We start from the raw sequence: 562,996 nt of genomic DNA on the forward strand, positions 1-562,996 counted from the left end.
AATTATTGACAATATTTGTTATGTGAAAAAAATATAACCTATTATTCTACCGTATAAGATATAAATTAAAACTCAAACCAAGTTAGACATTTTGATATTATGAAACTCAAAATAAAAAATGGTTAATGTATACAGAAAACCAGACTGTAAACTTAAATTTCAAAAACAGATTGTAAAAGATTGTAAGAGATGTTTCCCATTCAACACCAATGATTTATTAATTCTGGTGCAACTTACTTTGAATATGCAACAGTTCACTGATTAGAAAATATGATTCTTATATGATTTTATACATTCATTATTATCACTTAGCTTTTAGAATATATTTTCCTCTAATACTGCAAGGTTAACCCAAGGTAAGCTATATGATAATAATTGAGATAAACTCATAGCTGATTCTAAGGTGAGTTTCAGTCTAACTCGTTTCACAAAACCGGCTTATAAAGTAAAGTTTGGATCTCACTTATATATTATAAATTAGTCTTATTTTTAGTCAAACAAGACTTCCAACCATATATTAGGTAAAATATTGTGTTGAAAAGCTAATATTTCTTGAAAAGGCAACATATATAAGAACCTTTATACAATCAAAGTGATACTGAATCATAAATAAACATCGCTTGAAACTAACTTCAATTAGAAAACTAACATGAAAATCTAAAACAAATAAACAAATCTTGATATTAAGACAAAACTTAGTCACAAAAGTGGTTCCTAACGAGACAAAATCTAATGACAATCAAACAAAAAAACCAGGTACGAGCTGATTGACCAGAATCTTATAGGTATCATAAAGAAGACGATCTTTGGCACCAGTTCGATGGACCTCATTGTGCTTGCAGAAATATTTGAGATGATTAAGTGTGCAACAACCAAGCATCTGGCTAAGCAATAAAAACAACCAATTAATCTCCTTTTTGTTTTTGGCAAGGATGGGTCTGCTGCTGCTTTCTCTTCCGCAAATAGGGCATTTTGGGAACACCGGACTCGTCCAAACATGTGGAGCTCTATTATGCCACCTATGTTTTCCTTTGCTAATAAATTGACATAAGTCATTCAATTTCTCTTCCAAATTCAGACTCAACTCGAATTCATGCTCGCACCTCTTGCAGTGAACCTTTCCTTTGATGGTGTTGATATTATTCTCCAATAGATATTCCTTACTGTGGACGCTAGCTCGCTGATTCTTCGCCCAAGGAAACAACGCAGGAACAGTTTCGCTCCTTCCTTTGCTCCGTCGAGTACATGAAGTCCGACGAGACTTACCCAAAGAGCGTCTAACTGTGGAAACATTTTTTGCCGCTTCAGCAGGTGCATTTGGAGGGTTGGTGTTGTCGTTGGAAGATGACGATGAAAGATTGGTGTTGCTGTTGTCGGAGAATGACGCCAAAGAATTTTCTGAGGAAACATTTTCGGTCGCTTTAGCAGGTGCGTTTGGAGGGTTGGCGTTGTGGTTGCAAGATGCTAACGAAAGATAGGTGTTGCTGTCGTTGGAAAATGACGCCAAAGAAGAATTAGGGTTAGGGTTTAGGTTAAGACTAAGATCAAGGTTAGGAAAATCTGTTTGCATTAAAGGTAGGTTTGATTGAAAAGAGTCTTCTAGGAAAAGAAAAGGTGTTGTTTCCTCTGATCCTAGGAAAAGGAAAGGTATTGTTGTTTTCTCTGATCCTAGGAAAAAGAAAGACGTTGTTGTTTCTTCTGATCCACCACACTTGAGTGAGAGAGTGAGATCTACTTCTCCTTCTAACTCCATTGAATTCTTTCTTTCCATTGATCCCAAAAAATTTAAGACGCTATGTGTATGTCTTTGAAACTGACAGAATGGAAGAATATATATAAAAAAAAAATATGATAGGATTTGATAAAAGATGAAGATATAAGATTTTTTTTATGTTATATCTTTTAAAAAGATAATATAGAAGATATATAGATAATGAGTGTAATTTAAAATTATCGTTTCCATGGATGTCTGTAATTTTGAGATACTGTTTCAAACATTGAAAGTTGGATGTTCGAATTCTGATATTAATGAAACTGGTTTGAAGTAACAGAATATTATTTGCTATCTCCTATTATCTTATATCTCTTTGGATTCTGAAATTCGAAAAGTAATAAAAAGGAGTTAAAACCTTTTGAAAATGATTTATCCAGTGGTTCTATTATGTGTATCTAATATTATTTTAATTTATTAGAGGCGTTGGGAGAAGGCAATACAACTTTGTTGGAAAATTTGAGAAATTCTAGTTGTTTAAAAAATTTAAATTTAAATATCTTATGAAATATTTCTAAATTTTTTACAGATAATATGTCATAATATAATCATTTATTATTATATTTGTATTTTTAAAATATTATGATATAATGATTGATTATTTAATATTTCAAAATAAAATTTATTTTACTATATTTTTAAAATATTATGATATAATAATTGATTATTTAGCATTTTTAAGATACAATAATTTTTATTATATTTTCAAAATATTATGATATAATAATTATTGATTATTTAATATCAATAGGATATTAATATCTTCAAGTAAATAGAAACTATTATAACCTAGAAAATCTATAAATATAAGAAATAAATACTTAATTATCATATTGAACTATAAATCTCAATTTTGATATGTTTTACCTTCATCATATTATTATAATTTATAACATATCTTTATTTTTTTTATTAACTTAAGTATTATAGAGTTTTTTTAATAAACCCCTCTGCTTCTCTTTAAACTCAAAGCTCTCTCACCAAAATACAATAATTCAACTTTTGAAAGTCTCATTCTATTAAAACAAAAATAATCTGATTCAACTTACTTTACAAAAATCAACTTGACAAACTATAAAAAAAAAAATAATACTTTCAGTACCATTGCCAAATAAATTATTTCATTTTCTAAAATTTGTAAAAACTTCGACAACATCTTCAAACCAACTTATTTAGGAAAAAAACATGTATATTATTATTTATTTATTATTATTTCATGGTATACTGTAGAAAAAAAACGTGAGTAATTTTTTTAAACTCATTTATAATTTATATTTTAACTCTGAATTTGTTCTAATCATTTCTAAGTTTATAATTGTGATATAAAAAATGTCAAATTTTTCTTTTAATTGGTTTTGAAATTGCTTTTTTGGCGATATAATACCAATACAATGGGATTCCCTCGTTTACCATACTCATATATATATTTTCTCCATAAATTATAATTCTTAACTTTTATTCACAACCTTTTCATTTAAGTTCCATTTTTTTATTGTATTTTAGGAGAATTGTAGGAGGTCTTTATCCTAAATTTTTGAATTTTAGGAGTGGAAGATTAACCTCATGTCAGTAGATCGAGTTACCATTATTTATAACTCTGTAGAGTATAAATAGTAGTATGAGTGCACACCTTCATTGACATAATTGAGTCTAAAGTCAACTAATTATATGTTTTTATGAGTTATATAATGTTTTATTATTGAACTAACATATGATTAATGAAATTCTTTATGGAGTTTTCTTTTAAACACTATTTCACTGTGTTGTCTCTTTTGTTGTTTTTTCTTTTGTGATGATCACTTTATTAGTGGGAGCAAACGAGGGATATGTGTTGAAGTATGCTTACTGAATAATGGTGATGTTACATAAAGTTTTGGTGGTCTAAGTTAGAGCTGTCAAAACGGGCCACCTAGCCCGACCCACCACGGGTTGGTCACTTAGTGAACCAACCCAACTCGGCTCATTTATTAGCGAGTCAGAAAAATTTGAACCTGGCCCGATCCACCACGGGTTGGTGGGCAAACGGGTTGGCTCACTTAATTACAATTTTTTTAAAATAAAAAAATTACAAACTTTCTATAATTCAAATTTAAACAAATTTTTCTTTCAAATTTCATTCTCAACATGAGTGTTTAATTAATTTTGAAAATAAGGAATTTAAATAATTTTTTGAAGAAATAATAAATATTTTTTTATAAAATTAAAATTAAATTTTAATAAAATAAAATTAGGTAGGTGGGCTAACCCGGCCCACCATGGGTTCAATCCGTATGAGCCGGGTTTAAATGAGTCGGGTTAAAATCTGACCCGCATAAAAAGAATACAATTTTTTCAAATCCAATCCGGCTCAAACCTGTAGTGGACCGAATTGACCCGTAAGTTGTGACCGATTTTTACAGCCCTAAGTAGTTATGTTTAGTACTTTTAGATATATATTCATCAATATAGTTATTTTTTCTAGATAATTGTACTATTATTGTATTTATAAGTGGTGACAAATATGCTTTGTTATATAATTTTATAACATCTTATTTTATCAGCGGATTATAATTTGGATGTTACATAATGTACTTTTTAAATTATCCTTTTTTTACCTAATTTGTTTTTAAATACAAAATTTATTATATACAATTAATTTGTTTTTTTTACCTAATTTGTTTTTAACAAGTTTATATTAAATCATACTAACTTTTTTGTATTAAACTAAATACAACTGACAATATTTAATACATTGATATTTGAAAAAATATATATTTTAGTTAAAAATAATAAAAAATAGTCACTTGATTAAGTGTTTTCATAAGCTGTATACTAACCATTTAACTCCGGTGAGTAAAATATAAACAGAAACCTATCTAATATATTAGTACCAACCGATATTGTACCGTTATTATATACTAAAACAAAAATATTAACAATATTTATTATATGAGAAAACTATAACCCACACCGTATAAGATATAAACAAATGTGCTTAAAACTCAAACAAATTATGATTGCTATAAATCGATTAGACAATTTGATATTATTGAATTCAAAATAAAAAATTGTTAACGTATATTGTACAGAAAACAAGACTATAAATATACTTAAAAGGTGTTTCTCAAATTATAAATATACTTAAAAGTTTATTATTCAAAGTGACACTGAAATCATAACTAAACATATGTTGAAACTAACTTCAATTAAAAAACGAACATGAAAATTTAAAACATCTAAACAAATCCTAATATTAAGACAAAACTTAGTCACAAAAGTGGGTTATAATAAGACAAAGTCTAATTCGCAGGTGCATTTGGAGGATCGGCGTCGTGGTTGCAAGATGCTGACGAAAGACGGGTGTTGTTGTGGTTGGAAAATGACGGCCAAGAACGGTTAAAGTTAGGATCAGAAAAAAACATTTTGAGTAAGAATAAGTTTTTCGGAAGAGAAAATACTTTGGAAACAATTTCAGCTGCTTTAGTAGGTACGTTTGGAGGGTTTGCGTTGTGGTTGCAAGATGCTAATGAAAGATAGGTGCTGTTATCGTCGGAAAATGACGCCAAAGAAGGATTAGGGTTAAGGCTTAGGTTAAGACTAAGATCAAGATTAGGAATATCTCTTTGCATTGAGGGTAGCTTTGTTTGTGAAGAGTCTCCTTGAACAAGGAAAGATGTTGTTGTTTCCTTTGATCCTAGGAAAACGAAAGGTGTTGTTGTTGTTTCCTCTGATCCACTGCACTTGAGTGAGAGAGTGAGATCTAGTTCTCCTTCTAACTCCGTTGAATTCTTCCTTTCCATTGCTTCAAGAAATTAAAGTGATATGTGTATGTCTTCAAAATTGAGAAAAAACAAGCAGAATAGAAGAATATATAGAAAGAAAAATATGAGAGGATTTGATAAAAGATAAAGATATAGGATTTTTTTTATGTTATATCTATTAAAAAGATAATAGAAGAGATATATAGATAATAAGTGTAATTTAAAATGATCGTTTCCATGGATGTCTGTAACTTTGAGATACTATTTCAAACATTGAAAGTTGGGTTCGAAATCTGATGATATTAATGAAACTGGTTTGAAGTAACAGAATATTATTTGCTATCTCCTATTATCTTATATATCTCTCTTTTGGATTCTGAAATTCAAAAAGTAATAAAAAGGAATTAAAACCTTTTGAAAATCAGTCATCCAGTGGATTCATTCTGTGTATCTAATATTATTTTAATTTATTACAGGCGTTTGACAGAAGGCAATACAACTTTGTTGGAATATTTGAGAAATTTTAGGTGTTTAAAATATGTAAATTTAAATATCTTATGAAATATTTCTAAATTTTTTAAAGATAATATGTCATAATATAATTACTTATTATTATAATATATTTTTAAAATATTATGATATAATAATTGATTATTTAATTTTTTTAAAATATTTAATTATATCTTTAATATAATATTATATAATAATTGATTATTTAACATTTTTAAGATATAATAATTTTTATTATATTTTCAAATTGTTATGATATAATAATTATTAATTATTTAATATCAATAGGATATTATATTTAATATCTTCAAGTAAATAGAAACTATTATAACCTAGAAAATCTATAAATATAAGAAATAAATACTTAATTATCATATTCAACTATAAATCTCAATTTTGATATGTTTTACCTTCATCATATTATTATAATTTATAAAATATCTTTATTCTTTTATTAACTTAAGTATTATAGAGTTGTTTTTAATGAAACCCCTCTGCTTCTCTTTAAACTCAAAGCTCTCTCACCAAAATACAATAATTCAACTTTTGAAAGTCTCATTCTATTAAAACAAAAATAATCTGATTCAACTTACTTTACAAAAATCAACTTGACAAACTATAAATAAAAAAAAAATAATAATAGTTTCAGTACTATTGCCAAATAAATTATTTCATTTTCTAAAATTTGTAAGAACTTCGACATCTAATTCAACCCTACTTATTTAGGAAAAAAACATGTATATTGTTATTTCATGGTAAGAGTTGGGAAAGGTATACCTTAGCTCTGATTTTTTTTAACTCATTATAATTTATATTTTAGTGAAGAACAGTGATGTGTAGAGTCATCTTGATGGTATAAGTGGTTATGTTACTTTTAGATATATTCCTTAGTATAGTTTTTTTTTCTAGATAATTTTATTAATCTTGTATTTACAAATGTTGATAAATATATTTTGTTTTATCAATTTTATAACATCTTATTTTATCAGTGATAAACAGCTTAAAATTGGAATGTTACATTGTGATTTTTCTTTTTATATCTAATTTGTTTTTAAATACAAAATTTATTATATACAATTAATTTGTTTTATTATGTTATATTAAAAAAAGTTTATACTAAATTATACTAACTTTTTAGTATTAAATTAAATACAAAAAAGTTATTATTTTCAATTAATTTTTTTAAAGATCAAGACTTTTGTGAATCTAACTGACTATATAATATATTGATACATGAAAAAAAAAATATTTTAGTTAAAAATAATATAAAGAATAGTCACTTGATTAATTATTTGCATAAGTCAGACATATATTAACCATCTAACTTCGGGTGAATAAAATATAAACAGAAACCTAGGTAATATATTAGTACCAGTTATTATATACTAAAACAAAAATATTAACAATATTTATTATATGAAAAAACTATAACCCACCGTATAAGATATAAACAAATGTGGTTAAACCTCAAACAAATTATGATTGCTATAAATCGATTAGACAATTTGATATTATTGAATTCAAAATAAAAAGTTGTTAATGTATATTGTACAGAAAACCAACTTAAATTTCAAAAACAGATTGTAAAATGTGTTTCCCAAATTATAAATATAGTTAAACACTAACAGTTTATTAATTCTTGTGCAATTTGCTTTGAATATGCAACACTTCACGAATCAGAAAATATGATTCTCATATGATTTTATATATTCATTATTATCACTCAGCTTTTAGAATAAATGATATATTTTCCTCTAAGGTTAAGAGAGGTAAGCTATATAATAACAACTGAGTTAAACTCATAGCTACTTTAATTTTTGTGCACTATTCTAAAAAACCCTTTAGTTTGACATGATACCAGATTAGTGGAATTCTAATGAAAAAAATGCATACATTTTTTAAAGGTACTTGAGATTCAACTCATAAACCAAAAAATCTTTAACTATAATGGTTAAGTTAAAAAGCTAACATCTCTTGAAAAGAAAACGTATATACAATCAAAGTGATACTGAAATCATAAGTAAACATCTCTAACTTCAACTAAAAAGCTAACACGAAAATTGAAAACATCTAAACAATCTTAATCTTGAGACAAAAGTGGTTCCTAACAAGACAAAGTCTAATGAGAATCAAACAAAAAAACCAGGTACAAGCTGATTGACTAGGCTCTTATAGGTGTCATAAAGAAGACGATCTTTGGCACCAGTTCGATGAACCTCATTGTGCTTGCAGAAATATTTGAGATGATTAAGAGTGCAACAACCAAGCATTTGACCAAGCAATAAAAACAACCAATTAATCTCCTTTTTGTTTTTGGCAATGATGGGTCTGCTGCTGCTTTCTCTTCCACAAATAGGGCATTTTGGAAACACCGGACTCATCCAAACCCGTGGGGCTCTATTATGCCACCTATGTTTTTCTTTGCTAATAAATTGACATAAGTCATTCAATTTCTCTTCCAAATTCAGACTCAACTCGAATTCATGCTCGCACCTCTTGCAGTGAACCTTTCCTGTGATGGTGTTGATATTATTCTCCAATAGATATTCCTTACTGTGGACGCTAGCTCGCTGATTCTTCGCCCAAGGAAACAACGCAGGAACAGTTTCGCTCCTTTCTTTGCTCCGTCGAGTACATGAAGTCCGACGAGACCTACCCAAAGAGCATGTATCTTTGGAAACATTTTTTGCCGCTTCAGTAGGTGCATTTGGAGGGTTGGTGTTGTCGTTGCAAGATGTCAACGAAGGATTGTTGTTGTTGTTGTTGGAAGATGACGACAAAGAAGAAGAATTAGGGTTAAAGTTAGGATTAGAACAAAGTGTTTGCATTAGAGGTAAGTTTGTTTGAAAAGAATGTACTGGGAAAAGGGAAAGGAAAGAGGTAGGAGTTTCCTCAGAAGTCCCACACCGAAGCGAGAGGGTGAGATCTAACTCATCTTTCCCCTCCATTGAGTTTTTCCGATACGTGTTCAAAATTGACAAAAGCAGAGACAATTGAAGAATATAAAGAATATTACGATAGAATTTGACAAAAAAAATAAAGATAAAGGATTTTTTGGTTATTATTAAAAATATAATAGATGATAAGTGTTATTTAAAATTATTGTTTGGATCGATGTCAGTAACTTTGAGACACTGTTTCAAGTTTGTTCAAACATTGAAAGTTGGATGTTCGAAATCTGATATTAATGAAACTGGTTTGGAGTAACAGAATATTTGCTATCTCTTACTATCTTTTATCTCTTTGGATTCTGAAACTTGAGAAAGTATTAAAAAGGTAGTTAATATATTTTGGAATCTGGTTTGTCCAAAATCAAATAACGAATTAAAAAGTATAAAAACTTCCCATTGATGCATCGATATACGTATAAGACTTTAACTCCTTTTCACAGATAAGTCTGGGAGGAGTTTAAACCTTTTGAAAATCATTCCTGTTGGTTCCATTCCATGTATCTAATTAATATTATTTTAATTTATTACAAGGCAATACAACTTTGTTGTAAATATTTGAGAAATTCTATGCAAGCTTGTTTAAAGAATTGAATTCAAAACAACTTAATATATATTATGAAATATTTCTAAAATGTTTACTGATAGTATATTATAATATAATAATTTGTTATTATATTATATTATATTTTTAAAATTTTATAGTATAATAATTGATTGTTTAATATATTTAAGATAAAATAGATTTTATTATATTTCCAATATACTATTTACATAATAACAAATTATTTAATATCTTTATCAATTTTATTATATTTTCAAATATTATAATATAATATTTGATTATCTAATATTTCTAAGATATATAATATTTAATTATTTTTAAATAAATATAATCTATCACGATTTAGAAAACCTATGAATACAATTCCACTGTAAGGAGTAAAGACTTAATTATCATACTTAACCATGAAATTTATGTTTTATATTTTCTATATATCCTTCTTATATTATAACAATTTTACTTCCTTATTAACTTAAACATAAAAGAATTTTTTATAATGAATATTGGTTTGCTTCCCTTAAAAACCCAAAACTCTCTTATTAAGAGACAACAGTTCAACTCTTAAAATGCTCATTCGATAAAAACAAAAATCATCATATTCAGTATGATTTTCAGTATGATTGCGAAATAAACTATTTAATTTTCTAATATTTGTAAAAACTTCAACATCGGATTCAAACCTACTTATTTCGGAAAAAACATGTATAATATTATTTATTTATTTATTTTTCATGGTAAGGGGTATACTAAAAAAAACGTGAGTAATTTTTTTTAACTCATTTAACTCTGATTTTGTTCTAAATTTCAAATTTTATAATTGTGATAAAAAATGTGAAATTGTATTCTATTTGTTTTTAGATTAGTTTTTAACGATATAATACGAAAATAATGAGATTCCCTCATTTTTACCATATTCATTTATATAATTATGTTCATAATTCTTAAATTTTTTTACAAACTTTTCACTTAACTTCCATTTTTCATTGTATCTTACATTGAACAAACCCAAAAAAATTAAGTATAATTTGAAGAGTTAATTTTTATAAATCTTAATTGTAATATTCAATATTGATAGGCTTAAATTACCTTTTAAAAATAAAAAAAAAAAGGTTTGTTTTCCCTGGTGTCTAAATGGTTGATTGGTGAAAATGGGAATGCTTGCTTAGATTTAATGTAAGATCAAAATAGTTTTAGTCAGCTTAATAGGAAGTAGTTGAAAGCCTGTGTTGTTTTTTAATATTATAATAACTAATACTCCCATATCAGAAAGTTCAACTTCTAATGTGCGAATTAATAGTATTTTGGCTGGAAGCTAGTGTTGTGTTTAAATTTTTTAATATTTTAGTTTGTATGCTTTTAGAATAATCTTTATTTTTATTTTTGTGAAATTTGTAAAAGATAAATGTTTTTAATAAATAAATAAAATATTTTATAATTGAAAATGGAAAGGAAGGTAGAAGTATTAAATGCTAAAAACATTTTCTTTGACCGCAGTAAGTATGCTACTTTCAGCATTTCAATATAGTCAACAGTTAAGTCTTCAATGAAAGGAGAATCAATGTATATAAAATCCAGGATTTAATTTAAGTTGTCTTTAATAACTAGTTTTAAAAAATATATAAACTATCTCAAAAAAATTTATCTTGTAATCTATAAATTTGAATTTCTTAAGAGTTTGCCAAGGATGTTCACTACCAATTTGAATGTGTTAATTAATCCCATGACTGAAAGGATATAAGGTAGGGATATTTTGACTTTAATATTTAAATGAGTTTATTTATGTTTTATTTGTAGCTGTATTTTTGTTTGAAAAAATTATTTTTCTATTATACGATAATAAATAATAAAGGGTGGAAGATAAATAATTTAACATGTTATATATATATATATATATATATATATATATATATATATATATATATATATATATATATATATATATATATATATATATATATATATATATATATATATATATATATATATGGAAACTGATTGGTGATAGAGAGTGTTGTTGATAGATATTACTTTAAACATGGATGAGTTGTGAAAAACAAGGATGTGTAGAGAGACATGTGCATGTGAAAAGTTTACAATTTTGTAAAAATAAATTTGAATCTGAAATATTTATAATTTTGTCTAAAAAAATTAAATAAAAAGATTTAAAAATTTATTAAAAAAAATATAGGAAAAATTTTGTAATTTTTGACAAAACTTAAATTAAACTATAGAAAAAGATTTGTCATTTTTGTTATAAAATTCATTAACTATTCGTAGATAAACCTTAAGGTTAATTTTAGCGTAACATTTTTTGTCATAAAACTCATTAAGTATTCGTAGATAACACTAAGATTTTTACGAAAACTAATTCACTGTAACAATATTTCTATAATTGAAAAAACAAATTGTTGAAATATATAGGTCACCAGTTCTCTTTTGATGTACTTTTTTTTTCTTCTTATAATTTTACCTTTAAGTTATTTTTTTAATCACAATAATTATTTTACATAACCATTGTTCGCCCCCCCCCCCCCCCCCCCCCCCCCCCCCCCTCCACCCCCCCTCTTCTTAAATTTACCTACTTTTAAAACTTAAATAACTATTTATTATTAAAAAAAATCATCTAAAAAAATAAAAATTTCCTAGGATAAATTTGCGAACATGATTTAAAACTAATTTTATAATTATAATAGTAATATTAATAATAATAATTTTATTAATTTTTATTATCATAGAAAAAAAATACATATGAACGTAACACATGTGTTTTTTCTAGTTTGTATCTATTTATATAAAAAAAGATATATAAAGAAGATTATTTTTTTATTTACATTTATTTTTCAACTTCATTCTTTAAATAAAAGTTTTTTTTCAAATTAAATAATTATTTTATGGATTGTATTCTTTAAATAATTGTATTTTTAAATTTAATCATTTTTTTTCATTTGACAGATTTTGTTTAAACTTGACCATATATTATTTATTTTTAATGATTTTTTATTACAATAAATTTAAGTGGACATACATGTAAGACTCCTGAAAAATAGTTATAATAGTAAATTTTAGCATTTTATTAGTAATAATAATAACTTTAATGGATAGAAAAATTTAAATTTTTGGATATAAAATTTTAGTAATTCTAGAAAGATAGGTTCAAATTGTTGATAACTTATTTAGGATTTTTTTTAGAAAAGTGAATAGTGAATAGTGAATAGTGAATAGTGAATAGTGAACAGTGAACAGTGAACAGTAAACAGTGAACAGTGAACAATGAATAGTGAATAGTAAATAGTAAAAAAAAAAAGAAATTGAAAGGATAAGAATTCCTACGTAGCATGGAAGGAGTTAGGATCAGATTTGATCAAGTTGATGATTAAAATATTATTTTTAAAATAATATTAAAATAATAAATAATATTAAAAAATTAATGAATAGTAAAAATTTTTACCTTTCTGAAGAGTTTTCGAGGAAACAAATTCGGAGCAAGAGAAGTCTGGAATAGAGGTAGGGGAGCTAACCTTTCTAAGCTTTTATGTTATGATATAGTATTGTTTTATTACTATTCATGTCTTGAAATTCTGTGTGAATACTGTTAATGCTTACTGTACATTTATTTATATTGAATTTCTGTGTTAATATTATATGCTGTTATTTCGAATCTGTAGATAAGAAATTTGTTAAAACTAGTTGAGGAACACTTTGACTAAGGAAAGACTTGGTACTTAAGTTGTCCATTGTGACGCACCTCTCTTTCCTGGAAGTCTACTCGACAAGCTTTTAACTTAAATCTTGTTGAACAGATTATGTACTGTTAAACTATTGTGCAATATATCTCGTTGGAATGAATTCATGTTATTGTGGTAGATACAAAATTATGAATTTTAATTGTGATGATTGTAATTTATTATATTGAATTTGAATTTATGCGTCTGAACATGATATGAGTATTATGGGGAGATTTCGTAATGGTATAATATGAGTTGAGGAATGTGAGCATTGAATCTCGTGGAGAGATTCTGTAATGATGTGGTAATTATGTATATGTTGATGTTGAGGGTCCTGTAGTTGGAAGTTATCCTGATACTCTAATAATCATCTAGTCTCAAGTAGAGAGGGATGAATTATGTGGTGAGAGGAGCAGGAGGTCCTGGTCTATGTGCCGGTTTTGGACATAGTGTTGAGGATTTACCTTGTGAATGGTATGGAGTATTTTGGAAGTATATTTATAAGAAAAAGTAGAAGTCATCACAAGTGCATAACCTCTCGTGACCGCTCATCAACGTATCATCCGGATGAGTGTCTTCTGGGTATTGTGGTGTTCATTGGGTATTGTGGAACGAGTGTCTAATAGGAATTGTGGTATGATGGTTTGAGGGTGTATGACATAATTATTATATGATGTTAGTATCAAAGCAATTATGCATGTTTTATAAATGATTTGTTACATGTTAGCTCACCCTACTTGTTTGTGTTTGGGTATGTACGATGATCGTATAATTCGTTATACGGGAGTAGATGAAGAAATGTTGTCTGATCCAGTACCAATGAAGAAAGAGATCGAAGAATAAGCTAGAAGAATTCAAGTTATATTTAGGAGTTTATAGTTGAAATTTGAGTTTAAAATATGTATATACATATATCAACTATGAAATTTTAAGTATGAGATTACCGTAAATGTAATGTTACAATATATAAATTATGAATTATCCAATATTGGAATGTTACAATACATGCAAGTAACGTATGAATAAAATTATATCTAATATTAATAATGTTATAGTTACTAAAATAAAAAATATTGACAATATTTGTTATGTGAAATAATATATCATATTATTCTACTGTACAAGATCTAAACAAGAGTTATTAAAACTCAAATGAACTATAATTAATATAAAAGAATGTACAACTTTATGTTACAGTACTAAAAATAAAAAACTGTTATGTATAATGTATTACAAATATATTGTATTCTTAAGTTTCGAAACGAGACCCTGAACTTATATTTGAAAAGCATATATATTGTAAAAAAATATTCCCAATCATAAGTAACAGTTCAACCATAAATGAGCTATTAATCTAATAATATTCGGACGTAAATATGTGTAACAGATCATGAATTATTAAAAATATTGTCTGTAATCCACGTGTCAATCCGGTTCACCAAAGGTTTGAGCCATGTTGGATTTGAAAAAAATATAATTTTTTTATACAGGCTAGTTTTCAATCCGACTCACCAAGTTGAATATGTGTTGAACTGCGTTGACTCACCAACTCACCTAATTTAATTAATTATTTTTTATTTTGTGTTTCAATACTATTAGTTAGCATTTTTTTATTATAGAGTAGATGGTGACACTAGTAAAAAAATACTTTTTTAACTCGCTATATATGTCGTGGTTTCGTAAAAACCGAAGCATTTAAAGACGCGGTGACAGTTTTGAAATTAAGATGAAGTTATATGCTTCGAGTGTAGAAAAAATCGAGGCAAAAAAAGTAATAATCTTATACTGATTCGGCTGACAGAAAGCTACGACCTCGATTAATAGCATAACCGAGACATAAGAGCCTCTATTGCTACTATCAAACCCTTCCATTATTACTACTACTCTACTATGTTTGTATGGTTTGTATATTGATTATTATATACGTTAGCTTTCAAAATATTCATCATAATTAAAGTGACCTATATCTTAGCTGAATCCGAGAGCCCTGAGAAATTGAAAATAAAAGCGTAATTAAGAGGACTCACAACTTTGTATAACAACTTTTTTAAAAAAGTACTGGTTGAATTTATTTTAAAAATATATATATTTGAAACGAATTTTATTAGTATGTTTGAATTTATTTTCAAAAAATTATTTAAAATAGACCAATCATAATCCTAACCTACTACATGAGAGCGGTAAAGAAAGTTATAAGAAAGTTAATAAAAGAAGACTCAAATGAAAAAGAAAAATGTTTCTTTAATAATTTTTTTATACCATGTTAAGAACGTATGTGATTCGTCTGTTTTAAATATTTTTTTTTAAAAAAAATTTAAACTGATTAGTAAAATAATGACACATAGCCGTTGTCAAAAAATTATTATAAAAAATTTATTAATATATCAAAGTCCAATAAAAAAATAGATCGAAATTGCAAAAGTGGTTAGTTGTGAAGTTTCTATACCAATTGTAGTATTTCTGTCAAGGCTTCACTTTAGTTTCACAAATTTATTATTGATACTATTTCAACAATAGTAAGATATATTGTCCGTTTGGTCAAACTCTTACAAATTTATTTTTTAAACTTCAAAAGTCTTGTTATCAAGGAAAATATTATATACAATCATAATTCATGACCTTAAAATAACAACAACAAAAATCTTATAATAATTCACGCTGGGAAAGTGAAAAACTACATAATCATAATGATATGGTTGAAAGATAGCGAGATAAGATAACTTTAGAATGAAAGTGATACTGCAAAACATGTAAATATCTATTGAAGTTAACTTCAATTAAAAAACTAACATCCAAACTGAGATGACCTAAACAAATATTCCTAATATTGTGACAACAGGATGAATCAAGAATCAGATAAATAATCAGGTAGGAGCTGATTGACTAGGGTTTTATAGGTATCATAAAGAAGACGATCTTTGGCCCCAGTTCGATGAACCTCATTGTGTTTGCAGAAATATTTAAGATGCTCAAGTGTGCAGTAACCAAGCATCTGACCAAGCAGTAAGAACAACCAATTAATCTCCTTTTTGTTTGGCGCAATTACAGGTCTGGTGCTGCTTTCTCGTTCGCAAAGGGGGCATTTTGGACACACTGGACTCATCCAAACCCGTGGAGCTCTTTTATGCCACTTATTCTTCTCTTTCCTAAAGAATTCGCATAGGCCATCAAGTTTCTCTTCTAGATTCAGACCCAATTCGAACTCATGCTCGCACCTCTTGCAGTACACTTTTCCTATGATCGTGTCCACATTATTCTCCAATAGATATTGTTGGCTATGAACGGTGGCGCGTTGATTCTTGGCCCAAGGAAACGGTGCAGTAATCGCTTTGCTCGTTTCTTTGCCCCGCGAAATGCGACGAGAACTACCCAAAGAGCGTCTATTTTTGGGTGCTTTAGCAGGCGCCTTTGGAGAGTTGACGCTGTGGTGAGAAGAGACCGACGCTGACGAAGGGTTAGGGTTAAGGTTAGAACAATACTCTTGTATTTCCATGAGAGATAGGTTTGTTTGAAAAGGGCTTACGAGAGGAAGGAAAGAGGTGGGAGTTTCCTTTGAACTCCCACATCGGAGGGAGAGGGTGAGATCTAGTTCTTTTTCTTCTGATTCCATTGATTGTAAAGCAAAATAGGATTTGGTAAAAGATGAAAATCTATATACATATATATATACAATTGGTTAGCGGTATACTAAGAAGATGATGAAGATATATACATCTACTGTACCTTTCTTTTACGTGTTGGGTTGTTCAAACATTGGAAGTTCGATGTTCGAAATCTGTGATAGAAACTCTATTCTTAAACTTCAAAAAAATAATAGACTAGGTAGTTAATATTCGGAAATCTGAATATCAAAACCAACTCCGATATGTATTACTTTTAACCGTTTTCACCTACAAGTCATGCAACTCTTATCTTTCTCTCTTCTGTTTTTATTCTTTTAATTTTTTTAAATTATTAAAGACGTTGGAGAGGAGGCAATAACACTTGTTTAAAGAATTAAAATTATCTCAACAAACTATATATATACAGAAACCAATTTTTTATGATTTTTAACACATAAACTTTTGTTATTTTACCAACTTAAAAAGACAATTAACGTCTTTTTCTCTGATTAACATACGTTTATTTTTTTAAATATTTTACCAAATGTTAAAATAGCAATTAACTAACCAACAAATGAGTCTCTCGAAATATATTGATGCTTCGATTTTCATGAATTTGAAGATCAATAAATGTTTGTTCTTTGATCACCTAAAAAAATAATTAAGATCTATTTTCTAACCAACATATATCAATCACGGAATTTTATTTATGATTTCAATCATTTTTAACCATTATTATTTTAATACGTTGGTGTCATGAAAAAAAAATCAATAGATATCATTTTAACTTTTCATCAATAAAGTATTATTTTTATTTATTTATAATATTATGATACTACATATATTGATGGAACGTTTACCTGAAACTAGAAAATAAATATAACATGTATATATATAATCCACATACAAAAACAAATGTATAGAAGGTAAGAATTTGAGGGAGATTGCATTACTTTATTGAATGTGTGCAACTAAATATCCTAAGTTCATGTGAGTAACTTTATATATCCAAAAGACTTTGATATGAGAAGTGCTGGTATTATATTAACTTAATACTTTTCTCAAAACTTGTTTAAGTCTTACTTATTGCAAGCAAACGTGTCTTATACTTAATTAAATGTACCTATAATTATCTATGTTACATGCATGTTTATAATTTCCGGATTATATAGATTTAACTTGCTCCAATAAGTCTCTGTGTTATGTTCTGATTCTGACTTCAATTTCAAATGAGAATTTTCAGGTTTATTTTAGCCTAATGTTGCTTGATCACTGTGCATAAAAAATTAAAATAGTTAATGTAATTCAACTTCTTAATTATAAGCTTAATTTCAAATAAGATAATCTTAAACATTACTATAAGTTTTAAAATTTCACATAATATTTCAAAGTTTATTAATATTTTGTTATCATATTAAAAATATAAAATAATGCATAACATGAGAAGACAACACCAAACTCTAAATAAAATTTAATTTCACGAAACATAAATCATTTATATTTATTATAAAAAAATATCTAATTAAATACATAAAAATAAAACGTAAAATTATTTATATTGTTCTTAAAAAATAAAAAATATATATATATTTAATTGAGTTGTTAATAATTTTTTGTGATTTATAGTATCAAAATATCTTGTACTTTTTAATTGAGTTGTTATTTTTCAATATGTCTACACTAACCGAGTAATTAGTTATTATCTTGTCAAGTCAATTTATTTTATTGTTACCAAATTTTATTTTATAAAGTTATACTTTTACGATATTATAATGTTATAATAGGATAATTTTCATATAATCTTATAACTTATAATTTCCATATAATCTTAATCTTATAAATTTATAATTTAAATTATAATACAAAAAATATATTAAATCATACTAACTTTTTTTTATCAAATATTACCTACAATCTGTTACCAATTAAACAAATGAATCGGAAACTTTCCTTCCAAGGTAGAAATATTATAAACAATACAAATATAAGGGGAGATGTTTAAGAATACTAACATTGATATAAATAATATTAATTAAATATTCTATATAAATTAGAAATAAAACAAATTTAAAATATATAAATTATTCTAAGCTAATTTTGTAAAAATAGAAATATATTTAAAATTCACACACACACACACACACTTTGGTTGGAAGCCAATGTTGTGTTTAATTTATTTTGATAATTAACAATTACTACTTTAGTTTGTATTTTTTTTAGGATATATGTTTTTTTATTTCAGTGAAATTTGTAACTGATAAATATTTATAATAAATAAATCATAATATAATTGAAAATTAAAAAGTGGAGAGTGATTAAATGTGAAAAATATTTACTTTGACCACAGTAAGCATGTTGGTTTCAGAATTTCATCATTCAACAAGCATTCCGTGAAGGGAGAATTCAGAATTAGGAGAAAATTAATGCATATCAAATGATTCATGATTTAAATTTAAAATTTAATTTAATAACTAGTTTTAAAATAATTACGAACTATCTCAAACATTTTTATCTTTATCTATATATTTGATTTTCTTAAACGTTGGACTTTTTAATATGAAAAATGTCATAGAAATACTAAAAGGTTTTCTCTTCAATATTGAGAATTAAACACAGATTCTCTATTGCATAAATAAATCATGTAAAATTGGAACACAAACAATGCCAAGCCATTCTTTCAAATTCATTATTTCATAGTTTGAAATAACCCATTATACATAAAATAATATTTAAATTTTAAGAAGGCTAATAATTTTAAATAACGTAATATATACAAATTAAATTATGTATAGATTAATAGAATTTAAACAAAAAAAGTATAAACATACGCTTTTAATATTAATTTATAATTTTAGTTAATTTAAACTTAAATTTTACAAAATAATTTAAATTTAATTAACTCGTTCAATCACAATTCTCAAAGTTTTGATGAACAATGCCAACAAAATTGTCATAAAGAAAACAAAATATTTGGGCCTTGTAGTAGTCTAGCCCAAGAATGGTCAACACGAACCCGAGCCCGAGCCCAGTGGTCCAAATTAAAAGTTAGGGTTTCGAGCTCTTTACATACAAAGAAAACCCAGATTTTTTCCTTTTCGTCGTAGGACTGTGAGGGAGGGAGCGAGAGTGTGATAATCGTTTGTTGCCTTCTCTCAGAAATGGTTACGTTCAGGGTGTGTATAATTCTCACTACTTAGTGTTCGATCTCGTATAACTCGGATAAAGATTTTCATCGTGTAATGTTTGTTTGTTTTTTGCAGTTTCACCAGTACCAGGTCGTTGGGAGGGCTCTCCCAACGGAAGCAGATCAGCACCCAAAGATTTACCGCATGAAACTTTGGGCCACCAACGAGGTTCGGGCAAAATCCAAGTTCTGGTAAACACATTCTTCTTTTCAATCATTCGTTTTAATTTCTGAGATCCTTGTTGCAATATTCTCCTCTCGCTCGATGTGTACTGGTTTAGTTAGTTTCGGACAATCGGAGTTAGTTGACCCCGTTTCTGATTCTTTTGTTTGTTTAGATTTGAAGTTTTTTTATGTTTTTATTTTTTCTACTGATTAGGTACTTCTTGAGGAAGCTGAAGAAGGTCAAGAAGAGCAATGGTCAAATGCTCGCTATCAATGAGGTACTATCTCTCTTGAGACATTCTTTTTTAACTTTTGAATTCACATTATGCAGATGATCAAGTTTTTCGAGTTCTTGAAAATAATGATATAATGTCACGATTTCATGGAAAATTTAGTGGTAAACGTGTTTGTTATCTTATTCAACATATAATTTTGCGTTCTAGTTATTGTTAGTATTATTTGCTAGTTTGGATGGTGGTTAATGGTATCAGGCCAACTTGTTCTATGGTTTTTTCCGTGATGTTTGTACGAATATTGTTATTGTCTGATGGAATGTGTTGAGAGAGCTAATTGAGTTATTGGCTTGGATAGTTGCTACTAGTATTTCATGTTGGTAACATCTTTGCGCATAATTAGAATAAAGGATAACTCCTCTTATACCAAGTAAAATGTATAAGCATAGCTTAATTTTCCTTTGAAAGATTGTTTTTATCACAAAGACGGAATTTCTTTATTTTCCACGTATGCAGTGTATCATGGAGGGATTGAGCTGTATTCTTTGTATTTAATTTTTTAAAATGAATTACTTCAAAAAGTATTTGTTGCTATGGTTTTTTATTTTACTTTTACAACGGATATTTTTGCATTTAGTTTACTTCTTAAGTGTTGAGTCTTTGTTGCTTACATATTCGGATTTGTTTTATTGATTCTGGCTTAGCTCAAGAGTATCTGTTAAACACAACTACATTCAAGTTTGCTTTTGCCCAAAGTATCTTTCCGTTTAGGGAAACCTTTACTACCTGAAATCGGCTTTCAAAGTAACTGTTTAAATAAAGTAACCTTCAGTGGATGTTTTTTCTGTTTGAAATACTTTCAGTGATGCTGTTTTCTTGTGCACTGCCCTGTATAGTTCAATCAATCCATAATGATTATACAGAAGTTCCGTAATGTTTAGTTTAGATGCTTGTTTTGCTTTTTCAATAACCTGATAAGTTAGTTTTTATTGAAATTTATTTTTGGACGTCATTTGGGGTTGTTATGTTATTATATTCATAGTGTTTATGCAGAATTCTCATGATGTTTTTGGCGGACGCTTTTCCTGCTCTATTAATAATTCGTTGATCTATTGTTGTCGTTACATTTATTAATGGGCATCCTTTTGTTTTTTTAAATCAAAGTTGCCTTTGGATTTATTATTTATAACATCTACTTTGTTTAAAATACATTTTGTATCGCCTGATTTCTGTTGTAATATTGTTTTGAACCTTTAGCCTTCTTAATATTTTGTTGTGCAGATTTTTGAGAAGAACCCAACCAAGATTAAGAACTATGGGATATGGTTGAGGTATCAAAGTAGAACCGGTTATCACAACATGTACAAGGAGTACCGTGACACCACTCTAAATGGTGCAGTTGAGCAGATGTACAATGAGATGGCATCTCGTCACAGGGTGAGGTGCCCATGCATCCAAATTATTAAGACCGCTACCATCCCGGCTAAGCTTTGCAAGAGGGAGAGCACCAAGCAATTCCACAACTCCAAAATCAAGTTTCCATTAGTTTTCAAGAAAATCAGGCCACCATCCAGGAAGCTCAAGACCACATACAAGGCCAAAAAGCCAAACTTGTTTATGTAATAATATCTGTTTAGTCTTTTGGCTGATCAAAGATAATTCAAGATTTAGTTTATCAAAATTTAAAATTCTTTTTGATCAGTAAGGGATTCTTAGTTCGACTTCAATTTATAACGAGTATTTTATGGACCATGTTTGTTTAAAGGAGATGAATGTTTGAAATCTTAACGTGATATTAAACTGTGATATTTATTCTTATTTAATACAATAATGTAGAAGTTCCAACTTAAACTTTAACCATATTAGTAAACATTATTTGTGTTTAAGTGTATGCTAGTTAATATTGTATTGCATAGATATAGTGGTTATATTAAAATGTAAAGTGTATATCAGTGGTGATGTATTGTGATTAATGTACTATGATCGTCTGTCGACAATAGGAATAACTAAAAATAAAACTCACAACAAAAGAAAGTGACACATAAGACCAACACATGTTTTGTTGCAATAACTTTTAAAGTGTAAAGAAATTTAGAAATCTTTTTTTGACTAAATCTTAAGGAAGATCGTTATTTTAATTTAATATTCTGAGTTTTAATTGATTACAGCACATATCGCTTAATATTAATTTTTTATCCATAAATAGTACACAATTGTTATAGATACAACAAATATTATAAATAGTAATAAAGTTTATCACGGAATGTGTAACCCAACCCTTTCAACTCATTGCATTTAGAGTTTTAGGGTGTGTTCGGTTGAAGGGAATTCACTGTAAGGAGCTGAAGGTGTTCGTTTGCAACGATTGTCGAAGACGAAAAACGATGGATTTGCAGGAAAGCACGGTTCGATCCATCTTCGCATTACTGAGATGATTTGCGCGGATTGTGATCACATTTACACATTTGCCCTAAGCCATTTCCATAATACCGTATACATGTGTAATCGGTTACGCAAACGCGTAACCGGTTACAGGGCTATAATTTCCAAAGCAACATGTGTAATCGGTAACCGGTTACAGGGAGATCATTTCCTTTTCCAAACTAACACCTCTTTATTTTATTTTTCAGTTTTTTGTATAATTATTTTAATATTATAATTTAAAAAGATCTACGTCTTAATAAAATTAGGTATATTATATTTTTTAATTTATTAAAAATAAGTTGATTATTTAATTTTTATAATTTTTAAACATTAATTTTATAAATTATTCATATTTTTTTTCTTTATAAACAATTTTACAATTAAATATAACATTTATAAATAACATTTTATATTACTTTTATGCCTAGGGGCATTTTGGTAATCTTTAATTTCTACCAATTAAACTAATTTTTAAAATCTATCACATCAATCAAATCCTACACTAATTCTCACAAACTTTACTTCCAAATCCACTCTCAATTACCCACAAATTCACTCAAAAAAACAACTAAAAATTACCTTCAAATCCATTCAAATCATCTCCCCAAATCATCTCCCCTAAATCTACCCAAAAGAACACAACCTTAAATACTTCTATATTTATTTTTTGTAAGTGCTTATACAATATTCACCTAAATCAAGATGTTTTATAAAATTTAGACTCAAAAAAAAATTAAAATACTTTTGGATTATACAAGTTTATTAAATCAATGCTCAAAAGAAAAAGTTATGATTAAACTACCTTGAAAAAGCATTTACGCATATAATACTTATTTTTTATACCTCTTAAGTTTATATTCTAAAATAAAAAAATATATAATAACTTTCTTGGTTTTAAAAAAATAAATTTATGATTTTCTTTCATAGTTCTTTAATTATTCATCCACTACAAAAAAATATAGCAACTTTCTTGTTTTACGAGTTTGAGTCTCATATAGACCATTCAATTCAAAATTTTCCAATTTCCCAGACACTTAAGATAAAAGGATCTTAAGAAATTTTTACCACAACTTTAATTTATTTCCTTAATCCTATTCGATCGTTTTTGCTAATGAAACTGTTAACTTATTTGTTTTCCTACCAAAACATGTCTCGGATACTGGCCTACAAAAGTTCAAGCAAACTATTGAGTAGCCATGAACATGTGCAGGACAGAATAACAAACATGCACAGAACAAGCATACGCAGAAGATAAACATCACATTAACGTTCTATTCCAAAGCACGCCACAAAGACATCCTTATTAAACTAGATACCTAGTTTTTCATTTTTCCTAGTAGAACCAGGTTGGTACACAGAAACATAAAACAGAAAAGTAGTTATGGAGCCCCAGATAAAGGTACCATGACTAGATTATCAGAAGGGAAGAAATGGCAAACAGGGGAGGTTCCAGGTTCAACTTTGAGAACACGAAAGGACACGTGATCTCGGTCCCACTTAGAGGTGTCCATGTGGCAAATAGCTGCAGCTTGAACTCTTCCTCCATTTTCACCCTTCACCAACACCTCGTAGAGACGGGTGTCACTCTGCTGACTGTGGCAGTAAAAAACTGCATAAGGGTAAGGCATAGGGTGACACCCTATAACGTTTGGAACCGAAATCACTTTCACTTCTGATACGGTATAGTTCTGTAAAACAGCTGTTGAGTTTGTGAGATGGACAGTGGTCAGAACTTTGAACTGTGTGTTTGAACCAAACAGATAGTGTGCAAAATCAAACAAGGACTCCAAAGATGTGGCACAGAACTTGGTTTCTCCTTCCATGTTTTCGAATTCGCATTGTTTGAGTGTATACTTCATAGCCTTGGCTTGGGGTGAGTGTTTTGGGATGGAGAAGAATTTCAGAAGGTATGGTAGGTGTTTTGAGGAGAAGGGAACCTTGTCAGTTTCTTCTCTGGTTAGAAATTTTGGAGACTTTGAAGAGTTTTTCTTGGAAAAGTAGATGGGCATGATTTTCCCAACCTTCAAATCATCTGGGGTGAAAAACACATTCAGTTCAGGGGCCATGTGTTTGTGATTATCACTTTCAATGATCTTTTCGCTTTTATATTTCTTCCCCTTCTCCTTCTTCTTGTCGTCATCATCGTCGTCGTCATCATTTTCATCCTCGCCCTCATCATGGACATGCTTCTTCTTCTTCTTCAAGCTTATATCAGCGCCTTCAAGCTGAATAATGCTGTCGAGTACAAGACCCTCTGTTGCAAACTTCTGCAAATTATAGGATGCTTCCTTCAGTTCAATTTCTCTGCTTGATGTTGTGGATATCTTTCTAGCTCCACCCTCTTGCAGAATCTGCAACGTCAACCAAGAAGACAAAGAAAGTTTAATAATCGAAGTAGACCATGCAAAAAATTTCTGTAAAGTCAATCGCTGTCAGATCAACAACACGATGATAAAAATTAACTAACGAAGCAAAATCGTTTCAAGCAAAGGAAAAAAAGCAAAAGACAAAAGAACATTTTCAAGAACCAGAGGAAGAAAAGCCAAGTTGTAAGATCTGTCTATGGAAGTCAACAGAGATATGGCTTAGTTTATTTGAATAGCACAACTGGATCTTACCAAAAAGATGAGTAGGGTGCATAGGATGAAGCTCCAAGAAGCAAATCCAAGTCTCATCTTTTCTTTTCCTTGAAATTTCTGGTTCTTCTTCTTTCAAGCTTGTATGAGAAAAGGAGCAGAGACCATTCAAGATATTGGGTTATAGGAAAACATGAAAGCTCGCAAATCAATATTCAGAACCTTCTGGTGTCACAGTTTTCTGCACTTTATGGAGCTGCTTTGGTGGTATATCTTCCTATTTTATATTTTACATGAATTAATGGTAAGGTGATATATTTTTATATTTATTTGAAAGTTAATATAAGATAAAATAGTTATAGAAAATAATTTTTTATATTTTTAAAGATTAAAAAATATAAAAAGATATGAAAAATGATTTAAATAAATATAAAAATTTTATTAATGTTGTTAAATAGGTTGAAATTAATGATTTAATTCAATTTATTAAATTTATTATGGGTTTGAGTTGGATTAAATAAAAAAATTTAATATTAGTGAATTTTAAATTTGATTTACTATTTTTCAAGTTTAATTCGCGGTGAATTGAATTATTTCATCACTTTACCTCATTTTGTTTTTTAATTGATTTTTTATATTTTAGAGTTTAAAATAATTTTGGAATATATTTTGATTTTATTGTTTTTCTTATTTTAAATAAATTTTTGAATTTAACGTGATATATTTATTGAAATTATTTAGATTTGAATTAGAAAGTTATTATTATTTATTTAGAATTTAAAAAAAATTATCACTAATAAATCATGAATGAGTGAATTAACTTGTTTAATCTGCCAATCATAATGTGTTAAATCAAGTTCTAATTTTTTCAACTCGTTAATAATAAGTGAGTCGGATTGGTTCGATAAACCATTTTGACAACACTAAATATTTGTACTGTCAAAATATCATTTTTCTTTTAAATAAAAAAAAGTTTTTCTTAAGCATTTTTTAAACATAATTTAATGTTTGATTATATAGTAAATTAAGAAAGAATATGAATTTATTCTAAGTTAAATCAAATTTATTATATGTAAGAATTATACAAGACGGTTTCTTATCATTTTCACTATTCATTTTTTAAAATACAATAATTTTATTAAATGACTATCTTTATACATTATATTTGAAGAATACAAAGAATAACGAAAAATACATTTATATATATGAAATGTATTTTTGTTATGGATTTTGGCCATTTTTAAGTAATTATAAAATGTAGGAACTCGGTTAACATTATATGGAAGAAAATTTTGAATAAAGCGTTCATTAGTCCCGAAATTATGCCTGTTCAGAAAGAAAAAAAAATCAAACTGGAGTTAAGTTTTATACGAAATTTAAATCCTGGGAATAAAAGCACATGATGAAGAAATAATATTATTGGGGTAATATATAATATATACAGTGTCGGTGACGTCTAATTTATTTATTATTCTCACTCAAATACACATAAATAAAGAATATAAAATTTATACATAGACTATAAACTATTCTCGTTTATTTCATTCAAATTTTATTATTTTAAATTTCATTTTCTTATACTTTTTGGTTAGAAGGTATGGTACGAGGATCATATGTTTCATTTTTAGTTAATAAGACTATCTGTTGGATGACTGTTTTATTTTTATTTTTTGTCAGTAATTATTCTTTAATGATGCTGTGTGAAGATCTATGAAAACAACTTATTTATTTATTTATTTTATATTAATTTTTATTGGTCGATTAAAGAAAAAGTTATTAAAAAAGTTTCATTAAAATAAATAACATGTCTTAGATTTTTTTAATAAAATATTTTTGTAATTGAAATTTTCAATAAAATAATAATAAAATTTTATTCTAAACTATATAATTTTGTAATAATTTAGATTTTATTAAATAAAAAATTGAGATGTTTAGACAAAATCAATTATGTTAATTTTATATATAATTATTCAATATATAGATTAATATATATATATGTGTGTGTGTGTGTGTTTTTTTTTTTGTGTTCGTGCTTTTTAAAAGAATAATATTACATTTACTTTAAATAAAAATATATAATCATTTTATAAAGCTGGTCAACTAAGTCTACCAACCTACCATCCAAATTAATTACCATTCAAACCGTAAGTTAAAATATTCAAATAAACAATGATCTCATACAATTTAAGAGACAGCTTGTATATAGTTTGATCAAATTAATTTTGTAAGCAATGATCACGTCTAATGGTAGACTCAAATCTATTTTAATTGCTCTAATAATAATATCATTAGGTTAACTATCATGTTAATTAAATACATTATCACCTTTCTTCTTTGTCAAACATACATGTAACTCACCTAAGTCATCTCATTAAAATTAATAAGAGATATTAATTGCACGCACCGTATACACAATTTTATACAAACTTAATTACATACAGCAAATAAATTATGGTATAGTGATGCAAGGAAAGAAAAGTATGTCGTACAAAAGGTGTTCTTAATGTTTGTACACATACTAATGATTTATCTGATTAGTTGAGAATAAATAAAAGGAAGAGTGAAGATGAAATTAACTTTTATTATTTGATAATAAATAAGGGAGTCAGAATAATTTTTAAAAATATGAAATTCGTGGTATTATTATTTTTATATATTGTTTAGTTACTTTTAGTCGTATTTTTTTTTAATTAAGTATTTTCAGTTTTAATTTTTTGTCAACCGTTTTTTTTAAAGTGGAATGAAAAGAGGCAAATGAATAAAAAATATGATAATATTATTTTTCTTTACTCGTTCTTCGTTTTAATTTAATTATATATTTCTCTATTTTTATGTGTGTTGAGTTCTTGCCACGCTTATCTTGACTCGTATAAACAAATCATGTTGGTTCAACATTTCAAGTCTAATTATATATAATATATATATATATATATATATAATATATATATATATATATATATATAATATATATATATATTGTTTGACCAAACTCCATATTTCTTATGACTTAAAAACCCTATTGAGTTGCATGAACTTCAAACACTAGTAATAACAAATGACGTTGAATCAAGGGATTTTATTAAAAACAAATATATTGAATAAAGATAACAAAATTGTTCTAACTCTCATACAATGAAAATATTATAACTTCTTACTTTCATCACCTACTAAATTATCATGATATTTATTAACATAGATGTTTCTAACTAGAAAAAAAAAAAAAAAAATATATATATATATATATATATATATATATATATATATAAAACAATCTATAGATTTATTTTGTTTTCATGTGTTTCTTTATTTGTAGTAAAATTTTCTTTATTGCTAAGATGAAGTTATATATAGGTTTTATGTCCAGATAAATGTTGGAAGCTCCACATCAACTAGAGATAATGTCAAATTATAATATATAAGTGAGGTGCAAACCCCACCTTCGCCGGTTTTGTGGGGTTGAGTTAGACTTAAAATCACTTTCTAATATGGTACCAGAGTCATGGTTGTAGCCTATCCTAACGAGACCTATGTGGACATTTTGTTTCACCCATTGTTGGGTCACTATCAGACCACTAATTAATTCTACTATTGCGCTTGAGATGTCTATACCTCGACGGAGGTGTGTTGGAAGTCTCATATCGACTAGAGATAATAAAGTCAAATTATAATATATAAGTGAAGTTCAAATCTAACCACACATACCGGTTTTGTGAGGTTGAGTTAGGTTTAAAGTTCATTTCTTAACATGAACGACACTTTTAAAGTAAAATTGGTTTTGACTAAATTGGATGGAATCCCATTGTCTCGTTTGTGTCACAATCAAATATTTTGACTATGGAGAGTGTGATGTATAGTGGGAAACGAAGAACGTTGACGAAACTGTTGTTGCTGCGCCACTCAACTTTTTCTCAATGGCTGAAATTGAAATGCAAACTAATTGAAATGCACAAACACAGCATTATCATCGAATCTGCCAAACTATCTCGTTTTCAACCATTCTCATTTCTTCCAAAACCTTTTCTATAAACTCCTTTTGACCTTATCGTATCAAATTCACTCACGCCATTACCACAATATTTTCGTCAAACCCAAACTATTTTCTGCCTCTCATTTTCACCAGCATATGTTAAATCAAGCAAATGCTGCAGAACATGTGGAAAATGGGAAAACCTATACATACTGTATCAGATATTCAACCTTTCTTCCACTATATCAAATTTTTCAGAAAAAGCATCTACATCTTTATTCACCCCACGTTCTTTTTTTTTTTTATGCGATAAAAAAAATAGTATTTCTTTAGATATTAACTTAACACATAACAGATGGTTTCTTTTTATAAAAGAAATAAGTAGTATTTATTTTGAATGACTTCAACATCACTTATTTATTTAAAGAGAAGAAGTTGAAAGGAAGGCAAAGTTGGAGGGGTTATTTGCAAGATGTGTATGGAATTTGATTTAATATAGGCTTAATATCCTATATTAATATCCTATATTAATATCCTATATAAATTAGTCCATCGTTTAAAAAGTGCGTCAATTACGTCCTTACTTAATAAATTTTATATCAATAAAATCTCTTCCGTTAAATCCGTACAAACGACGTTAATAGGAGAGAGAGAAAAATAATTAACGCCGTTTGTACAGATTTAACGGAAGGGATTTCATTGATATAAATTTTATTAAGTAAGGACATAATTGACGCCCTTTTTAAAGGATGTATTAATTTTAAGTCTTTAATTTATGTGGTGAGGTAAAGAGTAAGGTGTTATTTAATTGGAGGAATTTATAATTTAAAGTGATGAAAACCCTTTTTTGAAAGAAGAAAAATAGAAGAAGTAGGGCACCTGATGCAGAAATATAGTTGACTTTGTGAAAAAGAAAAGTACAAGACAAGCATATATGCCAAATAGGTATGCCGTGCATGAACATGTGAAAGGGAACAAAACTAAGTGCTGCAACTACACTTTTATCCCATTTATTTATCACCATCACATTCATTTTCTTAGTTTGCACGTTTCAAGTTGACTTTTCAAATAAATCCATATGTTTTCTTTACTTTCTTTAATACAAAGGCTCGACTGAAAGTGACACTACAAAAATTATTACCGATTTATAATATATAAAGAAATATGCATTTCATTCTCACCTGAGTTTATTGTGTAATAGACAAAAAAAGCTCATTTTTTTATTAAAATTTAAAATTTATTTTATTTTTACTTACAAATTATTAGTGTTGTTAGAATGAGTTCAAATTCAAGAATCAACTAGACTTGTTACACGTTTAAATCAGATTAGATTAAAAAAATTACAACTTTTAATTTAGACAAAAAATAACCAGATGTTGATACAAACAAAGTCTCACAATCGAATAAAATAAGAGATGAACATGAGTTTATATACATATAAGATATCTCCATTAATAAGAAATCTTTTAAAATGTTACCAAAAGTAAAACAAAAAGGCTTTATAAAAGTGATAAACTCATTCATAAGTTTTAAATACTTTTATGATTTTAATTTATATATGAAGTTTAACATTTGTATTGTATTTAAATTAGATGAAAAGAGGTTAATTTCCAAAATTATTTTTCCTTAAGAAACTAATTTAAGTTATAGACACCAAAATAAGAATTTCTTAATAAAATTTTGATACTATTCTTCTGTTATAATTTCTAAAATATATTAAGTTTATATGGCACATGTGAACGAAATTGATATTTTTTTAAAATAAAAACTAAATTGATACAAAATAATATAAATAGGAACAAATTAAACAATTAAACCAATATATATTAACTTTGATATATTAAAAATATATTGATATATTTCTATAAATATTCACTAAAAAGTCTAATAGATAATTTAAAAAAAAAAAAACCTTTCTTGGAGTGGATTCAAATCTTTTTCATGTTATAGCTCACAACCCTTATATAAAATACCCATTGGGATGCCTCCCATTTTCACTACATTTATAAATTAAAGAAAAAAAACCAACTGATTGCTTTATGCCATGGGCTTGCACTGACAACAGCAAATTATAAATTATTTATAGAAAATTATATATATAAAAATAAATTGGTATGACTTTTGCACGTGTGTGGCGGTTGATTATGTGTCTCTAACTAATTGAATAATTTTGGTCAATAANGTATAACGTTGTAGGGACAGTTTTGTCTCTTTCATTCATTCAAAAGAGGACAATTAGAAAAGAGTATTTATGGGATGTGGGGTGATTATTAAATTTGACCCAACTCATACCAAAATGTAGGTGTGATAATCAGTTCATCCAACTACACACATAAAGCCTAAAAATTCAAATCAATTATGTTATAACACTTAGGTGAAGTTAATATATATCAAAATTTATCGACAGTAAAAACTATATATCTGAATAAAAAAATACAAATATTTAAAGTCAATTTTTATAATTTTATAGTTTTACTATTTTATAAAACTATAAATGTATAAACTTATGAAATTATAATTTTTAAAATTTTAAAATCAAAAAATTAGAAAATTATGAAATTGTATAATTATGAAATAATAAATTAAATTTTTTTTTTTAGAAAAGGTGTGTCAAAAAGTTATAACAGAAAAATATATTCAAATTCTCTGTAATTAACCCTTAAGTCATATAAAATTATATATTAGATTTTGACAAAAATTCTGAGTTTAATTTTAGATTTTGACAAAATTCACATAGCCTTAGGAATCCAACTTAAGCTGAACTTAATGTATCATTGAAACAAACTAACAAATTTTTAGAAGATTGTAAAATAAAATATAGATTAAAATGGAGTTAAATTTGATTTAAAAGTGTAATTCTAAATCACCCATGGATGTACAAATAGAGGTTATCTTTTATTTTATTTCATTGTACTCTTAGTTCAATTTTATATGATTTAGTGAAATATCAACAGAGCAACATAAAGAGTCGAAACAATGTGATTGTTCCAATTAGTAATTTACATGGTGGAGTGCGACAAATTCTCATTCAAGATAAAAAGAATGAAAAATATCTTATATATATATATATTATATATATATATATATATATATATATATTAATAAACAATTTAATTTAAACAAAAACAAAACAAGGATAAATATATATCATCATCAACCTGAGTATGAGAAAAAGAACCATATTAAGTCTCATTCTCATACCCATATTAATGTTAATATATATTACTTAAAAAAACTATGGAATACAAAGTATGAACACCAGCACGGAACATATATGTATAGAGTTATTTCTGTTCTTATATTCAATTGAAAAAAATAATATCACTCAATTGAAAAAAATAATATTACTCATATATGTGGTTATATTCAGTCAATACGAAGATTCTCATTAAAACAAAGAGAAATTTAAACAATATTATTCTCAAAAACAGATTGCCATCTCTAAATATATATACATGATACATTTAAGGAACTATGTTATAATGTCATATTTTTTAATATTTGTTATTAATTGTTTTTAGTCAACTATATTATAATTTCATATTTTTAATATTTGTTATTAATTGTTTTATCCATTGTATGCTTAAATTTGGATCATCCTGCCCCTTTCCAATGCTAAAATTCCTCTCAGACTTTTCTTCTTTAATTTAAATCAATATTGTCACGATGTTCTTAAATCTTTTTTCAACCATTTATTTGAAATAATATAACGATGCAACAACAATTGTAAGAGTTGATAACAAAGCTGCAGTAAATGTAACCGTAGAAACAAGACCAACATGCTTATTTATGCCAGAAGGTATTCTCCAAACAATATGACTGTCGTAGACATTAGCATCACCTTTTTCCAATTGGAAGAAGCAATAGTGATTTTCCACCTTGTCCTTTGTGCTACAACGAACTAACATATCCGGTGCACCAAATTCAACTGTTGAGTACCCAGTTTCATTTAGAGACTGCAAAAAGAGAGAGAAATGATTTAGTTCAGACTCTTAAAGAATTCAATGTGAGTAGGAAGTTTTATGTTTGGCAAAATAAGATAACCAGTATATATATATAAAACATACAAATCTATTGTCTGAAAGTTTTTGATTGAAAATTGTGTCTTGGTCTCTTACATGGGTTGCTTCACCCCTTATTGATACCCTCATAATCTCCTATCAAAATATCTTACAATAATACCAGAGCTGATGGTTCATTCTAAAAGTATAAAGTAGGTGAAAAATCCTAAAAGTTTTAAGAGTTTATTACTAAGACACTCGTACTCGAGGGAAAGATGTTCCGACTCACACTTAAAGAGAGACATTGTTAAGAACTCAAGGTAAGTTGAAAGTTTCACGTTATGTAAAAGTGAATAAAATGACTAATATATAAGTAAAATGATCCACAGACTTATTGTCTTAAGATTTTTTATTGAAAATGATGTCTTGACCTCTTATATGGACTTATTCACATTTCATTAGTACTAAATTTTCGTAAAATCTCCTATCAAAAAACCTTTCAAAGGCAGTGTCATATTCTATAGTGTACCCTGCTAAATGACATGTAATAACACTAGTATGACAAATGTTACTAATACACCTCTCACATTTGCTTTCCAATATATTCTCTTATGTTAAGTAAAGTTTTGTGACTATAACTAAATATGCAGTCTCATTCCTCCTTTTTTTGGTCGTCTCATACTCAAACTAACAGAACTCGAGTAAATTTCAAACAAGAAGGGAGAAATTTAGAAGTTGATAACGATCCTCGTACTGCTATAGTATTTTTTTAAAGCCACATTCGTTTTATTTGCAGAGGAACAAATTAGTGTTATTAGCATAGTATTACAATTTAAGAATCGGTGGTAAATAAAAAGTAATTAGCCTAGGTGATGTTGCTTCAACTTGTTTATAATTATCATTTGGATGTCTAGTTGAAGCAATTATCATGGTGATAAACTGACAATTCCTTCGTAATTTGCTACTGTTTTTGTAGAACATTAGATTTCAAAGACAAGCTTAGATGAATGTGGTAAAGTAACTGAAACATAACAGTCTTACTTGATATCGAGCATGCAAGGGAAGCTCAGTCTTGATATCAGTTGGCTTTTGAAATATATTTGGGTCTACAACTAAGTGAATTTCAACAACAGAACGATTGGACAAAAATGAAGGTAGCTCCAAATTTGTATCACCAAAGACAGCTATGTCACTGAACACTGCAATACAAAGTGTAACTAACTCAAAAGAAACAAATTGACAATCCTAAAATTACAAATATGAAATTCTTTTACATTTTTCTGTACAAATATGAATAACAAATGTAGATAGAGTATTTACCACCACGATGAACAAGATGTTGTAACTCAAATGGGTCAGCAAAAACTCCGGAAGGAAGTCTTTCAATAATTATGAGTTCACATGAGTGGCTCAACAATTCAGACAGAGACTTTAAATGTTGGCTTTGAAATTTGATCACTGTCGACACACTACGATGGGAACCTTCACCCGTAAGATTGCGCTTTATATCTGACAATCTCCAAACAAGATCATGATTATCTGGAAGCACTTCACACAAGCTAGAAGTGACTTCTTGAGACACAAAGTTTTCGAAATCGGAATTGTGTAAATTGGTGTGTCTGTCATAATAGGACTGCATCAGAAATTTATTCATGGGAGAAAATTTTTCGGAATCCATAACCTGAAAATGCAAGAAATCATTTGACAAAATTAAAAGAAAATAAAACATATCATAATGCTGCAAGGTTGTGCCATCAATTTCTATTTCATCAAAGACAAGGGAAGATCATTTATAAAGAAAGGGTTTTTTTTACTAACCAGAGGTGAAAGTGAATGAGCAATTCCAGGCGACCATGTAATAGAAACCCATGCTAATAAATGAACGAAGGTTTGAATAGTTCCCATGAAGAAACAGAATTGATTGTATAATGGAAGGGTAAGTTACGGTATAAAGAGATATAAGACGCGTCCCTGTAAAAGATCTCGTTAGTTGCAGATTCAGTGATATAGCAAGAAATCTGATAACACTGATCATGTATTAGAATCCAACTTAACATTTTGTATCAATTATAGAAATCATCACCACCGAGACTTAAACGGAAACCCGCATTCACCCACCTAGAATTCCTCCTAGCGCCTCCAAAACGAAAACCCCCACGCCTTAACTCCGATTCACTCACCCACCGTTACCAGCAGCATTCAATGCCCTACCGCTCGCCCTTGGCCGCCCAACCTCCTATAGCTGCCGGAGGGTTTTGGGTTTGAAAGAATAAGAAAAGGAAAGAAAGACTAGGGAGGAAGAGAACGGAGGAGAAGAACGAGTGATACCTTCTGCTGGTGAATGCCTCGACCCCTATTTCGCTGGCTAATTGGGCTTTTCGATCCAGCCCACTCGTAACCCAAACCACAACCCCGCCACATGAGTATTTCTCCTGCACCTCCACACATTTATCTCTGCACCCTCATATCTTTTGAAAATTCCAAAATTATTTCGCAATTCAAAAAATCCTATATCTTTTTCGTATTTCAACATATTTCAAAATCAGTTCAACATTTTTTTCTTCAATATTAGATTTTAAAATTTTTTAATAATTTTTTTTTCAATAATTTGTTAAAATCTTTGAAAACTCTTTAATAAATTTCAAAATTTATTAAATAATTTTTTCTTTAACAGATTTTTGGAATCCGTTGAGCAGAAATATGTGGAAGTGCATAGAATAACACATACAAAGTATAATAAACGAAAATTCTTTAATTTATTTTATTTCCGTCATACATTTTTTTAATTCCTAATTAATCTGTATTTTGTTTTATTATTATTTTTAATTAATTTTATTTAATTTGAAATTAATTGTAAAAATATTGCATTGCAAATTTTACAACTATTATTATTTTTTCAAAATAAAAACTTTTCTTCACACGAATAAATTTGGGTGTTAAATAGTCATTATTACTATTTTTTATTATGTCGCCCTGGTGTGAACTATGGTTGTCAAAGAAACAAAATAAAACCATGCCAAATAAAATTTGAATGGTCGCATGCATTTTTTTTTTAATTTTCCCTTCTCTACTAAAATAATTTTTTTAAATAGAAAATTTATTATATATAATTAATTTGTTTTCTTAAGTTATAATAAACAGTGTTTATATTAAAGTATACTAATTTCTTTGTATTAAACTAAACGAAAAATATATATTAGTTAAAAACAATAAAAATATATTCACTTGATTGTTTGTATAAGTCAGCCATGTTGACCATTTAACTCCGCTGAATAAAATATAAACAGAAACATATTTAATATGTTAGTACCGATATATTTACAGTTATTATATACTAAAGCAAAATTATTGACAATATTTGTTATGTGAAAAAAATATAACCTATTATTCTACCGTATAAGATATAAATTAAAACTCAAACCAAGTTAGACATTTTGATATTATGAAACTCAAAATAAAAAATGGTTAATGTATACAGAAAACCAGACTGTAAACTTAAATTTCAAAAACAGATTGTAAAAGATTGTAAGAGATGTTTCCCATTCAACACCAATGATTTATTAATTCTGGTGCAACTTACTTTGAATATGCAACAGTTCACTGATTAGAAAATATGATTCTTATATGATTTTATACATTCATTATTATCACTTAGCTTTTAGAATATATTTTCCTCTAATACTGCAAGGTTAACCCAAGGTAAGCTATATGATAATAATTGAGATAAACTCATAGCTGATTCTAAGGTGAGTTTCAGTCTAACTCGTTTCACAAAACCGGCTTATAAAGTAAAGTTTGGATCTCACTTATATATTATAAATTAGTCTTATTTTTAGTCAAACAAGACTTCCAACCATATATTAGGTAAAATATTGTGTTGAAAAGCTAATATTTCTTGAAAAGGCAACATATATAAGAACCTTTATACAATCAAAGTGATACTGAATCATAAATAAACATCGCTTGAAACTAACTTCAATTAGAAAACTAACATGAAAATCTAAAACAAATAAACAAATCTTGATATTAAGACAAAACTTAGTCACAAAAGTGGTTCCTAACGAGACAAAATCTAATGACAATCAAACAAAAAAACCAGGTACGAGCTGATTGACCAGAATCTTATAGGTATCATAAAGAAGACGATCTTTGGCACCAGTTCGATGGACCTCATTGTGCTTGCAGAAATATTTGAGATGATTAAGTGTGCAACAACCAAGCATCTGGCTAAGCAATAAAAACAACCAATTAATCTCCTTTTTGTTTTTGGCAAGGATGGGTCTGCTGCTGCTTTCTCTTCCGCAAATAGGGCATTTTGGGAACACCGGACTCGTCCAAACATGTGGAGCTCTATTATGCCACCTATGTTTTCCTTTGCTAATAAATTGACATAAGTCATTCAATTTCTCTTCCAAATTCAGACTCAACTCGAATTCATGCTCGCACCTCTTGCAGTGAACCTTTCCTTTGATGGTGTTGATATTATTCTCCAATAGATATTCCTTACTGTGGACGCTAGCTCGCTGATTCTTCGCCCAAGGAAACAACGCAGGAACAGTTTCGCTCCTTCCTTTGCTCCGTCGAGTACATGAAGTCCGACGAGACTTACCCAAAGAGCGTCTAACTGTGGAAACATTTTTTGCCGCTTCAGCAGGTGCATTTGGAGGGTTGGTGTTGTCGTTGGAAGATGACGATGAAAGATTGGTGTTGCTGTTGTCGGAGAATGACGCCAAAGAATTTTCTGAGGAAACATTTTCGGTCGCTTTAGCAGGTGCGTTTGGAGGGTTGGCGTTGTGGTTGCAAGATGCTAACGAAAGATAGGTGTTGCTGTCGTTGGAAAATGACGCCAAAGAAGAATTAGGGTTAGGGTTTAGGTTAAGACTAAGATCAAGGTTAGGAAAATCTGTTTGCATTAAAGGTAGGTTTGATTGAAAAGAGTCTTCTAGGAAAAGAAAAGGTGTTGTTTCCTCTGATCCTAGGAAAAGGAAAGGTATTGTTTTCTCTGATCCTAGGAAAAAGAAAGACGTTGTTGTTTCTTCTGATCCACCACACTTGAGTGAGAGAGTGAGATCTACTTCTCCTTCTAACTCCATTGAATTCTTTCTTTCCATTGATCCCAAAAAATTTAAGACGCTATGTGTATGTCTTTGAAACTGACAGAATGGAAGAATATATATAAAAAAAAAATATGATAGGATTTGATAAAAGATGAAGATATAAGATTTTTTTTATGTTATATCTTTTAAAAAGATAATATAGAAGATATATAGATAATGAGTGTAATTTAAAATTATCGTTTCCATGGATGTCTGTAATTTTGAGATACTGTTTCAAACATTGAAAGTTGGATGTTCGAATTCTGATATTAATGAAACTGGTTTGAAGTAACAGAATATTATTTGCTATCTCCTATTATCTTATATCTCTTTGGATTCTGAAATTCGAAAAGTAATAAAAAGGAGTTAAAACCTTTTGAAAATGATTTATCCAGTGGTTCTATTATGTGTATCTAATATTATTTTAATTTATTAGAGGCGTTGGGAGAAGGCAATACAACTTTGTTGGAAAATTTGAGAAATTCTAGTTGTTTAAAAAATTTAAATTTAAATATCTTATGAAATATTTCTAAATTTTTTACAGATAATATGTCATAATATAATCATTTATTATTATATTTGTATTTTTAAAATATTATGATATAATGATTGATTATTTAATATTTCAAAATAAAATTTATTTTACTATATTTTTAAAATATTATGATATAATAATTGATTATTTAGCATTTTTAAGATACAATAATTTTTATTATATTTTCAAAATATTATGATATAATAATTATTGATTATTTAATATCAATAGGATATTAATATCTTCAAGTAAATAGAAACTATTATAACCTAGAAAATCTATAAATATAAGAAATAAATACTTAATTATCATATTGAACTATAAATCTCAATTTTGATATGTTTTACCTTCATCATATTATTATAATTTATAACATATCTTTATTTTTTTTATTAACTTAAGTATTATAGAGTTTTTTTAATAAACCCCTCTGCTTCTCTTTAAACTCAAAGCTCTCTCACCAAAATACAATAATTCAACTTTTGAAAGTCTCATTCTATTAAAACAAAAATAATCTGATTCAACTTACTTTACAAAAATCAACTTGACAAACTATAAAAAAAAAAATAATACTTTCAGTACCATTGCCAAATAAATTATTTCATTTTCTAAAATTTGTAAAAACTTCGACAACATCTTCAAACCAACTTATTTAGGAAAAAAACATGTATATATTATTTATTTATTATTATTTCATGGTAAGAATTGGGAAAGGTATACTGTAGAAAAAAAACGTGAGTAATTTTTTTAAACTCATTTATAATTTATATTTTAACTCTGAATTTGTTCTAATCATTTCTAAGTTTATAATTGTGATATAAAAAATGTCAAATTTTTCTTTTAATTGGTTTTGAAATTGCTTTTTTGGCGATATAATACCAATACAATGGGATTCCCTCGTTTACCATACTCATATATATATTTTCTCCATAAATTATAATTCTTAACTTTTATTCACAACCTTTTCATTTAAGTTCCATTTTTTTATTGTATTTTAGGAGAATTGTAGGAGGTCTTTATCCTAAATTTTTGAATTTTAGGAGTGGAAGATTAACCTCATGTCAGTAGATCGAGTTACCATTATTTATAACTCTGTAGAGTATAAATAGTAGTATGAGTGCACACCTTCATTGACATAATTGAGTCTAAAGTCAACTAATTATATGTTTTTATGAGTTATATAATGTTTTATTATTGAACTAACATATGATTAATGAAATTCTTTATGGAGTTTTCTTTTAAACACTATTTCACTGTGTTGTCTCTTTTGTTGTTTTTTCTTTTGTGATGATCACTTTATTAGTGGGAGCAAACGAGGGATATGTGTTGAAGTATGCTTACTGAATAATGGTGATGTTACATAAAGTTTTGGTGGTCTAAGTTAGAGCTGTCAAAACGGGCCACCTAGCCCGACCCACCACGGGTTGGTCACTTAGTGAACCAACCCAACTCGGCTCATTTATTAGCGAGTCAGAAAAATTTGAACCTGGCCCGATCCACCACGGGTTGGTGGGCAAACGGGTTGGCTCACTTAATTACAATTTTTTTAAAATAAAAAAATTACAAACTTTCTATAATTCAAATTTAAACAAATTTTTCTTTCAAATTTCATTCTCAACATGAGTGTTTAATTAATTTTGAAAATAAGGAATTTAAATAATTTTTTGAAGAAATAATAAATATTTTTTTATAAAATTAAAATTAAATTTTAATAAAATAAAATTAGGTAGGTGGGCTAACCCGGCCCACCATGGGTTCAATCCGTATGAGCCGGGTTTAAATGAGTCGGGTTAAAATCTGACCCGCATAAAAAGAATACAATTTTTTCAAATCCAATCCGGCTCAAACCTGTAGTGGACCGAATTGACCCGTAAGTTGTGACCGATTTTTACAGCCCTAAGTAGTTATGTTTAGTACTTTTAGATATATATTCATCAATATAGTTATTTTTTCTAGATAATTGTACTATTATTGTATTTATAAGTGGTGACAAATATGCTTTGTTATATAATTTTATAACATCTTATTTTATCAGCGGATTATAATTTGGATGTTACATAATGTACTTTTTAAATTATCCTTTTTTTACCTAATTTGTTTTTAAATACAAAATTTATTATATACAATTAATTTGTTTTTTTTACCTAATTTGTTTTTAACAAGTTTATATTAAATCATACTAACTTTTTTGTATTAAACTAAATACAACTGACAATATTTAATACATTGATATTTGAAAAAATATATATTTTAGTTAAAAATAATAAAAAATAGTCACTTGATTAAGTGTTTTCATAAGCTGTATACTAACCATTTAACTCCGGTGAGTAAAATATAAACAGAAACCTATCTAATATATTAGTACCAACCGATATTGTACCGTTATTATATACTAAAACAAAAATATTAACAATATTTATTATATGAGAAAACTATAACCCACACCGTATAAGATATAAACAAATGTGCTTAAAACTCAAACAAATTATGATTGCTATAAATCGATTAGACAATTTGATATTATTGAATTCAAAAAAAAATTGTTAACGTATATTGTACAGAAAACAAGACTATAAATATACTTAAAAGGTGTTTCTCAAATTATAAATATACTTAAAAGTTTATTATTCAAAGTGACACTGAAATCATAACTAAACATATGTTGAAACTAACTTCAATTAAAAAACGAACATGAAAATTTAAAACATCTAAACAAATCCTAATATTAAGACAAAACTTAGTCACAAAAGTGGGTTATAATAAGACAAAGTCTAATTCGCAGGTGCATTTGGAGGATCGGCGTCGTGGTTGCAAGATGCTGACGAAAGACGGGTGTTGTTGTGGTTGGAAAATGACGGCCAAGAACGGTTAAAGTTAGGATCAGAAAAAAACATTTTGAGTAAGAATAAGTTTTTCGGAAGAGAAAATACTTTGGAAACAATTTCAGCTGCTTTAGTAGGTACGTTTGGAGGGTTTGCGTTGTGGTTGCAAGATGCTAATGAAAGATAGGTGCTGTTATCGTCGGAAAATGACGCCAAAGAAGGATTAGGGTTAAGGCTTAGGTTAAGACTAAGATCAAGATTAGGAATATCTCTTTGCATTGAGGGTAGCTTTGTTTGTGAAGAGTCTCCTTGAACAAGGAAAGATGTTGTTGTTTCCTTTGATCCTAGGAAAACGAAAGGTGTTGTTGTTGTTTCCTCTGATCCACTGCACTTGAGTGAGAGAGTGAGATCTAGTTCTCCTTCTAACTCCGTTGAATTCTTCCTTTCCATTGCTTCAAGAAATTAAAGTGATATGTGTATGTCTTCAAAATTGAGAAAAAACAAGCAGAATAGAAGAATATATAGAAAGAAAAATATGAGAGGATTTGATAAAAGATAAAGATATAGGATTTTTTTTATGTTATATCTATTAAAAAGATAATAGAAGAGATATATAGATAATAAGTGTAATTTAAAATGATCGTTTCCATGGATGTCTGTAACTTTGAGATACTATTTCAAACATTGAAAGTTGGGTTCGAAATCTGATGATATTAATGAAACTGGTTTGAAGTAACAGAATATTATTTGCTATCTCCTATTATCTTATATATCTCTCTTTTGGATTCTGAAATTCAAAAAGTAATAAAAAGGAATTAAAACCTTTTGAAAATCAGTCATCCAGTGGATTCATTCTGTGTATCTAATATTATTTTAATTTATTACAGGCGTTTGACAGAAGGCAATACAACTTTGTTGGAATATTTGAGAAATTTTAGGTGTTTAAAATATGTAAATTTAAATATCTTATGAAATATTTCTAAATTTTTTAAAGATAATATGTCATAATATAATTACTTATTATTATAATATATTTTTAAAATATTATGATATAATAATTGATTATTTAATTTTTTAAAATATTTAATTATATCTTTAATATAATATTATATAATAATTGATTATTTAACATTTTTAAGATATAATAATTTTTATTATATTTTCAAATTGTTATGATATAATAATTATTAATTATTTAATATCAATAGGATATTATATTTAATATCTTCAAGTAAATAGAAACTATTATAACCTAGAAAATCTATAAATATAAGAAATAAATACTTAATTATCATATTCAACTATAAATCTCAATTTTGATATGTTTTACCTTCATCATATTATTATAATTTATAAAATATCTTTATTCTTTTATTAACTTAAGTATTATAGAGTTGTTTTTAATGAAACCCCTCTGCTTCTCTTTAAACTCAAAGCTCTCTAACCAAAATACAATAATTCAACTTTTGAAAGTCTCATTCTATTAAAACAAAAATAATCTGATTCAACTTACTTTACAAAAATCAACTTGACAAACTATAAAAAAAAAATAATAATAGTTTCAGTACTATTGCCAAATAAATTATTTCATTTTCTAAAATTTGTAAGAACTTCGACATCTAATTCAAACCTACTTATTTAGGAAAAAAACATGTATATTGTTATTTCATGGTAAGAGTTGGGAAAGGTATACCTTAACTCTGATTTTTTTTAACTCATTATAATTTATATTTTAGTGAAGAACAGTGATGTGTAGAGTCATCTTGATGGTATAAGTGGTTATGTTACTTTTAGATATATTCCTTAGTATAGTTTTTTTTTCTAGATAATTTTATTAATCTTGTATTTACAAATGTTGATAAATATTTTGTTTTATCAATTTTATAACATCTTATTTTATCAGTGATAAACAGCTTAAAATTGGAATGTTACATTGTGATTTTCTTTTTATATCTAATTTGTTTTTAAATACAAAATTTATTATATACAATTAATTTGTTTTATTATGTTATATTAAAAAAAGTTTATACTAAATTATACTAACTTTTTAGTATTAAATTAAATACAAAAAAGTTATTATTTTCAATTAATTTTTTTAAAGATCAAGACTTTTGTGAATCTAACTGACTATATAATATATTGATACATGAAAAAAAAAATATTTTAGTTAAAAATAATATAAAGAATAGTCACTTGATTAATTATTTGCATAAGTCAGACATATATTAACCATCTAACTTTGGGTGAATAAAATATAAACAGAAACCTAGGTAATATATTAGTACCAGTTATTATATACTAAAACAAAAATATTAACAATATTTATTATATGAAAAAACTATAACCCACCGTATAAGATATAAACAAATGTGGTTAAACCTCAAACAAATTATGATTGCTATAAATCGATTAGACAATTTGATATTATTGAATTCAAAATAAAAAGTTGTTAATGTATATTGTACAGAAAACCAACTTAAATTTCAAAAACAGATTGTAAAATGTGTTTCCCAAATTATAAATATAGTTAAACACTAACAGTTTATTAATTCTGGTGCAATTTGCTTTGAATATGCAACACTTCACGAATCAGAAAATATGATTCTCATATGATTTTATATATTCATTATTATCACTCAGCTTTTAGAATAAATGATATATTTTCCTCTAAGGTTAAGAGAGGTAAGCTATATAATAACAACTGAGTTAAACTCATAGCTACTTTAATTTTTGTGCACTATTCTAAAAAACCCTTTAGTTTGACATGATACCAGATTAGTGGAATTCTAATGAAAAAAATGCATACATTTTTTAAAGGTACTTGAGATTCAACTCATAAACCAAAAAATCTTTAACTATAATGGTTAAGTTAAAAAGCTAACATCTCTTGAAAAGAAAACGTATATACAATCAAAGTGATACTGAAATCATAAGTAAACATCTCTAACTTCAACTAAAAAGCTAACACGAAAATTGAAAACATCTAAACAATCTTAATCTTGAGACAAAAGTGGTTCCTAACAAGACAAAGTCTAATGAGAATCAAACAAAAAAACCAGGTACAAGCTGATTGACTAGGCTCTTATAGGTCATAAAGAAGACGATCTTTGGCACCAGTTCGATGAACCTCATTGTGCTTGCAGAAATATTTGAGATGATTAAGAGTGCAACAACCAAGCATTTGACCAAGCAATAAAAACAACCAATTAATCTCCTTTTTGTTTTTGGCAATGATGGGTCTGCTGCTGCTTTCTCTTCCACAAATAGGGCATTTTGGAAACACCGGACTCATCCAAACCCGTGGGGCTCTATTATGCCACCTATGTTTTTCTTTGCTAATAAATTGACATAAGTCATTCAATTTCTCTTCCAAATTCAGACTCAACTCGAATTCATGCTCGCACCTCTTGCAGTGAACCTTTCCTGTGATGGTGTTGATATTATTCTCCAATAGATATTCCTTACTGTGGACGCTAGCTCGCTGATTCTTCGCCCAAGGAAACAACGCAGGAACAGTTTCGCTCCTTCTTTGCTCCGTCGAGTACATGAAGTCCGACGAGACCTACCCAAAGAGCATGTATCTTTGGAAACATTTTTTGCCGCTTCAGTAGGTGCATTTGGAGGGTTGGTGTTGTCGTTGCAAGATGTCAACGAAGGAGGTTGTTGTTGTGTTGTTGGAAGATGACGACAAAGAAGAAGAATTAGGGTTAAAGTTAGGATTAGAACAAAGTGTTTGCATTAGAGGTAAGTTTGTTTGAAAAGAATGTACTGGGAAAAGGGAAAGGAAAGAGGTAGGAGTTTCCTCAGAAGTCCCACACCGAAGCGAGAGGGTGAGATCTAACTCATCTTTCCCTCCATTGAGTTTTTCCGATACGTGTTCAAAATTGACAAAAGCAGAGACAATTGAAGAATATAAAGAATATTACGATAGAATTTGACAAAAAAAATAAAGATAAAGGATTTTTTGGTTATTATTAAAAATATAATAGATGATAAGTGTTATTTAAAATTATTGTTTGGATCGATGTCAGTAACTTTGAGACACTGTTTCAAGTTTGTTCAAACATTGAAAGTTGGATGTTCGAAATCTGATATTAATGAAACTGGTTTGGAGTAACAGAATATTTGCTATCTCTTACTATCTTTTATCTCTTTGGATTCTGAAACTTGAGAAAGTATTAAAAAGGTAGTTAATATATTTTGGAATCTGGTTTGTCCAAAATCAAATAACGAATTAAAAAGTATAAAACTTCCCATTGATGCATTGATTACGTATAAGACTTTAACTCCTTTTCACAGATAAGTCTGGGAGGAGTTAAAACCTTTTGAAAATCATTCCTGTTGGTTCCATTCCATGTATCTAATTAATATTATTTTAATTTATTACAAGGCAATACAACTTTGTTGTAAATATTTGAGAAATTCTATGCAAGCTTGTTTAAAGAATTGAATTCAAAACAACTTAATAATATTATGAAATATTTCTAAAATGTTTACTGATAGTTATTATAATATAATAATTTGTTATTATATTATATTATATTTTTAAAATTTTATAGTATAATAATTGATTGTTTAATATATTTAAGATAAAATAGATTTTATTATATTTCCAATATACTATTTACATAATAACAAATTATTTAATATCTTTATCAATTTTATTATATTTTCAAATATTATAATATAATATTTGATTATCTAATATTTCTAAGATATATAATATTTAATTATTTTTAAATAAATATAATCTATCACGATTTAGAAAACCTATGAATACAATTCCACTGTAAGGAGTAAAGACTTAATTATCATACTTAACCATGAAATTTATGTTTTATATTTTCTATATATCCTTCTTATATTATAACAATTTTACTTCCTTATTAACTTAAACATAAAAGAATTTTTTATAATGAATATTGTTTTGCTTCCCTTAAAAACCCAAAACTCTCTTATTAAGAGACAACAGTTCAACTCTTAAAATGCTCATTCGATAAAAACAAAAATCATCATATTCAGTATGATTTTCAGTATGATTGCGAAATAAACTATTTAATTTTCTAATATTTGTAAAAACTTCAACATCGGATTCAAACCTACTTATTTCGGAAAAAACATGTATAATATTATTTATTTATTTATTTTTCATGGTAAGGGGTATACTAAAAAAAACGTGAGTAATTTTTTTTAACTCATTTAACTCTGATTTTGTTCTAAATTTCAAATTTTATAATTGTGATAAAAAATGTGAAATTGTATTCTATTTGTTTTTAGATTAGTTTTTAACGATATAATACGAAAATAATGAGATTCCCTCATTTTTACCATATTCATTTATATAATTATGTTCATAATTCTTAAATTTTTTTACAAACTTTTCACTTAACTTCCATTTTTCATTGTATCTTACATTGAACAAACCCAAAAAAATTAAGTATAATTTGAAGAGTTAATTTTTATAAATCTTAATTGTAATATTCAATATTGATAGGCTTAAATTACCTTTTAAAAATAAAAAAAAAAAGGTTTGTTTTCCCTGGTGTCTAAATGGTTGATTGGTGAAAATGGGAATGCTTGCTTAGATTTAATGTAAGATCAAAATAGTTTTAGTCAGCTTAATAGGAAGTAGTTGAAAGCCTGTGTTGTTTTTAAATATTATAATAACTAATACTCCCATATCAGAAAGTTCAACTTCTAATGTGCGAATTAATAGTATTTTGGCTGGAAGCTAGTGTTGTGTTTAAATTTTTTAATATTTTAGTTTGTATGCTTTTAGAATAATCTTTATTTTTATTTTTGTGAAATTTGTAAAAGATAAATGTTTTTAATAAATAAATAAAATATTTTATAATTGAAAATGGAAAGGAAGGTAGAAGTATTAAATGCTAAAAACATTTTCTTTGACCGCAGTAAGTATGCTACTTTCAGCATTTCAATATAGTCAACAGTTAAGTCTTCAATGAAAGGAGAATCAATGTATATAAAATCCAGGATTTAATTTAAGTTGTCTTTAATAACTAGTTTTAAAAAATATATAAACTATCTCAAAAAAATTTATCTTGTAATCTATAAATTTGAATTTCTTAAGAGTTTGCCAAGGATGTTCACTACCAATTTGAATGTGTTAATTAATCCCATGACTGAAAGGATATAAGGTAGGGATATTTTGACTTTAATATTTAAATGAGTTTATTTATGTTTTATTTGTAGCTGTATTTTTGTTTGAAAAAATTATTTTTCTATTATACGATAATAAATAATAAAGGGTGGAAGATAAATAATTTAACATGTTATATATATATATATATATATATATATATATATATATATATATATATATATATATATATATATATATATATATATATATATATATATATATATATATATATATATATGGAAACTGATTGGTGATAGAGAGTGTTGTTGATAGATATTACTTTAAACATGGATGAGTTGTGAAAAACAAGGATGTGTAGAGAGACATGTGCATGTGAAAAGTTTACAATTTTGTAAAAATAAATTTGAATCTGAAATATTTATAATTTTGTCTAAAAAAATTAAATAAAAAGATTTAAAAATTTATTAAAAAAAATATAGGAAAAATTTTGTAATTTTTGACAAAACTTAAATTAAACTATAGAAAAAGATTTGTCATTTTTGTTATAAAATTCATTAACTATTCGTAGATAAACCTTAAGGTTAATTTTAGCGTAACATTTTTTGTCATAAAACTCATTAAGTATTCGTAGATAACACTAAGATTTTTACGAAAACTAATTCACTGTAACAATATTTCTATAATTGAAAAAACAAATTGTTGAAATATATAGGTCACCAGTTCTCTTTTGATGTACTTTTTTTTTCTTCTTATAATTTTACCTTTAAGTTATTTTTTTAATCACAATAATTATTTTACATAACCATTGTTCGCCCCCCCCCCCCCCCCCCCCCCTCCACCCCCCCTCTTCTTAAATTTACCTACTTTTAAAACTTAAATAACTATTTATTATTAAAAAAAATCATCTAAAAAAATAAAAATTTCCTAGGATAAATTTGCGAACATGATTTAAAACTAATTTTATAATTATAATAGTAATATTAATAATAATAATTTTATTAATTTTTATTATCATAGAAAAAAAATACATATGAACGTAACACATGTGTTTTTTCTAGTTTGTATCTATTTATATAAAAAAGATATATAAAGAAGATTATTTTTTTATTTACATTTATTTTTCAACTTCATTCTTTAAATAAAAGTTTTTTTTCAAATTAAATAATTATTTTATGGATTGTATTCTTTAAATAATTGTATTTTTAAATTTAATCATTTTTTTTCATTTGACAGATTTTGTTTAAACTTGACCATATATTATTTATTTTTAATGATTTTTTATTACAATAAATTTAAGTGGACATACATGTAAGACTCCTGAAAAATAGTTATAATAGTAAATTTTAGCATTTTATTAGTAATAATAATAACTTTAATGGATAGAAAAATTTAAATTTTTGGATATAAAATTTTAGTAATTCTAGAAAGATAGGTTCAAATTGTTGATAACTTATTTAGGATTTTTTTTAGAAAAGTGAATAGTGAATAGTGAATAGTGAATAGTGAATAGTGAACAGTGAACAGTGAACAGTAAACAGTGAACAGTGAACAATGAATAGTGAATAGTAAATAGTAAAAAAAAAAAGAAATTGAAAGGATAAGAATTCCTACGTAGCATGGAAGGAGTTAGGATCAGATTTGATCAAGTTGATGATTAAAATATTATTTTTAAAATAATATTAAAATAATAAATAATATTAAAAAATTAATGAATAGTAAAAATTTTTACCTTTCTGAAGAGTTTTCGAGGAAACAAATTCGGAGCAAGAGAAGTCTGGAATAGAGGTAGGGGAGCTAACCTTTCTAAGCTTTTATGTTATGATATAGTATTGTTTTATTACTATTCATGTCTTGAAATTCTGTGTGAATACTGTTAATGCTTACTGTACATTTATTTATATTGAATTTCTGTGTTAATATTATATGCTGTTATTTCGAATCTGTAGATAAGAAATTTGTTAAAACTAGTTGAGGAACACTTTGACTAAGGAAAGACTTGGTACTTAAGTTGTCCATTGTGACGCACCTCTCTTTCCTGGAAGTCTACTCGACAAGCTTTTAACTTAAATCTTGTTGAACAGATTATGTACTGTTAAACTATTGTGCAATATATCTCGTTGGAATGAATTCATGTTATTGTGGTAGATACAAAATTATGAATTTTAATTGTGATGATTGTAATTTATTATATTGAATTTGAATTTATGCGTCTGAACATGATATGAGTATTATGGGGAGATTTCGTAATGGTATAATATGAGTTGAGGAATGTGAGCATTGAATCTCGTGGAGAGATTCTGTAATGATGTGGTAATTATGTATATGTTGATGTTGAGGGTCCTGTAGTTGGAAGTTATCCTGATACTCTAATAATCATCTAGTCTCAAGTAGAGAGGGATGAATTATGTGGTGAGAGGAGCAGGAGGTCCTGGTCTATGTGCCGGTTTTGGACATAGTGTTGAGGATTTACCTTGTGAATGGTATGGAGTATTTTGGAAGTATATTTATAAGAAAAAGTAGAAGTCATCACAAGTGCATAACCTCTCGTGACCGCTCATCAACGTATCATCCGGATGAGTGTCTTCTGGGTATTGTGGTGTTCATTGGGTATTGTGGAACGAGTGTCTAATAGGAATTGTGGTATGATGGTTTGAGGGTGTATGACATAATTATTATATGATGTTAGTATCAAAGCAATTATGCATGTTTTATAAATGATTTGTTACATGTTAGCTCACCCTACTTGTTTGTGTTTGGGTATGTACGATGATCGTATAATTCGTTATACGGGAGTAGATGAAGAAATGTTGTCTGATCCAGTACCAATGAAGAAAGAGATCGAAGAATAAGCTAGAAGAATTCAAGTTATATTTAGGAGTTTATAGTTGAAATTTGAGTTTAAAATATGTATATACATATATCAACTATGAAATTTTAAGTATGAGATTACCGTAAATGTAATGTTACAATATATAAATTATGAATTATCCAATATTGGAATGTTACAATACATGCAAGTAACGTATGAATAAAATTATATCTAATATTAATAATGTTATAGTTACTAAAATAAAAAATATTGACAATATTTGTTATGTGAAATAATATATCATATTATTCTACTGTACAAGATCTAAACAAGAGTTATTAAAACTCAAATGAACTATAATTAATATAAAAGAATGTACAACTTTATGTTACAGTACTAAAAATAAAAAACTGTTATGTATAATGTATTACAAATATATTGTATTCTTAAGTTTCGAAACGAGACCCTGAACTTATATTTGAAAAGCATATATATTGTAAAAAAATATTCCCAATCATAAGTAACAGTTCAACCATAAATGAGCTATTAATCTAATAATATTCGGACGTAAATATGTGTAACAGATCATGAATTATTAAAAATATTGTCTGTAATCCACGTGTCAATCCGGTTCACCAAAGGTTTGAGCCATGTTGGATTTGAAAAAAATATAATTTTTTTATACAGGCTAGTTTTCAATCCGACTCACCAAGTTGAATATGTGTTGAACTGCGTTGACTCACCAACTCACCTAATTTAATTAATTATTTTTTATTTTGTGTTTCAATACTATTAGTTAGCATTTTTTTATTATAGAGTAGATGGTGACACTAGTAAAAAAATACTTTTTTAACTCGCTATATATGTCGTGGTTTCGTAAAAACCGAAGCATTTAAAGACGCGGTGACAGTTTTGAAATTAAGATGAAGTTATATGCTTCGAGTGTAGAAAAAATCGAGGCAAAAAAAGTAATAATCTTATACTGATTCGGCTGACAGAAAGCTACGACCTCGATTAATAGCATAACCGAGACATAAGAGCCTCTATTGCTACTATCAAACCCTTCCATTATTACTACTACTCTACTATGTTTGTATGGTTTGTATATTGATTATTATATACGTTAGCTTTCAAAATATTCATCATAATTAAAGTGACCTATATCTTAGCTGAATCCGAGAGCCCTGAGAAATTGAAATAAAAGCGTAATTAAGAGGACTCACAACTTTGTATAACAACTTTTTTAAAAAAGTACTGGTTGAATTTATTTTAAAAATATATATTTGAAACGAATTTTATTAGTATGTTTGAATTTATTTTCAAAAAATTATTTAAAATAGACCAATCATAATCCTAACCTACTACATGAGAGCGGTAAAGAAAGTTATAAGAAAGTTAATAAAAGAAGACTCAAATGAAAAAGAAAAATGTTTCTTTAATAATTTTTTTATACCATGTTAAGAACGTATGTGATTCGTCTGTTTTAAATATTTTTTTTTAAAAAAAATTTAAACTGATTAGTAAAATAATGACACATAGCCGTTGTCAAAAAATTATTATAAAAAATTTATTAATATATCAAAGTCCAATAAAAAAATAGATCGAAATTGCAAAAGTGGTTAGTTGTGAAGTTTCTATACCAATTGTAGTATTTCTGTCAAGGCTTCACTTTAGTTTCACAAATTTATTATTGATACTATTTCAACAATAGTAAGATATATTGTCCGTTTGGTCAAACTCTTACAAATTTATTTTTTAAACTTCAAAAGTCTTGTTATCAAGGAAAATATTATATACAATCATAATTCATGACCTTAAAATAACAACAACAAAAATCTTATAATAATTCACGCTGGGAAAGTGAAAAACTACATAATCATAATGATATGGTTGAAAGATAGCGAGATAAGATAACTTTAGAATGAAAGTGATACTGCAAAACATGTAAATATCTATTGAAGTTAACTTCAATTAAAAAACTAACATCCAAACTGAGATGACCTAAACAAATATTCCTAATATTGTGACAACAGGATGAATCAAGAATCAGATAAATAATCAGGTAGGAGCTGATTGACTAGGGTTTTATAGGTATCATAAAGAAGACGATCTTTGGCCCCAGTTCGATGAACCTCATTGTGTTTGCAGAAATATTTAAGATGCTCAAGTGTGCAGTAACCAAGCATCTGACCAAGCAGTAAGAACAACCAATTAATCTCCTTTTTGTTTGGCGCAATTACAGGTCTGGTGCTGCTTTCTCGTTCGCAAAGGGGGCATTTTGGACACACTGGACTCATCCAAACCCGTGGAGCTCTTTTATGCCACTTATTCTTCTCTTTCCTAAAGAATTCGCATAGGCCATCAAGTTTCTCTTCTAGATTCAGACCCAATTCGAACTCATGCTCGCACCTCTTGCAGTACACTTTTCCTATGATCGTGTCCACATTATTCTCCAATAGATATTGTTGGCTATGAACGGTGGCGCGTTGATTCTTGGCCCAAGGAAACGGTGCAGTAATCGCTTTGCTCGTTTCTTTGCCCCGCGAAATGCGACGAGAACTACCCAAAGAGCGTCTATTTTTGGGTGCTTTAGCAGGCGCCTTTGGAGAGTTGACGCTGTGGTGAGAAGAGACCGACGCTGACGAAGGGTTAGGGTTAAGGTTAGAACAATACTCTTGTATTTCCATGAGAGATAGGTTTGTTTGAAAAGGGCTTACGAGAGGAAGGAAAGAGGTGGGAGTTTCCTTTGAACTCCCACATCGGAGGGAGAGGGTGAGATCTAGTTCTTTTTCTTCTGATTCCATTGATTGTAAAGCAAAATAGGATTTGGTAAAAGATGAAAATCTATATACATATATATATACAATTGGTTAGCGGTATACTAAGAAGATGATGAAGATATATACATCTACTGTACCTTTCTTTTACGTGTTGGGTTGTTCAAACATTGGAAGTTCGATGTTCGAAATCTGTGATAGAAACTCTATTCTTAAACTTCAAAAAAATAATAGACTAGGTAGTTAATATTCGGAAATCTGAATATCAAAACCAACTCCGATATGTATTACTTTTAACCGTTTTCACCTACAAGTCATGCAACTCTTATCTTTCTCTCTTCTGTTTTTATTCTTTTAATTTTTTTAAATTATTAAAGACGTTGGAGAGGAGGCAATAACACTTGTTTAAAGAATTAAAATTATCTCAACAAACTATATATATACAGAAACCAATTTTTTATGATTTTTAACACATAAACTTTTGTTATTTTACCAACTTAAAAAGACAATTAACGTCTTTTTCTCTGATTAACATACGTTTATTTTTTTAAATATTTTACCAAATGTTAAAATAGCAATTAACTAACCAACAAATGAGTCTCTCGAAATATATTGATGCTTCGATTTTCATGAATTTGAAGATCAATAAATGTTTGTTCTTTGATCACCTAAAAAAATAATTAAGATCTATTTTCTAACCAACATATATCAATCACGGAATTTTATTTATGATTTCAATCATTTTTAACCATTATTATTTTAATACGTTGGTGTCATGAAAAAAAAATCAATAGATATCATTTTAACTTTTCATCAATAAAGTATTATTTTTATTTATTTATAATATTATGATACTACATATATTGATGGAACGTTTACCTGAAACTAGAAAATAAATATAACATGTATATATATAATCCACATACAAAAACAAATGTATAGAAGGTAAGAATTTGAGGGAGATTGCATTACTTTATTGAATGTGTGCAACTAAATATCCTAAGTTCATGTGAGTAACTTTATATATCCAAAAGACTTTGATATGAGAAGTGCTGGTATTATATTAACTTAATACTTTTCTCAAAACTTGTTTAAGTCTTACTTATTGCAAGCAAACGTGTCTTATACTTAATTAAATGTACCTATAATTATCTATGTTACATGCATGTTTATAATTTCCGGATTATATAGATTTAACTTGCTCCAATAAGTCTCTGTGTTATGTTCTGATTCTGACTTCAATTTCAAATGAGAATTTTCAGGTTTATTTTAGCCTAATGTTGCTTGATCACTGTGCATAAAAAATTAAAATAGTTAATGTAATTCAACTTCTTAATTATAAGCTTAATTTCAAATAAGATAATCTTAAACATTACTATAAGTTTTAAAATTTCACATAATATTTCAAAGTTTATTAATATTTTGTTATCATATTAAAAATATAAAATAATGCATAACATGAGAAGACAACACCAAACTCTAAATAAAATTTAATTTCACGAAACATAAATCATTTATATTTATTATAAAAAAATATCTAATTAAATACATAAAAATAAAACGTAAAATTATTTATATTGTTCTTAAAAAATAAAAAATATATATATATTTAATTGAGTTGTTAATAATTTTTTGTGATTTATAGTATCAAAATATCTTGTACTTTTTAATTGAGTTGTTATTTTTCAATATGTCTACACTAACCGAGTAATTAGTTATTATCTTGTCAAGTCAATTTATTTTATTGTTACCAAATTTTATTTTATAAAGTTATACTTTTACGATATTATAATGTTATAATAGGATAATTTTCATATAATCTTATAACTTATAATTTCCATATAATCTTAATCTTATAAATTTATAATTTAAATTATAATACAAAAAATATATTAAATCATACTAACTTTTTTTTATCAAATATTACCTACAATCTGTTACCAATTAAACAAATGAATCGGAAACTTTCCTTCCAAGGTAGAAATATTATAAACAATACAAATATAAGGGGAGATGTTTAAGAATACTAACATTGATATAAATAATATTAATTAAATATTCTATATAAATTAGAAATAAAACAAATTTAAAATATATAAATTATTCTAAGCTAATTTTGTAAAAATAGAAATATATTTAAAATTCACACACACACACACACACTTTGGTTGGAAGCCAATGTTGTGTTTAATTTATTTTGATAATTAACAATTACTACTTTAGTTTGTATTTTTTTTAGGATATATGTTTTTTTATTTCAGTGAAATTTGTAACTGATAAATATTTATAATAAATAAATCATAATATAATTGAAAATTAAAAAGTGGAGAGTGATTAAATGTGAAAAATATTTACTTTGACCACAGTAAGCATGTTGGTTTCAGAATTTCATCATTCAACAAGCATTCCGTGAAGGGAGAATTCAGAATTAGGAGAAAATTAATGCATATCAAATGATTCATGATTTAAATTTAAAATTTAATTTAATAACTAGTTTTAAAATAATTACGAACTATCTCAAACATTTTTATCTTTATCTATATATTTGATTTTCTTAAACGTTGGACTTTTTAATATGAAAAATGTCATAGAAATACTAAAAGGTTTTCTCTTCAATATTGAGAATTAAACACAGATTCTCTATTGCATAAATAAATCATGTAAAATTGGAACACAAACAATGCCAAGCCATTCTTTCAAATTCATTATTTCATAGTTTGAAATAACCCATTATACATAAAATAATATTTAAATTTTAAGAAGGCTAATAATTTTAAATAACGTAATATATACAAATTAAATTATGTATAGATTAATAGAATTTAAACAAAAAAAGTATAAACATACGCTTTTAATATTAATTTATAATTTTAGTTAATTTAAACTTAAATTTTACAAAATAATTTAAATTTAATTAACTCGTTCAATCACAATTCTCAAAGTTTTGATGAACAATGCCAACAAAATTGTCATAAAGAAAACAAAATATTTGGGCCTTGTAGTAGTCTAGCCCAAGAATGGTCAACACGAACCCGAGCCCGAGCCCAGTGGTCCAAATTAAAAGTTAGGGTTTCGAGCTCTTTACATACAAAGAAAACCCAGATTTTTTCCTTTTCGTCGTAGGACTGTGAGGGAGGGAGCGAGAGTGTGATAATCGTTTGTTGCCTTCTCTCAGAAATGGTTACGTTCAGGGTGTGTATAATTCTCACTACTTAGTGTTCGATCTCGTATAACTCGGATAAAGATTTTCATCGTGTAATGTTTGTTTGTTTTTTGCAGTTTCACCAGTACCAGGTCGTTGGGAGGGCTCTCCCAACGGAAGCAGATCAGCACCCAAAGATTTACCGCATGAAACTTTGGGCCACCAACGAGGTTCGGGCAAAATCCAAGTTCTGGTAAACACATTCTTCTTTTCAATCATTCGTTTTAATTTCTGAGATCCTTGTTGCAATATTCTCCTCTCGCTCGATGTGTACTGGTTTAGTTAGTTTCGGACAATCGGAGTTAGTTGACCCCGTTTCTGATTCTTTTGTTTGTTTAGATTTGAAGTTTTTTTATGTTTTTATTTTTTCTACTGATTAGGTACTTCTTGAGGAAGCTGAAGAAGGTCAAGAAGAGCAATGGTCAAATGCTCGCTATCAATGAGGTACTATCTCTCTTGAGACATTCTTTTTTAACTTTTGAATTCACATTATGCAGATGATCAAGTTTTTCGAGTTCTTGAAAATAATGATATAATGTCACGATTTCATGGAAAATTTAGTGGTAAACGTGTTTGTTATCTTATTCAACATATAATTTTGCGTTCTAGTTATTGTTAGTATTATTTGCTAGTTTGGATGGTGGTTAATGGTATCAGGCCAACTTGTTCTATGGTTTTTCCGTGATGTTTGTACGAATATTGTTATTGTCTGATGGAATGTGTTGAGAGAGCTAATTGAGTTATTGGCTTGGATAGTTGCTACTAGTATTTCATGTTGGTAACATCTTTGCGCATAATTAGAATAAAGGATAACTCCTCTTATACCAAGTAAAATGTATAAGCATAGCTTAATTTTCCTTTGAAAGATTGTTTTTATCACAAAGACGGAATTTCTTTATTTTCCACGTATGCAGTGTATCATGGAGGGATTGAGCTGTATTCTTTGTATTTAATTTTTTAAAATGAATTACTTCAAAAAGTATTTGTTGCTATGGTTTTTTATTTTACTTTTACAACGGATATTTTTGCATTTAGTTTACTTCTTAAGTGTTGAGTCTTTGTTGCTTACATATTCGGATTTGTTTTATTGATTCTGGCTTAGCTCAAGAGTATCTGTTAAACACAACTACATTCAAGTTTGCTTTTGCCCAAAGTATCTTTCCGTTTAGGGAAACCTTTACTACCTGAAATCGGCTTTCAAAGTAACTGTTTAAATAAAGTAACCTTCAGTGGATGTTTTTTCTGTTTGAAATACTTTCAGTGATGCTGTTTTCTTGTGCACTGCCCTGTATAGTTCAATCAATCCATAATGATTATACAGAAGTTCCGTAATGTTTAGTTTAGATGCTTGTTTTGCTTTTTCAATAACCTGATAAGTTAGTTTTTATTGAAATTTATTTTTGGACGTCATTTGGGGTTGTTATGTTATTATATTCATAGTGTTTATGCAGAATTCTCATGATGTTTTTGGCGGACGCTTTTCCTGCTCTATTAATAATTCGTTGATCTATTGTTGTCGTTACATTTATTAATGGGCATCCTTTTGTTTTTTTAAATCAAAGTTGCCTTTGGATTTATTATTTATAACATCTACTTTGTTTAAAATACATTTTGTATCGCCTGATTTCTGTTGTAATATTGTTTTGAACCTTTAGCCTTCTTAATATTTTGTTGTGCAGATTTTTGAGAAGAACCCAACCAAGATTAAGAACTATGGGATATGGTTGAGGTATCAAAGTAGAACCGGTTATCACAACATGTACAAGGAGTACCGTGACACCACTCTAAATGGTGCAGTTGAGCAGATGTACAATGAGATGGCATCTCGTCACAGGGTGAGGTGCCCATGCATCCAAATTATTAAGACCGCTACCATCCCGGCTAAGCTTTGCAAGAGGGAGAGCACCAAGCAATTCCACAACTCCAAAATCAAGTTTCCATTAGTTTTCAAGAAAATCAGGCCACCATCCAGGAAGCTCAAGACCACATACAAGGCCAAAAAGCCAAACTTGTTTATGTAATAATATCTGTTTAGTCTTTTGGCTGATCAAAGATAATTCAAGATTTAGTTTATCAAAATTTAAAATTCTTTTTGATCAGTAAGGGATTCTTAGTTCGACTTCAATTTATAACGAGTATTTTATGGACCATGTTTGTTTAAAGGAGATGAATGTTTGAAATCTTAACGTGATATTAAACTGTGATATTTATTCTTATTTAATACAATAATGTAGAAGTTCCAACTTAAACTTTAACCATATTAGTAAACATTATTTGTGTTTAAGTGTATGCTAGTTAATATTGTATTGCATAGATATAGTGGTTATATTAAAATGTAAAGTGTATATCAGTGGTGATGTATTGTGATTAATGTACTATGATCGTCTGTCGACAATAGGAATAACTAAAAATAAAACTCACAACAAAAGAAAGTGACACATAAGACCAACACATGTTTTGTTGCAATAACTTTTAAAGTGTAAAGAAATTTAGAAATCTTTTTTTGACTAAATCTTAAGGAAGATCGTTATTTTAATTTAATATTCTGAGTTTTAATTGATTACAGCACATATCGCTTAATATTAATTTTTTATCCATAAATAGTACACAATTGTTATAGATACAACAAATATTATAAATAGTAATAAAGTTTATCACGGAATGTGTAACCCAACCCTTTCAACTCATTGCATTTAGAGTTTTAGGGTGTGTTCGGTTGAAGGGAATTCACTGTAAGGAGCTGAAGGTGTTCGTTTGCAACGATTGTCGAAGACGAAAAACGATGGATTTGCAGGAAAGCACGGTTCGATCCATCTTCGCATTACTGAGATGATTTGCGCGGATTGTGATCACATTTACACATTTGCCCTAAGCCATTTCCATAATACCGTATACATGTGTAATCGGTTACGCAAACGCGTAACCGGTTACAGGGCTATAATTTCCAAAGCAACATGTGTAATCGGTAACCGGTTACAGGGAGATCATTTCCTTTTCCAAACTAACACCTCTTTATTTTATTTTTCAGTTTTTTGTATAATTATTTTAATATTATAATTTAAAAAGATCTACGTCTTAATAAAATTAGGTATATTATATTTTTTAATTTATTAAAAATAAGTTGATTATTTAATTTTTATAATTTTTAAACATTAATTTTATAAATTATTCATATTTTTTTTCTTTATAAACAATTTTACAATTAAATATAACATTTATAAATAACATTTTATATTACTTTTATGACTAGGGGCATTTTGGTAATCTTTAATTTCTACCAATTAAACTAATTTTTAAAATCTATCACATCAATCAAATCCTACACTAATTCTCACAAACTTTACTTCCAAATCCACTCTCAATTACCCACAAATTCACTCAAAAAAACAACTAAAAAATTACCTTCAAATCCATTCAAATCATCTCCCCAAATCATCTCCCCTAAATCTACCCAAAAGAACACAACCTTAAATACTTCTATATTTATTTTTTGTAAGTGCTTATACAATATTCACCTAAATCAAGATGTTTTATAAAATTTAGACTCAAATAAAAAATTAAAATACTTTTGGATTATACAAGTTTATTAAATCAATGCTCAAAAGAAAAAGTTATGATTAAACTACCTTGAAAAAGCATTTACGCATATAATACTTATTTTTTATACCTCTTAAGTTTATATTCTAAAATAAAAAAATATATAATAACTTTCTTGGTTTTAAAAAAATAAATTTATGATTTTCTTTCATAGTTCTTTAATTATTCATCCACTACAAAAAAATATAGCAACTTTCTTGTTTTACGAGTTTGAGTCTCATATAGACCATTCAATTCAAAATTTTCCAATTTCCCAGACACTTAAGATAAAAGGATCTTAAGAAATTTTTACCACAACTTTAATTTATTTCCTTAATCCTATTCGATCGTTTTTGCTAATGAAACTGTTAACTTATTTGTTTTCCTACCAAAACATGTCTCGGATACTGGCCTACAAAAGTTCAAGCAAACTATTGAGTAGCCATGAACATGTGCAGGACAGAATAACAAACATGCACAGAACAAGCATACGCAGAAGATAAACATCACATTAACGTTCTATTCCAAAGCACGCCACAAAGACATCCTTATTAAACTAGATACCTAGTTTTTCATTTTTCCTAGTAGAACCAGGTTGGTACACAGAAACATAAAACAGAAAAGTAGTTATGGAGCCCCAGATAAAGGTACCATGACTAGATTATCAGAAGGGAAGAAATGGCAAACAGGGGAGGTTCCAGGTTCAACTTTGAGAACACGAAAGGACACGTGATCTCGGTCCCACTTAGAGGTGTCCATGTGGCAAATAGCTGCAGCTTGAACTCTTCCTCCATTTTCACCCTTCACCAACACCTCGTAGAGACGGGTGTCACTCTGCTGACTGTGGCAGTAAAAAACTGCATAAGGGTAAGGCATAGGGTGACACCCTATAACGTTTGGAACCGAAATCACTTTCACTTCTGATACGGTATAGTTCTGTAAAACAGCTGTTGAGTTTGTGAGATGGACAGTGGTCAGAACTTTGAACTGTGTGTTTGAACCAAACAGATAGTGTGCAAAATCAAACAAGGACTCCAAAGATGTGGCACAGAACTTGGTTTCTCCTTCCATGTTTTCGAATTCGCATTGTTTGAGTGTATACTTCATAGCCTTGGCTTGGGGTGAGTGTTTTGGGATGGAGAAGAATTTCAGAAGGTATGGTAGGTGTTTTGAGGAGAAGGGAACCTTGTCAGTTTCTTCTCTGGTTAGAAATTTTGGAGACTTTGAAGAGTTTTTCTTGGAAAAGTAGATGGGCATGATTTTCCCAACCTTCAAATCATCTGGGGTGAAAAACACATTCAGTTCAGGGGCCATGTGTTTGTGATTATCACTTTCAATGATCTTTTCGCTTTTATATTTCTTCCCCTTCTCCTTCTTCTTGTCGTCATCATCGTCGTCGTCATCATTTTCATCCTCGCCCTCATCATGGACATGCTTCTTCTTCTTCTTCAAGCTTATATCAGCGCCTTCAAGCTGAATAATGCTGTCGAGTACAAGACCCTCTGTTGCAAACTTCTGCAAATTATAGGATGCTTCCTTCAGTTCAATTTCTCTGCTTGATGTTGTGGATATCTTTCTAGCTCCACCCTCTTGCAGAATCTGCAACGTCAACCAAGAAGACAAAGAAAGTTTAATAATCGAAGTAGACCATGCAAAAAATTTCTGTAAAGTCAATCGCTGTCAGATCAACAACACGATGATAAAAATTAACTAACGAAGCAAAATCGTTTCAAGCAAAGGAAAAAAAGCAAAAGACAAAAGAACATTTTCAAGAACCAGAGGAAGAAAAGCCAAGTTGTAAGATCTGTCTATGGAAGTCAACAGAGATATGGCTTAGTTTATTTGAATAGCACAACTGGATCTTACCAAAAAGATGAGTAGGGTGCATAGGATGAAGCTCCAAGAAGCAAATCCAAGTCTCATCTTTTCTTTTCCTTGAAATTTCTGGTTCTTCTTCTTTCAAGCTTGTATGAGAAAAGGAGCAGAGACCATTCAAGATATTGGGTTATAGGAAAACATGAAAGCTCGCAAATCAATATTCAGAACCTTCTGGTGTCACAGTTTTCTGCACTTTATGGAGCTGCTTTGGTGGTATATCTTCCTATTTTATATTTTACATGAATTAATGGTAAGGTGATATATTTTTATATTTATTTGAAAGTTAATATAAGATAAAATAGTTATAGAAAATAATTTTTTATATTTTTAAAGATTAAAAAATATAAAAAGATATGAAAAATGATTTAAATAAATATAAAAATTTTATTAATGTTGTTAAATAGGTTGAAATTAATGATTTAATTCAATTTATTAAATTTATTATGGGTTTGAGTTGGATTAAATAAAAAAATTTAATATTAGTGAATTTTAAATTTGATTTACTATTTTTCAAGTTTAATTCGCGGTGAATTGAATTATTTCATCACTTTACCTCATTTTGTTTTTTAATTGATTTTTTATATTTTAGAGTTTAAAATAATTTTGGAATATATTTTGATTTTATTGTTTTTCTTATTTTAAATAAATTTTTGAATTTAACGTGATATATTTATTGAAATTATTTAGATTTGAATTAGAAAGTTATTATTATTTATTTAGAATTTAAAAAAAATTATCACTAATAAATCATGAATGAGTGAATTAACTTGTTTAATCTGCCAATCATAATGTGTTAAATCAAGTTCTAATTTTTTCAACTCGTTAATAATAAGTGAGTCGGATTGGTTCGATAAACCATTTTGACAACACTAAATATTTGTACTGTCAAAATATCATTTTTCTTTTAAATAAAAAAAAGTTTTTCTTAAGCATTTTTTAAACATAATTTAATGTTTGATTATATAGTAAATTAAGAAAGAATATGAATTTATTCTAAGTTAAATCAAATTTATTATATGTAAGAATTATACAAGACGGTTTCTTATCATTTTCACTATTCATTTTTTAAAATACAATAATTTTATTAAATGACTATCTTTATACATTATATTTGAAGAATACAAAGAATAACGAAAAATACATTTATATATATGAAATGTATTTTTGTTATGGATTTTGGCCATTTTTAAGTAATTATAAAATGTAGGAACTCGGTTAACATTATATGGAAGAAAATTTTGAATAAAGCGTTCATTAGTCCCGAAATTATGCCTGTTCAGAAAGAAAAAAAAATCAAACTGGAGTTAAGTTTTATACGAAATTTAAATCCTGGGAATAAAAGCACATGATGAAGAAATAATATTATTGGGGTAATATATAATATATACAGTGTCGGTGACGTCTAATTTATTTATTATTCTCACTCAAATACACATAAATAAAGAATATAAAATTTATACATAGACTATAAACTATTCTCGTTTATTTCATTCAAATTTTATTATTTTAAATTTCATTTTCTTATACTTTTTGGTTAGAAGGTATGGTACGAGGATCATATGTTTCATTTTTAGTTAATAAGACTATCTGTTGGATGACTGTTTTATTTTTATTTTTTGTCAGTAATTATTCTTTAATGATGCTGTGTGAAGATCTATGAAAACAACTTATTTATTTATTTATTTTATATTAATTTTTATTGGTCGATTAAAGAAAAAGTTATTAAAAAAGTTTCATTAAAATAAATAACATGTCTTAGATTTTTTTAATAAAATATTTTTGTAATTGAAATTTTCAATAAAATAATAATAAAATTTTATTCTAAACTATATAATTTTGTAATAATTTAGATTTTATTAAATAAAAAATTGAGATGTTTAGACAAAATCAATTATGTTAATTTTATATATAATTATTCAATATATAGATTAATATATATATATATGTGTGTGTGTGTGTGTTTTTTTTTTTTTTGTGTTCGTGCTTTTTAAAAGAATAATATTACATTTACTTTAAATAAAAATATATAATCATTTTATAAAGCTGGTCAACTAAGTCTACCAACCTACCATCCAAATTAATTACCATTCAAACCGTAAGTTAAAATATTCAAATAAACAATGATCTCATACAATTTAAGAGACAGCTTGTATATAGTTTGATCAAATTAATTTTGTAAGCAATGATCACGTCTAATGGTAGACTCAAATCTATTTTAATTGCTCTAATAATAATATCATTAGGTTAACTATCATGTTAATTAAATACATTATCACCTTTCTTCTTTGTCAAACATACATGTAACTCACCTAAGTCATCTCATTAAAATTAATAAGAGATATTAATTGCACGCACCGTATACACAATTTTATACAAACTTAATTACATACAGCAAATAAATTATGGTATAGTGATGCAAGGAAAGAAAAGTATGTCGTACAAAAGGTGTTCTTAATGTTTGTACACATACTAATGATTTATCTGATTAGTTGAGAATAAATAAAAGGAAGAGTGAAGATGAAATTAACTTTTATTATTTGATAATAAATAAGGGAGTCAGAATAATTTTTAAAAATATGAAATTCGTGGTATTATTATTTTTATATATTGTTTAGTTACTTTTAGTCGTATTTTTTTTTAATTAAGTATTTTCAGTTTTAATTTTTTGTCAACCGTTTTTTTTAAAGTGGAATGAAAAGAGGCAAATGAATAAAAAATATGATAATATTATTTTTCTTTACTCGTTCTTCGTTTTAATTTAATTATATATTTCTCTATTTTTATGTGTGTTGAGTTCTTGCCACGCTTATCTTGACTCGTATAAACAAATCATGTTGGTTCAACATTTCAAGTCTAATTATATATATATATATATATATATATATATATATATATATATATATATATATATATATATATATATATATATATATATATTGTTTGACCAAACTCCATATTTCTTATGACTTAAAAACCCTATTGAGTTGCATGAACTTCAAACACTAGTAATAACAAATGACGTTGAATCAAGGGATTTTATTAAAAACAAATATATTGAATAAAGATAACAAAATTGTTCTAACTCTCATACAATGAAAATATTATAACTTCTTACTTTCATCACCTACTAAATTATCATGATATTTATTAACATAGATGTTTCTAACTAGAAAAAAAAAAAAAAAAATATATATATATATATATATATATATATATATATATATATATAAAACAATCTATAGATTTATTTTGTTTTCATGTGTTTCTTTATTTGTAGTAAAATTTTCTTTATTGCTAAGATGAAGTTATATATAGGTTTTATGTCCAGATAAATGTTGGAAGCTCCACATCAACTAGAGATAATGTCAAATTATAATATATAAGTGAGGTGCAAACCCCACCTTCGCCGGTTTTGTGGGGTTGAGTTAGACTTAAAATCACTTTCTAATATGGTACCAGAGTCATGGTTGTAGCCTATCCTAACGAGACCTATGTGGACATTTTGTTTCACCCATTGTTGGGTCACTATCAGACCACTAATTAATTCTACTATTGCGCTTGAGATGTCTATACCTCGACGGAGGTGTGTTGGAAGTCTCATATCGACTAGAGATAATAAAGTCAAATTATAATATATAAGTGAAGTTCAAATCTAACCACACATACCGGTTTTGTGAGGTTGAGTTAGGTTTAAAGTTCATTTCTTAACATGAACGACACTTTTAAAGTAAAATTGGTTTTGACTAAATTGGATGGAATCCCATTGTCTCGTTTGTGTCACAATCAAATATTTTGACTATGGAGAGTGTGATGTATAGTGGGAAACGAAGAACGTTGACGAAACTGTTGTTGCTGCGCCACTCAACTTTTTCTCAATGGCTGAAATTGAAATGCAAACTAATTGAAATGCACAAACACAGCATTATCATCGAATCTGCCAAACTATCTCGTTTTCAACCATTCTCATTTCTTCCAAAACCTTTTCTATAAACTCCTTTTGACCTTATCGTATCAAATTCACTCACGCCATTACCACAATATTTTCGTCAAACCCAAACTATTTTCTGCCTCTCATTTTCACCAGCATATGTTAAATCAAGCAAATGCTGCAGAACATGTGGAAAATGGGAAAACCTATACATACTGTATCAGATATTCAACCTTTCTTCCACTATATCAAATTTTTCAGAAAAAGCATCTACATCTTTATTCACCCCACGTTCTTTTTTTTTTTTTATGCGATAAAAAAAATAGTATTTCTTTAGATATTAACTTAACACATAACAGATGGTTTCTTTTTATAAAAGAAATAAGTAGTATTTATTTTGAATGACTTCAACATCACTTATTTATTTAAAGAGAAGAAGTTGAAAGGAAGGCAAAGTTGGAGGGGTTATTTGCAAGATGTGTATGGAATTTGATTTAATATAGGCTTAATATCCTATATTAATATCCTATATTAATATCCTATATCAAATTAGTCCATCGTTTAAAAAGTGCGTCAATTACGTCCTTACTTAATAAATTTTATATCAATAAAATCTCTTCCGTTAAATCCGTACAAACGACGTTAATAGGAGAGAGAGAAAAATAATTAACGCCGTTTGTACAGATTTAACGGAAGGGATTTCATTGATATAAATTTTATTAAGTAAGGACATAATTGACGCCCTTTTTAAAGGATGTATTAATTTTAAGTCTTTAATTTATGTGGTGAGGTAAAGAGTAAGGTGTTATTTAATTGGAGGAATTTATAATTTAAAGTGATGAAAACCCTTTTTTGAAAGAAGAAAAATAGAAGAAGTAGGGCACCTGATGCAGAAATATAGTTGACTTTGTGAAAAAGAAAAGTACAAGACAAGCATATATGCCAAATAGGTATGCCGTGCATGAACATGTGAAAGGGAACAAAACTAAGTGCTGCAACTACACTTTTATCCCATTTATTTATCACCATCACATTCATTTTCTTAGTTTGCACGTTTCAAGTTGACTTTTCAAATAAATCCATATGTTTTCTTTACTTTCTTTAATACAAAGGCTCGACTGAAAGTGACACTACAAAAATTATTACCGATTTATAATATATAAAGAAATATGCATTTCATTCTCACCTGAGTTTATTGTGTAATAGACAAAAAAAAGCTCATTTTTTTATTAAAATTTAAAATTTATTTTATTTTTACTTACAAATTATTAGTGTTGTTAGAATGAGTTCAAATTCAAGAATCAACTAGACTTGTTACACGTTTAAATCAGATTAGATTAAAAAAATTACAACTTTTAATTTAGACAAAAAATAACCAGATGTTGATACAAACAAAGTCTCACAATCGAATAAAATAAGAGATGAACATGAGTTTATATACATATAAGATATCTCCATTAATAAGAAATCTTTTAAAATGTTACCAAAAGTAAAACAAAAAGGCTTTATAAAAGTGATAAACTCATTCATAAGTTTTAAATACTTTTATGATTTTAATTTATATATGAAGTTTAACATTTGTATTGTATTTAAATTAGATGAAAAGAGGTTAATTTCCAAAATTATTTTTCCTTAAGAAACTAATTTAAGTTATAGACACCAAAATAAGAATTTCTTAATAAAATTTTGATACTATTCTTCTGTTATAATTTCTAAAATATATTAAGTTTATATGGCACATGTGAACGAAATTGATATTTTTTTTAAAATAAAAACTAAATTGATACAAAATAATATAAATAGGAACAAATTAAACAATTAAACCAATATATATTAACTTTGATATATTAAAAATATATTGATATATTTCTATAAATATTCACTAAAAAGTCTAATAGATAATTTAAAAAAAAAAAAACCTTTCTTGGAGTGGATTCAAATCTTTTTCATGTTATAGCTCACAACCCTTATATAAAATACCCATTGGGATGCCTCCCATTTTCACTACATTTATAAATTAAAGAAAAAAAACCAACTGATTGCTTTATGCCATGGGCTTGCACTGACAACAGCAAATTATAAATTATTTATAGAAAATTATATATATATAAAATAAATTGGTATGACTTTTGCACGTGTGTGGCGGTTGATTATGTGTCTCTAACTAATTGAATAATTTTGTCAATAACTGATTTTCACTAAATACTATAAAATATTATTTGTGTAAGCGCGTAATAGAGACTTTTTCACAATTTTAAGACACAGACAACATTAAATTAAAAGTCATGTTTATATGATCACCTTAAATATATAATTATATTCTTTTTATTCTTTAATATCAAGTCTGTGCAATAATATTGTTATGATCATTTACTAGATATTCAAAATATTATCAATTTTGAAATTTTTATTTATTATGTTTTTATTTTCAAAAAAGATGTTAGTAAAAAAAAAATAAATTATTTTAAACTTTTATTTTTAAGTGATATAAAATTATTAAACATGTTATAAAAATAATTAAAATAATATTTATTAGATGTATAATGTGTATTTACCTTTTTATTAATTTCATTTCTGTCAAACATTTTATGATAATTAATTTTTCCTAGTATACCTAAATTTATATATATATATATATATTATTTTTTTTCTATTTCTATTCCATCTAGATGCTCGGTACTCTTTTTCTGTTGAAATTTCCACTTTCCTACCTATGCATTAAAACATCATTCAAGTTTGTACAACACTGCCAACCACTTAAAATAAGAAAATCATATAAATCAATTATTTCAATACAAAGTGATGATATTATTACAAATATTTGAGAATTACAACTATGCTAAATAAATAATTTTAAAAAATTATTTAACATTTAAAATTTTTGGAAAATTAGAAATTAATACAAGTGAGACTTCTGGCCTTCTTCATTCAGTCAAAACTTTTATTTCTTGTGTGGCGTGTACATGAACAGTGAAGATTGAATGTGGTGCGGCCTAGCAACTTTTTCTTATCTCCATATTTTAATTAATATTTTAATTCAGGAAAATATTGAATGTAACAAATGATGTCGGTAAAGAAGAAAAAAATATGTCGAAATTTCTTGGAACACTAAAATTTATTTAAGAATTATAATATTTTTTACTAAATGGTTTTTACGCGGAAGGATGATTTTAATGTTTTAATATAATATAATGATACGTTGATACTATTTTTTTTATAATATTTTAACATCATTTATTAATTTATATTAGTATTTATAATTATTATTATTGATGATAAAACAATTTTAGACCAATCATAAATAACACATAAATAATATTATAATATTTTTAAAAAATATTATCAAAATACCATTATCGTTTAATATATACTATGTAGTTGATTTTTATCTTTTTCAAACTGGTGTGATGACATATATAAACATATATATGTGTGGACAGTGGGTCAGTTGTGGGTTAAAGAAATATCCAGAGGCTGACGACTCTGCACAGATTAGCGTAAACATGAAGTCGAATTTTGGTGTTTTCGTACTTTTCTCTCTTCTACTGGTACCTCTTGAATCTGTTTCACAAACTATGTTGTTCTTTTGTACTTTGATTTCTACTTTTGCCAAATCTAAGGCTTCTGTCTGTGTTTAAAATACCTTAAAGTTTTGTCTTCATTGAAACTCATAGGTTGGAAGTTTGAGCAGCGCAAGAAAAGACCTGAAAGGATATTGGGAGGAGACGATGAAGGAAGAAGCTATGCCAGAAGCAATTAAAGACCTTATCGAGGATTCCCATGTTTCAGAAGCAGGGAAGGATCGTTTTGTTAGGGACTTCGATGTAAAACCTAATGTCATACTATATCACACCCATGTTGTCCCCATGAAACAGATGCAGCAGAAGAATCAAGACTGAAGCTCCCATACACATATATGCAACAAATGTGAGGGATAGAAGTCTTGTTTAGCACCAGATTAATTACTGTTTTTAAATTTCTACTAAAAGTTTGAAGCCCTTTTAGTATAGATGTAATAGCTTTTAATCCTGGTGTTTATCTAGTAGTAATCCTTCTTTTAATAAATTTGCAGCATCTTGCTTTTAATCAATTTCTCACAATAATACTGCAGAATACATACTTTTCTCAACTCTCCCTCTCCCGATATTGTTGAGAATCCTCATAGATTGTTTGGTGGATCTCACAGATTAAAATAATCGTGTTTTTTTTTATCTTCTAAATCTCACAATTAATACATTTTTTTTATCTTCTAAATCTCACAATTAATACATAGTTGTCCAGAAAAAATTCAACTGGATGATGCTCTAAACTTCTAATGAAATTACTCCATCTATCACGTATTCATCTCTATATTTGTTTGAGATTTTTCTATGGAAACACAAACACACAGAAAAAGAAGGAATATAAAACCATTTTCTTAAAATCAAATAGTTAAAAACAAACAAGAAACATTCTCGTTCGGTTTCACAATAACAATATAATTAAGTTTTGTAAAAAAAATAATAATAATTCACTATTTTTTGTTATGTTTTTAGTGAAGCATTCATTATTTTTTACATCAAAATCAGTTTAAAGTATATTGTTTAGAGTATATAAGTAGTTAATATCACTTTATAATTTTGTGATGTAATAGTTTTGTGAGCTTGAATTTAATTTAACATAAGTCAATTTAACAAAAAATTTTGTTTGTTCATTTTATGTATCACCCACTTAACATTTTAAACTTAAATTATAATTATTTCATGAACATAATATAAGTATTACTCAAATAGGATACGAGCGAATAAATTGATAACTTAAAGAATATTAATACTTTATATATATATATATATATATATATATATATATATATATATATTGTTTATATTGATTTACTCACGTGTGCTTAATCTCTTACAAAATTTAATATAAAATATTATTATAGTCAAATTTGAACAAAAGTCGCATAAGTGTTTCTGTCTTAACAAATATATATGATACACAATTTTAGCTAAAGAGAAGTTATATGATAATACTGATATGATAATTATTTTCCATGTTGGAGAGGAGAAGTTATGTTTATCAGAATGGTGTGTGAAGAATGAGTTATTTTAGTTGAAAAAGAAGAAGATGAAAGTGAGAAATGATGAACACATGAAAAGACGATATACATATTCTGTACTTGGTGGCTAAGGAAAGATGCTTTTCGCCTTAATCTTTATTCCATGCAATAAAATACTTAGATGACATAAAGTCTTACGTGTAGCTTCGGCCTTCCTTTAAATATTTGATATTATTCCTTCTCTCTATAATAAACAAATTTATGCACAAAGATTGAATTTCGGGTACGTAGGGATATTTCAGGTGATTTTTCCTTGCTGCACCCTATCATTATTAATTGCACCTCCACGTAATAAACTCTTTCGGTTTTCAAAACTGGGAATGCGCAAAGAAGTTATGAGGGTGCAGAAATTTGGGAATGTGCAAAGAAATTATGGCTGTGCAGAAAATTGGGAATGCGCAAAGAAGTTATGGCAGTGCAGAAAATTGATATGCACAATGAAATTTGTAGCGGTGCAGAAAATTGGGAATGCGCAAAAAAGTTCATTGGCAGTGAGAAAATTGGGAAGCGCAGAGAAATAATGGTGCAGCAGAAAAAAGGCCCAATTGATTATGTCTGGGTTTTGATGAGTGTTGGGCTCTAGTTCCAAGCCCATTCTCTTTTAGATGTGTTGGGTTTCTAGGATATTTGGATATCTTGAATATGACTCTCTTCAAGAACAACTTCCAAGAATTCTCTGATTCTTGCATCCATAGGAACACTGCAACAAAGAAATTGGGAAATAGCAAAGAAAAAAAAATAATGATACTTTTTTGACAATATTTTTTTTATAATAATTACTTTATTTATATATATATATATATGGATGTAAAAATATATGTTGAAAGTCTTATATTAGAGAAAGACTAAAATATATAAATGTATATTTTATTTTACAAATTAATTTTATAAAATTAAGTTAATTTTATATTTTTTAATAGTAAATAATTTTATTTTATTTTTCTGTATTCATGGGTAACACGATATAAAGATTTTACTTAATGAAAATGTGGGGTTGGGTGAATCTAACTGGGATGCAACAAAACAAGTCGACAACAGATTCAAACAAGGTAGTAGTTGTACATAATGCTAACACTTTTCGTATGATTGAATTAACAAATAAACCAAATATTTATCTATTCTGTATTTAAATGAATAAAGTGGCAAGTTGTTGACGGATCTCTATGGCAGATTTTTGTGTCGACAAATAAAGGTAGATCATGACACATGGACATAAAATAATTAACATTATCACTAATTTTAAACATGGAGAGATTTTGGCAATGTGCTGCTATGACTAGGTTGTTTCAATTTTTTTTAATGTTTTGGCTCTATTGTCCTTTTTTTCTCTTTTACAAATATTTAAATATCAGAAATTCTATTAAAAATTTTAAAAATTTGAAATACTTAATAAAAATAAAATATAATAACAACTCAACTAAAAACCTTCACATTTATTAAAAATGTGTACCCTATTCAAAATTACATAAATAAATGTAATACTTTTATCTCTTAGGTTTAGTTTGAGATAGTAATTGATGTTAGATTATGTATAGAAAAAAATTAATAATAAATAAATAATTAAACTCTTTAATCAATTGAGTAATTTCCAAGATTTTATCAAATAATATTTTGGATTGATCTTGATAATTAGAGCTTAGTAATCCAGTTCGATCTAGTTCTGGTCCACTACGGGATTGGTGGGTTAAATAGGTTGTCTCACTCGCTCCCTTAATTATAAGTTTTTTAAAATAAAAAAATTATAATTTTTTAATTCAAATCTAAATAAATTTCACTCTAAAATGATGTTAAACCATTCAAAATAAAAAAATATATCATAGAATTCAAGTGTAATAAAAAAATAAGCATAAAAGACAAACAAATAAGTTTTTAATATTGATAATTTGTGTATCACTTGTCCATTTGTAATATTAGAGTCTTGAATAGATAAAACTATAATATTTTTTGTCTCTTAAAACATTTTTTTTATTTCATCTACAATATAATATTGTTAATTAATAATATTGAAATACAAAATAATAACTAACTAAATTAAATTAGGTGAGTTTGTGAGTCAATCCAGCTCATCACGGGTTCAACCCGGTGAGTTGGGTTCTAAGTAAGTCGGATTGAAAATTAACCCACATAAAAATATTACATTTTCTTTAAACTCAACCCAACTCAAACTCTAGTGGGCCGAGTTGGCTCGCGAGTTACAACCTATTTTCACACCACTATTAATAATAATGTAAATGGATAAATGTATAATCTTTAACATTATTAAGCACCTTACATTTCTCCTTAAAATTTTTTTTTGACCAAGATGAAAGAAGGAAGCATTAATATGTATGTATTTAGAGACGATAACTACAATTTCTTTATGTAATATTGGTAAGTTGTTTGTTTAATTTTAATATTTTTAATTTGATCTCTTGTTAAATTAAAATATTATTTATAATTTTTACACAGTTAATCTTTCATAATACATGTATCTTTAATCATAAATTTAAATTAATGAGTTTTACTCAAAGACTGAAGTTAGTAAGAAATCTAATAATATGGTAACACACGGTATATGATGGGGTTCAAATTATTTTTCCAAGAATAATCTATATTTTATGAATTAATTTAATAAGTTAGATCAGTGTTGTTAATTAAATGTTTAAAATGATTAATTGTTTTATACATGTGCTTGATTTCAATTCATTTATGGAGTATGTTATTTGTATCATTGATTGGTTTTATGACCGTGTTTTATACAAGGTAGATAATATTATAAAATAAAATAAAAACGTGCAAAATAATTATTTGTTTCAATATGTAATATATTTGAATGATTAAATAAATATTATGTCCTATAAATTTATATGTTTGTATATATTTCAAGGTTAATTTTTCAATAGAGAGCTCTTACTCCTTCACTTTCTCTCTTTTTCACATACATAGAGCCCTGACTCCCTCCTTATTTCTCTTTGTTTATTCTTTCATTGAACATTTTTGTGGTTAAAATTTCATTGTTTTTGTTTTTTATATGTGTTTTGTATATGAATGTATGTGGTGTGTTGTGTTAGGGGAAGAATAAGAGAAATGTGAAGACTTGAACGGATGTGGGAAATTCGTTCAGCCTTCAATGGATCTTGAGATCTGTCCACGGATGTCGAGATCCGTTGAAGACTGGACGAATTTTCCACATTTATTCAAGTTTTCGCGTTTTAACTCTTTTAATTTTTCTTATTTTTAGTTTATTAATTTTTTTTGTAGATTTTAATTTTTGAACATTGTAAATGTTTATTTGTGTAGATTTACATAATCTAATATTTTTTATGTATAAAAAAACTTTAAAAAATAAAACAAATTGTTCAAAGAAAAAAAGTGAGGAAATGAGAGCTAATTAGGTTTTTAAAAAAGTGAAAGGTTGGAAGATGTGTTATTCGGTAAATCTTTACATCAATTCAGTAAAACTTTTAACTATAAGATAAAACGAAAATGAAGAGGCGAGGGAGCTGGTGTGGAGGGAGTATCCCTCTTACTTTTTGCATATAAAATTGTTAATATTTAAAAATTGATGTCACGCTATCCATTATTATTATTGTACTTTAATTACACGAAGGTCCACTTTGATCGGATCTTTTTCAGCGAATCTTAGTATTGACTGTGTTTGTTCTATCTGATAATAATTTCACTCAATTATTTTATTTTACTATAAATTTGATAACATCATACATAGCAGCTTAAATATTTTATAATATATACGACGATAATGCTTAGATATTATCTCTTCCTTTTCAACTGCCGTTTAAGTTTTTCTTAGAAATCAGTAAACATAATAAATAAATCATTTTAGTAAAAGAATTGTGATTGTACGTTAAAGAAGTAGGGATGTAAGTTCGATTACTCTGAAATGAATACTTATTAAGGAATTTACATTAGTTTGTTAAACAATCGTGTGAGTTTTCAATTTTTATGAATAAAAAAATGAAGCTAATTTTTTATTATTTTATTTACGTTTATTATTTTATTGAGTAATAAATCCATAAATCTGAAGAATTTATCGAATCATGGAGGTGTAATTAAAGTGTTAAAGGTTGCATTGGTCACTTTACGCTATTTAATATTATCTTTTTCTTTAAAAATATAAAAGTTAATTTTTTCAAAATATCATTTTACTTGTATAAACTCTTTTTTTCTTATTACTATTTTCTAACCTAGTATGGTTGAAAGAATTTGTTGTGACAATTGTAGAGAGGGACAACACACATATACACATAAATCTCCATATTGGTAAGATATTGTCCGTTTTAGGTCAAGCTTTTACATATTTATTTTTGATACCACTTCAAAAAGCTTCTTACCAATGGAGGTATTTTATGTGTATATAAACTCATATCGATATCTTATTTTATCTAATGTGAAATTTTGTTTGTATTCAACAGCAATAACGTGCAAAGAGATACCTAAGCTAATGAATAGGCTATAAATAGAGAAGGTTACTTGCAAGTCCTTCACATTTCAACACTCTTCAAAATGAGGTCTTTTCTTGCTCTGCTTGTCCTTTTCAGTCTTCCTGGTATGTTTTCATTTCTCCTACCTTATGCCTTAACTTTACTTACATTTACATTTTATTTCCAACTCAATTTTACCATTCTATTTATCTTTATAATTGTCAAATATTTGCATTATAAATTACGTTCAACAACAACTTTGTCCTATTTTTTTTTCTATGAATGAAAATTTTATTTAATGTCCAAGTAAGTTACTGGCTTAAATTTTGAACGTTACTGGCACATAAGCCTTCCCATAGAAATTACAACCTATGCTAATTCAAATATCATAAGACATAAATTAGATCAAGACCTGTATAAAATTTTATGTAGTAAAAAGTTCAAAATTTATATTATTGAAAAAGAATTTCAAAAGTAAATGTTCGTTTTACATACTTACTTATATATATAAACGTTTATTATTATTATTAGCATAAATACAGGTGTTATCGTGTATGTATGTAAGTATTTTTAAATATCTATAAATTATTTATATTTTAAAAATAATCATTCAAATGGTAAAATTAAGAAAAAAAACTAAAAATGTATGCAGTTATGGATAAAATTAATTTTAGTTCTTAAAATAAAAAATATTATAAGTAATATTATGTAAATAATTGTTTATTATGAATAATCATTTAAATTTGAAAAATATAGTTATAAAAGTGTAAATAATTATTTTATAATAAGTAACTTGTTTAAATTTAAAAAGTAGTTACTAAAATAATAAAATTAAAAAATATTTTTTTATTATGAATAATTATTTAAATTTAAAAAATAGTAATTAAGAGAATAAAATTAGAAAAATAGAAAAGACACCAATGAAGTCATATCGTAGTTTCTTAAAATCATATATTATTCATAAATTTTAAGCATTTTTATAAAGAGTCAAACCTATAAGCTTGTGAACAATGATGTGTAAAGATCTTATTTTAATTAAGTAAATTATGTCATGTAAGGAAAGTTAGATTTATCTCCTACAATATATAATTGAGACAATTCTACCTAATCCTATATGCCGTAAGTAGTAGTTACATTTTCTTTTCTAGTTTGTTTTACATGGAATTTTTCTATGGGGCTATTAGTTTATTAATATCTATAAACATAAAGCTATGTACATATATATGCCTAAAACTTTATGCCAAATAAGATTTTTAATTAATTAATATCACGAGTGAAAATTTTAAAAAGTCATGCGAAATCTAAAAACAAGATTATGTTAAGGTGAACAACAATATTTATACCTTCAATAATTCTCTTTAAATGTGTTATACATTTTAATTAAGTAAATTGTTGTTTAATATCCAGCCAATTTTTACATTTACTTATCATATTATTTATTTTTTGTTTAAATGTGACTCGAATTATAATATTTATTTTCGAACGAAAACAGTGACATAATTTATTTAAGATATAGTATACTATGATTTGCCTTTTGGTAGTAATTAATTTTGTTTTTTTCTTTATTCGAGAAGTTTGCAACAAATGTGGAATCAAGAAAAATGGGAGGAGAATATTGGAAAATGGTCACGAAACATCAGGATATGCCAGAAGAATTTAAAGGTCTTCCAACTTATGAAAATGATGAAATTTATGTTAAGAGGGAAAGCAAAGTTGATGCAAAGGAAAAAAATAAAGCTATGAAAATTTTTGAACCAAGGCCTAATGTTTCAGCTTATGGTGATAATGATGTTCAAGAAAAGGAAAGAAACCAAGTCGACAAATATTTTGAATCAAGACCTAATGTTTCAGCTTATGGTGACAATGACATTGATGCAAAGAAGAAGAAAGAAGTTAAAGAAGATTTTGAACCAAGACCTAATGTTTCAGCTTATGGTGACAACGACATTGATGCAAAAAAGAAGAAAGAAGTTAAAGAAGATTTTGAACCAAGACCTAATGTTTCAGCTTATGGTGACAACGACATTGATGCAAAGAAAAAGAAAGAAGTTAAAGAAGATTTTGAACCAAGACCTAATGTTTCAGCTTATGGTGACAACGACATTGATACAAAGAAGAAGAAAGAAGTTAAAGAAGATTTTGAACCAAGACCTAATGTTTCAGCTTATGGTGACAACGACATTGATGCAAAAAAGAAGAAAGAAGTTAAAGAAGATTTTGAACCAAGACCTAATGTTTCAGCTTATGGTGACAACGACATTGATGCAAAGAAAAAGAAAGAAGTTAAAGAAGATTTTGAACCAAGACCTAATGTTTCAGCTTATGGTGACAACGACATTGATGCAAAGAAGAAGAAAGAAGTTAAAGAAGATTTTGAACCAAGACCTAATGTTTCAGCTTATGGTGACAACGACATTGATGCAAAAAAGAAGAAAGAAGTTAAAGAAGATTTTGAACCAAGACCTAATGTCTCAGCATATGGTGACAATGAAGTTGGTGTAAAGGAAAAGAAGAAAGTTGTGAAAGATTTTGAACCAAGACCTAATGTTTCAGCTTATGGTGATAACAACATGGATGCAAAGAAAAAGAAAGATGTTGAAGGAGATTTTGAACCAAGACCTAACGTGTCAGCTTATGATAATGATAACATCAAAGAGAAGCAAGAGGATAAAATTATACCAAATTTTCAATTTACCTATGACGAATAAACGAAGAAAGCTATAACTACTATCAATGATATCACTTAATAATAAAGTTTGTGTGCAATGTATCCAATGAATAATATGAAATAGTATATTATGGTTTTTATTTAAAGAATTATGATTATAGTTGATTGCTTATTATGGTTAAGAAAATAAAAAATATAACTTATTTGAAGGTAGATTATTAATAAAAAAATCACAACAAAATGGAATTAAATTTTTGTTTTAACTTTTTTTGAAAAGTTAAAACCTATTCTCTACCATAATTTTTCAAGGAATCAATAATCAGTTGAAATATTTTCTGAATTAACTTAAATCATTCTGGGATGTAGCACTTGCATAATTTGGTTATTTGAAGACTCTATACGAGTTCTGATAGCTCAGAAAATTCACTGACCTTTCCAAATTTTACTAAATGCATCATCAAGAGATGGTGTTTTCTGCTGATGGTCATTGTATCTGTTGATTTATAAGGAGTTCTGTGGCTGTTTTGTGTTGATTGATTTTGCTGTCTGTCATTTAGTTAGCAATAAGATGATCAACTGTTTAAACATTTTTTGAACTTTTAGCTAGTGATTGCGTTTTGTTGGAAGACCAGGGTTATGATTGTTAATTTCCTACTCAGTTGTATGATGTGTCTGACGCGCAGATTTTTATCTATGTACCAATTGCTTCAGTAATGGAAAATTTGGCTCTGGCATGTCTTCCTTGGAGTTTTTACTCAGGAGACTCTCTTGCTCGATGAAGCATTATTATGAAGAAAATTGGAATGAAATTTCAGAATACGTTGCAACAAAATCAAAAATCTCATAGTATATTACACATTGTTCAAATGCTAATTGAGGATGCCTATGTTGATTGTCGCATAGAAAAAAAAATATTACACACCAATTTTTCTTACACTTCTCTTTTTTTTTTGTCTTACCTTCTCTAAATTTCACTCTCTAGTACCAGTCAGTTGTTTTGGACAAATGTTTCTTGGAAAAATCTAAATGCCCGTCTATGAATATATTTTTTCACGCAAAATATAGACATTTTTTAGTAATCGTATCTAATATTTGACATCTATTTTTTATGATCAGAGTCTAAATCAGGATCATATTTATATTTAAATGATTTATTTTGTATAATTAATTTAACATAATATTAGTTCATCACGCTCCATGAAAAAAGAAATGAACTTTGGCCAACACGTAGTCATCGGGCCAGACAGTCGCATTCAACTTCAACACGATCGATTTTGAATCTTCTGTAATGGGTCCGACGCTGCCCTCCAACAAAGCAATAAGATGCACATTTTGAATTGGTTGCGACCAACAGAATCCAGAAAAAGGAATATGAGCGATTTATCGAAGATTGTCGTAAGTTTTGGTTTAACTATTAACGCTAAAAGTAGATAAAAAAACTGAAAGCATGCATGGCTGGATTATCTAATTAGGTTAAAGATAGGAAGAGAAACGTTGCAGTGAAAAATGAATTATACGCTGCATTGTAGGTGACATTTTTTGGTTCCATATTACAATATTGCATAATAATTATTCACCATGCTTCTCTCTTTCTGTGGATAACCCTCCTGTCCTTTGCTCTCAGGTAGCATTCTCTTTTCTTACGTACGTACCCCCTCGTGCATGCATGCATGCAAAAAATATCAGCATGCACCTTCGTATATTCCCGCCTTCAAAATCAAAACATGCACAAGGATATATGTTTATACAATTTGTTTACTGTGGCAGGTTTCGCAAGTTGCAGAATCCTTACGTGAGGGAGAGGGCCAGGTTTCTCTCTCTCTTTAACCTTCCCTTCCGTTGGAGAAGAAGTCATCCTTCCAAATGGCTTCTGATTCCAATTCCGATTCCCCACCACCACCAGATTCATCACCCCCACCCCCACCACCGCCGGACAATTCATCTCCTCCCCCACCGTCACAGGACAATTCACCCCCTCCTCCCTCGTCAAGAAGCGATAAGAAATCTCCGCCCCCGCCGTCTAATTCATCTCCATCTCCACCTCCGCCACCACCACCACCACCTCCTCCTCCTGATAAGAAATCAGGTAACCGCGAGTCACCGCCGCCCCCACATTCTGGCCATCATTTTTCTCCTCCTCCACCTTCAAAGAACCGGTTGTCTCCACCCAAGTCATCATCTTCAAGCTCGTCAGGAGACAGTGGAAACCAATCATTGAGCACGCCAATTATAATAGTAATCGCAGCAGCAGCTGTGATTTTTCTCCTTCTCCTCCTCATGGTCATCTTTGCGTGTATAAAAAGAAAAAAGAAATCTCAGTTACCCATTGATTACTGCCATAATCAACCTGATGGTATTTTTTTTTTATATTAAAGACAAATCCATGTGATGAACTTGGATTTGAGCACTCTTTTATTATCACTTCAAAGTTCTTAGAAATTATAGATGATGTCAATATCATTCTTATTTTTTCCATTTAAAATTTGTGAACTGCTGTGTTCTTCGAACAATTATAAGATGGTTGACGAATAATAATGGGTACATGCAGATGGGTTTCACAAAAGCGAGTTTGGGTACAACAACAATAAGGTTGAGCACGTTATGCATATTCCTCCATATCCAGTTCCAGTTGGAGGTTGGTCAGCAACCCAGGGTGTTAGTTCTGACATGAGCACTGCCAGTTACTCTGGGCCCCATGGTCCCGTTTTGCCACCTCCGCACCCCACGGTGGCTCTCGGATTCAACCAAAGCTCCTTCACTTTCGAGGAGCTCTCGGCTGCCACTGCTGGCTTTAGCCAACACAACCTGCTGGGCCAGGGTGGCTTCGGATTCGTCCACAAAGGTGTTCTACCCAATGGCAAGGAAATTGCAGTGAAGAGCCTCAAATCCACTAATGGCCAAGGAGACAGAGAATTCCAAGCTGAGGTTGACATCATCAGCCGCGTCCACCATCGCCATCTCGTCTCTCTCGTCGGCTATTGCATCTCACAATCCAACAAGCTCCTCGTTTATGAGTTTGTGCCTAACAATACCCTCGAATACCACCTTCATCGTGCGTTCTCTCTTTCTTTCTAACATTTCTTCAATTTTCCTCTTAGCCCTAACTGCACCAATTTTATATAATTCAACCTACTGGGTTCCATGAATACTTTTCTTTACACCGTTTATTGTATCTATACGATGAAAACCTGTCAACTTTTTTTCAGGAAAGGGTCAACCTGTGATGGATTGGAATACCAGGCTAAAAATTGCGATCGGATCGGCTAAAGGACTTGCTTATTTACATGAGGATTGTAAGTTATCTCTGACTATTCTTTTAACGATTAACGATGAGGCCAACGTTAACATGACCTCTAACATTAACTAGGTCACCCTCGTATCATTCACCGAGACGTAAAGGGTGCAAACATTCTACTTGAAAACAACTTCGAAGCCAAAGTAAGTATATCGATCAAATTTCTCTGTCTAAGCGTTTCTTCTGGGATTACTTAATTAACAATTGGATCTATCCATTCAGGTGGCAGATTTTGGGTTGGCAAAGATTAGTCAAGACACTTCCACTCACGTTTCCACTCGTGTAATGGGAACATTCGGGTAAGAAATTAAACTGTAAATTATGTATGATACGTTTTTTCAAGTTTCAAGCAATGAAAGTGAATTAGTTTGCCAAACATTTCAGGTATTTGGCTCCAGAGTATGCATCAACCGGTAAGCTAACTGACAAATCTGATGTGTTCTCGTTCGGTATTATGCTTTTGGAGCTCATAACAGGTCGGGAACCTGTGGACAACACTGGGGAATTTGAAGATAGTTTGGCCGACTGGGTAAGTATATATAGTTTTTAATTAATTCCCACATACTTTCAATAACTTTAGATTTCTAATTAATTTGAACCTTTCAGTTTGGGAGTTTGTGAATGTTTCCCATACTTATAATATAATAATGTCTACTTGTTCCATATCTATCTATGTGCATGAACAGGCTAGACCACTCTGTACAAAGGCAATGGAGGATGGAAGTTTTGAAGGGCTTGTGGATCAACGTTTAGAGGGTAATTATGACGAGCGCCAAATGTCATGTATGGTGGCTTGTGCTGCATTTAGCGTAAGGTACTCGGCAAAGAAGCGACCGAAAATGAGTCAGGTAATACTAATCATGGTTTATTATTTATCATACTGCATTCATTTGACTTTCATGTTCTCTTTTTAACTTAAATTATGATGGATATGAATGAATGAATTAGATTGTGAGAGTGCTGGAGGGTGATGTGTCAGTAGAAGTGCTTGGTTACGAGGGAGTGAAACCTGGGTTCGGCGGCGAAAGCGGGGAATATAAAGCTGACATGATGAAGTTCAGGAAACTAGCATTAGAAGAGAGTGGCAGTGAACAATCATCTGCTGAATATGGCAATGCCGGCAGGAGGGTAGGAGCCCGAATGCACACTCCTTAATTCATGCATGCCATTTGTGATTTCATCATCAACTGAACTTTAAGGATAGTAACTCCTGATCTTGCCACAAGTTTTTAATGATGTTCTCGTTTGGCATAAGAGGGATCCAACAAGTTAAAGAAATGGAAGACACATTTCTTCAATTTATGAGTTTTAGTGAGTAATTGATTGAGTAGGATACTCTGATAGATTTGTAAACATTGGACAGTGAAGGGAATATATGTAATGTAGAACATGTGTTGTAACATTAATTAGTGGAAGCTCCTTTGTACTTCTTTTCGGATTCGGATTTATATGTTATTATCATATAAAATAGATGAAAATAATCTAAGGGCCAAATATGTCTTTTCATGTCTCTGTTTCTTTCTTCAAAGTTACCACCCATAATTTATTCAGAATCAGTACCAAGGCATGTTTGGAAATACTTTTCTATCCCACTTAACAAATTTTTACACAAACTTTATATTCATTATTTAATCTAAAAAACATTTTTTTTATCCCACAAAAAGATGAGAGCGATTTGCTTTAATCCCCAAATTCGGATAAGACGAACCTCATCCGACCACCCATGAGGAGAGGGTGAATGCACAGTTCCAATGAGAAAGTAGTTTTAATAACAAAGTACTTCTTAAATAAACTTTAAAAATGGAGATTAAAAGTAAATATCAATTAGTATAATAAATTGAGATTGAATTGTGATTAGAATTTCACTAATTTTAGGCCCACCTCAAAAACTATAAATAGAGGTTAAAGGTAAGGAGTATCTAATCATATTTATTGTGAATTTAAGACTTTCTCTTATCCCATTTCGAATTAATTACTGACTTAAACATCAGAGTACCTTTGGCAGATATCTTCGATCGGTTTGGAGAGCCGATGAAGGAAGACTTTGACTTAGAACGAACATAGGAACCAGTATGGCTAAAGAGTTAAAGCGTGAAGGTGTGTTTTGTGTTTGAAGAGCTCACGAAGGAAGACTTGGATTTAGAACGAATATAAGAATCCATATAGCTAGAGTTAAAGCGTGAATGCGTGTTTTGTAGAGTTACTCGACCCTATATCCAAAACATTTTTCCTTAAAAGTGATTGTAAAATATCCCTAGTATCGATGTCACATAAAGAGAATGTAAAACTAGGGAAGAAAATTTCTGATTAAAACTAAAAGAAATTAAATTAGAAATTGACTTAATAATTTTTTTAAAATATAATTATTCTTGTAGTTTTGAATTTTCTTTTTTGAGTTTTGTAATTTTTTATTTCGATCTTTATTGTTTTATTTTGTTTTCCGTAAAATGTTCATTTTTGCAATCCTTGAAATATTTTATTCATTTTAAACTGGTTAAATTTTAACAATGTATTTAATAAACCAAAAGTAAATTATTTACATGCTATAGAAACACAAAAAAAAGTATACAATGAAAGAGCTATAATAAAATTCCTTGACTAAAAGTTTAGATTTAAAAAAAAACATATAAAAATGTTTGATCTAAAATTCATAAATGTATTAAACACCAAACAGGTGATAATTGTAAAATATTATACATGTTTTCGATTACGTTAATTATCAACGAGATTAAAATTTTAGTAAAATTATAACTTTTTTAGAATGCTAAAAGTAATATATATATATATATATATATATATATATATATATATATATATATATATATATATATATATATATATATATTTGTCGTAATGAATTAATTATTTATCCTACATTAAAACTAACTTAGGATTAAGCAAGATCAATCCTTTCTTAATAAAACACGTTCTTACATTTTGTTTGTTTCTAATTAAACCCTAAATACACCATATAGTTTGCGATTAATTATTCTCTTAAAATTTAAATTTATTTAATAAAAATAATAATTTAAATTAATTAAAACAATTCAACCTATTCAATCAGATTTTAATTAATAAACTTAATTTATAATTAAGTATAAAAAATCAACTAAACTGATCTTACATATATAATTTATCTTTATATTTATACGTATTTTATGAATGTTAGTCCAATAATATAAATATTTTATGGACCTTAAATTGATGTTGGTAGAATAAAATTAATATTTATAGTGATTCAATTATAATTCAACACTCAGCCCTGTTTACCTGGTTATCTATTAATTGTAAGAAATACATATCTTGAATATATCATTTAGTTAATATATCACTTTTGTCATTAGCGCTGATTTATTACCTAACTAACCTATCGAATCAGTCACACGTTATTATGTAATATTTTTATCCAACATATTATTTTATAAGCATTTATAAAACCTGCAATGCAGAGTATGATTTAAATACAATTATCAATAACTATTACTGAACAAACTTACATCGTGTTAAATGCACATTATTTTAATTTTAATATTTCTGTTCAAACTTAAAAGTTATTTGAATTTATAAAAAATAACAAATATTATATCTATATGTTTTATATATTCATCATTACTACATGTGACTCAACATGTTTATTTTAATGTATAAAAAAAATTAATTTCAACTTATTTAATTTTACAATATTAGAAATAATGTGTGTGTATATATATATATATATATATATATATATATATATATATATATATATATATATATATATATATATATATATATATATATAGGATGAATGAGGGAAATAATAATTAATAAAAGTATTAAAGTAAAAGAATTAGGGAAAGCAGACAATGAAAACAAAGCTGTCTTTTTTTCATGCTGATTAAGAAAAAATGTTGTGTGGGTTGTAATGGAAGAACATGTAAGTTGTAACAAAACAAAATTAAAAAGGAAATTTCATATTATTTAACGTAAACAATTTAAAGCATAAAATTATAAATTTTCAATGAATAAGATTGTTTAGAAAAACAAAGTGATTAAATAAGAAATAATAAAAAATATTTACACAACATTGTGAATGATTATATTAAAAATTAAAATATATAATAAAATGTGATTAAATTGTAATTGGAACCTGAACTCGATCTGCATCGCAGAGTACAAAAGAACTCGTGCTTTTTAACACAACATTTTCCTTCATCTCCTCAGCATTCACCACTGATTCCTTCGTTCATTCATTCACAAACTCGAGTGGTGCATTCGCAGAACAGAGGTCTCACAGATTCACCGGTGATTGGTGATGGCTCAGCCGCTAGTGAAGAAGGACGATGACCGCGACGACGAAGGTTCTCTTCTCTTTTCCTAATTCGATCCGTTTTCTCTCTCATTTGCCCTTAGCGTTTTCCGTTCTCTCATTGCTACTGTTGGATCAATTCCTTTTGCTTCCAGATCCGTGTTTCATTTCCATTTCCGAATACTAGAGTAGGGTTCGCCTAGTTAGATATTTCAATTTTCAAGTTCCTCGTACTTAGATATCTCAATTCTCTACATCCTTATATTGAATCTTATGTTGTTCCTCTTTGACTCTCATAATGGTCTCTAGTTGATCTGGTTCGATTCCTTATCGTTTGTAAAAGCTCGAATTGATCTTGACAGATAATTTACAATGCAGATAGTGGAATAAGTTTCCCTGGATTAGGTGATAGTGGCAGATATTTAGCTCTTTGTTACATTTTTTTCCTTCCCTTTTTGGGTACCAAGTCAGGGTTTTGCATCGTCACGAATCCTACTCATAATTATTGATTTAATTGAGAATAAATTGTTAATGTTACTAATTGTGATGTGATTTTGGTTGTTGAGCAGCCGAGTATTCCCCCTTTATGGGAATTGAAAAGGGGTCTGTTCTTCAGGAGGCCAGAGTTTTTAATGACCCTCAACTAGATGCTAGGAGATGTTCACAGGTTTGTGTCGTGAACTAAAGGATGCTTATATTGTGATCTCGTTTCTGTAAATGATTCAGTGGTTGAATTCTCAGTCTGCTTGTTTTGTTATCTTATTTACAGGTTATTACAAAACTCCTATACCTGCTGAATCAGGGAGAGACATTTACAAAGGTCTAGAATGATATCCATCACCATGCTTATCTATGGAATTATGTTAGAGACCGCTGTTAATCCTTTCCTGAGAAATTTTATTTTTGCTAGGTTGAAGCAACAGAAGTTTTCTTTGCTGTTACTAAGCTTTTCCAGTCTAAAGATATGGGATTAAGGAGAATGGTCTATTTGATGATAAAGGAGATATCTCCATCTGCAGACGAGGTTACATGTTCTCATGCAACTTTTTTTTTTATTTTAGATTTATTTGTGTCGTCTATGATCTGTGCTACTAGCTTAGATTTTGATTGTTCTACTAGCTTAGATTTTGATTGTTCTATGTCCTTAATTTTAAAATAGGTTATCATCGTGACAAGCTCTCTAATGAAAGATATGAATAGCAAAATTGACATGTATAAGGCCAATGCTATTCGTGTGCTTTGTCGAATCACTGATGGAACACTCCTTTCCCAAATTGAGCGGTATTTAAAACAAGCTATTGTAGATAAAAATCCAGTTGTTGCAAGTGCTGCTTTAATTAGTGGCTTTCATCTGCTCCAGGTAATAATCGTGTGTGTGTGTGTGACACACATATATATATTTGAAACTTTTTGAATGCTCGAATTGTATGCTGCTCACTTATTTTGTGCCCCTTTTACAGACAAATCCTGAAATTGTAAAAAGATGGAGCAATGAGGTTCAGGAAGCTGTTCAATCAAGGGCAGCCCTTGTACAATTTCATGCTCTGGCTTTGTTACATCAGGTATGCTTCCAGACAAGTTTGGTTATGCACTGGTTTTGTAGGTGTTGAAGCACCTTAAAACTGTCATCATTCTAGGGTCATTTAGTGTGTCAAGGTTTGTATGGTGGCCTGTATCTTTCTACTGCCAGTGCACTTTCTTGAATCATCACTACTCTTATCACAGCTAAATGTCACGAATGAACTTATCTTCATTCTTTCCTCTTACAACATCCACCAATTAAGTACATTTCTTTGTGAGCTTAACTTAAATGAGCTTATGTGGGTGATGAATTTAACTATACATAGAGAAAGCAAAACTTCTTGAATTTCACCTGAAGATATTAATGTTTGTTTGTTTGGTTCCTGGTTCATGTTATATTATCGCATTCTCTTCTGCAGCTGGAATTTTTAGCATATTCATCATTATATTTCTAACTTCAACTTCAGCATCAATTTAGAAGTGTTGCTTCTTATAGTACATAAAAAATTTCAAGTTCGAGTTTCTGTTCAGATATCTGTATTGTATCTTAGTTCAACTAAACCAAGTTTTAGATGCTTTGAACTTCATGTTGGTAAACAAGTTGAATGTCCCCTTCATTGATTGTATAGTGCTGTAAATTTTTGCACCTTCTGACTCGTTACACATCTAACGTAATTATCTTGTAGAATTAGTTTAGGCTGGATCATGATAGGAAATCCTATTCCTTTAACACCGTCCTCTAAGTTTTTTACTGTATCATTGCTGACTCTTCTTATCAAACAAAATACAAGTATAAATTCTAAAGAGAGTTACTGGTACATGGTGATTTGAACCATTGCAGATACGACAGAATGATCGATTGGCAGTAAGCAAGCTGGTTACTAGTTTGACAAGGGGGAGTGTTCGCTCACCTTTAGCGCAGTGCCTTTTGATCCGTTACACTAGTCAGGTGTGTTTCCTTCCATATGTACATTGTTTCTGGGGTGGTATTTATTTTCATAATCCTTTCTTCCATCATCTATGTAGGTTATTTATGAATCAGGCAATAACACAGCGTCAGGGGAACGCCCCTTCTATGATTATCTTGAGAGTTGCCTTCGTCACAAGTCGGAGATGGTGATTTTTGAAGCTGCTAGAGCAATAACAGAGCTCAATGGTGTAACAAGTCGAGAATTAACTCCCGCAATTACTGTTCTCCAACTCTTTTTAAGTTCTTCTAAGCCAGTGTTGAGATTTGCTGCTGTCCGCACCTTGAACAAGGTAATAATTTCTCAAATTTTACTGAACTAATTTTTATGCTGCTGCAGAATAATGGGATATTTGAAATGTCACTCAAGTCTGAAAGCTCCCTGCCTGTGTTCTTTTTCCTTTTATGACTTGGAGGAATTGATAGAAAATCAATACTCTCAGTGTTCGCTAAATATTCTAATGAGATTTGTGATGGTCAAACTGGACAGGGTTTAATCATTAAGTGTGACTTTGAAACTTTACAGGTAGCAATGACACATCCAATGGCAGTTACCAACTGCAACATTGATATGGAAAGTTTAATCTCTGATCAGAACAGAAGCATTGCTACCCTTGCTATTACTACACTTTTGAAAACAGGAAATGAATCTAGTGTGGATCGTCTTATGAAGCAGATTACAAATTTCATGTCTGATATTGCTGATGAGTTCAAAATTGTTGTTGTTGAAGCAATAAGATCATTGTGCCTGAAGTTCCCTTTAAAATATCGATCTCTGTATGTGTCCCTGTATATGGTTTTCAACTCCTCTGTATACCATGTTACATCTTAGATAGTTATTTCTTAGATGAATGTTCTCTGCTGATGGTTTGTATTCTGCATTTGTTTTCAGGATGAACTTCCTGAGTAATATTCTTAGGGAGGAAGGTGGTTTTGATTACAAGAAGGCAATTGTGGATTCAATTGTGATTCTCATTAGTGATATCCCTGATGCTAAGGAAGCTGGGTTGCTTCATCTTTGTGAGTTCATTGAAGATTGTGAGTTCACTTATTTGTCTACACAGGTACTACTTCCATCCTGTGCTTCATCATTCACAGTTTTTTGCATTTTGTCAGTAACCATTTTCCCCCTTGCACACTGTAGATACTTCACTTCCTGGGGATTGAAGGACCTAAAACATCAGACCCAAGCAAATACATTCGTTACATTTATAATAGAGTACATCTCGAGAATGCCATTGTTAGGGCAAGTGCCGTGAGTACACTGGCAAAATTTGGTGCTGCAGTTGATGCGTTGAAGGTGTTACTTGTTTTTGTTTGCTTTGGTTTTCTCTAAATGTTTTATATTATTTTTGGGGATATTTGGTACTAACTTGAATCTCACTATTTTTTTAGCCCCGTATATTTGTTCTGCTAAGGCGATGTCTTTTTGACAGTGATGATGAGGTGAATTTCTTAACCTTGTTTTAACGTTTTATATGAATTATGGGGCTTGAAGTGTTTTTGTTGTCTAAGTATTTTGTATATCTTGTTACTCATACCTGTAAGTTTAAAATTTCAATTTTCAATTCTTTAAATCTTTCAAACAAATGCATGTTTGTTGTGTCAACAGTTAGTCAGTTAGAACAGTGCACAAAATAAAGAAAAAGAGGGAAAGTAATAAGGATGAGGTTTTAGATTTGCTTGGGGAGGGAGATCCAGGTCTGTCAAATATGCGGGAATAAGAAAAAGAGTCCATTGTGTTCGGATACTGATGTTCAGTTCTGGATATTTTTTACTTTTTAAATTGTTAACCACTTCAATATATATTTGGTATTTTGATTTCTTTGCAGGTTCGCGATAGGGCAACACTTTACCTGAACACACTTGGAGGTGATGGTTCAGTTGTTGAGACTGATAAGGATGTAAAAGACTTCCTGTTTGGGTCATTTGATATCCCACTTGTTAATCTGGAGAATAGTTTGAAAAATTATGTAAGTCCTCAGCATCTTTCTTGCTTACCACAGAGTGCATGATCTCATGTTTTTAATATGAATGTAGGAGCCTTCAGAAGAAGCTTTTGACATTAACTCTGTGCCCAAGGAGGTCAGGTCCCAGCCACTTGCAGAAAAGAAAGCCCCTGGTAAAAAGCCATCTGGTTTGGGTGCTCCTCCAAGTGGTCCCCTATCAACTGGAGATGTATATGAGAAGATGCTTTTGACCATTCCAGAGTGTGCAAACTTTGGGAAGCTTTTCAAGGTTCTTCCATTTTATTCTTGACAGAGGATTTTGTTTAATTTTTTTTATCTACTGTATACATCATTGCATTAAAATTAATGGCATACTAAAATGCGTGTATTTATTTAGCATGTGTCTATATATAGATAGACACGTGTGCTAAATAGAAGATAAATTTAGATTCTTTCATATTCTATATGTGATGTTGTTCTTTCTATATCTAACGCAGTATGTATGTTTTTTACCAGTCCTCAGCACCTGTGGAGCTCACTGAAGCTGAGACAGAATATGCTGTTAATGTCATTAAACACATTTTTGATAGGCATGTTGTGTTCCAGTACAATTGCACCAACACAATAGCTGAGCAATTATTGGAAGATGTAATTACAATTCTAGACGCTTCAAATTCCACAAAATAACCCAACTCCCAGGTCTGTAATTTTTTTTTCCTATTACAGGTTATTGTGAATGTGGATGCTTCTGAAGCAGAAGAATTCTCAGAGGTGTTCTCCAAGCCTATCAGGTCTCTTCCTTATGATTCACCTGGACAGACTTTTGTGGCATTTGAGAAGCCAGAGGGAGTATCAGCAGTTGGAAAGTTTTCGAACGTTCTGAAATTTATTGTTAAAGAGGTATTGTTCTCTTTACTTTTGGGAAGCTTATTTGTTTTTTTATTATATGAATATCTAGATTTGTTTTATTTTATTTTATTTTATTTTATTTTTCAATGACCTATAATATTTCTGTAGCAATCTCATCCATAGATAAACTGGATCTTCTTCAGGTTGACCCTACCACTGGCGAGACTGAAGATGACGGTGTTGAAGATGAATACCAGCTGGAGGATCTGGAGGTTGTTGCTGCAGATTATGTGTTGAAAGTGGGGGTGTCTAATTTTAGGAATGCTTGGGAAAGCTTGGGCCCTGATTTTGAGCGAGTGGATGAGTACGGTCTTGGACCTAGAGAGAGCTTGGCTGAAGCTGTAAATACTGTTATCAACCTGCTTGGCTTGCAGCCCTGCGAGGTAAGCCCGTGATTTGAATTGCTGCTTTGGTAACTCTTTTGAGACCACTTGTATATGTCCTTGTTTGGTTTAGAACGATTGCATGTAGTGTTCAACACAAACATTTCAAACCTATGAACTCTCCTTAATTGCCTTAAACCCTCGCTACTGACCACTATTAGTGTCTATTATTATTAAAGGGATTGTGAAAAAGCATGTGATTGTACAGTTTTTATAGCTTATTTGTTGTACTTGATGGATATGCTGTAAAGTAATGATTCTTCTGATGAGTGTGTGCAGGGAACAGAGGAGGTTCCTCCCAATTCAAGATCACACACATGCTTATTGTCAGGTGTATTCATAGGGAATGTAAAGGTGCTTGTACGGTTGTCTTTTGGACTTGATGGTCCGAAGGATGTTGCAATGAAACTGTCTGTCAGATCGGAGGATGAAACTGTCAGCGATGCCATTCATGAGATCGTCGCAAGCGGCTAGTCCATTGAGTCAAGAAATATTGACTCAATTCAACCCTTTTTTGGTTAATGAGATTGGAGTTGAGCAGGCATATAGATCGACGTTTGTAAAGAATTTCAAAATTGTAATTGTTTTGTCCTTTACTCACTGCATTCTTGTTAGACTAGCAACGATACTGCAACTCTATCGCCGCCGGCCTCATACCCTTCATTTTTCCGCCTAGCAGTCATTCTAAGATGAATATTTGAGGATAATGTTCGTGTCATCAAAGAATTGGATTTTGTTGAACATAATTTGCTTAGTACAGGAGACATGTTTCTTCACCTGATCGACCTTTACGCTTTCTTGTATTATGACAATGACGTAGACATGTTTATGTTTGATTATCATGATTTCTAGGAAGTGCTTTTTCATTCTTATATTCATAAAATGTGTTAAGGTATAAATTGAAAGTTCGTTCCTATTAATTTGATTTACAATAGTTATAATTTGGAAAATTAAGAAAATATTAATTGTGTTTTTCCTCTAATATAGCTAACAATTATTTATATCAAACTTAAATTGTATTTTTCGCACAAAACGTGTATGGTGTAATTATCAGATCTTTAACTATGTATATTTGAAACCCCATGGACAAAAAGTATTAGTTCCATCCCTGCTTTTATGGAAGAACGTGCATGATAGGCATAAAAGGTTCTACCTACAATCTTAATTGCAATTTCTTTTCAAAATTATGAATTTGGATATTTTGTAATAAAAATAAATAAATAAATAAATAAGTTGTGTTTATAAGCAAGACATAAAGGTCAGATTTCATAAAATAAATAAAAATAAAATAGAAAAACAAAACGTCAGATTGCATAAAATAAAAAAAAAATACTTCTTTTGCCAGGAATCGAACCCGGATCTCTTGAGTAAAAACCAGATATCCTAACCGCTGGACGACAACTGAATATTGATTTTTACTGGAGTTTTAAATTTTATTACACCTAGAAATATTAAAATAAGGTCAGATATGCATAAAATAGAAAAAACAAAATTATTTCCGTTGCCGGGAATCGAACCCGGGTCTCCTGGGTGAAAGCCAGATATCCTAACCGCTGGACGACAACGGATTATGGAATACATTTTGACAAACATAATTAATAACAGATAAGCTGTACCGTTTGTTATTTTGAAAGAAACCACCTCGCAAATATACACACATTTTTAGCATCTATATGAAATCATAATTTAAGTGTATTAAAGAGTAAACAAATTTAGCAAAAAAAAATTGTTTTATTCCAAATTAAAGCAGTAACTTATTACTACTACTGATAATAACAATCAACGTGTTAACTCTACACCCAGCGTGACATTAAATGCCTCAATCCTTTAGATTACCGAAAGTCATTATTTTGGTGGTTTCACACAACATGGATTTGTTACAAGTAGTTAAGTATTTGCAGTTAATTCTCAATTTATTTAGGATTGAATTTCTTCCTAAAATCTTACTTATCCAAAAAGATTCCCAGGGTATTGATAAAATTATTCAGATGTAATAAATTTTATGAGGTCAATTGCACTACACATGGCAGTATTAGAAGTATGTCCTTGTCTATTTAATACAAACAGAGAAAATTAAGTAATAAAAGAGAGATGATGAGATAATCACATTGAAAAAATCGGAGAAGTAAAATTGAAGGAAACAATTGTTGATTGCCACTTTAAGAAGTGGACAAAAGACAAAAACCAGAATGGGCATGCCTCTATAAATTAAAGCTATATAAAACTGAAAGGCTATAAACAAAATACAATTAAAGCATACGCTCTTATTCGTTAATTTAATCTAAATACACATCCATCCGCATAATTTATTTCTTCACACAAAGCTGAAGCCTCTGATTTCAGGTGCTCCCACCAACGTATGTGCAAGCATTGTAACCTACCATGAGGAGGAAATCGAGTTAGACAACCCACACACACCGTATAGGTATTCGTATTACGTATTATTATACCATAACCATGCCGTAGATTAGGAACCAGAACAACGCCGTATATTATAGGAAAATGATACTTGAACAACCATTTTTGACAACATTTAGACACGCGCACACGTGTCAAAATCTGAGTGGTCCAGTTGGAAAAATTAAATGAAAATGGACCACTCAGATTTTGACACGTGTGCGCGTGTCTAAATGTTGTCAAAAATGGTTGTTCAAGTGTCATTTTCCTATATTATATAATTCAATTTCCAATAGTTCACCAAACATACGCCACCTAAACTGTCAAAAGCATTAGTCTTTTTTCTTCTATAATAAAAGTAACCTTTTGCAAAAAAGGGCCGTTGGTAACTTCAACATCACACCTTTGTGACAGCTAAGACAACTTTATTTTTTTTCTTCCGATTCTATGATTCTATTCCTATCAGAGAACAGTATTCTTCACCACTTTAACTTCTCATGCCTAGTTTTCATTTTGGATTAAGCCTTAATAGGTAACTATGGAACTATTTTTTATTATTATTCCTCGTTCAAAGTGGAATGATTAAAAATTGAAAATTGAGTGTTAATTGAGAACTTACTTGGATTTTGGGATGTCAGTGTTGCTGATTGGGAGAAGTCACAGTTCCATTGATTTTTGCCAGATGTTTGGTAGTAGAGATTCATCGCAAATGCAGCATGGGATGCTACTGTGTTAGGCTCAAAACAAGCACCTCCTTGTTGAATTGGTCCACAATCTATGCCATGGCTACAGGCGTAGTCAATATTGGCTTGCAACTGATTATCAGAAACTCCTGCTTTGGGTACACACCATCCAGAAGTGTTGGGTGCTGGAGTAACAGGAGTTTTTGGACTAGTTGATGGAGCCTGTGGACACAATATAAAGAGGCTGCACGTTATAGAAAAGTCTTTTATGAAACTTATCAGTCTTTTTATAAAGTAGAAATTTCCTCACCTGCTGGCTCGACTTGGCTAAGCCAGCATCGTATGCCATGGTACCATCAGTTTTGAACAACCCAAAGGCGCGTTCAGATCCTGGACCGGGTTTGAGATCCTCATCATAGAGTGCAAAAATGTAAGTGTCCACAGACTTCCCAGGCATCAAAGGTGTCCCAACCAATGATCTAAGATGATTAATCAGGTTCCCGTTAAAGGCCTTTGCATTTTCAATACCAGGTCCTACTTCGTTACTGTCACCACGTGAGGGCCATCCAGTCTCAGCAACCACGATCTCCACGTCCTGGAACCCCATCGAAGTCAAAGCAGAATGTATAGCGTCAACCTGCACAACATTCACACGCCACTATTTAATAAACCAGATGAGATCCTTAAACGGTTAGCAGCATAGTTCCTGCACCAACCAAGTTTTGGAGCCACCAAAAGCTAGCGTTTGGGTAAATCAGAGTTATTGCATATGCTAAAATCAAAGGGGCAATTGAATTGGACCAAGGACAAGTGGTAGGTTGTTGGTAGCACAACGGTGTTCCTCGACATTGAAATCTTTCCTACCTTTTTTATTCCCACAGGTTCAAAAAGACAAGGGTTTACCTACCTACCATATTCACTCACTGTGACCCATTTTCTTTATCCATGCCCAACATGGCAACAATTATTGATGGTTTGGAAGGACTTGTTTTGTGACCACACTGTGTGCCAGCCTGTTTCCAACCAGAGTGAGAGTATGCAGTAATATTACTCAACTATACATGGATAAGAATAACTTCACTCTTATCTTGGGTTATTACACCGGAGTGAGTCAATCCAGAATCCTTGTCAAATTTTTCTTTATTCTTACATATGAAGTCATACATCTACGTGTGAGTAACTACATCTACTTTCAAGTTTAGTCCTGAAAGTTCAAGCCACATAAACTCAGATGAAGCATACTGCATCATAAAATAAGAATTTTATTATAAAATGAAATGTTGTGAATGATGGAGTTGTTTCAGCAACATGACTCTCATTGCAGCATCACGGGCAAAAATAAATAAAACGTTAGATAAACAATTTAGTCATGTATGTAGACGAATCAAACGACTTTCCATTTGAAAAATGGAAAGAAATCACCGTCATCGTATTATTATATGAATCTTCACGACAGCAATAACAGGAAAAAACAAACTGAGCAAAAAGATCACGTCATGGATAAGAAATTAATTTAAGCAAGCGATCTACTCTGTGGATTGAATTCGAACCAAGAATGTGGGTGAGAATGAGATCGACATTAACTATTAATTATTAGTTATTATAGTTATAAAATATATCAATAATAATATATGATTAAATTTTGAACCTTGATGTCCTTCTAATGCTGAAAGACAAGATTAGCTATCTACTCGGTGGATTGAAGAGCAAGATTTGATTTGAAAATAGTGTGTGGGTGTAGAGGAGAAACAGTGTGGACACGTGGACGGAATGTAGAAAGCAGAGGATGATTGTCTACTTGACTCCCACGTCAACTTTTTATAATAAAAAAATATTTTTAAAAGCGAAAAAACAGTGAGAGCTACTGTACTCACCTGGGCATCGAACATATTCGTGTAAAGTTTTCCGTTGCCGGAGTCTACCCGCCCCGAGTTCGGTTGGAAGAGGCAAAACGCCAGCGTTTCGGGTCTCGGGTCGCTCTGGTAAGCGAAGAACGGGTACGGGTTAATAGTAAACGGCGATTTGTTATCCTTCAGAACCGTCAGCAACTGCTTCAGCGTGTTCTGGAGCGCTGGGTTGAACAGCCCGGACGACGGCGGATCCGATTGAGTCAACACGGCCATGGAGTGCACAGTGGAGACCTTGATCTTCACAGAGGCCGCGTTGAGGGCATTCTGGAGATTTTGCATCGCCGGCACGAGCTGGGAGGCAAGACTCTGGTCGGCCAAGGTTAGAATCTCGTTGCCGACGGTGATGAGAGTGATGTTGCTGGCCGGGTAGTAGGGCAACACGTTCGCGTTAACCCACTGAGCGGCCGCGTTGGGATCGGAGGCCAGACTCGGAATGTCGCCGTTGGCGGCACCGATGACGATTCCGATGCCGGAATTGGCGAGGGCCTTGATGATTGCGGGATCGGCACCGTAGAGGCGGACTTTTCCAATGGAGGTGGATTTGAGGAGCTTGGCCGTGGAGTCCGGCGGCGGAAGGTTGTCGGCGATCTGGCCATAGTTTACTCCTACAAAAGATTGAGAGTCTGCAAGAAGAATAAGTTAAAGAAATTAAAGATTTTAATTTTGTTGAAAGCGGTTGAAAAGGCAACAGTAAAAACAGTAACGGTTGGAAAAAGAGGTAACTAACTAGCGAGGGAGAAGGTGATGACAAATAGAGAAAGGAAGAGGAAAATTGAAGGAGAAGGTGCCATGTTAGCCATTGCTGGGAAGTGTATGAAGGAAGAGATGTTGTGTTGTTATATAAAAGGAGAAAAGGCAAAACCCACAAATAAATATATTAAAATAAAAGAGTTTACCAAGACTTAAAAGTATAGTAGGAGTCTATAATAATTATTTTTGTAATATTGTAACGGTAGAAATATTCCAAAGACAAAGTTATAGAAGGTGTCGTTGTCAAATGGCCACTTTCTGAAATTTACGTAGCGCCATTGCTATGCTCATAATAGTAGCTCATTCAAAAGTTTCTTTAAATTTCTCACTTAATCCAATATTTTGTTTTTTTGATGAAAAATGTTTTTTTTAAAAAAAATTTACAATTAATTCGTTGATTAATCAATAAAAGAGTACCACATAACTTTGAAAAAAAAATGTTAAAAGAAAATTGATGTTACTTTTTGGATATCGTTGAGCGAAGAAAGTGATTACCCTTTACTCAAACTTTTCCACTGTTTTTGTGCTTTCTAGGAATTTACCGTATTCACCTTATGGTCTACCCAATTTGTACAATCACACTTTTAAACAACACCAAACATTACAATTAATACTACTTTTGAACCCGTACAATAAATAATACATGTATTGGTTTGAATTATATCCTTCTATATATGCATCCAACAGACTCAACGTAAAAATTATTAAAAAAAAATATTCTGACAAAAAATTTCTTTAATTTATTACTTAATTTTATTATATTATTTTATTTTAAATTTATTAAAAATGACACGTGTAAAAATATTGTATCATTATATTTTCGCAAAATATTTGACATGATATTAAATATAATTACTTCAGAGTTGAAGACGGAGCTTATATTTGAGAGTTTATTAAAAAAAAATGATTCTTTTCTCCAAGTAATACTATGGGGGTCCACAATGAATGTATAGGTTAGAAAATATGTATAAAATTATAAATCTTTCAAGATGACTGTTCAATTTTTGTTAGTGTGATTACTATGATTTACATGAAAATGAACTTTTTGTTTACTTATAACTAATGGTTATAATTATGCTTATCTTAAAAAATTAAAAATATTTTCGAAAGGTATATTTAATCGTTTTAAATATATTAGTTGTTTTGTTTTGTGATATAATTCAGGTTTTAATTTCATTTACATCGTGACGATTTAATTTCAGTACTATTTATTACAAAACTCGTGTTTTAAATATATTAATTCTTTTATTATGTGATATAATTTAGGCTTTAATTTCGTGAAAGTTTAATTTCTGCACTATTTATTATAAACTCTCGTTTGTTTATCATTATTAGAAAATCCAGTTGATACTGAAGGTGTTAGAGAAGTTTGACTCAGTTGAACTATAGCATGCAAGCTGCACTAGAGAAAAAATGTTCACTAGATATTCATCCGCATAAGTACGGTCATACCCTCACATTATTCATAATATTTCATCAGTTTTGATGATCAACAAATAGAATAAGAACTTACTTTTTTTAATTTGTTTTACAAATAAAAATTACGAGAAATTTAATATTTTAAATATTTTTTTATAAATTCTATATAAATTATTAAATAATTTAATTTAATTTTTCCCAAACTATTATTACAATTTGTGTTTTGTTCCTAAATTAAATTATAAAGTAATTAGTATTTGTGTTTTGCGAAATTCAACATAAAACATGTTCTTTCAACATTAGAATAAATGTTAAACATATTATTTATTAAAATCTTAAAAAAATTATATATTTAAATTAGAAAAAGATCAATAATATCTACAAAAACAGGCTTATAAACTTATTAATAATTAAAGACATATTAATTAGTAGATTAAATATGATTTAATGTATTTAAATAAATACATATTTACAATATTAACTTAAAAAACTAATTTAAATTATATTAGTTAAATTTAAGATTTTATTTCAATTATTAAAAAATACATTTGAATTATTACGCGAAATATTAATTATTTAATTACTATATTTTTAGTTTTTAATTTTAATTTTTTTTTTGTAATTTTAAGTTTTTAAAATAAAAAATGAAAAAAAGAGTTCATAATTTACTTTCAAATAATCAAATTCTAACTTATTTTTTGTAATAATATGTTAAAGTAAAATTCTTAATTTATTTTCTGATCATGAACAGTGATTATTATTGAAATAAATATTATGAATATGTGAAAATATTTTCAGAAACTGTGATACTTTATAATAATTTTTTCAAATTCTATCCTCAAAAAAATTTATTATATAAATTTTTGACATAATTATTCTATTGAAGAAAAATGTCTCCAAGAGTTGATAAAAGGAATGCTCTATGTATAAATATTTGACACATTATTCTATCAAGAAAAAATGTGTATATATACTAAACTGTAAAAAAAAAAGTATACGTGTATAGGGATGTGTTGATATATATTAAATGTTTGAGCATAAAAGTGTAGTTATATTGCTACTGCAAAAAGACTACGTTAATACTTCAGACACATGAAGCGTCTTAATAGAAAAAATTAAATTAAATTAAATTAAATGCCTATCAGCGATATAATTTTTTTAAAATATAAACAATTTTCTTTAATAAAAAACAAAAGATCAATTCCTTTAAAAGATCAGGAATATGTATCCTTTCTTCTTCAAATTTTTAACTCTACAGACTTACTTTTTTTTTTTTTTGTCTTCTTCATAATTAGAGAAGGGAGTTGCATTCGACCTGAAACATTATTTAGGTTTAATTAAACAAAATCTTCGTTTGGATAAATGAAAATTTCGTAAACAAATATACGAATAAATATCAGCAATATTATTGCCGAAATATTATGCAGACGGATAATATTATTTACAAGGCTCGTTTCTTCACAAGATAATGCCATACAGCAGAATATGCTAAGACCTCTCCTACAGATATGAAACTACACTATATGCACAATGGCTTCTGACTTGATCACAACATATTGAAAATCGCTGGAAAAAATATTTTTATCTAACGATTTGTCATATCATCTCCAGTTTGATTTATCTACTGGTTCTACATGCCTTGTTGGATATGGAATCTTGCTGGAACCAGCTGCTTTAGAATAAACAGGATCTTTCTCTCTGTTTGTTCGATGTTCCTATTCAGAAAGCAAAGCAAGTCATTTCAGTTGGTGAAGCTATACTCAAATTTACTGTGAAATTAAATATTCCACATTAGGATGTGACATATAGTATCAAAAACTGTGTGTAACGCTGCATCACATGTTTTTGTCTTATAAATCACAGAGGATGAAAGCATGGGAGGAGGCTTACAGAACGAAAGGGAAAATCGTCAGCCTCAAGCATGTGAACAATTTGGCCCATCTTTGGTCGCTTACTGACATCCAAATCTATACAGCGCAGACAAACAAGTAAAGCTCGTTTCAAAGATCTTTGAGAGGGTTGAATATCTATTAAAGGATCAACTAGTTCGTCACCAAGACGATTTGCAACCATTCCTTTAAACCAATCAACCAAGTTCATCTGAGCGCACCAAACAAAACGCACACATAAGACTCATTGGAGTTTCAGGGGAGACAGTAAGAAAATATAGAGAAATCATAGAATCACCTCTCCAGGTGGTCTAGAATAATCGATCGGACTCCTCCCTGTAATTAGCTCCATAAGTAGAATCCCAAAACTATACACATCGCTGCCTTCATTAAGCATACCCGTGCTTGCATACTCAGGTGACACATATCTGCACAAAATTTGTGGCGTTGAATGAAACAGATAAATAGTATCCACCTCCATGTAAGAGAATGTTTACTTGAGAATGTTACTTGAGAATGAAACTAACCCAAATGTCCCCATTACACGCGTTGTCACGTAGCTTTTCTCAGGCCCTAAGAGCTTGGCCAGTCCAAAGTCTGATACTTTAGCATTCCACTTTTTGTCCAAGAGAATGTTACTGGATTTTACATCTCGATGGACAACTTTGGGTTCTAATCCTTCGTGCAAGTAGGCTAGCCTGTTTCGTAATGTAGGAAGGTTAATTAATACTCCACGAAAAAATATTTAAAGTAATAGAAATGTAATATTAAGGGATCATGATAAGAGTTGTACTAGAAATACGTATTGTAAAAAATAGTAATATATCAGTTGACAAGAATTATACTACAATTAGAGATAGCTGGCATGAGTGAAAGTTTGAGGTATATGTTCAATAAAACGACACAGGAGACTCCATAAACACACCCTTTCGCAGTCCCAACAGCAATCTTCATTCGTATATCCCATGTCAAGGGGCTAACAGGTCCTACGTCACCATGCAGCCACTGTTCCAATGTTCCATTGTCAACATATTCATAAACAAGCATCCTGAATGAATAGTCAGCAAAAGTGTCATATTCACAAGTTTCTTCATTTGAAAGACCTTCAAAGAAATAATTAAAGACACATGCTTAAACATATTTTACCTTTGAGCACCTTCTGCACAATATCCAACTAACCCCACCAAATTCTTGTGCCTCACTTTTCCAATGGCTTCAACCTCCACCTTAAACTCTTTCTCTGCCTGCCCCCTTTGTTACAATACAATAACACATGAGTTTCAATAAGCCATTGCAGGATGGTGAGGAAGAAAGAGAGTATTGAAAACATTCCGTGATTTCAGCAAAGTTGCTGTGGTAAAACAACCTTCGCATATTTTCCTCTAGTCTAGAGTTCTACAATGCTACTTAATTTATTGCAGCGAGTTCCAATGTCATGCAAATGTGTAGCTGCCGTTTTGGTTAGATTTAGATCTCTTCAATATAGAGTGACATTGAAAACGAACACAAATAAGATCCAATAATTATATCTGACAACAATTGTGTTTTTCACTTTCTAACGTGATTATCGCACTTTACTTGGAAAAAAAAAAAATTAGAGAGAGAAGATCCAAGTTCATTTTTGTAGAGAGTAATATGAAGCTATTAATTAATAGGAAAATGTTATTTGGACAACAAAAGTTTGACACAATTTTGACAACGGCGACGTGGCAGCTGTGCATTGGCTCAGTGAATTGAAAACAAACCAGAAAAAACCCAAAATACCCCTCACCCCGGTTCACTGAGCCAATGCACAGCTGCCACGTCGCTGTTGTCAAAATTGTGTCAAACTTTTGTTGTCCAAATAACATTTTCCTAATTAATACTACCATCAGTCTCTCGCTGGCCCACCTAATTCACAGCAACTGACACGTTTGTTTAAACTTTAAACTAAAGTATTATCCAGATTAAGCTAAATTAACATGCCTAGAAAAGAAAAGGTTGAGATACAGAAATCACGAACAATATAATAATAAATAAATAAACAAAAAAGCAAAAGGAGACAAAGAAAAAGGTAAAATACTAAAATAACATCACCCAGAGGCCCCCCAAAGAAAAAAGCAAAGAAGAAGAGCACATTGACCATCCACTCACGTTAGTCCTTAATACTCCCCAAAACAAGTAACAACTCATAATTATAAATTCGAGACGATCCTTGTCGGAGACTAAAAAGCTACTCATTGTTTACGCCAGTTCTAATCTAATCGATATTCAGATTCTAATTTCTTGATATATTAAGATTTATTTAAGGAATTTCTGTCTATAGTTATGTTTAGAAACACATGTGAAATTCCTGTTCCACAATTCACGTGTAGGATCCCAGAACAGAAAACAGTTTCTCTTAGCTGCTTTTTATTTGCATTATATACAAACCAATATAAGAAAACTACACAGCAACGTGAGAAAAAAATGAAAAAGAGAAACAGAAAAACGTAGAGAGAAATGCATACTTGTTGTTGAGAAGATTTTTGACTGCGACGACAGAACCGTCGAGCAAATTTCCTCTATACACAATCCCATACCCTCCTTCTCCGATCACATTCCCTTCGGCGAACCCTTGCGTCGCAGCCTCAAGCTCACTGAGGCTATACCAGCGTCCCCACCCTATGTTCGGTGACTCCACCGACGGACTATCTTCAAGCTTCATCTCCTCCTTCTTCGGATCCTCCTCGTCCGCCTCTTCGATTTTCAGTTCCAGAGTATTCACTTCCAGGATCTCCTTCGATACCAGCGGGATCGCGCCGGAGCTGTGCTTCACTCGCATTTTCCGCTTCTTCGAGCTCCGGCGGAAGCAGAGTAGGATCAGGAGCACTGCTGCCACCACCATTATAACTAGAATGAGGATCAGGGCGTAGAGTTTGAGACCGAGAAAGGGGGTTCGGTGAGTTAGATCCGTCAACACACCGCCGGAGGCGGTGGCGGATGCCGCCATTGCTGATATTTATTTGGAGCGAGAATGGAATGGAGTGAAAACGAGAGAATGTAGTGTTGACAGCGTTTGGTTGTTGCTGTTGTGGAAACTGTGATGCAGTGAAGTGGTTGCTTCAGAATTGAAAAAAATGATATGAACGAAAGAAGAAAAGAAGAAAAAGAAAAGAAGCGAGAATATTGGGAAAAGTGTGAAGTTTCAACTTTCATCAACGGATACAAAAGCTAAAGCAAAGCAAGACAGAACCGGGATTGTAGTTATTGCTTTTTGGGTCCGATTGGGACTCTATTTACATAAATGCCACTCGCGCACGCTCCCTTAACTTCCCCATTCACGTCATCACCGTGGGGACTCCAATGTAATTACAACTCAAGTACATGATGAATTGGCATAAATAATAATAATGAAATATGTTTTTATTTTTTAAATCTTGAACGAAAGTCAAAATTTATTGTTTTAAAATTTTAATATATTTGCTTATTAAATTTAAAAAATAAATTGATATAATTTTATGTCTTAAATAAGACTTTAGAACGATATTTTATCAATAACATGTTAAACTGTGTTAATAATTTTAATCTTAGCTTGAAATACTGTTTAACAATTCACATTATTAGATTTGAAAAAAAAAATGTATTTATTCATTTATAAAATTTAAGAATTAAATTATATCAAAATTTAAACTAAAAAATAATAATTTTATATAAGAAATTAAAAATACATTTAATCTAAACACTAATAATAAAAAATAATTAATTTAAGATATTACTTTTACAATATTAGTGATCAAATATCGTAGGCAAGATAATTTAAATATATTTTTTTCAATAATCTAATATGTTTTCTAAAAATAAAATTATGACAAAATTGTAGTCTTCAAAATAGATAATCTCGAATATATATAGTAACTAACTTGTAATATTTTGAGAAGAAAATAGGGTTTGGTTTGCTTTGAAGTGGAGCGAATGGTGGAAGTTGAAACAGAATTATCCATTGTGATTTGATGAAAAGGACTAGGGTTGATCTTATATATGTAGATGACAAATTGACTCGTAAACGTGATTATCCAACGTAACTCACCACCAAACCATTTCTTTCAATATGCCATTTTCATTCTCTTTTCATACTTCCCATTTACTTTCACCAACTCAACTAGCTCCACCTACAGTAACTAACTTCCAATGCCCTACACATGCAACTCAAATATCTCCCATACATTGCTAAATAACTTATTCGTACCATAATCACTTTTATAAAACGAGCTTTTTAATCTTTTTATATTAATAGACGTATTTCTTATAAATATTATGTATACGATGATGGAGAAGTTATTGAGCGCGTGTCCAAATAATTAAGGAATGTGGAAGTACGTGAAAAAATTAGTTGTCGTGAGCTATCAGTTCATAGATATTAAATGTGTCGGTATGAATTGCACTCCCTCTACTTCAACCCTATTTTCAAAATAATTCAAATCATATATGGTTGTTAACTATCGTATCAACAATTAATTAACAGTAAATTATTATTAAAAACATAGTTAGTATCATTAATGTATCTCTTATGGTTAAGAAAATAAACTGAAATTAATTTGTTCAAAAATATATTAAGTACATTTTGATCAAAATTTACAATGAAAAATTTACCCAATTATAAAATAGCAACAGAAAAGAAAGTTATTCACTTCCTTGTTTTATTTATCCCCTTATTTCCACTTTTGGTCTATAACATAACTCTTACTATTAAATTTATTATATTTTAATTGTTTGTTTTTTTCTTAAGTGTGTGATTAATGCCGTAATTCTAGCTATTTCGACTATATCTATATGAATCACAATTGTGTGATTTCAACCGTAAAATTCTTTGTCACGTTTACTTAAAACATGTTTAATAGAACTAAGGTATAAAACCTTGATTCCTGGAGAATCTCATTAGTATAACTATAACATAAAAAGACTATTCTTAATCGTGATTAGAAGATCAAATTTACAACTGAAATTCAAGATCATGAAATTATAATCCATGTTTTCGTGTCTTGATATAATAATTAGATATAAGATAAATGTCAAAGTGATAACTAAATTTAAATGTATGTTAAAATTTTAATTATATATTTAGATATGTATAAGATGTAGGTGCATTAGTTTTAAAATTTATTAGATAATAATATTTGCTTTTACGCTGAAAGGTGAAAATAGTATTTGGGTGGTGTAGATAGTGATTAGATTTTTTTGGACTTTTCTTTTGAACAGTGACAAAAAAAAACTGAAATAGGGGTGAGATTACTAAGTATGGGAGGGTGAAATAGAAATCTGAAAACTTCTCTTTCTTGATCGAAACAACCATAACCTTAAGAATACGAAAACATCCAAACATTGATTTTCAAAAACAAACATATTCTACTTTCGAAAGCCGAAAACAAAGTCAAGTATAAGCTGTTTTCTTTTTCATTCTTTGAAATTTGATGGTGTCTCCTTTTTCTTTTCCAGAATAAAAACAAATATGATCTGAATGAAGATATCCTAAGACATTAAAATTTACATTCCATGAGAGAAAGGGTAAAAAAATCAATTACAGGTGAAAAAATGGTGCTTGTTTCAGTCAGAAACAAGCAAGTCAAAGAAGAATCCATATCTATACCACAGCGCTTGGCCTTCTTCTTCCTCTCTGTATCTCTATCTCTCCACTCCATCACTTTTGTTGTATCGAAAACCACTGAAAACAAAAGAAAAATCACCCCTTTCAGAGCTTTCATCATCTGCTTTCTCTCATTACCAAAAGAATTAAATTTACGACCAAACTCTCTGTTATTCCAGCTCCAACCTCTCTACATCATCAACCCCTGATGGCTCTGGGAATATCTCCTTCGAGTGTCGTCTCCGCGACAACGAAATCTCACCGCCGCCATTGTGGAAACTACCCTGCGACTGCGACCGCGACCCGGTGGTTCCTGACAGTTTCAAACTACCAGCTCTTTCTAGTTTTACACCTGAGGCTGCTGGAGTTGCCGCTACATCAGAAGAACTCTGACGCCAACTCCCAAACAAAGTAGCAGCGTTCCAAGAACCTCTGGAAGAGGTTGCTCTGAGCCGCGCAGAACTGGAATTTTCTTCCCTCACCACCTTCAAAGGGTTTTCCAAAGCCTTCAGAATATATCTCATTGGGGGTCTCCTTGAAGGTTTGGGGTTTAAGCAAGACCTGGCAACAATGGCTATAGCCCACACTTCCTCTAGGAAATCTTCGTCGACGACCATCGATGGATCGATAATTTTCGTCACGAGCTCCTTCTCATACATATTAATGCAAGGCAGAATCTGATCAAACCATTCCTTTACTTCGGCTTCACTGGCTGCACTCATTCCCAACCTACCGGTCACCAGTTCGAGTAAAACTTTTCCCAAGCAATAAACGTCATAGGCACAAATTGTTGTTGAATAACCTGTTTCACGGTAAATCAAATCCATGTCAAAACTATGCATTTATCTGTATTCATACAAAGCTAGAGCCAAAAAAGAGGATTATATACTTCACAATAAGCACATACAATAAACCACATGATCAAATTATCCATCACAGTTTGTGAAAGACAACCACAAACCACTCGGAGTTCTACTGAGCTTTTCGTGTGAATAAACAGAAGAACATCTCAGCACAATATATTGACCACTTAACTACTTCAGAGTGAATAGAATCTCATAATTCTAGATAATCAGAAGGATTTCCAACTGCCTTACTGAAAATGAATTTTGCTGGCACAAAACTATCACGGATAAATGGTAATGCCAAAACATTTTCTTTTTCAACTTAGATGTCCACAGTGATAGTTTTGTAGGATTGAATTTGGCTTAAAGTTCAGTTCTTAATAGGTATGAGTGAAGAAACATACAATCAAGGACAGAACAGATCACGAAACTAAACCAAAAATTAAAATTGAGTTTCTACTTACCAGATGGGCCTTGGTCTGAGGACCTGCACATTTAAAAAGAAAATTAGAAAAAAATATAACAAATAATATAGATTTGTAATTTGTAATAAGGAATACAAAACTTGTTCAAAAATCATAACACAACCAAATCATGAATTAATGACATAGTGGAAGAATTTGCGAGAGAACGAACAGGATAAAGGACTTCTTAGTTGCAGAGACCAAAAATGACAACTTTCAGTTTGGAGCAGTCATTAATGAAAACCAAAAATGACAACTTTAAGTGACATTTCTTATTTAAAAACACCCACATTAAAAATGACATGATAACCGGTCTGAAATAGATAAGCAATCCAAAAGCAAAAGTTTCAACGTGTAAGCATTTTTCAACAAACAGCCAAAAGGATCAAGTCAAAAAGAAGAATGATACTGTCTATGCATAATTGATTGACCTGTCAGACATTTTTCATGAGATTCATTGAATACGTTGTTGGTTGAGTACTTACTGAGGCAACCGCAGAAACCGGGTGATCTTACTTTGATGAATGTCACCTTCTTGAGCACAGGCTTCACTTAGACTCCCCAACCGAACTTCGTATTTGTCGTCAAGAAGTATACTGCTTGCTTGAATATCCCTACAATATATAGAAGATAGACATGTCACTTCTACCATAACATTTAAACTTTAGATTGAACTTTGAGAGGAAAACTTGTGACAAAACTCATCCTATGCATGCAGTGTTGAAATGCCCAATCAAATACAGGGAATGCACCCCCAAGTGAGACTTTCTCCCAACCTCTATTTTACAGCTCCATTAGATGGAAAATGCATAGTAACATTTAATAATGAAAAAGTCCAGACTCAAGGGAAACTTATATTCAATCACCTAAAAGATATAAAATCAAATGCCAAAACTTATGACAGCAACCTCAAATTCAATGACCAAAACTCAAGGGAAATTTATTTCAAAGAGTATGGATCCATATAAATTATAAAGAGGATCAGTTCAAAAGGTTGAACTCTTAAAAAAGATGCATCCAAGGATGAAGTGGGGATGAGCAGTTGAGAGTTAATGAAATTAGGCACTTCATCAGGCTCCAGAATCCAATGGATTGTTAAAGCAATCAATAGGGAAATAGAAATAAAATTCAAGAAGGAATGCTGGAAATACCTGTGAACAATGGGAGGCACACATTCATGATGTAGATACGACAGGGCCTCTGCGGCTCCAGTAGCAATTTTCAACCTGGTTATCCAGTCCAGTGATTGCAAAGTACCATCTTCGGATGTAGTGTTTTTGTAGTACAAGCAATTAGACAAGTCCCCATTTGGCATGCTTTTATATACCAGAAACTTCTCATTCTCATTTTCTAAACAATGACCTAACAATGGAACGAATCTCTGATGAGAAACCTTATTGAAGAACTCCAACTCCAACAGGTAAGCCTCTTTTTTAGCTGAACGCATGTCGATCCTTTTGATGACGACAGGAATCCCACTTTCCAAAACACCATTGAAGAAGTCCCCAGTGTGTCCATGTTTGATAAGATTTGCATTATTGAAATCTCCTGTTGCCTGGAGCAGCTGATGATATGTAAATGAGTCCCCTACATTTGGAAATTCGATAGGTACACCAGGGTTTGGAGGACTGCTGCCAACAGGCGCAGGACCCACACCGTTTCCTCTCTGATTTGAGTTACCCCTCTTACGAATACACAGAAGCAGCAGAACCACTAGCAACACCAAAAGTGCAATTAAACCCAATCCACCCAAGACTGCAGCCAGTATAATGTTAGTCTTATTGCTCTTCCCAGATCTTTTTGAGGCAGGAGGTGTTGTTGTATTCGGCTGTCCAAAATTATCAAAACTGAGCCCCCTCTCTGCATAAAACGATGCACATTCCGCCGTTGATCTCTGATCTGTGGCGTTCTGGAGACAATTGCTATCTAGAGATACATTATGCATGAAATCCAGAACCTTGCCCTCAAAATAGTTGTTTGAAAGATCAATAAACCCAAACCTTTTTAAAGCAGGAGAGAGGTTTCCATAAAACTTATTGTGCGAAATATTGAGCACCGCAACAGTAGCATTAGCAGCCAAACTCGAATTAGGAAGCACAGCACTGAAATTATTGGCAGACACGTCAAGGAAGCTCAATCTTGGCAGAGACCACAACTCAACAGGCAAAGCACCACTAAAATTGTTCTGCTTCAGCACTAGGAACTGCAACTGCAATGAATCAGTAAACAATCTGCCGGGCAGGGCCCCCGTGAGCATGCTGTTTGTGAGTATCATCTGCCGCAAGTTCCTAAACCCAACCAAATCCTGAGGCAGTCCTCCACTGGCAAAAGAATTCTGACTAAGATCAAGGACAACTAAGCTAGTTAGACCCCCCAATTGACTAGGCAAAGTGGCAAGTCCGTTGTTGGAAAGATTCAAGTACTGTAACCTGGAAAGAGACCCTATTTCAGGGGGAATCGGCCCCGACAAAAAATTGGCAGACATGTCAAGGGAAGAAAGATTCCCAAGAAAGCCAAAAGATGTTGGTATGGAGCCAGCGAGAGAATTCCTGGAAAGATCAAGAACCGCAAGGGCAGAGAGTTGACCCAGAGACTCCGGAACATTCCCAATGAGGTTGTTGTCAGAAAGATAGAGACTAGAGAGGTTGGTCAAATTGCCGAGAGTGGAGGGAATAGCATTCACAATGGAACAAGAACGAAGATCAAGCACTCTGAGAGAAGGAAGGGAGAGACCAAACCAATCGGGAATAGGTCCAGGAAGGAGGAAATTAGAGGCATTGAAGGACTGCAAGAGAGTGAAATTGGCCAAAGCATCCACTGCAAATTGCGGGTTCCCCCTCCCAAGTCTTGTTCTTTTAAACCCAGAGATACTGATCCCAACGACTCGACCATTCTGGCATGTGATGCCAACCCAGAGTAAACAAGGGTCTGGTTTTCTTGGCCATTCCTTGCTCCTCAACCCCAGAGAAGCCCTCAGTTCAAGTAACGATTCTCGCTCCTCAGAGGAACTCAGTGGCTCAATCTGCTCCAATGTCACCTGACTCACCACCAGCAACAACAACAACCGGAACCACACTATCCCCATCTCTTACCAACGCTGACCCAAAGATCCATCCATTTCCATCAAATGTCTGCACACACACCCAACACATTTACATTTCTCTTTCTCCCAAAAGTCTTCAACTTTCTAATATATCACATACCCCCAAATAAAAATAATAAATAAATAAAAAGAGGACAAAAACAAAAACAAATACCCAACGAGTCTTACCGGAATCACAAACCTTGTTCTATTTCGCCTCCCCGCAGTTTCCAAGGCTGCCAAATCTGTATCGCTTTCTATGCTTCTTCCTTTCTTCTGTGTCTGACTGAGGTTATATTGTTCTACCTACTCTCTCTCTCTCTCTCTCTCTCTCTCTCTCTTTCTCTGCCTGTCTCTCTGAATCCTCCTTCAGTTGACGGAAGACGAAAAGAAAAATATTTAAATTTGGAAAAGAAAAAAAAATAGAGAAAAAGATATTATACTGTGACGATGGGGGCCTGAGATAAAAATAACAAATTGGAGAGAGAATGGTTTAACAACAGGGACAAAGAAGTAGTAGGTAGCTCTCTGCGGCTGTGGTTGTGACTGTTTTCTTCTTTCTCTCTGAGGTTGAGACAGAGAAAGAGAGAGAGAAAATTGCAGTGAGTGAGGAATGCAAGCCGACACTGAATCCGGCACCGGAAATCCCGCCAAGTCCAGCAAAGACCACTCTAACTCTAACTATTTATTCTAATCTCTTCCCTTAATATGCAAGCTTCTCTTCTCTTCTCTTCTCTCCCTTTTCTTCTCTTTTGCACCTTTGTCTCTGTGTTATATGTTTATGTTATTGTACCCCTCTGTTTCAGGACACCAGTTTCTTCTAACCTCCCCTCTCTTCCTCTCTCTACACCTTTTGGTAAATAAATTTAAGCCAATTTCAATTTATATATATATATATATATATATATATATATATATATATATATATTATATTCAACACTCCATGACTAATTTACCAGGTATAATTTATTGTTATCGATCTCGAAAATGTGTTTCAGTGGTTATTTTGTTGAGCTATTACAAGAGTCTTTTGGGAAATTAATTATGTGCCTCTTTAAGAGCATTTGACTAATTGACGTCTTACTCATCCAAGGAACCTACAAAATGGTGGGCTTAGTAATATTGTGTTGTGTCGTAAGATTTTTATGGATCCTAATATTTGCCTAATTAATAGCTCGATAATATTCATATTTACGGACATTAAATTTACAATATTCGGGTTTAAATGAATATCTTCTTGAATCATATTTTGGACATAAATTTAAGAATTTGTGAATTTAAAATGTGACTGATAAAAATATTTATATGTGAATTTAAAACGCCATCAATAATTTGATATGCAAATTTGTGTAATTAATTTACTTTTGTCAAAATTAGGTAAACTCTCTAAGAATTTCTTCAACTCAATGTAACTTAAGGTTAGCTTTGTTGTTCTTATGTATGTCTCTCCTAAATTTGACTATTGGCCATCTTAAACAAGGATTTCATACCATTTAATCATTGTTGAAAGAAAGGGATTAAAGTAATTAAGAAAAGTAGGTTTTATTTGTACTTTAACCAGGGTTCAAACTTAAGCATGCATTTCATGTTCTTTTTTCAAAAGTTATGGGGTCAACGGGGTTATCTTTTTGCGTCAAAAGAATCCTACTTAGTTGTGCTACTAATTGTCGTTGAATCCAACTTATATATAAGCGTATGTATGCTGAAAATAATAATAATAATAATAAATTAACTAATACTAAATCAACGATTAAAACTGAACAAAGAATTGTTCCACAATAACAGTTATTTCAAATTCAGAATTGGGTGTTATTTTTACCTGAAAACAGAGTTTTGTCGTTCATTTGTTCTCTCCAACTTACTTATGCACATTTTTATCCCTAAAAACTACATTGATCTTAAAATTAAAATTGCCGATTAATGTACTTTTTTATTACCCATGCCATGCATTCATAGATGGCTGAAAGAAAATGTCATTAAAAAAATGTTTAAGAAAGATAAATAAACCTGTCTAAAAAACATTTAAATATTTTTATTTTAGACTTAAATAGTGTTTGGCTTAATTATTTCTTTTACTTCAAATTCACTTTTAAATAAAAGTTTGAATCGAGAGTTCTAAAAATAAAAGACAAATTTATTTTATAACTTTTAAGATATATATATATATATATATATATATATATATATATATATATATATATATATATATATATTGTAAATTAGTTTTTCTTTTAATGTATTTGTGATCAATGGTGTTTGTGTGTTTTTCTTTTGTAATGATTATCATTTTTTCGAGTGAGTGATAATGACATATTTTATCATGATTTCAGTGTCGAATTGAGAAAAAATATCAACTCTTTATTAGCTTTTTGTCTTGTAAATCCTAATTTTCTTTTAGTTTCTTAAGTGGTTGCATCTTAAACTTTAATGATTCAATTTCACCACTAATTCACATTGTTTAGTATGTTTTGGTCATTTACATCCAAGCTTATATGCCAAACTGAAGAATTGAAGAACCATATAAGCAATAATGAAGGTAAAAGAAGAAGTTTTGAGAACAAAGATAAATGTTGAAGCTAGGGTGCGGCTGGCGTGCAGCTGAGCCCCATTCGTCCAGACTTATTGTAGCTTTAGTTGGCGTGCAACTGAACGCTAGCTCTTTGGAATGTTGCCGCTGGGGTGCAGCTGGCGTGCAACTGAGCGCTAGCTCTCTGGAATGTTGTCGCTAGGGTGTAGCTGGCGTGCAGCTGAGCGGTGGCGACACTGATGTGGCAAATTTAGTCTATTTAGGGCTGAAACGCAAGGGGATCTACTTCTTTTGCTGCCCAAAAACGATTTCTCTCATTTGGAGCTCTTGGAGGCGAGCTATGAGCTGTGGAAACAGTCCTTCTTCACCCTTGGGTCTTCTTCCTTCTTCCATTTCCACCATTGTTGTAAGTTCAAGCTCTCCATGAATGGAGAGCTAGTTTCATTGTTGTTGGGGGATTGATGTAACCACTGAAATCTTATGTAAACTACTTTGTTTTGAATGAATATATGCCCCTTTCATTGATTGTGAGTGTTTAATTCCTTTTCTTAATGCTTGTTGTGAAGTAGCTACTCATGACATGATTTTAGGGTTTGCTTGATATTGGAAAATGTTGGGTAAATCTGGACTTTGATTAAACACCTAAAGGAAATAGTATCTAGGGATAAAACTAGGACATTTGGTTGTCTTAAATCTCAATTCTTAATGCAGAAATAATTGTTAGGTCTTCCAAGGGATTGGAGCCTAATAAAGAAGTCTAGACTCTCTCTACCAAGGGATTGGGGTTTGAGTAATTTAGTATATTGACAATGGCATATTAATGAAGAGGAAGTGATTTTCTTTGCATAAGAGTGAAGTAGGTGAAATCATACCCCCAACAATATCATTTCATTTCAAATCTTCCCATTTCCGAGTGTTTGAATATCAAATATCACTTTTATCATTTACGTTGCATGTGTACTTTAGTTGCACTAAAACCCAAATTACGAAGCATTCTTTAGTCTAAGTTAGTTGGAAATTATACGATTGTTTGGTGACACGAGTCTCTCAAGAAATGATATCCGGTCTCACTGATTTTATTACTTGAAACGATTTAGTATACTTGTCAAAATCTCAACAGTGAACACGATATACATAATTAGACACATATTAAGATGAAGATGATGAAAGAGTTATGTATATGTTAGTTTATCAGCATTTGTTTTATACCTAATTTTTTAAAAAAATATTAATTGATCTATGTTTTATTTTAGATCCTACGAATTTATGATACATGTGTTCCTATTATGATTTGTATTTTCGAATGATTATAATAGAATTTCTCTAATGCATGGTCTATCTGTGTAAAAATTATTAGATCTATATGATGTTTTATTTTAATAAATATACTATATATTAAAATGAGATGTTACAAAATGTTTAAAAGAAAAGTTAAAAAAAATAATAAATTATATTGATTTAAAATTATAAATTTTAGAATAAAAATATATTTTAAGTAATAACTCAATAATTATAAAAATAGAGTAATTTCGTATAAAAATATAAACAAGTTAAATAAAAAAATAAATATTTCATTAATTAAGTTATACGTAAAAAGTTAACGTATTTTATGTAATTTAAACCAGTTACAGTTTTGAAACTAAATTATTAGTCTTTAAAATAACGGCAGTGGTAATTTACAAATATTTGATTATATACCATATTAATTAAGTAAACTTAATTATTAACTACATAATTAAAATTAATTAAAAATCGTATTATTGTTCATTAATAATTTCATAAGAGAAGAAAATTATTTATTCAAATAGAAGCCAATAATTTTAATATGTATTAAAACAATTCCATAAATAATTAAAAAATAATTTAATAAAAGCATTGTTGTAAAAAGAAAAAGAAATAAAAAACATAATTACAAATTTAAGGTTGAAAAAATATTAAATGTTATCATAAATATTCAAAATATGTTAAAATATTTTTTATTTTTATATAAAATCTATAACAAAAAGAAAAAACTTATTAGTATATTTATATAATATTTTGAAACTTTATATTTATTAAAACGTTATATATGTTTTTAGTATATGAAATGTTTCACAAATTTATGTTAATATTCTTTTTGAGGTATCAAACACAAAATTGACATATTTTAATTAAAATGATTATATATATTTATTTTTAAAATTTGAGGATCAATATTAAAATTTTAAATAAAAATTAATTTCAAATTTGTCTTAAAATTTATGAACTAAAAATTTATTTAACTTTTTATTAAATTGATAAAGTTTCATCTTTATATATATATATATATATATATATATATATATATATATATAACATTTTATATACAGGAGTGACGAGAGTTTCAAACAAAATTTACCATATAATACCACTTAAACATCAAAGTTTTTCAAAGTTTCAATTTTCTATTTTACTACATCATTTACAAATCTTGTAAAATTATGTATTTCATGAAGTGACTTATTTGCATTTAAAAGATGCAAAAGTCAATTAAGAAATAATTATAATCTTAAAAACCAAAAGTTGGTGAGAATTATTTAGTAGAAAAGCCAATGAAAAACTCAATATATATATATATATAATATTAATTTTGAATATTAACAGTTTATATAATAATTATGCTTAAGGTGATAAATTATATATGTTGACATAAATAATTTAAAATCACATCTTTAGAATGATACGACAATATAAATGATTATTCGAAACATTAAACACATAAACTATTATTAAAGGAAATATCACTATGTGTGAATGATGGTCTAAATCATATGTATTAATTTTTTTAATGAAGCCAACAATAAGTTTTTTCACACTACAATAAAATTATAGTGAACAATTTTATACAATAATTCACCTTACCTATGAGATTGCACTTGTAAAATTTAATCAAACATGCTTAATTATGTAATATTTACTTGATTGTTAAATTTTATACAATAAAGTTTTTTTTTTTTGGTTTTTTTATTTGATGGAATCCTTGTTTTATTTTGATTAATATTTAATACATAATTGAAGTGTTATCCGTGTTAAATTCACACTATATTTTATTACATTATTTTTTTAATTTGTTTGAGAATATCTTTGTTTTTGTAAACCTGTTTTTCGTTTTATATTAGCTAACTTTAACCTCTCTACCAACGAACCAGATTTATATAGAATGTTCTAAAAGTGTCATAATACCTGTTTTTATGCACAGAATAATTATTATGAAAGATTAATTTTTAGAAAAAACATTAAAAACATAATATATAATTAATTCCATTCAACTGAGTTTTTAAATACAGCTTCACAATGTCAAAGTTGAAAAAAAAAACAATAAATATTATGCTTTTTATAAAAAAAAACGCTGGATAATAATTAAAGAACATTATATTGTTTACTTTTTCACCATTCTTATTCCTTTTTCAACATACGTGTTTTAGTTAGAAATAACTTTGGAGACATTCTAAACATCGAGATTTAATTTATTCCCTTTGGTTATTTTAATTATATAAAATTATTAGAACTAAATATGTCAAAAAGATTTTAATTTTTTTTAATAGCACACTAGTAAGCATTAATAAATACAATCCAGTTGTTTATAATAGTAGTATACAGTATCATGCATAGGGATCGATGCTATCCTTGTAACACTACTATTAACAAATAATTAATCAGATCTTCCAGTTTTCGTCTCAGTCCCACCTTTTACTCCAATTAGGGTTAAAAAATAATTACCTTATCCTAAGCTGTGATTAGTTCAGTAATCCTTTTCTAAAAACTTAATTACCCTACTCTTTTCTCACCATCACCCAGAAGGAAAAATACAAGGAAATTAAATGACAGAAAGTAATGATTTTTAACGTTTGGGTGAGTAAACGGAAATAAGATTGGTTAAAAGGACAACGTGTGGATGAACCTGATAATGTAGAAACGCGTATAAATTAATGATTGAGTAGTTGAATTCTTGCATTAGAAGTGTTTCCATGGTTCCTAATTTAACTGCTGTTTTAATGACAATAGCTTATGTAGGTACACAATTATACTATTTTTTAATGACATATTTACTTATTTAAAAAAGAAAAAACTTTAATTTATAATTACTTGTCTAAAGGAGATGAGAAAAAGTGGTGCAAAATCATTTATTTATTTTTTAAGAAGTTGAAACAATATATTCTTTATTGAACAGTCTAAATTTGATTTATTTCATTTTAAACTTGTGTATAAAATAAATGAAGTCAAATTTTAAAATAATTTATTTAATTAAAATCATGCTACCTTCATGGAATGCTATCAGATCGATTGTTTATTTAATTTATTTTCTGGTGCAAATAGTTAGCTACACATTAAATTTTGGTCAAACAATTGGTGGCTTTTAAAACAAGAAAGCATTATTGACAGCATAATAATATATGACCACAAAAATAAAAAATAAATGTCCAAAAGAAATATAAAAATAGATATACAGGTCAACAAAAAGGAAATGAGATAATGATTATTATAATGATGGAGTTGTGACAGTTGATAGAAAGTCAACGTGGAATAAAAAGTCAATCCCGTTTTTGTGGCTGAGTTCTGATAGTATGATTCGTATCTTCCATGGCTGAACTGAAATCGACACAGTTGCTTAGAGGTCAAAAATGGTAGAGAGATATTTTGTTGAGAAGGTTTTCGTAGTCGCGTGATTTTCTACTTTCAATAATGAGATTTTGGAATGGAAGATAAATTTTAAAAAGTAAAAATTAATATATTTGAGAAAAAAAACAGATGGAAAAAAACAAAATGTCACGATATTTTAAAAGGTGATAGGTTTTTTTTCATAAAGTGTCAGCCAACGATATTTGGGTACTCTTAAATGAAATAATTATATCACGATAAATCATAATAGTAATATTTAAATTATATTTATTTTATTCCTTAAATTAAAATTTTGAGATATATTATTATATTATTAAAATGGTTTATAAGATGAAAATATTATTTTAAGAAGGGTCTAAATATTATTATTACAAAGATTATACATGCAACTCCCTACAGAACCTGCACACTTTACATCAAAATACAGCATTTTTACAACTACAAGTATTCACATATTTTTTGCTTTATATAGACTTACAACCTAAGATATATAAAATTAAAATTGTATTACATTTGCGAGTTTCTTTTTTTTTTTGTATCATTGAAAATTTTGTTTAATGGTCTATTTTCCATACCATATAGAACTTTTAATTTTAAATAAAATTATTTAAAAATAAATATTTAAATTATACATTTAAATAAAAATAATAATTTAAAAATACAATTTAAATAAAGATACACGTCAAAATACTACTATAAACAAATTTAATCTTTTAAAAAAATATATATAAATAAGTTATATTAGAATTTTTTAAAAATAATTTCAATTTCATATGTTATATAAAAAAGTAAAAACATATAAAATTAAATTTTAAGAATCATTTTACTGTTAATATTTTTTCTTTAATGATTTATTTTGGCACATAATTATTAAAAAAAATAAAATATCAGACGAAATTTATTAAGAAGTATTAACAAAGTGAAAGTCACTCTGTCTATAGATCAAACACATAATGTTCATACTCATCTCATTAATAATAAACAAATAATTAAATACCTTTATAAATTTTATCCATGAATATATAATTTTTTTTCACATCCCTAATTATAAAGAGAGTCACAAATTTATAGAATCTCCATTATTGCTTAACATTTGTTTCTCTGTAAATGAGCTAAGCATATTAAATTTATCAATTCATAATATATATATATATATATATATATATATATATATATATATATATATATATATATATGTATATATATATACTTAAAAATTTTTTAAATATTGCTTCAATTTTGTGTAGGAAATTTGCACTCTTAAAAGACTTATTTATTCGACCTGAACAACAACAATAAATTCCTTACCGATAATACAACATATTCTGACCAAGCTTTTAGTATTCTATTAATTCAACCACCAAACTAATTTATTTCTCTAAATTCTTTCATAAAATAAGAATAACTTTTACTGAATTACGCTTAAATTAAATTTTATTTAATATTTTGTTTAATGAATTTTTTAAAATTAGGTTTTTCTATGTCTACCAATTTATTATTAAATCACCACAGAGTATTATTATGATATACTGTTAAAGCTATAATGAATACCTGTAATCATGATTTGGCTAGTAAGTGCTCACATCCTATCAAAGTAATGCTGAGGTGTACCACTACCAGTGTCTTTTGACTCCTTTTTATAGAGTCTTTTTCCAGATATTTATATATTTTTTAGTACAAAGTTTATCTATAAAATAACACTGTTATTTATTATTTTGTCATGACAATTAATTTAAAAGTTATATCTACAATCATTCTTTCACATGTAAGTTATTGCAGTTTAATAATTTCCATATAAGTTAAAATTAACAATAAATTACCCCCATTATGAAAGTTATTATATATTTTATGTATTTAGTAGATACATCTTGCCTGAAAAAGACAAATTTATACTAATAACATATATGCATTTCTCTTTGTTGGTTATTTGATTTGTATACATTTTTAATAAATAATGTAGAAAAATATTGTGTTGCACACAAACAGTTTCTTTTATATGTTTATTTGTGAAATAGTTCTTTTATTCTATTCTAGTTTTATCAATACAATATATTTTTTATTAATTGAATGTATCTGTAGAAAATTATTATATCAGGTTTCTGTTTTGATTGTAACAGAGTAAGTCTTTTACATACGCAACTCATGCGATATTATATATGTCTATTATTATGAAAAAACATTTACACTCTATTTATTAATTTTATGTACAGATGTCGGGTAATCCAGTTCAACCTGACCCGATTCATCTCGTGTTGGTTATTTAGTGAATCAATCTAACCTAACTTATTTATTAACAAACTGAAAAAAATTCGAATCTGGCCCAACCCATCATGGGTTGGTGAGTTAAACGGTTTGACTCACTCGCTCATTTAATTATAAGTTTTTTTAAAAATAAAAAAAATTGTAATTTTTTAATTCAAATCTAAATAAACGTCAGACTAAAATGATGTTAAACTCCAAAGACAATTCAAAATTAAAAAGTATCATATAATCTAAGCGTAATCCAAAAACATTTAAAGCGAACAATAAGTTTTTAATATTGATAATTTTTGTATCACTTGTCCATTTATAATATTAGAGTCTTGAATAAATAAATCTATAATATTTTTCTCTTTGAAACATCTTCTTCTTTATCACCATATGCAATATAATAAAAAAAATGTTAACTAATAATATTGAAACAAAAAATAATAAATAATTAAATTAAATTAGGTGGGTTGGTGAGCCAACCCGACTCACCACAGATTCAACTCGGTAAGCCGGGTTCTAAGTGAGCCGGATTAAAAACTAGTACGAAGATTACATGTTTTTCAAACCCAACCTAGTTTAAACTCGTGCTGAGCCGGGTTGACTCGCGGATTACAATATTTTGACAGCACTAATTTTATGTGTTTTCTAATCAAAATTTACTTTTGATTTTTGAGAGTTTGGGTTCGATATGATTCATTTACCTAAACATAATGTAAGCATTATAATTTAAGCGTTGTAATTTTATTATGAGTCAACTTAATTAGTCTTTATCATAGGAGATTTGATGTCACTTATAACAATATTTTCTTTAACAATTGTCCTAATAGAAATCTCACTTTTAAATTGTGTCTGTTTTCTATAGTGAAATTAAAGGAAAAAAAGAGATGAAAGGTAGATTGTTTGAATAAAGAAAGAGACAGTGAGATTTGAAGGAGAATAAGAAAAGAATTTATGAAAATTAACGAGTGATGTAATAAATGTAATAGATTAAAAATAAGGATTTAATTGATAAAAAAATAAGATAATTATTATATCCATGTATATAAAAGTAATTTAACTTAAATTGTAAATGTATAAATTATATTATAATAAAATGCGCGTGATTATTAAGCTGAAATAATTTTAAATATTATTTTAGCGATATTAAACATTTTGATAATTCATTTTCTAATTCACAAATCTAATCCTAAATGAATTATAAATCTGATATACAATTAAACTTATACAAAATATCATCATATTTACTAAAGAATAAAGAAAAAAGCATACGTATTTTTTTTAAAGACTAGCTAACACAGTGTAAAAGTGAAAAAAAAATACAAAGATAAAATGTGGTATTTGTGTGGAAGTGAGCTGACTTTTCACTCAAATCTCCTCACTCCTCCAAATTCATCCCAGCAAATCTTTTCAAATAAGCTGATACAAATCCAACACTCACCTGTATTTTTATCATCTACTGTAGTAAATAGCTAAAATGAAATGGATTTGAGAAAAAATGAGTGGATAAATTTGAGTGAATTTAAAAATAAAATTTGTATTATTTATTTTTAATATTTAAAGGTAATTGTGGATGAATTTGAACATAAAATTTGTTATTGATTCAAGTAATGTGACAGATTAAAAAAAATATTATAATAGATAAAAGAAAAATATTATTAAATTTCCATTACTATTAAAATTAATTTAAAATTGGTTTTTGGAAAAGATGGTTATACGAGTTTTGAAAAAAATAATAATATTGAAATAAATAAAGAATACAATGTATTTTAAAAAATAAATAAATGTTAAATATTTAGAAATTAAATATTATTGTTTTTATTATTTTGTTGAAACTCCAACGTAAAAAGCTTGTTCACCAAAGCTTCCTGACAGATATCTCTTCTCCCTTGAAATCATGTTGGAATATCAATGTAAATGTGCATCATTAATTTATAAATCTCTTCATGTTATGGAAGGTTGGATCATGATAATATTGAGTTAATTCACATTATGCATTAATTGCTAGCAAATTCAGACAGACAAAACTAACTCGTAACTCTAATTATTAGTTAGGATACAATTCTTTATATTTAAGAGTGTAAAAATTCAAACATCATGGTTTAACTATGACTCAACTCACTTTATCTCTAGGACAATTGATATCATATACAACACTGTTAACACAAATATGATGAATAATCTATTTACGTCATGAATTAAGAATACAGATATAGCTAAACTCTTTCTTACATTCATAATTTTGAATATTTAAAAATATAAAAATATAAAAATAGAGAAGAAAATAGATAAAGAAGAAAATAGAAATGGAAGATTGCAAAGAATATACATTGTAATAAAGTAATAAAACAATAAGTATTATTAATAACCTATGCTAAAAGAAATATTAAAATACACATGCTTAAACTCCTATATAAATATTTAAATTCTACTATGAAGATATTAAATTGGTGAATTAATGATGCATACATTATATATTAAATTGAGACTTTCAACACACTCCCTTCACGTCGATGTATAGACATCTCGTGCGTGATAGTAAAAATTAATGGATGGTTTGATAGAAGCCCGACAACGGATGAAAACAAAAATGTTCACTTAGAACTCGCTAGGATAGGTTCTAACCATAGCTCTGATACCATATTAGAAAGTGGATTTTAAACTTAACTCAACTCCACAAAATCGACTTATAAAATAAGTTACACCTCACTTATATATTATAATTTGACCTTATTTTTAGTGAATACGAAACTTCAAACCGAGAAAATCTCTTAAAAATATATATGGCGTATTGTAATCACAATTCTCAACGAAAGGGTACACGAGAGGGAAACATACATCTTGGTTGACAGTGAAAGAAATTTACTAAAGATATAAAATTAAATTGAATAAATTTAAGTTAGGTGAATGAATGATATTCTATCTCGTGCAGGCATAGTTTAACTTTTTTGCTGTTATATCCCTACCATGAGAATTTAAAAAGCGTATTCGAGTATGATAAAGTTAAGAGTAAAGTACGGAGTGATAATTAAGATTGTAGAACATAGAGGGTATCGTCGTGGGTCCAGCTAGTTGGCACCATGTTAGATGAGATGCCTATATTATTAACAGCAGTTTGAGATATATAAAACACAAACAATGATGTTTCTATCCACGACAGACCAATTAAAAATTAATTAATAGATACTAAACTCAGTGTAACAATATTATAATAATGCAGTGTTATGTGCTTATCATTTCACTTAATATGTTAATTATGACATTAATGTGGACCAGCGTTTGGTTTCACTAAAATCCGCATGATTATATAAATGTATAATTATAGTCATAAAAGAGACATGAAAATGGAAGCAAAAGTGCTTTAAAAGCCTCACAATTAATAGGGCACATTGCAAGTAGGTGATCCCTTTTCTCCTGCCGCACACCAATCAAGGAAATCTTAGGTCTAAAACAATCACACGTGCCATGGTGAGTGTTCCATAATTCCTTTCCAAAAATATTAATGCTATGTTTGGATAAATAAGTCATAATTTAGGGAAATTAAAATACATTATTAAATTGTTTAATTTACATTACATTATTTACATAAGTAAATAATTTTTATATGATACTAACCACAATTATTTCAAATGATGTTAAGTAGAGCTATTTTTTAATATGGTTGATTGAAGTTATTTGTTTTAAGCAATTTCTTGACTAATTAATATAGCTTGTAAATTCCTTGGACTAACATTTTAATGTGTTTCAGAAAATAAATTCTGAAATGATAGGATGTAGCGTGGGGAGACGGAGCAGGAGAACCGACAAAAATTCCTAAATAGAGTATGCGTTGCGGATTAAAATTACTCTTGGGCGTCTATGGGGTCCTTAAAACCGTCTTTTAAATTTATTATTAAACGTGTGAGTAGATAGCACTCGTCACACAGAGAGGGAAAATAAAAATAAAAATAAAAATAAAAAATTATTTTATAATTTTTAATTTTTGAAAATATTTTTTAATATAAACTCCTTTCAAAATCCATGTTTACATATTGGTTGATGTTTATTTAAATATGTTTATTAAAAGATATTTAGATGTTGAAGAAAAAATAATAATATTTTTAAATTTATAATTAAATTTTGAATATAATTAACATAAAAAAATATTTCTAAACTTTAGAAAACTAATATATATATATATATATATATATATATATAAAGATAAACTTTTTAAAAATACAAAGAATAAAATATGCATGTTGAGTTTATTCTTTATAGATATAAAATAGTATATGGACATATTGATTTAATATGTATTGTTAGATTTGTATAATCAATGAATCGACAAATTCGTCTAATATCTAATACTATATTTGTATAATCATTATATGAATACATACATTTAATGTATATTGTTATACTTATATGATGTGTGAGAAAATACTATCTAATGTGTATTACAAGACATATTTAGTCAAAGAATTAATATAGTTGTCTAATGTGTATTAATAAACGCGTATACTGTGTGTATAAACAAACTCGTCTAATGTATAATTCTAAACTCGTTTAATCAATGAATAAATTGACTCACCTAGTGCGTATTTTAAAATCATCTAATTAATGCATTGAATTACTTATTTTATGTTCTATGCATAAAATACTTGTCCGATAATGCATGGATAGACTGTTTTAATGTGCAATGTTAAACTTGTATAATCAGTGTATGAATGCATTTGTTTAATGTATATTGCAAGACTCACAATTAGTGAATGAACATACTCGTCTAATGTGCATTTTATATTCATTTAATAAATTCATTGACAAACTCTTTTAATATGCATTGACATACTTATCTCATAAGTATATGGACACACCCATATAATGTGTATTACTAGACTCGTCAAACCTATGCATGTTCAAATACGACTAATGTGTATTGTAAGAATCACCTAATCACTAAGTGGACAAATTCATCAAATGTGTTTAATAGATTTGTCTAATCTGTGTACGAAAAAACGTGTAATTTATTTTGCTAAACTCGTCTTATCAATACATGGACGAAAAATTGATGTTTGTTGATAGACTTGTCTAATCAATGTAGGAACAAACTTGTCTATGTATTTTTAGACTCATATAATTAATGTATAAAACGATTTATCTAATGATTTTTGCTAAACTCGTTTAATTAGGACATGGACAAAATTGTCTAATGAGGGTTTGTTCAAATTTGTCTAAAGTATATTGTAAGAATTGTCTAATTAAATAAATAACTAGGCACACATGTTATTATTTGTTTGTGCTTTTTATGTTAGTAAATATATATTATATTAAAATATATATATATATATATATATATATATATATATATATATATATATTATTAAAATATATTAAGAGATTGAGGAAAAAATAATAGTATATTTAAGTTTATAATTAAATTTTGAATAAAATCAATGTAAAAGAATATTTATAGCTTTAGAAAGTCAATATGTGTGTAAAAATGTAAAGAGTAAATTTTGTAAAAATACAATGGATATAGGATATGAAGAAAATACAAAGTAAACTCTTAAAAATACAAACAATAGACCTTGCAAAAATATGGACATATTGATTTAATATGTAATGATAAGCTGGTATAATTAATACATCAATAAATTTGTCTAGTATCTAAAGCTATATATCAGTATATGAACATATATAAAAAGGTAAAATAAATTATATCCACACGTGACAGCAAAATAAATATTAAAAATTAAAATTTAAATAAATAATTTAAAAATAAAATAAATGATAAAATAAATAAAATAAAATTTATGCACATTGATAACAAAATAAATATAAAAATTAAAAAACAGATAAATGGATAAAAACGGAAAATAACGTGGCAACCAAATAATATGAATAAATAAAGTTAAAAAATAAAATAAAGGGAGAAGAAAGGTAATATAAGTACATGTGACAGTAAAATAAATATAAATAAAAAAATTAAAAATGTGAAATGACTAAAATTATTATTTTTAAGACATTTGTCGACAAAATAAAATAGGTATTGAAGTAAATTCCTTGGCATTTTTTTAATATTATAATAAAAAATAAAATAGCTTCCGTATACAACAAAATAAATATAAATAAAAACATTTAAAATGTTAAATGACTAAAATACTATTTTTTTTTACACATTTGTCAAAAAAATAAGATGGATGTTAAAGTAAATTTTTTGGTATTTTTTTTCTTATATTATATTATAATAGATGGTTCTCTATTAAAATTTGTAATAAATAATTATTTTTAGACTTAAATCATATTTTAGATTTACATAATTAAATCATTTTATGATATTCTACTGTTTTATTTTTCAATCAAACAAAAAAATTATATTGATAGTTATCGAAGCATGTTAGAAATAAAAGACATTTATTTAAATAAATTTCTGATATTTATTTTATTATAATTTTTTAAATCATTTATATTTTAAATAAAGTTATGTTACACATTATAAATTATTTATATTTAATACATGAAATAATTAGTATATGTATATTAGGAACTATTGAATTTTAAATATAAAATATTATCTAATTATTTTAATATCGACTAATAAAATGGTTATGTTAAAAATAGAATACATTACTGAGCATATTAAAATTAGTTGTAATATGTTAAGAAATAACGTCGACAATGTATTTGTTTTTAATGCATATATATATATATATATATATATATATATATATATATATATATATATATATATATATATATATATATATTTACCACATTTGTATTTTAACAATTTAAAAATGTTTTCATGATTTTGATACAATACGATTTTTGAAGTATTTTATTTTCATTTCTTAACGTATGAGCATTCTATCATTATGCGAAACTTTGGAAGATCTTACTAAATAATATACGTTTCACTGTTTTCTTATGAAACTAACTATATCATTCCTCTCAAATTTAATGTAGATCTCACTAAATAATATACACTTCGTTGATCACTGTTTTTTATTTACTAATGAATATAAGATATTGGACCACTGAAAAAAAATCTTTTACTAATAGAAGTATTTTATGTATATAAATTAATGTTTATCTTTTATTTTATTCGATGTGATATTTTATTTGTATTTAATATTTTTTTTTCACAATTTATGGTCACAACACTGAGCATATCTTGCTCTTCACCTCTCATGACTCATCTTGCTATCTGTCGACCACCTCTCAAGGCTTTACAATTTTATATAATGTTATATTTTTTTATTTTTATAAAATTTGAAGACTTAAACGACGAGTTCCTTCCACATTAATAGATTGTGGTTCCAGAAGCATTCAAAAGACATGTATTAAATAAAAAACTCTTACCAAATGAAATATTTTATCTGTATATAAAATAATTTTTATCTCTTAGTTTTGGATCTTAATAATATACTAATTGATTCTTTTAGCAATGTAAGTAAAATTCATTGAATCTAACATGAAAAAAAAAATCAGTGAATTTGTCATTTTATTATGGGAAATGATACTTTGACAACATTTTAACATCATCTATGTCATTCTGTGATTGGTCTATGTTGGTGTTTATAACTATTATTATGGATTGTGGAGTAATTTTGAACTAATCACAGAATGACACGTAGATGATGTCAAAATATTATCAAAAATATATTGTCAAAATATCATTATTCTTTTATTATACATCTCATTACTAAAAAAAGGTACATTCAAAGAAATTCTTAAAATGTTTAATCCAACTGGTGTCATCAAATCGTCACTGTGATTTTTAAAAAACAAAACAGGACCAAGAACAATTCAAAGGTTTAACGTTGTTTCTTGAAAATCAGACTGTGATAAATTAAATATTTAAATTGGACCAGAAAAAATAAAATAAAACAGATTTATTCCGTCATATGCAGATGCAAGCACTGATTTTGTCACGTTTTACGGATCAACTTCTATTTTTCTGATTTAAAACCATTGCAAATCAATCATCACATTGAACGTTTACAATTCAAAGCAATATTTTAATACGTTTGTAGAAGAAAAGTTGTTAAAAAAATGAAGAAAAAAAAAAGTAGGGCAATGTAAAAGGGAAGATTTTGTTGAGAGTGATGGAAGTTGTAATATTTAACAGTGACATGCCGCCATTAATTGAACGTTGAAAGGTTTTTTATTTTTGAATTTGATATCTGATAATAGGTTACCAATGTGGCCAGCTAGCTAATTATGAATGAATCTGTAGTCAAATACGTTGCTTGTTGAAACAACTCAGTTCCAAACCCAATAACTCTGACTTTATATATACACACACATGTTCAGTTATGCAGGTGTGAATTTAATAATCTTTAAATATTCAACTAAGATCCCTTTTCACTTTGATGTTTTCAACTATATATTAAATTATTTCTTAATATTATCCCTCCATTACTTTTATTTCTTTTTTATTTTAATCATCTTTGGTCTTATGCTAATTATTATAACACATGCCTGTATAAAAAAATAAAAATAAAATTTATACTAAAATATGCAATTCAATTTTATATTTACAATTAGTTCTTCTCCTAATATTCTTTTATCTTAGAAGGGTTTATTTCCTATTTAAAAAGAAAGAAGATTTTTTAACATTAAAAATTAAAATATTTTAAAATAAATATTATATTTATAAGATGAACATAAATTATACTTAGAATAAAACGAAAATTTTATTGAATTGTATTTTTATTATGTTTACTAGATCGAGTAGAAACACAATATTTTAACTTAAAGTAAAGATTATTTGATACACCTAAATATTTTACATTAATTTGATACTATTCTTACTTACTTTTTATTTTCTTCTTTCTTGAAACAATACAAACATTTACATTTTTTTGACCATTTTACATTTATAATTTATGTCAAATGAATGTAAAAGTGTATCATGGTATCATTACTCGATATTTGGACCTTTTGTGCTTAACATAGAGAGAAAAGAAATTTGAATCAGTCAGTACAAAATCCAAATACCTGTTCATGTAAGAAAAAAATAATATACATATTAGGTCACATGGTTTACCTGGACACACGCGGCCCATATGTATCCGTGAGTCATCATGAGTTATCATTTGCTGGGCCCAAATGTACTACTTCAAAGTGACAATTCTTAAATGCACCTCTCTTCACGATTAAAAGTACCTTCTTCTTACAATAATGCCCCTTTCTGAAAACTATTGGATATAATAATATATAATTCTGAAAGTAAAGTTTAGAGGTTGATGATGCAATTTTGTTAACAGAATGTCACTGACCAACAACGTGTTGGTTCACAAACCAAAATTTAAATATTTTTCTTTTGAAAGTTTTTTATATAAATATGTTCTTTTAAAGTACATAGAATAAATTTAAAAACATTGATTGGTATAAATTATAAATGCACACATAATATGGAATGAAATATTTAAAATGAGTTGACTTAGAAACCCGCTAATCTTAGGACTTGGACCCAACATTTACAAATGTTAGCCCAATACCCTGTTTGGTCTGTGGGCTTGGGCTTATATATCCAACTCTTACTACCCGGCCTAGAAAGTTGTTAACTAATTTAAGTCATACGTTATCATATTAAACAAACAGTATAATTCTAATAAATCATAAAAAATATACTAATTTTCAATTTAATTATTTTCATGTTATCAAATATTATTCAATATATATATATATATATATATATATATATATATAGATAGATAGATAGATAGATAATAATGTATGTCAAATAATACAATAAAATAAAGGGGGATTAGAACTTGTAAAAAGGATAAGTTATGCTATTCATTATATAAAATCTTAATTTATTCGTTGTGTTTCTAATTGTGGTACTGTATATTTAATGTTTTCTATTAACTCCTACTCTATTAAAGGAGTTTTATAGAACTCGCATTCTTAATAGTATTCTAATTAGTTGTTAGCATATATTTTAATGTTTTTAAGAAAAATATTTATTTTTTAATCATTATGACACACTGTCTTATTTAAGGCTGAGAATTTTTAATTTTAGTAAGTGTCAACATACTTCAATTGAAAAGTACTAAAAAACTTATGTCTCAAAGTTATAACACTTTTGCAATAAAGATGTCCCTAAGACATAATAATGTACAAAGTTGAATAAAGAGAATTATAATTAAAGTATGAGTCTATCACAAAGAGCATTATTCTCCAAAAAATAATACATAATATAAAAAATGACCAAATTTATTTTTAAACGTCTACCATGTATAAACTAATTCTTAATTATTCTAATTCTTATTTGCTCTAATTCAATGGTAAAATAGAAGGTATTTACTTTTGAATTTAAATTTTTACCATAAAATTTGTGCATCAAGGCTTGAACACGTCACTTTTGGATATATTGAATGAGATTTTGTATTAGTTTGCTCATGAAAGAGATATTTACTCTTCTCATCTCTAACACCTGACAAATACATATGTTAGAGAATTAAGATTTCTTTCAACCTCGGCAAAAATATAACATATGTTAGTCATGTCCTTAAATCACAACATAGACCTACAATGTTTATTTACATGTTATTTCGATGGGTCGTTGAAATCATTTTTTTATGAATTTTATAATGTAATTAAAGGAAGCTCTTGTAATTGTAATAATGAATTTTATAATATAGGTAATAATAATTGAATGTTTGAAGTACCTAGTGATCTTCATCCAAATTTTATTTAGATATCCTTATAGAAGGAGAATATATTTTTATAATAAATGAATAATTACTAACTTAATATATATTTACTGGAATATATATTTGAACACGTTATGTTCACAAAACTAATACAAAATCGTTGCATTTTTCATTTTATAATAGTGTTTGTCGGTTTTATATATGAAACACAGAAAAACATGATAAAGGGTTTGAACAATGTTTTATTTATTTTTTAATAGTGTTTAATATTACTTTACTGGTTAAAAGGTTTGTTAAAAAAACTCATAGTTTTAAAATAAAGGAAAAAAAATTCTTTGGTTTTATATTGGTTCATTCATACTCAATCACATTCAATTTTTTCTTAAAACCTCTTAAGAGGTTCCACTAAAAAACTGAGTTTAATCACTCCTGGTAACAAAATAACCAAACTGGTTAGACGAGTTTCCCCTCTTTTGGTGTCAATACTAGACTAACTTTTAACTTCATTGAGTTAAACGTTTTCAAGTGTTTGAATTCACTTTTGAATCTAAAACAATAAAGGTGTTTTTGAAATCTTACAAAACAAAAGATAACTCTTTTAGAGAGGATATGAAATCAATATAATAAACTTTTGAAAACTTGTAAAAATATCATTTCAAGATAAGTCTTAAGAATTCAAAGAAAGAGACGAGAAAGCGTAACAATATATATTCTTGATACCAAAAGTTATTCTTTTCTCTTCATGCAAACTCCTAGATATAGACTTATTCGGAAAAGATCTATTACTTAAAGATTTTGACTTTCTTCTAGGATGCCTTTAAAATATAGTGAGAAGCTATATTATTTTTTGACAAAACAATCGTGCTAAACGTACAAAAAGAGCATGTGAGAGACATTCCTTGAATATTCTTTCATCTCTTAGCACTTGTTCACTTGAATGAATTTGGAGGAGAGTGATTGAATGGATTTGGGAGGATTTGAAAGTAAATATTTTGTTGTTTATTTGAGTGGGTTTTGGAGGTAAGTGAGAGTGGATTTTGAAGTAAATATTTTTAATCTGTCACATCAATCAAATTCTACACTAATTCTCACAAACTTTACTTCCAAATCTACTCTCACTTATCTCCAAAATCCACTCAAATAAACAACAAAAAATTTACCCTTAAATCCTCTCAAATTCATTTGATCACTCTTCCTCAAATCCATTCAAGTGAACATGGACTTAATGTCCTTCTGATTCTGAGTTGACTTTTCGATAAAGATGATAATTTGTATAGAAAAGAGAGCACAACGCAACATATGCATTAACGCTTTAAACAATTTAAGCGTTTAGGCATGATACGTGTTTGAACATTTAGCCCTTGTCTGTTTTTATTAACTTTTAAAAGGTTTAAAATATAGTGTTTAGCGAATATCTTAGACGATATAGCTCTTTTATTTGATGTTTTGGTAACTACACGTTTTCTTATGAACTCTTATTAACATACATTAAATGCTCTTAATTATTAGACAAGAGTTAAAAAATAACGTTTAGTGCTTCTAATACTATGTCTTAGACAATTAAACATTATTTTCATTTTAGACATTATGTTAAAGAGGTTTGTTTATACCATATTGTTTTAATCATATCATATATAACTATGTAATATTATGATTTTTTTATCATTTTTGTCTTATTATTATATTAAAATTTTTCTAATTTATTTATTTAATGAAATAAATAAAATAAAATAATTGAGCTAATAGTTTAATCTTATGTCAATTAAAGTGAAAATTTATTAATTTAAAAAAAAAAAGAATATTATAAAGATTTGTTAGATATAGTGTCATTAGGAGACCAAGTAAAGTAAAACAAGACACCGTTGACGTGTATAGGAACCACCAATAGAAATAAGTGTATTTCTTAGGCAGCCAGGGGCCCTACTGTAATTATGTATATCAGATATTTTCTCTGAGCTACACTCAGATATTTACGAACCGGTCCGAATATCTGCCCTCCCTTTCTGTCCACTTTCAACTTCAATCATACTACAACCCATTATTCTAAAATAATTATACTCTTTTATTAATTCATTAATTAGTATCACTAGCTATTAATACTATATAATTAATTATCTTAAATATCTTGTTAGGGGTTTGTAAAAAAATTTATGGAGAGAGATGAAGTCAGCCAACAAATTTTCCATATTTTGAGAGGACTAATCTCTAACTCTTCATCATGATCCTTTCCCTATTTTATAATAATTCATTTGTTTTGTTTTATTTAAAATTAATTAATTAATTATTTAGATCGTAGCTAGCTAGACCTTCCCAAAATAAAATCCAATCAACTTGTGTGATCTGATTTAATATATATTTTTAAGAAGTATATCTTATTTAGATGGTATTGGTGAAGGAAAATTAATAAAGAATCAAGTGGAGATTGATTTTCTTAAAAAATAAATAATAAAATGAACCAGCATTGACCAGAGTACTGGAGTAGAGAGTTGAGAGTATTCCTAAATTAATTAACCCTGGTTAAGCGATGCGTGGTGGAGGTTAACCCTGGTTAAGAGATTGGATGCTATATAACAAGACAGGAGGGCATAACATTGTTCTTCGTGCTAATCTCCTTGGCTCTTTCTGTTTCTGTCATTTAGGGTTTGTGAGTGTTGTCAATGGCTTCTGCAGAAGTTGAGTTCCGATGCTTTGTCGGTGGGCTTGCTTGGGCCACTGACAACGATGCTCTCGAGAAAGCCTTCTCACCGTATGGCCAGATCCTCGAATCGAAGGTCCGTTAGTCGCAGGGATCGGATCTGACACCATTCGGATTTGGATTCTCTTGATCCTTCTTGATCTGTGCTCTCTCATCTGTTTTGCGTTACTTGATCTATGATACTTGTGTTACTATAATGATTCTTTTATTACTCACACCAATCGGTACGTTCATCTTCATCTTTGATTCAAAGGCGAAGATCGATCGGTTTTAATCTGTTTCTTTTTTTCTTCATTTTCCCTGAATTTCACGGTTCTGAATCCGATCTCACGCGCTTTTGCTTTTGTTTGTGTTCAGGTCATCAACGACCGTGAAACTGGAAGATCAAGAGGGTTTGGATTTGTGACCTTCGCCACGGAGCAGGCGATGAGAGACGCTATCGATGGTATGAACGGCCAGAACCTTGACGGCCGTAACATCACCGTCAACGCGGCTCAGTCCCGTGGAAGAGGTGGTGGAGGCGGCGGTGGTTATGGAAGCGGCGGTGGTGGAGGTTACGGTGGGGGTGGCGGTGGAGGAGGATATGGACGAGGTGGTGGTGGAGGTGGTTACGGTGGAGGCGGCCGCCGTGAAGGTGGTTATAACCGTAATGGTGGTGGTGGTGGTTATGGCGGGGGCGGCGGTGGATACGGAGGTGGTGGTTATGGAGGTAGCAGGGACCGTGGATATGGTGATGGTGGGTCCCGCTACTCGAGAGGAGGTGGTGCTTCCGATGGTGGAAGCTGGAGGAATTAGGGTTATTTTGATTTAGGGTTTAGTGGTTGAAAACAGGGGAGGGTGTTGTGTCTTCCTCCCCTTGATATATTGTGGTAATTTTAGGTTTGGAATATCTCTGTGGTTTGAGCACCTGTTATTGTTTCAGTGTTACTGTCCAGTGGTTATCGTTTTTGACCTCTAAATTAATATCCAAAAAAAATGAATAGTCATTATTATGTCTAGGTTTATGTTTTACTCCATTTCTCAATTCTGAACAAAATTAAAAAAAATGAACCTTTGAATTTAATTATTTTACAATTTTAATTTTATTATGTAAACTGTTCATACTAATTTAGGAGATAATAATGAATATATGTATATTCTTGAAATGATTGAAATAGTCCATAAATAAAATTAAGTAAATTCTTAAGGATGATGACAGTTAACAATTTTTTTAACAACCTATGTCACTGTTTTATTAACAACTTATGTCACTATTTTATTGTCAGTTATCATTGTAAAAAGGTTGTAAAAAAATTATAAAAAAACATTTTTCTATTTTTAGTTGAGGTAGAATATGAGCCATTACGTGACTCCGACGGAGAAGTACGGAATTTCATGATTCTTTTCTTTATATCTTATTACCACGTACAAAATTATTTTCTGAGGTATTATATTACTGTATTAAGGATTTTTATTATAATTATTATATGACTTGCAATTTCATGTTTTATTATTAAAAATAAATTATTATACATATGCTTAATTAAGGATTATTAAAAAACTCAATTTTCTTCTTAATAATATCTAAAGTAAAACTCAAACATAAGAGCTGTTTATACGTAATATTATTATTTTCATATATATATATATATATATATATATATATATATATATATTAAGTGTTACTATTTTAATGTGAAAATGTTACCATTATCTTCTATATTTTAATACATTCATTTCTAATATCTTTAATTTTATTTTAGTTGTGATTAGTTATTTCAATTTTATACGCAGAATTAATTAAAACATTCTATATAAAATTTGTTAGATTGCTTTTTAATTTTTACGTAATTCAAATTAAAAAAACCATCATTACATTATAAATTAAAGTAATAATGTTTTATTATTTTATGTAGAAATTAATCTAAAATAGTTAAATAAAGAAATAAAAAAGTTTAAAATTGTAAAGTTAATTTTAATTACTACGCATTAAAATAATATTTCATAGTTTTTTCTAACAATTTTTATTCTTGTTTGGGATTTTTCTCAACGTTTCTCGACTAATATCAAAACAGCCATGATTTCAACATGTTGGGGGAAGAGACGTGTCTTAGATGGATTTTGATTGTTCTTAAAATTATTAATCTCGTTAATACTAAATTGGTGATGAAATTCAACTGGTCCAATTCTATAAAATAAAAATAAATTTAACAGTTTAAAAATAAAGTATAAACTAATTTTAATAATAATAATAAAAAGACAACAGTGTTTTGATGTGTAATTTAGTATAGATATTTTTTTTTAAATAACTATATTTAAGTGATAAGTAATAATTATTTGAAAATAATATGAATAATAGCACACAACTATGAAATATTACTAAGATAAAATTTATAAAAGATAAATAAAAAAATATGACTTATACTTTTTTACATCTTAGTTTTGACAATTCTTTTATTAAGTTAGGCGATGTGACAAATTAAAATATAGGTTAAATTTTACACTGACTACTAAGATGATATGATAGAAAAGAGAAATATGTAGACAATTCTCATATAATTAATCTTTTATTTATCAAACAATTCAACACCCCTGTCCATATTATTTTCTTGTATTTTGCGAGTGTGTGCTGAAACTATTTTTTTGTAACGGGAAGCTTCTTTCCTAATTCATCTCCCTCAACTTTGATGAACAGAACAAAAATACTACGTTCCATTAGTGCAAAATTAATATACTATATCAGGCTATTAAATTGATGGTATGGCAACTACGTAAAAACATTGCTAAGAAATATATTAGATTGATTGTAAAAAAAGTATCTATAATATTAATATATATATATATATATATGTGTGTGTTAAATCGGTTAAAAAAAATTGATTTAATATATGTATATAATATTAGTTAAAATAACAACATTTCAAATAGATTACACAAATCTTCTCTACTTTTACCAAGTTCATTCTTTTCTAACCATCCGTAATGCTACTTTTGTTTTTTTTTTTTAACTATTTTTTCTCTCATTTTATAAGCTACATCTAAGTTTCAAAACCTTTTTTTTTTCCTGCCTCTTTATATTAAATTTGATTTTTTAAATTAAATTAAATTAAAAATGAAATTAATTTTTATTTTATTAGGTTAAATTTAATAAAAATTAAATTTTAATTTATATTTAATTTACTTTATATTATATTATATATATATATTGTAATTTTATTTAAAAAATATATAAAATATATTTTTTAATTCTTTTGCGGATATCTGCAATTTTAAAATGCTCGCATGTATTTTTTATGCAGGTACCCGTACGGGATAGCGAAAAGATTGCGGTTCAAATATTTTTTTTTTCATATTGGATTACAAGTAAGCATTATGTGTATGCCATCGATCCGTTGTTAGTTATTGCAATATATTCTCAACTATGTAGTGAGTAGGTAGAAATCACTTTTGAAAATGGTTTTTTTTGTCAGTTGAAAGTATTAGATCAGCTTTTCCAAAACTGATTTAACATGTCTTCGATATACATCAGCATATATTGGATAAGTTACGAAACTAATGTAATATGCGTTCTAAAAGCATACATATTTCGCATTTGTGTTCTTTAAACACAATAAAAATAAATTCTTTTGGAGCCGCGTCAACCTTAATAAAACCTCTAATCTAAATCTTAATCAATTCTGAGAAATTAGAAACAATCACAATATCAATAACTCACATCAACATCATCATACAACTTTCTCGATGATGTCAAATGGAATTATATTAATTTTACAAATATTAGAAATAAGGATCAATCTTTATTTTATAGATTAATTTTGTAAAATTAAAATAAATATACATTCACTTATTAAAATAGTATTAGAGTAATTCAAGCTCTTTTGCATTATTGTGTTAAATAATCATAAATATATAATATTTCATAAATCTATAATATTATATTGAGTTTATTTTTTCTTTTACGTGAGAAAATATATTAGAGATACCATATTAAACATATTATAATATATAAATGTGGTGAAATTATATTCCAAAGATTAAGTTATGTATAAATTCATTTTCTAATATTTTTTTACTAACATCATGATTTTCATAATTGTCATTCTAAGAGTGACTTTAAATGTTATATTTCTATTAAACCACATTATCAAATAGTCTACTTCAACATGTTGAGAGAATTTCTATTCAACATTTTGTGATTTTGATAATTATCATTCTAAGATTATTCATAGATATTCTATCTCTATTAAACCACATTATATAATAATCTACTTCAACGTTTTGAATAGACACGGTTATCTGTGATATTAAAAATAAATATAAAAGTTAGATATTTTCATTTAAATAATAATAATAATTTATTTATTTATTTAGGTAATAGAAAAAGAAGAAGATAGTTAACTTTGTGCAGATTGCATAATATTTTATTACATCAACATACAGTCAATAGCTAATTAATAAAAAATTAGTCCATATTTTGTTTATCATGCTATTTATTTTTCTTCTCATTTAACAAATTGCTAAAATATAGGTAACTTTTTAAGTTTACGTGGTAGAATGAGAAAAGCGTTGTAAACAAATAAAAAAAAATAAAACTTAAATTAAATGATAAAAAATGTAATTAAATTTTGGGACAAATAATAAAGAATAAGATATTAAGGAATAGTGGTGGGGCTAACCATGGCAGTCACAGTCTCTGCCATTTTCACGTGTGAATGTCATAATATAAAAGCTTTTGGTCAAAAGATTGGAAAGGTTTGACTCGAAAATCGTCATTGTTACTGCTATGCTAATAATAACCCATTCTCGAATCAATATCAAATCATCCAATCATTTATGTTTATTGCTCTGATTAACAGAGAAGAAGAAAATTCAGAAATAAAAAACTATTTATTAAGAATTAATATTTTAAAATTAATTATAAAAAGCTATATCGGTTTTCTTTCCTTTAAATTATGAAATAAATCATAAAACCAATTTCTATCTTAATTTAGTTTAAGATTATTATAATTCATGAATATTAAATCTCTCAAAGTTATTTTAACTTTAAATATTTAAAAATATTTTTAAGATAATAATATAAATTGCAATAAAGTTGTTTCTATTAACATTAAATAATCTTGAAATAACAATATAAATTGCAATAAAGTTGTTTCAATCAACATTTTAAGGATGTTAATTATAATTAGAGATGAAAGCAGGTTGATCAGACAAGACAGTGTTCGCAATTCGATCTACTATTCTTCCGCTACCCACATGAGTACTCGCTTATAAAATATCTGCAGGTATTTTAAAACACACAAGTATCCGCGGATACTCGAAAAAAATTTTAAAAATATATTTTATACATATTTTAATAATATTACAAAATATTTATAATATAAAGAAAATTAAATATAAATTAAAATTTAATTTTAATTAAATTTAACTAATAAAATATAAATTAATTTTATTTTTAATTAAAATTAAATTAAAAATAAATTTTAATATTTTTTCGCAGGTATTTTACTCGTAGATACATTTACCTGCGATTTTCTTTTTGTCATCCCTAATTATAATTATTATTTTTTAAATTATTGTTTGTTTTTGTTGGATATTATCTTTTGTACATGATATATAGGTGGAAGATGAATGGATTAAGGAATCATATTATGACTTTTTTTTACATGGATAAAGTAATTAAAATATATTGTGTTTTAATTTTTTATTTAAATAAAGAATTTATCTTTTTTAAATAAATTTTTATTTAAAAATATGAGTTTAAATTTATTTTTTTAAAAATTATTAGTCAAAATTTAAATGCTTAAATAATATTTAATAATTTAGTTTCTTTTAATATCTACGTCTATGTAATGTGTATAAAGAAGGATGGACAAGTTGTGAAATTTTAATTTTTTTAAATGAATTTTAAATTCTATTATTATAATTATTTGAAATATGTTTTTAAAATTCTTAATATTTTATTCTAATAACTCATTTTACCTTAAAGAACTTCAAACTCACTAAATAAATGAAATACTCTATTAATTTGCCTCATCCAAATTTATACAACTTGAAATATAAGAATTTAAAAAAAAATCAATATAAGTTTAAAATCATGGTATATGAAAGGAATTATAGAAATGTTAAAAATGGGTAATTATTCAAATTTCTAAATTTACATAATATATCGTTGAATTTTGTTTTATTATACCATCAATACAAAATATACTTGAACTTGATTACTACTTTTTCACACAAAATTATCTTAACCATGGATACATCCATGTAAAACGTTTCTCAAATGATAAAATGAAATGTCTAGAAACTGGAGTTATGATGTTCAGAGATCTCATAAGAATATTTTTTTCTCATTTTCTTTCTCACTTATTCAAATAGCGAATTACATAAATACTTAACAAAAATTACATTCTTAGCATTATTTATTTGTCTTTATGGTTCTAACATTTAATTCATTACATTTCTTTTGCAGTTATAGGTTGTTATTTGCGATTTTGTATTTTTAGCATTTGCATCTTCAGCTATTTATGTCAAAGTTACACATCTTTTGTCCCGATATAATTTAATTTATTTTATATTTTTAATTTATTTACATTAAAAGGTTTGTTCCTGATGTATAAGCGAATATTATGTGTATAATGTATGATTCTTTTATATTAAATTTTGAGTTATATCAAGGTTGAGTTAAATAAAAGTTATTTTTTCCAGTCTCTTGTATATTTTTCTATATCATAATTAATGGATATTTAAAAATGAAATTAAGTGGAAAAATACACCACCAATGAGATATAACTTTAATTTACAATTGAGACCACATTAAACCTAAAATCGTAAGGATATAAGTTTATCCCTTTTTTTATCTATAGCATTTAATTTTTTTTATTGATAAATATTTTTGTTGATAAATTCATGTGAAAAATTTATTAATAAATTGAAATTTGTATTAATGACGTAAATGACCGTTGGAAAATTATAATTATGATTTTTTATAAGCCTCTTTGTTGGTAGGCCTTTCGAACAAATTTTCGGACAAGTCTAATAAAACTTTTATATATTAACAAGAAATCGGTGAAAAGAACAAAAGAATAAGAAGGAGGAGGATGAAGAGCAAGCTAGAGTCAATGGTAACAAAAATATAACGGTTGGGACAACTCGATAATGATGTAAAGGTGTGATAGTAACACGAAATTGCAATGGATGCCATAGTTAGAATATGTCGAGGAGGAAGAAAATGCAAGAGATGGAGGAAAAGGATGAGTTATTGGTGACTATAGTTGACGTAATAACTTTAACAATGATGGTGGAGGCATAACAAAGAGGAGAGGAGGAAGAAAAATAAAAAGAAAAAAGAAGAGGAAGAGGAAAAGAAAAAAATACAATTATGATTTTTATCGATAATCAAAATCTGTCAATATTTACCAAAAATTATTTATTGACATATTTGTGATTATTAATGATTACTGACAAATTTTACTATTTGTGATCACTCTACCACCATGGTTGGTAATTTATTAAAAGGAATCAAATTACCCTCTCAGTCACAAAATATTATGTTCATCTATAATACATAATTTTATTATAGTGATAAAATAATTTTTATCTTGATATTGTTGAGTGATTATGATTTTTTTTAATCTTTATATACAACACTGTTACTATTAGTTTGAACGTTTTTATTTGTGTATTCTAATGGAATATCACATTTCTTTTTGTTTATATACTTAATGTAAAAATGAAATAAACTGAAACACATTATATAATATATTGTAGGTTTTCTTATTCATTATTTTTTGACATAAACATTATGTTGAATAAAATATATTATTTTCATATAAATAAATTGATCTTATCAAATTTAATGATAAAATCATAAAAGTTTTTTAGAGTAAATACAAATTTATTCTATTTCTTCTAATCTGATCAAAATAGTTTTTAATTGTTTAAGTATTGCAAAGTGCTATCGGATTATAAAATAAGAAAAAAGTTAGAAAGATAAAAGAAAGGGAATTATTGAGAGAGGAAGAGAAAAAGAATAAAATTGATAATTCTTCATGTATTTAATAGCATTCTCTTCCTAAATTTAACATCATTCTGTTCTATGTTTTATCAAATCTCCTATGTGGGTGTTATAAATATTATTTTACAAAAACCTCCATTTCCTTCCTTTTCACTTTCTAGCAAAACATTATAACTAAAACAAGTAAAAAATATAATATCTTTTAAATATTCCATATTTAATCGTGGAAAAAACTTTTAAATTTAATTAATTTTAACTGAATGTTGGACCGTGTTACAAAACATTCTTTAAAAAAGAAACAAATTAAGAAGATAAACAGACATGGTAAATAGACAATAATATAAACATTTGAGCAAACTCATCGTGGTTATGAATTTCAACGAGAAATACTATAAACATAAGCTATGCCAAAGGAACTTATAGCACAAGTCGTAAATTAAAATCAACTTACTACGAGTTAGTTAATTTTAATTTATAAGAAATATTTTATAGATAAATTTGTGGCCACGTAAAATTGAATTTCAATTTATAAAAAAAAATGTTTTTGTGGTTGTGAATATTCTGACACACAAGTTTGTCTGTAAAGTATGTAATTTGGGTTATTTGTAAAGGAGTATTATTTGTGTAAATAAAAAGCAGTTTAATTTATTAACGTAATTAAAAAAATCTGGACAGATGATGTGGTTGTGGAGGAAGAAATGTTGAGGGAGAAAGGGATGAAAAAGACAGAAACAGAAACACCTAATTAATCCGAAAACAGAGTTGCAGACAGAAAGTCAAGAAGAGAGAGAGAGAGAGTGAAGAGAGGGAGGGCGAAAGGAGTGAGATTGAAGCCAGCGCTCGGCGCTTCTCTCCCTTTGACCCTCACCGCACCAATCTCTTTCGTACTCACTACATATATATCATTCTCCTTTTACTTCATTCACCCATTCAATCTCTCTCTCTCTCTCTTTCATAGGAACCAGATTTCAGATCAGGTCAGATCCATTATGAGTTCCAACACGAAGACGGACACGAAGGAGACAACCTCGAGCTCAACCTCGAAGGAGTCGAAAAAGAGGTTACCGGATTTTTCGCAGAGCGTGAAGCTGAAGTATGTGAAACTGGGGTACCACTACCTGATGTCACACCTGGTGACCCTGTGCCTGCTCCCTCTGATGTCCGTAATCCTCATACAAGCCTCTCAGATGAAGGCGCAGGACATTCAGGAGCTCTGGGCCCACCTCCAGTACAACCTCCTCAGCGTCATCGCTATTTCCGCCATCCTCGCCTTGGGATCCACCCTCTACATCATGACCCGCCCCACCTCCATCTACCTCCTCGACTTCTCCTGCTACCGTCCCCCAAATCACCTCACCGTCCACTTCCAAAAGTTCATCCACCACTCCACCCTCACCGGCGACTTTCTCCCCTCCTCCCTCGATTTCCAGCGCAAGATTCTCCTCCGCTCTGGTCTCGGTGAGGAAACCTACCTCCCCGAGGCCATGCACTCCATCCCCCCCCGCCCCTCCATGGCCGCCGCCAGGGAAGAGGCCGAGCAGGTTATGTTCGGCGCCCTCGACAACCTCTTCGCCAACACCCGCGTCAAGCCCAAGGACATCGGAATCCTCGTCGTCAATTGCAGCCTCTTCAACCCCACGCCCTCCCTTTCCGCCATGATCGTCAACAAGTACAAGCTCCGTGGCAATGTCAAAAGCTTCAACCTTGGCGGCATGGGCTGCAGCGCCGGCGTCATCGCCATCGATCTTGCCAAAGACATGCTTCAGGTTCACCGCAATACTTATGCCGTCGTCGTCAGCACCGAGAACATCACTCAGAATTGGTATTTCGGGAACAACAAGGCCATGTTGATACCCAATTGCCTCTTCCGCGTTGGTGGGGCCGCCATTCTCCTCTCCAACAAAAGCTCCGATAAAAGGCGAGCCAAATACAAGCTTTTGCACGTGGTGAGGACTCACAAAGGGGCGGATGACAAGGCCTTTCGGTGCGTGTACCAGGAGCAAGACGATGCCGGAAAAACCGGCGTGTCTTTGTCGAAGGATCTCATGGCAATTGCCGGTGGGGCTCTTAAGACTAACATAACCACTTTGGGTCCCCTCGTGTTGCCTATAAGTGAGCAACTTCTTTTCTTTCTCACACTCGTTGTGAAAAAGCTTTTCAATGCGAAGATGAAGCCTTACATCCCTGATTTCAAGCTCGCGTTTGACCATTTCTGCATTCACGCTGGTGGGAGGGCCGTTATCGATGAGTTGGAGAAGAATCTGCAGCTTCTGCCTCTGCACGTGGAGGCTTCGAGGATGACGCTGCACAGATTCGGGAACACCTCGTCGAGTTCGATTTGGTACGAGCTGGCTTACACGGAGGCGAAGGGGCGGATGAGAAAGGGTAACAGAGTGTGGCAGATTGCGTTTGGGAGTGGATTCAAGTGTAACAGTGCGGTGTGGGAAGCTCTCAGATACGTGAATCCCTCACCCAAGAGTCCCTGGGAAGATTGCATTCATAAGTACCCAGTTGAGATTGCATAGTTTCATCTGAAAAATTCTGGGTTTTGATTTCAGATTTCTTGCGTCAGGGATATATATGTCTCATCTTCTACTACATCTTTTCAAACTCCATTGTAGACATCGATTGTTCTGTTTTCATTGTTCCTTGAGTTGAGCTTTCGACATTACTGTATGATGATGATCATTACATGATTTTTTTTAAATCTTCAGATCAGTGTTAACTGGTGCAAGAGTTTGGATTTAGTCAGAAATCTGTTGGAACTTTGCTGCCCCTAGAGATTAGGTTCTTGTTGTGCATTAAATTGTGGAATTGCGAAGAACAACGAGTCTTCAAAATGAGTGCAGTGTACCTACCAATTAAGCATATGAAAAGCGAGGATGGCCGAAATATCGTAACCTAACAGCTTCAAAAGGCTCGCTTTCTAAAACAAAAAAATGGCACATGGCCATGCCGATTGCAAGCTGCGTCTTTTATATTCATTTTAGGTATAAATATGATTCCGCGTATATCAAACATTACTCTTGGTTAGTTGCTATATATAGATTACTAATTTTCTGAGAATTTTACGGTCTTAGACAAAAAATAAATGAAATTTAGTCAGCAAATAGATTTTTTTTTAATAATCTCCATTTAAATTTTATGATTGTGAAACCTGATTTTTTAACACTTTATTTTACTACTTCCCGCAACTCTTTCTTCTTTTAATCAAAGATTAAATCGTAAATTTAAAATAAGATTGAAAATGAGTGGGGGCAAATAAAAGATTGGGTTAGGTATTATTTCTGCTCGTTTTGGAAATGCATGTTTCCCTTGAATAAAATATTATTATTTTTCCCTTAAAAAATATAATATTCTTCTTTGCCCATCTCACTCACAATTGTTTAATTTCAACTTGTTAGGGAGAAGAAGACACCTTTCCTTTCTCTTGAATATCAACTTCTCTCCACTTACATCTTCTTCTGTAAAAGTGAAAAGTTAATAAAAAGTAGAAATTGCGAAAAAGTTAGATTTAAAAGTGAAAAGACTAAATTTTGTTTAATATTTTGGATTTTGGATGATGTAGGTTATTTTGGTTAGCAGTAAAGTGACGAAAAGAGAAGGCTCTAGAATGGTTATCTTCACGTTTTTGAGATATTAATAATGTTTGTTCCTTTTGGGTACATAGAGAATTAATCAACTTTTAATCTTAACCATGGAAGTAATGGATAGTTTGGTGAGGGAAGATATATTGATTAGCATCTAATTCCGTGGTAGGAGTATACTTAGTTTTAAAAGACATGGACGTGGCTATCGGTGTAGGCAATAACTTTTACAATGCATATTGGTCATTCAACCACCACCTAGGGTGTCAATATTATATTGCCTCATTATTAGTGCTTCTATATGCTATTAATAAATACTGTTTCACTTTGCATCTCTAATAAACTTTCAATTTTTGAAAATAGTTTTTGAAGCTACATTTTTCTTCGTCATATTTCAAAACTCTATTTTTGTTTTTATCGAATTTTAAAATTCGATAAAAAAAATAAAAAATCTCTCAGTCAGATTTTGAAATTTAATAAAGACAATTTTTTTTTATAATGTTACTATGGGCTTATACTTGACTTGACCGATCAGGTACGATTATCTACTGACTTGAAAAGAACCGAACGATTAACATGTAGGAAGAAGTCTCTCTGCCGTTTGGTCCAAACAACAATTATGTGCAGTTAAAGTGTAATCAATACGGTAACGATTATTGATGGCTGGTTAAGACAGATATTAAATTAATTGATCAGATTTTTATCAACTTTATAAATAAAGGTTTAATTTCGAGGTAAACTCACCTTTTACCCACTATTGAGTTACTAAAGGCTTACAAAGAAAAATTCTGACTTGAGCATCAGAGTGTGTTTGGCAGGTCACCCCCTACACCGATCGATTATCTGGAGCGAGGAACAAGGAGGACGTTCGACACACTGAACTTTCAGACAAACGGTTATCCTACATTTGATGAAATATAAAAAATTTAATATAGAGTTTTTTTGAATTGAATTTTAAAAAAATTTAGAGTGCAAAATGAAATAGATGAAACAACACCATCAATAAAATTTCTTTCTTTCTTAGATTTTCCAACCAACAACATTCAATCAAAATCCCAAATCCACAAATTTTAAGTCTACAAGAACACCAACAATACTCATGAATCGTGGTTCTTTGTAAATACCTACCAACAAGATTATAGTATTTTTTTAGTTTTGTTCCCAACAGGGTGGTAGGAGATTAAAAGACGAACTTTGTTTTGCATAAACATGGGAAACGGTTTAACTAATTCAACTAAATTTATTTTGACCCACAAAAAAGGGAACTGAACCGGTTTGAATTTTTTATTAAAGTGTCCATTTAACTGAAATGAATTAGCTCAGTCTGACCGAATAAGCTTTATTAAAACAAGAGAAAAGGGGGTTAGAAAATGAGTAATTTATAAGCTGTCTCACCAAATAACTCAACATAAATGTAATCACACAATTACATGAATTTATCATCAGTTAAATGAAAGTAATCCATAGAAAAGAAAAAGAAAAGATGGTTCATGAAAAGGACACAACATTTAGCATTTATTATCTTGGCGTTTAACTTAAGCATATTCTATATTCGAAAGTAGCATCTGTTATTTAAAGTATTATAATGATAATGATATCACAAAAGGTCAAGCATAAAGTCATGAAAATGAATCGTGTTCGATTACAAAGAAAAATAAATAAAAGAAATTATGGCATGGAAATCAAGAAAAAAAATATTATTTTAAAAAGTAGTAAATATATTAAATAAATGTCTAATCTCAAATTATTTGCACATTAATTTACTAATTAATTTTTTATGATGGAAACAACTTTTTAAATTAAGATATATTTTTTCTAATAGATTTAATTTTGATAAATAATTATAAATATTTACTATTGTAAAATTATAACTCTTTTAGTATGGGAGTCGATTTTCTTATTTTCAATGAGTTTTTGTTTACTTTCTATCTTAAAGTTCAATTCTCATTTGTCAATACTAATTGAAGAGTAGTTTTTATGCTCTGTTCACTTTGAGGTGATATACTGTAGAGAATGCGGATAGATTTGCGATTAATTTTATGAAAATTGGCATATTCTTTATTTTCCTTTTATTATGAAATACACAAATATTTTATTTCTAGTAATTTATCTCGCAATCATTTTCCACTGTATAATTTTCTCTCAAAAAAACCAATACTTTAATTTTCTCTCTAAACTGCAACTCTATGGTTAAAAGCCAATTAGTTAATATTTTAGAACTAACAAAAACAAAAATTTCTCTACGCTTTCTACCTAGAAAAGTTAAATTTGATTAAATATAGATTTTCTTTTAATGTTTAACTCATTTAATTAATAAACGTTAATTAATTTTGAACATTATGTATAAATTATTTATATTTTAATTTAAGCTTAATTACTTTCAAGTCTTTGAAAATTTAAATACTTTTAGGCTATAGTACAAAATTGTTACATTTTTCTTTAAAGTATACGTCATTTAATTTTTACTTTTAACTACGTGACATAAGTATTATATTGTCGCATATTTTCCTTCCTCAGGCAAGAAATGAAAATAAAAGAAAAGATAATAACTATACGGACTCAATCCAATAATATAAAAAGTTGGAGTATCCGAAAGATAAAAAAAGAATTAATAGCAATTTAATTCGAAAATAATCAAATTTATTAGGAATTTAAAATTTAATTAAGTTTTCAATTTATTAGTTAAACTTTTTTATACGACATCTATAATTTAGGTTTGACATTTTATAGATAAATTAATACCATATAAATATGATTAGTAAATAACGGTATAATCTTAGTGATAACCCACATATATAAACTTTTTAATAAATATTTACAGGAATAAAAGTAAGAAGTTAAAATTGCTTTATATACAAGTTAATTAGAAAGAAAATATTTAAATATTTTAAACATTATTTTAAGTTTTGTATAATTTAATAAAAAAAAATATTTATAGAAAGAAGAAGAGGGCTATAATTGATAATGTAACAACATAACCTAATTTCATATTTAAGAAAGATACATGCATGAGTTTTGGTGAAGGAAGTGGTTAGAGGCGGAGCTCGGTGAAGGAGCTGACACTGTTTCTAAAATGGCGTAAATTACAACTGCAGGGAAAGAAGTAGAAAGATATACAGGTTCGTTTCACAGTACACATAGCCATTGCTTGAAATCAGTTTGAGCTCGAAGAGAGTGGTTCAAAAGCCTGGAGCAAGCAAATGAAACAAAATGAAGAACAAGTAATTACATAAGAAAATGGAGGTTTTTTTTTATAGAAGTAGGCAGAAATCATTCCATATTTATTAATTTAGACATTTTTTTTATCTAAATCGATGTATATACGGAATGATTTTTTTTGGATAAAAAAAGCGAAAATGAAAGATGAAAAGAAAATGTTATACGTGAGTTAGTGAAAGAGGAAGATGGTGTGGATTTGTAATTGGGAAGTGGAACATGGCCAGACTCTATGTGCCTGAGATCGTCCAAGAGTATCTGATAGTGTCTCTTAACATCTTCAACGGTTTTACCACCGACTGCTTTGGCTACATTGTGCCAGCGCTCAGGGGTATCTTTGTCATACTCTGCAAGTGCCTTTTCGAAGACCTTGTTCTGTTTTGGGGTCCAAAAGGAATCAGAAGGCTTTTGTTTGGAGAAAGTGGTTGAGGCCATAAGAAATGGAGAAGGAAGAAAGAAGGTTGAGCATAAAAGTGGTGTGGTCCTGCGTATAAATAAAATGGCTTGAGGTTGAAGATTAGTGGGTTGTTGTAGGTCACTCACGGCCGAATCTCAGTTGCCAAAAGTTTCTGCTTTAGAACCACTGAATGAAGAACAACATGGTACGACCAAATCATGGGAATCGGTTTCTGATGAATCTGGTTCTGGATTTCATATCTTTTGTCATCTTCGTCTTTTTTATCTTTCTCATAATAAACTTCCTCTTCTTCATCGTTATCTTCTATAAACGGATAAAAACTTATTTTTCTTACCAAGTACTCGTTCTGTAACCCACTTCACCGAGGTGTTAAGAATGAGATATTTTGAGACATGGTTCCAAATGTTTATTTACAGTTTTGTTTTTTTATGAACATGGACTACCATCAGCCTTCTCTTTTTCCCATGTTCATAGTCTCTCCTTTTTGCTTAAAACATTACACATATTAATATGATATTGCCATTCATACATTCAGCCCACACACTTTTTCATTTCATAACGCCAATTAAACCAAGAAATGAAGACGGGAATGATTATTAGAAGTGACTTTAAGTTTAATTCGATCTTCACAAAATCGGTTTGTAAAATAAAGTTTATATCTAGTTATAAATTATGAATTGATCTTATCTCTAGTCGATATAAAACCTACAACAATAATAAACAATGGTCCTGTTGTGATGAGTGAAGTTGAATAATGGCCAACACGAATGTAAGGGTGGATGTGTGTGGTGAAGGAAATAAAGGAAACATGCCACATGAAAAAAATGAAGAAGAATCTGGTTTACAAAATCCGGTTTTACAAATCCAAACCCAAGAAACTTATATGGATTTCGAAACTTGCTTACGTGAATTTTATTTTATTATGTGTGGATTTTTTTTATTGGATTTCAGAATTAAGTTATGTGTGAATTTTTTATTTATTGCTTTTTGAAATTCAGTTAAGTGTCAATTTTTTTTCATCAAATTTTAAAATTTAGTTACTTATGATTTTTGTTGTTTATTTAATTTTAAAATCTGGTTAAGTTTCATTGTATTTTAACTAGATTCCGAAATCTAATTAAATGTGATTTTATTTTATCAAAATTTAAAATTTAATTATATAAATTTTCATTAACCGAATTTTATAATCTAATGGAGTCCTTAACTTATTTAATATATATTTTATAGAGATAAAATGGGAACTATAGCAAAAGTTGGGGTACAGAAAGAAAACATGGGGGTGCAGGAAGAAAACTTTATATTTTATATCAAAATTTATTAAATAAACACCTTTTACAGTTTAAGATTTTGGCCCAACTTTAAATATTGGAGTGTCGGATATTATAATTTTGTAATCTTGGTCTTTTAAATTTAAAGCGTGTAAATTTAAACCATCACGACAACTGCGATCTTTTTGTTGTCAAATTACTAAAAAAATCCTCTTCTAGAAATTGAGTTAATGATCTCTGAGTACAAAGAATCAATCGCTAAAATAATTAGAGAGAAAATTAAAACCTTAATTATTAATTGTAGAGAAAGATTTAAGATTTAATAACTAGCTGTCGCATTTCTTCTTTTAGCAAGCATTCACTGCGACTTCACTTTACTTTTCTTAAGATGAAATATAAAGGTTAGTTACTTCTTATGCCATTACTTCAATTTCCTGCAGATAGTTGTTAAAATAAAACAGCCGCAATTAATGTGTTTGTTTTTATATAATTCTTACAATTAGATAGATCAGATCCATTGAAATAAAAGATATTGAGTCTAAATTTCTTCTTGCAGAAGATTTTTTTTTTAAATATTAGTTACAAATTTAAAAAAGAAAAACATAAATTAAATTAATTTATGGATAAGTTAGAATTAATTATGTAAAGAAGCTAAATGAAATGTCTTCTATAAATCAACTCACTCATATATTGAAAATGGACATTGACGACAATATCCGATGTATTTCCACCTACGGGAGTGGCATACAGATGAATAATTTTATGCATGTTGACTTTGTTTATTCCAGTTCAGCATAGCATATATATATACTCATTCAAACCAACGACTTGTTCATTCCCATTCTTCCCGATTACCCTTTATTCTCAACTCAAATCTACACTTATTTACAATTCCACTTTATATATATACCTTTTCTTCCTTTTATAATTCCACTAACCATCCACAAATGTATGAATTTAAATTATTATAGTCATTGGCTATGCAAAAAGTTGGAAATAATCAAATTAAATATTTATTTAGATAAACGAAACTGTATCATAATTCCAGTTCACTTAACCAGATTATTAAAGTAATTTAAACTGTTTTTAATTACTTGAATAATTTTAGTATTATAACTATATCGTAAAACCGACCGATCTATCATTGATCGAACAGTCAAAGTTTTTCGAAGAATATTAAAAGGTCATTTTCAATTCTAGAATACTGCGAATTGAATGATTTTTCAATAAGTCGATAGGTGATGCTTTCTTTAGGTATTAACATTGCAAATCGAAAATATTTACAAATAAAATATATTTATCAATTTTTGAATTTTTTGGGTTGTGATTAGGCAAACTCTAATTAAAAACCCACTTCAAAACCTTTCAAAACCTATAAATACAGAAGTAAAGTAAAAAGATAGGTGATTGTATTTGTTGTAAATTTAAAATTTTGTGATAACTGATCAAATATATAACTTACTTGAGGGTCAGAATGCTCTTGACAGGTACCACCCGTTTTACTGAGAGTTTGAAGACGAATAATAATTCGAAAAGAGGAAGTTAGAGAATTAAAAGAAAAGTGTGAATAAATGTTTTCACTGTAATTTTTGAGTTAAGAATGATTTTAAGAGAGTAACACTCGTGTTTGATTATGGTAGTTGAATATATGAATCTTGATGGCGTTCCATCTCCTTTTTCCCATTTGGAACATTAGAATATGGGAAAAAGAAGTAGGTGTCTGCTACTTGCTGGTTTATTTAATCCATTCAGGACATGTTGTATTGCCACTTGCTAATAAAGAAGATACAAGATAACCATGAAATAAATTTGTTGTTGAAATGTGTGTATTAAAGAGAGAGAAAGAGAGTGTGGTATAAATCTTTATTAGGAAGGGAACACAGATACATATACTACATTGTTGCACACAAAATATATCAGAATAAAATGACATGAGTTAGTTTAGTGTCTGCAAGAAACAGGAACAAACCCATATGGTTTGTGAATAAAATGCATCATCTATAGATAATATAGACACTGCTTGAGATCTCACGGTCTCTCTCTTCACCCTCACGTTTGTCTGTACTCCATAATCTTATCAATACTCCCTCACTTCCTCACTCCAAAATTCTATATTGTAATATTGTCTCAGTCTTTTGTGTCTTTGTTCTTAGTGATTGCTCCAAAAACCTTCATGTGATATTGCCTCTCTTTATCCATTCACGTTTTTTTTTCTCCCGTTAAGTTTTCAACCTACATGGGCTTCCTTCTTCACTGTATTTATGTTCGGGAGCATCATTAAAGTCGTGGGACGATCATAGGAACACTCTAAAATCGAAATGTGAGAGTTGTTGAACATTATGCAGAAAAACTTGCCTGAATTTAGATGAGAACTGCCCTTTTAATTAAGGTATTAGTAGCTGGAATTATTTGGAACAGCATGGCTCCACCTTTAAATTTAAAGCTGCTTTAAAATGATATCGATTCACTGGGAAAATCACCAACTTTTGGATTTGGAATAATAATTTGAATCTAAAATGTGCTATATTCTCTCTTGGTGACTACTTTTGAATCCTATCCCTAAAGAAAAAGAGTTATGTAAGCATCGGTAAGGAATTAATTGCTTTTTGAATGTGTTTGTCCAAAACGCTACTTCAGTTAAGAAATTTTCCTGTGCACTGAACTTGGGTCGATCGAGGAAATGCTCTGAAAAGTATAAACTCTTGTGAGACTCGTGGCATCTTGTCACCATCGTCGTATTATTACTGCATATGTACGTAGTATGTTCTGATACATGTTTGTGCATAGCATGTTTTGTGAACAATGGCGTCTGCTTTTATCTTTTAAGTTTAGATAAAGGCCTCTATAAATATTTATGAGAAAAAAAAAAGAATAAAACAAACTTTTCGTATCATCTAAAAATACCAAGTTAAGATTAACTTATTAAAGAAACTAAATTGTTTATTAGAAAGTGGTTTTTGAGCCTAATTCAATTCTACAAACTGGTTTGTAAAATGAGGTTTGCATACCATTTATATATTATAATTTGAGCTTATCTCTAGTCAGAATTTCCAACACATCCTCTTTATGTCGAGTTATAAACATCTCGAACGTGAGAGTAGAATTAATGGATGATCCAATAGTGGTCCGACAATGTTGTGTGCGTTTGTGCTTATTACTTTGATACCTACCAGACAATGGGTAAAACAGAATACTCACATAGATCTCGTTGGAATAGGTTCTAATAATAACTCTCATACCATATTAATAAGTGTTTTTTAGGCTTACTGAACTTCACAAAACAACTTTCTAATCTTGTTTTAACTTTTATCGGAGAAGGTTAATTTCCTTATTTTTTTTAGAAGAGAGAAGTTTTGTTGAACTTCACCTTCTCCCAGATGGCTGATAAAGGAACAGTTGCAGCTGCAGTGGGACTGCTAGCAATTGCAAGTTTAGTATATGTTTCCACTGCTGAGGTGTGAATTGTCTCTCTCTACGATCATTACAATCAGTTGTTCATATATTTTGGATTATGGTCAAAAACAGACAACAAAAGTAAGAATTATGTTGTCAGAAGTAGGGTTGATGGCTAGCTAGGGTGGGATTGAAGACAAAATATAGTTTGAGCGTATTTCAGACTCCATATCTAAACCCTTATAGTGAGAGTGTACATAACCATATATAGGGATGGATCCTATCCTTATACTAAGCGAAAAAACCTTTAAGGGTAAAAGTTCATGAATGTAGCAGATAGATAGCTAGCTAGGTACATGACAGTATATCAGTCTCTGCTCCAAATTAGAAAACAGTGTCTATTTTCAGACTGAAACAAAATTGCCAACGCAGAATGGTGAAATGAACAGAAGAATTAGAGAATATAACCACGAAACGACTTTATGAAGCCATGTGGGAATTCTTCTGGGATTTGACCAAAAGAGAACAAATACCATGCATTTGATTTTTCCTTTTCTTAGAAAAATGTCTGTTTTAAAAATGATTTTCATGTAAACGATCCACTTATGTGACAGACAGATCCAGCACATGTAGAATATGTTTGGAAGGGAAGAAACTGAAAACAAAAGGAATATATTTAGATGAAATTTGGAGAGTACGAGAGAAATTAATAGTGCATGGCAGCTAGCTTGTTGCTTCTCTGTAACCACGAGTTTCATATTGGATGGAGTACTCATACCTCAATTATGCTTACGAATTATTTTATCAACTGCTACTGTTTTAGAGTCACGTTTTCAAAATAAACAAAAAAAAAGAAATTTGATTAATGTGATCAAAATGTGACTTATTAAAAGTATTTTAGAAATAAAAGTATAAGAAAAAGTTTATAATATTTTACATGGAATTGTTAATCTTAAGGGAAAATGTATAAAATATATGTATTACATACGTTACCAGATTAGCAAAAGCACTTTCTGCCGCCATGAATTTGAGTGTTTCATAATTTCTTTTATAGACGTAGAACGTATCGTTATGTATCTGCAATATGCAATGCATGTGCCAGTGCTAGTATGACAAGACGTAGAAACTTTCACTGCAAATTTTGGAGGTGTGGGTTCCAACGTGAATTGGAACTGGAAAAGAGACTAAAGCCTTTTTTTCCTTTTTATTTAGAGAAAAAATGTCTAATTTTTGGATTAGTGATAGTCTTTGAGTACTTTTTTCTTTATATATATAATATTATGATAGAGCAACCTTTTTTAAAAGATTTTTTTTTTGGAGAAAATGCATCTTTTCTGAATAATTTTAAGCACGATTAACCAAAGATATATATATTTAAAAGTTATTTAGAAACAAGCAAAAAAATTATTTCTTTCACTTATTTGTAAAATTGGTTAGTGAGAGTGTATTGTAATCCCATCATAGTCTCGATCGTACAACGTTTCACTCGTGCTAGGAAACACATTTTCTTTAATTGATTTGGCGTTTAAGTATGTTTTAAACGAAAAAAAAAGGCTTTTACGTTTTCCTTCATATCTGACGTGAAAAGATAAATACATTCAAATGTCATGTTGGAACGCTTGAACTCAGTTTTGTGTTGCGATTGAGAATATCCAGCAACTAATTTTCTAACACGATCGATTTTGAGTATATTTTATTATTGATTGAAATTTATTGAATTTTTAAACAGTTTTAGAACTAGTTCTGTTCAGTGAAGTAAATAATAATTGAGAATTATTAAAAATGTGTTCAAATACAATTTATTTGTCAGGTTATGTTGTAAGTCAAAAAGAGGTTATCGCCAAGAAATATTATTAGAAATAATAAAATTATGTAAATTTTTATTTATGTTAGACATTTTAGAAGTAGAGATATATTTTAGAAATATTTATTAATTGAAGAATGGAATGGTGTAAAGATTAAATTTCCATTTCTAGACATACAGTAATTAATTAAGAATAATCCAAAGTATGATTTAAAAGAATTTCTGTAAAAATCAATAATCCTATGTTTATTACAATCTGTAGACAATGTTATACTTATTCATTGTTTACTAAAAAAGAGATAAACCATAAGAATTGATACATAAGAAAATCCAGTATCAACTTATTCCTCCTTTCTCTCGCTAAATATAACATTTAAATATAACATTTGTTAGTTATATTATTATTATTATTATTAATATTATTATCATTAATATTAAGTAAAGGAATAGTTTCCAATACATTGGATCTGGTGCGCTTCTGCGTTGCCACATGCCACATCTTTCTTCGCAATTATTAATTTGGTTTATATTTAATTGTTTATTTATTTATTTTTGGATAAGAAGAACTTCTTCTCAAACCAATTATTAAACATGGGGATTTAATTTGCGTGATTGGTCCGAGCCAGATAAAACATCAGATTCTCAACCGACAATACAAAATAAACCGAGTAATGAAAGAGTGAAACACACTTATATTAATTTTTCACATGTTAAGTAAAATAATTATAAGGTTTAAATCCTCTCTAGTTGTCCCTAGGTGTGATTTTCTTATTTTGATCTCTTTTTTTATTAGAATCTCCAATTGAGTTCTTAAAAGTGTTAATTTGAATTAATTAAGCTCTTGTCGTTAAATTTATTTAACGGAGTTAAGTTTTTTTTACAAATAGAAAGTTGATGTGTCTATTTTCTGAAATGTAGCATAAACTTTTCACTGGTGAAATTTATTATTTTTTACATAAGAAAAGATCAAAATAAGAAAATCCCACGTAAACAAGGACAACTAAAGGGTTTAAATCTAATTATAAAAATAATGTTTTTTTTTTATTTTTTCAAAAAAAATATATAAAAAATTTATGTGTATCAAAAGAAGAAAAAGAGAAACTACAATACCATAATTAAACATGTAAAAAATAATAAACTTCACCTGTGAAAAGTTTAAATATTTATAATTTTTTTTCTCTATAACTATTAATAAAATCTATTGAATTTATCTAAATGAAATATTTAAAGTGCAACGAAAGTTTTACATTGACTAATAATTTGATAAGATTAAAATATATAAAGGAAAATACCATTTCCTTTGATCCAAATTCAATTTCTAATACTAACCGAAGATTAATATTCTAAAAAAAAATTATGGTAAGATTAAATTATAAGGCATTACTCATTCTTTGAGATGTATCGTGTGAAGGATATGGAAGTGGCAATAAGATAAAATCTGATATGTAAAATTTAAATTTATAGTTAATTTTTTTTTCAGCAGACCATTACGAATAATAAACTGATTCTATATATTTTTATTTTGGTCATTTATCAGTATTTATCGGAAAAATATTGAAGTAAATGTCTGTCTTATTGAAAATCGTGTCACGTTTTGTAATGGAGAATATTTTAAAATTTCCCCCAAATAAAAAAAAATCATAAAAGTGATTTACAAAATCTAAAATAAGCGCGATCCAACTCAAAGGTGTTGTTGGCTGAAATCACGCATGCCTTTTTTGGGTACAGGCAAACCACAAATGTCGATGAAATTTACCAGTTATTACTTTGATATACATAATGATTGCTCAGTGCGTCTCTTAAAATAGAGGATTAAGTTGAAAATGAAGAAAATGCAAGGGGCATTAAGCAAAAACGAAGGTGGAAATGTGCAAGCAAAGCATGATCTAGACCAGTGAGTCTTTGATTTCAAGTAGTTTAGACGTGGGCCTCGTGTTGTGGCAACCAGATGTCTCACACTCTTGTTTTCCAAAACCATAATCATACTTTATTAGAAAGTGGGTTTTCAAAACCACAAAACCGGCTTGTAAGGACATCTCGTGCGTGCTCTGATACCATGTTAGAAGTGAGTTTTAAGCCTAACTCAACCCCACAAAACCGGCTTGTAAGGTGAGGTTTGCACCTCACTTATATATTATAAATTGGCCTTATCTCTAGTCGATGTGGGACTTCCAACAATACTATCTCGCTCACTTACCATGCAACAACTGCATCCACAGCAAAACGGATTTTGAAGTGGTCCCGTAGCTGGGGCAGCTCTAGGGGGCTTAGATAACAAGCTTCGATTCAGATGAACTTTGATTTCAACGGGGTTTTCTATTTTTGGAACGGACTAACAGGAGTGTCTGCGTTTTGTACTTTCGAACAGGGAGCTTGCAAGTTTTGTGATGAATTAAGAAAGATGGGAATGAAAGAGAGATGTAATTATGTGTTTTTTTGGTATGGATGAAGTAAGCGTAGGTGATTAGCGTTAAGCATAGTTGATTAGTGTTAAGCAGTAGGGTATGAGGGAGTGGAAGGGATGAGACATGCCCACGTGGCAGTCATGTCAATAGGGTCCAATGCCCACAGCTCTCTCTCTCTCTTTCTCTTTCTCAACATCTAATCTAATCCTCTCCTTGTCTCTCTTCAATTAATTCACACTCACTTTTTTTTTATTTTTTTATATTATTCCACCACTTTATATATATCCCATTCCTTTTCCACTCCAACCCTAACATAACAACATTTTCACTTCTCCTATTTCTCCTTCGCTTCGCAAGAACTTCCTGTGGGACCCTACTTTGCTTTGCTATAAAGTGTTGCCGTTTCTCCACGCGCTCTCTGCAAAATCCTCTGTTTCGATTCGACGACGACAACAACAACAACCTATAACTGTTACTTATTTTGTAATCTTAATTAACGTAAAAAAAAGCGAAAATGTTGCACTGTGAGAACACGTCGGGGAATCTGGCTGGGGACATGACAGTGTGGGAAAGACAGAGGGCGAGGATGAAGTGGCAAGAAGAGCATGGGTGCTTTTCTGCGTTCGACGCTGTTTTCTCTTCTTCTTCTCAAGATTCCTTCGTGCTGCCTGCTGATTCCGGTTGTGCGCTTGGTGAAGTGGTGGCTCAGGCTCGGGCCCGGCCTCGCTCCATGAATAAGCCATCTGTTCATGGGTTTGATGAAAGTTCTTCGATTTCAAGGACTTTTAGTTGTCCACCTGCTTTGGTGGAGCCCAGGCCCACTGGCTCCTCGATTGAGAAAGAGAGTTCCAAGAAAAGGAAACCCGAGAAGCTTCACAATGCTAAGGTGTGTGAACAGAGAAGAGAGAAGAGAACGTGTTGTGCATTCTGTGAGTGTCGTTGTGTTAAACTGACGGTTGGAGTTTTTGTTTAGTTTGTTACAGAAAATGATACGAAAGACAAGAGGATCAAACTGGGTGCCGACGATGAACAATCCAAAATCACAGGGAGCCCCAACAGTAACGCGAACACTGATAGCAACAAAAGAGAAACTTGCGCAGATACTTCAAATTCGAAGCAGAATTCCAAAGCCTCCGAGATTCAAAACCAAAAGCCCGATTACATTCACGTCCGCGCACGTCGCGGCCAAGCCACCGATAGCCATAGCTTAGCTGAAAGAGTGAGCACTCGTTAACATTTTATTTTCTACGTTAATGTTCGGTTTGTTTCTCTGTCTGGATTTTGGTTCTTGGATTTTAAAGCAGGCTTTCTGTCTCAACTTTTTACTCAGGTTAGAAGGGAAAAGATTAGCGAGAGAATGAAGTACTTGCAAGATTTAGTACCTGGTTGCAACAAAATCACGGGAAAAGCTGGAATGCTTGATGAAATCATCAACTATGTTCAGTCTCTTCAACGACAGGTTGAGGTAAGAGTTAGGGGTGCATTTCCTCTTTACCTTTCACACTGATCTATCCGAAATTCATGTGGACCCCACTTCATTTTGCGTGGATAGTAAAAACTTACTGTGTATATTATGTGATCATCGTATGCAGTTTCTGTCAATGAAATTAGCTGCTGTGAACCCAAGGCTTGACCTCAGTATTGATGATCTGTTTGAAAAAGAGGTAAGGAATATTATGCGGTCACAGTTTTTCTTATGTCTTGGTTGTATTTTCTGATTCTGAAATATTTGATCTGATCCTATAGGTGTTTCCTTGTGCTGCGAATTTTCCAAACATTGGAATGTCATCGGATTTGACGAACTCTGGCTATGTTCAATTCAATTCACCACAAGAAATGGTTTCGTATGGAGGATTAGACACGGTGATTAACCCTCCCTACATGGGCCTAAAAAGAACTATAAGTGCCCATTTATCATCAGTGCCTGAAACATATCTTCACTCATCCTCTTTCACAGTAGGTTTCACCTCTCTTTTCCTATTCCTTCTTGTTATATTGCTCAATCTGATCTCATTTTTCTTATCCTGCAGCAATTGCTTCCCTCCTCAGCATGGGAAGGTGATTTCCAAAACGTTTTCAATTTGGATTTTGATCAAGTGCGAGCCACATCTTTCCCTTCACATTTGTCTTCAGGTAACTAAAATTTTGTGCCGTGTGGGATCAATTTTTCCTTAGCCTTCTATCTTAAAAGCAGAAAGTAGAAAGGTAAACAGAGTGGATTTTAATACGTGATAGAGACGTTAAGCCCCACTGATGTTGATAACAGCACATAAACGATTAGACCTTTTTGATTAATCAAAATAAAGATATGTTTTCTTAAAACTGATCTGTTTAATCATGCAGTTTTCTTCTTCTTTTCTCAGTCTATTTTTAACTCGCTGAGAAGGATAAGACATTAATCACATGACAAAAGGAAAAGAGACTAGGTTGTTTAGAGACTTAGTCATAATTAGTGAAATAAAATGCATAATATTGAAGATGAAGCAAGGTTCCCTTTTGGCAATGAAGTTGTTATTGGGCAAGTTGGATGAATAGGGCAGGACCAGGATCAATCGTTTTCTTGATGACATCTTAGCCTAGGGGATTGCAAATTGGACCTGTCTCTCCTTGTCATTTCACAATCTTTCTTTTTTAGACCACTTGAAATATTTACACTCTTTGGAAGTAGTTATACCAGAGCATTCAATATAAATTCTGAAAAAGTTGCTTGCTTGACATCTCTGCAGGACTGGTTGAAGCTGGCAATCATCTAAAGATGGAGATGTAGACTAGAGCTTCTATTTCTTCTGCAACTTATCAAGATTCTTTTTGTTTTCTTTTCAAGTACATAGCATATATCAATTGTTTGTAACTGCTCCATAATATAAATAAAATTTATTAGTACCTGTTAACTTCAGTCACCGTCTGCACGTTCAAATCACGATATAGACCAGTGAACAAAACAAACAAAAGAAAAAAAGTAAAGGTCGATAACGATCAGCCGCAGGCTAATCCGGGACCAAAAATCTAATCAGTTTGCATAAGGATTTTAATCTGCATTTCTCATCGGTCACCCTCCCTCCATTCAGAAGTTTTGGTAAAGCGAAAATCAGTGCTAGTTAAAAAATTTGTTTAATCGAGTTATATTAATTAACCGAACATAGCTTTCTCTGTATGACTGCATTAAGAGTTACTTTGGTTAGGTGAAAGAGAATGAAAACAGAGAAGAAAGAAGGGTTTGGCCTTTGGGGACAGAATAAGGGCCTCTTGATTGGGACAGTGATAGGAAGGCCACAGAATGATGAATACAAAGGTCTAAATATGGGGTGGAGAAGAGGGTGATGAGCAGACATTTGCATCTCTTAAATTTATTGCAGTGGTCTTTTGTCTCTCAACTACTCCAAACAATTGTCATTCATTTCAACCAAAAAGCCCGTTTTCTAATCACGTGTCCATGGTTGAAAGGATGCATGGTCACCCCAGTTTTCTCATGTTTAGAACAGTATTGACAAAGGACACTCCCGCGAAAAGGAGAAGATATGTTACCATTTCTTCATTTCAGTTTCTTTCTCATGGAAACCAAAACCCAAATCTCAATCAAATTTATCATTTTTCAGTGTTTTGGTCTGTGGAGTCGGAGGTTAAGTCTTCTTGGCCAAATTATCTTCTGATTTCAAGTTTAGATCACAGTTTGATCTTTAATGTTCTGAAAATCCATGTTTGTTTAAACAATTTAACAATTCATGTTTGGTGATAGGTTTCTAATTAGGACGGACTAAATTAGGATCTATGCACCAATAACCTCTGTTTTAGGATTAATCTTTTTTATGATTCAATCAATCAGTTTATTGATTGTTTCGCTGCTGAATGTGAATCGCTCGGTTCATACTGGCTGTAGTCATGTAATATAATGAGAAATGAAAATCTGATTAGTAAGTTTGTTGATGTAGGTGTGGAAGTAATGAAGAGACATAAATAATGTGTTATGTTAATTTGCATGAAAGGAAGTTTTGAATGTTTGGTTGCATTGGGGAGTGGTTTGTTATTTATCTTGGAGGGAGGTGACAATGGTGGAGCTGTCTCATTCATAGCAAAGATATTGTTGATTCTTTGTTCCTGCGGATAGGGAGAGATGATATAGGAATTTGCTTTCAGTGGCCCCTCTTCACTGTTTCTCTTCTTATGTCTCACTCTCTGCCCTTTCACTCACATGGGGGCTCCTTCTCCACTTTTATTCTTATTTAGACTAAGCAAAACCCACAAAGATTCCCTCTCCAAAATACCTTTTCAAGTTATGTTGTGATGCCAGAAATTTGTAATAAAAGCTAAGTAAAACGAAGAATATTAAAATTTCAAATGCAAACTAAAAATCACACAGAAAAATTCATAAATATTAAATTTTAAAGTTTTGTATTAAAAATTACTTAAGTTGTTTATTTCAAAAATTCTTTACCCTCCGCTAGTTTTATTTTGTCAGGATTCAGTTTGTTAAGCGTACAGTGAGATATTATAAACTTTTAGAAAAATTCTTACTATAAAGAAAATAGTTTTTGTTTTTATTTTTACTTTAAATATGATTGTGAGTGAGGTGAGCAGGTGCAAGCATTAATTATTTAATGTAGGTACGGCTGCTATGCTACTGAGCATGTCACGTGAGGTAGCCTTCGTTGAATGAAACCATGCTTAATTTTATTTGAACATTATTTGCATATATATTGACTTGTTTTCTTAAATTATTTTAAACTAGCACTCATTTTTAATTTATTTAAACGATATAATATGATTGAATTCGTAACAAAATTATATATATATATATATATATAATATTTTAAATTTATTCGTTTTACTTAATAAATCGGATTGACAAAAATTAAAAGAAAAAAATAATTTAACCTTTTCCTTAACGTATAATATAGATACCAAAATAGGTAAAATAAAAAACTAAAAACGAGACAATAATTCACGTCTAAATTAATAAATCAGAGCATTCATTTTATCTCTTTACAAACCTTTCTACACCAAACTTCCAATTTATTTGTTTCAAATCACATGTTCTTTTGCTCGGAATTTTCCCATTAACTTTTTTATTTTGTAAGTTTTTAAAAATAAATTTACATGTCTCCACTGTAATTAAATATTTTATGAATATTATATTATCAAAATTTTCCTATATATGAATCATTCGTCCTATATGATAGAATTTCTTTTGTGAAACTCATAAGACAAAAGTAAACTACAAATACAATGCTCCTTAAATAGACTTTACGAAAACAGGCTTTCATTTTATGGTATTGTGAGCCCAATTTGTTTGGGCTTTCAACTGATAAGAATAAGAAATTGTTAAATACACCTCCAACATCAAAACCATCGCTTCAGCGGCCGTTGTTTCTCCTTCTCGGTCTCATTGAACCACTGCAGAAAAGAGCAGCACAATTATAACTAAGAACCTTGAACATATAGGGTAACCTTAGATTAGTACTTTTTGAATTTAAAGATCACCAACAATATATTCACCTAACCTAGTAATTTAGGACTGCTGGTAAATGTTTTTCTCCGTACCATCTAAATGAAAACTTCTGAATAAATTACAATTTCTGAAAAGGAAATTTTAAGAAGGAACTTTGGCTACATTTTAACCCAATATATATTCGTCACACTACACACTTAAAACACAAAAGGTTGTAATCAAGATCGCATGAGTCTTTTTGTACCAATTATTCACGATTTTAAAGAGCTTAATTACCGAGAATGGCTGTTCAATTTAAAAACCAATAAACAGCTAACAATAAATTCTTTATTTGTTACATTAAGTTACAGGTAAAGATTTTCAAATATGAAAACATAAGCAACTAATTAATGGCAACTTTCCAGAAAAGATGTAACAAACCACAGCATGTGATTCTTTTTTTTTTCTTTTCTTGATCTCCACACTGATGTTAGATACATGGTAAAACGAAAGGCGATATACATAACACAGTATTTTACACCAAAATTCCAGCAGTGACTAACTAGACTATTGACTCGTCTCCAGCATCTGTGGATCAAAAAACGAAAGTGCTTAAAAAATCAGCTGTAAGAAAATGTTGAAAAGAATGAGTAAGGTAACGAAGGCACACCTTTTCCAGGAACAATCACAACAGGTGCTGCTTTACAGTGGTGCAAGCAGTACACTCCAACACTTCCTTGTAGCACACTGAAGAAAATCACGAGATGCTTCAGTTCAATGATCAATGCATGATAAATGCTGCAGGTTTGAATGAAATCAAACCTTTGAATGAAGCCTCTGCCTCTGCTTCCCAAAACTACAGCTGCAGGTTTGATCCTCTCTGCTTCCTGGCAAATTACTTTTCCTGGATCCCCTTCCACAACCCTAGCTACTGTTTTCACCTGAATTTTATATCATATCAATTAGGAATAAGCACAGGAAGACGGTTTTTACTTTGATAAAACTTTATCATCTATTGATATCAATCAAAAAATTGCATTCACAAAAATGGATTTCGTTGTTTTCAGCTAAAAAATGCTGGAAATAATTAATACTACATACCAGGAGAAACATCTCACCGGCCGAAAAGATCAAATTTGAACCATGTTCAATTTCTTAGAAAATGGATGTCAATGGCCGCGGTTCAACAGCCATACCTTGGAATGAAAATCATCCTTCGGAAAAACATTACTTCCAAGTTTGGGATCTAATTGGTACAAAGTTATAACCCAAATTCAGACTAAGATTTTAAACAGTGGTTGGATTCCGGTATCGTTCCAAAACTTGAGATTGCATGAAATTGCAGGAAGACATCACCAAAAAATTTTAAAACCTTGAATATGACTCAAGATGATTCTTAGCAACACTTTGGCCAACCTCCAATTTGTTTTGCAATTAACAACATCAACAATTATTTTGTATAACTAACGCATGGTTCAAATCACAGTCTTGATGAAAGAAGAAGAGATGCAAACCATTGCTACTTGAAAAGCCTCGACAGCCAATTTCTCCATCAGCCCCTGGCTTGTGTCATAGAGAATTTGGTTCTTCAAATCTGCAAAAAAATTAAAAAAAAAAACAATGATAATTCGTTTCCAGATGAAAACGGAAAAACAAATGAAAAAGCAAAGGAAGAAACCGGGAACGGCGTGAACGAGATGGATAGTATCAGCCAGCCTACAAAAGTGAACGAGAGTCCAATCGAAAGCGTGTTTGGTGTTGGGGCCGTGATCTATGGCTATGATTACGTCCCTTCCTCTTCTCCTTTCCCCTGTTTCCCTCTCCAACTCCGGCTCCGGCGCCACCGGAATCAAAGACGGAAGTTTCACTTCTCTGTAGTTGTATTCTTCATCTTCCATTACTGTCTCCATTCTCTCAAACCACTTCCCCAAATCTTCTCGGCCTATTTTAGATGCTAATTAATTAATTTTTTTAAAACAGTTTCTTCTCTCTTTCTTTTGTTAAACATCACATGTATTCATGATTTTAAAAAATAATTATAGCTAAATTTAACATTACTATAAATTATTATCATGTATTTATGATTAGAATGAATCTTACTTTTGAAACAATGAGTGATGTGATGTGGCCCACACATTACATTTACTTTTCCAAGCAGCACTTGGAAAAGAGTCGTGTAAATGATAAATTTCATCTTATCTTAGAAAACGCTTAATAGACGCCTTTGACGAATCAAACACAGTTCATCGAAATATCATTCTCATAAAACAAACATTTAACAATATTTTAGGATCGGAAAGGAAAAATTACAGTCAAGCCTCTTCCCTTCCAACTACCTTGTTATGTCTGGAAATGCATGTGTCCACGTGAAATCGATGTGGGAGTCAGTTTTTGTTGTAAGAAGAGGAATCTGAGCAATGGCAGGGAAGCAGAATTCTATTGATCGGAAGCACTGGTTACATAGGAAAGTTCATCGTGGAAGCGAACCTTTTCTTTTGGCGAGGGAATCCAGACTTTCAAACCCTGCAAAATCCTATCTTATTGACAAATTCAAAGGCCTCGGTGTCAATGTTGTTAAGGTAAGTTAATTGCATAAATCCTTAATCATTTTTCCATGGTTTTTGTTTTCCTACTAGACGATTAATTATGAAGAGTTTGACGTTATATTTATTATATTCAGATCACCAAAGTTTGGTGAATGCCATAAAGCAAGTGGAGGTGGTGATCTCTACCGTAGGCCAATTCCAGCTAGCGGGCAAGATAACATCATTTCTGCAATAAAAGAAGCTGAAAATGTTTAGGTATACTTCTTTCTTCTTCTTTTTCCTCGGTGTATAGTTTTAAATTTTCAAACGGAGCACAATTAACTCCTAAATATATTATATATTATTAAAATACAAACATAAATTCTATAACTGTCAGAACCAGTAAAATTCACGCACGTATCGTTTTAGTAGAATTCACGTGTCAAGAGGGAGGCTCGACACTCAGATGACGGACGTCAGGTGTCAAGCAACGATGATCAGAAATCAGATAGTGGAATGCAGGTGTCAGCAAAGGAGCGGACGTTCGGTTTTAACAAAACTGATTTTTCTGAAAATCGCGTCACACTCTCTGCATGCATCTTCTTCTCCAAAATCTGATTTTCTCAAATTCTCCTCCTTCTCTCTAAAAGCTCTCCCTTCTCTCTACCAAAACTCACCCTTTCTCTTCTCCGATCACCGTTGAGGCACCGTAGAAGCACTTCCGGCGTCCAGAGCTTCAGATTGAACCGAACGGTTTCGGGTTCTGAACTGGTAAGTTTTCTTCTCGTTAACCGTTCGTTATCTGGTACATGCACACCAAATTCTGATTGCATAGTTTCGTCTTGTCTGAGACAATGTGGGTTTTATGTTATTTGATTTAGTTTGAAGGATTGTTGAACGTAAGGGTAGAAGGGATTGTAGTCAGGCGAACCGAAATTCTGTCTCTAGGACGTACGTTCACGCTCAGAGGTAAGGGAAGCTTATTAATTTAATTTATATGACTATGTGTTGCATGAACGTTCGTTGATTTGATTGGATATGAAAAATGATTGTGCTATGTTATGATGCATGAAATGTATGAAATTTCTATGATTGGATGGTATGAGATATGAAAAAAATTGATTATGGTATGAAGGTATAAAGGTGTGAAACTATATGTTAAGAACTGAATTTGAATAATAATGATTCTGGTAAGAAATTCCACTAAGAAAGTGTACGTACGTTACTGAACGGTCCTTGACCGTTCGGTTTTCTAGTGAATTTGGATTTGTAGTGGGTTCTTTCATTTAGAAAGAATCCGAGTTGATGACAAGCGTCTACACTTCGAAATACTGTTCTTGAGCGTTCGGCCAAGCATAGTTCTGTCTTGATATCCTGATATAAATTTAAGTGTGTATATATATATATATATATATATATATATATATATATATATATATATATATATATATATATATATATATATATATATGAAATTGTATATTTTAGTTATTCTTAAATACAACTCCAATAGTATCTTAGTATAATTATCAAACATCTTTTCTATAAGTGTAGTAGCATCTGGTCTTATACTAGGTGTTCGTCCTAAGCAAGTGTCTGGTCTTACACCAGACACTCGTTCTATCTCCTTAAGCTAAATTTTCTAATACGAGCATTCGTTCAAGCTCTTTAGGGTTCGTTCACTATAGTGTTCAGTCTTTGACTGACATTTGGATTCTTGATATTAAATTCCATTAAACTAAGTACTCAGAAGTGTTCGGTTTCTCCATGCGAATTATTCTAAGTATTAGTTTTGAATGCTCTGAAATATTCTTATTTATTGGTTTCACTCTAGAGTACTCGTTTTTGGTCTGGTCTTTTTGATGTTCAGATAAACTTCTCAAGAGTCAATTCATCTAATTGGCTCAGCATTGTAAATGACGTTCGTTCCATTCGGTTCTTGGAATTTATAATTGTGCTAGTTATCTCCTCGTTCTTAATCTAGTCCAAAATTTGAGATCTCGCGATTTCGCTCTACGTGTTTGGTCTCGTTATGAGTTCGGGTTGGACGTTTGTTATTTAGAATTCGTATGAATCTTTGTACGAAGTGATTAAGTCAGATGATTATTAAAGAAAAATGAAGATAATGAGATATGGAAAGGTTGTAGTTTTTGGACGAGCGTTCCGGGGAGGAACGACTCATGCTTGAATACTGAAATTGGTAAAGTATGACTGTGGGCATGCTAAGCTGGTTGTTCATCCTGATGTTCCGTGGGTACTCGTCTTCACGTAGAGGAGTGTAGGTCATGTGTGGGAACGGCAGGAGGTCCTAGTCCTTAGGGGTACTTTGGACAGATAGGGTTAACCTCGGGTGGCAGCTGTTGAGTGTATCACAGTTACTACATCACCCGGGTGCACGAACGCCTGTAGCTACACAGATTTCATACAGTCCGGACAGTCAGTCTAGTGATAGGCTTTGTATGATGCGTATGATGAAAGTTATCTTGTGTGTTGGATTGTTTGAAATGTATGTTTAAGCATGAATTAAATTACATAAACTTACCCTGTGTTTCCTGTCGTGTCTGTTTTGTACGTTCGTCTTGTCGTTGCAATGATCATCCGTGTGGATGTGAGCAGAAGGGGACGCGTTGTTGGAAGATACGCTGGAAGAAGAAAATTTGGTAGAAGTTGAAGTTAAGACCGAACCTTAGGACGTTCGGTCAGTAGAGTAGTTTTTGTAATGAGGCGGTCTTTCACCTCTTTCTCATCTTTGTATGTATGACCGTTCGATATTTGACTTTTGTAAACCATTCGGTCAGACTCGTACTTATGTATTGTTTAAATATAGTAACTCTTTCTGCAAGACCGTTCGGCCGAGACCGTACGTTCTTGTATAGTGTAAGACTGATATGAAATATTATCAAATGTAATTATTCTATTATATAGTTTATTGCTGTATTTTTGGGATGTTACAATATCAAATAAAAAATAAGAAATATACGTAGATTTATATTCACATAAGACATTTTTATTAGTAGGAAAATAATTTCTTGTTTTTATTAAGAAATAGTATTTGTTTGAGCTTAACTTGATTTTGATATTGGATATTGTGTTTGTAGAGAAAAATTCTTCAACTTTATGATTATTATATTCACTTTATCTTTTATTATTTTTAAAATAAAAATAAATAATATAGGTTTAGAAAAAAAAATTTATTACTAAAAATAAAAACACTTTTATCTTCCTTTGAATGAACTGTTTTTTAAAGGGTATACAACTTGTTGAGCTTATATTGAATGGTACTACAGTGAACTCTGGAAATCTGATATAGAAAAAATCTATCTATATATATTTATATATATAATGTTTCTTACTATTTTTATATTCAATTTAAATAATCGGATGTTACTCCTTATATATTCAATCAATCCATATGAATTTTTGTTTTTGTAAAAACATGGAAGTTATTTTTTCATCCTAAGATGGAATGGCTTTATCTTGATTATGTGGAATGAATTGTTATAAGATTCCACCATTGCATAACTTGTCATTTGTCATCATATTTCCCATTAATTAACACCACATTTTATCTCTCCTACCTAAGATATTTAACTTCAGATTTTTCAATAAATATATAATAATTTTAATATTAACAAAAAAAAAATTGACGTCTTACTCAGATATTCTTAGCACGTAAATATCAGCCTGAGATATTGTGAAAAATACAAACTTTCACCATACATCACTGTCTGTCATTTTCCTATTGTCAGATTTGTTTCAATATTAAGACCATGTAACATAAAAATTTAAGATATTTATTTTAGCCATCAAAGAAAAAATAAATATCTTAAAATATAATTCTATTTATAGTATGCAAAACAAAAGAAAAACAATAACAAAAAGTATGTTTAATAAAGACAATAATTTATCTACATTTGTGATAGCCAATAGAGAAAACAAAAAAAAGAAAAAGACACAAGTAATCGATGTGGGACTGAATACTTAATACTTTATATTTGTATTGTAAGCAAAAAGAAACTTGAGCAATGGCAGGGAATAGCAGCAAGAGCAAGATTCTGTTCATCGGAGGCACTGGTTACACCGGAAAATTCCTGGTGGAGGCCAGTGCCAAAGCTGGCCACCCAACCTTCCTTTTGGTGAGGGAGTCGACTTTCTCCAACCCTGCAAAATCATCCCTCATTCACAACTTCCAAAGCCTTGGTGTCAACATTGTTTTCGTACGTTAACTAAACATTGTCTGCTATGCTTTCTTTTCTATTAGTTGACTGATATAAAAGATACTGCTTTATCTTATAATTACTTGCAGGGAGATTTATACGATTACCAAAGTTTGTTGAATGCAATAAAGCAGGTAGATGTGGTATTTTCTACCGTAGCACGCTCGCATCTAGCTGATCAAGATAACATCATTTCTGCAATAAAAGAAGCAGGAAATGTTAAGGTGTGCTTCTTTCTTTCTTTTTTTTTTCTCTTTTGGTGTATATATAGTTTTAATTTTTTGGAATTTTTTATGGATTTTTCTCTAACATTTAGCAATATGATGTTGTGTAGAAATTCTATCCATCTGAGTTTGGAAATGATGTGGATCGAAATCATGCAGTCGAACCGGCGACGATTGCATATGCAAAGAAGGCCAAAATTCGTCGAACTATTGAGGCTGAGGGAATTCCATACACTTATGTGTCATGTAACTTCTTTGATGGTCACTTCCTATCAACCTTGTCGCAACCTGGAGCTACAACTCCTCCTAGAGACAAAATTATCATCCTAGGAAATGGAAATCCCAAAGGTTTCAAACTAACAACGTAAACTTTATCAACATTTATACTTAGAATTTTACTTATAAACCTTGTTTTAAACTTTTACTTCTGTAACAGCTGTTTTCAATAAGGAAGAGGATGTTGCTACTTACACAATCAATTCAGTTGATGATCCAAGAACTTTGAACAAAATTCTCTACATTAGACCTCCGAATAACACGTTGTCGTTTAATGAACTTGTTACGCTTTGGGAGAAGAAGATTGGTAAAACTCTTGAAAGAATCTATGTTCCAGAAGAACAAGTACTAAAGCAGATCCAAGGTTAGTGAGAAACCGTCGTTCATGCTAGCTACGTGGTTGATTTAACACTCTTAACTTTTTTATTTTATTTTATTTTTATTTTTATTTTTATTTTCAGAGTCTTCACCACCCTTGAATATTTTCTTGGCATTTAACCACGCTGCTTACGTAAAAGGTGACCATGCTAACTTTGAAATTGAGTCTTCTTTTGGAGTGGAAGCTTCAGCTTTATATCCTGATGTGAAATACACCACAGTGGATGAGTATCTTAATAACCTTGTCTGAGATATGCAAGCAAGCTCAGTTGATATTATATTCTTGGTTAAACTTGGTAGCCTATTCAAATATAATGATATAATATCAATTTGTTGCTATCTATGTCATCGAAAAAGAATGATGTACCAAGAATCATGTGTTGTGTTGTACTGTTGCAATTTTATTATACATGTGTTTTTATCGGAATTTGTGTTGTAATAATGGTAGATTATTGAAAAAGAAAACGTCGTATTGCAACGGTCAAAACTTTAATTATCAATAACGTTTAAATTCAGTTTATTAAGTGCTCAAACGGTAAAATATTTAATGATTTTTATTGTCTTTTATTGATTTTATTCTTCTCTAACTCTATAAATAGAGAGTTCTTCCTTCTTTTCAAAAACACAGCAAAAGCGGTCTTCTCTCCTTTTTCTTTCTTCTTTTGTACTTCTAAAATTATTCTGGGTTTATTTTATACTATTTTTAGCTCTTATATATTATATCCTGGGGAACTTGCACAATACATTGCGGATATCCTGGGGGATCCTTTGTGGGATTGATCGGAGATGGAAGGAACCTATTGTCAACGTATATGCGAACTCTTGTCAAAAATGGAGAGAAGTCCATCTGTAAGGACTTCCACGGACACTCGAGTCACTGCAAAATTTACATGAGTAAAAACGATTATAAGAAAAGGTGTATCCCTCTAATAGTATGTAATTATAAGATTTTGAGTATTTTAGTATGTAAAAATTAATAAAAAATAAGATAAGTTTAAGTATAACAATAATTAATAGATATAATAATTAAATTCAGTTTATTATATACTTCTGCTTATATTATCATAAATATTATCTTTTTATTTTATTTTAAAAGTTTTAATATTTCATACTTATCTGCATTTGAATCTTATATTTATTTTATCATTTTAAATGTAATAATAATAATAATAATAATTTCTGATTGAGTAAGTACATCATCAATTTATTCATTTCACTATATTTTTATGTACTATTAAACTTAATCACACGTAATATAATCTATTAAACTAATCATTTATGTGATAGAACTTAATAGTGATGAATATATACGTCTCTTTAAGTTTGAGTATTATATATATATATATATATTTTATATTATTTATTATTATTATTTTTGAGTTATAAGAATGACATTTAGAATTATATTAACCATATCAAGTTCGTTCTTTTTTTTTAGGTTTAATTGCTTCCTTTGTCCCCAGTTTGGTTGAATTGTGTCAAATTCATCCTCATTTTTAAAAAAGTTTCATTGTCGTCCTCACGTGGTATAAAAGTGTCAATTGAATCCAAACATAGAAAAAATTTGTGTCAAAGTAGTCATTTTTCCTATATTTCTGTGTCTTCCTTTCATATGTCACTTCTCTGGAGTTATGAAAAGCCTTAAATTGGATAAGGTAAAATGAATATCTGTACTTGATTGTATGAAAGGAAGACACATATATATAGGAAAAATGACTACTTTGACACAAATTTTTTCTATCTTTGGATTCAATTGACACTTTTACACCACGTGAGGACGACAATGAAACTTTTACACCACGTGAGGATGACAATGAAACTTTTTTAAAAATGAGGATGAATTTGACACAATTCAACCAAACTGGGGACAAAGGAAGCAATTAAACCTTTTTTTTAATATTAATACAATTATTTACCACTTTTATGTTTACATCAAGATCCGTTTTAATAGTTTAATATGCCTAAACTTAGGAAGAATGAAATTTTTTTTCTCCAATCTTGATAGTTTGACATTTGATCACTAAAACAACCATAAACTAAGTTATAAGCATTGTTTATTTTGGAAACCTATAAAATTAGTTAGCAGGCACTTAGAGTTGTAACTTTTATGAATAGTTTTTCTAAATTTGGTACAAAAGTATGCTTAAACAAGGGTTTGTTATCTTTTAATCAAAATACACTTTTCAACGTATACCTCCCATATCTTGGTTGGTGAAGTCACACCTATATGAAAAAAATCTCAAATATTCTTTCAGCATATGCCTCTCACATGACAGAGAGAGATATGCATAAGACCTAAACTAATATGCAACATATGATATTATTATTATTGAATCAAAAGTAAGTTGACAAAGACTCACTCAGAAATATTAAGAGAGAAAAAGACTTATACAACGATCGTAAGAGTTAAAATAGAAAACCAACTACAACAGGGAACTTTAGATACAAAATGAGACTTAATATTGAGACTTTACGACACATACAAGTTAAGTATTCATTTTCCTATATATTTATTTCGGACTCAAAATAATGTCACTAAACAAATTGCTTGATTAAGAGATAAAAGATAATCATCAATAATAAGATATAGAACTATGTGTATAATATTAATGAATTGTTTTTTCCATTATTTATAATTTTTTATTTACTTCTTAAAATAATTTGCTCATTTCAGAAGAGTCAAATGCTTTATTAGATAGTAAAAGTTTGAGTCCAATTGATTCTAAATTTTGAAAAATAAACAGTAATAAGTAAATGTTATCCCTTATGTAAAGATAACATAAATAATTTGTTAATTAAAAATTACCAATTAATATTCCAACAAACTTTTATGAATACAATTTTACTTTTACTTTAAAAAACATTATGATCTCCCACCTTAAACCAATGTCATGAACTTTATTTGGATAACCATAGCCTGTTATTTTAGTTTTAATTAAATTCTATCACATACATAATTTGTGGAGTAAACTTCTTTGAAAATGTGTCTGATCAAGCTGAGTAATACATAAAACGTTATCATGTGAAAAAGGACTTTAATGCTGACCATTTATTAAAATTAGTATCATACGAACGTTAAAGCTTGTTTAGAAAAGTATGAAACTTTGTTAAATTTCTTGTGACTCTATTATATTTTATTTTACTAAATATTTGCTTGTATTATTTTTCATTCTAACAATATAGTATTTCTAAAATGTTTTTGTATTTTTTACTGTAAAACTAAAGACATTTTCAATGAATAAAATAACTTAAAGTTAAATGATGAAATACTTTGAGAGAAGTAATAAAATTTTATTGAAGGAAGTTGATGATGACTTATTTAAAATGGCTCTTTTAAAATGAAATGGATAGGATATAAAGTAGTTGAAAAGAAAAAAGAAAAAAAAAACAGTACCATGTGGGAAAAAAACTGTATACTTATTTCTATTTATTTATTTTCACTTTTTATTCGTTTTTATTAATCCAAACAATTCAACTTTGACATTGCTTCTCTTTTCTTTTCTTTTTCACTCTAATTGAAACAAAGGCTAAAAGATAGTAACAATGAATTAATTATAAATAAAATATCATTCCGATGTATGTTGGTAAGGCCATGTCATTAGTATAGTGTGTCCGCAAATTCTGCTTATGACTAATTTTCAGAAAAGAAACCTGAATGACTTTCTTTATCAAGGTCTTTCTCTTCCATCCAAAAGGAAATGGAAATGCAAAACGTCCCATAATCACAAATCAAATGCAGTGTCTAGACAACTTATCTACAACATCCTAAGCAATGGGCCCAAATTTTGACGCACTTTAATAGACACATTAGTGGAATCTGAACTTATTCACCAATCTCTCTACTTTCGGTGATGGTGTTCAAATCAACTTCCTATCTAATCTTAACGATATTTTAGGGGCAGACAGAAAGCCTAAAGCGACAGATGAACTTTTGCATTATTATGATGCAGAACCAGGATTGGAAAAATTCCAGTATCACAAATTCAAGAATACAGGCTGAGATTTACAAGAAATCCAATCAATACATGTGTACCAAAATCAGCACGTCTTCATGTGTAATATAATAAATAGTGGGCAATAAGATTTTCTGCACTGCATAATGCATACGCATCCATAATACCCTAAATACAAATTCTTTCAAAAAAATAAAAAGTGGAGGTGGGTGGATTAACTAGCCTGATTGTTCAGAAAACCTAACATAATAGATCCTCATTGTGAGAGCAAAGTTTCAGTCTGCTCGAGAGCCACTGCTACCTGCAGAAGATTTCTTACCAGTATACTTCTGCCAAATATTAAAAGAAACGGAGTGTTATATTTCAGGAAGAAAGAACACATATAAAAGCAAACCTTACTTGTGCTGGACTAAAGTTTCGCAAGAAACAGTAACAATTGTACAAATAAACTATGGAAGGGAAATCTAAGAATAAGACCAACCTGCTTCCCCAAGTTAAATGGGATATATTTGTATTTGATCATGTGTGCAACTTGGCGCCTCATTGTAAGGACAAAGAGAACAAACCAGTAACAGAGTAATATAGGCCAAAAGACAGGAACATCAAACGGGGAAAAGAAGGTCATCACAAACGCTATGCAGAGGGCCTTGGTGAAAGAATACCTACACCCATTCCAAATTCACACGCATGAAAAACAACAACCACTTTCAACAAATAAAGAACTTGCAGACACAAATGAACTCACACCACCCAAATCACTTCCAATTTAGACTCCAGTTAGACAACCAACCAGACAATACTTACAGAAAAAGAAATTAATGAAAGGAATCAAGTTTCTCCAATAAATAGTTTTTAGAACTTTCTCATTTATACGCATCAATGTATTCCAAAAACTGATTTTAATATACAGAAGAAACTAATGATTTATTTCGTGGATATGTTTCTCTATTAACACTTTCAATAAAAAAAAATATGAAGTAAATTTTTCCACATACTCAAATCGGTTCATGCATTGGTTAGAAATTACATTTTGGATAAACCAATACGAGAAAACTTTTACAAATTAAGATACAAATAAGCTAACTTTTGTTCTATAAGTGATTACTGAGAAGTAGTTTATCCAAACAGTAACATATTACATAAGCTAATTCTAAGATAATTTTTTCAATAAAAGCTTCGAGACGAGAAAAATATAAGGAAAATTTAAATTAATTCTTTCATAAGCTATAATTAACTTATGTACAATTTAATGCCTAAAAGTTCTTATACATTTGCCCTAAATTTTAACTTTTACAGAAGTTAATTCTAGATTATAGAGAAACTTATGTCATTATCTTTTCTTCCTATTCCTCTTTCAGAAATTTGGAGAAACTCTTCAAATAGAACCCTGAGTTTAATTCCCTTCATCTTCCTATTTCCTCTCCTTGTAAGTGCAACATGGTAAACTCAGGCAGCTACAAACTGGACTATAAACTATCGTTTAAGATGCAATTTCAATTCCAGGGATACAAAAGAAATCCTGAATTAGCATAACTTAAAATAAAACCTAGAAAGAGTGTGTCTGAAAAGTTACCAGAACTTAAACTCAGGGAGGCGGCGAATGAAGGGTTTGAACTCATCGGATCCTTTGGTGGGAAGCAAAGGGGAGTTGGAGGGATCGAGCTCTGGATCAACCAAAGGTGAGAGAAAACCAATCAAGAGATTGAGGAGGTAGATTCCGAGGCCGTAAGAGACAACGTAAAACCCCTGCACGTAAACAATACGCAAGACGTAGATGGATGCCATGACCAATGTCCCAATCCATCTGTAGGCGGAATGGGGGGTAGATTTGTCCAGATAGTACTGAAACAGCTTAGAGAACTCCTGCAGATATTGCTTCACCGGCGCAGACGACGGAGCAGCGCCACCGCCACTGCCACTTCCCTCCATTCCAACAGATTCTGACGCTTCAAATTTAGAATCGCAACAAACGAAAGCAATCGTTCACTGTTAATGTTATTTATCAAGGTTTAGGAAATAAGGGGAAAGGAGATCTGGGAGGGGGAAAAGAAACCCTAAGAAGGTGGAAAAGAAAAGAAAAGAAAAGAAAGAGAAAGAGAAATGAAGAAATGAAGAAGAATGGAAGCTGACCTGTCTGAGCGGATCTACAAGGTGGCTTTGAATGTTTGATTCCGTCAACCAACTTCTCTTCTGTCTCTCATGTCATGTTAAGAGGTTGGAAGTGGAAATTAAGGTTCTGTTTTCTGTTGTATGTTATTTCTCATCTCATTCTAATGCTAACTCTTTTTTACTTACCATCTCTACCCTTCTCTACTGCATCTAATAAAAACAATTATTTATTATTTTCACTTTCAATTTAAACTCAGTTTAATTATAAAATAGATTGCTATCTGCTTATCTTCCCATTGCCTCTAAATTAATTGCTATAATTTAAAAAATAAAAACAAAAACTTGAAGCTTATTTCCGTTCTAATATTGTCTTTTTCTTGCAAGGTTCCTTGAATTGGGCTTTGCCGGGCGGCCCAATAGACTATGGCCGTTTCAAAGTCCTCATATTATCAGATAATGATTCAAAGCAAAAAAATAAAATAGCAGTGGCAATGGCAATGGCAGCTGTTCTTTGTAAGAAGAAACGTGCAAAAGATGGATTAAAAGACTATCAGAGATACGGATTCTTCTCACGGGAAAACTGTATACAGTCTCTTAAGACTCGGCAAAATTATGAAATATGCCATGAATTTAGAACACAAAATGATAGGTGTGCAGAAATCAGATCAGTGATTACGAATCATGGTTCCATCTTTCACTTGACATCCACTTTGCTCCAAGGCAAATTCAAAAAAACCACCTCCATTAATGGTAGAATTAACACATGGTGGGGCAAACTGCAGAATTATATCCCTCAATGTGAGAAAGCCTGTAACTTGCTCCTTATCATTGACCAGAAAGCTGAAACTGCTGTTAGTCGCTGTGGTATGCTCCATTATTTGCTTCAGCGTTGCATTTTCCTTGCAGGCAACAGGAAAGTCCATTCTGGGTATGAAGCTGTTTTTCAGCCGAAGACTTCCTGCCGTGAGAAAAGCTCCATGATCACGTTCAATTCTTGGCTTAGTTTCTGCTTTGTCAGTCTCCATGTGAATGAATTCCCCCACAGTTAAAACCCTGTCATTGCGTATAAACAGGCACCTCTGTCATATTGGTTATATTAATATTGAGAGATAGGACATGTCTTGAACTTACGTTCTACTTCTAAAGATGTCATTATTCCTTACAAGAATATGAACATCACTTTTCCTCACATTACCAAGGAGCTTCTTAGTTTGTCGATCTACAACAGCTACTGCGCTAGTTTGGTTTTGCCAGAACGTCTTTAAAGCATCTGCGACAGTTTGGTCCGAAAATACACAACTAGGATTTTCTAGGCCTTCAAATCTGTGCAAGGACAAGAAAAGGGTCAAAGAGAAAGGAATCAAGATTGCCAATTCACTTTAGCAAGTGGAGAATGGATGTATCATGTATGTACATCAAGGAATGTGAGTTGAATACCGCAAATCTGACAACTTCTTGTCTGCAATGCTATCAAACCACTCTAGTTCACTTGATTGAAGAAGGTGTTGGACTACTGCATTCTAGCAGAAAAGCACAGCAGCATATTACAGTAAGATATCTGTGCTTCGGCCCATATAATTCTAAACCTGTGCTTAACTCAGCAGATACCTGCGTAACAAAACCGATGAGTCCATCTTCACGTTGCTGTATGACCGGCAAAACGTGCACCTGATGCTTAGAGAGAAGTAGCAGTGCATGAAACACCGTATCATCCAAGTTTACGGGGAAAAATGGTTCCCAGAGGAATGACATAGCCAACTCGCTAATCTAGTAATATTGAGTAGTAACTTAAAATTAACAATGTGTTCAAGTGGACTGCTTATAATGAGATCCATTCCCAGTCTCCTATCAGGGCAAAAGTTTTTCAAACAAATTTTGGGCATGCTTTGCAAGGAGAGAATAAAGCTTTGAATAATTTTCCCTTCAAGATCTCGTAGAAGAAAAAACAAGATTGAATGAATTGAGTCCGTTAGAAACTAAAATGAAGTTGTGCTATTAAATTTATAGACTGTTTTTTCCATTTAACTCTTCAACTCAAGAAGTATAAGTTGATTATTCACAAAGTGAAGGTAGCATAAAGAAAACGCAGGAAACCTTGGTTTGCCCAATCTGAGGAATATGGTCCAGGACGGAGAAAAAGCCACAGTGCTTGATATATTCGAGATTGTCGGTGGTCTTTTCATATTCCTTTCAAATACCATGTGTAATTAGAATGGCGTGGCATTTGGGTGGGAATATGACAGATGGAAGGTTTCTCAAAAATACAAGTAATACCTCAAGGCACCAAAGAACCATGCTTGTAAAATCAACGAGACCAATGTACTGATCTGAAAACATTATGTTATCCGCATCGGAGTCCAACATGTCAACAATTGCTGCAGAAAAGACGTCCTTTTCGTACAACGTACGAATTGCATCCCTTATACTGTCTCCAGCTTTCAGTTCCAAAACTAAGGATACAAGAGACAGGACATGCATTGAATCATGTAATGTTCACGACATGGATTGATTCTTGAACAAAAACATAAGTAGGCAACGAATGTAAAAGTACCAGGTGAGTTTTTTATGCCAGGTATCGAACTGATGGGTATGCGATCAAGAAATTGTTGAAGGGCGGTGCCAGAATCAATCTGCTCGTGTTGGCTATCACCATTGTCGAGGCTTGAAGTGAGGTTCTTTGCCTTGTCTTCTAACCCACCTTCCGAGACGTTCAACGCTTCCGCTATTTTCACAGATTGCATTGTCTTCGTTTCTTCTTCTCCATGCGCTAAACTCCATGCATTTAATTTAGCTTAACTCTTTCACTTTTCCCATTCCTCACTCACCACCTGTGCCTCTCACCGCACATTTAGGACTTTGACTTTCTTCAAACTCACAAATTTGACAGCTGACTTCGTCGTTTAATTTACAAAAAAAAAGATGCATTTTTTAACCACACTTCTTAATTTAAGAGAACATGTATATAGTGATATATGAATATGAATGTATCGTTGAAACAACTTACTTTTCTTTTTATGGTATTATCATATGACATGATGGTGCCATTTTCCTAGGAAAGTTTGGTATTCATTGTCACTGCCTCTACTTTCATGACATTCTCATCATTAAATTTAAGATTTCATTATTGTTTCAGTTCACATATGATTGTAAACAAAAACTGATGGTTATGACAAAATATAATTTAGAAAGGGGTAAAGCAACTTCGTGGCTCAGAATCTGTCCTTCAATTTATTTGCTTTCATGCGACTTGACTTTCATGCTTTATTCATCCTATTTTTACATGAACTGGTGGGGGAAGGGTGATTCTATTTTACAAATAGAAAATCGGTGTTCTGCTTTCTCCATTGTCACCTAACACAGCATTGCATTCTGTCCGCAAAGATGTTTGAGTGTGTTCCTCACAATGCTTCTTTCACCGAGCGCCTTTGGGCAAACCGCCCAAGACATAAAGCTCTATCCTTTTATATGACAGTGCCATCTTCTATTGTTGCCTTCTCCGCTATGATGGTGATTCCTGATCGAATGTAAAACCCGTCTTCTGGTCTATCTGCTTCTTGAACGCCCTACAGAGAAAGCATTTGAGTTGGTAATTAAGACACAAATAGGTTGTTTAAACCAGAAAACATGTGACTGTGAAACACGATCAAAGTTAAAATCATGCTTACATCTTTGTTCTTGATGATGACATCTTTCCCAATTTTTGCATTCTTGTCAATGATACAGTTCCTTCAACAAAGATAACAAATTATAAGAACAACTGCGTTACTATGAAAATGCTTATTTCTTACCACGATATTCATTCAATATGCATCTATATTTTTACTTTCAACTTTTCAGGCCCACAAAATGATTCAACAATCTAGTGTCCATTAACTATGCATGAGTTAAAATTACCTAATTTTTGTATTCCTTCCAATCCCTATTGGGACCTTCCCCTCTGCCAGGAGGGAAGCAATTTCGGATTCAGTTTGGTAATAGTCCGCTCCCATCATTACAGTGTCCTGTAAAAGAAGGTTTCAGTTAAATTTAAGTGGGGTGGTGTTGCATAAGAAGTCTATAATGTGAAGTGTTTGTTTACCAGAATTTCAACTCCATAATCCAAACGTGATCGTTCACCCACAACTGAGTGTTGGACTGTGCATTCTCGCAGGAAACATCCATGGGAGATAATGGCATCCACGATCTACCAAAAAACATCAAACAGAATGAGCAAACATTTCATGATGTTACTCCTTTTTTTCAAATAAATTCATGATGTTACTACATATTATAAGATAGAATTTTATCAATGTCGTACCCTGCATTTGTCAATCTTAGTTGGTGGTAGAAATCCTGGAGATGTGTAAATTGGAGTCTTGGGGTCATAAAATTCGAACTCGTGACTCTGCAAGAGAATGGTATAGAGCAGATGAGCATTAGTTTTAATCAACACAGAAATGACACTGAATACTAACAATTTGTAACTACTAATAAGGCCTCTGCATGATGAACCACAGTGAAGGTACTCCTGCTTATTAGTTATACTAAACTGATTCATGCCTCCTCCGATTTAGTATGGTACAATTTGCCATTTTTTTGGCCTTCATACTCGGCCGAAAGCCTATGTTACAGAACACTGGGTGCAAAGATAGGAATGTATCTTTAGTATTGTGGCTTGTAACTATGGCATGGTGCCCACAGCCTACACTCACAGAATGGGAAAAATCATAGCCGTAAACATCTTGAACCAACCTCTTCAGTAAGAGCCAAGTTAGCATCATAAAAGGATTTTATTGTTCCAATGTCTTCCCAATAATCTCTGAAAAAATAGGACTGCAAAAACTATAACTCTTTTAGTTCCATCATAGCTGTAATTAGAACTCTAATGTACAAAAACATTTGAAAGGAGATATATTAATGGAATTTTCTCTTACTTGGACATTGTGGTCCCTCACAGCTGCAGGGATGAGTTCAGATCCAAAGTCATTGGAGGTAGGATGCATGCATTTTAGAAGATTGAGTAAAACGTCTGTCTTGAATACATAAACCCCCATAGACGCAATATATGGTGACTTCAGTGCATCTGAGGGTGACAACCCAAGAAGAGAGGTGTCCGCTTGCTGTGAGAATACCACAGGAATATGAGTAAATATCAGACAAATATATATTAAGAACGTATTACTATGGGGGCAACAAGTTTTGTAGAACAATCAAATAACTATGTCAAGAAAAAGAAAAGGATGAAACATCAGGAATGAAGGCTTATTTTGGTCCAGCAAGTTCAGGGAAAATGCTATAATGCAAAGATTTTCACTCCTACAAGGACGAAAAACTCCTGAAATTGAAGATGGTAATTTTCTTTTTCTTTTTCTTTCTAGCAGTGAGAAACCACAACAAAATTACCAGATAACATGAAAACAGAAAGAAAGAAGATGTAACATTAGGTTAGATTGTGGATTACCATTGCTGTCATATCATCACCCTTTGGTTTTTCTGAAAATTGAATGATGCGGCCTCTATCATCTACTTTAACCAATCCATAATCTGAAGCACGGCTGTAAAGCAGATAAATAAATATGTAAATTTTGTTACAAGAAATTAGTCGTTTCTATTTACTCACCCTGGAAAGAACAACTATAATACTTGCTCCGGTCCTTTTTATAAGAAAAACTATGATTTCTTCTTTATATAAAAGAGGGTAGTATCGAGCAACAAAAAAGAAACATATCTGCATGAACACACCTGTTACCCACAGCAGCACATGAAACAGTGATATCAGCATTTCTATCAACGTGACTCTGTTCATTTGTAAGCAAAGTAAATCAGAAAACTTTTGATGAATAAAAATAGTACCCATTATACAAAACAATTACACTGCAAACCTGTATTAGTTCCATGTAATCCATTCGATATAGATGATCTCCAGCCAAGATCAATACATTCTCAACGTTTGTGTTCTTGGCATCCTGCAACAAAGATCCTATTACTTGTAGAGAAGCTCAAACCGTGAAAAGTATACTGAACAGAAAGAAAACTTGAAGAAAAGGCCAAGTAGTATGTAAAAAAAAATTACACGCCCACCTCAAATACCCAAGTGAATTGCCTCACAGCATCTGCAGTTCCTTGGAACCACTTCTTTCCAGCCTCTCCCGGTGTTTGAGTAGCCGCCAGAACCTGTTAGGAGTTGAGGTTGGCTTAATCAGTGACCGCATGAATAATTAAGAACCACAAAACTGAAAGTGGTCAACCAAAAACTCTAGTGGCTCATATTTCCCCATCAACCACAGTAACCAAAAGTGGTGGTGTAGCACTTACTTCCACGGTCCCATCCCCAAAGTTGATACCATTTCCAAAATAAGTGCGGGCGATGTGACGGTTGAGAGATGCAGAGTTGAACTGAGTCAGCACAAATATTTTGTTGATGCCACTGTTGATGCAGTTGCTCATAGGGATGTCTATAAGCCTGTAGCATCCCCCCACAGGCACCTGAAAACGCATTGCATGCCACACACCATGTCAACAACTTAATATTCAGACCAAAACCACCCCAACATAAAACAACTTAGGATTCAGACCAGAACCATGACACACTTACCGCAGGTGTCGCAGCGCGTTGGGTGAGGGGAAAGAGTTGCTTCCCGGGTCCTCCACCCAGGATGATGGAAACAACACTTTTAGGATCAGCCCTTCGTCTCAGGAATGAAGGCACTTGCATGGACTGAAACTCAAAACACACCAAATAAAAATGCAGTCATGAAAACAAAGAAAAAGGCCCAAGAAGTAGAAAGTGAATCCCAGAGTCAAATTCAACTAACCACTGATTCTTTGGCATCGTTTGAAGTGAGGATAGCAGATGCAACATCATGCGGCACCCTCCTCTGGCTTTTTGAACATTTGGCCAACTGATTCGCCACAAAGGCACTGCTGTTCGGACCAACTTTCACTCTTTCCCCAAGAAAGCTACTTTCTTGACGAAAAAGATGGCCTTTCGGTGAGTTTGTCAAGTGGGCATTGGCTTTCAAGGTCACACAAGAAGAAGCCATTGCAGTGATCTCAACTCACTGCTAAGAAGTGATGGGTGAGATGTAGTTACAAACTCTCAGAAGTGTGCATTACATAAAGGGCATGAGATACTGTAATAAATTAAATAACATAAAGAAAAGCTTACCTTGACAGAAAGGAAGGTGAAGAGGATTAAATTAATGAATTTGTAAGTATGCAATAAAGTGGAGGAAATCAGAAGAACCAATAACAGTGATTTTGATTTTTGAGATTATTGAAGGTCAATCATTAGACTTATAATGCGATCGAGTGGTGATGAAGGTATCAGAGGTTGCCTTTATTGGCTCACGAGAAAAATCTTATGGTTTTGATAACTATTCTTAGTTTCCGAAAACTATAGAAAAGGTAACATATTTATAAAATAATGTTGGCTTGCCGCTGTAGTCCAAGTTCTCCAATTCCCTCAGTCCAAGTTTCTAGGTGTCTGTGCCACGTGGGATAGCCATTAAAGAACAAATACACGTCATCTATTATGGCCACTGCTCCTAAATGAAATCAAACATAATTAATAATTGATATATAGATTGTTCCAAAAAGTCGATGTGAATTTCTACGGTTCAAACTTGCTTACTGTCTGTTCTAACCTGACACATCTTCACCACCCTTGGAGCTATGCATCCACTTCACATGTTGCTAATTTCTCACGGATCCTTCTTCTTCTTCATTTTCGTTTCTATTATTGATCTCTGCGTGCAGTAGTAGAAAAAAAACGTTCGAGTTTGTGCACGGAATGAGTGGAGAAGAATCCATTTTATGCCTCTTGAGTCTGAAAGACGGACATTTTTCTCTGATGATTTCCATTAACTTATAGCATAAATACATTGAGAAATTCAGATCTCACTGAATATTTAAGAATCGAATAGAAGTATACAAATTCCTCTGTCAAGAGCCTGTCAAATACTCCAATTCTATAAAAATGTCCATATACAGATTATGAGATTTCTAACATTTCAACTTTTACTTTTCTCCAATCAAATTAACTCAATAAGAATTAACTATGGTGCAAAACAAGTTTGATTGTTTTTCAGTCTAAACCTACTTCTGCTTAATTCATTATGAGATAAACTTAATTGATATAATCATGCTGGTAAAAGTTTAGCAGCTCAATTAATTTTTCTTAAACAGAAAGGACACCTTAACTTTTTTATGGTCATTTTATAAAATTCATCTTTTCTTCTTTAACATAGTTGCTTTATATTTTTTATCTCTAATATAATTTAAGTGAATTACCTGCTATATATATTTCTTTCAGCTTTCTTAAGTTATTGTACATTTATTTTTTTTATGTTATTATGATTGATTTTTTATCTTTATGTTAGTTAAATTATGAATTTAATTGAAAAAAATATCTCGGAAATTATGAGATAGAGATGAAAAAAATGGTTTTTTTTAGAAAAAATTAAAATTTAAAAAAATGGAGAGAGTGTCTGATAACCAGATATCCTATTTCAACATTTTTTATTCATAGACCTTGAATATAAAATTGTATTTAAATTTCATCCATATCACCATATCTATAATACTACTTTCATTTAATGTAATTTACCATAGTAATACCTTTTAAGTAGGAAAGCCTCATTTTTGTTACTTAAATGTGTTAAAAAGGGCAGTTAAGTAAAAAAGTGTAATATATATTTTTAAAATTTAAGTCACGTATAGCTTAATTTAAAATATACTCATTTGTCATATAAATAATATCTTATGTTTTTTTAAAAGACTGATTTAGCTTAAACTTATTACTAACTAACCAGTCTAATTAGACAAAAATAAATAATGCAGCTCAAGTTTAATGCATATGGCGTAAAAAAATTTACATTATCAGTTAATAAAGATTTCATTAATGTATTTTTTTCGACTTTTCAAATAGTTACAGTAAAAATAATATATTCACCACAAAACATTTCATAATTGAATAGAAAATCTGAAAAAAAAAATTTTAGAACAAAAATACACGTGAGATGAAAAAAAGGTGATGGTGTATATAAACAAATATTTTGAATTTGGAAGAACATGAGATGGAGAAGTACAAAGATATCTTCAATCTTGTAATTGTCATCTTACGAAATAATGTAACTGCTGGATCAGGTGGCTGCCCATAGTAACCAGGCCAGCTGCATGGACGGTTCACACACACCCAGTGGGCCCAAGCTCCATTTCATCTGTCAGTGGGCCATCTCTTGTGGGCCACCATACCTTCCATCACCTCCCTTAAGTTCTTCATTAGCATTAATTACCATCTAACACTACAAAATCATTAATCACATTTAAATGTTAAAATCATGTTAAATATTTAGTTATAATATATTTAAATAAATGTCTTTTTTTAAACAAACAAGCTATATTGTTGAAAGCATTACATAATAAAAACAAGAGTGTTTCATCTACACCTCCAATATCTCATCCTGCACTTCCAAAAATTCTACTTTTAATCTTCTCACATTTCATCATTATCCTACACCTTTAACTTTATAGAAAATTTTATTTTTAATTTTAATAAATATATTCTTATTTTTTTCTTTTTCTTATTAAAAAGATTCTATATCACCTTAATAATAACTAAATTTAAAATTTAAATATTATTTAATATAATTTTATATTTTAATAATTATTAAAATATGATTTATGTTATAATAATAATTATATTAAAAATATAAAAATAAAATAATTAAAAATAAAAATAATAACAAAAAAAGTAAATTATATTAAATAAAATATTTAAATATATATATTAAATTATATTAAAATATTAAATTAAATTAAATAATTATTAAAATTTAAATAATAAACAAAATTTTAAAACAGTTATTTATCAAATAATAAATAAAATTATATTAAATAAAATATTTAAATATACTAAATTATATTAAAATATTAAATTAAATTAAATAATTATTAAAATTTATATATAAAATAAAATTTTAAAAACATTTGATTTATAACTTATCGGATATGTATATCCGATTAACAAATTTTTCAAAATTTTGTTTTTTTTAAATTTTAATAATTATTAAATTAAATTTAATATTTTAATATAATTTAATATATTTAAATATATTAAATATGATTTTAAGTATTGTTTTTATTTTTACTTTTATTCTTATTTTAGTTATTATTTTTTAATTTTCTTAATAGAACTATTTTAAAAATATAAATTATATTTTATTAATTATTAAAATATAAAAATATAATAAATAATATTATAATTTTTATTTAAGTTTAATATTTATTAAATTTTAAATAAAAAGCAAAGTATTAACATATTTATAGATTTTAATATATAAATAAGCTTTTTAAAATTTTTATTTTTATTTAAAATTTAATAATTATTTAATTTATTTTAATATTTTATTATAATTTAATATATTTGAATATATTAAATCAAATTTATTTTTATTATTATTTATTATTATTTATTATTATTTATTATTATTATTACTATTTTTATTATTATTTTTATTATTTTATTTTTATGTTTTTAATATAACTATTATTATAATATAAATTATATTTTAATAATTATTAAAAAACAAAATTATTTTAAATAATATTTAAATTTTAAAATAAATTAAATTAAATTATTATTAAGGTAGTGAAAGTTGTTTTTAATAAAAAAAAAGAAAATGAAAAAATATTTATTAAAGTTAAAAATAAAGTTTTGAAAAAGTTGAAGGTGCAGAATGATGATGAGATGTCAGAAGAATAAAATTGGAATTTTTAGAGGTGCAGGATGAGATCTTGGAGATGTAAGATAAAACACTCTGAAAACAAAAGAATGTGGAGATGAAAATGAGGCTCGTTAATCAGAAATTAGAGGCCCACACCGGATGATTACGAGAACAATGCATGTGAAAAGGATGGATGCAATAGAGTTGGTGATGATGGGTGAGTGAGCCTAATCACGAAACAAACAAGCACATGATGCTATTCATATACATACATACATGATTCATGTGAATATGATGTCCTCTCATTACCTCCACCGTTGGTTCGTTTGTCTATGAATGGTGGATTTGGGATGATATAATCATATTATAAAATAATCATCATGGTTCATGATCTCCACCGTTGAAGTGGTTTTGTTGAATGTAAAAATATCAACTCAACAGCAACGTTAGACATGACTATTGACAGAACCACTCTCAACTCTTGGTCGTATTTCAATCATTTTATTTTTATACTAAAAAGCACTTCTTCTTTTTTTCATTTTTAAAATAATAAATTATTTAACTAATGATAAATATAGCTTTTGTAATTGACAACGCGACCATTTTTCAACGTTGAATCTTGTTAAAGAAATATTAAATAGGAAAATGATAAGGTAACATATATATATTTTTTTAAACATTTTGTTATATGTTATTTTTTATTGATTTATAATATATTTGTACAGTAATGAATTAATAAGAAATTGACATGCTATATTAAAATGTTGTAAAAGAAAATTGTGTTAAAAATATTTTTAATTAAATAATATTAAATTTCATTTCGCAAATATTTGCAACTAGATACAAACAATTTAACCAAGAGGTTTAATATTATGAAGTTTATTAGTGTATACATATTTATAATTTTTACTTAATTTTTAAAAATCAGTAAGGATTTGTAAGTTTGAATTTAAATATAATAAATGTTGTGCATGTTCCTGATTAAATTAATTATTTTTATAATTAAATGATCGATATAAATAAAACAAAAAATTTGATGCCGAAGGGTCCATGTCATGAAAAATAACTTACAAAATGACAACATTCATGTGACATGTCTGCTAGCAATTGATTAAGGCAAATACAAAACAGTGATTGAGATAACTCATATTGGTGTTTTTTTATTGTAACTTGTATTTCTTTATTGTAATTATTATGGGTCGTATTTTAATAATTTTTATTTTAAATCCATTTAAAAAAATTTATTTTCTGATCAATCTTTGCAATTGCTTTTTATTATTTATATAAAACACTAGAATCCTTGATGTTTTTATTATTTTGTGTGGTACGTTTTAAGGTGCGTGAGATCTAAAAGATTTAAATGATGTATACTTTTAAAACGCTTATCATTTTGATAGATATTTTATATGGTAAGAAATTATGGTTTGAAAATTATTTCATATTGATGTCTTTGATGATCAATCTTGCAACTTTTTGGGTTTTTAATGAAAACTCATCTCTCAACCATTTTATTTTGTTAGTAATATCATAATCGGTATTTATTAATTATTTCATATTTTCTTATTATAGCTCAAGTTATGTCTTGATTTTTTTTTATGCTATTTGTTAAATAATTACAAAATTTTACAAGCCACGGGTTGTGATTATGATATAAGTTGTTTGTGAGACTACAACAAAAAAAGATTTGGTTTATTATTATCCATATATTATAACTTTTACCTGAGTGGAATAATGATTAGTGAAAAAATTTCTTCAATTATACAGGTTCGTAATAATAATAGCTTTAATATACTTGTTTATTTTTTTTATTTTAAAAAAATAAAAAATATGTTATATGAATAAACTTTTTATTTTATTTATTTCATATATTCTATATATAGAAAGAGAAAAATACGACTAAATATTAAATATTTAAAATATCTCATAATATAAATAATAATCAAATATATTCTTATCTTTATATAAAACATATTTTTAAAACCATTTATTTTTCATATTAATTTAAATAAAAATATATTGAATATATATATATATATATATATATATATGTATATATAAGTTTCTTTTTCTCGTGAATAGAACAAAGATTGTCTCACTAATTATTTAAAATAAATAATAGCCTACATCTTGATTGTACAAAATATTGTTAAAAAATTATAATGGAGTTCAACATATTTTTTTTGGCTTTTTAAAGAAAAATAGTTGATAATGACAATGAAATGTGAATTATACTCGTACTTAATAATAAGAAAATGTTTACATAGGTAACTGTCTTTATAAATGTAATATTTTCAATATCAAAAGTTTATTCAAATAAATTTTAATATAAATTTAAACTTAAATAATATAACTGTAATTCAAATAACAAATAAAGGAAGCTAGTTTTGTACTTTTATTTTTAAAAGACAGGCATTTCTGTAATTTAAATAATTTATACATTTGACTGTTTTAATTGGATTTTTATTTAAAAAATTCATTCTATTAAATGTTTAAATTGTTTTTTATTTTCGTATAAGTACTTTGTTACTTGATTTTGCTACTAATTAAATAATGTGATCGTAACTTTCATCTTTCTATCTTCAACTCTCCAATCAACTCATGTCCCTTTTTCAATCTAAATTATATTAGAGAAAAAGTGAGTTGAAAGATATTATAGTAAGGGAAGCAATCGATTGCCTACGACTTTATAAATAAGAAAAATAACTATTATATTATCGTAAAAATCAAACAGTAGAATATTATACAAAAGTAAAACATCTGAAAAACTTAATAAATTTTTTTTTTAATAAAGATTTAATTGAAAATATTCTAATTTATCAAACAAAACTTAAGTAAGGTAATATTTTTTTTCACACATTCATATTTTACATTTTCTATTCCAAATTATTATTTTTTTTAATTGTCAAAATTGTAAAGTGGGGAGTGTAAATAGCTTAATTAAAGAAATCTTATACCATAGTTCAAGCAATTTCAAATCCAACATATTTAAATTTATTACTGTATCTTCGTCTAAAATAATAACTATTCAATTAGATTATTTGTCATGGTGATTGATCGTTCTTTAAATTTTTCAATTAGTGATATATAAATAATATTCAAATAAGTACTAATATGAAAAAAAAATTAAGATCGATAATTCAAAATTTATAATTTTGATTATTCTAGCAGTACTCCGTCAATTAATCAGTTACTGCAGCGAAAGTTTAATTTTGAAAGTGCGTAACATGAGATACTTTAAATAGTTAAATCCAGTTGGACAATTTTAGGATTCGACATGAATTTGTTGCCTTCCACATGTAAATTGCTTTCAGCATGATTGTGCTGAGGTAACACACATTGGTCGTACTAGGCAGCTTGAATTATTTTCCATTTTTATTAGATTTTAAATACTTTTTAGTACGAATTACAATGCGTATTGATATTGTAGGTCGGTCTCCTAACAAATCAAGTGTTTTATGCTCTTAACTTACTGATCCGTTTAGACTCGCTCACGTTACTTGAATATAAGGTTGGACAAACCTCGTAACTTCAGAAAGATTACCATATTTTAACATTTAAATTAGAAAAAACTATTTTATTTTATTTTGTTATTCCTTTATTTCTAAGTAAACTCTCTTGTTTGAGTTTGATATTGATTAATTGTTATAATTTTTCATAACTTAGATAATTTTATTTTTTTTTTATGAAATGTTTAACTTTGGTATATTTTGTTAGATTATACATTCAAAAACAGACTAATCATTAATAAGCAATTAAATTCTTCAATTAATTAAACAAAAACAAAATAGTCACATGTATTTAATTTTTTAACTTTAAAACGTTTAGGTTTCCTCTTAATTTTTTCTTCTGACGAAGATAAGAGAAAGAAACCAGAAAAGCTGTATACCTACACACAAATGGAGATCACAATGCCTTATGTTTATTTTTTTCTCAAAAAGGACAATTTGTCTAATTTGATCTCTCATCGTATTAGAATATTGAATATGGTATTTAGTTAATATTTTATGACGTTCTTAGCCACAAATATAATTAATTAAATCATTTTAATATTTTAACTAATAATATAATCACCCTAACACATTTAATTATTATATATATATATATATATATATATATATATATATATATATATAATTTAGTAAATTTTAGGATTTTTCTAATAATTTTGTTTAAATCTTATTCTATTAGTTTTTGGGTCTAGTAAAAGAGGGATACTTAGTTATGATTTTCGATTTATCGAGGTACAATATTATTTTATATAGATTAAACAAATTTTATTTTCAAGATAGTTGATATTTTATTTTTGTTCTCGTAATATTATAAGTGTCACGGTTATTTAAAGTCATTTAATTATCAATAAATACAAGACTCAATTTTAGAAAAATATATATATGAAATGATTCCCTGTTCCGGTAAGTACTGCAGAAAAGACTTTGGATTTGTTCATTTACCCATTTTGGATTTGTTCGTTTACCCATTTACCACATATCTGACCTTCTTAATCTTTTTGTTAAGTTGATTTTTAACTTCAACTTTAAAATATTTGAACATGTTTAATGATTGAAAATTTTCATGTATAAGATATTGGTAAGCCTAGATTAATAAGAATCATTTAGTGCAATTTGATGGTGGATAAGTGCAAAAGCTGTTGTGATGATGTAATTGACGTTCAAGTTCCCAAAAAAAAGATCCACTAAAGAGATAACAAAATTTTTCAGAAAGATTTTTAGTTCTTATATCAGTAGGCATATACATGTATGATTTGAATGTACAAAGGTAACTAAGTGGATGAGTACAAAAATTCAGTCCGAGGTACGTTGGACTAGTGGTTAAGGACATTAAGAAGGGAGACTCTTATTTTGATAAGTCGCCTAAATAAAAACTCGAGTCCTTCTTCAAAGTCTTGAATGCACGACTCCATTTTCTCCAAGTGGCTTTGCAGATTGTTTGTTTCTTCAAATTTGGATGTCTTGGCAAATACGAAGGAGTGCAATGCTGCATCCACTTGGGCAAATTCATTTTCATCTGCCACTTGCGAGCAACCCACTCTCTTTGGCTGAATTAGCTTCGAAATTGAAAGCCAGCTGTTTGACTTTGCTTGTGTTGACCCTGAGATATATTGCAACAGTGTCTGAAACGTTGATAGTGTTGCCACTTCCGTGTCTTGTAATAAGGTAATCAAAGACACTGTTTGGTGGTCTTTGTCTGATGTGGATGAGACGTTGCAAGTCTTTGAAGTGCCGTTCAAATTTGCCAAGGCTTTGGAGATGGCCTTTTTCACCACCTTTCTAGATGTCAAGAATTTCTTAGCTTCTGCTGCCAACTCCGCTTCACCACCCCTCTTCCTTCTTATGATGGAATGAAGCTCACGTGTGCATTCTTTTGTGTGCAGTAAAGCATCTTTGGCGGCACTACACACATCTAAGAGCCTTAAGGATCCATCCAAAACCTCATCTACCCAATTCTCTTCACGCTCGTGGAGAAGGGCATCTTGCGTGAGGGGAAGATGGGTCAATTTTTCAACACACTCTATCAGATCTTGCAAGCATCTTATGTTTTGGCAAAGAAACAATGAGGAAAAGGTGGCTGCTTTGGAAGCCCTTAAGCTGTCCAAGTGCTCATTGCATTCTAGAATGAGAGGGTGTGATCTAGAGGGCAAGCTACTTGAGCGGCCATGAGAATGGGATTTTGGGTTCAAGGGAGAGGATGCCATTTTTCCTCAAGAGAGAAAAAGACTGGATTTTGAATGTAGAGTTGATGAGTCTATGCATCAACTGATGGCATCTTGTGAATATATATTATGGCTGTTGGAGGCATAAAGAATCTCTTCTAAAACAAATATCAGTGATGCTAACTAATCGAGATTTGGATCTAAACATAATTACAGAAGTGTTAGAATAGTGTCTCCCACCAAGGAAACTATCCAACTCGTTATTTTGTCTCAACTTGCTCTCTAACATGCATGATTGATGATTATGACATATTCAATGAAAATGCCTCACCTAAAACGTGTTTCAACCTTAAATGTAACTCATCTGCACCCGTGGACTTCTGAATTAATGGTAAAACAATGCTTGAAAATCCTCTCTCGTAGGAACAAGAATCACATCGTATCACTTGTTCGCACGTAACGCTTAACTTAAATATTAATATTAAGCTAATCCTTGGTGTGCCCCGGTTTTCTATAACAGGCTATACAATTTTTTTCAGGAGTATGAAGATGCAATACACGTGCGCTCATTGAAACAGATAACTAAGAGTCGAGCCAAACCAGAGCTTGTTTTGTAGGATGTTTCCGTCTCTTTTCCTGTCACAAACTCATTATGTGTGTTTCAGTTTCTGTGGGTTATTCATCTTAAAAGAACACGGGTAAAGAAATTGTTCTCTGAAGATAAATACGAGGGTACAAAATTTCACTAGGATTAAGTAATGCAATTGCATAGTTTACATTAAGTAATAGGTTTATTATTGGACTTGGATAGTTTACACATCAAGTTCAAAATTAGCACTCTACCCAGGAAAAGGAAAAACAGAAAAAGTTTAGCCACAATATTCCTGTGTTAGAAATCCTTAATCCAATCTCTATTACTAATTTACCCATGAAGTCTCCGAGAAAAATAATTTTAACTATACTTAATGGTAGATGGTCCTATTTTAATGAAGCTTATTGGTCCTTCACAGCAGAACCTCGTTTAGTTTAGCAATAAAACTATGACTTTAACCTCTCTGCTGTCTTGCACATCAATTAATAATAAACTGCATATTAAGATAAGATACCAATCAGCTTGTCTTCATAAAAGGAGCACAATCATCATCCTTTTGTATTTTTTTTTTCCCAACATGTGCAAGTGGACATCTAAATTTCGATTTAACCGTTGACCTGATGACAATATTAAACTTTACAGCTACGATCCATGTTCAAATTGACTTTGAATCACATGTGGGTTGGATACTTTATTTGCTGAGTTTTCTTTTTTCTTTCCTCTCGTAATAATTTTATGTTTTCTAATCATGAGACTTTAGTAACCTCCTTCACCGTTCTTTTCATTTTCTTTCTTGTATAGATCAAGAAAGCAGATCACAGTGTTAAAGTCTTAAAATTGTAAAACGTTTGTTGAATCTATACTTTTCTTTCACTTATTCCAGACGTGAACATTTGAAAGAATAAAGGGAAATTGAAAGATAAGATTTTGAGAATGCTCAAGAATAGGGAACAAGCCAGAAGATGAAATAACTGTAGTTTGATCCTTAATTAACACATGTTCTTTAGAAAGAACATAATATAACTCACATTAATGTACAATTGGTAGACAATACTTGTGGGGTCAAAATTGAGTTCAGAAAAATCATAGACATGTACAATGATCAGTGATTGAAGATGTTGAGAAGGGAAACTCGGTTCCTAATTAGTTTTCTTGAGAGCTGCTCAATTCCTAATTCTAGATCCTGAATACACATCTCCAAATTTTCAAGATGGCTTTGAAGATACACGATAGAGGAAGACTTGTGACGGAGGAGAGACAGCAAAGTTGCATCTACTGTCTCAAATTCATTTGTGTTTGATTCTTGAGAGTCACAAGAAACTCTTTTAGGCTGCATCAGCTTTGAGATTGCCGACCATCTGCTCTGTTTTGGTTGTCCCTTGGGGTCACAGATAAACACCAACAAAGATTCTAATGACTTCATTGTGACCTCTTCTGCTTCTGTTAAGATACTAAGCACAGGCAAAGTCCCACGATCTTTGTTTGAAGGAAAAACTGCAGACTCACTCTTGATCGCTTTCAAATTTCTCAAGGCCTTTCTAATTGCCTTCTTCAATTTGTTCCTTGAAGCCAAGTAGTTTCCACCCTCAATTGTGCAAACGGTTTCATCACCTTTCCTTCTTCGGATGACTGAGTGAAGTTCATGCAGGCTTTCCTTTGATATTAGTAAGCATTCCTTAGCTGTACTGCAGATATCCAAGAGCCTCAGAGACCCTTCCAGAAGGCCATCAACACATTTATCACTGCACTCTCGTGCTAATACTTGTTGTTTGGTTGTCAAATGAAGCAACTTATCAGTGCAGTCATGGAAATCCAGCAAACCATCAAGTTTGTGGCTTAGTGAAGATGATGATACTGAAGAAGAAGCTTCACAATCCTTCAATCTTTGAAGATGCTCCTCATATTGCGATATGACTGGGTGAGGTGCGGATGGAAAGCTGTTGCTTCGAGTGTGCAGAGAGCTCTTTGTGTTTGTTTCAGTGACTGCCATTTATCTTTTATTTTCAGAAAACAAAAGGGTTAGGGATAAGACTGTGTTGTGTGTTCTGAACTCTCGAGTCTTCGAGTTTTAAGGGTTGGCAACTTAGCATCTACTCTATATATAATGGAGGAATTGTGGGAGAAGTTTGCTATTTAATTTTTCCCTTAAATGCCACATAATGAGCTTGTGATCATATCATATTACATGACAAGGGAGACAAGAAGAATATATTCCCTTTAATATCTAGGCCTGGCAATGTTTATAATGCATCCACCCTTCCTCATCCTTGAATTTTCTAACCTTGCCAATCACATAAAATATCAGACACCATGGAGCATGCATCATAATAGAAGCTATTGTCTAGAGAAGGAGTTGTTTCAATTGATAAATAAAATTCAGTTTATGAACTTGTCTACCCAGAGCAAGACAGGATCGACATCAATGAATCAATTCAATATTTATTACTGTATAAACGTGTGCTAATATTTCTGCATAATACATGCATTTGCAATAAATTATTTGAAATGACCTGGGAACACTGCATGGTTATCGCCATCCAGATATGAACAATCTTTGATTTGGTTACGATTATCAAGCCCTGTACAGTTCAACAACATGTTCAGTTTGATTGTACTTACAAAAGGATCTGCTTTTCCTCCAGCAGGCACGAGATCCATTTCCGATGTTCAATGCAATCACCTGCTCTATTGGAGTTCACAATTTGAGATTTTATATCTTATAACTGAAAAGATGGAGGAGACATAGCAAAGGTATCTCATCTATAGGCAGATATAATATTCGTGTGATTCCCAACTTAAAAATTAAGAAATGGGGTTTAGTAAGCTTGATTCATGAAAAGCATCGACCAAACAATTACGGTGTGACATTGATGAACTATTATATTAAGAACTTGTAAAGATGCCAATTTAGGAGTGTTCCTGTGCAAGACACATTTCATTAACATGTTTATATCTGTTCAGTTACATATCCCTTCTGAATAATGGTATTTTTTTCCTTGTATCCAACTAATCTCAATAGAGGGAAGGCACCAAAGACTAAAATGTACATAATCACCATGTAATGATAAAGTTTCATACTACCGGCAGAACAAAACCAGATAGCTGGTATCTTGTCGCTGTACTGCATTGCTTAAGTATCTTCCTTACACCCTTCATGTTTCCTAACCAATTTGGTTCAATTAATTTCTAGTACTAATGACTCAGTGATAACAACTAACAGAATGAAAAATAGTAGCACAAGTTCATACATTTATGAATGCTTAATTAATATATTGATTTCAGAAAATAAAGATTCTGTCTCTTTTTCTTGTCATGTTCTAGGTAGACAAGTGCATAAACTCTCCTCCACATAATATCTTTATGATGCATGCTCCACATTTGATACTTTGATTTTGCAAAGATGCCTTTTTTTCGATAATATAATTGGGAAAATGAAATAATTTGGTGGATGAGAAGTCTAGGTGCATGGGAAGCATTGCCAGCATCTCAGACAACTCAGGTAAGATATTCCTCTTGTCTCCCTTGTGTAGAATAGCAATCTCCCTAAGAAGAGGAAACTTAGATCCAAATAAATAAAATATAATCGGATGATCATGATGTGAAGCTTCAGGAAAAAGATTAAAAAAAATACATTGACTCCCATAATGTGTTTGCTATATATACAGTAATGCCAACCCTTAAAACTCAAGACTCAAGAGTTCAGAATAGACAAATATACATCCTATTTCCTCCTAGGCCTTTTGTTTTCTGAAAAGAGAAAATGGAAATCAGTGTAACAAATGCAAAGAGTTTTGTTCACACTCCATGCAACAGCATACACTCAGTCATCAGGAGAAGGAAAGGTAATGAAACTGTATTCACAAAATACTTGGCAGTTGGAGAAACAAGTTGGAGAAGACAATCGAAAAGAACTTGAGAAATTTGAAAGGGCTAAAAAGTGAATCATCAGTTTTCCCATAAAAAAGATGCCTTCTCAATGCTCAGTGTCTTAACAGAAGCAGAAGAACTCACAGTGAGGTCATTAGAATCTTTGTTATTGTTTCTTTTTGACACAAAGCAACAACAAAAGCAGAACAGGTGGTCATCCATCTCAAAACTGGTGCAGCCTAGAAGAGTGGCTTGTGACTCTAAAGAATCAACAGCCTCAGTCACAAGCCTCTACACAGAGTATTTCTGTGATTTTTTTGAACTCAATGAGTTCTGTCTCCCACTGTACATTAATGTCGATTAAGTTTTTTTTGTTAGAGAGAACATGTTTTAACTAAGGACCAAATTATAGTTATTTCACTTTTCTCTCTTTTCCCTATTTTTTACTACATTCCACATATTGTCTTTCAATGTTTACTTCTAAAATAAGGGAAAGGAAAGAAAAGGGTTAAGCAGATAGTTTTCATTTGAAAACTTAACAATTTTATCAGCCTTCTTCTTCTATACAAGAAGGAAACTGGAATGAAAGGTCAAAGAGTAAGAGGAATAAGTCTTACTATTAGAAAACTGAAATCCACTGGTGATCCAAAGTCAATTTGAACAGGTGTCCTAGCCCTAAAGCTTAAGATTTTCATTTGATTGATGATTAAATCAAAATTTTAATCTATGTACTGCACATCTTCTCAATTTTTAAAATTTAAGGACAATGGGAGAAAAAATGCTGATGATTGTGCAAGACAGCAGAGGAATGGAAATAAATAACACATTAATATAACTCAATTACACATAATACAATTCAATTTTATTGCTCACCTTACAAAGTTATGAGTCCCACTTCATTGAATTATGACCATATCTACCACTAAGTATGACTGAAAATATAAATCTCAAAGACTTCACTTGTAAATTAGTAAAACAAAGAATTGAAAAATCAATCATTCTGAAGTGGACTGTGTGGCTCAAGTTTGTATGTTTCTTTTCTGTGGTGCGGTGGCGGTTTTGCCATCTGAAACGATGAAAACATCTGTACAAGTAAAGATTGGTGTTTAATATTTTTATAGTTAGACAGTATTAGTCATGCATGCCATTTAAAAGTTGGTTGTTATATCTTGCATAGGCTTAAAAAAATTTAATTTTACTTAACAGGATCCAATGTTGAAACCTGGTGTGATAGGAAGTAGAATGATGTATACAAAGGAAGGAATATATGAAAAAGAAACATATACATGAAATAATTAAAGCTGAAGGGCCCACATATTTTTATATAGAAATATTACGTAAACCTGAAAATTTTGGGTGACCACAGCATTACCTCTCTGGTTCCATCCACAAGTTCTATGGTAAGTTAGAAACAGGAAAACAGAGGGAAAACAATGTAGATGAACAAGCTTAAGTTTGACTTTCACTTATTATGGTTTTGTTTTAATGGAGTACGCATGCATTGAACCTCAAGAATCTTGCAAGTTGATATGAATGGTATTATAGAATTTACAGAAAACAGCCCAAGGTTTATGGGCGGACCAAATATTCGTGTATATATTGATATCAATTATATATACATATATCCCTTGAGGAAAAATGGCGTCCTCTCCCTTGAACCCAAAATCCCATTCTCATGGCCGCTCAAGTAGCTTGCCCTCTAGATCACACCCTCTCATTCTAGAATGCAATGAGCACTTGGACAGCTTAAGGGCTTCCAAAGCAGCCACCTTTTCCTCATTGTTTCTTTGCCAAAACATAAAATGCTTGCAAGATCTGATAGAGTGTGTTGAAAAATTGACCCATCTTCCCCTCACGCAAGATGTCCTTCTCCACGAGCGTGAAGAGAATTGGGTAGATGAGGTTTTGGATGGATCCTTAAGGCTCTTAGATGTGTGTAGTGCCGCCAAAGATGCTTTACTGCACACAAAAGAATGCACACGTGAGCTTCATTCCATCATGAGAAGGAAGAGGGGTGGTGAAGCAAAGTTGGCAGCAGAAGCTAAGAAATTCTTGACATCTAGAAAGGTGGTGAAAAAGGCCATCTCCAAAGCCTTGGCAAATTTGAACGGCACTTCAAAGACTTGCAACATCTCATCCACATCAGACAAAGACCACCAAACAGTGTCTTTGATTACCTTATTACAAGACACTGAAGTGGCAACACTATCAACGTTTCAGACACTGTTGCAATATATCTCAGGGTCAACACAAGCAAAGTCAAACAGCTGGCTTTCAATTTCGAAGCTAATTCAGCCAAAGAGAGTGGGTTGCTCGCAAGTGGCAGATGAAAATGAATTTGCCCAAGTGGATGCAGCATTGCACTCCTTCGTATTTGCCAAGACATCCAAATTTGAAGAAACAAACAATCTGCAAAGCCACTTGGAGAAAATGGAGTCGTGCATTCAAGACTTTGAAGAAGGACTCGAGTTTTTATTTAGGCGACTTATCAAAATAAGAGTCTCCCTTCTTAATGTCCTTAACCACTAGCCCAACTTACCTGGGACTGGATTTTTGTACTCATCCACACAGTTACATTTGTACATTCAAATCATACATGTATATGCCTACTGATATAATGAACTGAAAATCTTTCTGAAATTTTGTTGTTATCTCTTTAGTGGATCTTTTTTTGGGAACTTGATCATCAATTACATCAAACATAAGAATTTTCTTCCAATGCGAGTTGATACAATTGGTTAAAGATTTAGAGTTAACTCTCATCCTCCTAATGGATGCATGGGTTCTATTGCCATTGTTTTTAGTTTCTTGTTCTTTTGGGGTCGAGATTACCGGACTTTTTTCATATTCACTATTTTTAGGGGGTCCTTCCAGATTCAGAATAGATGGAAAAAAGATAGATATTCGAGAATTTGAAGAGCATACAAATGATTGCAAAGAAATATACACTTTTCTTTGATCACTTTTATGTACAAGTGTGAGAATGGTTATAAACACATTTTGTTGAGTAGTGGCTTAAAATGTTGAGTAATGTAACTCTCTTTATAATTAGTTGTCTGAGAGGCGTTCAATTCCAACTATAATATCTTCGATGCACAACTCTAGATTTTTCGCATGTGTGTGAAAATTGTCAGTTACTGAAGGCTTGGCTTTGAACAAATGTGAAGCTTCAACACTGAATCAAACATTGCAAATTCATTAGTATCAGACACTTCAGAATCAGATGTCCTTCTTTAGCTGACTTTTGGGGCCAGTAATGAAACATAACAGATTCTAACGAGTTCACAGTGACCACTTCTGCCTCTTCTAAGAAGCTAAAGATGGAAGAAATCTTCTTGTCCTTGATTGAAGAAGAAACTGAGCTTATTTTGTATTGCCTTCAAGTTTTTAAGGCCTTTCCAATTTCCTTTTCCGTGTTCTTCCTGCATGCCATGTCTTTTTGAACCTCAGTTGTGAATCTAGTTTCAGCATCACTCCTCCTGTGAATAACTGGAACAGGAATGTGCATGTTATCCTTTGATTGCAGCAAACAATCTTTAACAGTATTACAAAAATGGAAGCAACTAATTTAGGAGTTGATGATAAGTCATGTTGTTGCAATTGCAGAGAACCTTGTTCAACATGGAAGAACAAAGCATATCAAGGTTAACTATCATGCAATCAGGGAAGCAGAAAGATCAGATTAGAGCACTGCAGTTCTGAAGATCAATTAATAGATATAGTGACGAAGGCAACTGAAAAGGCAAGTTCAAATTACATTGATAAAGACTTGGAATATTAAAGAAACACCTTAAAGAGGAGTGTTAGAATTTGAGAATATTCTGCTGTCCAAGCTCTTTGTCTTTTGCCTTTTCTGTTACCATCATATGTTACCTATTGAGTAAAGAAAAACACTTGTAAAATTTATTTTCATTTACTTTGATTTGATCACCTCCATTATTAGCATTTTGAGAGAATTAAACAGACATCAAAGATGTTCATCTCTGGATGGCGATGAGTATGCAGTAGTCCCAGGTCATATCAAAATAAACTTAAGATTTTTAAAAAATACTATTACATATTCACTATAAAATTAAGGTGTATTTTAGGGCAAAATAGGAAAAGTAATATAAACTTAATATGCTTGTGATTCGATTTGGTTGCATTCAGTTCTGGAAATGAGAGCAAAAAACTGAATGTGATTGGATCTTCTGAAAATTTATTCCATGGAAATATGTCACGAATGCTAAAAGAAAGCATATGTGTGATATATAAACAATATATACAGTGATATATTTAGCATATCATCAACATAGCAATATCTACAATTGTCCCCAGAACACCATTACAAAAATTTGATGCCTTCAGATACCTAAACTAGTGATTAAGAATGTTGAGAAGGGCAACTCTGATTTTAATCAAACGCCTAAACAGAGATTCAAGTCCTTCTTCAAGATCCTGTATACAGGTTCCCAAGGTCTCAAGCTTCTTCTGCAGATCATTTATATCGTTGGACTTGGTTGACATGTGTAATGCAAATAACTGCAATGCAGCATCCACTTTTGCAAACTCATTATCATCTGCTACTTGTGCATATCCTACCCTTTTGCTTTGCATTAGCTTTGAAACTAAAGCCCAGCTGCTTCGTTTTGCTTGTGCTGATCCAGAAAAGAAATTCAGCAATGACTCAAATATGGAAAAAGTAATCACTTCAGCGTCCTTTAACAGAGTTACCAACGCCATGGTTTGGTAGTCTTTGTTAGTGAGGGTAAGGTTGCTTTTATTTGCATTACCCTTCAAATTCTCCAAGGCTTTGAATATGGCCTTTCGCACCACCTTCCTTGAGGTCAAGAATTTCTTAACCTCCACTGTGAGTTCAACTTCACCTCCTCTTCTTCTTCTTATAGTTGACTGCAGCTCACGGGTGCACTCCTTGGTGTGCAGAAGGGCATCTTTGGTTTCTGTACATGCATCAAGGAGCCTTAGAGATCCATCCAAGAGATCATCCACCCATTTCTCTTGCCGTTCCTGGACAAGTGCTTCTTGAGTTAGGGGCAACTGAACTAACTTTTCAATGCACTCATGCAAATCTAGAAGGCTAGTTAGATTTTGCCCCAGCAATGAAGAAGAGATGGTTTCATAGGCACCTAACCTTGCTAAGTGTTCATTGCACTGAAGGATGAGAGGGTGTGGTTTAGAGGGTAAACTATTAGAACGAGCATGGTTATGGAATTTGTGGGTCAATGAAGATGCTGCCATTTTTCTTCAACTAGACAAGAGGAGGGAGCTGGTATTGAATATGTGCAATTCAATGGCCAACTTGCTATCTTTCCTTGCCTGTTGATCAATATATATGGCTGTGGAGACACTAGGATTCTCATCTGAAAGTAAAACAAATAATTACTAACAGATCTACATTGATATAAATATTATCAGAGATATGTTAATTTGATGTCCCCCCTTCCTAATCTTTACAACTCATACCCTTTGTTTTATTAGTTTTTCCTCAAAGTTCTATAATCCCACTTGGATTTTTGTCCATGGTTTCTTTTGGTACACTGTTTCTTTATCAGAAGTTGCACGAGGACATTGACATTATCATGGAAATACAATTAAACTTTTGTCTTCTGTGAAGAATTATTTTATCCATGTTGAGGTATGCACGTGTAGACTATTTGAACTGGTAAAAGGAAAGCTCCATACCTCTTGGTAATCAGCTTGAATTAGTACTAATAAGTATACAATCATTTGTCATTCCATCACTTCAATTTTGTCACTTTGTACTCTGGTGTGACGGTGGTTGACTTGAAAGTTTCATTGCTTTTTGGCTTCATTCATTTAAAAGGAAGTCTCTATAACAGCAGATATGACATGACAGAAATGAAGTTCCTTGTCTTCTGTTTACTGAGATGAGTATGACCATTGAAGCTGCATTGTCAGTTTAACTGAAATAACAATTTTTTTTTTTAATTTATCTGCATAAATTATGGGTTGTGAAAATGAAAGTGATGGATTTTATGAACAAGATAGGCTCCATTCCATATCCTGATATAGATAGTGTTATTGCTGAAATATAATCTTAGTATAAACTGATGGTTGTGACGGTGTTAGTGTATTATAGACCTTGCTTTGCTGTCAGCATAAAATAGACAGATATGATAAGGATGTGGATGTTGATTTGATTTGTCTCATGATAATAGGAAGAAACCTTCACATCGTTCATTGAATTGAAGTTGTGATATTTGAGCCCACGAATGATAATGGAGAGCAGTTGATCAATCACAAAGCCACCAACCGAAGGGCAGAGGCAATTGTGATATCAGCCACGTGATGTTGTTCCAATGATTGTCCATAAAACATGAAGCCTAGAAACACCAAGATTTGAATTAGATCATGACACTTAAATTCAGATAAGAACATTTAACTTTGCCTATTTTCAAAATGTATCAGAATATTTTTAGAGCAAGACATTAACGAGTCAAATTTATTCATACTTCTTCTCTTCAAATTCTTCTGTTATTCTGTAATTTATTTTGAATCTGAACTTGGAAATAACACCAAAGATAGAAGAGAGATAAGGCTGGCATACATTGCAGATACTTGTGAGGGAAAGAAGAGAAAAATAAGGATTTGAACTTAAGGGAGTCTGCCAAATTAGTATTTCAAAGAATTGATTTACATAAAAGTCCTGTTATGTTCAATTGATACTGTTAAATTATATCAGTAAATTTTGTGATACTTAATTAAGACAATCAAGATTACAGAAAAGTATTGTGATAAAGAAAAGCTTGTTGGTTTATTAAAAAGATAAAACTTAAAGAGTATGGATTTTATATGACTTTTAGTGTAAGGTATAAATATTACACCGAATGGTCTTTCCAAAACTTTTTTGTGTTTTCTCTCATCATACACAGTTTCTTCTCTGCAGAAAATAACTTTGTTTTTTTATGTTGGTAATCCAAGTGAGTTTAAATTTTAAATTCGTTAAAAATGATAAAATTGAACATCGTATCAAAAATAAAGTTCATAAACTCGTTGTCTTTTTAAAATTTTAAATTAAAAGTAATGTGAATTGAACTTAAGTCATATTTATGTAATTTCTCCGTAATGAAATCTTCTTCTAAAAAAATAGAAACACTTCGGTGGTATCATGGACTGGTTCATCTTAAGTACTAGCTTATACCATTATAATAAAAATATAATCAACAACAACCGTATAAATAAATGTTACGAAAGAAGATGTACTAATGTAGAAGGTCTTTTATGCGTTATGGATTAGGCCGAGTTACATTTACTTAATCTCTTCGTCATGAATTTTCCTTTGGAAAGAAAAAAAATAACCTTCCTCACCAATGCTCAAATCTTTGTTTACAATTTTCTCAAACGTATTATGTGAACTCAGGAGCACAGAAAAAATAATAACAATGCATTGATTTTAATTTTCTTTTACTAAACCTTATCATTGTTTTATTGTTATTTATTATCAACTTCGTCAATTTTGAATATTTCCTAGGGGTCTTTCAAATCTTACAAATTTGTTAAGTTTTTTCAATTCTTTTAGCTTTTTTAGGTATAAATTTATTTAAATATAAATTACAAAAACTTAACCAAAAATATTTCTATAAAAATATCGTAAGTTGTAACTTTTATGTAGTTTTTTAAAATCCAATACATCCTCCCACATAACTAGTATTGGTGCCAAAAGGTTTTATTAGTTTCATTCATCACAAGTAAGCGACACCCGTGTCTGCATCATCGTCAGGTGGGGTTAAATGAATTTGATGGTCAAAGGAAAACTATATTTCTGATAATTTGCCTATGATGTTAGCCAATGCATAACTCCAAATTTTCCATATGATCGTGGAAACTCTTAACAGATATAAAAGCATAAGGCTTGTGACAAAGGAGAGATAGAAAAACTCTGTCTGCCTCCAATGCGTTAATGTTTGATTGAGATAACTTGTTCCTTGTTGAATCAGAGAAACAACTTACAGTTTTTTTTTAAGTTAGAAATCTCTGTAAGGAGCTTCTTCACATTCTTCTTCGATGACACAGTTACTGCCCTCAATTTCGATTGATATTTCATGTAGCAGGATATGGAGATGAATGTTTACCACTACAGATAATCCCGGGTGACTCCAATCCATTATAGTAAATCACCATCCCACTATGTTAATATAGTTTACAAAATCAAATTTATCGACACGTGAAGAACCACAAGATCACCTATTATATTACCAACCTTTTTTATCAATAGCAAATACAAAAACAATATTACTAATCAAGTTAATTTATGACGATTATCCGAAGTGATTTCTATACTCTGACTCTCTTTTGAGATTTTGAAAATATAAACCGGCCCCTTTTAAGTAGAAATATTAGGAATTAACTAAAAAATACGACACAGAATAACATGCTAGCAATGCCCAACAATAAAACATGAAAGCGTTGTGAAATATATAATTATCAAGGATGTAAAAGGAAATAAACGATGAATAAAGAAACTGTCTGAAATGATTCAATCTAGCATAGGGTATGTCTCAAACTGGAAAACAAAATCAATTAAGCGGTGCATCAATACTACATCTAGGTGTTTGTAGCTCTAGTGTAAATCTGCTGACTTGCATGGGCAGACACCATCCTGATTGAACCTCTAGCCATCAATTCCCGTATAGCCTTCCTTGCAAGTGATCCATTAATCTGCAAGGTGCATACAAAATTATGAGAACCTTTTCTTCGCATAATACCTATAAATTGATGACATACATCGATAAAAACCAAGAAATACATACATGCATACATTGATGAAAAACAGATATATATATATATATATATATATATATATATATATATATATAGATAGATAGATAGATATAATATATAGATATATAGATATATATAATATATATATAATTACAAGTCATTGGTTAATATCTTGAGTCTTAGGGCACTTCTGCCGGTGAGAATGCACCACATTTCAATAAAAATGAGAAATTGCGACTGCAACTGTTATGAAAAACTAAAGATCCTAGACCATAGAGAACGAAAAATGCTATATTTGAAGCTGTATGACCAATTACACAATTATGTTCGTGAAGATGCACTAGAAAAGAGAAGTTGAGTTTCAGCTACTAGACAAAGCCTCAGACATCTATGTAATAGATATACCTCCTAACTAAATGACGAGTACCTAAAATTTACCAATTCATAGGTTTTTAAATTATTATTGAATTCAAACATAACATTAGACAACTTAATGTTTGAAATTAACAATAGCAGAGCAAAACGGTAGTTAACAAATCTAGAAAAATATTAAAAATACCACTGCAAGAAAACGTAGGCATACCCATCTTGCAGGAAGACTGTCAAACAGTTAACATAAAACAATTATCCAGAATTATTCCTCAAGAAACACATAAACACGAAATAACTAACAACAAATTCTAGGTTTAAAGCTTGAAACTCTATTCAATTGAAACGAAATATACAAAGAATCAAACTTGCAAAAATTGAAGTTGTATCTCCACCAATCAGTGGGAAAACCCAATTAAAAACACAGTAATACTAGACATGTATTGTAGACGATGCCCATCAGTCTAGGGATGCAGATCTCGTAGAAGATTACCAAAAAAGGAACAGTTGCAACTTAATCTAACTCTCACATTAAAATAGCTCCAGTCTTTCCCAATAAAACGACTACAAATACATAACATGCATCAAAATAATGAAAATGCCACGAATATAATGCTAATACCAATACCAGTAATCCTTTAACATAAATATATAAAATAGAAATTAAACAATTACCCTAAGACGATCAGAGAGAATGGCTGGAGTAATAAGCTTGTATTTTGGTGCCTCGGAGAGAAGCTTGTCATAGGTACCCTGATCAAACAGCACCATGTTATTCACCTTTTCCTTTTGCTTTCCCTTGCTCCACTTCTGTTGCAACAAAAATCTAACATTAATATCACGCACCCATCCATCACACTAATCTATAATTACCCAATGGGCAAACCAAAAGAATTGGAACAAAATTAGAACTTGAACAAGAAACAAGAACCTTCTTCTTCTGCTTGCCACCGCCAGACTTGGCGGGCTTTGATGAAGGTGGGGGAGCCTTGTCCTTCTTTGGAGCCTGCAAGTACCATCAAATCAGAAACACGAACATTAGATTGTACCAATAAAAACATAATGATGAAATTAGGAGAGAAACTTGCCATGGATTCCGATCACTGACGACAGGAGCTCTGAGATTGGAGACGGCAGCGAAGTGAGGCAATCTTAATCACAAACCTAACTAGGGTTTTTGTTTGTGAGGTGTGAGGAATAAAAGGAGCAAAATATTGAATACTACGTCGTTTTACTTGACTTGGGCCACTTTGGTAATGGGCTCTCTTACCCACTAAGTTTTGTATTATAACAATTCATTGTTTACACTCCTCAATTTAATAAGTACCCTTTATTTTCTTATATATTTTTGAATAATTTTTTTTTAATAAGTAAACAAACGTTTCTCTCCCAATGGCACCCTGTATATCCTCTTCCATAAACATTTTTTTTAACTTTATTTCTTCGTCATCTTTTTATTATTTTGGAAATGTTATTAATTCTTTCAATTCGGGTTCTATTTATATTGCACATTTTTGTTACTCTAAACACGTAGTTCACTCCTTTCATTCTTGAATGACTATTATTCACACTTCTTAAGAAATTTATACAATTTTGTTGGTTAAATTTAAGTTTGAATGTGTTTTTTCTTTACTTAACCATAACAAAAAAGTATAAATGGTCCATGTTAAAAAATATATTCTGTTATTTTTATTTTTTTAAAAAAAAAGAAAAAAAGTAATGTAGGCATGTTAGATCAGACATCAAAACTTGTGAAAAAGAAAAAATATATAATGACACAGTTAAATTCAAGATATTTTCCACAAAAGTTTTTCTTCACATTAAAAGAAATAATGCACAATATTATATCCATAGAAAACAGGACATATTGACAAATGGGCCTGTGTTCAGGTTATTTTTATCATTTCTATGGGACTAATGGGCCTAATATGTTAATATTTACTATGAATTTACTTTCTGCACCCCATAATTGTGTTGCATACTTTTCAAAATTTAAAAATAACTCATTTATCTTCAGTGACTTTCAGATTATATGTTCCTGAACAAGCAGCTTTCGAAAATTTACATTATTTGGTCTAGACCGAATCACCAGCCGAGTGGACATAGGCCAGCAATAAAGCTGAGTCATACTAAATTAAAGACTAAAGTTGAGTTATATCAAACTCTATCTTTTTTTTCTGCCATTAGTAAAAATTAAAAACTAAATTATAATTAATGTAAAATATTGGATTATTTTATGATTTAAAATATTTTAAAAACTAGTACAATTATAAAATATATTTATTAATTAATAAAAATATTGAAATTGTTTCAGCTTATAAGGTGGAGGGTAATGTCTAAGTTTCTCAAGTTTAGGTTAAGTTTTTTCTTTACTCTTTTGTTTATCGTTCGATCGAGTTAAATGTTGTCTGTATAAAGTATTTCAATGTTAAAGTCAGTGTTTATTCGAATGTTTTAGTAAAAATGTACAGTAAAAGTAACCAATTACTTAAATATGAAACATGTGTTTATAGATTTTGGAATAAACTTCTGATTAATGCTAATTTAAATGTAATTATTCTTAGTGTTAATTTTGTTTATAGTTCAATCGACCGATTCATCTATCGTTTTATATAAAATCGAAAGAGTTGTTGATCGTGACTATACAATAATAAAGTAAAATCTTAATCCACTTTGAAAATAGAATTTGTGATTAAAGTTTTTTCAACCTACTTGTTTGGTACATCAATAAAAGAATGGTTTATTAGTGCTCAGTGCTTAACAAAGCACGTTTAAATTGGGGGAGCTAAAATGAGAGTAAAGTTGAAATGAAAATATTTAAGTGATATTCCATTGGAAGACGAAAGGCTGATCTTGGTCCTTCATTATTGAGGGGACCCTTTCAGAAGAAATGGGGACCAAGGCACTCCAAGTGAAGGCCTTTTCATTTCAGAGAAATAAGAAACAAAGCAAAGCAAAAGTGCAAGTGAAGGCCTTTTTCTTAACGACTAAGAAATGCCTCACTTTTAATTAGTGTTTTGTTTTCTTTGTTAAGTCCAACTGTCATTGTCTTCTATTAGGTACTGCTACCTTACTATCACTTTTTTTAACGTTTTCTTAAAGTATATTAACCAAAGTTTTCTTTTAACAAAATCATTTAATATATAATCTTATGATTTAATATCAGACAATATTAAATTTTGTGTTCTTCATCTAACACAAATTTGTATAACTTTGTTTTCTTTTAAATAAAATATAATTTTATGATTTCTTACACCAGAGTTTGAAGATGAGTCAGATATTTGTAAGCCTTAACGAGACTTCCAACATGTTTCGTTTATGTTTTTCCAATAATATTCTATCTTATCCCTTTCCAGTTCTAAATTAACGAATTCGATATACATTTCAATTATTTTCGACCAATTATTGTTCTATCTTCGAACATTATTATCATTTCCTTGTATTTTCTTTTTCCTAGAAAAAAAATATCGTGTCATAATTTTTCAATCAATCCATCACAAATTTTTATTTAATTTTCAAAAGTGCATCTTAATTTCGCTTTATTTCTACAGCCATATCCACAATACCGACACTGTTTTCTCGTAAAAGTTTCTTAAGGGAGTCTTTTGCAGCACCAAGTTTGAATGCTTTTATTAAATGCAATGCAAGAATAATTTATTGAAAGGAGAGAAGCACCGTAGAAAGACCATACTCTTCTCTTTCGGGACTAAACTGCAACTCATATTTTCTCAACTAATCATCAACTAATCAATGGTTAGTGGTTAGTATATATGCCACTAATCTAGCTTAATGCACAGAGAAAAAGTAGAAAAAAGAAGAAGCAGAAAATGGAATGACAGATAAAGGTGAAAGCAATAACAACATATTCGGTCTATTTTCTTTTATTTTATTGAACAACTTTTTTGTTTTCTTTTTAAAACTTTTATTTTTCCACCCACTTAGATTGGATTCTATAAATCAGACTGAGTGCACCCATTTAAAAAAAATAAACAAAGAAAAGCCAAACCAGTTTTGAGTTATCACACAAGTCCCAAGCAGATGCAATACACCAAATTCAGTAAAAAATTGAGTTCTTTCAATCTGTTTCCATGCATCCAATTCTAGAAACCGTCGGTGTATCCATCAATATCCAGTGTCAGATGCATTCTCCTGACAAATTATCGGTCCCTTTTGATTGACCGAATCAATCGTTTGATCAACCAAATGGAGTCCTCCACCAAGCATTTCCAGAAGCTCCAAACAAACAAAACCGCAAAACCTCGGAAACATAATCGTTACCTCCGAAAGATCGCGAACGTGTTGCGTTACGCCGAGATGTGCGTTGTTCTGGTCTTGGTTTCGAGGCTCTCCATCAACCTACCATCCACTCTCAGAAACTCGACCGAGTATTTCCGCAACTTCATGGGTAGTCCTCGTTTTGTGTTTTTCCTCGGAAACGTCATAATCATAACGTTGTTCGCCCAATCGGGTCACTTTTCAAATCAGGCTTCGGATAAACCATCCCCAGAACCCGATCTGTATCTCGAGTTTCTCCAAAACAGCACCGTCAAACCGAAACTGATCGTTCACAGCAACACTCGTAAAACAAAGGTTAGCGTCAGAGTGGAAGATGGTACAAAGGGTCGACAAATTGATCCCACCAAAACAGAGACAAGTTTGGAGACGGTGAGTAAGGATTACAGAAGATGTCAATCGGACATCGTGGAGCGCGTGGTGGAGAATGAGAAACCCCCGCGCGTGTTGCAGAGGTGTGAGACTGAGAAAGTGATTCGCAACGTTGATTCGTACCCTGAAGATGGGATGAGCAACGACGACTTTCGTCGGAAGATTGAGGCTTTCATTGCTCGGCAACAGAGGCTACGAAAGCAAGAATAAAAGTGTTCATTTGGTTAAGAAAAAAGTTTGTATATTGGTTCTACTATTGGGTGAAAAGTGAAACTATACATTAATAAACAAACTAAATATGTGATGTGTAGATAACATGTATGTAGAGCTTAAAGGAAACTCAGTAAATTACTGTTTTCATCTTAAAATATATTTCATCCAAGTGATCAAGTTCCAGAATTTACCTCACGAGTCAAAAGGAAATAAACTCTTAAATTGATAATTTATAAAATTATATAATTTTAAATAAATAAAATTTATAGTTATATCATTCATAAAAATAAATATTCTAACATATTATCATTAGTTTTGATACATTTAATTAAATATATAATTTTTAAGTTGATTTTATATGTTAACTCGAGAAATTGATAATTATATATCCATTTATTTAACTTTTTCTTTCAAATTTTCCGATTTCTAATTCAATTTTGTTTCAGTCATATAATCGAGGTCGCCGTGTTACTGGATTGCCGTAATTTTGAAAGTCTAAAAGTTTGTTTTCATCTTACCATTTGTTTTAGTTGTATGTTCGATCAAACTTTAAAAGTTTTTTACAGAAGACATTTTCATATCAAAGTTAATAAAGGTTTAACATTTCTAATAATTAATATTTATTAAATATTATCTTCTATTAATCTTCTTCGTATTTATATTTATAAATTTTAGGATGAATTATTTATATGAGTTAAGCAATATTAGATATAATTATTTTATAAAATGGATACATAAATTACAACCGTTTTATTCAATTATGTTTTAATTTATTTGAAAGCTTTGGTTTTATAAGGCAGACTCTTTTATCCTGCACCTTCAATCACTTAAAATTTTAAAACTGTTTTTAACAATTCAAAAAATCATATATATTATTTTGTGTGCTTCGTTGCATTTCAAAATCTAATGAAGGATTTTTTATTTTTTATTGAATTTTTAAATCTGATAAATTTTTTGAAAAATCTTTTCAAAAATTTCGAAATCTGATAAAGCAAATACAGATTTTAGACTATTTTTAAATCTCATATTTAAAACTATTTTCAAAAATTAGAAATACAGATTATCGGAGGTGAAAGCGCTGTGGCATTAATATGAAATTTAGAAAACTGAAAAAGCAAATCCATGATACAAACTGAAGGTGCCACCATGTATTGTCTGCCACTGGCTATAGATTTTTATTTTTCATTTCTCTTCTCTTATGCTTTTGCTTTTAATTATTCATTGACAAATGTAGCAAGTAGGAGCCACTTGATTTATGCTTTATTTTTCGTGTTAAAATCCCACTTTTAATTCCTCCTTTATGTCTCTGCTTAACTATAAACTAGGATCGGTTGTTTTTCTATATTAGTCTATTAAATTTTAAAAAATAGTTTAGTTATTTTATCATCATATTTATAAAATATTTAATACTTTATATTTTATGTATCATCATTATTTTAATTTTATAAATAATATATTTCAATTAATGATATATAATATTAAATAATTGTGGTAAAAATTAAAAATTAATATTTACCTTTTTGTATTGTATTAAAAAAAAATTTAAATTTTGAATACTATTTTTAAAGTATCTGAAGAGATAGTTATATTATAATTGTTTTATAAATTTTTAATTAGATTTTATATTTTAATACTTTTTTAATATATTATTATGCTTTGTTTTTATGATAATATTATAATATATTGATATTTTGATATGGTTATATGTTATATGTTTTAGACTAATATACATAAACCGATAATCGTCATTGCATAGAATAGGTAACACGAAAAAATCTACTTAGTAATCTATTACAAACACTATGATCATTAATGTCATTGCAAATTGATAGTCATCTTACATCCTACTGATTTCAGTATAACGTAATCAATTACATTGCGATGAAGTTGTGGGGGGCATGATAACTTCAACTTTCAGATGACACAGGAAAATTCATATTATACGTGGACTCCCTGCAACGTAAACTATATATAAACTTGATAAACGAGATAGAAGGTGAACGTAAACATGTCAGGTGAATTTTGGATACTAAGCTTAAATTACGTTGCTCATTCACTTTTTTGTCATGAAGATGACCAGATAAGTATACTCTAATTTTTGTTCCTCCAACAGTTTGGCAACCTTCTTTCCGAATCTAAGGAATAATTCATCGATTATACCTTCTCCAAACCGTGAAGTCAGAAAAGGTTCGGTAGTAGCTCTCACGTATTTGGCTATGAAATTGGCTCTGACATTTACATCCAAAGCCATATCACTGTTACCATTTTCTTTCAAGCCCTCATCCCATCTCGACTTGAATGTCTCCAACTTTTCAAGAGTAAAACGCCCTTCTGCATCAATCAATTGCTTAACTTCATCAGCAGTAGGACCATATCTTGGCATATTAACGGACTCCAACTTTGCCTCTTCAATCAAACTCTGCATTGCATAGTATGAACAGTCCGTAAACTTATGATTTTATAAGAAAAAAAAAATCAAACCACAGGTTGTAGGTTGTAGGTTGTACCTCCAAAACCATGTCATTGAGAACCAAACCAATCAACCCCCAAGGAGTGATTATGTCGGAAGTTTCATCTCTGCCAACAAATGTTAGAACCATACCACCACCATGCACTAGTTCCTCCGCTCGTGATTTTAGAAACAGATTGAAATCTTCACTGAACTGATCAAGGTAAGCTTGGTACACTGTGCATGGGCTCGTGTTGGTGAAGTAAATGTTTTCCTTGTTAATCAATCCTTTCGGAGCCTGTTGCCAAATGAAACATTGTAAAACAAATACTAAAAGTCTGTGTATGTGAATGAATTATTTGTTCGTATTAATAATTGAAGATGATAAATAACCTGAGAGAGCCAATGGAGACTGGTGGAAGAGTGAAAAAAGTGCATGGAGTTGGTCGGGAAGAGTCTCCCATAAAAGCTTCCGGGTGTTGCATTGACGAAACATGCACCAAATCCCTCTCCCATTTCTTCTCGTAGCCTCTCGTAGAAGCAAGGTAGGGCCTCAAAGATGTTGTTGAAATCGTTTTGAAATTGATCGTTCAGGTAAATTTGGAATGTGATGGGTGGCTCACGGTTATAGCTGCGACTTATGTTATGAACAACATCGATAACATCATACGCCGCCTGAAGTGCATTTGGTCCCGAAGAACAGCCCAGATCAGCCACTCTGAAACAGCTCGGGACAGAGTTGCAGTACAGGGACTTCATACTTTCTTCCAGGATGGGTTTCACTTTTGATATCATCTTACTCTGCACGAAACTAATGAAATTAAAAAAAAAAAAAACGTAATTCTTAAGGAACGACGATGATAGTAATGTGTGGGCAAAATATATAGTTAGATAGTATGGGTACTTGAAAGGAGGAATTGTTTGCATAGCTTGCTTCTCCAGCTCCACCATTAGCGAAAATAAATTGAACTGTTTCCATTGCTACGCAGGGTGGCAGGGAGAAGATGAAAGCGTGGGTGAGTAATGATTTCGTGCGACAGTGATGAACTTGGTTCCTGGATCGCCTTTTAAACAACCGGAGGCTTTCAAGTGCAACGTTACAGTCCAAAAGTTCTTACGTCAGCACATACGTAAGAAAAAATATCCACATTCGCATACCATAGCTTACTTCTCTCAATTTCACAAACATGTCTTTCAATCACAAATTGACCTTCTCAAACAGTGAAATATGCATTGTAATATAATTTTTAGTGATACAATATTTATAAAGATTTATTTTTATTTCTAAATTCGAGTTAATGTTGTGCTACCTATGTTCCTACTTATTTTCAATTTTAACATTCGTAATTTATTCCAAAATAATTGATGGTATGCTCACTTACAACGAAAGCAGTTCGAATTGATTGTTTGTTTATGATGACATCCATTTAATAGATGAGATGGCAAGGAAAATAAGAATATTTGGTAAGCTTATATTCAGAAAGATGTTAAGATAAATTACAATTCAAAAAGAAAACGAATGCCTCATATTCCAATGGTGACTTTGATAGATTGCAAATACTCGTATGTTATGGTTCATAATATTTATAAAATTACACAAAAAATTATAATTATGACTAGGTATTTGATTATTATATGTGTATTACTAATTAATTTTTCAAAACCCATGTGCGACCAAGATCCAGACTACTATTTTAAATAAAAGTGACATTAGATATCATCACAGCATAAATTGTCTTCAGGGACCTTCCACTCAATTAATTGACAAGCACATTAAAGGATGTCACGTCACAAGTACATACAGGACCACAAAAAATATAACCGAGACGTTTGAAGAAAAAAATAAACTCATACTAGGCTCGTTTGATCTTAATCTAATTTATAACTCTAATAAATCATTTTTAATATATCAATAAATTTTACTATACCTGTTCAAAATAAGTCGTCAAAATATTTTCATAATGTATATAGTTAAATTTATGACAAAGCTATTACGAAAAAAAAAACTTGTTGAATAGCACTGAAGCTGCTTGTCCAAAAGTTCGAATAATAAAACATAGGAAAATGTTTATCTAAAACATCGAGTAATCGATCCCTCAAAATTATAATGGAGCGTGTACATTGGAAAGGATGGAAATTGAAATTAATCTAAATCACCTTACAGTCGTAACACATGGACCCAACGGATTCCCACAAATATATGAGCTAAGTACGTGTCTACGAGATCGTCTTTAGTAGTACACAATTTTTAACATAATCTTCCTATCGTTATGCCTGAAACACAGGAGAAGAACACAAGGAATCACATCCAAGAAAAGCAAATAAAAGGCCAGATAAGAAAATGCCAAAACAGTGTGACTAATGTCCATTAAAAGAATGAAGTACATATATATACATCCAAAGGTTAGTAAAATTCTCTGAAAAGCAGCTACATTACAGAGCAAGATATGTGCATCGAAATTGGTGTCAAATTACTTTATGTTTCGTAACTATTCAAGTTATGTAAAGCCAACTCTAACTAAATCATTAAGTTAAAACTTGTTCAAAAGAATCCAAATCAAAATTTTGAAACTACTGCGTAATAATTTAAATCAAAATTCTATTTTATTTTCCTACTCCCTTTTAATTTAAAGACTCTGCAGTGCTGGATTATTGAAACCGGACTCTGATACAGGTCATGGAAGGGAATTACTTCTGCACTATCCTTACATGTTAGTTGAACCATCCTTTTTCACGCGACTATTAGAAATTTAGTTCCGTTATACAAGGGTGATGCAAAATAGCATTAAGATTTTAAATAAATTCAAAATCATGTAGATTTACAAAACTAGCTATAAAACCTAAACAGTACTGAACCTGTCATTTAGCTTGCCAACAAGGTGTTGACAATAAATTAAGAGCTATCTTGCAGACCACCTCAGCATCATGCTACCATGGTTCTACTACTGATCATAGGCCAAAGAAAGCACCAAATAACATTCTATTGAAGCCCTTTTATATAAATAATAATGATAACAGAAACCAGTAGAGTTCTGTGTAAAAACTAAACCAAAAGCAAGTACTTGCCTCAATTAAAAAAGCAGAAACAGCCTGAAAGTGAGAAACCCCACACTTTTAGACAGCCAGCTTCATATCAATCTTCTGGTGAGGATCATAGCCTATGAGCTTGAAATCAGCAGCCACAAAAGAATCTATATCTTTCTTCTTTGGATTTATCTTCAAAGTCTGCTTCGAAGTACATTAAGGGAGTCAACAAGGAAAAAGAGTCAAAAGACAAACTAAAAGAAGTGTTAAACAATAGACATACTGGAAAGGGTTTTGGAAGGTTATGGAGCTGCTCCTGCAAAGGCCTCACATGATTGCGATAAACATGTGTATCCCCAATAACATGGATAAACTCACCTGGAATTAGATCTGAGAAAAAACCAAGTCACAGTAAAAGGGTTAGTAATCTTACATAATCACCTTTTAAGCTGCACTTTTTCTCTAGTGATATTATCAAAACCAATAAGCTTGTAAACCCTAAACCTACGTACACCCGAAAAATTAGAATACAGATAGAATACCAACAAGAAAAACAAAAACTTTGGCCTCTATTATGCAAAATTTTCTCAGGTACTATAATGGAAATGTCCACACACAACTAAAGTCCAACAAAATTGATATATAAAAGACTTGTCAAGTCTAAACAAACCACCTGAGCTAAACTTGCTAAACTTCTAGTGCCGATTCTAGCAAACAGGAAAAAAAAACAGGCTTTCCCAGCCAGTGCATAACATCCAATCTTTGAGAACCACACAACCTATTACCTAGCTTAAAGTCAAACAACCAAATAAAATGGTATACATCATCACTAATTACACCCACAAAACCTGAAAACATTTTATCAATTGACTACATATTTAGGTCTACAACGAATGCTTTGACAATTTACATACCACAAACATGAGCAATCATGCATGTCAGTAGGGCATAAGATGCAATATTAAATGGAACGCCCAGGCCCATGTCAGCAGATCGCTGATACATTTGACATGATAACTCCCCATGTGCTACATAAAACTGCAGAAGATAAAATTACAAATATCAATATATGTGAGGGGACAGTTTTCAAAGAAAAACCTAATGAATTAAGGTGCACACCTGTGCAAACATGTGGCAAGGTGGAAGTGCCATTAATTTAAGATCAGCTGGATTCCATGCAGAGAGAATGATTCGCCGATCATCAGGATTATGCTTTATCTTGTTAATAACATCCAAAAGCTGATCAAACCCTTGGCCGGAGTAGTCAGCATGCATGTCAGTGTATCTATGAAAGGTAAGACAGGGACTAAATGTTTCAGCAAATTACAAATAAAACAATCTATTGTAAAATCTGATCAAACCCTTGGCTGGAGTAGTCAGCATATCAGTGTATCTATAAAAGGTCAGACGGCAACTAAATGTTTGAGCAAATTCCAAATAAAACAATCTATTGTAATACCTACAGAAAAAATAATATATAATTCCCCTACCTGGCACCAAAGTGCCTCCATTGAAACCCATAAACAGGTCCCAAGTCACCCTCCTCCCTCTCTGTCAAACCAACACTATAATAAAACATGTACAGCCAATTACTAACTGCAATATAAAGGAAAAAAGGCACAATTTGTACTTCAAAGGTAAAACATATAATCATGCTTGCCCATCAAGGTATTCTCTGGATGCATTGCCATCCCATATATGAATGTTTTTTTCCTGTAGCACCTGCCAAATATACCTTCTTTTCAGATCGAAGATCATATAATAAAATCTACCATACCAGTAAAAGATTTCCAGTTAACTAAAATATAAAGCGCCTGATGCATGTGAAATACTGTGAATGAAAGTTTAGTCCGTAACCCTTTATCCCTATGACTCTATTAAAGAATCAGCAAATGCTTAGCAAGCGCAAATTGTGTTATTATCAAACCCTACCTACCCTGAGGGATAATAAATTTGTGATTTCATTAAAATAAATTAGCACACATAATCTCTAAATAATTCTCTACAAGGTGGGTAGAAAACTCTCAAGAAAAATAAGGTTTGGTAGTGCTCATAGAGATGAATGTCAATTCAGGTAAGTAGACATAACTAATTATTCTATAATTGCAATGTTTTCACATGTACTCTGTATCTATGAATATTGTTTTCAAAATTTCAACACTAAAAAAAGAATGCAATCATATTTATAAGTTCAATATATTATAGAAATAAATAATACAAGGAATGAGTTAGCTAAGAAGCACCTGAGCTTTCCACATGATTACATCTATTATTCAAATCCAAGCTCAAATGTTATAGGATACACCAACTTCATGTTCCCCAATAGTTGGCTAATATCAGCTAATTTGTGACCAACTAAGGATAGGTGAGGATTCATGTGCGTATGGACAATATTGGCAGAAGATATTCTTACCTTGGCATTTGTTGAGCCACTGATAAACCAAAGAAGCTCTTCAACAACCCCTCGCCAAAATACTTTCTACAATCAATTGAAGAAATCATGTCAAATTTTCTATCAAAATTTATAACTGGATATTCTCCTTCCAAAGAAAACATCCAAATTAGTATACACAATATAATAATCAAACCAAAGTGAAAAAGAAAACAGTTCACACGAAAAACAGATTCTTTTACACAGTAAATCAAATGTGCCTTAAACCATAATCTCTACCACATGCCTTAGTTGTTAGCAGAGGAAAGCTTCTGCGCAAATTGAATCTCATCTGTAGAAAAAGACAAAGTCAGCATATAAACTACAACAACCCTCAATATACCAATAAAAACGTTACCTGGCTACCAAATTTTGACAAGGTACCAGTCCCTGTCCTATCACCCTTTATTGTACCTTCAGAAATGATGTCTTGAACCAGCTTAAGATACATATTCTCCTCATGTCTCTCAAAAATCATTTTAGGAAGAAAAGAAAAATCCTTGACCTCAAATTTTATGGAATCAGAATTATTATCAATAAATGGATCAATATCCTGATTCAGGGACACAACAGGAGAACTCCTTACACGCACGTAACTGATGAAAGAATGGCGTATGTTATTTTCCATCTTAGGAAAGGATGAGTACCATGGCCGAAATATAGTGAAGTCAACTGAAGGCATAAAAGTGTCGCACTCAATGTTTGACTGAATTTCTGTTAAGTGGATAGCTTCACATCCAGGTGCATTGAGAGCCTCTCTGTACATGGTAATTATCAGCTATAACAGAGCTTCACATGAAAAGGAAAGAGCAGAGCATATGAAGAAAAGTACATTTTAAAACAAAGAAGTACCTAAATATTTGACCACCTCCAATAACAAATACTTTCTCAATTGACAGAGAGTAAGGAGAAGAAGCTAACAGTTCCAGTGCAGAATTAATACTTCCACATATAACAACATTCTCTGCCGTTGCAATATCAAAGCTGCCTGAGCGAGTAAGAACAACGTTAAGGCGACCAGAAAGAGGCCTGTACTGAAGAGGGATACTCTCCCATGTTTTCCTTCCCATTACAATGGCATTCTTCTTTCCAGGATCAGATGTTTTCTCAGTGATCTCCTTAAAAAATTTGAGATCAGTAGGCAACCTCCAGGGTAACTTCCCATCCTTGCCAATGCCCCAATCTTGGGTGGCAGCCACTACCACTTGGTAAGTCCTTTGATTAGGTTGTGGATTGACATTGCCATTGCTGTCTCCATTGGAGATGACAGAAAAATCACTGGCCATTACAGAACTCAAACGCCGACAGAACCTTAAAGATGGTTTCTGAAAACAAGAACTGCACAACCAACTCTTTTGGAAGTGCAGCGAAATCTGAAACCAAAAGAGGTAGTAGACCATAATTAAAGAAGGTAACTATAAATGAAACCAGCCACGCGCAAAGTAACAAATTAAGATGAAGGGGACATAGCATACCGTTAAAGAAAAAAAAATGAGCAGGAAGTTATGCAACTAAGACCTAGGTTGCCTCAGAAGAACTAATTACTGGAGAGAGGAGAGGGAGCATAACCCCATATTTCGGCAACAACTGGTGCAGCTAATGCGTGAAGAAGTCTAAGACTTTATGTTTAGCCTTCACAGCAAAATAAGAATACTCTCCAAGACTCGGCAATAAAATTTGGAACCACCCAACCATTAATAAGTAATTACCCAAAACATGTCCCCTACAACCAAATCAAACCCGCACTGAAAGAATATAACAGCGCAAGAGGCACATAAAACGTTCAACCATCTTCTACGAAATCCACTAAGAAAAGTGGTGAACTTACGAAACAAAAAAAAAATAACCATCCAACACATATGAACTAAACAGACAACACATGCAACATAATATTCACACACACACACACAAAAAAAACATCAGAAAACGTAGAATGTGAAGAAGGAACTGACCGATGTGAACGCGAAGCGCGAAATTTTGGAAGAATAATGACCTAATAAGTAAAAGTTGGTGCAAAAGTCCACGAACCTTTTGAAGTCAAGAACAATGTAAATCCGAACAGAAAGAATAATAAGGTCATAAGATAATAAAATGAAGATTTGAAAGAAGAAGAAAAAAGGTGAGCAACGGAAGCAACAAACAGCAGCAAAAGCGAATAAGATGACAGAAACCGCTTTCTGAGAAATGGATTTTTCAGAAAAATCTGTCACAGCGGACTGATAGGCCCGTATGATCCGCCTTCTAAACGAGGAAACCCGCCATCCTCACTGGGAGAAAAATACCAAACTAACTGTTGCCAATCTGGACCTCCCTTTTTCCTTTTTACACCCCCATTTTTTTAAAATACCCGTTTGGTTTATTATGAAGTGGTAGACGCACTTGTGCTGTTAAACTTCTTGCCATAAGAAATTATAGGACGCATTCACCTTTCTGATTAACCAAAGAAAATAAACTTTCACATTCAACAAGTGATAAAAATTAATTCTGGATTAATTAATTTTAAAAAATTAATTCTGGATTAATTAATTTTAAAAAATTAATTTTATATTCTTTAAATTGTAAAATTCAAAATTTTAAAATAAGAAAGTTAATTCCAAATTATGTAACTCGTAAGATGATATAGAAGAAATTGGCTGGCACTTTGATTAAAAAAATAACTTCTGTTGTACCAAACCCAATATAACGGGTGTCAAAAACGGCTAGCCCCCCTGTTGCCGAAACCGTCATAGGTGTAGCTCACGCGCCGGATTCTCGTCCTCCTGTTCGCGCCTTCTCCTCTAAATCAATGGCCAATAGCCCGCCTCAAAGACCTCGTCGCTCTAGATCGCCGATCCTGTTCGTCGATTTTGCTTTCTGTGTTCGGTTGGTGAGTTTTGGTGCTAACTGATGTCTGGTGCGTGAGAGACACAGAGCGGGAGATTAGGAGGCAGTGTAAGTAGGGTTACAGGAAGAAGAAGCTTAGAAAAGAAGTCAAAGAAAAGACGAACCTGTGTCGCGTACGCCGCCGTGGGTGTGTTCGCCGCTGAGGATAATAAAATTCGAAACATAAGATTCCTTATCGCTGCAAAGATTGTTGGGAGTTGGTGGTGGTCTCGGAGATGGTGGTCCCGGAGGTGATGGCGTGACTTGCTTCCTCGAGGTGGCACAGGAGGTGGTGGTTGCTTAAAATGGCCCGCATTGCAAAAATAAATCCAATGTAAAATTTATTTAACCATTTTAATAATATTGCATTTACAAAATATTTTTGTTATAAAATTACACAATTATTTTTAAAAAATATTATGGAAATAATTCCTATGTTTTCCTAACCCTTTTAATGGTTTAAAAAATAAATATATTGTTTTCCTTGTACAGTATATTTTCATAAATGTTAAAAAGAATATAAAAATGTAATTTCATGATTTCACAGTATTTAGCATATTATTCGAAATAAAATAAGAATGAAATAATACTTCTATCCTATATTTTTTTTATCTTCCTAACTCTTTTAAACGTTATTTGTTTTTACTTTCTTCATTTCAAGCGGATTAATGACATGATCATGCTACACATCTAAAATATATCATTGTTAATGTTTTTATATACTCATTTCAGCAGACATTTACTTTATAGATAGGCTTCATTAAGTTTTCTTATAAGTAATGCCTCAAAATATCAAAAAGTAAAATATATTTATTTAAATATTTTAAGTTTTAATCTTTCTTGTTTAATGTTTAGTAAAATAGTTTAAAGATAAAACTAATTAGCTTTAATTATTTAATTATTAATATTTAATCCATTAATAATTAAAGAAAGAATACTGAAAATTGCTCGGGGTCACGTACCTATATCTTACAAAAACAAATTTTAAAATGAAAAATATAAACATGTTTTTGAAAGGGTGGGCTATATATTAAAGCAATAAGTTTAAGACTAATCATAATAAAATGAAAGAATTAAAGTAACAAACTTCAAATTGTAAAAAAATGGTGAAGTTCTCACTCAATTCAGCATTTTTTTTATAAGTTGAAATATATGTGCGCGTGTCATTTTTTTATATAATAAAAAATGGAATATAAAAAATGAATTATTATAATAAAATTTATTAAAATATATTACTGAAATTTATATTAGAAATATAAAAAATAAATGCATAAAAATAATTATGAAAGCAACTCTTTGATTAATTTTTAGCTATTATAATTATATAAAAGAAATACTGGAAAATTTTCATGAAAACTAAAAGTAAAAGTATAATTAAATACGTATTAAAATCATAGTTATAATTTTAATGTAAAAATCATGATTATAATTATATAATCAAAAACAATTGACTTGTATGAGTAATTTTTTAACATAACAGAAACCAAAACATTGATTAATAAATAGCCTCCACATTCTTTTAGATAAGAAAAAGACAAGATGTAAACATATTTATCTTGTTACTGTTAGAGAAAACAATATTTTTATCTAAAATTCCTTTCTAAAATGGATGAGAAGTGTCCATAATTCACACGTCTTATATTATTTAGATGTATCTCCGTTGTAGAATTACTTCAGAAAGTAAATTATAGATATAAAAAACCACTATTAATGTGTGACTCCAAAATAGTAAACAAACGGACAATGATATTTTGATAACATTTTTTTGATAACATTTTAACATCGTTTACGTGTTATTATGTGATTAGTCCAAAATTATTTCACAATCAATAATAATAATCATAAACACTAATATAGACCAATCACAGAATGACACGTAGACAGTATTAAAATGTTGTCAAAAAATGTTGTCAAAGTATCATTATCATAAAGAAAAAACTATTATATATGAAGGCAATCACCATGTCCATATAAAAATATTAATGCTTGTTTTAATTATAATTTATAGGAAGTGGTAGGAGGCATGACATGAATATGAGTGGATCTCCATATTATATATAATGCTATTCGAGCTCAAATATGAATAATTAAATTCATTAGCAACATCATGCCAATAACTTTCTCCCCTGTTAAGCAAAATTATGTTAATTGAGTTTATTTTTATTATTATTATTTTTGTTTAAGAGAAGGGAAACTTAAAACAACACATTCAAATTAGAATAATATTAATATATTTAATATTAATATATTATAATTAATCTCAACAATTTAATATTATGTTTATTATTTATAATGAGATATTATTATTTTATTATTAATTACTATGATATTATATATTTGAGTTAAGTATTATTTCAATTATAATAAATATATAATTTATATTGATTTTATAAATATAATTGGTATTTCTCAAACGATACAAACTTAATAATCATTCATATATTTATAATGTTAATAAAAATCGAAATTCTCTTAATGTCAATATAAAAAGATCATAATACATAAAGTTAAGATCAGTTGTTATCTTTGCTTTTCATATTTATTAAAAATAAATCTTTCTTCAAGAGTCAATATTTAATAATTGTATCTTTATTAATTTTACATGCTACCAGCACTATTCTTTTTGGCTTGTTTTTTTGAGTGGATTTGAGGAAATAGATTTGAGGGGATTTGAGAGGATTTGTAGATAATTTTTTTTGTTGTTTTTTTGAGCGAATTTGGAGGTAAATGAGAGTGAATTTGAAAATAATTTTTTTTTAATTTGTCACGTCAATACAATTCTATACTAATTCTCACAAAATTTATTTTCAAATTGACTCTCATTTACCTCCTAATTTGTTCAAAAAAACGACAAAAAAAATTATCTTCAAATCCTCTCAAATCCTCTCAAATCCCCTCAAATCCATTTCCTCAAATCCACTCAAAAGAACAAGGCCTTTATCTACTTGCACAAAACATAATTAAATAGTAAAAATGGAATCTTTATATAAAATAGTTTTCTATGGAGACGAAGGATGACGTGAATATAATTTTCTTTGTAAATATTTTTTAAACTCAAATCTTTTTCTACATTGAATTGAGTCATTATTCATTTATTTCTTAACCTTTTAATTTTGATAATGCTTAATAAATCTGTTGCATACAAATAAAATCACACGGCAAATAAAATATGAAGTAAATATGGATTTATATACACATAAAATACATTTCTTAGTAAGAAATTATGAAGGCTTAATCCAAAGTGAACAATATCTTACTGATATCTCACAACAAAATCATCTAAGGACATTATATTCTATTTTTCATTTCACTGGATGTCATAAATTATGCTTTTATTTCTAAATTATATTAGAAATTTTGTTTCGTCTTTTTATAATCTCATCAGGTCTTGATGTATAAGAAATGCATAGATATCATTTTCGCTCAATACGATATTAACTTTTGTTGACAAACGATAAATTACTTTGCTTATTTTTTAAAATAGGATAATGATATGTTAATATAGATTTTCTTTTACAATATTTTGAAACAAGATAGGTGTCATCTTCTCATTGAGTTTAGAGTACATCAACATAATAAAAAATAAATAATAAATTGGTGAAAAAAAGTTTTGTCAAAACGTTATATAAAAAATGTGTCAAAATATTTTTTTTAAAACCGTTGACAAAAAAAAAACATAGTTTTCCTTTAATTTTATCTGAACCTTTTTGATAAATTTGAAGTACAGATGCTTCTCTCATAAACATCCTTTGGGAAAAACAAGAAATTCTGGCTAAAAATATTCTACATTATAGATTATGTGGGAAAAAGATTCCTCCACTGCTTTACATTTCTGGTTTACCTGACTAATTTAGGAAGTAAAGTTATTGAAGGAGTGGTGTTAATTAGATGAGCTGAATGATGACTTTGTGTTGTTGTTATAGTGATATCTGCAAAAGGTAAAAATGAATGGTAGAGTTTTACATAAAAGAGAGTATACGTGTGTGGAAGAAAAACAATGCCAATGTAAGAATGGATATGAGTTGGAGAGGAATAATAATACGTGATTATGAAGCAACAGAGTGGCTTGCATTTCGCAAGGCCAAAGAATCACCAAATCAAGACCTCTTCAACAGAAAATGACAGATAAATAAACAAGGAAGAAAAAATAGCAAAGTCTAAAATTGTCTACTAGTTCCACCAACTTTTAGCCTTTGAATATCCCATCGTGCCTCCACTTTCAGAGGTTTATTCGGAAACCATATATTTGAGCTTTTGATCTCTTGCTTCTTGCAACCCCTACATTCCTTAGTCAAGGTATTCTCTCAGATATCATATCCTCCTTCATTACCTATCATAATAATATCATGTTCATTCATAAACTTCAAGCTCGTTTTGATGCATGTTGTTCATCCTTGATTGGCGTTGAATGTGTCAAAATGTGTTTCAACTCACATTCTTAGGATTTCTAGTTCCATGCATGAGCAGCATTTGATCATTAAGATTTGAGATATCTATCTTTCTTTCTTTCTTTTTCTCTTTTTTCCCTGCATACCAGATGTTCGTCGTTTTGTCCTAGAAGCATTGGTTTTTGGAGCTTCTTGACTCGTGCTTTTTTTTTGCTGGTAATTATATGTTGCAGGCGTACGTCAAAGCTTCATTGTGGGCTATTGATGTATTCTAGTACTTGACTGCCTTAGGGCTTGTTTTGCTTCTGTGTGTAAGAAAAAATTATCAGTCATGGCTGAAATCGTGCCCTCATCTGTTGACCAACCCGTTAAACTTGGTAAGTCTAATAATTCCTTGAATTTCATATTACAAACATCTTTTCTGCAGTTTCTTTGTCGGCATTTTAGGATATGTTAACAACTTTTTTTTCACAATAAATTGTGTTATTATTTTATTTAAAACGGACCAATAATAATAAAAAAGTTAATTAAAAAAAATTGTTAAAAAACATTTTCGTATTTTATACACTCACAGTGAAATCTTCGTCTGCTTTAGCTAGAACGTGGAATGGTACACACCATAATAAGAAATTTGCAGGCTATCATAGAGAAACACTTCACATTTAAATGTTCCCTTTTTTTTTATGAAAATAGAAAAATCGTGGGATAAAATTTTAATAAATATTGTCTAAAATTAATTAATTGATAAAATTAAAAAATAAAATTAATTTAATTACAAACATAATTAATACTATCAAATATATATAATTCATTATATTTAAAAACATAAATTATTAATTAAAAATTATTTAGATTAATTAAATTTTTAATTAAAATCATAAATTATTAATTAAAAATGATTTAGATTAATTAAATTTTTAATTAAAAACATAAATTATTAATTAAAAACATAAATTATTAATCAAAAACATAAATTATTAATCAAAAAACATAATTTTTTAATTAATAATTTATGTTTTTAATTAAAAATTTAATTAATCTAAATCATTTTTAATTAATAACTTATGTTTTTAAATATAATGAATTATATATAGTTGATAGTATTAATTATGTTTGTAATTAAATTAATTTTGTTTTTTAATTTTATCAATTAATCAATTTTAGACAATATTTATTAAAATTATATTTTCATTAATTTATATTAAGTAGATAATATTTATTTTAGACAATATTTATTAAAATTATATGTTGTACGGATGTAAACTTTGCAACAAATAATGCATCCAATGCTATACTGCTATTTATTAATTAAATGCTTGGTTGGATAACAAACAGAAAGTATTTATGGATCCAGATATATGTGTGGGAAAAACATGTAGTTTGCCAAGGTTGTTAATGGAAACAGGTACAACCGGAGCGGATGAAGATGTTTAGAGTGTGAATTTCTTTTTTTCAATTATCTTGTTCAAACTTGTGTGGGTAAATTTTACTTTCTTGCAAGCACAGGTCATGAAAGTGAATATTCTGACGATGAAAAGAAGAAAAGGGTAGGATCGTTCAAGAAGGTGGCCATGAATGCCTCATTTAAGTTCAGGGGTTCCCTTACCAAGAAGGGGAGGAGGCACAGCAGGGTTATGTCTGTCGCTATCGAGGATGATCTTGATGCAGAAGAGTTGCAAGCTGTTGATGCATTACGCCAAGCACTTATCTTGGAAGAACTATTGCCCTCAAGACATGATGATCACCATATGATGCTAAGGTGGCCTAGTGAAATAGTTTTCTTGCTGATAGATTTACTTAATAGATGTAGCATGAGCAAATTAACTCTTAATTTCACACTCTAATAGCTATAATTGTACGATGGTCCAGATTCTTGAGAGCAAGGAAGTTTGACATTGAGAAAACAAAACAAATGTGGGCAGATATGCTTAAGTGGAGGCAGGAATTTGGAGCTGACACTATCTCGGAGGTATTGTTCTGCGGAAAAGGAAACTCACTTTTCAAGCTGTGATTTTTTTTGTATGATTTTTTGTTTTTGTATCTCATTGTAGGTTTTTTGTCTTTAAGGATTTTGAATTCAGTGAACAAGATGAGGTCCTAAAATACTACCCACAAGGGCATCATGGGGTTGACAAGGATGGCAGACCCGTTTACATTGAAAAATTGGGTCAGGTTGACTCTGCCAAGCTGATGCAAGTAACAACAATGGATCGTTATCTCAAGTACCACGTAAAGGAGTTTGAGAGAACCTTTGCTGTTAAGTTGCCAGCTTGTTCCATTGCAGCAAAGAGGCACATTGACCAAAGCACAACTATTTTGGATGTGCAAGGAGTGGTATGTGTACAAAATTTATGGACATGTTTCGGTTCATCAACTTCTCTACCAAAGAATAACCAATATGAGAAAAGAACAATAGTTACACCTTATATGATAGTCACTATAAATTTAAAAAGCCAATGTCCATTCCAATTATTTGTGGTGCATATCATATCATATCATATCACATCATATCCACTGTTACTATTTTTTCAAATGGAAACAAGTTTCATAAAATTGCTGACTAGCATGCTTGCTCAGGGTCTTAAGAGTTTGAACAAAGCAGCAAGAGATCTCCTCCAGAGGCTTCAGAAAATTGATGGTGACAACTACCCTGAGGTACTGGTTTATTTTATCTATATGGGCATGCGTCCTTCTAATGTTACCCTAATTGAAACTTTTTTTTTTCTACAGTCACTGAACCGTATGTTCATCATCAATGCTGGTTCTGGATTTAGGCTCTTGTGGAACACCATTAAGTCATTCCTAGATCCCAAGACCACTGCAAAAATCCATGTAAAAGTTTTAGCCTGCTGATCAATTAAAACCAAGGTGTTTTTCAGTTAAGAAGGGACACTGAACAGATTAATGATTTATTGTACAGGTCCTAGGTAACAAATACCAGAGCAAGTTGCTTGAAATCATTGACGCCAGGTTAAATTTATCACCTCTCCCATTGAAGTATTTCATTCATCAAATACGTAATTTGGAATTGAGAAATGATAACTCTTCATGATCAAATTCATTGATGCATAAAAATACCATTAAATATGTTCTTCCATTATGTCATTGGCATTGCTCCTAAAGACTATAAATAACACCTCGGTTGTCTATCCTGTTTATCAGTGAACTTCCAGAGTTCTTGGGTGGTACTTGTACTTGTGCAGATAAAGGTGGTTGCATGCTTTCTGACAAGGGGCCATGGAATGACCCAGATATCATCAAGGTAGTCTGCCGCTGAAGGATAAATTTCTTTAGTTAAGCAGCAAAGTAAAAAAAAATAAAGTATTTGTTCTTGATGAATTAGATGATTCAAAATGGCGAGGGCAAATGCAAGAGACAAACCTTGTCCGGGATTCAGGAGAAAATAGTCAAAGAAGACGAGAAAGCACATCAAAATGTAGTAAGTTTCCATCCTTTTAGCAATTTCAGACTGCAAAACTTTGTAGTGGAACTCTTCGTATTTATTTGTTAGAATATCTGATAACTTAGTATATACTTTTTTGGCATATATTATCAAGGGAAACAAAGAATCATTTCCACAGACATACGATGTTGATGTGCCATGCGTATCTCCAAAAGTAAGTTCCATTGACGAAATGTAAATCAAAATTTCTCTCTCTGCTATCATTTTTTTTAAGACTTGCCCTTATAATATATATTGCAGGTGGTAAAGCCTGTGTACAAATGTGAAGAATTAGTCCCTGTGCCTGGCAAGCCAGTCAATTCATCTTGGAATAAATTAATAGAGAATGACAAAGGTGCACTTTCTAAAGGTATTTTACGTGAAAATGAATATTCCCTTGCACTTCTATACTTGTGGCTACTTCTGCTAAAATTATAACTTTAATTTCGTAAAGGTGCAGATAGTTTTCCTAGCAAGACATCTGAGGTGCATACCAATCACTTTGTTGGTGGAATCATGGCCTTTATTATGGGGATTGTGACCATGATCCGCATGACAAAGAACATGCCAAGGAAACTCAATGAAGCGACACTATTTAGCAATTCAGGATATTATGAGGGCACTATGATGAAAGCGGCCCCCTTCTCATGCATTGATTACATGACCTTTATGAAGCGCATGGCTGAACTAGAAGAGAAAGTCACTGTCCTCAACAAGAGATCTATCATGCCACCCGAAAAGGAGGAAGTGCTGAATAATGCACTAAACAGAGTCACCACTCTCGAACAAGACTTGGTTGCAACCAAAAAGGTTTACGACTTTTCCTTCCTATTTTAATGCCATGAATGTTATTTCCATTTTATTTCAACTTCGTATTTTATTTGGCTTTCTATTTCGGCTTTAGGCACTTGATGAAGCCCTTACTCGACAAGGAGAACTCCAAGCTGTAATTGACAAGAAAAGGAAGAAGAAGAAGTTGGTATGTTGTACTAGACATATATTTCCATTCATTTTTCTATAGGTTTATCTATCGACTACTTTTATTCACACTTTTTTGGTTTTTTATTACAGTTCCGCCGCTTCGGCTGTTTTGCTGCTTGATATCAAATAGTTTACTGCATCAGGAAGAATTGTAAAATTGGAGGCTTTCCATTTCGACAGCCTATCAATGTTTTAATAAAACCTTGTGCCGATCCAATATAATGTTTGCCATTCCTAGACAATTGTGCGTATGTCGAAATATTGCATCCTTTTTTGACCAAAAAAAAAAATCATATTATCCAGCTTTAATCCATTGAGAATAACAAAAGGTGTTTTATCAATGTAACCCTTTGGGTCTGCATCATTTTAAAATTTCATATACAGTTGTTTTTGGAAGTATGGTGTGCATTCACATAATCATCAAATGTACTTTCTCCCTTTCTCTTTAATTGGTACATTAATGTAAATCCTTAATCAATGTATTGACAACATTAGGTTAAAACGATGACTTCATTTGAACCATATAGCCAACGGCTACCTATCAAAAAAATCATTTCGGAGACACTAATGTAAGTTTGTATGCCAGTGTTTTAGCATTACTGAAAATACTCAGCCAAAGTATACCTCAAGAGATTGAAAAAAAAGAACAGAACTTTTCAACTAACAAAGGCAAACACAGATAAATGACTGCAACCACAAAAAAAAAGGCTCGTGTTTCACAAGCCAGCAAAGACAGTATTGTTGATATACACACTTTGAAAGAAACAATTCTCATTATACTGGAAATCAGCAGTCAGGGTTACATTTTGTTTAGGTTAACATTCCTTAAGAACAACCGTGACATCCTGTGCAGAATCTCTTTCCCAGTAACAAATCTCACCAGCAAAACTTCTTTTTCTGATTAAAACACAGACAATGAAGGAAAGAAACATATAAAAAATCAGATGTATGTCAAGGTTTTAACTTTATTCAAAAGATACAGTTGCCAACTTACCCGAAACCTGGCTTCTTCTTGTCTGTCGATGTAAGCAAGCAGCTCTTCTTGCCTCATTAATGCGTCATGAAGAGCCTGTGTAAAACTCATCAAATCCAAATGTTAGGGGCCCGGGTAAGCAATCAGTTAGACACTGTATTCTTCATACCTCTACCCTATATTATGTCATTTTGGAACAACAAACCTCAATTACATGCAGATGTTAATTTTTTCTATGCTGTAAATAGCATTTTTTAGTTTTAGATTAAAAAATATGAAAAAGGCATGGATATTCCTTAATGCTTTACACATGCACCCCATAAATACAGAGAGCATCGGCATGATATCATGATCTTCAAAAAGTAGAAAATAACGTAAGCATCCTACCTTTTTAGTAGCAATTAACTCAGCTTCCAAGGCATCCACACGGCATACAGCAGCATTCAACAACTCTTCTTTCTCATAAGGCATCTCAGATGGTTTAGATTGGAGCGTATCAACCTTCTCTTCAAGCTCACCCAACCTTTTCAGCATGGAGGGAAGGATATTTTCTTCTGTAGAAGGTGGATTTGAGGTCGTAGGACGAACTTCCATGTTTGTTGTATCAGTAGGTGGTTCTGAAGTACTCCTATCATCATTAGATGATAATGCAAAAATTTTCTTGGTCACAGGATATGAAACTTGACGTAAAAGAGTTAATACGGTCAAGAAGAAGACAGACAGTGCTACCCAAATACGAGCTTGAAGTCCCTCCGGAGTTTTCTGATTGACAGAAAGAGAAGATGCTCCTGTATTGAAATTCAATTAAGTTTCTGGAGAAAATTGCATCAAACAATTCAAATCCAAAAGGCAAGTTGCACTGATTAGCAACAAAGCTAAGACTCCTAGATACAGTTTCTAGGGATTGTTTAGATCCCTCTACGACTCTAACAGGCCCATCAAAAAGCTATTATTGACTATCAAGTTCAGACATATTCTCCGTATATGCCAAGGATCCAATAGTTGAATATCTCAGTGACGAGACCCCAAAATCTCTAGTATGAGCACAAATAGCAAGAAGAATGATACACTGAAAACTAAGCTTACCAGATAAATAATTTATAGTACACAGCTATACATATATAAACGCGGAATCCCAAATTCAAAGACAAGTTATTTGAGAGTTATAGTGACAGTCTAGACAAAGACAATCACCACAAATCTAAGATACAAATAATAAGCCAACACCAACCCAATACAAGGAGCATAAAGCCTATCAACATACCATGATTTTAGAAGCAATTGTGTATATGGATAAATATATAATAAGAAAAAATGAAAGACTTCGTCAAAAGTGTACATCAATAAATACCACATCATAAGAAGTCACTAACCTTTTAAGGTGTAAGACCTTTGTAGGGAGGTTTGCTTGTTCCAACCAGCATCAACAGGTATGTCTACCATTGGAACATATTCATCGTATCCAGACAAGTTACTGGCATAGCTTGTTTTTCCTACTATTTTAGCCTGACAAAGATCACAAATGCAAACAAATTTTATATTTAGGACAGAACACAGGGCAATCCTCTAAAAGATATTAGATACTTTGAATTTGGTATAGTTCTCGTCTCATTATACGAAATATATTTCAAGATTTATTTACTATTTCCCATAACAGTAAAAAAAAAACATCCAATCAAAACCACTTTTGATCGGATTAATTGAATCGAATGTGAATTTAAAACCAAAATGACAGGATGGTAAAATAAGAAATCCATGGGACTAGATCAATTACTTTCCTCCCAAAATTAATCCAATCCAATCCAATCCACAAACACTCCTAAATTAACAAGCCCGGAAACGATGCACATATCAAGACAATAGTAGCAACTTGTTTAATAAGTCAAAACTTACTTCCTCATGAACAGGGGTCAGCTTAAGGTGTGAATAACTCCTCATTGCTTTCGGAGAAGATATATCTTCGGCCTCTGATCCTGATTCAGCAGTGGATGTATCACTGCCTTTGACCTGTAAGGAAGAGGTGATAAAATTAAATATGACAAGTAATAAGATGAACATTGAAGAAAGGTATGATTACGATGCCATTGATTTGGTTCCGTTTAAAAATAAGTACCGTTGGGTATCCTGGCTTAGCATACACGATGACCTTTCTTTCATTGTTAAGAACTTTTACAACTTGTTTTGACCGCCATGCTCCACCATTGAGAACCATCTGTATAGAGTTCACATGTAATCAACTGTAAGCTTATCACAAGTAAAACTGACATAGTATACATATAACCTATAAAAAATTAAGCAAGAACAGCATATAACCTTGAATATTTCAGGGTTTTTCCAGGGCCCTTTATCAGATCTAAGGCAACCTCCTTGATCTGCACAGCTGCAGGTACCTCCCAGAAATTCTGGCAACTCACTTCATCATGTGCAAAATAATACAAAGTATTAATCAAAAAGGAAAAGAAAAATAAAAAAATATAAAATTGTATGCAGATTATAATAAACATATAAAAAATAGGGACATCGAGTACCTGGCATCTATTACTTCTAGCAATTTGCTTTGGTACTTATTTCCAAGAACCTAAGTAATGTTTTGAAAGAAATATCAAACTTTATAAGTCATAACATCATTAAACAGATCTCTACATAGCTGGAAAATGGTCATTTTACATACGTGAATCTTAGAAGTTGTTTTGGGATCGAGAAAAGATTTGACAGTGTTCCACAACAGCCTAAATCCAGGCCCAGCATTTATGATAAACATCTGGCAAAGGGTCTGTGTGTCATTAACAAAAGAATCATTAGTCACTGACCATAGTATATCTTTCAGATTGCCAATAACAGATGAAATCAGCATTCCAAAAGAAAGTATAATAATTACACAAGGAACAAGAAAACACACCTCAGGGTAATTGTCACCGTCAATTTTCTGCAATCGTGTAACGAGTTCCCGAGCAGACTTCGTAAAGTTCTTAAGTCCCTGTAATGTCAATTAAATAACAAACATGTTGTAAGTTCTAGGCCTTTGGTTAAAAGTCAACACAGAGGAATAATTAAAGGAAACATACCACTCCGTGAACATCTAAGATCGTTGTGCTAGAATCAATGTGCCTCTTGGCGGCAATAGTGCAAGCAGGAAACTTTACTGCAAAAGCTTTCTCAAACTCTTGCACATGGTACTTCACGTATCTATCCATAGTTGTAACTTGCATAAGTTTGTTTGGATCAACTTTTCCAAGTCTTTCAATATAAACAGGCCTTCCCTCCTTATCGATGCCATGATGACCATGTGGATAGTACTTCACAACTTCATCCAACTCTTCGAACACAAAATCCTGACAAAAGCCCGAAACAGTATGTAAGGCGATCGTTCAGCGTGATATTGTTTCGGCACCAAACACCTGCCAAAGCAGAAGCCATACACATGTGCCAAATTCCAACCACATTTACCTGCATAATTGTGTCCGCGCCAAACTCCTTCCTCCATTGTAGCATGTCACACCACATATGTTTTGCCTTGTCAATATCGAACTTCCTCGCTTTCAGAAATCTTCAAAACGACAATTACGAAAATTCAGGTACAAGTTCATTTGTCCAAAATTATACAAGAAACTCAACATCAAACTAGGGTTTCATTCTTTTTTTTTTTTTTCAAGAACACCAGTTCTATCTGTGATACTTTTTGCCATTGAAATTCTTGTGCTATAACGGTTTTAAAAACATTCCGCAACAACAATTTCATCCGCACAATCAAGGTTTTCGAACTCACTGCGGCCGCATAGCAACTGCAACTGCAGCCACATCAGCTGCAATTTTCCGCAAAGTCAAGGATGATGACAACCACAAATTAAAAACCCGGAATTACCTTAACATCGTATGGTAATCATCAAACGCTTCAGGGAGCAATTCGTCCATGATCAAGGATTGGCGAAATGCGTCGACAGCTTGAAGCTCCTCGAAATCACGAACGTCCTCAATCGACACGGAACTAACACGGCCATCGCTCTTTCTCCTGCTACTCTTCTTTCTAAGAGAGTGTTTGAATTTGGAGGACGCATTGAGCGCTTTCTTTTTGAGAGATCCAATTCTGGTCCTCCTCTCATCCTCGGAGTTCTCAAAGTCAGATCTCCTTTCCCTCTTCTCATCACTGCCCGAGAACCCCTCAAAGCCTGCCAAAACACACAATCAAACTCAAAACGAAACAAACACACAAAAAACCACACTATTCAACGTCACAGATTGGGGCAATTTTCTGGAAATTAACCAAAGAGAGACTCACAAGGCCTGGCAAAACGATCGAGGGGACCGGACATTGCGGTTGCGATGATCAATTGCGACAGAAACACATAAAGGATTGAGAAACCCTAGGAATCGTAGATAGGATTGAATTTGAAGGAGGTGGTACTTGTTTTGTGACTGATTCCGATCAAAGGTGAGAAATGCTTTTGCGAGTGAAGTAACACACGATTATGATAATAAAAAAAGAAATAAATAAATAGGAATAAATAAGAAGCGTTTGACGTCGGCGACAGCTAGAGAGAGGAGAAAGGTAAGGAGAGAAGGCGCGTGGGAGGTGTTATAGGAATAGGAGCTGGAGAAGGAAGGTGGCAGCATGTGGGTCCCACTTGGCTGAGTGGCGGAGCCACGTGGCGGTGGCGGATGTAAGAAGAATCAGAGAATGAGCCAATTGGAAAGCGCCAGTCTTCATTCCCTCAGGGGAGGCATTTCGTCAAACACTCAGCTTTACAAAACCCACCATATTCATCTGTCTTTCAATGTGTTCTAAAAGTTACGCATAATTTCACCTTCCATTCTTCTTCACATCTACTTATAATTTATTACATCTTATTTTTCTTTGTTAACTGTACCTAACTCTGTAACGTTATCCACCGTCAACTTGAACCAATTCATCTGAATCACACTACCTTCATAATTCAAAGATGTTTTTTGTGATACACCTGATAACTTTGACAAAAACGTTGTCATGATCATTTTCTAATTTAACTAACAAACGAATATTCGTCTGAAAAACCAAAAGTCAACGTGTCTTCATTTATTCTAATCTTACCTTAATTATCATAACCACGAGAAAAATTATATTATATTATACTATGTGAGATCGAATTAATCCTTCTCCCAATTCTGTCTAATTCATTGGCGTGGGTATTGGACGATAGGATAAACTCAATCTCACACGGTTTATAAGATAAAATTTATATCTATTTAAAAATTTATATCTATTTATATATTTTAAATTGTTCTTGTTTTTAAACATAATAGAATTTTAAATCGAATTTAATTTCACATAACGGACTAGTAAAGTGATATTTATATTCATTTATATACTTTAAATTCGTTTTATCTTTAAACTTTCAACAATATTAAAAATAATTAATCTATCGCAATATTTAAAATTTATATTTATAAATTTTAGAAAGACTTTAAACGTAATATCAAATTAACTAAATGGTTATACAATACATTTGTTTTTATCCTTAAAGTTTTTATAATTGTATTTACAAAGAAATTTTACATTAAACTCTATAAATGTCTAACAAGAAAAACTCAATGGAAGCCACACTTTTTTTCTAGGATAATAATGTTTTGACAATATTTTAATATCATTTACGTGTTATTCTTTGATTGGTCCATGTTGATATTTATGATTATTATTATTGATGGTGAAGTAATTTTAGACCAATCACATATACGTAAATAATGTTAAAATGGTGTCAGAAAAATGTTGTCAAAATATTATTATTTTTTTATATTGGCTTCGCTTTTTCTCTTAAAAAAAATTAAGTAAATAAAGATCTGCCTAAATCGTAAATTGCATTTATTGTACTTCAACTTTCTTGTCTTAATCAAATTGACTTGGATACCAAAATATAAGTCGTCTTGATTTTGATTTTGATGCAAACTACAAACAACTTGACTTAAGGAAAACTTCTAAACCAAATAATTAACACGCAAACAAAATTTGCTTCTATCTATAAACAACTTGGCTCACTGCGCTTCTCACGCATCAATCATACTCAATATTAAATCAAAGTCCTATTATACTTTTATATATAATATATTTAATAATTTATCAAGATATTTATTCTATACATAATTTTAGGTCAAATTATTTTCTTTCAACAATTTTTTCGGTATAATTAATTAAAAGTTTATTAAAAAAATGTGTTGTCAATATTTTGTATAGTGTCACATTTAAATATACATAATTCATTTCATCATCTTCACAAAGATACTAATATTTTTTACCTCTTCACTGTGAAAAAGGTTAAACTGAATAAATAATATTTTTTTTAACATTTTAACATTCTACCCATGAAGAGGTACACAAATTCAAGGTGGTTTGGCTTTACGTGTGACTCGAGAGGTCCTGTGACCCAATCAGTTAAAAAAAAATATTATTAAGTAATATATTCCTCTGAAACACGTTATCATCGTAATTATAATTTATAAACAAATATTATTAAGTAATATATTATTAAGTAACAAATATTACACATAGAAATAACATTAATAACTTAATCTAAAGCAACACGTATTACTAAACAAATGATTTTACATAAATCAAATACATAATCCATCAAACTATACAATATTTCATTTTATAAAATTCAATTATCGGAGTTGTCAATTTATCTTCAGAATAGTAAAAAGTTAGTTCTTACTTTGATTTGTATACCCTCAGCAATTTAAATATCCATAAAAGATATACAAATCTCATCTTGTTTTTTTTTCAGATGTGATTCAAAAATCAAACACAAAACTATGAATTTAAACTATTCGAAATTCATTTATTCAACTCAGTCATCACATACAAACTGAAATCATGCATGCCTGCAACAATAAAAACAAGAAACCAAAAATTAAAAAGATAAAAACTTACTCAAAACTAATATTTAATGAAATTAAATTATCCTAAAGTTGTCGTCTTCTAATACCCGTGCTTAAATTCCATAAAAAAAGTTTAAGAGTTTATGTTTTAGAAAGATGAAATGTTTTGGATATATAAAGATATGAATTTCTTAATGTTATACATAACTTTTATAATTATTTAAATCGGCGTATTTTTTTTTATAATTCTTAATATTTGTTATACAAAATAATAAGGGAAAGAAGAGTTAAAAAGTTCCCAAAGTTCTTTCTTCTTCTTTTAAGTTCCTTTTTAAAACATTTTTATTGAAAGGTAGTTAAAAAGTTATTGGTAAGAAAATATATCTTGTTGAAGATGATATTATAATTGCTTAAAATTTAGACAAAGGTTTCAATCCCAACCTAAGTTTGTTATTTGAGGAAAAAGGCTAACATCGTAGGTATTAAAAAAACAACTAAGAAAAAAAAATGTTGGGCTTCTTTTAACACAATACATGCAAATGGGTTTCTCGAAGTCATTTTTTACTTGGGCTCTCCAAACCACCACGTCCTTCTTCATGCACCTTCCCAATTTATTTATTTTCCACAAATGTTCTTAATTTTTTTTTTTTACGTTTATCTTTAATTTTTTATATTTTTAATTAAAAACCCTATTTCTTGATTCTTATTTTCCAACGCACAGCACACCCCCTCCCCTCCCTCTCTTCTCCTTCTCTTTCCTCGATTCCGTCACCCACCACCCCCTCCCCTCTTCTCCTTCTCTTTCTCATTTCCATCACCCACCCTCACATCCATCCTCCCCCTCTTCTCTTTCTCTTTCAGCAAAAAATTATTAAAAAGGGAAAATAATGTGGAATTTGAAACAGAGAAAAAGATAGAGATACAACATGATTTTGTTCCTTAACGAAATTCTTAAACCAGCATTTCACATTACCATCTTCATCCAATGATCATTACTGAAGAAAGACACAAGAAAAATAATGAACTTGAGAAGTAATAGATTGAAAATATTAGAAAACAAACATTAAAATCTACCTTGGCAAGTTGCAACCTTTGGGCTGCCACCTCCACTTTGTGTAATACAAATCACGTCTTCCATTCTCCGAACATTGAAAACCTTCGTCCAAAAAGCTGTAATATTTTGAACGATACAAAGGGTAGTTCTCATCCCAAACCCATTCTCCATCAAACAAATCACACCCTCACCTCCAAGAAACTCAACTCTATGTTCCCCAATTTTTATCCACAACCAATAAAAACTGTGATTGTTCCAAAACCGATGTAGAAATCCTTAAAGCCAAAATGGATGTGAAAGAAATGTGTGTGCTGTGAGAACCTGAAAATTAGAAATTAGAAAGCTAATAGGTGTATTATGTTAATGAAACCATATTTTTCTTTAATCACCAGTATAAATAACTTTCAGAACACTCTGGTTCATTAGCTCAATCCTTCTATCTCTCTCTAAAACTCAGATCTTCAAAGTTCTCTGCCTTCTCTCTTCCATTTCTCTTCACTTAGCCACTGGATCTCCGATCAGGTGGCGCCCAAACATCCGCAACGTAGAGGGCTTCACAACTGACTGATTCATTTCGGGTCCTAGGCTGGTAAGTCCTTACATGCAGTTCTCTGTTGTTCTTAAACTGGGACATGCATTCTTGTTGGTTGCACGTGTCTTGTGCTTTCCCCTTTTTCCTTTTTTACTCAATCCTAGCTCTATGAGTTGTTTCCATCACCGTTTTGGTGGTTGTAGGGCACTGTTTAGGTTCTTCACCGAGTAGGGTACTATGGAAGCGGTGTGGTGAGCTGGGTTGTTCAACTCCAAGGTAAGGGGAGCTATGTCTTTCTTAAAATTTATTTTTTTATGAAATGTGTAGATGTGCTGAACTTTGTGTGAACATGCTGTTTGGGTTGAACTTATGTTTTAAAGAGATTTTCTGTATGAATTGAACTGCATGCTGGAAATTGTAACTGTGGATTTGGTTGGGCTGAAGTGATATTTGAAATCTGATATGTTTGAGCTATGGGTTTTGTTAAATGAGGGTTCAGATGGAAAGTGAGGGAGTATACACTGTGTTGAGTGAACTATTAGGGTTTTAGGCCACTTTGAGAGAAAGTGAGATAGTGATTTTGAGCATTGGAGGTCTTGAGTGCAATTGGACTGTTTGGGTAGCTCAGATAGGTCAATTTTGACTTGTTAGGAACATCAAACTGGTCTAAAACGAGTTACAAGTGGTAAAATTGAATTTGGGTCACTAAGTTGTTGATTTTGGTGTTCTAGAGTAGAAATTGAGTCTAAATCACTTTAGAATTGTAGTAGAAACGTTTATAATCATCTAGACAAGTTTAATTAGGTGTAAGACATGAAGAGGTGTTAGAAATTTGAGAAAAAGCCTAGAAATGGTAAGGGTTTGTGTGAGTGCATAATTTTGCAGATGACTGGAGGGTGCTGCTCTCTGTTTGGTGATTCGCATAGCGAATCTGGACGCTGTGCGAAAGGTGGTTACCTGGGAAAATGCTAGTTTAATTCGAATAGCGAATTTGGTACGCAATACGAGGGTTTGGGGTCTCATAATATGTAGCAAAATTTTCAGTTTAGCTAAGCGCACATACTTGGTGCGTTGAGCGAATGGACTTTAACTGAGCGCACAGGCTTGGTGCGTTGAGCAAATGTGAGTGAGTACAATCCACTATTTCTGTTATTCGCACAGCGAGTTTGGTGCGCTGAGCGACTTGCCCAGAACCTGTTTTTATTCTTTTTATTCATGTTTTCTGATAACCTTGAATTATGTTTTGATTATTAGAATGGTGTAGAAGTATATATGATAGTGTATGATCAGTGAGGTTATATGTTTGCATTCAATGTGATAGTATTATGGTATTTGGTTGTTCATGTCTTGAGTTAAGTTTCAAAGTGACAATATGATTGATGGACGTAATTCCCTGGATCTCAAAGGAAGGTTACATGGTGGTGCCCTATGTTATTGGACGTAATTCCATGATCCTCAAGGAGGGGATCCATGGTGGTGCCCTTAGTATGTTTAGAATGAATGCAGGAGCTCGGTCTTGGGGATTATCCTGAAACTACAATGGTCAATCATTCTCAAGTAGAGAGGATTGAACCATGTCATGAGTAGTAGCAGGAGGTCCTAGTTTTGGGTGCTTTCAGTATGACCCAAGGTGAGTGATAACAGACTAACCTCGTGAGTGTGGTAGGGTAAAACGCATTGACAATGGCTTTGCAAAGCAGTAGAGGCCACCACGAGTGCATAACCCGCCATAGCTCGACAATCATTCTAAGTCCGGACGAGTCAAGTTTACAAGTGTAACAAGTTGTATTAAGTGACTATGTATATGTGAATTAAATTGCATGTTGTGTGTGACTGTTATAACATGATTTTTGTATATCTAGCTGACCCTTCTGCTTGTTTTGTGTCTGCTTGTGTGTGTTGTGTCCTTTTTGCAATGATCTTCCATTTGGATGTGAGCAGAGGTAGGTGAAGTGCCTCTCGAGCAGGCTTTGGAGGAAGATGACGCCGCTGCTTAGCCTAGATAGTATTCATAGGTGTTTCGTGTATTTTGAAATACTCTTATGTGTTTAAAGTTTTAAATTATAGCCATTTTGAGATAACTGTAATTCTAACTGTTCAATTATATTAAAATGTGGACTACTGTATTATATAGTTTTATATAATATGGGACGTTACATGTGCTGTGAAAGAAATGAAATAAAGAACCCTTAAGACCAAAACAGATGTGAAAATTCGTTCGACTTTCAAGGTACATGAATATCTGTTGACGAATTTCATTTATTTTTTTAATGTTTTAATTACGGTAATTTAATTTTTACTCAAAGACAATCATGGAATGAGATGGTATAAAATGAAATTTGTGTTTGTGCAGGGATCAACGTTCCTCAGATTAGGTGTGCCTGCATGATCTTTCTTTCTGCACCTCCACACATTTCATTTTGTACTCCAGAGACGTGTGAAAATACTCATTTACTCTTATCTTCTTTTATTTATTCATTCTTCATTCAGTCATCACTCCTATTTCCCATATCTTTTTTCTAGGCCTTTTTTCACCCTCATCATCTTTTATTTTTATTACAAATATATTTTGAATTGTATATTTTAAAATGCATAATTTATCATACAAAATTTATATTTTTGAATTGTGAATTTTAAGACATTTATGTATTATGTGCTTACAAGCATTTCAATTTAAAACTTATATTATAGTGTATTTTCATTTTAAAACTTATAAGTTTTAAATTATTATTAATTTATTTTTTCTTTTGTGTCGATTATAATTTATCCATTACAATGATAATATGTTATACTTAAGCATATGATCGTGCATGTAGAAATTCATAATAATAAGATAACTCTGATACAAATAGATAGAGACGAATAATTACTATGGTAGTATCATTAATTTATTTTTGTTTTTTGACAAATAATTACTATGTACGTCTTTTCTTGTATCAATGCATAATTAATAATTCATCATTTAGGACAAATGTCAATGAGCAATGATGCTAAATGAGAAGGAGTAAATTGAAATAAATAATAATAATAAATTTTGTATATTATATAAATCATTTAAAAAACTTATCAGTGACAATTTTATTAGAATGAAAGGATATAATTTGATTATGTTATTAATATGTATCTAACGTTTAATTTGTTAGATGTTCTGAACAAAAAAAATAAATTAATCATGAATGACAAAAAAATAAAATAAAAATTTGAAAGGATATTCAATTTTTGAAATTTTAATTTAATTTAATTTCCTAAAACCTGGTTGTGAAATAAAAATCACTTGCAATTTATATTATTTAAAATTACCCAACCTGTCTCACCTCTTGGGCCCTGCCCAAAAGTAGAAATCATACCCAATGCACACTAATACTATACACCCCTACACATCTATTATAATATTTCATTTCTAATCATACAATAAAACGATTGTTATAAAAAGAGCAAAATTTTAATATATACTTCACAAAGTACAATATATCATTACTGGTTATGGTGACTCGGTCTACTCTGAAATAAAAAGAAAAAAGAAAAATCCTTTTTTAATCATCTATAATTTTCAAATAAAATACTACAGTTAAAATTGCGAGCAAGAAAAGGCCTATATTTTTCTGTGAGAAAAACCAGTGATACGATGAATGAGAGAAGGAGATATAAATAATAATAATAAATATATTTATTTTATTTATTCTTTTGTAATAAAATTGATTTTTATTTCATGTTTATTTGTATTTGTGTTTTTCTATTGTTTTTTTTTTGTTATTTGTTATATATGATTGTAATAGGTTAAAGAGAGCATGTAAACGGAGTTAGTTTATCAGGTTTAGTTTGACTTGCTTTTACTAAAATATTGTTACATTAGACAGAAATATAAATTATAGTGAGTCGCGGAACTATTAATAAAATAAAATATCAATTTTTTTGTTAACTTTTAAATTATCAAAACAAGATTCAAAGTTCTTTTTTTTTTTATATTTTAAAATCCTTTTTAATCTATTTATCTTCTTTCAATAATATCTTATATATAAATAAGTAATTGATACATTACTTTTTTTATTGAAAAAAATGCAAAAGTTATTTTAATTTAAAAAATATAAATATTTCTTAATTTTCTTCTTGAACTTTTAAAAGATTATTACTTTGAAACGGAATAAGTAATTAACGTTGTCATATTTGTAAATTAAAAATCCGTAAAAACTCGAACTGAGTAACATAAGCAATTCAAAAGCTTATGCCACGAGTTTATATATATAGTTGAAAATTAAATATGAATTTCCTGTTACATCGATTAAAATATTAACATATCATTAAAAAAAAACAGGATATATAATTTTTTTTATTAAATTTAAAAAAACAAAAGACAAAAATAATTAAATATTATTGTATGCATTAAAACTTATATCTATATATTATTTTTTATTTAACTTAACCATTTGCATATATTTAAATATTAAAAACTTATAAAACAACATTACATTTTTTGTTTCTAATGTCATAGCATATAGCATAGTTTTTGCGTTATTACAACTTTATAAAATATAGTTCATAGTTTTATTATGGTCAAACTATAATTGAATCCTAAAATCAGTATTTAAGTAGTTCAGTGAGAAGGTAGAGTATTAAAATAGTTCCTACTTACTCATGCAATAAAAAAAGCACTGGAAGAAGATCACCATTTAATTCTTTGTTTTTTTCTGAGTGAGAGTCAGATCTTCTAGAAGCCCAATTTAATAAAAAGTTTGAAATGTTTTCAAGAAAAATAAAAAGTTTTTAATAGGTTTCTTTTAAAAAAATTGACTTAATATATCATAAGACAAAAATAAAAAATTTAAAAATTATATAAGGGATTAGTTAACATGAATAACAATGATATGCTTTTCTTAACACAGTAATTTAGGTTTTGAATTCTTTTTTTAATTAAAACGGGAAAGAAATACTCAGCACGTGTCATGTGTGCTTTGATGAAGTGGAGAATCTTACTATTTTCTTTTCCATTACAAACTAACTTAATCTAAATTAGGAAAATTATTTATTTTATGCAAATGTATTTTTTGACTTATTTAGATGAGTAAAAAAAAAGTAAGCTATATATAAAAGGATTTTGTATAATTTTAGTAGTGATGATAAAAATATAACATGTTCACATCATCATGTTTGATGACGTAAAACTGTTTATAATATTACATATATTTTTTTGTTATAAAAATGAATTATTTTTAAATAAAGCAAAGTGGTAATGTATAATTTTATAAATATTGGAAAATGAGATATATATGCTTTTTTATTTTTATTTTTTAAAAATAGAATATTTGTGTGCTAATGCAATTCGGCTGAATGAGTTTTTGTAATGTGGTTCCCAGCTGGATTTCCACAGTAACTGTCTCAATCGATATGGCGCTGCTACGACGTCTAAATTTCACATGTAATATTGTGATTGATTATCAAATATATTTTTTATTTTTCTATATTTCGTCTCATTATTTTCAATATTTTCTATTTCATTTTTAAAAAGAGGCTAATATATAAGTTAATCATTAAAAGTAAGATAGTCGTATGATTAAATATGTTATTTGTGTCAAATTGAAAATATTAAGAAAATAAGATAAAATTAAAATAATTATTGTAACAAAGAATAAAAAGTGATTAAACTAATATAAAACCAGAAACAAATGTTTTTCTTTTTTATACATACGCCATGACAATTATAGAAAAGAAAAAGAAAAAGACACCAAAGTTATTTTGGCTTGTTGGTTGATTTGAAATAATAAAAAAAAAGTCTTAATTTTGTTTTGACAGCTTTTTGTTCTATAAATTGGTTGATTGAAGTGTAGAGACTCCCCTTCCACTTTCTTCCTTCTTTCTCATAGCTAACTTTTGAGATATTTTTGCCACTCTGCATCTTTGCACCACCCTTTTCGTTTCTTTAACGTCTTCTCAATCCTTCTGCAGAAATTGATTCTCCATGTTCTGCACAATCCACTTTGAAGAAGGCTCTTAAATGCCCAACATCTTGTTCTTGATGTTTGAGATTGATGTATCCAATTCTGAGTGAAATCTTCTTTTCCGGGTGTATGATCAATTCCACTGTGAGACGCAGGACCCATTTAGTTCAATCATTCTCCGTTGCCTTCCTCTACTGGCTCTACTACGTTTCATGATTTCTACCCAGAATCAAACTTTCTATTTATAGTTTCTGTATTACTGTTACTACTACTATTTTTCATCAGCGTTTTTCTTTTTCGGTTTTTTAAGTGTCTGGGTCCTGCGTCCTCCAATCCAAGGTTCGATTTTTCTTGTGTGTTTACGTTTTGATTGAAGTGTTGGTCAGTTTGGATGGCTTCGTCGAGTGGAACATCTTCAGGGTCGTCTCTGCTTCAGAATTCGGGTTCAGAGGAGGACCTGCAGGCGGTGATGGATGAGAGGAAGAGGAAGAGAATGATATCGAACCGCGAATCCGCGAGGCGATCCCGAATGAGGAAGCAGAAGCACTTGGATGATCTGGCATCACTGGTGACTCAGCTGAGGAGCGAGAATCACCAGATTCTGACATCGGTGACCCTCACCACCCAGAAGTACTTGGCGGTGGAGGCGGAGAACTCGGTGCTGAGAGCACAGGTAAGCGAGTTGAGCCACAGGTTAGAGTCTCTGAACGAGATCAACCACTTCTTGAACGCCACCAATGGTGTCTTTGGGCCTCCGGGCCCATCTCCAACCTCCTTCCTTGAGCCCGAGGGTAGTAGCAACTTCTTCAACAACCCTTTCAACATGGCATATCTCAGCCAACCGATCATGGCTTCGGCAGATATGTTGCAGTACTGAGATGGGTTTGTTTGTGTTTAGGTTCGTGTTTGGTAGGGAGATTGTAATCGGTGGTGGCAGAGAGAGAGAGAGAGAGTGAGTGCGATGAGGAATAATGATGAATGTGTATCATATGATAAAGTAGGTAAGCTTGTTGGTGCTGCTTCTGTGAACGGGCCCTGTGCTCTTCTCATATCAGATCATCCTATTATTGCAGCAACTGTACTTCCTGTGTTACACTTGCAGTGTTTATGTAATATCACCAAATCATATAACATGTTTTATTTCATTCATTGTTTTCCATTTCACTTTAACTTTTTTCCGATGTTCTTTATGCAATCGCCTTTCACTACCTAAATCAAGAGTTTAAAATTTGTACGGCAAAAGAAATGAGGTTTAAAAAAACTCTACCGAAAAGACTGATCAATCATGTTTGTGACAGAAATTATCAGATGATAAATATATGTGTAGTTTACATTCATAACATAACAGAAAAAGTGTGAAAACATTATAACGACACTCAATAGAAAGTTACAGTTATTAATATGATTTTTTTTTTCTTTACAATTTATTTACAGATATATAGTAAAAGTTTGGTTAAATGAGACAGTTTTTTAACGAAACTACAATAAAAATTCAGCTCTTTCAATAGTAATAATATTAATGTCGACCCCTCCCTTTAATTGTTCCATATTTTACTTTCTGTGGTGCCCCTTTTGCTCGAATGCTGTGTATCATTCATTATTGTATACTAAACTCCATGCTTTGTTTATTTGTTGCATTGTTTTTACCTTTTCCTTCTGTGGTGCCCCTTTTACTCAAATACTCTGATTAATCAATTTATTATTTTATATCCTGAGTTTAGACTAAACTGGAGGTGGTATACAATTTTGATACTTGCACTTCATTAATAGTTTAGTGGACAAAGTTGAATTCATTAGTATATAGTAATTCATGTTAGAACTTTGACATGATGTACGCACTCTTTCAGTCAGTGGGTCCAGGCTCAAGTTTTACTGCTCTATACCGTCATCTTCTTTTCTGAGTTACGTTTACTTTTTGATCCCACAGATTTAGGAGTTAGGTTCATTGAGCTTTCAATAATTCACATGGTTCACCGATTTTTCTTTCATTACTCTTGATACAAGATTTTGGTGGTTAGCTGATAGACTTGTAATAGACTAATACTGGCAGTATATAGTAAGAACTAAAAGCTAAATATGCTATTACCAAGAAAGGGTTAAGATTCCAAGATATTATTATACTTGGTAGAAATATATTCGGTTTGTCTATGGAGGCCTCATGAAGTACCCAGAGATTCGCATATCTTAACTGAAGGAAAAGTCCAAAACTGACCAACAAAAGAAAGTGACAACTGAAGAAGAGAGTTGCCTGTGGCACCCCCAACTTCTGATCTTCTCATAATAGTTTTGCAGCTTAGAAGAAATTTCTTGAAATGGTGAACTCTGACGTATATATCTCCAGTGTCTGTGATATGTCTAACTAAAATTACGAGTCATTATATCTTAAGCCACTCTCATATAGCTAGCAAGCAACACATTTCAGTGTTGATTGGTACCAGGAAAGGTAAATGCATACATGTGTATGAAGTAAAATACGAGTTTAGTGAGAGGGTTATTTGCACTGACAACTAAGAAATTGAAAGCAAAGGTACTATACAACTTTGAGTTAAAGCTGCCACGCCAAGTTCTTGGAAAGTTATAAAGATTAAAATACATGATTTAGTAATAAGAGCAAATATGAGTGCGGTCTTATTGTGTGCCAGGGAACTGTTTTCACGTGCTAGGACCAAGGTTTTCAGAGCAAGTATCTCTAGACATGGTACTGAAATCTCAGAACTGAAAGTCATGGTTTGCATATGCTGTGTTATGTTCTGTAACCTTTACCTGAACCTAAATCTTATTTAACTAAATAGCAAGTGACACCAAAACATGTGGTTTGGTCACGTGAAAATTTACTAAATATCGGTATAAAGTATGGTTTAAAAGATAAATTAGCATCACACGTTGTATACTGATGAAGCCACCTTAGGAGTATTATTCTGGTGAAAAAATAGACCAGGAATCTCTGAGCAAACATAGAGAAGTTAATTACTAAGTTGAAATGCTCTTATTGGTGTGAAGAACGGTAATAACTTAATGGTTTGATAGCTTTATACCTAACTTTGCTGAATTTATTGTATGTTTCTGTTCAAAAGAGAAAAAGAGGGTGGAGAGTTTCTTGCAATAGCAAAGGCTGCTTGCTCCTTGATATTGGAGTTAATGCCTCAAAAAGTTAAAGTAAGCGCGCTTACTTGTACTTACAAAGTTGATTTATTTAAAAGAGTATTTTAGCTTGTTTTTTACTCTACTCTTCAACATTTGTTATGGACGAACTTTCTAACAAATGAATAGTTTTCTTCTTTTTACCTTCATTCTTAAAATACCATCTTTTCTTTTTTTCTTTTCCCTACTCCTATTGGCATTGACACGCTTGAAAACAAACAGCACACTCAAAATAGTTTTTTCCCCTTTCCCAATCACTACACATGTTTTGTCTTTGCATGGTACATTTTCTTCCGGGGTTTCAATGCTTCGGTCACACCCCAAATATATTAAAAATATAAATGTCACGAATACTCACGCAACCATGATTCCCTTTAAATAATGTTGGTTTAAAGCATTAAGATGACTTACATTAATGACAGTTGCATCTCTCAGCTTCAACAAAACATTAGACAAATGCAGCATCATTCCAACTTGAAACTACAGATGTATCATTGGATCAGTTTTCTACAAATGCCAACCATGACAAAAAAAAAAAAGCTTTTTCTTTCCTTTTAAGATGGAGACTTGCATCAAGATTACATGTTAGAATTAATTTCCAAGGTATCAACATATTTATCACTTCACCTTCTCTTTGTCACAGGTTCAATATAATATTATTCACACGAGGTGTTAAGTGGTGGAGCCTAAAAGCATGCGAAGGAGGTACTTCCAGGAAGCAACATTGGACTGTCTAGAATACATTGTCGGAGAAAACCATGAGATCTGATTCAATGATTCACTAATCCATGTGTGATTACATTGCAATGTATGGTAGCCTTAGATTGAGTAACATGTAAGGCTTTGACTCAGCCGAAAAAATCAAATACATTGTGCTCGTTGCTGGAACAAAAAAGTCTGTTAATTTCATCATTCATTTATCCAAAATAGTGTAAAGGAGAAATTCCACTTAATTAGTCTGTCAAAGTAAAAAACTTTTAAATAGATATTTCAGTTGGGGTTCAACTCAAGGATACAGGAATATAATCTCTGCCTCTTCTTTTTCTATGCCAAAATCTACAAAGTTCAGAAGTTACAAGTTCAATGGCTACAGCTGAATTCGCATATATTTTTCTGCACATAACAAGATTTCAATTGGAGGGTTCACAGTTAACAGCATATTCGGGAGAATAATCTCTGATTTACAAAAGGGACCTTTGAGTTGTAAATTATATTGTGTTGTTTTCTGTTGGTAACATATCTGCAGTTTTTTGTAACAATCCTACGTTTGATTTCAATTGATAAAAAGAGGTAGAATAAAATAAAGAATGTTATCATGATTCGCTGTTTGGTGGATTGTTTGAAATAAGATAAAATAAAATACAACCTTGATCAAATAAATTATATATTCTACATCGTCTTATATGTTATCTCATTTCCCTCGAATTAAATGGTATACGGAATCGACTTTTCTAATTCTATGATATAAATATTTCAACTGATAACTTTATTAACTTCAAATCACTGTGTCCGATCCTTTAATTTATGCTGTTTACCATCAGAACACAAGCGAAGGAATACGAACTTTATTTCTTATCAGGTTTATTCTATAGCTACATATTCTTTTTCTTTCCATGCTTATGAGAACTCTGAGTCTTCCCTTAACTTGGGTGCACAAATGAAGAAAAACTAATTGCCAGCTTACAAAAGAATACGGAATAACAAGGACGGTTCAGTGGTCACTGAGATGAAAGCGAAAATTTTATATATTTTAGTCATGCTCTGTACTCTGCAGTGCCTTTTTGTGTGTGAAAGCAAGATTGGTGTCAGGACCAAAATTCTTAAACAGTAATATTTTTCAATCAGAACATAAAGTTTTCTCTTCTATCTATGCTGCTTGCATTCGGAGGTAAAAACACCATGGTGAATTTTTTTTTTCAAAAATATTCAAATGATGCAAATTTTGAAAAAAATTATAAAAACTGATAAATTGTGTCAACTTAACACCACTTTAGGGCGAAAAAATAATGTCAATTTGGTACAATTTAACTCACTAAAATGAAATTGTGCCAGTAGGGATATGATTTTAGATTTTAGTGTTGTAATTTAAAAAAAAAATTAATTGAAGTCATACCAATTTGGTATACTTTAGTGTATTGTGATATAAATTGAAATCTAACTTTAGTAAACTTTTTTTAATTTTAATTGGTTGGCATGACTTTATTCTAGTAAGTTATCAATAATATGACATGACTTCTTCCTAATAAAGTTGTATCAAGCTAATATGATTTACTCATTTTTGTAATTTTTTAAAAACTTGTACCATTTCCATAATTTTGAAAGAAACCTGCACAAATTTCATGCTTTTACCTGCATTTGGAACCAGTATTAGAAAAAAAAAAGAACAGGGGAAACAGTAAGGCAACAAATTGTACATTTTTAATTCTGGCCATGCATTCCTTTAGAAAAAATGGACTTCTATTGGAATGCAACTGTGGAGAAAAATTATTGGTATTCATATTTGTTTTTTAGTTGAAATATAACTCAAAGGTTCCCACACCTGAAATACTGGGCTTAGGTGCATCAAATATAGATGAGTCCTGAATCAGTTCCATTATTTGCTTTACTGACAAATAAGTTAAGCAAGAGAGACCACGAATAGCAAGGTTTGCATCTCATTCTCTCCTGCTTGAGGAATAGAAACCACAAATAGGAGACTAAATTTGAAGACACAAATGATGAAAGTGGGTGTACTTGGATGTTTTGGTTTATAATTTGATGTCTTGGAGAGAAAGGGTGACATTATTATTATATTATATGCACACAGGCCCCCACATTTGGAAAGAGGAGACAAGGATGATGAAATCTCCCATGATGCATTCTTTTGGGATTTGAATACATGTTCGGAAAGAAAGTTTAGGGCATTTATTTATAAGGAAAGAGGAAAGCATGTGGCCAGCCATGCTATTGAATGGTTCACATGACTTGGTGAAAAAGTTGTCCTAATACTCAATATATTTAGTGCATGCCTCATTTTTAAATTGGGATCTAATTTTAGTAGGTTATGGTGAGATCAGAATGCTCCAGAATATGAGAAATGCAGTATCCAGAAACACTACAAGTGTTGTTTAGATAAGTAAAAAAATAAGTGATTAGTTTGTACTACCTTTTCTGTATCAAGCGTCATGATTTTACTGTATATATATATATATATATATATATATATATATATATATATATTTTACCTCTTACTTTATGATAAAAAAAAAACAGAACAAAACATATTACCTTATTTATAAGAAACGAAAAAAAAGTTCCAATTTATGATACAAGTGAATGACAATGGGGAATCCAAGTGATATGTGATCATACTGCCACTAAGGATCCTTACTGAGGGAAGAGGGCTAAATGGTGTTAGTTGGAGTTGGTGACACTACTCATTTACCTTTGCAAATGGAAACTCTTGTCATATATAGTATGGTTTTTAAGAACATAAGTTAGCAAGAGTTTTGTTAGATTAAAACATTATCTATGCTTATAAAAAAATCAATTTTAAGATAAAGATGGCAACTTCCCTGAGGTCACAAAACTGCATACGTTTTATCATGGACCCTGAACAGTTTATTTTATAAGTAATGGTTTACACCTCTCAAAGTTTCCTCCAACACAGGGCTTAACTTTAGAGGAGCAAATACGCAGTGCTTCCCCTTTTAAAGGGTCCATTCCATTCCTTTCACGTTTGGAGTTAGAATAAAAAGCATTCTGAATTTCTGATGCCATTGGTCCTCAATAAAGTTACATACCAGCTTTTGACCCAAAATAAAAGTTAGATCTTGCTATGGGTGTGCATAATAGCACAACCAGTAGATAATAGGTGTTTTTATAGGTAAGAGAAGTTTTGCTAATGTTTAAACTTGTTAATTTTATTTGGGTTAAATATGTTTTTAGTTCCTAAACTATTGGCCGTTTCTGGTTTTCGTCCCTCTTTCAAAGTAAGGTACAATTTGGTCCTCATTCTTTTCGAAACGTTCGTTTTAGTCCTCGAAAACTAAACACTGTTTAAAAATTTGGTCCTCATTTAGCAACAAATGAGGACTAAAACCAAAATTCCGAGGACTAAAACGAACGTTTTGAAAAGAATGAGGACCAAATTGTATCTTATTTTGAAAGAGGGACGAAAACCAGAAACGGCCAATAGTTTAGGGACTAAAAACATATTTAACCCATTTTATTTTTACAATGCCATTGACGAGACTTGAGTTTAAAATTTTATATAAATTAGTCAAACTTATACCATTTGTTGATCCTAATAAATTTACTACCCTTCGATTGATACTTTGTTTAGCATTTTGTCTCCCAAATTGCCATTTAATCCGTGATTGGTTCCTCTATTGATTTCAACCAGTTATTGACTGTATACCCAGTTAGACACTAGATCTAGGTTGTAATCTTCAACTGTTGACTATAGTTTAAAAAGGAAAAGGATTCCTCAGCATTAACAATTCTCCAAGTAACGTTTTCGGACAAAGATCTAAGAATTTATTTTCTCCGGCGAAATAGGAAGTGCAAGGTACTAACTAAACACATGTTGACCATGGAGAACGATCCCGAGGGACAATAATCATGTCACCACGTGGGACTGTGGGAGTTTATTTAAAACGATATAAACTGGTTTTCTTTTTTTACTTTTGTTAATTGGTTATTGTTGTCTTCTCTATTTTTATGAACACGTATATAATAAAATGGTTTTCTAGAAATGTTGCAGGAATTATCCTTATAATAATTGATTATTAAGTTGTAAATTGATTTTTTATATTCTGACCTAATTTTAAATGAACTTTTTTCAAAACAAGTTTTTTTTTTTAAATTAAGCAACACTCTATGTTTTCAAATACAAAAACTAGATTACAAAAAATAGCTTTGTCACAAGCTTTGAAAAGACCTAGCGTAAGTAGAGCATTTATATTTTACTAAATATGATCTTAGCTGATCAAATGTTATTGTTGTTAGATAAAACTGATCATCCTTAGTATGATCCAAACGAAGTATATGTGAATTTCAAAGAAATTATTTTTTTATCTCTTGTATGACTCAAAGAAGTTGCTCATTCTTTATAGATTTTAAAGAAAATGTTTCTTATTTCTTGAAGGTGTTTTCTTTCCTAATAGTAATCTTAGTTTATTTTATTGTTTATTTAATTTCTCTTTTTAATACTTGCATATGATCTTTTGATTTGAATCAGTTTAAATTATTTATGCAATTTTCTCTTTCCTTATTTTCTTTATTTTTTATTGTTATTATAAAGAAAATTATTTTATTGTAACTCTATTTTTTTAAAAGATTAAAGACAATTTTTTTATTAACAAACTAATTCACCTTTTTGGTTTTTGTCCAAAATAAATATTTCGTTGGGTAACTATTCTAAGAAAGGGCCTAATGGCTAAAAGTAAAATAAGTTCACGAAACTGGAATATAATTCATATTGCATTTCTATTTTGCCAAAACAAATCAATGCATTCAGATACGTAGTAAAATGAACGAAATATCTGTACCAGCTACATAAATTCTGTGTTCAATCATTAACTTTAAAACCAATCATGAGAATGGAGAAAGGTTGGCTGCAACTGACATGATATTAAGTTCAAACTTATGTGTCGCCATACACCAAACCAATATATTATAAAACATTCAATCCAAACAATATAATATTTACATAAACTAAAAAAAAAACAAAAGGGGTCCTAATAGAACACGTTGGTATTCTAATTCTTATCTTATGAGGATACATTATACATGGCTCAGCACAAAGAGGAGTCCAACAATTATAAATGAGTGATGTTTTGATTCACTCTTAAATTGACATTATTGCCTATCTAGATAAGTATGGGCAATAAAAAAATTAACCTTGAAAACAATAATCATGACACTGAGAAACTTTTTAATGATTTGACATTAGATTAAAGTGCAAACTCAATTATTACCTTAAATCCATTATTACTAATACTTTTAACTAAACAAATTAAAGAATTTAATACACAATTACATATTTATCAATAAGCACTACGTACCTGCAATTCCGCATACCATTAGCAGTACCTGGATAAGGAACTTCTGAGAATAAATACAGCTCCTCCTCTTCTATATCTTGATCAGTTTTACTAGGTATAGCAAAATAGAAGCAAACCTATTTTCCCAAAAACCATCATCAGACGACTCATATATGATGTGCACATTTGTCATGGATTATGAATCAATAGTATATCCCATCTGGAGAACTCATTCTCCAACATCACGAACCTAACCGTTTATTGATATTTGGTACATGTTTCGGTTGTGAGAGTTGAGTCGAATAATACCTTCACGTCCTCCTGTTTCTTGCTATTCGGTCGTTCGATCTCGCTCCTTTTCTTACTTCTCAGTCGTCCGGTCTCGCTCTTTACTTCTTGTTTCACTCCTCTGCATACGGGTGGGAGACCTGTCAAAGATTCTACGATGCCAAAGTCAGTTTGAGAGCAATGGCGTTTTCAATAGAACAGTAATAAATGTGCAGTAAATGCAACCTATCTACCACCCTGGATCGGTATTTATAGTTTTTGCTATGGGCTTGGGATTAGTGAAAAGTTAATCACGGTCCAAATTCAGCTCAATAGCTTTTAGCGATTACTTACCTTAATCTTAATCCTTATCTGGTTAATTAGCGATGTAGTCGGCCGGTCTCCCGAAATTTGGTCCTACGACCGGCCGGCCCCTGCATGCAATCTGGTTAATTGGCGATATGACCGACTAGCCTCATATGAGTTGCTGTTCATCCGGATGACAGGCGGCAAAGTTGCATAATTGAATAATCGGGGACCTACGGACGTCCGGCTGATGATGAGCGGCAAGATAGCGTGATTGGACCATAACGATTATGCGGATGTCCGATCTCTTTGCTACCCGTCCCTACTCGTACAGTACAAATCTGTGATCAAGGTCATGCTTTGGCTTTGCATTTTGTCAATGGTCATATTAAGATACCAGCTGGGGTCACTGTACATTGGGCATTCTCCACAGCGCATCTTCGTTCATGTGTCTTATTTAAAAACAGCAATAACTGTCATGCTACTATTGCACATTCTTTGGCATCTGCATTTTGTAAATGTGACTGCACAGGTAACATTTCTCCAAGAGTTTCCGTTTCATACTTTATAACATTCAAACCATGGACAATTCTCGGGCTACTAATAATACTTACAAGAATACTCTCCATTTTTGAAATGACGGATACGTATTGTGTCCCTCCCTATGATATCTGCTTGGTATAGGTAAGAGATTAGTTTCATAAACTCCTCATAAGAACTTAGGTTCATCACAATCCGGATGCTAGACCTTGTAGACTTCACCAGCCCCTTCTTGCTCATCAACATCAACTCCGGAACTCAAAATCATGTGAACAGCCACACCAGGTCGACCATCGTTGACTAGCCCGTCAATGATGGAGGTCGATGAAACGGCGTCTCTGTGAGGCATTGTATCAAACAGGGTCCGTGCGAGGTTGAAATGGTGAAATTTAGACCATCTGAGGACGACGACGTTCTGGATATAAAGGTTTTGGGGCGAATCAGAGCTTGGTGATGAGGCGTGGAGGTGTTTTCCGTGAGGAGCGAGTTTGGAGGTGATGGGTTCGTCGGAGTTGCAGGGCCTTCAACAAGCTTCTCACCTCCGTTGCACTTCAACACTTCAACCGCACGCTCCCTTCCTACACATTTTAATATTATTTTATTCTACTCAGACAATCAAATTTATTATTTTATATATCAATTTTTACTTTTATTTTCAAGTGGTTTTGTTTATATCTACAGATATTGTTTAGCATTTTTAAATTTAAAATTAAATGATTTTGGAGTTATTTGTTGAAGAGAGTATAATGACGTAAAAGAGTATAAAATTTAAAAGTTATTACTAAAATTACTATATTTTTTTTATCTTAACAAAATATTTTTATTAGTATATCACTATAAAAATAAATGTAAATGATTTTTATAAGTTTATAATAAATAATTTTTATTTATTTTATAAATAATTTTTCATCATAAATAGTCATTTTAATGTAAACAATTTTAATTTTTAAAAATTGTTAAAATAAAATAAAAATAGTTAAATTTTAAAAAATATTACTTAGAAGGTAAAATTAGTAGAGCAATCATTTTAGTTTGAAAAAGTAATTACATAAAATATGACGTTAGAAAAAAAAAACGTGTATATAATATAAGAAAATATCTTCATGTAATAGTATAAATACGAAAGAAAGAATGAAAATGAGCGAGGAAAATTCAATTTAAATGATTATTTAAATAAATAAATATATAGAATAAATAAATAAAATTTTTTTAAGTATATTGAAAAGTAAAAAGGTGTAAAAAAAATCACTGTCGTACAGTTACAGATAATGTATTTTAACTCTAGACTTTTTACCTTTTTACTTACTGATTTATAAAACATTAATTAATTTTTTAAAGATCTTATAAACATTATACACGAATAAAGAACTAAATCACGTACAATTTTAAAAATTAATTAAAAACACTGATAAATACTTCAATATGCAAGTAAACTAATTTTAATATAAATATATTTAAATGTACTAATTTTATGATATTGGCGAAAATTATTTTAACTCGTGTCTAGGTGTTTATTTGTGTTATTTATTTCACATTAATACAATATATATTACATTAAAAGATATTTAGAGATTTAAAAAATAAATAACAATATTTTTAAGATTATAATTAAATTTGGAATAAAAATTATTTATAAATTTATAAAGTCAATATATATTTAAAAATATGAAAAGTAGACTTTATAAAAATATAAATGATATAACAATGAAAAAATATAAACAAAATTCTATAAAAATAAAATTGATAAACTATGCAAAAATATATAGAATAAATTCATTAAAAATACACATCAATGAATAAATTGATATAATATATTGTTATATTTGTCTAATTAATCCATTAATATACTTCACCGAGTCTTTTTCTTTCGACATGAGCATCTCGTAGAAAGTTATCATATCCAATATGTTTCGTGTTGAGGTATTTTTTAAAATAAGAGTATTGTGGTTTTTTAAAACAAACAATCAGAGTAAGAAAGAAATCAACTATTTTGAAATTAACTATAATTTTTTTTCCATTAATCTCCATAATGGCGTTTTGTCGCGATTCATTTAAAAGAAGTTAACTTCTTTTTTTTAAATGTCTTCCATTTAAAATTTGTTTTTTCATGAATCTATATATAATTTAATTATGGTTTAATCCAATCAATACTAATAATTAGTTCATAAGTTTTTATTTTCTTTCAGTTAAATTTTTATTTTTAACATATTTTGAAACTAGAATTTTGATTTTACTCGAATTTTCAAGTTAAAGTATATATTTCATTATTCAAATTATAATAACACGCACCACAATATATTATAATAGTAGGATAATGATACTTTAACAATATTTTTTAACAACATTTTAACATCTGTCATTTTGTTATTGATCTAAAATTATTTCACGATTCATAATAATAATCATAAACATCAACATGGACTAATCACAAATGACACGACGATGTTAAAATGTTATAAAAAAGAATGTTGTCAAATACCATTATCGATTGTAATAAAAATGTAAAGAGAAACAACACAATCAAGTATGTTTTGTATGTTAAGATTATATATATGAATAAAATACAAATATAGGCGTTATTGTGAAGAAATTGAGAGTAGTGGATGGTATTTTATTGGTGAAAGCATTATCTGATTATCTGATAGGTAACAGGTGAGGTGTTATTATTATGTAGATAGAATCAGCGAGGGTCATCGCAGAATTTGCATTTGCAATTCTTGAAAAAGAAACATTGGCCTGAGATTGCGTTGTCAGAGATCTGGCAATGATGGTTGCAAATGGAAGAATGGAAGCATTTGCCATGGGGCCAGCTTCTACTGTTGCGCCAACAACTGCCTCTGCCTTCATCCACTTCCGAAGCTGCACACACAAATAATCTATCAACTTAATATCAAATCAGCAATATACGTTATCTAGGGTTAGGTTAAAGGGACTTGCCTGAGGCTACAAGAACAACGACGGCGAAACAAACTGCAAATACTTGAATACGCTTAAGAAACCCTTCCATGGCGGTTCACTTTTGGTGCTACAGAATGAATGAGTGAGTGAGAAATGAAACCAGGACGTAATATATAACACTCGGGATCAATGCTCTGCATCATGCTTCGGTGGTGATATCACGGTTAGGTTAGCTTCACAAGAACATGCACAATCCATGAATTATATATTTTTCAATGAAGAGAAAAATATCACGTTACATCACTATCAACAAGATGAATTTCAATACATAATAATTTTGTCAATGTCAAAATAGTATATTCAAATTAAGTGTAATGTCTAATCTTGTATTGTTGAACTAACTATATTTGTTTATCAATTTTTTTTTTCTATAAATACTAAAAGTAAGAACCACCTTTGCAAATTAAAAATGTTTCAACTGTTCACAGGAATCCTGCACCATGAATGCGGTGGTTTCAAGCTATTATAAACTAAGTGCGACGATGATACGTTAATATAGATTTTTTTAACATAACATATGTATTATTTTTTCATTAAATTTAAAATATGTTAATATAGATTTTTTGACATAAACATATGTATTATTTTTCATTAAATTTAAAATATGTAGGTAACAAATAAATAATGAATTAATAAAAAAAATAATACGTGTACAATGTCAAAATAGTGTAAAAAATCTGTATCGAAATATTTTTCTTTTTGTTCGAAATGTTTGCACCTTTAAATAAATAAATTATGGGAAATGAAGAATTAGGCCTTTAGTTTTCATTTGGTTATGCTAGGAAAAATTAACCAAATACGTAACTGATTAACCATTTTTGTTTATTTTGTGGTAGAATTACAGACACACAACCCATTACTGGACCAACAACGAGGAGTTTGGTATCAATCTCAATATTGTAATTATAATGCCAAGTGTACTGAGCTTCAGTAGCAACAATTGCTTGGATATTCTTTTTTAATTTTTAGGCTGGCCACCATAGATTAGTTAATCCGTACATGGTTCAGTTCAAAGCAACAAAGTATCTGCTGTCAATGAAGCTCTGAATGAAATTTTTGTCGAGGAAGAGGACTATGACAGACTTCGAGAATCAATAGATCTGCATGACAACTTTTATCAGATGTCTTGCACAGAAGGTACATCTAATTTTTTTTTTGTCTTAATTTTGACAATTAGCAAAAGATGAGATTATAATGTTACTGGTAAATTTACGATTTTTGAATTATTGATTGAGATCAAAGACGAGCCTCTGCAGATTGAGAAGCGTGAACTTCTTGAGATGAGGCGTGTTGCTGCACACAAGAAAGCAGGAAGTTGGAAGCATCCCATTGTTTTGTCGAAAAAGGACAATCTTTAAAAGGACTGCATGGAAACATGCTCTCAATCTGGTGATCGTGAACTCTCAGAAGATTTGCTTGTCTACTTTATTGAGAAGATGTTTATTTGTTGTCCTTTTCCTTAAAATATCCAACTCCGGTAATATAAGTTATAAGATTAGATACAAACTAGGCCCCACTTGGTGGCATAGTACGGTTGATCCCCACTTCGGCTAGAAATTATTTAGCTGCTCCGTTCTTCATTTCCTGCACCAGTTCTTTTCTCTTAATTAACAAAAGGAATATATTGATATAGAAGGCGTGTTTTAATGCGTCTTTGTCTGTAATGATATTATCCGGTCAGATGTTGCTCTTGAGCTAGCTTGGATGAACATGATTGATTTTGCTTTCCCATGTCTCTTACAGGTATGCTTTTGTTTGTGGCTCTGGTATATTGATATTCATCAACAGCCGAAGTTAACCATTTTTTTTTTGAATGAAGTTTATTAGAGGGTATACAAGCAAGGTGGATGAGCTTATCTTATCAGGAACAAAGCTGAAGTTCAAAACGAGGAGAAAGCTAAGGAAAAGGACTTCTATTGTGACTGCTCAGCAGGTAAGCCTTTTTCGAATCTCCTTCATAAGTGATTATGAAGTGATTATGCGACTCGGAAGTGTTAACTGATGCATAAAAATCTATATAAAATCATTAATAGCTCCCCCGAGCTCCTGACTTTTAATGAAAGAGATATTATTTTGAAGCTTAGTGTAGGAAATCTTTCATTGGATCATCATGATGTACTTTCTTCATTCTGTATGCTTCCATATCCTCTTCAGTAACCTCATCGTTCCATCTGACATTATACTTGCGTTTCCTCTCGTCTTTTTCTTCCCTCTTCCTTAGATCTTCCTGTGAAACAACGTTCGTATCAATGTCAGAATAACTACATCTCAAAAGATTGAATGCTCCAGAAAAATACATTTTCCACTAGAAATGGACATCCATAATGTAAAGTCATATTTGTTACAAGAAATTATGCACAAAATTTACTTTAAATTAAATGTGTCGTGTCCTTGGTAAGTCAGGTCGACAGAGTTATGGGCAAAAAAATACAATTAATTCCAGTGGGGTACAATTAAGACGCAGAATGACACTACCAAATACCGAGTACACACATGATAGAATGAAATTTACCTTCTTGAGTGCATCAGCAAGCAATTTCTCATCTAGAACTAAATCATCTGGAACATCAGTACCCCACGTAGCAAGCTTTTTCTCCTCCACAGGTGCAGGATCCTCTATAGGTTCATTAAAAAGACAGTGATTGATATAGACATGCTAAATACAATTAAACAAAATTTACAAACAAACAAAAGTAAAAACAGAAGTTGGAAAGGAATGAGATAGAGGTAGAGAAACAACATAGATGTGATGTTTGTTAGCGAACGAACCTGTAGCAGCCTCCTTACGGGCAATATTAGCTTTCATAAGATCACTTGCAGCTTCAGCAGCCTCAATACCAGCTGCACCAGTGCAATAGCTATTTCGAATTGTTTGCTTGCAGCACTTATAGCCCCACTGGTGATCCTTCCACCATGAGCCCCACACAGTTGTGTGGTTGTTAATGTAAATATCTTCTTCATACTTGCTCCTGGGAACAGCTGCTTCCTGTTGGAAACATCAGATAAATAACAATTAAATGTAATCTCAAGTAACCATAAAGCAGAATCATTAAAGTCAAAACTAAAATTCAAGGTAAAACCCAAACGTTAACAATCAAGGTTATCAAATTCGAGAGTTTACGTAAACTCGTGAGAGTCGAGTAAACTCGACTCGTAAACTCGACTCGTAAACTCGACTCGTAAACTCGACTCGTAAACTCGACTCGTAAACTCGACTCGTAAACTCGACTCGTAAACTCGACTCGTAAACTCGACTCGTAAACTCGACTCGTAAACTCGACTCGTAAACTAGTAAGAGTTTTATCTTAATTCAAATAAGTCTACAAAATTATATAACTTTAGATAAATAAAATTTATAGTTATATTGTTCATAAAAATAAATATTGTAAAACATAAATACTTTGATTATTGTCATTAATTTTGATGCATTTCATTAAATATATAACTTTCAAGCTCGTAGAATCGCTCCAAACTCACAATTCTACACGATTTTACTGTCGATTTTACCGAGTTTTCACAGAAAACGAGTTTACTTCCGAGTTAACTCGGAAGCCATGTATGGGAACGTAAACTCGTACGAGTTTACAAGTTAACTCGAGAGTTTGACAACCATGTTAACAATCATGAAAAATGTCCCATTACCAAGAATGTTTAAGATTTATAAGCAAATTACAATGGTACTCTACATATTTAGAATACAACTCTCACCTGGCCTTTAATTATTCTACCAGCACGATCATACTCAACTTGCATTTCAGTTTGGCCAAGCAGAAGTGCTCTTGGAGGCTTGTTCTCATCAGCAGCATTGCCATACTTCTCAATAATGGTTTTCTTTGTTTGATGCTTCAGCTCCTCACTCCGGATAAGGAAACTCTTATGGACTAATTCAGCTTGTGATGGGGCCGCTTGCATGTGAACATCTTGTCCCTTTTCAAATGCTTCCCAAGCATGGATGTTCAACTCCTTAAATTCCAAAGCTTGCCCACTATTTCTATATTGGTTATCACCCTACAATACGAAAGCAGGTTCAATCGAAATAAAAGATTCCATGTAGCAGTTGAAACAAGTTACAGTGTTCCAAATTTTCATTCTAGAGACAAGTTACCCCATAAAATTTTTCATTTGGATCTGCATCTGGAAGTGGATCCTCTCGCATGGATCTGGTCTTGGGATCATAATGTGCTGAATTGACATCAAGATTAAGAAGATATTTTGCAGTATCTTCTCGAATACGTAAATTCCTGAGGGAAAAAATAATTCAGCTCCAATTCATCTAAAATAAATAATGAAATATATAACCTTAAATATAAGACCAATTAAACTGGACAGATGTATTAAAATGATGGTAACACAAAAATTACCTCACAGTTCCTGTACTCCCACCACCTGTTGTACGAACACGCTTCTCAACCTTTGCAAAGTCCATTTGTTTGCTCTCATCAACCTTTGCCTCATCTACCCTTAGATCATCTTCGTCATCATCCTCATCACTTGCAGCATCCTCACCGTTTTGGTTGCTCTTCTCCAATTTCTTAAGTTGTTGTTCTTTCAGGTACTTCTTTCGTGCTTCATCTCTAGCTTCATACCTCTCAATGACTCGAGCATAAGTTGACGCATCATAACCATTCCATCTGTCCCGTTTTCCATCATAGTCAAGCTCAAAAGTTTCTATCTTTTCATCAGGGGCAATGTGAGTGTTTGTCCATTTTGCTCCCACTTTTCGTGGTCTTTCCATACATGACTTCACATCATGTGTCATAGCTCCACAACTGTAACAAGAAGATTGGAGCGGTCCATAAATAAATTCAAAGACAAGCCTGGTTGTCAAATAGTTTACAGGATTTGAAAGATAATATTTAAAAAACACGTATTCATAGCCAACCATATCAAACAATATACTTACGTACTCATAATTAATGAAGTTGTAAGGTAAAAACATAAATACTAAGTCATCTGTTATGCTATATAAAGTCCCACTCCCAGCCATTATCGTGTAGTTTAAATAACAATAGAAAACTAATTAAAATATTCAGACTTCGAAAACCTAAAATACACATTGACTAGCAGCACCAAGTATCCAGTCAAAAGTTGTACCTGGAAACCTCTTAAGTTCAAGAGTAGAATCAACTGGTTATGCGAGTATTTACCTAAACACATTACTTTGAGAGAGAATTTACATGCAAGTAAACGTCATATTTATTTATTGTCTTGTATAACCAATACTAGTAAAAGTTTAATCGAGAGTTTTGCCAGACAAGGAGTATATTAAACACAGACAAATGCTCAAATATTTGACAAATAAAGTTACCTACTTTTCGCATGCGCCTTTCCTATACTTGTCAGCCTGGTGGATTTTAGCACCTCTATCGTACCATGATTTGGTGTAATTGGGATCAGATTTCCATTTTCTTTGATGTTTCAAACTCTACAAGCATAACAATGGGGCAAAAGAAATAACTTTTATACATCAAACATCCAAAATTCCTACCGATCTCAATAACTCTAATGAGTGAAGACACTTACAGGTCTCTCGGCATTAAGATACCATGGCGCAGATGACATATACTGGGGAATATGAGGGTTGATTTCCTTCCCATCCTCATCAAGCTCAGCTGGTGCAAGCCCCGCTTTTCGTGCCTCCTCCAACTCAATCTGTTTGCGATGGTCCTCCCTGGACTTAAATGCCACTGAAATTCATGCCAAAAAACTTTAAACAACATTGAGGTATATAAGGTATAATGAGACAAACATAGTTATGTTTAAAATTCAATTAAAATTAAAAAATGAAAATTGAAGAATGGTGCAAACAGTCTCAAACCGATCAACCTAAGAGCAATGAAACCCCAGTACTTCAAATTTTCTACAGATATCCGAATCCAATTCTGAAACTTGCCAACAATAATAAACTAGTCTGAGAAAGAAAAAAAACTCTCACGCTCCCTAAACCTTGCAAAAATACTTGTTTCTATCATCTATTAACTCAAAACATGATGAGTAACGATTAATATATTTGAATGGTAATCTGCAAGGTAGTCAAAATCAAGATCTTACTCAAGATCGGAAAATCAGAAAATTGTAACACGGATAGTAAGATCTTACAAATTTTATGAAATTGATATTCACACACAAAATCATTATATGTCATTCAAAAAAAAAAGAGAGAAAAATAGATTGAATTGGAATGAGACTAAAAGGAGTTTGGAAGTTGAATTAAATAGCAGAAGAAAGAGTGGTAATTTTTATGTTTTAGAGAATGAAGAGCGCCAGTCTGGACACATTTTAATCAAGGAAGAGCGGCAGTGGTAGCAGTTTTCAGTGTGCAGTGTCAAGTTTCCTCACTTACAGAAGAGAGGGAGTCCTTCAATGTGCAGTAGCAGTTTTCCTCATTTGGGAGTCACTGTTTTTTTTACGTTTTCACAGCAGTAAAAGTTTCCAAAGAGTCAATTTTATTTTTTTGGGCAATTTCCAGAGTCATTTACTAATGGCTTAAAATGTTTTCAACAAAATGGCTAATGTTTTAAAAGGTCCAACTAAAAAACCCTAGAGCTGTCCGACTCACGAACGCACTAGAGGCCAGCTTCGAGGCTGCGCCACCGCCAAGTACGTCGATGCCGCTAGGTTCACCGCCGCAAGGTATGTCGGCTCCATGGCCGCTGGAGGGATTGCATCGCGAGAGGTACCGCCGCGACGTCTGGCGGCTTCTCCCTCACCGCTGGGAGAGACTACATCGCGAGACTCGCTGTTTCCACGCGGCTTGCGATTTTTAACGGTGATCCAGGCAGATTCAACAAAATCGTAACTTCCGAGTGACGTCAATTTCGGGCAAGGGGAAGAATATCGTAGACTCGTACGATCTTACGTGTTGAAGCGCGACTTAGAGCGAATAAAAATGAGCAGAGAAATAAGAAGATAATAATTAAAATCTGGGATTTGGAAGGGAGAAAGGAGTACCTGAAGCGGTAGCCATAGTGTGAAGTACGCAGAGAGAAACTGAAAATCAAAGACGGAAACGAAGAAAATGATCGAGGTGATCAAAAGATTCTATCTTTTCATCAGGGGCAATGGAGACTGACGCTGAACTTCCACCGAAACACCACCACAGCCTCTTTACGCGGGTTATCTATCACGACTGTTTGACGGTAATTTTCTTGAACAAAAATCACAGCATTACTTACAAATGGGACTCAAAATTCTTGATTCAGCACGAAGGGAAGGAGAATAGATAAAAAGAGAAAACGAAGGACAATACAGAAGCTTGGAGATGCTTGGGATCAAGACAAGACCACCGCAAAAAATGAAAACTTTCCTAACCCTATCAGCACTGTTCAAAATATAAAAAAAAAAACTGTAATTCAAAACATAAATTCACGTCACCGTCATCAATAAAAAAACTATAAAAAAAGCCATCTCACATTGCCACGTCATATTGTCAAAATATTATAAGAGAAATTGTACTTAAAACTTGATATTTGTTTGTATGTTTATTAATAGATAATCAAAGATTAAAAAATTAAAAATAAAATAAATGGATAAAAAGATAGAATAAAATTTATACACGTTAACAAAATATTACATATGTCAAAAGGAATAATCCGGTTTCATCGATTCGGTTGCTCAACCTAACCTGATTCACTTTCAAATTTCATTCGATGCACTACGAGTTGGTAGGTTAAATAGATATGTTAAACTCCAACACAGTTCAAAATAAATAAAAAATAGCATATAATTCAATCCAAAAACAAACACAAAAGGCGAACAAATAAATTTTTAATATTAATAATTTTTGTATAACTTGTCCATTTTTTATAATATTAGAGTCTTAAATAGATAAATCTATAATATTTTTCTCTATTGAAACATTGTTTTATCCCCATCTATAATATAATAAAAAAAATGCTAAATAATAATATTGAAACACAAAATAATAAATAATTAAATTAAATTAGGTAAATTGGTGAGTCAACCGACTCACTACGAGTTCAACCCGAATGAGTTGGGTTGAAAAATTAATCCAGATAAAAAAATTATATTTTTTTCAAACCAACCTAACTCAAACCGTAGTGGTCCGAACTAACTCACGGATTACAACCTCAGCACTACAAAATATATATAAATAAAAAATAAAATAAATAGATAAAAAAAAACTTTCATATAAACATATCAACAAAATAAATACAAATAAAAATAATTAAAAATATCAAATAATTATAAAAAAACAACTTTTAAAGATAATTGTCAATAAAATAAAACGAATAATGAGATTAATTTTATAGTATATTATTTTCTTATATTATAATAGACATGCTTTTTGTTTGCTTTTACCCCCAAATACATTACAAAACTTAATTTTTAAATTCACTTTAATTTCTATTATAAATAAATATTTGTTTATATAATTTTTAAAATTATTATCACAATACCACCAAAATCTCTATACATGATTTTTTTTATTGAAAGACAACAATTTACAATTTCTCTTGAACTACAATCTATAATTGTAAGGCTTGGATCGTGCATCCAAAAATTTGAAAAGTTTGGAACGAACATAATTATATTTAAGTTATTGTATGATTTTAATTACAACAATAATATAATTAAACTGGTAAAGGATAATTCATAATTAATAATAAAATAAAAGTGTTATATATTGATAGATCTTTTGGAGAATGATCATCGTGAAATTACAATATAAATGAGATACGTGCCCAATTTATAAAAGGAATACCACTTTCAATTAAAAGATGTTAAGACAATAAGTTTAGAAGTATTTTTCTCTTATGTTGTTCAATATTTTATTTATGTTTAAATTTTCAATAATTTTTTTACGAATATCTTTTACTTGTAAAGTCGTTCATTTAATACGACACACTACTGTCACAGAAACTTTCGAACTAATCATACTATGATATTAATTACAAGTTCTTTGAAAAAAGATCAATTAAAAAACACAACACAAACTACATGAGTCAATTTATATAAAAAATTGACCCAACTTCTAACCTAATATTTTTAAAGGGTGAATTTACAAGTATTTTTTTATACGATGTTCGAACTTTTTATTTATATTGAATATGAAACTTAAACCATCCTTAAATTTCGAACATCTATATTGATATAATTCAATATTTATCTAATGAAAGGTTTCAATTTTAACCATGTCATTTAGTTTGATGGAATTATCATTTTTACTTCCTAAAAAGGAGACATTCGCTTTTACACTCATTAACCAAACATTAAATCACGTCAAATAGTTATTAGATGCAAAGTTACGACTATCTTTAGGGAAAAACAACATCCTAAAGTTGGGAGCAAAAAGAATCTATGATTTGACATAACAAAATAAATAAATGTGTGTATGTTTTTTTTTAGCCTTTAACCCTTATTTAATGTGTCACAAATTACTGACTTATGTCTTTTATTAAAAAAAAACTTTATAATATAATTATTATAGACGATATATTTTTATATTCATTTAATACATAATAAAAAAAGATAAAATAGTTATATAAAAAAATTATATTTAAAAAAAACAATATCAAATAAATGTAAAAAATTTGTGTTTAAAAGTATTATTTTTCTAAATAATTTTTGAAAATTAAGCATGAATCTTATGATATATATCAAAATAGTCACACAAATCTAAAAAAATATTCTATAAACTTTGTTTTTTCTCAACTAACCAAAATATAATTTTAAAAATAAAAATGCAAGTTTTGAATCAATGTCGAATTAGTCAATATATGATGCAAATGTCAACAAAATTAAGTTCAAAATAGAAAATAATAATGTAGTACTCGAATTATATACATAGGACTAAAACCAAAATTCCTAGGACTAAAATGAAAGTTTCGAAAAGAATGAGGACCAAAATGTACCTTACTTTGAAAGAGGGATGAAAACCAGAAACGACTAATAATTTAGGGACTAAAAACATATTTAACCCTATATACATACCAGACAACCAAATTCTTTAAACTTTAAATTGATTCACGAACAAAATCCATTGCTGAAGACCCATTTATTCAAACAATCCTAATTGAAAATTTAGATGTTACTATTAAAAAACACCAACCTTAAACTTAGACTGTTCATCATTAATAATTTTAACTAAAATAATAATAAAATACAGATAAAGAGTATTCTTACAAGAATTATAGATAAAAGAACACAATAAACTGATTTGATAAAAATCATATTGCTTATATAAGTATATATAACTATTCACAAGTATTTACTATTCATCTTTTAAAATTTCACTCCAGTAATTTGAATATCGATTTTGATTTGGCTGTTTAATTAAATAAATAAAAATGAGTTAGTAATTATTGAAAAAATCTTAATAACTATTGACTAAGTGGATTTAATTTTGTATTGAAAAAAAGCTTGGAATTAGGTACCACATATTTATTTTAAATTAAGAAAGAAAAAAACAGGAAAGACTTTAGAGATTGCTTAGGGTTAAGGGAGCTAGACTAAAAGCACCAACCGAAAGGAGTTGGAACGAAGCTTTTGATTTTGGCTCTTGCTTCCAACTTTTAAATAATATATATGAAAATCAACATAAAAAAATATTAAAAGCAACATAAAAAAACTATTAAAATCAACATAAAAAAAAAACAATATTCTAACTTTCAATTTAACAAGTTTCTTAAATAATAACCAAACTCAGGCGCAAGCTGACTATATAAAAGTTAAAGAATATTTAATAGAAAAGGAAAAGAAAGAAAGGGTATGGGCACAAAAATTCAGGAATATATGCAAAGATTGATACGAGGGAAAAGAAATACATCAATGGCATAAATTCCCAGGGCAACCAAAAAAGCTACCTCCCTAATATTGCTATCATGATTAGTATAATTTTTTTTTTCAATAAAAATTGTTATTTATATTATCTTATATTTTTATTTATTAATTATAAAAAAAGAAAAAATAATGCCCAAAATAATAATTGATAAATCTCTATTTTTTGGCCGAAACTGCCTAGAGGCATTTTTTGTTTTATTATTTCAGAAAACTCAAGTGCGAATCGCCTCTACTGAAGAAGAGGTCCTCAAAACGGCGTAAGAAACCGCTGAAACGCTCCTCTTCTCGTCTTTCCGCTCCTCCCCCCTCTCTCTCTCTCTGGTGTGGCTCTTGGTTTCGTCGAAAGGTACGGGATGGTCGGAGTTATAGCCATAAGATGTGTTTTTTTTGTTTGCAAAACCATGTTATGCTCCCAATTTCAAAATCACTAGTTGTTTTTCCTTTCCCTCCTCAATTACTAGAATTTTAATTGCTATGGTTGTTACTGATCAAGCTCCGGAGGTCTTCACTGTGAGTTCCTCTTCTTCAGCGTTTATTTCGGATCCTTCTGACTTTGGCAGTGAGCTCAATGTTTTCTCTATTTCGGATTTTTGGTTTCTTTATGTCTTTTTTTTAAATTTGATTTTAAAGACTCTATCAAATTATTGGATCATCTCAGAGGCCCTTTTTAATTTTGGGGGAATATGATTTTTGTTTTTCTTTTTAATTTTTCTTGTGTCGCCAGTGATTTTAGGTTGGTACGATATCCGTGATGAGAGTAGAATATAATTTTTTTGAAACAATAATGCTCTTCTAGCTTTCCCCTCTTCCTGTATGTTCTTCTGTTTTGAAATTTATGTGTTCATCACTATTAATATTTTATTGTTTAGATCATTTTTGAAGTTTATTTCTGTCTTGAAGCGGTTCATTGTAGCATCCCTATCAATATTCTATTGTTTTGATTCTAAACTTAATTTTGGTCTTTATCTTTTGTTCATTTTATTTGGGGTTATTGATTTGGAATTTTGTTTAACCTGAGCAAGATTACTGGTTGAGTAAACAGTGAATAACGATTTTTTTGGGTCATGCTTTTGGCTGTCATATTATTGATCGTTGCAATTGATGGTCTGCCTTTTTTTTTTATTGTTCCAGGTATAGTGCTGTGTCAACGAGTGAATGGTTGTATTTGTTGATGCATTCGGTGGTTATGTTGGTGTAAGAAACTAAGAACTACTGCTACTTCACGATGGGTGCTGCTTGTTGTGTTGCTTCCAGAGACAAAACTATACAAAGTGGATCAACCAGTGACATTTTGCACCGAAATGTTCGGTGTTCTCCAACATGGAGCTTTCGGTGGGATCACCGAGGGCGTGTAGCTGGTGAAGATATTTCTATAAATTGGTTTTCTGATGGTATTAGCAGAAATGATGGCTCGGAGAATAAAAATGAATCAGCGTATGTGTCAGAGGACGGCAGTCCATTGCAGAATTATCAACGGAAAAGATTTCAACAGTCTCCAATTTCGGAAGCAACTGCTGTACGTGGGAGAAATTCAACATCAGGTAACCCTTCGGAATTTTGCCTTTTGGTTTTAAACATTAAGCTACTTGGGTTGGACTTTTCTAGAACTGGCTGTTCTCTCGGTTTTTTCATAGTTCATTCTACACCTATAATGATCGAGACGTGTGAGAGATATGAAATTTTACTACATATCTGAAACAATGTATTCTCACGTATTTTTGTGTCCAAAGCAATCAGATGTGAGGACAAATTGAAAATTATTTCTTAAATGGATATTTCTGTAAAGGCTCAAATTTATGGGTCAGTGAATGAGATGACAGAAACTAACATCGCAAAGTAAGAGCAGAAACCACAGAACTATCAGCTGTTTTTTATTTATTTTTCACATCGTTGCTGTAGCAAAAATAGAGGGGTTAGATTACATGGTTATTTAAATTTGATGGCAGCGTTAATCTCATAATAAGAGACATGAACGGCTAGGAATTTAAATTTGTCAGTGCTAATCAATGTTTAAAGTTAAACCATGCACACAATAATCCAGAAGGGAATCGAAAAGTGAAAAGACGATAAATGGAAGAGCATCATCTTTGTTTATTCTGAAACTTGTATGAGATTAATTTAGTTACAGACTTCCAGCTTTTGAGATTCAGAAACCAGATTTTCAAACAGTTTTAGATTTATCTGGATGATCCTTTTTTTTTTTTTCAGATTGGAAGTGTTGGTGATAGTTTGTAGAAAAATAAAAGCGAATGACTGAAGCATGAAAAAGAATGAATTCATTTTTAACAACCCTTTTTCATTAAAATAATTGGAGGTCAAACATGCTGAGTTTCGTAATATTGAAAAATTCTTACTGTATCCGTGCTTGTGCTCCCTACAAAAATTCAAGGTGGGCTATTCAATCATTTGTGGTCAATCTCTTTGGCTCAGGAAACACTGGAGATCATCCTTGAAAGTTATCTATATTTTGTAATAAATATATTTTTTCTATTTCTTCCGAGGTTCTACAAAACAAAGTTAAAGACGGGAAAAGTTCCTTTGTCATGAATTTTATATCTTCAAGTAGTTATACTGAATGGAAATCAAATCAGGAAAGAATTCTTAACCCCAGACTTAACCAATTTAGCTTTTAGTTCAGGACATTGAAGTTTTTTGGTCATTTATATAGGGTAGGTGAATTTTAATTAGGACATCTCCTATAGAACCCGGGAATATAATTTAGGCAACTAAGAAAATTAAGTATGATGGATAAGGTGGTTTTGTATTGCTTATTTTGAATCTTATGAAAATATCATAACCACACTTTAAATTTAACTAATCCAATGGTTTACTATTATTCTGTCATTTGGTTCTTCCACACTGTCTGACAAGGTTATTTGTGATTATTGCAGACCAATCTTTTTCGGGGACTGTTTCTACGGATATGAGTGTGGAACAGGTGAGGTTATATTAATGAATGTGTGTTTAAGGGGGGTGTATTTAGTGAGAATACCTTTTTTCTATCAGTTAAAAAAAATGAATATTGACATTAGATTTTATCATCAACGATCAAGATGAAAATGCATGTTGTCAGTTTTTTTACAAGTCACCCATCCTTGTATATCTGTATGCTTTTCGACTTACTCTTTCACTCATTAAAATATGACCCTTTTACTATATATGGGCTTCCCACCAACACCACAACCACACACACGCACTCACATATTTGGTATGTGACTTCTTTGTAGCACTTCCTAACGATGAATCACACTGTAGGTGAATGGGCTGGTGGAATCATCAACAATATCTTGTCCATCTCCCACAAAACCATCACTGCCTTCAACATCTCTATCAACATCTCCTCTAGTATCCCAATGTCACATACCTCCATCAAACTTGACACCTGGAAGCTGGCCCTGCCATTCCCCAGGATACCAGTTATCACAGCAAGCTTCTGATAGCCGAATTCCAGCAGTCAAGTCATCGAGCAGCTTCTCTCTGTCTGAAGAAAGGCCAGTATTTCCTTCATGGAACAATGACGTGGGTATGCGCTCCCACGGTGGATCTTCAGATGGTTGGTCTATACCTGGTTTTTCTGAGCTGATGGGAACTCCTCACAAAGAAAGGTGGTCATTTGATAGTGAGTCCTTTGGTTTTAACCGCGAAAGATTAGTTAGATCCAGTAGTTGGTTTTCAGCTTCATCAGTTGATTTGCAATCATGTGGAATTTGCTCTAAACTTTTAGCGGAGAAGTCTTCTTGGAGCACTCAAAAGATAATTGCGAGTAATGATCTTTCTGTAGTTTCTGTACTTATCTGCGGACATGTCTATCACGCTGAATGTTTGGAGAGAATGACATCTGATATCAATAAGTATGATCCAGCTTGTCCAGTTTGTACTTTCGGTGAAAAACAAACTATGAAGTTGTCTGCAAAGGCCCTGAAAGCTGAAATGGATTTGAAGGCTAGAAACAATAAATCAAAGAATCGGATTGTGGACAGTGATATTGACGATGATTCTGTTGTGTTTGATGGCTTTAAAGGTAAATGTCCTAGGAATGACTCCAGTTCCAGCAAGAGAAGCTCCTTTGGGAAACCTTTTTTGCGGCGACACTTCTCCTTTGGATCAAAGGGTCCCAGATCCATGTTAGATAATCACCCTACAAGAAAGAAGGGTTTCTTTTGGGCCAAATCTAGCAAGGAATAAGGTGCTTCTTGGTTGTTGGGAGGTCAGTGGCTTTATTTTTCTTTTCTTGTGTGTATGTTTATCTACTGCATGCGTATGTTTATCAGTAGCATCTTTAGCTTATGTCATGCATTGTAATGAAGAAATGTGGGTTCTTCTGCACGGTACACTGGAAATCTTAAATAATTCTTTTGTACTTGACACTTTTTTTTTTCTTTTTTTTTTTCACTTTCTTTATAGCAGGTTCCACTGTTGATCATCTGTGCATCCTCTAAAGGTTTGGAAAAGAACAAGATGCAATTCATGCTCTGGGATTGCGTCTGTATCCACTAATCTGTAACAAGACATACAGAAGTATCAGAGGAAGATGAAACATACAAACGTAAAAAATAGTGTTTGGAGACCAAGGGTCTTTCTGCATTGTGTACAGGTTGATTTGTTTATTGCATGGATATAATTCTTATATCCAAATGATGTTCTGTTGTCCATGGTTCTGCTTATATGTATGCTAAACATTAGCCCTTCGGCGTTTCTGAAGTTGGGCAATGATTTTCACAGATTGATAGGCAATACTAAATAGCTGGATCGTCCTTAGTTGGTTGCTTTTAATGAAAGAGCAGTTTCAGGATAGCCTATTATCGAATTAGTGCTTTTTGTAGTTAGCGAATCGAATCGTATGTATACATTATTCTGATGTTTTGGCTTTAATGAAAGAACGTTTCAGCATAGCATCCTGTCCAGTTAATGGTTTTTTGTCGGTGGCAAATTGAATTATATGCATAGATCAGTGAGTTGGGTGCTTCATGGTGAAAGGAGTTGCGTTGCTTCTTGATTGAACGTTGAATCATGCAGTCTTAAAATTGTTAATTTTAGTTGCGACTGGAGTTCTGCGTTTCATTTATTTCATGTTCTGCGAATTGAAGGTTAGGTGTGATACTTTTCTTTTTCTTTTTATTTGTCTTGTGGAGGATCCCCCACCGCTTATCCGTTAATCTAAAAGTTTGAGATAATGTTGTTTAAAGTTTAATTTTTATTTATTATTATAACTTATAAGATTTTTTTTCTCTTAACCAATTAACTTAAATATGACTTCCATATCTTGAGTTGATTGATAATATAAAACTATAAATAAAAAAAATAAATGTTTTTCGAATATTATCTTAAATGTCCTGTATCAGCATAATCCTTAAAATACCAGTGTTGGCTTGAGAAAATTAATATAAGCCTACAAGGTGAAAGGTACAAAACGGAAACATGAATGAGACAAGCTTAATAATACTAGGGTGCAGTACTACATGAATTAAAACCATCATATGCATTCCTCGAACAGAACAGAATAGAACAGTTATTTAACTGTTCTTTTGAGTCACCAACTCGTAACTCATAAATACCAGTCACAGAGAGCGCATTTATGAGATAAGTTAGCACAATAGCATAATAGACATTATTTGCCACAAATCATAATCAGAAGATCAATATGGTCCCGACCTGAACTCTCACAATAATATCCTTGCAATTCGTTCATCAAATGCCAAACAGGCTCCACTGTTCATCACATCATCCCATTAATTTCTGACGACAGTTGTATGAATTTCTTGTTAGATTACTGATGTATTTTAGAAATTATCGGAATATTCTGTTTTGAGGCAAAATACGAGACGGAGTTCCAAACAGTAAAATGACAAGAAGAAGAATATACATAAAAAAAAATCATAAATTTATTACGTTTTACATTTAAGGTCAAGTTATTTAGAGTTTATTAGTACCGTTTTCCCTATGTCTCACCCAAATAATTCATTAGATTCCCTGCAATCTATCACGTGAAGGTATAAACATCTAATTTCTATACGTACTCAACTTACTCTAAATAACGGTACCATTAGATGTTTATACCTTCACGTGAAGGTTACATACTCGACATTAGAAATTAAAAACAGTTTTTAAATAAAATTTTCATTTCTTTTTACTTATTTCTCTTTAAAATTGAATATTATTTTGATTTCAGAACTACAGTTTTATTTTATTAACATTAAAGGTAATCTCTGTTAAAGATATGTTACATGGGGAACAAAATACTTTTATCGTATTCTATTACTTGCAGTAAATTACTATTGTCAAAACTGTTGAACAAGAATATAAAATATAACATTAATAATTTAAAAATAAAAACCACTACAAACGAGAACAATATTTACATAAATAATTGACAAATTCTTGTTTATTTCTTACATAAGTTTTGAGTAACTTTTTCAGTCGTGAAAGTTGCACATTCAACATTAGAATAATGATATTTGAGAACTTTATTTGTATAATATTTTGGTATACGTAACCCTAAAAATGAAGGGACACCTGTCCTTATTCGTCTCACGTGGCAATATTTGTGAGATGTCAGCGCATTGTCAGGCCACGTGTGAAATTACATGCATGTATTCACCGCCATGCAGATGAGGTTATATAATTAGGCGCACAGAATGCAGAGAAGGTATCTTACGTAGAAGTTGAAGAAGAGGAAAGTGAGAAATTGAAGGAAATTGAAATGGCTGAAGCACAACTTCGAGATCAGTACGGCAATCCTATCTCACTCACCGATCAGCACGGTAACCCTGTTGTATTAACCGACGAGCACGGCAACCCCGTTTACGTCACCGGAGTCGCAACCACTTCTACGCCCGCCGTCAGTGCAGGTTCAGGGTTTGGGATCCACGGTGGTCCTGGTGCAACCACTGCTACGCCCGCCATCACTGCAGGTTCAGGATTTGGGATCCACGGTGGTCCTGGTGCAACCACTGCTACGCCCGCCGTCACTGCAGGTTCAGGGTTTGGGATCCACGGTGGTCCTGGTGCAACCACAGGAATAACCACCGTGTCGGATCTCATAACAACACAACCAAGGGACAATAGAGAGTTTCGTCGTTCCTCCAGTTCTAGCTCTAGCTCGGTACGCGCCTATCGTTTTTTTTTCTTCTCTCCTTTAATCATTGTATAAGTTTATACAGATTGTTGAATCTAAACTTGTAACGTGTATGCATTTGTAGTCTGAGGATGATGGACAAGGTGGGAGGAGGAAGAAGGGAGTGAAGGATAAAATAAAAGAGAAGCTTCCAGGGAGGAAGAATGAGCAGCATTCACCAACAACCACCACTACCACCACCACCGCTGCTACTGGTATTCCACAACCAACACGGCCAACCGCCACTAATCCAGATCCTAACCCTAACCACCCTGAGCATCACAAGAAGGGCATAATGGAGAAGATCAAAGAAAAATTGCCTGGGCACCACAACCGCTGAAAATCTCTCTGTGGGTCTATGTGTTCTGATATACTTTGGGTAGTGATTAATAATTAATTAATTATTTAACTAGTTGTTATTATAGGTTTGTATTGTGTAATGTGAGTGATTAATAATTAATTAATTAAGTACGTGGTTGTTATGTTATATGCTTTGTATTATGTGACGTGACTATCTTTTAAATCGTGTACGTGAGGATGTACCTTCAGTTTTAAAATGCTGTATTATTATTGACATGGACAAGTTTCGAGATTCCACAAATTTTTATTTTTGATGATGTGGTATTATTATTGTCATGTTCGTTAATATTTTAATAAAAAAGTTGATATTTCCATACAGGAGTCACTTTAAAAATATGTTTTTAATAAAAAAGTTGAAGTTATCATATTTTAAAAATACAATATGATTTCGTATTATAAGATGAAACCGTGAGAACTGTCAATTGGATACAACTTGTCCAAATTTAATTTTTTTAAGGGTTATCCTGTTTTGATAACTTCACAATAAAATAACTTGAGAATGTAAAGAAAAAACATTTCTTAAAGTTTCAATCTCCACACAATATATTTCTCAAAAAAATAAAAATATCACAGTTACAAAAGACGGGAATATAACTCTTAAATATTTGTTTGCACTAAAATTTATTTAATTATCTCGAGAAAAAGATATTTAAATATCTAATAGAAGAAAACGGATAAATAAGTGAAACGGCGACGTTTTGATTTTGAATGAACAGCGAGATTAAAGAACCCTCGTTTGTTTCTCATAGTTTCGGTATGAGAGGGGAGATTGAGTGAGTTCGAGATTGATTTTTGGTTGTTAATTGCAGAGCAATGTTCTCACAGTGCCATTTTCTCTCTCACTCTCACTCCCCAATACCCAATTCTTCTCTCTCCCCAACCTTCCGTCTCAGAGCCATGACGCCTCACACCACGCCTCTTCAGCTTAATCGCTTCGCCGAGGTCGGTAACGCTGTTGCAGATGCTGCAGGAGAAGTTATCCGCAAATACTTTAGGAAGAACTTCGATGTTCTTCACAAACATGATCTCAGTCAGTTACTTCTTCTTTTCTTTTTTGTCCCTTTCACTTTTAAAGTGTTTTTTATTTTCTTTTATTTGAATGCTTATGTTTTGCGCTTTTACTTGATGTTGCAGGTCCAGTAACCATTGCAGATCGATCGGCTGAGGAGGCTATGGTTTCAATTATACTTGACAATTTCCCTTCTCATGCAATGTAATTATTTAATCTTATCATTTTCTTGCTGTTGCCAACTAATTGTGTGGATTCCATTTTCGTTGAAAATGTGTTTTTAGTTGCTATACTTTTGGTCAAATGTGATCAAGGATCATATACTTTCGTATTGATTAATTTGGTACTCCAAAGCATGTGGCTTTAGTCTCTTTTCTCTAGGAATTCATCGCGTTTTTAAAGAAGTACCACAAGTACAGAGACTAAACAATTTTTCTTAGAAGAAAATGAAGTGAAGAGAATGGGAGCATTGTTGGGTTGAGTGTTGTAGTTACATTGCATGTCATTCAGTTCGTTGTAATTCAAAAACTGAAACGCTAAATTCATTGAATTAAAGTATTTGCTACTAGCCTGAAAGAATTACCCCCATTGAAATGAGTCAGGGGATTTTACTATTAGAAAACTTGAGTTTGTCAATGCTCCATAATTCTGGCCTTTAGATCGATAAATTTGTATTGTGATTATGCAATTTAACTTACAACTAAAACAACTAAACAGGAGAGTAATGTATAATGCTTCTGTTTCCCGGTGCCTAAGTGCATGAGTTATCAGCCAGCCGCATCCATTGAATAGTCCGTAAATGCAATAGGTGGACTGAAGCTCAACCATGATTTTTTGACTGAATTGCAGTTATGGAGAGGAAAATGGGTGGAGGTGTAAAGAAAAGACTGCTGATTACGTTTGGGTATTAGATCCCATAGATGGGACAAAGAGTTTTATTACTGGTAATTTTCTTTCGTGGTTTTATAATTATTATTGGGTGAGAGTTCCCAAATTTCACTTTGGCTCTGTTTGTTTTGTCTCCATTTTAGGGAAACCCGTATTTGGTACTCTCATTGCTCTTCTACAAAATGGAATACCAGTAAGGGTCTCTTACAACTTCAATGCTTATCAGACCCATTCACACTTTATTTTCCTTGAATCATCTTGAATTATTGTAACTTTCTGACTTTAGAATGAAGAAAAACTGGATGTTCAATCATCTTGTTTTGTTAAATATTTTAAACAAAACGGAGTCTTTTCTCTTTATCCATTACAATATGAAAATAAAATGATGCAAAATGTCAACATCAATCGATTTCTTTTTTGCTGTTAACTTATACAACTTACCTGATTGCAAGTGATACCTGTATTTTTACCAACATAGTGATATTGTAGACAAAGTGCAGATGAAATTGAAATTGATATCATTCAGTTAATCAAGTAATAAACTTTATGTTGTTGAGTTTGGTTTCCTTTTCGATAGATCCTTGGCATAATTGATCAACCTGTGTTAAAAGAGAGGTGGATCGGGATAAGTGGAAAGAGAACTACACTGAATGGACAAGAAATATCTACCCGCACTTGTGCAGACCTTTCTCAAGCATACTTGTATACTTTTCTTATTTTTCCTTAACAAACTTTATTATGAATTGTTTCCTGATCTTTATTGGAAGAGAGAAAACAAGCTTGTTAGAAGAGTAGTTTACATTCTTTTTCATTATTTGCAACTCTAGACACGGTTAGCATAGGTCTACAAAGCAGGCATCAAATCTAATTTCATTTCTTCCCTATATAGGTACACCACAAGCCCACATCTGTTCAGTGGAGATGCAGAAGAGGCATTCATCCGTGTTAGAAGCAAGGTTTGTTACATTTTTTAAAATATAGGGACTCCACATATTATCATAAAAAGATGAAATATTTAGTCAGAATATTTTGTTTGAGGCCTGTTTTTTTTCCCAATCTTTTAAGGTTGTTTAGTTTCCAACTGAAGCATTGATCACAAGCTCAAAATAAACAGGGTTTGTTCACATTAATCCACTTGTCTCGTAAAAAATCTGTTATTGTATTGTTGCTGAAACCAACCTCTAATTTACTTTTAAAACCTATACATATTATTTGCAACACCTTTTTCATCATTTCAAAGTCAGCCTTCTGAACTACTCAAGTATCACAGAAAATGTGAATATAAGACACCAGAATAACATGTACTTTTTACATTTCTGACTCTGTTAAAAATCTTACGTTGCCTGTCTTCCGCTTTGTTATGTCTCTATGTACGTTAGCATCTAACTTTTCTAAGACTACATCAAGCAGTATTGCCAAAATGAAAATTTTCTGTTTTCCAAAATATTATTGTCGTTCAGTTATTCCTTTTTGCTCATTTACAGGTTAAAATTCCATTATACGGCTGTGACTGCTATGCATATGCTCTTTTGTCTTCTGGTTTTGTGGATCTTGTTGTTGAGTCTGGTTTGAAGGTATGCTGCACACTCATCTTTGGTTGCATATTTAACTTTTGACCCATGTAGATAAAGATCCCAAGATGGTTAAAACAATATTTGTTTGTTAAATTTTAAATTTCAGCCGTACGATTTTCTTGCACTAGTACCCGTTATTGAAGGTGCTGGAGGTGTCATAACTGATTGGAAAGGAGATAAACTGTTATGGGAAGCTTCTCCATTTTCAATCGCGACAAGTATATCCTTTCGTCTAATTTTAATATCATTCTTAATGGCTTTTCTTGGTCTTCTGCCAAAACCTACGAAATTTTTATGACTTGTACAATATCACGTGGCAGGTTTTGATGTTGTGGCTGCGGGTGACAAACAGATTCATCAACAGGCTCTTGATTCATTGCAATGGAAGTGATAGCTTGAATTAACCTTCGATAGGAATAATCTTCTCTAGAAATAGCGTCTTTGGTTCAGATGTTTATGTATTATTATTCGGCATTTATCTAAGTTGAAAACTGTGTACTTGGAATCTTGAATCTCTTGCTGAAATTAATCTCTATCTCAGTTGGATGGATTCATGAACTCTTAAAACCTGATAAACAAGTTCAAAAATCGACATATAAACAAATTTGAAAACTAGAATTTGAACTGTTTCAAAATTAAAGAAATTCACGTGTTCCACTCGTTTTCTAACTTGTTCAAGGGGTTAAGGTAATATGGTAAGTTTCTGTAAGTTAATGATGCTGTCAAAGGAAACCATTATCAAATTCATGTTTTATCACTGAACACAATGGGCTGGACAATTTAGTGGCGAACTGAGCAGACATCAGAAAAACATCCGTGCTGAGTGCTAACAACAATTTGATTTTAATGGCTGCTCGATTCCAGTTTCTTTGCTTCAACCGGTTTGCGCACAGCCTGAGGGATCACAAAATCAAAAGCATTAAGTGTTTATTATAAATGTGAGTCAAAATTTACATTCCGTTGTCAACTATAAACACTTCACCTTCATGAAATCTATATTAATTGCATAATCACGGTCTTCGCGAATAGCGAACATACCAGCTTCAGTGCAAACATTACGAAGATCAGCACCATTGAATCCCTGAAGTCAAACAAAACCATTAGGAAAAGAAAGCAAAATAACACTTTCAATATGCATGCATGCACAGGTATCACTTCTATTATATATATACCTCAGAAATATTAACAACTGCTTTATAGTCAATTTTGCCCTGTTTTGCAACTCCAGCAGCGTGGATTTTGAGGATTTGCATCCTTGACTTCTTATTTGGTAATGGTATTTCTATTTGCCAATCAAGTCGACCCGGGCGAAGAAGGGCTGGATCAAGAATATCACGCCTATTTGTAGCCATAATGACTTTCACCCTTTCTAGCTGATTAAATCCATCCATCTGGTCAAGCAGCTCCATGAGGGTTCTTTGAATTTCACGATCAGCGGCTGAGCTCATGCTCAAACGTCGTGCTCCAATGGCGTCGATCTCATCCATGAATATGATGCAAGGCTAAACAAAAGGATGCAAACAGTAAAAATCAAATTTCAGATGAGCATGAAAAAAAAAAGGTCATTTTTAAGCAATGCAAGTTTCCAATACCTGATGATCGCGTGCATATCTAAACATGTTCCTAATCAATCTTGAGCCTTCACCAAGATATTTAACCGAAAAAGCACTACCTACAATCTAGAATAAAAAAAAGAAAGTACACTTCTTTTATGGAGTACCCCATTAAGCACTAGGTAAAAATCACAGATAACAGAATACAGGTATTGAACATTCAAGAATTTAGCATCTGTATTGCTGGCTATTGCTCTCGCTAAGAGTGTCTTCCCAGTTCCAGGAGGTCCATAAAGAAGAACACCCTGCGTTGTATGTGAGAAACATTATCAGTAGTTTTTTCCCTTTTAACATAACATGAATCTTAATTTGTTCAATATAAAATCTTCCCAAAATTAAACATCCATATAGTGAACATACCTTCGGGGTTCTGATTCCAACCTTTTGAAAAATCAGGATTCACCATAGGCAGTTCTATCGATTCCCTGAGCTCTCGAATCTGATCAGAAAGCCCTCCAAGTGCAGCGTAACTAACTTTTCCCAGGTCTTCAACAATCATATTCTGTACCTCAGCTTCAACCTGGCACATGCTCAATAACATATGCATGCATATTAATGTCAAAATATTGTAAAATAGTAACGATCCCAGCACAATAAACTATCTAATCCAAGAATAATGGCTTATGGAAATGTATACTTGGCGAGGAAGAATTCCCATTATGGTCAGCGTCCTCTTGTGCAGGAAAACTCTTGTTTCTTCAGTTATCTTCTTCTTGTCCACCTTCCTATCATAGTCAACTATATATCTAAATCCAACTTCTGATTCTACAATAACTGAAAGGAGTAAAAAAGCTTGCATTGCTTAATTCATCTCTAACCAATCCCCCAAACAAGTTATAACATTAAATAATAAGCTATTTGCTGAATCTTGAACGTAGAAAAGAAGTTATATGTATGCATGCATGCATGCATGAGTATATGCTTACAGCGTTCACTGCCATTAGGCCTTACAACACGACCAACCCAAAAAGCAGCACCTTCCAAGTACCTGAGGTCTTGCTCAGTTTTCGCAAGACTGCTCTTTAAAGCCTCCTCCAACAATCTCACTGAGTACAACGCAATTCCAGTCGTCCAAACAACATCAAAAGAATGAAAAAGATTTGAAACTGCATAAACTTGAAGGTGAAAAAAGATAAAGAAAAGAAACAGGATTGGTCGGCGACCTAATCCTCTTACGCTTCCCATAGCTCTGAGAAGGAAAAGCTTTTTGCGATACCGAGTCTCCGCCGAACGACGTCGTTCAGTTTCATCTGTCACCTCCGACATCTCGAAGTTACAGCAACAACCAACAACCCATTAACTGACCAACTCTTTCTTCTGTGTTACTCTTTCATCTTCGCAAAAAGAATTTGGAATCATATTTAAAGAACTTCGCTTCTTCTTACACCAAGAAAGTTACATTCAAATAATAAATGTTTTCTTTTCTTCTCTTTTTCATTTCCTTTCATGATGAAATATTATATTTATTTTTTGTTATTTTCATTACTCAGGGAAAATATGCTTATTTAACATTATTAAATATTATAAAGTACAATTTATATTGTAAGAATATTTATTTGTTATATATAAATTTTAATTATGATTTAATTATATATTTAAAAATATTATTGTTTACTAAATATTTTGAGGAAAATGTTTTTTCAACAATTTCTTTTAATAATTTTTTACAATAATTTATGTGATAGTCTATTATTTATTTATTTATATCAATAAAATAATGACACATAATTTATTGTCTAAAGTTTGTTAAGAGAAGTTGGTAACATATCATTGTCCATATTTTAATTATGTAAAAGAAAAAGAAAATGTTTTTTTAACCACTTTTGTTCTTACAACCTTTTTACAATGTTCATGTGTGGCTTGTGATTAGTGTTAGTTTCATACGTAGTTATAAAACAGTGAGACATAGTTATTATGAAAAGTTTAGTAACACATCGGAATTACCTATGCTTTGATTGGTGATGTGAAAGAAAAATTGTAGATGAGTGAGGTGAGTATTGGCAAAGCTTTGTTTGGTCTCTGAAATGGATGGTTGTGGCAGCCTCCTCTTCTTAGCCATTTTCCATTGTTGCAGTAACATTCTAAAATCAGAAATGAAGAGAAAAAGAGGGTAGATTAAGCTTAAAAAACATGCATTTCAGGCAAAAATAGTAGCATCTTGAATGATCAGGAGGAAGTGTAGAAAAGATTGGTAATTTTTACATCCTTTGCTTAAAAAATGTACAATATTTATTCAACCCCAAAGCAAACTCTTTTCCTAAGAATTGAGCTTCTCAGAGCATTTTCATCTTCCATTGCCTCTCGTGAATATGGACCAAGAAATTGACAATTTGATAATGAACATGGGCTCTCTTGGAACCAGCTTTCCACAAAAGTAATAGTAAGAGGTGTTTCTGAAGAATATATATTAATTAATGTGTTTTCTGTGTTTGAAAATTTGATTGCATGCATGAACAGGAGAGGATTGTCTAGGTATTACTCTGGTAAATCAAGATCATTTGTTTGCATGGAAGATGTACACTCTGTGGAGGATTTGAAGAAACCAGAACACTCTGATGCAAAGAAAAGGAAGAAACGTTCTCAGAGGAAGGAACTGCTCAACCTTGCTCCATATCCTTGCCGAAGGGCACCAAGTTGCACTCAATTAACCACTCCATACGTCAACGTTTAGCATTTTATTTACTCCTACTTCCAATTTTGTAGCTCAAACTCATTCCATATGCTACCTTCCTATGCCCCTATGTATATATTGATTTCATTCATTTTACTTTATAATTCAAGCCAAACTGTTCACGCTTGAATGTGGTTTTTGCTGTATCTCTCCAGAAAATTCAAATAACAATCTATTATCCAGTTTTTCCTCATTCTTTTTCCTTGCTATTGCTGCAGCAATTCAAATATAAACACCTTCTTTCTTCACATATTGTCATGTTATCAACATGCAATAATATATATATATATATATATATATATATATATATATATATATATATATATATATATATATATATGTGTGTGTGTGTGTGTGTGTGTGTGTTTTTTTTTTTATATGTAGGTATGTCTTGCAATAAGACTTGTCTGTACATTAGTTACCCTGATTTATATTTTGATGTGAACTGGACTTCTACGTTCTTTAATTTATGTCATGTGCAACTATGATTGTCTTTTTAAGCCAATTAAGTTTCTTGACTTTTTAACTCAATGGCAAAATTCATCTTCAGTTCATTCTTTTCTATCCAGACATTTAATTGTAAAGATACAGATTGACTCTTTAAAAACATGAGAGACTAAACTAATCGATTCTGTAAAAATTTAGAAACTAAAAATCGTATAATCGTAATTCAAAAGTATAAAATAACAATCAAGTTTTTATCTCAAGAACAAAGACGGCAAGGATTAATTCTTTATACCTATCAAATCCGTTATTTCACTATAAAACTTAGCTAATATGTTAAACCTTCATGTTCCATGTATCAGTTCTAACCTTCTAAGGATGGAGCTTCTGTAATAGCAGCAATTCCAATTCCTTCAATTATCTTTCTCTGTTATAAAGAAACCATGGCATGAGGAACAATTTTGCTTTGAGAATTCTACGAATTCCCATAATTCATTCAGATTGCAGAGTATAATAGTAGAAGGTAGAATCAGACTGAGAAAAATTAATAAGTCAAACCATTAAGAAAGGTTTAATGATAAATGGTCTATTTCTATTCTTAATACACAACAAAAATTCATGGTGTCTGATAATCCAAGTTACTGACCCAACCTGATGGATAAAGGCCTTTTTATTCTTGTTGATGATGTTAGATTAGCTAAATTGCAACATTAGTACAACAGTCAGACAATCCATTTATTATTACCATTGTCATATGTTTCTTAATTTCTTCATTGCATAAACAGGCCTAATATTCATGTTTCCTACACATTAATCATAAGTTATAGATCTTCCCAATAAATTTCAGGATATCATACATCTGTTTTTGTCAGTCCTATCATCCCTTGAGGGACCACTGCGTTCCTTTTGTGACTCGTTGTCTGCAAACTGGTCCCAATATCAGCACTTGCCATTCACAGAATGGTCTAAACAGATTATCATCACACAACAAAATCATGTAACATGTGAGGTGAACTGAACCTCTGTCGTTGGTTTCCAGCACCAACGTGCTCAAGTTCTGCTGTATGTACTCCAACTGTAGAAGCTGCACCTGCACTGCGGTAGATGCCATTTTCCTTCATGGAAACCAAATTGAGATGGGTCTCACCAGGCAAAAAATTACCTCCTTCACAATGCTGTAAACCCAAAGTTAGAGACACTCCACTTCCTGACTTGAAGCTCTCAAACTCTGACATTTGGCACGTTGAACCAACTGCTATAAACCTGTCATCATTAGTAGCTCTATCAGATTGAACAATCATGTTATCAGAGAAGAGACCACAATTATCCAAATTTGGCCTTTTCTCCCCAGACTGCTTTCCTGACCTATGTTCTGTTTCAACCTCATGACTAGCTAATCCAGTGGATGCCATGATTTTTGTATCAAGAACTTGATCATATCCAAAGTCCTTAGCTTGTCCACCACCATGATTTGTATCGGTTACTATTGGACTCTGACAGTGCTGTGAATCATCAACCGTATCATTGGAGATCTTGACATCACTTTTTGTTGCCTTGGAGACATTTTCAGATGAAGAAGTTGAGTCCATGTCCACATCAGAAACATCTTGCTTGTACATATCCTCAATCATAGGCTTCCACAGACGCACACGTGCATTTATGAACCAATTTGAGACCTAATTCAAGCAAATTTCAAATATATAAAAAAATCATCCTCTATTGTTCTTTTAGATTAATAATTTCAAGCAACAAGAGAGACACAAAGAAGCATAATGAATGAAGTTGATAAAAGTATTTTATTTTTGTACCTGACTTCGGGTTAAGCCTGTCTGTCTTGCTAGCATGGTCTTTTCGGAATCCTTTGGGTATCTGTGAAAAATAGAAAATTCCAACCAGATTAAACAACCACAGTGATGTTGGATCCAAAAGTTTAAAAAACAGAAGATCAAGGTTGATAGATATGAGAGGGTTTACGGATGAAGGAAATGCTCAAAAAGCCATGCGCGGAGAATCGAAACAGAGCTTTCTGGAAGCCCCCTTTGCGGTCTCCATGCATGCTGCATCATACCAAGCTGCTGAAGAGCCCTCTGTTGTCGCACTTGATGGTCCACATACTTTAGTCTTGCCATTCCAACTCCTTTATTACTTTCAGAAGCATCATGCTCCCCAAGGCTCTTTTGTGTTGCACGAATTTGACCAGTGATTGAATCACGCAAACACCGAAAATGGCATGAAATGGTTTGTAGAGCAAGGGCTGTGTATGGTTTAGCTGCCCCACATCCTGCTACCACATCAAATGATGACACCACGTTCTGCATCTTCTGGTAATATTGTTTGTACCTACTGTCAACCTACATCATTTAACAGGTGCCCATTCAAACTATATTGTTGCAAGAAAGAGCAGAATCATTGTTTATCTTGGTGAATCTTCTGTCAACTTTATGTATTTAACAATAAAAATAGTATCAGATACATCATCTTAGGTACTAAATTACACAAAAAAGAGAGGAAATAACAATTAGCTCTATCCAAGCACGTTATGCTCATCACATACCAGGAGAGGTTTGTTATCAGATAGATATCAGTCATAAAAGATATAATTAATTGTAAGGACATTAGAATTTAAATTCCTTCTTTCACACCCCATTGCAGCACGCTAGAGCTGGAAGTAGATCCAGAATTTGCACTTATATCACGTTGACATATTTCCTTTTCATACTTTAAGGTGCTTAAACCACTGCTGAAATCATGAACACGACTATCGTGCTGTCAAGGAAAGAAAGTCAATCTCAATTATGACAGTTTAGGGTGTTTATTTAACAAAAGCTGACACACATGAACATAGGCACTGGAGATAAGGAGTTTAAAATATTCAACTTGGGGAAGGTTACAGCCATCAGAACACAATCAACAATTATATGAACAAAATGCTCTGAAAGAATGGTCATCCGAATGAAGAAATCAGAGATACCAAACAGAGGAAATCTTTACAAATAGGTTTTACCTCATCCAACATTGACCGAAGCTTTGCTAACTTCTTGTGCAGATCTTGTTTTTCAGCATGTGAAAGCTCACAAGAAGAGTTGCTGGCTGAGACTTGAGAATTTGGCACACCAGTTGCAGAAGGCCGTTCATTTTCTAGGAGCTCACCACCCTCCTTGGAATTCTTCGGAGAGTTCTCATGTGTTCCGTGACTTCTCGTTTCAGGTCTTTTAATAGCTTGTCGGATATCAACAACTTCATCAAGCAGTTGTTGCACTGCCTTGAGATATTTGGAGGTAGGAACCGTTCTTCCAACACTGGAAATTCCAGGAAATGAAAAATCTGCTTTGTTCAAATCATGACTAGCTTCAGGTAACACAGGAGGAAAAGTTTCAGAATGTCTAGAGGAGCCATTTTGGTAGATCTCGTTGGCTGAAAGTGATGGATTTGCACCCAAAAACGAATCAAGATTTGAGCAATGATTCCTATCATGGACAGAAGGCAGTTGAATTCCGGAGGGCATGTGGGTTCCAAGGCTTAAAGATAATCCCTGGCCCTGCAAGTTATGTCCATCTATAGATTGTCTGACTAACATCTCACTTCTACCCTCCCTCCATGCACTGAAATCATGAACCCCAATTTGGTATCCACCAATATTAGCCAATATTTCTTGCTGCTCAGCTGTGGAATTTGAAGCACCCACTGACGGTGATGGAACCACAAAGCAATTGCTTTGCTGCTGAGAATTTCCAGGTAATGCTTCAGAATATGAACCAGAGTTCATATACAACAATGTCATATTGCTTGGCAAAATTGGTGTCTCGGGATACGAATTATGCAAAGGCTCCCTAAGACACAGCATAGGCACGGCACCCCTTTGATTACTTGAACATGGGTAGTAAGTTGCCATAATTTTAGGCAGACTGTAAGTAAAAGCCGCAAACTATTAAACACAATCTATTCTGTTAACTAAACGAGACAAATACTGCGTGAACTTTTCTGATTCCCTCCGAGAAGTCACAGATTGGTGGTTGCTGCCAAGTTTGGAACTTCAGATTGTTCAAAAATGAAAGTTGAAACAGAAGCAGACTAATTGTTACGCAGTAACACAACCATTAAATAGCATGTCACCAACACCATGCTTCAATTGCAGATCTTCAATCTCAGGCGTACCAGGCATTACACACGATAATCAAGCTTCAAAAAGAAGAAAATAAAATCTAAAGTCGCTAAGCAAAGCCACATTCATGTAAAAGTTTTCCTAAAAGACTAAAGTTTGGTTTCTCAACTGAATTTCAGAAAAATAAAGAAAGCTTTTGTTAGGCATGAAAGAGAGGCACACAGGAAGAACTTACACAGGATTGCAGAGGATAGGAAGCAGAGGACATGAAGGTATGCTGCTGCAACTGTGTTTGTTACTCTTTAGTTGGAAGCTGAAAGGAAGTGCAACATTAAAAGTTGAACTAAACATGTGATAATGTGAAAGAAGAATGAGTGAGTGAGGAGAGAAAGAAAAGAGAAAGCTTGTGTTGTGTGAATGGTGGGAGAGAAGAGAAGAGAAGATGAAGAAAAAGAAAGAAGAAGATAAGAGTGAGTGAGTGAGGAGGGAAAGGGAATTAGCACAGAGAACAGTGTGAAGGTGATTTGACATAATGCTGCCCTGTCTTTGGGATTGGTGCAGAATCACTGTTTGTTTCGAACCACCTTCAAACAAGTAAAAACATTACATATACCTTAATCTTTACACAAACATTAATCTAAACAAAATATACTAATTTCTATGCTAATAATATATGCATTTTTACATTATTATTTCACAATCTTATATACAACCTTCAACACACGTAAATCTCCATATTCATACAATACTATCTTTCTACATTAAGTTTTTATAGATTTACTTTTAATATCACTTTAAAAGGTTTTTTATTGAGAAAAGTATTATATATATATATATATATATATATATATATATATATATATATATATATAAATTTATGTTCATTTTTTATTTTTAGTTGATATCAAATTTTTGTTTGTATCTAACCGTTAATATTAAATTAACTAGCCTTAGTTATGCAAATCTACAAATCATAATAAAGTGGGAAACATTTTCTACCAAATTAAGATTTTTTTTCATGTATACGACAGCGTTACTTAATACTTCAAAATGACATTATCTATAAAAATTTAATATAAATATGTAAGATTCGTCAAACAAAAAATTTACGTAAAGATTTTAAATTGATATATATCATGATGGGAAAAATTAATAAAATATTATAAAACTGGTTCATACAGAAGAACCTATTCAAAAAAAATACTATAAGATCGTAAAATAAGATTTTGCAAAACAAATAATAATTTCCTACACTTTCTCTTTTCTGTATTTCTTAAAAAAAATGAAATTGCGGTGTGTTAAATGACTTTTATTAATAATTTATGTATCTTGTACATAATTATTGTATACAAATTGTTTATATAATTATTATATAGAAAAAATCTATTGCTTAAGCAACTATAATAGTTATTTATACAACAAAATGTCCTTTATAATTATTATCACTAAACTTAACTACAATATTAAGAAACAATAAATCTTTCACCTCTCTCATTCCTCTATATCCTTTCTCTTTCATCTCTCTTAACATTTTTCTCTGTCATCCCTCCTTAATTGAAAAAATCAGAAACACTTGCCGTTGAACAATTTGTTTTTATAAAGAGTTGAGTCATTGACATATTCACCTTTAGGCAAAGGTTCATTCACGATCTCTTCAATTTCATCATCTTCACTAACCTCCCTAATTTCATCAGCTGCATATGTTGAATCATCATCTCTAAAAAAACCATCCAGGCCAATTACCAACTCTCGGATGTCATTATGCTTGTGAAAATTAGATAAAATTATATACCACAAAAGTTATAAAATGAAAACTCATTATAAAATCATTTTTTTTAAGAAATTGTGTTTCTGATTTTTTTCAGGCCAATTACCAATTCCTTTGATGTCATTATGCTTGTGAAAATTAGATAAGACAAAAATTATAAAATGAAAACTCAATATAAAATCATTTTTTTAAAAAAAAATTGTTTAATAGAGAGTATTTCTGATTTTTTACAGGTCAATTACCAATTCCTTATGCTTGTGAAAATTGGATAAAATTAAATAAGACAAAAATTATAAAATGAAAACTCATTATAAAATCATTTTTTTGTAAGATTGTTTAACGGTAAGTGTTTCTGATTTGTTGAATTGAGATTATAATAGGAATGACAAAAAAAAGGTTGGAGTGAGAAAGGTTGAGGAGAGAGATATTTTTTTCTACTAAACCCTGTACACATTCATAAAATGTAACAACTGATAAACAGACGTACGCGCGTTAGCAAATCCCATATATATATATATATATATATATATATATATATATGACTGTACCAAAAGATTAAAATAATACATAATAATCAATTATAAAATAATTTTCATAATTTATTTATTTTATAATTAAAATTGATAGAATTTGTAAATCACAAATTTCATAAATAAGTATAACTAAATTCAATTAATTTGATTTAGATTGAATTCAACCAAACTAATAATTTCACTCAATTTATTTATTTATATTTAATTTTATATTCAGTGTAGCACCAAACATCAATAATACATTTTTCTTTTCACTCCAAATATACATAAAAAAAAAGGGTCCTAATAATACCTATATCAATTTCTAGTATCTTAATCACATTTTACTGTGTCAGTCAATGGATTCCATAAATTATTTCACAACGTTTGTACGTTCTTATGTTTATGTTTTCAACTTAAATATTAGTTCACTCAAATTAATAATAATTGCATAAAAATAATATATATAACACTTATGAAAATTTGTTTGCTATAGTTATTTTAGTGATTTACTTATAAACACACAGATTATTTTTTCCAAAATAATTTTTTTAATTTTCTTCTTAAATAGATGTACTAAAATATAATTTTCTAAATAGGAGTTTAAAATTCAGTTTTAAAAGTGTGGAATTTTTTAATTGAATTTTTAATATCCGGTTACAATTTTTTTCAAAATTCGACGTTTTGGAAATCAAATTCAAAAGGAATTTTTTTATTTTTATTTTATTTTATTTCATTTTTGTTTTTCTAAACTGGGAAGGAAAAAAATTAAAAATTAAAAACTAAAATTAAAATTCTGAAAAGGTAACTTAAAAATATTGAGTTTAAATTATAATTAATAAAAGAATAATTTAAAGGTGAATAAACTTTTATTTTGTAATATAATTTGAAATTAAACTTTTTATCATTTATTTAAGAAAAATATTATAATAAAAACTATGTAAACAAATAATAATAACAAAAATTATAATGTTGTAAAATTTTAATTCTTTTTCATTTTTCATTCATTTTTTACATAATAAAAAATTTTATTCTAAACTATACTACAAAATTGAAATTTATTCACCCTTAAATTATTATTTTTTTATTTGTTTCTCTTAAAACAAACAGAATTTAATCTCAATATTTTAAATAATTTTCTTTTACAGACAGTCGGTTGAAAAGTGAAGTCTCCAAAAGCTTAATTCCAACTACTACAATAAATAGATCCATATGAAAGAATATTATATTTTACCGAATTTATTTGAAGAAATTTCTTAAACATGGTATTATTTAGGGGAATAAATCACTTCTCTAACGTTAATTTTGCATTTCTAAATAATTTTACCCCTAAAATTTCTCTTCTTTCTGGTTTATATCCAAATTAAATTCCTCCATGTCTTCCCCACTTACATTGTCCCATTTCACGATTTAAACTAATTACTCCTCTGATCTCTTATTTTATGCTTGTCTTTCCTATATTTTTTAAAAAATTATTATTTATATATTTTTAACATACATATTGATTTAATCCGTTATGTTTTTGCATGTTTTAAATTTTCTGTTAAAATCTTTAATAAATTAATTTTTGCAGTAGTTTTTTTACGTAGGTTTGTTTTCAAGTTTTACTAGGTGTAATTTAGGGTGCAGTTGTAAAACGTATTCAAAGCCATTAGACTTTTTATGTAAACATACAAAGAACATCTTCATTTATCAGAAATATAAGAACTTCCTATCATACATTTTCTTCCCTTATCTACTTTATTTTGTATACATTGCATGATTTTAAGCCTTAAAAACATATTAAATAGAGAAATGTTAACTAAATGAGAGAAATACTGCCTAAACTTTTCTGATTCCCTCCTAGAAAAGCCTGCTGAAATGAACTAATTGTACGCAGTAACATAGCCATTAAATAGCATGTCACCATCATGCTTCAATTGCAGATCTTCAATCTCAGGTGTACCAAGCATTACACATGATAATTAAGCTTCAAAAGGAAGAAAATAAAATCTAAAGTCGCTAAACAAAACCTTGCACTAATCCAATTACTTTCTCTTCAAATCAGTAGCACTTCAGCTTAGATAGATACATTTGCATCTCCTTGAAGATCACCATTCATTTTCAGACCTGCACTGTTATATCAAAGAAAAGCTAATGCTCCAATTGAGAAAATTAATTCTTCAATTGCAAAAACCAGTTCAAACAGGTGTTTCAAAAATCTTTTTGATCATTGGCATTGCCTTGCAAAACAAAAACTGCATAGGCCTATTGAATAGCACAAATCAGATTCAAGAAATTGAACTTTTCAGCATTGGAATATATGCAGTATTTCTCACGGCCAAAGCTATTTGGCTTTAGGTGCAACCACTCAAATCTCACTTCTGAACTGTTTTAAGGTGCTCTAGCAAGTTTCTTTTAGGTTCTAAACACTCAATCTCTCATTCACTTTGGTATGGAACTGGTCTCTCAAAATTTGGCTATATGAGTTGGCAATTTTCAGTGTTTTATGCTGCTGGAAAGTGCAAAGTTTGCTTGCTGGACAGCCCCTTTGAAATCACAAATTCTGCTCCTTCTACACTTCCTAAGAGGCTACCTTGGTAGGGGAAGGTTTCTGTAACTTGAATGCTCCAAAAGGACTTCACAACACCATCAAAATCATCCAAAACAGTCACCAAACAGATTAGAAATCTGCACCAGTTTCAACACCAAAATTTGACTTGAATTGGACAATTTAAGAGGCCAAAAAGCTTAAAAGCAATAAAAATAGGTTTAGAACAGAAGTAGGCACTCAAATGGATCCTAAGAAAAGTGCTCGAACAGATTAAGAAAGCAAAGAAATCAAAATCACAGATTAAACCAAGTCCAGACCCAAACTGTTTGATATTTTGCAAAGGTGTTTGATAAAATGTCCCAATGAATTTCAGATTTTGAATTTTTGAATTTTTGAATTTCTGGACTTCTAATCTGGATTGCAAAGTTCTATATGCTTTTTATCACTGGATTATACTTCTTTTGATCATTTAATATCATTTTTAAACATTGAACCAGCTTTTACCAATCCAGAATTGAATTATGCAAAGTTAAAAACCAAACAGTGGCTGAAATTGAAATTCTGCACCAGAAAAGTGGACTGAAATGGTGGTTTTAAACCCAAAAACGAGTGGAAGTGATTCAACAGCTCACGTGAGTGACCAAACACTTTGCTTGATGATTTTAAGTGTGTTCAAACTCTTAAACAACTCAGAAACTGTTTAAAACTCAAAATCACTGGTTCACTTCCCTTTTAACTCAAAAAGTGATGGCTTAAAGACCAAATCTGCATATAGGCTAAAATTTGACCAAATGAACAGTGCTAGCAACTTTCAAATATCAATTTAAACTTGTTCGAGCTTTCCAAAAGCACAGAAACAACAAGATTCGAAAATCACCCTTGCTATAGCCAATTTATGCAGGAAAATACACCATTGTACCACCCAAAATCAGTTTTCAAAGAATCAAAAGGCTGGACAACAATTAAAATGACTCAAGAAGACGTAACTCTACTGAACTAAGCTAGAATTGAGATGCTTAGCATGACCAAACTCAGATTACACAATTCAAATAAATTGAGCACGGTGAAAAGCCAGAATTCAAATCTGAAACAGTGAATTGCTAAGGATTTTGAGCAACCAAGCTATGCATATTGCATTTCATTGCTTATTCTGGTTTGCCACACCTTAAGACACATTCAACAACACTAAACAATGTTGTACCAAGCTTCAGAATCAAAGGAAAACCAACTGAAACAGATTTAGGGATTTAAACCAGAATTGAATTTCTTGAGCAAATTTGAAACCAGAATCAGTTTCTAGTGCTTTTGCTTATATCACCAAGGCTAGAACATGTTCTCATTGCCTTAATTGGTTGATTTAAAGCTTTTCCAGCACTCTAAACTCAAGCAAACCGAAAAAACACAGCAGAACAGATTAATACTGGAACAAACAGAATTAAAACTGCATCAGAATGTGCACATGACTTGTGACAAACTTGAAATTGAAAAATAAGGCTGAAAATGACTCAAGCAAAGAAGATTCACCGTTTAAAATGAAAGATAAACATGATTACACAATGGAAACACAACAATAGTGACTGGAAATAGCAAAACAGACTGAAAAGAAAGTCAAAACAGAAGCTGGAAATCTGAAACAGAAAGCATAACAGAATGCAGAAATGAAATAGAAAATGGAGGAAATCCGGAAATCACCTCTTTTTCTCCCCTTTTTAGCTCCTTTGCTTTCCTTGGCTTCACATGCTTTTTGGGTGGCTCAACCATGGTCTCCAAGCTTTATTAGACCCTACAAAACAACCATATAAGTATTAAAAAGAATCCTTCTAAGACTTAGAGAAAGAAAATCAAGAAAGAGCTTTCTAAAAGTCCTTCTCCAACTTCCCTTTCTTAACCTTAGCTTAAGTTGGTACTCCTTTGAATGGAATGCCCTAAATGGGTTTCCATCAATTTCAGAACATGTAGCAGAGTTCATATACAATGTCATATTGCTTGCCAAAATTGGTGTATATAGATTATGCAAAGGCTCCCTAAGACACAACATAGGCATTACATCCCTTTGATTACTTGAACATTGATAATAAGTTTCCATAATTGTAGGCAGCTACAATAAAAAAAAACAGTAAATGAGACCAATAGTGTCATATCTTTCTGATTCCCACCAAGAAGTCACAGAAATGGTGATTGCTACAAAGTTTGGAACTTTAATCGCCCAATGATGAAAGCTGAACAGAAGTTGTGTTCCTCATGAACTGAATTTTATGCAATAACATAACCATTAATTTACACGTCGCCAACATCATGTTTCAATTGCACATCTTAAATCTAAGGTCTACACACATAAGAATTAAACTTCAAAAAGAATAAAGTAAAATCAAAAGTCACTGAACGAAACCAAATTCATGTAAAAGTTGTCTTAACAGTGGTGACTTGGAAAAAGAAAGATGCAATAAAATCAAAAATCACTCAACAGAACAAAATTCATGTAAGAGTTGTCTTAACAGTGGTGACTTGGAAAGAGAAAGATGCAGAGAGAACGGATGTTTGGTTTCTAGACTCAATTCCAGAAAAAACAAAAATAGGTCATAGGTAGGACGTACACCAGGTTGCAGAGGATAAGGGCTAGCTTCATACACAAAGAATAATAAGCTTTAATAGGGTTAAGCTTTCTTTTTCAGTTTAGGCCACGCAATATTTATGCATATACACTTGCACTACCGCTTGCGATTTTTATCAGCCAATAATCATTATATTTACCAACTGTCAAGACTTAATCATGAAGCCATTTTCGGACCAATCGAGTTCATTCCACTGATCAAGCATTTTAACTTGTTTTATTTTCTGACATCAACAATTAAATAAAAAAGCAATATACAGAGGGGTATTGAAAATTCCCAAGCTTTCTACTAGAAAGCTGTCTTGCATGTGAAATTCTACATAGAGTAAAGTGCAGAGTTGTGGAGTAACCTGTCAATTCATTATTGATGAGAGAGATGGAAAAGTCATCAACTAAAACAAGGAAAGCACTTTATGGGAAAATGAAAAGCAACATTATATAATTTCAAGAACACCACTCTCTTGCATTCTGGAACATGCGCAACCAAGGACTAGGCCCATTCTTCTCCACGTGCCAGTGCTTTGGGTACCATGGGAACTGCCACATTAAGAAGCAACGCTCTGGATGAGGCATCATGGCAAGATGCCTCCCATCTGGGGAACAAATAGCTGCTACCCCTAAGGGAGAGCCATTCACATTGAAAGGGTATGCCTCTGTCGGATTCCCAGCATCATCACAATATCTTACAGGAGCTAGGTCAGAGTGAACTATTCTGTCAAACACACCTTCATCTGGAAAATAAGCTCTTCCCTCACCATGAGCAGCCCATATACCCAATGTGCTACCCTCCATGCCACTGAACATTATAGCCGGTGAGGGCTTTATGGTCACGCTTGTAAAGCGGCATTCAAACCTCCCTGACTTGTTATGAATAAACCTTGGTTGAGATAGGTCACCACCAGCACCATGCACACCTCCAATTTGAGGACCAGGTACCCACCCTAACAAAGCCATTAGCTGACACCCATTGCATACACCAAGACTGAAAGTGTCTGGACGTTTGTAAAACTCCTGAAATTGTTGCAAAACGTGTTCATTAAATTTTATGCAAGCAGACCAACCTTTTGCGGAGTCAAGCACGTCAGCATAGCTAAATCCACCAACAAACACAATTCCACGGAACTCATGCAAAGAAATCTTTCCATTGAGAAGGTCTGACATAGTAATATCCCATGGCTCAAAACCAGCAGCATAAAACGCTGCAGCCATTTCTCTATCTCCGTTGCTCCCTTCTTCTCTAATCACAGCCACTTTAGGTTTTGTAGTTGCAAGCAAAAAGTTTTTGTCAGTGAAAACAGGAAGATAGGTCAGATCCCATGAGGGCTCATACCGATGTTTCAGTCCTTCTTTCTCCATATCCACACAAGATGCTAGTCTTTGAAACTTTTCAAGTTGAAAACTGGTCTCCTCCCACATGTCTCTAAGGATACTAGTTTTTTCAGATAAACAAGTCTCGCCATCAACCTTGACTTCTATAGATGGATTGGCTGTTACTTGACCAATGATTTCAGCTGCAACTCCCACATTGTTTAATTTATCCATTACCAAAGCCAGATTTTTCTTGCTTACTTCAAGAACTAAACCAAGCTCTTCAGCATAGAGTGTTTGGAAGAGACTGTTACCTTGAGATGACATGTTCAAACTAAGTCCACAATTACCAGCAAATGCCATCTCTAATGCACAGACAAGAAGCCCACCATCACTAATATCATGACCAGCAGAAATCAGTTCATCAGTAAGAAGATCTTGAACACCTTCAAATACCTTTTTAAGATAAGGAACATCATCAAGATCAGGACAGTCATCCCCAACTTGGTCAAATGCTTGGGCAAGAGCAGATCCTCCTAACCGCCTCTTACCTCTTGACAAATCAATATGAAGCAAAACACCTTCATCCTTGAGTTTCAAATCTGGTGTTACTGTTTTTGTTATATCAGGACAAGTAACATAAACACTGATGACAAGATTTCCGGGAGCCTTGACAACTTCTTTTTCAGCATGGGCTGCCATAGAAAGGCTGTCTTTCCCTCCATCGATAGCAATGCCAAGTTCAATCATTGCTTCAGATAAAGCTATGGCAGCATCATACATGTCAGTTCCTTCCCCATCAAGCTTGGCAGCATACATCCAGTTACCACTAGCCTTGACATCAGAAAGGGAAGTGACCTGTGCCCATACAAGATTTGTTAATGCTTCTCCAACCGCCAACCGAGCCATTGCTTTGGGATCTAACAGGCCTTTGATTGGTTGTTCTCCAATGGCACAAGCACCTCCAGTCAAATCATTAAAAGTTTGAGCTGTAACAGCAACATCAGCAAGGGGGATCTGCAAAGGGCCAACGGTTTGTTGTTGTGCCACCAGACCAGTAACACACCTATCAACTTTTGTAGTTAAGAAGCGTTTCGAACAGACGGATGGTAAACTCAGTACCCTCTTTAGAGAATCTATCACTGCAATCCCAGGTGCAATATCAAGTGGCTCTCGCTCATAGACGACCCGATTAAATTTAAAAGATTTTTTGGGCATGTCACCAAGGACTTTCTCCAGTTCAAGATCAACTGCAGGAGGAGGTGGAGGAAGTCCATGCAAAATACTCTTCTGAGTTGCCAAGCTATCAACCAACACAACACGTCCATCACCGCTGATAGTTCCAATAACTGCCATTGAAACTTTTTCCCTGCTACAGATTGATTCCAAGAGATCACGACTTTCAGGCTTCACCAAGATTGCATCTTGCTCCTGATACTCTGCTCCCCAAATTTCTAGAACAGACATCGTATGATCACCAACCACAATTGCTCGGACATCTATCTCAGCACCCTTTGGATATATAATTTCCTTCACAACATTGCAGTTACCACCAGCACCTTGATCATGAATGCTAATAATTGGATTTTTATCCCCCATCTCAATACATGCACGAACAAGACGATATAGTTTTTGAGCCATCTCAGCATCCCCACGTTGCACAGCATTGAAATCAAGCTCTGCATCATTCTGCCCACTGACCATGCTTGAGGCTGCTCCACCTCCCATGCCAATGCGATAAGCTGGGCCTCCAATCTTGACAACCAGCATCCCAATGTCAGGATCTCCCTTTGATATATGAAGGTGGTCTATCTGTCCAATGCCTGCACTGAACATGATTGGCTTCAACCATTCTCGCCTTTCCCCACTAGGAAGTCTCATTCCAAAAGTTCTACAGAAACCCTGAATCAATGGTTCTCCAAATTTGTTGCCATAGTCAGATGCACCATTACTAGAATCTATAAGAATCTGTAAAGGAGGTGCCAAATTTGATGGATAAGTAAAGGAGGGATCTTCCCATGGAGCATAAAAACCTGATGTGTTGAGATTTCCAACACAATAACCAGCTGTAGCTGCCTGAACAAAGGACCCTCTTCCTGTAGCATGTGTATCCCTAATGCGACCTCCTGCACCTGTCTCTGCACCAGGATAAGGTGCCACTGCACACGGAAAATTATGTGTTTCAGCTGTAAACAAGATATCTAACTCACGTACTGCAACTTCTAGTGGACATGATGAACCAGGCCGAACTGGGCGGAGCTGCTTCACTGGGAAACCCCTGATTGCACTTGAGTTATCCTTAAAGCCAATAACTGAATTGTTGGGATTTGCCTGCAAAGTACTTTTCACAATCTGCATTAGAGTTTTATCCATAAGCTGCCCATCAATAAAAATCTTTCCGGTAAAAAACCAATGTCTACTATGCTCACTGTTGGATTGAGCAATATCAAACAACTCTACATTGGTTGGGTTGCGCTTTATGTTGTCTCTGAAAAGTTTGGTGTAATATTCCAAATCATGGTCATCAAAGGCGAAACCCATCTCCAAATTAATCTCTTCTAATGCCTTTCGTCCCTTCTCCATAACAGGTATATAACGAATCTCCTCAGGAACAACACTGGTCTCAAAGGATGTTAGCTTCTGAGAATAAACACACTCGGTCATCCTATCATGCACCATAGATGCAAATTCACTGATTTGATGATCTTGCAGCTCACTTGTGGTGAATAACAAGTACCTCCTTGACCGTTCCAAACGAGTCACTTCTGTCAATCCACAGGCTTGGCAAATTGCTACAGCATTAGTAGACCACGCTGTGGTAAATGACAACCTGGGACCAACCTCAACTATAATTGGAATCAAACCCTCCTTCCTCTTCTTCTCAAGAAAGCTCTCGGTTCCAAGATTCTCAGGCTCAAAAGTTTCTTGAAGAAGCCATTTAAGAACTGAAAATTTTCCAGTGGAAAGGTGTGAACTAAGGCCAATATTATAGCATTGCTCCGTTTGTATTTCCACAATCTGACTAGATATTTTCACTTGAGCTTCCTCTAGAAGCTCGGCAGCTGCACTTTCTTGCATAAATGGGACTCGGTACAAATGATCAACTTCTGAAGCAGGCTTCTGAACCAAGCCAGGCTGTTCTTCCACAGAAGAGCTCAGACTCCCAGAAACCACAGCTCTGGGATTTTCTTGAGCCTGACACCTTAAATGCAAAGCTCTTCGAGTTGATCCCAGAGCCCAATTCCTATTCCAAAGCGTACCCCATAGCATGTGATTTCTCTGTCTATGAGGCTTCTTCTTCAAAAACAAAGTTTGCCTAGATGTACCCTGGAACCAAAATCACAAAACCCATAAGCAAAGATGCATTTTAAATTGCCAAATTAAACATGCTCACCAACTAGTCAGTGACAAAGTTAAAAAACGCAAAGCCATGTCAACGATGCAAACTCCAGAGTCAACCCAATACGTTAGTACAACAATAAAGGGGAAAAAAACACAAGGGAAAGGGAAGACCCATGAAACACCGCTGCACTTCATCTGATAAATTAAACACGCAGCACCTAGTGATCTACGAAAAACTGACAAATTAAAGCACATATGGCAAAAGTACAAACCTCCAACGAATCAAAAACATGCAAATACAACATCAAAGCATGAAACCCAAAACAACATTTCATGAATAAAAAGGATTCATCATACGATGTTAATTCAAAGAGATGGAATAAAATCAAACCTGCACGAATTGAGACACCCCAAATTCCTTGACAGCCGCCATGTCCTCGATCAAGTGTTGGGTAACTCTAAAACAGAAAAAAGTGGGGGGGAAATAAAAACTTTGAAAAGGGAACCGAGCAGTGGGCGTGAATGAAGTAGAAAGGAAGAAAAACAAAACGCAGTAGTTAGCTTAGGACATTAAAGGGTTTTGGAGTGGCACAAAAATAAAACCCTACAGTGAGCCACTTGGTCCAATGAATGAATAAAATATAATGTTCTTACCCTTTCAAGTATGGTTGCGTTGCCGCTGATTTCTATTCTTCAATTTTATATTCTTTGTTCCCTTTCCTCTGTTTTATCGATCCATTGTTTTTCTGCTCATTTTTTCTGTCTTCCTTCAGCCGAATGATACCATGGAGAGAGTGTTAAATTTTATAGGTTTATTAATTATTTTGATTAAATCTTATTTTATTAGTTTTGGTTTAATAATATTTAATTTAATTTTGAAAGAGATAAGATAAAAAGAGGTAGTTTTGATTTTTTATTTGTTTAAGTATAATATTGTTTTATTTTGTTGATATAAAATAAAAATAAATTAAATAAAAATTTTATTTTAAATATAATATTTTATTGTCAGTTTTTATCATTTGTATTTAATTAAAATCTTATTTAGATTCATTTAAAGGTTGTCAAATTTATTAAGAAGTATTATAATAAGGATTACTTTTTTTAACAGAAAGATTGCAAAAGACAGTTACATAAGCAGATTTGTTTTTCTTTTAATTCTGAGCTGTGTATTACTAAGATGTTTCAGAAAGATAAGGACAATGTAGCTTTCATAATATATTATCATAATGTCACTTATCTAGTGAATAAGATATGTTTCATATTCAAAGTTGTGTATGCTCCGGTTTTCCTCATCTTTTTCAGATAAAATATAATACTCTATAAAAAAAATTGTATTTATCTATCTCACTTCATATTGTTTACTACTATATTTCCTGATAATGGCGAGATTAATAAAAAATAATGTTAGAGTAAGATAAATAAAAATATTGTATGAAATATTATACGATTACCACTTTCTCTTCTTTAGAGTAAGATAAATGTAAATATTTTGTGATCATTCATTAAGTTTCATACAGAAAAAATAATAATTAAATTAAAGTCATTGTATAGTAAACTGTAATTTCTATGTATTTTATAATGAGTGTGACTTTTATTTGAAAAAGAAAAAGTAGTTATTATTATTATTATTATGTGACCCTTCATTAATCTCTAAGAATAACTGGCTGTACCGAAACTGTAAGTACAATTTGAATTTGTAATGTTTCTATCAAATTGCAAGTGATTTATTAAATTTTGAAATAAATATAAATTAATGAGTTAACATATTCCAATATAAAGTATATATTTCATTGCTCTTGTGTCGTGTATCTACTTGAATAATCATCCTACATTTTATCCATGAAAATAATTCTTACTCTTTGAAAAATATAATTTATCTTCTATAAATAATAAATAGATTCTGATATATTTAGTTAAGGTATTTTTTTATTTATACCTTTATTAATCTATAAATTATTTATTAGATAATTTTTTTTAAAATAATATATTTTTTTACAATTCAATAAATTCAGTTATATCACATTTATTCTATTACTTTATTAATAAATCTGAATTTTTTTTACTCACAAAAACATTTCTTTAAAAAATTGCTGATTTGAATTTCTCTAAAATATATGTATTCTAAGTATTTATTTGTCTACTTTTTATATTTATTTACACTAATGATACAAGATACCTTAAAGATTTAGGATTTTAGTTTCTAAGAGTCCATTTAATTTATTTTATCGATCGTAATCACATACTTCACATTTTATTTTTTAATCCGTTTAAAAAAATCATTATTTTAATAAAAAATATTCTTACCCAAACGAAACCAGCCCAATTAAACAATTGTCGCGGGGTTAGAGCACGAAATAAAATTTTATTTATCTACAGTAAATCGCAAATTTCATGAATAAGTATGATTAAATTTAATTAATTTCATTTAGATTGAATTAAATTAAACTAATAATATCACTCAATTTAATTAGTTATATTTTTTTATATTCACTGTACCAATAAACATCCATAATAAAGATCTTTAAATTCTTTTTGTTGTTGAAGCATCAAATAACATTCATGTATTTAATGTTTGTTAAAAGAAATGTAAACTGAATTAAAGGGTAATGTTGTTATATCAATCTTTTAAATTATTTTATCAGTATAAAATATTCAGCGATTATGTCTATGATTCATCCCTAACAGCAGTAGATAATATAAAACATCTCTAATGGAATTCTCTATCACAATGTCGTTGCTTCCATTCACCAAATACAGAAATTAAAATATTGTTTGAAAGGACAAAGTTCAAACCAACTTGTTGATTATTATAATAAAATGTTATATAGGGAAACCTATCTCGATTTTTTTTATCACAGATTGAAGAACTATAACGAAAAAAAGATTAAAAGTGTAGCTTGAACCACAACACTCATGTTTTTCTTAATTTCCTTTTTCATATTTTTCTTTTCCCTTCAACTATTTGAACCAACAACACTCATCAGTTTTTCTTAATTTCCATTTTTATATTTTTCTTTTCCCTTCACCTATAAATAAAAAAAATAGATATACGATTATTACTACTTCTAGGAGTCATAATAATCCCTATACCTACTCTATCTTAGTCATTTTTTACGGTGTCAATTCGATAAATTACCTCACAGCATTTATAACTTTTTACGTTTATTTTTCAAACTTGAATATTAGTTCATATATATATTGTTTCTCAATTTTAACATTTGAATAAAAGTTTTCTAAAATTAAAATAACTATCTGCATCGATATTTTAACTTTTAAGTATATTTTAACCTTTAAGCGACTGTTTTCTTTAAATTTAACCTTTTTATTAATCTTAACTATTTTATTATATATTAAATTTGTCCATTACAATGTAGAGAATAAAATACTATGTATTGCAGGCATTTGAAGTTGGAATAAAATGGTGATGAAAGAGAAGGCCACAAATTAGCAGAAACACTCAAATCAAAATCTTCAGTGAAAGTAAAACTGGATATAAAGTAATTGTCAAGCCCATAAAACAATCTATAGGAGAGGGCAATATTCTAGAAAACTAAGCAAAAAATAAAGCACAAAACATAATACTTAAGGAATATTTGAGCTGGTTGGCGCCCCAAAACCACCAGATCCACGACCAAAGCCAGGCCTTCCTCCAGATCCCTGCAATATGGCAAACCAATTGATAAGTGGAGGGGGAAAACAACCGAATGAAAAGAGACCAAAAACATTCTATATATTGTTTGCTGCCAAAAATGAAATGTCCATAGAGGATGCAAGCATGGTTATCAACATTTTAATTGTACAGCTTCAAGGACACAGCCATCACACTATTGTGCATTAATCATAAAACCTTCCGAAATGTGCATTAATCACATCACACTATTGATCACTTAATCCTCAAGCTTTCAAAACTGCAGGAAATAACTTATTTGCATTGCCTAACTGAAGAAAAGATTGCACATTTTGCATGACATAGATGGGTTCCCAACAAAGGACTTAGTTTCACATTTTCTGCGACTAAAAGGTGCGAATCATGGGAAATTATAATCAAATAGACTCAATCTATTCGAGTAAACTTATCACCAAGAGCTTGCAAGAGAAAAATAAAAAAATATAGCGAATGAATCAACCTTTCTTGAAAAAAAGTTAACTTTAACCTGCACATCAAGCACCTATTCATTTGTAAGAGCTTGAAAACAAATAGTCATAAAAGTTAAAAGTTCTATTTAGTTAAAAACTAAACAACAAACAGCAATCATGATGATGAAAACTAGGCCAAAAACAAACGGCAACCATGATGACTATGCACAACAGTAAACAACAGTAGAACTGCATTGACAATGGAATTACCCCAAAAGAGGGCCTGTAGTCAGCAGGAGCTCCTCCTTTATCTCCTCCAAAGTCTCCACCAGGTCCCCGGGGACCTCCACGATATCCGTCACGATCACCACCAAACCTCCGCTCGCCTTCAAAGCGAGGTGGACCCCTGTTCAAAGCAACACAGATCATCCACATGACATCCAACTAGTAGAAAAAGTAGTTAGTTTAGCTCAGTTGGATTGGCTTGTATTGCGTCCCTTGTATTCAGTTATGTAAGGTCATAACACTTCACTTAGTACAACACTTATCCTATAGATATATGGTTTATTGCTTTGTACTACGATATTATTCAATCAATTACAACAGTGATCTTATTGACATACCTAGGGCGATCACCGGATGGGCCACCAAAGGGTCTGCCAGGTGGCTTGGCCTGTTTCTTCAAAGTGGCAGGGACAATTTCGGAAGGAAGGTTAAGGTAAGTTCTGAGAAACTCGATGCCATCATTGGTGAGGAACCAGTAATAATGCATCCAAGCAAAGGTCTCCCTCACGTACTCGCGGGACTTGAAGCTTTGCATCAGCTTAATCACCTGCAAATTAGGCACATCAATCTCAGGGTGCTTCGCCAAATTGAAGTCCTTCTTCGCATAGCAAACTCCCTCTGCACCATAAACAATCTCAGATTACTCAACGAGTTAAAACCCTAACGAACCAAGATTATCGGGGATAAACACTGAGACACCTACCTTGGAAGAGGTATTTGCAGATCTCCTTACGGTTCTTCTCCGGAATGATCTGAACAAACAAAAACGGAAGCAAACATAAGAATCAAATTTTAACTGAGTAACGAAAAGTATTGGCCATCCAGAATTCAAGATCGTACCATGATCAGAAGGTTGAAGAGAGGCAATGGAGGCTCGGCCAACAATCCCACACAGTTATCTCTTGGTTACCTTCTTTTTTTTCGCTATAAACCCTAACTTTCCCTTTTCATATATCTTTGCACTATGGGCCTATTCATGGGCCGCTTGCACCTCCATATGTTTCTTCCTGCATTTTATATAAAAAATAAATCATTTTGTGCTTTCCTATATTATATATTTTGGGAGGCAAAAATAATGTTTGAATTGTGTAATATGTAAATAAAAAGTAACTATCTTCTAAAATATATAATCTAAGAGTTATTTTATTGTTGAATTTTTGAATTATATGGTTTATAAGTTATTTTTTACTTATAAATTATACAATTTATAATTTTTTAAGGAAAAAATCTTTTTAAAAATTCAGAATCTTGCATGCACCATCAATCAATGATGGCAGTTCTTGCAGTTTTGTCCTTTCATTCCTTGTGTTTTTGTTGGGTTTATTGAGGAGAAGGTTCACGCGGGAGACACAATACTAATGAGACATGAGCCCAACCATATAAGGGATTGATATCACTCTTTACCCAAAACCTTAAGGCAATTGGTCTTTCATCTTTGTATAGTGCTCTACTTTGTCATTTCTATCCAACGTGGGACTTTGGACTCACACTTGGATTCCCAATAATCTTCCATGGATCTTTCATCTTTATATCTTTATATAGTGCTCTACTTTGTCATTTATATCTAATGTGAGACTTTGGACTCACACTTGGATTCCCAACAGTTTTTTGCACTTTTGCTATTCGCTGACCATTGTCATCGGTTTACTGCACACCTCTGAAGATGAGTCCTATATTTCAAGAGGAGTCTCTTTGGCTATGTTGAATTGTGAGTCCAATTTGGTTTATAGACATTCTTTCTCGATGGTCTGAAGCATATGTGCATCTTGTTATAAGTTGAAGTTTCTAATTTCCTAAAGAGATCTCAGATTGAGTTTATCTATTCCAAGCTTGGTACATACAATTTGTATGCTTCAGTTTGAGGGGGAGTGTTAACATATTTACCCTATATATCATTGTTAGAGTATTTACCCTATTTATCATTGTTATGATATTTATCCAATTTATCATCATTAGATTCTGTCTAGGGTTACCCTATTTATCATCATAGTGTGTCTAGAGTTACTCTATTTATCATCATTATATTGTGTCTATAGTTACCCTATTTATCATTATTATATTGTGTCGAAAGTTACCTTATTTATCATCGTTATATTGTGTCTAGAGTTACTCTATTTATCATCATTATATTGTGTTTAAGGTTATTCTATTTATTACTTACTTTGTATCAAAATTTTCTTATATATAGAATGAGATTGGGAGGGATCTTTCAAGTCTTCGATAATTATTTTACTGTTTAAATCTCAAGTGGGATTTAGGACATATTTTGTTTTTTGACATATGTATTCATGATGGTTGCCCTTCAAACAAGCTTTTGGATTATACCACCTTGTTTGGAGATCTGTCTTATTTTGTATACCTCATATACGTTAATGAAACTTAGAATTGATTGTCCATTATTCGCATAATCTCTTACCTTTGTTGTTTTTATTAGTTGATTCATTTGTGAAAACGCTCGCTCTTAACTTAGTGTCACTTTTATTAACTTGTTGCGAAAATTATTTAATTAACATTGATCCTCGTACAATCAATTAATGTCCACCCGAACATGCAAATTGAAAAAACAAATCATCTCACATACAATTAATTAAACAAACTAAAATAGCTTATCTCACCGTTCCTTCTTTTCCTACTTAGGCTAACTTGTTGTCGTGTTCTTTCCCTTTGATTGTTACATTAGGTGTATTTTCTTAATTCTCACTATGTTTTCTCTCTCAATTCTTAGATTATATAGTTTGGGATGAAAAATAAAGTTTGAATTGTATAATATGTAAATAAAAAGTAATTATCTTCTAACATATATAATCTACAAGTTATTTTATTTTTGAATTACATTTGTCAGAATCATTAAAAACACACTCAAACCCCTCTGAACGGACGCCAGGTGTCAAGCAACGAGGATCCGAAAATCAGATAGTGGAAGGCAGGTGTCGCCAGATGAGCGGACGTTCGTTTTAAGCAAAACTGAGTTTTGGAAAGTTTACGTCACACTCTCTGCATGCATCTTCTTCTCCAAACTCTGAATTTCTCAAATTCTCCTCCTTCTCTCTAAAACTCTCCCTTCTCTCTACAAAATCTCACCCTTTCTCTTCTCCGATCTCCGTTCAGGCACCGTAGAATCACTTCCGGCGTCCAGAGCTTCAATTTGAACCAATCGGTTTCGAATTCTAAACTGGTAAGTTATTCTTGTCCTTAGACGTTCGTTATCTGGCACATGCAAACCAAGTTATGGTTGCATGCGTTCATAGTCCCTTTCTGAACCATTTTTGGTCTGTTGTTTGGCTAGTTGAAGAATTGTTGAGCGTGAGGGTAGAAGAAATTGTAGTCGAGCAAATCGTATTCTGTCTCTAGGACGTTCGTTCACGCTCAGAGGTAAGGGAAGCTTATCTAATTTAATTGTATGTTTGTTTGTACGTTCGTTGATAATGAAAGCATGTTGTTGAGTGGTTGAATGTATATAAAGTATGAATGCTGATATGCTTGTTTATATGAAATATGATTATTTACTATGATGTGGATTATATGAAGTATGAAAATTGATTATGATATGAATTTATAAAGTTATGAAACTATGTGTTAAAAAATAAGTTGAAGATAAATGAGTTCTGGATATGAAATTTCCCTATGATAGTGTACGTTCGTCATTGAACGGTCATTAACCGTTCGGTAGCTAGTAAACTTGGTTAGAATTGGATTATTTCATTTGGGAAGGATCCTAGTTGAGGACGAGCGTTTTCGTGTTGTAATACTATGCTTGAGCGTTCGGCCAAGTATAGTTGTGTCTGGGTATTCGACGATAAACTTATATATATATATATATATATATATATATATATATATATATATATATATATATATATATATATATATATGTATGTATGTATGTATGTATTTGTATATGTTAGTTATTCTTAAACACTACTCAAATAGTATCTCATTATATTTATCAAACCTGTTCTCTATAATTTAGTAGCACTTATACCAAGTGTTCGTTCTAAGCAAGTGTTTGGTCTTACATCATGCACTCGTTCTAGTTCCTCAACTTCATAATAAGAGCGTTCGTTCAAGCCCAATAGGGTCGCTCACTATAGTGTTCAGTCTTTGACTGGCATTCAAATTGTTATTGGTGGCTAAGTATATTTATTAACGTTCGGTTGCATCATGTAAATTTTATAAGTATTAATCTTTGAAGTGTCTGTATACATTGGTTTCGGCCTAGAGTTTTAGCAATTGACTCACTTTGTAAGTAACACTCGTTCTAGTAGTTCTTGTCATATATGATCTTACTTGGTTTCTTTCTCAACCCGATGGTAATCCTCTTTGATATGAATCCGTTTTGGAACTGGAGACCTCTCGGTCTCGCTCCAAGTGTTGGTCTCATTCTGAGTTCAGTGGTTGAACGTTCGGTATTTAGTACCCTTAGTGATTCTTGTACAACTGGTTAACTTGAGATGATTGATAATGAAAGATGAAGAGAATGTGATATGGATAAAATGTGTTGAGTTATGGACGAGTGTTCCGGGGAGGAACGACTCATGGTTGAAAATTGGAATTGGTAAAGTATGAATGTGGTCATGCTAAGCTGGCAGTTCATCCTGATGTTCCGTGAGTACTTGTCCTTACGTAGAGGAGGGTAGGTCATGTGTGGGAACGACAGGATGTCCTAGTCCTTAGGGTTACTTTGGACAGATAGGACTAACCTCGGGTGGCAGCTGTTGAGGGTATCCCAGTTATTACATCACCCGGGTGCACGAACGTCGTAGCTACACAAATTTCATACAGTCTGGACAGTCAGCCTAGTATTAGGCTTTGTATGAAAAGTATGATGAAATTTATCTTGTGTGTTTGATTGTGTGAAATGTATGTTTATACCTGAATAAAATTACATAAGCTTACCCTGTGTTTCCTGTCTTGTCTTGTTTTGTACGTCCGTCTTTGTCGTTGCAATGATCATCTGTGTGGATGTGAGCAGAAGGAGACGAGCTGCTGGAAGAGGGCTAGAGGAAGAAAACCTTGTTGAGGTTGAAGTGAAGACTGAACAGTAGGACGTTCGGTCAGTAGTTTAGTTTATAGTAAGGTAGTCGTTCGATCACCTTCCCTTTTGTTTAATATGATCGTTCGGTATTCTTCTTTTTAAACTGTTCGGTCAGGATTGTACTTCCGTACGACTTTATTTCCTCGTACTATTTTGTAAGACCGTTCGGCCATAACCGTACGCTCTTATTAGTGACTGGTCTGTATATTATTAAAGGTAATTATTCTATTATATAGTTTAGACTGTATTTTTGGGATGTTATAACATTGTTTAAAGTTATTTTTTACTTATAAATTATACAATTTATAAGTTTTTTAAGGAAAAAATCTTTTTTAAATTGTACATCTAAAAGTATTTTTAACCTTTAAACGTATAATTCAGAAATTACTTTTTTTTATCTGTACAACTGATGAAATTGAAGTTTTTTAATAGATGTAATTAGTAATTTACTTGATTAGTTTCATTCTGATTTTCTTATTATTTTTAGGTTCAATTTAGTTTTATAATTTTTTTAAAAAGTTTAATTTGGTATTTTTTTTATTAAGTTGATGTTAACTTTTTTATATGTTAATTTATGAAACTTTTTAATTTTTTAATTTAAAAGAAAAACATAAATTGACTTAATGATTATGTCACTTGAATGTAGCAGTCTTTTTGATGGTGATAATATAATATGACAATGTTTATACAAGATTATTATCCCATGATAATAGTTGTTTTTCATTTAGTCTCTCTATCTAACATTTTGATTCAATTTAACATGTGTCAGTATTATTGTTATATATATTAATATTGAAATAATTAAATTAAAAATTAAAAAAATGAAACTAAAACTAAAAGTAATAAAAAACAAAATAAATTAAACCATAAAATTAAAGAAATTAAATTACTATATTAATTTTTTTTTAATTTGCAAATCTACTAGTAAATGTATAAAGATGGAAAAGAGAAAGTTGCATCAACACATGGTCTTTAGCATAACTAGTTTAAAATCCATACATGAGTTTGAGATCCATGTACCGTTATATGTGATAATTGGTTAAAATAATAAATATGGGTTACATATATTATATTATTATTTTAATAATTTATTTTATACATCATTATGAATATTACTTTAATTTTATTAATAACACGTGTTAATGGATGATGTATATAGTATATGAAATATTTTAATAAAAATTAAAAATAAAATTCAATTTTCTATATTATACTTATCAAAATAATGAAAAAATGTATTTTAAATATTACTTTTAAAACACTTAAAAAGGATAATTACATTATATTTTCTTATTAGTTTTTATGTTTTTATTTTTAACAAATTATTGTTTGAATTGGGTATATATACACTATATATATATATATATGTATATATATATACATACATATATATATATATACATACATATATATATATATATATATATATATATATATATATATATATATATATATATACACTGTATTGACATGCCTATTTACCTTGTTTGTTGTACTAAGTGTTCTAACTTTTTTTAAACTCTGCGTTTTTAGAAGTAAATTAAATTATAATACATTTTTTTTATATTTGTAATCAACTTTAAATATAAAAATATAAATTGTTCCTAAATTTAAGTTTGACAAATTTATCTTTCTTTCTTCTCCTTGCTATAAACTTTAATTTCTTTTTCCATAGCTTTTTGTAATATGAGCTGATGGGTTACTTTCAGAATGTCAATTTCAACTTGAATATTTTTTCTTGACAAAATCAAGAATAACAATTTTTACTTTTAATTATAGTATTATGAAAATGGTAGTAGTAATCATGTTTTAATATTTTATATTTAGTAAATTATAATTAAAATGTATAATTAATCACACAAATCTAATAATATATTTCAATAACTTAGATCTGCTTATATTTTTATATAATAACCTGATTATATTCTTAAATCATATAAAAGTGATTATATTAAGTATTATTATTATATTTCCTAAATTATATATATATATATATATATATATATATATATATAATATGTACTCTGCCAATAAAATCATTTTATAATATTCTACTATAATATTTTAGAAAATAAAAAAACAATTACATTTATTTATTTCAATCTCAAAATTACAAAAATATATTAATATAAATATCACTACAAAAGACCAAGTGAAATTTATAAATATATTACTGTATTCAAATCAAAACACATTTATATTAAAAAAATTTAAAATAATCACATTTCAAAAAAGTGCAAAAATCTCTAACCATATGGATGATGATTACTATAGAAAGATAATTACTATAAATATACTATATCGGTCATGTTCATATAAATACACCAATAAACTGTATTACTAAAATGTTAGGGCATTAGCCATCTGATTAACATAACATCAAACAGATCTCAATGAAACAAATTAGACTTATGTTAAAAGACTCAAAATCATTCAAATAATGAACAATGTAAAAACCACAAATTTCATTTAATCACAATTTACCCGCAAATAGTTGAGTATTACATGCACACGTTTCATAATTTTAGTGATCATGCTCATTACTTTCTTATTTCTTAACAGTAGTCCATATGTTACCAATTTAGTATAACTTTTGTTTTATTTATTGTCTCATTCATTTTACTTCGCTTTTATTTGTATTAGATATAAATTTAAATACCAATGAAAAATATCTCACTTTCTCTTCTATATTTTATATCTCAATTCCAATTATTATCATAAAATATATTTATTATTACCAGTAGTAATTTACAACAACAAAATTATATTATCAATGCCATGTTAGCAAAACATTTATATAAGAATAAATCAAATTTTAATATTATGAATGAAAATTTAATATTATTTATTTTTCAAATATTTGTCGTATACTAACTTTATAGACAAATAATTAATAATAACAATAAATTTTTAAAATTATTATTAATTTATATTAAATTTTAAACTTTAATAATGATTATAAATACTATTTTAATTGATTATATCAATAGTGGTTAACTTTTTTAAAAAATATTGAAAAATAAGTTATTTTCCTTTTTTCAAAATCAAGTTATCACATAGCTTCTGAGCTAAGATTTCTACATTAATCATACAAATTTGGTAGACAAAATTTAATAAATAATTGACCATGTTACATCTTAAAGGGACTCCTTAGCCATTGTCCTCGCCCTTATCCTGTTTTCTTGTGTGCACACTGTTCAGCTTCTTAATTTCAAGCATATAATTTACATTGCATTTTTCTTTATTTTAATTAAAAGTGGACATGCATTTAATTATTATTAAATTAAAATATATAATTTTAAATAATTAATATAAAATAATACATTTTAAAATATATAGTTTTATAAAATAGTATTAAAAATTTATGTGGCAAATTTTTAATGATTTTAAAATAATAAACTATTTAATTATCTAATTTCTTAAGTAAAAAAACAATTATTTTATTATTAATGAATAAAAGTATGTAATTAAAAATAATATCAAACGATTTAAAATTATTATTATAAAATAATTATTAAAATAAAATAAATTTATATTAAAATTATAATATACATAAAATTATTATACTTTATTAATTTTCGTAACATTTACAATTCTTTGTAATTTGTTTATTATTATAGTTCATGGAATTAATAATATATACCAGGATAAAAATAATAAAAGAAACAGTATATAAAAAGTCAATTAAAAACCACATTCTTATTAATTATCTGTACCATTACATTAATAGAAAACATAATTATAGTAATTAAGTATTTAAGGAGGATGAATTTTTATTAAGTATAATATATTTTATTACGTTATAATTTATAATTTTATCATCAGTGAATCAGATTTCAACTTTATCAAGTTACATTATTATTTTTCCTTATATATTTAATACAAATGACTCAAATTCAAAAAAATATATTAAAATACTATTTTATCTCAGCATCCTAAGATATCTCTAATTATAATAATATTATTATTACTGTTTTAATTATTATCATTATTATTAGTATTAATATTACATGTGCAGTACCATAACTGACTACCACCTGGAATTATTAGCAAAGTTTGATATTTTTTTTTATTTTAAAAGTTAAAAATACAAAAGTTTCTGGTCCATATCTGTGTACGTGTACTCGCATTTCAATGAACGCTGAGATAAAAGTCGCCCCACCATTACCCATGGTTCAGCGCAGCACTGAAACAAAAAATTAATAAACCCTTACATGTAAAAAAACATAATATTTTTCTGTATTTTATTCATCCTCAATCTTCTACATCCTGTGCTTCCATTCCATCTCATGGCTAAGCCGAAGGCTCCAAGACGAACCCTAGAGTCATACTCAGTCAAACACATAAGCAAAACCATTAGAGGTAAACTCACTTTCTATTTCTCACAAAACAATTTTGACAAATTTATTGGATTAAATCAGACTAATTTTGTTTTGTGCTAGCTCAATTTGCTTTCCTCAATCCAAAGGCTCTTTTTGTTGTTGTCTTTCAGCTGCTGATTGCGTGCTCATGCGACCGTCGGATCCGGCTAAACCCTCATATGTGGCCAGGATCGAAAGGATCGAGGCGGATGCGCGTGGCGCAAATGTGAAAATTCATGTTCGCTGGTACTACAGGCCAGAGGAGTCAATTGGGGGTCGCCGCCAGTTTCATGGCTCAAAGGAGGTTTTTCTCTCTGATCACTTTGATGTTCAGAGCACCGACACAATCGAAGGCAAGTGTACCGTCCACAGCTTCAAGAGCTACACAAAACTGGATGCGGTTGGTAACGATGATTTCTTCTGTCGGTTTGAGTACAATTCCTCCACAGGTGCCTTCAATCCTGATAGAGTTGCAGTGTGAGTCCACCACTTTTATTTTAGATGCTCAGATATATTTTCTATTGTAGTCTCTGCTGCCCTAGTTTCAAAATTTGTTTGATTTTTGGTAAAATTTCTTGTTGGAATGAATGGACTTTCTCTCTTTATTTTACTTAGCTGCCATCAATTTCGAAACTTAACTTAATGGCAAATTCTAAGTTTCTGTTGGTTAGTCTGGTAATGGCTCAGATTACGGGATTATTCTATAATATATTTACTCGGTTTATGTTATTAGGATTTTATATGTTGAGTTGGAAATGGTAAACATCGACTTTTGTTAGATTCGAGAAGCTGTGAGATCTTTCTTGAATTCTGCTGACTCTGCCTGATAGAAGTTGTTTAAAATTTCATTGCAGGTATTGTAAATGTGAGATGCCTTACAATCCTGATGACCTAATGGTCCAATGTGAGGGCTGCAGTGACTGGTAAGTAAAATATTTAAAGTGATTTATCATTAAATTATCGGCCTTCCCTCTTATCCTGATCTATGTAAGATGTCTGTTTGATTTTGTGAAGACTGGAATGTTCAGTTCTTTGAATATCTTGCATTCCTCTGATGGAACTTTCAGTTCTATTTGTCCTTTGTCCTTTTTTTTTCCTTTGCTGTATCATTTGAAAAGAGTATTTTAAATCAGCAGTAACTATGCAGTTTTTTTCAACCTGTTTTTTTTTTTGCTGTTGACTAGGCTGTGGGTAATTTCTACCCTACCCTTCTCATTTCTCTTTTAATGGTTACTTATTTATGCATATATTTATATTCAAAGTTATCAAACTTGCAATTTAACTGGTAAAATTGCTCGAGTTTATTCTCAAATGCATAATCGGTTTCACGGAACTCAGCAGGATTGGGGTAGATCGTGTATTCTTTTTCCTGATTGATGTCTTCGTCCACAATGCCAGTTAAAATTTATACAATCAAGGTCATTCTTGATTAATTTCTCCTTTATAGTTAGTTTACTAAAACTAACTAAGAATTAACCTTTATACACTAAAGAAATGATAAGACCTCCAACTATGTTAAACTTCTGCATAAAATATGTTTATCACATACTCAAATGAATTCTGCCAAACTCACGAGTTCAACCCCAAGTTGGGTGAAATCATGTGAGCTTAAATATTAAATGAATCACCAGTATTCAATTGTAAGTTGGTGAAACAGAGTGGTCCTTTGGCGCTGGTAAAGCACCAGTGACCGAGCACATGGATGTAAAGGTGCCATTTCCATGATTTGCAGGCTTCTGTATGTGCTTTTAACAGACAAGGCTCTGCGACCTTTGCCATTGCAGAGCATGGCATTGCATGTTCACTATCACTATCACCGACTGCCACCGTGACCTCACACTCCTCTGCATTCTCTTGAATGTTTGGGGCGGCTCTAGTTAATGGGCAGCTGATGAGCCAGGTCATACTTAGGGTTTCAGTGTTTTAGTTTGAATCCAACAACTTTTTCGTTGTTTTTATGAAAACGTAACAAAATATAATAAACTAAATAATACTAATAATTCCAAAATAAAGTGTAATAAATATATAGTAATATAATAAAAGTATAGAATATAATAAAAAATATGATATTATTGCAAAGTATGAACAAATATTTAAAGCATAATGTTGTATGCACTTATGCCACATTTTTTAGTTGGTATTGATTGAACTTGCTTACCAGTAATGCAATACTAGATTTAGCTACTTCGTTGCCGGATTCAAACATCCAATTATTACGTTATTTATAGACATATATGAAGTAAATTCTTATGGAATTTATGGAGCTGCCCACACATTGCGTATATTCATGGATTGTTGCATGCATTTAAGTGTTATGCAACCGTTTTGTGTGTTGGTTATTGACATCTGGGTCGTAGCTTAAGAGAACTAAGTTTCTTTTAATTATAACTATTTGTACTTGTTCTTGGCCATATAAGTAAGATCGAGATGGAACCAAAAGCAAACAATACTTTAGTTGGCCATGTTATTCGTCTTTCTTAATTTGGCAAACCATGTCATCAGCCACTGATAAGGTGTTTCATTAATTTCTTATTTCTTTCCTTATTGTGGTTATCTACTATAGTATAGACAATTATCAAAGCTACCTTGTTTCAGGAATTTCATATCTTGTCTAAAATATGGTAACAAATTCATCAAAAAAGATCATGCACTTGAATTCATTATTGTACTTTAGTGCTTCCACTCTTCATGTATGCATGCAGTGACACTCAAGTTAACGTGCCAAATTCATAGCATAAATCTGATGTTCCCTATAAATATTTGTCTGAGTTGATAAAACATGGTTAAACCATTGTAGTCAATAGCATACTATAGCACAGTGGGGGAGCGGCCCTAATGGGATTCAAATAGACGCAAAACCTGTGGTTATTGATGACCAAGATTTTCAAACTCGTGGGACTTTCATATACTTACTCTTCGATTCAACTTATAAACTCATAAGAATTTACCTAAAATAAATCTGTTAATGACATATATGCATAAAAGAATACTCTTAATACAACAATAATAAAGTATGATATATAGTACATTCATTAGTACCCAATAAACTTGATGACTAAACCAAAACTCATAAAAACATAAGTTGTGGGTGTAATGATTCATTCAAAACCTACATTTAGTACCACACTCGTTCCTCATTTCTTGATTGGAGATTTATGTGAGTTTGCACCAGTTTTAAGAATTTACCGAGGTTAATCAGAAAAGAGTTCAATAGCGAGTTAACTTATTTTTTTCTATTTAGGATCGTACACTCAAGAGTTTGATAACCTTGTTCATGGGAAGCAACACTGTTCAGGTTTTTTAAGTGTAAAATTGCAATTTCTCCCCCATTTTCTAATGTGTTTTTTGCTTTTAAAAAGTAGGATTTGAACTCTTCTTCCTTGCCCATTGCTGCATTGCATAAGAAAGTTACCTTTGTATTGACATTTTTTCCTTCATATTTTATACGACTTTTTTTTCCCAGTGTTTCTTTCATGTTTTTGCTTTAAGCTTCATTCTGCTAATTTTAATCTAATATGTTATGTTCTTTTTATACGGATAGTGAATGTACGATAAAATCCATGTGCATAATTATTCCACTGGCAATTCAAACAGTAGCACGTCCACAAACTAGCTAAGCAATAGCCTTTAGATTGGACGTGATGATCAACTAATTAGTTCATGCAACGACTGAATTAAATTCCTGGAACCTTAGTCTTAAAGGAAGAGAACATAACTTTTTTTCATAGCAAATTTGTTATCCTCGTCAGTCTTACTATGGAACTGACTAAAGAGCTGCTTTGAATGTTGAGATGTTTTCCATATTGTTATTGGAGGCGCAATAAATATGTAAGGTTTACTAGTAAGCCATTTTTAAGAATGCGCTTTTGAGATCTAGGGCCATTTAGTTTGTTTTATAAACCATGATGAATAGAAGATTTTTGACTTCGATACCTCTAAAATTAACATATTTGTGCATTGAAAATAACTTGTTTTGCAACACGTGCCATTATTTTGTGGATATCGGGCTGCGTGAATATAGTCTTCAGCACGATAATTTATTTTTCAGGTTCCATCCTGCTTGCATAGACATGACTGTTGAAGAAGCCAAAAGACTTGACCACTTCTTTTGTGAAAGCTGCTCTGCCGAAGGTCAAAAAAAGTTGCAGAACTCTCATTCCGCTTCTAGACTCTCGGATACAAAGGTATTTCAAATAATTGTTGTTTGATAACGTGAGTTGTTTTTACTTTTCATAACTTTATACCATTGAATCGACTCACCGAGGCTTTGGAGAGGTTTATACTTCATCTATCATCTATTGGTTTGCTAAATTCTATTCTATTGTCAAATGATTATATCCTCAATATCCTGTGATTCATGGTCACATGGGCATCAGTTGGTTCATTTGTATGTAGGAAGTCACCAATTGAGTAAGAGAATGAGTGCCATTGCAAATTAATATTTCTTTTGTTAAATAACAAAAAGTTTTTGTGACTGACATGCATTCGGTATTTCGTATCTTTTTCCAATCCTTTTTTGCTTAAATTAACGTTTCTTTCTGGTTAATGTGATTTTTAGGACTTCCTTTAGTATGGCTTTAATGCCTAAGGACAGTGCCACCATTTTATTTGTACTAAACATTTATACCTGCCATGATATTTCACATAAAAATTATCAGTTTTGACCACCCAAATAGTGTAGATATCTGGATTCTTCTTCTTAGGCACTGCCATGGAATAACATTAATCTGTTATTGTTGAAGTTGAATGGTATTGGTCTGAAAAAAGGAAGGATTGATGTATTAATATGTGTGTGTTGCTTGGTATTGTGCAGGTGGACACTAAACGCCGTCGTAGGCAATAGTGTGATAGTATATAAAGCATGATAAAATGAGTTAGATATGTAATGAATGTACTGGAGAACTTGCATTCCTAATCCTGGGTAGGGGCCGGACAAAGACGGAGACAAAGTTATGTTGTTCTATGTTGTAGTCGTTCACTTTCACATGGAAAGAGACTAGTTTGGAAACTTGTCATGTGTATTTGGTTGAAGGACAAATGCAGTTTCCTTTGAAGTGGAGGACGTGTTTATGTAATTATATAGTGTAGATTCTGTCTCTTCTTTTCTGGTCCTTGTTCTGAGTCGGATGAACTTTTGTAAAGTATTTTACTTATTTATGAGAGCAGTGTAGACACTCAATTCTTTCTTTGTACTCATAAACATAGGCAGAGATCTAGATTTTCAATCCACTGCTGAATTGCATGCCAATAGTGTCACGTATCATTTTTCTACGTAGTGTCCTGCGAAATTGGAAAATACTCTTCTTTTTTTTCCATCAAAAGGATTCAGAATAATTTAAAAGTTAAAATTAGTTGATGTATGTAAAATTTGTTTAATCGTAGTTGCTTAATTTTGTTTTATAATTTTATGTCAATTAGTTTTAGTCTATGGATATTTTAATTAAAATTTTATTAAATACTTAAAATAATTTTTTATTTTATAAATACATGTTATCTAACTTTCCTGTCAACAAGGTAACATGTTATTTTTTTCATTTTTAATCTGTCGATTACTTAAAATTTAAATTACTTATTTCTGATTTTTCTTTTTTAAAATTACTCCTGCAAAACTTTATTCCAACATCTTCGAACAAGTTACGGATTGAATTTATATTTGTACAGGTGTCCTTTCAAATTTCAAAATTGAACTGAAACTTCGTCTCCGTTCTAGGGCATTCTATTTGGGGCAATAATATAAGCAGTGGCATACCCCACTTCAAAGAGACAAAGACCTCTGAAATTATGAATGAATCTTGACCATTTGTTGTTGTCAGTAGGCTACACAGTATTTATTAAATTTTCCGTTAGGATTCTTTAATATTTAAATTTGTTTTATAAATTATACAATCTAAAATATAAATTTGTATTATAAATCGTATAATCTAGAATGCAAAATTATATTTCCTACAATTCAAAACACAAATTTATATCATGAATTTTATAATCTATAACATGTAAAAATAATTTTTTAAATTTTAGATCATGTAATAAAAAGTATCTACGTATTACACAACCTAAAACAACAACAAAAATTTACATTATTCTTTTCTATCAATTTCAGTTGGAGAATAATTAGAATTTTTAAAAATATGGGAATTTAGGAAGAAAACCCCAATTTTCTTCTTTAAACACGAAACCTTTTCAAGTCGTTCATGAACTTATGTTACAACTTCAATCATGGCCCATTTAAACATAAAACTACTGAAGCTCAACCTTTACACTCTAAATTAAAGCATTAATTGTAATTAACTTAAAAAAAAAACACATACATACACAACAAAACTCAACATATATTTGTTGCATTTTAAAATTCAAACGTTTAAGTTTGAATTGATTTCTTTTTAAATAGTTAAATTTAATTGACGGGACAATTTAATTGTAATTATGTGCACATTTTCTTTTTCAAATTTAAAACGTTGACATTAAAATTAAAATAGTACTAGTCAATCCTTAGATATATTTACAATTTAGAAATAAGTATATTGATAAAGAGAAGAAAGATATAGGCAAGATAAAGAAAAAGACAGAAGGATGATGAAGAGTTTAACATATTTTAAAATCTTAAAATTCACATCCATAAGCCCACCGTAATTATACCATTTATTCTTAAATACAGGAAAACCATTGTCACTTTTTGTTTGTATTTTTTTTTACATTTTAAATAGAAATATGAATCACTGTTAAATATTGCAATGGAAAATTTTTAAAATATTTGTTAAGAAACATTATAAAAATATTTTAATTTTTATTAACTACCATAATTATACAGTAACAACAACAACAAAAATTCAGTACAACCATTTATAACTTTAGTTTCTTGTAGATAGTAGCAACTCAAAAAATAATTAAAAAAAATAAAAGTATAAAAGATTCAAAAGAACAAAAAATGTTATTGCACGATAGAAGTAAATGACTGGATTACTCAATTCAAAGAAGATATCATCCTCATATCTATTCCTATTTAATCAACATTATCTCGATCACATGACAATGTATCTTCATACCTTGTTAATCATAACGTATCCCATTAAAACAACTAACAAACACCATTCTTTACCATTAATTTCACCTAATCTTTTTGATCTTCATAAGGATCATAATTGCGGGGAAGAGTTATAAATTCTAAATTTAAAAGGTATGAAAAAAAAAACGATGATGAATTCTAAAACAAGAAATTGGCTTATAAAGATTGTGTTATGTTTTAATTAGTTTAAGTTAATTATAATTAATAAAAGTTTTTTTTTTCAAAATTAAGATCTAATTGATAAGTTTATCCAAATTCTACACAAAAACAACCCGTGAAAACTCTAGTTACAAAGAATCCAAGAATGTCATGCCCTATTTTCAAAAGTGAGGAACAAGAAACCAACAAAAAAAAATTGATAATATTCTTAATATTGTTAAATTTCAAATAAATTTTTATGCCGTGATTGTGTAATTCTGAATCTTATATAATTTTAATTACATATTTAATCTTTCACTTTCTAAAAGTTAATCAATTTTAGTTAATTGGTTATGTATCATCTTGTCATTAACAGCAAACATTAACTTATTTGTTCACATGATGCATTTCAAAGCTTATTGTAAGATCTTAGCTCAAATATCTTAGATGAATAAGCCTTTAATATTACTGAGAAAACATGCAACACTTGTTGATTTCAATACGATGACATAGTAACGACGTAATGTGTATATTAAAAAAATAATTTTAATTAATATAAGTTTAAATAATTGTAATTGATAGTAATAAAAATATTTTTCTAATTTATTTCAATTAAATTTTTTTCACAAATTATATCTAAAACATAAATAAAAAAGTCATTAGTTTTGATACTATATTTATATTTTTTTCTATATTCAATGATAGTTGAAGTAATGTTTCCTGTATTCAGGTCCACTTTCTCACTTTTAACAGTGTAACTCTCACAATTATAATAAACCCAAATTTAAATACATTAATATTATAGTTTATCTTAAATTATATTTTTTAAAATTTCTTCTAAAACATGAATTATATTCCTTTTAAAATTCGAATTATAGAATTAAGAAATATCGTGCAGCTAGAACACACCTCACGTACTTTCTAGTTGTATTTATTATAGTAAGAGTAACACTGAGATATAGGGGATTAAAACGACGTCGCCGTCGAGCGTCTAGCTAGTGTCGTACAGAATTATGATTCCCACGCAAACCCACCGACTTATACATATTTATCCATCGAGGTCGGCATTTTCTGTCAATGGAACGCCTCCCCACGTTCTTTCGCCACGTGTCTCTCCTCCATTCGTCGTATCACAGATCACTCTCTCTCTTTTTCCTCCCACCCTCGCACACCCTTACACCATCTTCACTCGCTCTATTATTCAAATCATGAATAAAAGTTAACAAACTCATTTATTCAATTATTTCTTTAGTAAAGATTGAAAAAAATTATCAAATCAATTAATTAAATTAAAAATAATAGTCATTTGTTATTTAATTTTGATCCGGATTAATTGTTTCTATATAAACATTTTAAAAAACAAACAATAATAGATGTCATATCTGTATTCTCTATTTATAATAAAAGTAAAAACATGAAATCAGCATTTCAGTAATTTTAAAATATGGCATGCATTACTGTAAAACAGAAATATAACGTGCACGATGAATAAATTTAATATCATTAATTAATTCAGTCACCCTTTGTAATTTTATATAAATTAATTAAGAAGAGTTTGTTTATTACAGATGCAGGAAGTTGGGTTTGGAGCCAAATTCATAGGCGTGAATATAGAGATGCAAATAAAGGCGCGTGAATGGATCTCTTAACTTAATCCACACGTCGGTTAGCACCTTTTGATTTTCTTAATCGCGGATAGTGCGCGTGATGGCAAGTATAAATGGTGTCCCACTCTTGCAGCTTAAAATCATCCAACTCAATTCATTTCTCTTCTCAGAAACTCATCACTTTGCTTTTGCAGTGCCAGCTAAGTCTCTTTTGTTGAGTTTGTTATTGAGTTTGTTATTGTTGTAAAATCAGTTACCGATCCGATCATGGCAGAGGAAAGCCAGAACAAGTACGAGACCCCTCAGAGCAGTGAGGTGGAGGTCCAGGATCGTGGAGTTTTTGACTTTCTCGGTAAGAAAAAGGAAGAAGAGAAGCATCAGGAAGAGGTGATCGTCACCGAGTTTGAAAAGGTCACAGTGTCAGAGGAGAAGAAGGAAGAAGAAGAAGGAGAGAAGAAGCACAGCCTCTTAGAAAAGCTTCACCGATCTGACAGCAGCTCCAGCTCTGTAAATCTTTCTTTTCATTTCCATGCAAATATCTATATATAAATTTGTGTGTATAAGTTTGTCAACCTTTTCATGCAGTAGTTATTGATCATATCATATCCTTTAATCAGTGTTGAAATGTTTTTTTTTTATATGAAAATTTATGTTAATGAATTAAAAAATACGGATGAATATGCGTTTTATTAAACTATTAATTAATGTGTGTGCAGTCAAGTGAGGAGGAAGGAGAAGATGGAGAGAAAAAGAAGAAGAAGAAGAAGGAAAAGAAGAAAATCGAGGAGGACACAAGTGTTCCAGTTGAGAAAGTCGAGGTTGTTGAAACTGAGGAAAAGAAGGGATTCCTGGACAAGATTAAGGAGAAGCTACCAGGGCACAAGAAGACCGAGGAGGTTGCTTCTCCTCCACCACCACCACCACCTGCGGCGACCTCATCGGAACACGGTGAGGGTGGTCATCATGAAGGAGAAGGAAAGGAGAAGAAAGGTATATTGGAGAAGATAAAGGAGAAGCTTCCTGGTTACCACTCGAAGACAGAGGAGGAGAAAGAAAAGGAGAGTGGTGGTCACTGAGATTGAGACAAAGGCTTCTTTGTTGTTGGGTTTGTTGGAGATGATTGTGGTGTGCTTTGTTTTCCTTTCATCATATCAAAGCCTTGTGGGGTTTCTTATCTTTCGTGTTTCTTCATGCATACTTTACTTTTTATTATTGTGTATGTATCTATCTATCTTGCATATACAAAAAGCTCGTTTAGGTTTCCCTTTTTTTTTTCTTTCTTTTTCATAACTTGGTTTGTTTGAAGTAAAAGGAAAAAAAAAATGTATTGAAACAAATTTAGTTCAATAATGTATTAATTATTTGTGTTTTAGGATTTCTTTTTTAGATAATAGTCGCTTTAATGCGTTCTAATAATTATTGTTGATTTCGTGCCTCCTCACCACGGTCCATTCATAACTGAATTCAACGAGTTTACGTCCCAATCCAATTAATTGAGATTTTACATTATTTGAAAATAGTTTAATTTATTTGGCATAAACATTTTATTATCTTACTAAATTTAAGCTTAGTTTTGATTTATCATGTGTTCACGTTCTTAAATTCAGAAAGTGAAGCATAAGATAATCAATTTGAAATACATTTCAAGTAGTGAATGAAAAATTAAATTGTTAATTTTGAGCATTTCTAGTGAAGGCTTTAATTATGCCACGGATTTTATAAATTACTCACTAAGTTTAATTTAATTTAAAGTTTTATTTTTAATACAAACGTTACCGACACATCTTTATGATTCAAATTTATGTGAATGCAAACTTAAATACGTAATTGTCTTTCTTATTTTGCAAGAATCATATAAGTCTACTTGAATTACTTATTCAAAGTGTTATACACATTCTTTTTAAATTTACACAAGTCCACACACATCCCCGTATCTATCAAATCTATACACAATATTTGTCATTTTTAAATAATTAAAACAGTTTCATAATTTAATAAAATTTATATAAAAAATAACATATATGCCTAAAATTTAATTTAAAATATAAAAATAATACATTTATATCAGTGAGGTGTCCTTTGAAGTTTCAAAATTCAAAATTGAACTCACTTAAACTTTTGAATTGAGGGAAATGTTGTTCTAGGGCTTTCTATTTGGGCCAATAATGGAAACAATGGCATACCCCACTTCAAAGAGACAAAGACCTCTGAAATTATGAATGTTGACCATTTGTAGACTATATACTACTCATATTAAATTTCCTTTAATGTTAAATTATTTGTTGGCCCTCTTGTAGGGTATACAACATTTTCTTCTTTTATGCATGGACCAACTTCATTCATGGCCCATTTAACCATGAAACTACTGAATTAAAGCTTTAATTCTTATTAACTTTTATAAAATAAAAAACACATACATTCACAAAAATCTTATATAAATACACATAAAATCTCAACATATATTTCTCGCTATAATGTGAAATTTATTAAGATTGGAACATTTAAGTTTGAAATGACTTTTTTTAAAATAGATTTTAATTTTTTAATTGGAAATTATACAAATTAATTGTAACTATGTGCACAATTTTTTTTTTAAATTTAAAATTTTGACATCAAACTTAAAAAAGTACTAGTCAATCCTTATATATATTTACAATTCATAAATAAGTATATATTGATAAAGAGAATATATATACAGGAAAAATAAAGAAAAAGACAGAAGATGATGAAGGAGAGCAGAAAAAAAAAATTCGTAACATATTTTAAAATCTTAAAGTTCACATCCATAGCCCCACAGCAAATATACCATTATTCTTAAATACAGGAAAACTATTGTCGTTATGCGTGTTGTATTTTTGTAAATTAAATAAAAAATATGAATCATTATTAAATATTGTAATGAAAAAGTTTGTAATCTTTTTTTCAAATAATATTATAAAAATATTTTAATATTTATTAATTGTCATAATTATTCAACAAAAACAAAAAGTAATTTTTTCATTACAACAGTTTATATCTTTAGTTTATTGTAGATAGTAGAAACTAAAAAATTAGTTAAGAAAAATAAAAGTATAAAGGATTCAAAAGAATAAAAAATGTTATTGTATGGTAGAAGTAGATAATATCGTCGTACCTGTTCCTATTAATCAACATTATCTCTATCACACGTCTTGATTTATTGTTAAAAATAACGTACCCGATTAAAACAACTAACAAACATCTAATTATGCAAAATCATTTTGTTAATTAAAATTATGACACTAACAAAATTACTTAAGAACTGGACCAATAACAATATGAACCCATAATAGGCCCACCACTGAAAAGCCCATTATAGAGTAATAATATAAATAAAGCAAAACTCACATCTGGCAATGTTGTGGGACCAGACGGTGAAACACCATTATTTACCATTTGATCCTTGAAAATTCTCAATTTACGAGCCATTTCACCACATCTTTTGATCTTTAAAGTTGCATGCAAAATGGTGCCATAGCACTTTGATGGTTAAATTAAATCATGAAATTTTAAAATATGTAAATGGATTAGCATCATCTTATAATTTATTGATTACCATAATATATAAAACAATGATAGGAAATTGTCTCAAAAAGATCATGAAAATTAAGAGACAGACAGACATCTTGAAAATGTAGAGATATTGTACCATGCTTTCTGACATTACTTTTATTTTAATACATGATTTTCTAACAATTCTCATTCACAATTCTTCATGTTTATTTATAGTTTCTAGTAACATGATTGGAAGTTAAGATTAAACTACTTAATATTATATATAAAGAGTTAAATATGTTTTTTTTCTTAATATTTTTTGAAATTAAAATTTATAGATAGAATTTTTTTAAAATACTATTTATTGGTAGTTGAAGATAACACTTTTTTAAATAAGCATTATCTATTATCTAATTTTTTTTTAAAAAAATAATTTTAGAATAAAATATTATGTACAAACTCGCACTATCTCTATCTGTTGGTTTTATTGTATAGAAAAAAATATAAAATATTGAGAAAAATATCACAAATGTCTCAAAAAGAATGTCCATTAATATCTAAGTCGTTTAATGTGTACATTGCTTTATAAGATAATATATATAACCATAACATATATATTCTATCAGTACTTATAAACATGTACATCACCATAACATAATCTATAAGCATGTATTAGTTACATGTAAACACTAATTTTCCCTAACTTCAATTATTTGACTTTTACAATATTGTTGACATCTGCAACTAGAAAAATATTGCACGAAAGAAAAATAATATAGAATTAGTTAATTAAATTTTACTACAAATTAATTGTGACAATAAAAATAACTTACATCATTTGGAATTGTTCCTCCTTCACAGTATGTGATAATTTCCTTCATATATTAACACACGTAATACCCACAATCATTGTGGTTGGGTTGTCATGGACACTAGAAAACCAAAATTAAAAAACATCTTTATAATATGAACATAAAAAAGAACCAAAACTCTAGTATATTACAACCAAATTCATTACATGATAACAAATAACTATATACCATATACAAATTTAAACTCTTAAAGTCATGCTTTCATTACAACTGTACACTCTTCCAACCAGTTTCACAATAATACAGTTATTTAATTAACCAATAACATAACAACAAAGAAATAGTGAGCTAATGTCAAGAAAAAGTAATGCATTTGAAATTCTTTTAAGAGCTAAAATTGCAATCATTTTAGGATAGAAAAAATATATTTATTTATGTAAATAAAAAATTACAAACTATTAAAATTTTAATCAATAACAGCTGGTTTGCAAATAAAATTCATCAATTACTTTAGTAAAATTTTTACCAAACACTACTAATCAGAAACAGACTATGTTAATTGATTTTTACCAAAATTAACGTAGCCAATCATAAACTGAGGATATTTAATATTAGATTAAATCAGTTTGGAAAAAAAAATTCATTAGACCTGATCAATCATTAATTCACCATGAAAATAGTTTGGTTTAAAATTTAAATCCAATTCAAGGGACTCGAATTAAAAGCATTTGGCATTGGATCATTTTTAAATTTCAGCCTTCTTTAATTTTTCTTTGAAGTATATATTCAAAAAATTACTAAGATATGTAATTAATATAAAAAAAGTAAAAACAAGAAGTATGTAATCTGCAAGTCATTATAAAGCTAATAGTTGTATAACTTTTAAAATCTATACTATTAAATTCACAACTCGAAAAATGATAATTACGTTTAGATATGTTTATATACTTTTATAAAATAAATGTAAATATAAGTGATCTCATAAATTTATGAATAAAAATATCAGCATATTTATAAGTTTGTTTTGGATTAGATTGATTTTTGAAATCAAATCCAAACTCCGATACAAAAAATAGTTCTTTTTTCTTTTTTCAGTTTTTCGCACTTGTTTTTATGAATACCATGCATAAAACAATTCAGTAGAAAAGTATGAGAAATGCCATACTTGTTTAACCATACTGGATGATTTGGAGAGGTATAATAAAAATATTTTGTGCATGCATCATGATTCACATCTAAACTTTTCATCAATGCAAAAATTTTAAAAACAGTTTATTCTAACAGCTCCAAAGCGGGTTATTTTCTAATAGCCCAATCAATTCATCTAATGCTGCAACAGATAAAATGTTCAAACATTCACAGACTAACCAAGAAAGAGGAAATTCCATCTGATGACGCTTTGAAATGAGTGTCCATGTATTCTCGAAGCCGAACAAATCTCTCATCGCATGGATGTTGTCTATCCCCAACAAGACTACCTGGTCAAACAAAATAAGAATTCAGGTACTTCGGAAGTAAAGTCAAATTTATAATTATAACTGGATAAAACAAGAAATCACAACTAGTCAGTTCAAGCCTATCACAACCTCGGATTGAAAATAGTTTGATGATGATTTTGAACCACCTCCCATGGCTCCATTAGCCAATGCATTTTTTCTTGGCCGTGCATCAACAATATATAACTTTCTGAAATATAATTTAGATACTAGTTTCAAAAAATGCAGAAAATTGGACCAAATCACACCACAACCAGCACACTCCCTCACAAACACAAAGAAGACACATTTCCCCTGCATCAAAGAACCCGCTGGAGTTTAACAGAATAACTAATAACCTGGCTATCCTCTCCCTGCACTCACAGTTCAAATCCAATACCACACACCAACTCATAATTCATAAAACTCAAACATTGCATGGTCATATATATACTAGAATAACAACCACATTCTTACGTTGTAATTCCACAAAACATAATTACAAAGTATTATTAACTTCCAATTGTTCAAGCAATGAACTACAATTAACACATAAACTACATAACAGGAACACATTAAACTCATACATTCAGACCACAATAATTTAAAAATAACGGAATTAGCTCTCCATACCTGGTTAATTTCTCTTCATCGTTAACTCTCAGGTCACTATGCACTCCTCGTTCTCCACTACCTAGTTCTCCCTCTGACTTCTTAAAGCAATCTCTTTCTGTGCTCACAACTCACTCCTCACCGTCCTTAAATAAAACCCCTTCTGAACCTCAAATAGAACCCTAATGGTTGACCTCACGATACTCACTGGTTCCCTCTCCCTAACCTCGTGCCACCACTTTTAAAACCGAAACTCTCCTCCCTATTATCGCCATCCACTCCTCACTCCCCAAATAGGAATTCTCGAACCCTAGAATCCTCCTTTAATTTCAATCGCTTTTTCGTTTTTCCTTCTAGCATTAATTCCACTCTCTACCTCGCCGCACCCAAAAATTCCCTTTTCCTTGATTTAGGGTTTGCGGTTTTCTTGAATGAAAGGAAAGAATAGCAAGAAGAAAGAAGAGAATAAGAGATGGTATTCGCGAATTTGAAAAGAAATAACAGATAAAGGATTTCTGGCCAATCTCGTTTTATTCCAAAACGCAGAAAAGCTAAACCCAACAAAATAAAACAAAAATCGGAAGTGAAACTTGGGCGAAAATTCGGAACTGAAACTGGGGCGGAAAACCGAAGTGGCGAAAATTTAAATTTTAGGGTAAGGGGGAAAATTTGTTTCAGAGTGAAAAAAAACTCTATGAAAACGCAAGAAGGGCTCCAGGGAAAAAATACTCAAACTCAAAATTCTTATTTTAAATTATGAATTAAAAAAATAATATTAATTATCTATAAATAACACTTATTTAAAAAAATCTATCTATTTCTATCACAATATTTATTTAAATAAGCGTTATATATTGTTCAACATATTAATAGATAGTGTTTTTTAAAATAACGTTATCATCAATTTTGTTGTAGTGTAAAAGATATAACAAACAAACTGAAAAAAAAAATTATTTACTAATAACAATGCTTAACTTTAATTTTTGTAATTTATCTATTGAATTTATACGTAAATATTATTTTGTATCACCTAAAATCACAAGACAATAGTAAGTTATTTACCATTTAAGAAAAATTATAGAATTAATTAAAATTCTACGACCATGAAACAACTTTTAAGTTAGTACCTTTAAACTATGATAAAATAACCGTTTATTTGTACAACGAAAGTTGTTAATGTTAGCTTAACTTTTGATTATTTTTTAGGTATTTAAAGTAATTAAATAGTTCAGAGTACTGCTACTAATATTTTAATTTAAAGCATATATTCTGATGTTATAAATTATTGTTAAATTGAGCGTAGATATTTTATTCAGAAGTAAAATTCATTTTTGATTAAATCTTTAAAATAATCCAGTTTTTAACCTTTGTTTTTAACAATCGTAGCCTAATCTAAACACGCGAATAAGTTTTATGCTTCTCTCTCCAGTTATCATATCACTTAGTATATAAACATATGTTTGTTATGATTAGATTAACATATAGAAGGTATCTAATAACATTAAGTAAAGCATCGAACCAAGCTTTTATAGGGTACATTGCATCAAATTAATTTACTATTACTTTAACATATTATTCCAGACAAGCATCAATTTGGCTACATGTATTATATGGGTTTGGTAGAGGAAGAAAAAAAAAAGGATAATATGTGAATTTTAGTATATTATTTCTCGTATATTTTTAAATTTTTTTATAAAGTTAATCACATTAATTAATTTTTAAAATATGCGTTCTACATTTATCATTTATTTCAACTTTGATCGATATTTAGTTTTTTTTTTTTCATTTCTTCTGTTTATTTGTTAAAACCAAACACAGTATTAACAACTGAGAATTAGTTATAAATAGATAAGATCTAGATTGATATATGTACTTCATTATTCATTTTCATGTTGCATATTTCCTATTGAAAAAAATTATCACAATGAAAGTTATAGAGAAGTTATAAGATTTTTTAAATTGTATTTAGGAAACATAATTTCATCTTAAACAAGTTGTACTTCAGAAACATAACTTCAACCTTATATTTAAACAATACAAAAGCAGTGTTCCATATACATATTTTCTTTCATATATTTGTTGTCATCAAATCGTGTTTGATAAATATAATTTTCATTCCAATTTAACGAAGATGTGATTATTAAACACAACCTTTTCTTTGTTTTTTCTTATTAAAATCGTGTTTACTAAGTCTGATTTTAGCAGAAAAATAAATAAAAAGTTGAAATTGTGTTTGTGAAATATGATTTCTTCAAAAGAAAGTTATGTTTCTTAAGTATGACTTACTGAGTTTCTTATTTTTTTTTTGTAATTTGATTATTTTGATAATTGGTTTTGAGAATAAAAGAAAGTACCTCTTTGAAATTAAAATTAGTTTATTTCAAGTAAATAAAATTAGAATATTTTAGATAAATTATATAAAGTAATTCTATTAATTAATTGATATTTATATACTAATTTTAATTTATAATTTTTTTTTCTTATTCATTGTATGAAAATGTTATCAGAAAAAGAAATTATATAAATAGATTTTCACCTAGTCCCATTCAAATTAATTGAAGAGTCTCCCATTTGGAGTCATAAGCATTAAATTAAATATGCAGTTGAGATTAAATTATAAACACAATCATACTCACCCCTTTCACTACATTAAATTCCTGAATGATGTGAAACTGCTAATATTAGAACAAATACATAGTGGAAGGCTAAAAAATTTAAATATTCTGACTTCAATAAAATGATTACCATTTAAAAATTTATTATTCCTTTAATATTTTGAGGTATCTTTTTAAAAATAAAATCGTGATAAAAATAATCAATTTTAAAACAAATAATATTTCAAATGCTATAAATGAATCTAAAAATGTTACCTCAATATACTTTTATTGGAATAATATATATACTTTTGTGCAATTAAGAATTTGAAAATGGTGTACTAGTTTGATTTTTAGAAAGTGTTTAGGAGAACAGTGAAATATATAATTGGAACAACATGACATGGAATGCACCTTATATAATTGGGATGGCATGTGATGCACCTTAAACACCTTATTTATAGGATGCATGAGATAGTAGGAGTGTCACATGTCAATATTTATATTCGAATTAAGTTTTATATTTGTTAATTTTGTTCATTTAGTTCTAATTTATTTTTAAAATAGATTAATTTATTCCTACCTAAATTGAAACCAAATTTGTTTTTTATACAAATATTATATTTAATAAAATTCATATTTTTGTTAAATATTTTTTATTTAGGGTTATAATTGGTATAAAATTAGAACAAAATTTTTAAGGAAAAGATTAGTTGGTTTAAAACTTTAAGAGCTTAAAATTCACATAAAATATTAAATAAAAAGAAAAAATTAAAATTAATATATCTTACAATGTTAAAAGAAATTATTGTAATTATTATTGTGATAAAAAAAGTTATTTTTACAAAAATAAATAAAGTAATTTAAATTTGGCAATTTTATTTTATAATCCATTAATATAATGTTGTATGACATTTTTGTTTAATAGTTGATGTGATATTTAACCTCTTAAAATTTTAAATTAATAGTGTTAATAATTTTTAAAATTTTCATTTTAATTTTAAATTAACTCTAAACCTAAGTTAGAAATATTTAATAAAATATGAGTTTTAATAAAAATATCAATATAATATTCATATAAAAATTAAATTTGGTTTCTATTTGAAAAGAAGATAAATTGATTCATTTAAAAAGAATAGAATTAAATTGATTAAATTTAACAAATATTAAGATCAAATTAAATATAAAACACAGTCAGTAACATATGACTTTGTTACTACCACAGTGATATGATCTTGAATTGACATGTAATTTTTTAAATTAAGAAAAATGAAAAAAAACTTAAACAAAACATAAAAACCATGACACATATTAGTTCATTATTTAAACAATATTAACCAAAAAAGTTAAATTAAGAAAAATTAAGACCACATCAAACAACAAAAAGAATTTAAAACTGAATCGAATAATTTTAACGAAAATAATACCACATTAGTATTTAAGTCATAGTATTTTAAAATTAAACACATTTTTCGGTGATTTAAATGTTCAACATACGTAATAACGTAATACATTCATTATATTCAATTGTAAGTGCAACTAAATCAAAATAAAAGAATTCAGTTTTCTTGTTCATAGTGGACATTAAAATCAATACACATTTACATGATCTATAGACACGACGTCTAACCTAAAGGATCCGACGTTTCATTAACGTCACTCATATAAAAGTCAGACAGAGATCAGACATTAAAATCCCAAAATAACATATGTTTAAAGTCTTTTTTATATTAGTATCTCACGGTGATGTTAAATATTTGACGAATTTTTAATATTTTAAAATATGAATAATAAAATTTGGCCGTGAAATTGAGTAAGAAAATCGAAACAATAACAAAATGTAGAGTCTGCCCGCACACGCCAACGGAAGGAACAAAAAGAGCCTACAAAACCAACCTCCGGAAAGTCCTCAGCTACCAAACGGCACGCTGTCTTTTTTAGTCGCTTTGGGCTTGATGCACTCTACTCACACCACACATATATATATCACCAAATTTATTCATATTTAATATACATAAATTAATAATAAAAAAGTAAATATGCATGTATATTGTTTTCTAGACACAGTTTTTTATAAGATAATAAAAAAATCAAGAAGGTAGCAGAAGTGTAGAGTGCAGAATAACGAGGGAGTTGAGGAACTAAACATTATATTAGATAAAATCTAAAAAGTGAATCATAGCAGCAAAGCAAGAAGACAAAACTGCCAAACTTAGCGGCGGCCACATGCTAAATTACACATCAAAACCATAATGGGAACAAACTGAGTCCTCGATTTTTCAACCACAAAAGAACAAGCTCTATTTTGTTTCTAGGGTATACTTGCGTGTTTTCTAGGGTATACAACACACAAATCTCAATCAGTTCATTTTTTTCCTCACCCAAATGCCTTCGATTCCATGCATTGCGATCGTATCTATGCTGCTGATGATCCCGAAAGAAAGCAATCAAGATCTTGGGTATGTGAAATATGGCATACCGGGTCTGAAGGAAGCAAGTGGAAAGGGATACGGTGGTGGAGGAAAAAGAGGGTCACCGTGACCGGCAGAGGCTATAGTTACACCACTGCTATCTCTACTCGAAGAATTCTTCAGCAGACCAAGACTATTATTCTGGTGTTCATCAACAAGAGCAGTGGAACTCTCACCCTTGTTAATGTTATAGCTTTGTTCGGGGCCTTGATCATATAGTATTCCACTGAATACATGCCCCCCAATGTTCACAGATGTTTGATACGCTATTTCGTTAACCGCATCATCCACCGACCGAACCTGAACGCACCGAAACATAGCCATCGAACTCGTAGCACAAGGAAATTTCATCTCTAAACCTGAAACTAAAACATACATCATGCATGAGTTTTAGAACTGTGTCAACCCCAGAAAAAAAGAAAAGATCGATGACAGTAACCTGAATATGGATTGATCTGGTTGTGGTTTTGAGGAAAATCTGGGTGAAAGTTGTGTGGAGATGAAGATGGGTTATTATCCTTGGTGCGCCTTCTATCAACAGGAGTCCATGTACTCTTGATATGGGTTTGGCAATTAAAGCCTTTGTTCTTGCAACAAGTTCTGCATCTTGAATACAAACATTCCTTCTTGGCTTGATTCCCACAGTCTCGGCACTTAGAACCCCTTGACACTGCTTCTTCTTCTCCTTCTGTTCCTCTTTGCATCTTCTCTTTTCTCGAAAATGCATAAGCTTCTTCTCTTTGTTCAAAAATTATTGTAACCAAAGTATTATTATTTATATAATGCTGTGCACTTTGGTCGAGTTTTAAAATAGCGGTACGGCATGGCATGAGAATCGATTCTGGGTTGAAGTAAAATCCACGTCACGGAAGCACTAGGCAAACATACCAGAAAGAAAAAGTGATGTGTTAGAATAAGGGAAAGGCAAATTGAAGGGTTGGAGACAAAATGCAGTATAAGCAATGGCTTTAGAGAGTGAATCGGTTGAATGTGAGTGTGAATCTTCAACAGTTTACATGTCTTTGCTTTCCATGTTCTCAAACTTCCAATTATTGGTTCTGTTTGAGACAGATATATAAAGTCAGCGTGTCAAAAGTGTTTTTTGTTATGTGTTTGTCTTCAAATATCAGTAACATGTCTTTTGAAATATATAAAATATATATATATATATATATATATATATATATATGTATATATATATATTTGGTAATAAAATAAAAAGGAGTACAATTTTTTTAACGAACATTTTTTTATGAGTACAATTTTTTTAACGAATATTTTTTTATGATGTGATTAATCTGTTTAAAATGTACCAACCAATAAAATAATGACACATAATCTATTGTTAAAAAAATTGTTAAAAAAGAAATTGTCAAAATATCATTTTGTTTTTCTTTTATACTCGGCGCCTTTCCTCCATGGTGGTGGTGCTAAGCTCATCTATGCATGGTTTTTTCTTTTCTTGATTTTCAGATGATTGATATTAAAAGAAAAAGGAAAATGTTATTTTGACAACAAAAGTTTGACACAATTTTGACAACGGCGACGTGGCAGCTGTGCATTGGCTCAGTGAACCGGGGTGAGGGGTATTTTGGGTTTTTTCTGGTTTGTTTTCAATTCACTGAGCCAATGCACAGCTGCCACGTCGCCGTTGTCAAAATTGTGTCAAATTTTTGTTGTCCAAATAACATTTTCCAAAGAAAAATTCCATTGTATGCATTTCATTTTGTGAAATTCCATGTCTAACTGTTATGTGATTTGGGCCGCTGGGCTACTCTTAGACGCTCTTTGGGCCTTGATCTCAACCCTAAAGAGAGTCGGAATTTTTCTTTTATAAAAAATAATAGAATGTATATTTATAACACATAATTTATGGTTATTAGAACGAAGATATTCACTTTTTTTCCCACAAAAAATAATAGCTTATTATGATGATGTAATTTTTTTTAGAGAAAGTTTAATAATTGATAAAAAATGATTGTATTAATAATATGATATGTATATATAGATAATCCATATATTAAATGTTAGTATGTAGAATAGATGATTTTATGTATTATGGTAGAAGTATAGTGTGTGTGGTAATGGTTTACTTTGCCTATAAATTAAGGATAAGATAGCTTTAGATGTGATGTTTTGGTTGGAAGAATTGTAGCATGTGGGGGTATCTTAAACCAGTGCGAACGAAGAAATTAAAGTTTTTTGGGAATAACAAAAGAAGAATAAAGACAGCAGTGAAGTTTACTAATTCACATCCTCTGTCTTGGACCGGGATTAGGGTAATTAATTATAATTAATTAGCGTTTTCCTTTTGTTAGAAACAGTTTAACTGCTATTCTGATCTTATGAGGCATGTAAATGTTACTTTTCTGTGCAACATAGGATCCAATGATGAAACATCTTTTTGACTACAAGTTGCATTTCATAATCGTGTCAGGAGAACAAGAAATTAAAAAAGGGAAAAATTGTGATAAAATATAACAAAAAAAAAAGGAATTATTAAAAATATTGCAAGATATATATTATTTTCTTTCTGCTTTTAAAAAATAGAATAACAATCAACTAGATATGTAAAAATAAATGGAATGCATTAAAAAGGTATTTTTAGTTATAATCTAACCATGAATTTAAGCCTTTTTCATAATTTTTTTTTTACTTAAATTTAATGTTATGAAAAAGGTAAACCCATAAAAAAAATTTACAAATATAAAATCATAACTAAAGATAGTATCATAATATTTTGTTTAATTTAACTTATAAGTTGTCGATGTCAAATTTTCTAAAATACAACTTCTTTAAAATGCTTAAATATTGTATTTAACCTCAATATATTTTATCTATTTTAGTGATTTTTTATATATTTAAAAAATGAATTATTGGTAAGAGAAATATTGATAAATATTTATAGTTTAATTTTATGTATATATAATTTTATTTAGACTTGTAAAATTAAATTTATTAAAAAAAACTACACTATAAAATTTAACTTATTTAAATTTGTTGTTATAAATATTTTATTATATAACATTATTTCAATTATATTTTAAAATCACGTGTCTATTTAAGTTTATATTTTAAATAATATTTTTAAATAGTTTAATTTTGAAAAATTATAAATGTCCTTATATATATCCATGTATACGTGTAAATTAAAAAGATAAAAAACAACCCACCAATACAAAAAGATACCTTTTAAACAAGACAGATAATAAATAGATACTTTAGGTGTTAAATGTTGTCATTAATAGAATATTATAAGGAATGCATGCAGCATATATTGACTTTTGTTTGGTCTTCACACGTAATTAGCATAGAATTTGATGCCTCTGATAATATTAATTAATAAACAATGGTTGTACCGTGTTCCATAATGTTTCCATTTCATTACAATACGACACTCTCTATCAACTTTTGCAACTTTATGGAAAGGATAATAATATTTTAACGATATTTTTTAACAACACTTTAATATTATTTACATATTATTATATAATTGGTTCGTGTTTATGATTATTATTATTGATTATAAAGTAATTTTGAACTAATTATAAAATGACATGTTAAAATATTGTGATAAAAATATTGTTAAAGTTTATGAAAACTCCCAACTTTCATGTTTCTTCGTCATTATCATCACACTCATTGTCTTACCAATTTCACGTTTCTTAGACCTTATCTCACAAATTCCATCTCTATTTTCATAATCATTATGTTTTGAATTAATAAAATTTCTTTAATTTTTCAAACTATACAAAAAAATTATATGAATTCTATTTTTGTTTTGATTTTTTTAATTTATTTTTAAGACACACATTTAATTATTATTTTTTATAATTCTTTCTTTTATTTAATTACTATTTGATATTTATAAAATTATAACTTATTTGTTTATATTTGACATTGAAAAATAAATTGTATCATTTGATATTAATACGGCTTGAACTTTTTTTTCTTAAAATGCAAAGAGGACCAATTCAATCAAACGTTTGAATTTTATTTTCTGAGGAACTGATCTAATCTTGAATATTTGAATGAAGAACAATTATAAACTCTTTAAGAGGTTCAAACCGATTAAACACAAAGAGGAACAAGAAAGCCCAATAATGTCATAGGAGGAATAACGTCATTTCTGTTTTTGATTCCTTTAGTTATGGCCCATTCCTCCCGTCATTTTATTCTTGGGCTTTTCCTTTTGCACCACCATTTTTTCTTTCAGCACCCTCACTAAACCAACAAACCCTAAAATACATCTCATTGAAATCATAATAAAAAGGTAAAAGTTTCCTTCGCACCTTTATTCTCAATTGTGCAATCAAAAATATGTTGTCAGATGTGAACACCTTTTGGAACATTTAATTTGATAGAAGGAAAGAGAAATGAAAGGGGAGAGAGAGACAGTGGGACACATATTAATACATATCACAATGATATTTTGACAACATTTTAATATTATCTACGAGTTATTCTGTGATTGATCCAAAATTATTCCACAATCAATAAGAATAATCATAAACATCAATATAGACCAATCACATAATAACACGTAAATAATGTTAAAATGTTGTCAAAAAAATGTTATCAAAGTATTATTATCTATATATATATATATATATATATATATATAGATATATAAAATTGAATTCACAAGTTGGCGTAGCAAGTACACCAAGCATTCAGTGGCTGAGCTGGCAATGCCAGGGAGAACAGAACCTACGCGAACCTCATTAATAAATTTTCAAACAAAACAAATTTTACATCTCAATTAAATTCACTACCATCGTATAGATAATGATATATTAATATATATTTTTTATAATATTTCGATATTATGTATTAACTTTTTATATTAAATTTAGAGTACGTCTCTATAATAACAATGTAAAAAAATAAAACGTGTAAAATAATATATGTTGAAATATTTTTTCTTTTATAAAATATTTATATTTGGATTATTGGATAAAATTGAGGGGGAAGTACAAAATAAAAAGGGGTCCCCTTTTGATGGTTAAATGTTGGTGATAGCAGAGAAGTGAGGGATGCAAATAATGTAAAGCTGCAGAGCAAAGAGAATATAAGCTCAATGCACCAAACAACAAGGACAAATTCCATTCAATTTCCTTTTAATATCTCTAAACTATATACAAAGAAAGTTTAACGTTCCAAAACTCTTAAATTTTAAAATTTATATTATCAAGATATGAAGTGTGAATCTTTAAATAGATAATAAAATGAATATGAATCTAAGTTTTACATTAAATAAAAGTAAAAATAAAATAAAATATTATATAAAATTATAAATCATTTAAGATTCTAAATTACGTAATATCAGATTTCTTTAGTCAACTTTCTTTTACTTTAATATATAATAACTAGTTATATAATAAAAACACATTTAACCTTTCTTTTAATATCTTTTTTGATGAAGAAAATAAACAATTTTGTATATTATCACCTTTTATTCCAATAACAAGCCCTCTTATTGTTTACCTAAATAACACAAATCTCTGTTTCATGTCAACAGATTGATTGGAAGAAGCTGATTTTCCCAAAATTCATTTTCACTTTTTAAAAATTCTTAAAAGAAATCAATTTATTGGGTAACAAATTTCTCGTCAAGTTTTTTCTTTAAGATTTACGAATTTAAAAATTATTTATTTTAAAATTTATATGGTAATGTCTATTCTTATTATTGCTATAAATAAATAAAAATAATATTAAAATAAAAAGTGAAAGATAATTTAATTCCATTTTCTATTTGTTTTTTTTACCCTATTTAAATAACATTGTTTTAAATGGAAATAAAAAAGAGGAGATAGCAAAACACATATCTAGGGATGGCAAAGGGTCGGGTCGGGCACGGGTAGTACCTACCCGCAACCCGACCCGCCTGATAAAATCGTATCCGCTACCTGACCCACTATCTGTCCGTTTAAAAAATACTTGCGGGTATTTTAAAACTCGCGGGTACCCGCGGATACCCGCAAAAAATAAAAAAAATAGTCAATACATTTTAAAAATAAAATTTAAATAAAAATACAAATATATATATAATATAATATAAATTAAATTAAATATAAATTAAAATTTAATTTTAATAAAATTTAAACTAATAAAATATAATTTTATTTTATTTTTAATTAAATTTAATTAAAAAACATATAAATTATTTATTTTTTAATTATTTGCGGGTAACGGATATCTGCGAGACGGGTAGTATATTACCCGTATCCAACCCGTTTAAAAACAGATATTAAAATACCCGCTACTCATTAACCGCAGATAGTAAATATCTGTGGATAGTTACTACTTACGGTACCGTGCTCGCGGATAAAATTGTGATCCTACAAGTATCCCAAGACTTATATTCCGTATCTTAAATAGAAAGAACAAATACAAATGAATAAAGACAAACTGAGTCCACCAGTGAAGGTTTTCTTGAAAGTGAGATTTGTTTTCGTTCTATATTGTAACATAAATTATACCAATATTTCTGTTTACTCTTTTTTTCCACGTTCTATACTTTTGTTTTTATTTTATTTCCTGAGTACAAAATAACTTTCGAAATTCTTTTACTTCACTCTTGTTATAATTTTCTTAGTATTAAAAAAGTTACTAATACAAAATTATGTAATTTTTTTTTTCTTTTATTTGTTTGCGTGTAAATCACTTTATTTTCCTCTTTATTCTCTTTAGAAACCATCCTTTTTCTCCTTTTGACCTATTTAAATAAACCTGGAATGGTTAAAGTTGTTACCCATCAAACGAATATTGGTACGATCCTGAATAATTATCCACAAAATTTAACAGGAATTATTAATTATATTCGATACCTCACCCATACTCTTCCCTCACACATTATTTTCTTATATTTCATAACTATAATTTGAATGTTTTTTGTATATGTTTTAACTAACATGTTGTACTTATATTATTTTCTATTTATATTGCCAACCTTTAAAAATCAATCTTAATATTTTAGTAATATGTTTTGGAAAATGTTAACCATTGTTCTAAATACGCAAAAATATATCTTTAACATTTCAAAATTATCTTTTAGTGAAAATTTGAAATGTAAAGACTTGAAAGGTGAATAATTAAAACGTTCAAAAGATACGATCTTTAATTTTTGAAAAAAAAATCTTTTCAATTTTTAAATTTTTCTAAATTTTTTATGATGAAATTCATGTGTTATTTTCTCTCTTAATTTAAGTTATATATATATATATATATATATATATATATATATATATATATATATATATATATTTACTTATATTTTAATTTTTAACATATTAAAATGGAGAGAAATGACTAAAAAGAAGAAAGAAAAATGATATAGCAACTTTAAAATTATTTTATTATGTAATTATTTTTTAAATTTATTTTGTTGTGAGTAAAATAAATTATAGATTAAAACTATAATAAAAATCCTCTAAATAAAATGAAAATAACAATTATTAAAATAAAAGTCATTTAATGTTATAACTAAATATAAACTTTGTAAAATTTAATATTTATTAATTGATAACGATATTTTGACAACATTTTATGTCATTATGTGATTGATGCAAAATTACTCCATAATCAATAATAATAATCATAAACACCAACATGAATAAATCAAAGAATGACATAATATTATCAAAAAAATGTTGTCATGATATCATTATTTTTATTAATTATTCTTAACTAATCACCTAAAAGAATTCATATTCTGTTTCATTATACTAGAAAAAATAAGTGCATTTAAATATATTTTGTGCTAGAAAGAGAGCACACGTCTGAGAAAAAAGTAGTAGTGAATAATGAAAAGGTTATCCATATGAGATTTAAATTAATTGGCAACGATCCCAAAGGTGTGCTACTTACCTTATTCGTGCCGACAACTTGCATATCATAGAACATATCTACTTCAAAGATTCTAAAACCGTGATCATAATAATAATAATCATCATCCATATCCACTCCCAAAAAAAGTGTTCTTTGTCGTTTACTTCCACTACTTTAATCACTTTTCCATCTCCACTCACTCTTTATATACGTTTCAAACGATTACTATTACTATTATACTTCTATCGTTTAATATAAAATCCTCTTCTAAGAAAAATATCAAATATGTTTTATTTTAAAATGGAGTCCAACAAATTATAAAAACACCTCTCACACGACATAATCATCGCCGTCGTATAACTGAATCTTGGTCGATCGAAGAAATGAAATATAACAGAAACCGATTTCAACGGAAATAATATTTTGATTTAATACCCTATTTTGTTTCCAGGCTCGAAAATGTCAAATTAATCTATCTTTTAAAAAAATGTGTCAATTAAGTTCTAACTTAATAAAATTTGCATTAATAAACTTAACATGTTTTTGAGTTTGAAGATGTTTCCAAGAGTGATGAGATAAAAGAGTTAAAGAACAAATAAACCTGTAAGGAATTTTGGGTTTTTTAACCAGAATTTTGACACAATTACTCTTTTAGTTCCTAAAAGAATTATAATCCATCAAAAAAATATAATATTTTTAAATTTGCATGAAAAATATCTACAGGAATATTTAATCTCTAAAATGAAAAGTTAACGTAAAGCTTACATTTTTTTAGAGAAAATAAATTCAGACTGTTTCGTTCTAAAGTTCTAATTATTTCATCCTATATTTCTATTTTTTTATTTTTTTCATCAAATTTTAAAATTTGATGATTTTTTTTTTCATTAACATTTTACAATTTGATGAAACATTTTATTTTCATAAATTTCGAAATTCAATAAAAAAATCAATCAAACAAAACATAAAAAATGGAGTATAGGATTTTTTGAATTACAGAAGACAATTTTAAAATTTTAGAAGAATTTGAAAATATAAATGAAATAATCGGAGGTGCAAAGTGATACAATCATAAATTTATGACTCCTTATATACACATGACCAAGCCAACGCAATACTTTCTGTATTTCCGAATTTATCCAATCAATTTATTGTTATAAAATAAATAGACATGTCATTTTTGACAAAATATCAAAGATTTATTAAAATGTAATGAAAAATAAAAGTTGTGAATACTGTTTTTCTATAACTAATTATTGTAAATTAAGAAAACAAGGAATAGGAACATATTAAAAAATAAATAAAAATTTTGTAAAATCAGTGGTACTTTTACGTTACGTTGCATCCATTTCATTATTTGGCATTTTAAATTTGGGTATAGATTCAAAGTGTAGAAAGGAGGGTCTGACAAGAGTTTATAAGAGTAGGGAGTAGGGACCTATATTTTGACAAAACGTTGTTTTCTTTTATATTCATAAATTTCCTTTTTTAGGTATGGCATGTCACAATAATTGATGCCTCATAATGTCACAGGATATATGAGCTAGAAGATCGTGACGATACGTTGAGGGATATCACTCAAATATTACAATTGCCAAGATAATTAATTTATATCCTAATTTAATTTCTATTACGAATTTCCAGAACAAGATTTTGTGATATATTTAAATATTAAATATACAACTATCAAAATGGATAACTCGACTCGATTCAGTCTGATTTGACCTATCTATGGGTTAGTTACTTAGTGAGTCAATCTAATCCGACTCATTTATTAGCAAATTGTTAAATGGATTGACTTACTTAATTATAAGTTTCTTCTTTTTCAAATTAAAAAAATTATAATTTCTTTTAATTTAAATCTAAATAAGTTTCACTCTAACTCCAAAGATAATTCAAAATAAATAAGATATGTCATACAATCCAAGTGTAATCCAAAAATAAATACAAAAGGCGAATAAATAAGTTTTTAATATTAATAATTTTTATATAAATTTTTCATCTATAACATTAGAGTCTTGAATAGATAAATCTATAATATTTTTCTCTCTTGAAACTTTTTTTTATCTCATCTACAATATAATAAAAAATTTGTTAACTAATGATATTGAAACACCATAATAAATAATTAAATTAAATTAGGCAGATTTGTGAGCCAACTCGGTCCACCATGGATTCAACCCAAATGAGCCGGGTTCTAAGTGTGCCAGATTGAAAACTAACACGCATAAAAAAAATATATTTTTTTCAAACCCGACCCGGTTCAAATCTATACTGGGCCGGATTGACTCGTGAGTTATAACTTATTTTGACAACACTAATTAAATATATTCCATTATGTATTTTTGATAATTTTAGAAACATGTGTTGGATAAATTCTGAAAGTTGAATACGTAACTAAGATGTTGGCACAGTGGTTACATGGCTTTGATGATCTCATTAATGACGATAGGGCTCTTAGTTTAGCCTTTAATTTCGCTATGCTAGATAGGCTTGCATGCATGAACTTGTTTGTTAATAATGAAAGCAATTTAAACTTTCAAAGCACTTCGCACTCTTTCTCTCATTTATTAATATGTTTCTTTTTCTCCTAGTTTGTTCAATTTCGGTTTCTTAATTGTATATTAAAATTGGCATCCTTAATTTTTCTAATAAATCGTTTAATGTTTCTTAAAGTTCATTATAAATAATTATACATCAATGATTATGTTTATTTTAACCTATTACTTTTGTGACAAACGTACTCAGGGAGAAAAGTAAGGAAATTAAATATGGCAAGCAATCGATGAAAATAAAATCCTTTAATTATACAAAATAGCAAATTAGCATGTTTAGTGAAATATGTGATCATAAGTGGTTGTTCTTTAGAAAAAAGATAAAAAGAGAAATAAAGAATAGAGAAAACATACAAATGATAATATAATACATCTAACTATTTAATATTGAAAATAACTCTTCAAAATTGTTTTTCAAACATATGTTTTTATAATATTTTATTTTGATTATCTTTTTTCAATCGATGTTAATTATATATTAATCTCTCTCGATCATCTAGTAGGAATAAATAGTCGTTTTTTACTTGTTTTTCCAATGAATAAATAATCGTTTATGATATTTTTCACTTACATTATACTCATAAAATATTATGTGCGTGTACCTTTTTTATCTTACAATTTTTATAAAATTTAACTTTTTTTTTAAGAAAATGATACTTTGACCCATAAAATTTGTACATTTGTTATATTTTTTTCTTTTTCAAAAAAATATAAAAATTTATTCTTTTATAACTATTTTATCTTTGTAATAAAAACGTGTTACTTTACCGTTGTGAAATACCTTTAATCTTGGCTCCCTAAGCAGTCTGGATGATTTTCCCGTATGTCATCAGAAAAATATGCAGTGTTTATTAAATTATGAGTGAAGAGTTTGGCAATGGAGAAAAGTTATTAAAGATGGCTTTGAAACACAGCAATAAGAAGGATTGAAGTGATAACCAAAATTGACGAATAAGAAAGTATTGAAACTATGGAAAGGAAAGTTGTTTAACATGTTAAATCAGTGTTAATTTGGTAATAAGACTTTTTCATGGTTAAATCGAAGAAGAAAAGATAAAATTAAAGAATATAAGATAATTATGGTGTTGAGAGGATGATTTAGAAAGTGATTAGAGGTTGAATGAAGATAACACAGAGCATGGGTGAGAAGTTGAGAAGCAGCGAGAATGAGAGTGAAAGGTTTTGGAATATGTTGAGAATAAAAATAGGAGAAGGAGAAGCAAGTTGGTGTCTCCCAATCCAGATTTCTGTGAAAGTCAGAAGACACTAAATAGGGCTCAACCTAAAGCCAAGTCGCCCATAATTCTTTTGTCCCCATATACACTCTCACCCCACCATCAATTAAAGCTCTTCTCTTCTCTTCTCTTCTCTTCTAACTCTTCCACCACAAAACTAAGCTAAGGAAAACAGAGAGAAAGATGAAGATCCAGTGTGATGTATGTGACAAAATGGAAGCCACAATCTTCTGTCCTGCAGATGAAGCTGCTCTTTGCCATGGCTGCGATCGCACCATTCACCACGCCAACAAGCTTGCAACCAAACACCCTCGTTTCCCTCTCATCTTCCCCACCTCCAAAGACTTCCCTCTCTGTGATATCTGCCAAGTACTCACTCACTATAACATCATAAATTTTCATATTTTCAGATACTGGCTCTTCATGTTCTTGGTCGTGTTTTTTCTTTTAACAGGAGAAGCGTGCGTATCTATTCTGCCAAGAAGACAGGGCATTGTTGTGCAGGGAATGTGACCTTCCAATACACAGAGCGAATGAGCATACTCAGAAACATAACAGGTTTCTTCTAACGGGGGTGAAGCTCTCGGCTACATCTTTGGATTATGCTTCCTCCTCCACCAATTGCACCGATACACTCACTGCCTCTGAAGGAAAAAACGCTCGATCTAGAATGAACACACCCAGATCAATTTCCAATGAAAATCTCAGCTCTTCTTGCAAGGTTGAAGACAACGTGGGCAGTGACACTGGCTCGGTTTCAACCAGCAGCATTTCTGAGTATTTGATCGAGACAATACCCGGTTACTGTTTCGAAGAACTCCTTGATGGTTCATTCGCACCTAATAATGGTTTCTGTAAGGTTTGCTTTACACCTTGTAATATGATACAACTTAAAAATTACAACTATAACTTGTTTTTGTTCCCTGAGGTTTTGTTTAACAACTTTGAACCGTGTTTTTTGTTGCTGCTGTTTTGTCGTTGTGGTCGCAGAAGGAGAATCATGATCATCTTTGGGAGTTTCAGGAGCAAGATCTAGCTCAGGAGTTAAGGAAATTCCAAACGGGGGATGTTATGGTTGTGCCGTTTCTTAAACTAGTTGTTCGAGATTGATAAAAAATCTAGACCAACTACTTGTAAAAATCTGTTGGGAAATATCTTCTATGGTTTCATTATCTGAATTTCTTTTTGGGTTCTGTGCTTGTATTCTTTTTATAAACTTATTCTTCGTTCTACATTTCCAAGCTCCAACCACTGTTTCAGCCTCTTAAGTGTTTTTTATTGTTGTTATTGTCCTGATTTGGCTGATTAGTATAATATTATTTTGGGGTCCATGGTTTAATTAATACGAACATGAATTCATTGAAATAGCGCAACTGAATATCATGCTCCACTTTCTCAAACTGGAAGTCGGCTAAAGCATTCAGCAGTTTTTTGATATGACTTGTAACTTTATGCGTATAAAAAGTGTTGCCAATGAATTATGAATCTTTAAAGCTATGGAGTATTTGGGTAACATGGCTATCAAATTGTCATAATTCGTCGTCAATGCTATTAAAAAACAAGAACAACCGACAGTTTTTGCCTAGTTGTAATGCGACGTTGATTGATCGTGATGGATAGCAAGATTTTTGAAGCTGTTAATTTCGTCACCTTGGGGATATTGAGAGAACGACTTCACGCAAGCTTCAAAGACATGGGGGTTTGGTACAAGGGTCATTTCTCTTTCAAATTTCATTAGAACTGTATTTGTATAATTAATTTTTAAATACTTAATATGATTAAGATGCGTAGTTAAATTAATTTCAACCTCACATTTTACTCCAACGTTGTGTGAACAGATACTAAATCTTATCTAATCCTTCCTCTTAGTTGTTGTGTTGGAAGAAACATGACATTTGATGCTCATAACGATAGAGGAGAATAAATTGACGGATATGTTGACTTTTTACTGGAAAAACATAATACTTATAAGATTCGAGTTCAATTATAAAAAAAATTAATATTATTCTTAATCTAAATCGTTAAGATAATTTCTTTATTTTCATATTTTTATTCAAGACAGGAAAGAATATTTGTTTATAATTTCTCTTATAAATTAGCAAGTTTTTCACTTCCAGTAACTAATTTATGATAGATTTTTCTATGAGTATTCATTGAGTAATTTTTATGATAGATTTTTCGAATTTACCTATAAATCTTTTTATATTAGTACTCACTATAAATATAACATCAAGAAAAGTTTAATCTATACCTAAAAAAATTACGGAAATAACAAATTTCCGAGTCTTTATATATAGTGCTAAACTTTTTTTATTTGTATTACTTCCCTCAAACTTAAATAAATTTACAAGTATTTGTTATGATGATTTGTTATTCTTTTATTTAATTTTAAAATTCTTCTCCTTGTAAGATTTACATTGTGTTTGAATATAAAGAAGAAGTGAAAAAAAAAATGAAAGAAATTTGAAACTTAAATTGAAAGAAAAAAGCAAAGTTGCACATAATTCAAATATAAACTCGGTCAAATCATTAACTGTAGATCAAAATTAAAAAAATAATAAATATTATACATGTTTTATTATTTGCTAAGTCTTTGAATTAAATTATCATTAGTTAATTTATGTAATGATAATTAAAGTGTTTTTTGTTTGTGTAAATAGAGTTTTAAATCTTGATAGAGAAAAAATCTTTTTTTATCTTTTACAACACATTTACCTTTTGGGTTTAATTATTATTTTTTTGTCTATATTTTAGAATTTGATTCATTTGATATTTTTTTTCAATCTATGTGTAAAATTAATTCAATGTGTTATTTTTTTATGTTAAATTGACGTTATTTAAAAAGTAATGTGTTAATAAAATAAAAGAATTTATTAGTAATTTTTGTTTAAATATATTTTACATAGAAACAATGAGATCCATTTTTCGTTAATCTCATCTTCCAAAGATCTTGTGAATGAATTTAAAAGTCTTAAGTTCATGTATTCTTCTTTTATGATAGAATAAATAAAAACGAAAATATTGGATTTGTGATCTTATATCTAAAAGAGTTAAACTTAAATATCAAGGAGACTGACGAGAAAAAAAGATTAAAGATGAATAAGAGAGTTTAGATCCAAACCTCTTAATAAAGTTGATTTCAAAAAAACATATAAACTAAATTGAATCTAAAAAAAGAATATGAAATCTAAATTAATAATTAAATATTATATTAGAATGATCACTTTTCAAATTATATTAACAAAAAAGCCATCTTGAATCGATTTAACACCTAAAAAGACATTATTAAAAAAATACAAATGTAATGACTAAAATAATAAAACTTAAAATATAAGAGTCAAGTAACTAAACCTAATATTTTATTATATTTAAAAGATTATTTTAGACCTAAATGTGTGTCAGAGACTCGGTCTGAGTAAAAGAAAAGAGTATTTCATAAGAATAAACTTATCTTTAAAAAATAAGCTCTGCACTAAGTATAATGAAATTACCTTTCCACCAGAACAATTCCCATGTTGAAGACTGTAGATGCCAAACGTTATACATAACTACGATTTATATGCCTACAATTGAATCAAAACGAAAGTCAAGAACATCTCCTGAGTATTATTTTAATTAATAAAGCCAACAAAAGGAAGTTTATGCAGTTAAATAGGCTGACCAAGTTATTATCGAAATATTAAAATGATAAGCATAAACAGTGCCTACGTTTAAATTAAATCCTAAATTTTGTCACGCAAATGGTAGAGTCAATTTGGTTGGAAAAACAATGAATAGTTTTTTTACCACCAAATCTCATTAAATAGTTTTTTCTTTTAATTATTAAACGTCAAAACGGTACCATTTATTAGCTATAACAAATTAAGCAATACAACTCTATTTAACTAAATTAGAACGTCACTTCAATGTTATCCTATTCCACTTTAAAAATATTTAATTTTTTAAATTATTAAATATTTTCATCGGCGACCTCTACAAATTACCATAAGTGGCAATTGAGGATTAATTTTAGTCTATTAGAGCTACCCAAGTTACATCACAGTTTCAATTTTTCTTCTTAAAAATAACTGTTTTTTGAGCTAAAACTACTCAAACGAAAGACACTTTCTCAAAAAGAAAAAAACAAGAAATCTACCAAGTGAGGCTATGATTTCCATAACTTTACTCTCTAGACTATGCATATGACCAATCAGTAGCGCCAAGTAATGGAGCCATACCCATGAGTCTCGAATTGGTTATTGCGAGCAACCGCTCTCTCTAAGGAAGATCACCCTACGCCTAAAGGGATCCCTAACCATGGTAAAAACAAGTCTAACTTTCCTATCCTCAGCGTATATCTACTTTTTCCTATAATCCTATGCATATTACTAATGCAAAAATTAATTTTGGTAAAAAATTTCTCTCATATCTATATTAAATTCTTATCTATAATCCAATGCAAATTAATTTTTATACTCTCTCAAATATTTATAGAGAAGTTTTTTCGAAAAGAGACTGGCGAAGATTCCGGTTAAAGTCTAGCAATGCATCCTATGTTCGAAGACTTGTAATGGGATCCCATTAAATATGGGTATCGTACTGATAGATAATGGGTATCAAACAACGATTTAAGTGCATCCACATAACCAAAAAAAAAAAACTCATTGCACTTACACTCAGTAAAGGACTAACACAGGATGGGCAACAAAAATCTGCTGGATTTATAAAACATACGTATAGTGCATACGTACTTCAGCAGTGCTGTTTACACCTCTTTGCTTTTTACATTCTTTCTCCACTCCCCTTTGTCTCCCTATTATACAGTTCCCATGGGGTAGTATAAAAGAAAGAAAATTTTGATATACCTTTTGAACGGCTTTACGTACAAGCAAACTAATAAAAGAATTACACCCATTATAGCATGGCGTATATTAACTCAATGGGATACCTGCAAAGATTAGAAAACCGAAAATGGGAATAGTTAATATTTTACTCATTTTGATGGAGTTCACAATAATATTGTAAAAGATAATGGAAGGACCTCTGTTATGTAAAAGCAAAAATCCTATCTGTAATATTTCTGCGGCATATTGGACACTCAGAACAAGCAAGTGAACAAGATTTACACACTGCAAGATCAAACGAGAGGCTATAAGTATTCTGACAAAAAATTGTAAACACAAAGGAAAATCACCAACAAAATTTAGACTAATAGATTCACGCAAGATAGGAAAAGACTTACAACAAACGAGACGCTATAAGTATTCTGACAAAATTGTAAACACAGGAAAATCACCAACAAAATTTAGACTAATAGATTCAGGCAAGATAGGAAAAGACTTACAACAAAAATGTCGGCATGGAAGCAGAATTGCTGCAGTTGGAGATTCAAAACATACTTTACAAACATGGGAATTGGCGTCGCCATTCCCAAGGTACTTGAGCTCTTTTTCCTTCATTTCTTGCATGCGCGCCTGAAATCATAAATTGTACAAACATTATTAACATAACACATCAAAGTCTCAGAAATGAGTTGCATAACAAATTTTGGAAAGTGAAAATCTTTCAAATGATGTCAACGTGCACTAAGAATAAAATTAACATGGATTATAATTAGTTTTCTTTTAGTCATGCATTACCAAAATAAAAGAGAACAAACAAGTTATGATTAGAAGTCATAGATAATTTAAAAGTGCAAAAGCTAATAGAGAACATATTTGAATAATTTCTCAATCAAGAATTTTAGTAAAATCTATTCAACAAGTCAAAATCTATTCTTAACATGGATTATTAAGAACTAAAATAAATTATTAGAAGTCGTTCATCGCAGATCGCAATTTAAATACAGAGAAATTTCGTTTGCAATTTACCACAAGTTCAGTTTGCAAAAATAATGTTGAAATTTAAATTAATAAACTATAAATAGATAAATAAAAATATTGGGTCTGTATCTTTTTAATCAAAATCAAATCAAATTGATTTAATATCCATTATTCACGGCCTTTATTCTTTATTTTCCTTATTCCCGACCTAAACCCAATAATATAAAAACTAACGGAAAATCAATTCAAAATTTTCTAAGACGAAGAAAAATATAAATAATTCCCTAATAGGGTTACCTTGAGCCGAACAACCAAAGGCTCTTCTTTGGGAATTTCATCATCTGGTTTTGGTGCATCAAAGAGCTGCTCCTTGGGAACTATATTACTTTCAATGTCATTAATTTTTGTACCATTTAAGGGTTGTGCACCATCATTTTTTTTATCCATGTTCGATTCTGGAACAGCATCCCCTTCTTTTTTCAACTTGGCAACAAGGATCCACATATTTGCTAGATCATTCTCCAAGGCCTCTTCTCTTTTCTTGGCCTCTTCAGCTTTTTTCCTGCACTGTTCCTCCACAAATTCCTTCTCGGCTAATGCAGCCTCCAGAGCTGCCTCTCTTTGTTTCCTAGCCTGTAGTTCCATCTTCAAATCATCAGCATCAAGATTCCATGACTCAAAATCATCCACAACAGCTCCTGAAATTTCATTAGCACGGCTAGAAATCCTCCCCTTCCTTCCAGATCTTGCATCACCGAACTTGCGGTTAATACCGTTAACTGTTTGCACAAGAGCACCACGGGAGTTGACCAGATCTCGCGTAGCCATCAATTCTTTTTCCAACTTTGCATTCTGCAATGAAATTTTTGTCACTTCCCCAGCCAGATTTTTCAGTTCCACAGCAGCAGCAGAGGCCAGTTCTTTGGCATAAGAAGCTTCTTCAGAGAGTTTCTGATTCTGAACACGCAACCCACTATTCTCTTCTGACAAGTGAACTTGCTCTAGTTTTAGCTTTTCATTTTCAATTTCCTGAAAATAGGGAAGAGAAATGGCCATTTAGTACAGGATGAGATGGGAATACAAAATTATATAAAAGGAAAAACCAACAAAAATATTCAACTATACTACTACAAAAGAAAAGCTACCTGGGATTGTATTTTCTTTTTCAACTCATCGGCGTGTTCTCCTGATGAACACTGTTCAGAAGACGTTAACAATGTACCACTAGTAGCTGTTGCAAGTTGCTGCTCTAGCTGCTTCACCTTTTCTTGCAACTCTCGGTTTTCAGAACACTGTTAATAAAAGAAAAATTGATGAGGGAGACTACCAGCACAGAAACTTGTATTTTGATGAAGTTACATCTTCCTTAATTTCAGATAGGGAAAACAAATAGAATGGTTGGCATAACGATCCAAGTAGACTTGCTTACCTCAAAAGTGGAAAAAAAGGCCAAAAAGTAAGAAAAAAGTCAGACAAATAAAAGCAAGTACCTTATCGTTTAGCTGCTCCTGAAGGACACGGTTGTCTGCAGATTTTAGCTACAGATATTTTAAAAACACAAATTAATTTATTTGAAAGAGTGGCCATTGTTGATCACGGACTATGCTAAATCGTATAATGCAAATGCTAAATAATCGAGGGAGGGGGGGCACAATTTTGGAAACAAAATAACAGCTCAATAACACCCAAACAAAGCTAAGATACTACTCACCTCCAACTCAAAGGCCTTTTCATTACATTGAGTCATTAACCTTGTCACTGTCTGTAACAACAAAACCATGAAGAAAAAGCATATATGACCTTTGTCAAAGGATTTACATAAGCTTCAAATCTATATTTGTTAAATTTCAATACCAATATCTCTAACCTGCTGCATTTCAACTAGTGATGAACTAGACACTGGAGAATCTTCGGTCTCAATTTCAATTAATCTTTGCTCTAACACCTTCATTTGCTTCCTTTTTTCTTGGATCTCACGTTCCAAGTTCTCAATCTGTAATTGAGACAGCATTTTAAAGAACACAAGCATTTCAGTTAGGAATGAAGACTGTAACTTTTGTTATAATGTTATCAATTGCTTAAAAATGGCATGTCAAGTACTAAGGATGGCGGAAAATGTGAGGGGAATCAAAACAATACCAGAGTGTTGTTTGGCATCAGTAAATGCATCAAAAAAACTTGATTGACATTGTTAGAACGTGTATTTGGAGACATCATTATTGTCGAATAAAAAATATTAGAGACAAAGTTACTGATTATTAATTTCCTAGTGTTTCTACCAACACATTTCAATGCGACATTGTCTAAAAACAAAGCAAAATACCTGAATTTTGGAGCCTTCAGGGTCATTTACAGATTGCTCCATCAACCGCTTCAGAGTGCTAGTACTTAAAGCAACATCTCCAGCTAGCATTTTGACTTGTTCAACAAGAAGATCCTTCTGATCTGACGCTGTCATCCCACCCTACATTTCAACTAGCAGCCCCGAGTCACAATTTTAAAGCATACAGCAACAAACTACTTAAATGATGAGTGCATAAATAAGAAAGAAAAGGGTAAAAGAAGTTTAGGACCTTGGAACCCAATTGAAGATATTCAATCAAGGATAAAGCTATACAGAGATCATTGGCCCAAATTATTAATTTTTAATTTTGAAAAATTTGTTCTAGAATTAGAGAGGAAAATTCATATTAGTGATAGAACTAGAGATGAAATTTTACATCGTATTTTAGAATTCCAAAATAGCACCGAAAAGCAAGAATGTTAAAAGAAATCCATTATAGACTATATAAGACCAATTTATAATATATAAATGGGACAATCCTCACCTTAAAACTTCTTAATATGATATCAAAATTTGTCGTAATAAGGTTTGTTGAGCATATCCAATCATTTGTTGTTGGGACACATTTTGGACAACCCATAAGTATCCAACCCCACGTACAAAATGTCCATACCTTAGTGTGCATGAGGGATGTGTGTTTAAAATCTCACATCAATTAAAAATAAGACTACTTTCAATATATAAGTCGGGGCAATCTTCACCATACACACCAATTTTGTATGAATGAGTTAAGCTTACTTTGAAATGCAAGTGGTGATTCCTCCTCTCACTAATCTTAAGTCAAACTCAAGTGGTCAGTTCTTCACTTCTTATCTTGCTCCATCTTTTATCTTTTAACTTACTTCAATTTTTGGCACCTTTATTTTCATGTTATTCGTTTATTTCTATGTTCTTGAATTTATGACTCAAATCTTTTTAACACAAATATTTTCATATGTAATAAAGCAAAAATAAGATTCATTACATTGGTTGTGAGCTTAAAAGAATGTTAAACCAGTTTATTCACTTCCATTGCCAATTAGATTTAATGTATTGTAAGCGAATGCCACTTCTGTGAAAGATCATCCTTCCATACTCTTTATTAAGTTCCATCATTAAGGAACCAAAATGAAATATAACACTCTCTAGGCAATGCCAATGTTCAATTCATCTTAAGTTACTCTATTGGCGAATGTATTTTACACCACGGTTTGGCTAAATTGAAATATGTGATTGCAGTCCCAGTTAGATAAATGTCCTCCCAAGGATGCTCTAGCTTGTACACGTCTCAATCACCCAGGGCATTGACATCGGAAAAAAGGAAAACAAAAAAAAAAACAACTTGGCCTAGATATATACTTTTTGTAAGTTACTGGTTTCATCTTAATGCCGCATCATCTATCTATCTGAGAAACTTATTTAAAAGCATGAATTGAGGTGTGATAAAAAAAAAAAACACATTATTACAGAGAAATTGAGTTTACCATTGTCAATTTTGTTCTACTGACCAATTCACCAGCATGTGTTGATTCAGTTATAGTACTGCTAGCTGGGGAGAACTCTTCATTCCATCTACTAGAAGATCTTTTATGATCAGATGACACCGCAGAAGTATCTTTCTGACTCTCATTTTCAATCAACACACCATCAGGCAAGGCATCCAGTTTCTGAAAAAAAAAAACACGTTCTAACGTCTTTGCCACTTGGTCCATAATGAAAGTCTATTTTGAACATAAGGGCATTCAGGAATGGTTTACATGAAAGCCCCTGTGCATGTCCAACAAGAAATGGGTTACTAAATTAGTGACAAGAAACAAACACTGGAAATGAAAATTGAAAACGATATTAAAAAAAAAATTGCTGTAATTAACTGAAGGATGCTCACATCATCCTCGCCTACAGAATGACTTCGTTGATGGTTGGAAACATCAGTTAGATATCCAGGAATTACATTCTTTGACGAAACCAGAATGAGTTTGGTTAGCCTCTGGATCCTACTCATAAGAGCAGCTTTGGCTTCCTCCTCTTCTTCCAATCTTGATTGCATTTTCACTTGACCTTCCTCCAACTACGCATATAACAGATTGTTACAAATCATAGATAGCGTGTGTAAAAAGTAACAACTAACAGTAGAAATGAATATCAGGATAGCTAAAAACCTTTTGCTTTAAGGTCAAAATTTCCTCATGATTGACACCAACTAGCATCCCTTTCTTTAGTTGATCAAGTTCTAGTTTCAGGACAGAAATTTCTCTCTGGTACTTCTTAATTAGAGATTTCTCATCAATAATCTGTTAAAGAATTCCACAATGAATAAGCAAACTTTCATGCTTATAGGCATGCAATTCGATAGATATCACAAACTTGAGCCAACCTTATTACGGGAAGCATATATTTCTACTCGTTTTGCCCTGCTGGCAAACTTCAAGGTATTATGAGTTTCCTCCATATTGCTGGACGCTGGAGTTACTGTGCATATAAGCTGAAATTTTCACGTTACAAGAAATTTTAATGCGGTGCCTAAACACAGACAATCTAACGGTGCAGGGACAAAATGCAAGAAAGGAACCAGAATACCCATACCTTACTAAAAAACCACATTTAAATACAATAATAACTCTATAGAATAAAAGAGACAGAAAAATATACTTAAAGCATATAATAATTGAAAATGCTGTAGAACCCAAAACTCACTGAAACATGCCCATGTCCACTAAGAGATGATTGCAAGAGGCGGGTCAGCTTTGAATCTCGATAAGGAACATGAGATGCCTTCCCCTCGCTCAATTTTCCGATAACCTTCACAATGAAATCACAAAATCAAGACAGAACTCAAGACCCCCCACCCATTCCCAAAAACAATACAAAATATATATATAAGATTTCACCTATTCCCGCTAAAACAAAAAGTGAAGCCTTGGCACGGCCTAATAGATACTTGTTTTTTATCAACATATAACAGAATTAGATAGCGTTAATAAAATAATTTCTAGCTGCTTCATTACCCAATAAAATTTTTCAAAAAAGAATTCATTTCAACCAGTCATAAGCGTATCTTTTAACAAAGATATTGCAAGTCAGCTCACGTACAAACAAATTCTCACAGCTTCCTTGTAAAAACATCGATATTATAAACAGTGGTCTGAAAGAAGTACAAAAATAATGCATAACTAACTACTACATTGACAACCAAATTTTGTAACACCTACAGTTCCGAGGGTCAGAAGACTTTTGTTGATGTAAGATCCTTCCTTTCTTCTTAATCCAGTTGTTTCAGTTTTTGAGCTCTCCGATCCAGCCAAATCAATCAAGTTCTGAAGAAGAAAACAAGCAAAAAAGAAGTCGGAAAGAAATGTCCGATCATTAGTATAAACAGTGAAATATTTTGGGAAGCCACAAATAAGTTTTACGTACTAGCTGAGAGAAGATGACTCCATCATAATCATCACCATGGGCACTGCTCTCTATCATCTGCAAATGTATTGGAAAACAAAACAATAAGAATAGAGTTCGATTGTTTCTTTAAAAAATAATAATAACAACAACAAAAATAATAATAGTAAAAAAAAAAGTCCTAAAGAGGTCCATGACAGACAGAAAGCCAAAATACATTACCTATTTAATCACTAAACATATTTACAGCAATCGTCAATCAGCTTTTAAGAAGTATACAGAAAAGTACAGCAATCCGCACAAGCATATACATTTGGCCTTTTTGAAACTACAAAGCCTCAGGCCTGAATCAGGTATTTTTTACACAATTGCAGCAAATACCATATCAAGCATGCTTACCAGTGTAAATATTGTGTGACTCCGGCTGCTAAAGAGATTAAAATTGTTTGATCCAACATGACGGTGCTCTGCCGTGTTAAAAAAAAATTGTTAAAAAATGTTTCTCAACCAACCATTAGTCAAGATTCTGATAATATATGGCATACAATTTTGAAAACGAATGGGCAGAATCGTGCCACTATCATTCATAAGATAATTACCTTCTCCGGCAGCAATAAAGGAAAGTGCGTGTCCTGGAGATAGAACAACTTCTTCCTTTATACCCTCCACGTAAGTTCCCTGGAAAACAAAATCACAATAAAAAATAAAGTACGTTCCAATTAGACTAGAAAACGAAAAAAAACCGTATCAAGTTCAAATTTAACTCCTAAATTTTCCTTGAATTACAAATGCTGTCATTTTATTTCTTCAATGGAAAGTACAACACATGATTCCAACTTAGAAGTTAATCTTTTAATATGCTAAAAAAAACAAAAACATAAATATTCTTACATGAACATGGTCAAAATTACATTGTAAGTGTAGCAAAAAAAAAGTAGAAAAAATAATAATACTCAAATATCAGAAACTACCAGGGAACCAATTTAGTATCAACAACAGCACCAAAGTAGTTTTACTCTCAGATTAAAAGTTCATACACAATACATGCACTTCATTCCAAGATGACTAGAAATATCAGTATTGATGTATAAAAAGCCAAATAAAAACAGATTGAGAGATCTGTCATTTACAGATAGAATAAAAATAGTAGATCAAGTACTCTAAACAGAATTCAATTGAGAAGAAATAGTGAGACAAGAAACCTGTGCGTCTTCTCTAACTCGTAAATTTTGGCCAGTTGGATCAAGTAAATCATTGATCACCTGATACCAAAAAAAAAGAAAATAACCAAAATATTTTCATTATACCAAACATTAACTCAAACAATATAACAAGCAACAAGGTGACAATCAATGACACGTAATGACAGAGGCAGGATGGAAAATTTAAGGCAAGACAAAAAGCGTAACTGTACAATGGCTAAAGTATGTTCAGTTCAGCACAAAAATGATGGAACAGAGGTTGTTTTGTCATTTACCTCGTTGTATATTTCTAGATATGACACTCGGAGTAAGAATTCTCTTCCTGGGGTCTGCAGTAAAAATACAGTTAAGCACTCCAAGCAAGATGAGAGTAAAATAAAATTAAGATGGAATACTTTGGTAATCAATTCAAGTCAAGTTGAAATAGCAACTATTAACTATTATGAATCAGAACGGAGAGCTCAAATAGTTTTGCAGGTAATCCTTTGAAAGTAACTACAAGGAGCACCTGGTTGATTATGTAGAGAACAAAGCAAGAGACTGACACACAGGATACATACAGACACTAACAATAAACGATACAGCTGCCACATATGATTTCAAAACATAAACTATAATGAACAACGATGGCATGATGCTTAATATGTGATTTAAATAACCAACAACTGCTGAGCTAGGAAAATAATCTTACATCTTGGATCATACTGAAAACATCCTTTATAGCCAGGGGTATAATACCAGGTGAATTTTGGTCTCCCTGCACATTGTTATTGGAAACAAAATCAGAGCTTAGAGACATGACTAGAGAGATCATGTCTATACAGAAAAGAATAAATTACAAAATGCATTTCAAAGGCATTAAGTACTTTGAAAATGAAGCAAGAAACATGACAACGTCAAATGTGGTACAAGTTAATCAAGCATTGGCAATCCAAAGCAAGCTACAACCAAATTTAAAACTTCTACAGTGGACATGCTAATAGGATCATTATACAAATGGCTGCAACTTACAATAAGTGAGCAAAATATGTTACCATCTTTTATATGCCCGATATAAAATGCATATAAGGAGCAGTATCAGTCACCCAAGAATATTTCTTATTGTTACTTTTGCATAAAATACATAGTAGATCAGATCATGGTTACAGACTTTCAGAGACCAGATCACTTGATAATGTCGTACTTATATAATTCAACCAGTGGGAGTGACTGGTCGGAACGTAAGGCTATGTTTAATGGGTAGCAAGAATATGCAATAAAAACTACATTTACTGGATGGAAATAAAAAGCTCCAACGACTGCAATAATGTATGTGGTTTTCATAACTAAAGCACACTAGACTACAAAACTCCTATATGTAGCTTAGTTCTTGTAAAGAAATCTTGATATGTGTGTGCGCACACATACCTTTTTAACTTGAACTGAATCATAATTTTTTGTATGCATTGTCAGCACTGCCAATATAAAATTTTCCAATATCCACCGAAAATGATCCTAACCCTAAAAGTTGTTCCATGTGTAATTGATAGTCCTACATCAGTCATACAAGTGCTCATTGGTAGTTTACCAAATTCTGCTATACAAAATACTAGTTAACTGTTTATCCTGTCCAGAAAACTAAGTCAACCATAAGTGGATCAAAATCCCTTTAAACACAACCCAGAAAATAATCTTCCTAGAAATTACACATTTTAGATATCATCTCAAAACCAAATGGCGTTAAGTGAAGTTAGATATATAAGCCACACTTCAAGAATTGAAACAAGCAGTACGGCACTTCTCAACAATCCTTAACCACCGTAATGTCTAAGAACAGCAGGAATAATATTACATTATATTTTTCACAAGAAAAAGTATACGACGTGAATGTTTACACATACTACATATCATATGCCATATGTGCTACTGTGTTCAAAAATATGAACCAATACAGCATCACTAACTTCTTAACACGGACCTCGGCTGACGATAACCAACTCTAAGAAAAAGAAAATCTGTAAAATATGCACGACACGCAAGTTGCAAATTTGCGACAAGGTGATTGACGAAAGGCGATACACGAAACATGGATTTGCAGAAAAAAAAGCGTAAAATGAAAACAAAAAGAAAAACCAAATCAGTAATTTAAAAAATGACACTTACATGCATAGTATGTGTCTTACCACTACTTGTGACTCCATAGGCAAACACAGTTCCTGCAATATGCAGAAAAAAAAAATCATCTTCAAGCAACCAATTAATGAACAACAAAGAAGACGACTTCCAAATTTAACACTATACCAGAATACAATTAACCGGTTCAACCTAGTCATTCAAGTAGACACTAAACCAGTATACAACCATAACAGTTTTCCTCAATCCATTAAAATAACTTGATAATACCAAAATTAGACTCTGCTCGCATCACAATATCATTTTATATCGAATCCAAAATTAACACTCCATACCGTTCACGCCTTCCATGGCAGCCTTCACTACAGGTTTTGCCGCTACTTCGTACACTTCATCAGAATTGGTATGTGGTCCAAAAACTCTATCTGCCACAAATTAAAACAGAGTTCTAAATTTAGCATCCACAATTTCTCCTCTGGCATCAAAATCAAAGTCAATTTTCCAGTAGAAGCCTCACTGACTGATAAAAAATCAATCAACACGAATAACCACAACACCACACGAGGAAGACAATAACTAAGCAATACCAAATGCATAGGCAGTAGCTGGATTATACTCGTTTCTGACAATCTTCTCGCCATCCGCATACCACGCGATCTCGTCCCCTCTCTGATACTCCCTTTCACTGCAACCGAAAATTCAATCTCAGATAACACAAACGGAAAAACCGAACGATTCAATCGCGCAGCGAATGGATCTGAAAGCACAACCTCAGATCTAAGCATTACCTCAACGGCCTAAACCGAATCGTGACCGAAATGCTATCGCCGGACTTTGACGAATCCACCGGCTCCGCAATTAGGTCCTCCTCCCCGAACGCCACCGGAGAACGGCCGGCATAACCTCGAGAGCCGTTGTACGTTGACTCGCTGCGACCACGACATGGAGTCATGGATCGGCCGCCGGAATTGAAAAACGACGACGTGGAGGAAGAGCCGGAGCGCGGCATTAACCTTCCGTTGGTGAAGGAAGAAGAGGAAGAAGTGGATGAATAAGGAGTGGAAGGTTTACGGTAAGAAAACGGCGAGCTACTCCTTCCGCGTGAGGAAGAAGCCATTGAGTTCAGTCTCACCGAGCTGGTGACACAGTAGAAATCAATGACGCAGCGAGGGAGAAGGAGCGAGGGGAAGAGAATGTGTCAGAAGTGTCACATGGATATGCAAAGAAAAGGGATCAAAATTTGGTTCTCCTGGCTTTTCATTTTCTTTTCTCCGTTGCTTCCTTTAGATGATTTAGGATATTATTGTACGAGACAAAGAGAGGAAAACACGCAACCACGCACGCACGCGCACGGAGACACAGATTGTTTCGTCTTGTTTAGTACAGAGGAAGTAGCTCTAGCCGTGAGCGAAGATGAATGGGAGCAGAGAAAACGGAGAAGATGCTCATCGCCACAGTTCAAATTTAATTTCCTTTTTTAATATTTTTAGTTTTGAACGAGAAGAGTTTGAATTTTAAATTTTATTATTATGAAATGGAATAAATTTAATTTAAATTTAATTTAAGTTTACCAGGACAATAATGAAGTGGGTGAAACGAAAGGGTTTAAATTGAATTAAAGCGTTTGGAAGGACCCGCGCCGCGCACGATAAAATAGTGCTGACAGACGCCTTTCAAAAATAGCATGCGAAGTTGAGCGGGAATAACTGCGCCGATCACCAATAATTCCATTTCATTCCATCATCAATAATAAGACAACATTGTAGTTTTATTTTATAATAATTATTTTAGACTTTTATTTATGTCATTCTTTTTAGAATGAGCTAATCTCCTAAAATAAGACTTTTTATTTAATCTTTTAAGCATTTACTAAATCATTAATCCAATGGTTCCTTCTGCCGTGTTTGAATGAGATTGCTTTCGCTTTGGATTTCTATAAATAAAAAACTAATAAATGTAAAATAAAACTCTAGTCGGGAAATATTTAGTTAATAAATGTGTTGTTAACACTGGTCAATGCATTTTTTGAAAAACATCAATAATACTACGTAATAAATGGGAGTTGTTAACATTAATCGATCCACAATAGGTAAAGGTTCTGAATTTTCAAAGACAAGTGTGTAATAAAGGGCGTTGTTAACATTAAACAACTAATGAATGCATCAGAAGAAAATAATTTGAATTTTGGATTCTACATTTTTTTTGGGCATTATGGTAATCTGACATTGTTTGAATTCAATTTGTTTACTTTGTGACTTTTATATTGTGTAGCTTTTGGGCGAATGGCGTTGAAATTGGGAATGAACCCACGGTGGAAGGAGAAAGACATGTTCCGTTGGCTTTTGGTTGCTGACGTTACGTTTGCTGTGTTGGCAAAACCACAAAATGCTCAAACGCAGAACGAAGAGAGACTCTGACCAGGAAAAGAATATGAAAAAAATAATTTAGTAATGAATGGTTAACAGGGCTAGAGCTACAAAACAAACAAGGACTTAAAAATAAGACAAAAACATCAAGGAAGAATGACAAATAGGAAGAAATTAAGAATAATTATTGTATCGTATGACCGTTTGATTAGTGTTAAGTAGAACGTTTTTCTTATTTATTATGTGATAAATAAACGTTTTTTTTATTAACAGATCGATTAGATTATATAAATATTACTTTTAGTTCAGTTCAAATTAGGACAAAATGTAATTATTATTAAATGAGTTGCAATTAGAGTGAAATTAATCAAAAATTTACTCTAAAATGTATAAATACAGATTTGAGGTAAAAATACAGATAATTGATTTTAATTATTTGAACCATGAAGCTCAAACTAATTTTTATATCGAAACATTTTTTTCAGGTATTATCCAGACACTGTTAGACGAACTACTACATAAAACTACGAAAAACTTAAAATGAATGATAATCTTTGAAAACTTTGGACTATAGCCTTATTACGGAAGTTAATATTGACTATGCACTCCCAAACAATTATCATATTAATATAAACAATAACATAACAAGTTAAAATGTAACCATTATCAAATAGACCGCAATTAAGCTAACACTAATTAAAAATTTATTTCAAAATTTATAAATACAGGTGATTACATTTAATGTACATTAATTATCTAAACTGTCGAGTTTAAACTGATTTTAACAACGAAACATATTTTGTAGATGAATAATATTAAACAAATAACTAAAATATAGTTAGAATGAAAGACAATTTTTAAAAACTTTTGATTGTAACATTGTTAATAGGAGTTAATATTGACGTTACATTCCTAAACAATTATCATGTTAATATAAACAATAACATAAAAAGTTAAAATATTGTAAGAACTAAAATATTTGGTTAAGTGATTGGATAAGACTGTTATAAATTAATTAATCAAATAAGTGATACAATTGATCGCAAATAGTTCAAAGTTAATTTTGGGAGGTATGAACTTCTCTGTTTAAATCCTATATTAAACTTCTTATATTTTAGAGTACAATTTTTTATATACTTGCCTTTGACAAATTTATGGAATTAGATGTTTATAAGGGTAGTTTAAATTGAATGTGATGTATATTATGTTGAAATTTGATGTCCGTAAAAGTTATAACGATTGAATTTATATAGAAAATTTGAATTTGGTTGCAAGCCAAACTAAAGATGAGATGGAGTAAACCAAAAACAAAGAAAAGAAAAGGGAAAAAAAAGGTGTGTGATGGGGATTGCAAGTACTGAGAAATTATTAGCTCTTGCTTCCATTTTAAAAGACTATCTATCCCAATCCAAACCTATAAAAGTTTTTTGAGTGATGGTGATTTGCAAACTTTATATTAAGAGAAAGGAAGTAAGATATAATTGTGGGGTCGTCTTAGAGGAAAACAAGCTTGAAAGATGTGTTAGTTCCAACTAACCAACAACTATGGAAACAAAAAATAAAAGAAAAACATATAAAAACAAATTCATCAATCAGGATCTGTTGCTAATGTGTTGTAAGAATAATGGGAATTGTTACAAATCTGTCAGTAAACTTATATAAAAATTTGTAAAGGTCAAATTTGTGGTTTTCTTATATACTGTTCTTTTTATTTATTTTTATTGAATATACTCAAATCTCATTTTTTTTTTTAGATTTTGTTATTGATTGAACGTGATGATTGTTATTTATTTATTTTTTCATGTTATTGGTAAACTAGTTTTTTTTTTTAAATTAATTCTCCAACTTATTAATGAAAACCATGATTATGTTATTTGATTAAAACTAAAATTAAACTATCATTAACTTATAAGACTGTATTCATTATATGATGTAGTTTCATCTTGTTTTTAGTTTATGCAGTATTAATTAACACACATTTCTCATGTGGAATTAAGTTGATAAACGGTGACATGACAAATGTAAAAAATAATTAATCTTGTTAAAATAAATTTTAATATTATTTTAAAAAATAAATTTAAAATTTAAAATCAACAGATGTAGTTCTTATGGGTTAGACTACCGAAAAACAAATGTATTTGGTGATATGAGTAGCCAAATCAATCCCTTTAAGCTATCCTTCAACTGTATAATCTCATACCTATACAGTCTCTAGATCCTCTTATTCCGGTATATGTTCGATTCATCCATGTGTCCCTTCCACTGAAAGTCGGGAGCCGCTCCTTGTCAGTGCTCCTTGCACTTCGTATCTCTTACCGGGACGATCACTTCCTACCCTTGTCAGTGTACAGGTATCACAGTTTAGCTTTAGACACATGCAATTAAATATAAAATATTTAGTGGTCCATTTGATTGGAGATGTTTGTGAATGTGATGAGAAGTTAGCTACAAGCTGTCACCTCCACATTCAACCGTTTTAGTGGCTCACGTGTAATTGGGACACTTTTGTTCTGTGGGTTCTAATTTTCATTTCGTGGGTGGGAATTAGAAGGCAACGCTCCACCGCGTTTCAGAATACGGATCCCTTACCTTCCTCAATCTTATAAAAATCTAAATAAATATATTTTTATTTTGATTGGAGCAAAAATATTTAAAGAAAAACATATTTAATGTTTTAATAATTTTATTTAAAACAGTGCATATTTTACTCTTTCTTTTTATATAAATATATTTTGATACATAATTTTTTTACCTTCATTCAATATTTATTATTTTTTTTCTTTATAAAAATATAAAGATTCGCTTATTATAACTGTTTTACTTTTTGTAAAGTGTCTTTTTTGCTTAAATGAAATTTACGTAGACCCACCAAAGTAAAGAAATAAATAAATGAGGGTATGACTTCTAAATTTCACATTTTTACTTTTCTCCTCACTAAAACAATAAACACCAAAAGAAACGACACAAGTTGAGGTACTCATTAGGTCGCGGTCCATGATCTATGGAAAGTTGACAAGGAAAAAATTTGTGAAGGCATATTGTATCATGCTTGGCACAACTTTAGTAGTTCACCTACCATACGTTGTCTTTCTAGCATGATTATCATAAAATTTTATGTTTTACTATTAATGGCAATTCAATGTGAAATCATAATGTTTTATTCAGAGCTAGTATATTAAATTGTATTTAAAAAATATTTCACCGAGTGTGGACAAAAGATTGAGTTGTTTTGAAATACAATGATTGACAAGATAAGCCGTTTCAATGGTAGTAGTTAAAAAAATTTAAATTAATGTTATATTTTTAAGAAAAAAATATAACGTAGTTTCAATTTTCATTCTTTTTATTATTTTAATATTCATCTTCTTAATTGTTATATTTAAATTATATTTAATGTATAATTATTGAAAGAAAAAAAGTAATAGTACATGAGATTAATATAAAGACTTTTAATAGTAAAAATAATGGTTTCTGTAACGTCCCGGCAACTTACAGAGACCATCGACTGCCACACATCACCACCAGGCTTTCCAGTGTGCTTTCCCAGAAAGTGTGCGAGTGAGGACAAAGCACATTGGAAAGCCTGGTGGTGATGTGTGGCAGTCGATGGTCTCTGTAAGTTGTCGGGACGTTACAAGTGGTATCAGAGCCTAGCCTCTCCCAGTACGGTGTGGTTCGAGGACGAACCATGCGAAAGCTGGTGGGCATGTGACACCCGGACACTGACGAGGGCGGGGAGTGATCGCCGGTGCAAGAGGCATGGTGCAAGGGGCACTGACAAGGAGCGGCTCCTGGCAGGCTTCCAATGGAAGGGGCACATGACCGGAATGAGAGGGATCTGGAGACTGTATAGGTATGAGACTATACAGTTGAAGGATAGCTTTAAGAGATTGATTTGGCTACTCATATCACCAAAATGCATTTTTCGGTAGCCTGACTCATAAGAACTTCATGGTTAAGCGTTCTTAGCCTGGAGTGAAGACAAAGCACATTGGAAAGCCTCGAAGTTATTTGTTTATTAATATATAAAATAAGAATTGACAATCTGTTATCGTTGGTGATTTTTTGTCTTACTAAACTTCGACTCTATCTCTCACTTTATTTTTTCCTCTTAAAAATCTCTTGCATAACGTTGCATATATTTTAAAATTGCATAATAGAATGAGAGTTTATAAACAAAATATATATTTTTTATTTTTCATAATTAAACTAGTGTTGAACAATAATTTTGTGATCCACCTAATGCTATTATGGATTTTTTGAGAAAAAAATCACGAGAAAGACATAACAACAATAAAGATTTGAGTCAAACTCACATAAGTCATTAGCACCATTGTCAATCCGAAGTAATTGGTTTATAAGACTTCTACACTATATTTTGTTAAACTTTTTATTTTTATTTAATGTAAAATTTATATTTTTAACAATATTTAACTATATATAATTTTTCTTTCGTATTTTTTAAAACAATTATCATTTTTCTTTAATATTTATTTATTCATAACTTTGTTCAATTTGTAACTTAGTTATTCTTAATTTTCCATTACTTATAACATGCTATGGTGATATTAAGGAAAATACACAATACTCGTGCATCTCTATAAGATTGAAAAAAAAAATTAAGACTTTTAGTAAATGTTATATGACTTCTATTGGGTATAGAATATACTCGTATACTCATTTTTTTTATTATTGTTTCAAATATCAATTAAATCATTTTTATATAAAAAAAAATCATGATACTATCATAATATTTAATATTAAAAGAATATGTTTTATTATTCAGAAAGTCAAATATTAAAAAATATATTATAATTATATAAAATTCTAAATATATCTCTTTTTTATATTATCAGAAATTTATAATATATCTTTTTAAGGAAATCACACAAATAACAAAACTAAATTACCTAATAAATGTATTAATTTAAACATGAATGAGACGAATATATATATATATATATATATATATATATATATATATATATATATATATATATATATATATATATATATATATATATATACCGTCATCTTCATCTATATATCTAATTGAAAACATTGAATATTACCCCTACAAATATCCAATCAATCCGAAGATTTTCTATCAAAACAAATAATATCCATATCCAAAATTTATTTATTATGCCTAGTTCCAACGTTTAACCTTTTTAATCCTTTTCAATACAATTCTTACTTTTGATTTAAAATTCTTTTAATTTTCATACAATAAAATTACGTTTTATTTTCCTAATCATCTACCCCTTTCAATTTTCATTTTCAAATTAAATTTCAACATTTGTAAAAAGAAGAGTAGTTATAAATAACATTTCATTATAATTTAAACCCTTTATTATAAAGCAAATATAATCATTGTATTAAGTTATTTATAATAAATTTAATTATTATAATATAATGAATAATTTAAAACATCTACCCTTTAAATTTTAATTTTAGTAATAAAAGTAGGCTCAGTATCAGAAATCAGTACCCAATTTTAAATGCACAGTACCAAACCAAGACAAGAATGCTAAAAATACCTAAGCAAGAAAAGAAAAACATTCTATTTAATTTAATTAAAAAGTGAGCAAAACCGAAATTGAAATATACAAGTGCCAGTTATATAATATAATGACTATGGATAACCAAGTTATTCATTCACACATGGATTTAGCTACGATTTTTTTTTCTTAAAAACGGGAAAGAGTATAAATATTTTAATACTTAAATGAAATCAAAGCTACAAATGATTTCAATACTACATAAATCAACTGATAATCAGAAGAAAGAAGTTGTCATCATCTATATATCACAAATGGATTGGTATCCATGAAGCACAAACCAAAACATACACACATACAAAACCCTTGGGGAAGAAACCACCAACTCAACCCTGATCAGCAGAAAAATAATCAAAACACTTCAGCTACCTTACTTGCAAGGACTCGCTCCCTTCTTTCAACGTAACCAAATGGAAACCAACCTGCTTTCCCTTTGCATTCGCCCTCAGCCCATCCATTGTTGGTCACCTGTCAATCAAAGTCATATAGGAACAATTTAATGATTTTAGGGAAACCTATCCTCACCAGCACCATAACCAAAGCCTCTTTTAAATATAACACGAACGTGATACACAAAGGATACAGGCTCTTGCAGGACCATAATTCCTTTATAGCCAAGACAAGTATGTCATGACATAAGGCACAAGCAAAATGATCAAACAATCATTGTGGTGTTGAATCATTCATTCATAACCGACAACTTAATCAACTGTTTTCCGCTATCATGTTAGATGGTATACATGTAGTTTACTGCCTTTTTCACAAGTCAAATTTCAAAATTTTGATTTTACAGGTTTGTAAATACCAAAACAAGCCAAATATAAAGCACCCTCCCCCAAGGAAAAAAAAATCGATTCCAAATCAGATCTTCTGCAACAAGTTGTCTACAGCCAAATATCAGCCGTGGATCAGCTGGTATATAGTACTTAAAGAAACAGAGAAAATGTAAATATATGGTTCAGATTTTGGCCGCAGAGAACTCGGTGCTGGAGATATGAGGCAGAGGATCGTGGTTTGATTCCTTCAAATAAAATGACATCCTTTTCGGTTCACCAAAAGATGTAATGTTAGACTTGGTAAGTGACAAACCTTTCTAACAACAATGTAATCCCCAACTGATAGATTCAATTCAACTTCTGACTCCGCATGGTAGGGAAACAAAACCTGCATGAGAAAACAGCAGAAAATAAAGTAAGCAATCACTTATTATTTTAGCAGAATATCTAATTTTTGTACAAGCAAAAATCTAACCTCTCCTAAGAAGTAACCCATACTATCTGTTGAGCCATTATGTGTTTGAGAAGCATATACACCATTTACTTCTTCGTATGATGGAGGTGGTGGCATGTTGTTATCCACACTTGGTGTAGGAGGGGCTTCAATCCGCTGTCGTTCTGATATCATCTGTTATTCAAATATAAACGTCATACAATCATATGTTGATACCGAAAGAAAATGATGTAACTTTCTAATGGCATATTTGACTTTTATATTGAGAATATGATGAAAAAATGACCAACGGATACAATGGATTACCTCTCCCTCTAGCTGATCCAGTATTTGGAGTACTCTTTGATGATATGCTCGCTCTGCTTCAACCTTAATATTAAAAATAGAACATTGGATTCAAGTAACAGTAATAATTTGTGATAACTTAGATTTAAGATTTTAAAACATAAGAACTGCAGCATAATATGGCAAAACTGTAATACCATAGCTATAAGACGCTGGAGGGTTAACCTCTGTTGCTGCGCTTCAACAGCAGCCATTGCAGCAGCTGCTTCTTTTCCCAATATGGCCATGTTTGTCTTTAGGTCTTGGAGCTTTGCTTCAGCTGCTTCCAGTTTCATGGCATTCTCAGTATTGCCTGGTGTTTCTCTTACTCTTGCCTGGCGTTTGGAAACTTCAATAGCCTGTCTAGGTTTAAAAAACAATGTAATTACAAAGTACACAGAAAAAAATCATCGATGAAATATTTACTTATTCCGACATTTACCAAGAAGTAAGCTGGTGACAAATGAAAAATATACAATAAAGTGAAACATAAATTTACAGGTACCTGGGCTTCAGCTTCCTGCCGCATTCTATCATATCGTTGAGCAAGATGTCGGGCATCTTCCAATGGTGCTCCCATCACCATCGCTCTTAAGGGCTCTGCAACCTAAGCATCAACCAAAACTGAAAATGTTCAGTCTCCGAAAGATTAGGTCAATAAGCAAGAAAGACTAACGTGGTGAATGTATGTGTCAACCATCAAATTCAATTAAAGTTAGGACTAGACCTAGCATAGATTAAATAAATTCGAGCATTTGTGGCCATTCAGAGTCAATAAAATAGTTCAGTAGGACAGAATCCAAGCATTAAACCAGTGATGCCAAATCTAAACATCTATAGAAATGTACGAGACTCCCAACTAACGTGGTTTGCCAGGGAAGAATATATGTACATAATTTATCATTGCAATTGGAAATGGGGCTTCCTTAGATGTGAACCTGTGGCCTAGGTCACAAATCCGCAATGTTACTACAGTAACAAGGCTCTGTCTCTCATTTAAACAGCTATAATTCTGTATCTTATTCATTCCAGATAAAATAGTTCAGTTAGGGTTAAATCCAAGAATTACATGTACATGTCCGACACCAGATCAGAACCTTTCATAAAATTATCAATGACTATATGATGGATTCATGCATAAACGGAAGATACTGGTTAATGTCATAAAGCCATATTATTCCTACTTATCTTTATCAGGCACAATAATGGTGTGCAGTGTGTATAATATAACAGAAGCTAAAAGATATAATATCTCAAAAGGGAAATGGTAGAAATGTATACAGTAAAATAAATATCACTACTTAAATTTCAAGTTAATAAACTACTTAGAGGATTCGGGAAACTGCTTGATATTACACAGCTTCCCCAGGGACAGTGGAGCCCGGATTAAAGCTAAGGCAGCAAAACCGGAAAATATGTAGTATCAGTCCAAACAGTGACAATATATAACTAGGATTGTATTTTAAGATGCTTTGGTCCACGTTACTTTAGCACAAAAATCACATGTACTGGCACGAAACTTTTTAACTTCAGAATGCTATGATGTATGAGTGTGCATGTGCTAGGGCATTTTTTACCTGTGTTCCAAGTGCTTTTAGTAAGCTCCCACGCTCCTTCTCCATTTGTGCACGGGCACGTGCATAGTTTAGCGCTGCTCTTGATAACGTACTACCACTGGTACATGTATTATCTGCACCATATTTCCTGCTATCTTCTGATAACTTTGTTCCTGTTAAATAACAGATATGGTGGTAACTCAATAACAATACTCACAGGGTAAAATCTCCATTACAGGGAAAAGCAACTCAACATACGGAAACACATGCCAGAAAAAAATGCAGAAATATAAGATAACAACCTTAGCTGATTATACCCTCCGTGGCCTAAGCTACCAACTTACTCCCAAAAATTCTGTTCTGCCTTGCCATTATTTCTCACTCCTGCTCATTCACATTTCCATTCCTCTCCCATTATTGCAGTTATCCTCTTCAATAGCTTTTTGTCTAGTATACATTCTATTACCTCTCCTGTAATTGTTCTCTCATTCCTTCTAACAGCACTCCAATTTCTCTAATTATAAGCACAATTTCCATCCCACCCTCCTTTTTCTTGTCTTACACAATGGCATACACTCTGTTCCAAAAACTAACTACAAACAAAATTTCACCAACCAAACTGACCTATTTCAACTTGCTTGGATCCAGTTACAATATAACCTTCCACACCACGGACAATATCCCTTTGATAATGCTGAAAAACAATATATTTCATATCAGCCAAGGAGAGAGCGTATAAATGGAGATAAAAAAAATGAACAAAAATAGAGTATTGGTACAGAAAAACCAAGTAACCTTTCCAGCCCGTGTTGATATGTAAAGCTTCTCAAGTTTCTGATGTTGTTGAAGTTCCACCTCATCAGTAACCATATTATCGGAGCCTCCATATCCCCCAGCCCCAAACTGTTTAAGCACAGCCTAAATAGCAATAATTGTGGTTAAAACCTCAATAGGGGAAGAAAGCAAAAAATCATCTAAAGCAAAAAATCAACTGTATGTGTGTGCATACACATACATACACTCACCCCATTCACGAAAAGTGGTAATCGTCATATTTCAGACCACAGTCAAATAAATGAAACCTTTTTAATTAAGTGTTCCAATGTCTCGCAGGGACAGGTTACTGATATTGTAAAATAGTATTGGGTGTAAACTATTTTTCTTTATCTCAAAGTTTACTTTCTTTTACTTTACTGTTTGGGGTAGGAGGAGCCAAGGCCATATCTATGGATCCAATTAATATTCATCTCAGCATAATGACTTGGGAGGACAGTAAATTGCATGGCAGTGTACCTTTGTTAGATTAATCTCTGCGTAGGATACAAATACTAGTGCATCAAAGATTATCTAATATTTTCTGGACTTTTGCTGAGAGATGCATTCAGTCAGAAGCTAAGACATGACAAATTGGCCTTTAAACACAAGGACATGTTTTCGCCCTTCTATCTTTCGGAATCAACATACTATATGACTAAAATATAACACTGATTTTTTGAATTACATGCGTATAATTAATAGGCTCATGTACAGCACTTAGTAGAATTGCTACACACGTCTACCGGCACCATCATATTAGTAAGTGACCATCATGCAGTGGATGCTTGTCACATCATCACTAGTGGTAATACAGGAAAAAAACTAACAACAACTGTTTAGACCACTAAATCCAAATTAAGCCATATAATTAGGGATTAAAAATGCATTTTACCCTAAACAATGTATTTGATTACCAAGCTCGTAGCCAATCAAAAACCATTGCAATTCCAAACAACTTACTTACCAAATATTAAAGCCACCTTCCCTTCGGAACATCATCAGATCAATACAAAAAAATCTATAAATTCAGTTATTTTAAAAAGCTTATTTCAAGTAGAAACTTAATGTAACTGAACGAATTGCTAATTCACCAATCAAGTTCTAATCTATGCAGTGTTTCCGAATCGGCGACGGAGCAGCTTAAAATTAAGCTTATTATTCTAAGAATTTGGTGAATCAAACATTACAAGACTTCTTAAGCATTTCCGCAGTGCAAGAGTACGACAAGGTTGGTCAGAACTCGGAATTATCGATGCGAAGTAAATTATAATCCTAATCGAATTGAAGAGGCGTGTATTTGTATTGATCTATTGGAAGAGATGCATTTCGGTGATCGGAGAAAGATCTGGCAGTCGAAATAGGTTTATTCAGAGAGAGGAAGAGAGAGGGAACCTGTTGTTGGCGAGCAACCTGTTCTCGAAGTTTGGAGGCTTGCTTTCTGATAGCTTCCATTCAGAATCCTTTTTGATCCACCTTCCACCGCCGCGCACACTGCTGATTCGTTTTCAGCCGAAACAGTAGGAAAGATGTTTGAATATCACAGAGAAAAGGAAGAGACAGCAGAGGTTTTTCAAATCACGTTGAAAGAAATTTCATTCTATGTCATAGACAGGGGCTTTGTTTGTTCCTTCCCTGGGCACCTTAGTTGGCTTTTTATATATTATAAATTATATTATGGTTAAATAGCAATTTTAATTTTGGTCTGAGATTCTTAAAACTCTATGTTTGATTCATTTGTCAAATTTTACATGCTTGTTTTTATTGATAAATTTAATTGCTTAGATTCTTTCTTTTTAGTATTTTAAATAAATATGTTAAGCCCAACATGAACGAAACATATACAAAATTGTAATTTTTCAAAACATATAAGCTTAAATTGTAAAAAAAAAAATCGTTTTACAAATTAAGAAAATATAATTTAAACATTTTTTTCTATTACTTTTCTCCCTTTCGAAAAGTGGTACAAAATAATAACTGCATTTGAATGAGTGAACATGTCAACCTACTCCAAGCCTCTTCACGCCTTCACGTGTTTACAATTTAATGAATTTGCAACATTGACGTCTATATTATATACCTATTTCTAAGATTAATTATAATTTAACTTAGTGCATTTTTTACATTTAATCATATTTTGGAACGATATTCTTTTTTGTTAAAGATAATCAATATTTAGTTTCAGTATTTAGTGTATAGCTTAATTAATTAATTAATTAATTAATATATATATATATATATATATATATATATATAATCTTATTTTTACAATATATATATATATATATATATATATATATATATAACTTAAATAAAAATAATTTACAATTTAAGACACTTTTCCTTATTTAAAAGTTGTTTGTACGGCAACTAAAAAAAACACCAAAACTCTTAAATACTTAATGAAAATGATCAACACAACTGAACGTTAAACTAACTCGTTAATTAATTGATAGAATATTATTTATCAATTAAAAAACTTGTCAATAAAACTAAAAATTAATAGTGAACAGATTTTAGAATAAAATCAAGATTGATTTGATAAAAATATTGTCAACTCAGTGACCTTAAGTTAATAGGATGTGTTTTTATAAAAATGAAAAATTTAATCATAACTGAATACAGTACATGGAAGGAGGTGTAGAGAGAAAACGCATAAATAGAAGTAACAAAAGGGAAATAAAGGAATGGGCCTATTGGGCCAGGCTCTCGCACTATAACCCGTCCAAGAATAATAATCCTCTTACTTAGAAATCCTGAAAAATTTTGCAGGTGAAAAATGATATTTTAACACATATATTTTATTTTATTTTTTCTAAAAAAAATAAAAAAATATTTTTTAAATCATTTTTATTTTTATGAAACAAATGAAAATAATGTAAATATATATCTTACTTTTACTGTTTGCATTTGAGTTGAGTGTAAAATGCATCATGACATGGTCCTGGAGTTTCACCAAAGTTTGTGAAGGAAGAAAACTGAAGTCATTATCAAAATCCATGTTTTTGGCCCCATCTTTCTAATGTCATCGGATATAGTTAAGTTCAAAATGTTCCTTAAGCTACTTTTACGTCAGAACCAAGCCTACAAATTAAATACTTACCTATCAAATCTACCACATAACAACTTGACAACCAGGCCTTCATCGTAACTTAATTACCTTATTTTATTCATCAACATACATTTATTTTACTATAAATTTGTTTTTATTTATGATCAATATAGAACCATCAAAAATATAAGGGTTAAATATGTTTTTAGTCCCTAAACTATTGGCCGTTTCTGGTTTTCGTTCCTCTTTCAAAATAAGGTACAATTTGGTCCTCATTCTTTTCGAAACGTTCGTTTTAGTCATCAGAATTTTGGTTTTAGTCCTCATTTGTTGTTAAATGAGGACCAAATTTTTAAACAGTGTTTAGTTTTCGAGGACTAAAACGAACGTTTCGAAAATAATGAAAACCAAATTGTACCTTACTTTGAAAGAGGGACGAAAACAAAAAACGACCGATAATTTAGAGACTAAAAACATATTTAACCCAAAATATAACTCATATTTCCATAAAGCTTTATCCAAAGACGCCGTAAACTCGGCTTCCCAATATAATAGACTAGGAATTTAATATTGCTTATAGTAGGAGACAGTGTACAGCTGAAATACTGAAATTGAAATTCATTTTAAGTTCCTACGAAATTTATTCACAGTTTCTATTTTTGACCGTTATTTGATTATGGACCTACGAAATTTAATTATTAACAATATGGAAACTATTTAGTATTGTTTAGTGGTAAAAAAAAAATTAATAAGTGTCTTCTATTCATTCAGCTATCATATTTTTATTAGTTTTGTGCAGTTCTCATAAAAACCTGTTAGGATCCTTTTTTTCTGCCATAAATTCGAACAATCAATGATACGATATTTTAAAAATATTATCTTCTTACAACAATATTTATTTGAATATAATTCTTTTAAATTTGTCACCATTAATTTGAAATGTCATACCAGAATAAAATATTAATAACATTTCTCCGCAAAGCCTCCCAGATGAGCAGGACCATCCACGTATCAAATGTTGTTTACACGCGTTAGCTTGCTGCTTTCTCTCGTCATTGCCGCCATCTGACGCTATTGTGTTTGGTCTCAACATCTGTTTCTCCAAATAAAAATAAAAATCACTTTTTTACTTGAAGATTACCGATGGTTTCAGGTATGACCAGTCTGAATTCCGTTATTTCCTCTAAAATAATTTATCTTTATCTTAAATTTAATAATTATAATTCTTTTTATTATTTTAAATATTAATTAAATAACCTGACTTATTTGTTATCTCTAATTAAAATAAACTTAACTTTAACGCATTAACAGTCATCGGTTTTCATTTTTCTTACATGTATATGCATAACTAACTTAGTAACTAAGAGTAATGTATATGCGAATATTTTTAATAAAATTTGGCTAATTGTGAATATTTATTATTTATAAATGAATATTTTAATATTAGTTATAAATGAGTGAAATGTTGTTAGAAAAAACGTGACCCACATAAATAATAATACTCTTCGGTTTATTGAGGTTATTTTTGATTGAACATTGACAACCTTTAAATAGGTGCAAATAGGTTGGGCCAAGTATAAATAATAAAAATTGTACTATAGGATACCTAACCCTCCAACGGTCAACCAATAACAACCACTGTCGGTTACTGTAATGACGTTCGACCACACCGCTTGGTCGATCACTTGATAACCGACCGTAATAGATTACGACCACGTGGCGCTCTCGACCATTTGAGGCTCGACAGCCGCATAAGCGATGTCGCGACATGAGACATACGTCCGACACGTCACCCACTTAGGTCGACACGAATGATGATCGACATACAGAATGCGACACCGTGATCTAGCAGTTAAGCAGTTACACACCTTGACTGAATAACGCCGCGAATCACGACCATATATCGTGGAAATAATTGACTCAGTGTCAGCGCACAATTCGACGGTTACAACTTCTACTTCAGTAACTGACCGGATTTTCAGGTAAACGGTTTATTATGCTAATTTAAATATACGAAGCACACCAGAAAAAAGGTACTTTTTTCCCCTAAGAGAAAATTGATTGAGATTTTCATATTTCGAACAACACCCCTGTTGACTTGAGCGTCGGAGTGCCTTTGCAGGTACCCAGCCCACTTTGCTTACGAAGATCAGAGAAGAGAGAGAGAAATACAACACAGTGAAGCCAGCACAAGAGACAAACGGAGCAAGGTTGTTAGGTTCGTATCTTGGTCTCCACACCCCTACTGAAACAAAAATTAACAATAGAATATCAACTAACTTAAAATAAAATCTACCTAATGTATCTCTATCTTATAAAATAAAATAATACTCTCCTAAATAAAAGGAAAATCAAAACTACCTATATCTATTTTATCTCTATTAAAATCAAATCAAATATTACTAAACCCAAAACTAATAAAATAAGATTTTAATGAATCCCTAAAATTTAAGTTTATCCCAAATGTAAATATAGTATTTGTGAATTATTATTTTTACTGAGGGGCAAAATAATAAAGGGGAGGTGGAGGGAGAAAGGTGTGGTGGTGTACGGAGCAACACCCTATATTCGCCATTATCCGCAAAAAATAAAAATAAAAATAAAAATTTATTTTATTTTATTAAGTTAAGTATAATTAAAATTAACATTAATTTATATTTTATAAGGTTAAATTTAATTAAAATTAAATTTTAATTTATATTATATTTTTTGTAATTTTATTTAAATTTTATTTTAATATTTTATAAAAGTATATTTTTTTAAATATTTGCATGTATCCACGGATATTCACAGATTTTAAAATATTCACGGATATTTTTTAAGAAGGTATCCGTGCGGGTAGTGGGTCGAGTAGTGAGTAGATTTGTTTTTGTCGGGTCGGTTGCGAGTACACATTATCCGTGCCCGACCCGATTTAAAAATTTACGGATACTCGTTGGTACTTGCAAATATTTAAAAAAAATATTTAATAAATTTTTAAAATAAAACTTGAATAAAATTACAAAATAATATATAAAATATATTATAAATTGAATTAAATATAAATTAGAATTTAATTTAGTCTAATAAAATATAAATTAATTTTAATTTTAATTAAATTTAACTTAATAAAATATAAATTAAATTTTTATTATATTTTTTTGCATGTAACATATAAAAGTATAAATATGATTATGCTCGTACCCAATATGTTTATAAGGGAATATAAAATCTCCAAAGTGAATAATAAATATTCATATAGACTAACTATGAGAATTTTATTTATGGTATTCGCATACGCTAATTTTTTTGTGATATGCTTATTAATAATGCATATTAATATCAGTTTGTTTCATCCTCAACCGAGTGTTTTGAGTCTCCATTACTTAAAGAACGTGGGGGCTATGTTATTAGATGATGAAAAGATTAATGGTGATATATGAGAAAATGAAGTAACAATCCACAATAGATTAAAAGAGTAAAATAAGCTTTATGATAGGGGGAAGTGGACAAAGAAGGTAACTCCAAAAATGTAAAAGAGCTAAGATTTTGAAATGAGATTGTGTGGGTAGAAGAGGGTGGTTGTAAAAGAAAAATAGTGGTTAGAATTTGATACCAAGCAGCACACAAGATGGTGCCAAGAAAACGGATCGTTAACTTTATTTATTCAAAATATTAATTTAAACTGAAAATGTAATGATTAAACTAATGTGAGTAATTTTCACTAAAGTTGTTAAAATGAGTCACAGTTCGCGAGTCAATTCGGTCCACCACAGGTTTGGGTCAGGTTGGATTTGAAAAAATTGTATTTTTTTTTATGTGGGTCAGATTTTAACTCAGCTCATTTAAACCCAGCTCATGCAGGTTGAACTCTAATTTTTATTTTATAAAAATATTAATTATTATTTTTTGCTTGAAAAAATTATTTAAATTCCTTATTTTCAAAATTAATTAAACACCCATATTGAAAGTGAAATTCAATAAAATTTGTTTAGATTTGAATTATAGAAAGTTTGTAATTTATTTTTATTTAAAAAATTGTAATTAAGTGAGGCAATGAATCAACCTGTTGACCCACCAACTCGATGGGTTAAGCCGAGTTCAAATTTTTCTGACTTACTAACAAATGAGTCGGATTGAGTTGGTTCACTAAGTGATGAACCCGTGTTGACCAAGCCGGATCGGGTTGATAATCGGTTTTGAGAGCTCAAATTTTCAATTTGGTTGTGTTTTAAAATCAACCTTGTTTTATTTATTTTGTTTTTTACAACACAAACAGAACACAAATGCTTAAGGCGGGAAGAAAGTAACCACGTCTTTACATTTATAAAAAGGTTCAAATCCTCATAAGAGGACATGACAGAAACGTTGACAGCAGCTCAAAGAAATCATTTATTATTTTATTTCAAGAAGAAAACTAAAGTATTTTCTTTGCGTAATTAATATATATTTTGCTAAATAAGACTTGTTATTTCATAAACTGGTACAGAGAAGCAACTTTATCTTTTATTTAAAGAAGAAATAAAAATATTTTATTTATGTAATTAATATGTTCAAACATTCTGCAAAATAATATTTATAATTTCGTATACATAATTCACAACTTGTTATCTCCTTTAAATATATATAAAACGTCTTAGTCTATAAATTTTGAGAAAATATATAAATCATGTAATGTGTAACTTGATATCTTGTGAAATATTTAAATTACAACAGTTAGAGTGACTTTGAATGTTACATCTTTTTACTGGGCAATAACATGAGTAATATGTGAGAAAATAATAGCTATAATTTACTATTTTGATGTTTTGGATCTTAAGTGATGGTTTTATTTTATTTTCATATAATCTATTCGTAGTTAATTATAGTTGATTCTCTTCCAAGTTTAAGAACTCAACAAATAATGAGACAAACACATAAAACAATTTAGAACCATTAAATTAACTTGGTTATAAAATTCAAATAATATAAATAAGATGTTGATTTCAAATTTTACAATTGACATATTGTAAGATAATAGTTTTTTATTAATTAACTTAATTGTTGGAATTTTTGGTTTGATGCATATAACGTGCCAAAAATAATCATTGGATAAGTTATGATATCATAAATAAAATTAGTTTACAGTGTATTAAAAAAATAATGGTCACAGGATAGAGCAAAATGTAAAATAGAGTTGAGTTTATAAGATGAAAGAAAGGCTTGAAATAAGAGATCTATAAATTTATATTTATTATAGAAAAGTAAAAAAAAAAATCAACTAATGCACATTAAATAATTAAATGAAAACAACAATAAGATCGGAATCAAGTTCAAATGTGCTACGAGTAAAAGCTAATATTATATTATGTTAAAAATATATAATAATATACTATACAAATTATCACAAGTAAAAGTATATAAATCATTTCCCTACTTTATCATTAATATCCCGCTAACTCATAATGAAAATAAAAACTAAAAATAGAAAATAAATTTAAATAATAGTAATGGAAAAAGTAGTAAACAAACTGTTATATCACAAAAAAAAAAGCACACTAATCTATTGTAATATAAATAATACATAATATGAAATTGAAATAAATAGAATTGAATTTTAACTTATTAAAACAAAATAACGTGGTAAAAAAGTATCAAACACATGGAGATGGCAACGCTGATTAGTTTGCTAATCCATTATCATTAATGTGACATAGTTTAACCATTAAAATGACATTTCCGACATAGAAATTGAGATCATTCAATAGATTAAGTTAATACAATTAAAATTATTTACCTTAAAAGTTTGTAGTAACATTATTTTTTGATAGATGGAGAACGTAAACAATTTCTTACAATAATAGATGAAAAATAAAACTTTATACACTAAATACATTTGTGATTATTATTAAATTTTAGACATTGGGTGTGATGGTGGTATATTTGAAGAGATTAGGATTAAATTGAATTGTAATAATTGGGATAATAATTGAGAAGAAAGCAATATCTGGTTTTGGGATGACAGCTAAGAGGGGATAATTGAGAAAAGAAACGCGCGTTTTGATGGTTGAAGACAGAAAGTAATGGCTCCAAACGTAAAGTTGAGGTATGAATCAAAGCGCCTCATCACACTGTTAAAAGTCAATACGCCATCGAAACCTTCACGCGCCTATCCGACGTGTCTGCATGTCTTTCATTCCACCAATCACACGCCCGCGAACAACAAAGCATGCGATGTGAACTAAGAAAAATAACATGTATTATCCATAGGTTTAAGTAACCGCGCCACGTCACTGCCCGAGATCGACGCGCCCGACCAAACCTATGACTCCCTCTCATTTATTCAAAACGCGCTTCATCGCACCCTTAACGGAACACCCTCAGCCTGCCCTGCGATTGTAACAGTCAAAACCGGCGTTTGATTTTAACGTTTTTGTTTTTATGCGGTTACATTGGACCAGTTTCGGTTTTTTTTAATCCTAGGTTCGGTCAAAAATAAGAATCATCGAGGGCACAACTTTTGAACTTACGGAGCCATCAAAGAACGATCCATTCAAAATTTAAAAAAATAAAAAAATAAATATTAGAAAGAGGAAGGACTAATAATACCGAAGCCCCACCACGTGACCAAATATCACACGCTTGCCACTATCACACCCTCTCCTTCAAACTCTTACAACCAAGATTTGGTACTCTGCATATATATTTCTATTTTTTATTATTTATTTATTTATTCAAATTGAACAGAGATCCTGATAAGAGAGAGGACGGAAAGAGAGATAAAGTTAAAGAAATTAAATACCACGAAGAAACTCTCTCTCTTCCTCCTGTCTTGTTTCTCTCTCCTTCAAAGTTCAAACCTTTAAAACTCCTCTGCAGTTTCCCCTCCCTCCCGTTCTTCTTCTTTACAGGTAACTTAAACTCCAATAATTAATCAGCCACCAAATAAAAAAAGTAAACTTTCACGTTCCTTTCCCTTTAACACAGTTCAACTCTCTTTCCCAAAGCTTTAACTGTAAACTCTGGTTCGGTTTGTCGTAGAAATGGAGGTAGCAGTGGCCAAAGCGTTGAAACCGAGTTTAAGGCGGGAGTTCATCGTCCAGCAAACGCACTGCGAGGATTTTTTTTCCCTCAACGCCAACACCGTTGCCGGAGGCGACGATTTCTCCGTCGACGACCTATTTGACTTTTCAGACGGCTCTCTTCACTACGAACCACAAGAATACGTGGAAGAAAAAAAAAGTTTATCGGCCTCGTCGCAGTCAAAGGACCGTGGAGAAGACGATAGCAACTCTAATTCCACCGGAGTTTCCTACGATTCAATTTTCTCCGCCGAACTAGCCGTTCCGGTAACTCTCTCTCTCTCTCTGTATGTCTTTTTGTCTGTTTCCTGTTTTCCTAACCCTGCTTTAGTTTTTCTATTGTGTTTTCTGATAATTGAAATTATGTAGGCCGGTGATTTGGAGGACCTAGAGTGGGTTTCACACTTTGTTGACGATTCTCTCCCGGAGCTGTCTCTTTTATACCCGGTTCGTCCGGAGGAAGTGAACCGGCGGGTCGAACCGGAACCCTCAGCGAAGAAAACGCCTCGTTTTCCGTGTGAAACGAAGATAACAACCAAGACAAGAACTGTACGGAATAGAAAACCAAACGCTCGCGTGTGGTCGTTGGGCCCGTTGCTCTCTCTCCCGTCCTCGCCGTCTTCGTGCTCGTCTTCCTCGACGGAGCCGCCCGCGAAGAAACAGAAAAAGCGGGCCGAGGCCCAGCCCGTTGGGGTCCAGGTTCAGCGGCGGTGCAGTCACTGTCAAGTGCAGAAGACACCGCAGTGGAGGACGGGCCCACTGGGCGCAAAAACCCTCTGCAACGCGTGCGGGGTCCGGTACAAATCGGGTCGGCTTTTTTCGGAGTACAGACCGGCCTGTAGCCCAACCTTCTGCAGCGATATTCACTCCAACAGCCACCGGAAAGTGTTGGAGATTCGCAAGAAGAAAGGGGTTTCTGGGCCGGAGGCCCATCCCCAGGCCCAAATGGTTCCCACCTGCTGATATTCTTAGATTAGGAAGAGTCGTGGCAGATTAGGTATACAGAAACCGGTTTGAACCGGTTTGTTTTTTGTATTATATTTATTTAGCGTTTTTTTAGTTATAGTTAGTAGTAGGGCGTAGTTAGGTGAGGGATATATTAGTATGAGAAATAGAAATTAGGCATTGATTGTTTGTAACGATGTATCCCATTTTCCTTAGCATCTTTTGATTTTATTTATGTTCATTGTGAAGATAAACAAAAACAAAGTCTTTTTGTTTTATTATTATATATATTGAGTTAGTGTTAGTGGGAAATGGAGTTGGATTAGTTGATATTATTATTATTATTATTATTATTAGAAGAAGAAGAAGATAGAGAGAGTGGTGGTAGTGCAGTGGGCAATTGTTTTTAAGTGCAATACATGTAACGTGCGTGCATGTGAGTGAAGTTGTAGTTGGTGGTGGGACACAATGCCATGAACTTCCAACAACCATTCAATCTATGATACTTCCACTTACCAAGTGGATACCACCCAAATAACATTAACCTTCACACCACTCATAATGCTTATTACCCTTTATCATATAACTTGTTTTTCTTTTCTTTTCAAAATAAATCTATCAAATTTGATAACTCTTCTTCAGGAGTTGACCTTCATTCATGGCTTTAGATATTATGAGTCAAGTCATTATAGCTTCTTGGTCATATAAAAAGAATGAAACCAAATCTTTTCAATGGTCCTCACTGCGTAACTCTCTCCGCAATTTATTTATAATCAATGCGTTTTTGCAAGGAATAAGGTATCTAAAAGTTCCAAAACCCCATGAAGATCCTCACCTCAAATAACAATTTTACTTACTCACTCAGTTAGCTTTTGTTTGACTTTTTGTTTCGATTTATAGAGTCGAAGTCAAAGATTTAGTTTTTCATTCTCTCTTTATCATTCGGTTAGATAAGGTGTTATCTATATTTATAGATGCTGTACAAACCGATCGGTCTATGTCTCCTGTTCGGTCAACTACATAGGTAAACTGTCGCAAACCAACTTTGTGATTGTTTGGTTCAAAGATTTAACCTTTTTTTATTAACAAGGTGAAAACATACTTAGGTGATGTTAGACCGCAATTTGGTTAGCCTTAATCAAAAGTTCACTTCGAAACCTATAAATACAAAGATAAAGTATAGAGGTATGTGATTGCGTTTAATAGACATTTAAGACTTAATTGTGATAATCGATCGGTAATTAGAAACTAACTTAAACGTCGAAGTGTCTTTAGCAGGTAACCTCGGATTTGGACTTTACAAAAGAAAGGATAAATGATGTAAAAGTAGTATAAATGACTAATTTAAAGTGTGAAGGTAAAGTTTTCGACAAACATAAACTTTTAGAATAGATTTCTAATTAATGTTGATCCAATTTTAGTTCATATATTAATGACCTGACTTAGAGTTAACATAATTATTTTTATTATTAATCTTGTCTGTCATTCTACTAATCAATTCATTGGTCGTTTAGTGTTGGACTAAAGAATACACATTGATCACTCACCCTTCTTAACTACTTTTCTATATACCAAGATAAGCTAACTTATTTTCGGCTGAATCCAGTGAGCCAACCAATATAAACTGAAAAAGGGTTTTGGCAAGAACATAAACAAAATCAAATGGTGTGAACAGTGAAGAGGGAGTAATTAGGTGGAAATAGTTTGAAGCACTAAAAAAGCAAAAAGTCCCGAAAACAAATAGTGACGTTGAAACGGTTTGTGGCTTGCATCACTGACTCACATTTGATTTTGGTAGATAAGGACCCAGTCTAACTCTGGTTAACTTCAATCACTCAAATCACCATACTTTTTTTTTTTTTCCTTTTGCCAATTTTTAAGAAAAGTAAATAAATAACTTGCCCTCCTTTTATATGTATAATAAAAATATAATTTCATGGAATGTGATATGGAGACTTTTACTGAACTATTCAAAACTTTTAAATTGAAACACTCAATGTTTGATTAGTAGGTTCAATCTTTAGACTATTTCATGCTTGCTTACAACAGACTCAACAACAACACTTGCCAGAAACTTACAACAGAAAGGGCCCTCCACCATTATAATTTCTAAGTTTTAACATGCTGTACAGAACTTCTCAACTATATATATGGTCTTGTTTTATTTAAGCTTCAATCCAGTAAATCTCAATTTATTCAATTCCATGAACTAGTCAAAAAAATTGCATTTACAACCTTTCACATTTACTGTCAGTAGCTTCTAGAAAATGAAGATGTATATAAAGGGAGTATAATTTTCACAATTGTTGTAAGTTTTATTTTTTAATTAAATAACTATTTTTATTGGATTACAATAATTTTATCGATGTTCTAATAACGGTAGTGTTTTATTGGTTGATGACAAAATATTACCTTTTTTCCTTCACATTATATATAGCTAGAAAATACAAGGTTGTATATATAGTTTAGTTTTACTGTCACATGCGGAGAATTTAGATATAATCATCACTATATATTTGTTTGCTCTTAAAAAAGTGATTGCTAAAAACTGTTTACTTTAAATGAATTTGATATAAATAGTATTTATTTTATGATAAAAAAATATTTTAATTCAAAGTTTTTATTTTGTTTCTCATAAGAAACTCTGGGTTGTTAAAAAGAAATAATCAGAAAACTACTCTTTTATTCCTCTTCTGTTTTCCTGATAACAAGTGATTATTTTATTAGGAATATTTACTTTTATATTAACTCAAAAAAAAAAAACTCAATCCAACACAAAAAAATAAAAAATAAAGAATTATAGGTTGACCCTAAACTATAGTGGAGAAAACCCTTATTGAAACAGCAATAACAATTAATTTTCGTTTACTTTTAATCTTTTAGAATTAATATACGGCATTAACTCCCATGTCATAATTACACTCGTTTATTTAAATTTGATATTTTACTTCCTTTATTTTTCTTTTCAATAAACACTCACACACATATAATTTAAAAATTAACAGAGAAATAATTAATCTAACGTTGAACTTTACACTGATAAATAATTACATTTATAAGTGTAAGCATTGGAAAGATGAAATTCTGCATTAACGATATTATGGAATCTTGCCAAACTAATAAAAGTGGTTACAATGTAACTACGACGGCAAAGAAGTCATTGCTGAATTTGGTTCTGACGAGAAATCTAGAATTTTGGTTGTTTCAGAAAGCTGAGATATTGTGAGAACACAATCTCACAAGAAGCTTGGCCATGGAAACAATAGGAATGAAAGCTAAAACAAAAGCAGAAAAGGAGAACCACATGCAGAAACAAAAGGAAAGCAACAAGAAGAACAAAACACTTCTTTTATTTCCACTATATAAAAAAGTTAAAAAAATATATTTTAATACATATAATTTTTTTTACATTTATTTTACATTACTATTTTTTATTTTCTTCTTTCTTAAAATATAAAAAAATTTAACTTTTTATAACTATTTTATTTTTATACTTTATATCAAAATGAACGTAAAAATTTTATGGTCTTATCTTATCATTCTTTTACAAAGGGGCCGCCAAAGAAAGCATTGAAAGCAACACAAAGGAGCCACTTATTCTAATATTTTGTTCAAGAATGAAACAAAATGGCAATTGCTAAAAAATCCTTCCATCGTTTTGGCCCATTATTACAAAAAGGATCAGACTTGGTCAAAAGTGGAGTCCAGTTTCCGGTAATTCTTTGGAAACATGGACCCCTAAATGCGTCAACTTTCTTAGGCTAATAAAAAAAGAAAGAATATAATTAAAAATAGTAATTATTAAAATATTGGTTATTAATATATATTAATTTTGGTAATATTATAATGATGTAGTAGGGTTACTTGTACTTTTTTATTAGATAACTACAACTTATTGTAAATATTTTTTGCCCATAAAGTTAATGAAGGTGGTTGTATTTAGAAGGTGAAAAAACACAATAAAAATATATAATTGAGAAGGTGCAAAACTGCTGTATAAATTTCGAATTCCAAAGTACGGTAAATTGAAACAATTAGGACCAAAAGAATTAAAAAAAAAAAGAAAAAACCAAAATGTGATGATAAAAATACAATTAAGTCAAATTTAAGATATAGCAAGGGTCTGTTAGAGATATAAAGGAGAAAAACCTTGCACCAATCAAATGTTCTTACTACGAAATTGCAAAAAGAAAAAAAGAAAAAGAAAAATCAAACGAATTTAAACAAGGACATGACGGCTACCGAACAAAGTAGGTCCGTGTAAAAATTCTTAGCCACCTTGTGTAAGTAATGTTAAAGCTTGAGGTTGCACCAAAGAATAATCTTCGTTCTTGATCTTATCAGAAACGTTTACTTTTTAAAAAAAACATATTCACTTTAATGTATCAATTTATTAATAAAAGATTCAAATATAGATAATTATTTCTCCAAATTATTATCTACCATACATCCTAGAATGCTAAATATAGATGTGGCTTTTGTTATACCTTCTTTACTGGTGGAGCAGACTCTGGAACTCCAACCTTAGGGCACCACCACAAGAATCCCCCAGATGAATAGCAAAAATATCTTGTGTTGGGAGACGACAACACTCTAACCTCTCACTTCATTAAATCTAAAATGTCGCTCCCAGAATCAAACCCATCGAATCTTCCATGATTCTGTACACAGTTTCTTTTGGCAGGGTTTGTAAAAATATCGTTGAGGACCATTGAAATCAGTAACTATATTTAAAAGAAAAAATTCAACATCAAGCCTTCAGGAACAGTGCATCCTTTGGCATTCCGTATATAACAACGTCGTTTCTATTCCTTCCATTAGTCTTCTTATTTAAGATACAATAACCCGTTTCCAATCGGACGGAGCAATAGCAACTTTTTTTGGGGTCAGTAATCCTAACCATCGAATTCTATACGATTTAACATTTTGTTTTGGGAGTGTTGGTAGGGTTGTATTGCACGTTTAGTCAAGGGTGGAATTTGAAAAAACTTTAGTCTTGTGGTAGCAATGGATAAAAATGGGTGATCCTTGTATTTTACGAAATTGATAAGAAAAAGGTAAACAGAGACGTCAATACAAATACTATTCACGCTCCACTAAATCACGGAAGACTATAATATGATGCGGATTACAGCGAGACCCACTGCAGATATGGAAACAAGAGTACCTATGCAGTATTTGATCACATCATACTTTGCAGCTTCTACGTGGGCTCTTAATTCATGAATTTCCTGAAAGAAATATCCACTTCAGATTTCAATCCAAACTGAACATTCTCCAATAAAAACTAAAATGATCATAAGCTCACCCGATCGAGTTTGTTTGTCAAACTGGAGGTTTCAGCGTTCTGATTAGCAAGCTCATCACGTATGCGTCTGTGTTTTTGAAAGATATATAAATAAATCAGAGAGTAACATTAGGTTGAGCCAACTACAGATTACCACGTCAAGAGTACCAAAAAATTAGAATTGTGATTAGTGAAATTTATTTTAAGAAAATTATAATTTTGAATAGCTTTAAGAGACAGCTTCTAGGGGGGAAATAATATTCCCCGAAACGAATCTGTTTAAAAACATCTCATAAGTTTTCATAGTTTCACTTACCCTCTTTCAAGATTCAGGTCTAGACGTTGTCCAGCAGTGACTTTGTCAATCTCGTATCTGTAACAGATAATAAAAGACATTGAACTATTATTTGTGAAAGTGGAAATTAAATTGATTCAGTTGGAAGAGTATTTTTGTTTAATAATCCATGGTGCGGACCTCATTTCACTTCTCATCTTCTCAATGTCACCACGAAGCTTCTCAGTCTCACGTTGCAATAGAGAAAAATGATGCTCCTGCATCACCAATCACTGAAAATGAGTTTTAACAATTACACTTTTCGCCCAAATAGCATGATGAGATTACATTATGCCAAAACATTTCTTTTTCCCCAGTAGAATTAGATACGGTCAGAATAGAATATTGATCACCACATTATACAAATAACTTTAAATTTCCGATGACAAATCCAACTCCTGACACTGCACCTGAATTGACGAAGGCCTAATATTCATGAAACACAAACTGGGAACTTTAATTAGCAGAAGCAGTTGAAAATTTGAAACCACTGTTGTATATGGCATACTTATGCACCAGTGACCTCAGGATAACGGCAACCCTACTCCTCTTCTTCCCTTTTCCTACTATAAAACGACTTCCCATGGTGTGGTTCAACAATGCCCTTAAGGACTTTGTTGAATTAGCAACAATCACAAGAATGAAAAAAAGCAACTATATTACAGCAGAAGGTGCCATGCCCAGTATGAACAGAACATATATTGCTTTCTCAGAGTTTCAAAAGTTCTCTATATATAGAACTAAAGAAAAAGATCGGAAAACCACCAAGACAGTTAATACAAAACATAATCTAATATGGGTAGTAGAGATAGATGGTTTATCTAAAGTTAACAATTAACACTACTATACGCTCTGTAGTAGATGGTCTTTTTGCTTTTCATTAAATGATTATGACTTAGACCCAATATAGCACAATTAACCACCTTGCCTTGACTACAAAACATGGAAGCGCTCTCGCATCACCTTCCTTTATCTTCAAACAAAAAATGAATCTGCTCCAAGAAACATTTGAATCTTGTTTCTGCCAAAGACTTTGTAAACACATGTAGGATTCTCCTCCAAAGCTACCTTCAGTATCCTGATCTCCCTGAACTAAAAAATTCATCTAAAGAAGTGCAGTCTAACCTCGATGTGTTTGATTCTCTCATGTTAGATTTGAGGATTAGCTAGATGTATGACATTTTGACTACTGCAATGCATAGTAACACACTCCTACATAATACGAAGCTCTCCTCCCTTCAACTGCAGAGCTCCTTCACCCCTTTTGTGAGATAAACTTAACCTGAGTAATAGATAAAGTCATCCACTAATTGCAAAGTAACTCCAACAGTCCAATCCCTTTGTATATCCATCCCAAGTATTTGCCTCATGGGACCAAGATCTTTCATCTCAAACTCTTAGTTTAATCTTTCTTTGAGCTCTTTTATTTGATCTTTATATTGGTTGATTATAAGCATATCATATACATACAAGAGAAAGAACAAAACACTTTTTTTTTTCTCTTTTCAAGATGTAGACACATTGCTCCTCTAAAACCCCATCTGCCTCACTAAATCATCAAACCTCTTGTATCACTTTCTTAGACTCTGTTTCAAGCCATACATGATTTCCACAAGAGACACACCTTTCCTTGATCTCCAACAAACTCCTCAAGCTGCTAGAAGTATCAGTCTCCTCCAAGTTTTCTTTCAGAAAAATTGTTTTATCATCCAATTGTTCCAACACCAGATTTTACATTAACAATTGACATCAAAATCCTTATCCAACAGTGTTGTACAATAGGTGACTTTTGCAGCTTCAAGCGCCTTTACCAAATAGTCTATTTAGTTAAAATCTCTAATGCACCAATTCTTTAATTTATGTCGCGTATCCAATACATATCGAACAATACTCTAGGATACTTCACTGATGCATATCAATGACGTACATTGAAATATATGAAGCTCAAATAATTCTACAGTAACAAAGATTTATAATTTTTAATTTTTAATTTTGGCAATGTCTAAATGTGATTTAAATTTGGATCCACACACACTTGCAATTATCATGTTTAAATATCTTTCTTTTAAATTTTTAAATATGTATTTGTCACATATCTTATCCACTTAATTTTAAAAATAAGCATATCATCATATTGGATAGCGTGCATTGTAGGTTAAAATATTTAACAAAGGTAAAAAGAGAGGTCCATGCAAACATAATGCAGTAAATGCCTATGAGGATTTCTAAGTTAGGATACCATAATACACCATGGGTTAGCATTATGGCTTCGGCGTTTTGTTTTCAAAATTCTATACATTGACAAAATAAATAACCTCACACACAACACAAGGGTGTTTTATTTATTGCATGTTCAGAAAACATAAATTGAAATTATTAGTCTCTTGACAGAAGCCACCTTAATTGTGCCACCTCAAAGCACTTAACCACTGTTAATTTAGACATTATTTTGCTTGCTTTTGGATTTTAGTTATTGCAGACTGAGATTTTGAGTTTGGTAAATGTTAACATGTGAAGTTAGGGGATGAAGCACATATTGAAGATTCAAAAACAAAAAGGTATTAATTAGATATTATACTTTTCATCTCTGTCTATGGTCCCATACCTGGTCCTAGGCCTGGATAAAGGTGGAGGGTCGTGTTAAGCCTTTGGAAGCCAATACAAGACTTGTCAATATGACACAGGGATCACTCACAGAATATTTCTACTCTTACAATGAGTCAAATGACGTCCTGTGATCTATGTAGTCAACTGAACCTGGTGATATAAGACTTTGTTGTTTTTGTTGTTATCTAAATACAATACTTTTCATCAACTATACTTTATTTGTTATTCCTTAACAAGGGACAGGGGTACTTGTTAGCTGAACCCTTCATGTTATAATTGTTCCAAATTCCAAGACAATACAATTCTGCGCGACATAAATTCTTGCAATCTCCACAGATTGCTAGTCGTGGGAATTCATTATACAATGCTGACATCCATTCTCACTAGCAAACTTTTGCCATGGAAATAACCAACTGCAATAGTGGCTATACACGAATTTCTTCAATCTATAATAGCTATAGCTAACCAGAGGCCGTGATGAAAGTGAAATCTGCTTCTGAATATGCACTAAAACCTAAAACGATTTTAAATTTACAATGTCACCAAATCATAAACTTTCATATATAGACAGCCTTACAATAACTACCAGCTAATTCATACCAAACATGACTACTAATTGGTTCACAGGGAAATTTATCGACACGGTCGATGAAGAAATACCTGAGAACTTTGCACTTCAGATTTGAACTTGGACAGACTCGATTCTTGAATTACCTCTGACTGCGAAACTCCAAAGGAAAACGCATGCAAATCAATTATAGCTCCAAACTCAGAACGCTTAATTCATACCTCGCGAAAATAAAAACAAACAAGAAAACCCCCTCACCTTCTGCATTTCGATCTTTGAAACAAAAGAATTAACTACATTTTCCAAACTATCATTAAGAACTTGGGTGATTGCAGAAGTTATCGCTTCGGCTTGTTTGGAAGGAACTCCTTTGGCCTCTAAACCCCTTACCTAGGGCAACACAATTTATCTCACAAGCCAAACCGCGAAAGCAAGTTTCGAATCAAACAAAAAGTAATTGAAATCTACCAGCGCAAGTGTGTCGACGAGGAACGCGCGCTTTAGGTTGGAGTTCAGGGCCTGCGAAAGGTGCCTGCTACTCTGCAACGTCATAGAAGGGAGTACATAGTCGAGGTCGGTGAACTTGGCCAGGCAGAGACGACGGTTGGAACACAAGTGAAAAGCGCGTTTGCACAACGCCATTCGACGCAAGTCCAGAAATGTGACGCAAAGTTGGAATATGAAGATTTGGGCAAAGAGAGAAAAACGGAGAAGCTGCAGTCGGCAGAGGCGGGCACGAATTAAACGCCTCTTTGTCCAATATTGCTTGTCAGAAACGCCAGAGGCAACCAATACATTATTATGATAATAAAAAACTAAAAAACAATTTTACTAATTATTATTAAAATAAAAAACATTATTAAATTTATAAAACATATATTCTCATAAAAACAGTTATAAATTATAAATGAAAATGAAAAATTAATAAAATTACTTATATTTAAAATTTAAAATCAACAATAAAAATATGTATACTAGAAAGAAAAATACTAAATATATAAAAAATATGTTAGAAATTATTAATTATTTTATTGTTATTATTATTAATATTAAAATGAAATCTTAATAATATTTTGGTTTGTCTTCATTAATTATCACGCGTTATTATTGTTTATATTAAAATAAAATATTAATAATATTTTAGTTCGTCTTCATTAATTATCACGTATTATTATTGTTTATATTAAATAAAATCTTAATAATGCTTTCAATCCAAAAATTTGAGATAAGTTTTTTAATAATCAATGGAAATAAAAATATATGTTTTAAATTTTGAGTGACTACAACATTCATTTTAAAATTTGAAAAAATCAATAATTATTTAATGGGATATATTTAAGTTTGTACTAATTAATTTACTATTTAATATGTTTCTCAATATTTTCAATAAATTATAGCTTTGATATATAATGTTTGTTTGTATGTGGCTTTTTGGACACTCGTACTTTATAGATGTTTCAGTTTCTATTTTTCAACTTTTCCAATTCATGATCTTCCAAACTATTGGAAGTATATCTTAATACATGTTATTTTAAATGTTCTAATTATTGAACCCACTTTGCACGAACAATTTATTTTTAATACTCGTAGTGTAACTTTTATTTACCATAAAACTATTTACAGTCTAAACATGTCCTAATGTAGCTTATTTAATTTGTTTATCATTACTAAGACACATTTAGGTTGATTAATTGTATTAGACTATTGAGCTTGTTCAGTTGATGAGACAGCCCAACATGAACAATGAAGTTAAACGATTGATTTCGGACTAATATATATCTCTTAATATTTGATTAAAAGGTTGATACTATATATCTAATTTTATAAATTTAAAATAAAAATCTACATACTATATATCTAATTATACGTTGACTTAAAATTTTAAATTATGTATGAATAATTTTTTAACATTTCAAAATTTTAATAATATTAGCACTGTTATAAAAATCATCACATATTTAATGAAATGGAACAATTAAACAAAAATTATACATAAAACAATTACAATTATCTAAATATAACTATAACACTAAAATATATACACACAAGAAGAAAGTCCAACAAATTAATTTACGCTTAAGAAATAGAGAATAGTCATTTTAAGGATTTCTTTTAAATCCTAGTAGCATCATGTATCATTTCACACTCTTTCGTAATCTCGTATTAACTTTAAATCAAACTCGTATATATAATTAGTTAAATCTACACTAAATTTCTAATACAAACAAAGTAAAATTCATACAACATATCTTAAACAAACATACATCAAATAGTGTAGAAAAACATTATAAAACTAATAAAACAAGATTCACTTAGCAAGCAATATTACTTGCCCAGTGAAATATTAGGAAAAACCACATTCAAATTTGTAGGGAAAAGTGGCGCTCAATGTCCTATTCCACCACTCAACGCTCATAAGTCACAGAGCTTACTGACTTTTTGACACTCAGCGTCCCAAGGTAGCGCTTAGTACTATACCAGAAGATGCAATATTGTGATACTTGATCTAGATGCACTCAATACATTTTCAAATGTCCAAACTAGTATTATTAGCACAATAATTTTTTTGAAAGTAGGTTTTCTACTTAGAAGGAATACCATTTTTCTCATTTGTTCAATAATTTATCCCATTTAATCAAACCAACTACCCGAAAATACAACCAAACAAATTTCACATGTTACAAACTAGATTTGTATGAATAAAATGGCTAAACGAGTCTTAAATAACTCAAAAACATACTTCAAACCCCAAGTTCCTCCCCAAACACAATCCTTTAAAATTTCACTTGTCAAAACCCCCAAACTAGACCAAAAACTAACTTAGGATTATCCATTTTCACCACTTAAAAATTAACAACAATTTTTAACAAATTATAACCTTAAACATGACAACTTAAGTGATCAAAACATATATCATTCAACAAGTCTTCATAATAATAGTTTTATAATTTTAGATAACACGCATTCATATCAATTTCAATCAATCATACTACCATATCATAGGATTTTTCAACAAGTTATATATATCCTAACTCCATAACTAATTAATTTTCTTAATCGAAGCATACTAATTCAAATTTAATAGATTTTCTTAAAGCTTATAAACAAACATACAGATGTTAGAAACTCAAACACCTCTCCGAGATTAAAAAAAATATATTTCCTCACTTAAGAAAATTCTATCTACAACTACATATTACTAAATCATGATCAAGATATGTGGTTTAAAGAAATATATTGTTGTCATTATGACAAAGCCACTTCTCGATATTAAAAGACACGACCAGGTTTAAAACTTGAAGAGAGAAAATAAATGATATTCAAAGAATAAGTTACATGTATGTGCTTTTAAATAATGAAACTTTTTAATAGACTTTCTATTTATCCATTTTATTTTTAATATTAAAATAATACGAACTTATTATTTAAAATACTTTACAATTATACCCTTATAAAAAAATATTAAAAGTTAATAGATATATTTTTATTAAACAAAAAAAATTATATATACCTTTTAAAATATCACAACATAGACTTTTAATTTTTTTATGTCACCTTTTGTTATATATATATATATATATGTATAATTATACCTAGACTTTATTTTTTGTGTCTGTATCTGTTTTTTAACTTGACTCTTTATATATAATTATATATAAAAGATTTTTTTTTAAATTTTATATTTGTTTATATTTTAAATAAAGATAATTATTTTATTATTTAAGTGACTTTTTTTAAATTAATATATTTTTTCGCTTTAACCCCTTTTTATATTTAACTATTTTTTAAATTATAAAATTATCTACAAAATAAGAAAATATTTATAATAAATTATAAAAACATTTATATTTAATATCACAATTATAATAATAACAATAATAATTTTATTATTATTTTTATTAAAAATAAAAGTCAACATACTCATGTGTTTTCCTAATATATAAATTAAAATTTATAAACACAATTTTTTATACAAATGTTAGTTCTAAAAATCTAAGACAGTAATTTTTACAATTAAGCAAAAATTAACCAAGAAAAGAAGAGGGAGACCATGCATTGTGACTGACGTGATACTATTTATATGCCTCCTTCCTGACTCTAACAGAGAACAAAAGAAACCCTTGCGGCTGCTCTGTTGGAAATAGAGCGCTACATATATCAACTTGGGATCAAGTAGCGTTGCAAATAATCGAACAACGGAATCCATCTACGGTTTTGACCGTACCTCTCTCAGGTTCTTCCCTTAATCCCTCTTTACTTTTGCTTATTCAGTTTGACGTGACTCTAGGTTAGGGTTAGGGTTAAATTTGAATCCGCTTCTAATTCATCGTAGCTCTTTGTCGATTCGTCTATGATTTCCTCCCTTTTATCCCATTTCATGGCGTCGATGCTCGAAAGTTCGTGACCGTTATCTAATTCATCGAACGTCTTTGTCGATTCGTTTGTGACCGTTATCTGATTTAGGCTTTGGATTTCGAATCTGTAAAATTAGGTTTGAACGTAAATGATTTACGATGTTTGCTGTGTTTTTTCCTGGTGTCGGGAAACAACTTTGCTAGGATGTATGCACGTGACGATTTTCGTGCTTTGAATTATTTGATTATGGATAGAGAAAAGAATGACAATCAGGTTAAAAGTTTAATTAATGCTTTTGATAGTGAGAAATTAATTTCAAGCTGTGGTGGATTGTGGGAAGTGGAATTTCAGGGATGAAATGTTTTACTTCTGGCGCTGGTGAATTTTGGAACAGTATTTTATTTGGAATTACTAATCGAGAACCAGCTAAAAAATGTATAGCGTGTTGTGTCCCACTATATTTACAATATCATGACATTATGGTTCTGTACATTTCTCTGCATATTTGTGTCCCACTATATTTACAATATCATGACATTATGATAATTTTTCTAGATATTTAGATGGAATATGGAACCTAGTTTGAAATTTATAGTCTCTTCATGAGATTTAATTGTTTTTTCCTGCACTGTCCTTTCGTATAACAGAGAATTTAATGAGTAAATAGATCCGCACCATACTGTGGTCCAACTGCTCCCTTCACTTTGCCAAATCTGAACATGCCCAGATATATGATATCAGTTGCCTTTGTATGATACTACGGCTTTTGTGGATTTTAATTCGCGAGGAATAATGAGTCCTATACACTACGATAAGCCCATCGATAAGGATCTAAATATTTCTGAAAACTGTTTAATGGATTCCCATCTCAATTTTAAGTCTAGTACATAGACCAAAAGGGGGAAAACTCCCACAGTTGCAATGGTTTCTCCAGCAGTGTAACTGAATCTGTCCTATAGCCACCCAATGAGTTTATATTATTGCCTTTTTAAATCCATGTCAGACTCAGAACCATTCACATACATATACTTAACAGCTTAAGTTATTGTTATAGTTGTTGATTCATGATGGTATCAGAGATTCTATGACCATTTTGTCAGCTCAGTGGTCCTAAGCAGCCCCTTTCTTCTAAATAAAATTCAAATGTTTGCACAAGGTTGGACGAGTTCTGGACCATTGTCCATGTTCAAGATGGAAAATCTCTTGCAGTAACGGGCATTCTAGACATATAAAAACAATTCACACGCTTTTGTTCAACACCTTAAGTCTTTTGGAATGCTGGTTCATGACAACCTGGACCTTCTAGGGAAAGATTTGTGCAATTTTTGCTTTAAATATGGCGGTGATGCAAATAATAGGTAGATGTAATGTTGGATGGGGTTCACCTGGTCCCATATAACTCCTAATCAACATGGGGATGGTTGTTCTTATTAGTAGGGAAGTCTGCTGAAGAACTTATTTTCATTTAAAGGCACCTGTATTTTTCCGTTAGCAAGATGTAGCTGTCTATAACCATGTTTGTCTCCTTTCTTTTCTCAGTGGTCATTTTCTTTATTTTATTCCTCCATTGCCTCTACAGGATAATAGTTTTTCACCATTCACCAAACTAAAACCATGCCCCCAGATGCCTTTCTTTGTGATTCAATATTTTACCTTATCCCTCTTCTCTATTGGGTCAGCTTCGCCGAAAGATGAAGTGACGTGCTTTCTGTTGTTTTTTCAAAGGTAGAGTGATCTTATGTTGGGAATATATTATTTGTGGGACGCACGTGAATATTATGAAGAATGGTGCCCAGGGGCTCGCTATCAATTTTTTGGTGCTGAGTGCAGTGGTATTTGATTGATGTGAATGTGAGATGGATTGCATGTTGAAAATTTCATGTTCTATACTGTTGGAATTTGCGGTTTTTATATTTTGAAGGGGAGGTAGGGGGTTTGCCTTGGCTAGTTGGCTTAAGGATGATATTGGATGTTGGTTGTGATGTGGACAGGAAGGAGGCGGTGGCTGGTGGTGTTGGTTGTGGTGGAGGTGGTTTTGCTGATCAGTTGTGGTTGAGGGTAGGAAAGAAAAAAGGTGAAAATGAGTTCAGACAGCCGCAGCAGGAGCCGGAGCAGAAGCAGGAGCCCAATGGACCGTAAGATCCGATCTGATCGATTTTCCTACCGTGATGCACCTTACAGGAGAGATTCACGTCGGGGTTTCAGGTTTTCTTTTGGAATTTAACTATTTATTTGCTGTATTGCTTTTCTACTTAAATGTATTGGTAGGGGCAGGTGAAGAAGATTGGAGTATGCTTTTGGTAGAAGAGGCTTTGAATCTTTATTATGATATTTGTAAAACCCTAATTATATCCCATTTATTTTCTGTTCTTGTGGTATGCATTCTTCGTTCTGGCTGCTGCTTTGATCAGTTTGGAACTTAAGTGATAGGCTTTTGACTGTCAAGCAGAAGGGTGTGTATTTACACAGCCTTTTAGGATTTGAAACACGAGCATGCATTTCTTACTGTTGAAGAAGATTGAAGTATGCTTTTGGTAGAAGAGGCTCTGAACCTTTATTATTCTGTTTGTAAAACCCCAATTATGTACCATTTATCTTCTTTTCTTGTGGTATGCATTCTTGTTCTGGCTGCTTTGATTAGTTTGGAACTGAAGTGATAGGCTTTTGACTGTCAAGAAGAAGGGGTTATTTAAACAGCCTTTTAGGATTTCAAACACCAGCATGCATTTCTTACAGTGGCAACACTAATTTGAGTTTTTTGTCAGCCGAGACAATCTGTGCAAGAACTGCAAGAGGCCTGGTCATTATGCAAGGGAATGCCCTAATGTTGCAATCTGCCACAACTGTGGCCTCCCTGGGTATGAAATCCATTCAGTATTTTTTAAAATTCGAGTATTCAGATTTCAATTAACATGATTATGCTTTAGTCACACTTCTTCTGCTGATAATTCTGCAGTGAAATTTGTTTACCTGGCAGTAATAGTTTTCTTCTTACTCTTAATTTGACTGTGGTTAACTTTCAGTAACATGCCTATTATCATTCCTCTTCTGTTTATTTTTATTTATATGTTAGGACAATGTGGTTTCACTTTTGTTCCTAAAGTTCAATTTCTCCTTTTTTCTACATTTATCTTCTTTTCAAGGATGACACTGAACTTCATTTCAAGAATTTTCTTTTTCTGTATATTGTCGAAGCATTGCAACTTTCAGTGTCTATTATGTTGTCTGAATTTTTTTAAAAAAGTTATTTCCCTTAATTTCCCTGTTAGGTTCCATCTCACAATGGCATCTTTAAATTCAAGGTGTTTATCTTAAACTATTGTATTGTATTAGTTCTATCCAAATTTATATTGCAACTATGTGACATGTTCTGCATGTTTTCTGTGGGTGAAAATAATTTTGCTTCCGGCATCTGATGGTAGTATGTGCGTGAGCGCCTTAGTGTTGCCATGATGACTTTTTGTTGGTCATTGTAATGGTGCTTCTGCCACTCCCTGTAGCCAGACTCTTTTTTCCTTTACCTGCTCTTTGATACGTTTTTGAAACTTTTGTTGTTTGACTTTACAACTTTCAAATCCGAATTTTAAAAAAAGGGTTATCTTTTTGCTTATCTATTTCTATCGGATTTGTGAATTCAAATTCTCAATTATACCACATCTGGTGACTGGGGCTTACTTTTCTGGATTTAAATGTTTGATCAGGCACATTGCTTCTGAATGTACCACAAAGTCACTCTGCTGGAACTGTAAAGAACCTGGTCACATGGCCAGTAATTGTCCAAATGAGGGAATTTGCCATACCTGTGGTAAAGCTGGACACCGTGCTAGGGAATGCACCGCTCCTCCAATGCCTCCAGGAGACTTAAGGTTGTGCAACAACTGTTATAAGCAGGGCCACATAGCAGCTGAATGTACGAATGAGAAGGCATGCAACAACTGTAGGAAGACAGGCCACTTGGCACGTGATTGTCCTAACGATCCTATTTGTAACTTGTGCAATGTTTCTGGGCATGTGGCTAGGCAGTGTCCAAAAGCCAATGTTATTGGAGATCGCAGTGGTGGTGGCGGAGGCGGAGGCGGTGGAGCTCGTGGTGGTGGTGGTGGTTACCGAGATGTTATTTGCAGGAACTGTCAGCAATTAGGTCACATGAGTAGGGATTGCATGGGCCCCTTGATGATTTGCCACAATTGTGGAGGTCGTGGTCACCTGGCATATGAGTGCCCTTCAGGTCGGTTTATGGATCGCTACCCCAGGAGGTATTGATGGATGGAAATTTATGCGTTCAGTAATATGGATGTTTTTTCTATGATTTTCTTGCCAAAGACAGATTCATGAGTCCTGGTAGAGTATGTGTTTGGCTTTTTATTATTTTTAATTTGCTAGAGAGACATGAGAATGATGCCAATTTATCGGCCATTTATAGTTTATGATATCGTGCTTGTGCTAGGAATAAGAATTTGCTACTTCTGGAAGACCTGGTATTGTATTTATTCAGAGTTACCTCATGACGTTTCTTTTCTTTGTCTAGGGCATTACAGGGATTTAATGGTTGCTTATATTTATTTATTGCCAGTAGTTTTTAAAATTAGTTTTCCCAAGATTTGTTGATTAGTAATCCAGTCTTGAAGCGGACGCAAAAGACCAACCTTTTTAAAATTTTCAATATCATTTGTATGAATTAGCATACATATATTAACAAAATTAAAAAAGGGATTCATATAATAAAAAAAATGAATGGATGGCTAGAAACACCAAAATACACAAAAGATTAGTAACGTATATTTATTTTTTAAATTATCCAAAAGAGTATTTATGTATAATAGAAAAAGAATACTAATGGGGACTTGAAGTTGGTAGAAAAAATAAGGCAGTACTCCCCCCAATTCCGATCTAGAGTATACTTCCATCCATTGATTGAATAAATAACTATCAGGAACGAAAAAATCCTTTAATTTTTTGAAGTCCCCTTTCTTTTGCTTGCACAAAAAAGAAAAAGGATAAGAGGTCAAAGTGATCTCCTTTTTCTAAAAATTAGTCTAAAAATTAGTCTAAGCAATGTGTACCGATGAAATTATTGTCAATTTGGAATAAAAAATAATTTCCTTTTTTAATTTGATGTACGTGATGAAATTATTTTTAAGACAAAAAAAAGCCTAAATAATGAAATAAATTTGTAATTTCCTTTAGCCATTTTGTCTGACATTATATATTTCTAGATTGGACGAGGCATTTATTAGTTAATTGTCTAGTAAGACGTGGTTTTAAACTTTGGACTTTGTGGTAATAACTATTATTTTCAGTTATCTGAGTGATTTATCCATTAGCTTTTGCAACTATAAATTCTTCCATAAATGGCTAAAGCGCTTCTAACAATAAAATAAGCATCAGGCAGTGTTTTTTAGTGGATTTGAAGATAAATTTTTTTTCGTTTATTTGAGTGAATTTGGAAGTAAACAAAAATGAATTTGGAAATAAATTTTTTTAATTTGTCACATCAATACAATTTTATACTAATTCTTACAAATTTTATTTTCAAATTCATTCTTATTTACCTCCAAATTTACTCAAATAAACGACAAAAAAATTTATTTTCAAATTCTCTCAAATCCACTCAAAAGAACATGGTCTTATTGTCAAAAAAAAATACTTGAAATTTTTTTGTAGAAATTTGAGATTAAACAAAACCTTAACATATACTCCTGTGCCACTTCAAGGACACAAATCAGTCCTATTTTTTATTTTTTTCAATAAATGTTGGTTACATATGTGATAGCTTTTTATACACTTTCTCGTTACGTTTTATTTTTATCGGGAAAAAACCGTGGTAAAAGAAGACTGATTTTATTGTATGATTTTTTTTTAAAGATAAGAAAATCTAGATATTCTTCCTCTTTATATTCACTGACAGAAAATATACGTGTCGTTATTTGAAAAAGTGGGATATATTAGAGAAGCATGACGTGGGTCAATAGCGACGGCCGAAGACATCATAAAAGCGAGCCCATTCCCAAGTTCATTGCATTGACCTTTCTATCCGCAGAACATTACCAGTTATGGCTGAATCGGGCGACAAAGAGATAGCTGGTACACCCGTTCAAGAGTTGGTGTTGAATCCTCAAAATGTGCCAAAAAGTTACATTTACGAGGAAGGTGGTTCTGGATTTCGAGATGCTCTTTTGCCATCACAGGATGATGATGATATTCCTGTGATCGATCTCCATCGCCTCTCATCTCCATTCACAGCACAACATGAACTTGCTAAACTTCACCACGCACTCCATTCATGGGGCTGCTTTCAGGTACCCCTTTCTACTAATCTAAACATCATCTCTTTTAATCGTCACAACACTCTAGAAAGAAACAGTATAACTAATTAAGATACCCATTTTTTTAATGATTTTTTGAATAAAATTTATTTCAAGCTACAAAATTACAAGAAAAAGTTTATTTTATGTTGAAAGTGTATTGGGGTAAATGTAGTTGAGTTGCTTTCTTCATGATTTTGTAAAATCATACAATATCAAAGAAAATATTGGAGTTAGACACTGAAGTTAGGGATGACTTTATTTTCTGTTATTCTCAATTATTTTGTGGGATTCAGGCAATAAACCATGGAATGGAAAGCTCATTTCTGGACAAGGTGAGAGAAGTTTCAAAGCAGTTCTTTCAACTTCCAAAGGAAGAAAAGAAAAAGTGTGCAAGGGAACCAAACGATATCGAAGGATATGGAAATGATATAATATATTCAAAACAGCAAAGGCTTGATTGGACTGACAGAGTGTACCTTAAGGTCCTACCTGAAGATCAGAGGCAATTCAAATTTTGGCCTCAAAGCCCTAATGATTTCAGGTATACATTCTTGTCACTTCTGCCTCTCAATAACAATAGCCAGTTATTTCCAGCAAAAACTTAAATACATATAGACTTTTATGTTTATGATAGATTTCTTCTTAAATATTTATACGAAAAATATATATGTGAATTGGTTTTAACTTATGGTAAGCATCATTATTTTATTTTATTTTCATATAATTAAATACCGAGTTTATCTGATTAAATTAGACTTATACAGTTTTAGAAAAGTAATAAGAAAATTCATCCATTTCTCTTGTACTAGCGACGCAAACATTCTCTCCTATTAATCATACTGGCTATCTCAATGCAGGAGTACTGTCCTACAATATACCGAAAGCCTAAGGCTGCTAAGTGAAGTAATCCATAAGGCCATGGCCAAGTCATTGAATTTGGAGGAAAATTCCTTCCTAAATGAAACCGGAGAGAGATCTAATATGTTTCTGAGGTTCAACTATTACCCTCCATGTCCAATGCCTGATCATGTTCTAGGCGTGAAGCCACATGCAGATGGATCCACCATTACTTTTCTGTTGCAAGATAACGAAGTAGAAGGCCTCCAAGTCCTCAAAGATGATCAGTGGTTTAAAGTTCCAATCATCCCTGGTGCTCTCTTAATAAATGTTGGTGATCAAATAGAGGTAATAGCTTAAGTTTCTTATTCTAGTTAGACTTTTGTGATTATCATTCTTTAATGGATTAACTATGGTTTTAGTTTCTAACCTTTTACACGAAATTGGAATTGGTCTTTGTTTTAAACCTTGATAAATTTTGGTTCCTAATTTTTAAAATTGAATGGATTTAGTTATTTTAAGCCAATGACTTTATTTTTTTTATATGTTAAATGAAGTTTGAGACTAGCATTTGAGTTAGAACGTATAAAAACGATATATAAAGAGTTCAAATTCCAACCTGAAATGTGTTTGATACATACAAAACAAATTAATGCTACTAGATTAAAATGATTATATTAATTTTTTTTTAAAGTTTGAGACGAAAATATACAAAGATACATAAATGAATTCCAATTTCGTGTCTTTAGAGATTAAAAACATATTTCACTTTTTTTTTAATTGATGTACATATTATATCTGTTGCATCATTTTTCAATGAAATGTCATCATTTAATTCATGCAAAGAACAAACCTGTCGATAGATTTGATTGATACAGCAGAAAGTTTTGTGCATGCTAACATGACAGAAAGGAAGGATTGAGTGAGAGTTGGTTTGAATGTGACTAAAAACAGATAATGAGCAATGGAATTTTCCGGAGCCCTGTGCACAGGGTAGTGATAAATAAAGAGAAGGAAAGGCTAACAGCAGCAATGTTCTGCATCCCGGATCCAGAAAAAGTGATCAAACCGTTGGATAAGCTAGTGGACGAGACAAGGCCAATATTATACAGACCTGTCAAAAATTATGTTGAGATCTATTTCCAATATTACCAGCAAGGGAAGAGACCAATGGAAGCTTCGAAGATTTAGGTTTTGATTAAGCCCAATGTTTCTCCTGATTTGGTTAAATAAAACAGAACAAAGATGCTGCCAAATTTCAAGTTATGATCCCTGCTATAAACTGCATTCTTGTTTAGTTGTTAGATAACTAACGATAATGATACTTTGTTCTTTTGAGTAGATTTGAGAGGATGAATTTGAGGGAATTTGAGAGGATTTGAAGATAATTTTTTTTGTCGTTTATTTGAGTGAATTTGGAGGTAAATGAGAGTGAATTTGGAAATAAAATTTGTGAGAATTAGTATAAAATTGTATTCACATGACAAATTAAAAAAAATTATTTCCATGTTAATATTATTTACGTGTCATTGGTCCATGTTAGTGTTTATAATTATTATTATTGATTGTAGAGTAATTTTGGACTAATAACATAATGACACATGTTATAATATTGTCAAAAAATGATGTCAAAAGTATCATTATCCATATCTAAATGCATGATGACTGCATTTACCTACAACTTTCCTCTCAGTTTATCTCTTCACTCTTTTGCATCATGTTCTTTTGATACTACGAATTTTTTGTGTTGGACTAGAGTATCTATATGCTGGAAGTCAATTGATATATTATTATCAAAATATTGAGATTCATGTTTTCATACGAATAAACCGATGGTCGAGATCTTCTAGACTATACGTTTTGTCACCATAATAGTAGTAAAATGAAATGATGATAGTAATAACGATTGTATCAATGACTATAATGGGTTGAAGTAATAATTTACATCTTGTGAATATGTTGATGTGTATTCTATAATTTTATTATGTATAAATTTTATGTTTTATATTCTTATTACTTTTATGATTAATTAATTATAAAATTAAAAAATGAATATGATTTAATAAAAATAGTATTAAAAAATTATGTTATTTTATTCTATTTTAAATTATATAGTATTTGAAATAAAGAGAAGATATTCAATTATTTTTTTTATTAAATAAATAATTAAATTAATTTTATTTATCGAAAAGTAAAAAAAATCTGATTAAAAGATGACACTAGAAAAACTATGGCTGTATCCTTCTATGATATAGATATTTTTTTTTGTTATTACCACTATTTTTTTTATCCACGACCTTATTTTTAGCTTATTTTTTAATGAGATAAATTTACACATTATTAAATTAAACTATTTTTTTATTTGATAAAATATGCAATCCTACAATTCTTTTATTAAAAAATTATAATACATTTCCTCAACTAAAATAAGTAAATACATAATTGTTTATTTTTTCCTTTTCCTTTTTTTTTTTTTAAGTTATGTTATTTTAATATAATGAAAAATAATCCTACTAAAAACAATGTGTTTTCACTTGTTAATATACATTTTTCCACTTATTTTCTTAATGCATATTAGTTTTTAATATTTGTTCACATATTTTATTTTTAATAATAATACATTCTTACAGTTTTCTTTATAAGTACTGCATATGTATATTTATTTTTTATAATAAAAATAAAATAAATTTATAATTATAAGAATAAATATAAATAATTTTTACATGTAAAAATTATTTATGTAATTTAAAAAATGATTAAAGTTAAAATATATTAAATAAGAAAACGATTAAATTTGAAAAATGATCAATTAAATAGTTAAATTTGAAAAAAAAAATTATAAATACCAGAAAGAGAAAACTCTTATTTATATAATAGTATACGTAATCTTAGCATAATAGTATACGTAATCTTAACATAATAAACTAAAATGTGATTATAATAGATGTTTAAAAAATAAAAAAATAAATAACAACTGAAAAGGAATTTTTTGTAATTACGATTACCAAATAACTCAAAAAGGTGAATATGATATTTTTCACAAAGGTTCCTTTAGGTTAATCGCTCTTGAATTTTATTAAAAATTCAAATTAGTTTTTATTCAAAAATTTTAAATTAATTTAATTCATTATTTTATAAGTGGATGAATTTAGTATTTTTTATCAAATTTTATTAAATTTATTTAATATTTTAAACGTATTTCTAAATTAATATTAAAATAAAATTATATTAAATGGTGTAAATAATTCAAATATTATCATAACCTCAAATAATCTTAATAATTTAGTTAAATAATCTAAATTCAAATATTTTAAATTGAGATCTAAATTAGACTATAAAGTTATAAAAAAAGAATTATTTCCAGTTTTCACAAAAAAAAAATTAAAATATAAAAAAATATCTAACCCTTTGATTTAACATATTAATTGGTATATATAATAATATAAACATATATACACTAATCAACGCGATATTTATACTATACAATAATGTGGGAAAATAAAACATTTCATTTTTTTATTTAATTGAAGCCAAAAGCCAAAAGCCAAAAATTGGTGTTAAAAGAATCATTACTTGATTTAAAAAGAATAATTAATGAAAATATAACATGACGACTCTTGTAAAAAACACATAAAAGCATAAAAAACATGCTTCTATAGGCAAGTTCACCCCGTTGACTTTTTCATTCCTACAACATTTTGCAGATGTTATGGCAGAATCCGGAATGGTAGAGATAATCGGAAAACCTGTCCAAGAACTGCTATTGAATCCTCGAAATCAGCTAAAGAATTACATGTACGAGGAAGGTGGTGCTGGATTTCGCGATGCTCTGGTTCCATCACAAGATGATGAAAATGTTCCCGTGCTTGATCTTCTTCTGCTCTCATCTCCATCTACAGCACAACAAGAACTTGCTAAACTCCGCCATGCGCTTCATTCGTGGGGCTGCTTTCAGGTATCCATTTTATTCAGTGAATGTTACAACACACTGAATTTAGAGGAACTGCATTCTTTCATACATATTGGCAAATTAATCTTGGAAATTTTATTACCAAACAAATGTATTAGAGTGAAGGTTGAAATTAGTAATGACAGTTTTCTGGTAAAATAATTTTTTTGGGATTCTCAGGCAATAAACCATGGAATGGAAAACTCATTTCTGGACAAAGTGAGAGAAGTTTCAAAACAGTTCTTTCAACTTCCAAAGGAAGAAAAGGAAAAATGTGCTAGGGAACCAAAAGATGTTGAAGGGTATGGCAATGATGTAATATATTCGGCAAATCAAAGGCTTGATTGGACTGACAGAGTATACCTAAAGGTGCTGCCTGAAGACCAGAGGAAGTTCAAATTTTGGCCTCAAAACCCCCATGATTTCAGGTATTCAACTTTTCTGAACCAAGAATAGGAATTTACTTCATTTCTATTTGGCTAGTGACAGAAGTAATTGGTCCTCCATGAATTGCGTATTTACATTGTATGAGTGGATGTGTGAATGCAGGAGTACTGTTGTAGAGTATACCGAAAGCATAAAGTTGCTAAGTGAAGTAATTCTTAAAGCCATGGCAAAGTCACTGAACTTGGAAGAGGATTGCTTCCTGAATGAATGTGGAGAGAGAGGAGACACTTTTCTGAGATTGAACCACTACCCTCCATGTCCATTGCCTGATCATGTTCTCGGTTTGAAGACACATTCTGATGGATCCACCATAACATTTCTCTTGCAAGACAATGAAGTAGAAGGTTTCCAACTCCTCAAAGATCATAAGTGGTTTAAAGTTCCTATCATCCCAGAAGCTCTTGTCATTATTGTTGGTGATCAAATAGAGGTAATAACTACACTTCTTAAGTTTTGTGGTTGGAATTTGTGCATCGATTACTGTCAGTTTATTATTATATGTTAGAAGTACTACGTTAATTAGAGATAAAACCAATTTAAAGTATATAATCTCACCTTATAATCCGGTTTTGTGGAATTGAGTTAGGCTGAAGTCTACTTTTAACATGGTTAACTCTAACTCCTTGTTCACTTGAATGGATTTAGGGGATAGTATTGAATGAATTTGAGAGGATTTGGAGGTAAGTGAGAATATATTTGGAAGTAAAATGTGTGAGAATTAGTGTAAAATTTGATTGATGTGACAGATTAAAAAAATTGACTTCCAAAATACACTCTCACTTACCTCCAAATCCACTCAAATAAACAATAAAAAATTTACCTTCAAATTTTTTCAAATCCATTCAATCATTCTTCTCCAAATTCATTCAACTTAAGAAAGCCTGACATATTAAACAAATTTAAGACAAATTTACGTTATATATAAGATTATTTAATGTTGTAGTTTATTTATGTGCTGAGTAAAAGCTTGAGATGATTGGGTGAATGATGATAACAGATAATGAGCAATGGAAATTTCCAGAGTCCAGTGCACAGGGCAGTGGTAAATGCAGAAAAGGAAAGGCTGACAGTGGCAATGTTCTTCGTTCCAAACTCAGAGAAAGAGATTAAAGTAGTGGATAAGCTCGTGAAGGATTCAAGGCCAGTGTTATACAAACCAGTGAAAAATTATGTTGAGATGTATCTCCAGTATTATCAGCAAGGAAAAAGGGCAATCGAAGCTTTCAAAATTTGATTTTAGTATGCTTTTCTCATATAATAATATTAGCATTCATTAATTTACAAACATATTCTAAACATTAATAACATACAAGTTTATTTATTTTTAGTTCTTTGTAATTTTGGTTTTGTGAAATTTAACTATATTAGATGTTACAGTAATATGAAAGTTTGTTCTTAAACTTCGTTATTGATACAACAGTGAAAGGAGATGCGTTACATGTGTTAAAATAATAAATTTATTATTATTATTATTATTATTATAAAATTAAGTATAAATACTTTTTATATTTTTATTGTAAATAATTTGTAACAAATAAACTTTGTTTAAAGTCAATGTTTATCAAATTTTTCCATGCACATGTTTCCTTCTCGAAATGCGTGTGCAGTTATGAATGTATTGATTTTATCTAAATATCTTAATGTATTTATGATATTACGAGGTTGTCTCTATCATACATAAAGAATAATGTTATCATTCATAAACGCATATATGATTAAACTGCAATTTATTTCAAGTCAAACAAATATTATTTATTGTATAAAATATATACATAAATAACGTATCTATAATAATAATAAAAAAACTAAAATATCTACAAATTATAATAACAAATATATTAATAAAAACAGCAAAACCTCTTATACTTATCACTATCGCCTAAAAAAAATACTACAAATCAAGAGTTCTTCTTGTTGCTTTATCAACATTATTTTAATCGTCCTTAGACTGATATTTATGATCTTGAACCATTGGATTAAAATTACGAGAAATACTGTAACTAATTTTCACAATAGTCAAAGCATAACTAAAACGTTGTTTCAGTTATGTTTCAAATAACTCACGAAATCTGAACAGACTGGCATATTAATGACGTATTTGTTAAAATTAAATTAGATTTTGTATTTAGATATATATCTCATTAAAAGGACGGTTTTTTTATAAGTAAAAATTATTTTCAAAATAACCTAAAGTAATATTAAAAATTCAAACATAAGATAACTAAATTTGAATAATATATGAAAAACCGGTTTCGGAAAAATCTACATATTTTCGAAGATATCTTCCTGAAAGCAGTACTTGAGAAAATATTTTTGGAAGGAAGGTGCGAATAGAAAAAGTGTTCTGAGAAACGGTAGCAAAAAGCAAGCTGAGGCTAAGTTATCGGGCCGAAGGTGGTATTGTGATTGCTAGGGCACGGCGCAGGAAGATGGTGATTCTGAGGAGGAATGAAGGATAGTTTTGTCTTTGGGAAACACACGACACAGAACCACTTCGCTTTGCATTCGCACCTTCTCCATCCCATTCTCATTCTCTTTCCGTTACCTTCTTCTATATACCCTCTCCACGCGCACACAGACCCTAAATCTCTTCATTTTCTCAATTTTATTTATTTTACTCATAAATTAAACATTCAAATTGCTGTTCCTGGAATCCCTATTCTGTTATCCATGGACGCCGAAGATGACGAAGCTTCACTCCAACCACACTCTGATGCACAATGCCACACCGACATGCAGAATATCCCCTACGCTGCCGCGGAAGTCCCCGAGCCCGATACCGTAGGGGAGCTGAGCGCAGCCGCCGCCGTCCATGAGGTCGCCGCTGTTGAACCCGATGCGACGATGGAGGCGGCGGTTGAGTCCGACGAGGGCGTCGGAGCGCAAGTGATGGACGAGGTAATTGAGGAGAAGGGGGATGAGGTCACCGATGTGGATGACGTGGCGTTGGAGATGGAGAACGTCGAAGAGGAAGGGAATTTGGCAATTGATGCGGAAGAGGACGAAATTGGGGACGAAGACGCGAACGAAGACGCTTTGATGGAAGAAGAAGATTACGAACAGCAACAAGGGGAGGAGGAGGAGGAGGGGGAGGAGGAAGAAAAACAGCAACAAGGGGAGGAGGAGGAGGAGGGGGAGGAGGAAGAAAAACAGCAACAAGGAGTGGAGGAGGAAGAAGAGGAACAGCAACAGGGTGAAGAGGAGGAGGAGGAGGAAGAAGAAGAAGAACAGCAACAAGGAGAAGAAGCAGAAGAAGATGCTGATGCTGGAATGGCAAAAACAGACGATACAGAGGAGAAGAGTGTGAGTGGTGGGAAGAGGAAGCGTGGAGCTGGGAAGAATGCTAAGACTACAGGGAGAGTTGCGTCCAGGAAAAAGACGGAAGAGGATGTTTGTTTCATTTGCTTTGATGGAGGTGACCTTGTGCTTTGTGACCGCAGGTGACTCTGAGTTTTGTACTTGTCGCTGCATTTTTCTTAATTTTCTAGTTGTATCCATTGTTTTTACGTTTGTTGTGGAAATTCCTTGCCTGCTTTTTGATGTTCAACAGGGGATGTCCCAAGGCTTACCATCCTTCCTGCGTTAATCGTGACGAGGCATTCTTTCGAGCCAAGGGAAAGTGGAATTGCGGTATGTTTCGTACCTTATTCTGTATTGTCTCAGTGGTTGTAGTTGTGGCTGTTTAATTTGTCTTTTTTCTATGGGCTGTCAGTTCAATGTTCGCTGTCATGTGCTAATTGTGTTGTAGCCTTGTTATTCTCTGAAATCTTTTAAGGGTTGGAGAGATCAAACTCACAGCTCGGCTTGGAGTTTGAATAATTGTTGGTGTCATGTAGGTGATACGTAAGATTTGAAGTTGTGAAGTTACTTTGAAGATTTTAAGATGAGTTTATTTTCTATATAATGTTAGCCTAAAACACCCAATAGGAATTTACTGTATCGCCATCATATTAATGAATAAAATCCTATCTTCAAGCTGTCAAATATTATTGGATGCAGGTGGAAAATATGTTTTGCATCGGTAGTATATATAAATTAAATTTGAGGTTTTAAAAATATAGTCCACAACTGCAATTTTGGCTAGGCTTTTTGGGTACCAGTGCCTGCTACACAGTAGTCAATAATGTTCTATAGTCGGTAGCAAAGAGGAGCTGCCATAGGATTCAAAGATTGGAGGAGTTTCTGATACCATCTTTTTTCACTGCCGCAGCGGCCTTGTCATGATATAGGGTTAAAAATCCATTTTACACCCCGAACTTAGTTGTTGAGTTTTTTTGGGTAAAATATTCCAAAAAAGTAAGAAACGGTGTGCTTTCTTGGAGCTGAGCATGATCTCAATAAGATAGAAGGTTTTTTTGTGGAGTAACCTTCTCCCACTAGGTGTTATCATATATATGAACTCAGTTAGTTCCATTGCACTCTATCAAATGACAATTTTTTTATAAAATATGGGATCCATTAATGGATCTTTTGATGATTTTAAGGATTTCCTCTACCATTCTTTTGTTAAATTATCTTCCATTTGACCCACTTTTTGCACTCGAGTGTCTATGTTAGGAATAAAAGAAGTTAGTTGTTAGTAGAGAGAGAGAGAGTATAAATAATAACAGAATAGGTGGAGAGAGGAATATGAGATATTGTTTGCCTTTTGGGTAGAGACTGGATCGTTTTCCAGTGGAGGAAGGGAGGCTTCCTTGGGGGAATACTTACTTGTAATTCTGTTTTCCATACTCTACAGAATTAATAACATTCATATTCATACATTTGCCTTCTTTTGTTGAGTGTGTGTGAGAGGATAATCATCTGTTACGGTCCTGAGTAAAAGAACCTAACAGTCTATTAGTTTTATGTTCACATGATCAACCCACCATAAATCCGTTTCTGAACTCATTTTGTTGATGGGTGTCACTCAATCTTTTGCTTGAATACATTTAGTATCTTTTCTTTCTTCTGTGTTCACTCTTCCACTCCTGGATTCTCATATTTGGTACACTTATTTTTGGGTTTGGTTAGCACTTCTTTGTTCAGCATTCAATAAAACCAGTAACAGTCCTATTCCATTGGGCAAGATTGACTATATGGGTTACATGACAATACTGGGCTAGCTTGAGTACACACCAATTTCTCAAGGGTACTATGTACCAAGAGATTGGTCCTCTCTGTACTCATTTTCACATGGTTAAAAATCATGTTATCTAATATTTTGCGTGTCCTAACTACCTTAATCAACACTCATCACCTTTTCCTCCACAAGTGCCACTCCAACTTCTCCTTGTATGTAATCATAATATATCCTATCATGTGGACTTACATCTTTATTAACATACTCATTACCCAACATTCGTTGGATTACAATAATAAAAAAAGCAACTTGTTGAGTTAAATGGTTGTTCACAAATTCAAGGCAACTTTGTCGTCTACCTGGGAACCAAGATCCATGTCCTTATTTATTCCATATTCAGCAACAAAATTATGTGGAGAGTCCAGCGATGATCCACCAAAATCTAGAAAGTTGGATACATAATATGAAATCAATCCTAAATCTGTTAAGCATGACATCAAGGACAAAATGAATGCAACACATTGGTAATTCAAAATGTCCTTGGGTAAATGTCCATACAGTTCTCATTTTAGAATTTGTTCCTTACATGGATTATTTTAAGGGCGGCATGGGATCAAATTGGGATGAATTCCTCATATCTTGGTTGTTGATATTTGTTATTTCGGTTGCAAGGTGTATTACTATTATCACTGTCAATTCTTTAAGACGGTTTCTGTTATTGTGCTATGCTAATTCTATTTCTTTTTGTATTTGATTGGACAAGTTAGAAAGCTTCTTTATCACGAAATGTATGATCAATTCTATGGCAAATTTCTCTCATCAGTACACTTTATCTTTGGAGTGTAATTGTTAAACTTCAATGGACATTAATGAATGGTCATGCTTCTCCCCTTTTTTATTATTTGTTTTCACAGCCTTGTTTGGCAGGAACAGTTATTGATATTAAATTTTATTTGTTTTCTTCTAAGCATAATTGAACTTATTTTGAATGCTAGGTATCAGACTTGCAAATCATCTTTGCAATACATTTCTTTACTGTATCTGACTTTCCGTATGATTGATCTTCACTTGATCCCAGGTTGGCATCTTTGCAGCAACTGTGAGAGGAATGCAAACTATATGTGCTATACATGTACTTTTTCTCTGTGCAAGGGATGCATCAAAGATGCTGTTATTTTATGTGTCAGGGGAAACAAGGGATTTTGTGAGACATGCATGAGAACTGTAATGTTGATTGAACAGAATGTGCAGGGAAGCAATGTGGTACAACATCCCTTCCCACCTCCTTTTCTTGTTATTTGAAAATAATGCGCCTTTTGATATGACAACTTTATATCCTTTTGCCATGCTTCATGCAGTTTCAAAGTTTTATTGTCTGCTATTTTAATATTTACTCCTACTGTTGCTAACTTCTCTATCTGGTTTTATCTTGGGTTACATTTTAGAATTTTTGCACTTTCCTGTACTTGCATGTTAACTTGGCAATGTGTGCAATACAAGGCTCACTTAATGGAGTGGATTTCAGTAAAGGCTATCACAGTGGCAATAGTGGCTAAAATTGCAGCATTTTATGTGCTATAGTTGTGCTACCATGATGGGTTTTAGACACCTTGTCCAAAGCTTTATTTTACTAACCTATCAAATTCTGTTTAGCTCTGGCCAAAATTGCTTCATAAAGTATGTTATATTATTCAAACTTCTTAATTCCTAACCAATCAGTTTGCTATATGTAATGCTCTCTTTCCTGTTTCAACACAAACCTACTAATGGCCAAATGCTCACTGTTTTTCTGCCACCCAAGCTCCGCAATTTTTGCAAAGCCTTGGCATACCTGCCTCTAGATTTTCCCACTTATGTTCTGTCAGTTGGTAACTCATTCTCTATTCTTTTCTGTCCAGTTCTCACAGAAGTCTAGGAAAGGTTCATGTACTTGCTCTGTCTCTGCTGTATCACTCATCCTTCTGTTTCTTTTGTGTATCCAAATCCTCATTCTGTTCTACTGATCGCCCCGTTCTGTTCTGATTGTCCTTTTTTTGTATGAATTCATCGGTAACACTTGAAGCTGTCTTAGTTTCATCCACTTGGAAGCTTACGATTATTTAATTGTTGTAGTTACTTATTTAGTCCCTATAGTTACAAAACTTCCTTTTTTGTCCCTGCATATAATTTTTAATCCCTTTAGTCCTCATCTGAGATGAAAATGATGTCTAAGGCCTATAAGGGATTACAGATATGTGTATAGACTCAAAAGAGATGGTTTTAGTTATGGGTACTGAGAAGGAAAAATTGTAATTGAAGGGACCCAATGAGTAATCAAACCCATGTATTTTTTTTTTGTTATTCACATGTATGCTATGTTTAAGAACGTGAATTCTAATTATTAATTATAAATACATCTATCACTTTCCATATTTTTTCAATAGTCTTAAATATATTTTTAGTTCCTGAAAAAATGAGTGAGTTCTGGTTTTGATCCTTGCAAAATTGAAAATTACGATTGATTCGCACTGTTATATGACAGTAACTAACTACTCATGTGTTGAACAAAAAGTTGAATCATCATTCCAAGTCACAAATACCGGTGTTGTTATATAATGTCAACATCTGTCACCTAAAAAACTCTTAAAATTAGTGAAATAAATGTTATTAATCTATTTTAAAATGAATATCATGGATTAAAAACAGTTATTGAAAAGTTTTGTGCGATGAAAATCAATGATTTTTTTTACTGGGGCTAAAACTAAAATTCACACATTTTATGAAAACTAAAAGGAGTGATTTCATATTTTATAGGATTGAAAAAATTTTAGGGGCCAAAATCAAAACCCAATAATTTTAAAGGGACTAAAAACATATTGAAGTCTTCTTTTTACATTTTTGAACATTTATGTGTAATATTAATTTAGCTTGTATCTATAGTCTTCAGAATTATGGTGATTCGAATATCTGGTATCCAGTTATAGCCTTTTAGGGTGATGGCTGCTATCTAATATTGATGACTATGGGGGTTAAAAACAGATGGATGCGGAGATTTTACTTATTCAGTTTTGTTGGGGGATCGGAGATCCATATTATAGAATTTAAATATTGATACATGGTTGAATATTACTAGGTTCAAAAGGATATTTTTTTAATCGTATTAACATGTCACTGGTTACTCTAATTATTGGCATTTTCCTATTTGTGCTACAATACAGATTACAATACCGAGTAATTTTGAGAAATAATACAATGTACGCATGAAGGATAAGAGTTTAAGACATATGTGTTGAACCCTAACATTCCCCACTATTTAGGAGTCCATATGTACCGAGCTAACAAACTTGTTTATGAATGAAGTAACTTGAAGTCATTTAAGGGAGGGATTAAATATATCTCTTAGTTAACTGGTTGTTGGAGTTGACAAAGGCAAGGCTGTTCTTTTCTGTTGAATGAACCTTTCATTTCATAGAATGACTGTCAATTTCTATAGTTGTGATGATCTCAGGAAAGACTTTGGTTGGCTTGAAGCTCCTAAAACAACTGCTTTTTCCACATATGTTGATGTTCAGTGGTTGATTCTGCCATGGTGTTATACATGGCCTTTGCATTGAATCTTTCAGCAAAAACCAAGTTTCTTTCAACAAGTTCACAATAACCCAAATCTTCTATGTATGAACCTACCTATTCAGCATCACAATAACTGTCATCTTCAGTATAGCCTGTGTCCCTACGAACGTGGCCCTTCCCTGATGCAGACTTATTGTACCTAACAACATCCCCATAAGTCTATTGGAAGGATTATTGACAAACCGAGTTACCATGAAACGAAAGTAATGTCTGGTCTAGTCATTGTAAAAAAGTTGCTTTTACCAACTGGATGTTTATATACGCAAGGTCTGTTAGTGACTCCCCTGACTCAGTTAGAGTTTGACATGTCTCTGTGGCTCCCTTCATTCAGTTAGAGTTTGACATGTCACTGATGAGTAGTATATTTCAAGCATAAAATATGGATGTATTATAATGATTTTAAACTGGACATCTACTTTTTTATAGTAATAATTATTTTTCATGCTTGGTGCAGGGACAAGTAGATTTTGATGACAAAAACAGCTGGGAGTATCTCTTCAAGGACTACTACATAGATCTAAAAGAAAAACTATCTCTAACATTTGATGAAATCTCTCAAGCTAAAAACCCTTGGAAGGGATCTGATATGCTTCATTCTAAGGAGGAATCACCTGATGAACTTTTTGATGCCACTAATGATAGAGGATCAGATTCTGATAGCTCCTATGAAAATGATTCCAATCGCCCTAAAAGAAGAAAGGCAAAGAAACGGGGTAAGCCCCGTTCCAAAGAAGGAAATTCGAATGGTGCAGTGACAGTGTCTGGTGCTGATGGGCCATCCGGAGATGACAGCTCTGAGTGGGCTTCAAAAGAGCTTCTGGAGTTTGTTATACACATGAGAAATGGAGACAAATCTGTTTTATCTCAGTTTGATGTGCAGGCTCTTTTGCTTGAGTATATTAAAAGAAATAAGCTTCGAGATCCTCGCCGAAAAAGTCAGATTATATGTGATGCGAGACTTCAAAATCTTTTTGGTAAACCAAGAGTGGGACATTTCGAGATGTTAAAGCTTCTTGAGTCCCATTTCCTTCTAAAAGAGGATTCTCAGGCCGAAGATCTGCAGGGAAGTGTTGTTGACACCGAAGTTAGTCATTTGGAAGCAGATGGGAATCCCAATTCATATACGAAAGCTGGCAAAGATAAGAAGCGTAAAAATCGCAAAAAGGGTGATGACAGAGGACTTCAAACTAATGTTGATGATTATGCAGCTATTGATAACCATAATATTAATTTAATTTATCTACGACGAAATTTGGTTGAAGATCTACTTGAAGATACAGAGAAGTTTCATGATAAAGTTGTTGGTGCTTTTGTGAGAATAAGAATTTCTGGTAGTGGTCAGAAGCAAGACTTATATAGGCTGGTTCAGGTTGTAGGTAAATATCTAGATAACATTATTGCAATTGATATGTGCAATATAGAATAAACTTTAATTTTTTATTTTCTTTTTAATTATCTACGCGGTCAGGTACATGCAAAGCAGCAGAGCCATATAAAGTTGGTAAAAGGATGACAGATACGTTGCTAGAAATCTTAAATTTAAACAAGACAGAGATTGTATCTATTGATATTATCTCAAATCAGGAGTTCACAGAGGTGATTCAATAGTAGCAGTTTTATCTTTCCATTTTTTTTAAGATATTCTGTTATGCTTAATTAAAATAATTTATTTTAAAAATAGTATCTTATCACTTTAAAACATGGGATGATAATGGTCATATGGACCCCAAACTCTAGTACATTCTAATCGAATGAAGGGTGACATTTCAATTGGTCAAAAGTAGGCTACAGGGACAACATTACAGCCATTCTTTTAACCATGGAGTGAGTCTTTAAATTGGTTCTCAAAATGAGTGTGCCGTTGTAGTACTTTCTCAAAATAGAAACCTACACTAAGTTAGTCCCTTGAAAACACTTAATTTCTCCTTTTGTATCCACCACTTCAATCCTTCATATTGATGAATGAGTTGATATTTTAGATTTTCAGGGACTAATTTGCTGACAAAATCTGTAGGTGACCAATGAGTTGAAAGTGATAAACGAATCTTTGGATGACTAATTTGGTAGTAGAATCTTAACTATATGATGGTGGGAATTAGTTATTAGTTTGTTTTAGATTCTCTCAGAATTGATAATCTGAACAAATTAAAATTTCGCATAGATTAATTAATATATTTCCTTCTTTAAGACATTGATTGGTTTTCTGTTAGGATGAATGCAAACGTCTCCGCCAAAGCATTAAGTGTGGTCTCATAAATCGGCTAACTGTGGTAATTTTCTGTTCAATACACTCACTTTCAGGTATCAGATGTTATACTTTGTACTGATGACTCAAATTTGTTCTTCTAGGGTGACATACAGGACAAGGCACTGGTGCTTCAGGCAGTTAGAGTAAAAGATGTAAGTTGCTTTTTGTACATTTTATTTGGACCTGTGATGTGTTTTCTTTCGCATCTTTTTCTAAAAGTCCTACTTCCTCAGTGTGTCGTTTATACCATGATTTGTTTGATGTATTCAAGAAAATGACTTTCAATTAACAAATTCAGTTTTATCGATGTATAGGTTTCTATGAATGTGCTAATTGTCATTAAATTAATGAGAACTCAATTCTTGTTTAACAAGAGTGTTGAGAAAATCATACGCTTTGTCTGGTTACATCCTTCAATTTGCATTGACCACAAGTAGGAGGGGGCTCATGATATGCTTCCTGTTAAAACTTCTCGTTGATCATTTCAAGCTTAAATAGGTTAGGCCTAGTAATAACCATTAGGAAAATCTTATTCATGATAAACTCTTCAAAAAAAAAAAGACTCACATTCACTTTAGATGTCAATAGAAGGTAACCCTCACTTTGGAAGTTTACTTGTTGTCCAATTTAGTTTTAGATTATCAAAATGAATTCTTGGTGTATTTTCATTAAATCTGCATTTCATTTTTTAATGATATACTGTCTTACTCAACCTGTTATCTGTGAATTTTGGAATATATTTCCTGGTATTTGTAATGTATTTCAAATGTTTATATTTGTAATACAGTGGCTAGAAACAGAGATAGTGCGGCTGAGTCATCTCCGCGATAGAGCCAGTGAGAAAGGACGCCGGAAAGAATATCCTTTTCTTTTATCTAATATTCAAATACGTATAATGATATCTGGCGGTATTTTGTCCTTGTTGCTTTTCGTTTTCTTGATGTGTTTTGACTTCTTGTGTCATTGCTTGATTTCCTTTCCTCCAATTTAACGTTCTACTTTCAGTCTTGTTTATAACACCCATCCATGCCGTTAACCGGATGTAGAGATAGAAATCTGTGGATTGTTTTTGTATTTCCCTTCTATAAACTTGTTGTTGCTACAGCTCCATATAAAATTTGGAATTGATAATTCATAAATTTTTGTTAAAGTTCATCCGTAAATTATGAATTATTAACTGCTCTGTACTGGCTTGAGGAGCTTAACTTCGTGGTGAAACGTAACCAAAATAAATAAATTAAAATTGATTTGTCTATTTTATATGAAGTCTAAAACTTCTCTGGCTGTATTCATTTAAATGGATGGTTGGTTGGATAAATGCTTTGAAAGAATTCTCTGGCAATGTTTGTGTTGGATGTGGTGATATTTGACAATTTCTATATCAGGATTTTTCATTGTCTTTTTATGCTATCTTGCTCCAGTCTTTGCATTTAAATGGATAATAATCATTTTAAATTTTTGTCCTACAGGTAATTTTTATAATATAGTTATCATATTATTTGTAACAAACAATTTTTTGTTAAATTGACAAAAACTCGAGTTTTATTTTGTCTTGATCCTTGACCTACTGCTCTCACGCTCAGAGAATGTGTAGAGAAACTGCAGCTTTTGAAGACACCTGAAGAACGTCAACGTAGGTTGGAGGAAATTCCAGAGATACACGTGGATCCGAACATGGATCCCAGTTATGAATCTGAAGAAGACGAAGATGAAATGGACGATAAAAGACGAGGTAGTTGTTAAAACAGTTTGAACTTGTAGGATTCACCTAATGAAATTAAGTTTGGACTTGAAAACTCTTTTTTTTCTACATCTGCAGAAAACTACATGAGACCTAGAGGGTCTACTTCCTTTGGAAGGAGGGGGAGAGATATTGCTTCTCCTAGAAGTGTTTCTATTTCAAATGAATCTTGGAGTGGAACAAGGAATTATTCAAATACGAATCAGGAACTTGGCAGAAATTTGTCCAATAAGGGTTTTTCAATCAAAGGTGAAAATGCTTCTAATGTTAATGAGGTACTGAATGATACTCATTTGCTCCAGGGAAGAGATAGGGAATCACAACTATCTAATAGCTGGGAGAGGCAAAAACTCTCTTCAAGCTTGGAAAGTGGTGCCAAAAGTACCCAATCATTGGTAACATCTGATTCTTTCTCCACTGCTGTATTGGAAGCTTCTGCAGCACCATCTTCCGCTGGAATAACTCCTTCAACTTTGAAAATTAATGAAACTGAAAAGATGTGGCATTACCAGGATCCTTCCGGAAAAATTCAGGGACCATTTTCTATGGTGCAGTTACGCAAATGGAGCAACACAGGATACTTTCCCGCTGATTTGAGGGTTTGGAGAACCACTGAGAAGCAAGATGATTCTATACTCGTGACTGATGCCTTGGCAGGGAATTTTTCTAAAGAACCATCGATGGTGGATAAGGCTCAAAAGGTGCATGATTTACATTACCCAGCCTCGTACTCTAGGAAGTCTGCTCAGGGTATGGAAGGTCAAGCTGGAGAAAGACCAACATTTGATCAAAATAGTGGATCTTTGAATTCACATAGTACTCTGGGTTCTCCGGCACAAACCACAGGAGGAAGTTGGAGATCTAAAGATAATATGAATTCTTTAGCAAGTAGACCCTCTCCATTGGCAGTTGAGGTCCCCAAGAACCCTGCAAACGGCTGGGGTTCTGATGCTGGTAGTAGAAATGAAACAACAAATCTTCCTTCACCTACACCTCAGACTACCCCTGGTGTGTCTAAGGGGCAGGCTTTTGAAAATAAATGGTCACCAACACCTGTCCAGTTGCCTGGGTCTCTCGTAGGAAATTCATTCCCAAGCAATCATGGAGGTTTGCAGGCCTCTTTGGTAGTGCACCCAGAGCATGCTGTGCAAAATCCTGAAAAAGGCTCTTCACAACCCGGTATTAGTTCAGTGTCTTCAGATAATTCTAGGTTACATCCTCATCCAGCACCGGTGGCACCTGTTCTGCATTCAGGGCTTGACCTCAAAATGGCAGGTACAAATATGCAAAACCAGGTTGTGCTTAGCCACAACTCTCATGCAGAAGCTCAAGGGTGGGGTTCTGCTGGGGTTCCAAGGCCAGAACTGCAGGCTTGGGGAGGTGTATCATCCCAACCAAATTCTGCTACTATGCCTGCCCAGCCAGCATCCCATGGCCCCTGGGTTGATGCTTCATCTGTGCAGAACACTGCCTCTTTTAACACTGGAAATCCATCTGCAGGTTTACCCACACCTGGGTTTCTGGGCATGAATACACCCGAGCCTTGGAGACCACCAGCTTCAAGTAGTCAGCCAAACATCACAGGTCCTTCTCCAGCTCCACCCAATATGCCTTGGGGAATGGGCATGCCAGGAAATCAGAATATGAACTGGGGTGGCGTTGTACCTGCTGCCAATATGAACGCAAACTGGATTCCTACGCAGGGGCCAGCACCAGGAAATTCAAATCCAGGATGGGCTGCCCCTAGTCAGGGTCTACCTCAAGTGAATGCAGTTGGCTGGGTTGGACCTGGTCAAGGCCGTTCCCATGTAAATGTGAATGCAGGATGGGTTGGGCCTGGTCAGGGTGTACCACCTGGAAATGCCAACCCTGTTTGGGTTCCACCGGCAGGGAATCCAGGCGTGTGGGGAAGTGAGCAAAGTCATAATGGAGACCGGTTCCCCAACCAAGGGGATCGAGGTAGCCAAAGTAGAGATTCTGGTTATGGTGGTAAATCTTGGAACAACAGGCAATCATCATTTGGCAGAGGAGCTCCTTCCAGGCCTCCTTTTGGGGGACAACGAGGAGTTTGCAAGTATCATGAGAGTGGACATTGCAGGAAGGGGGATTCTTGTGATTTTCTACACAATTAGTTGTAGGGCTCTAATTAATTAGTGGCAGAGAAACATCTCTTACTGTACAGTATTTTGCATTTTCATGGCTAAACGTTGTACAAGGATGCGTCATGTATGTAGAACTTGTGCATTGTAGTATCTTGTTTATTTGCCTTGCCTAATTGTCTTTTTGGGGCTGTCTTTCTTGGAGTTGTCTGTCTTATGCGAGAGTTAAGTAGTTGAAGAAGTTAAACTGGCATTTAGATTATTGATAATGAAAGATAGTTGAGGTTACCTTTTTCTTTTGCAGAGAATCGTTTTATTGCGGGAGAGCATTAGAACATGTTTTTACTTGTTCATCGATTTTAAAGGCGCTCTGACCTTGCATTTAGCTATAGAGATAGATATATTTTTCAAAATGATAGATGAATAGTGAAATTTGAGAGGAAGATTATAGAAATCAATGCGCAATGTGAAATTTGAATCATCGACTTATCTCTAACAACCATACATGTTATAATTAATACCATTATTACAAATTTTTAGGTATTTTTTTAATCATAAAAAATTGGCCCATCCATTTTTAATATTTAAAAGTAAAGACACGATTTTATGTTCTTAAACCAGTATTAGTATTAAAAAAAACAATTGATATAATTGGAGATTTGTTCATTTAAGTTATTCCATATTTTAGATACTCGTTAAGAAATTACATCAAACTAAAGAAATACGTAATTATCGTTATTCTCATCTCATTGATAAGATGAGTTTTAAAAAAGACTTTAAAATTAGATGCGAAAATAGTATCAATTATCTTTTATCAATAGGATATAAATACTCATACAGAAATTAACAAAAGCATTAAATTATGAAGAGACTCAAAATGCCGATAAAAAAAATTAATGAGTAAAATGAAAATCCGTGTTTATGTTTTGCTTCGGACTTCATTAGGTAAATCCAAAATTGCACTTATTCCTAATACACATCATCAAATTCAATCGTGACCCAAGTTTTCTATGAAGAAAAGTTTAATTTCACTCAATGTTACCTTGACTAAAATAATTCCTATTAAAATTAAATACGAGTTTTGATAAGAAATTTGGAATTTGAATTTTTTTTTTACACGTTGAAATATTAAACAATAACATTTATATATGGATAATATAAATTTGTTAGGAATTTGGAGATCACTACAAATCTCATAAGAGAAACATAAAAACATTGATTTAAACTGTTTTCAAACTGGTTAGGAGATCAATTCGATGTTTAAAGAATAAAAAAAGATATTCATTTATAATTTACGGTAAAAATATCAATAAACAACGATTTCTAAAATACATCTTAATCTTAAACAAAAGAGACTAAAATCTAAATATTATAAGTGAAAAACCTAACATCAAATCAATATATTTTTTTAGATAGAATAGTTTAAGTTTTGAAACTTGGATATATAGGAAAAGTTTCCTTTTAACATAGATTGATAAAATCATTACGTCAAAATAAATATATATCTATTTACACCTTACATTCTCCAATTCAATGCTAACTCACTCCAATAAATTTGAAAAAAAAAATTTCATAACATCCATGCTAGCTGTTTGTTAATGTTTGTTTTGCTTAATTAAGTTGTTTGATCTTTTGTTTGTTAAGTAATAGAGAATTTAGTCAATTTTGTTAATGTTTTAAACTTCAACCCAACATAAGCTATAATTATATTTGCAATGTCTTAATATTTTCAATACGTATTGTTTTGATATGTATAAAAGTTTCATATCGTTTAAAAAATTTATATAAAAATCAATTTATATATATATATTTCTTTTTTAATTATAAAAATAAAATTGTGATGAATTTCTGAATTTTAAAATAAATAATATTTCAAATACGGTGTTTGATTATAATAGAGTTATTTAAATATACGTGAAGTTGAAATAATGATTTATAGTATTGTCATAAATAGTTTGTAATTAACAAACATATCTTAATTATGATAATTAACTTTAATTATACTATCTAGAATTATAATTTATAATATTTATTGTTAAAAATGGTGAGTAAATATTTGTAACCGATATATTTGATGACGTCCATAACAATCTTCGTACTAAGATAATATTTTCTTAAATAAATATGAAATTTGCCATATTATGCCGGATCGGTGTTACCTTTTATTTTGTGTTTATAAAAAAAAAATAGTAATATTTCCTTGAAAATATAAATGCATATAAATATGCGACAGAAACAAATAAAAAAAATCATGGTGAAATATCTTAAAAAGGAAAAAAGAAAAAAAAATGGTGGGGGTGCAACCTGGGTTCTAAAGTTACTAAAATTGGTTTGCTGGGTGTTAAAGCAGAATAAAATTCTTTGAGTGATGCAGCAAAATGAGAAGAACAAATTCCATTTTGTTCATATGTTCGGTGCCTTTTTGGTTCATAGTCTTGATTGGGTTTAGAATATTTAAATCAAAATTAAATATGTTTTTGTTGAAAATTAAAATTAATTTATTTTTGAAATTTTAAACTAATTTACTTTCTCATTTTTAGAATTATGTTTAATTTTTTTAATTAAATTTTATTAAATTTATTTAAGATTTTAAATATATTTTTAATTAATATAAAGAAAAATGTGTCAAAACAATATAAAATATTTAATACTATCATGAAATATATTTGAAACATAAAATAAATTTAATAAAATTTAGATAGAAAAAAAATAAATTCATATCTTTCAAAATTAAGAATGAAAAAAATAAAATAGAACTAATTTTAATTTTTATTTAAATTTAATTTAATTCTTTAAATTAAAAAGAATAACTATAAGATAATGATATTTATAATTATTTAATATATTATAAGGATAAAATATCATAAAAAATAATTTTTATATTTAAAAAAATAAAAAATAGAAAAGGATAGTAAAAAATTGATGCGTTGTTAAAATATCATTTTTTAATTAAAGAACAAAACATATGGGCATTTGTCTTTAGGTGTCTTGGATGAAGAGATAAGAATATTTTTGTCCCTTTGGAATCCTCTGCACCAAACACACTAACATCTTAACTTTTTCTTTCAAAAAAACTACTCAACTTCAATTTAACTACTTCCATACATAATGCCTTATACAACATTCTTTACATATATGTTAATGGTTGATGTTAAGATTATTATTATAGGAGACATTTACAGAGAGAATGGTTTTACTATGAATATTCACTCATCTTTCATTTTCGAGAAGAATAATATTACTGTGACATACTTTTACGTTCATTTGACATAGAGTATAAAAGTAAAATATTATAAAAATATAAATATTTTTAAGTTTTTTAAGAAAAAAAAGTAAAAAGTAAAAAATAAGTAATATCAAATGAATATAAAAATTTTAGGTATATCAGAAAATCATTACTCTTTCAAGGATAGATGAATGAACATGAAGATGTATGTTTTATACTTTATTTTTTAAAGTCACTAAAATAGTTTAAGTTTAAAAAAATATACGTCAACTTAAAATTACTTATTTTAACTTCGAAATTGTATAAATAAGTCGAGTTGGAAACACTTTTGTCACAATAATTTGATGGTGTCATCAAGCATCTACTTGACAAAGCTACTCTAAGTTATAATTAGTATTATATAAAAGGATTAAAGATAATTAATTATGTGAAAATCTTAAAATCAGAACAAATTTTTAGATCTAGGTTTATAAAGATAAAGATGCGTGTATGTATTATAAATAGTTATTATTCGTCATAAAAAAATTAAAGATAATTAATTATGTGAAAAAATTTTAAAAGCAGAAATACAGATTTTATGGTTATAAAGGTTAATATAAATAGTCATTGTTTACCACATATGTTAATAATATAATTTATTATTGTATTTTCATATATAACAATTTAAAAGTTGGAGTATCTTTACATATTCTTTAGTAAAAAATACTTCCTATCAAACGAAAAAAGACATAACAATAAAGAAATACCGAAAATACATTAATTTGAAGTGTGAATATCACAAGTGGACACGTGTGATTGTAAGAATATCTCGATCATATAAGAACAAAAATATTTAAAATAAAAAATTTATAATTAAAAGTTTGAATGTGTTACATAGTCAGATAGTTTAATAAAATTAAAACACATGAATCAAAATTCCTTAATATGTGTGAGTGTTATTCATTTCTCTTGGAGGTATTTTATATTGTAAGGAAAAACATTTATGACACTTACAATTTTCCAACTTATAACTTTGGAAAACACAGCTAAATGTAATAGCATAGATAAAAATATAAAATAACTTAGAAGTAGTTTGACACCTCAAAGTTTATATTCATTAATATCCAATAAAAAATATTATTATTCAAGATGTAATTTTTTATTATCATGACATAACTACGTAATAAAACTGTTGAATTGTGGTATAGACTTTTGACATTTATAATAATTTCACATTTTTCTCTTCTTTATATTATTGAACGTGAGACTTTCGTGAATACTCACATGAGAACTAATATATTATCTCTTTGTCAAAAATTTCACATACAGAAGAAAAAACAACAACTCCACAATAAAGCCACAATGTTAGTAATCTAAAACAAACATGATAAATTGCCAACACTGTATGCAAAAACTCATTTATGTGTCATCTATGTTGTCAGTCATTACTGTCATTCATTTCAAACTCTATATCAACAATTTTTGCATTAACAACTCATCAATAATTTACGTGGAATCCAACATAAATATCTTCCAAATTAAACTAAATTGATCCTCTATAGGGTCGAGTTACCTAATCTTGCACATTTTCTATTGTTTCCGTCTAGTTTCTATTTGATTCTTTTATCCGTTGTCCCAATTTCGTCCGTTCTGTCCGCATGGGAGGGTACATGTTAAAAGTGCTCCAATGCTAAACTCAGGAATGGTCCGATCGGTAATTTAAGCGCGATAATAAATGTGTAATTAATAAATTTGTCTATCTTTTACCTTTGACATGTAATTATAGTTTTGGTCGTGAGCTTTAGATTAGCAAAGCCTTAAAAGCACAACTCAATCAACCTTAACTAGTGTTTTGCCTTAATCATGTTCGGAGACCTACCTGCCACGACCGTCCGGCCTTGATGTTTGTCGGATACCGTACGCCCATACCGTTCAGATATCATATAGTAAACAAACTTTACCGCATGTGTGCATAAAAAAAAAATTAAACGCTAACCTTTCTAAAAAACAATTTCGATTATAACCTAATATCATTAGTAAAAATCCCACAATACAAAAATAATTTCTTTCACCATAAACATACTCACATGTAAAAATAAAATGGCACAATAAATTTAATACGATTCGACATCTCAATACACATCCACAAGTAGTAAGAAAAAGAAAGAATTGTTACCCAACAGATTTCTAGTAAACAACTGCAAACTATATTTCTAATAAAAATTACAAACTTTGGTATAATTTTTTTGACAAAAATTTACAAACCTACTTTAGCTATTTTCTTTTACAATAGTTGCAATTGTTTTCGTGGCAATCAAGTATGAAACAACACTCAAATAAACTCTTTCTTAATTAATTTTCTACCTACTTTTCTCTTATTCATATTAAACTTTGGTGAACCAACTTATAAAATCAATATCACTATTTATTAAAATAATATAATGATTCTTATTTCTCAATTAATTCATACATGGATTCAATTATAAGAGAACTAGCAACATCAATTTTAAAATTAATTCAAAAAATGATTTATTTTTGAATGTCTTCTCAATTATATAATATTGTCTTAAAAACGATAGGTGGTCAACTTCAAAATGTTGAGAAAGTATAAAGAGTTTAAAACTTACAAGAATATAATTTATTTAAAAACATAAATTTTATTAAATCTAAATAAACTTTTTTATGAGACATTTTTCTTGTTTATTTAATTTAAACTGTATCTTATAAATTCAAATACAATGGGTTTCATAATGTATCTAAATAATTTAATTCTCTTAAAATTGAAAATGTTACTTGTTAACCTTAATTATAATAATTAATATTTTGGTATTTTAAACTAAAAGTAGTTAGTTATAAAATTGAAAAAGGACGACTAAAAATATAAATTTCTTTAAATTAATAAATATTTCCTTAGTGAGTGAAATAATATGAAACCATATTTACACTGACTTAAAAATACAGTTAAATTCTTTTATTGTCTGTATATTAGGTCATTAAAATGTCTTTATATTACAATAAATGTATATAATTTTGAACGTTTAAGCATTCAATGATAATGACTCTCTGCTATTGAGAAATTTGCGTTTAAAATAAATAGGTATCGGATTACAATTATATATATTAAATGTGTATACACGAACTTTTGTTTTTAATGTTATATAACATTTATTCTTTTCAAGAAATAAATGTGCGAGAATGTAACAGAAAGATCGTAATTAAGATGGGTGTAGAGAATATATTATACCATAGCATTTGACTACTAATTAGGTTATCATTGGTTAATTTTCATAAGGATAAAATGATTTTAACAATAATTAACTTCTATATTTTTAAAGAAAAATAAAATAAAAAATAATTTCAAATAAATGTAAAAGATATTATAATCTTATTACACCATCTTACATTAAAAAAATCAGAAGAAACTGAAATGGATTATTATGAAAAAAAAAACAACAAATCGAATTGGACATCCATTATTTAATTTAGAACAAAAATTATTTATTAATTTTATTGTTTACCGATTAAAAATATTTATAAATAATTTTAAAACTCACACGTATAAATAATATAGTCAATGTTTTAAAAAAATACTTTATAAATTTTTAAAATAAAATTAGAAAAATAGAAAATATAATATAAATTTAATTTAATTTTAATTTTAATTTTTTTACATGATAAATAATCATACATACGGATATTTAATTAATTTATAAATGAGTATTAGTTATAATAATGGTGCAGCTTCCGTGAGGAAGAGATTCTGCTTAAGAATAAAAGTGAATTAAGAAAGAAGAAGAAAGAAATAAAATGGGACCCACAAGAAATAAAAGCTCCCACACCTCTCTTCTCTTCTTCTCTCCGATACTGTTTCTGTTTGCATGTGACCTCACTGACACTCTCTACTTTCACTGTCGGCGCTTTCATCGCACTCATACTCTTCCGCTTCCCTCCAAATCGCTCTTTCTCTCTCTCTTACTCTGTTCCTTTCTCCAAACTTTGCTTTCAAGTTTTCACCCCGTGACTCCCTCTCTACCACCTCTGCATATAAATAACACCCACTTCTCACCGTTAACCAACCACCGCAACCTACAATGGCACCTCCCAACCTTTTTCCGTTTCTTCTTCTCCTTCTTCTCTCTCTCTCCGTCACTGCTCACGATTACCGGCAGGCATTGTCCAAGGCAATCCTCTTCTTCGAGGGCCAACGCTCCGGATTCCTGCCGCAGGACCAGAGAATGCAGTGGCGCGCCAATTCGGGTCTCGGCGACGGCTGGACCTACAACATCGACCTCACCGGCGGCTACTACGACGCCGGCGACAACGTCAAGTTCGGCTTTCCCATGGCATTCACCACCACAATGCTCTCCTGGAGTGTCATCGAATTCGGAGACATGATGCCTCCCGACGAGCACAGAAACGCGCTCGTGGCAATCCGTTGGGCTACCGATTATTTGCTCAAAACCGTTTCTCAGCCCAACCGCATTTTCGTTCAGGTAACTAACTTAATCAACAACAACTCACATTTCCAACAATACCCTTCATTTTACTTTATTTCATTTCTACCCAACGTTTTATGCCAATGGCTGTTTAGTAAATTCTCCTAACTCGAAATGGGTCCATGGATCACGGGCGCAAGTATGCCATCATCTCCTTGTTTTTACTAATTGATAATGTACTTTATTAATCTATTTATTTATTTTTACCTATTTAATATAATCCATATTTTATTTTAACGACTGTCAGTTTTCGTTCTTTCTCGTTACATAATCGATAGTTTCTCTAAATATATTATTCGCGAGTCTTCAATATTTAAACTTTTAAAATTTGGTTTTATATCGTAATCATTTGCATACTTCTAAGTAGCATTATGTTGATAAGATTTCATGGTCATGCATTTTTTATGGCTTGATACTATGATATCTATAGATTATTTGTTAGTTAATTATAATTATGACAAGTGTTACGAAGAGGCATGAGAAGAATATTTTTATCGAAAAAAGAGAGGGAATAGTGCTAGTATTCCACAATCGCCCTGCATTTATTTATTTCTATCTGTTCATTTCAGTTGATTTAGCAATGATGGAGGATTTCTTCACTTTTCGTTTTGTTTGTTTATTTATAGCTTAGGAATACATCAAATTTATCACCTGTTATAGAAATATATATCACTTTTCTATTTAGCAAAGTTTAGTAAACTCCGGCACTACGCTTGAAAATATATTGTTTTGGATAATATATTTACCATTTTTAAAATCATTAAATTATTTATTAAATGGTACACAATTGAAATAAATTAGGCGTATTTTTATATTGATTTTTCGTAAATGTTTGGGAGGCGGTGGGTGAAGATAATGTAAGAACCTTTTGTTGTGTCTGTTTCGTTTTTATTTTCTCACGTAAAATACGCTAGTGTAGGTGGTGACATAAAATTTCATAGAATAACTAAAATTAAAAAGTAGGAGTATTATTTGCTAATTATTTGTCTTTTTTGGAGATGCACGAGTGCACCGTTTCTCGAAGTCCGTGAGTTTCACGGCTTATCAACTTCCCTCTCCTCATTTCATAAGGCCAAATTTAATTAATTAATTTATTTTTTTGAAAGAATATACATTACCAACGCTCCAAGGATTGCAGTGTATTCAATTCCCCGTGAATTTAACGAGTAATTATAATTAAAGAACCGACTAATGAGAATTAATTAAGAATATGTGGATGTATGTGTGGATATAGGTAGGCGATCCAATCTCTGACCACAACTGTTGGGAAAGACCAGAGGACATGGACACAAGAAGGACTGTGTATGCCGTTGATGCACCGAATCCAGCTTCAGATGTGGCTGGTGAAACTGCTGCGGCACTAGCTGCTTCGTCCATGGCTTTTCGTTCATCGGATCCTGCTTATTCAGAGACTTTGTTACGAAATGCTGTCAAGGCATTTCAACTTGCAGATAACTATAGGGGTGCCTACAGTGATAATGCTGATGTTAGGGATGGTGTCTGCCCATATTATTGTGACTTCGATGGATATCAGGTAATTAATTCACTTGTTACTTTCAATGTGTTTGTCTTTTCTTTTTAGATGCAATGGATCATAATAATAGCCTTACAGGATATTGTTTGCAAGTTTCAGTCCACTAGATTTATTGCACAATTCACGTATATTTATTTACACAGGATTAGAAAAAGATTACGACAAATAACGACGCAATAGTGTAAAATTCTATAATTCGATGTTTGTTCGTTGGTCTCAAAATTAAATCCATTTAAACTTTATTTAATAACTAAAAAATTAAACTTTATTTAATAACTAAAAAATTACTTGTTTGCTTTGATATAATTTATTCGCATGATATAAATTAACATGGGTCACAAGAATCCTTGGGACAATCAGCACGAAACTATATTGGACAAATATAATAGTATTTGTAAGCAATATCTATGTATTTATTATATGTGTGCATTGTGGTCCATTTTTTACATGTCAATTGTGATTTACTTAACATGAAAAGGACGAATTGTTATGGGGAGCGGCATGGCTAAGAAGGGCCACTCAAGACGACAATTTCCTGAACTACATTCAAAGTAATGGTAAAACCCTCGGTGCTGAAGAAAACATAAATGAGTTCGGTTGGGACAACAAGCATGCTGGCCTTAATGTTCTTGTCTCTAAGGTCAGTCTCCCATTTGTCCTTGCAATAAATACAAGACAAATTATAAATTATGAGAAGTACTCTTATATATCATTCCCACAATATTCGCATGAATTTTTAGGAAGTTCTAGAAGGAAACGAACTATCTCTTGATTCGTACAAGACTTCGGCGGAGAGCTTTCTGTGCACGCTGATACCCGAAACATCAAGTTCGCATATAGAGTACACTCCCGGTGGACTCATATACAGGCCAGGAGGCAGCAACTTGCAGCATGCAACTTCAATTGCTTTCCTCCAATTGGTTTACGCTAATTACCTATCACGCACTTCACAAACCATCAATTGTGGGAACATCTATGTTAATGCACAAACACTTCGCCAGCTTGCTAAGAAGCAAGTTGATTACATTTTGGGCGATAACCCAATGGGTATGTCGTACATGGTTGGGTATGGCAACAAGTATCCACAGCGCATACACCATCGTGGCTCCTCCTTACCCTCCATTAAGGACCATCCTCAAGTCATTGCTTGCAAAGAAGGCTCAATCTACTTCAACTCATCCAATCCTAATCCTAATGTTCTGGTGGGAGCCATTGTGGGAGGACCAGGAGAAGATGATCTCTATGAGGATGATAGGGCTGATTTTAGGAAGTCCGAACCAACAACATATATTAATGCACCATTCGTTGGGATTTTAGCATACTTTGTTGCTAACCCCAATCCTTGATTGCTAACTATAATTGCTATCTTTTGTAAATAATAAAAGATATAGAGAAAAGAGTCTCTCATCTTGAGAAAAGCAAGAGTGAAGAGGCTTGCTTTGTGTTGGATACATAGAAGCAAAATGTTATACAATTTCAAGTCCCAGAAGCTGTTGGTGACTTTTTCGGCTGGGACGGATGAAGAGCAAATCGCTCGACAACTACAATTTTTTTTTTCTTATTTCTTATTTCTTATTTCATGCTTTTACCAAGAAATACGAGTAATTGTGCATTTTCCTTTTTCTTTGATTTTTCTCAGCACATCACAATGTATGAGTTCATGATTTGAGTCATGATTAGTTGGAAGATCATACCCGTGGCTTCATTTACAGTGATGTGCGGATTCCTCTGTACTGAACCCAATAAAAGAGTTCACGCGATTCAACTAGCTAACAGTTAAGCATCCGCCAAACTACCAACTGTTTAATATAAATGGATTCACTCACTAGTTCAATTAGTATGTCACCAATCTAAAATACTCACTCACCAATCTAATATATTAAAAAGAGTCTTAGAGAACTTATCAATGAATGGAAAAAAAAGTATTCATTTATGTTTTTGACAATAAATAGGTCATTGTGTTTATACTTTTAGACTTAATTATATTTTTAGTTTCTGAAAATTGTGTTTTTATTTTTTAAAATATTTATTGTAGTATCTCATGATTAAAAAAAAATAAAACTTTAGTTTCTAAATCCTAAATTGTTAATCTCTAAAATCCAGTATTAGAAACTAAAATGAACTTCTTAAATTACAGACTGAAAAAGGAATTCAATAGACTAAAAACATAATTAAATCACATTTTTAATTTGATTATAATCTGTCAAATTTTGTTTTTTCCAAAAGAACTGTGAAATTAGTTGTGCGTTCTATTTAAAGTGAACTTTTGACAATCACACTTGAAAAAAAAAACAGAATTAACACATTTTATAGAGTTTAAAGATTAAATTTATTAATAAAAAAATATGAGAAGTAATAGCAAGTGTGATAAAAAAAATACAGGAATTAAAAATATATAAATACTAGAATCAATTAAGCTTTTGGTTGCAGGTCTAAAAGAAGAGTTTGAAGCACCTTTTATTTTCGTCTACCCTGACATCTCCAATATGTAATGAAGTAATGATACTGGGGGCAATTACTTCATGCACAGTATCATTTTATTCTTAGACCTATCACTTCCAGAATTTATTTTTCAGAACATAATAAATAATTATGGAAATTCTTTTCCAGAAATCAATATCACCCCTTCCATTTATGGAAATCATTTGATGGGGGTGCAGGAAGCCTGAAATGGACGCCTTCACTCTCACATTTTAAGGTTTTTATAATTACTGCTAAACAAAAAAACAACAAGAAGAAGAAGCCAACTAACAATTGTCACTCTCCTAATATGAACGATGGAAAAGGAACGACGGTGTCGTTGAATCTGCACCACTGCATAGAAAGAACCAAGGTTTGTGAAATTGGAAGACGACAAGAGCAGAAAATATCTTGGTGTTTGCATGCATTTGAACCGCGTAGAGGGAAGCTATGTGAGCAGAGATTATCATCCACGTGTCAAACGAGGAGCCTCACCTCAAAAGAGAGATGATTTGGAGAGTTATAAAAGCACAGAGAGGGATTTTATGTGTGGTAGAAAGCTTGGTGGTGGTGGTGGCTCAGATAAGATTGTATACCATACTTTCAACAATGGCCTCTGCTTCCGCCACTCTTCTCAAGTCATCTCCGGTTATCGACAAGTGCGAATGGGTCAAAGCTCAGACCCTCCGCCACACTCCGCCACTATCTGTCGTCAGATGCAACCCCGCTTTCACCATCAGAGCTTCCTATGCCGATGAGCTCGTCAAAACCGCGGTATATTATATATTATATATAACGTAACTAACATATATCTAACTCGATATTAGTTGCGGTGAGTAGTAACGGTTTCATTGATGCGGTGAGTGTAGAAAACAGTTGCATCGCCGGGGCGTGGTATTTTGGCGATGGACGAGTCAAATGCAACCTGCGGGAAGCGTCTGGCGTCGATTGGGTTGGAGAACACTGAGGCTAACCGCCAGGCATATCGTACACTACTTGTCACGGCACCCGGTCTTGGTCAATACATCTCCGGCGCCATTCTCTTCGAAGAAACACTCTACCAATCCACCGTTGACGGAGAGAAGATCGTAGACGTCCTTCTTCAACAGAACATCGTTCCCGGTATCAAGGTCGATAAGGTAATTAACCCTCTGCAACTTAATCTCACTCTTATTCACTTTCATGGCAGTGTGTATGAATGTTAATATATAGGTGGTTTCGTGTACTGTAAACTAGGGTCTGGTTCCTCTGGCTGGTTCCAACGATGAGTCCTGGTGCCAAGGTCTGGATGGTCTTGCGTCTCGCTCGGCTGCATACTACACTCAAGGTGCCCGTTTCGCCAAATGGTCAGTGTTTTTCCCAGAATTTAATCATTTTCACATCTCACCGAAGTTTAATTTAATTTGTGTTTAATCTCTAACATTATAGGCGTACTGTTGTGAGCATCCCCAACGGTCCCTCTGCTTTGGCAGTCAAGGAAGCTGCCTGGGGTCTGGCTCGCTATGCTGCCATTTCACAGGTAACAAACAAACTCATTCAAATTTCATTAGTCATTTCAGTACATTATGACTCTATTGTTTAAATTGGTGGTTATTGATTTGTTTATTATGTAATGCAATGAAATTAGGAGAACGGGTTGGTCCCCATTGTAGAGCCAGAGATCTTGCTTGATGGTGAGCATGGCATTGACAGGACATTCGAAGTAGCGCAAAAGGTGTGGGCTGAGGTTTTCTTCTACCTTGCTGAGAACAATGTCCTGTTTGAGGGTATTCTCCTGAAGCCCAGCATGGTTACTCCAGGAGCTGAGTCTAAGGTTAGGGCCACTCCTCAGCAAGTTTCTGACTACACCCTCAAGCTCCTTCACAGGAGAATCCCACCTGCTGTCCCTGGAATCATGGTAAGAGCTCAGAAAAAAACGAAAACATTATTCCAATTCCAACATCCATCAATGCCTATGTTATGTTACTAAAACCATTGGTTCATGTAGTGACCAAAGTTGTGTTGTGTTGAACTGTGCAGTTTTTGTCTGGTGGACAGTCTGAGGTTGAAGCAACGTTGAACTTGAACGCGATGAACCAGTCTCCAAACCCATGGCACGTGTCGTTCTCCTATGCCAGAGCCCTCCAAAACACCTGCTTGAAGACATGGGGAGGGCGGCCAGAGAACGTTAAAGCAGCACAAGACGCACTTCTTTTCCGTGCCAAGTCCAACTCTCTCGCTCAACTTGGAAAGTACACAGGAGAGGGTGAATCTGATGAAGCCACAAAGGGGATGTTCGTCAAAGGCTACGTCTACTAAGATGTTTCATGCACTCAATTCAATCTATGTCATACACATGTTCCAGTAACCCAAGCTGTTTGCTGGAGGATGGAACATTAATCTGTCTAAATTGTGTTGTGCTTTTTATGGTCTTGGACACTACTTTTATTCATATTGATTACTTGTATCTTTTCAACTTAATGAATGAACTTCTCGCCATCGAAATTCGAATCTTGCACTTCAACGTGCATCATTGAAATGTCTTCCGTCTACACAAAATCAGTGTCAACTGTCCACAACCCCATATGTAATTTTGAAATGAAAGAAACATATACTTACATGATCAGTTGTTTTTATTTGAAACGACAGCGTATTGAAACTTATACATGCCTCTATTAGAGCAAGTTGTACAAGAAATTTGTCCCCTGTCATTTTCCAAATGCACCATCATCATCTGCAGTCATTCAAACCAATTCATGATGTACTTTCTACTTAACTATGAATTGGGCAATCAAACCAATTGCGCCATGATATAAATATGAATTTTCTATTCTTGCTAAAAGAAAGGAAAACTTTGATGTCATAATTTTTTTACATTTATTTTTGAGATTATTTCTTTTTCTTTAAAAATACAAGAATTAACTATTGATAACATCATTTTATCCTTATAAAGATTGTCAACTAGTAATAGAATGTTATAAAAAAAACTTTTTCTTAAGTTTTCAACACCCAATTTCCGGAGTAAATAATTTTATTTCAAAAATTAAATATCTAAAAGTTGACGTTTAAGAAAAAAAAAAGAGAGGAAAAAATAGAAAAGGAATGAAAAAACAAAGAAAAGAAAATAGAAAAGGAATGAAAAAACAAAGAAAAGAAAATAGAAAAGGAATGAAAAAACAAAGAAAAGAAAATAGAAAAGGAATGAAAAAACAAAGAAAAGAAAAAACAAAAAAGAATGAAACTGGGACTTTTTTTTGTTGGCCCAACTCTCTAAATATTGGTAAATATATATATTTGCTATTTGCAACACTTTTTTTCTAAGTTTCATTTTTCAGTTTTTCACACTGTTATGGATCAAGCTCAATACATGTTTAATGGCCATCTCACAACTAATCCACTTAAATAAAGTCTTTTCCCTCGTGTGGTGACATATTTGTGCTGTTTCTTTCCCTCTTCACCAACTTTGTTCACAGAAAAGCGTGAATAATAATGACACTCACCACCCCATGCAACCAATCACATCTACTTTATATTTTATCCAAATAACATATGTAAAGTACTGGAAAAAGAGCCTAAGTCTTGTTTTCTTGTTCTTTTTTCATACATCAGGGGTTAAGTATTCCACAAATATATCGTATTGGAACTATGTTCTGGGATGACATGGAGCAGAGGGATTATCTGCAGAAGTAAGTCCTGGTCTCCAAAACCATGGTTATTTCTCTTGCACCTTTTTGTGTACAGTTTGTCCAACCTTTCAAATTCATTTGAATATAATGAAAATTTGCAAACACTCAATTTGCTTAAAAAAGCATTTATATCTTTAGAAGAAACAAAGATACTGCTGAAAGAAAGAAACTCTGGAACTAGAAGTCAAACTACCACTTTAAAATATTACAATCAACAGATTTGCATTATATCTGTTGTTTTCTTGTTTCATAGACGTAGAAAACAAACAATACTCTAAAACATATTAACAATGAACCTCTATTATTGAGTTTCATGATCGTAGAAAACAAACAATACTCTAGTTGCATTAGGCGGAAAATCAAAACTCAGCTGAATAAATCATATTTCTGTATCGGAAATAGAAATAGCCTATTTATAATCAAACATCAAAACCATAAATCAACTGACTGGCCCATAAATCCCAACTGGAGCACATGCAAAAAGAATTAATACAACAGGCATACTCGGGGAAAGGTCTGACTTCCATTTCTTGTTGCAATAAATGGACAATGACTTCATAAAGAGCATATTGAAATAACAGAATTTGTGGTCAATCAGTATATTCTAGTTTGAACCTTTAGTCAGTAGATTTCTGGTTATGGCAATCAGTGATACAAATAACAGAAATTGTGGTCAATCATAATGCATAACAGATTTATCTTCCTTTTTCTGCAAAAAGGTTATGTTATTCGAATGGTATGCAACTGATTTTATATAAATCATGTTTTCCAAAGTAATCTGTGACCAAGTTGTTCATAAACACAAAGGCAAAAACTCTATATCCAATACAGAGAAAACTAATTGAATCATAAGTGGTTTATGTGAAACAAATATCAGCTACCCTTATCACTTATCTGGTGTTCACTCATGTATAAGTTGTCAATAAGTACAATAGGTAAGAAGCAATATGAAGAATTATTAAATATGGAACATGGAAACTGCATCAATGATAAATAACTTGTAAAATACAACTCCTCAACTTGTAGAAGTGCTTAATGTTTTCTCTTCTTCAGTGACAAGTAGTTTCCCCTCTGAAAAATCACAGGTTGCAATTGGAATTCCTAGCTGCTTCTGCAATTTCTTCACAACAAACACTTCTGGTTCTTCACATATGGTTAGCACTGTACCATTCCTACCAAGCCGACCAGTTCGGCCAGCCCGGTGTGCATAATGAATTGAATCTGTTGGCAAGTCAAGATTAACCACAAGATCACATTCTGCCACATCCAACCCTCTTGCAGACAATTCATTTGTCACCAGAACTCTCACCTCACCGTTCTTGAATTTCTTCAGGGTTGTTGACCTAGCAAGCTTCCCTAGATCCCCATGTAACTCCACAGCTTTCATTCCACGGGCCTCCAGCTTGAAGACAACATCCTTTAGCTGTTTAGTGTGGTTCATGAAAGCTATCACAAATTTGGCATCCAGTGCATGAATACACCTTCTCAACACATCAACTTTGTGCTGCAACCTTGTCACACAGTAGTAGTGTTTCAGAGCAGGAGGCAGACTCTCCACAGCTGCTTGAGATGGCATAGCTGAGCTCGGCGAAGACCGGGATAAAGTGACAGGATCAGAGGGAGAGAAAGTGTCAAGTGGGACAATTTTCTTAGCTTGGACTAGAAGAGGGTCACAACCCCAGCTTCTAGCAGCCCTTACAACAGAAAAGGGCACAGTTGCAGAAACCATGATTAACTGACGCTCAGTCTTTGCTGAATTTGAGCTTGGGTCTACACTTGATCTCCTCCCTACATGCTCCAATATCCGGTGCATGTCTTCCCGGAAATTGAAAGACAAGAGCTCATCAACTTCATCCAACACCAAATATCGACATCCATGAGTGCGAAGTTTCCCAGATGCACTCAGCTCTGCTATCCTACCAGGTGTGCCGACAACAATTGCAGGTTTGTTTTTCTTGAGAGCGTCTTCCTGTCTGGTTCGGTTCGCACCCCCCACAAGCTGCTGAACCACTCTCTTGTTATCCATTCCTAGCACCTTCTCAAACTCCCTCACTATCTGCATTCCAAGCTCTCTAGAAGGAGCAACAACCACTGCTTCAATTCCCAACTTCTTCCCATTCTCATCACCATCGTCACCTTTCACCCTCAGCGGTCCAACAACCGAGAGAATAGGAAGCAGATAAGCCAGTGTCTTCCCTGAACCAGTGTAAGACTGAATTATGACATCACGGTTGTTCAGAATGGTGGGAACTGCAGCAGACTGAACTTCAGTCGGAACAGTAAAACCCTCCTCCTCTAGCCTCTCAATCAACACATGTGGGAGCCCAAGTTCTGAAAATGACTTTGCAGCAAAAGGGGCAAACTCCATTTGCTGTTTTTCTACAACCCTAAATGCTTTCTTCTTCTTCTCATTAGTGTCAAAGGGCTTTCCTTTGCTCTTGAGATTCTCACTGGGTGAACCAAATGGCTTAACCTTTTTAGATTTGGTTCTGTTCTCTGCTTCCGTTTCAGTTTGGAAACCTATGCTAGAGAGGGTGAGGGAACCAGGATTAGGTTCCACCTGGCTCATACACTTCACACTAGTGTGCAATAAAACAGATCTAGAAGCGGCCAGAGCCCTTCTCAAGTGGAGTGACTCACCAACAAGCAGAAGAAAACTAGACGAAATCAAAGCTGACATCTTATAAACAAGAAAAAAAGAACAATCTCGTATATGTCTTGTTCGTCCTCCAAATGGGACAAAAAAAATATTAATCGCTGCTAAAACCCTTTTGGAGGAAACCTTAAAATCTGATACGGATAAGAACGAGAAAACTTTCACCAAAAAGATGAAAACTTTTCGGTACTCTCTGTTCCAAGAGATGTGAGAAACTAGATGCTAATATCTCCACGATGTGAAGCAATCGCCATGAAGTAGCTAGCAAGTACCTGAATAAGGAAAATTGCTATCCTGATTGAGGAATTTGGCCATGGGGAAACTCCACAACTTTCAGCGCTCTTTGTTCTCGTTTGTGGAAGAAAAATCCTTCAGGGTTTATCTAAGATTTTTATTTTATACATTAAATTTAAAACATTTGATCCAATTTTAAATTTAAATTTTCTCAACAAAAGTTATAGTTATTTTAAAACAAAGGAGTATTTAATTATTGTTATTACAATTTTATTAGTACGAGTTTGACTGTAATGTATCTGTAACACCGTTGCATTCACATATTTAGTATTTAACTTATTTGTATTGTGCATAAAAATATGTTTATGATAATTTGAAGAATTAGCAAAAGTTGTTGTACTTAGGAAACAAAAACAAACATTATAAGTAGCGTTAGAGAAATATAGGGACATGATTTACATATATTAGTTTTATTAAGAAGGTACGATACATTAATCTGATTTCAATCATAAGAAATGATATGATTTTCAACTCAAAATAATAAGTTAATGAAATTTCATTTTTATATAATTATATAATAATTTTCTATATTTATAATGATTATTCAATATTTTTTAGAATTTACTTTTAGTTTAATATGTTTTTTGTATTTTTTTTAAAACTTTATTGTGATTTTTTCTGTTTAGAAATGGAGGGTGGTGGTCACATACAAGTTTAACTTCACTTTAAAAAATGACGTTGTATTTTATACTCGTTATATTGAAACACATGCAAGCTGCAAACCTTGTACAAGGTGGAGATTAGCAGAAACCACATCGAATCTTTAAAAAATGTGAAATTATATTGACTTAAAAATAGATTGTGAAAAAACGTTGAATAATTACTATAAATATAAAGATTAAAAATTATATTAAATCTGTAATTTTTCTCTTAAAAAATTCTGATGCATGTCAAATAAAAATGAACATTAGATAAAAATTAAACATAGAATTTTTTTTATACATTTAATAAGATATATTTAATAAATTAATTAAACGACTGATTATAATATGTTTTATAATGAATAATGTATATATAATTAATAGAAATACGTGCTTTCATTTTTTATTTATTTTTATTTGTTTTGTAGATTGGATTTGATTTAATGTTTTTAAGTTTTGAAAATTAACTCATTTTTTAAGGGGGTGTTGCTCTTTCCACCACCCCAATTGCTCCTGCACCTCCTCATTATTTTCTTTTATTCCAAAAATACCCTATACTTGCCCGCTATATTCAACAATCTTTCTCTTTCTTTCTCATATTAATGGAGGATTTACATGGCTCAGTTTTAAACTTGTGATATATTGCAAAATTTTATCTACATTTTCCCTTAAATAAGTTAAGTTTGATTCAATCTTATTTTTACTATTCGATATTTTTTTTTTCTTCAAATTACTTTTTAAATGCTAAAATTTTTGTTCTAAATTTCTAGAAAAATGTTTATATATATATATATATATATATATATATATGTGTGTGTGTGTGTTTTTTTTTTTTTTTTTTTTACATTTAATATCTATAATTTTTAACATTATATTATGTTTTAACTTACCGACATGTTTGACTCAAATAACTTGAATAAAGTATTTAATTTATTAGATAAATAATATAAAATATTATTAAATACTTAAAATATAAAAGAAAAATTATTTGTTAAAGATTTGAAATTTATTTAGTTCTTCGTCATTATAAAGTTAGTATATAATAATAATAATAATATATTATTTACTATTAATATTATTATGTTTATTATTTTGTATTTGCATATAACTTTTAAGTTTATAAAATGGAAGTGGTAGAAGCACTAATATTGAAGTCTGTAGAAGCACTTGGGGTGTGGAGGGACAACACCTTTTTAAGAGATATTTTGAGCCTGAACTTGTAACAAAGTGTATGGAGCACTAAATTCATGTTATAATCCAAAACATCAATTATCACATTGAATCAAAACTTATCCATTGAATCAATAATAGTCTATTGGATTATCTCAATTGAATCCCAATCCCATCACTAAAACACACACTAAGAAATATTAGCACTTAAAAATTAATGAAATGAGTCATTAATTTTTATCCTAATTTTATTAAATTTATAAGTTCTAGGTTTTAAATATGTTATTATTAAAATGTGATCCTGATTACAAATATAACATGTTTATCAGTATATCCAATATGATAATATGCTTGAAAATAAATTGAACCAGACATACAGTAGAAGTTTGATCTATATCTGCTAATCCATCAGAATTCTGAAATAGAAATAAAAGATATTAACATTACTTGAAATCAAAGTGATAAATAGTGGCTCCTGTTCTCTCCAAGGTTCCACCTCTATACTAGTTCCAATTGATATGTCTACATTGATACGATGCTCTACGCACGAGGCTGATTCACACCCAATCTTACTAAGCTTATTGAACAAGCGCAATCTTCAAAGGGCTGCAAGAACATCCAGTGGCCATTGTAAAATGAATATCTGACAAATATATTCCCTCGGAACATTCAATTTGTTGTCTGCAGTGAAATAGGAACAAGACACTGACAGAAAACAGATTATGGGTTGACCCTCTCCACAGTCCAGCTTTTCTCTGCTGCAGCACTCACTTCATTTGAATGATAGCCTCTGGTTACTCTTAAAAATCAAGGAATCAACCTGTCTAAGGTTGAAACCATAGTGAATGTGTAGATCAAAACACACATATTTATGTTACAGTATGAGCGGCTCTAGGATCAGAAGGCAAAAAGCATCAATTGGACCTGTAGAAGGATCTAATGATATATCTGGCTGAGCTTGCTCATGTAGACAGGGAAGTCCAGGGTTGGGGCACAAATATTGCGATCTTGATCTCAATGAACTGGCAAACCAAGAGCATTCTCTTTGCTGCATCGTGAATTTATTACAGGAGCAACATTTAACTACCATGATGAACAATTGATAATTCTGAGGTGTAACTTGAATCAGCAAATAGAAAAACAAAACGCATTACAAAAACAGATTGAAGACTAAGTTCTGAATCAAAAACAGAATTAAAATGCAAATGCAGAAAATGGGTTTGTAAAACAGAAAAGAAGATGAACTGGGTAATTTCTTAAATTAGAGAAACTCAAACACAACCATGGTCATTCAACCTTCATCCTTGACTCCAAGTACTTATTTCTGAATTTTTGGAACATGAAGATCATTTTAGTCCACTTAGAAAATAGTTTTTAATTTCTATGCTGTGAATGCACATGATCTTGTTCTGGGTTTTTAATTCAGATTTAACATAGGGAATTGAAAGCTTGGTAAAGAAAACGAAAATGGGCAAAAGAAACAGTAAAGGATAATTACCATTATTAAGCAAGTAGAGCAAACGGGCAGAATGTAGATTTATCAATGATGAAACCAGCAAAATGGCAGAAGCAAACGTCATTAACTGAACCGCTCAGTATGTAGAGCAACTATTAAGCAAACATGAATGGAATTACAGCATCTGGTCATGTAAAATTCAAAATCTTTCATTTTTCAATCAAGCTCAAGTATCTTCTTGATAATTCCATAGACAAATCTTTTTCAGCTTTCTTCTCGAGATGCGTCTTAATTTTTTTGTATGCTGAAAAATTAGGTTTAAGACCCTTGTCCATCATCTCAGAAAGAACCTTACTGGCAAGCAGCACATTCCCATTATTCAAATGAAGCGTAGCAAGCAAGCTGTAATTTGCATTGCTAGAATAGCAAAGCTTATCGGCAGAACCAATCACATACGCATGTGCTTCCTCGTACTTTCCTGATTCAAAGTAAGACTTTATTATTGCAGCATGAGTCAAAATACTTGGTTCAATACCCTTCACTGTCATTTTATCAAGAAGCTTCAAAACTAAATCAAATTGATGCCTCTTACAAAATGTGTTAATAAGAATACCAAAGCTATGCACATCAGTTAAACCATAGTTTTTCTCCATACCTTCAAGCACTTGCCAAGCTTCATCGATCTTACCACTCTTGCATAGACAACTGAGTAGCAAATTATACGTACTTGCATTCATATCACAATTACTTCTCTCCATCTCCTCAACCAAATCTCCTACTCTTTTACAATCACCTCTCTTACACATTATCTTCATTAACACATGATAGTTTTTCATCTTTCTCCCTGATGTTCTTATCACAAACTCAGCTATCTCAAACGATCCTGAAAGACCAAACATTTCTATCAACAACTGAACTCCAAAACTTTGATAGACCCCGCCAACCTCATTGAACACGGTCATAATCTTTTTCACACATTTCATACTAGAAGTCTTGTCCAAACCTAAATCCAGCAAAAACCCAAAAGCCTTTATTCCCAAAAACACCCTTTTAAGGCTAAATCCACGCAAAACAGGAACCATTGCCTCAAAATTCCACAACAACCCGCAGTTATTAACAAACAAGCTACCTATATCTGGATCACAACAAATATCAGGATCAGAAACTTTAAGCCAATCAAAGAACTGCAACGCTGACACTCTGTCACGGGCTAATATCTGAAAAATGTCAACAACTGACGCATCGGACAAAGACACGTTCATACTATTCAACTTGGTTACCAAATCATCCCCATCCTCACGAATCAGTGCAATGATTTGAGAAACCTGCTCTGAAGTAGCAAGAGGCCTACTCCAGTAAGGAGTACACGTACGAGTACAAAAATACACGCGAGTATGAAAGTGCAAATTGAGATTGAAGGGCGAGTGCCCATTATCAACATTAGAACGACGAGTTGAAGAACCCGCAAAAGGGTGATGGGGGAAACAGAGAGTTGAACACCGAAATGAGATGCGGGGAGGAGAAAGGAGTGTAGCTGAACTTGAAGTTGGGGTGTTGGATGAAGGTGGGGCATTAGAGAAGAACGAAAAGTGAAAAGTAGAATTACAAGATTGAGGAATTGAAACCAACCTGAGATTGTCGCGGATGTTTCGAATTGCCATGATATTTTGTTGGTTTTGGTAATGTTGGGAAATTGGATTCAAGACTTATAGGTTTTGGTAATGCCGCTGGGCAATTGGTGTGTGCTTACGTTCTTCAAAACACTTACTTTGACGGGCTTGATGATGCCACAGGTGGTCGTGTACGAGGATACCCAATCTCACGGAAGAAGTGTAAAGAATATTAAACTTTCCGAATGAAGCAAAAACAATGAATTGTCAAAAACTAAACTAGGGTTTTCTAGAAAGCTGCGCTTGAGTATCCAAATGAGTAGCTCAAATTTTCAAAAAGAAAATATGCAGATCACTCATTTGCTCATTACATGGAAATACATAACCTTAAAACTACTATTATCAATCTCTTGTTGCGTTTAACTCTGAAAAAGGTATAGCGATGATGACTGTTATTCTAAATATTGTTGTAATTATAATTTTATATAAAGTAAATAATTTATACTACATATCTATATACTCAAACCAAAACAAAAAACCTAAAACTGAAGAAATTTTATGGTAAATAGTAAGTAACAGTTTACACACAATCAAGGAGAAACATATAATTTCAGTACCAAACCATAAACCAACGTGACCCCAACCAAAGGCCACTTCCCAGCATAGAAACTCGTTCATCAGAAACAGCCAACACATTATAATAGTATCATATGAACAACCAAACAGAGTAGCATCTCTGACCATGTTCGTGACAGAATCAAGCAATGTATCAATATTAGAGTATTAAGATAACTTTCAACATCATAACTCCCAACATCAGTCATATCAGGACTTCCAACATCAATGTATACACAGATCAATTACAAACACAGAATCTGTCAATAAGATCCTTAGCCAATTTCATATCATATTCCTGTTCATCATGTAATAAATATTTAATCCAAATTCATGTTCATAATCAATGATACAATTCATAACATAAAATAGTGCTTAAATCAATGATACACCATATACAAACCAATGATAAAATAACTCAATATTTCATTGTTTGCGCTGCATATTAGACCTGCAGATCATACAAACAACACAGGAATAATAAAAACCCTTAAAAGTCTTATTTTTTGTTTATTTCATAAAACAAAATAAAAATGTTTGCTTTTTAAGCAATGAGAATTCATTTTATTTGTTATAATTTTTAAAACATCCAAATAATTTGTTTATAATGATGATAGTATTTTACAATTTTAATTTTAAAAATTTGATGAAATACTTGTAGATATGCTAATATCTTACAAGGCAAAAAGGAAGGAAACATGACGAAACAAATTTGCCACTTAAATTGCCTATTAATTATTTGATAATGACCCAAAATGAAACAAAAGTAACGTGATTTACGCAATAACGAATGGAATGGAAGGGGACCCTTTTCAAAGTCTCTTTATATTAAGTTTTACACTTTATTATCTGAAGCCTTAACACTTTTGCATGTGGTTAATTATGGATTCATTAACAAGCTACTCAGATACTTAATTAGTAATTAAACTTCATTCTCTTTAATTTCTTCAAACACGGTAACTGCAACAGGTAGATACAAGGTCAATTTGTTCATGTTATTGTCCCAACCAAATGGACTATTACTGCAAATCGACTATCCACCCAAACATATACACACAAATTATGCTATTTTCATTTAATAATATTTAATCTATACTTATATATATATATATATATATATATATATTATGTTTATGTTTACCCTAGATATATATAAAATTTATTAAATTTGTTAGTTTGGTATTTTAAGCATGTGTACAGCTATATTTATTTTCTTTTTTTATAAGCAATTTCTGAAATTTTAGTAAAATAATATAGTATTATTTAATAAATTATTTTCATCTTAAAGGTGTACTCTCTAAACTTGGCTAATCTACGGCATTCATATAGTATTATCATTGATTTCATAGATGATGGATGAATTTAGGATTCAATGAAAGAAGTTTCATAAATTTTTGGTGGGTCTGTCAGTAGAGAAAACATATTTTCATTCTCTCTACACATTTTGAGCTATAGTCTTAATTAGAGTATAGACATTTTCTTCTTCTTTCTTTTACAATAGTTACTAGCTATTTAAAAAATGTTGATATTACTATAAAATGAAAGGAAAGAAAAATAATGTGAATAATGTATACGGTTAAAGATAGCCTAAATTCTTATAAGATCTTAGTTTTTTTTTTTTAGTTTTTATACTTGGAAAAAAAAATTACACGATTAATAAATCATAAATAATTGTTAGTATATTTTCGAAATATTTACTACAAAATTTAGCAAATAATGTATATCCATTTTACTATTTTTTTTTATATATTTTTAGTTTCTTTTTTATTTTCCTTCATTAATATTAATCTTCCATGTTTAATTTTTTTTGTCATTTTTTTCATCTTTTTATTCACTCCAAGTATTTTTCTTAAAAGAAAAAGCTTTCTTCTATTCTTATTGGATCCATGGCTGCGGGAAAGGGTATGGTAACTATTTCATTTTTTTTTCTTCCATACCTACTTATTTTTTATTTATTTATTTATATAACTTTTCATTTTAGTTTCATTAATATATGTGATATACAGAACATTTTTTTCTAATTTTTTTTAATACATAAAAAATTATTTTTTTATAATATATGAAAAAATGTATCATTCTACTATTATCCTTCACTTGTTTATCTTCCTCTGCTCTCAAACAGTAATATAGTTGTATAATTGATTAGATGTGTTAACGTGTTAGGGAAAAAGGCCGGTGAACATAACTGCGCCTACAGATATCGTGAACTCATTTCCTCACTCACTGGAAAGTAGAAAGTGAAAAGAAGAAATGCGTGGTGCTTCCATCCATACAAGTACAAACACTCACATTTTCACTTTTTTCTAACAACCAAACATTACGCCACACCCATGTTCGATCATTCACGTCACTTTTTCAGTAACCGTTATGCATTTAAATACTATTCAAAACAAAATAAATAAATAAATTTAGGACTTAAAAACAAAATCTAATAACATGTAAGAATAATGCTAGAATGAGTTGATGTAAAACCATGGTAATGCAGAGGAGTAAAATAAATGCGTATATGGTCTGAGTGAAATGTGAAAGTTGATTTAGTTGGGAAGGTTAAGAATAAGAGACAGAGAAGATGTAATAAGGTTGGCGTGGAAATTGAGGTTCAATGGCCAGTTAGTTGGTTCAGTCTGCAACAAGTTTCAGGTGAGTAAGAGACAGACACAGAACATATGCTGTCAAACCAAACCAAACCAAGAAAAGAAACCGACCACATTATCTTTCTCTCTTTCTCACACACTGTATGGTTAGGAGGCGTTGCAGGTTTTCTTTTTGAGATCGTGGATCGTTAAACTGGTGCAATTTTTCATTTTTCTGTTTTCACCCCTTACTCTATTATTCTATTTATAATCTCATTCACAGAAAAGAAAAAGAAAAAAACAAAAAACAGAACAAAGCTTCATACTCCACCTTTTCTCCTTTTCTGTAACAAAAATATAAATTTGGACGCTACGTTACTATGATCTATACTATGGGTTTTTAGTGTCACTGGTTTACTCAAAGCAGTAAACTTTGAACTCTGAGGAAGTTACTTGTGTTGAGCAATTGGCATTGAGGTGCCATGTAGCGAAATCTGAATGGAGAGATCGATGCTTGCGTTGATTTTAGTTTGTTTTACTCTTGGGCTGTTCCATTACGTTGTTGTGACTTATTGATTCGCATTTCTGGTTAAGCTTTCAGTTGCAGTTCGCTCAACGTCAGAGGAAGACGTTAAAGGGAGAAAAAAGCTGAAGGTAATTTAATCGGGTCGTGAAACATTAATTTCTACAAGAACATGAGACCGTACGTGTTTGTTGGAAAGAAGAAAAAGAGGGGTTAGTGAAAGGGATGGTCTTGTTTGTTGGGACCAGTCCTCCGTGTAACAAACGAAAAGATTCATGTTCTTGTCTTGTTGGATTTCGTTCTCAGGTCTGAGGCATTAAGTGGTTGCCACGATCAAAGTTTTTTTTATTCTCGAATAATAATTGGTTTGGTGAACGAAGGATTAAAATATTTTTTATTTACACATCACGTTCCTCTTCTCTCTGGATGATGGTTCATCATCTACCTATGTTGCTTTACTTTCTCTTTCTGTTTTTAATGGATTGAAGAGAAGTTCTTGTGATAGAATTGTAATTAGTTAGTATTCTGTTTATCTTGGTCTTTCTAAAGTTAGATTGTTGTTGCTGTTATTGCCTATTTATTTATGAGCTTAAGTTAATGGGTTGTTGTCTTCTCATTCATGGTTTTGCTTCCCGTGGATAATGCTTAAATTGAAGGGCTTGGTATTTTTGTGAAGTGCCAGCTGTTTTCCTATAACTATCTTGCATTTTTTTGGAAAGAAATACTGATTTTTATAGTTAACTACATCACTTGTTTTCAGTTTTAAAAGTGAGAAATGAGAGCTGTTACTGGAGAGGAGTTGGTTAAATGGGAGAAGATGGGAGGAATGGGAGGCCATGAAGAGAAGATTCTGGTGTTAGTGAGGCTGAGGCCTTTGAATCAGAAAGAAGTTGATGCCAGTGAAGTAGCAGATTGGGAATGCATCAATGACACTACCATCTTATACCGGAATACCCTTCGGGAAGGTTCCACATTCCCAAGCGCCTGCACCTTCGGTAATCAAAATCAAACAATTCTATGTTTGCATTTTATTGGCTAAAATTGGAATCTTAGAACATGGGTTTGATTCATAAAGTACATTTATTGGATCCGTTGATTCCTTTGCCTGGAGAACGAGATTTAGTTGCTTTGAGTAATTTGAAGTTGTTTTGTCATGATTGTGTTTGGAAGCATTGTTGAGGAAGTTTAAGACATAATATATCATTGTATGGACAAAATGTTTCTTAATTTTTACTATGATTTGGTTGTAGACAGAGTATTTCGGGGTGACTGTTCCACAAAGCAGGTATATGAAGAAGGGGTCAAAGCAATTGCTCTTTCAGTTGTTGGTGGAATCAACTGTAAGCATATAACTTCTTCTCATGACTCACTTCTGCTCAGACTCCTTACTTGGACTCTAATACCTATTCATAATTCTTTCAGCAAGTATTTTTGCGTATGGGCAAACAAGTAGTGGAAAGACATATACGATGATTGGAGTAACTGAATATGCTGTTGCTGATATTTTTGACTATATAAGAAAGGTAGTCGGAGAGAAAATTTATTGATCTAGCTGTTTAATTCTTCACTGTCACTTTTCACGGTAACTCTTGTTTCTAATATTACAAGCTTGCTGATACAAGGTTACTGTGACCTTTTTAGCATGAAGAAAGAGCATTTGTATTGAAGTTCTCAGCAATTGAAATTTACAACGAAAATATCAGGGACCTCCTCAGCAGTGAGAACACACCACTAAGGCTGCGTGATGATCCTGAGGTGAATGAGTATGTTATTGAATTGAAATAAATGACGTTGTTTATTTATCTGTTTCATGATTTTTCAGAGAGGACCTATTATAGAGAAACTTATAGAAGAGACTCTGCGGGACTGGACGCATTTGAAAGAGCTTCTATCATTCTGTGAAGGTAAAAGAAATTTGCACAACATTCTTGATATACAGGTTGGTCTATAGCATTACATTTCCCACTATGTTCTTGCAGCACAGAGACAGGTAGGAGAGACATATCTCAATGACAAGAGTTCTCGATCTCACCAAATCATCAGACTGGTTCGAGTGCCTTCCCCCTTGCTGTTTAGAACGTTGTGTATTTTACGTTGTACGTGTAGAACTTTATTATTGGAATTGTAATTGTGTAGACAATTGAAAGTTCTGCCAGAGAATTCATGGGTAAAAGCAGCTCAACCACCCTAGCTGCTAGTGTGGTATGTTCAAATTTTTAAATTTTTCGTTTCATTCAATGTAAAATGTTTATAAGATTTTACTGTTATTTTTGTTTCTTTTCTCTGCAGAATTTTGTTGATTTGGCAGGGAGTGAGCGTGCATCTCAGGCATTATCTGCTGGGTCCAGATTGAAAGAAGGCTGTCATATAAACCGGAGTTTACTCACTCTTGGAACAGTCATTCGTAAACTTAGGTTGTCCCCTTCTTTTTAAGGTTATATTGTTAGCAAACCTACATCTGGAGTGTTTAATTCAGCTGTGGTATTGTTTAATTCAACTAGTTTTATGGATGCTTGCCTCTTATTTTACTGTTGATGATTTAATCATATCTTTACTGTTTATGACTTCATGACCTGTCAGGCCTCTTATTTTATTGTTTATGCAAAAACTGACTGATAATTTTTCTTTATGCCAATATCAGACTGAAACTATTGATATCATCATAGGCTCATAGCATTAAGACATCCTTTCCTTCAGAAGAGAAGAGCATTCAGATAGTCATTTTATTAATTATAAGACTTGAATAATATCCAGTAAATACAATTTTTTGTGAAGAAGCAAAACACATGTTTTGTACCTTCTGTTGAGACTAAATAGAGAGAGCTTCTCACTGGAAAACCTATCTGTATGTTCAAAATTTATCTGATGGACTACACATTATATGAAGCTGTTCAAATATTAAATTTAGTAGTTTCTGTTGGCTAACATTATGTGCTTGAATGCAGTAAGGGAAGACAAGGACACATTAATTACAGAGATTCTAAGCTGACACGAATATTGCAGCCTTCCTTAGGTGGCAATTCTAGAACAGCAATCATTTGCACTTTGAGCCCCGCACGTTGTCATGTTGAGCAAACTAGAAACACCCTTCTTTTTGCATGTTGTGCAAAACAAGTGACCACTAAAGCACAGGTTAATGTAGTGATGTCTGATAAAGTATTGGTCAAACAGTTGCAAAAAGAGGTAGCCAGATTAGAGAGTGAATTGAAAACTCCTTGTCCACCTTCAACCAATTGTGATTGTGCAGCAATGATGAGAAAGAAAAATCTCCGAATAGAAAAGGTCATAATTTGTGTTTTTTTTTTTTAATTCATACGATATTCATTCTGTGTTAATTGTTGGCGTGTCTAGACAAGGAACTTTGAAGATATTGATTTAGAACTTTTGTCTGTTAGTCTCTCTTAACTGGTTAATTGTCTGTTTGTCTTAACGAACAACACTTATGTCCTAATAACTAAAATTCGTCTCATCGAATTTGGTTCTAGATTCCACAACATCTTTCACCCTTGTGCACGTTACATTTTTGTTACTCCTTGATGGTGTAATGTGGGTTTCAAACTTTCAATTATTCAGATGGAGAGGGAGATTCAGGAGCTAATTAAGCAACGTGATCTTGCTCAATCTCAGGTTGAGGATTTGCTGCGCATGGTTGGAAATGATCGGAAATCTAAAAAGGTAATTTCATTCTTCTAATTAGTAAACTGATATGAGAAATCAGGCCTCTGAATTTTGTTTCTTGTTTTGTTATAATTCAGCCTAGCATTAACAATCGTTTTTAATATGTAGGAAACGGTCGACACCTGGGAAGATGAAGATTCAATATCAGAATCATCAAGCATTTATCCTTCTGATTTACGGATTGGAGAATTCAACAATCCTCACTACATCAATGAAAACAGTGAAAGTAGTCCCGATAGTAAGTTGCTTCTTCCCTTTGTCAATAGGAAGTAGTCTAATAGAAGTTCATAGTTAATAACATTTAAGAGTAGAAACGCACCGTATGTAACCATGTGATAAGTTGTGTTCGTACAGAACATCCTGATGAATACTGCAATTGAAATTCTAAGTGTTGGAATGGAGGAATCGAGTAAGGATGGCTTGGAATATCCTGACCCATCAGTAAGATACAACGAGGTGTTGGCATTAACATGGTATGGAGATGAAAATGTAACAAGTCAGGAGATACTGACTCCTGTTGCTGAAGATAGGGAAGAGAGACTGAACCAAGACGATGCAACAGATGGTGTTTTGGAGCAGAGACTCGATTATGCAGAGTTGAGTAATGATTCTCCTCTGTCTATGTCAGGAACAGTGTCAAATTGTAGGAATCTTAAATTAACAAGGAGCTGGAGTTGTAGAGAATTCTACACGACTGGTTCTCCTGGGAATGTGGGAGAAATTGTGAGTACTCCGGCCAGTAGTTTTGAAAAATGCTTCCCTGGAAGACCAGATGGATTACCGAGAAAGTTCCTTCCATTAACTTACAGTGCTTCCACAAAATTGTCAATGAATGGCTCTCCGCCTTCAATTGGAACTCCATCTACGGATGATTTAAGAACCAACGGCACAAGAACATCCACTAATGAAGATATTACTAGCCTCCAGACTTTTGTTGCAGGGATGAAGGAAATGGTCAAACTTGAGTATGAGAAGCGTCTTGTTGATGATGATCAGGTGCAAATGAGAAATTTCAAATCCTTTCTAATTTCTTACAACTTCAGCAAAAAAGTTCACACTTTTATCAGTTTTCTTTGAAACAACTGAATTGTTGATACGCTTCTTCCATTTTTCTTTTCTGGAAAGGCGTTGCGTATGCAATATTGGCCAGTTGCAGAGATACATACAACTGTGAATTATGTATTATTTAAAGTTCTTCCTTGTCATTAGCAAATATAGTAAACATCCCGAACTTCCACTTTATCTAGACATTCATATTGACACTTGCAGCAGCCATGCGTGATAACTTCACACAACCGTCTGTTACCACTGTTATCTTTTTATCCGTGAAAATCTGATCTGGAAAGTCACTATCGATGTTGTCTGACAGAATTCTGGTTTCTGAATTGTAGGATAAGGAGGCAGAGACAACATATTTTAGATTTGAAAAGAATATGAAGGATGTCGGAGTGGATTCAATGTTAGAGGCAGCAGGATCTCCTGTGGAATGGCCTCTACAGTTCAAACAGCAGCAGACAGAAATATTAGAACTTTGGGAAGCCTGCAATGTATCATTGTTCCACAGGACATACTTCTTTCTTTTGTTCAGGGGTGATCCGACAGACTCTATTTACATGGAGGTGGAGCGAAGAAGATTATGTTTTCTGAAAGGAACATTTCATGGTGGAAACGAGTGGGTGAAAGATGCTCCGACAGTTACATTAGCTACGAGGTTGTTCTCTAACGTACATGTTTAGAGATTATGATTGTTTAATGTTGAGTTTGACTGACATAAATTTGTGTGTGTTGGGGGAAACAGTGCAAAGGTTGTGGAGAGGGAGAGAGAGACGCTGGTGAAGCTTATGAAGAGAAGGCTATCAGAGGAAGAGAGGAGGAAGGTGTACAGGAAGTGGGGCATTGCATTGGATTCAAAGCGAAGGAGGAAGCAGCTGGCGAATCGCATATGGAGCAACACAGATATGAAGCATGTCATGGAGAGTGCTGCGGTTGTTGCAAAGTTGGTGAGGTTCACTTGGCAGGGTGATAATGCCCTTAAGGAGATGTTTGCCCTCAGCTTCTCTCCTCATCGAATGTCATATTCCTCCAAAACTACCAGGGCCTCTCTTTTCTAGGCCTTCTTCATCCTTTATTTTATCTACTACAGTTACTTTTTATGTTCTTTGTTGCTGCCTATTGCCAAACATATCTTATTATCATACTAGATTCAAATCTTAAAAATCTTCAAATACTTGTTTCAATTTTTGCTAATTTCAGAAAATAATAGGTCAATAACTTACGGATCTAAAAACTGCACAGTATAACCATTTAGTCACCAATTGATAAAATATCAATCTTCATATTTGGAGGTTGTTTTCGGAATTAAGATGATCATCAATAAAAAGTCACTAACTGATCAGTATTTTTCCTAATATATTTATAAATATAGTATGTTTATCAACTCTTGAATCGTAGTTAGATTATTGCTAATTAAAAGTTAATTTAAAATTTATAAATACAAATTTAAAGTAAGAAGATAAGTGATTGATTTTATTACATTGTTAAGAATTAATTTTGTTTGGCAAAAATGAGAAAAATAAGCAAAAACTTATATTGCAAGGTAGTTTGGAGTGTAGTTTGGAGTATGTTTAGAACTTACCATGACATATTCGTTTTGGAATGTTCCTTTAATTAATTTTTTTTAGAGATATTTTTAGTGTTAGTTTCGATTATTTGCAACTTTTATTTTGATGCAAGTATTTTATATAATGTATATCCTGATTAATGTTTAATGTTTTATTTGGTTGTGACGTAAAGATATTTTCAAGACACGAAAAATAATTTTTTATTCCTATGATTCTTGTGTAGGACCTTTTCAATACCTTATTAACAACTTGTCACCTTAAAAATGAAATAACCAATATATCTCAAATTTCATTTCCATCCTAAATTATTTAAAGTAATAATTTAAAATTATTTATCATTTTAAAGAAGTTTGCTTATATTATTGAAAAGGGTTAAAGTATTGTTTACATTTATTTACAGGAGAATAGTGTATATTTTAAAATAAAAACGGAAGATTATAAAGCAAATAAATAGGATTAAAAGTAAAAAAGATTATTTTTATAATTAAATTTTTTTTTCAGAAAGTTGGAGAGGTGGAGGGAGAAGGGGTGGTGGGGAGGGAGCGACACCCAGGGAATAAATAGAAGAGTGTTTCATCCTACACCTCCAACATCTCATCCTGCACCTCCAAAAATTCCATTTTTAACCTTCTGACATATGCACCTCCAACTTTTCAAAAATTTTATTTTTTAATAAATATATTTTTATTTTCTTCTCTCTCTTATTAAAGACACTTTAATAAATACATTTTTATTTTTTTCTCTTTCTTATTAAAGTTCCTCTGCACCATTTTAATAATAATCTAATTTAATTTAAAATTTAAATATTATTTAATATAATTTTATATTTTAATAATTATTAAAATATGATTTATATCATAATAATAGTTATATTAAATATATAAAAATCAAATAACTAAAATAAAAGTAATAATGATAAAAATAAAAAATAAAATAATAATAACAATAATATAAAATTTGCTTTAATATATTCAAATATATTAAATTATATTAAAATATTACAATAAATTAAACAGTTATTAAATTTTGAATAAAAACAAAAATTTTCAAAAACTTATTTATTGGATACCGTAAAATATGTTAATAGTTTTTTTTAAAATTTACTAAATATTTAATTTAATTAAAAATAATAATATTATTTATTATATTTTTCTAACTTAATATTATTAAAATATTATTTATATTTTATAATAATTTTATTAAAAAAGTAAAATAAAATAACTAAAATAAAGTTAATAATAATGAAAATAAAAATAGTATTGAAAATCACATAAAAGATATTTAAATATATTATATTATATTAAAATGTTAATTTAATTAAATAATTATTAAAGTTTAAATAGAAAATAAATTTAAAATTTGTTAATCGGATATAGAAATCCGATAACATATGAATCGGATATGGGTATCCGAAGTTTTCAAAATTTTGTTTTTTATTTAATTTTAATAATTATTTAATTTAATTTAATAATTTAATATAATTTAACATATTTAAATATATTAAATATCATTTTAAATATTATTATTATTATTATTATTTTTATTATTATTACTTTTAGTAATTTTAATAAAACTATTATAAAAATATATATTATATTTTAAATAAAAAACTATCCAATAAATTAGTTTTTAAAAATTTTGTTTTTGTTTAAAATTTAATAACTCTTTAATTTATTGTAATATTTTAATATAATTTAATATATTTGAATATATTAAAGCAAATATTATATTATTGTTATTATTATTTTATTTTTTATTTTTATCATTATTATTTTTATTTTAGTTATTTGATTTTTATATATTTAATATAACTATTATTATGATATAAATCATATTTTAATAATTATTAAAATATAAAATTATATTAAATAATATTTAAATTTTAAATTAAATTATATTATTATTAAAATGGTGTAGAGGAACTTTAATAAGAAAGAGAAAAAAATAAAAATGTATTTATTAAAGTGTGTTTAATAAGAGAGAGAAGCAAATAAAAATATATTTATTAAAAAATAAAATTTTTGAAAAGTTGGAGATGCATATGTCAGAAGGTTAAAAATGGAATTTTTGGAGGTGCAGGATGAGATGTTGGAGGTGTAGGATGAAACACTCTAAATAGAAATTGGACCAAAGCCCAGTATGGAAAACGAGAGAAGGCCCAATGGTGGTTTGGCCCAATGGTGGTTTGGTCCAATTGCGATACAACATTTTCCAATCGGAGGGACTAACTGAGAAGAAGTGAAGTGAAAAAGCAGAGAGGAGAAGAGAAGAGAAAGTCGCATGGCATCGACGGCAGCTTACCTTGCTCGGCGCGCGGCGCAGAAGGAGAGGGTTCGGATCCTGTACCGCCGGGCCCTCAAAGACACTCTTAATTGGGCCGTGCATCGCCACCTCTTCTACAACGACGTATATTAGCTATTCATTCATTCCTTTCCCATTTTTCACATTTTCACTTCTAATCTCGTATTTTCTTTCCCTTTCTCCAGGCTGAAATCCTCCGCGACAGGTTCGAGGAAAACAAGCACGTGGTTCGTTTTCCCCTTCTTCTCTCAATTCCGCACATACCATAATTCCTTTCTATTTGCTGTTTGGACTATTATCTTCTGATTAGGGATTTGTGTAACGGTTTAATCGTTGCATTTGATTTCTCGTCTATTGTCTCATTCTGTTGAGCTTGCTCTGTGTTGATTCGATGTCATACACAGGAAGATCCTGATACAATTGATAGGCTCATAGCGGATGCTGAAGCCTCCTACAACAAGTGGCGTCATCCAGATCCTTACATTGGTAAACATGTCACGCATCTCATTTCATCTCTTTGCCAACACTGATCCTAGGCTATTATATTACATCCACCGTAAAATATTATTACCGTGAATGTTTTTCTATTTCGTAGTGTTTCGAATGATGCGTAAAGAGATATTGTTGAGAATGTTTTGTTGATGTCTATAATTGTAAATAATCCTAAACACGATTGCTTTAAACATAACTTCACGATTGAAAGTATCTCCATTTTTTTTGGTGAGGGGCATATTGAAAGAGTCCTCACGGAAGTTGAGATAGAGGGGACTGGCATTATAAGAGTATTATCTATATTCTTCTTTGTGATAAGTATCTTTGCTGCAATCCAACTGTTAAACTTGCCATGAAAAAAAGGCGTTGTTTCGAATGATAACCTAAGCTACAGTAGGCCTTGGAGCATATGCACAGAGGCAGGTATTGCCCATATTTTAGTTTTTCTAGCGTTGGGTAGTAGATTTATCTGCACATGTTACTCCTCTCGTTGGTCCTTCTCTTTCCTGTTTTGTTATCATGTCCACCTCAGATATTGACCCATTTTACTCTTATTTTCTGTGTATAATAGTTCCTTGGGCGCCTGGTGGTTCCAAATTTACTCGCAACCCAGCTCCACCTCAAGGGGTAAGTTGTTATGGTTATACCGTATGTCTATCTTGTCCATTATTTTGTTGGACCCACTTATTTACCTTGCTACTTTCATGGACATCTCTGAAATTCTGTTTCGATCATTGGTTAATACTTAACAAATTGTATATATGTAATTATGTGTGGTGGAATTCTGGACAAGTTCATTTGACGAGAGATATACACAATGTGTGGTGCAGCAGGCCTAAAATACCTGCATAAGGCCCCAGACTTTTCTTTTATCACGGGACATTGTGTCCATACCTCTCAAAACACTCATCAGATGGTCCAGTTGGCTCATCTTACCTGTTGTGTGAGGATATCGCGAAATGCTTCATGTCTGTGTGTGTGTGAGTGTATTTAGTCACTTTATACACTTTTTGGTCTTTTTGTTTGGAAAATGCGCTGAACTCATGATTCATAGGTGATTTATGTGGTCTGCGCTCGTAGTTGGGAATGAATGGGTCTCATCTCGGCAATATATATTCAATGTGTGTTTATGATAATTTTAGAAGTTAACACTGCATCTTATCCGCCTCCTATAGTTCTGCTATGATTACCATTGGTGGATTGGTAATTTTCACTTTTGAATAAGTGATGGAATGGAATGTTCAAGACTGGATAATTGAGATCTGAGGTGGTCGTAATAATCTTATCGTGAAGATGAAGAATTCATTCTGCTACGAATTTCATTTCTTGTGCATGGCCAACTTCCGTAGATAGGCTTTTGAAATCATTCGATTGGATGATGGAAAAACCAGCAAGCCCCTTTCATTGAAAGGGAACTGTAATTGTGAAAAGGTTGAAAGATCTGGCCAAAGAAGGTGATAGCCCCGTAGATTCGTTCCCATGGTTCGATCCTTCCCCCGGTAAAACGCGGCGGGTTCGAATTCTAGGCTTTTGAAATCATTCATCCTATCGTTCTATAATCTACTGTTTGGATATTCACTCCCCCTGTGCAAGAATATCAAGGTCTTTCATATATTGGTGAATTCGTATGAGATAGGGTAAAATGCTTAAAATGTGATGAGGGATAGGAGAGGATGTTCTCCATGTGTGGTTAGAGGGTTCCTTTCTAGGCTTGCTTTTTTATGTTCGTCATTGATTTCTTTTGTATGAGATCCCCAAAGTTGTTCCATTTTATTGATTTGGAATATGCTTATTTCTGACTGACTCGAAATAATGTTTTTGATGCAGATTGAGATCGTTTACGATTATGGCCGTGAAGATAATAACTGAAATTTGAATTTTTTCTTACCACCTTTGTAATGAATAAAGGTCTCTGCAATCAAACTGTTCTGTGGGTTGTAGATTAAAAATCACCCTCATCTACCCTCATGTGATGAGCATAAAGCTGATACAGATTTAGTCCACCCATGCCTATGATGTTGAAAAATTTGACCACCTCCGAAACAGATTGTACTTGGATCATTGAATGTTTTAAGATTCTGTTATCATTGATACATGTTAGTGCTTTTCATTTGCATAATTCATCTATCTAAATCTGAATTTTGGTCTCTGCCCCGTATCATTGCAACCATATTATAACCGCTGTGCTGCACTTTCAATGGCTAATGAAAGCTGGCTTACTTCCAATGAGTTGGGAACATTATTTTGATTTAAAGGTTTCTATTATTGAAACGAGAACAATATAATGCATAATTTATGGAAAGAAATTTACTATATAATAGAATTCTCACATACGAGTAGAATCATGCAAAGAATACGTGACAATAAATCGTAGAATTGATATCTACTAGACACGGGACTCTATTCAGTTGTCTACAATCAAACTGGTGGGAGTGCTATTGGTTTTATTAAGATGTGACCTTCACACAAAAAGGGAAGTGTTTAATATCGCGTGCGGTGGTCGAATCCGGGACGGTGATATTGGATTGCAGCCTAATCCACTAGCTATTAATTACACTATTAACGATGTTTTAATTTTCTTTTACGATGTTTTTGTTTTTATTTCTATTAGTGTATCATTTTTAACAAAGCACGTTTTATAATACTCTCCCAGGAGCGATTTTAAGTTAGTCATGCTTTTGAGTTTTCTGTTTTTCTAGTTTAGTTTGGCGAACTAAAAGGAAGACCAGTTCCCCTCTTCTAATTCGGGGGAGGGGGGGGGGGGGGGGGGTGTTAAAGTCTTAAAGTTAGCCAAAATAATAAATGTTTAAATCCAATGATGATTATTATTATTAGTAGTATCATTATTGTCATTACTATTATTATTATTTGTTCACCCATTAGTCAGATGAGAAAAAAATAATTTATAAATCACTGGGGTATTTTCAGGAGTACATAAAAAATTGTTCAATAACTATGGTAAACAATTATTTTAAAGGCTCTGAATTAGTTACAAATAAAGGGTATGAATTGGTTAAAAACAGTTAATTTACTTAAGCTGCAGAAGCGTGTATTAAAAACGTTAAAGCTATTTAAAAATTAAGATTTTTACTTTAATCAGTATTCAAATTTTTGTAGCATCAATTTAAGTATGAAATAAATCATATTAACAGAGGTACCCACTGATGTTTGTTCAAGATTCCTAACAATATTGATTATCATTTGAGGACTAAAAATCATTGTCATTATTAAGAAAATTAAATAAACAGTTAAGTAAGCAGACTGAGTTTTGCGGGTTGAGTTTTGCGGGTTGAGTTTTGAAGGTTATCTGTGTTGAAGATATATCCTATGACGAATAGATGTTTGCATATTAAATATCTCGAATTTCCCGTCCCAATACAGTGTTCAATCCATTTTTTGGTGTTAAACGTGTATAGGTTACTAACTTCATTTAGCATATTCAGTGAACTTCACAAAAATACTTGCATAGAAAGTTGTATATAAATATAATTGATAGGCCTCCACCAAACACAATATATATAGTTCAGATAAAGACTATACCTCTAAACTCCACATCCTTGTTTTCATTTGTGTCACGAAATTCATACCAGTTAAGTATAACTGAGAGGAGGAAGATGGTCCCTGAACACCACTTCTTCAGGTGCAGGGCAACAACATTGCTATGGCCTTACTGTTATGGGCCCTCCAATATGAATATAAAAGACTTTCTTGAGGTAAATTGCCAAAATAGAGGGAAGTATCAACAATCATCAACTAAATTTCTTTTTGTTTGAATAGGATCACACTAGCACGCTTTTGTGGGTTATTTACACTGGAATTAGTAATAAGCCTATCAGAGTGAGCAAACCCTGTTATAAAAATAAAATGCTAAAACACTTATTGACAGGGTTCTTGATTCATTATTTGTGATAAAATGCTGTCCAATTACGGTTCAGTCAGTCTCATATGTTCATAAACAGGAAAGAAATCACTGGTTTGGTATAAAACTAGACAGAAAACCCAAACGGGATTAAAACTAATCCACACTTCTTCTAGAGTTCTCCATAACTGATTGAAGCAGTCATGCATTCTAATCTCTCAAGAAAAACTGCAACTAAGAAACCAAGGTTTTCTAAGGAAATCAAATCCAAAAATAAGAATTCCCCACAATCTTATGACAATATCTGCATCTACAAAGTGTCCTATATCTCTCACAGCAAATCCTAAATAAGATCATTTGACCATTAAGGGAAGAACATGTTTATTACAAACCAACCAGCATTAGAATTACTTTTAGTTTGGGAGGGAATTTTAGATGTGAAACCCTAATCAAATGAAATTAATAGAAAGGGAAAGGCAAGAGTAAAGAAAAGTATTGAATAGAAAATAGTAGTGAAAGTACATATATGAGCTGGAAACCCTAAAATGAAATTGACATCAGATGAGCTTGAAAGGAAGAGGCCAAGGAGTAGACCTGGGAACTTCCACCTTGTCCTTTATGCGCTCTATCATCTTCTCTCTCTTCGGCCGAGCGTTACCGTAGGATCCCTTAAATCTCTTCCCTTTCTTCGTCTTCTTGTCCCCGCGCCCACACAATTGAGGCGCCACCGCCGACGTCGCTGCCGCACTCTCCGCCTTCATGAACCACCGCGCAGCCACGCTGCACCGCTGCATCATGCTCACACCATTCGCAGCCATGGTAACTCATCTGCACCCGTTGCTGCTTTTCCAATCCAATCTAATAACAAAACATCTTGCCACATGATATGGGCCGGGCTACGTTACTTGCATTTCTTTTTGATCCCGTAGTTTGTTTTTGCACCCCATAGAAATTAAAATTCTCAATTTATTCTTGGAAAAAATATTTTTGTATGGCGAAATCGGAAATTTAATTTTTGATGTAAAATAATATTTTGTTTGCAGATTGTGTAATTTTTGAAAACTTTTTTAACTGTTGAGTTACATAATTTATAAAAAAATTATATCAAATTTTTTTTTGCATGATAAAAAAATTATTTTAAAATTATTTTTTTTTTGTTATACTTACATTGTGAAATTAAGATGCTTTTTAAACTTCTAAATTCACAGAATTAATCAATTCATAACATAATATAAACAATAAAAGGAGCAATTTGATCTTTTAACTACTCCCACAAAATGTACATGAAACTACGAGTGCAGAAAATAATAGCCCCTCAAGATCTTACAGAATTGAGATAGTATAATTATTATGTTTTAATTTAAGTAAAGTTTAAACATTTAATAAAAAAATATTTCAGAACATAAAAGAAAAATTTACCTAAATCATTATAAATATAACTAAGTAGTTATTATTAATTACTAAAATCAATACCAGGTTATAATTACATGAGAGTGTAAAAATAATTTAAATTGTATTGAATTAAACCATTTAATATAAATAATAGATCAAATTAAAAACATAAATTGAAAATTAATTAGAAATGCAAGTCTCCATGATGGATTGAGTTTAGGCTAATTTTCAATTTTACTAAAACAAAATTTATTGGAATTATAGGATTAGACTCAAACAAAACATAATTTTTATTGCTTTTATTGTAATATTCTCTTATTTTCTTTAACTTTTGATTACCAAAGGCAACGATGTTCGGTTTATTGTTCTATTCGATTCATACAGGGCCAGCTTAGCAAATTACAATCTATGCTTTCATTTCATATCACTCAATCCCTCAGAGAATACTTCTTCCCCATGAAAGGCTGAAATTTTGGTTGCTTTTGCTCGGTTGATTCTCGTTTTGGCTCCATCTCTTCCTGCAATAAACAGGACAATTATGTAGATAACTGTGAATTTGAATTCTTTGTTGAGTTTTTCTGTATTGTTTTTTTTCAAAGATTTTTAAAATATCGATATCAGTTTATTGTGAATGTTCAGCAGATAACAGCACCAATAAAACAATGTAGAGAATCTGGAGTTGATAATTATTACTATTCAAAAGGGTAAACTGAAGAAGGCATTGATGAGAAGCAGCTGAATTACCTTTCCTGTTTCTTTTGTACGGTAAAAGTTTGATCCAAATACTAGCTTTCCCCCAGATGGAGATGTTGTGGAAGACAGTGCATTCACGTTTGGAACATGTTTGTTTTTATGCCGTGATGAATAAACAGCAGGAATAGGTTTTCCATCCAAGCGTCTCGGAGTCCCAAAAAATGGATTGAACTTACCTGTGAGGAGAATCCAAAGTTAAGTACGATTATCTGAGCTTGAATCGTACGAAAAAAGAGACAAACTAAGAACATCAATACACCTTTGTTTTGTGTTTTGTCTGCAATATTAGGCTGTCCAAGATCTTTGTAATCCAAGGAAGGAGCAAAGTCTACCTCACAGTCTGTCTCGATTATGCTTATAGCTTTAGCAGGCTTTGTTTCAATAATATCCAAGTAATACCTTTTGTTGTTGTATGTCACCATGATAGTATCTCCAGTCGTTAAGCATGAAAATTTTCTCAAAGTCGTCTCTAAGCTGCATTGTAAAATATGATAATAAAAGTATAGAACAAATTCAACTGCTTATGAATCAAAACCAAGTTCATTTTACATGCATCAATAAGAATATTGAATCTATCGAGAAAGAGGTCTACAAGATATGAGCAAATTAACACCATTTTCTGTCTAAAATTTTAAGATAATGAATTAATGGATCTACATATTTTTATATAGTACTCTGCTTTCTTATTTTTATATAATTTAAGACTTAAACTCATTCTTAAAATTCTAAAATTCTAACAGAGAACTCACATAGCTTTTGGATTGGAGATATCAAAGAAGTCCTTTGTATGGGGTTGTAATTTAACGTATGTTCCCTTTGGTAGTGATGAATATTTAACTCTTATGGTGTCTCCCTCTTGCAAAAGCATATTCTGCATCATCTGTATAGAACATCTCATTAAAACTGTGCATTAAGAAACTACTAATTAACAAGCATATTCACAAAGTTTAAGTTGTTATATATGGTTCCTACCCAGTATGGCATATATATAGTTCCTTCATCTGCAGTGAACTCCAGAACTCCACAATGAGAAACCCGCTCAGAAGCACCATTAGTGAGTTCAAACATCATAGGATAGTCGATGCGTAAAAATGCTGCAAGATATTACACTCCATTCTTGGTATTTTTCAGTTGAACATCAACATCAGTCGAAAGAATATACATCAAATATACATTTAGAGCTGAAAAACTGACCTAGATGATCAAGGGCTGAAGCAGGCATTATAACTGAAACAGCAACAATCATAGCATATTCAGTTCATTAGATGAGTAACAAAGAGTATACAATATTAAACCAAACATGGCCAGATGTGCAGACTTACTTTTATCGCCATTTTCGATTTCGGGCTGCAGAATTCATGAAGAAAAGAGAACTGACAGTTAGAATAATTTTCTGTAAGATACATTTGAAATTAGCAAACATTAACCATTAAACGTAATTAAGAAACTGTGACCTTTTCAATAAATGAAGCAGAGTAACATCGATATGTCTGCTCAAATGATGAAGTCCTGTGATATCCGTCAATAAACTGCAAATATACCAAAAACTGCATCATGCTACTGTTTCACTGTCTATGTAAACTAGAGAGCTAAAACGGGTTAATTCATGCTCGTTAATTAAACTGTAAAAAAAACATTAGTTAAACGAAGACGTGGAGATAGATTAAAGAATGATTAAAAAAGGCGATGTTGAAAGAAATTTTGTTACAACTAACGTAGCTGAAATAAATAACTGAGAAATAATAACATGTTGAAGAAGTTGAAATAAATATTATATATACGCAGAGAATACCATTTTGTTTCCTGCTCTCACACGTATGAAAAAGCTGAATATACAAAGTAGACGACTAAACTTCCAAATTCCAAGCTTGGAAATTGGGCTATTATACGAAATTCAATTGAGTTTGGTAAGTAGGAGGGAGCTTGCAGAAGTAGAAAACTATGGTTGTTGAAGGTCATCAACACGAGATAAGATAACCATTTGCTGAATGTTATAGATGACTATGTTTATCTGCATCGTATCTGTTACTGTACTGCTTAACAAGTACGCAAGAACAAGCGTAGATTCCAAGATGCTTGTTAATGAGATTATGTGTATACGATTGATTCAACAAAAGGAAGCGACGTTGACGATAAGGGAAAAACTGTGCATAAATTCCTTTCACACAAACACTGAAATCACGAATTTAAGAATTATGTTCCAATGGTTTTACACCAAAATGAAACCTACCCCACACTTTACCCTTTTCGTCCGTTATTTCTCCCATTTAAAATATATAAATAAATACAAATATTATTATACAAATTAATTTTGTAAAATTAAATTAAATTTAAAATTTACATATTAGAAATTATAAATATAATCAAACAATTAAAACATTTAAATATTATAATAGAGACACGAAGTTGTTGTGAAGTATTTATTTGACGACCATGATATATTAACAATTTTTTTAATTTGATAATAGTTTATGTGTCACTATTTTACTGGTTTGTATATCTGAAACGACCAATCACAAGTTATCACATAAATTATTGTAAAAAATTATTGAAAAAACATTTTTCTTATTTGACTATTGTGTGATTTTGGTTTAAAAAATGAAGAGTAACATGGCAACATTTGATAATTGTTAGCCAATTTTCAATTGTAGAAAGTGGAATATGATCCTCGTGCAGTGTTTCAGTTAAAATTGGGCACTTTAAAACCTTTGAACTGTTCCTGGTAGAGAAGGTGCACTGGTTGAAAAGTGGCTAAAGTAAAAGTATTATTACTATTAAACAATGACGAAAAGAGAGAAGAAAAAATACATAATATACAGAGAATATTCAGAAAGCAGTTTAAAGGGAAATTAATTGACCGACATAAACAGATAAAAAGATTGTTTGGGATTAAGTTTGATTTTGTCAACTGGATGAATGGTTCCATAAAGTTGTTATTCATCTTGCAAGCCACCATGCATAATGGTAAAGATAACACACTATATGCCTATTCCCAGCATGGAACTTGTTCATTCAGCATTTCTATCTCTTCCATTCATATTCCTAACCATATTATTATTATTCCTTTAAAATCTTGAACGTTCCCGTGGCTAATGCCTCTAAATAATTCCACCTCATGTGATTCTATAATCTTCAAAAGGCCAAGTATTTTTCCTTTTTTATCTACAAAAGGAATTATATTGGCTTCATCTTTTCTGCTTTAAGAAACAAAAATGGTCCTTTTTTAGTTTAAAATATGTTTAAGAACTTGTATAATTCTTGAATACATTTTGAAAAATAAATATATAATAGACACTGTTTAAATAGGAAAGAAAACATATTTATCAATTGAATATTATACTAATTAATGTCATTTTAACAGAAAATTCTCACATTAACTAAGTATAGATAATACATCAATTAGATGCTAGGATGGAGATGAGTATATACATATTTGTCTTGTCTTCGTTTTCATAATCATCCTATTTATCTTCACTTTTATCTCCTTCTCGTTAAAAATGTTAAAATACATATAGTTTATTAGGTAATTTAATATACATATATATTACATTTAGTCTTTAATTTTAATACTTTTTTTATTAGAAATACACTTTTTCCTAATCGTGGAACTAAACGTAAAATTAATTCATATTTTCAAGATATTTTTTATCTTATTAGAATATTTATGTAATTATGTTCAAATGATGTAAGTAAATTAATCTTTTTTATCTCTCATGAATATTTTCACTCCTTTATAATATTTTTTTTTATGAGAATGTTTAACTCTTAATATTCAATAACATAATGTTTACTCGATAATAAAAAAAATTATTATTTTATTCTCTTATTTTTAATATTTGTTTCATCTGAAGAATTTTTTTTGTTTTGCTAAAACAATTTTCATTCTCTTTCAAAATTTTGACTAGTCTTATATTCGAAAATTTTTCTTAGATCTATAAGGTATTTTCATCTTATTTTACCCTTATTTATAGATTTGTATCCAGTTATTTCTATTTAAGATTTCTATTTGTTATATATTTTTATCATGTAAAATATTATTTAGATAATGTTTATATTAGGCTTAATACCTCTTTTGGTTCCTCGAAAGAGGAGAAATGTTCTACTTTTCTTAAACTGTTCAAAAAGGTCCCAAATTTTGAAAAAACTGGTCAACTTAATCTTTTTTGTTATAGCGTCAAATTTTTAACGGTGCAGCTGCCACCCTGAACAAAAGTTAATGACATGTACAGTTTATCTGACTGTGTGACAATCCTAATTTCTAAACCCTAGCTTCCTTGTGCCGCCAGCACCATGGGCAACCGTAGGCCACTGTCAGCCATCCTGCCGTCTTCCTATATATAATATTACACTATTATATATAGTAAATTTAAAAGTATAAATCATATCTTAAAGATTATTTATATAATATAATTTATATTTTTAAGTACTTATTATAAAATTAGTTGTATAAAATTAACATTTGCTCTTGTAGTGCACTGAAAAAAATACTAATTATCCATAATTATCGAAACTTTAATTAGTCAACAAAAAATAATAAGTAAATAAATAATAAAGCGGTATTAATTTTTATTTGATTTGAGTACATATTTATTTTTATCAAATATCATGATATTTTAATTTATTTGTATTTAAAATTTGAAAATTAGAAAATATAGGTTAAATTGCGAGTCAAAAACAAACTCGAATATATCAAGTATGTGAAAGAAAAGTAGTGAATAAAAAACCCAATAATCTCTAATAAAAATGGAAATCTGTAGGGATTAAATAATAAACATATATTAATTATAAAAAAAAGTTAATAAAAAGTAAAATGAGAAGAGAACCCTAATGAACGTATGACTTTGTATGGAGCGTCTGTGTTATGTTTTGATGGCAATCTCTTTGTCTTCTGATAGAGATATTTCGTGAGCTGTTGCTTTTCAGAAGATTAAGCATAATGTACGTGTGACAGGAGCATTCAAGCAAGCGTATTTTAAAATTGAAGTCCATTGCATGGACCCGGAAAGAACAAAATAAACAACACAAAACACGTGGACAAAACAAAGAACCAAACAAACCGTAAACTGTTGATAAGTCATGCATTGTTACCCAATGTATCTGCGCAATGCATACTAAACTAATAAAAAACAATCAATAGGGCCATTCCATTTCTGAATGAACAATTTCAATCACCCCGACAACTCAAATTTAAGAACATGGGAACATTCGTGCCGCAGTAGTAGTAAAAGAAAAATAAAACTGTACTAGGAACTTATGCAACATTGCATGTGATTTGTCTCCGAAGCCTGTTAAAGTTTTTTGAACGTTGCATATTTAATTCTTGTTTAGACAAGGAGATAAATGAATCGGCATAACTATTTATTGTAGTAGCATTACTAAGATTCAATGTCTTGTATTATGTGATTCGTGTATTATGTGGATGAACCCTTGGGGAATACTTTTTCGTGGTTGTTTCTAAAGGATTGCCTCTTATTTTGACTGGGTTTTTTCATACATTGAATGGGGCAAAGTCCATCTAAAATATTCTGTCTCAATGATACTCAGTAGTGCATTGACAGGCTTTGCTTTTGCAGTATTGTGGTGGTAGGTCACTGTCATGGTACAATAACCGTTAGTCAAGTAGGGGGAAATCTTTCAAAGTGGTAACCAAACAACAATGAAAATATCTGCATTGGGTTAAGTTGCCAACAGAACTTACGTGTTTCAGTTTCTTTACAAACTTAGGATTGAATTTCTTCACTTTTCAACGCTTAAGACATGGAGATTATATGTCCTCTAAGTAGTTTTTTTGGACCACCTCAATGCTAAGAATTGTGTATCTTCTGGTCTATACTGTGGGACGGAGTTGAAGTGGTCAAGAATTCAACCTGCTGTCAACATACAGTGTATTTTTTAATTATATATTGACACATCTAGATATAAAACTCGAGTATTACCATATCTAATACAAGTCATTAATATCTTAATAGTATAACTATATTTTTTAAGGAAACCATACAAGTATAATATTAAATCAATACGAAACTTCCTCTCTTTTTTTTTAACAAAAAAGTTGTATTTAGTGTAAATGAATCGATAGCATAAAAGAAATCTGAGGATGCATGCTCCTAACAGGATACCTGTTTCAATGACCACAAGGATGTTAAGTGACCAAAGTATATATTGAAACAAAAGCTGAAAAGATAATTTTCTAATGCTTGCTGGTAGTACCTTTTGTATATCAACTAAAACTAGTAAGTGATTTTTTTTTTCAATGGGATACATAAAAAACTTACCTCTCCGACTTTTTAATATGTTCGTAACACGTACTAAATGCAATAAATGGTTATAAGAAATTGATGTTTTCTTAAGGGCTCCCGTCCTAGAAAGGAAGAAGTCTCATTGAGGTCAACCTTGTACACGTTGACGTAGTCCTAGAAAGGATTATGATGAACTCTTGGTTTAAAACCTTTCGTCTTATTGTGACAGAGATTGGAATCTTTTTTAATTATATAGAAAATTATATTAATATTCTACAGAAACAGATATCATGTAACAGTAACATGTGTCGTGAATGTTTTTATAAGAAAATCCAAACAACCCCACACGCAAAGAATTTAACAAACGCAGCACGGCATCCCAATCTTGAACGAAGAACAGGCAAATTTAGCCTCTCTATTATTACCTACCAATGCCAATTCTGAAGAATAAGAGCACCACCACCACCACCACCCACATGCATCATACTTTACCAACCACATTTTAAACATCCAATAGGTTCAGTAGCGACATACTCCAAAATCTACACAAGGCCCCCCCACCAACAATAATGCCATCACTATCAGAATAAACCCTTTTTCTTCTATTACGCTATCTCCATGCCTCGCCTCACAGCACTCAGTACACACACATACGATCAAGCCAGTTCAAACTCCAGCCACAAAACGAAAAATAAGCCAAAACAACGAAAAATAAGAAGGAAATTGTCCATAACAGAACATTTTTATTCTAAGTATAACAAGCAAGGCAACAATAAAATTTGTTACTCTAGAACTTGAGCGAAAGTAATAGACATTTGATTCGAAACAAAATGCAGAAAACAACAACTGACTGAACCTGTCCTTGTCCTGCATCCTGTGCTAAACTAAAAACAGCGAAAACTGAAGAAGAAAAATTGAAGTGCTCGACGACCACCACGAACGAACGACAACAAACAAGCAACACGAACAGACAGAAATGGAATGAGAATGCGAAACCCATTTCAAGCAAACGCGAGCCTAATAAGACCACTGCACGCCCTCGTCCTCATCGGAAACGGGAAGGGCAGCTTCTTCAAAGGAAGACAGGGGAACCAGATAAGGCATCCTGTCAAAAGTGCGAGCAAGGCCAGAGGCCAGAACCGCAGCATTGTCTTGGCTGACATATTCGTACGCGCGGTGCTTGAGAGTTTCGAACATGAGCTCGGGCTGGTGCTGCATCACTCGAAGAACATCTCCACATGATGGACCCGGCACGGCCCGCGTGACTGCGAAGCTGTGAGGACCATCGCTCTGCGACACCCTCACAACGCTGGGACCGCCGAACAAGTTGTGGAATCCACCGAGCGCCTCCTCGTAGGCCCCACCCAAGAACATTCCCAAATAGTAACCACCTCCATCAACTTCATGCAGCGGCAGGCTGGACTCCCCGTTGATGAATTTGTCAATCTTCCCATCGCTGTCGCAAGTCAAATCCGAGAGAATACCCCTCACGGAAGGCTTCTCGTCCAGACGATGAATGGGGATGATGGGAAACACCTGTTCAATGCCCCACGCATCCGGAATGGAAGTGAAAACGGAAAGGTTCACGTGGTATCTCCGAACAGGTTCCCCAGCTCCAACAGCCTTCCTCACCAACTCACACAACCCATCCACCGCTGCAAGTTGTTCCATGCACACCGTCCCCTGTTTGAACTGCTCCACGCATCGCTCCTTCAGCTCCTCCGTGTACAACAAACAGCGTTCATAATCCCCTCCAAAAGCAGCCTCCGACAGAAAACGGTAGTCCTCCGACAGATCCCCCGCCATATATGGTGAGGAAAAAGCCAAGGAGGAGGCTCCGCCCACGGTGCTGCTAGTGCCAACCGCCTCAAAAACTAAGACCGACTGATGAGACACGATGGCCCTTCCACTCTCGCTACAGATAACAGGATTCTTGACGGACCTTCGATCGCACACACACTTAACCGCGTGAACAACCGCGGCAGCATACTCCTCCAGACTGTACCCGACTGAAATATCAGAGTCACACGACTTGGAACCGTCGTAATCAATGCCCAGTCCACCTCCAATATCGATGACCCGCATGTTCGCTCCCAGCCGAACCAGTTCGCAATAGATCTGCGCGGCTTCTCCCACGCCATCAGCAAGCAACGCTGTCGAAGGAATCTGAGAACCAATATGAAAATGCAGCAGTTGCAAACAATCCAGCATGCCAGCAAGGTCCAGCTTCTTCACAACCCTGAGAATCTGAGCGGTGGTCAGACCAAACTTACCCTTCTCGCCTGAAGTCGCACCAAAATGACCAGAATGCTTGGTTCGGAGCTTCGCACGCAACCCAATCACGGGCTTAATGCAAAGCTTCTTGCTCAATTCAACGATTAAATCAACCTCCTCCTCTTGCTCCAGAACAATCACGGTGTTGAGAGCCAGCTTGTTGGCGACCAGGGCAAGAGAAATGTACTCCGCGTCCTTAAAGCCGTTACATATTAGCAACGCGTCAGGGTTGCCTTTGCACAAACAGCTCATAGCCAGAAGGAGTTCCGGCTTGGAACCTGCCTCCAGGCCGAACCGGAACGGCGAACCAAATTTGACGATATCCTCGACCACAAATCGGTCCTGGTTGCATTTCACAGGGTAAACTCCTTGGTAATGAGAACCGTAACCCTCGGACTGGATTGCGTAATCAAACGCTGACTGGAGGCACTCCAAGCGGTTCTTGAGAACGTCCGGAAAACGGACAATGAGGGGAAACTGAAGGCCAAGGCCCCCTATAGATTTGGGATCGGAGGCCTTCTTCACAATCTTCAGCAAATCGATCTCCTGGTGCGACAGGGTGGCGGACCCGTGGGAGCGCACTGAGATGTTCCCGGCTGCGTTGACGGAAAAGTAGGGACCGCCCCATCCGTCGACGTTGTAGAGAGCGGCGGAGAGGGACGGCGACCAATGGCTGGTGTTGTCGTCTGTCGTAGGCAGAGGAACGTCGGTAAAGGCGACCGGCGCCGGAAAAGAGATGTCACCGGCAAATGCATAGCCGGGAGGTGCTGCAGCATCCACGCAACAAGCCAGGGCAGGCATCTCTTGTGGCGGCGACGATCAAAATGAATTAGAAAATTAATATAAAAAAGGGAAAAAAAGAAAAGAATACGGTTAGGGTTTTGTTGATAGGGCTGTGAAGGTGGGGGCTTTAAAAGCCGCCGAGGCCGAGGCCCCGGCTTCCCCCTCAAAAGAAGACAGTGGAAGATCTATTGAAAACGGAGAGTCCCCTCTCTTCCTTCCCGAAAAGACTCCGGTATCCCCACGCCTACCCTCAGGAGCAAGATTCACACAATCGTTTAACACAACACACCCCTTGCACCAGATCTGGTGCGGGAGAGAGATCTAAAACTGTAATGCTGAAAATACGGGAGTGAATACCGCAAACAGGGGAAGGACACAGACTACAAGACTCTAACAGTATTTCAGATTAGGAACGGAGAGAGAGAAAAATAAGGCTTCTACGAAGAAGGTGCGACTGGGCGAGAATTGCATGAACGTAATCACCATTTTATAGGGGCTTTGAGCGAGGGAAGCAACTAGGAAGACGGGTGGGTTTGTTAGGGAAGCAAGTTAATGGGCTTTTTGGGCCCTGGGCCTCCTTTCCGTGTCTCTCACGCTTTCCTTTATAAATATATAAATTATCCATTTTCCTTTCAACTAAATTTAAATTAAATGTGGTTACTATGTTTTTGGAGTATATAAGGATCATGATTGCAATTAGCATCGTCGAGTTGCCGCGTGTCTCTGCACTGTGGGACCTCTCTCCTAAACCCTTTTCTTTCTCGCCATTTCCATTTCCAGCTATTTACTGTCCTGCATTTCATCTTCTCCTGTAATTTCCCTCCAAAAATAAATTACTCTCTTTTTACAATATTCCAATATTTTTTATTTTCAAATAATTCAACTTCCTCCACTGTTTTCTTAGGAAACCATCAAATACAATCTCATACTTCATTCATGTTTCGTTTTATAATTAATAACCTAATCGATAACACATTAATTAAATAATTAATTTTACACTTTTTAAATAAATTAAATTAGCATAATTTGGTAATTATATTTATACGTCTTAATCTGCAGCGTGCAAAATTTTGTGTCGGTTAAAAATATATGTTATAAATATTTATAAGTTATAAAAATTTACAAAATGTATAAACATATCAAAACAAGAATATATTTATCAAACAGATTAATTTATATTTAGTCAGTTTATAAAAATAAACTCGATATTTTATCCGGTCTGATTCAATATTTGAATACTGTTAACGTATCAACGTGTAATCGAAGTGACGGCCTAGATTGACTCACGTCACCATCTGATACTATATGTGATACTTGTTATAACACGTAGGTGTATTTATTTGACTACTTCACATTCAACGATCACAAAACCCCGTAAATTCGTACCAAATAGCATTTAAAAAACAAACATTTTTTTCAATAATTTAATTAATAATTTTAAAAATATTTCTTTTCTTTAGAGCTAGAAGATTATTACTGTGTAAAAACTAGTTTTTATTTCCAAATATTACTGCGTAAAATAATTAGCTGTTGATTTTTTGCCTTTTCTTTCAAAAATATAAACAACTTTTTTTATAAGAATATGTAATTTTATTTTGATAAAGAATGATTCTGTTAGAGAACATAAGTATAATAACTTCTTTTATTCCGTGTAACAAGAACACTCAATAATAATTATATATTCTTTCAAGTTATTTCTCTTAAAACCTTTTTTTTTTGGAATAACGGCGCCGTATTTTGAAAAAAAAATATAATGTTTTCAAATTTAAGAAAAATAAAACTGAAAAATATTTAAAAGAAATACACTGTCTTAAACTAAATAGATAAAGAAGCTATTTCCAGATAACTATTAGTTTTATAAATTTAATCTTAATTTATGATTTTTTGTGGCAACCATAAGAATTATCCACCTATGTCAATTACTAATTTTTAAAGAATTTCATTGGTCATTTTTAAGTATGAATCATACATGTCATTCATACTCTCATATTATTATTCTATAAACAATAAACAATATGATATTGTAAATCACATTTTAAAAATTTGGGATATAAAGACTATTTTAACCTAATAAAAAAATAATTATTATTGAAATTACAATAATAAAAATGATAATAATGATAACAATGATAAACACTAGGATAAATGTAGTTGTAAATATATAAAAATGCTTTTTTATTTCGGTTGATAAACTATTTTTAAGTTTCGTCATTAAAAAAATTAATTTGTATATTTATAAAAAAAATATTTTAGGATAAAATAGAGAATATAAAGTGTTTATAAAATATTGTTACGTGTCAAATTAATAATAAATTAGTAAAATATGATAATAAGAGATAATAACACCAGAGAGAATGGAAACAATATTAATGTAAGTTGAAGTGTTTTTTATAAGTTATATGGCAACTTTCATAATATTGTTGAATGGCAACTTTCATGATATTGTTGACTCTGTAAGATAACTGTCCCAATGAAATGATAATAATAATATAGAAGTCACAATGTTATAACAGAAATTTTAACAAAAATATAAGTACAGAAATTTTACCAAAAATAATATAAGTACAGAAATTTTAACAAAAATAATATAAGTACAAAAATTTTAACAAAAATAATGTAAGTACAGAAACTTTAACAAAAATAATATAAGTACAAAATTTTTAACAAAAATAATGTAAGTACAGAAATTTTACTAAAAATAATATAAGTACATAAATTTTAACAAAAATAGTATAAGTGGTAATTACTATTACATTAAGTGATATTACAATGAAAATTATATATCGTTACTAATTTATTACTTATGTTTGAAAAGCGACACAAGGAGTTAATATAGATTTATAGAGTGTTTACTTTCTATCTAGGATTTGTATGTTTATGCAAAAGTTGACACAATTTAAAATAAGATTCTCATATCGCATGAGTTTCTACAAGTATTTTATTACATTGAAATCTCATGTTTATATCCAAGTTTGGGTAATAATGACAAAAAAAATCTCAAAGATCCAATTAAAACTTAGTTTAATTTATTAACCTTGGACTAATTTTTTAGTCTTTAAAACGTTTTTAATAGTTAATTATATGTTATGTGATTAAATATGTAAAGTAAACTAAATCTACTTTAAGATCAAACATAATATATTATACGAATATTTTTTTAGTAATTTTTTAGTTATGACACTGTTATTTTTTCTCAGTTACGGCTTGCGATTACTCTGATGTAAATTCAAATTTATTAATGAATTTTACAATTTAATTTATTAATTGATATTTTCTGTCAATATTGAATCTCTCAGAAAGATTTGTCGATAAATTACCATTAGTATTGCTAAAGGATATTATTGTTAATAATATAACTTTTGGTTACAATTAGCAGTGTAAAAAGTTATCGGCATTTTTCATTAATAAATTACAATATTTATTATTGACAGATTTTTTTGTCAACTTATTGTTACAATAATTAATGATCTTAATTTACACAATGTCTCTTGTGGACGTAGTAAGAACATAGTAATATCATTGTCTCCTATAACGTTTACTTGTGCACGTAAGAGATAAAAGCTTTCTTTTGATGAATTAATGCATTTTTAAACTATGTATAATTATTATTATTTTATTAAATAAAGAAGATAACGAATAAAACATATCTTTCACAACTTATAGAAATATTTTTACTAGATAAGGGAGAATAAAATGAGAAACGTACTAAATTAAACTATTTTGAAATGAAAGTATGCGATGTTTTTCATCAAAAACTCATCACAGAAATATTCTCATTACAAACTTACAATAGTTCGTATAAATCATGTAATTAAGGTAAACATATTTAAGTTAAGATAGTAAGATTCTTTTAAGGTACATTCAATTAAGTAATAATTTTTTTACATAATATAAATACAATGAATGGAATGTTAATCAAAGCCTTGACATCAATGTTTAAAAGTATAATTAATAATATTTGATTTCACTATATTTAAATTTAAATTTAAATAATTAATTTTATTAATTAACATTATTTTCATCGTATTTGATTTTTTTTTATGCTTACAATGGTATTTTAAACACAAAACAACAACTATATTTTAAAATACATTTTTATTAATTTAAACTTTTTTATATTTAATTATATTTTAAATTTTAGATTTAATAAGCCATATATACTTATTTCTAATTTTTCTAAAATAAGTTTTTTTTTATTTTTTTTTGTTTTAATTAAGTTATTATTTTTAAAAATTGAAATAATTGATCATTACCATTAAGATTTAATTATTTCATTTTTTAAAAATAAAGACTCAACTAAAATCTAAAAAGTTAAACGACTTATTTAAAAAAATTCATAAAAAATACCGAGGTTAAAAAACCTAAATTTTAGCAACAAAATCAAAGACAAATATTTAAAATAAAAGATGAATGATGTTAAAATTACTTATAATTTTATTTTTCTTTTGTATCAAATAAATTATTAATTACAGTTATATAATACGTTGGGACATTCTTGTCCTTTAAATAACATTTAGAAAATATTTATTGTTTTGTGTTTATTCATAATATATTAATATAATTTTGTATGAATCATTATTTAAATATAAAATAAATGTATAATTTTAAAAAAATCCAATAATTCTTTCCAAAAATTAGTCACAAATAAAAAATAATTCTTATTATCCCAATCAACCCATTCCAACAGTGAGAACATATATATACATATATATATATATATATATATATATATATATATATATATATATATATATATATATATATATATATATATATATATATATATATATATATATATATAACTTTGCATGCGTCGTTATAAGCAATTGCGAAAAGCAATTTATCTGCTCAAGGAACGTCAACAAATTTAAAATAAATAAAGATGGCCTTTGATATACTACATGTTTTTTTTTCTTCCTTTTTTTCTTGTCCATTTAAAAGTAAGACCATATTGTTGTATGACTTTGTAATGTATCATTTTGTTGCTGTCGAAAGGTATGACTTTTAGTTAATATAGGTTTAACCAAGTCAACAATGTTACACATAAAACTTGAATTTTTTCTGTTATTTAAATTTTAGTATTTTTGAAGTCCATTGTCTTTTTAAATATATCATGTGAATTTTACCATGTGGTATAGCTTTGACAGAAAAAAATTCCACAAATATATATATATATATGACGATTTTTTTTAAGAAATTGGACAATTTCAAAATAAAACAAGTTTTGCTATACAGTTGTGAGATACACTATTCAACACAAATCATGTTAGGATAAGAAGGTCATCGTTTTCATCTTACTTTTCTCTTACAGAAAAAATATATTTAGAACATTTTATGTGCATAGATATTTAAATGAATTGTTTATAAATTTATAAATACGTCGAATGGAAAAAAAATATGTATAAATGTTTTATTTAAAGATGACTGCTCAAAGTTTCTTTACTTATAAGATGATTAAGTAATGTTACTTTAACAAATAATAAAAGTATTTGATAAAAATTGGCCAACCAAATAAAATGCCTAGTGATAATATGTTAAATAAGATATATTATTCTTAAAAGCTCACATAAAAAAATAGTGTTGTAAATGATCTGAAAAGGTAGATAAAGAAATTTAATTTCTCAACATCAGAATATATGATGTTGATCATCAAGTTCTGATTGGCGGCAGATTGCATGACGGAAGCTGCCCCGCCGAGTTCCGGTGAAATGGGCTTCTATGCAGGTCGCCGGAGACATCGAAAACGTCACCGTATTTGATAGGGTCTTGGCCTGGTTGCGGACGCCTTGACTGGCCCTGACTCATCTTCTCCGCTTGGTATATTCTTCAAGAATCAAGTTAAGTGTGTTGAAATGGTTTTGTAATGAAGTTGGTATAAATAAATTGCAATGGAGGTGAGGGAGAAAACGTGGCCAAACGTTACACATGACAGCAACAAGTGGTAGCATGGGAACATATTATGTTAAAAATTCAATCATTTACCTTCAGATTTTGAAAAGTACATTTGCAAGGGTAGATTCAAATATATTGTTCAAGAAAGTCAACGAAGACTGATAATTCTTTCAGGTATAGGATCAAGCAATTCCACAAAACACACGTTTACACATTCACTCTTTAATAGTTGGGGTAGTTATATATATTCTTAGTCTAAATTCTCATTCGTTGTTTCAAATCGATCCACATGCTTGTTTAAGTCAATAAATAGTCAAAAAAATATTAGAACAAAGTCTTAAATTCATAATAAAAATATCACTTACCTTTTATCTTTCACTTTTATTTATAGTTTTTAAGATAGGCATAAAATATGAAATGTTAATCACGGTTCAACCTCAACCCATTACACTAATTGGTACTCACCTCTAACCTTAATTCTTGATGTTTTTTAAGAAATGTTTTCACTGTTCGACCTTCATACAAGTTAGGCCGGATGACCATTGTATCAAATAAGATCTGTTTATAACTCTTTTTAAAATATATTTACTAGTGAATTTGTCAATATACATGGATCTTCAATTGGTATTGATTAAATAAGATCGTTTATAACTCTTTTTAAAATAATTTTACATTTTACAAAATATATTAATACAATTTAAAATATATCTTAAATAATTTTATTTTTATAGAGTAACAAACATTAAAAGCTTAAGAATGTTTAAAAAGTGTAGTCTACCAATTGCTTAAAGCTGTTAAAAACGGGTAATCAGGCTCGACTCGACTCGGTCCATCACGGATTCGTCAGTTAGTGAGTCAACCCAATCCGGCTCACTTATTAGCAAGTTGAAAAAATTTGAACCCAGCTCGATCCATCATAGGTTGGTGGGTTAAACAGGTTGACTCACTGACTCATTTAATTAAAAAAAAATTACAGTTTTTTAATTCAAATCTAAAAAAACGTCACTCTAAAATGATGTTAAACTCCAAAGACAATTCAAAATAAATAAAAAATATCATACAATCTAAACGAAATCCAAAAACATGTACAAAAAGACGAAAAAATAAGTTTTTAATATTAATAATTTTTGTATCACTTATACATTTATAATATTAAAGTCTTGAATAGATAAATTTATAATATTTTTCTCTCTTGAAACATCTTTTTCTTTATCACAATCTACAATATAATAATAAAAATCTTAACTAATAATATTAAAACCTAAAATAATAAATAATAAAATTAAATTAGGTGGATTTGTGACCCAACTCGGCTCATTACGAATTAAACCCGGTAAATCGATTTTAACTAAACCGGATTAAAAACTAGTCCACATAAAAAAATTACAACTTTTTTAAACTCAACCTAACTAATACTCATGATAAATCGAATTACCCAGCAAATTAGAATGGATTTTGACATCACACAATTGCTACAAGTTATATTTCTCAACTATCTTAACACACTAAAGTCCAGTCTCTCCGTGCCATTCATATTATTGTACCTAAAAACTTCTTCTTTTACAAACCTAAGTTTTTATGATTTAAAAATTTGTCGTGATATACATAAATTTGGATTCATTTAATATTATTTTTTTTTTATTTTTTATTTTTTATTTTAAAGAATATATATTTACCATACATAATTTTTTACATTTGATATTATTTTTTTTATACTTTTTACTTTTTTAAAAAAAGAAATACAAAAATTTACTATTTTATTTTTGTAATAAATGTCAAATGAATATAAAAATATATTATTTTATTATTGTTTTTTTCCAATATAAAATTTTTTTATGACTATATTATTGTTGTAATGTATGTTAAATAAATAGAAAAGTGTGTCACTGGTACTCTTCACTTTTTAATACTCATGACTAATGTTAGTGGCTGAAACACCAAAGTCTTATTTTTTTTATTGCTACCATCCAGTGTATATAGCTACTTCCTTTGTCATTTCCTCGTACTTCTTCTCTGTTGTTTATAGATTTGTGACCATCGAATGGCATTTGGAATAAGTATTTTGATTTCATCGTCCTTTCTTCCTCATGCTCTGCAACTTTTCCAATAGACCTCTATTTTTTGTGTAGTATTTGTGGACAACAACTATTTTTGACTAATATCAGTGTTTATGCTTTGTTACTTTATCTTTCAGATCTTCATTGGTCAATTCATTTACATTTCGTTTTTTTTTTCTGTATTTTTTAATATATTTGTATATAATTTATAACTATATTTACGTTTAGGGTTTTTTATGTTTATAAATCTACATTCACATTGGATTCCATTGGTGTGATAAATTTATGATTTCTTTTCATTTTGCACTATTTCTTTAAGTAAAATATTTCTTCGTATATGCTTTCATCTTCTGCACGTCTTGCTATAAGCATGAAATTTTTATTTATTGTTTCAAATTTTACGTATTCGTATATTGCTCATAATATATGTAAGTGTATTTTTACATTATTATTGTTTCGGTTGCTAGGTTGAGTTATCCTAACCCTATCACGCTTTCTCCTCCTGTCCTCCTGGACATTGGTCGGTACTCCTGAATACCGTTCGGTCTCACACTCCAATTCTCTTGAACACCGTTCGGTCACAATCTCTCCTCTTCTTTCTCATCACGTCGCTCAGAGATGTACCTGTCAAAGGTGCTCCGATGCTTAAGTTAGTCGATTGTTTGTTCGTGAGTTCAAGGGAACAACAATGAATGTGCAATAAATACCAACCTTCTGACCTCTTACCTTTGACATGTATTTATAGTTTTCATTACGGGCTTGAGATTAGTGAAGTTTTAATCACGGTCCAATCCTAGCCCAACGTCTCTAATAGTTACTTACCTTAATCTTTATTGGGATATCTAATTTAGACTTTCGTCGATCGTTCGTGAAGTCTCTCCGACCAGATTGATGACGGGATGGTTTCATGGTCGTTCGGCTTGTGTGGTACGCCCTTTCGCTGGATGTTTGTCAAGACGTCTGACAAGGTAGATGACGAATATCGTCACTGTCGTTCGACTTGTGTGGTACGTCCTTTCGCTGGATGTTCGTCAAGACGTCCAACAAGGCAGATGACGAATATCGTCGCTGCGCCTTTCGCAGGACGTTCGTCAAGACCGTTTGACAAGACATATGACTGGTATCGTCACAATCGTTCGGCTCATGTGGTGTGCCCTTTTGCTGAACGTTCGTCAAGACCGTCTATGACTGGTATCGTCATAACCGTTCGACTCATGTGGTGTGCCATTTTGCTGGACGTTCGTCAAGACCGTCAGACAATGCATATGACTGGTATCGTTATAACCGTCCGGCTCATATGGTACAATTATTATTCCTGCTCTATGTATATTATTTTACTGAACTATAAAAAAACTTGATTCCATTCTTTAGTTTGTGTAATTTCATTAAAGTCTCTGGATTTGAATTTTGACAATTCATTTCAAGTTTAATACGTTGATTTCAATTTCATTTCAAACTCAAATTCAATTTACATTTTCATTTTGACGTTGTTAGATGACAGTGTTAATACATTTCAATGTTAATTTCATCAATCAGATGAGAATGTTAATACATTGAAAAATATAATCTGACTGCATACAAATAATTAGAAAAAACAAAATAAAATTTAAAATGAAGTAAATAAAATTCATGAAGCTGTCAAAATAGTTTCTAACATATATTTTTAATTAGTTGATAAAAAAGATGAAAAATTAATAATAAAAAGATATATATATATATATATATATATATATATATATATATATATATATATCAATCTATATAATATAGTCATATGTCTAACCAAAGTCAACTATTAAACTATTTATACTATTTATAATTTGTCTTTTAAAGAAAAAACCAGTAAATAAGAATTTTGAAATACGAAATAAGAGTTTGAAATACGAATTAATGCTAAAACTTGATGACTTTTTAAAAGGACTAATCCTCAAAAATTTAATCTTTGTAATTTTAAGAGTCAATTATTTATTTTTTTCTCCATAGTTTACCATTTGTGGTTTTATATTTATTATTTGTATTTTTTTTGTATTGTAAGATTTATATTTTTCAGAGTCAACTTTTTACATTTTTCTACATACATACATGGTCTATCATTTATAATCCTATATCATCTACTCTCATAATTTTTTTTAATCATCTAACATTTGTATTTCTACAATAATTAATCTTTTCTTTTATTATAGTCTATTGTTTATATTTTTATATATTGTTTATTACTTTTAAAATTGAATTTTAATTTTAATTTTAATTAACTCGATGATGATATATTATTTAAAATAATTATATAAAATATACACTCATATTAAGTTGTATTATATTTTTATAAATTTAAATTAATATAATTAATATATTACAATTTTTAAAAGGGTTAAATATGTTTTTACTCCCTAAACTATTGGCCGTTTCTGGTTTTCGTCCCTATTTCAAAGTAAGGTACAATTTGGTCCTCATTCTTTTCGAAACGTTCATTTTAGTCCTCGAAAACTAAACACTGTTTAAAAATTTGGTCCTCATTTAGCAACAAATGAAGACTAAAACCAGAATTTCGAGGACTAAAAGGAACGTTTCGAAAAGAATGAGGACCAAATTGTACCTTACTTTGAGAGGGACGAAAACCAGAAACGGTCAATAATTTAGGGACTAGAAACATATTTAAACTTTTTAAAATTTCAAAAACCTAAAATGATAATAGAGGTGTGCATGGGGGCGTTGTTAACCGGGCAGGTAAGGATGGTGTGGGTTATTCACGTACTCTGGTGGAAAACGAGGTTCATATATACTGTTGTTATTTTAGTATTATGTCCCACATTCATCAACCTTATCTGCCACTAAGGGGACCAGACACTGCAATGGCCCCACGTGTTCAAATCTACACTATATTTCTTTCATCATTTCACCGTTTATTTCCCAACACTCAGGAATCCACAGCCGACGTTTAATCATTTTAAAATTACTTTTTAAGATATTAAAAGTAAAAGTTTAAAATATGACACAATAAAGTAAAGAGAAAAATCACTTATTTATGATAAACACGAGAAAGAAAAAAGTGTCTCATAATATAAATTATCGGTGACCAAAATGAGCCAACTTAATTTATTAGATGTTAAAGCTAAAAATCAGTATGTTTAATTTGATTTATTTTTTTAAGTAAAAGACTTTTGTAACTCTGATTTGAATCATATTTGTTGATGGATTAGTAGGTTCATCTATTTATTTATTAAGGATTTTTTAATTAATGTAATATATTTATTAAAATAAGAATAGAATGACTAAATTCATTATTTTATATAACTGTACTTAGAAAGTTAATTTATTTTACTAAAGATAATAATTAAAAAATTAAAAAATTTATCTACTTATTAAAAAAATCAATATTAAACATAAAAATTGTTTAAACATTATTAAAAAATGTTTAAATATTTCAAAAAAAAACAATTTGTCATTCTATATATTTAAAAAGTGAATGAAAATTTGATAAAAAAGATCATCGGTAAATTACAAGTCATTTTACCTTTAATCCAATTGAAAACCGTTTAATAATGAATTAAGAAGTTAAGTTCAATTTGACCTGCCGTTAAAAAAATTATCAATCTAACTCGGCTGAAATCTTACGAAACTGAATCAGCTCACGCATCGAAAACCATTTTCATATCTCGAACAAAAAACACCATCTCTATATTCTTAAATAACGAAAGAGTTTTGTATAAAAATAAACTTTTTACTTCTCACTTAAAAAACAGTAACAGTGGTTCGTGTTTTGTTTTTATAAATAACGTTAATGTTCACGACTGTATGAAGGATTAACATGTACATAAATTTTCACAATAATAAAATATTGTCTGTATTGAATTGAGTTCTCGACATTTTTTTTAAATATTATTCTGAAAGACTTTTTAACGATAAAAATATTGTATGCATGTATATAAATACATGTTTATTTCTTTATTTTATCTTAATAATGAAATTTTGTTTGTATCCTACTGTTATCCAAGTAGAATAAAGTTGAAGTGCCGAAACTAAACACATAAACGTAAAGATAATTCTTTCTACCAAATTACCGTTTTTAGTATATATATAAAACGGACTGCATTAGAAGCATATATGACTCTGAAAGCGGCGTGAATAAAAAGTCATCATGAAAGAATCTTGATTTACAAATGAAAGGAAATGTTTTACCAGATTCATTTATTTAAAATAATATAATTAAAAATAGATAGCAAATATTAAATATTGGGTTAAATATGTTTTTAGTCCCTAAACTATTGGTCGTTTATGGTTTTCGTCCCTCTTTCAAAGTAAGGTATAATTTGATCCTCATTTTTTTTCGAAACGTTCGTTTTAGTCCTCGAAAACTAAACATTGTTTAAAAATTTGGTCCTTATTTAGCAACAAATGAGGACTAAAACCAAAATTCCGAGGATTAAAACGAACGTTTCGAAAAGAATGAGGACTAAATTGTACATTACTTTGAAAGAGGGACGAAAACCAGAAACCATCAATAGTTTAGGGACTAAAAACATATTTAACCCTTAAATATTTAATGAGAAGATTATCACACTTTTGGCTGTGTTAAATAGTTATATGTCGTCCTTAAATTATAACTAATAAATTCGTTAATTTGATTTGATTTTAAATTGACCATTGGTCTACGAGCCGTGTCAAACGTAAATGCTTCTTCTCCACGACAAGCTGGTCGTGCTCGTTGACTATTTGACCACTGGATTCTGCACACTCATTGAATATGTCACAGAATGTACCACTCTCATCAGTTTCTCAATTTTGCTTTTGCTTCCGCTTTTTCAAAACTTTAGACTAATCAATTACTTAAAACTGGGTACATTTTTCTTTTGTATTTCATGTAAATAATAATAAAATGGAAAATGAATAATGATAAATGATGTATGTGGAGGGCGAATGAAGCATATTATAAGATGAAATGGATGATGTAACAGGGTAAGCCAATGATGGTAGAATTTGAGGATTGAAGATAAAATGGAATCTCAACGGTCATGATGTATAGAATGCAGTGTCTGTAGCAAGGTGGCAGCGTGTAATAATCGCGTAGGAATCATAGACAATTCTTTTTCTTTTTCCTATTTTTCAACCATAAAAAATATTAATTCTTTAATCTTGCAGTGAATAATAATAATTTTGGTGGCACGAGGAATGGACCAGAACCAGAATAATAAAAGAAACTGTGGGCCCCAGGGGATATGAATTTTCCTCTATGTTCCATTAGGCCCACTGTTCAAATTCTTCTCGCGGATTTCAAATCTATTTTTAGTTTCCGCCTTTCGTTCCGTCATATCCTCCACGTGTCATCATCTCATCTCCTTATACCAAAACGCACACAGCCACTAATCAAACGTTCCAAAACATTTTTTTTCAAACCAACACTCTTTGACCTCCTATTAAACTATTCACTTATTCTGTTATAAAACTATAACACATTGACTTCCTACCATAATTTTCAAAATTATGTTAAATATATGCATATACAATTAATTAATTCAATCCTCATGCAATTGAAGATTATCATAATTGAGAACATTCGGAAAGGAGTTATTGTAGATACCACGTATTATGAGTACCGAAATTTAGACTCTTGAAAACTTGACTTTTGTATATATAAAGTTAAAGTGCTAGATGCATCTATGAAAAACTAATAATACTTTGAAGTCTCATGTTCATTAAATATAAAACCAGGTTAGATAATATAAGTTCGTGTATATTTCATTTTATTATAAATTATTGACTAAATTAGATTCAAAGTTTATTTTTCAACATAGTATCAAAATCATTTATTAGAATCTATTTTAACGAGATTTGTCTTTGTTAGATATATCATTTCACCTGCTATCGGACTGTTATCAAATCACTCAGTAATGTTTAGTTAATACTTGTATAGATGTGTTAAAAGTCTTACATCAACTAAATTTAACATCAATTTAGAGTATATAACTGGATGCAAATATCACATTATAGACTGATTTTGTAAGAATGAGTTACGTTTAAAATTTACTTCTTTAACAATAATATAAAATAAAAATTATTTGATATAAACATTTTGAAAAATATTAATAAATATATTTTAAAAAACATAACGTTCATGTGTCATTAAAATACGATGAATTCAGTTATATTGTAAATTTTGTCGTTAAATATGTAATAGTATAAAATCGTAATGGTCTTTATATTCATTTTTAGTAGTTTAGTGTTTGTTGCTTATATAGTAACTTTCTACAAATATATCTTGTACACAAAACAGATTTAGGAGATTCTCTTCAAATTGTATTTGAAAAGGCTTATAAGCGAAAATCATATTATTTTTGTTCAATTTGTATTATTACACATTATATGTGAGTTATGTTACAATTAGATTCAATGTTAAAAATTCTGTACAAACTCTATATTAGATATTATTTTTTCGGTAGTTTTTTTTGTTAGAAAAATTATTTTCATGATAATCTAAATTTAAATATTTATGTGTTTCTCTTCTTTAAAATTAGATTTTTAGTCATTACAAAATAAGAGAATTTTTATTTTAACTTTTGTAATCTTTTGTCCTCTAAAATTGAAAACAATTATTTTAACTCCTAGTATTAAATGACAGTCGTGAGTTTGAATGAGAAAGCCAATTCACAATCTCAAGTGTATATACTTCTGACATAATTTAAGTTTTTGCTAATGTACTAACAGTTATGCTAGTGTTAGCGCTCGGTCTTATACTAGCAGTAATGCTAGTGTTAGCGTACGGTCTTATACTGACAGTAATGCTAGTGGTAGCGCTCGATCTCATACTAGCAATCGTTCTTGGTAGTGTCCAGTTCTGTTTTAGCGTTCACTCTCCTATGAGTCTTCGGTTAATGACCATTCGGTCATACTTTGGTTATCGGTTTTATGATATTTTTTTGTTTAAATTCTAAATGTTCGGTCTAGGCCATAAGTATCGGGTTAAGTTCTAAGTGTTCGGTCTAAGCTATAAGTGTTCTATAAGTGTTCGGTTTAATTATATTGATCTTTTCTGTTCGATCGTATTCAGGGGTTGTATGGTTACCGTTCGGTCTTTTTATAAGAAATGTTATTTGGAATTCAAATGTTGATTTCGTGGTTTGACTATGATTGCTTATTTTAGTTGCATTGATCTACTATGTATGGGAAATTATATTAATGTTCGAAGAAGGCATAATGTTTCAACTGGTATAGAAGAGAATTTCAAGGAGGAATTGTCTAAATGGTGGATTACTAAGGTATTGGTAATGGTATGAATATGGGAAACTCAGTTTTGACATTCATCATGATATTCTAATGGCTACCAATTCTCAAGTAGAGAATGGTGAGGCATGTCGTGAGAATAACAGGAGGCCCTAGCCTAGGGGTCTTACCTTGACCTAAGGTGAGTGATAACGGGCTAACCTTGTGTGGTAGCTTGGGGTGGACTAGTTGTTTCACCACAACAAGTGCACGAACGGTCATGGCTACATATTTATACTAGTCCGGACGGTCTAAAGTAAAGTGGTTGGTTATTATTTGTTTATGTGATTTATGCACGTGTTTGAGTATTTTATTTGTTTATTGGGTGGTATGTTAACATGCATATTAAATTACACTAGCTTGCCCTACTTTTCTGTTTTGCTTATGTTTCCGTTCGTTTTATCTTTTGTAATGATCATCCTATAGGTGTGAGCAGAAGAAGAGGAAGTTTTGGTGGAATAAGTTTTAGAAGACCCATCAATGTAGTAAAAACCGTTCGGTCTTGTAAATAGTTTTGTAATAGATTAAATCGTTGGTTGGAATATTTAATTTTATAATTATTTTGGATAATTGTACTATTAAATACTTAAACTCCTCGTAAATAACTGATGTATCATATTATTATATGTGATTATTCTATAATATAGTTATACTATATTTTTGGAATGTTACATCAAATATCATTTCAAAACTAAAAATTTAAATCGTTACTTTGAATTACAACGATGTTTCTTTTTTATATATTTATCACATGTACTATATAAAATATTATCTATGTGTGGTGAGGTATTAATGAAATATAATTATTAAATTAAACAAATTTTTACAACTTTCTTATAAACACAAAAGCGTGGTTGGGAGAGAAGCTTTCACTAAAAAAGAAACTAATTAGATTAATTATCAAGGAAAATAATAAATATTTCCTAGTATCTAAAGAAAATCTATAAATTAAATGTTCTACTTCCGGAAATATATTCAACCCTCTCAAATAATATATTGATCTAACATTTTTTTATTTTTTATTTTAAATTATCAATTAAATTATCTAATGTTTTGTGAGGAAAGAAGTCCTACATCAATTTATTTTGAAACTTACTTTTCCGGTTATAAAACAAGTTCAGTTATAAACTAAGTTCAGTTTTTTGTTACGAACATGTTCTAAAGTTTATTTTTTTATTTTTTTAGTTTAGTGTCTGAAAGAAAAAAAATAGTTTCTTTCTTAACCTTCACATTGTATTTATTTTTCTATTTTAAGAGAGTTGACGTTGTTGTTTTCTTCTTTATACTAAAAAGAAAGTTATGTAACTTTTTTTTCTTTTAATTTTAATTGATAATGTTTCTTTCTGTAAGGAATTGAAGAACACATCTGACATTTTTTATGTATATAAGAAAAAAAATTATAATCTTATAGAATATTTGTTCATTTAATGTAAATATTTCAGATTGAATAATATTATGCGTAAAAGGTGATATTATAAATAACAATACATAATAGTACAAATAGAATCTGTGTGATTTGTGATGAAAATAATTATATTATATTTTGACTTTAATAATAAATAGCTCACTTTATACCTTATTATAAAGTTATTAACCTCCTACTATGATTATAGCTAATATACTTTAACTTTGATCATATGTAAATATCTAAAAGTTATCGACTTTAATCATTATGCATTTGGTAAATTATGTGTTACAGTTACATTCTATCACGTTAGCTTTTTACCCGTGCTCCCTTTTTTCTAGTTCTCTTTTTTAATCTTTTCTTTAATCTTTTTATATTTTATCTATTTCAAAATTTAGTCACACTTCATTATAGTTAAAGATGTAATTAATAATAATTTCTAATCGACCATATTTTAAGAAAAATAGTTTTTATTTATTTTATTTATAATTTATTTTCTTATTTTTTTTTAAGATTTTGACTGCTTTAAAATTATTTGTTAGAATCCGTCGCTAAGGTGTATATTAATGTGATTATTGTAGTTTGGGTTTTGAAAAAAAATAATTCGTTGCGACTAATTAATTAAGACGTATTGATTTATTTTAATAATTTGTTTATCTATATTTGTCTTAATTAAGATAAAAATTTACTTTAATAACTTAACATTGCTTGTATTGATTTTGTTGTGATTGTGATATTAGATATTTATATTTATATATTAAAATTAAAATTTATATTTATATATTAAGAAATCTCAATAATTAAATTTTAACTAACACAATAAAAGTGAGACACACGTGCGCATATTTTGGGCAGTTGTGATGAGCATGATCGCATTGCGATGCCTATTCTGATTTGATTTTAAAATCAGTGTTAACTTTTTCCTCTAAACTTTAGTCTTAACATACACTTTCCGAAAGTAACGATAGAATGTGTAATAAGACGCATGATTTGAAATTGCTTTCAAGGTGGCGATTATACAGAGAGATTGAATCATTTAGAAAATATTCCATATTATTAGAAAAAATTAGTGTGAGTTGATATAATATAAGGTTTTTAGTCCTACAGAATAACCAACTATTTAAGAATTTTTAATCTATTTAGATGGAAAGTTTTATAAATTTAATTTAATTATTTTATTTAGATAGGATAATTTTATTTTCATATTTAATAAATTATTTTAATTACCAAAATATTTAATATTAAACTAAATTCAATGATTAAAATATATCTCTTATTACTATTTTCAGTATACACTATTTTTCGGTTGGATTTGATCAATATTTTTTAGATATTGTGGACACAAAGAGTGCAGTGTAGTTGTTTACCTGATATGATTAATTTTGATGGGATAAACAGTCACTTTAATACAAAAATTATTAATATATCTCGTTTCTTAGTTTAAAAAAATAAAAATTATAATTATAATTATGAATTTCTATCTTTTTGTTTTATTTTATTAATAATTGAAGTAAATTAGCCTTTAATAATTGTTATCTGTTTTGATTAAAGAAAAAAAATTAATATTAATATATAATTAACCCGAAGACTTCCTTTAATATTAAATACATATTAATACTAATTTCTTTTCTATGTTTCTTGATTAACATTAATCGAAATTATTTCCGGTTAATGTTGGTTATATTTATTTTGAATGACATCAATTCAGACTATATTTTCAACAATATTTATTTGACATTTTTTACACACTTTTTTCGTTTATTAGTTTTGCTATTATTTTTTTTTCATTTATTAAAAAATAAAAGTAGTTGAAATTGCCAATGGTTTTAAATAAATCTAGATAATTTTATTGCCCAATAATAAAATTATACACATTGGATGTATTGACAGAAACATAAACACGTAACATTTAAAATATAAAATGTACTAAAAGATATGCCCTTTGATAATTTATTTACCGAAAGCTAAATACATTGTTACGTTATGGAAAATTCAGTTAATGTTTTAATATTGCCTACTTTTTTTTTTTCTCTTTTGCTGGCCTTTCAATTCTATACCTAACAATTGTTCTGACGGTATCCACATTTTGTTTTTGTTCTCTCATAACTTAAAAAGGTCTCAGATTGCATCAATTTCAATAATAAGATTCGTTCTTAGGGTTAGCTTTTTGCAACACTACACAAAGCGTGACGAAAGCCGATAAAAAGTGACAAATAAACAAACAAATTTGTCAGTTGCGTGTCCGTATAATTTGTCTTTTTAATAAATTAGTATTCTTATTGTTTTTATTATAGTTAAATTAGTGGTTTTGATAACAAAATTTATTTATTAATGTAATATTTAAAAACATTTCGTTTTAATATATATCTGTAATCTCATTTAATCCATATGAATTTAACAGAAGGAGAAAACAATTACAAATTTCATTATAAAATTAAAAAAAATAATTAAATAAATTATTTTAAATATAGAAAAAATAAAGTTTGTATCTGTATTATTTAATTATTTCTTTTTAAATTTTATTATTATTATTTTTATTGGATTAGTTGTTTATAATTGTACTTTTATTATTTTGTAACTTTCTTATTGTAGTAATATTTTAATTATGACAATAATGTGAAACCTCTCGTTAGAGTTTACACATGATTAGCATAAACATGTATATGAGGAGAATTGAGTATTTAAGTTTGCTGATTAGTAAGTTTATCAAATTATAAAATTAATTTTATTATGGTTTACTTTATTTTTCCCAAAATGTATTTTTTTATTTACTTATAGCAAATAAAGAATAATTAATTTTTAAAGTTTTCTGTAACACTTTAAAAATTAAATTGTCACTTATATTATAAGGTTTGTACAAAGTTTATATCAATACAAAATATAACCTAAATTTGCACAAAAATATATTAAAAATAAAGATAGTTAAAAAAAATTATATTCTCTTACAACGTTCTTCTCATATATGAAACTTCATATTACATAATATTTTGATTTATATGACTTAAATTTTTAACAAAACAATAGAACGTTTGTTACAAAATAAATGTCAATACTTAATTTACACGTACCCACAAATTCATGTTAAATCTTCATGTAAGATAATAATATATTTTCAAAGTTTTACTCATAAAGAAATTATAAATAAAAATGCATTCAAAATAATAATCTAAAAAAATTTCAAACATCCTTCTTCATTTATTTCAAAACTCAATTTAATAATCATATATTTTAGCTTTCCTCACTTGTTATGTTTATCTTTAAAGCAAAACTATAAATTCACATAGGTGAATCTACTCAAAACCTAGAAATCTAAAACAAAATATTTAAACATAACACAACTCTATACATGATAAAATAAGTTAAGTTGAGATAATTATTTTTCTTAATTTAATTGACTCCACCAATATTAATTACGAAATTATAAGAAAAATAAGAAACAAAAAATAGTTAGAATAAATAAAAACTTATTTTTTTTGATTAAAAAAATCTGATGATATAGTAATGCTCCTTACCTTTTTTCTACAACAAGGTAAGATAACATTGTTAAAGAAATGGATATGGAAAAAGAAAAATTAGAAAAAGAAAAAAATGTTTGAGAGAGAAAAATAAATGGTAGGATGGGATTTTTTATATGATTTTTAAAGAAATTTTAAAATTCTTTTTGTAAGAGACTCAAATTTGAATTAAAAATTATAAATGAGCCGCTGAATAATTTTACAAAGTTTGAGGGTTGAACTGCCTACACGAATGTTAGTTTATTAACTTACATAGATAAGTGCATTTTATTACGTGTTTTATGTAATAAATGGAGGACTAAGAAAAATAAGAAAAACAATCCTCGTTCCCACCCTTAATTTGAATAGAAACATAATTTTTTTATACACTAAATTTTTTCCCTTCATTGATGTTATATTTCTTTATTTTTATTTTCTTATTTCTTGAAAAAATATAAAAATTTATACTTTTATAACTATTTTATTCTTATAATCTGTGTCAAATGAATGTAAAAGTATATCATGCTATCATTACATATAATAATTTTTTATTTAAAAAAAATAACCCAATAAGTTGTTATAATAATTACTATTTAACCATCTTAAAGTAAATAAATCCATAAAGCAAAGGATAAGATATACTTGTGCATTAATTAGCATACAAGTGGTGATATTAATAGCAGACTAATTATATGGATACAGCTACAAACAAGAAAGGAATATAACCTAATTTTATGAATTATAACAAAAAATATTTCAACCTCATTGTTAGTAACCTAATTTATGAATTATAAAACCCTAAATTTTATTAAATATGGACCCACACGAGTTAGTATGAATAAAATAATTTCAATCTTAATTTTAATATGATATATTTATTATTTCATAGAATATGGGCCACACAAGTTATGAGTAATTAGATTTCAATTATTTTAAAGTAAATCCATAAAGTAAAGGATAAGAGGATTTATATGTTTTTAATTTGTATTAAAGTTCCTCTAATCATCTCACCTTCAAATCAACTAACTTGTATCACTTTAATCTAATTAAACTCTCTCTAACTTTATTTTATATAGAACAAAGAAAAATATATAAAAAAATTTTGACTACAAGAAGACACTATAAAAAGCTCATATAAATAATCAAGATAAAAAGTACATGTGCCATTAATTAGCATGCAAGTGGTGATATTAGTAATCGAGGGGGTGATTTTCCATTAGAGACTGAATATACGGATACATCTACAAAATAAAATAATGTAAGCTAATTTCATAAATAAAATTATTTCAGCATCATTGTTAATAACTTAATTTATGAATGATAAATATATTCTTCTAACCTCAATTCTATTAAAAATAATATTATTAGAATAAGTTATTATATTTAAATATAGTCTACTTTGAAATTTAATAATTTTAGTATAGTTTTATATTTAAAAATCCATTTAAAAGGAGGTTAACATAGTTTGATATTCACTCATAAATCATACGAATCTATTGAACCACTAAAACCAAAGTCTTACAAAAGTAATTATTATAAAAATTTTAAAGCTTTGATTATAGAAAGTTAACTAAAATAAATGTTTGATAAATTTGAAATCTAATATAGTTAAAATTATACATTATTTTTAAAGGTAGACGTATAATCAATCTCGTGTTTTGTATTATTCTTTTAATTTAATATAAAAATTTATATAATGTAAAATGATCAATAAATTTGAAATGTCAATAATTGAAATGTTAAAGTTCAGAATAACACTAATATAAGCTCATTTAGAAATATAAACTAATGTTTGAAACTCACAAAACGTCTTCATTTCAAGAGGTATACATAAGTTAAAAACCTATGTAATATAATTTATTTCACTGATGTATGTTGATATAACAGAATTTAAAATTTTAAGTTATAAAAATAAAACAATATACTTCTATCTTAAAATACCAATCACCAAATAAAACATGGATTAAAGCGTAAGTCTTACTAAAACTTTTCATTGGAGTAAAAGTTGTAAGAAAAAAAAAAGAAAAAAAAAATAATACCTACCATACAATGAGATTCACAAAAATAAATTGAAACTTAGTGTAATAATTATTGTAAGAAATATGACTTAGTAATTTATTTATTTGGATTTTGACCTAAAAACGAAAAGAAGTATATTCAAAAGACCTTTAATCATTCAACAAAAGATTGCACTGGATTTGCTGCTAAATCGTTCTAAAAAAACCGGGTGATTAAATTAAAAGAAAATGGTTGGTAGTAATGATTCAGATAAAAAGAGAGATTAAAAATATGAAATTAAAGTGAATAAAACAAGAAGGGTGACGCAGATGCATAGAAACTTTATGATTCGGCATGCACATATGTGGAAGAAAATATGGCGAAGAAAAGGATGAAAAAGAAGGAAAAAGCGTAAAACCCACTTGAAGTATATTGGACATGTTTGTTTAAGTTATCCAAAATAAAAGAACATCAAACGAAATTCTGTCCTAATTTTTTCTGGTCATGCATCATCGTATACGTCAACATAATGCTACAACCATTATCGTTTGCTTTTCCGACAGACATTTTTCGTACCATACCATATTGTGCAGAAACATAACATTTTAAATTGTTTGTATTTGATGTTCATAATCAAATATGACAACCAATAAAACGACACAAATATTTTATTATTAAGTGATTATAATTAATAATTGTATTTCATGTATTTTTCGTTTTCAAATTTGATATTATGAAAAACATATTTTTGTATTTTCAGATAGAAAAGAGACCTATTTATTTATGTTGATTTGCAAAAAGGTTAAAAAGGTGGATTTCTAAGAAAATGAGTATTGAAGTTGCTTGTTTTTTAAGAAGAAAAACATAGAAAACCAACTGACTCAGAAATACATTAAAATCTGCTATTATTTTTGTTCACTGTATATGGAGAGATAACTGAACCATACAAAACTCGTAATAATCGACCATGAGAAAGGATAACGATTTAAATTAAATATATAAATTATTATTTTTTTAATATAATTGATTACATGTTTTATTTTAAAATTTTGATTTTTTTTATTAGAATAGACACAAGATTCATGAATAATCTATATAAAAATTATGACATCATTTTTAACATAAAAAGGTAAATATTTGTGGGTTTTATTTTTCTTATATATTACTCAACTTTTTAATTTATATTTTATAATACAACTTTTAACTCGTTTCATTTTTAGATTCTAAAAAAAGCATACTCAAAGATCTTCTCATAATCATCTATAAATTATACTCGTTTGGGATTCGTGTATATGTACACGTTTTTTTTTTTTAATTATGCTTTAGATATGGATTTGTTTTTGTTAAAATTTAAAATTAACATAATAATTGATTGATATTGTATATTAAAACAATATTTTATAATTAGAGTTTTGAGTAATATACTACATTAACATGAAAGAAATATGTATGGATAATCGTCAAAGTAAAATATAAGTATATTATAAAATATGACCCATACAAAATACAAAATAAAAAGAATACAAAGTTAACGTTAAAATTTGAAAATAGAATAATGAAAGGTATTGGCATATGGAATCCAAGAAAAAATGAAGTTAAACTTCAAATTTTTTTAAAAAATATAACATGAATAATTAGTAAAATATAATTATTCTAAAATGTAATTCCTATTAAAATAAATTAGAGCAACATAAAATTGAGGTTGAAAATTTTAAATACAAATATATGCAAATATTATTGATGCGTACTCACGAGTCTACAATAATTAATTATTTATGCATACTCACGAGTTTATTTTTTTTTTATTTTTTGTAATAGTAAATATTACTAATAAAAACTAATATTTGAATACGAATTTGTTTGTTTTAAATTATAAATTTGACATAATAATTTACCAGTGATGGAATTACGTGGAAGAGATCAAATACTAGAGCTGTCAAAACGGGTCATCTGGCCCGACTCACCATGGGTTTGTCACTTAGTGAGTCAATCCAATCCGGCTCATTTATTAACGAGTCAGAAAAATTCAAACTCGGCTCGACTCACCACGGGTTGGTTCACTCGCTCACTTAATTAATTTTTTTTTAAATAAAAAAATTACAAACTTTTATAATTCAAATCTAAACAAATTTCACCCCCAAATTTCAGTCATAGCATGGGTGTTTAATTAATTTTGAAAATAAGGAACTTAAATAATTTTTTCAAGCAAAAACCAAATAATAAATATTTTTTTATAAAATTAAAATTAAATTTTAATAAAATAAAATTAGGTAGGTGGGCTGGTGGACCAACCCGGCCTACCACGGGTTCAACCCGCATGAGTTGGGTTTAAATGAGCCGGGTTGAAATCTGACCCGCATAAAAAAATATAATTTTTTCAAACCCAACCCGGCTCAAACCCGTGGTGGGCCGGGTTGGCCCGCGGGTTGTGACCCATTTTGGTAGCGCTATCAAATACTATTTATTTTATTCTAATATTTTTGTTTTTTTTTTCTCAATATCTCTATTTTTAATATTTTAGAAATAAAATATTAATTATCAAGACAAAATTGGGTGTTTACAATTACTCATGACTTTGTTGGAAGTCTCACATCGACTAAAGATAATGTCAAATTATAATATACAAGTGGGGCGCAAACCTCATCTTATAAGCCAGTTTTGTGGAATTGAGTTAGGCTTGAAGTCTACTTCTTAATATGGTATCAGAGTCATGGTTGAAGCCTATCCTAACGAGATTTACGTGAACATTCTGTTTCACTCGTTGTCGGACCAATATTGGATCACCCATTAATTTACTCTCACGTGCAAACCTTTTGAATTAGATTTAAAGGTTACTTGAAGAGAGTTGATTGTTCTTTTTTAAGTATGTAAAGTAAGTGTTCTAAGAGTAGGGAAAATTGTTAGAAATACAAGAAGTTTTGTGCTTAAAAAAGGTCCTGGACCCGATGGATTCAATTTTGAATTTATTAAAAGCAATTGGGAGATAATGAAACTCGACATAATCGATGCAGTTAACTGCTTTAAAAATTTTGGATACATTTTGATGAGATTTAATGTTTTGTTCATAACCATCGTAGGTGGGGTGCATGTATAAGATTATATATAAGGTGTTTCCTAATAGGATAAAGAGAGTACTCCCAAAGATTATACATAACTCAAACAGATTTTTTTTTAAAGGGAAAAGGGCTATTAGACAACATTCTTGTAGATAATGAAGTTGTGGATAAATTGAATAAAAATAAGAAAGTTGGGATAATTGAAAAGGTGGATTATGAGAAGGCATATGACTCACTGTGATATGATAACCGAACCCAAATAAATCCAAAACAAATATGAACATATGGTCAGGTTGGACTAGATAAGTATGTAATGTTTGATAAATTAAAATGGATAATTATAGTCGAGTTCGGCAACATAAAATTTTAAATATTTAAATTTTATGAATATTGGACCAAACTTGAATTTAAATTTTAATATATATAAATTCTTAAATATATTTTATATATTATTTTTACTATGATACTATTTTAAAATTTAATTGTAAGTTATGTGAAATTATAGTCTATTATAATAATAATTATTAAAATTATACATGTTATTTTTTTTACTTAAAGATTCATTAAATTAATGTCATTTATTTAAAGCAAAATTATATTTTTAATAAAAGTTTTGAATTAATATAAATTTGCAATCTAAAAACCCACAACTAACATATAAATTAAATTGTCAGATATAAATTTTAAAAGATTAAATTCAGGTTATATCAAATTAGTTAGGTTGGATCTGAATCCGAACCAACCCGACTGATACTGACCACTGGGTGGCAGTAGGACTCTAAACTATAACTACGTCAAAATTCAATTTGAATACCTTGGCATGTCTATTAAGAAATCCAAGGAAAAAGTAATTAAGGAATGAGGTGGTAGAAAAAATAGAAAATAAGTTATCTAGATGGAAGGAGAAAACAATTACTTTTGCATGTTGAGTATGCCTTATTAATTTTGTTATTTCAACTCTATCATTGTTCTATTAATCCTTTTTCAGAGCACAAAAAGGTATATGTAAAATGATTAAAAAACTACAAATATATTTTCATTAGGGTCAAATAGTAAAATATAAGTATATTATAAAATATGACCCACACAAAATTAAGTATTTAAGTAATTTTGAAAATTAGGAATTAAAATAGTTTTTTTCAAAAAAATGTAATAATGTTCTTCTTTTCTGTACTTAAGTTATCTAAAAAATTTAAAAATATTAGTAGAAACTTGGAAAAAAACTAAAAAAAAATATAAAGAAGAAAAAGAAACACAATAAAAACAAGAGCCTTTTTTGTTTTTTGGCCCAACGCTAAAAAAAATCTTATGATTATTTAAAATGGTTTGTTGTTTGCACCCTTATTGTTTACCATTTTAAAATCTCATCCTTCATTTTTTTTTTACCCCTCTTAACCCAACTGTTTTTCACTGTCTACACTCCGCATACTTTTTGAAAAAATCCAACTTGATAATGTTTTTAATAAACAAGCCAGACATACCAAAACAAACCGAACTTTTGATGAAGACTACCGGAAGCCCTTATTATGGGTCAACTATTTTTTACCTAAATAATATGGATTTAATATTGATTGTGAATGACAATATAAATTAGATGTTTCTAAAATATCGACCAGTCTTCTAGGCTAAATTTGTGGGGAAGTGTTTGTTTTTTGACAATTTATAAAAATATGTTACGTTATGCGTGTGAAGTATTTTGTTAATGACCGACTTTTGTTACAATATTTAGTGAATTTTTCTGTTTAGAAAATTGAATCCGAAAAAAGTTGACGCCTGTCTGATCAAAAATATAAATCCTGTTGGAATATTAATTATCATTGACAACAAGATATCCCTCAAGGTTATTATTTTACGCTTATACTTAATTTGCTAATGAAAATAATAAGGTTGCAGAATTGAACAATGTCCTATGCAATTAATAATGTAGCTACTTATTTTTTGGAAAAATTAAATTGTATGAATTTGTTCCTGCTAAATAGATTTAATTACGAAATACATGTGTACATCTTTTACTACTGTGTAAAGGTTATATATATATAAATGATTATTTTTCACTTTATCACGTAGGAGTAAAGAATACTATCATTAAGATTTCTTGTTCTAAATAGATTTTAAGTTTAATATTTAATATTTAAATTCAAATATTATAAACTGTTTATACTTCTCTAAAGACTGAGATTCATTATCTCGAATAAACCATAATCCCTCAAGCTTAATCCTGTATCTCAAGCTCAAGCTTAATCCTGTAAGGTGAAGAGTCTAAATTTCTCATATTCATTTAAATACTGAGATTTATTGTCTTGGACAAACCATAACCCTTGTAGACTCAAGCCTCCAAGACAAAGAGCCTAAACTTATCGTACTCGTGTAAAGACCAATACTCACTATCACATGCTAAAATAGAATTTATTAAAACATGTACTAAGGAAAATAGAATTTATCCACTAAATCATACAGAGACCCAACAAAATTTATTCGTTGAACCATGCATTGAAGCAAAGAAAATTTATTCACTAAATTACACACTGATATGAACAGACAGAATTTAACTGCTAAACCACATATTGAGACAAACAGAATTTATCTGCTAAACAAGATTTATCTGCTAAATCCACTAAATCAGCGAACAGAATTTATATGTTAAACCACACACTTAGGCAATCAAAATTTATCCACTTAATTTCCTCACACCAAACTCAACAAATTAACTCCGATAAATTTCGACCAACAGATTAACTCAAATACATTTCCTCTCGACATGAAGACTGCCCTCACACTAAGGCGGTCAATGGCACTGATTCAATGTCACAGCCTTTAGGAATTAGTCCGACACAATTTAATATAGCCAAAAATATAAAAATTTCAAATGCTCTAAACATGTTAAATATATATTTGAAAAGTAGAAAAACCGTAAAAGGTTGGAATCATGGAAACAGATCTCACTTTTTTATTTTTCTAAAATCTTTACTTCTTTTATGTAAAAATAATTTTAATTTCAAAAAACTAATATTGTGTTCCATTTTTGTTTAATTATCACTAGTAAATAGTAACTTGTTCCTTTCGTTTCAGTTCTTAGTAGTTTAGTTGCACTCCATTGATATCTATACGGTACCTGATTAGAGTTCAGTATAACCCTATTCGGGCACAAACAAGTAGATAGTAACATGTTTCTTTCATTTCAGTATATGATTCATTTTTCACCTAACCACGAACAACAAAATTTAACATAAAAAACAGCTATCACCAATTCCAAAATGGAAAGACCCATGAAATACGTTATCATTGCTAGCCAAATCAATACATGCACCAGTTTCAACAGCTCAAAAATTATATATAAGGTCAGATGATATGGCATAATACAATAAAATAGAGAAAAAAAGAAAAGAAGCTTAAGGAAGCTTTATTAAGTAAAGATAGACCTAATTATACAAACAAACACCACGAATGGCGAATTGAACTTTCACACAATTGCTAAAACCTGAAAATGCTGCCTGAACATAGCTAATCTCGCAACAACTAATAATTACCTCCCTCACCTCCTTTAAAAGGAGGTTAAAACAGATGGGTGGTCAAAGAATATTTAGCAGCACAACTCCTTTCTTAGTCGGCTCTAGACTGGCCAGCACGAGAAGACAGGATAATACCGACAATGAGACCATAAAGGGCAAGAGCTTCGGCAAAAATGAGGATGAGAATCATTCCAACAAAAAGTTTTGGTTGTTGTGCATTGGCTCTGCAGAAGTAGATTGATTCAATCGTTAATATTGTACAAGGAGAATCAACTACCAAATCCAACAACAAATGCAATGCTATAAAAAGAGAATAAATATATATTCCATGAAGGACCATGTGTTATTTGACAGTTGAAAAGGGTAGAGACACATTGAACTGTGGTTCCTGAAGGAATGGTTCAACAATGCAAATATGTACTCAGTAAACAGGGCAATGACGAAAAATGCATGTGGGAATGTATTTTATGTAAGAGTTGATGGATCCGAGAATTGAACGTAGCCATGAAATGTTGCATGCCCATAAGACCTTAAAATATCAGCAAACAAGAAACAAATGATATATCAGAAAAGAAGTAGAAGCGGGTTATACCTTACACCAGCATCACCAACAATACCAATAGCCATGCCAGCAGATAGCCCAGCCAAGCCACAGGCAAGACCAGAGGAGAGATGTGCGTAACCATCAAAGAGGTAATAAGATTTGGCCTTGGGATTAATACCGGTACTAATAATAACAGCAATAATAAGGCCATAAATACCCAAAACTCCAGCCATAACAACGGGAACAATGGACTTCATCACTAGCTCCGGTCTCATCACACCCATGGAAGCCACGCCCACACCACTCTTTGCTGTGCCATAGGCAGCTCCCATACCTATCAACAATTCAAATTGAAATAGAAATTCCTAATAAGCTGAAAATATTATCACTTCATGTTCGAACCATGAGATTCGATCAATGTGACTTTCACAAGCATGAGAAATTTCTTAGTACATGAAATTATTCCGATTTCCTCACAGACACAGATCAATCAATTTTTAGATTTCGTACTATTAAACTTAACTATTAGCAGTAACTAAGTGAATCTCAAACATCAATTGTTCCAAATTCAACAGCCATGACCTTCTACACCTAAAGGAACATAATAATTAGGAAGATGTATACGTTCTGATAAAATAATAAATCGAATTAAAAGTGAGATTCACAAAAGAGTTATTTAAGTAATGAAACCGTAAAAACGGATCTAATCGAAGTGAATGGGGAAATGAAGAGAGTGGATTACAGGAGAATACGAGGGCAGCTGCGGCTCCGAGGAAGCCGAAAAACGGTGCCGTTTCATCACCGCTGAAACCAGCCATGATCTTTGATAGATCTGCAACGACGTCGAATAGATCTGAGAAATTCAAATTCTCGGGAGAGACTGATCTCTGAGGGTCGCGATGATTCTATTTGTGATGAAAACGTGGGATTTCCACGTCTATTCCCTTTATAATCACACGTTTTGTACCCGACTTCAATCTCTGTTCGGGCGGGTTAAATAACCCGTTTCTATACTCTTAATACGATGGGCCTCCAACAAGATCCAGGCCCAATTCAATCATTGACTGTAAATCCCCTAGTTCTAGGTTTTAGGCTCCATCCTTGCGAAAATTCACGTTAACTTTTTTTGGAAAAGAGAATAATAAAGAACTTGGATAACTAATTATAATCGTTTTGGATACTTTTACTTGTGACATTTTAACAATTTTTTTTATGTATTATCATCTTCAAACGTATCTGATCTGTTTTAATAAAAATTACCAATTAATATTTCTTTATATTTTTAACCATCACACTATCTATACTTTTCATTTTAATTTTTTAACAAAATAGCTGATATATAAATACAAATATTACAATTATGAAAAAAAAAACTCAACCCTAAAAACGAAAACCGTATATACACTCTTTTATATTATTTTATATTCACCGTCCTGTTTAATGATTCGTTTTACGAAACACTTGTCACGTATTAAATTAACTTGACAATATTAACTTTTAACCAATTATTTAAAACTGAAAGCTATATAATCTTTATAAATAAACATAACTAAAATTTAATTTATCGGTTTTTCTTTTTGCGGAACATCATATGTTATTTACAATTAATAGTGAATTCAGTTTAAGTACGAAGCATTTAATAAAATGCTTAAAAACAATTGAAAGCTTATAATAAGAGAAGTAGAAATTTATAAATAATATAAAAGGAGATTGTCTTAATAATGTATTTGTGATATAGTTGACGAGGGGTGTCAATGAGCTCATTTTGTCGTCAAATAGACATTAGTTTCTCTTTTAGTTTTATAATTAACTTTTCTTCGTTTTTATTGACTGTACATTGGTGTGATGAGATCTTATGCACTGAAACAACGTTTTAAGAAGACATTTTTCTCCATCGTGTTATCTGTTAGCATTATTTTAAATATAAAATAAATATTATAGCATTTTCAGTTCCTATTTTTAAGGAACATAAAGTGGTCCATTAAGCCATTATTTTTATGCTTTTAACTGCATAGAGGTTATAGAGCAGTTATTAATTTTTAAACGTAAAGCCCATTTATTTTGAAACCTGTGATGGCCAGACTTTATATAAGGGAATGGGTTACTCTCAGTTTTGATCACTAAGCCTACTCCTCTATTCAGAAAAACACACCATCGAGTTTGAGTGAGTCAAGGTTTAGAAAACAAAGCTGTCTTGTGTTTAGATTTACAAAATTGCAATGGCAGGAGGTACGCACATTATTCTTTCATTTTTTCTTCCGCTGTTTTTGATCTGAATGTGTTACTGTGATGTTAATATAACATGTTTAGGTCAATTTCATACTCTGCTATTTTATCATTTGGTATCAGAGCATGTTTATTCCTCTGCCTTGCATGTTTTTCGTTGATTTGGATTTTAGATTTATGGTTTTTATTATTTTGATTCTTTTGATCCAAATAATATTTCCCAAATTAACGTTAAATTTGATTACAATTTTTGTAATCTTAAACGATAAAAGCGAAAGATAAAACTAAAACCGGATCAAGAGGATTTGTCTAAAGTCGATAAACAGTTTATGTCTGTTCGTTTTTTCTTTCTCTCCCGTTTCAGGACTTCATCTCTTTAATATAAAGAGGGAACCCTGTTTCTGCGTTTCAGTTTTTGGGTCATCTCATGACCTGTTACAGCATTGTAATTTTTTTTTATACTGCGTGTCTCCAATTTAATTGCTGGGCTTAGAAAATTTCTCAGCTTTCCCCTCTACAGAATTGCAGTAAAAGGCAATTATTTTGATTGGGATGCGTACATGATCATATTGCTTAAAAGGGTTTCTGTAGTCTATAAACCCTATTCTTTTTCTTGATTGTTGTACATTGCAATATTATAATGAAAGTGAGGGTTAATCCTCTGCCACGTACTGGAGAATTCAGAAATTATTTTTATTTTTATAGGTCATTTTAATGACCTGAAGAATGCTCTGCAGCTTTATTTTGCACGCATACATTAAATGCTAATGCATGCTTTTATGTTTAAATAATATTATTATTATTTTTATTTTTATTTAACATATTATATAGAATATGTTTTTATAATATTACGTTTTATTATGATACGTAAGCATATCATGTTTTATATATATATATATATATATATATATATATATATATATATATATATATATATATATATATATATATATATATATATATATATATATATATATATGTGTGTTTTAAATCTTTTTGGGTTGATAATTATGTATATTTTATAGATATTATTTGTATGTATATATTTGTTGTTATACGTGCAAATAAAATATACATTATTATTACTATATTTGCATATTATGAATTTTATGTAAATATTTATATATTATTAATGTTTTGGTAGTAATATAATTTTAATAAATTAAAGAGTAGCCACAGCATCTTTAATCAATTAAAATTGTGTATAAAGTTTTGCTACATGAGAAACATTAATTGTAATTAATTATATATAATGTGATGAAATATACCCACAGGATTTTCCTTACATTTGTATGATTAATTAGGATAAAATGTTTATTATAATTCTTAAATTTCCCACAGGAATTAGGAATGTGATATAATTTAATAGTTTTATCATTAGGTTAAATGAGTCTAATTGAGTAAGACTTTAGCCCACAGGCAAGTTTTATGTTAATAGACTTATTGGTAAAGACATGTTTTACATTGGTAAACATGACATTTATTTTAGTCTCAAATTATATAATAAGCATGTAACTTTGAATTTGCAGTTTCTCAATCTGTGAATTTTTCTGATATCAAGTGTGGTATTCCCGAATTGAAAGGAGATAATTATAAGATTTGGAAGGAGAGAGTTCTTCTTCATTTAGGCTGGATGGACATAGATTATGCTATTAGAAAACCTGAACCACCGGGTATTACTGAGACTAGCAATTCAGATGCCATTGAACTTTATGAAAAATGGGAGAGGTCAAATCGTCTCTCCGTAACGTTCATAAAAACCAATATTTCCGCTGGAATCAGGGGTTCGGTTGATCAGTATGAGAATGTCAAGGATTTACTGAAGGCTATTGATGAGCAGTTTACGACATCTGATAAATCTCCATTTGCTTTTGTCTGTTATGAATCTAATTTGACTAGTTTTAATCATAACACATGGTGGATTGATTCTGGTTCTACAATCCATGTTTCTAATACCTTGCAGGGTATGGAAAACCTAAGGAAACCGATGGGAAGTGAGCAACACATCTATTCAGGAAGCAAGATGAGTTCACATGTTGAAGCCATTGGGACGTGCAATTTAGTTTTAAGCAGTGGTTTTGTTTTATGTTTAGAAAAGACCTTTTATGTTCCTAGTTTTAGCAAGAACTTGATTTCTATTTCACAACTTGCACCTTTGGGTTTTTCATTTAATTTTACGGATTCTGGTTTTACTTTATTGAATAAATCCAAGGTTATTGGCTTTGGGGAATTATGCGATGGTCTTTACTTTATTAAATTGCAAAACAATGCTGCCTATAGTTCTATGCATGTTTCCGCTGGGTTAAAAAGATGTGTTATGAATGAGGATTCTTCTGTTTTATGGCACCGAAGATTGGGACATATCTCCATTGAGAGAATTAAGCGATTAGTAAATGAAGGAGTACTTAGTACTTTGGATTTTACTGATTTTGAGACTTGCGTGGATTGCATTAAGGGTAAGCAAACTAACAAGTCCAAAAGAGGTGCTAAGAGGAGTTCAAATTTACTAGAAATTATTCATACAGATATTTGTTGTCCGGATATGGATGCAAGTAGTCCGAAATACTTTATCACCTTTATAGATGATTACTCACGATACATGTATCTGTATTTACTTCGTTCTAAGGATGAAGCCTTAGATGCCTTTAAAGTTTTTAAGGTTGAAGTAGAATTGCAATGCGGAAAGAAAATTAAGATTGTGAGATCAGATAGAGGTGGAGAGTACTACGGTAGATACACGGAGAATGGACAAGCACCTGGTTCGTTTGCTAGATTTCTTCAAGAACATGGGATTGTTGCCCAATATACCATGCCTGGCTCTCCAGATCAGAATGGTGTAGCAGAAAGAAGAAATCGAACCTTGATGGATATGGTGAGAAGTATGAGAAGTAATTCAAAACTTCCTCAGTTCTTGTGGACTGAAGCACTTAAGACGGCTGTGTATATAGTAAATCGGGTCCCAACTAAGGCTGTTTTAAAAACACCTTTTGAGTTATTCAAAGGTTGGAAACCTAGTTTGCGACATGTACGCGTTTGGGGATGTCCGTCTGAAGTAAGAATTTATAATCCACAAGAGAAGAAACTAGACCCAAGGACTATTAGTGGGTATTTCATTGGATATGCTGAAAAGTCCAAAGGGTATAGATTCTATTGTCCAAACCATAACACTAGGATTGTGGAATCAAGAAATGCAAAGTTTCTTGAAAATGACTTGATTAGTGGGAGTGATTTAAATCAAGACGTTGATCTTGAAAAAGATCACTATGAAGCTCAAACCTCTCAATCAAATGAAAGATTGGTAGTCATTCACGCTCCTTCAGTTCAAAAGCGTATTGAACAACCAATAATTGATGTTCCACAAATTGCTGAAAATGATAATATAGATCAAGTTGTTAACGAGGAGCAACAAGTAAATGTTGAACAACCAGTTGAACAACAAGCTTCTCATCAAGATGTTGACACAACATTAAGAAGATCTACTAGAATCAGAAGACCAGCAGTTTCTAGTGATTATGAAGTGTATTTACAAGAATCGGATTACAACATTGGAGCCGAAAATGATCCTGAAACGTTTTCACAAGCCATGAGTTCTAAAGAATCAAACCTATGGTATGATGCCATGAAAGACGAGATGGATTCTATGGCATCCAACAAAGTCTGGGATCTCGTTCAGTTGCCTGATGGTGTAAAATCCATTGGATGTAGATGGGTTTTCAAAACCAAAAAGGACTCAAAAGGCAACATTGAGAGACATAAGGCAAGACTTGTTGCCAAAGGATTCACTCAGAAAGAAGGAATTGATTACACAGAGACATTTTCTCCTGTATCTAAGAAAGATTCCTTCCGAGTAATTATGGCATTAGTAGCTCATTTTGATTTTGAGTTACATCAAATGGATGTGAAAACAGCATTCCTTAATGGTGATCTAGAGGAAGAGGTTTACATGAAACAACCTGAAGGATTCTTTTCTAAAGACAGTGAACACTTGGTATGTAAGCTTAATAAATCCATCTATGGATTAAAACAAGCCTCCCGCCAATGGTATTTAAAATTTCATGATGTTATCACTTCATTCGGTTTTGAAGAAAACATCATGGATCAATGTATATACCAAAAGGTCAGTGGGAGTAAGATTTGTTTCCTTGTTTTATATGTGGATGACATTTTGCTTGCAACCAACGACAAGGGTATGCTATATGAAGTGAAACAATTTCTCTCAAATAACTTTGACATGAAGGATATGGGAGAGGCATCTTATGTCATCGGCATTAAGATTCATAGGGAAAGATCTCGAGGCATTTTGGGTTTGTCTCAAGAGACCTATATCAACAAAGTTTTAGAGAGGTTTAATATGAAGAATTGTTCACCAAGTGTAGCTCCCATTGTAAAGGGTGACAAACTTGAATTAAGTCAATGTCCGAAAAATGATCTTGAGCGGGAACAGATGAAAAATATTCCATATGCTTCAGCTGTCGGAAGTCTTATGTATGCTCAAGTTTGCACTAGACCTGACATTGCATTTGCAGTTGGAGTTTTAGGAAGATATCAGAGTAATCCAGGTGTTGACCACTGGAAAGCTGCAAAGAAAGTAATGAGATATCTTCAAGGAACAAAAGATTTCATGCTCATGTATAGACGAACTGCTAATTTAGAAGTGATTGGCTACTCCGATTCAGACTATGCTGGCTGCGTTGATTCACGAAAATCAACGTCTGGTTACATTTTTATGTTAGCTGATGGAGCAGTATCTTGGAGTAGCAAAAAGCAGACCTTGACTGCTACTTCTACTATGGAAGCTGAATTCGTTTCTTGTTTTGAGGCTTCTTCACATGGTGTATGGTTGAAGAGTTTTATATCTGGGCTTAGAGTTGTGGACTCAATTGCTAGGCCACTGAAGTTGTACTGTGATAACTCTGCTGCTGTTTTCATGGCTAAGAATAATAAAAGTGGAAGTCGAAGTAAGCACATCGACATTAAATATCTGGCCATAAGAGAACGTGTTAAAGAAAAGAAAGTGGTTATTGAGCACGTTAGCACTGAGTTGATGATTGCTGATCCTTTAACTAAAGGCATGCCACCAAAGAATTTTAAGGATCATGTAACGCGAATGGGACTTGGTTCCATGACGTGACAATCATTGTAAGTACTTTCATTTTGATAAAACTCTTATTCAGTTTGATGTTTTTCTCATATGTTTTTGTGCACATTTATTTTGAGAAGATATCATTTAGTTTTGATCTAGCATAAACATATGGTTTATGCATTAAGTTGAGAGCTAATGTTGAGAGAAATATATATTGTGGTACATGGAAGATAACACTCACTATCAGAGGACCTATCGCCATGACTCGTATATATTCTGTCACTTGTTGTGGTTAATAATTGGATAAATGGACCAAGTGGGAGAATGTTAGCATTATTTTAAATATAAAATAAATATTATAGCATTTTCAGTTCCTATTTTTAAGGAACATAAAGTGGTCCATTAAGCCATTATTTTTATGCTTTTAACTGCATAGAGGTTATAGAGCAGTTATTAATTTTTAAACGTAAAGCCCATTTATTTTGAAACCTGTGATGGCCAGACTTTATATAAGGGAATGGGTTACTCTCAGTTTTGATCACTAAGCCTACTCCTCTATTCAGAAAAACACACCATCGAGTTTGAGTGAGTCAAGGTTTAGAAAACAAAGCTGTCTTGTGTTTAGATTTACAAAATTGCAATGGCAGGAGGTACGCACATTATTCTTTCATTTTTTCTTCCGCTGTTTTTGATCTGAATGTGTTACTGTGATGTTAATATAACATGTTTAGGTCAATTTCATACTCTGCTATTTTATCATTATCTTCTACCTCCATCGTTCTATTCAGTCCAACATTCTCATGCCTCAAGGCATTTAACTCTTGTTTTCTCAAATCCATCAAATCTTTACTGCATTTTTCGTCTGTACTTCTAAGATAACAGCTATGTCAATCGAGAAGGGCTTTTTTCTTTCGCTCCAGCCATCCTACTTTTCATAGTATTATAAACATTTTTCTTCACAAAATATAAATCAATCACACAGTGAACTCTATTTGTTCTTACAAAACCAAATATATCCTGTAAAAACTTTGACAAACCCTCAAAGTCAAAATTTTATAGTATTATTTATAGGTCCATAACAAATTTTTCTTTAACCAAACTAGTGGTAGACTATGTTAACTTATGAGTTTTAATCCATAAACAACTTTATAAAATATATTTACAATAAAATTCTAAAAGTTGTTTATACTTAATTTTATAATAATAATAATAATAATTTTCTCATCATACAAAAAGTGAATACATATACACATAGTGCATGTGTTTTCACTATTGTTTTATAAAAAGCATACAAAAACATAAGTATGTAACACGTATTTAGAGTATCTTACGAGAAAACCCAAATGAATACTTTTAAAATATAATTAAATCACTTATTATGAGAATCTATACAAAACAAAAATTATATATGTAAGAAACAATCACTCTATTCTAAGAACACCTTCAGTATTCCTAAAAGAAATGCATTATTTAGATACATACGACATTAGACAACTAGTAAGATGATAAACGAGATAAAGAAAATACATATTCCAAGTATGTGATAAAAAAATGGTATACATTAATTTTAGAAAATAAAATGAGTGTTTAAATATTATTGTTTACGAGAAAATTATTTAATGACTGTTATAGATGGTGCATTTCTTTATATCTTTTACCAGTTTTTGAAATTTAACTCCCAAAAATCATACATTCTCATTCACTTGGGTGCCTCACTTCAACATGGGAAAATCTATAAATAAAAACAGGTCTACCTCAATAGCATAAATGGTCAGGATGGCCGAGTGGTCTAAGGCGCCAGACTCAAGTTCTGGTCCTCTAACGAGGGCGTGGGTTCAAATCCCACTTCTGACATTGTTTTTTTATTTTTACTTTTCAAAATACTTACTTTTTTTTTAAAAAAAAAAGACAAGACATGAGATATTTTATTTGTGTTTCTTTCATTAAACCCTACTGTTCTGTTCTGGCAAAGCAAAAGCGGTTAACCCAACATGGACGAGGAGGAACGTGGCGTAGGAATTTCTGTCCCGAGGGTTGTCGCCGCCAACCAAACCCCAGAGCAACTCGTCTCCAGGGCCATAGCCCCCGTCAAGAAGGAATTCCTCCGGCCCCCTCCGGTTCGGTCTTCCGCTCCAGACAACGACGTTTCCATTCCCAACGAAAACAAGACCTCTGTTCTGGCCAAGGAGAAGAAGTCTAAGCGCCAACTCAAACGCGAACGTCGTCAGGTACGCCAACTTCTCATTTGCCTGCCTCCGCAAATGAAATCTCTTTCCGCATTTCAAATTGCTGTGAACTTCGGTTGCTTTTCAATGTTGCAGGTTCAAAAGTCGGCAAAAAACCTATGTCCACAAATTGCGAAGACGGGGGATGTTAGTTCGTGTCTGTATAAAGACAAATGTCGTTTCAGCCATGATTTGGAAGGCTTCAAGGCGCAGGTAGGTGCTTCTCTATTGTTTGATTCCGGCTTTGGTTTGTTTAGGAGCTGATTCCGTTATGTAATTCCTAGTTATTATCAAATGCAGAAACCGTCTGATCTAGATGGACAATGCCCGTTCGTTAAATCTGGAGTTTCTTGCCCTTATGGCTTAACGTGTAGATTTTCGAGTACGCATGAAGGTGGTGTGCCTTCTGGCGTTCGAAATGGTCCGAAGAATAGTTCCGAGGTGAATGGATTGAGCAAGGAGGTTCAAAAGCTTTTGTGGAAAAATAAGATGACCTTCTCGAAGGCAGATGCCAAACTCAAAAGTCTCGGTCTCCTGGTATTTTATTTAATCTCTCCTTTTCGTTGTGTTTCATCCGTGTTTTGTTCTCCATCACTTTGGAAAAGGCCATCAAAGATCGCCGTTTTACTTGTCATTTTCGTTACATTGTTGGTTTTCAAGCAAGTTACTCAATTAAGATGCATTTTTGTGGCACTTCAAGTTTTCTATCTTGAATTTTCAGAGGTTAAACTGGGTGGATTCAAATGTTCAATTTCCATGTAAATTTTGATTATCATGCTGCTATTTTTTATTCCCTAAGTGTAAACAGTAATGACCTTAAATTCTAGGTTTAAAATGCCGTTGTTAGTTTTCCCCTTTGGTCATAGTCCATCCCTAAATGTGGCTTTGATTTGATGTACATCTAACTTCCTATTCATTTTCAGATATTTCTGTTTCATGTTAATCAAACTATCTCTCTTTTGAAAAATGTTGTAGGGATCGTCTAAGTCAATAAGGAATGACTTGGAAAATAAAGAGGGAGTTGACACTGGTTCAAATAAGTGTGATCATTCTGATGACAGTGGCTCTTGTGTTGTTACGTCTGACTCAGGTTCTAAGTTGGACTGCCCTGCTGAAGTTATGAAAGATGGTGAGAATGACATAGATGGAAAATCTGAATCTGATGAACTTTGTCCCCTGAAGCGAAGAAAAACTGAAGAAAATTGTGGTCCTGAAGAGGCACAAAATGAAGAGAATTGTGGTCCTAAGGAGTCAAAAAATGAAGGTCCTAGTTCATCTGTAGTTGTTGCACTTGATGATTGATATAACTTGTGAAATATTTCTTTTGCATTATGTCCAGTTTGTGTAACTTGACTTCATATCTATGAAATAGGTGTTACTGAGAAAATTGTTGAAAGGAGATGCACGAAATCTGAAGCTGATGCTATAGTCCCGGAAACTGATATAAGCCTGAAGCCTCACTCGCGTGAGAAGAAGCTTATTGATTTCAGGGGGAAGTTGTATCTTGCACCCTTAACTACTGTTGGCAATCTCCCTTTCCGGAGAGTTTGCAAAGAATTAGGTGCTGATGTGACTTGTGGTGAAATGGCAATGTGCACAAATCTTTTGCAGGTAACTATGTGGATTTTTTTCTGGTTGGTTTAAATCATTTTGCTTTCTTTCATCTTCAGTATAATGTATACCTTCTGTCTGGAGTTTGTTCCCTGGCGTATTTGCTACAGTGAAAATTTTACTAAGTGCTTGATCTAACTTGGGTAATGTGATATGGGTTTCAGGCACCTCCCAAAAAGTTTTGTTTTACTGTCTTTTCTTCAAAAATTTAATTTATCAAATTGATTATATCCTCTATAGACATATAACATTGAAGGGATGCTTTTCAATGTAAACTCCTTAATTTTGGAAGCAATAATTCAATTATATGTTTGCCTAAAATTCTGTTTTGATGATCTAATGTCAATAACATAGAACTTGATACATTTTCTTTGATCCTTCATGTTCTATTCTGCATAACTCGTATTCTCTTTCCCAAATCATCTACTTTTTTTTTTCTTCCGGCCAAGCTGTGTTTACGTTCTATTTGTTGTGATTTTACTTTTGTTACAGGGTCAAGCATCAGAATGGGCATTGCTAAGACGACATTCATCTGAAGATTTTTTTGGTGTACAAATCTGTGGGGCATATCCAGATACTGTGGCACGAACAGTTGAACTAATAGAGCAAGAATGTACTGTAGATTTTATTGACATAAATATGGGTTGCCCTATTGACATAGTTGTGAATAAGGGTGCTGGGTCAGCTCTTTTAACAAAACCAACGCGGATGAAAAGTATCGTAGAAGTAGCTTCGGGTACAGTGGATAAACCAATAACTATCAAGGTATTTGACATGCCATACTACACTGTTAAACACTATGATTTGTCATTCTCTTTAGCATCTTAGTAGCTTCCTCTGTTTTGTGGCTTTGAAACTTTCTGAGCTTGGTCCTATCACCTTTGCTTGAGAAAGAAAGTGTCTTATCATACTTCTTGAAACTCCTTAACGAGCTTTCTAAAAGTGTGCACAAACCCCTTATCTATTGAACTAGGTAAGGACTGCTTATTTTGAAGGGAAGAATCGCATTGATTCTCTGATAGCAGACATTGGCTCTTGGGGAGCCAGCGCGGTGACAATACATGGTAGGTCACGTCAACAACGCTATAGCAAGCTTGCTGACTGGGACTATGTATACCAGTGTGCCAGGAAAGCCCCTACTACATTGCCAGTAGTGGGAAATGGAGATGTGTTTTCATTTGTAGACTGGAACAACCACAGAACTGAATGCCCTGAACTTGCTACGGACATGATTGCTCGTGGTGCACTTGTTAAAGTAAGTATACTTTGGTTCAACGACCATTCTCTCATTTATTTTAGTTTGTCATTGAGTATTACATCTCATGCCAGTTGTCTTCGTTGGAAGCATTATGGGTGTCTGAACTGGGCATTCTTTTTAGTTGTGTTAACTAATGGCTGTGTTGTGCAGCCTTGGATATTTACAGAGATCAAGGAACAAAGACATTGGGACATCAGTTCTGGGGAGCGACTAAATATTCTCAAGGATTTTGTGAATTTTGGTCTGGAACATTGGGGTTCTGACACAAAAGGTATACTTTCTGCTGTGATATAATTGCGATAGTTAGTACTGCAACATAAAGAAAACAAAAACATCTGTTGAGGGTTTTAAATTACTAGTACAAAGCATGAATAATCTCTACAGCATAGATTCTTCTCCTTTAGTCTTGCAAAGGATGCAGCGATTGTTTTGGGGAAGCCTCCTTTTGGACTAGGAACATGTCGCTTTGGAGTGTCTCATTTGACTGTCAAATTTGCTTGCATGAATGGGTATATAGTGCATAGTCAAACTTTAAGAGCAAGTATTATTGTTTATGCTTTTGTTCCCCAGCTTTTAAGTGTGCCTATCTTCTTTCACCCTCTTTTCCAATTGTGAAGTTTCAATTTTATATTGTGCTGCAGGGGTTGAGACAACAAGGCGGTTCTTGTTGGAATGGCTTAGCTACACTTGCAGGTATGTACCCGTTGGTCTTTTGGATGTAGTTCCACAACGGTTAAACTGGCGTCCACCTTCTTACTATGGGCGTGATGAGCTTGAGACACTAATGGCCTCAGACTCTGCTGCTGATTGGGTATGCAGTTCCCTTTCATTTCAAATTATTAATTCCAAGTCTCTCTGTTAATTTCTTTAGGGAAATTGAGTTCATGGAGAGGTATTTTCTATCATGTGCTGCTTCAAACAGTAGAACAAGTGTTTTTTTTCTTATTAAACATAAGATGTAGGCGGCAGGGAAATGTTTCTTGTGAAAGATGAAGATTGAGACTAGGAACACTTGCTAATTATTTATTTACAGTCTTACAATTTATCTAATGATTTCTAATTATATAATCTTTCAAGTTATCTTCAATTGTGAAAGTAGGGGTAATAATTAATTAATGTTTTGGCTTGTCTAAAGGGTTTATAGTTGAGGATGAGAATGTTGCGTTGGATGAGTGTGACATACTAGATAAGATTATGAATGATTGCATTGGAGATAAGATGGGGAAGCGTATCACCTACTGACAAAAAGTGGTAGAATCTCTCCTTAGGTGATTTTGGCATGTATAGAAACCTTCAAGCCAGGTCAATATTTTATATACATTAACTAATTAACTTATAGGCTCGGCCGTTGCTCTGTATCACCTCTGAAAGTTATAAAGAAAAAAGGGGTTTGACCAGACATGGAAAAAAATACCAATAAGCCAGCAAATATGAAAACATTGTACTGTGGCAATAAATTTAATGCAGTACTTTGTTCTTTGAGCATATTTCTTATCAAAGCATCTTATGTTAGCATAATATCTCAGTCCCTCGTGCTCTTCCAATTTTTTCTTCTGCTTAATTTGCATGTTACTTTTCGTATATTTTTTCCCCATACATATTCTTTTCATATTTTCCCCTCTTATTTTACATTTTCACGCACAGATACGAATATCAGAGATGCTACTCGGCAAGGTTCCTGATGGCTTTACATTTGCACCAAAGCATAAATCAAACTCGTACGATAGAGCTGAAAATGGTTAATTCTGGTGATTCTTATTTTGATGAGAACCATTTTCTTCTCTACTGCTGACTCATGAGGAGACATCTGGTGTGTATTTGACTATTTGATGTCTTTCCCATTTCTTACTGCCCCGTGTTAGCTGCAAAAAGCTGAAGAGACATTAGGCAGCATTCTTATCTATTTGTTTCATTGGGGGAATTGTTCATCATTGACTTTGACTTTGATTTTGATTTCGATTTCTCAACCCATATTCTATAGTTTCAGTCCTCTCTACTAAGAAGAGACTGAACATTTAATAAAATTTGACGTTTGTAGTGTAAGCATTAATTGTTTAGACTTGGGTCAGTTTTGACTTTTGTGCTCGCAATACTCATTTATGTGGTGAGTAGGGTTGTTGGAGAGAATTACCCATGTTTAAATGTGTTTCAATTTATATGAACTTGTCTGTTCTTTCATTTCTAGGGAGGTGGCGAAAAAGTGAACCACACACGCGTCATCGACCATTCCTTTCGTGGCACCATGCTATTCGTGAAGTGTCGTGATAAGTCACAATACTTAATTTGACTACACTAATAGAACGACACGAATGAATTAAGGTTTTAATATGTTGACAAGCATTACAACATGGAAACAAAGGAAAATCAAAAGTTCTTATGCTTTTGTGCTTTTTTGTTGTTGCTTGAGGACAATTTGAAATTACAGTTGTTATTTTTTTCTTTTGGATCGGCATTATGATTTTACACTTCATTTTTTTTTTCTGTTTAGGTTAGAGATGGTTTTCTATTCTACGAATAGACATTATTTCGTTACTTTTAATGTTCCACTAAAGCAACAAAAATTTGTGTTTGGGATCAACCTCACCTTTTGTAAAATGCGAGATTTTCTATGTTCTTGGATAGAGGTTATTCTCCTTCCTACTTTGAGATACTATCTCTTTTTTTGATAAATGATCTACAAATAGCATTTTTGTAATTATAAGCTAAAAGAAAAAAATAGAAAATATGAAGGGCTGTAAAAAGTTACTAGGATGCTATTGAGATGTTTTCTCCTGTTACTCAGTCATTATTTCGTCATTTTGGTATTGCACATATAAACAACAGCTGTTTTTTTTTTAAAAAGTGGGATCATCACTTTTTAGTTTTTTGGATTGAGACTACTTTCTTGTACTCATTATTTTGATCTTGTTGTGTAGTAAGCCGTGTATGAACAAAGTTCGAAAAAATGCGACAGCCCGCCGGTGTCTATATTGAAAGAATAAGGCGATGCCATTGGTAACAAAACCATTTGATGATCACTAGAAACTACTTTTAATATTATGACCTTGTAGTTATCCAACAAAGCACATTGTCAAATATTAAAACATGGTTTAATTATAACAACAAATCAAAAGTAACAACAGGTTTAAAGATGTACAAAAACATTATTAAAAGTATCAAATAAGTTTATCCTCTTAACCAGTGTTATATACTTAGATAGATATGGAAAATTAACAGTCCCTTAAATGTTTGAAATATTTAGGTTTCATAGTTCATTCTATTTGAGTAATTTAAGGAACTACATTGACAAAAAACATCATTTCAGAATTTAATCTGGTGTGTCCCTCCAATTCTAAACAAGGAGAGAGCTCCATATATGCATATCTTAACACACTTGCAGACCAACAAAGGGTACTTATTAAGCAGTGGGTTTCGGGAATCCAGATTACTGTGTATAATTATAGCTTCTTGTAGTAGTAGTAGTGTAGTGTGTGTGGTTTGACATATTCATCTACACAACCCAACAACCAATACCCACTTAGCTTACCCTTACCCAACAAACATAAGAAAACAGAACATAACAGAACCATTACCATTTCTCAGACACTAACAATGTTATTCCCAGCCTCCTGGTTTCTAGCCCAAACCTCGTCTTCAATAGGTTTCAAACTGCCATTGAAAGCATCTTCCCAATCAAACTTATTGAGGCTGTTGGGTTTAAGTTCGTCCGGCTGAACAGGGTATTTTCCGGAGAAGCAAGCATAGCAGTAGTTAGGGGCATCCTCCTCCAACAAACTCTTCAACGTGTCCAAGGGAAGAAAAGCGAGGGAATCAGAGCCAATGAACTTCCTTATTTCCTCCACATTCATCCTGTTGGAAATCAATTCTTCCTTACTGGGGGTGTCCACACCGTAGTAACATGACGCAACAATGGGTGGACACGCAATCCTCATGTGGACCTCCTTAGCACCCGCCTCCTTTATCAGCCTCACAATCTTGGAAGATGTGGTGCCCCTCACAATGGAGTCATCCACCACCACGACCCTCTTCCCTTCAAGCACGCCACGCACCGGAGACAGCTTCAGCTTCACTCCAAAATCTCTTATTTTCTGCGAGGGCTCGATGAAAGTCCTCCCCACATAGTGCGACCTTATCAACCCCTGCTGAAAGGGAACCCCAGCTTTTGCAGCGTAGCCAAGAGCAGCCACCACCCCAGAATCGGGAACCGCAATCACAACGTCGCACTCGACCGGGCTCTCAGTGGCCAGTATTTCCCCGAATTTCCTCCTGGACTCGTACACAGACCTCCCGAAGACAACAGAGTTGGGAAGTGCGAAGTATATGTGCTCGAAGATGCATTGCTTTGGCTCCTGATGAGTCACGAGGCAGAGGGATTGGATTCCCGTGTGGTCCACCACCACAACCTCACCCGGGTTCACCTCTCTCTCATACGTCGCATCGATCAAATCCAGCGCGCATGTCTCCGAGGCGAAAACCACAGCGCCGTTCTTTCTCCTTCCCATCACCAAAGGTCGGAACCCGAAGGGGTCCCTCACGGCCACCAGCTTGTCCTCCGTGAGGAACACCAGGGAGTACGCCCCCTTCAGATTCTCGCAGGCATCCACGACTCTGAGTAGGAAAGGTCTGTGCTTGGAGGTGGCGATCAGGTGGAGCACGACCTCGGTGTCGGAGGTCGTGTTGAAGATGGACCCGTTGTCTTCCAGTTTGGCGCGCAGGGAGCGGTAGTTCACGAAGTTTCCATTGTGCGCGACGGCGACGGAGCCGAAACGGTAGCCGGCGACGAAGGGTTGGACGTTCACGAGCTTGGAGTGGCCAGCGGTGGAGTAGCGGACGTGGCCAATGGCGCAGGAGCCGGGCAGCTCAGAGAGCTTAGCCTCGTTGAAGACGTCAGAAACGAGGCCAACACCGTTTACTGAGTGGAAGAGGTTGTCGTGGACGGCGACGATGCCGGCGCCTTCCTGGCCACGGTGCTGGAGGGCGTGGAGGGCGAGGGAGCAGAGACGGGAGGCTTCTGGGTCGCCGTAGATGCCCACAACGCCGCACTCTTCACGAGGCTTTTCGTCATCATTGACAGAGGCGAAAGTGTTTGTGGTTTTGGTGCATGGAAGAGGCAGAGTGTAGCGGGGATTGTGGGTGGAATGAGAGAGAAGGGTTTGAAAGGAGTTTGTGTTGTTGAGAAAAACGGTGTTACTGTTGACGCCGAAGCTTTGTGTGTTGAACAAAGGGAAAGAAGAAGGTTTGGAGTGTGAAGAGGAGCAGAGGGTGGAGAGATTAGACGCGGCCATGATAAGAAGAAAAACAGAAGAACACGATATGAAGAAGAAACTAGACGAAGGATATTGATATTTAAACACAAACACTTTCTTCTGCCTTTTCATAGTTGTTTACTGGGACCCATCAAACACCTCTTTTTCACCCTTTCTCCGTTTCCAATATTCCCCACCTTCTTTTTTTTATTCTGACCATTCTATTATTTTTTTATTTTTCTCCTTCGATAATATCCTTCTCTTTTTATTGGTACGTAGAGATTACTTTGTAGGAGTGAGTCTAACTTATTTATTTATTTATTTTTCTTTTCATTATTTAAGTCAATGGTGTAATTATAAATATATTCTCGAGACGCGCTATGATATATAAAATATGAAGATAATTCAGCTAGGGTGATATAGTTTATATAACGGTAAAGATTTTTTTATTTTTTATAACTTTTTTGTAGTTTGTGATTGATTGATTTTAAATATATAAACTAATAAACAATTACACATAATGTATTATCAAAATATTATTAAAAAGAATTGTTAATATATTTTAGTTCTCATATAAATATTCCTGTTATTGAGATAACAATAATGATAGAGTTTTGTCACAGACAACAATTATTGAACCAAGATAATAATTTTAAACTAGATTTATATATATTGTTTGGATATGAGGTAGAGATTAATGATATTGAATCAATTTGATTGTTTGAAATATATTTTGTGCTAATTATTAATGATATAATAAATTTAAAATTATATGTTTTTTATTTCAAACTTTTATTTATAAATTTCAGAATTTTTAATTAATATTCACTAATTCATCATCCAATTACATGTATTCATATGTTACTTTTAATTAATCAGTATTAAAATTAATATGATTTTACTCACAATAAATCAACTTGATTAGTGACCGATTATATCCATGGTTTACTAAATAATTCGAGATATGATTGATTGTTCAATATCATTACCTTTTGAACTGTACAACTACTTGAAGAAATAAATTAGTTTTTTAAACATGGAAGATACAATATTTAATTTTTAAAAATGTAGATAAAATGGGAAACCCAAAATTGTAATTGATCGTTTTATATATTTTTATTACTTTTCCATCAGATGTCCTTTTCTCGTTCTACTTCTTCGTGTACCCACGTATGTCTAAGTAGGATAACTTCTCAATGTTCTAATTAAGCACTTCTTGTCTTTTGGATAATCCAATGTCCACACCACGTCAGAGTTCATGATCAGAGTAACACAATTCGGTGGATTTTCATTTTTTATTTCCCTGTCGTTATTTCATTAAAGCATTACATCTTTATATTAACTTAATTATTTCAATTTTTATAAAGTCATACTTTTCGTACTCTCTCCCTCACTTTTCATTTATGCTATTCATAACATCAAATGATCTAATTAATTAAAATTGAATGGCTTCTTTTATGAGCAAAACCAACATTATTTTTAATTTGAATATTATAATTAAAAGCAGAAAAAATGCATGATTTGATATTAATGACATTATTAAATAATTATAATACATCTCTAGCTAGCCCGAGACAGGTGGTTTTGCGTTTTAATATGATTAAACAATATTATTATTTCTGAATAAAAAATACACAAACAAAATAAAACATTTTTCATTAGTTAGAATGTTTTATCTTACTATATAATTAAAAGTAAAAACTAAAAATTAACGAAAATTATTGTGCTCTTTTTATTCTTTCACTCTAAAATTCCTAGTACTTTATTATGTGCGAGTTTGAGTTTTATGGTAATTAAGATGCTTGATGGTTAGGATTTGAAGTTTTGTATATAATTATTGTTGCTCATTTTTATAACAATAGTCAGATCATTGCATTCTTAATTTCAATAAACTTGTAAACTTAATTTTATAAAAGTCACTTCATTTAGTTTCTGTTAAGTTAAAATATATACAAGTTAATCAATTAATAAAATATACTCGATGTTTTATTTATTTTTTTAAATGCATATAAATAAATATACTAATAAAATTTTATCTTTTTAATGTCTTTCTCACCTTATTTAATTTTATTTTCTTATAACATCATTGATCATTTGTCTTTTTCATTCCATTTATTTTACCTTTCCTTTCTACCTCTTCCTTACGCAGCAACGCAATAAGTATTTTATTATTATATAATAACACGTCAGAATCAGAGCAACGCAATTCGGTAGATTTCCAATTTTAATTTGTTCCTTGTCATTTCATTAAAAGATTACATCATTGAGTTAATTTAGTTATGGTGTAGTTTAAATCAAAGTTTAATTTTTACATTATGTGTGCTCACACGATATAACATATATTACATGATGGGATAACAACAAACTAAACCATAAGATAGGTTATTTTATATTTAAATAAACTTAAGAACATATTATTGTTATCAAATAAATCAAGATCGTATTAATAAACTAGAAGATGTTATTATTATTAGTCATCAGCTAGATTTATTATAATAGCGAAAAATGCTTTTTATTATATAATAATAAATATATAGTTGAGACTTCGGAATTAAAAAATATATTAAAGATTCTTAATAAGCAGATTTATGTTTAACTTAATATAAAAGCTAAACTCACACACACACACACTCTCTCTATAATATTTGTATGTAAGTGGAATGTAGAATGCATGGAGGAAACATAGAAACAATCAACTTGGTAAAAAAAACATACAGTTCATACAAAACTTCTTATGAAGAACTAATATAAATTCAATTTTTGTTATTATTAGGTGATGATAGTAAATATTTCTTTCGTCTCATTATTTTTTTTAAATGTATATTTTTAAATGTTAGTTATAGATGTTATTAAGCGCATAAAACAAATCATGATAATGTTTTGACTAAAAATACAAAATTCATTGGTGTAAAATTCTAGCATTTAAGTCAAAAAAACAAATAAGTCAACATTAAAAATATTAATAACATTGTTCTAAATAAATGTAATAATCTAGACGTCTGTTAATCTTATCATTCGACATTAATATATTTAATATATGATTTTGCGTGTTATAAGAGTCCGACGTTAAATAACATCGATTTTATAGGTTGACGTTATACTATGATATTAGTTTCACAGTAGACATTAAAGGACGAAAAATATTATCCTTTTTTACACTTGTGTTCCTGATGAGTATAATTTTTTTTAAGCACAAATTGATCTTTTTGAAAAGAAGTATGAACTAATCACTTTCAATTATTTTATTAATTAAATAATAAAGTAAAATTACTTCGTAAATTTAGATTTGTTGGTAGAAACTTAGTATTATTTGATTTCCGAATTTAGGATAGGAAGAGATGTTTTGTCTGTCTCAAAATAAAATGTGAAACGCTAACATTGGGAATCTTTGTCACTGAAACTGACCGTTGACCACGCATTCGAATCTGAATGAGATTAGATTCTTGTTTTGTTGACGAAGATGAACGTACGGATTTCTTTGTGAAAAAAAAGGAAAGTTATATTTGAATTGTCTTTTTGATAACAAATTTTCTTAAAGTAAATAATATCTTAAATGTGATATGATATTCCTGAATTCGTAAAAGGTGAATTTGTGGGAGTAAATATGCAATCCATACACGACAAGTTTGTATAAACTAACGTGGAATCAGAACCTGCCTTCAACTCTATCACCACTTGATTTTGATAATTTCCGAATCAAGCACATGTATTAACAGCAAAAGAAGAGTTGTAGAGGTGAAATGAAATAAAAAAAATTACTGTATATTCTCTATTGATTTTGAAGTAATTATTTAAGAATTTAATTAAAATATATTAATAGTATAATGATGTTATATTAAGAAGCATAATTATGAGGTGTGTTGTATAAATGATACAAGTGAATCTATTCCCTGCTAAGAATCTGTGAGGATAATAAGAATGTCGTGATAAAGATGTTTTGGTATATAGCCCTCCAATGTCCCGTGGCCAAGAGAAATGGGTAACAAACATATGGACCATAAAGGATAGACTTGAACGACACCCTCTTCCCATTTTCATAGTTAAGGAGACGTTTCTGTCACCATTTCTATTTGTATCTTTACAAATATGGAAGTCCATTTTTTTTTTATGATTTTTGCATAATTATAAAAAACTATTTCCAGACATGTTTTATTCTCACATCCTCTTGATTCTACATGATTTAATTTCGCATCAAGGAAATGAGTAAGTTATATTCCCATGACAACAAGTCAAGTTATTCTTTAATTTCTCTTATAACTTCAATTCTTTATTTTTTGTTTTAATTGATTCAGAATTTAGAAAATATTTTCGAAAACGTGAACATTTTAATTAAATATATTTTAAAACAGGCTTAGAAATAAAATTTCTATCATATATATTTCGGGAAATATAAATTCATAATTTGAAAAAACAACCCCTAAATTACTCAAGACTTTCGGTCATTCATTGGCCGTTATATTTCACAAGTTTCGTTGATACGAAGGTTTGAATTTTATTTGGGAATACATTTTCAAACTCTACCTTTTATGCATTTGGAAGGTTTAAGTAGAGCATTAAAGTTGACCTTCACTTTATTTTAATTAATTTAAAATAATTAGTAAATATTTGATATCAATAATGTGGTTACGAAGTTAAAACAACTATGGTGAATGCTGTGTTATGTGCTTATAAACCATAAAGCCCCGTAAAGACACAGTTTCAACCTTAACATTCTTCATTTGGGAACAAGCAAGAGGACAACCTAGTCTAACAGGACCAAGAGGGAGCACTGTACTGAGATCCAATAATCCACAAAATTTAACCAAGTCCATGTAAAAAGACAGAAACCAAAATCACATGTACATGGATGAAGTTGAGTGTAATCAGTTGAAGACACCTAAATTTGGATAGCAATAGCAAACATTCTAAATTCCACTTGCAGGAATAAGTAAAGAAAGAAAGAGGAATTTACACAGCAAATCCTCTTGTATACTGACATCCTGGGTTAAGTGATATATAGGGAGAAAACCCAAAAACCAAAATTTGGTCTACATCACTTCGGTGTTGAAAATGCAAGGTCTTTGTATTCAGATGATGTTGCATTTGAGAACACTAGAACAGCATGTTTCCACCAAGCTTTTTTGTTAAGTGTTTCCGAGCACTGCACACAAGTAATCATCCATTTGATAACTGAATGAAATTGAGCAATCTCACGGATATATATGTAAAGTATATGTGTGCATCTTTGACAAAAACCTAGCAGAAAGCTTGAGACTAACTATTTTTGTTCGACCAGAGTGCTTAAATCATCCCTTAGAGTATGATTATTTAAAGTGTAGCTGCTTGACATTAAAACATACCTATCAAGATCGAAAGATCAGTCCACACCAAACAAGGCACAGTGACTGTACTGATGCATTGGGGGCATCTATTCCACATAAATGACACCTTCTTCAGGATCTTCCCCATCCCAATCATCATCATCCTCATTTGTTGATGAATCCAACCGCTCCTTGTTTTGACTCCCTGAACTCTTCTCATTCTTTATTTTATCTAATATTGCAATCACCTGAAAATTACAGCGTTGTGGATGCATCAGATTAGCAAAAACTCACAGCACATCCAATATAAGCGTGGCCACCTACAATTTGCTGAGAAAAAAGAATGACTTGCACATGAAAGCACGAACTATGAAAGGATGCCTCATTGGTGAAGATATTTAAATTCTTCCCGGAATTGTGAGACCCACAATTCCACCACGAGAAACAAAAAATGTAGATTTAGGTCCCCCAAATAAAAAAAATCCAAAAATTGAAACATGATGTACCAGTTTATGCACACTTCAGATTGCTGTATAAACCATACAGAGTAAAGCAGAATAAAAACAATCAGACGCGGCTTCAAATGGCAAGCACAAGGTCTTGGTTTTGGATTATTCACCGACCAATAAACAACCTTAATGGAACTAAGAAAAAACGTGGACAAGGAAAACTAAAGGATCTTGCAACTGTACAGTAACAAACACAAAAGTAAGCACGCATACCCTGCTTCCTTTCTCAAAAGAATCATCCTCAATAAAGCGTATCTCAGGAGTTAAGCGCAACTTCATACGCTTCCCCAATTCACTGCGAACATATTTAGCCTTTGACTTCAAGCCGGCAATGGCTACTTCTCTCCCTCTTTCATCCCCAAAAACAGAGACAAAAACCTTAACCACCTACATATGATGTTTGGCGAGTAAGGAAAGAATTTAATAGCGGTTAAGGAATTGTAGAGAGAGAGACAGAGAAAGGAAAGATACCTGGAGATCACCGGAAACTTGGACATCAGTGATGGTGGTGAGGGAAGATAGGTAACGGTCGGCTCCTAAGGAAGTTTCGGGAAGAACAGCATACTGCAACACTTTGTCGGTGAGGAGCATATCAGAGAGCTCTCTCCTTATTTGCTTGGCCACCATTTGGACTCTTCTAGGATTGGCCATGCACCTTATTCTGGAACCAACCACCGCCTTCTCTCTCACAATTCGCATTGGGGTCACCGTCACCGTCACTGAACCTGCGCTTGCGCCGGGGAAGTGATGGCGCCAAGGATAAGGATTCGGACAGGGACATGATGCAACCACTGCTGGGTGAAACATTGCTATCACTACACTGCTCTTTGAAGATTAGATGCAGAGGGAGCAACCAAAGAAGACACAACATGTTTTTTAAGCTCTCAACCCGGCCCAACACAAAGCCCAATCTAAAAGGTATTTCTGGATCAAAAATATATGATACAATAAGTGACTGGTGAAGGGGTAAAATAGGAAATTAAAATTTTATGAGTATGCGAAAAGGGAGGTGCAGGAAAGAGCAGCCCATTTTCTTTTCCTTACTCCATGCTCCTCGGACAAAACCTTGCGGGTGTTGCTCCCTCCACCTCCACAGCCTTCTCCCTCCACCTCCCCAATTATCTTTAATTCCAATTATATCCTTAAAGTTAAAATTTTTTATTTTTATTATTTTATTATTTTAATATTTAAATATAAACTAATATACTGAAAGAGAATATGTTACTAGTAGCATTCTAAAATATACCTCTGGAAGATGTCGGGAGAGAGGCATTTTAGGATCTGATCTGCATTTAGCATGAATTATGGGACCTAACTGTGACCTCTCCATGCTTGTTGCTAATTTTTCTGTGGGTTGATACAGGTACGCAGCTCCTCTATACATCCACTCCTCCATTTCATCACTGTAAAACTCCTCAAAAGCCTCTTCACACAATGCACATCTTTTCTGCTCCTCTTCTGCTACCACCGCCAACTCTTGTTCATCTTTCGTTTCTTCTTTTCTTTCTGTCGGAAAAAAAGCTGCTACTGACTTCGTTCCCACTGCCTCTGCACCACTAAGCCACATCCTCTCCCTCACAAACCATTCACGACAGATTCTCTGCTTCCGATTCTTGGTCACATGCCAATCCATGTGACTTCTGTGTTCCTCTTGGCTTCTGAATCTCAGCCCACAACTTCTGCATTGTCTAGGGAGATCACCATACAAGCCATTAATTACAGACTCATGCCGAACCTTCAGAATGTCCGATGGAATTCTGAAAAACAAATAATTAGTATTGAAATCTTGGGTGGCACAATCAAATAAACAAAGGCAAGAAAAATGAAACGAAATTATGATAGATAAATATATTAGTATTTGGAAAAGCGACTGCCACGCACTCTATTTGGAAAAGCTGGATGACATCCTTCAACGGATGTCAACATCCGTTTAAGGCGAAACGGATGTCAACATCCGTTTAAGGCCAAACGGATGTCGACATCCGTTTTGCCTTAAACGGATGTTGACATCCGTTGAAGGATGTCATCCGTTTAGGCTTCGTTTTCATTTTATGTTTTTGGGTTAAAGGATTATTGGAAATATTATTGGAAGAATTATTGGAAGGGTTTAGGGTTTATGATTATTGGAGAGGAACCACGACAAGCACGCTACACCACAAACGCAGTGCACCACGTACTGCACCGAAAGCAAGCAAGAGGAAGATTGCTTGATAATTCTTTTCACGATCATTGAGTTTTGCAGAAAAATATTTTACTCATACAAGGAACTACGTAGGTTATAAGTGAGATATGTTATAAATGAGTAAAATTAAAAAACAATAATTTTAAAAATAAAATTTTACTGAGGGACAAAATAGTAAAGGGGAGGTGGAGGGAGAAGGCTGTGGTGGTGGAGGGAGCAACACCCAAACCTTGCTAATGGTGGCCCAAATTGTAGCCAGGGCCTGATCACGTTGGGCAAAAATGGATGGATGCAGAAAATCTTAACATCAAAGTTTATTAATTGTCAATTTGCAATTCAAACGAGTAATTTTACTTTTTTATTTGGAGTTATAATATATACACAACTATATTAGTTTATACAATCGACTCACAAATATTTTGTTAATTTTTTATTTAATTTACGTTTTAATTAAATATTTTATATTAAAAAAATTCAAATGATTATTTATGAAAAAAATATCGTAAAAATATTTTTTTCTTATTTTCCGGTTCATCAATTTTAAGAACAGATTTTATAATCCAAAATATACACACTAAAGCACTTAACTGAGCTTTTTTATTGAACCGGCTATTCTAAGATGATTCTTCTTATAACATATATTGGCGATGTTGAAGGATATAAATAATAATGTATTTAATTTTTTTTACTTCTATTTGTAGGGATTTTATACATGTAAAAAAAATTAGAATACATTTTACTATACCACACTTAATTCAATTTAAATCAGAGTATAATGGAATATAAGTATGTATAGAAATGCAATGGGCCAGTCACGTGGGCGCATTTGATATGTTCCATTACTCTTCTGTCCTCTGGGCCCCATCTCACGTGCTCCTCTCTTCCCTTCCCTCCAACACTGGGCTCCTCCGCACCCTAACTTTTTTTTTATCACCTTTACCTTATCATCTTTCACATTTTCTCCTCTAGATTTCTTTGAACTCACATAATCAGAGGTCACGTAACGAAATTAACGGTTGGTCTCGATTTCATCATTTTTGTGTGTGTGTTATGTTATTTCATAACCGATCACTTTTCATTATGATAGATGATTCGATAATGGTACGGCGAGAATCACCATCTTCAAACGCTTAATTATTGAGTATCATTATTGCTGTTCTTACTTTCTTTCTGCCACGCACGTTCAACCATTATTTGATTCCTCCAACATTATTGACGTCGTAATTCATCGTGAGTAAGTTTGAGTGGTATTCGTTAGTAATTAACTCAAGCACTTCCTATAAAAAGAAAAGAAAAGAAAAAGAATAACGAAGAAAGATTGAAAGAAGGTATACGGTGTAATAAGATGCGATAAAACAGATCGAGAGAACCACTTGCGATATGTAGCTCTCATGAATGCGTTTTGGAGAGCAACGTGGATCATATCTAACTCGATCATCGTTAGACGAAAAGGACAACATAAGAAAAACAAAAAAACATGGTTAACGTATAATTTTGTGACTATAATGTAGGTAGTAGAAAATGTAAAGTTTTGAAGGAGGAAGATTGAGATATAAAGCATGAAAGCAACAGAAGAGAGTTTTGTTTTGGTGAAGAACAGCAGAAGAGACAAAGAATGAAAGATAGAATTAAGAGTGTGATATTGAAGATATGCAAGAGACGAAGAAGTGGTGTTTCGAGGAAATAGGGGAGAACATGGGTGGGGCAGTTTGGGAGAAAATTCCAATACAGAAATTCCGAAGTGATGCAGATCAAAAATATTCTTCGGAGCAGATCCAACAAAGCTACGCATATCCCAATCTGTAAAAACTAAAGATAGAAATGGTAACAGTTTCTTTTTGAATGATTCTGTTTTATGGGGTCAAAGTTGTATGAATTGTAGTAAATAGACATTTTTTGGAAGAAGAAAGAAAGAGAAGAGAAGAGCATTAAGCATTGGCAACTGGAAGTGGTCCTTCTCTGCAAAAGGAAGGGCAGTTCCTTTCAAACTCTCTTTTCATGCAACCGCCTTTCCCTTTAATTAGTGCCAATCATCATTTCATTTTAAGACTGTACTGCCACTCTCCTCATTTCTTTCAAAAACCCTCTCTTCCTTTTCTATCTCCAAATTTTCTCCACCACTTAATGCAACTTAGTTCCTTTTACTATTACTCTCTAACTTACCAACTTCCCAACACCAATTTTCTTAATGTGTAACTGTACATCTACTTTTATCAAATTGTTTCCATTCGACCACATATTAAAATCTTTAATATTTAATTGTGTTCAATTCAAAGAAAAAATATTCTTTTTTCATATTTATAATTTATGATTAATTAGCCGTCAATTATCAAACCAGTAATTAATCATAAATTATAATAATCAACCAAACAATGTCCACGGTCATTTAACGGATTGAATGTCATTTGTTAAATTAGAGTAAATCAACCTTATAATCAATTAACTTATTGTTAAAATATGTGATTATTTATATTTGAACAATAATTAGGTGAACCTTAATTAAAATTCACTATAAAATTTATAAATAAAAATTCTAAATACAAAAGTAAATTATACTTTAATTATAACTGCTATTTGTATAATATATTTCTACTTTAACATTGGAATATTTTCTAAAACTACCATCAAACGTTCAAAAACACAAAGACTTCTCACATAATAAAACTTTAACCTTAGACTACACATTAAAAGATAAAAACACTTGACTCCGCACTTAAAATAATATATAATAATTATATTTGACTTAGTAAAGAAATATGAATCACAAAATATCATGTAAAGATAATCTTGTTAAAAACCTTACTGTATCAGTTTCAAAATCATATTCTAATTCTATATTATAATATTTGATGTTATTTTTCATCAATATTAATTTTTAGTTAGTTTTATATAATTTTTTATATATTACAAACTCAAGATTCATGTGTCCAAAAGATATAAACACATATGTATGTGTGCAGGGAGATAAAAATAACTTTATTGATTACTCCATATTATTGCATTCACAAAAACTATCTATTACAAATAAGCACTCTAAATTAAATTTTAACTGGTGTAGTTTCTGTCTATCCTACTATTTTTATTTTTAAGGTTTTAATTCACACTTTTTTACAAGTAACTGTTTGTTGTTGTTCTTTCTTTTACATATTGAATGTCAATTTTTTCATGATGTTAAACTAAACATCGCTTTGTATCAAATTAGTAATGCTGAGAAACTTTGAATGTAAAAAAACATAGTATTTTGAAATGTACAAACTATAAATTAATTTTACTTTATTAATTTAATATATTCTTATATTATTATAAATTTAAATATATAGTTTAGAGAGTGAAAGTCTCACCCACCTCATCTTCTCAATTTAGAGATTCTGAATAGAATCTTATCTGTATTCAGAATGTACATTTCACACTTATTGTCTAAACCTACTAAACAAAATTCTCTTATTGACCTTTAATTGTTATCTATATAACTCATTTTCTTATTCAAGTCCGTAATATTTATTATGAAACATGATTATAACAGAATTTATATTATAAATATTTGTATATTACAAAATTTAATCTTGTAAAAATAAATTATTTTGTGTAATATTACACAAATCAAGACAATTTTTGTATTTATAACTAAGTAAAAGTTAACTTGTGAACACTCTTATTATTTGATTTATTACCAAGTTGGTTGCATCAATTTTTTTAAAATATAAAATTATGAGGATGAGATTAAAGAGGAGGACAAAACACAATGAAGACAAGAAAAAGTGTAAATTAGATTATGGAACTCATCTTACAGCGGAATTTAGGATATCTTTGTTCTCTATTTTTATTTTTAAGAAAATAAAAACAAAAGTGATAAAAAAAAATATTTTAAAACCAATATCTCTTTCTTAATTTTAAAATAAAATTATGACAACTGTACATTGTCTGTGCTGTTTCATTCTTTCTCTCTTATTCCTAACTCTCTAAAAATTAATTTTTAAAAATCATTTTAACTGATCAAATTTAAAAATTAGAAAACCAAAACACAGATAGCATACATCCTTAATTTAACAGTACATATTTTGAACTTAATTTTCACATAGTTTTAGAGATTAATGTATTTGGTTACCGTACAAGAAAAAGCAAATAAACTAATATAAATATTATTTACACATTGCAAACTTCAAGCATCAACATTCGACCAAAGCAGGTTAAATGTGTTTTTAATATGGAAAGACTACATTGGAAATAGAAATTAAAAAAGTGGTAGTATACAGTGGTACTTTAATAAATATAATCATGTTTTCGGTACATGTAAAATGTTTCAAGTTTTCATTTTCATTTTGATTTTTCTAAATATAAATAATTATTTTGATAATATTATGTGATATTCATTATTTCAAATAAAAGGTTAATGATTATATTTTTATGACACTATTCATATGACTAGGATAATGTTAGCATGCGATATTTTTAATTTTGTATAAAATCTATTGATTTATTTTAAAATTAATAATATGAATATAAATATTGATTTAAAATTTTGGAAGAATCAAGATACTTCTTTATAGAGACTAAAATAATGAGTTTAATTTTAAGGTTATAAAAAACATTTTTTATAAAAACCAAAATCATAACTTTTGCCCATTTCATTTTGACTAATTATATTCAGATCTTCTATAATTTTATATAGTTATATAATTTTAATTTTTACGTTAATGAATTACATTCAGATATATTTTTTAATCTGCTCTCCATCCAAAGCACAAGTAAAAGTAACATGATTTTATATTAGTTCTGTTGGGGGCGTGAACATATTCTTCCTTAATATGGAATCATAGTATGTGATGTGGGGCATTCTATCTCGTGGTCTTATTTTAAAGTCGAACCAGATATCCGTACACACTTAAGTACACCACCTTCTCTCACCACTGCTTCTCTTCTCCCCTTACTTTGCAATAAACACATATTTATTTTGTCTATAGTCTTTACTTCCGTCTTTATATTATTTTCACATTTATTCTAAACAGTTTTAAGAAAAATTAATTTTTATAATAATTTTACATTTTTTTTAATAAAAGTAGAAAAATATGATAGGAAAATTATAGAAATAAGAAATTTTAAAAAATACGAGAATAAGCAAGTTGTACAATTTTTACACTATTTTAAATAAAAAATAGTATATCATTCACACAACTTTTTTTTTATTCAATCAATTTGGAATTTGTCAAGCATCTCAACCATTTCTATTACCAATTATAAGTTCAGGTGAAACAAATATGGTATCTAAATTGTTCTCATAGAACTCGAAAAGAAACATGTAAATAACTCAGTGAAGTATGTGAAGAATTTAAAAGAGTATGTGATTAACTCAATAAAATTATTTTATGGAAATTGGAAGTTGTTTTGTCCTTAAACAACTTTATATTGAAATTAAAAGTTATCAGCCTCCAACTACTTCTACCGAACTCTTCACATATTTCATTGAGCTCTCCACATATTTCACAAAGCTTTCCATGTTCTTTTTGGAACTCCATGAGAGTGCTGACGACTTATAATTTGAATAGAAAGTTGTCTAGAGATAAAACAAGTTCTGATTTCCATAAAATAACTCCACCAAGCTAATCACATACTTCATCAAACTCTTCGTTTTACTGAACTCTCTACCTGCTCCACTGAACTTTTCATATGTTGATTTTTTCATGTCCCTTTTTGAATTCTATGAGATAAGACTTCCAAATTGACAATGTGTTAATGGACACACAAAATAAAAATGAGGTGAGAGATGTAAGACTTTTTTTATTTAAAATCATGGTGCAGATCTCCCAACTTGATTGTTATCGTGATTTTTTAAAAATTTTGTACATTTGTATAAATTTCTTATAAATTTTTTCTATTTTTATAAAAAAAACAATTTTACACACTTAATTGTAAAACTTTTTTTTTTTACTTTATGAGCAAGGAAATAAACCTTTTTTTAGTTACCTTTATGAATGATTCTTTTTTTTTATGTTGGATACAATATGAAGTACATATATTTATCTGTTTTTGTCCAGCTACAAAAATCTAAAAGCGAAGGATTTTTTTTTGGATAATGATATTTTGACAATATTTTTTTGACAACATTTTAACATTATTTACGTGTCATTCTGTGATTGGTCCAAAATTACTCCACAATCAATAATAATAATTGTACCAACAGGGACCTGACGTCGTACGGAAGGACATCCGCGTCCTCGTACCGGCCGCCCACATCACCATACGGGACCCAGAAAACTACCCTTTTTACTTACTGATTGGGAAGGGTTACGTGTTGACGGGCGGACGCCCATGTGCCCGTAATTACTCACTGTGGTGAAAGGTTATGTATGGCAGGGTGGACACCCGTCCACCCATAATCAAGACTCACCCGAAGCCTTCAGGACCGGCCGGCCTTGAGGATAAGACCCGAGGGCGGCCGGTCGCGTTACTAACCATCTGAGTTTAAGGTAAGTAGGGTTTAAAAGCTATTGGGCTGAATTGGGTCGTGATTAACTTTTCACTAATCCTAAGCCCATAGCGAAAATTATAAATACATATCCAGGGTGAGTGGTAGATATGCATTTTATTATTGTCTGAGAAAAACGCCATAGCTCTCAACTGACTTTGGCATCGGAGAATCTTTTGCAGGTCTCCCACCAACAGACTGAAGAGTGAACCACACATACGGAACAATAATCATAAACACTAACATGGACCAATCATAGAATGACACGTAGATGATGTTAAAATGTTGTCAAAAAAATGTTGTTAAATAATCATTATTTTTTTTTTCACAGGGAGAGAGAGAAACAGAAAGAGGTATCCGTGACATCAAACTTCCTAGATTCCATTGAAAAAAACTAAATTCTCTCACAGGGCATACAGTATAGAACCTCTGCGAGGAAAATCTGATGAACAGCAAACCCTTTATACAATTTTCACCCGTAGAAATTCTTCATGGGGACAAAAGTTAGAGTCTCATGATGAACATCTAAAAGCCCAAATGGGGCTAGCTGTTAAAAAGCAGAAGAAAAAAAGAATGGGACAAAAAGGTGAGAAACACAACGCATAGACGGTGAAGAGAGATGGATGGGTGTTAAAAAAGAGAAGCAAGAGAAGCTTCTTCTCGACCACCTTCGATCTTTCTTCATGAAGCAATGGATCATCGTAGCGTGGATGTTAGAGAGCGGAAAACAACTTCTTGGCAGGGTATAGTGAGTCCCATATCGTGATCGAAGCCAAACTCTTCCTCAGCTTGTCGAAGGAGAGACTGAAACTGAGGATGAGTCAAAAAGGAGATGGGAACAATGTATCTACTTCTGTTTTCTCCGACGTAGACAGCGAAGTGGCCTTTGGGGACATCGAGAGGAAGGGCATAATCGTCATGGTCGTAGTCGTTCTTCTTTCCCAAGCTGGAACATCTTTTGAGGATTTGCTTGAGGACTGTGGTTTGAGAAGTCTTGTTTGATTTTCTGATGGCCATGTTTTGAGGGAGAGAGAGAAAATGAGAGAGAGAATTGGAAGTTGATGATTACTGAAGAAGGTGAAGAGGTGTATTTATGAAGAGAAAGAGAGGGTAGTTATTCATGTGGAGGGTGGGGGCGAAGGGTAGGACACGGGTGTTTTGGGGTATGTGTATTTCTGTAAGGACATTGTGGGAACCAAATCACTGTCCTTCACTGTTCTATGTTGGTCCTCCCAATGCCAACGTTGACATGGACCCTATCTGTACCTCCATTACTTTATAACCCCCACACACATTTTCTTAAAATTACTTTTTTATCTCACTTTCATCTCCTACATCATTTCATCTGTTACACTTTTAAATACGTTTTTTTTTAATTCATGCCACATAATTTATAATGGGCTATAAAGTTATATACTTTTTAAAAATTTAAATTTAAGAAAATAATAAATTATCTTAACAAGTTAAATTTAAATCTAACTCAATATGATAAAGTTAAGATCTAAATCCGATAAAACTAAGATGTAAAATGAGATTTGTATTTATTTATATATTCTAAATTGACCTTATTTCTAATGAGAATAAATATTAATGAGTGATTCGATAGCGAATGGAACAATATGTCTAACAAACAACAAATATCTTTAAAATAACTATACCCTATGCCTAATAAACAACAAATATTAAGATAATAAGACTTTACTCGACTTTACCTTATGTTAAAAAATAAACTTTAATTTAATTTAATCTAACTCACAAAAATTAACTTGTAAAATACGTATACTTATATTATATATTATAAATTTGTCTTATTTATAATTTATGTGAAACTTTCAAAACACTAAAAAAAAATAAAAAGTTAAGATAAATATCGAAAAACATTTTTCTTATTTTTTCTTTCTTAAAAATGTATATATTCAGGAGAACGGGAAGTAGTGTTACTTTTAAGAATACGTAATGTCCGTACTTGTTAACTTATATTTGATTATTATTGTATATAAAATAAGCTTGCTGGAGGAGTAACAGTGAAATATATCTTAAAGAAATAGAGAACGTCATTAGCTTATATAAAATATGATTGATGATTAATAAATATACACACTATGAAAAAAGAAAATAATATATACGTATTTATGTGGCTTATATCGCACACCTAACCCCACCGACCCATACCTCTTTGGGTATTTATATACGATCAGTGGCTATTCTTTAATCACAACAGGCATATAAATTTTATTTTATTTGTACGCATCTATCCCTACAAGCACGAAAAAATCAAGACATGCCACCATCATACGTTGAGTAATATTGTATTATATACATAAATTTTCCTAACAAATTATACCAAGGAAAGAGGTGATGAAGACAAACACGCAATTAAAATATAATGTAGCAGAGACAAATGGAAAAAATAAATAAAGAAACTAGGTGATGTATAAATTATTTATTTTTTAAAAGATCATATATAATGTGACAAACTATTATGTATAATATAATAATTTTTTGGTTTAAGCGTATAAAAATGTGAACACAGTGGTTAGTATCACCTGATGACGGACCTACAAGTACTCTCCGGTACAACCTGGTGATGGTATTGATTTGGATTTTGTGATTGTTGGTTTTGTTTTGTGATACCTCGACCTCATGAATGACACGTGAAATCAACTTCAATCCGACATTACACTCAATGCCAACAAAACAAACTTTGCAGAAACCCATGTGTGTTCCTAAATTCTCCTACTTTCTACGTTTTCAACTCAGTACTATACTAAATACATCGTTACTTATCCTCCAATCGAATACTAATCACCTTGTTCACCTTTTGCATTCCCATCTTATTGCATTCATGAATGCAGCTGGCTTCCCACTTGTTTTTCCTGAAAAAAATTATTCATGTCCCACTTTCATGAACATGTCTTATCGTGTAGAACTCGACATGTTCAGTGTCATACCAACAATTAATCTTCATGCACATACGCACATACGGATAAACCTCAGCGGTAAAATAGACTTAAAATCTACTTTTTAATATAGTATTATAGTCAAGTTAGAACATATTATAGCGATATTTGTTATTTGTTGAACATATTGTTTTATCTGTTATCGGGTCACTATCAGACCATCTATTAATATACAGTCTCATGCTCAAAATGTATATTAAGTGAGAGAGTGTATTGAAAGTCACAAATCGACCAGAAATAAGATTAACTTAAAATATATAAATGGGTGCAAACTTTACTTTACAAGTATATGTGAAATTAAATTAAGTTTAAAGTTCACTTCTTAATAGATGCGTCAGGAACGTCTAGAACTCAACATGTTCAGTGTCATATCAACCGATAATCTTCGTGAACGTACGGATAAACCTCAGCCGTAATAGACCGTGACAGCTGAAGATCAACACATACACACACGATGTTGTTTTATTAATTTTTCTGTCAAAATTTAACTTCAGTTATTGAGCAGAAACGAAAAGCAAACCTGATAAAGCTATAACTAATTGAGTTTTGATCTTCGGAGAAAAGGCCTCGCCACCTTTCAGTTGCACGAATAATTGGATAAGAATTTGACTATATATTTGGATGGTAATTGCACATGTCTATATTGTGATTATTTAAATGTTTGATGAAGAGAAAACAAGCTAAGCTGTCATGTAAGTTTCGAATATGAACATGGATTTTGAGAGGTCATGCTCAACGTGGTTGGTTCTTTTCTTCGGAAGACATTCATATTAATTGCTCGAGTGGAGAACAAAAAGGGATAAGATCAAAGTATATATAACAAAAGTGGTAATTAAAGCTATTTCTTGCTTGTCAATTTTTCAACCTACATATCACTACTTCAATGTTTGCTACTACAATTATAAGTGTCTCAATACCGCAAGCTTCCCCATGTGGTCCTGCCTAAACATCCAACACTATATACAAAAATTGTTACCAGACACAAATCTATATCAGATGCATACCATATTATAGTGTTCTAACCCTGCCTTCGTTCTTCCTACTTTTTACCACGTTTCCTACGTTGAAAAAGTGATATTCGAAAGCTGAGGAACTCCTATACGGCAGTGTCCTGAATTTTCTGTCATCTGTCCTCCAGCCTTGTTTTTCACAGTGCCAAACAATCATAATATTGTTAAGATGACAAAAACACTTTACTGGACAAATTCCAACACCTTTACATTTTGCTTGTCCAAAAAATCGAAACTACTACAGAATATATCCAACTTAAAATATCTGTATTGCATAAATTATTTGTTCACATTTTCACACAGATAAAAGAAGATTATGTTGGAAATCCAAATAAGTCCAATCCAAGTCTCATATGGTATAGAAATAAAAAAAGTAAAACATTATATAAAGATAAAAAATTCATTAATCAATTGTCTTAAAATTTTAAGTATAGAAAATAATATTAATCCTTTACATGAGCTCATATCTCATTGATATTATATTTTTTGGATAAACTTCATCCTCGATAACCTAACAAATTATACTGAGATTTTAAGGAATGCATGCGAGTTCATTCAACGAGAAAAAAAGTTTTTTTTTCTTGTTTTAATGAAAAACTATAGTTTAGTGGATGATTAGTGAATGAGATTAATAAGAGAAAAATGGGAAACATTGAAAAGCTCATAAATTTTAACCAAAATGTGCTAAGGAGATAAATTTAGCATAAGGGATATTGTTTTTAAGTTGATAGGGACTTTGCCTTTCATCTGGCACGTGAAAGCCATGTTACTCTTGCCCCTAAAGTTCTATTGTCAAAACAATATACTGAGGTAATTGTATCCGATTTTTTATATATGAAGATCACATGTTAAAAATAAAAAGTTAGAAATTTAAACTTTTTTAAGTTATGAAGATTAATCCATTACGATACTATTTGGAAAGGTTATGACTATAAAGTCGTAAAGTTATAAGTAAAATGTTAATTTCTCTTCTAGAATATCAATTATTTCTTACGGATTTTTCTGCTAAATTTATCTTTCAAGAAATAATTTTACCAAATAATTATGTGCAAGCCCAGGGAAGCTTCTGCAAAATTGTACCATGTACATTTTCTCGCTTGATGTACCAAAAATAACTAATTGTGCCTTTGGTTTCTTGCCACTTATTGCTTAATTATTATTGGTTGACCAAATTTTTTAAGATTTATTTAAGTTTAAAATCTTTCATAAATTTGAGTGAACTGTTATTAAATTTATTTATTTTTATTGAGTATTCAACACTTTAATATTTCCAACTCACCTTACAAGAAAATTATTACAATGAACACAACTCGTCAAATAATTGTTAGTAATTTCGATTTTACTGATAAATTACCGATGACTCATAATTTATTGATAAAATAATTATAAATAAATTTTAGTGATGAATTTTTTGATCCGTTAATAGTTATAGATTCATTAATACATATTTATTATCAATTACGAAAATCTTGTAGTGTGCGTTTCTAAAATTAAACTTTTTTTTTTATTTGAGTGATCTGATTATTATATTGTCTTTGAAGATACGTGAAGTTTCTAAAATTAAACGATATTATAGTAATTCGATTTTATCGATAGGTTACTAACTATTAAAAATTTGTTGATAAAGTGATTATTAATAAATTTTATCATCCGTCAATAATTATAGATTCATTGATACATATTTGTTATTAATTACGAAAATCTTGTAGTATGAGTTTCTAAAATTAAACTTTTTTATTATTTGACTGATCTGATTATTATATTGTCCTTTGAAGATATGTGAAGTTTTGTAATGAATATAAACGATATTATAGTAATGTAAAATGACAAATATCTTTTATTAGTTTAATTGAAGCCATAATAGATAATGTTACATACATCAATGGTGGTGAGGACTAATTCTTTAATTTCAGTAGGTGATGACATGAAAGTCATTGAAAAACATGACAATAATGTTATGTACTGATAATGACAATTGTTTCTTTATTGTAAGTGCTAAAATAAAACTTATTGAAAAACATAACAATTTTGATATTTAATATATTTTTATTTAAAATAATAAAACTACCTGTTATTTGCATTAATTACAATATTTTTTTTATAATACAAAATTTTAAATCTTTTAACACGAAAAAAAATAATTAAGGAAAATAATTGGGTAAAATAATAATAAAATCATCCAATGAAAAAGAAAATTAAAAATAACAACTCAATTAAAAGATATAAAATTTTTAATACTCAATAATCAAAATATAATAAAAACTTAATTAAAAATATTATTAGAGAGTTAAAATTAATGAAGCCTAAGTTTTTAAGACGAAGAAAACCATTTTTTTTCTTCTTTCCAATTATTGGGACAATTAATCTCATTCTTCTCTTAGTTAGTTATTTAATTTTGTTTTTATTTTTCTGCTCCAGAACTCCTATGTTTACAACCTACAAAAACGATACTTTATAATATTATAACACTGAGAAGAGGGTTCTTATAACAAATTTTTAGTCAGACATAAATTTATTTTTGATGTTTAAAATTGGAGATAAGTATATTTGTAATCTGTCCAATGACTTATTTTTATTCTTATGTGCATGTTGTAAATATTGATAAAAATATTGGTTTTTAATCTTTTAATGCATACTAAAAAGGAAACAATGACATAATTCTTTATATTATAATAATGAATAGAAAGTAAATTAATAAAATAATAATATAAAAATATTGGAACAGAATTTATGCTCAAATAATACTATTTTTGAACTTCATAATATATTTGGTAGACATTGGATTGAAAAAGACAGTAGGAGTGTTTGGATAATAAAAGGAAGATGAGAATAAAATGATTTGGATAAGTAGGTTTGTGTTGTGTGTGATGCAGAATATGAATTATTTTATAAAGTACAGATTGATATGATATGGGAGAGATGGAAAGTGGTTTCATTTGGTAAGCAACTTAGGAACCACATAAACTAACAAGGCTATGTAGGTACATCCATGGGGTCCACCTTAAAAGGCGCATTAGATAAACACACTACTGCCTTCGGAAGATGGACTTTATATATATATATATTAGCATAAAAATAATTTAAAGATCTCAAAATAAGTTTAAATTTGTCAATCAATTTGGCTTATCAAGAGTTGGAAGGGGATTGGATAGAAAAAAATTAACTTTTTTAAATGTGGACCAAATTAAGTTTGACTAATTTAATTTGAGAGTTAAATGGATTAGAGTTAAAGGTGAGTTTGTCACCATTAACAACAATTTCATTTTATTTTTTATAAGTTTTTTCGTTATAACTATTTATCATTATTAATTATGAAGGTTATCAAATTTGTTTTAAATATAATGTTGTTTAATAATATATAACTAGTTTAGATATTTAATTTATTTTTTGTCACAATATAATTGATACTTTAGGCTGTTTTCGCATGAACAGATTTTACTGATCATGCGAATTTGCGGGCGATGATCTACAAATCCCATGTTGTTCGTTTGCGAGGAAAAGGATGGATCGTCGACGACGGATTTACGGGAATTTGCGGGATATACTCAATTTTGGTCACTCTCAACTTTGAAGAAATTTACGTGGATTGTTTGGAAAAAGTCTTGTGTGCCCTTACCGTATTACCTAAATTCCATAAGTGTACGTTGTTGAGAGCTATGGAGAGTGCCTTGTTGTTTTGCTGAGACGAGGAAGAGGAAGTGGTGAGGTAAGTAGAACCTATTGTCATGTATATGGTGGTTTGCATTTGCAGGTTTGTAGACTGGGAGGAAGAATGACGTTGTGCATGTTGATGGCAAGAAGAATCAAAGACTTGAAGAAGAAGATGAAACCGCGTGCGTCAGAGGCGAAGAAGATGATGAACAATGTTTAAATGAAGGGTTTGTAATCGGTTACACCAGAGACGTAATCGGTTACGTCAATATGAAGAGTTTTCAAATGGTTTTGTAATCGCAAACTGTAACCACGGCAAACTGTAACCGGTTACATTTTTGTGTGTTTCAAAAATCTTTCTTATAATTGTGTTTTTCTAATATTAATATACTTGCATTTTTAAATTTAATATCTTGTTAATACGACATTTTAAAATTAATTCATTTTACTAAATTATAATTTTAATAATATTTAAACATAAATTTTATAAATTATACATCATTTTTTCTCTTTATAAACATTTTTACAATTAAATATAACATTAATAAATAACATTTTATATTTATTTTATAAAGAGGGGCATTTTGGTCATCTTTATTTCATACCAATTATACTAATTTTTAAAATCTATCACATCAATCAAATCCTACAGTAATTCTCACAAACTTTACTTTCAAATTCACTCTCAATTACCTACAAATTCACTCAAAAAAACAACTACAAAATTACCCTCAAATCCATTCAAATCATCTCCTCCAAATCATCTCTCCCAAATACACCCAAAAGAACACACCCTTAATTTTAAACTATTATATATATATATATAATAATATTAGATAAAATACGTAAGTTTTTTAATTATAATATTATAAAAAATAAGCCAAGTTAATTCACTTATGATTGTACTGTAATAAGATATAAAATAATTTAAAATAACAAAACATTCTTAACTAAATCAACTCCAGAAGAGGTTAAGAATTTTTGTTTGAGGATGAAAATAAATTAGATTAAACCAGTTTAAATTATTTAAAAGTAATCAATACATTTTATTTAAAAATAGATTTTAAACTCTTAATTTATACGATGAAGTATTAGTTTTTTTTTTTAAGTTTTGTTTAGAAATGGTGAAACCCTTCCTGGGCTCAAGGCCCAATCGTTTTTTCCTTCCCTTTTTTCCCTCTTTCAGTTTGTTTTTTTTTGTTTTCAGAAACAAAAATATACTTGTATGCTTTCTTTATTTTTAGTTGTCAATTTAATAATTTTTCAGAGCAAAACTAAATTTGCATATAAAATAATTAATGAGAGAATATCACGAATGATCAAGATCCGAATCCTGTGTTTTGTTCTCTGCTTGTTACATGGTGTAACATATAGAGAGAATCCATTGAACTAGTGAGTGACCTGAACCCAACTGCATCCAACATCTTTTGTTAAACCTCTTGTTTTGATCAATTCCCTCAAGTTTCCAATTTCCTCCCACATGCCAAACTTGGCATACAGATTTGACAGCATAATGCATATCCCAACATTTTGAGGATCTAACTCTAGAGCCCTCTTTGCTGCCAATTTTCCCAGCTCTAAATCCCCTCGATCCACACAAGCACTCAGTAGAGCTCCCCACATTGAAACAGTACAATTCTCCATTCCCTTATAGACTGTCTCATTCAACAATTCCCACGCCCTCTGCAATTCACCAGCCCTACAAAGTAAATCAACCAGGCAGCTGTAATGTTCTGGACCAGGATCTAACTTGAACTCATTAGTCATTGATTCAAAATACTTTACACCAGCATGAACTTGGCCAGTGCGACCACAAGCAGATATCACTGTCAAGAATGCTATTCCATCCGCCCGGATTCCTTCCATCCACATCCAATCAAATAAATCAATCACTTCCTTGTAATGTCCATTCCTGCCGTACACACCCAGCATTGAAGTATATAACACAATGTCCCTGCTTCTTCCTTCTTTCCTAATCTCCATCCCATCCAAGTCCAACACTTGCCGAGCCTTCTTTACTAATCCACACTTTCCATACATGTCGATCAACGCGCTCTGAAGAAACACATCACTCTCTACATCAGGTATCGTACGGAGCAAGTAACCATGCACTTGCCTACCCATTTCAACAGCAGACAATCCGGTGCATGCACGCAAAGCTGCTGATAGAGTAAAGTTATCATGCTTCAATTTCAACTCGTGCATCTTCCTAACAAGTTCAAGGTCCCGAGCCCAAAGCCCAGCTTCGCCATAACCTGACAAAAGTGCATTGGCACACACAGTGTTCTTCTCGGGAATTTCATCGAACATAAGGGCTGCATCTTCTACATTCGACAATTTGGAGTAGAGATCGATGAGAGCACTGCCCACAAACACGCTAGCAGACCAACCTGATTTTACCAACTGGGTATGTATCTGCTTCCCAAAATTAAGGTCTTTGACTTTAGATGAGGCGGTCAACGTGCTACACAAAGCGTAGGTATCTAAGGGGACTCCGTTGCTGTTCATGAAGGAGAAGGAGGCGAGAGCGAGAAAGGGGAAACCTTTGCGACAGAAATTAGATATTATGACGTTGAAGTGTAATGGGTTGGTGGAATTCATGCATTTGAAGAAGTTTTTGACCAAGTGAAGGTTGTTGTAAGGGAGGCATGCTGCGTATGTGGAAATGAGTTGGGTGTGGAGATGATGGGATAGGAAGATCATGCCTGTTCTTAGTAGCTGAGCGTGGAGTTTCTTAATGGCTGAGACATCGCCACTTACACGAGATTGGTGCAAAAACTCAAATATGTTGGACTTAGACATGTAATAAGAAAATGAAAATGGAATCAAGAAGAGTCGTTGTTGATACTAGCAACATACACAGGAATCAGGGTGCATAGATGCTATTGCTCAATCATCCTTTTCCTGAAATTGAAAATCATAGTACTTTGTATCTTTGAGAGCAAGAGAGAATTCATGAAAAGGAAATCACGAGAGAAAATAGGACAAAAAATTAAGCAAGATGTAGAAACCATATCATGCACACTTTATTGCAAAATTCAGGACTAAGTAGTCAACTATTGGATAATAGCACAACACATATATTATAAAATTCTATAAATCCTGAAGTGGGATGCCGATATTTTTCACACATATGACTAGGGTGCAATAAGCATCATTCCTCCTTCCTCCCGCGAGACCTCATCTTTTGCAAAATAAAAATATAATTAAAATTTTAATTTATTAAATTGTTAAGTATATATATATATATATTTTTATAATATTAAGATATAAGTTATTTTTAGGAGTAAGGTCGAGCAATTCTATGAAACACAATTTTACGCTTTTACTCCTTAGTTTTACGGGTTCCTATATTTGTTTTAAGTCTATGTTTGTTCTAAGTCGAAGTCTTCCTTCGTAACCCATCGAGGTAAGTATCAAAGATACTCTCATGCTTAAGTTAATAATTAATCTGAATGGATCAGAATAAAATTTTAAATTCATAATAAATGCAATCACCTATCTATTTATCATTTTTATTTATAATTTATAACCTTAATCACAATCTAATCTCGATCCATTATACATTAATCAACACTTATCCTTAATTTTGATTTTCAATGTCTTCTAAAGAGTTCTTTATTATAAAATCGTCCAATCGACTTTTAATCCTATCGACAGGATGATCTCGTGATATCTTCTCAGAGTTTGATATTCTTACATGACCATTTGTCCTTCTTTAGGGGTAACGGCCACCCAGTCATATTGTACATTTACTATATAAAATGATATCACAACTAATTTCACAATTGACTTTCGATTTCTTCTATCTCCAATCGATTATAATTTTATTACTAATACTTAAAGAAGGAAATGAAAGCTATATTCAAGATATTAAATTATATATATATATATATATATATATATATATATATATATATATATATATATATATATATATATTATTAACTATGTTGAACATTAAACTAATAAAAACTTTTGAAGAAAATATATAATAGTACTACTCCAGGCATTTTTGAGGACAACAACAACCCATTTGATTGTGTTCCTGGGGTTGACACAGGAAGTTAAAATATTAAAGTGTAGTTCGATTCGAAGATGAATTAAAATCTTATTATTTGAGGGTGAATTTTTTTTTTGTTTGAGTGAATTTGAAGGTAATTGAGAGTGAATTTGGAAGTAAAATTTATAAGAATTAGTGTAAGATTTGATTGATGTGATAAATAAAAAAATTGTTTAATGGATAGAAATGAAACATTATCAAAATATCCTAATTATTAAAGTAATATAAAATGATAATTATTAATATTATGATTAATAAAAATTAAAGATTTTAATGGGTAAAAATTGAAGATTATTAAAATATATTTAATAGTAAAAATAATATAAAATTATAATTATTAATATTATATATATAATTCTAAAAATTATTATAAGAAAAGAAAAAAGTAAAAATTAACTTTTAACATGAAAAAATTGTATTATTATTATTACTGTTTATTTATTATTATTATTATTATAATAATAATTATTTTATTATTATTATTATTATTATTATTATTATTATTAAAGCCATAAGGGTAATATAATAAAATTACAACAAATCCTTCAAATCTCTCCTAACATGAGAGATTTGGTAAACAATCCCGCATTTCCATCCGCAGTATCACCCTCGTTTCTTTTCAAGCGAACAAAAAAAATACTGCATTTCCATCTTCTTAAATCCCGTCTACAGTGAAATCCGCTCAAACGAATAGAGCATAAGGCTACCAGAGTAACTTTCAGTTCAAATTTTACCAAGATAATTATGAGTAGTGGCTTCAAATTCACAGAAAGAACGAAAAGAAAGAGTAGAAAGCAAAAATGGATTAATATAGTAATGTTTTTCATCCGTTTATGATGTTATTTGCGTATGATACACTTGAAAGGTAACCTGAAAACCCAATTACACAGTAAACCTTTCTGCAAGGGGAACTTTTTCTTAACCCCACGTGAAAGGAAAAAAACTATGCAACAAAAACCATCTTCAGATTTAATTTATCTGCATCATGTCATAGTTGAAAGGAAAAAAACTATGTAACAAAAACTATCTTCAGATTTACTAGCTGCATCATGTCATAGCCTATGTAAGCCAGAGGTGATGTTAACAAAGATATCTTGTGTGCATGGAATAGTAAGGCCACCCATTGGATGATCGAAGCCAAATTCTTCCTCTGCTATACTCAACAGTTTTTGAAACGAGGGTTGATTCAACACTGACACTGGTATCACAAATCTCTTCTTTTCACCCTCTCCTACATACACAGCTAAGTACCCTTTAGGCACATCGAGTGCCTGATTTGCAAACAGATTAGATCTGCGAAGGATGTGTTTGGCACTGAAGGCAGCTGGAAAACGAATAGCCATCATCATGGTAGTGTTGTTTAGAGCTTGCAAGACAATTGAGTTGGTGGAAAATGCTTAGTACATTGTGTGCATTTATAGATGAAAGCATAAGCAGGAATGAGTGGGTTTTTATTTGTGTGGGACATATGCATCCAAAAGATCACGCGGCCTGTACTCAATATAATTGGCACGAAACGCGTTGATGACCCTCTCTTCTTATTTATTGCATAAACTCATCACTTCCCAGAAAACACCTACACTTGCCTCACCAAATTGATTTAACATACATAGAATAGTTTATGATCTCTTTTGAGAAGGACTTCAGAAAGATTATACAATTCACTATTTCAGTTTTTTGTTTTGGTCGGAGAGTAATAATTCATCACTGTTTATCTTCTTTATCTTATAAGTTATACTGATAATGAATTTTCATTGGTTGATAGCCTATTGTTTTGACATCAATATCTATGTATTAAACTCTTCGTTACTACAATAACCTCGCTATTTTCTAGCAGTTTATTTCTCGTAGGTCTCTTTCTTTCTGTTTTACTAAGACTCCAACGTTCAAAAATAATTTTTCTTCGAACACGGGTGCGTCTACTGTTTTTTGACAAGATGGTGCAAGTGCAATTCCTACCACTCTTTTGTACGTTTGAAATGTAACTGGCTGGATTGGATCCACGTTTCACCTCAAGTAGACAAAAATCATCTGATAATTAGCTGTGCAATAGCATATACTGATTTGTACAAAGTCATAAACTCATAATGCAAGTTCAAGATTAGAAGGTGAACACCATTGATCTAATCATAATAAATGCGACTCTACTTTTTCTTGACAAGATAACTGGGCCTGTGACCAAATTTGATTAGATTTTCATTTGGGTATAGTATCAACCACCACTCTGTACGATGGAAATTTAATTGCCTAAATCGACGTTTCTGTCATCTGAATATTCGACTGTACTGCTCCAATCGGAATGCAAGTCCACGGATTGGAATTCCTTGATCAATTATTCATAGTCAACTTTCAAACGCTAATTAAATTCACACTGCTTTTAGACTTTTATAGTAGGCAATTGACTGATGCATATGGCTTCAGTTGAAAGAGAATCCTTAGCTTCCTATAACTTACATCACTTATATTCTTTCTTTCTTCTGACTAAACCCTAATACACTGCTTGTTAATATGCCAAACCACATACAGAGAAACTTGACAATACCTTAAATCCATTGACGTTTTGTCTATTTAGGTCAAATATAGCTACAACTTACAATATGCTCTTAATGGAATCTGAAAAAAAAAAGGATTATTAGAAGGATCACTAACATTAAAAATTCGGAAGAAACCCATCAAGAATTCCGAGTGTTCATTAATTGGTATTACAGAAAATGTTACAAGATATTAATTCGTTGAAAATAATAACTTATTTGGGTTGCTGGAGATGTTTGTTGATTAGTTGTTAATTAGCCCTCTAAGAAGTACTATAAACACATACAGCTCAAATTCCCTCTCAAATCTATTATAATATATCAGTATAATGCGAATCTTTTATTCTCTGAACTTCAAGACGTATTGCATATATATCAGCTTGTGTGATTCGTATCTCTTTTGGAAGTTATGATAGAAAACATTTCGGGTCTTCCACCATTAATGTTTGTACTGTTAACTGTGCTCCGTTAATAGAAGAGGAAGCTTCCCGGATCCTACTTGGTTGATTTGTGTGGTGTGGACATCAGCTGTATTATGATAGTACTGTCTAGTGATTTTTCAAGGAAGGCTTCCTGCCTATTATATTATTATTATTATTATTTCACCAATAATTAAATTAAAGGGTGTTTTTCATATTTTAATACAATTGACTAGTTTAGTTGTCCACTCAATTATTGAATGATATTCCTGTACGATTCCAAAACTAGAAAAACCATATATATGCCTCAGTGCTTTTGTAGGAAATTTTGAGAACTTAACAATGACTTTGATTGAACAAGTTTATAAGCTATACTTTAGCATCCTTAAGGATATCGAAGTCACTTTCGGTTCTAGATTAGTACGTAGGTATATAGTTAAGCTCAGCAGTGAAACACAGAGAGAATAACTGTAAAAAATAACTGTAAACAACATGGAATATAGTGATGTTTGTAATCCATTGTTTTTGTACTGATGTTCTTTGCCAATGATACAATTCGAAAAACCTTTCAGCATGGGTAAACTTTTCTGACACCACATGTTGAAAGGCAAAAAAGGCAAAAACAAAAAAATGAAACAAAAAACTGTGGTAAAACGTAGATCATAGCCTATGTAAGCTAGAGGTGATGTTAAGGAAAAATTCTGGTGTGCAGGGAATGATGAGACCACCCATTGGATGACTGAAGCCAAATTCTTCCTCTGCTATACTTAGAAGCTCTTGAAATGAAGGGTGGTTCAAATATGACACAGGTATCACGAATCTCTTCTTTTCAGCATCTCCTACGTACACAGCAAAGTGGCCTTTGGGCACATCGAGTGATGTTGCAGCTGCATGATTTGCAAAAAGACTAGACCGGCGAAGAATGTGTCTAGCACTCAAAACACTGGGCAAACGAATAGCCATGTGTGGTATTGGTTAGGAGTTGGAAGAGGTTATTGTGTTTGAGAATTGAGTTGTGTGGAGGAAGTGTGGGATATTGTGTGTGTATTTATAGATGAAAGCGTTTGGGTGATGTATTAATCGATGTGGGACATATGCATTGAAAAGAACGCGCAGTGTGTACTCAAACTTATTGGCCAAAACGTGTTGATGAACTTCACTGCTTATCTGACCGAGTGAACACATGTACATGACTCCTACAAATTAATTATTTCAACAAACATCACATAAATGCAAGTTTCTACCTCTTTGTACGGTGGAGATCCACTTGGTTAGATTAGATCTACATTCAAATTTATGCTTTGTTGGGTTGGATGTATTTGTGGGAGATGATTTGTGAGAGAGTAATTGAGAGGATCTAAGGAGATTTGAGGGTAATTTATTTGTTGTTTTTTTGAGTGGCTTTGTGGGTAATTAAGAGTAGATTTAGAAGTAAAGTGTCTGAGAATTAGTGTAAGATTTGATTGATGTGACTGATTAAAAGAATTTGTTTAATTGATAAAAATTGAAGATTACCAAAATACCCCTAGTTATTAAATTAATATAAAATAATAATTGTTAATTTTATATTTAATTGTAAAAATGTTTATAGAGAGTAAAAAATTAATATTAATTATTAAAATTAATTTTGATATTGTACAAAAATTGAATTTATTAAAACGAATTTATTTTTAATTGTTATATTTTTGTAATATTATTTACCCTAGCATCAAATAAACATAAGATTAAAAAAGACAGAAAAAAACTATCAATATAATTCCGAAAAGAAATATTAAAGCAACAAACTTTAGGATTCATTTTGGGTATTCTTCTACTCTTAATTTACTGAATAAAAAGCACAAACAGGCAAAAAGGCATAATAAAAACTACTAAATAAAAATCAAGAAAGAAAGTAACGATGGGAAAAAGACCTTGGTGGAGTGGAGAGGGTGAAAGTGTAACGAGGGAATCAAATACACCCCTTTCTCTTTTGGTTGCAGGGGCGAAACCGAATACCCCTTCCTGTAACCGAATACGCTGCTTCTGATTTTCATCTTCTTTAAGGAATTCTTTTTGTACGTTTTATTTTTCGGTTGGTATTTTACAAAGCAGCGAAGGTATACTTTTACAAAGCAGTGAGGGCATACATGAGATTTTACTTCAAATCATCGCAAATCATCGCATTATGCAGAGATCATAAAAACTCATATATCTCGCAAATCATCTTAATTCCATCGTTCCAAATCATGCCAAACAAACACAGTTTTCATCGCAAATCATTTCTTGCATTTTCACTTGATGAGAGACATCCACCCAAACGAACACATAGTCTTATATATTTGGACTACCTAATCTTAATTCAAGGCCAAGGTAATCCTATTATAATTATAAGTGAGAGTTTAAATTCCAGGTTAAATAGAAATGAAAATATATTAGTGAATTATCTTACGATTTTAGATAAAAATGATGTCAAATTCTTTATATAATTAGATTCAAATGATTGTGTGAATATTATGAACAGCTCTTTTGTACGATGGAATTGTAATTGGTTAGATTCACATTATTTGACCTCAGAAATCATCTGTGCAAGTATTTGCCGTGCAAAACATGTACTGACTATATGCATATACTCATCTGATAGGAATGCAATTCTACACTGATTGAAATTCCGTGATCAATTATTTCCTAGTCGCATCAAAACTCAACTACGTTCAAATTGAATTCATACTGCTTTTGCTATTCGATTTGTTCAACACAATCGTTCACTGATTTTGGAATGGCAGTGCGGGTATATTAGTTAGATAATTAAAAAATAGTTTTTTATTTTATTTTATTTTTTTTAATGGAGATGAATGACATGTGTCGTTGTTGAGTGTGACCGAGTTATCTAACTTGACACCAACTTTTCATGCTATCATCTTCTAAATAGTATTAAAACCAATTTAATGAAAGTAATTAATGACTATTTTTTTTGCCATGTTGAATAATTATGATAAATATTAGATGGAAAATGATAAATAAACTTTAAGGAAACGATGTAGCTTTAACCCTTATGCCCCATCTAATTTTTTTGCCGGTTGGCGAAGGATTGAAATAGTATATTCAAACCTTCAGCCATGTGTCGTATAATTGTTATTTTGAGATAAGAAAAAAAAAAGGAAAACAGTCTATTTCACAAATTAATTATGAGAGAGTTTCGTATATGCTTAATTAGTGCAATTTGTTTCCGTAACAAAAATGTTTTCTCTTAAATCAAAAGGTAATTTCCACATTTTAATTCGATGGACTAGTTTAGTTTGCCACTCAATCAATGAGTTGCCCTTTTATAATTCATAAGCATGAAAAATATATAACATGCCTAATGTATTTTACGAAGATGATTTGAGTTAGCTAGTTTGTTACTCTACTGCATTTTTCTTCCTCTGCCAATTACAACAATTTCACAAGCTATATACACGTGAAGAGTAATTTTATCCTCATTATCGATTTTTCTAAAAATATGTTTAAATAATATTTACTTTTTATAGTTTTTTTGGTTTGATAATTAATAGATATAAGTTTTTTTCTTTAAGTTACTGTAAGATCTATTTTGATTTAATTTGTTGAAATATATATTCATATCACCTAGTCAATGTAAATAGTTGAAGAATGGAATTAAAGAATTTATAATGTTTTATGGAATCTTTGAAACTTAAATATTATAATTAATCTACAGTATTTGTTTTCTTTGTAGTTATAGATTAAGAAAAAAAAAGATGAATCACTACATGGTCCACTCATAAATGAGTTGAAAATTAAGAAGAGGAAAACAATGTAATACTCAGTCATGATTACATAAACACAAGGAAGAACATCAATCAGTCATTGTTGCTTGAGCTTGGTCAAATTAAACTAACTTCATATTATTAGACTTGATATTTTGTGAATACTTATGACATTTAATATGCTGACAGAGTGGTATCTGTAGGAAAATTTTGAGTATGCTTCATTTTCATTTCGCTTTTGTAAATGAAGTATATGTGTTGAAGTGCCTGAATACTCTCATTTTATATATTCATTATGATTGATAAAAAAAATCATATTTTTTTAAAATTTGAATTTCTTCTTTTAAGAAATAAATTATAGGAACTAAAAAAAAATTATATATTACAAGGAAATACATAACCGGAAAGAATTTAGATAAGTTCATACGTGAAGACTAAAATGGTTGAAATAGTAATTGAGAAACAACAACCAAACGGGAACATAGTAATACTTTAAATGCATCATTATTTGCCGACAGTTCTCAAAATCCAACAGCATCATAGTAACTTTTCTGCATGAGTATGAAGCCCATGTGAAAATAAAAAAACCATAAAAGAAGAACTGTCTTAAAGTTTACTGTAACTGCATGTCACGGCCTACGAAAAGAAGATGATGTTAAGGAAAATGTCTTCTGTGCATGGAATCGTAAGCCCACCCATTGGATGACTGAAGCCAAATTCTTCCTCTGCTATGCTTAACAGTCGCTGAAATGAGGGTTGATTCAACACTGATACTGGTATCACAAATCTCTTCTTTTTACCCTCTCCAACGTACACGGCAAAGTGCCCTTTAGGCACACCCACTGATGTTGCAGCTGCATGATTTGCAAGCGGATTTGATCGACGAAGAATGTATTTTGCACTCAAAACACAAGGCAAACGAATAGCCATTACAGTATAGTATAGTGTTTGGTAGAAGTTGGGTTGGGTGAAAAATGTTTAAGATATTCTTGTGGATTTATAGACGAAGGTGCGAGGAAGAATCAGCTCTGAAAGTAGAGAATGATGTGGGACACATGTATTCAAAAGATCATGCAGTGTGTTCTCAAACCTGGAGGCAAAAAGCTGCCAATGACCTTCACTGCTTATTTATTGAAGGCGCTGATGCTGTTTATGCTTTATTTGAATGGACCGATGAAAAACAGGCTCTTTAAAAGAAAAGAAAAAATATATTTTAAATTATTTATATTATATAAAAGAAAATTAATATATAGGAAAAAATTTGTAGTATATATATAATAGATTAATAGAAAAATGAATTATAAATTATTCTTAGAAATCAAATTGCGAATCTAAGTTTGAGCTCGAATTGGTGTGAATCTCTCCTTTATTTATGTGTTGTGCTTGTTTCTTATTCAAGTGAGTTCTTTATTATTTTCCATGTGATACCACTATAGAGTTTTTTCTTTTATGAGAGAAATGCAATACAAATGACGTATGAATCCAAGTAGAATATAAAAGGATTCACATAAATTGATTAATCATCTCATATACTCTTCATATTTGTTTTGATCATAGATAATATTATTAGGGTTCTTCATATTTGTTTTGATCATAGATAATATTATTAGGGTTAATTGAGTGAAAAAAGTATTAATTACTAAATTACTTAAGATTATTGAGTATAATAGAAACTAATGTTTCGATCTCAAATAAGTTAAATGATATTTATGATCAATCATCGTGATATTTATGATTAATCATTATATATTTAAAATATTGTTTGTTTTAGAACACGAAACTTCATCGTAGTTTTATTTTTAAAATACATGTCAAATGATAAAATAAATAAAAAATATTTAAACTATATAAAATGATTAAATATGATATGAAAACTCTTCAAAATTCAAGAAGCAAGAGATGAAACGAGAGGTAAAGAAATTTAGTTGGATGAGAAATCCATTATTAGAATTGGTTAGATAGATCCACATTTGATTTCCCTGAAATATGATGTAATTGGTAGATTCACAACATACACTGATCTGTACTCATTTAATGAAAGTACACTGATTGGAGGGTGAAGGTCATTGATTTAATATTTGTTGACAAGATGGTATAAAAAAGCCATTGATGAAATTTTCATTAAATCACTCTGTTGTACGATGGAAATGCGATTGGTTAAACCATCTGTATTTATCTGCCGTGCAACACTTGTACTCATTATATACTTATCTAATCACAATTCAACTCCACTAATTCCTTGATGAATTATTTCCTTGTCACCATCAAAACCTTACCTACATTCAAATTAAATTCACATGGCTCTGTTAGTCTTCAATACATTTCAAACAGTTGACTAAAATATTGGAAAATTTTTCATATACAAATTTAAATGGTTGCAAGTGTGTCAGTCTCCGATCATATTCATCGTTCTTTTGAGTGAATTTGAGAGAGTGAATTTGAAGGGATTTGAAGATAAATTTTTTTGTCTTTTATTTGAATGAATTTGAAAGTAAATGAGAGTAAATTTAGAAATAAAATTTGTGAGAATTAGTATAGAATTGTATTGACATGACAAATTAAAAAAAAATTATTTCCAAATTTACTCTCATTTACCTTAAAATTCACTCAAATAAACGACAAAAAAATTTATTTTCAAATCCTCTCAAATCCCTTCAAATCTATTTCCTCAAATCCACTCAAAAGAACAAAATCGAATGAGATTTAGGACATGGGAGTGTGGAGTGTTATGTACGGATGATGAAGTTGATATGAGTAATCATAGTTATCATATAAACAATATGGAAATTAAAGTTTTCCACCAGTCAATGAACTGGTATAATCTCCTTCGGAATGAAATTTTTTAACTGGTCCGACTGAAATAATATCAAAGTAAAAAAAAAAAGTCAATAAATTTGGAGTTTCGGATGATTTTACTTTTATAAGACGTTTTAGTGAATTCAAAGAAAATATTCATTTGAATTATTTTTTTTATCTTAATTGATGAATTATGGGAGATTATTAAATCTATTGGAGAATAACCTATCAACCCGATTTTTAAAAACCCTAAAACAATGAATTCTAAAACGGAGGATTACATTCACGAGTAAAAAAATCTTTGTAGAGAAATGAAAGAGAGTACGATTAGTTATCAAAATATCAATTTTCTTTACATTAGTGAATCTGTGCTAACACTATATTGCCATGTTAGTATTTTTCTTAAACATTAATTAATAGATAAATGAAAGTTACATAGTTAAAACCCATTCATAGATGAAATTAAAGAGTATTAAAGACTAAATTCGATAAATGAAAGTGGCAAGTGTAAAAGTAAATTAAACTTTAATAACATGGAATTAGATGAGTTGACTAATACTAAATTTCAGGATTATGGGGAGCGGGTCTAAATCTGAAATGGGCCCGTTAAACAAAGCTTATAGTCCATACAAATTAGGAAAAAAAATAAAAGTTTTTTTTTACATGAATAGTATAAAAATATAGAAGTAACACTATGAAAATATAATATTAGAAAAGTATTTATATAAGTGGTGAAAGTTGTAGAAGGTGTTGGGTCGAGAAGGAGGTTCACCTAGAGATATAAATATGAATAAGATATGAGCTCAACCATATAAGATATTAATATTACTTTTTACCCAAAATTTTAAAATAATGGGCAAATGGGTCTTTCATCTTTATATAATGTTCTACTTTCTCATTTTTATCTAATGTGGGACTTAAACTCACACTTCGATTCTCAAGTTAAAGGAAAAAGATATTATTAATTTTTTATGCGTTAAATGATTTTTATTGTATCATATAAATATAAAAGATTTATGTGTAAAAGCATTTGTGGATTGCATTAGATCCACACATATATTTTCAATTTTAATTATTGGCCGTGCAAGACATGTACTGATTGTACTCATCCAATCAAGCGGGAATCTATTGCTTCTTCACAAGATGGTATAAATATAGGTCAGACCAAGTTTGATTAATGGATTGCATAATATTATAATGTGTGTTTTTTTGCTTAAATTTAGAAAAGTTTTGTGATGTTAAAGAACTGATATCGGTATATCATATCTTCATATTTAAATTCTGAAATAGGTATATGTGTTATACAAAGATTATAAAAATTACACTCTAATAATAAATTGCATATTCTTATTCAATATAAATAATATATGTTTGTTATATATGTATAATTAATTATAAATTGTTTTTTAATATTGAATTAGACTTAAAATTTACTTTTTAAAATAATATTAGTTATTTAAAATATTCTCAAATTAAAAATATACAATATATATAATTAATTAGATACAAACTTAAGAGTTAAAGTCTCCTCAAGACAATGTTAAAGAAAAATTTCTAGCTTGCTTCCTATTTATCTCACATGTCATAAATACTTTATTTAAATTGATATTTGGTGCCACTTCCTATATATATATAGTCTAATATTGAATGCAATGTTTCGAAAAGCCTAATGACTTGTATGCAACAACTATGAACCTAAGAAATCTATATTTACTTCACTATATATATATATATATATATATATTATATATATATATATATATATACTTCGTTCTTAAAATGAAGGTTGATTCAGTAGTGAGACTTCTCCCAAGTATTTAAAAAAAAAAAGGTGCATTTGTAAAAAGGTTTAACTTTGAAAAAGTACAAACTAATTCTATTATAAAAATTCATTTTATTATTTTTTTTCTTAAGTTTATCCAAAAGTGTACCTTGGCATAACCATGTTACAGCTGTTTGACGTGAAAACAGATAAGATAATAGTACAACACTTTTAAAGCTCAAGTGAAGGCACTTGGCAAATGAATAATAGCCGTTAATTATAGTATTGTTGGATAGAGTTCTAAGAAGTCATTGTCTTCCACAATTGAGTTCAATGAAAGAGGTTGAAAGCTTCAGTCTGCATGTTACGGGAAATAACGTTTAAAATATCACTGGGTGTGTTGCAGAAGCTGCCATTTTACCAAATTCATTTAACATTGGTAGTAAAGTATGCTATCAATCAATTCATTATTCAAGTTTTGTACTGATTTATTATCTTTTTGGATAAATATCAGCTGATTATTTGTAGTGATCTAATCACAATGGAGTGTACTATTTGTTGACAAGATGGTGTAAATGATTAGAGTTCCATTTCGGTACAATATCAAACACTTTTTTTTTTGTGCCATGAAAATTCATCTGTCAAAGCTTTAGCTAAATTCAAATTATTATTCCACTGTTTCTAGATCAGAATGATATATGTTGCAACACTTTTGCACAGCTTTTTAAAGTTTATCAAACTTTTTCACATTAAAGTTTACATTCAAATTTAACGCACCTCTCGATATTTGATCTGTTGAAGACAATTTCACAAACTTATAGTGTAACTTAATGTATGTATTTCAGAAAGGTCTAAATCTAAGATCGTAGAACTTGAAAATGTTCTAAACCATATACTGCATTTCATTTTATGCCAAATTGAATTTGAAAGTGCTCTCCAGTTGCTTGAGTTCATTGACTACCCTTAAAAGAAAATTGAGATATATATGTTTGTTTAAACTAGGGTTGGTCGTTTGGCCACTTAATTGCTGAGAAACTGTATTGCAGGGAACAGATTAAGGCAAACACTTGAAAATCAAAATGCTACTGAATTAGGCTTTAGAGAACTTTGCATTACTTGAAATTGGTTATTCTTATATATTTTAATGATAATGTATTTAATCTCTATAAATAGTCTCTACTTTTTCTCTTTTTAAATCAAGTCTCTCCTTCCAAAAGTATACTTTTTTAATTACCTAATTGAGTTCATTTTCTAAATGAATTGGATTAAACCTAAAATTTGTATTTAAAGTAAGGTTAAATATGTTTTTCGTCACTTAAGTATTACACGATTTTGGTTTTAGTCCCTACTTGAAACTTTGATTGCTTTTAGTCCTTATAGTTTTGAAACTAGTACTATTAGTCCTTAAAATTGAATGACGTTAATTTTTGTTTGATATGGCTAACGGCGAGGCCACGTCTTATGCCAGTTGTCGTACCATGTTGATTGTTTCATTTTTCAAGTTGAACCTAACTTCGTCATCTACAGCGACCCATAAGCTTCCCGTCTCTGCCCCCTCGCCCTTAGTAGCACCGTGGCCAAGAATGTGCCGACATCGTCGCCGTCCATGACAACCTCTTGGTAGGCATCAACAGAATAAAATTGTATTCAGTTTAATTACTTAAGCCATTCCCAACTTTAACAGGGCTCACTTGATCTTGTTTGAAGTGAAACATCCTCATTCAGTCCAATGTGGCTGAAGTTCCATTCCATCCAAACGACACTGCCCTCTGATCTTCATGGTCCTTGACTTACCAATCACATGATCCACACGTTATACCAGTATATACCAGGTCGCTACAAATCATCACTCACCACTCTCCTCGAAATCTAAATAACTAAAACCATAAAACTGGACGCCAAATCTAAACTAATCCCTGTGAAAAAAGTTTTCATCTTTCCCACCATTCCAAACACAACAATTCAAGCCCCCCAAAACAAAACTCTAACAGCAGCAAAATCACTCTCTCCAGACAACATCACCCCTAACTCCCAAATCAAGCTCAAACCAACAACTACACACACAAAAACAAATTAAACCTAAACCTAACAATTTTGGAAACAAAACAAATCGAGGTACAATACAACTTTCCATCAATTACGAGTACAAAAAGCGGAATAGAAAATGAAGTCAAGAAGAAGAGTGGAAGCTGAAAAACAGCAAGTGCGACAAACTGCTTGAGCTTGAGGGTGAGTTGATGCCAGAGCTTCTTCTGGTACAGATCCGCGAGCGAATTGTACCATTCAGCGAGCTCAGGGTGCGCGTTGCGCAACGATTCCAAGTATTGCAGAGCAGCCATTACGATTGACGCAAG

General features: G+C 31.0%; 72 protein-coding genes, 4 long non-coding RNA genes, 2 other non-coding genes and 4 pseudogenes across 102 annotated transcripts; 32 read left to right on the forward strand and 50 right to left on the reverse strand.

Moving 5' to 3' along the window:
* Positions 1 to 739: 739 nt before the first annotated feature.
* Positions 740 to 1,570, reverse strand: LOC148204288 (uncharacterized). Its single transcript, XM_088107870.1, has one exon. It carries the CDS (start codon positions 1,568 to 1,570, stop codon positions 740 to 742), a length of 831 nt encoding a protein of 276 aa, XP_087963996.1.
* Positions 1,571 to 8,150: 6,580 nt separating this feature from the next.
* LOC148204289 (uncharacterized) lies at positions 8,151 to 8,969 on the reverse strand. The gene has a single exon (XM_088107871.1). The coding sequence runs from the start codon at positions 8,967 to 8,969 to the stop codon at positions 8,151 to 8,153; it is 819 nt and encodes a 272-aa protein (XP_087963997.1).
* Positions 8,970 to 16,104: 7,135 nt separating this feature from the next.
* LOC148204290 (uncharacterized) lies at positions 16,105 to 16,869 on the reverse strand. The gene has a single exon (XM_088107546.1). The coding sequence runs from the start codon at positions 16,867 to 16,869 to the stop codon at positions 16,105 to 16,107; it is 765 nt and encodes a 254-aa protein (XP_087963672.1).
* Positions 16,870 to 19,900: 3,031 nt separating this feature from the next.
* LOC148204291 (large ribosomal subunit protein eL20) lies at positions 19,901 to 22,249 on the forward strand. The gene is made up of 4 exons (XM_088107453.1): positions 19,901 to 20,034; positions 20,122 to 20,237; positions 20,425 to 20,488; positions 21,725 to 22,249. The coding sequence occupies exons 1-4, from the start codon at positions 20,020 to 20,022 to the stop codon at positions 22,064 to 22,066; spliced, it is 537 nt and encodes a 178-aa protein (XP_087963579.1). The 5' UTR covers positions 19,901 to 20,019; the 3' UTR covers positions 22,067 to 22,249.
* A 1,859-nt stretch (positions 22,250 to 24,108) lies between these two features.
* Positions 24,109 to 25,702, reverse strand: LOC148204292 (BURP domain-containing protein BNM2A-like). The gene is made up of 2 exons (XM_088107454.1): positions 25,486 to 25,702; positions 24,109 to 25,218 (listed from the first exon to the last, which is right to left on the reverse strand). The coding sequence occupies exons 1-2, from the start codon at positions 25,540 to 25,542 to the stop codon at positions 24,247 to 24,249; spliced, it is 1,029 nt and encodes a 342-aa protein (XP_087963580.1). The 5' UTR covers positions 25,543 to 25,702; the 3' UTR covers positions 24,109 to 24,246.
* Positions 25,703 to 33,016: 7,314 nt separating this feature from the next.
* Positions 33,017 to 35,734, reverse strand: LOC148204293 (uncharacterized). Of its 2 annotated transcripts, none has more exons than XM_088107456.1 (5): positions 35,530 to 35,734; positions 35,230 to 35,382; positions 34,732 to 35,092; positions 34,453 to 34,610; positions 33,017 to 33,366 (listed from the first exon to the last, which is right to left on the reverse strand). In XM_088107456.1, the coding sequence occupies exons 2-5, from the start codon at positions 35,314 to 35,316 to the stop codon at positions 33,103 to 33,105; spliced, it is 870 nt and encodes a 289-aa protein (XP_087963582.1). In that variant the 5' UTR covers positions 35,317 to 35,382; positions 35,530 to 35,734; the 3' UTR covers positions 33,017 to 33,102. The 2 variants fall into 2 exon arrangements, with proteins under 2 accessions (XP_087963582.1, XP_087963583.1); XM_088107457.1 differs by having other exon boundaries at positions 35,467 to 35,734.
* A 1,759-nt stretch (positions 35,735 to 37,493) lies between these two features.
* On the reverse strand, positions 37,494 to 38,324 carry LOC148204294 (uncharacterized). Its single transcript, XM_088107872.1, has one exon. The coding sequence runs from the start codon at positions 38,322 to 38,324 to the stop codon at positions 37,494 to 37,496; it is 831 nt and encodes a 276-aa protein (XP_087963998.1).
* Positions 38,325 to 52,836: 14,512 nt separating this feature from the next.
* On the reverse strand, positions 52,837 to 53,601 carry LOC148204295 (uncharacterized). The gene has a single exon (XM_088107458.1). It carries the CDS (start codon positions 53,599 to 53,601, stop codon positions 52,837 to 52,839), a length of 765 nt encoding a protein of 254 aa, XP_087963584.1.
* Positions 53,602 to 56,632: 3,031 nt separating this feature from the next.
* Positions 56,633 to 58,980, forward strand: LOC148204296 (large ribosomal subunit protein eL20). The gene is made up of 4 exons (XM_088107459.1): positions 56,633 to 56,766; positions 56,854 to 56,969; positions 57,157 to 57,220; positions 58,456 to 58,980. Exons 1-4 carry the CDS (start codon positions 56,752 to 56,754, stop codon positions 58,795 to 58,797), a joined length of 537 nt encoding a protein of 178 aa, XP_087963585.1. The 5' UTR covers positions 56,633 to 56,751; the 3' UTR covers positions 58,798 to 58,980.
* A 1,861-nt stretch (positions 58,981 to 60,841) lies between these two features.
* On the reverse strand, positions 60,842 to 62,435 carry LOC148204297 (BURP domain-containing protein BNM2A-like). Its single transcript, XM_088107455.1, has 2 exons — positions 62,219 to 62,435; positions 60,842 to 61,951 (listed from the first exon to the last, which is right to left on the reverse strand). Exons 1-2 carry the CDS (start codon positions 62,273 to 62,275, stop codon positions 60,980 to 60,982), a joined length of 1,029 nt encoding a protein of 342 aa, XP_087963581.1. The 5' UTR covers positions 62,276 to 62,435; the 3' UTR covers positions 60,842 to 60,979.
* A 7,138-nt stretch (positions 62,436 to 69,573) lies between these two features.
* Positions 69,574 to 70,248, forward strand: LOC148204298 (organ-specific protein S2-like). Its single transcript, XM_088108069.1, has 2 exons — positions 69,574 to 69,706; positions 69,833 to 70,248. Exons 1-2 carry the CDS (start codon positions 69,587 to 69,589, stop codon positions 70,055 to 70,057), a joined length of 345 nt encoding a protein of 114 aa, XP_087964195.1. The 5' UTR covers positions 69,574 to 69,586; the 3' UTR covers positions 70,058 to 70,248.
* Positions 70,249 to 71,653: 1,405 nt separating this feature from the next.
* On the forward strand, positions 71,654 to 78,388 carry LOC148204299 (uncharacterized). Its single transcript, XM_088107873.1, has 2 exons — positions 71,654 to 71,818; positions 77,255 to 78,388. The coding sequence occupies exons 1-2, from the start codon at positions 71,654 to 71,656 to the stop codon at positions 78,386 to 78,388; spliced, it is 1,299 nt and encodes a 432-aa protein (XP_087963999.1).
* A 1,823-nt stretch (positions 78,389 to 80,211) lies between these two features.
* Positions 80,212 to 82,798, forward strand: LOC148204300 (putative proline-rich receptor-like protein kinase PERK6). The gene is made up of 8 exons (XM_088107874.1): positions 80,212 to 80,701; positions 80,897 to 81,400; positions 81,555 to 81,641; positions 81,716 to 81,786; positions 81,866 to 81,942; positions 82,028 to 82,172; positions 82,330 to 82,491; positions 82,592 to 82,798. The coding sequence occupies exons 1-8, from the start codon at positions 80,212 to 80,214 to the stop codon at positions 82,796 to 82,798; spliced, it is 1,743 nt and encodes a 580-aa protein (XP_087964000.1).
* Positions 82,799 to 85,822: 3,024 nt separating this feature from the next.
* Positions 85,823 to 92,534, forward strand: LOC148204301 (coatomer subunit gamma-like). Its single transcript, XM_088107460.1, has 18 exons — positions 85,823 to 85,983; positions 86,501 to 86,598; positions 86,701 to 86,751; positions 86,842 to 86,955; positions 87,091 to 87,291; positions 87,392 to 87,493; positions 88,294 to 88,401; positions 88,479 to 88,712; positions 88,946 to 89,196; positions 89,312 to 89,483; positions 89,564 to 89,719; positions 89,815 to 89,865; positions 90,252 to 90,392; positions 90,460 to 90,657; positions 90,885 to 91,016; positions 91,095 to 91,268; positions 91,421 to 91,660; positions 91,940 to 92,534. Exons 1-18 carry the CDS (start codon positions 85,938 to 85,940, stop codon positions 92,132 to 92,134), a joined length of 2,664 nt encoding a protein of 887 aa, XP_087963586.1. The 5' UTR covers positions 85,823 to 85,937; the 3' UTR covers positions 92,135 to 92,534.
* Positions 92,535 to 93,156: 622 nt separating this feature from the next.
* On the reverse strand, positions 93,157 to 93,228 carry TRNAE-UUC (transfer RNA glutamic acid (anticodon UUC)). The gene has a single exon. It is a non-coding gene; the product is annotated as a tRNA-Glu (tRNA).
* Positions 93,229 to 93,791: 563 nt separating this feature from the next.
* LOC124842524 (glucan endo-1,3-beta-glucosidase 7-like) lies at positions 93,792 to 97,532 on the reverse strand. Its single transcript, XM_047319028.2, has 5 exons — positions 97,378 to 97,532; positions 96,615 to 97,273; positions 95,051 to 95,377; positions 94,677 to 94,962; positions 93,792 to 94,037 (listed from the first exon to the last, which is right to left on the reverse strand). The coding sequence occupies exons 1-5, from the start codon at positions 97,448 to 97,450 to the stop codon at positions 94,000 to 94,002; spliced, it is 1,383 nt and encodes a 460-aa protein (XP_047174984.2). The 5' UTR covers positions 97,451 to 97,532; the 3' UTR covers positions 93,792 to 93,999.
* Positions 97,533 to 100,203: 2,671 nt separating this feature from the next.
* LOC148204303 (putative receptor-like serine/threonine-protein kinase At4g34500) lies at positions 100,204 to 103,979 on the reverse strand. The gene is made up of 7 exons (XM_088107461.1): positions 103,198 to 103,979; positions 101,855 to 101,959; positions 101,634 to 101,756; positions 101,236 to 101,406; positions 101,007 to 101,136; positions 100,710 to 100,919; positions 100,204 to 100,534 (listed from the first exon to the last, which is right to left on the reverse strand). The coding sequence occupies exons 1-7, from the start codon at positions 103,677 to 103,679 to the stop codon at positions 100,421 to 100,423; spliced, it is 1,335 nt and encodes a 444-aa protein (XP_087963587.1). The 5' UTR covers positions 103,680 to 103,979; the 3' UTR covers positions 100,204 to 100,420.
* A 2,118-nt stretch (positions 103,980 to 106,097) lies between these two features.
* On the reverse strand, positions 106,098 to 111,541 carry LOC124842523 (putative LRR receptor-like serine/threonine-protein kinase At2g16250). 2 transcript variants are annotated; one of them, XM_047319026.2, is made up of 5 exons: positions 110,904 to 111,541; positions 108,771 to 110,750; positions 108,105 to 108,233; positions 107,620 to 107,642; positions 106,098 to 107,112 (listed from the first exon to the last, which is right to left on the reverse strand). In XM_047319026.2, exons 2-5 carry the CDS (start codon positions 110,702 to 110,704, stop codon positions 106,481 to 106,483), a joined length of 2,718 nt encoding a protein of 905 aa, XP_047174982.2. In that variant the 5' UTR covers positions 110,705 to 110,750; positions 110,904 to 111,541; the 3' UTR covers positions 106,098 to 106,480. The 2 variants fall into 2 exon arrangements, with proteins under 2 accessions (XP_047174982.2, XP_047174981.2); XM_047319025.2 differs by having other exon boundaries at positions 110,891 to 111,541.
* Positions 111,542 to 133,342: 21,801 nt separating this feature from the next.
* Positions 133,343 to 134,465, forward strand: LOC124842528 (uncharacterized). Its single transcript, XM_047319032.2, has 2 exons — positions 133,343 to 133,530; positions 133,812 to 134,465. The coding sequence occupies exons 1-2, from the start codon at positions 133,417 to 133,419 to the stop codon at positions 134,247 to 134,249; spliced, it is 552 nt and encodes a 183-aa protein (XP_047174988.1). The 5' UTR covers positions 133,343 to 133,416; the 3' UTR covers positions 134,250 to 134,465.
* A 7,728-nt stretch (positions 134,466 to 142,193) lies between these two features.
* On the forward strand, positions 142,194 to 144,160 carry LOC148204304 (3-ketoacyl-CoA synthase 4 pseudogene; annotated as a pseudogene).
* Positions 144,161 to 148,053: 3,893 nt separating this feature from the next.
* LOC148204305 (protein RADIALIS-like 3 pseudogene) lies at positions 148,054 to 148,686 on the reverse strand (annotated as a pseudogene).
* A 9,013-nt stretch (positions 148,687 to 157,699) lies between these two features.
* Positions 157,700 to 160,434, forward strand: LOC124848528 (transcription factor bHLH63-like). Its single transcript, XM_088107462.1, has 7 exons — positions 157,700 to 158,424; positions 158,512 to 158,757; positions 158,869 to 159,003; positions 159,131 to 159,202; positions 159,285 to 159,494; positions 159,569 to 159,671; positions 160,265 to 160,434. Exons 1-7 carry the CDS (start codon positions 158,053 to 158,055, stop codon positions 160,303 to 160,305), a joined length of 1,179 nt encoding a protein of 392 aa, XP_087963588.1. The 5' UTR covers positions 157,700 to 158,052; the 3' UTR covers positions 160,306 to 160,434.
* A 2,312-nt stretch (positions 160,435 to 162,746) lies between these two features.
* On the reverse strand, positions 162,747 to 165,055 carry LOC148204306 (universal stress protein PHOS32-like). Of its 3 annotated transcripts, XR_015784468.1 has the most exons (6): positions 164,642 to 165,041; positions 164,478 to 164,557; positions 163,786 to 163,904; positions 163,634 to 163,710; positions 163,405 to 163,551; positions 162,747 to 162,929 (listed from the first exon to the last, which is right to left on the reverse strand). XR_015784468.1 is itself a non-coding variant. In XM_088107465.1 (5 exons), exons 1-5 carry the CDS (start codon positions 164,871 to 164,873, stop codon positions 162,919 to 162,921), a joined length of 519 nt encoding a protein of 172 aa, XP_087963591.1. In that variant the 5' UTR covers positions 164,874 to 165,055; the 3' UTR covers positions 162,747 to 162,918. The 3 variants fall into 3 exon arrangements, 2 of the variants coding, with proteins under 2 accessions (XP_087963591.1, XP_087963590.1); XM_088107465.1 differs by lacking the exon at positions 163,405 to 163,551 and having other exon boundaries at positions 164,642 to 165,055; XM_088107464.1 differs by lacking the exon at positions 162,747 to 162,929 and having other exon boundaries at positions 163,292 to 163,551; positions 164,642 to 165,040.
* A 4,394-nt stretch (positions 165,056 to 169,449) lies between these two features.
* On the forward strand, positions 169,450 to 171,010 carry LOC124820087 (phenylcoumaran benzylic ether reductase Pyrc5-like). 2 transcript variants are annotated; one of them, XM_088107463.1, is made up of 5 exons: positions 169,450 to 169,705; positions 169,840 to 169,929; positions 170,040 to 170,277; positions 170,366 to 170,569; positions 170,667 to 171,010. In XM_088107463.1, exons 1-5 carry the CDS (start codon positions 169,514 to 169,516, stop codon positions 170,831 to 170,833), a joined length of 891 nt encoding a protein of 296 aa, XP_087963589.1. In that variant the 5' UTR covers positions 169,450 to 169,513; the 3' UTR covers positions 170,834 to 171,010. The 2 variants fall into 2 exon arrangements, with proteins under 2 accessions (XP_087963589.1, XP_047147673.1); XM_047291717.2 differs by having other exon boundaries at positions 169,459 to 169,705; positions 169,795 to 169,929.
* Positions 171,011 to 174,501: 3,491 nt separating this feature from the next.
* On the reverse strand, positions 174,502 to 176,812 carry LOC124820088 (protein RER1B-like). 3 transcript variants are annotated; one of them, XM_047291718.2, is made up of 4 exons: positions 176,667 to 176,812; positions 176,110 to 176,482; positions 175,018 to 175,198; positions 174,502 to 174,865 (listed from the first exon to the last, which is right to left on the reverse strand). In XM_047291718.2, exons 2-4 carry the CDS (start codon positions 176,463 to 176,465, stop codon positions 174,812 to 174,814), a joined length of 591 nt encoding a protein of 196 aa, XP_047147674.1. In that variant the 5' UTR covers positions 176,466 to 176,482; positions 176,667 to 176,812; the 3' UTR covers positions 174,502 to 174,811. The 3 variants fall into 3 exon arrangements, with proteins under 3 accessions (XP_047147674.1, XP_047147675.1, XP_047147676.1); XM_047291719.2 differs by having other exon boundaries at positions 176,110 to 176,522; positions 176,667 to 176,808; XM_047291720.2 differs by having other exon boundaries at positions 176,110 to 176,476; positions 176,667 to 176,804.
* A 152-nt stretch (positions 176,813 to 176,964) lies between these two features.
* Positions 176,965 to 179,699, reverse strand: LOC124820085 (SNF1-related protein kinase regulatory subunit gamma-1-like). The gene is made up of 7 exons (XM_047291715.2): positions 179,197 to 179,699; positions 178,920 to 179,095; positions 178,740 to 178,832; positions 178,254 to 178,412; positions 178,083 to 178,165; positions 177,777 to 177,968; positions 176,965 to 177,698 (listed from the first exon to the last, which is right to left on the reverse strand). The coding sequence occupies exons 1-7, from the start codon at positions 179,384 to 179,386 to the stop codon at positions 177,311 to 177,313; spliced, it is 1,281 nt and encodes a 426-aa protein (XP_047147671.2). The 5' UTR covers positions 179,387 to 179,699; the 3' UTR covers positions 176,965 to 177,310.
* Positions 179,700 to 179,850: 151 nt separating this feature from the next.
* LOC124820086 (glucose-1-phosphate adenylyltransferase large subunit 1-like) lies at positions 179,851 to 184,016 on the reverse strand. Its single transcript, XM_088107466.1, has 15 exons — positions 183,793 to 184,016; positions 183,440 to 183,685; positions 183,220 to 183,342; positions 182,940 to 183,110; positions 182,706 to 182,798; positions 182,507 to 182,590; positions 182,367 to 182,422; positions 182,086 to 182,179; positions 181,559 to 181,744; positions 181,377 to 181,457; positions 180,943 to 181,029; positions 180,724 to 180,828; positions 180,540 to 180,646; positions 180,311 to 180,371; positions 179,851 to 180,208 (listed from the first exon to the last, which is right to left on the reverse strand). The coding sequence occupies exons 2-15, from the start codon at positions 183,665 to 183,667 to the stop codon at positions 180,107 to 180,109; spliced, it is 1,578 nt and encodes a 525-aa protein (XP_087963592.1). The 5' UTR covers positions 183,668 to 183,685; positions 183,793 to 184,016; the 3' UTR covers positions 179,851 to 180,106.
* Positions 184,017 to 192,096: 8,080 nt separating this feature from the next.
* On the reverse strand, positions 192,097 to 193,234 carry LOC148204307 (uncharacterized). The gene has a single exon (XM_088108070.1). The coding sequence runs from the start codon at positions 193,062 to 193,064 to the stop codon at positions 192,174 to 192,176; it is 891 nt and encodes a 296-aa protein (XP_087964196.1). The 5' UTR covers positions 193,065 to 193,234; the 3' UTR covers positions 192,097 to 192,173.
* A 1,369-nt stretch (positions 193,235 to 194,603) lies between these two features.
* LOC124837387 (uncharacterized) lies at positions 194,604 to 196,026 on the reverse strand. Its single transcript, XM_047312729.2, has one exon. The coding sequence runs from the start codon at positions 195,602 to 195,604 to the stop codon at positions 194,717 to 194,719; it is 888 nt and encodes a 295-aa protein (XP_047168685.1). The 5' UTR covers positions 195,605 to 196,026; the 3' UTR covers positions 194,604 to 194,716.
* A 3,042-nt stretch (positions 196,027 to 199,068) lies between these two features.
* On the forward strand, positions 199,069 to 200,108 carry LOC124837390 (uncharacterized). Its single transcript, XM_047312734.2, has one exon. It carries the CDS (start codon positions 199,120 to 199,122, stop codon positions 200,008 to 200,010), a length of 891 nt encoding a protein of 296 aa, XP_047168690.2. The 5' UTR covers positions 199,069 to 199,119; the 3' UTR covers positions 200,011 to 200,108.
* A 1,617-nt stretch (positions 200,109 to 201,725) lies between these two features.
* On the reverse strand, positions 201,726 to 202,837 carry LOC124837392 (uncharacterized). Its single transcript, XM_047312736.2, has one exon. It carries the CDS (start codon positions 202,717 to 202,719, stop codon positions 201,838 to 201,840), a length of 882 nt encoding a protein of 293 aa, XP_047168692.1. The 5' UTR covers positions 202,720 to 202,837; the 3' UTR covers positions 201,726 to 201,837.
* Positions 202,838 to 205,893: 3,056 nt separating this feature from the next.
* Positions 205,894 to 207,834, reverse strand: LOC124837391 (small ribosomal subunit protein eS25-like). Its single transcript, XM_047312735.2, has 4 exons — positions 207,681 to 207,834; positions 207,524 to 207,598; positions 207,268 to 207,402; positions 205,894 to 206,160 (listed from the first exon to the last, which is right to left on the reverse strand). The coding sequence occupies exons 1-4, from the start codon at positions 207,681 to 207,683 to the stop codon at positions 206,047 to 206,049; spliced, it is 327 nt and encodes a 108-aa protein (XP_047168691.1). The 5' UTR covers positions 207,684 to 207,834; the 3' UTR covers positions 205,894 to 206,046.
* Positions 207,835 to 210,496: 2,662 nt separating this feature from the next.
* On the forward strand, positions 210,497 to 211,660 carry LOC124837382 (uncharacterized). Its single transcript, XM_047312722.2, has one exon. The coding sequence runs from the start codon at positions 210,796 to 210,798 to the stop codon at positions 211,465 to 211,467; it is 672 nt and encodes a 223-aa protein (XP_047168678.1). The 5' UTR covers positions 210,497 to 210,795; the 3' UTR covers positions 211,468 to 211,660.
* Positions 211,661 to 213,247: 1,587 nt separating this feature from the next.
* On the reverse strand, positions 213,248 to 215,018 carry LOC124837389 (S-adenosyl-methionine 4-1-methyl-2-pyrrolidinyl-3-oxobutanic acid methyltransferase-like). 2 transcript variants are annotated; one of them, XM_047312732.2, is made up of 4 exons: positions 214,824 to 215,018; positions 214,313 to 214,720; positions 213,978 to 214,217; positions 213,248 to 213,889 (listed from the first exon to the last, which is right to left on the reverse strand). In XM_047312732.2, exons 1-4 carry the CDS (start codon positions 214,896 to 214,898, stop codon positions 213,524 to 213,526), a joined length of 1,089 nt encoding a protein of 362 aa, XP_047168688.1. In that variant the 5' UTR covers positions 214,899 to 215,018; the 3' UTR covers positions 213,248 to 213,523. The 2 variants fall into 2 exon arrangements, with proteins under 2 accessions (XP_047168688.1, XP_047168689.1); XM_047312733.2 differs by having other exon boundaries at positions 214,313 to 214,730; positions 214,824 to 215,016.
* Positions 215,019 to 215,910: 892 nt separating this feature from the next.
* Positions 215,911 to 221,638, reverse strand: LOC124837385 (bifunctional dihydrofolate reductase-thymidylate synthase). Of its 5 annotated transcripts, none has more exons than XM_047312727.2 (13): positions 221,327 to 221,638; positions 220,227 to 220,747; positions 219,733 to 220,132; positions 219,622 to 219,666; positions 219,357 to 219,422; positions 218,604 to 218,665; positions 218,434 to 218,508; positions 218,063 to 218,228; positions 217,858 to 217,981; positions 217,227 to 217,333; positions 216,986 to 217,144; positions 216,776 to 216,864; positions 215,911 to 216,193 (listed from the first exon to the last, which is right to left on the reverse strand). In XM_047312727.2, exons 2-11 carry the CDS (start codon positions 220,658 to 220,660, stop codon positions 217,034 to 217,036), a joined length of 1,590 nt encoding a protein of 529 aa, XP_047168683.1. In that variant the 5' UTR covers positions 220,661 to 220,747; positions 221,327 to 221,638; the 3' UTR covers positions 215,911 to 216,193; positions 216,776 to 216,864; positions 216,986 to 217,033. The 5 variants fall into 5 exon arrangements, with proteins under 5 accessions (XP_047168683.1, XP_087963599.1, XP_047168682.2 ...); XM_088107473.1 differs by lacking the exon at positions 221,327 to 221,638 and adding an exon at positions 220,850 to 221,119; XM_047312726.2 differs by lacking the exon at positions 221,327 to 221,638 and having other exon boundaries at positions 216,776 to 216,861; positions 220,227 to 220,774.
* Positions 221,639 to 221,994: 356 nt separating this feature from the next.
* Positions 221,995 to 222,677, reverse strand: LOC148204308 (uncharacterized). The gene is made up of 2 exons (XR_015784469.1): positions 222,362 to 222,677; positions 221,995 to 222,264 (listed from the first exon to the last, which is right to left on the reverse strand). It is a non-coding gene; the product is annotated as an uncharacterized LOC148204308 (long non-coding RNA).
* A 3,562-nt stretch (positions 222,678 to 226,239) lies between these two features.
* LOC148204309 (phosphatidylinositol/phosphatidylcholine transfer protein SFH3-like) lies at positions 226,240 to 231,289 on the forward strand. Of its 3 annotated transcripts, none has more exons than XM_088107469.1 (15): positions 226,240 to 226,532; positions 226,858 to 227,001; positions 228,131 to 228,383; positions 228,494 to 228,593; positions 228,692 to 228,958; positions 229,202 to 229,279; positions 229,355 to 229,456; positions 229,545 to 229,594; positions 229,787 to 229,886; positions 229,968 to 230,063; positions 230,182 to 230,241; positions 230,328 to 230,436; positions 230,527 to 230,876; positions 230,971 to 231,045; positions 231,138 to 231,289. In XM_088107469.1, the coding sequence occupies exons 2-15, from the start codon at positions 226,956 to 226,958 to the stop codon at positions 231,165 to 231,167; spliced, it is 1,716 nt and encodes a 571-aa protein (XP_087963595.1). In that variant the 5' UTR covers positions 226,240 to 226,532; positions 226,858 to 226,955; the 3' UTR covers positions 231,168 to 231,289. The 3 variants fall into 3 exon arrangements, with proteins under 3 accessions (XP_087963595.1, XP_087963594.1, XP_087963596.1); XM_088107468.1 differs by having other exon boundaries at positions 226,244 to 226,532; positions 230,521 to 230,876; XM_088107470.1 differs by lacking the exons at positions 226,240 to 226,532; positions 226,858 to 227,001 and adding an exon at positions 227,974 to 228,029 and having other exon boundaries at positions 230,521 to 230,876.
* Positions 231,290 to 231,617: 328 nt separating this feature from the next.
* LOC148204310 (phosphatidylinositol/phosphatidylcholine transfer protein SFH6-like) lies at positions 231,618 to 236,803 on the reverse strand. The gene is made up of 14 exons (XM_088107467.1): positions 236,297 to 236,803; positions 235,883 to 236,186; positions 235,468 to 235,567; positions 235,086 to 235,352; positions 234,920 to 234,997; positions 234,692 to 234,793; positions 234,549 to 234,598; positions 234,334 to 234,433; positions 234,134 to 234,232; positions 233,914 to 234,027; positions 233,394 to 233,526; positions 232,408 to 232,808; positions 232,042 to 232,116; positions 231,618 to 231,944 (listed from the first exon to the last, which is right to left on the reverse strand). The coding sequence occupies exons 1-14, from the start codon at positions 236,328 to 236,330 to the stop codon at positions 231,924 to 231,926; spliced, it is 1,878 nt and encodes a 625-aa protein (XP_087963593.1). The 5' UTR covers positions 236,331 to 236,803; the 3' UTR covers positions 231,618 to 231,923.
* Positions 236,804 to 246,266: 9,463 nt separating this feature from the next.
* On the forward strand, positions 246,267 to 247,534 carry LOC124824596 (bZIP transcription factor 44 pseudogene; annotated as a pseudogene).
* Positions 247,535 to 255,109: 7,575 nt separating this feature from the next.
* Positions 255,110 to 257,260, reverse strand: LOC148204311 (uncharacterized). Its single transcript, XR_015784556.1, has 3 exons — positions 256,174 to 257,260; positions 255,862 to 255,992; positions 255,110 to 255,689 (listed from the first exon to the last, which is right to left on the reverse strand). It is a non-coding gene; the product is annotated as an uncharacterized LOC148204311 (long non-coding RNA).
* Positions 257,261 to 261,392: 4,132 nt separating this feature from the next.
* LOC124824594 (pre-mRNA-splicing factor SLU7-like) lies at positions 261,393 to 266,934 on the reverse strand. Its single transcript, XM_047297041.2, has 9 exons — positions 266,575 to 266,934; positions 265,147 to 265,310; positions 264,936 to 265,048; positions 263,985 to 264,392; positions 263,729 to 263,864; positions 263,332 to 263,631; positions 262,393 to 262,609; positions 262,136 to 262,239; positions 261,393 to 261,850 (listed from the first exon to the last, which is right to left on the reverse strand). The coding sequence occupies exons 1-9, from the start codon at positions 266,588 to 266,590 to the stop codon at positions 261,704 to 261,706; spliced, it is 1,605 nt and encodes a 534-aa protein (XP_047152997.2). The 5' UTR covers positions 266,591 to 266,934; the 3' UTR covers positions 261,393 to 261,703.
* Positions 266,935 to 270,604: 3,670 nt separating this feature from the next.
* Positions 270,605 to 275,318, forward strand: LOC124824593 (RING/U-box superfamily protein). 2 transcript variants are annotated; one of them, XM_047297039.2, is made up of 5 exons: positions 270,605 to 270,772; positions 271,558 to 271,967; positions 273,318 to 273,364; positions 273,682 to 274,633; positions 274,831 to 275,318. In XM_047297039.2, the coding sequence occupies exons 2-4, from the start codon at positions 271,652 to 271,654 to the stop codon at positions 274,609 to 274,611; spliced, it is 1,293 nt and encodes a 430-aa protein (XP_047152995.1). In that variant the 5' UTR covers positions 270,605 to 270,772; positions 271,558 to 271,651; the 3' UTR covers positions 274,612 to 274,633; positions 274,831 to 275,318. The 2 variants fall into 2 exon arrangements, with proteins under 2 accessions (XP_047152995.1, XP_047152994.1); XM_047297038.2 differs by having other exon boundaries at positions 270,606 to 270,772; positions 274,834 to 275,318.
* Positions 275,319 to 277,077: 1,759 nt separating this feature from the next.
* Positions 277,078 to 278,116, forward strand: LOC124824592 (uncharacterized). The gene is made up of 2 exons (XM_088107477.1): positions 277,078 to 277,528; positions 277,626 to 278,116. The coding sequence occupies exons 1-2, from the start codon at positions 277,127 to 277,129 to the stop codon at positions 277,878 to 277,880; spliced, it is 657 nt and encodes a 218-aa protein (XP_087963603.1). The 5' UTR covers positions 277,078 to 277,126; the 3' UTR covers positions 277,881 to 278,116.
* A 494-nt stretch (positions 278,117 to 278,610) lies between these two features.
* IMPL2 (inositol monophosphatase family protein) lies at positions 278,611 to 281,923 on the forward strand. Its single transcript, XM_047297036.2, has 9 exons — positions 278,611 to 278,930; positions 279,035 to 279,113; positions 279,759 to 279,853; positions 279,941 to 279,990; positions 280,375 to 280,499; positions 280,687 to 280,753; positions 281,282 to 281,371; positions 281,478 to 281,589; positions 281,692 to 281,923. The coding sequence occupies exons 1-9, from the start codon at positions 278,714 to 278,716 to the stop codon at positions 281,760 to 281,762; spliced, it is 906 nt and encodes a 301-aa protein (XP_047152992.1). The 5' UTR covers positions 278,611 to 278,713; the 3' UTR covers positions 281,763 to 281,923.
* Positions 281,924 to 282,011: 88 nt separating this feature from the next.
* On the reverse strand, positions 282,012 to 284,250 carry LOC124844946 (26S proteasome regulatory subunit S10B homolog B-like; annotated as a pseudogene).
* A 1,037-nt stretch (positions 284,251 to 285,287) lies between these two features.
* Positions 285,288 to 285,655, forward strand: LOC124844941 (protein OXIDATIVE STRESS 3 LIKE 3-like). Its single transcript, XM_047321958.2, has 2 exons — positions 285,288 to 285,358; positions 285,442 to 285,655. The coding sequence occupies exons 1-2, from the start codon at positions 285,294 to 285,296 to the stop codon at positions 285,653 to 285,655; spliced, it is 279 nt and encodes a 92-aa protein (XP_047177914.1). The 5' UTR covers positions 285,288 to 285,293.
* Positions 285,656 to 286,813: 1,158 nt separating this feature from the next.
* On the reverse strand, positions 286,814 to 290,750 carry LOC124824589 (BEL1-like homeodomain protein 6). 2 transcript variants are annotated; one of them, XM_088107476.1, is made up of 5 exons: positions 290,437 to 290,750; positions 289,104 to 290,004; positions 288,074 to 288,450; positions 287,908 to 287,968; positions 286,814 to 287,775 (listed from the first exon to the last, which is right to left on the reverse strand). In XM_088107476.1, the coding sequence occupies exons 1-5, from the start codon at positions 290,730 to 290,732 to the stop codon at positions 287,080 to 287,082; spliced, it is 2,331 nt and encodes a 776-aa protein (XP_087963602.1). In that variant the 5' UTR covers positions 290,733 to 290,750; the 3' UTR covers positions 286,814 to 287,079. The 2 variants fall into 2 exon arrangements, with proteins under 2 accessions (XP_087963602.1, XP_047152989.2); XM_047297033.2 differs by having other exon boundaries at positions 289,104 to 290,278; positions 290,437 to 290,749.
* Positions 290,751 to 294,287: 3,537 nt separating this feature from the next.
* On the reverse strand, positions 294,288 to 297,602 carry LOC124824588 (uncharacterized). Its single transcript, XR_015784470.1, has 2 exons — positions 296,707 to 297,602; positions 294,288 to 295,151 (listed from the first exon to the last, which is right to left on the reverse strand). It is a non-coding gene; the product is annotated as an uncharacterized LOC124824588 (long non-coding RNA).
* A 278-nt stretch (positions 297,603 to 297,880) lies between these two features.
* LOC124824587 (putative phosphoribosylformylglycinamidine synthase, chloroplastic/mitochondrial) lies at positions 297,881 to 303,051 on the reverse strand. Of its 2 annotated transcripts, none has more exons than XM_088107475.1 (3): positions 302,930 to 303,051; positions 302,667 to 302,733; positions 297,881 to 302,260 (listed from the first exon to the last, which is right to left on the reverse strand). In XM_088107475.1, exons 2-3 carry the CDS (start codon positions 302,706 to 302,708, stop codon positions 298,070 to 298,072), a joined length of 4,233 nt encoding a protein of 1,410 aa, XP_087963601.1. In that variant the 5' UTR covers positions 302,709 to 302,733; positions 302,930 to 303,051; the 3' UTR covers positions 297,881 to 298,069. The 2 variants fall into 2 exon arrangements, with proteins under 2 accessions (XP_087963601.1, XP_087963600.1); XM_088107474.1 differs by having other exon boundaries at positions 302,667 to 302,766; positions 302,930 to 303,036.
* Positions 303,052 to 305,719: 2,668 nt separating this feature from the next.
* LOC124824585 (small ribosomal subunit protein eS10z-like) lies at positions 305,720 to 307,619 on the reverse strand. The gene is made up of 5 exons (XM_047297031.2): positions 307,478 to 307,619; positions 307,341 to 307,389; positions 306,976 to 307,255; positions 306,623 to 306,758; positions 305,720 to 305,932 (listed from the first exon to the last, which is right to left on the reverse strand). The coding sequence occupies exons 1-5, from the start codon at positions 307,478 to 307,480 to the stop codon at positions 305,858 to 305,860; spliced, it is 543 nt and encodes a 180-aa protein (XP_047152987.1). The 5' UTR covers positions 307,481 to 307,619; the 3' UTR covers positions 305,720 to 305,857.
* Positions 307,620 to 315,874: 8,255 nt separating this feature from the next.
* On the forward strand, positions 315,875 to 321,225 carry SHL1 (PHD finger family protein / bromo-adjacent homology (BAH) domain-containing protein). Its single transcript, XM_047297029.2, has 5 exons — positions 315,875 to 316,034; positions 316,165 to 316,510; positions 316,888 to 316,956; positions 320,082 to 320,217; positions 320,847 to 321,225. Exons 1-5 carry the CDS (start codon positions 315,962 to 315,964, stop codon positions 320,874 to 320,876), a joined length of 654 nt encoding a protein of 217 aa, XP_047152985.1. The 5' UTR covers positions 315,875 to 315,961; the 3' UTR covers positions 320,877 to 321,225.
* Positions 321,226 to 324,982: 3,757 nt separating this feature from the next.
* On the forward strand, positions 324,983 to 326,213 carry ERD14 (Dehydrin family protein). The gene is made up of 2 exons (XM_047297030.2): positions 324,983 to 325,348; positions 325,558 to 326,213. Exons 1-2 carry the CDS (start codon positions 325,109 to 325,111, stop codon positions 325,915 to 325,917), a joined length of 600 nt encoding a protein of 199 aa, XP_047152986.1. The 5' UTR covers positions 324,983 to 325,108; the 3' UTR covers positions 325,918 to 326,213.
* Positions 326,214 to 328,877: 2,664 nt separating this feature from the next.
* On the reverse strand, positions 328,878 to 331,953 carry LOC124824561 (uncharacterized). Of its 3 annotated transcripts, XR_015784473.1 has the most exons (5): positions 331,275 to 331,953; positions 330,753 to 330,852; positions 330,535 to 330,644; positions 329,188 to 329,286; positions 328,878 to 329,098 (listed from the first exon to the last, which is right to left on the reverse strand). It is a non-coding gene; the product is annotated as an uncharacterized LOC124824561 (long non-coding RNA). The 3 variants fall into 3 exon arrangements; XR_015784471.1 differs by having other exon boundaries at positions 328,878 to 329,286; positions 331,275 to 331,952; XR_015784472.1 differs by lacking the exon at positions 330,753 to 330,852 and having other exon boundaries at positions 328,878 to 329,286; positions 331,275 to 331,949.
* A 4,075-nt stretch (positions 331,954 to 336,028) lies between these two features.
* On the reverse strand, positions 336,029 to 337,148 carry LOC124824600 (protein SHI RELATED SEQUENCE 1-like). The gene is made up of 2 exons (XM_047297048.2): positions 336,758 to 337,148; positions 336,029 to 336,677 (listed from the first exon to the last, which is right to left on the reverse strand). The coding sequence occupies exons 1-2, from the start codon at positions 337,146 to 337,148 to the stop codon at positions 336,295 to 336,297; spliced, it is 774 nt and encodes a 257-aa protein (XP_047153004.2). The 3' UTR covers positions 336,029 to 336,294.
* A 10,753-nt stretch (positions 337,149 to 347,901) lies between these two features.
* BZS1 (B-box zinc finger family protein) lies at positions 347,902 to 349,197 on the forward strand. Of its 3 annotated transcripts, none has more exons than XM_088108074.1 (3): positions 347,914 to 348,304; positions 348,390 to 348,794; positions 348,926 to 349,197. In XM_088108074.1, exons 1-3 carry the CDS (start codon positions 348,119 to 348,121, stop codon positions 349,043 to 349,045), a joined length of 711 nt encoding a protein of 236 aa, XP_087964200.1. In that variant the 5' UTR covers positions 347,914 to 348,118; the 3' UTR covers positions 349,046 to 349,197. The 3 variants fall into 3 exon arrangements, with proteins under 3 accessions (XP_087964199.1, XP_087964200.1, XP_087964201.1); XM_088108075.1 differs by having other exon boundaries at positions 348,390 to 348,789; positions 348,926 to 349,058; XM_088108073.1 differs by having other exon boundaries at positions 347,902 to 348,304; positions 348,390 to 349,169.
* A 3,417-nt stretch (positions 349,198 to 352,614) lies between these two features.
* LOC124824582 (kinesin-like protein KIN-7D, mitochondrial) lies at positions 352,615 to 364,240 on the reverse strand. The gene is made up of 25 exons (XM_047297028.2): positions 363,555 to 364,240; positions 363,354 to 363,451; positions 363,102 to 363,191; positions 362,797 to 362,849; positions 361,346 to 361,411; positions 360,930 to 360,983; positions 360,655 to 360,714; positions 360,052 to 360,130; positions 359,852 to 359,919; positions 359,474 to 359,530; positions 359,269 to 359,373; positions 358,754 to 358,858; positions 358,434 to 358,541; positions 358,219 to 358,350; positions 357,945 to 358,127; positions 357,544 to 357,726; positions 356,060 to 356,200; positions 355,604 to 355,729; positions 355,448 to 355,498; positions 355,227 to 355,274; positions 354,882 to 355,028; positions 354,034 to 354,765; positions 353,259 to 353,388; positions 352,956 to 353,043; positions 352,615 to 352,862 (listed from the first exon to the last, which is right to left on the reverse strand). Exons 1-24 carry the CDS (start codon positions 363,881 to 363,883, stop codon positions 352,961 to 352,963), a joined length of 3,228 nt encoding a protein of 1,075 aa, XP_047152984.2. The 5' UTR covers positions 363,884 to 364,240; the 3' UTR covers positions 352,615 to 352,862; positions 352,956 to 352,960.
* A 6,595-nt stretch (positions 364,241 to 370,835) lies between these two features.
* Positions 370,836 to 376,252, reverse strand: LOC124824581 (SH3 domain-containing protein 2-like). The gene is made up of 10 exons (XM_047297027.2): positions 376,012 to 376,252; positions 374,599 to 374,721; positions 374,428 to 374,497; positions 373,825 to 373,976; positions 372,753 to 372,854; positions 372,406 to 372,606; positions 372,230 to 372,292; positions 371,945 to 372,097; positions 371,783 to 371,857; positions 370,836 to 371,161 (listed from the first exon to the last, which is right to left on the reverse strand). The coding sequence occupies exons 1-10, from the start codon at positions 376,069 to 376,071 to the stop codon at positions 371,045 to 371,047; spliced, it is 1,116 nt and encodes a 371-aa protein (XP_047152983.1). The 5' UTR covers positions 376,072 to 376,252; the 3' UTR covers positions 370,836 to 371,044.
* An 8,125-nt stretch (positions 376,253 to 384,377) lies between these two features.
* LOC124824580 (GATA transcription factor 7-like) lies at positions 384,378 to 385,965 on the forward strand. Its single transcript, XM_047297026.2, has 3 exons — positions 384,378 to 384,537; positions 384,668 to 384,975; positions 385,078 to 385,965. Exons 2-3 carry the CDS (start codon positions 384,670 to 384,672, stop codon positions 385,669 to 385,671), a joined length of 900 nt encoding a protein of 299 aa, XP_047152982.1. The 5' UTR covers positions 384,378 to 384,537; positions 384,668 to 384,669; the 3' UTR covers positions 385,672 to 385,965.
* A 4,698-nt stretch (positions 385,966 to 390,663) lies between these two features.
* LOC124824579 (protein FMP32, mitochondrial-like) lies at positions 390,664 to 395,217 on the reverse strand. Its single transcript, XM_047297023.2, has 7 exons — positions 394,918 to 395,217; positions 394,708 to 394,839; positions 394,542 to 394,601; positions 391,416 to 391,492; positions 391,257 to 391,313; positions 390,962 to 391,028; positions 390,664 to 390,884 (listed from the first exon to the last, which is right to left on the reverse strand). Exons 1-7 carry the CDS (start codon positions 395,089 to 395,091, stop codon positions 390,765 to 390,767), a joined length of 687 nt encoding a protein of 228 aa, XP_047152979.1. The 5' UTR covers positions 395,092 to 395,217; the 3' UTR covers positions 390,664 to 390,764.
* Positions 395,218 to 398,525: 3,308 nt separating this feature from the next.
* On the forward strand, positions 398,526 to 403,324 carry LOC124824578 (zinc knuckle (CCHC-type) family protein). Its single transcript, XM_047297021.2, has 4 exons — positions 398,526 to 398,683; positions 400,797 to 401,010; positions 401,571 to 401,663; positions 402,507 to 403,324. Exons 2-4 carry the CDS (start codon positions 400,886 to 400,888, stop codon positions 403,066 to 403,068), a joined length of 780 nt encoding a protein of 259 aa, XP_047152977.1. The 5' UTR covers positions 398,526 to 398,683; positions 400,797 to 400,885; the 3' UTR covers positions 403,069 to 403,324.
* Positions 403,325 to 404,811: 1,487 nt separating this feature from the next.
* LOC124824575 (protein LATERAL BRANCHING OXIDOREDUCTASE 1-like) lies at positions 404,812 to 407,487 on the forward strand. Its single transcript, XM_047297019.2, has 4 exons — positions 404,812 to 405,104; positions 405,407 to 405,654; positions 405,971 to 406,298; positions 406,905 to 407,487. Exons 1-4 carry the CDS (start codon positions 404,859 to 404,861, stop codon positions 407,139 to 407,141), a joined length of 1,059 nt encoding a protein of 352 aa, XP_047152975.1. The 5' UTR covers positions 404,812 to 404,858; the 3' UTR covers positions 407,142 to 407,487.
* Positions 407,488 to 409,596: 2,109 nt separating this feature from the next.
* Positions 409,597 to 411,691, forward strand: LOC124824576 (protein LATERAL BRANCHING OXIDOREDUCTASE 1-like). The gene is made up of 4 exons (XM_047297020.2): positions 409,597 to 409,905; positions 410,080 to 410,327; positions 410,449 to 410,776; positions 411,344 to 411,691. Exons 1-4 carry the CDS (start codon positions 409,660 to 409,662, stop codon positions 411,578 to 411,580), a joined length of 1,059 nt encoding a protein of 352 aa, XP_047152976.1. The 5' UTR covers positions 409,597 to 409,659; the 3' UTR covers positions 411,581 to 411,691.
* Positions 411,692 to 412,673: 982 nt separating this feature from the next.
* LOC124824574 (zinc finger CCCH domain-containing protein 19-like) lies at positions 412,674 to 425,281 on the forward strand. Of its 2 annotated transcripts, XM_047297018.2 has the most exons (11): positions 412,674 to 413,786; positions 413,897 to 413,976; positions 416,487 to 416,671; positions 419,472 to 420,393; positions 420,486 to 420,613; positions 421,228 to 421,287; positions 421,367 to 421,417; positions 422,053 to 422,123; positions 422,843 to 422,997; positions 423,085 to 424,281; positions 424,507 to 425,281. In XM_047297018.2, exons 1-11 carry the CDS (start codon positions 412,795 to 412,797, stop codon positions 425,136 to 425,138), a joined length of 4,473 nt encoding a protein of 1,490 aa, XP_047152974.1. In that variant the 5' UTR covers positions 412,674 to 412,794; the 3' UTR covers positions 425,139 to 425,281. The 2 variants fall into 2 exon arrangements, with proteins under 2 accessions (XP_047152974.1, XP_047152973.1); XM_047297017.2 differs by having other exon boundaries at positions 412,675 to 413,786; positions 423,085 to 425,281.
* A 6,919-nt stretch (positions 425,282 to 432,200) lies between these two features.
* LOC124824559 (endoglucanase 24-like) lies at positions 432,201 to 435,962 on the forward strand. Its single transcript, XM_088107479.1, has 4 exons — positions 432,201 to 432,803; positions 434,041 to 434,340; positions 434,819 to 434,980; positions 435,081 to 435,962. The coding sequence occupies exons 1-4, from the start codon at positions 432,402 to 432,404 to the stop codon at positions 435,684 to 435,686; spliced, it is 1,470 nt and encodes a 489-aa protein (XP_087963605.1). The 5' UTR covers positions 432,201 to 432,401; the 3' UTR covers positions 435,687 to 435,962.
* A 1,382-nt stretch (positions 435,963 to 437,344) lies between these two features.
* Positions 437,345 to 439,284, forward strand: LOC124824572 (fructose-bisphosphate aldolase 1, chloroplastic-like). The gene is made up of 6 exons (XM_047297015.2): positions 437,345 to 437,574; positions 437,670 to 437,939; positions 438,037 to 438,146; positions 438,229 to 438,319; positions 438,428 to 438,697; positions 438,820 to 439,284. The coding sequence occupies exons 1-6, from the start codon at positions 437,410 to 437,412 to the stop codon at positions 439,096 to 439,098; spliced, it is 1,185 nt and encodes a 394-aa protein (XP_047152971.1). The 5' UTR covers positions 437,345 to 437,409; the 3' UTR covers positions 439,099 to 439,284.
* Positions 439,285 to 441,284: 2,000 nt separating this feature from the next.
* On the reverse strand, positions 441,285 to 443,487 carry LOC124824571 (DEAD-box ATP-dependent RNA helicase 47A). Its single transcript, XM_047297014.2, has one exon. The coding sequence runs from the start codon at positions 443,143 to 443,145 to the stop codon at positions 441,481 to 441,483; it is 1,665 nt and encodes a 554-aa protein (XP_047152970.2). The 5' UTR covers positions 443,146 to 443,487; the 3' UTR covers positions 441,285 to 441,480.
* A 2,072-nt stretch (positions 443,488 to 445,559) lies between these two features.
* Positions 445,560 to 448,813, reverse strand: LOC124824569 (small ribosomal subunit protein mS80 (rPPR6)-like). Of its 3 annotated transcripts, XM_088107481.1 has the most exons (3): positions 447,338 to 448,813; positions 446,725 to 447,160; positions 445,560 to 446,274 (listed from the first exon to the last, which is right to left on the reverse strand). In XM_088107481.1, the coding sequence occupies exons 1-2, from the start codon at positions 448,341 to 448,343 to the stop codon at positions 446,892 to 446,894; spliced, it is 1,275 nt and encodes a 424-aa protein (XP_087963607.1). In that variant the 5' UTR covers positions 448,344 to 448,813; the 3' UTR covers positions 445,560 to 446,274; positions 446,725 to 446,891. The 3 variants fall into 3 exon arrangements, with proteins under 3 accessions (XP_087963607.1, XP_047152965.1, XP_087963606.1); XM_047297009.2 differs by having other exon boundaries at positions 446,725 to 448,807; XM_088107480.1 differs by having other exon boundaries at positions 445,560 to 446,345; positions 446,725 to 448,807.
* Positions 448,814 to 452,239: 3,426 nt separating this feature from the next.
* LOC148204312 (kinesin-like protein KIN-7E) lies at positions 452,240 to 457,814 on the forward strand. Its single transcript, XM_088107482.1, is given in 16 exon segments — positions 452,240 to 452,519; positions 452,764 to 452,998; positions 453,254 to 453,343; positions 453,426 to 453,526; positions 453,645 to 453,758; positions 453,826 to 453,907; positions 453,983 to 454,050; positions 454,140 to 454,205; positions 454,293 to 454,417; positions 454,949 to 455,285; positions 455,577 to 455,678; positions 455,790 to 455,919; positions 456,036 to 456,058; positions 456,060 to 456,677; positions 457,073 to 457,392; positions 457,480 to 457,814. Coding segments are annotated over 15 exon segments (2,709 nt in total). The 5' UTR covers positions 452,240 to 452,519; positions 452,764 to 452,778; the 3' UTR covers positions 457,793 to 457,814.
* A 2,708-nt stretch (positions 457,815 to 460,522) lies between these two features.
* On the forward strand, positions 460,523 to 463,214 carry CIB22 (LYR family of Fe/S cluster biogenesis protein). Its single transcript, XM_047297005.2, has 5 exons — positions 460,523 to 460,708; positions 460,789 to 460,830; positions 461,008 to 461,089; positions 461,667 to 461,722; positions 462,923 to 463,214. Exons 1-5 carry the CDS (start codon positions 460,583 to 460,585, stop codon positions 462,962 to 462,964), a joined length of 348 nt encoding a protein of 115 aa, XP_047152961.1. The 5' UTR covers positions 460,523 to 460,582; the 3' UTR covers positions 462,965 to 463,214.
* Positions 463,215 to 465,295: 2,081 nt separating this feature from the next.
* LOC124824566 (small ribosomal subunit protein bTHXm) lies at positions 465,296 to 465,819 on the reverse strand. Its single transcript, XM_047297004.2, has one exon. The coding sequence runs from the start codon at positions 465,770 to 465,772 to the stop codon at positions 465,512 to 465,514; it is 261 nt and encodes an 86-aa protein (XP_047152960.1). The 5' UTR covers positions 465,773 to 465,819; the 3' UTR covers positions 465,296 to 465,511.
* A 793-nt stretch (positions 465,820 to 466,612) lies between these two features.
* On the reverse strand, positions 466,613 to 469,070 carry LOC124824565 (ubiquitin fusion degradation protein 1 B-like). The gene is made up of 9 exons (XM_047297001.2): positions 468,892 to 469,070; positions 468,554 to 468,628; positions 468,422 to 468,446; positions 468,294 to 468,326; positions 468,072 to 468,193; positions 467,849 to 467,979; positions 467,359 to 467,573; positions 467,091 to 467,275; positions 466,613 to 466,864 (listed from the first exon to the last, which is right to left on the reverse strand). Exons 1-9 carry the CDS (start codon positions 468,892 to 468,894, stop codon positions 466,775 to 466,777), a joined length of 879 nt encoding a protein of 292 aa, XP_047152957.1. The 5' UTR covers positions 468,895 to 469,070; the 3' UTR covers positions 466,613 to 466,774.
* A 4,980-nt stretch (positions 469,071 to 474,050) lies between these two features.
* ADC2 (arginine decarboxylase 2) lies at positions 474,051 to 476,868 on the reverse strand. The gene has a single exon (XM_088107483.1). It carries the CDS (start codon positions 476,411 to 476,413, stop codon positions 474,356 to 474,358), a length of 2,058 nt encoding a protein of 685 aa, XP_087963609.1. The 5' UTR covers positions 476,414 to 476,868; the 3' UTR covers positions 474,051 to 474,355.
* A 27,930-nt stretch (positions 476,869 to 504,798) lies between these two features.
* Positions 504,799 to 506,525, reverse strand: LOC148204314 (V-type proton ATPase 16 kDa proteolipid subunit-like). The gene is made up of 3 exons (XM_088107484.1): positions 506,347 to 506,525; positions 505,653 to 505,938; positions 504,799 to 505,284 (listed from the first exon to the last, which is right to left on the reverse strand). Exons 1-3 carry the CDS (start codon positions 506,420 to 506,422, stop codon positions 505,152 to 505,154), a joined length of 495 nt encoding a protein of 164 aa, XP_087963610.1. The 5' UTR covers positions 506,423 to 506,525; the 3' UTR covers positions 504,799 to 505,151.
* An 8,158-nt stretch (positions 506,526 to 514,683) lies between these two features.
* On the forward strand, positions 514,684 to 514,767 carry TRNAL-CAA (transfer RNA leucine (anticodon CAA)). The gene has a single exon. It is a non-coding gene; the product is annotated as a tRNA-Leu (tRNA).
* Positions 514,768 to 514,858: 91 nt separating this feature from the next.
* LOC124837292 (FMN-linked oxidoreductases superfamily protein) lies at positions 514,859 to 520,185 on the forward strand. The gene is made up of 10 exons (XM_047312619.2): positions 514,859 to 515,141; positions 515,235 to 515,351; positions 515,439 to 515,675; positions 516,114 to 516,402; positions 516,511 to 516,749; positions 517,242 to 517,514; positions 517,723 to 518,004; positions 518,158 to 518,278; positions 518,649 to 518,818; positions 519,652 to 520,185. The coding sequence occupies exons 1-10, from the start codon at positions 514,905 to 514,907 to the stop codon at positions 519,748 to 519,750; spliced, it is 2,064 nt and encodes a 687-aa protein (XP_047168575.1). The 5' UTR covers positions 514,859 to 514,904; the 3' UTR covers positions 519,751 to 520,185.
* Positions 520,186 to 521,289: 1,104 nt separating this feature from the next.
* On the reverse strand, positions 521,290 to 523,400 carry LOC124837294 (amidophosphoribosyltransferase, chloroplastic). The gene has a single exon (XM_047312620.2). The coding sequence runs from the start codon at positions 523,383 to 523,385 to the stop codon at positions 521,586 to 521,588; it is 1,800 nt and encodes a 599-aa protein (XP_047168576.2). The 5' UTR covers positions 523,386 to 523,400; the 3' UTR covers positions 521,290 to 521,585.
* Positions 523,401 to 528,027: 4,627 nt separating this feature from the next.
* LOC124837295 (ribosome-binding factor A family protein) lies at positions 528,028 to 529,914 on the reverse strand. The gene is made up of 4 exons (XM_088107486.1): positions 529,534 to 529,914; positions 529,276 to 529,449; positions 528,593 to 528,801; positions 528,028 to 528,393 (listed from the first exon to the last, which is right to left on the reverse strand). The coding sequence occupies exons 1-3, from the start codon at positions 529,867 to 529,869 to the stop codon at positions 528,661 to 528,663; spliced, it is 651 nt and encodes a 216-aa protein (XP_087963612.1). The 5' UTR covers positions 529,870 to 529,914; the 3' UTR covers positions 528,028 to 528,393; positions 528,593 to 528,660.
* Positions 529,915 to 538,067: 8,153 nt separating this feature from the next.
* On the reverse strand, positions 538,068 to 538,819 carry LOC124837315 (auxin-responsive protein SAUR50). Its single transcript, XM_047312643.2, has one exon. The coding sequence runs from the start codon at positions 538,722 to 538,724 to the stop codon at positions 538,404 to 538,406; it is 321 nt and encodes a 106-aa protein (XP_047168599.1). The 5' UTR covers positions 538,725 to 538,819; the 3' UTR covers positions 538,068 to 538,403.
* A 7,788-nt stretch (positions 538,820 to 546,607) lies between these two features.
* LOC124837314 (pentatricopeptide repeat-containing protein At3g14330-like) lies at positions 546,608 to 548,380 on the reverse strand. Its single transcript, XM_047312642.2, has one exon. It carries the CDS (start codon positions 548,128 to 548,130, stop codon positions 546,718 to 546,720), a length of 1,413 nt encoding a protein of 470 aa, XP_047168598.1. The 5' UTR covers positions 548,131 to 548,380; the 3' UTR covers positions 546,608 to 546,717.
* Positions 548,381 to 550,196: 1,816 nt separating this feature from the next.
* Positions 550,197 to 550,791, reverse strand: LOC124837317 (auxin-induced protein 15A-like). The gene has a single exon (XM_047312645.2). It carries the CDS (start codon positions 550,738 to 550,740, stop codon positions 550,444 to 550,446), a length of 297 nt encoding a protein of 98 aa, XP_047168601.1. The 5' UTR covers positions 550,741 to 550,791; the 3' UTR covers positions 550,197 to 550,443.
* A 2,053-nt stretch (positions 550,792 to 552,844) lies between these two features.
* Positions 552,845 to 553,346, reverse strand: LOC124837316 (auxin-induced protein 10A5-like). Its single transcript, XM_047312644.2, has one exon. The coding sequence runs from the start codon at positions 553,302 to 553,304 to the stop codon at positions 553,002 to 553,004; it is 303 nt and encodes a 100-aa protein (XP_047168600.1). The 5' UTR covers positions 553,305 to 553,346; the 3' UTR covers positions 552,845 to 553,001.
* A 3,280-nt stretch (positions 553,347 to 556,626) lies between these two features.
* On the reverse strand, positions 556,627 to 557,014 carry LOC124837318 (auxin-responsive protein SAUR21-like). The gene has a single exon (XM_047312646.2). The coding sequence runs from the start codon at positions 557,012 to 557,014 to the stop codon at positions 556,721 to 556,723; it is 294 nt and encodes a 97-aa protein (XP_047168602.1). The 3' UTR covers positions 556,627 to 556,720.
* Positions 557,015 to 562,996: the final 5,982 nt, after the last annotated feature.

Source organism: Vigna umbellata, chromosome 2, assembly GCF_029865625.1.
Source record: "Vigna umbellata cultivar VRB3 chromosome 2, Vumbellata_1.0, whole genome shotgun sequence".
NCBI classification, from domain to species: Eukaryota; Viridiplantae; Streptophyta; class Magnoliopsida; order Fabales; family Fabaceae; genus Vigna; species Vigna umbellata.

What these genes read in the sequence shown, in the direction of transcription:
- LOC148204288 (XM_088107870.1), bottom strand. Translation starts at nt 1,570, where the DNA reads ATGCAAACAGATTTTCCTAACCTTGATCTTAGTCTTAACCTAAACCCT.
- LOC148204289 (XM_088107871.1), bottom strand. Translation starts at nt 8,969, where the DNA reads ATGGAGGGGAAAGATGAGTTAGATCTCACCCTCTCGCTTCGGTGTGGG.
- LOC148204290 (XM_088107546.1), bottom strand. Translation starts at nt 16,869, where the DNA reads ATGGAATCAGAAGAAAAAGAACTAGATCTCACCCTCTCCCTCCGATGT.
- LOC148204291 (XM_088107453.1), top strand. An exon ending in CGGGCAAAATCCAAGTTCTG is followed by an intron (nt 20,238 to 20,424) that starts GTAAACACATTC and finishes TCTACTGATTAG; the next exon opens with GTACTTCTTGAGGAAGCTGA. An exon ending in AAATGCTCGCTATCAATGAG is followed by an intron (nt 20,489 to 21,724) that starts GTACTATCTCTC and finishes TTTGTTGTGCAG; the next exon opens with ATTTTTGAGAAGAACCCAAC.
- LOC148204292 (XM_088107454.1), bottom strand. Translation starts at nt 25,542, where the DNA reads ATGAGACTTGGATTTGCTTCTTGGAGCTTCATCCTATGCACCCTACTC. An exon ending in GCACCCTACTCATCTTTTTG is followed by an intron (nt 25,219 to 25,485) that starts GTAAGATCCAGT and finishes TTGACGTTGCAG; the next exon opens with ATTCTGCAAGAGGGTGGAGC.
- LOC148204293 (XM_088107456.1), bottom strand. Translation starts at nt 35,316, where the DNA reads ATGGGAACTATTCAAACCTTCGTTCATTTATTAGCATGGGTTTCTATT. An exon ending in CTCATTCACTTTCACCTCTG is followed by an intron (nt 35,093 to 35,229) that starts GTTAGTAAAAAA and finishes TTGCATTTTCAG; the next exon opens with GTTATGGATTCCGAAAAATT. An exon ending in ACATCTTGTTCATCGTGGTG is followed by an intron (nt 34,611 to 34,731) that starts GTAAATACTCTA and finishes TTTGTATTGCAG; the next exon opens with TGTTCAGTGACATAGCTGTC.
- LOC148204294 (XM_088107872.1), bottom strand. Translation starts at nt 38,324, where the DNA reads ATGCAAACAGATTTTCCTAACCTTGATCTTAGTCTTAACCTAAACCCT.
- LOC148204295 (XM_088107458.1), bottom strand. Translation starts at nt 53,601, where the DNA reads ATGGAATCAGAAGAAAAAGAACTAGATCTCACCCTCTCCCTCCGATGT.
- LOC148204296 (XM_088107459.1), top strand. An exon ending in CGGGCAAAATCCAAGTTCTG is followed by an intron (nt 56,970 to 57,156) that starts GTAAACACATTC and finishes TCTACTGATTAG; the next exon opens with GTACTTCTTGAGGAAGCTGA. An exon ending in AAATGCTCGCTATCAATGAG is followed by an intron (nt 57,221 to 58,455) that starts GTACTATCTCTC and finishes TTTGTTGTGCAG; the next exon opens with ATTTTTGAGAAGAACCCAAC.
- LOC148204297 (XM_088107455.1), bottom strand. Translation starts at nt 62,275, where the DNA reads ATGAGACTTGGATTTGCTTCTTGGAGCTTCATCCTATGCACCCTACTC. An exon ending in GCACCCTACTCATCTTTTTG is followed by an intron (nt 61,952 to 62,218) that starts GTAAGATCCAGT and finishes TTGACGTTGCAG; the next exon opens with ATTCTGCAAGAGGGTGGAGC.
- LOC148204298 (XM_088108069.1), top strand. Translation starts at nt 69,587, where the DNA reads ATGTGTGGACAGTGGGTCAGTTGTGGGTTAAAGAAATATCCAGAGGCT. An exon ending in TACTTTTCTCTCTTCTACTG is followed by an intron (nt 69,707 to 69,832) that starts GTACCTCTTGAA and finishes TGAAACTCATAG; the next exon opens with GTTGGAAGTTTGAGCAGCGC.
- LOC148204299 (XM_088107873.1), top strand. Translation starts at nt 71,654, where the DNA reads ATGCGCAAAGAAGTTATGGCAGTGCAGAAAATTGATATGCACAATGAA. An exon ending in GCCCAATTGATTATGTCTGG is followed by an intron (nt 71,819 to 77,254) that starts GTTTTGATGAGT and finishes TTATTCGAGAAG; the next exon opens with TTTGCAACAAATGTGGAATC.
- LOC148204300 (XM_088107874.1), top strand. Translation starts at nt 80,212, where the DNA reads ATGGCTTCTGATTCCAATTCCGATTCCCCACCACCACCAGATTCATCA. An exon ending in CGTGTAATGGGAACATTCGG is followed by an intron (nt 81,943 to 82,027) that starts GTAAGAAATTAA and finishes CAAACATTTCAG; the next exon opens with GTATTTGGCTCCAGAGTATG. An exon ending in AGCGACCGAAAATGAGTCAG is followed by an intron (nt 82,492 to 82,591) that starts GTAATACTAATC and finishes TGAATGAATTAG; the next exon opens with ATTGTGAGAGTGCTGGAGGG.
- LOC148204301 (XM_088107460.1), top strand. Translation starts at nt 85,938, where the DNA reads ATGGCTCAGCCGCTAGTGAAGAAGGACGATGACCGCGACGACGAAG. An exon ending in GTGGCTTTCATCTGCTCCAG is followed by an intron (nt 87,292 to 87,391) that starts GTAATAATCGTG and finishes CCCCTTTTACAG; the next exon opens with ACAAATCCTGAAATTGTAAA. An exon ending in CTGAGCAATTATTGGAAGAT is followed by an intron (nt 91,017 to 91,094) that starts GTAATTACAATT and finishes TTCCTATTACAG; the next exon opens with GTTATTGTGAATGTGGATGC.
- LOC124842524 (XM_047319028.2), bottom strand. Translation starts at nt 97,450, where the DNA reads ATGGCTAACATGGCACCTTCTCCTTCAATTTTCCTCTTCCTTTCTCTA. An exon ending in CATCACCTTCTCCCTCGCTA is followed by an intron (nt 97,274 to 97,377) that starts GTTAGTTACCTC and finishes TTCTTCTTGCAG; the next exon opens with ACTCTCAATCTTTTGTAGGA. An exon ending in TAGCCAAGTCGAGCCAGCAG is followed by an intron (nt 94,963 to 95,050) that starts GTGAGGAAATTT and finishes TTGTGTCCACAG; the next exon opens with GCTCCATCAACTAGTCCAAA.
- LOC148204303 (XM_088107461.1), bottom strand. Translation starts at nt 103,679, where the DNA reads ATGGCGGCATCCGCCACCGCCTCCGGCGGTGTGTTGACGGATCTAACT. An exon ending in AAAAATCTTCTCAACAACAA is followed by an intron (nt 101,960 to 103,197) that starts GTATGCATTTCT and finishes ATTGTAACAAAG; the next exon opens with GGGGCAGGCAGAGAAAGAGT. An exon ending in TGTGCAGAAGGTGCTCAAAG is followed by an intron (nt 101,757 to 101,854) that starts GTAAAATATGTT and finishes CTATTCATTCAG; the next exon opens with GATGCTTGTTTATGAATATG.
- LOC124842523 (XM_047319026.2), bottom strand. Translation starts at nt 110,704, where the DNA reads ATGGGGATAGTGTGGTTCCGGTTGTTGTTGTTGCTGGTGGTGAGTCAG. An exon ending in GTGCCTCCCATTGTTCACAG is followed by an intron (nt 108,234 to 108,770) that starts GTATTTCCAGCA and finishes TATATATTGTAG; the next exon opens with GGATATTCAAGCAAGCAGTA. An exon ending in CGGTTTCTGCGGTTGCCTCA is followed by an intron (nt 107,643 to 108,104) that starts GTAAGTACTCAA and finishes TTAAATGTGCAG; the next exon opens with GTCCTCAGACCAAGGCCCAT.
- LOC124842528 (XM_047319032.2), top strand. Translation starts at nt 133,417, where the DNA reads ATGGCTTCTGCAGAAGTTGAGTTCCGATGCTTTGTCGGTGGGCTTGCT. An exon ending in GCCAGATCCTCGAATCGAAG is followed by an intron (nt 133,531 to 133,811) that starts GTCCGTTAGTCG and finishes GTTTGTGTTCAG; the next exon opens with GTCATCAACGACCGTGAAAC.
- LOC124848528 (XM_088107462.1), top strand. Translation starts at nt 158,053, where the DNA reads ATGTTGCACTGTGAGAACACGTCGGGGAATCTGGCTGGGGACATGACA. An exon ending in CTCTTCAACGACAGGTTGAG is followed by an intron (nt 159,004 to 159,130) that starts GTAAGAGTTAGG and finishes CATCGTATGCAG; the next exon opens with TTTCTGTCAATGAAATTAGC. An exon ending in TTCACTCATCCTCTTTCACA is followed by an intron (nt 159,495 to 159,568) that starts GTAGGTTTCACC and finishes CTTATCCTGCAG; the next exon opens with CAATTGCTTCCCTCCTCAGC.
- LOC148204306 (XM_088107464.1), bottom strand. Translation starts at nt 164,873, where the DNA reads ATGGAGACAGTAATGGAAGATGAAGAATACAACTACAGAGAAGTGAAA. An exon ending in AGGCTTTTCAAGTAGCAATG is followed by an intron (nt 163,905 to 164,477) that starts GTTTGCATCTCT and finishes TATAAAATTCAG; the next exon opens with GTGAAAACAGTAGCTAGGGT. An exon ending in TGTGATTGTTCCTGGAAAAG is followed by an intron (nt 163,552 to 163,633) that starts GTGTGCCTTCGT and finishes TTTGATCCACAG; the next exon opens with ATGCTGGAGACGAGTCAATA.
- LOC124820087 (XM_047291717.2), top strand. Translation starts at nt 169,514, where the DNA reads ATGGCAGGGAATAGCAGCAAGAGCAAGATTCTGTTCATCGGAGGCACT. An exon ending in AGGAAATGGAAATCCCAAAG is followed by an intron (nt 170,278 to 170,365) that starts GTTTCAAACTAA and finishes CTTCTGTAACAG; the next exon opens with CTGTTTTCAATAAGGAAGAG. An exon ending in AGTACTAAAGCAGATCCAAG is followed by an intron (nt 170,570 to 170,666) that starts GTTAGTGAGAAA and finishes TTTTATTTTCAG; the next exon opens with AGTCTTCACCACCCTTGAAT.
- LOC124820088 (XM_047291718.2), bottom strand. Translation starts at nt 176,465, where the DNA reads ATGGAGGGAAGTGGCAGTGGCGGTGGCGCTGCTCCGTCGTCTGCGCCG. An exon ending in CTCCCTGAGTTTAAGTTCTG is followed by an intron (nt 175,199 to 176,109) that starts GTAACTTTTCAG and finishes GAATGGGTGTAG; the next exon opens with GTATTCTTTCACCAAGGCCC. An exon ending in CATTTAACTTGGGGAAGCAG is followed by an intron (nt 174,866 to 175,017) that starts GTTGGTCTTATT and finishes AATATTTGGCAG; the next exon opens with AAGTATACTGGTAAGAAATC.
- LOC124820085 (XM_047291715.2), bottom strand. Translation starts at nt 179,386, where the DNA reads ATGCAATCTGTGAAAATAGCGGAAGCGTTGAACGTCTCGGAAGGTGGG. An exon ending in TGGCATAAAAAACTCACCTG is followed by an intron (nt 179,096 to 179,196) that starts GTACTTTTACAT and finishes TTGTATCCTTAG; the next exon opens with TTTTGGAACTGAAAGCTGGA. An exon ending in GACATCTTTAGAAGTAGAAC is followed by an intron (nt 177,699 to 177,776) that starts GTAAGTTCAAGA and finishes ACGCAATGACAG; the next exon opens with GGTTTTAACTGTGGGGGAAT.
- LOC124820086 (XM_088107466.1), bottom strand. Translation starts at nt 183,667, where the DNA reads ATGGCTTCTTCTTGTGTGACCTTGAAAGCCAATGCCCACTTGACAAAC. An exon ending in TGAGGGACCACAATGTCCAA is followed by an intron (nt 181,458 to 181,558) that starts GTAAGAGAAAAT and finishes TAGTTTTTGCAG; the next exon opens with TCCTATTTTTTCAGAGATTA. An exon ending in ATTATGGAGTTGAAATTCTG is followed by an intron (nt 180,647 to 180,723) that starts GTAAACAAACAC and finishes CTTCTTTTACAG; the next exon opens with GACACTGTAATGATGGGAGC.
- LOC148204307 (XM_088108070.1), bottom strand. Translation starts at nt 193,064, where the DNA reads ATGGCATCCTCTCCCTTGAACCCAAAATCCCATTCTCATGGCCGCTCA.
- LOC124837387 (XM_047312729.2), bottom strand. Translation starts at nt 195,604, where the DNA reads ATGGCAGTCACTGAAACAAACACAAAGAGCTCTCTGCACACTCGAAGC.
- LOC124837390 (XM_047312734.2), top strand. Translation starts at nt 199,120, where the DNA reads ATGGCGTCCTCTCCCTTGAACCCAAAATCCCATTCTCATGGCCGCTCA.
- LOC124837392 (XM_047312736.2), bottom strand. Translation starts at nt 202,719, where the DNA reads ATGGCAGCATCTTCATTGACCCACAAATTCCATAACCATGCTCGTTCT.
- LOC124837391 (XM_047312735.2), bottom strand. An exon ending in GTGGCAAGCAGAAGAAGAAG is followed by an intron (nt 207,403 to 207,523) that starts GTTCTTGTTTCT and finishes TTGTTGCAACAG; the next exon opens with AAGTGGAGCAAGGGAAAGCA. An exon ending in TTCTCTCTGATCGTCTTAGG is followed by an intron (nt 206,161 to 207,267) that starts GTAATTGTTTAA and finishes TGCACCTTGCAG; the next exon opens with ATTAATGGATCACTTGCAAG.
- LOC124837382 (XM_047312722.2), top strand. Translation starts at nt 210,796, where the DNA reads ATGGAGTCCTCCACCAAGCATTTCCAGAAGCTCCAAACAAACAAAACC.
- LOC124837389 (XM_047312732.2), bottom strand. Translation starts at nt 214,898, where the DNA reads ATGGAAACAGTTCAATTTATTTTCGCTAATGGTGGAGCTGGAGAAGCA. An exon ending in CAAACAATTCCTCCTTTCAA is followed by an intron (nt 214,721 to 214,823) that starts GTACCCATACTA and finishes AGTTTCGTGCAG; the next exon opens with AGTAAGATGATATCAAAAGT. An exon ending in TCAATGACATGGTTTTGGAG is followed by an intron (nt 213,890 to 213,977) that starts GTACAACCTACA and finishes TATGCAATGCAG; the next exon opens with AGTTTGATTGAAGAGGCAAA.
- LOC124837385 (XM_088107472.1), bottom strand. Translation starts at nt 220,774, where the DNA reads ATGGTCTACTACCTCTTTTGGTTTCAGATTTCGCTGCACTTCCAAAAG. An exon ending in GTGGCTCAACAAATGCCAAG is followed by an intron (nt 218,666 to 219,356) that starts GTAAGAATATCT and finishes TATATTTGGCAG; the next exon opens with GTGCTACAGGAAAAAAACAT. An exon ending in ACCTTCCAAAACCCTTTCCA is followed by an intron (nt 217,145 to 217,226) that starts GTATGTCTATTG and finishes ACTTCGAAGCAG; the next exon opens with ACTTTGAAGATAAATCCAAA.
- LOC148204309 (XM_088107468.1), top strand. Translation starts at nt 226,956, where the DNA reads ATGGCTGAAATCGTGCCCTCATCTGTTGACCAACCCGTTAAACTTG. An exon ending in TTTTGGATGTGCAAGGAGTG is followed by an intron (nt 228,959 to 229,201) that starts GTATGTGTACAA and finishes ATGCTTGCTCAG; the next exon opens with GGTCTTAAGAGTTTGAACAA. An exon ending in AGAAAGCACATCAAAATGTA is followed by an intron (nt 230,064 to 230,181) that starts GTAAGTTTCCAT and finishes TATATTATCAAG; the next exon opens with GGAAACAAAGAATCATTTCC.
- LOC148204310 (XM_088107467.1), bottom strand. Translation starts at nt 236,330, where the DNA reads ATGTCCGGTCCCCTCGATCGTTTTGCCAGGCCTT. An exon ending in GATTACCATACGATGTTAAG is followed by an intron (nt 235,568 to 235,882) that starts GTAATTCCGGGT and finishes GTCGTTTTGAAG; the next exon opens with ATTTCTGAAAGCGAGGAAGT. An exon ending in AAGAAGAAGCCAGGTTTCGG is followed by an intron (nt 231,945 to 232,041) that starts GTAAGTTGGCAA and finishes TGTTTTAATCAG; the next exon opens with AAAAAGAAGTTTTGCTGGTG.
- LOC124824594 (XM_047297041.2), bottom strand. An exon ending in ATCTTAATGCCGAGAGACCT is followed by an intron (nt 265,049 to 265,146) that starts GTAAGTGTCTTC and finishes TTATGCTTGTAG; the next exon opens with AGTTTGAAACATCAAAGAAA. An exon ending in CCGTAAGGAGGCTGCTACAG is followed by an intron (nt 262,240 to 262,392) that starts GTTCGTTCGCTA and finishes ATGAACCTATAG; the next exon opens with AGGATCCTGCACCTGTGGAG.
- LOC124824593 (XM_047297039.2), top strand. Translation starts at nt 271,652, where the DNA reads ATGGGTGCTGCTTGTTGTGTTGCTTCCAGAGACAAAACTATACAAAGT. An exon ending in TGGGAGAAATTCAACATCAG is followed by an intron (nt 271,968 to 273,317) that starts GTAACCCTTCGG and finishes TGATTATTGCAG; the next exon opens with ACCAATCTTTTTCGGGGACT. An exon ending in CGGATATGAGTGTGGAACAG is followed by an intron (nt 273,365 to 273,681) that starts GTGAGGTTATAT and finishes ATCACACTGTAG; the next exon opens with GTGAATGGGCTGGTGGAATC.
- LOC124824592 (XM_088107477.1), top strand. Translation starts at nt 277,127, where the DNA reads ATGGCTGAAGCACAACTTCGAGATCAGTACGGCAATCCTATCTCACTC. An exon ending in CCAGTTCTAGCTCTAGCTCG is followed by an intron (nt 277,529 to 277,625) that starts GTACGCGCCTAT and finishes ATGCATTTGTAG; the next exon opens with TCTGAGGATGATGGACAAGG.
- IMPL2 (XM_047297036.2), top strand. Translation starts at nt 278,714, where the DNA reads ATGTTCTCACAGTGCCATTTTCTCTCTCACTCTCACTCCCCAATACCC. An exon ending in TCTTCACAAACATGATCTCA is followed by an intron (nt 278,931 to 279,034) that starts GTCAGTTACTTC and finishes TTGATGTTGCAG; the next exon opens with GTCCAGTAACCATTGCAGAT. An exon ending in TTGTTGAGTCTGGTTTGAAG is followed by an intron (nt 281,372 to 281,477) that starts GTATGCTGCACA and finishes TTTAAATTTCAG; the next exon opens with CCGTACGATTTTCTTGCACT.
- LOC124844941 (XM_047321958.2), top strand. Translation starts at nt 285,294, where the DNA reads ATGGACCAAGAAATTGACAATTTGATAATGAACATGGGCTCTCTTGGA. An exon ending in GGAACCAGCTTTCCACAAAA is followed by an intron (nt 285,359 to 285,441) that starts GTAATAGTAAGA and finishes ATGCATGAACAG; the next exon opens with GAGAGGATTGTCTAGGTATT.
- LOC124824589 (XM_088107476.1), bottom strand. Translation starts at nt 290,732, where the DNA reads ATGTCAAATCACCTTCACACTGTTCTCTGTGCTAATTCCCTTTCCCTC. An exon ending in CCTATCCTCTGCAATCCTGT is followed by an intron (nt 290,005 to 290,436) that starts GTAAGTTCTTCC and finishes TTTTACTTACAG; the next exon opens with TCTGCCTAAAATTATGGCAA. An exon ending in TTTGAGCATTTCCTTCATCC is followed by an intron (nt 287,969 to 288,073) that starts GTAAACCCTCTC and finishes TATTTTTCACAG; the next exon opens with ATACCCAAAGGATTCCGAAA.
- LOC124824587 (XM_088107475.1), bottom strand. Translation starts at nt 302,708, where the DNA reads ATGGCGGCTGTCAAGGAATTTGGGGTGTCTCAATTCGTGCAG. An exon ending in GGGTGTCTCAATTCGTGCAG is followed by an intron (nt 302,261 to 302,666) that starts GTTTGATTTTAT and finishes TTTTGGTTCCAG; the next exon opens with GGTACATCTAGGCAAACTTT.
- LOC124824585 (XM_047297031.2), bottom strand. An exon ending in CTGCAAATACCTCTTCCAAG is followed by an intron (nt 307,256 to 307,340) that starts GTAGGTGTCTCA and finishes TTTATGGTGCAG; the next exon opens with AGGGAGTTTGCTATGCGAAG. An exon ending in ACTACAGGCCCTCTTTTGGG is followed by an intron (nt 305,933 to 306,622) that starts GTAATTCCATTG and finishes GCCATATTGCAG; the next exon opens with GGATCTGGAGGAAGGCCTGG.
- SHL1 (XM_047297029.2), top strand. Translation starts at nt 315,962, where the DNA reads ATGGCTAAGCCGAAGGCTCCAAGACGAACCCTAGAGTCATACTCAGTC. An exon ending in TGTGAGGGCTGCAGTGACTG is followed by an intron (nt 316,957 to 320,081) that starts GTAAGTAAAATA and finishes TTTATTTTTCAG; the next exon opens with GTTCCATCCTGCTTGCATAG. An exon ending in CTAGACTCTCGGATACAAAG is followed by an intron (nt 320,218 to 320,846) that starts GTATTTCAAATA and finishes GGTATTGTGCAG; the next exon opens with GTGGACACTAAACGCCGTCG.
- ERD14 (XM_047297030.2), top strand. Translation starts at nt 325,109, where the DNA reads ATGGCAGAGGAAAGCCAGAACAAGTACGAGACCCCTCAGAGCAGTGAG. An exon ending in CTGACAGCAGCTCCAGCTCT is followed by an intron (nt 325,349 to 325,557) that starts GTAAATCTTTCT and finishes ATGTGTGTGCAG; the next exon opens with TCAAGTGAGGAGGAAGGAGA.
- LOC124824600 (XM_047297048.2), bottom strand. Translation starts at nt 337,148, where the DNA reads ATGCCATGCCGTACCGCTATTTTAAAACTCGACCAAAGTGCACAGCAT. An exon ending in CCAGATCAATCCATATTCAG is followed by an intron (nt 336,678 to 336,757) that starts GTTACTGTCATC and finishes TTTTAGTTTCAG; the next exon opens with GTTTAGAGATGAAATTTCCT.
- BZS1 (XM_088108073.1), top strand. Translation starts at nt 348,119, where the DNA reads ATGAAGATCCAGTGTGATGTATGTGACAAAATGGAAGCCACAATCTTC. An exon ending in CTCTCTGTGATATCTGCCAA is followed by an intron (nt 348,305 to 348,389) that starts GTACTCACTCAC and finishes TTCTTTTAACAG; the next exon opens with GAGAAGCGTGCGTATCTATT.
- LOC124824582 (XM_047297028.2), bottom strand. Translation starts at nt 363,883, where the DNA reads ATGGCTTCTTCCTCACGCGGAAGGAGTAGCTCGCCGTTTTCTTACCGT. An exon ending in AGCTACTGCCTATGCATTTG is followed by an intron (nt 363,192 to 363,353) that starts GTATTGCTTAGT and finishes AATTTGTGGCAG; the next exon opens with ATAGAGTTTTTGGACCACAT. An exon ending in GAGTCATCTTCTCTCAGCTA is followed by an intron (nt 359,374 to 359,473) that starts GTACGTAAAACT and finishes TTTCTTCTTCAG; the next exon opens with AACTTGATTGATTTGGCTGG.
- LOC124824581 (XM_047297027.2), bottom strand. Translation starts at nt 376,071, where the DNA reads ATGGAAGCTATCAGAAAGCAAGCCTCCAAACTTCGAGAACAGGTTGCT. An exon ending in TCCAGCGTCTTATAGCTATG is followed by an intron (nt 372,293 to 372,405) that starts GTATTACAGTTT and finishes TTTAATATTAAG; the next exon opens with GTTGAAGCAGAGCGAGCATA. An exon ending in TGGGTTACTTCTTAGGAGAG is followed by an intron (nt 371,858 to 371,944) that starts GTTAGATTTTTG and finishes TTTCTCATGCAG; the next exon opens with GTTTTGTTTCCCTACCATGC.
- LOC124824580 (XM_047297026.2), top strand. Translation starts at nt 384,670, where the DNA reads ATGGAGGTAGCAGTGGCCAAAGCGTTGAAACCGAGTTTAAGGCGGGAG. An exon ending in CCGCCGAACTAGCCGTTCCG is followed by an intron (nt 384,976 to 385,077) that starts GTAACTCTCTCT and finishes GAAATTATGTAG; the next exon opens with GCCGGTGATTTGGAGGACCT.
- LOC124824579 (XM_047297023.2), bottom strand. Translation starts at nt 395,091, where the DNA reads ATGGCGTTGTGCAAACGCGCTTTTCACTTGTGTTCCAACCGTCGTCTC. An exon ending in CAAAGATCGAAATGCAGAAG is followed by an intron (nt 394,602 to 394,707) that starts GTGAGGGGGTTT and finishes GGAGTTTCGCAG; the next exon opens with TCAGAGGTAATTCAAGAATC. An exon ending in GACCTGAATCTTGAAAGAGG is followed by an intron (nt 391,029 to 391,256) that starts GTAAGTGAAACT and finishes TCAAAAACACAG; the next exon opens with ACGCATACGTGATGAGCTTG.
- LOC124824578 (XM_047297021.2), top strand. Translation starts at nt 400,886, where the DNA reads ATGAGTTCAGACAGCCGCAGCAGGAGCCGGAGCAGAAGCAGGAGCCCA. An exon ending in GATTCACGTCGGGGTTTCAG is followed by an intron (nt 401,011 to 401,570) that starts GTTTTCTTTTGG and finishes GTTTTTTGTCAG; the next exon opens with CCGAGACAATCTGTGCAAGA. An exon ending in CACAACTGTGGCCTCCCTGG is followed by an intron (nt 401,664 to 402,506) that starts GTATGAAATCCA and finishes ATGTTTGATCAG; the next exon opens with GCACATTGCTTCTGAATGTA.
- LOC124824575 (XM_047297019.2), top strand. Translation starts at nt 404,859, where the DNA reads ATGGCTGAATCGGGCGACAAAGAGATAGCTGGTACACCCGTTCAAGAG. An exon ending in ATTCATGGGGCTGCTTTCAG is followed by an intron (nt 405,105 to 405,406) that starts GTACCCCTTTCT and finishes TGTGGGATTCAG; the next exon opens with GCAATAAACCATGGAATGGA. An exon ending in ATGTTGGTGATCAAATAGAG is followed by an intron (nt 406,299 to 406,904) that starts GTAATAGCTTAA and finishes GACTAAAAACAG; the next exon opens with ATAATGAGCAATGGAATTTT.
- LOC124824576 (XM_047297020.2), top strand. Translation starts at nt 409,660, where the DNA reads ATGGCAGAATCCGGAATGGTAGAGATAATCGGAAAACCTGTCCAAGAA. An exon ending in ATTCGTGGGGCTGCTTTCAG is followed by an intron (nt 409,906 to 410,079) that starts GTATCCATTTTA and finishes TGGGATTCTCAG; the next exon opens with GCAATAAACCATGGAATGGA. An exon ending in CAAAACCCCCATGATTTCAG is followed by an intron (nt 410,328 to 410,448) that starts GTATTCAACTTT and finishes GTGTGAATGCAG; the next exon opens with GAGTACTGTTGTAGAGTATA.
- LOC124824574 (XM_047297017.2), top strand. Translation starts at nt 412,795, where the DNA reads ATGAAGGATAGTTTTGTCTTTGGGAAACACACGACACAGAACCACTTC. An exon ending in CTTGTGCTTTGTGACCGCAG is followed by an intron (nt 413,787 to 413,896) that starts GTGACTCTGAGT and finishes GATGTTCAACAG; the next exon opens with GGGATGTCCCAAGGCTTACC. An exon ending in AGGCAGTTAGAGTAAAAGAT is followed by an intron (nt 421,418 to 422,052) that starts GTAAGTTGCTTT and finishes TTTGTAATACAG; the next exon opens with TGGCTAGAAACAGAGATAGT.
- LOC124824559 (XM_088107479.1), top strand. Translation starts at nt 432,402, where the DNA reads ATGGCACCTCCCAACCTTTTTCCGTTTCTTCTTCTCCTTCTTCTCTCT. An exon ending in CCAACCGCATTTTCGTTCAG is followed by an intron (nt 432,804 to 434,040) that starts GTAACTAACTTA and finishes GTGTGGATATAG; the next exon opens with GTAGGCGATCCAATCTCTGA. An exon ending in TTAATGTTCTTGTCTCTAAG is followed by an intron (nt 434,981 to 435,080) that starts GTCAGTCTCCCA and finishes ATGAATTTTTAG; the next exon opens with GAAGTTCTAGAAGGAAACGA.
- LOC124824572 (XM_047297015.2), top strand. Translation starts at nt 437,410, where the DNA reads ATGGCCTCTGCTTCCGCCACTCTTCTCAAGTCATCTCCGGTTATCGAC. An exon ending in GCTATGCTGCCATTTCACAG is followed by an intron (nt 438,320 to 438,427) that starts GTAACAAACAAA and finishes CAATGAAATTAG; the next exon opens with GAGAACGGGTTGGTCCCCAT. An exon ending in CTGCTGTCCCTGGAATCATG is followed by an intron (nt 438,698 to 438,819) that starts GTAAGAGCTCAG and finishes TGAACTGTGCAG; the next exon opens with TTTTTGTCTGGTGGACAGTC.
- LOC124824571 (XM_047297014.2), bottom strand. Translation starts at nt 443,145, where the DNA reads ATGTCAGCTTTGATTTCGTCTAGTTTTCTTCTGCTTGTTGGTGAGTCA.
- LOC124824569 (XM_047297009.2), bottom strand. Translation starts at nt 448,343, where the DNA reads ATGGCAATTCGAAACATCCGCGACAATCTCAGGTTGGTTTCAATTCCT.
- CIB22 (XM_047297005.2), top strand. Translation starts at nt 460,583, where the DNA reads ATGGCATCGACGGCAGCTTACCTTGCTCGGCGCGCGGCGCAGAAGGAG. An exon ending in GCCACCTCTTCTACAACGAC is followed by an intron (nt 460,709 to 460,788) that starts GTATATTAGCTA and finishes CCCTTTCTCCAG; the next exon opens with GCTGAAATCCTCCGCGACAG. An exon ending in TCATCCAGATCCTTACATTG is followed by an intron (nt 461,090 to 461,666) that starts GTAAACATGTCA and finishes TGTGTATAATAG; the next exon opens with TTCCTTGGGCGCCTGGTGGT.
- LOC124824566 (XM_047297004.2), bottom strand. Translation starts at nt 465,772, where the DNA reads ATGGCTGCGAATGGTGTGAGCATGATGCAGCGGTGCAGCGTGGCTGCG.
- LOC124824565 (XM_047297001.2), bottom strand. An exon ending in CTATATATATGCCATACTGG is followed by an intron (nt 467,980 to 468,071) that starts GTAGGAACCATA and finishes TGTTCTATACAG; the next exon opens with ATGATGCAGAATATGCTTTT. An exon ending in GTACAAAAGAAACAGGAAAG is followed by an intron (nt 466,865 to 467,090) that starts GTAATTCAGCTG and finishes TGTTTATTGCAG; the next exon opens with GAAGAGATGGAGCCAAAACG.
- ADC2 (XM_088107483.1), bottom strand. Translation starts at nt 476,413, where the DNA reads ATGCCTGCCCTGGCTTGTTGCGTGGATGCTGCAGCACCTCCCGGCTAT.
- LOC148204314 (XM_088107484.1), bottom strand. Translation starts at nt 506,422, where the DNA reads ATGGCTGGTTTCAGCGGTGATGAAACGGCACCGTTTTTCGGCTTCCTC. An exon ending in AGCTGCCCTCGTATTCTCCT is followed by an intron (nt 505,939 to 506,346) that starts GTAATCCACTCT and finishes AATTGTTGATAG; the next exon opens with GTATGGGAGCTGCCTATGGC. An exon ending in GTTGGTGATGCTGGTGTAAG is followed by an intron (nt 505,285 to 505,652) that starts GTATAACCCGCT and finishes CTACTTCTGCAG; the next exon opens with AGCCAATGCACAACAACCAA.
- LOC124837292 (XM_047312619.2), top strand. Translation starts at nt 514,905, where the DNA reads ATGGACGAGGAGGAACGTGGCGTAGGAATTTCTGTCCCGAGGGTTGTC. An exon ending in TCAAACGCGAACGTCGTCAG is followed by an intron (nt 515,142 to 515,234) that starts GTACGCCAACTT and finishes TCAATGTTGCAG; the next exon opens with GTTCAAAAGTCGGCAAAAAA. An exon ending in ATAAACCAATAACTATCAAG is followed by an intron (nt 517,515 to 517,722) that starts GTATTTGACATG and finishes CTATTGAACTAG; the next exon opens with GTAAGGACTGCTTATTTTGA.
- LOC124837294 (XM_047312620.2), bottom strand. Translation starts at nt 523,385, where the DNA reads ATGAAAAGGCAGAAGAAAGTGTTTGTGTTTAAATATCAATATCCTTCG.
- LOC124837295 (XM_088107486.1), bottom strand. Translation starts at nt 529,869, where the DNA reads ATGTTTCACCCAGCAGTGGTTGCATCATGTCCCTGTCCGAATCCTTAT. An exon ending in AAGTTTCCGGTGATCTCCAG is followed by an intron (nt 529,450 to 529,533) that starts GTATCTTTCCTT and finishes CATCATATGTAG; the next exon opens with GTGGTTAAGGTTTTTGTCTC. An exon ending in CTTTTGAGAAAGGAAGCAGG is followed by an intron (nt 528,802 to 529,275) that starts GTATGCGTGCTT and finishes TGTAATTTTCAG; the next exon opens with GTGATTGCAATATTAGATAA.
- LOC124837315 (XM_047312643.2), bottom strand. Translation starts at nt 538,724, where the DNA reads ATGGCCATCAGAAAATCAAACAAGACTTCTCAAACCACAGTCCTCAAG.
- LOC124837314 (XM_047312642.2), bottom strand. Translation starts at nt 548,130, where the DNA reads ATGTCTAAGTCCAACATATTTGAGTTTTTGCACCAATCTCGTGTAAGT.
- LOC124837317 (XM_047312645.2), bottom strand. Translation starts at nt 550,740, where the DNA reads ATGATGATGGCTATTCGTTTTCCAGCTGCCTTCAGTGCCAAACACATC.
- LOC124837316 (XM_047312644.2), bottom strand. Translation starts at nt 553,304, where the DNA reads ATGGCTATTCGTTTGCCCAGTGTTTTGAGTGCTAGACACATTCTTCGC.
- LOC124837318 (XM_047312646.2), bottom strand. Translation starts at nt 557,014, where the DNA reads ATGGCTATTCGTTTGCCTTGTGTTTTGAGTGCAAAATACATTCTTCGT.